The 539,903-nt window shown below is 46.8% G+C and overlaps 4 protein-coding genes across 19 annotated transcripts; 2 read left to right on the top strand and 2 right to left on the bottom strand.

Moving 5' to 3' along the window:
• The first annotated feature begins 72,808 nt into the window (after positions 1-72,808).
• On the top strand, positions 72,809-103,717 carry zbtb33 (zinc finger and BTB domain containing 33). Of its 5 annotated transcripts, XM_072505829.1 has the most exons (5): positions 72,905-72,919; positions 91,383-91,572; positions 95,609-95,651; positions 97,436-97,554; positions 99,651-103,717. In XM_072505829.1, exon 5 carries the CDS (start codon positions 99,653-99,655, stop codon positions 101,504-101,506), a length of 1,854 nt encoding a protein of 617 aa, XP_072361930.1. In that variant the 5' UTR covers positions 72,905-72,919; positions 91,383-91,572; positions 95,609-95,651; positions 97,436-97,554; positions 99,651-99,652; the 3' UTR covers positions 101,507-103,717. The 5 variants fall into 5 exon arrangements, with proteins under 5 accessions (XP_072361929.1, XP_072361932.1, XP_072361930.1 ...); XM_072505828.1 differs by lacking the exon at positions 91,383-91,572 and having other exon boundaries at positions 72,809-72,919; XM_072505832.1 differs by lacking the exon at positions 97,436-97,554.
• A 27,480-nt stretch (positions 103,718-131,197) lies between these two features.
• Positions 131,198-290,185, bottom strand: tmem255a (transmembrane protein 255A). 3 transcript variants are annotated; one of them, XM_072505825.1, is made up of 9 exons: positions 290,039-290,185; positions 289,686-289,828; positions 282,469-282,531; positions 256,620-256,709; positions 218,387-218,467; positions 177,204-177,292; positions 151,642-151,801; positions 141,740-141,886; positions 131,198-134,936 (listed from the first exon to the last, which is right to left on the bottom strand). In XM_072505825.1, exons 1-9 carry the CDS (start codon positions 290,091-290,093, stop codon positions 134,784-134,786), a joined length of 981 nt encoding a protein of 326 aa, XP_072361926.1. In that variant the 5' UTR covers positions 290,094-290,185; the 3' UTR covers positions 131,198-134,783. The 3 variants fall into 3 exon arrangements, with proteins under 3 accessions (XP_072361926.1, XP_072361927.1, XP_072361928.1); XM_072505826.1 differs by having other exon boundaries at positions 141,740-141,883; XM_072505827.1 differs by lacking the exon at positions 256,620-256,709.
• Positions 290,186-294,949: 4,764 nt separating this feature from the next.
• atp1b4 (ATPase Na+/K+ transporting subunit beta 4) lies at positions 294,950-387,851 on the top strand. The gene is made up of 9 exons (XM_072507713.1): positions 294,950-295,240; positions 295,447-295,513; positions 367,797-367,965; positions 369,608-369,736; positions 372,915-373,019; positions 374,773-374,969; positions 377,883-377,939; positions 381,113-381,202; positions 387,273-387,851. The coding sequence occupies exons 2-9, from the start codon at positions 295,451-295,453 to the stop codon at positions 387,432-387,434; spliced, it is 972 nt and encodes a 323-aa protein (XP_072363814.1). The 5' UTR covers positions 294,950-295,240; positions 295,447-295,450; the 3' UTR covers positions 387,435-387,851.
• A 36,537-nt stretch (positions 387,852-424,388) lies between these two features.
• On the bottom strand, positions 424,389-539,332 carry LOC140421249 (transcription factor Dp-1-like). 10 transcript variants are annotated; one of them, XM_072505818.1, is made up of 12 exons: positions 538,830-539,332; positions 537,219-537,311; positions 505,114-505,180; positions 502,139-502,239; positions 491,866-491,987; positions 482,536-482,701; positions 452,442-452,585; positions 452,103-452,171; positions 451,507-451,658; positions 448,473-448,639; positions 431,856-431,940; positions 424,389-427,307 (listed from the first exon to the last, which is right to left on the bottom strand). In XM_072505818.1, exons 2-12 carry the CDS (start codon positions 537,228-537,230, stop codon positions 427,127-427,129), a joined length of 1,266 nt encoding a protein of 421 aa, XP_072361919.1. In that variant the 5' UTR covers positions 537,231-537,311; positions 538,830-539,332; the 3' UTR covers positions 424,389-427,126. The 10 variants fall into 10 exon arrangements, with proteins under 10 accessions (XP_072361919.1, XP_072361916.1, XP_072361917.1 ...); XM_072505815.1 differs by having other exon boundaries at positions 452,442-452,588; positions 538,830-539,331; XM_072505816.1 differs by lacking the exon at positions 538,830-539,332 and adding an exon at positions 538,279-538,389 and having other exon boundaries at positions 452,442-452,588.
• Between the last annotated feature and the right edge of the window lie 571 nt (positions 539,333-539,903).

Below are 539,903 nucleotides of genomic sequence, written 5' to 3'. Positions count from 1 at the left end.
GGCCTCAGCATGAATTCCTGTGGCACTCCACTAGTTACAGGTTACTATTGTGAAAATGCTAATCTCTTCTATTAGTTAGCCAATCCTCTATCCACGTTAATATACTACTACCCCCAATAACGCCATGGGCTGTTTTCTTATTAAGTAGCCTTTTGTGTGGTACCTTATTGAAAGCTTTTGGGAATCCAAGCATATTACATCTATTGGTTCCCCTTTATCTATCCTGCTTGTTACCACCTTTAAGAATTCTCATAAAAAATTGTCAGGCATGATTTCCCCTTCATGGAGCTACGCTAATTTTATTATGCATTTTTGAATGCTCTGCTATTACATCCTTTATAATAGACTCTTAACAGTTTCCCAATGACATGTTAATCTAACTGGCCTATAGGTACTTTTTTTTATCTCCAAATGGTGGTTACGTTGGCAGTTTTCCAATCCTCTGGAACTTTTCTGGAATTGAAGGATTCTTGGGCGATTATTACCAGTACATTCACTATCTGTATCTACTTTAATATCCTAGGATATCACCCAGGGTATTCATTAATCTTCAGTCACATTAGTTTCCTTAGTACCTTTTGCACTGCACCCAATCTTCTGTAAGGAAGAATCATCCCATATTGTTGGGGCCAAGTAGAGGCTGTGGCCTGTGGGAAGGTAACTAGATAGTGAGTTTCAGGAATTACCACATTTTAAAAAACAAAATTCCTCATCTTCCTCTGTTTTTTCCAATTACCATAAATTTCTGTCCTTGGCTACCAATTTTTCTGCCAGTGGAAACACTTTCTCCCGAACTATCAAAATGCCATAAAAATTTGAATTTTTAGAGGTCTTCCTTTGTCCTTCTCTGCTCTATGGAGAACAATTCTAGCTTCTTCAGCCTCTCCACGTAACTAAAGTTCCTCATCCTTGGTACCATTCTAGGAAATCTTCTCTGTAGTCACAATTTTCCTGGAGAGACAGAGTCCATGTTTCATCAGATCCATGTTTCAGCAGACTTTACTTTCAGTTCATGGCCTGCCTTAAAGCCCTGTCTTAGGGTATCCAACACCTACAGGCTTATTGGAGAGAGAATTAGCTGTATCTTTTTTGGAGAGGCTTAGCAACAGCTTTCTGAAGAGGATTTAGCTGTATCTTTTCCCTCCGTGCTGCTGAAATCAAGAGTGAAAGCAAAATGGAATCTCGTGGCTCTGAAAATCATTCCAGAGGGATAATGTTCAATCACTACATGTTACCGGGCAGAGCGCAGCCTTTTGGGCCAATTCATTGACCAAATCAATCAAACCGAGTCATCCTTGATGCCGGCAAATCGTCAATCAACAATCTAAAATAGCACCACCTTCCGTTTGAATTAAAGGCACAGGCCACTGCTTCCTTCTGCTTAAACTAAAGTGGCAGGCTGCCTTAAAAACACATGTCCAGGAGCTTCAGGAGCCTTCAGGAGGCAGGGAGCCTTCGACATCAGGGGCACCTCCTGAACATTCATTTGAAAATTGTACAGACGTCACTGATGATTTGCACATCAGCAAATATGTGACGTTGTAACGGCAAGGCTGGATGTTTTGAGGCCAGTGCTAGGACCCAAGAGGATTCCTTAAATAAAGTCTCCCAGCAGCTCCAAAGAGTAGCTGAAGTCAATGCTGAGCACATGCTGATTTCTCAGCAAGTGCATGAGCTGGTGAGACAGCAGAATGAGCTGCTGAGGCAGCAAAACCACATTTAATTACAGTGAAAGATGTTTTGCTGCAGAAAAATGAGCTGCTGATGCAGGAAAATGCGTATCTGCAGAAAAGCCTTCATAAAGTGGTGACACCTCTGCTGAACCCTCAGGTCTTCACCTGCCCCATTCAGAGTCAGTTGCTGCTGGGAAATGTAGTGATCTGCATATCTGTGTATATACAAGGGGTCAATGTAGATGCAATACAACTGAGCAAGCACTAGAGGGAGCAGGGGAGAGGTATAAATAGAGACAGACAGGAAGTTAGAGGGGCTTCACAGGAATGGCAGCTGGGAGCAGAACACAGACAGGCAGCTCGGATGTAACATAGTTTAAGCGCTGGAGAGAGAACAAACTCACAATAAAGCATCTACTTCAACTTTAAGATTACGAGCTTTATTCAGAGACAAGGAACCACACATGGTACCAGGAGCCTTCGGAACACTTACTATAAGATTACACAAGATGCAGACAAAGAAAGTCCAAAGTGGCAAGAAAACTCCTATCGGACATTCGATGTGGGAAGACTTTGTTAATTCGATGATCTTTGTTGGAATCCCACAGCAGCTGAACACAACCGGTAATTTAAATAACAACTGGAAAAGATTTAAACAAATGTTCGATATGTGTATCATAGCTAATGATTTAGAGGCAGCCTCAGAAGAAATGAAAAGAGCACTGCTCATCGCAGGACATGAGGCTAGAGAAATATATAATTGCTTTAAATACTTGAAAGGTGAAGACAGCACCAAATTAGAAGTAATACTGCAAAAATTTGAAGAGTACTCTATGGAATTTGAAGAGTACTGTATGCTCAGACACCAAATTGCACAGGGAATGAGTGATGCAAAACTCAAACAATCATTACCAGAACAGAAAGGGTTCAGTCTAGAAATCGCGATTGAAAAGTCCGGATCGAAAGGAAAAAGTAACTTTAACTTTTTATAAAGAAGACTTCCGGTTGCGGCTATGCGGAGCTAAGTCACACATTCGGTGGCTCCCGCAAAAATGGACTTTTGGGTGCTTTGTGGGCCCCCAATGGCACTTTTTCATCGTTTCCCAGTGTGGGAAGAAGTCTACAACAGCTCCCCGTCAGTATATGGCTTCAACTAGGAGCGGGGTGACAGAAAAGGTGGTGGTGGACCCGAAGAAGGTGCGAGGGAAGAAGGACAAAATGGCAGCGGGCGGAGACCAGGCAGTGTGGATGCAGTGGGCGGAAGAGCAGCAGGAGGGTATCCAGCGCTGCTTCAGAGAGATTAAAACGGACCTGCTAGAGCCGATGAAGGTGTCTATTGATAAGCTGCTGGAGACACAGACGGCCCAGGGAGTGGCGATACACGAGGCTCGACAAAAGATCTCTGACAATGAGGACGAGATCTTAGGCCTGGCGGTAAAGGTGGAGGCGCACGAGGCGCTCCACAAGAAATGGCAGGAGCGGTTCGAGGAGATGGAGAATCGGTCGAGGCGGAAGAATCTGCGGATCCTGGGCCTCCCGGAGGGGCTAGAGGGGTCGGACGTGGGGGCCTATGTGGTCACCATGTTAAACTTGCTGATGGGAACGGGGTCCTTCCAGGGGCCCCTGGAGCTGGAAGGGGCCCATAGGGTGCTGACGAGGAGGCCCAAGGCTCATGAGCCGCCGCGGGCGGTGTTGGTGTGGTTTCATCGGTTTATTCCCGAATCGACTTTTTCATCTTGAGTAGGGCGCTGATAGCGAGAGTAGAGGATACTGAGTATTCGGCAATAGCCATTTCGGACCATGCCCCGCATTGGGTGGACTTGGAGATGGGGAGGAGAGGGACCAGCGCCCGCTGTGGTGCTTGGAGGTGGGGCTGTTGGTGGACGAGGAGGTTAGCGAGCGGGTCCGAGGAAGTATAGAGAGGTACTTGGAGCCCAACAACAACGGGGAGGTCCGAGTGGAGATGGTATGGGAGGCACTGAAGGCGGTGGTGAGGGGAGAGCTGATCTCCATTAGGGCCCACAAGGAGCGGGGGGAGAGGGAGAGGCCGGTGGGGGAGATGGTGAGGGTAGACAGGAGGTATGAGGAGGAGCCCGAGGAAGGAATGTTGAGGAAGAGGCGTAGCCTCCAGGCCGAATTCAACTTGGCGACCACCAGGAAGGCGGAGGTGCAGTGGAGGAAGGGCCAGGGGGCGATTTCCGAGCCTGGGGAAAAGGCAAGCCGGATGCTGGCGCATCAGCTTCGGAAGCGGGACGCAGCTAGGGAGATTGGGGGAGTTAAGGACAGGGGAGGGAGTGTGGTGTGGAGTGGAGTTGGCATCAATGGGGTCTTCAGGGACTTCTACGAGGAATTGTACCGATCCGAGCCCCCACGGGAGGAGGGAGGGATGGGCCGCTTCCTGGATCTATTGAGGTTTCCAAAGGTGGGAGAGGGACTGGTGGCGGGATTGGGGGCCCCGATTGGGATGGAGGAGCTGATCAAAGGGATAGGAAGCATGCAGGCGGGGAAGGCACCGGGGCCGGACGGTTTCCCGGTCAAATTCTATTAAAAATATATGGACCTGCTGGGCCCACTGTTAGTTAGGATCTTCAATGAGGCAAGGGAGGGGGGGGGCTTTTCCCCCTACGATGTCCCGGGCACTGATCTCCTTGATCCTGAAGCGGGACAAGGATCCCCTGCAGTGTGGGTCTTCCAGACCAATTTCCTTGCTAAATGCAGATGCCAAGGTGCTGGCGAAGGTCTTAGCCACGAGGATTGAGGATTGTGTGCCGCAGATCATCCATGAAGACCAGACGGGGTTTGTGAAGGGGAGGCAGTTGAACGCGAATGTGCGGAGGCTTTTGAACGTTATCATGATGCTGGCGAGGGAGGGGGACGGCTGAGATAGTGTGGCGATGGACGCTGAGAAAGCCTTCGATATGGTAGAGTGGGGGTACCTGTGGGAGGTGCTGAAGAGGTTCGGGTTTGGGGAGGGGTTTGTCAGGTGGGTTAGGCTGTTGTATGAGGTCCCGATGGCGAGTGTGGCCACAAACAGCAGGAGGTCCAAGTACTTTCGGCTGCTCCAAGGGACGAGACAGGGGTGTCCCATATCCCCCCTGCTCTTCGCACTGGCGATTGAATCCCTGGCTATGGCACTGAGGGAGTCAAGGAACTGGAGGGGGTTGGTGCATGGTGGGGAGGAGCATAGGGTGTCACTTTATGCGGATGACCTGCTGCTGTATGTGGCGGACCCAGTGGGAGGAATGCCGGAGGTAATGAGGATTCTTAGGGAATTCGGGGACTTTTCAGGGTACAAGCTCAACATGGGGAAGAGCGAGCTGTTCGTAGTTCATCCAGGGGACCAGGAGAGGGGGATTGGCTAGCTCCCATTAAAAAAGGCGGAGAGGAGCTTCAGGTATCCGGGAGTCCAGGTGGCCAGGAGCTGGGGGGCCCTGCATAGGCTTAATTTTACATGGCTGGTGGAGCAAATGGAGGAGGAGTTCAAGAGGTGGGATGCGTTGCCGCTGTCCTTGGCGGGTAGGGTGCAGTCAATCAAAATGACGGTGCTCCCAAGGTTTTTGTTCCTGTTCCAGTGCCTCCCCGTGTTTATCCCGAAGGCTTTTTTCAGGCGGGTTAACAGGAGTATAATGGGGTTTGTGTGGGCGTGAGGGACTCCGAGGGTGAGAAGGGTGTTCCTGGAGCGGAGTAGAGATAGGGGGGCTGATGCTGCCCAACCTCTGTGGATACTACTGGGCCGCCAATGCGACGATGGTGCGCAAGTTGGTAATGGAGGGGGCTGCATGGAAGAGGCTGGAGACGGCGTCTTGTGTGGGTACAAGTCTGGGGGCGCTGGCAACGGCGCCGCTGCCGCTCCCTCCAAGGAGGTATACCACGAGCCCGGTGGTGGTGGCTGCCCTCAAAATTTGGGCGCAGTGGAGGCGGTACAGGGGGGAAGTGGGGGCCTCGGCGGGGACCCCATTACGGGGGAACCACCGGTTCACCCCAGGAAGCACAGGTGGAGGGTTTGCGGGGTGGCACAGGGCAGGCATACGAATGTTGGGGGACCTGATTGTGGATGGGAAGTTCGCGAGCCTGGGTGAGCTGGAGGAGAAGTACGGGCTCCCCCCCGGGGAACACCTTCAGGTACTTACTGGTAAGGGCGTTTGCCAGACGGCATGTGGTGGAATTCCCGCGGCTACAGGCACTCAGAGTACAGGATAGGGTGATCTCGGAGGGGTGGGTGGGAGTGGGGAAGATCTCGGAAACTTACCAGGTGATGCAGGAGGAGGAGGAGGCCTCGGTGCTGGAGGTAAAAGGTAAGTGGGAGGAGAAGTTGGGAGAGGAAATTGAGGAAGGGACGTGGGCAGATGCCCTGGGGAGAGTGAACTCTTCCTCATTGTGCGCGAGGCTCAGCCTCACAAGGTTTAAGGTGCTGCACAGGGCACACATGACCGGGACAAGGATGAGTCGGTTTTTTGGGGGTGAGGACAGGTGTGTTAGGTGCTCAGGGAGCCCAGAAAATCACACCCATATGTTCTGGGCATGCCCAGCGCTGGAGGAATTTTGGAAGGGCGTAGCGAGGATGGTGTCGAGGGTGGTAGGATCCAGGGTCAAGCCGGGCTGGGGGCTCGCGATATTTGGGGTGGCAGAGGAGCCGGGAGTGCAGGAGGAGAAAGAGGCTGGAATTCTGGCCTTTGCGTCCCTGGTAGCCCGACAAAGGATTCTTCTTCAGTGGAAGGATGCGAGGCCCCCAAGCGCGGAATCCTGGATCAATGATATGGCGGGGTTTATTAAGTTGGAGAGGGTGAAATTCGCCTTGAGAGGGTCGGTACAAGGGTTCTTTCGGCGGTGGCAACCGTTCTTAGACTTCCTGGCAGAGCGGTAGACATTGGCCAATGGCAGCAGCAACTCGGGGGCGGGGGGGGGGGGGTCACTTTATTTTTTGTTTTTGTTATTTACACTGGAGGGTCTGAGGGGATGTATATACTTGTTGTATTAAGTCGGGGTGTTAATGCTAATTTATTATTTATGTATGGGGGGAGGGGGTATGGAGGGTTGTTTTTCTGGACTGTGTTTTGTACTTAACCCTGTTGGGTTCCTTTTTCATTTTGTTATTGATATTTTATGAAAACCTTTAATATAAATTATTTTTTAAAAAAAACTTTTTACAAAGAAAAAACGCTGAAATCCACTGTAAAATGGCGTCCGAGCACATTTTACAGTCTCCGGGGAACAAACGACAAAAATCTGCATCTGCACATGCGCAGAAAACAGAAGCCGCGCATGCACAGTTAAAATCAGCTGTTTTGCGTTCTGCGCATGCGCAGTTAGAAAAAGAAGTTTTGGTCCCGGATCGTTCTGCGCGTGCGCGCATGCGCAGTTGAAAGAAAAGATTGCACTACTCGAAGACGGTCAATTGCAATCTTGAAGATTGTGACTCCAGAAGAGGAGCACCAAGAGTCCAGAGAGACCACGTAAATAGAAATCTTGAAGATTTTGACTCCAGAAGAGGAGCGCCAAGACCCACAAGAGAATGAAATCGTGAAGATTTTGACTCCAGAAGAGGAGCACCAAGAAAGCAAAGAAGAGGAATCAAATCCACCAAAAATGACTCCAGAAGAGGAGCACCAAGGAAGCAAAGAAGAGGAATCAAATTCACCACAAATGACTGATGTCACCAACATCAATGCAACATCAGATCATTCTCACCATTCTCTAGAACAAACGCTCAATGTAATAGTTGTTAGATGTTTTAGTTGCTGTGATATGAAGAGTCTAAAGTTCTGTTCCTTTTTCACAAACATACATTTATTTCATTCCAACAGCCTTTGCACAAAACTCTAACCATCCATCACCTCACAGAGGCCACCTGAAGCCCCTTTACATATCAGTGTCAATTAATGGATACTTAACATAAATGAGACAACTAATTGCAATGTCTCTTAACCCATTACTTAACAACAGATATCACAAAGGACACTCACATCAATAACTGTGACAATCACTCAAATTATCCACACGGAACACTCATTGTGCGCAACAAGAACAACAAAAACCGCAAGAAGCACAGCAGAAACAAGAACAACAACAGCAACAACAAAAACAACATGAAGCGCAACAAGAACAACAAAAACCACAAGAAGCACTGCAGAAACAAGAACAACAACAGCAACAACAAAAACTACAAGGACAACAACAAAAACTACAAGAACAACAACAAACACAGCAAGAAGCATAACAAAGACAACAACAAGCACAACAAGAACAACGACGAAAACAACAAAAAACAAACAACAAGCACGACAAGAAAAACAACAAGAAAAACAACAAGAACAACAACAAAAACAGAAACAAGAAGCACGACAAAAAACAACAAGAACGACAACAACAAGAATGACAATGAAAACAACAAAGACAGAAATGACAGAAACACCAACAATGGAACAACGACCTGTACAACATGGTACAACTTTGCACATGAAGGACAATGCCACAGCACACTGCAAAACAATGACAAGACTACAAACATGCCATGGCATGACAAAGAATCTCACGGATTCACATCTGCTCCAGAACAAGCAAGCACACCAGCTTTCAAGGCAGATGACACACTGAATCGATACCACAAGCACAGAAAAAAAAAGGTCCACGTCAGTCAACATCAGTGGTTCGACCATTCAAACACCTCGGGATGACTTGTTGGTTACTTAACACACAAGAACACGACGACCTTCACAAACGATTGCAATATCAATATCACCACGTCAACAACAACAACAAAAAAGAAAAAAACTCACCGAACAAATTCATAAAGTTGGACTCATAAATGTTTTTATTCAGATTGGACTCATAAATATCAATTGACTTTATATAATAACCAATATCATCACTACTTGTACAGATATACATATCATAAGTACTGTAACTGTTTTGTACAATTTTCTTTACCACTGTACAGAAAATATGTAAGAAAAAAGGGGGATGTAGTGATCTGTATATCTGTGTATATATACAAGGGGTCAATGTAGATGCAATACAACTGAGCAAGCACTAGAGGGAGCACGGGAGAGGTATAAATAGAGACAGACAGGAAGTTAGAGGGGCTTCACAGGAACCGCAGCTGGGAGTAGAACACAGACAGGGAGCTCAGATGTAACATAGTTTAAGCGCTGGAGTGAGAACAAACTCACAATAAAGCATCTACTTCAACTTTAAGACTACGAGCTTTATTCAGAGACAAGAAACAACACAGGAAAGATGCTGTGCTTCAGGGTCAGGGATGCAGGAGGTTACGTCACATGGACGGGGAAGTGCCTAAAGCCGAAGTGCGAGAAATTTGGGTCCCTGTTCCTCCAACATTGTTACTCTACCTCAACCACCCCTCATCTTATGCATGCTTGTTTTTTATTTGTGCTTTATCATTATTATTATTCTGCCTTGTCTACCTCAATTATGTTACTACTTATCTGATATTTAAATGCTGTGCTTTGATGTTTAAATAAAACTTATCAAACTTTGTAACGTTTAATGGAAAACATTTATTAACAAAAATAATTTTAGAAATACCAATCTTTGAAATCAGTTAACATTTAACCTAACATTTAACTTACAATGACATATTGTTTAATAATCACCTCAACATTTAACTCATATATTTTTCCACATTAAAAAAAACACATGTCCATAAATCATCTATGGATCAAAAATGTAATGGCAAAAATAAACAAAAGGGGAAATAATGGAATAGACAGGGAATAAACAAGAAGAACCCTTACAATGAACCCACAGGTCGCTGTCTCCCTGCATGATCTTTAAAATTGTATTTGTAATTGAAAGGATTGGATTATTTGCCCGAAAGCTGAAATTGGGTAAATTGAAAGTAGTGAGAGGATAGGTTTGCAGATTGATTTTGGGCAATGAAGGGGCGGCATGGTGACACAGTGGTCAGCACTGCTGCCTCACAGCGCCAAGAACCCAGGTTCGATCCCGGCCCTGGGAGTTTGCACATTCTCCCCGTGTCTGCGTGGGTCTCACCCCCACAACTCAAAGATGTGCAGGGTAGATGGACTGGCCACGCTAAATTACCCCTTAATTGGAAAAAAATGATTTTGGGAAATGAAAATATGTGACAGTTATGAACTTAGGAAAGAGAGGGAGATGGTCTTGGAGACCATCCATGCTCTGTTGTAAAATCTTACCCTCTGTGTTTCATTTCAGCTGTTCTCATTTGTACCTGTGAATTGACTGGGGGAGGCTGCAAACTGCATTTCTGCTATCACCTTGACTGCTTCCCCGTGAACACCAACAACTTCACATCCTGGCTGCAGGACAATAAATGTTAAGTGTCTGTTTGTGTGATACTTAATAATAATAATCTTTATTAGTATCACAAGTAGGCTTACATTAACACTGCAATGAAGTTACTGTGAAAATCCCCTAGTCTTCAGACTACAGCACCTATTTGGGTACACTGAGGGAGAATTCAGAATGTCCAATTCACCTATCAAGCACGCCTGTTGGGATTGTGAGAGGAAACCGGAGCACCCAGAGGAAACCCACGCAGACACGAGGAGAACGTGCAGACTCCGCACAGACAATGACCCAAGCCGGGAATGGAAACTGGGACCCCCGTGCTGTGAAGAAACAGTGCAAACTACTGTGCTACCATACTAATTGGTTCATGGTCTGGCAATGCCTCATTTTAAAAATTCTCATTCTCATCCTTGTCTTCAAATTCCTCCATTGTCCCTCATCAATGCACAATAATGCCAATGGGTTCAATCGGCATATTGGCTGTGCTAATTCACGGAGGTCAGCCTCAACCTTGCCCCGTTATTGATGTGGAGTGCTGCCCTGCAACCACATTCCTCTACCTTACAGTACTTCATGGACTATGGCTAATTACCCCAAAGTTGGAGGAAAAGATTAGTCGGAAGAGTTGAAGGGTAAATGGGAGGAGGAGCTGTGGGAGGAAATCGAGGAAGGTTTGTGGGCTGATGCCCTGGGTAGGGTTAATTCCTCATGTGCCAGGCTCAGCCTGATACAATTTAAGGTGGTTCACAGAGCGCACTTGACGGGGGCGAGGTTGAGTAGGTTATTTGGGGTAGAGGACAGATGTGGAAGGTGTTCAGGGAGTCCGGCGAACCATGTCCACATGTTTTGGTCATGCCCGGCACTGGAGGGGTTCTGGAGAGTAGTGGCGGGAGCAATATCTCAGGTGGTGAAAGTCCGAGTCAAACCAAGCTGGGGGCTGGCAATATTCGGAGTAATGGATGAGCCGGGAGTGCAGGAGGTGAAAGAGGCCAGAATTCTGGCCTTTGCGTCCCGAGTAGCCCGGCGAAGGATCTTGCTATTTGTGGAAGGAGGCGAAGCCCCCTAGCCTGGAGGCCTGGATAAACGACATGGCTGGGTTCATAAAGCTGGAGAGGATTAGGTTTGCCTTGAGAGGGTCTGCGCAGGGGTTCTACAGGCGGTGGCAACCGTTCCTAGACTACCTCGCGGAGCGTTAGAGGAAGGTCGGTCAGCAGCAGCAGCAGCAGCCCGGGGGGGGGGGGGGGGGGGCGGGGAACGACAGATGGTTTGAGGGGATGGATGAGCGGGAGATAACATGAAGGGTGGGGGAATCTGACACGTGCGGGCGAGAGCCAGTGTATAAAGCTATGTAAATATACCATTTTGCCATGTATATATCTTGCTCAGGGCGATTTTGTGTTATTTTGTTACGGGGGGGGGGGGGGTTATTGTTTGTAAGGGGAAAAAATTGTGTTGTTAAAAAACTTTAATAAATATATATTTTTTGAAAAGAACCCCTGCCCCTCCGCCTACAACAACACCAGGAGCCCCTCACTGCATTCACTGACCTGACCAAATAACGCAATTAATTGTGAGACTCTGTGGATTGTGCTACAAAGATTTAGATAATCAAGAAACTTCATCGCAATCCTGCATTGATTCATGATTATGTGACTGCAACTATCTTGATTGATGCCAATCTGAACAGGCATCTTCAAAATCCAGACCAGAGTCAAGCAAGGCTAGTTGATTGCCTCCAAAGTATTCACAATCTACTGACTATTCATCTCATCAGAGATCAGCTACCCTCTGATGTGAGTATGAAATATCATCTACATGGAAAACTCTTACACTCGGTTGCCTCCATGCTAAAACTAAACTGACCACTACAGGAATACCTGACCTGCAATTTGCGGATGATTTCAGTGTCACTCTGTATTCTGCACTAGATTTGCAAATGACTCTAGATCTCCAATTCTGCATACAAGAAACTTGGCCCTGTCCTTGAATATTGTCAAAACAAGACTCAAAGACACTCAAACTCTCCTTGAAGTGCAGCTGTCTTGACATTAATGACTGAGAGAAGGTTGCTACCAATCATTCAAAATGGTAACAACTTGTCCATCAAGCTGCATCACACTGAGTCATGACATCTTGGTTGCAGTGAAGGAAAGAAAAGGAAACAAATCCTGAACTCTGGACCTCACTACCTTGTGGCATGTCCTATCCCATGTGCTTAAAGATCAGTCAGTCGAGAATCAGTCTGTTCAGTCATGTGAAGACCCATGGCAGAAACTCACAACCCTGAGTAGACGTCATCTTCAAACTGAGGGACATCCAATGATGATGTATATTTTCCTCTATATGTATTGTTGAGTTTTTTAAAAATCAGTTGGGATGTGGGTGTTGCCGTCTAGGCCAGCATTTATTGCATATATCTCATGGCCATTGAGAAGGTCGTGGTGAGTCACCTTTTAAAACTACTGCTGTTCACATGGTGCATGTCACCATCAGTGCTGTTGGAGAGGAAGTTCTAGAATTTTTACTCAGTGTCAGTGAAGGAATAATTATATAGTCAGGATGGTGTGTAACCTGGAGGGGAATTTGCAGATGATGCTGATCCCTGAGTCGGCTCCTCTTGTTTTTCTACTCCGTGTTTTTCAAACTTTCTTTCCTCAACCCACTTTTGCCAACCTTAATGACCCACGTTGGCCGACCTTCGCGACTCACACCACGTTTGTTTACCTTTAATACAACAGTTGAGCCTGCTTGATCCTCACAAAGTCACTCTAATCAGGTTCACAGGAGAAGAGGGCAATGTGTATATCAGGTGCAGAGTTCAGCTGGTTCCTTTGTGCCGCCTTCATTGTTGTGAGAATGAAAAATCCAACCTTGCACATGTAGGTCGTTGTGAAGGGCAAAAGCACCAAAATGCTTGTTTTACTCAGCATTAGATGCATCGCAACCAATGCATCACTATCTCTGTTGCTATTTCTTTTAGGATCCTAGGATGCAAGCCATCAGGGTCTGGGGACTTATCTGCCTTTAGCCCCATTAGTTTGTCTAATACTACTTCTCTAGTGATGGTATTTAATTCCTCCCCTGTATTCTTTAGTATTAAATTTGAACATGGTATGTTCAAAGTATCTTCCATCATAAAGACTGATGCAAAATATATGTCGGAATAACTCTGTATCAAGTAGTTGTAACTGTTGCACTATTACTGTTGAAGTTATTGCAAGGCATACATGGGAGTACTCTTTGATCAAGGAGAGCAACACAGTGAGTTCACTGTATCACTCTGCCAGAGTCCAGCGAAGCAGAAACAGTTATAGCTTGATTAACCAATAGAGTTACAGTTGCAGTCTAATCCTTCATTTGCATGTCACACACCAATAATACCACAGTTAAACTTTCATTTTAGGCCATCGAAAGGACAGTAAGTCAAGCCAATAGAAGACAGGACAAACTTACCAATAGAAGAGCAATGTCTTTCAACCTTTCTTTTACATAACCATCTCCCCTTTGCCCTTGGAGGTTACAGGAGTTTACAGAAAAGTGCATTCCTGACAAGGCTACCTCCATCGTCCTGTCTCCACAGACTTACGTCATTCACTGGGAAACAGGATATTTTGGTTTTCATACTAACTTATGTCCTTCGCTAAGGAACAGGATATTATGGATTCCACACTAACTCATGGTCACTGAGTCATGTTGGTATTAATTTGTGATCCAATATTTTTACAAACAATGGCTCAAAGGGAGGACTGTAGCCAGACCTATTTACATGCGGGTAAACGGTGGCCAACTCTGGGGAGTCGAGCAGCTATAACCAAATCTGAGCTTGTTAAATAAAGATTGATTGAACGAATTCCAGAAATCTTGTGAGTTTGTGTTCACCAAATAGATCAAGCAGCAGAGCCTGTGACGATAGACGGAATCACTGGACCTCAGCCCCAATTGCTTCCCATTTCTTTTGCCTGAGTCTAAGGGTCAGAAAATAATTTTCAGGCACTTGATAGTAGGTGGCCCGTTTTAAACTGCTCTGTCATTATGTCATTGAAAAGTGAACCATGGAACGAAATTTTATGAAAAGACCTTTACGAAAATTTTGCGAAAACATATGACCTGATTGTAAGAGATTTTGGGAATTTAAAGTAGAGGGGCTGGTACCCTGAACTCAATTGTGAGAGGCAGCTGCAGATCAATTAGACAAAAAGTTCAGCAAAGTACAAAAAACCATTGCAGTGGCTTGTGCAATCTTTATCTCCCAGTCTGTACCTCTCTCTCTGTATCCCAGTTTTCATCTCTCTTTTTGTATCCCAGTCTGCATCTGTCTATCTCTCTCTCTGTCCCAGTCTGTATCTCTCTCTCTATCATAGTCTGCATCACTCTCTCATAATCCCAGTCTGTATCTCTCCCTAACCAGGTCTGTATCTCTCCATCCTAGTCTGTATTTCTTGCTATCTGAGTCTGCATCTCTTTCTATCCCAGTCTGCATCTTTCTTTATCCTAGTCTGTATCTCTAACCCAGTCTGTATCTCTATCCCAGTCTGTGTCTCTCTATCCCAGTCTGCATCTCTCTCTATCCCAGTCTGAATCTCTCCCTATCCCAGTCTGAATCTCTCCCAAACCAGGTCTGCATCTCTCTATCCCAGTCTGTATCTCTTGCTATCCCAGTCTGCATCTCTCTCCATCCCAGTCTGTATCTCTATCCCAGTCGGTATCTCTATCCCAGTCTGTATCTCTCTATCCCAGTCTGTATCTCTCAATCCCAGTCTGTATCTCTCAATCCCAGTCTGTATCTCTCTCTATCCCAGTCTGTATCTCTCTCTCTATCCCAGTCTGTATCTTTCTCTATCCCAGTCTGTACCTCTCTCTGGGCCAGTCTGCATCTCTATCCAAGTCTGTATCTTTCTCTATCCCAGTCTGTATCTCTCTCTCTATCCCAGGCTGTATCTTTCTCTCCGATCCCAGTCTCCCTCTTTTTATCCTGAGCTGTATATATATCTCCCCCTCTCTGTATCCAGGTTTGTATCTCATAGAAACATAGAAAATAGGAGCAGGAATAGGCCATTTGGCCCTTGGAGTCTGCTCCACCATTCATTATGATTGTGGTAACCTGACTGCAAGAAAGGTAGTGGGACACAAAAAGGTAAATCTTTACTTCAGAAAACATTGAGGTAATGATACAGTTTGGCTTCAGACACCAGCAGCAGCTGAACACAGCGATACACAAGCTCATTGTGGTTAAACTGAAAATCTGCGTAAGCCCATTCTCCCAATGATGTCACATGTGCATGTGCACTTATGTTAAAGACATTTATACACAATTAAACAGGAAGATGTTTATTCAAACATTCTATAATGCTTCTCCCCTTTAAATTTAAATTCCCGTTAAGGAGAGACAACAACAAACATCATAACACACATCTCACAACTAATAAGTCAGTCTTTCAGGAACTTTGTGACTACTTGTGATCGACCTTGAACCATTGGTGACTCAGTGAGCACTGGTGAGTCTTGGTTCAGTTGAGCTAGACCTGAGGGCACAAAAGTGGGTTGGTTGTCAGTGAGAGGAAGTCCTTCAACCATTTCCTGTGGCATTTTCACAGCAGCATTTCCTTCTGCCCGATACAGCTTAGCTATCTCAGGGTCGTGCCACAGACCAATGTGATCGTGGTGTCTGCGGATCCATTTGTCAGATTCACCACTGACAATACTGGAACACTTTACTTCAGAATACTACCAGGCAGCCATCGTTGGTTACTGCCGAAATTCCTGACAAACATGGTCATCCAGATTGAAAAGCCTTGCCTGCATTTCCTGTCTCCTTCCCACCTTGACATCTGGGTGTAGCAGATCCAGGTGAGACGTTGGCTTTCGATCCATAAACATTTCAGCTGGTGCAAGTCCTGTTGTCATTTGTTGCATGATACGATACTGAAACAAGAACCGTGAGAGCTTAGTTCCCAAAGTATCATACGTCATTCTTTTTTTAAAATGTATTTTATTCCAAACATATTCAAAAGTACAAAAATATATGGTCAGGAACAGATCCCACTGCATCTCAAAGCCCTCCCCTCACCCCCTCAATTCACACTTGATCTTTTCCAACTGGAGAAGGTCATATAGGTCCCCCAGCCAGGTTGCCGTCCCCGGTGGCGTTGTCGACCGCCATTCCAACAGAATCCTTTGCTGGACAGCAAGAGAGGAGAAGGCCACAACATCGGCCTTCCTCCCATCCATCAGCATCAGCATTTCCGACACCCCGAAAATTGCCACCATAGGGTCCAGCCCGGCCTCTACCCCCCCCCCCCCAATCTTTGATAACATCCCATGGGGTTCCTTTCATCCATGTTCTCCGGCAGCCCCATGATCCGCAGGTTTTGCCGGCACGATCTGTTCTCTTGGTCGTCGACATTTTCCCTCAGCCCTTTCTGAGTCCTGACCAGCCTCGTTACCTTGGCTTCGAGTGCCGCGACCCTGGTCCATGGTGGCTTTTTCGAGGTCGCGCTTTGTTGCCTCCTGGGACTCAAGCCAGTGCTCCATTTTGCCCATAGTGGACTTCCCTGCTCCGAAGCTGAGGTTTTCCCCTCCTGACTTTTGCAGTTCTGATGGGTGGGTTGCTGATTCCTCAGCACTCTGGCTGACACTGCAGTTGATGGGGGATTGGTTTGGAGGGTTTTCTGTCCTGTGGGTGCTGGTTTGTTGGCGTTAGAGGGCCTTAACCAAAGTTCCTAGATGAGAGCCACGTTTTGTGTGACCGCTCACCTCATGGCCACCACCAGAAGTCTCCAGTAGTAAAATATCAGGTTCGGCAACGTCAAACCCCCTGACTATCTGTCCCTTTGAAGGACTAACCTATAATCCCTCATGGTCCTGCCTGCCCATATAAAGGATGTAATCAACTTTTCGACTCCCCCCAAAAAGGATTTAGGGAGGAAAACCAGCAAACACTGGAACAAAAACAAAAATCTTGGCAAAATGTTAATCTTAATTGACCGAACCCTGCCTCCAAGGACAGGGCAAGATAATCCCACCTTTGCAGATCAGTTTTGACTCTGCCTACCAAGCTTGTACAATTCAGTTTACGGGGCGTCACGATGGTGCAGTGGTTAGCACTGCTGGCTCACAGCACCGACGGACCCGGGTTTGATCTCGTCTCCGGGTCACTGTCTATGTGGAGTTTGCACATTCTCCCCGTGTCTGTGTGGGTCTCACCCCCAGAACCCCAAAATGTGCAGGGTAGGTGGATTGGCCACACTAAATGACCCCTTAATTGGAGAGGGATATTGTGGGGTGGAACAGAGGGTGTTTCGGTATGTGGACAATCTTTTACTTTATGTGACGGACCTGGTCTACACTAAGGGGGATCAATGGAACTGCTGAGGTGCTTTGACACTTTTTCAGAATACAAACTGAACTTGGAAGAGTGAGTGCTTTCCGGTAAACTTCCCGGGAAGGGGAGTGATGCACGATCAATTGCACAAAGACTAAAGTTGGGTACAACTGTGGCTTTATTACAGTCAGATGCGTGGCCTCCTGCTGCAGCTGGTGAAATGGCAGGGCACTGGAGGTCATGCATATTTATACAGTTCTCCGTGGGCGGAGCCAGCCGGCAGGAGCTACCGGCAAACCTGTAGTGCAGGTCCAACCTTACATCTCCTATTACAGTGGTTCACCACATTCACCCCCTGTTAAAATGAGTCCGGCGGGGGTGACATGAAACTATATACAATTAGTGCAATTATGTACAGTGATAGGGAAAGAAAAGTCCATGTTGACGGTCCGGAGTTCGTCAAAGGTTCAGCTGGTCTGGTGCTTTGGTGCTTCGTTGGGAGCGGTGTAACGGTGGCAACGAAGTCAGTGCTGGCGGTGGTGGAGGTGGCACCGATGGTGGTGCTGATGCTGGCTAGTCACTGGGGAACTCCGGGAACGTGCAGAAGTCCTCTTCATCCTCTTGTGCGGAAAAGGGGAGGGGGGGGTGGTCTGGTGGGATCAATATTGGTGGCGCGGTGGGAGGTGGGGGGAGGGGCGCATTGGTGGGGGGGGGGTTGTGTTGGGGTGGAACCTGATGGTGCCAGGTCCCTGAGTGAGACAGTATCTTGGCAGCCATCGGGGAACTCAACGTAAGCATATTGAGGGTTGGCGTGGAGCAGGTGAACCCTGTCCACCAAGGGGTCCGCCTTGCGGAGTCAGACGTGCCTACGGAGAAGGACCGGTCCTGGAGCAGCGAGCCAAGTTGGGAGCGACACCCCGGATGTGGACCTCCTGGGGAAGGTAAAAACACGTTCATGGGGTGTGTTCTTCATGGCGGTGCACAATAGTGACCAGATGGAGTGCAGAGCGTCAGGGAGGACCTCCTGCCAGCGAGAGGCTGGGAGGTTCCTGGACCATAGGGCCAGCTGGACAACCCTCCAAACCCTCCCATTCTCCCGTTCTACTTGCCCGTTTCCCCGGGGGTTGTAGCTGGTCATCCTGCTGGAGGCTATACCCCTGCTGAGCAGGAACTGATGCAGCTCATCGCTCATGAATGAGGATTCCTTGTCACTGTGGATGTAGGCGGGGAAACCGAACAGAGCGAAGATGGCGCTGAGGGCCTTGATGACAGTGGCCGATGTCATATCGGGGCATGGGATGGCGAAGGGGAATCTGGAGTACTCATCGACCACACTGAGAGTGTACGTGTTACGGTTGGTGGAGTGGAGGGGCCCTTTGAAATCCACGCTGAGGCGTTCAAAGGGGCGGGAAGCCTTCACCAGGCACGCACGGTCCGGCTGGTAGAAGTGCGGCTTGCACTCCGCACAGACCTGGCAGTCCCTGGTGACTGTCCTTACTTCCTCGACGGAGTAGGGCAGATTGCGAGCTTTGACCAGATGGTACAATTGAGTGACCCCCGGGTGACAAAGGCTGTCGTGTAGGGCCCGGAGTTGGTCCACTTGTGCGCTGGCACATGTACCTCGGGAGAGGGCGTCTGGTGGCTCGTTGAGTTTACCGGGGCGATACAAGATCTTGTAATTATACGTGGAGAGCTCGATTCTATCTCGATTTTATCATTTTTGATCTTGCCCCGCTGTGTGTTATTGAACATGAAGGCTACTGACCGTTGTTCCGTAAGGAGAGTGAATCTCTTACCGGCCAGGTAATGCCTCCAATGCCGCACAGCTTCAACGATAGCTTGGGCCTCCTTCTCGACGATGAGTGTTGAATTTCAGAGGCATGAAGGGTGCAGGAAAAGAATGCCACGGGTCTGCCTGCCTGGTTTAGAGTGGCGGCAAGGGCGACGTCTGAAGCGTCGCTTTCTACTTGGAAATGCAGTGACTCATCCACTGCGCGCATCCCGGCCTTGGCGATGTCTGCTCTGATGCGGGCGAAAGCATGTTGTGCCTCGGCCGCAAGGGGGAATTGGGTGGACTGAATGAGTGGGCGGGCCTTGTCCGCATAGTTTGGGACCCACTGAGCGTAGCAGGAAAAGAACCCCAGGCAGCGTTTGAGGGCCTTGGGGCAGTGGGGGAGGGGAAGTTCCATGAGGGGGCGCATGCGCTCGGGGTCGGGCTCGAGAATTCCGTTTTGGACTACATAGCCGAGAATGGCTAACCGGGTCATGTTGAACACACGCTTCTCTTTGTTGTAGGTCAGGTTGAGAAGAGTGGCAGTGCGGAGGAATTTATCGAGGTTGGCATCATCGTCCTGCTGGTCATGGCCGCAGATGGTGACATTATCTAAGTACGGAAAGGTGGCCCGCAAACCGTACTGGTCGACCATTCGGTCCATCTCTCTTTGGAAGACCGAGACCTCATTTGTGACACCGAAAGGGACCCTAAGGAAGTGGAAGAGGTGACCGTCCGCCTTGAAGGTAGTGTATGGCCGGTCCGACTTCCAGATGGGGAGCTGGTGGTAGGCGGATTTCAGGTCAATTGTTGAGAAGACCCGGTACTGCGCAATCTGATTGACCATATCAGATATGCGTGGGAGGGGGTACGCGGAGCTGCGTGTACCGATTGATGGTCTGGCTGTAGTCCACGACCATCCTGTGTTTCTCCCCAGTTTTAACCACTACCACATGGGCTCTCCAGGGGCTGTTGCTGGCCTCGATAATACCCTCCTTAAGCAGCCGCTGGACTTCGGACCTGATGAAGGTCTTGTCCTGGGTGCTGTACCGTCTGCTCCTAGTGGCAATGGGCTTGAAATCCGCAGTTAGATTGGCAAAAAGGGAGGGGGAATCGACCTTGAGGGTCGCGAGGCCGCAAACGGTAAGGGGGGGTAAGGGCCCGCCGAATATGAGGGTGAGGCTCTGGAGGTTGCACTGGAAGTCCAGGCTCAACAGGAGTGCAGCGCAGAGATTAGGAAGGACATAGAGGCGGAAGTTACTAAATTCTACGCCCTGGACCGTGAGGGTGACTGTACAAAAGCCTTGGATCGGGTCGGAGTGGGATCCGGAGGCTAGGAAGATCCTTTGATTGGCAGGGTGGACCACGAGGGAGCAGCGCCTTACCGTATTTGGGTGAACGAAGCTTTCGGTGCTCCCGGAGTCCAGCAGGCACGAGGTCACGTGGCCGTTGATTTTAACAGTCGTCAATGCGGTGGCCAGGTTATGCGGGCGAGATTGGTCCAGCGTCATTGAAGCGAGCTGCGGGTAGCCATCGGATGCTTCGGGTGGCGAGCGTGTGCGGTTCCGATGTCGGGATGTCCAGAGACCGTGTGGGGGACAAGATGGCGGCGCCCATGGTGCGCACATTGCGGGGTCGGGACAAGATGGCGGCACCCATGGGGCGCACGTGGCCTAAGGGGAACAAGATGGCAGCGCCCATTGGTCGCACATGGACCCGGGAGGAGAAGATGGTGGCTCCCATTGTGCGTCTGGCGTGGGGGAGGGGGCGATAGCGGGCGCGATCGCAGCTACTGCGCGGGCCTGGCACACGGCCGCAAAGTGGCCCTTTTTACTGCAGGCTTTACAAACGGCAGTGCGGGTCGGGCAGTGTTGGCGGGGGTGCTTCTGCTGACCGCAGAAGTATCTGCGGGGACCCCCGGGGTGCGCGGATCGGCGTGCGGTGCAGGCGTATTGCGAAGGCAGGGCCCCGGCTGAGGAGGTCGTCGGTGGGGTCCAGGAGGGGTAGGAAGGGGTAGAAGGGTGGGCAGCGCGGCGGGAGGGGTACGATTGTACGTTATGGGATGCGACCGGCATGGAGCACGCCAAGGTTTTTGTTTCCGCCAGTTCGAGCGTGGCCCCTTCCAGCAATCGTTCTCGGATGCGGTCCGACGCAAACCCCTTCACGAAGGCATCGCGCATGAGGAGATTCAAGTGTTCGGCGGCCGTGACGGCCTGACAGTCACAGTCCCGGATGAGTGGAATTAGGGCCCGCCAGAAGTCTTCGATGGACTCACCAGGTAGTTGCGAGCGGGTGGCAAGTACATGCCTGGCGAAGAGCGTGTTCGTCTTCTGCGCGTAGTGCTCTTTGAGGAGTTCCATTGCTTTTGTGTAATTCGTGGCGTCTTGGATCAACGGGAACATGTTGGAGCTCAGTCTGGAGTACAGGACGTTGATCTTCTGAGCCTCCGTTGGCGCGGGATCCGCCACGTCGATGTAAACCTCGAAATATGCTAGCCAGTGAGTAAAGTCTTTCCTGGCGTCGGGCGAGTGCGGATCCAGCTGCAGGCGATCGGGCTTAATTCGGATATCCATTCTGTGGAAAATCTGACTGTAATAAATTGATGCACGATCAATTGCACAAAGTCTAAAGTTGGGTACAACTGTGGTTTTATTACAGTCAGATGCGTGGCCTCCTGCTACAGCGGCGAAATGGCAGGGCACTGGAGGTCATGCATATTTATACAGTTCTCCGTGGGCGGAGCCAGCCGGCAGGAGCTACCGGCGAACCTGTAGTGCAGGTCCTATCTTACATCTCATAGATTATCATAGAATTTACAGTGCAGAAGGAGGCCATTCGGCCCATCGAGTCTGCACCGGCTCTTTGAAAGAGCACCCTACCGAAGGCCACACCCTATCCCCATAACCCAGTAACCCCACCCAACACTAAGGGCAATTTTGGACACTAAGGGCAATTTAGCATGGTCAATCCAACTAACCTGCACATCTTTGGACTGTGGGAGGAAACCGGAGCACCCGGAGGAAACCCATGCACACACGGGGAGGATGTGCAGACTCCGCACAGACAGTGACCCAAGCCGGAATCGAACCTGCGACCCTGGAGCTGTAAAGCAATTGTGCTATCCACAATGCTACCGTGCTACCACTAAATGCTAAATGCTAAATGCTACCACTATTACAGTGGTTCACCACAGTGAGATAATATGTGTGTTGGGGGGGGGGGGAATTCTACCTTTTTGCACGACTAGTTCCAGCTTTAGGTATCTGGGGGTCCAGGCGGCCCGAGATTGTGCCGGTCTCTGTAAACTGAAAAAAGAATTCCGTTTACATTATACAGGGAGGCAGTGGCGTAGTGATATTGTCACTGGGCTGGTAATCCAGAGACCCAGGGTAATGCTCTGGGACATGGGTTCAAATCCCACCAGGCTAGTTGGTGGAAATGGAATTCAATTTTTAAAATCTGGAATTAAAAGTCTGTTGACGACCATTGAACCATTGTCGATTGTTGTAAAAACCCATCTGGTTCACCAATGTCCTTTAGGGAAATCAATCTGTTGTCCTTACCCGGTCTATCCTGCATGTGACTCCAGACCCACAGCAATGTGGTTCACTCTTAAATGCCCTCAGGGATGGGCAATAAATGCTAACCCAGCGGCGCCCACATCCCATGAACGAATAAAGAAAGATTGCAACAGTGTCTCGGTCAGGGAACCTTGTATTACCGAGCCCTCAAACATCCCAATGACGGCACCAGCTGATCTGCAAATTTCTTGTAAAACTCCACCGGGACGCCGCCTGGCCCCGGGGCCTTATCTGTTTGCATCCTCCCTCTTGCTTCCAAAAACTCCGACATACCTGACCTTCCCCCTGGCGGCTCCGACCTATAAAGGCTCTTGTAAAATGTTTCAAACGCTACATTAACTTTGTCCGGAGCGGACAACAGCCTGCCACCCAAGCTCTGGCCTAGATAATCTCTCAGAAAGCTTCCTGCTGCCTCAACTGGCAAGCCGAGAGACAACTGGCCTTCTCTCCACATTCATACCTAACCCCCTTTGAGCGCCGCGGCTGGCGCACCACCTTACCCGTGGATAACAGGTCAAACTGCACCTGCAGCTTCTTCCTGTGTGCCAGGAGCTTTGGGGTTGGATAATTTGAATGCCTGCTGTCTACTTCCACAATGTCATCCACCAACTTTTGCCGTTCCTCCCTAGCCTCCCTATCATTATGTGCTTTGTGCAAAATGGTCTCCCCTCTAATCAGTTTTCAGGACCTCCCATAGAACCGAGGGTGAGACCAACATGTTTCCATTAAACCTCACATACTTGTCTATCGCCCTCGATATCCGTCCACAGGACCCCAAATCCACCAGATATGCTGGACGCTGAACCAAACCTAATTCTAATACCGGGTCTATTAGATGTGGAACATGGGGCAGCACGGTGGCACAGTGATTAGCACTGCTGCCTCACGGCGCTGAGGTCCCAGGGTCAATCCCATCTTTGGGTCACTGTCCGTGTGGAGTTTGCACATTCTCCCCTTGTTTTGCTCCCCAAAGATGTGCAGGGTAGGTGGACTGGCCACGCTAAATTGCTCCTTAATTGGAAAAAATTAATTGGGTACACTAAATTTATTTAAAAAAAAAGATGTGGAGCATGGCCTGAGATGAAACGCGGAGTATTCTGCTTTCCTCGCCAGAGATACAAGAGACCTTCCCATCCTGAAACAATCTATCCTCAAATATCTTTATATACTGGGGAGGAAGATGAAAATTCCTTTCCCCCCCAGGGTGCACAAACCACCTTGGATCTGACCCCCTCTGCCCGCCCCCCCCCTCCCCCCACCCCGTCTCCTCCATAAATGGCAACAACACCTTTGCCACCCTTGAAGGGAACAATGACTTTGGGGTATATTGGTCCAGTTTCGGATTCAAGTCACAATTCAAGTCTCCCTCCAGAATAAACTGATGTGTGTCCAAGTCTGGTATTGCGGCCAGCAAGCTCATGAATGTTACATCAACCCAGTTTGGGACGTAGGCATTCACCATTAACTTACCTTCCAGCGGTGACTTCCAGAGACGGCATGTAGGAGGAAGTCGCACATTGGCTGGCTCCGGCTCGAGGCTTAATTTTTAGAATTTAATGCCCGGTCCCAGGGGCAATTTTTCATCAAATAAGTGCAGGAAGACATAAGGAAGGAGGGGGGTGTCCAAAAACCAAAAGAAAGTCGCTGTGAAGAAGGGGACGAGTGAAGGTTCGCTATCGAGGGAAAGAGTCAGCTCGGCAACTGGAGAAATGGCGGGGGCTGGGACGGTGGTGTTCACGCTGGAAATGATAACCGAGATGATGGTTTTGGAATTTGAAAAGCAGTTTGCAAGGCACATGGAGGTGATGAGGAAGGAGACGATGTTGGCAATGAAGGTGCTGGTGGAGGAGGCGATTGCCCCGGTGAAGGTGGCGGTGTCGAAGACAACGGCCGGGGTACTGGAGCAGGGTGAGAAACTGAAAGGGGTGGAGGAGGCCTTGTCACAACACAGCGATCAGCACATCTGGATGGGTGAGGAGCTGCAGAGGGTGCTGAAGGCCAACAAAGGTCTGCGAGCGAAGGTGGAGGATCTGGAAAACAGATCCAGGCGGCAAATTCTGAGGGTCGTGGGCCTGCCCGAAAGGGTGGAGGGCCCGAGGCTGAAGAGAACTTTGCCAAGTTGTTGGCGGAGCTGTTGGGGGAGAGGGAAGATTCCTCCTGGTATGAACTGGATCGGGCACATCAGTCGTTGTGGTCTAAACCAAAGGCGAATGAGCCGTCAAGGGTGGTGATTATTTGTTTCCATAGTTACCACATGAAGGAGAAGGTCCTGTGTTGGGCAAAGCTGAAGCGGGAAGTGCAGTGAGCTGGAGCTGGTATACATGTATACCAGAACTTAACCATGGAGCTGCCGAGGAGGTGGGCAGCCTATGGCTGGGTGAATATACGGCGCTGTATAACAGCGCGGAGCGGTTCGGCATAGTGTACCAGCTAAGATGAGGGTGACCTACAAATCCAAAGACTTTTGTTTTGAGACGGTGGAAGCAGCAGAGGCGTTTGTGAAGACTGAAGGACTGGAGCAGAAGTGAGAAATGGAACTGAGCATTGGTCTTGGATTGAGGGTAGGGGGATGGAAGATTGTATATAGTTCTATTTTTTATTTCACGTTGTTAAATGAGGTGAAGTTGCCTATTTAGACAAGTTAAGAGTTGGGATTTTTTGCAATGAAGTTTTTCTGGGGTTTGTGTGTTTGCACTGAGTTTGTTTGTTTGAAGGGGATTTCTTTGTTTTCCTAGGACCGGGTGGGGGGAGGGGATGAGAGGGGCGTGGGGCCTCCTCACCAGTAAGCTCAAGCTGGCTGTTGAATGGAAGTGTGATGGGGGGAAGGGGCCATTGGAGCTTGGTCAAACAGGTTTGGATGGGCCTAAGAGGTGTGAAAAGTGGGGGGAGGGGACCGATACTGGGTGAGGTGTTTTCGAGAGGAAGTGGAAGGGGGAGGGGTTCGATGGTAACAATGGAATGGGGCGGGCCAAGCCCAGTGGGAAGGGCCCAGAGTTATCTATCCCAGTCGGTACTGCTCTCTCTAGCCCAGTCTGTATCTTTCTCTCTATCCCAGTCTGTATCTCTCTCAGTATTCCAGTCTGTATCTCTCTCTCTATCCCAGTCTGTATCTCTCCCTCTATCACAGTATTTATCTCCCTCTCTATCCCAGTCTGTATCTCTCTCTGTCCCAGTCTGTTCCTCACTATCCCAGTCTGTATCTCTCCCTCTATCGCAGTATTTACCTCTCTCTCTATCCCAGTCTGTATCTCTCTCTCTATCCCAGTCGGTACCGCTCTCTCTAACCCAGTCTGTATCTCTCTCTCTATCACAGTCTGTATCTCTCTCTCTATCCCAGTCTGTATCTCTCTCTCAATCCCAGCCTGTATCACTCTATGTATCTGTTTCTGTGTCTCTCACTCTATCCAAGTCTGTATCTCTCTCTCTATCCCAGTCTGTATCTCTCTCTGTATTCCAGTCTGTATCTCTCTCTCTATCCCAGTCTGTATCTCTCCCTCTATCGCAGTATTTATCTCTCTCTCTATCCCAGTCTGTATCTCTCTCTGTGTCCCAGTCTGTTCCTCACTATCCCAGCCTGTATCTCTCTATCTATCCCAGTCTGTATCTCTCTCTCTCTATCCCAGTCTATATCCCATCTGTATCATTCTCTCAATCCCAGCCTGTATCTCTCTCTCTCTCTCTCTATCCCAGTCTGTCTCTCTATCCCAGTCTGCATTTCTCTCTTGATCCCGGTCTGTATCTCTCTCTATATCCCAGTCTGTATCTCTCTCTATATCCCAGTCTGTATCTCACTCTCTCGATCCCAGTCTGTATCTCTCTCTCTATCCCAGTCAATTTTTCTCTCTCCCAGTCTGTATCTCTCTCACTCCCAGTCTGTATCTCTCTCTCTATCCCAGTCTGTATCTCTCTCTCTATCCCAGTCAGTATCTCTTTCTCAATCCCAGTCTGTATTTCTAACTCTATGCCAGTCTGCATCTCCCTCTCTATCCCAGTCTGTATCTCTCTCTCTCTATCCCAGTCTGTACCTCTCTCTCTCTCAGTCTGTATCTTTCTCGATCCCAGTCTGTATCTCTCTCTCTATATCGCAGTCTGTACCTCTCTCTCTCCCAGTCTGTATCTCTCTCAATCCCAGTCTGTATCTCTCTCTCTATCCCAGTCTGCATCTCTCTCTCTATCCCAGTCTGTATCTCTCTCTATATCCCAGTCTGTATCTCACTCTCTCTATCCCAGTCTGCATTTCTCTCTATGCCAGTCTGTATCTCTCTCTCTATCCCAGTCTATATTTCTCTCTCCCAGTCTGTATCTCTCTCTCTCCCAGTCTGTATCTCTTTCTCTATCCCAGTCTGTATCTCTCTCTCTCTATCCCAGTCTGCATTTCCCACTCTATCCCAGTCTGTATCTCTCTCTCTCTCTCCCAGTCTGTATCTCTCTCTCTATCCCAGTCTGTATCTCTCTCTCCATCCCAATCTGTATCTCTATCCCAGTCTGTATCTCTCTCAATCCCAGTCTGTATCTCTCTCTCTATCCCAGTCTGCATCTCTCTCTCTATCCCAGTCTGCATCTCTCTCTCTATCCCAGTGTGTATCTCTCTCTATATCCCAGTCTGTATCTCACTCTCTCTATCCCAGTCTGCATTTCTCTCTCTATGCCAGTCTGTATCTCTCTCTCTATCCCAGTCTATATTTCTCTCTCCCAGTCTGTATCTCTCTCTCCCAGTCTGTATCTCTTTCTCTATCCCAGTCTGTATCTCTCTCTCTATCCCAGTCTGCATTTCCCACTCTATCCCAGTCTGTATCTCTCTCTCTCTATCCCAGTCTGTATCTCTCTCTCTATCCCAATCTGTATCCCTCTCTGTCCCATTTGGTTTCCCTCTCTCTATCCCAGTCTGTATCACGCTCTCTATCCCAGTCTGTCTCTCTCTCTCCATCCCAATCTGTATCTCCATCCCAGTCTGTACCTCTCTCTCTATCCCAGTCTGTATCTCTCTGTCTATCCCAGTCTGCATCTCTCTCTCTATCCCAGTCTGTATCTCTCCCATATCCCAGTCTGTACCTCTCTCTCTATCCCAGTCTGTATCACTCTCTCTATCCCAGTCTGTATCTCTCTCTCTATCGCAGTCTGTATCTCTCTCTATGCCAGTCTGTACCTCTCTCCATCCCAGTCGGTATCTCTCTCTCTATCCCAGTCTGTATCTCTCCCATGTCCCAGTCTGTATCTCTCTCTCTATCCCTGTCTGTATCTCTCTTTCTATCCCAGTCTGTATCGTTCTCTCTATCCCAGTCTGTATCACACTCTCTATCGCAGCCTGTATCTCTCTCTGTGTCTGAGTCTGTATCTCTCCCTCTATCCCAGTCTGTATCTCTCTCTATCCAAGTCTGGATCTCTATCTCTATCACAGTTTGTATCTCTCCCTCCATCCCAGTCAGTATCTCTCTCTATCCCAACCTGTATCTCTCTCTCTATCCCAGTCTGTATCTCTCTCTATCCCAGTCTGTATCTCTCTCTATCCCAGTCGGTATCTCTCCCTCTATGCCAGTCTGCATCTCTCTCTATCCCAGTCTGTCTCTCTCTCTCTCTATCCCAGTCTGTATCTCGTTCTCTATCCCAGTCTGTATCTCTCGCTCTCTCCCAGTCTGTATCTCTCTCTGTATCCGAGACTATATCTCTCTCTGTCCCAGTCTGTATGTCTCTCTATCCCAGTCTGTCGCTCTCTCTCTATCCCAGTCTGTATCTCTCTCCCTATCCCAGTCTGTCACTCACTATCCCAGCCTGTATCTCTCTGTCTATCCCAATCTGTATCTCTCATCTCTCTATCCCAGTGATATCCCAGTCTGTATCTCTTCCTCAATCCCAGCCTGTATCTCTCTCTCTCTCTCTCTATCTATCCCAGTCTGTGTCTCTAACCCAGTCTCTATCTCTCTCCCTATCCCAGTCTGTCTCTCACTATCCCAGCCTGTATCTCTCTGTCTATCCCAATCTGTATCTCTCATCTCTCTATCCCAGTCTGTATCTCTCTCTCTATCCCAGTATGTATCTCTCTCTCAATCCCAGTCTGTATCTCTCTCTCAATCACAGTCTGTATCTCTCTGTATCCCAGCCTGTATCACTCTCTCTATCCCAGACTGTATCTGTCTCTCTATCCCAGTCTGTATCTCTCTGTATCCCAGTCTGTATCTCTCTCTCTGGATCCCAGTCTGTATCTCTCTAAATCCCAGTCTGTATCTGTCTCTCTATCCCATTCTGTATCTCTCTGTATCCCAGCCTGTATCACTCTCTCTATCCCAGACTGTATCTGTCTCTCTATCCCACTCCGTATCTCTCCGTCTATCCCATTCTTTCTCTCTCTCTCTCTATCCCAGACTGTATCTCTGTCTCTCTATCCCAGTTTGTATCTCGCCCTCTATCCCAGTCTGGATCTCTCTCTATACCAGTCTGTCTCTCACCCTCTATCCCAGTCTGTATCTCCCTCTCTCTCCCAGTCTGTATCACTCTCTCCCTCCCAGTCTGTATCTCTCTCTCTATCCCAGTCTGTATCTCTCTCTCTATCCCAGTCTGTATCTCTCTCTATCCCAGTCTGTATCTCTCTCTCTCTCCCAGTCTTTATCTCTCTCTCTATCCCAGACCGTATCTCTCGGTCTATCCCAGTACTTATCTCTCGGTTTATCCCAATCCGTATCTCTCCGTCTATCCCATTCTATCTCTCTCTCTCTCTATCCCAGTCTGAATCTCTCTCTCTATCCCAGTCTGTATCTCTCTCTCTATCCCAGTCTGTATCTCTCTCTCAATCCCAGTTTGTATCTCTCTCTCTTCCAGTCTGTATCTCTCTCTCCCTCCCAGTCTGGATCTATATCTCTATCCCAGTCTGTATCTCTCTCTCTATCCCAGTCTGGATCACTCTCTCTATCCCAGTCTGTATCTCTCTGTATCCCAGTCTGTATCTCTCTCTCTATCCCAGTCTGTATCTCTCTCTATCCCAGTCTGTATCTCTCCCTATCCCAGTCTGTCTCTCACCCTCTATCCCAGTCTGTATCTCTCTCTCTCCCAGTCTGTATCACTCTCTCCCTCCCAGTCTGGATCTCTCTCTCTATCCCAGTCTGTTTCTGTCTCTCTACACAGTCTATATCTCTCTCTCTATCCCAGTCGGTATCTCTCTCTCTTCCAGTTTTTATCTCTCTCTCTTCCAGTCTGTATCTCTCTCTCCCACCCAGTCTGGATCTATCTCTCTATCCCAGTCTGGATCTCTCTCTATCCCAGTCTGTATCTCTCTCTCTATCTTAGTCTGTATCTCTCTCTATCCCAGTCTGTATCTCTCTCTATCCCAGTCTGTAGCTCACTCTGTCTCTATCCCAGTCTGTATCTCTCTCTATCCCAGTCTGTAGCTCACTCTGTCTCTATCCCAGTCTGTATCTCTCTCTCTCTCCCAGTCTTTATCTCTGTCGCGATCCCAGTCCGTATCTCCCGGTCTATCCCAGTACTTATCTCTCTGTTTATCCCAGTCCGTATCCCTCCGTCTATCCCATTCTATCTCTCTCTCTCTCTCTATCCCAGTCTGTATCTCTCTCTCTATCCCAGTCTGTATCTCTCTCTCAATCCCAGTTTGTATCTCTCTCACTTCCAGTCTATATCTCTCTCTCCCTCCCAGTCTGGATCTATCTCTCTATCCCAGTCTGTATCTCTCTCTCTATCCCAGTCTGGATCTCGCTCTCTATCCCAGTCTGTATCTATCTCTCTATCACAGTCTTTCTCTCTCTCTCTATCCCAGTCCGTATCTCTCTCTCTTCCAGTTTGTATCTCTCTCTCTTCCAGTCTGTATCTCTCTCTCCCTCCCAGTCTGGATCTCTCTCTCTATCCCAGTCTGTATCTCTCTCTCTATCCCAGTCTGTATCTCTCTCTATCCCAGTCTGTATCTCTCTCTATCCCAGTCTGAAGCTCACTCTCTCTCTATCCCAGTCTGTATATCTCTCTCCAAATCTTTATCTATCTCTCTATCCCAGTCCGTATCTCTCTGTCTATCCCATTCTATCTCTCACTCTCTCTATCCCAGTCTGTGTCTCTATCTCTATCCCAGTCAGTATCTCTCTCTCTCTTCCAGTCTGTATCTCTCTCTCCCTCCCAGTCTGAATCTCTCTCTATCCCAGACTGTATCACTCTCTCTATCCCAGTCTGTATCTGTCTCTCTATCCCAGTCTGTATCTCTCTGTATCCCAGTCTGTATCTCTCTCTCACTATCCCAGACTCTCTCTCTCTCTATCCCAGTCTGTATCTCTCTCTCTATCCCAGTCTGTATCCGTCTCTCTATCCCAGTCTGTATCTCTCTCTAACCCAGTCTGTATCTCTCTCTATCCTAGTCTGTCTTTCTCTCTTTCTCCATCCCAGTCTGTGTCTCTCTCTCTCCATCCCAGTCTGTATCTCTCTCTCAATCCCAGTCTGTCTCTCACAATCCCAGCCTGTATCACTCTCTCTCTATCCCAGTCTGTATCTCTCTCTCTATTCCAGTCTGCATCACTCTCTCAATCCCTGTCTGTATCTCTCTCTATCCCAGCCTGTATCTCTCTCTGTATCCCAGTCTGTACCTCTCCTCTATCCCAGTCTGCATCTCTCCTTCTATCCCAGTTTGTGTCTCTCTCTATCTCAGTCTGTCTCTCTCTCTCTATCCACAGTCTGTATGTCTCTCTCTATCCCAGTCTGTATCTCTCCCCATCCCAGTCTCTATCTCTGTCTTTCCCAGTCTGTATCTCTCTCTATTCCAGTCTGTATCTCTCTCTCTATCCCAGTCTGTATCTCTCTCTCTATCCCAGTCTGTATCTCTCTCTCAATCCCTGTCTGTATCTCTCTCTATCCCAGCCTGTATCACTCTCTCTATCCCAGTTGCTTTTTGTCTCTCTATCCCAATCTGTAACTCTCTGTATCCCAGTCTGTATATCTCTCTCTCTCTATCCCAGTCTGTATCTCTCTAAATCCCAGTCTGTATCTCTCTCTATCCCAGTCTGTATCTCTCTCTATCCCAGTCTGTATCTGACACTCTCTCTATCCCAGTCTGTATCTCTCTCTCTATCCCAGTCTGTATCTATCTCTCAATCCCTGTCTGTATCTCTCTCTCTCTCCCAATCTTTATCTCTCTCTCTATCCCAGTCCGTATCTCTCTGTCAATCCCATTCTATCTCTCTCTCTCTCTATCCCAGTCTGTATCTCTCTCACTATCCCAGTCTGTATCTCTCTCTCTTCCAGTCTGTATCTCTCTCTCCCTCCCAGTCTGAATCTCTCTCTATCCCAGACTGAATCACTCTCTCTATCCCAGTCTGTATCTGTCTCTCTATCCCAGTCTGTATCTTTCTGTATCCCAGTCTGTATCTGTCTCTCAATATCCCAGACTCTATCTCTCTCTATCCCAGTCTGTATCTCTCTCTCTATCCCAGTCTGTATCCGTCTCTCTATCCCAGTCTGTATCTCTCTCTAACCCAGTCTGTATCTCTCTCTATCCTAGTCTGTCTTTCTCTCTTTCTCCATCCCAGTCTGTGTCTCTCTCTCTCCATCCCAGTCTGTATCTCTCTCTCTATTCCAGTCTGCATCACTCTCTCTATCCCAGACTAGATCACTCTCTGTCCCAGTCTGTATCTCTCGCTCTACCCCAGTCTGTATCTCTCTCCATCCCAGTCTGTATCTCTCTCTCTATCCCAGTATGTATCTCTCTCTCAATCCCAGTCTGTATCTCTCTCAATCCCAGTCTGTATCTCTCTGAATTCAGCCTGTATCACTCTCTCAATCCCATTCTGTATCTCTGTCTCTCTATCCCAGTCTGTATCTCTCCCTCTATCCCAGTCTGTATCTCTCTCTATCTCAGTCTGTCTCTCACCCTCTATCCCAGTCTGTATCTCTCTCTCTCTCTCCCAGTCTGTATCACTCTCTCCCTCCCAGTCTGGATCTCTCTCTCTATCCCAGTCTGTAATTGTCTCTCTATCACAGTCTATATCTCTGTCTATCCCAGTCAGTATCTCTCTCTCTTCCAGTTTGTATCTCTCTCTCTTCCAGTCTGTATCTCTCTCTCCCTCCCAGTCTGGATCTATCTCTCTATCTCAGTCTGTATCGCTGTCTCTAGCCCAGTCTGTATCGCTGTCTCTAGCCCAGTCTGTATCTCTCTCTCTATCCCAGCCTGTATCTCTCTCTGTATCCCAGTCTGTACCTCTCCTCTATCCCAGTCTGCATCTCTCCTTCTATCCCAGTTTGTATCTCTCTCTATCTCAGTCTGTCTCTCTCTCTCTATCCACAGTCTGTATGTCTCTCTCTATCCCAGTCTGTATCTCTCCCCATCCCAGTCTCTATCTCTGTCTTTCCCAGTCTGTATCTCTCTCTATCCCAGTCTGTATCTCTCTCTCTATCCCAGTCTGTATCTCTCTCTATCCCAGTCTGTATCTCTCTCTCAATCCCTGTCTGTATCTCTCTCTATCCCAGCCTGTATCACTCTCTCTATCCCAGTTGTTTTTTGTCTCTCTATCCCAATCTGTAACTCTCTGTATCCCAGTCTGTATCTCTCTCTCTCTCTATCCCAGTCTGTATCTCTCTCTATCCCAGTCTGTATCTCTCTCTATCCCAGTCTGTATCTGACACTTCTCTATCCCAGTCTGTATCTCTCTCTCTATCCCAGTCTGTATCTATCTCTCAATCCCTGTCTGTATCTCTCTCTCTATCCCAGTCCATATCTCTCGGTCTATCCCACTCCGTATCTCTCCGTCTATCCCATTCTATCTCTCTCTCTCTCTATCCCAGTCTCTATCTCTCTCTCTATCCCAGTCTGTATCTCTCTCTCTATCCCAGTATGTATCTCTCTCTCTATCCCAGTATGTATCTCTCTCTCAATCCCAGTCTGTATCTCTCTCTCAATCCCAGTCTGTATCTCTCTGTATCCCAGTCTGTATTACTCTCTCTATCCCAGACTGTATCTGTCTCTCTATCCCAGTCTGTATCTCTCTGTATCCCAGTCTGTATCTCTCTTTCTCTACCCTAGTCTGTATCTCTCTAAATCCCAGTCTGTATCTGTCTCTCTATCCCAGTCTGTATCTCTCTCTCTAACCCAGACTGTATATCTCGCTCTATCCCAGTCTGCATCTCTCTCTGTATCCCAGTCTGCATCTCTCTCTGTCCCAGTTTGTATCTCTCTCTATCTCTGTCTGTCTCTCTCTCTCTATCCACAGTCTGTATGTCTCCCTCTATCCCAGTCTGTATCTCTCCCCATCCCAGTCTGTATCTCTCCCTTTCCCAGTCTGTATCTCTCTCTCTCCCAGTCTGTATCTCTCTCTCTATCCCAGTCTGTATCTCTCTCTCACTATCCCAGACTCTCTCTCTCTCTATCCCAGTCTGTATCTCTCTCTCTATCCCAGTCTGTATCCGTCTCTCTATCCCAGTCTGTATCTCTCTCTAACCCAGTCTGTATCTCTCTCTATCCTAGTCTGTCTTTCTCTCTTTCTCCATCCCAGTCTGTGTCTCTCTCTCTCCATCCCAGTCTGTATCTCTCTCTCTATCCCAGTCTGTCTCTCACAATCCCAGCCTGTATCACTCTCTCTCTATCCCAGTCTGTATCTCTCTCTCTATTCCAGTCTGCATCACTCTCTCTATCCCAGACTAGATCACTCTCTGTCCCAGTCTGTATCTCTCTCTATCCCAGTCTGTACCACTCTCTATCTCAGTGTGCATCTCTCTATATCCCAGTTGGTATCTCTCTCTCTACCCCAGTCTGTATCTCTCTCCATCCCAGTCTGTATCTCTCTCTCTATCCCAGTATGTATCTCTCTCTCAATCCCAGTCTGTATCTCTCTCAATCCCAGTCTGTATCTCTCTGAATTCAGCCTGTATCACTCTCTCAATCCCAATCTGTATCTCTGTCTCTCTATCCCAGTCTGTATCTCTCCCTCTATCCCAGTCTGTATCTCTCTCTATCCCAGTCTGTCTCTCACCCTCTATCCCAGTCTGTATCTCTCTCTCTCTCTCCCAGTCTGTATCACTCTCTCCCTCCCAGTCTGGATCTCTCTCTCTATCCCAGTCTGTAATTGTCTCTCTATCACAGTCTATATCTCTGTCTATCCCAGTCAGTATCTCTCTCTCTTCCAGTTTGTATCTCTCTCTCTTCCAGTCTGTATCTCTCTATCCCTCCCAGTCTGGATCTATCTCTCTATCTCAGTCTGTATCGCTGTCTCTAGCCCAGTCTGTATCGCTGTCTCTAGCCCAGTCTGTATCTCTCTCTCTATCCCAGCCTGTATCTCTCTCTGTATCCCAGTCTGTACCTCTCCTCTATCCCAGTCTGCATCTCTCCTTCTATCCCAGTTTGTATCTCTCTCTATCTCAGTCTGTCTCTCTCTCTCTATCCACAGTCTGTATGTCTCTCTCTATCCCAGTCTGTATCTCTCCCCATCCCAGTCTCTATCTCTGTCTTTCCCAGTCTGTATCTCTCTCTATCCCAGTCTGTATCTCTCTCTCTATCCCAGTCTGTATCTCTCTCTATCCCAGTCTGTATCTCTCTCTCAATCCCTGTCTGTATCTCTCTCTATCCCAGCCTGTATCACTCTCTCTATCCCAGTTGTTTTTTGTCTCTCTATCCCAATCTGTAACTCTCTGTATCCCAGTCTGTATCTCTCTCTCTCTCTATCCCTGTCTGTATCTCTCTAAATCCCAGTCTGTATCTGTCTCTCTATCCCAGTCTGTATCCATCTCTCTATCCCAGTCTGTATCTCTCTCTATCCCAGTCTGTATCTCTCTCTATCCCAGTCTGTATCTGACACTTCTCTATCCCAGTCTGTATCTCTCTCTCTATCCCAGTCTGTATCTATCTCTCAATCCCTGTCTGTATCTCTCTCTCTATCCCAGTCCATATCTCTCGGTCTATCCCACTCCGTATCTCTCCGTCTATCCCATTCTATCTCTCTCTCTCTCTATCCCAGTCTCTATCTCTCTCTCTATCCCAGTCTGTATCTCTCTCTCTATCCCAGTATGTATCTCTCTCTCAATCCCAGTCTGTATCTCTCTCTCAATCCCAGTCTGTATCTCTCTGTATCCCAGCCTGTATTACTCTCTCTATCCCAGACTGTATCTGTCTCTCTATCCCAGTCTGTATCTCTCTGTATCCCAGTCTGTATCTCTCTCTCTCTCTACCCTAGTCTGTATCTCTCTAAATCCCAGTCTGTATCTGTCTCTCTATCCCAGTCTGTATCTCTCTCTCTAACCCAGACTGTATCTCTCGCTCTATCCCAGTCTGCATCTCTCTCTGTACCCCAGTCTGCATCTCTCTCTGTCCCAGTTTGTATCTCTCTGTATCCCAGCCTGTATCACTCTCTCGATCCCAGACTGTATCGGTCTCTTTATCCCAGTCTGTATCTCTCTGTATCCCAGTCTGTATCTCTCTCTCTCCCAGTCTGTATCTCTCTAAATCCCAGTCTGTATCTGTCTCTCTATCCCAGTCTGTATCACTCTGTATCCCAGCCTGCATCACTCTCTCTATCCCAGACTGTATCTGTCTCTCTATCCCACTCCGTATCTCTCCGTCTATCCCATTCTATCTCTCTCTCCCTCTAGCCCAGTCTGTATCTCTGTCTCTCTATCCCAGTCTGTATCTCTCTCTATCCCAGTCTGTATCACTCTCTCCCTCCCAGTCTGGATCTCTCTCTCTATCCCAGTCTGTATCTATCTCTCTATCCCTGTCTGTATCTCTCTCTCTATCCCAGTCCATATCTCTCGGTCTATCCCACGCCGTATCTCTCTGTCTATCCCATTCTATCTCTCTCTCTATCGCAGTCTGTATATCTCTCTCAATCCCAGTCTGTATCTCTCTGTATCCCAGCCTGTATCACTCTCTCTATCCCAGACTGTATCTGTCGCTCTATCCCAGTCTGTATCTCTCTGTATCCCAGTCTGTATCTCTCTCGCTCTATCCCAGTCTGTATCTCTCTAAATCCCAGTCTGTATCTGTCTCTCTATCCCAGTCTGTATCCGTATCTCTATCCCAGTCTGTATTTCTCTCTATCCCAGTCTGTATCTCTGTCTCTCTATTCAGGTCTGTATCTCTATCTCTCTATCCCAGTCTGTATCCCTCTCTATCCCAGTCTGTATCTCTCTCTATCCCAGTCTGTATCTCTCTCTATCCCAGTCTGTAGCTCACTCTCTCTCTATCCCAGTCTGCATCTCTCCTTCTAGCCCAGTTTGTATCTCTCTCGATCTCAGTCTGTCTCTCTCTCTCTATCCACAGTCTGTATGTCTCTTTCTATCCCAGTCTGTATCTCTCCCCATCCCAGTCCCTATCTCTGTATTTCCCAGTCTGTATCTCTCTCTATCCCAGTCTGTATCTCTCTCTCTATCCCAGTCTGTATCTCTCTCTCTATCCCAGTCTGTATCTCTCTCTCAATCCCTGTCTGTATATCTCTCTATCCCAGCCTGTATCACTCTCTCTATCCCAGTTGTTTTTTGTCTCTCTATCTCAATCTGTAACTCTCTGTATCCCAGTCTGTATCTCTCTCTCTCTCTCTATCCCAGTCTGTATCTCTCTAAATCCCAGTCTGTATCTGTCTCTCTATCCCAGTCTGTATCCATCTCTCTATCCCAGTCTGTATCACTCTCTATCCCAGTCTGTATCTGACACTTCTCTATCCCAGTCTGTATCTCTCTCTCTATCCCAGTCTGTATCTATCTCTCAATCCCTGTCTGTATCTCTCTCTCTATCCCAGTCCATATCTCTCGGTCTATCCCACTCCGTATCTCTCCGTCTATCCCATTCTATCTCTCTCTCTCTCTCTATCCCAGTCTCTATCTCTCTCTCTATCCCAGTCTGTATCTCTCTCTCTATCCCAGTATGTATCTCTCTCTCAATCCCAGTCTGTATTTCTCTCTCAATCCATGTCTGTATCTCTCTGTATCCCAGCCTGTATAACTCTCTCTATCCCAGACTGTATCTGTCTCTCTATCCCAGTCTGTATCTATCTGTATCCCAGTCTGTATCTCTCTCGCTCTACCCTAGTCTGTATCTCTCTAAATCCCAGTCTGTATCTGTCTCTCTATCCCAGTCTGTATCTCTCTCTCTAACCCAGACTGTATCTCTCGCTCTATCCCAGTCTGCATCTCTCTCTGTATCCCAGTCTGCATCTCTCTCTGTCCCAGTTTGTATCTCTCTCTATCTGAGTCTGTCTCTCTCTCTCTATCCACAGTCTGTATGTCTCTCTCTATCCCAGTCTGTATCTCTCCCCATCCCAGTCTGTATCTCTCCCTTTCCCAGTCTGTATCTCTCTCTATCCCAGTCTGTATCTCTCTCTCTATCCCAGTCTGTATCTCTCTCTCTATCCCAGTCTGTATCTCTCTCTCAATCCCTGTCTGTATCTCTCTCTATTCCAGCCTGTATCACTCTCTCTATCCCAGTTGTTTTTTGTCTCTCTATCCCAATCTGTAACTCTCTGTATCCCAGTCTGTATCTCTCTCTCTCTATCCCAGTCTGTATCTCTCTAAATTCCAGTCTGTATCTGTCTCTCTATCCCAGTCTGTATCTCTCTCTATCCCAGTCTGTATCTCTCTCTATCCCAGTCTGTATCTGACACTTTCTCTATCCCAGTCTGTATCTCTCTCTCTATCCCAGTCTGTATCTATCTCTCAATCCCTGTCTGTATCTCACTCTCTATCCCAGTATGTATATCTCTCTCAATCCCAGTCTGTATCTCTCTCTCAATCCCAGTCTGTATCTCTCTGTATCCCAGCCTGTATCACTCTTTCTATCCCAGACTGTATCTGTCTCTCTATCCCAGTCTGTATCTCTCTGTATCCAAGCCTGTATCTCTCTCTCTCTATCCCAGTCTGTATCTCTCTAAATCCCAGTCTGTATCTGTCTCTCTATCCCAGTCTGTATCACTCTGTATCCCAGCCTGCATCACTCTCTCTATCCCAGACTGTATCTGTCTCTCTATCCCACTCCGTATCTCTCCGTCTATCCCATTCTATCTCTCTCTCCCTCTAGCCCAGTCTGTATCTCTGTCTCTCTATCCCAGACTGTATCTCTCCCTCTATCCCAGTCTGTATCTCTCTCGCTATCCCAGTCGGTATCACTCTCTCCCTCCCAGTCTGGATCTCTCTCTCTATCCCAGTCTGTATCTATCTCTCTATCCCTGTCTGTATCTCTCTCTCTATCCCAGTCCATATCTCTCGGTCTATCCCACTCCGTATCTCTCCGTCTATCCCATTCTATCTCTCAGTCTGTATCTCTCTGTATCCCAGCCTGTATCACTCTCTCTATCCCAGACTGTATCTGTCGCTCTATCCCAGTCTGTATCTCTCTGTATCCCAGTCTGTATCTCTCTCGCTCTATCCCAGTCTGTATCTCTCTAAATCCCAGTCTGTATCTGTCTCTCTATCCCAGTCTGTATCCGTATCTCTATCCCAGTCTGTATCTCTCTCTCTATCCCAGTCTGTATCTCTGTCTCTCTATTCAGGTCTGTATCTCTATCTCTCTATCCCAGTCTGTATCCCTCTCTATCCCAGTCTGTCTCTCACCCTCTATCCCAGTCTGTATCTCTCTCTCTCTCCCAGTCTGTACCACTTTCTCCCTCCCAGTCTGGATCTCTCTCTCTATCCTTGTCTGTATCTGTCTCTCTATCACAGTCTTTCTCTCTCTCTCGATCCCAGTCGGTAACTCTCTCTCTGCCAGTTTGTATCTCTGTCTCGTCCAGTCTGTATCTCTCTCTCCCTCCCAGTCTGGATCTCTCTCTCTATCCCAGTCTGTATCTCTCTCTCTATCCCAGTCTGTATCTCTCTCTATCCCAGTCTGTATCTCTCTCTATCCCAGTCTGTATCTCTCTCTATCCCAGTCTGTAGCTCACTCTCTCTCTATCCCAGTCTGCATCTCTCCTTCTATCCCAGTTTGTATCTCTCTCGATCTCAGTCTGTCTCTCTCTCTCTATCCACAGTCTGTATGTCTCTTTCTATCCCAGTCTGTATCTCTCCCCATCCCAGTCCCTATCTCTGTCTTTCCCAGTCTGTATCTCTCTCTATCCCAGTCTGTATCTCTCTCTCTATCCCAGTCTGTATCTCTCTCTCTATCCCAGTCTGTATCTCTCTCTCAATCCCTGTCTGTATCTCTCTCTATCCCAGCCTGTATCACTCTCTCTATCCCAGTTGTTTTTTGTCTCTCTATCTCAATCTCTCTCTATCCCAGTCTGTATCTCTCTAAATCCCAGTCTGTATCTGTCTCTCTATCCCAGTCTGTATCCATCTCTCTATCCCAGTCTGTATCTCTCTCTATCCCAGTCTGTATCTGACACTTCTCTATCCCAGTCTGTATCTCTCTCTCTATCCCAGTCTGTATCTATCTCTCAATCCCTGTCTGTATCTCTCTCTCTATCCCAGTCTTTATCTCTCTCTCTATCCCTGTCCGTATCTGTCGGTCTATCCCAGTACTTATCTCTCGGTCTATCCCAGTCCGTATCTCTCCGTCTATCCCATTCTATCTCTCTCTCTCTCTATCCCAGTCAGTATCTCTCACTCTATCCCAGTCTGTATCTCTCTCTCTACCCCAGTCTGTATCTCTCTCTCTACCCCAGTCTGTATCTCTCTCTATCCCAGTCTGTAGCTCACTCTCTCTCTATCCCAGTCTGTATCTCTCTCTCTACCCCAGTCTGTATCTCTCTCTATCCCAGTCTGTATCTCTCTCTATCCCAGTCTGTAGCTCACTCTCTCTCTATCCCAGTCTTTATCTCTCGGTCTATCCCACTCCGTATCTCTCCGTCTATCCCATTCTATCTCTCAGTCTGTATCTCTCTGTATCCCAGCCTGTATCACTCTCTCTATCCCAGACTGTATCTGTCGCTCTATCCCAGTCTGTATCTCTCTGTATCCCAGTCTGTAACTCTCTCGCTCTATCCCAGTCTGTATCTCTCTAAATCCTAGTCTGTATCTGTCTCTCTATCCCAGTCTGTATCCGTATCTCTATCCCAGTCTGTATCTCTCTCTCTATCCCAGTCTGTATCTCTGTCTCTCTATTCAGGTCTGTATCTCTATCTCTCTATCCCAGTCGGTATCCCTCTCTATCCCAGTCTGTCTCTCACCCTCTATCCCAGTCTGTATCTCTCTCCCTCTCCCAGTCTGTACCACTCTCTCCCTCCCAGTCTGGATCTCTCTCTCTATCCCAGTCTGTATCTGTCTCTCTATCACAGTCTTTCTCTCTCTCTCTATCCCAGTCGGTATCTCTCTCTCTTCCAGTTTGTATCTCTGTCTCGTCCAGTCTGTCTCTCTCTCTCCCTCCCAGTCTGGATCTATCTCTCTATCCCTGTCTGTATCTCTCTCTCTATCCCAGTCTGTATCTCTCTCTCTATCCCAGTCTGTATCTCTCTCTATCCCAGTCTGTATCTCTCTCTATCCCAGTCTGTAGCTCACTCTCTCTCTATCCCAGTCTGTATCTCTCTCTCTCTCCCAGTCTTTATCTCTCTCTCTATCCCTGTCCGTATCTGTCGGTCTATCCCAGTACTGATCTCTCGGTCTATCCCAATCCGTATCTCTCCGTCTCTCCCATTCTATCTCTCTCTCTCTCTATCCCAGTCTGTATCTCTCACTCTATCCCAGTCTGTATCTCTCTCTCTATCCCAGTCTGTATCTCTCTGTATCCCAGTCTGTATCTCTCTCTCACTATCCCAGTCTCTATATCTCTAAATCCCAGTCTGTATGTGTCTCTCTTTCCCAGTCTGTATCCGTCTCTCTATCCCTGTCTGTATCTCTCTCTATCCCAGTCTGTATCTCTCTCTATCCCAGTCTGTCTCTCTCTCTATCCCAGTCTGTATCTCTCTCTCTATCCCAGTCTGTATCTCTCTGTCTCCCAGTCTTTATCTCTCTCTCTATCCCAGTCTGTATCTCTCGCTCTATCCCAGTCTGTATCTCTCTCTGTATCCCAGACTATATCTCTCTCTGTCCCAGTCTGTATCTCTCTCTATCCCAGTCTGTCTCTCTCTCATTCTCCATCCCAGTCTGTGTCTCTCTCTCTCCATCCCAGTCTGTATCGCTCTCTCTATCCCAGTCTGTCTCTCACTATCCCAGCCTGTATCTCTCTCTCCATCCCAGTCTGTATCTCTCTCTCTATCCCAGTCTGTATCTCTCTCTCTGTTCCAGTCTGCATCACTCTCTCTATCCCATCTGTATCCCTCTCACTCTATCCCAGTCTGTATGTCTCTCTCTCCCAGTCTGTATCTCTCTCTATCCGAGTCTGTATCACTCTCTATCCCAGTGTGTATCTCTCTCTATCCCATTTGGTATCTCTCGCTCTACCCCAGTCTCTATCTCTCTCTCCATCCCAGTCTGTATCTCTCTGTATCCCAGCCTGTATCACACTCTCAATCCCAGTCTGTATCTCTGTCTCTCTATCCCAGTCTGTATCTCTCCATCTATCCCAGTCTGTATCTCTCTCTCTCTCCCAGTCTGTATCACTCTCTCCCCCCCAGTCTAGATCTCTCTCTCTATCCCAGTCTGTATCTGTCTCTCTATCACAGTTTATATCTCTCTCTCTATCCCAGTCTAGATCTCTCTCTCTATCCCAGTCTGTATCTGTCTCTCTATCACAGTTTATATCTCTCTCTCTATCCCAATCGGTATCTCTCTCTATTCCAGTATGTATCTCTCTCTCGTCCAGTCTGTATCTCTCTCTCTATCCCAGTCTGTATCTCTCTCTATCCCAGTCTGTATCTCTCTCTGTATCCCAGTCTGTATCTCTCCTTCTATCCCAGTCTGTATCTCTCTTTATCACAGCCTGTATCTCTCTCTCTAACCCAGACTGTATCTCTCTCTCTATCCCAGTCTGCATCTCTCTCTGTATCCCAGTCTGCATCTCTCTCTGTCCCAGTCTGTATCTCTCTCTATCCCAGTCTGTCTCTCTCTCTCTATCCACAGTCTGTATCTCTCTCTCTACCCCAGTCTGTATCTCTCCCCATCCCAGTCTGTATCTCTCTCAATCCCAGTCTGTATCTCCCCCTATCCCAGTCTGTATCTCTCCCTCTATCACAGTCTGTATCTCTCTCTCTATCCCAGTCTGTATCTCTCTCTTTATCCCAGCCTGTATCTGTCTCTCTATCCCAATCTGTAACTCTCTGTATCCCAGTCTGTATCTCTCTCTTTCTACCCCAGTCTGTAGCTCTCTAAATCCCAGTCTGTATCTGTCTCTCTATCCCAGTCTGTATCCATCTCTCTATCCCAGTCTGTATCTCTGTCTATCCCAGTTTGTATCTCTCTCTATCCCAGTCTGTATCTCACACTCTCTCTATCCCAGTCTGTATCTCTCTCTCTATCCCAGTCTGTATCTATCTCTCTATCCCTGTCTGTATCTCTCTCTCTATCCCAGTCTGTATCTCTCGGTCTATCCCACTCTGTATCTCTCCGTCTATCCCATTCTATCTCTCTCTCTATCCCAGTCTGTATCTCTCTCTCAATCCCAGTCTGTATCTCTCTGTATCCCAGACTGTAACACTCTCTCTATCCCAGACTGTATCTGTCTCTCTATCCCAGTCTGTATCTCTCTGTATCCCAGTCTGTATCCCTCGCTCTATCCCAGTCTGTATCTCTCTAAATCCCAGTCTGTATCTGTCTCTCTATCCCAGTCTGTATCCGTCTCTCTATCCCAGTCTGTATCTCTCTCTCTATCCCAGTCTGTATCTCTGTCTCTCTATTCAGGTCTGTATCTCTCTCTCTCTATCCCAGTCTGTATCCCTCTCTATCCCAGTCTGTCTCTCACCCTCTATCCCAGTCTGTATCTCTCTCTCTCTCCCAGTCTGTATCACTCTCTCCCTCCCAGTCTGGATCTCTCTCTCTATCCCAGTCTGTATTGTCTCCCTATCATAGTCTTTCTCTCTCTCTCTATCCCAGTCGGTATCTCTCTCTCTTCCAGTTTGTATCTCTCTCTCTTCCAGTCTGTATCTCTCTCTCCCTCCGAGTCTGGATCCATCTCTCTATCCCAGTCTGTATCTCTCTCTATCCCAGTCTGTATCTCTCTCTATCCCAGTCTGTAGCTCACTCTCTCTCTATCCCAGTCTGCATCTCTCCTTCTAGCCCAGTTTGTATCTCTCTCGATCTCAGTCTGTCTCTCTCTCTCTATCCACAGTCTGTATGTCTCTTTCTATCCCAGTCTGTATCTCTCCCCATCCCAGTCCCTATCTCTGTATTTCCCAGTCTGTATCTCTCTCTATCCCAGTCTGTATCTCTCTCTCTATCCCAGTCTGTATCTCTCTCTCTATCCCAGTCTGTATCTCTCTCTCAATCCCTGTCTGTATCTCTCTCTATCCCAGCCTGTATCACTCTCTCTATCCCAGTTGTTTTTAGTCTCTCTATCTCAATCTGTAACTCTCTGTATCCCAGTCTGTATCTCTCTCTCTCTCTATCCCAGTCTGTATCTCTCTAAATCCCAGTCTGTATCTGTCTCTCTATCCCAGTCTGTATCCATCTCTCTATCCCAGTCTGTATCTCTCTCTATCCCAGTCTGTATCTGACACTTCTCTATCCCAGTCTGTATCTCTCTAAATCCCAGTCTGTATCTGTCTCTCTATCCCAGTCTGTATCTATCTCTCAATCCCTGTCTGTATCTCTCTCTCTATCCCAGTCCATATCTCTCGGTCTATCCCACTCCGTATCTCTCCGTCTATCCCATTCTATCTCTCTCTCTCTCTCTATCCCAGTCTCTATCTCTCTCTCTATCCCAGTCTGTATCTCTCTCTCTATCCCAGTATGTATCTCTCTCTCAATCCCAGTCTGTATTTCTCTCTCAATCCATGTCTGTATCTCTCTGTATCCCAGCCTGTATCACTCTCTCTATCCCAGACTGTATCTGTCTCTCTATCCCACTCCGTATCTCTCTGTATCCCAGTCTGTATCTCTCTCAATCCCAGTCTGTATCTGTCTCTCTATCCCAGTCTGTATCCGTATCTCTATCCCAGTCTGTATCTCTCTCTCTATCCCAGTCTGTATCTCTGCCTCTCTATTCAGGTCTGTATCTCTATCTCTCTATCCCAGTCTGTATCCCTCTCTATCCCAGTCTGTCTCTCACCCTCTATCCCAGTCTGTATCTCTCTCTCTCTCCCAGTCTGTACCACTCTCTCCCTCCCAGTCTGGATCTATCTCTCTATCCCTGTCTGTATCTCTCTCTCTATCCCAGTCTGTATCTCTCTCTCTATCCCAGTCTGTATCTCTCTCTATCCCAGTCTGTATCTCTCTCTATCCCAGTCTGTAGCTCACTCTCTCTCTATCCCAGTCTGTATCTCTCTCTCTCTCCCAGTCTTTATCTCTCTCTCTATCCCTGTCCGTATCTGTCGGTCTATCCCAGTACTTATCTCTCGGTCTATCCCAGTCCGTATCTCTCCGTCTATCCCATTCTATCTCTCTCTCTCTCTATCCCAGTCAGTATCTCTCACTCTATCCCAGTCTGTATCTCTCTCTCTACCCCAGTCTGTATCTCTCTCTCTACCCCAGTCTGTATCTCTCTCTATCCCAGTCTGTAGCTCACTCTCTCTCTATCCCAGTCTGTATCTCTCTCTCTACCCCAGTCTGTATCTCTCTCTATCCCAGTCTGTATCTCTCTCTATCCCAGTCTGTAGCTCACTCTCTCTCTATCCCAGTCTTTATCTCTCGGTCTATCCCACTCCGTATCTCTCCGTCTATCCCATTCTATCTCTCAGTCTGTATCTCTCTGTATCCCAGCCTGTATCACTCTCTCTATCCCAGACTGTATCTGTCGCTCTATCCCAGTCTGTATCTCTCTGTATCCCAGTCTGTATCTCTCTCGCTCTATCCCAGTCTGTATCTCTCTAAATCCCAGTCTGTATCTCTCTCTCTATCCCAGTCTGTATCTCTCTCTCTGTTCCAGTCTGCATCACTCTCTCTATCCCATCTGTATCCCTCTCACTCTATCCCAGTCTGTATGTCTCTCTCTCCCAGTCTGTATCCCTCTCTATCCGAGTCTGTATCACTCTCTATCCCAGTGTGTATCTCTCTCTATCCCATTTGGTATCTCTCGCTCTACCCCAGTCTCTATCTCTCTCTCCATCCCAGTCTGTATCTCTCTGTATCCCAGCCTGTATCACACTCTCAATCCCAGTCTGTATCTCTGTCTCTCTATCCCAGTCTGTATCTCTCCCTCTATCCCAGTCTGTATCTCTCTCTCTCTCCCAGTCTGTATCACTCTCTCCCCCCCAGTCTAGATCTCTCTCTCTATCCCAGTCTGTATCTGTCTCTCTATCACAGTTTATATCTCTCTCTCTATCCCAATCGGTATCTCTCTCTATTCCAGTATGTATCTCTCTCTCGTCCAGTCTGGATCTCTCTCTCTATGCCAGTCTGTATCTCTCTCTCTATCCCAGTCTGTATCTCTCTCTATCCCAGTCTGTATCTCTCTCTGTATCCCAGTCTGTATCTCTCCTTCTATCCCAGTCTGTATCTCTCTTTATCACAGCCTGTATCTCTCTCTCTAACCCAGACTGTATCTCTCTCTCTATCCCAGTCTGCATCTCTCTCTGTATCCCAGTCTGCATCTCTCTCTGTCCCAGTCTGTATCTCTCTCTATCCCAGTCTGTCTCTCTCTCTCTATCCACAGTCTGTATCTCTCTCTCTACCCCAGTCTGTATCTCTCCCCATCCCAGTCTGTATCTCTCTCAATCCCAGTCTGTATCTCCCCCTATCCCAGTCTGTATCTCTCCCTCTATCACAGTCTGTATCTCTCTCTCTATCCCAGTCTGTATCTCTCTCTTTATCCCAGCCTGTATCTGTCTCTCTATCCCAATCTGTAACTCTCTGTATCCCAGTCTGTATCTCTCTCTTTCTACCCCAGTCTGTAGCTCTCTAAATCCCAGTCTGTATCTGTCTCTCTATCCCAGTCTGTATCCATCTCTCTATCCCAGTCTGTATCTCTGTCTATCCCAGTTTGTATCTCTCTCTATCCCAGTCTGTATCTCACACTCTCTCTATCCCAGTCTGTATCTCTCTCTCTATCCCAGTCTGTATCTATCTCTCTATCCCTGTCTGTATCTCTCTCTCTATCCCAGTCTGTATCTCTCGGTCTATCCCACTCTGTATCTCTCCGTCTATCCCATTCTATCTCTCTCTCTATCCCAGTCTGTATCCCTCGCTCTATCCCAGTCTGTATCTCTCTAAATCCCAGTCTGTATCTGTCTCTCTATCCCAGTCTGTATCCGTCTCTCTATCCCAGTCTGTATCTCTCTCTCTATCCCAGTCTGTATCTCTGTCTCTCTATTCAGGTCTGTATCTCTCTCTCTCTATCCCAGTCTGTATCCCTCTCTATCCCAGTCTGTCTCTCACCCTCTATCCCAGTCTGTATCTCTCTCTCTCTCCCAGTCTGTATCACTCTCTCCCTCCCAGTCTGGATCTCTCTCTCTATCCCAGTCTGTATTGTCTCCCTATCATAGTCTTTCTCTCTCTCTCTATCCCAGTCGGTATCTCTCTCTCTTCCAGTTTGTATCTCTCTCTCTTCCAGTCTGTATCTCTCTCTCCCCCCCAGTCTGGATCCATCTCTCTATCCCAGTCTGTATCTCTCTCTATCCCAGTCTGTATCTCTCTCTATCCCAGTCTGTAGCTCACTCTCTCTCTATCCCAGTCTGCATCTCTCCTTCTAGCCCAGTTTGTATCTCTCTCGATCTCAGTCTGTCTCTCTCTCTCTATCCACAGTCTGTATGTCTCTTTCTATCCCAGTCTGTATCTCTCCCCATCCCAGTCCCTATCTCTGTATTTCCCAGTCTGTATCTCTCTCTATCCCAGTCTGTATCTCTCTCTCTATCCCAGTCTGTATCTCTCTCTCTATCCCAGTCCGTATCTCTCTCTCAATCCCTGTCTGTATCTCTCTCTATCCCAGCCTGTATCACTCTCTCTATCCCAGTTGTTTTTAGTCTCTCTATCTCAATCTGTAACTCTCTGTATCCCAGTCTGTATCTCTCTCTCTCTCTATCCCAGTCTGTATCTCTCTAAATCCCAGTCTGTATCTGTCTCTCTATCCCAGTCTGTATCCATCTCTCTATCCCAGTCTGTATCTCTCTCTATCCCAGTCTGTATCTGACACTTCTCTATCCCAGTCTGTATCTCTCTAAATCCCAGTCTGTATCTGTCTCTCTATCCCAGTCTGTATCTATCTCTCAATCCCTGTCTGTATCTCTCTCTCTATCCCAGTCCATATCTCTCGGTCTATCCCACTCCGTATCTCTCCGTCTATCCCATTCTATCTCTCTCTCTCTCTCTATCCCAGTCTCTATCTCTCTCTCTATCCCAGTCTGTATCTCTCTCTCTATCCCAGTATGTATCTCTCTCTCAATCCCAGTCTGTATTTCTCTCTCAATCCATGTCTGTATCTCTCTGTATCCCAGCCTGTATCACTCTCTCTATCCCAGACTGTATCTGTCTCTCTATCCCACTCCGTATCTCTCTGTATCCCAGTCTGTATCTCTCTCAATCCCAGTCTGTATCTGTCTCTCTATCCCAGTCTGTATCCGTATCTCTATCCCAGTCTGTATCTCTCTCTCTATCCCAGTCTGTATCTCTGCCTCTCTATTCAGGTCTGTATCTCTATCTCTCTATCCCAGTCTGTATCCCTCTCTATCCCAGTCTGTCTCTCACCCTCTATCCCAGTCTGTATCTCTCTCTCTCTCCCAGTCTGTACCACTCTCTCCCTCCCAGTCTGGATCTATCTCTCTATCCCTGTCTGTATCTCTCTCTCTATCCCAGTCTGTATCTCTCTCTCTATCCCAGTCTGTATCTCTCTCTATCCCAGTCTGTATCTCTCTCTATCCCAGTCTGTAGCTCACTCTCTCTCTATCCCAGTCTGTATCTCTCTCTCTCTCCCAGTCTTTATCTCTCTCTCTATCCCTGTCCGTATCTGTCGGTCTATCCCAGTACTTATCTCTCGGTCTATCCCAGTCCGTATCTCTCCGTCTATCCCATTCTATCTCTCTCTCTCTCTATCCCAGTCAGTATCTCTCACTCTATCCCAGTCTGTATCTCTCTCTCTACCCCAGTCTGTATCTCTCTCTCTACCCCAGTCTGTATCTCTCTCTATCCCAGTCTGTAGCTCACTCTCTCTCTATCCCAGTCTGTATCTCTCTCTCTACCCCAGTCTGTATCTCTCTCTATCCCAGTCTGTATCTCTCTCTATCCCAGTCTGTAGCTCACTCTCTCTCTATCCCAGTCTTTATCTCTCGGTCTATCCCACTCCGTATCTCTCCGTCTATCCCATTCTATCTCTCAGTCTGTATCTCTCTGTATCCCAGCCTGTATCACTCTCTCTATCCCAGACTGTATCTGTCGCTCTATCCCAGTCTGTATCTCTCTGTATCCCAGTCTGTATCTCTCTCGCTCTATCCCAGTCTGTATCTCTCTAAATCCCAGTCTGTATCTGTCTCTCTATCCCAGTCTGTATCCGTATCTCTATCCCAGTCTGTATCTCTCTCTCTATCCAAGTCTGTATCTCTGTCTCTCTATTCAGGTCTGTATCTCTATCTCTCTATCCCAGTCTGTATCCCTCTCTATCCCAGTCTGTCTCTCACCCTCTATCCCAGTCTGTATCTCTCTCTCTCTCCCAGTCTGTACCACTCTCTCCCTTCCAGTCTGGATCTCTCTCTCTATCCCAGTCTGTATCTGTCTCTCTATCACAGTCTTTCTCTCTCTCTCTATCCCAGTCGGTATCTCTCTCTCTTCCAGTTTGTATCTCTGTCTCGTCCAGTCTGTATCTCTCTCTCCCTCCCAGTCTGGATCTATCTCTCTATCCCTGTCTGTATCTCTCTCTCTATCCCAGTCTGTATCTCTCTCTCTATCCCAGTCTGTATCTCTCTCTATCCCAGTCTGTATCTCTCTCTATCCCAGTCTGTAGCTCACTCTCTCTCTATTCCAGTCTGTATCTCTCTCTCTCTCCCAGTCTTTATCTCTCTCTCTATCCCTGTCCGTATCTGTTGGTCTATCCCAGTACTGATCTCTCGGTCTATCCCAGTCCGTATCTCTCCGTCTATCCCATTCTATCCCTCTCTCTCTCTATCCCAGTCTGTATCTCTCACTCTATCCCAGTCTGTATCTCTCTCTCTATCCCAGTCTGTATCTCTCTGTATCCCAGTCTGTATCTCTCTCTCACTATCCCAGTCTGTATCTCTCTCTCTATCCCAGTCTGTATCCGTCTCTCTATCCCTGTCTGTATCTCTCTCTATCCCAGTCTGTATCTCTCTCTATCCCAGTCTGTCTCTCTCTCTATCCCAGTCTGTATCTCTCTCTCTATCCCAGTCTGTATCTCTCTGTCTCCCAGTCTTTATCTCTCTCTCTATCCCAGTCTGTATCTCTCGCTCTATCCCAGTCTGTATCTCTCTCTGTATCCCAGACTATATCTCTCTCTGTCCCAGTCTGTATCTCTCTCTATCCCAGTCTGTCTCTCTCTCATTCTCCATCCCAGTCTGTGTCTCTCTCTCTCCATCCCAGTCTGTATCGCTCTCTCTATCCCAGTCTGTCTCTCACTATCCCAGCCTGTATCTCTCTCTCCATCCCAGTCTGTATCTCTCTCTCTATCCCAGTCTGTATCTCTCTCTCTGTTCCAGTCTGCATCACTCTCTCTATCCCATCTGTATCCCTCTCACTCTATCCCAGTCTGTATGTCTCTCTCTCCCAGTCTGTATCTCTCTCTATCCGAGTCTGTATCACTCTCTATCCCAGTGTGTATCTCTCTCTATCCCATTTGGTATCTCTCGCTCTACCCCAGTCTCTATCTCTCTCTCCATCCCAGTCTGTATCTCTCTGTATCCCAGCCTGTATCACACTCTCAATCCCAGTCTGTATCTCTGTCTCTCTATCCCAGTCTGTATCTCTCCCTCTATCCCAGTCTGTATCTCTCTCTCTCTCCCAGTCTGTATCACTCTCTCCCCCCCAGTCTAGATCTCTCTCTCTATCCCAGTCTGTATCTGTCTCTCTATCACAGTTTATATCTCTCTCTCTATCCCAATCGGTATCTCTCTCTATTCCAGTATGTATCTCTCTCTCGTCCAGTCTGGATCTCTCTCTCTATGCCAGTCTGTATCTCTCTCTCTATCCCAGTCTGTATCTCTCTCTATCCCAGTCTGTATCTCTCTCTGTATCCCAGTCTGTATCTCTCCTTCTATCCCAGTCTGTATCTCTCTTTATCACAGCCTGTATCTCTCTCTCTAACCCAGACTGTATCTCTCTCTCTATCCCAGTCTGCATCTCTCTCTGTATCCCAGTCTGCATCTCTCTCTGTCCCAGTCTGTATCTCTCTCTATCCCAGTCTGTCTCTCTCTCTCTATCCACAGTCTGTATCTCTCTCTCTACCCCAGTCTGTATCTCTCCCCATCCCAGTCTGTATCTCTCTCAATCCCAGTCTGTATCTCCCCCTATCCCAGTCTGTATCTCTCCCTCTATCACAGTCTGTATCTCTCTCTCTATCCCAGTCTGTATCTCTCTCTTTATCCCAGCCTGTATCTGTCTCTCTATCCCAATCTGTAACTCTCTGTATCCCAGTCTGTATCTCTCTCTTTCTACCCCAGTCTGTAGCTCTCTAAATCCCAGTCTGTATCTGTCTCTCTATCCCAGTCTGTATCCATCTCTCTATCCCAGTCTGTATCTCTGTCTATCCCAGTTTGTATCTCTCTCTATCCCAGTCTGTATCTCACACTCTCTCTATCCCAGTCTGTATCTCTCTCTCTATCCCAGTCTGTATCTATCTCTCTATCCCTGTCTGTATCTCTCTCTCTATCCCAGTCTGTATCTCTCGGTCTATCCCACTCTGTATCTCTCCGTCTATCCCATTCTATCTCTCTCTCTATCCCAGTCTGTATCTCTCTCTCAATCCCAGTCTGTATCTCTCTGTATCCCAGACTGTAACACTCTCTCTATCCCAGACTGTATCTGTCTCTCTATCCCAGTCTGTATCTCTCTGTATCCCAGTCTGTATCCCTCGCTCTATCCCAGTCTGTATCTCTCTAAATCCCAGTCTGTATCTGTCTCTCTATCCCAGTCTGTATCCGTCTCTCTATCCCAGTCTGTATCTCTCTCTCTATCCCAGTCTGTATCTCTGTCTCTCTATTCAGGTCTGTATCTCTCTCTCTCTATCCCAGTCTGTATCCCTCTCTATCCCAGTCTGTCTCTCACCCTCTATCCCAGTCTGTATCTCTCTCTCTCTCCCAGTCTGTATCACTCTCTCCCTCCCAGTCTGGATCTCTCTCTCTATCCCAGTCTGTATTGTCTCCCTATCATAGTCTTTCTCTCTCTCTCTATCCCAGTCGGTATCTCTCTCTCTTCCAGTTTGTATCTCTCTCTCTTCCAGTCTGTATCTCTCTCTCCCCCCCAGTCTGGATCCATCTCTCTATCCCAGTCTGTATCTCTCTCTATCCCAGTCTGTATCTCTCTCTATCCCAGTCTGTAGCTCACTCTCTCTCTATCCCAGTCTGCATCTCTCCTTCTAGCCCAGTTTGTATCTCTCTCGATCTCAGTCTGTCTCTCTCTCTCTATCCACAGTCTGTATGTCTCTTTCTATCCCAGTCTGTATCTCTCCCCATCCCAGTCCCTATCTCTGTATTTCCCAGTCTGTATCTCTCTCTATCCCAGTCTGTATCTCTCTCTCTATCCCAGTCTGTATCTCTCTCTCTATCCCAGTCCGTATCTCTCTCTCAATCCCTGTCTGTATCTCTCTCTATCCCAGCCTGTATCACTCTCTCTATCCCAGTTGTTTTTAGTCTCTCTATCTCAATCTGTAACTCTCTGTATCCCAGTCTGTATCTCTCTCTCTCTCTATCCCAGTCTGTATCTCTCTAAATCCCAGTCTGTATCTGTCTCTCTATCCCAGTCTGTATCCATCTCTCTATCCCAGTCTGTATCTCTCTCTATCCCAGTCTGTATCTGACACTTCTCTATCCCAGTCTGTATCTCTCTAAATCCCAGTCTGTATCTGTCTCTCTATCCCAGTCTGTATCTATCTCTCAATCCCTGTCTGTATCTCTCTCTCTATCCCAGTCCATATCTCTCGGTCTATCCCACTCCGTATCTCTCCGTCTATCCCATTCTATCTCTCTCTCTCTCTCTATCCCAGTCTCTATCTCTCTCTCTATCCCAGTCTGTATCTCTCTCTCTATCCCAGTATGTATCTCTCTCTCAATCCCAGTCTGTATTTCTCTCTCAATCCATGTCTGTATCTCTCTGTATCCCAGCCTGTATCACTCTCTCTATCCCAGACTGTATCTGTCTCTCTATCCCACTCCGTATCTCTCTGTATCCCAGTCTGTATCTCTCTCAATCCCAGTCTGTATCTGTCTCTCTATCCCAGTCTGTATCCGTATCTCTATCCCAGTCTGTATCTCTCTCTCTATCCAAGTCTGTATCTCTGCCTCTCTATTCAGGTCTGTATCTCTATCTCTCTATCCCAGTCTGTATCCCTCTCTATCCCAGTCTGTCTCTCACCCTCTATCCCAGTCTGTATCTCTCTCTCTCTCCCAGTCTGTACCACTCTCTCCCTCCCAGTCTGGATCTATCTCTCTATCCCTGTCTGTATCTCTCTCTCTATCCCAGTCTGTATCTCTCTCTCTATCCCAGTCTGTATCTCTCTCTATCCCAGTCTGTATCTCTCTCTATCCCAGTCTGTAGCTCACTCTCTCTCTATCCCAGTCTGTATCTCTCTCTCTCTCCCAGTCTTTATCTCTCTCTCTATCCCTGTCCGTATCTGTCGGTCTATCCCAGTACTTATCTCTCGGTCTATCCCAGTCCGTATCTCTCCGTCTATCCCATTCTATCTCTCTCTCTCTCTATCCCAGTCAGTATCTCTCACTCTATCCCAGTCTGTATCTCTCTCTCTACCCCAGTCTGTATCTCTCTCTCTACCCCAGTCTGTATCTCTCTCTATCCCAGTCTGTAGCTCACTCTCTCTCTATCCCAGTCTGTATCTCTCTCTCTACCCCAGTCTGTATCTCTCTCTATCCCAGTCTGTATCTCTCTCTATCCCAGTCTGTAGCTCACTCTCTCTCTATCCCAGTCTTTATCTCTCGGTCTATCCCACTCCGTATCTCTCCGTCTATCCCATTCTATCTCTCAGTCTGTATCTCTCTGTATCCCAGCCTGTATCACTCTCTCTATCCCAGACTGTATCTGTCGCTCTATCCCAGTCTGTATCTCTCTGTATCCCAGTCTGTATCTCTCTCGCTCTATCCCAGTCTGTATCTCTCTAAATCCCAGTCTGTATCTGTCTCTCTATCCCAGTCTGTATCCGTATCTCTATCCCAGTCTGTATCTCTCTCTCTATCCAAGTCTGTATCTCTGTCTCTCTATTCAGGTCTGTATCTCTATCTCTCTATCCCAGTCTGTATCCCTCTCTATCCCAGTCTGTCTCTCACCCTCTATCCCAGTCTGTATCTCTCTCTCCCAGTCTGTACCACTCTCTCCCTTCCAGTCTGGATCTCTCTCTCTATCCCAGTCTGTATCTGTCTCTCTATCACAGTCTTTCTCTCTCTCTCTATCCCAGTCGGTATCTCTCTCTCTTCCAGTTTGTATCTCTGTCTCGTCCAGTCTGTATCTCTCTCTCCCTCCCAGTCTGGATCTATCTCTCTATCCCTGTCTGTATCTCTCTCTCTATCCCAGTCTGTATCTCTCTCTCTATCCCAGTCTGTATCTCTCTCTATCCCAGTCTGTATCTCTCTCTATCCCAGTCTGTAGCTCACTCTCTCTCTATCCCAGTCTGTATCTCTCTCTCTCTCCCAGTCTTTATCTCTCTCTCTATCCCTGTCCGTATCTGTTGGTCTATCCCAGTACTGATCTCTCGGTCTATCCCAGTCCGTATCTCTCCGTCTATCCCATTCTATCCCTCTCTCTCTCTATCCCAGTCTGTATCTCTCACTCTATCCCAGTCTGTATCTCTCTCTCTATCCCAGTCTGTATCTCTCTGTATCCCAGTCTGTATCTCTCTCTCACTATCCCAGTCTGTATCTCTCTCTCTATCCCAGTCTGTATCCGTCTCTCTATCCCTGTCTGTATCTCTCTCTATCCCAGTCTGTATCTCTCTCTATCCCAGTCTGTCTCTCTCTCTATCCCAGTCTGTATCTCTCTCTCTATCCCAGTCTGTATCTCTCTGTCTCCCAGTCTTTATCTCTCTCTCTATCCCAGTCTGTATCTCTCGCTCTATCCCAGTCTGTATCTCTCTCTGTATCCCAGACTATATCTCTCTCTGTCCCAGTCTGTATCTCTCTCTATCCCAGTCTGTCTCTCTCTCATTCTCCATCCCAGTCTGTGTCTCTCTCTCTCCATCCCAGTCTGTATCGCTCTCTCTATCCCAGTCTGTCTCTCACTATCCCAGCCTGTATCTCTCTCTCCATCCCAGTCTGTATCTCTCTCTCTATCCCAGTCTGTATCTCTCTCTCTGTTCCAGTCTGCATCACTCTCTCTATCCCATCTGTATCCCTCTCACTCTATCCCAGTCTGTATGTCTCTCTCTCCCAGTCTGTATCTCTCTCTATCCGAGTCTGTATCACTCTCTATCCCAGTGTGTATCTCTCTCTATCCCATTTGGTATCTCTCGCTCTACCCCAGTCTCTATCTCTCTCTCCATCCCAGTCTGTATCTCTCTGTATCCCAGCCTGTATCACACTCTCAATCCCAGTCTGTATCTCTGTCTCTCTATCCCAGTCTGTATCTCTCCCTCTATCCCAGTCTGTATCTCTCTCTCTCTCCCAGTCTGTATCACTCTCTCCCCCCCAGTCTAGATCTCTCTCTCTATCCCAGTCTGTATCTGTCTCTCTATCACAGTTTATATCTCTCTCTCTATCCCAATCGGTATCTCTCTCTATTCCAGTATGTATCTCTCTCTCGTCCAGTCTGGATCTCTCTCTCTATGCCAGTCTGTATCTCTCTCTCTATCCCAGTCTGTATCTCTCTCTATCCCAGTCTGTATCTCTCTCTGTATCCCAGTCTGTATCTCTCCTTCTATCCCAGTCTGTATCTCTCTTTATCACAGCCTGTATCTCTCTCTCTAACCCAGACTGTATCTCTCTCTCTATCCCAGTCTGCATCTCTCTCTGTATCCCAGTCTGCATCTCTCTCTGTCCCAGTCTGTATCTCTCTCTATCCCAGTCTGTCTCTCTCTCTCTATCCACAGTCTGTATCTCTCTCTCTACCCCAGTCTGTATCTCTCCCCATCCCAGTCTGTATCTCTCTCAATCCCAGTCTGTATCTCCCCCTATCCCAGTCTGTATCTCTCCCTCTATCACAGTCTGTATCTCTCTCTCTATCCCAGTCTGTATCTCTCTCTTTATCCCAGCCTGTATCTGTCTCTCTATCCCAATCTGTAACTCTCTGTATCCCAGTCTGTATCTCTCTCTTTCTACCCCAGTCTGTAGCTCTCTAAATCCCAGTCTGTATCTGTCTCTCTATCCCAGTCTGTATCCATCTCTCTATCCCAGTCTGTATCTCTGTCTATCCCAGTTTGTATCTCTCTCTATCCCAGTCTGTATCTCACACTCTCTCTATCCCAGTCTGTATCTATCTCTCTATCCCTGTCTGTATCTCTCTCTCTATCCCAGTCTGTATCTCTCGGTCTATCCCACTCTGTATCTCTCCGTCTATCCCATTCTATCTCTCTCTCTATCCCAGTCTGTATCTCTCTCTCAATCCCAGTCTGTATCTCTCTGTATCCCAGCCTGTAACACTCTCTCTATCCCAGACTGTATCTGTCTCTCTATCCCAGTCTGTATCTCTCTGTATTCCAGTCTGTATCCCTCGCTCTATCCCAGTCTGTATCTCTCTAAATCCCAGTCTGTATCTGTCTCTCTATCCCAGTCTGTATCCGTCTCTCTATCCCAGTCTGTATCTCTCTCTCTATCCCAGTCTGTATCTCTGTCTCTCTATTCAGGTCTGTATCTCTCTCTCTCTATCCCAGTCTGTATCCCTCTCTATCCCAGTCTGTCTCTCACCCTCTATCCCAGTCTGTATCTCTCTCTCTCTCCCAGTCTGTATCACTCTCTCCCTCCCAGTCTGGATCTCTCTCTCTATCCCAGTCTGTATTGTCTCCCTATCACAGTCTTTCTCTCTCTCTCTATCCCAGTCGGTAGCTCTCTCTCTTCCAGTTTGTATCTCTCTCTCTTCCAGTCTGTATCTCTCTCTCCCTCCCAGTCTGGATCCATCTCTCTATCCCAGTCTGTATCTCTCTCTCTATCCCAGTCTGTATCTCTCTCTCTATTCCAGTCTGTATCTCTCTCTATCCCAGTCTGTATCTCTCCCTATCCCAGTCTGTCTCTCACCCTCTATCCCAGTCTGTATCGCTCTCTCTCTCCCAGTCTCTATCACTCTCTCCCTCCCAGTCTGGATCTCTCTCTCTATCCCAGTCTGTTTCTGTCTCTCTATCACAGTCTATATCTCTCTCTCTATCCCAGTCGGTATCTCTCTCTCTTCCAGTTTGTATCTCTCTCTCTTCCAGTCTGTAGCTCACTATCTCTCTCTATCCCAGTCTGTATCTCTCTCTCTCTCCCAGTCTTTATCTCTCTCTCTATCCCAGTTCGTATCTCTCGGTCTATCCCAGTGCTGATCTCTCGGTCTATCCCAGTCCGTATCTCTCCGTCTATCCCATTCTATCTCTCTCTCTCTCTCTATCCCAGTCTGTATCTCTCTCTCTATCCCAGTCTGTATCTCTCTCTCAATCCCAGTCTGAATCTCTCTCTATCCCAGCCTGTATCACTCTCTCTATCCCAGTCTGTATCTGTCTCTCTATCCCAGTCTGTATCTCTCTGCATCCCAGTCTGCATCTCTCTCTCACTATCCCAGTCTCTATCTCTCTAAATCCCAGTCTGTATCTGTCTCTCTATCCCAGTCTGTTTCCGTCTCTCTATCCCAGTCTGGATCTCTCTCTATCCCAGTCTGTATCTCTCTCTATCCCAGTCTGTATCTCTTTCTCAATTCCAGTCTGTATCTCTCTCTATCCCAGTCTGTATCCATCTCTCTATCCCAGTCTGTATCTCTCTCTATCCCAGTCTGTATCTCACACTCTCTCTATCCCAGTCTGTATCTCTCGGTCTATCCCACTCCGTATCTCCCGTCTATCCCTTTCTATCTCTCTCTATCCCAGTCTGTATCTCTCTGTATCCCAGCCTGTATCATTCTCTCTATCCCAGACTGTATCTTTCTCTCTATCCCAGTCTGTATCTCTCTGTATCCCAGTCTGTATCTCTCTCGCTCTATCCCAGTCTGTATCTCTCTAAATCCCAGTCTGTATCTGTCTCTCTATCCCAGTCTGTATCCGTCTCTCTATCCCAGTCTGTATCTCTGTCTCTCTATCCAGGTCTGTATCTGTCTCTCTATCCCAGTCTGTATCTCTCTGTATCCCAGTCTGTATCTCTCTCGCTCTATCCCAGTCTGTATCTCTCTAAATCCCAGTCTGTATCTGTCTCTCTATCCCAGTCTGTATCCGTCTCTCTATCCCAGTCTGTATCTCTGTCTCTCTATCCAGGTCTGTATCTCTCCCTCTGTCCCAGTCTGTATCTCTCTCTCTCTCCCAGTCTGTATCTCTCTCTCTTCCAGTTTGTATCTCTCTCTCTTCCAGTCTGTATCTCTCTCTCCCTCCCAGTCTGGATCTATCTCTCTATCCCAGTCTGTATCTCTCTCTCTATCCCAGACTGTATCTCTCTCTCTATCCCTGTCTGTATCTCTCTCTATCCCAGTCTGTCTCTCCCTCCATCCCAGTCTGTAGCTCACTCTCTCTCTATCCCAGTCTGTATCTCTCTCTCTATCCCAGTCTGTATCTCTCTCTGTATCCCAGTCTGTATCTCTCTCTCAATCCCAGTCTGAATCTCTCTCTATCCCAGCCTGTATCACTCTCTTTATCCCAGTCTGTATCTCTCTCTCTATCCCAGTCTGTATCTCTCTGTATCCCAGTCTGTATCTCTCTCTCACTATCCCAGTCTCTATCTCTCTAAATCCCAGTCTGTATCTGTCTCTCTATCCCAGTCTGTATCCGTCTCTCTATCCCAGTCTGTATCTCTCTCTATCCCAGTCTGTATCTCTCTCTATCCCAGTCTGTATCTCTCTCTCTATCCCAGTCTGTATCTGTCTCTCTATCCCAGTCTGTATCTCTCTGTATCCCAGTCTGTATCTCTCTCTCTCTATCCCAGTCTGTATCTCTCTAAATCCCAGTCTGTATCTGGCTCTCTATCCCAGTCTGTATCTCTGTAAATCCCAGTCTGTATCTGGCTCTCTATCCCAGTCTGTGTCTCTCTCTCTACCCCAGTCTGTATCTCTCCCCATCCCAGTCTGTATCTCTCTCAATCCCAGTCTGTATCTCCCCCTATCCCAGTCTGTATCTCTCCCTCTATCACAGTCTGTATCTCTCTCTCTATCCCAGTCTGTATCTCTCTCTTTATCCCAGCCTGTATCTGTCTCTCTATCCCAATCTGTAACTCTCTGTATCCCAGTCTGTATCTCTCTCTTTCTACCCCAGTCTGTAGCTCTCTAAATCCCAGTCTGTATCTGTCTCTCTATCCCAGTCTGTATCCATCTCTCTATCCCAGTCTGTATCTCTGTCTATCCCAGTTTGTATCTCTCTCTATCCCAGTCTGTATCTCACACTCTCTCTATCCCAGTCTGTATCTCTCTCTCTATCCCAGTCTGTATCTATCTCTCTATCCCTGTCTGTATCTCTCTCTCTATCCCAGTCTGTATCTCTCGGTCTATCCCACTCTGTATCTCTCCGTCTATCCCATTCTATCTCTCTCTCTATCCCAGTCTGTATCTCTCTCTCAATCCCAGTCTGTATCTCTCTGTATCCCAGACTGTAACACTCTCTCTATCCCAGACTGTATCTGTCTCTCTATCCCAGTCTGTATCTCTCTGTATCCCAGTCTGTATCCCTCGCTCTATCCCAGTCTGTATCTCTCTAAATCCCAGTCTGTATCTGTCTCTCTATCCCAGTCTGTATCCGTCTCTCTATCCCAGTCTGTATCTCTCTCTCTATCCCAGTCTGTATCTCTGTCTCTCTATTCAGGTCTGTATCTCTCTCTCTCTATCCCAGTCTGTATCCCTCTCTATCCCAGTCTGTCTCTCACCCTCTATCCCAGTCTGTATCTCTCTCTCTCTCCCAGTCTGTATCACTCTCTCCCTCCCAGTCTGGATCTCTCTCTCTATCCCAGTCTGTATTGTCTCCCTATCATAGTCTTTCTCTCTCTCTCTATCCCAGTCGGTATCTCTCTCTCTTCCAGTTTGTATCTCTCTCTCTTCCAGTCTGTATCTCTCTCTCCCCCCCAGTCTGGATCCATCTCTCTATCCCAGTCTGTATCTCTCTCTATCCCAGTCTGTATCTCTCTCTATCCCAGTCTGTAGCTCACTCTCTCTCTATCCCAGTCTGCATCTCTCCTTCTAGCCCAGTTTGTATCTCTCTCGATCTCAGTCTGTCTCTCTCTCTCTATCCACAGTCTGTATGTCTCTTTCTATCCCAGTCTGTATCTCTCCCCATCCCAGTCCCTATCTCTGTATTTCCCAGTCTGTATCTCTCTCTATCCCAGTCTGTATCTCTCTCTCTATCCCAGTCTGTATCTCTCTCTCTATCCCAGTCCGTATCTCTCTCTCAATCCCTGTCTGTATCTCTCTCTATCCCAGCCTGTATCACTCTCTCTATCCCAGTTGTTTTTAGTCTCTCTATCTCAATCTGTAACTCTCTGTATCCCAGTCTGTATCTCTCTCTCTCTCTATCCCAGTCTGTATCTCTCTAAATCCCAGTCTGTATCTGTCTCTCTATCCCAGTCTGTATCCATCTCTCTATCCCAGTCTGTATCTCTCTCTATCCCAGTCTGTATCTGACACTTCTCTATCCCAGTCTGTATCTCTCTAAATCCCAGTCTGTATCTGTCTCTCTATCCCAGTCTGTATCTATCTCTCAATCCCTGTCTGTATCTCTCTCTCTATCCCAGTCCATATCTCTCGGTCTATCCCACTCCGTATCTCTCCGTCTATCCCATTCTATCTCTCTCTCTCTCTCTATCCCAGTCTCTATCTCTCTCTCTATCCCAGTCTGTATCTCTCTCTCTATCCCAGTATGTATCTCTCTCTCAATCCCAGTCTGTATTTCTCTCTCAATCCATGTCTGTATCTCTCTGTATCCCAGCCTGTATCACTCTCTCTATCCCAGACTGTATCTGTCTCTCTATCCCAGTCTGTATCCGTATCTCTATCCCAGTCTGTATCTCTCTCTCTATCCCAGTCTGTATCTCTGCCTCTCTATTCAGGTCTGTATCTCTATCTCTCTATCCCAGTCTGTATCCCTCTCTATCCCAGTCTGTCTCTCACCCTCTATCCCAGTCTGTATCTCTCTCTCTCTCCCAGTCTGTACCACTCTCTCCCTCCCAGTCTGGATCTATCTCTCTATCCCTGTCTGTATCTCTCTCTCTATCCCAGTCTGTATCTCTCTCTCTATCCCAGTCTGTATCTCTCTCTATCCCAGTCTGTATCTCTCTCTATCCCAGTCTGTAGCTCACTCTCTCTCTATCCCAGTCTGTATCTCTCTCTCTCTCCCAGTCTTTATCTCTCTCTCTATCCCTGTCCGTATCTGTCGGTCTATCCCAGTACTTATCTCTCGGTCTATCCCAGTCCGTATCTCTCCGTCTATCCCATTCTATCTCTCTCTCTCTCTATCCCAGTCAGTATCTCTCACTCTATCCCAGTCTGTATCTCTCTCTCTACCCCAGTCTGTATCTCTCTCTCTACCCCAGTCTGTATCTCTCTCTATCCCAGTCTGTAGCTCACTCTCTCTCTATCCCAGTCTGTATCTCTCTCTCTACCCCAGTCTGTATCTCTCTCTATCCCAGTCTGTATCTCTCTCTATCCCAGTCTGTAGCTCACTCTCTCTCTATCCCAGTCTTTATCTCTCGGTCTATCCCACTCCGTATCTCTCCGTCTATCCCATTCTATCTCTCAGTCTGTATCTCTCTGTATCCCAGCCTGTATCACTCTCTCTATCCCAGACTGTATCTGTCGCTCTATCCCAGTCTGTATCTCTCTGTATCCCAGTCTGTATCTCTCTCGCTCTATCCCAGTCTGTATCTCTCTAAATCCCAGTCTGTATCTGTCTCTCTATCCCAGTCTGTATCCGTATCTCTATCCCAGTCTGTATCTCTCTCTCTATCCAAGTCTGTATCTCTGTCTCTCTATTCAGGTCTGTATCTCTATCTCTCTATCCCAGTCTGTATCCCTCTCTATCCCAGTCTGTCTCTCACCCTCTATCCCAGTCTGTATCTCTCTCTCCCAGTCTGTACCACTCTCTCCCTTCCAGTCTGGATCTCTCTCTCTATCCCAGTCTGTATCTGTCTCTCTATCACAGTCTTTCTCTCTCTCTCTATCCCAGTCGGTATCTCTCTCTCTTCCAGTTTGTATCTCTGTCTCGTCCAGTCTGTATCTCTCTCTCCCTCCCAGTCTGGATCTATCTCTCTATCCCTGTCTGTATCTCTCTCTCTATCCCAGTCTGTATCTCTCTCTCTATCCCAGTCTGTATCTCTCTCTATCCCAGTCTGTATCTCTCTCTATCCCAGTCTGTAGCTCACTCTCTCTCTATCCCAGTCTGTATCTCTCTCTCTCTCCCAGTCTTTATCTCTCTCTCTATCCCTGTCCGTATCTGTTGGTCTATCCCAGTACTGATCTCTCGGTCTATCCCAGTCCGTATCTCTCCGTCTATCCCATTCTATCCCTCTCTCTCTCTATCCCAGTCTGTATCTCTCACTCTATCCCAGTCTGTATCTCTCTCTCTATCCCAGTCTGTATCTCTCTGTATCCCAGTCTGTATCTCTCTCTCACTATCCCAGTCTGTATCTCTCTCTCTATCCCAGTCTGTATCCGTCTCTCTATCCCTGTCTGTATCTCTCTCTATCCCAGTCTGTATCTCTCTCTATCCCAGTCTGTCTCTCTCTCTATCCCAGTCTGTATCTCTCTCTCTATCCCAGTCTGTATCTCTCTGTCTCCCAGTCTTTATCTCTCTCTCTATCCCAGTCTGTATCTCTCGCTCTATCCCAGTCTGTATCTCTCTCTGTATCCCAGACTATATCTCTCTCTGTCCCAGTCTGTATCTCTCTCTATCCCAGTCTGTCTCTCTCTCATTCTCCATCCCAGTCTGTGTCTCTCTCTCTCCATCCCAGTCTGTATCGCTCTCTCTATCCCAGTCTGTCTCTCACTATCCCAGCCTGTATCTCTCTCTCCATCCCAGTCTGTATCTCTCTCTCTATCCCAGTCTGTATCTCTCTCTCTGTTCCAGTCTGCATCACTCTCTCTATCCCATCTGTATCCCTCTCACTCTATCCCAGTCTGTATGTCTCTCTCTCCCAGTCTGTATCTCTCTCTATCCGAGTCTGTATCACTCTCTATCCCAGTGTGTATCTCTCTCTATCCCATTTGGTATCTCTCGCTCTACCCCAGTCTCTATCTCTCTCTCCATCCCAGTCTGTATCTCTCTGTATCCCAGCCTGTATCACACTCTCAATCCCAGTCTGTATCTCTGTCTCTCTATCCCAGTCTGTATCTCTCCCTCTATCCCAGTCTGTATCTCTCTCTCTCTCCCAGTCTGTATCACTCTCTCCCCCCCAGTCTAGATCTCTCTCTCTATCCCAGTCTGTATCTGTCTCTCTATCACAGTTTATATCTCTCTCTCTATCCCAATCGGTATCTCTCTCTATTCCAGTATGTATCTCTCTCTCGTCCAGTCTGGATCTCTCTCTCTATGCCAGTCTGTATCTCTCTCTCTATCCCAGTCTGTATCTCTCTCTATCCCAGTCTGTATCTCTCTCTGTATCCCAGTCTGTATCTCTCCTTCTATCCCAGTCTGTATCTCTCTTTATCACAGCCTGTATCTCTCTCTCTAACCCAGACTGTATCTCTCTCTCTATCCCAGTCTGCATCTCTCTCTGTATCCCAGTCTGCATCTCTCTCTGTCCCAGTCTGTATCTCTCTCTATCCCAGTCTGTCTCTCTCTCTCTATCCACAGTCTGTATCTCTCTCTCTACCCCAGTCTGTATCTCTCCCCATCCCAGTCTGTATCTCTCTCAATCCCAGTCTGTATCTCCCCCTATCCCAGTCTGTATCTCTCCCTCTATCACAGTCTGTATCTCTCTCTCTATCCCAGTCTGTATCTCTCTCTTTATCCCAGCCTGTATCTGTCTCTCTATCCCAATCTGTAACTCTCTGTATCCCAGTCTGTATCTCTCTCTTTCTACCCCAGTCTGTAGCTCTCTAAATCCCAGTCTGTATCTGTCTCTCTATCCCAGTCTGTATCCATCTCTCTATCCCAGTCTGTATCTCTGTCTATCCCAGTTTGTATCTCTCTCTATCCCAGTCTGTATCTCACACTCTCTCTATCCCAGTCTGTATCTATCTCTCTATCCCTGTCTGTATCTCTCTCTCTATCCCAGTCTGTATCTCTCGGTCTATCCCACTCTGTATCTCTCCGTCTATCCCATTCTATCTCTCTCTCTATCCCAGTCTGTATCTCTCTCTCAATCCCAGTCTGTATCTCTCTGTATCCCAGCCTGTAACACTCTCTCTATCCCAGACTGTATCTGTCTCTCTATCCCAGTCTGTATCTCTCTGTATTCCAGTCTGTATCCCTCGCTCTATCCCAGTCTGTATCTCTCTAAATCCCAGTCTGTATCTGTCTCTCTATCCCAGTCTGTATCCGTCTCTCTATCCCAGTCTGTATCTCTCTCTCTATCCCAGTCTGTATCTCTGTCTCTCTATTCAGGTCTGTATCTCTCTCTCTCTATCCCAGTCTGTATCCCTCTCTATCCCAGTCTGTCTCTCACCCTCTATCCCAGTCTGTATCTCTCTCTCTCTCCCAGTCTGTATCACTCTCTCCCTCCCAGTCTGGATCTCTCTCTCTATCCCAGTCTGTATTGTCTCCCTATCACAGTCTTTCTCTCTCTCTCTATCCCAGTCGGTAGCTCTCTCTCTTCCAGTTTGTATCTCTCTCTCTTCCAGTCTGTATCTCTCTCTCCCTCCCAGTCTGGATCCATCTCTCTATCCCAGTCTGTATCTCTCTCTCTATCCCAGTCTGTATCTCTCTCTCTATTCCAGTCTGTATCTCTCTCTATCCCAGTCTGTATCTCTCCCTATCCCAGTCTGTCTCTCACCCTCTATCCCAGTCTGTATCGCTCTCTCTCTCCCAGTCTCTATCACTCTCTCCCTCCCAGTCTGGATCTCTCTCTCTATCCCAGTCTGTTTCTGTCTCTCTATCACAGTCTATATCTCTCTCTCTATCCCAGTCGGTATCTCTCTCTCTTCCAGTTTGTATCTCTCTCTCTTCCAGTCTGTAGCTCACTATCTCTCTCTATCCCAGTCTGTATCTCTCTCTCTCTCCCAGTCTTTATCTCTCTCTCTATCCCAGTTCGTATCTCTCGGTCTATCCCATTGCTGATCTCTCGGTCTATCCCAGTCCGTATCTCTCCGTCTATCCCATTCTATCTCTCTCTCTCTCTCTATCCCAGTCTGTATCTCTCTCTCTATCCCAGTCTGTATCTCTCTCTCAATCCCAGTCTGAATCTCTCTCTATCCCAGCCTGTATCACTCTCTCTATCCCAGTCTGTATCTGTCTCTCTATCCCAGTCTGTATCTCTCTGCATCCCAGTCTGCATCTCTCTCTCACTATCCCAGTCTCTATCTCTCTAAATCCCAGTCTGTATCTGTCTCTCTATCCCAGTCTGTTTCCGTCTCTCTATCCCAGTCTGGATCTCTCTCTATCCCAGTCTGTATCTCTCTCTATCCCAGTCTGTATCTCTTTCTCAATTCCAGTCTGTATCTCTCTCTATCCCAGTCTGTATCCATCTCTCTATCCCAGTCTGTATCTCTCTCTATCCCAGTCTGTATCTCACACTCTCTCTATCCCAGTCTGTATCTCTCGGTCTATCCCACTCCGTATCTCCCGTCTATCCCTTTCTATCTCTCTCTATCCCAGTCTGTATCTCTCTGTATCCCAGCCTGTATCATTCTCTCTATCCCAGACTGTATCTTTCTCTCTATCCCAGTCTGTATCTCTCTGTATCCCAGTCTGTATCTCTCTCGCTCTATCCCAGTCTGTATCTCTCTAAATCCCAGTCTGTATCTGTCTCTCTATCCCAGTCTGTATCCGTCTCTCTATCCCAGTCTGTATCTCTGTCTCTCTATCCAGGTCTGTATCTGTCTCTCTATCCCAGTCTGTATCTCTCTGTATCCCAGTCTGTATCTCTCTCGCTCTATCCCAGTCTGTATCTCTCTAAATCCCAGTCTGTATCTGTCTCTCTATCCCAGTCTGTATCCGTCTCTCTATCCCAGTCTGTATCTCTGTCTCTCTATCCAGGTCTGTATCTCTCCCTCTGTCCCAGTCTGTATCTCTCTCTCTCTCCCAGTCTGTATCTCTCTCTCTTCCAGTTTGTATCTCTCTCTCTTCCAGTCTGTATCTCTCTCTCCCTCCCAGTCTGGATCTATCTCTCTATCCCAGTCTGTATCTCTCTCTCTATCCCAGACTGTATCTCTCTCTCTATCCCTGTCTGTATCTCTCTCTATCCCAGTCTGTCTCTCCCTCCATCCCAGTCTGTAGCTCACTCTCTCTCTATCCCAGTCTGTATCTCTCTCTCTATCCCAGTCTGTATCTCTCTCTGTATCCCAGTCTGTATCTCTCTCTCAATCCCAGTCTGAATCTCTCTCTATCCCAGCCTGTATCACTCTCTTTATCCCAGTCTGTATCTCTCTCTCTATCCCAGTCTGTATCTCTCTGTATCCCAGTCTGTATCTCTCTCTCACTATCCCAGTCTCTATCTCTCTAAATCCCAGTCTGTATCTGTCTCTCTATCCCAGTCTGTATCCGTCTCTCTATCCCAGTCTGTATCTCTCTCTATCCCAGTCTGTATCTCTCTCTATCCCAGTCTGTATCTCTCTCTCTATCCCAGTCTGTATCTGTCTCTTTATCCCAGTCTGTATCTCTCTGTATCCCAGTCTGTATCTCTCTCTCTCTATCCCAGTCTGTATCTCTCTAAATCCCAGTCTGTATCTGGCTCTCTATCCCAGTCTGTATCTCTGTAAATCCCAGTCTGTATCTGGCTCTCTATCCCAGTCTGTGTCTCTCTCTGTATCCCAGTCTGTATCTCTGTAAATCTCAGTCTGTATCTCTCTCTCTCTCTATCCCAGTCTGTATTGTAGCCATGTAAAATGGCTGGTTCCGATTAATCTGGCTAAAGCCCAGTTTAAAACGGCTAACCCGAAAGACTGCTGGGAAAAGCAGCCAAGAAGACACAAGCAGGTAGCTGCAGACAGTTTTGCATATTCGGCTCTGGGAACGTAGCCCAGATCGATACTCAGGGCTATCAACAGCCCATCAACCCAGGTATATGCAGTTGCATTCAGGACTGTTTACACCTAATCTACTCAGACATCCACAGTTAAATCGGCTATCCCCGGGAACAATTGCAACATTTTAGCAATTGAATACCGGGCCAGACCTGTTGGCGCCTGCAGTGGCCGAAACAAAGACAGGTGAGCGACTACCCCCCGATCGAGGAATCGCCTCACCATTGGACACATCGACCCCAGAGATTGGGGACAGAATCCAATCACTTGGGACTCAGGGTCAAGGGCCGCCCCGGGAGGCGGGAAGCCCCTGGGCCCTATAAAAGTGAAGGTCCAAGTTCAGATCTCTCTCTCTCCTCTTCGCCTGCTCGAGACCTTCGCAAGACCAGCCACCGACAAGTGTAAGTTTGAATCCAACGATCGCTATCCGGTAGAGACACCTAGCCACCGACCTGTAGCAGCCTTTTGAATCCCATGGGCCAGATTTGATTGGACAAGCCATTCGTTTCCCTGACCTGGTGGGCTCTTCCTAAGTTAAGTATTGGCCAGTAGTGATAGGTTTATTATATAGAAAGTAGTATTAGGGTATTAATATTGCTTGTTGTATATAATAAATGACCGTTGTTTTAATCCTTACTAAGCGGTGTGCTGTGTTATTAATCATAACCTGAACTTGAACCACGTGGCGGTATCATAAAGATACCTGGCGACTCATGAGCAAAGGTGACCTAAACAGAGCAAATAGACTAAAGCTAAAAAGTGCAACATAATTGGCGACATCCTGACGGGACCCGACTTAGAAGTGGAAAACCACTCCGGGAGAACCCCAACATTTTGAATTAGAATCCAATCGGAAACAAAAAAAACCCCCACAAGTGTTCAAGCGGTTCTGGTTAATAATTCACAATTCGGAAGTGTGTATATGCATGCGTAACTAACAGGGTTATAAGGCAAAACTGATAGATCTTTTGTTGCGTCAAAACTGTCGGCAGTTGGTATTTTGGAAATTAGCGCAAGCCATACCCGCATCTACCACACCACCTTAGCCCCCTGTTCCAAATTCGAACGTAACGAGCAGGTAAGAGAGAGCCATGCAGGTAATGCAAGCGATGCAGCGCCTCATGAACCCCGAAGATTTTGCTGTCGCACCAGTCAGCAGCGTAGGAGCGGGACAGTGTCCCATTTGGTAAGTGGAAATCCGCAAAATTCTGCAGGGCAAAGGATGGCCCGTGTGGAAGGATTTCTGCAATAACGACGACTCAGGTCCTAGAAGTATAGGGCATACTTGGTGGGAGAACCTGAGTGAGATTCACAGAAAGAGTTTAGCAAAAGCGTGCAAGCCGATGGCAATTGTGTCCTGTCTGGCACAATTGCAAGGCACAGAGGAGGTCGTCAGGACGCTCGGCAAGGAAATAGAAGGCATACATCGGATAAGTAAAACCGATATATGCGAAATTGAGAAAGAGAACCTGGAATTGAAAGGGAAATTAGCAGCAAAAGACGAAGAGGTGGCTGACGCCAAACGGGTCACCAATCTTGTCTGGCGCACTTGAGTAGTTTCCAGTCACAATATGAGAAGGCTTATCAGGACCTGCAGCGTGCAGTCCTGGTGAAGAAAGAAACAGAAAACCAGTTAGAGAAGCTCCAGAAACAATGCAGTGATCTCAAGGCAGCCTTGAGAGCGCTCCACGCCACAACAATGGAACAAAGGCAGAGTACTTTAGACCATGCAAAGTGCCGAAAGCAGGTTGCAGACCTGCAAGCAATGCTTTCTGTCCAAAAGGGATTTCAAGAAACCTTTGGGGAAAGTTTAGAACAGGAAGACGGCCCTGATTGGGAAGAATTGCAAGAGACAGCGCAGAGATATGTTCAGGGAGCATGTGCGCAGGGAAAACCCCAAAGGAGGAAAGCACCCCCACCCCCCACACAACAGATAATACAGGCTCCCATGAACCCTGTAACAACCCACCGCACCGCCACAGCAGACGAGGCGGAGGTCTTATATTCCACCCCCCTCACAGTGACCCAATTACGGGACGCGTGTGCCAAAATCACACCGTTCCTCCCCGCTTCAGACCCACACCATTTCTTTGCCACCGTCAAACACCAGGCGACCATGTACGGCCTGGATGAGAAAGAGCAGGTAAAGCTCACGGTCCTCAGCTCAGACCCATCGGTCGCAGCAGCCCTTCCCGACCCATAGAATGTAGGAGGAGGCACCCTTGCAGAAATGCATACCGCGATCCTGGATGCAATTGGGTACAACCGGGGCGACCCCGTAGACGGTCTGAATAAATGCAGACAGAAAAAGTCTGAACACCCCACAGCGTTCGCAGGACGCTTGTGGATTCATTTTGAAGCCGTTTTCGGCAACGTAGATCGCGCCCATTTGTCCGCAGACAATATGGCCAAGTGGACCCGCACCCTTATCTCCCATGCCACGGAAGCAGGACAGAATGCCTGTAGCAATTATGACCCCTCGGAGGAGGCTCATAATGAGAAGTGGGTGGTCAAGAGATTGTCCCGGGTTTGGGAACAAGCGGCTCACGGTAAATCAGCCACTAGAACACCCGAGGAAAACCAAGCCGCCGCAGATGTGCAGGCAGTAAGAACCACTCTTCACAACCCCGCCTGGGTAAGCGAGGGAAAGAACGGGTCCTAGCCAAACCGCAAGAGTGCTACAATTGCGGAAAATTGGGACATTTTGCTAGAGAATGCAATGGCCCTAAGAAACCACAGAGTGCCCAACCGACAGGCACTCTCGATAAGAAAAAGGCAGAGCCCGTAGCGACCGAGAACTGAGGTGTCCACATGATGATTTAAAGGAGACACTTGGTGAAAAGTGTTGTCCTTCATGATGGAACCTGCAGAATGTTTTATGTTGTCTGTCTGTTTGTTAAATGTTGTTCGTCCTACAGGAGAATTCTCTCACCGCCCCACACCCATTCACCTGAACTTTTAACTTTTCCCACTGACCCCCACCGCGGCCACACACCCATTCGGCCGATACCTCTGAGGACTTGCCTCAGACACCCGATCGTAGCTACTCTTCTGATTTGATGGTAGAATCAGAACAGTAACCCCACCATGATGACTACATTTTTGTCCGTTCTTTGGTCGCTCAGGCAGTGGAGAAACGGCGTGAGGCCCGCCCTGCCTGGGGACCCCCCCCGTTGGTCAAAAACGCTCGGGTAGGGAAGATACGGTATTGGTAGCCGTCCCACCTGGGGACTCCACCCAAATCGTACCCATCGCGGCCCACACAACCTCATTCGAACTTTTCTTTTTAAAAAAAACGTTTTATTTTATTTAGGCAACCTTTGGGTTGCTGCCACATGCTATTTACATCCTAGAGCATTTGGATGATAAACTTAGCACTGGTCCACCATTGGGAAGTGTGCCGTGTCCAAACATTTGTTTTGAAAAAAAATGGGGGGAGAGTCACATACTGTGACCAATTATAAGGGTTTAATTGGCCCCAAGAAGGACAGACACACTAACACACCAGATATTAAACCAAAGTATTTACACACACTACGCTTGTCTTACAGAACTCCAGAAGCTCCAAGTCCGGAGAAAACCAGCGAACACAGGAAAAGGAAAGAAAGAAGACAGCCATGAGGACTCCTTTCTTCGTGCTCAACATCTTTGTGGACATTTGGTTGCGCGGGAACGCGGACCCCATTACTCCAAACCCCCCTGCCGTTAACGCTTCACTGCCCCGTAGTACCGAGGGCCCAGTCACCAACCACGCTGCATTATCCTGGTGTGCCAAGTTCATAACTTGGTACTCCCTATCGTACATCATTGAGGCACTGTTGGCATTGGCTATACTCAGTTGTGCAGTACAGACCATGCGCCTCCGCAAGTGGAAAAGGAGAGCGGACCGCGCTCGAACCCCGGTCTATCGGATCCAATCCCCGATATTCGGCTACAACCAGACCCCAGACCCCCGCGACATATGAATAATAAAACATGCACTGGCGGTTTGTTGTTTTTTCCTGTAAATAAAAAGAGAATGTATGGAAATGTATGATCCTGAGCTTGACTGCCAAGCCAGGAAAGAATATATTAAATGTTGTAATTGTTATTGTATGTTTAGAGAGATAAGATTGTATAATACTTGAAGAATTGTTTAGGTAAAATTAGAGGTTCCCAGTTTATTTTTTTCCAGACACATGCCCCTGCCTGACATAGTGCCCTCAAGAATTGTTTAGGTAAATTTCTGTGCATAGCTAGGGTCAGAGTAGAGGCCATGTGGGAGGTGCCCCCCCAGTCGGGAAACGAAGAGGACAAAATTTATGTGATCCTTCACGCTTCGCGTTAGGATCACAAGGCGGGAATGTAGCCATGTAAAATGGCTGCGTTCCGATTAATCTGGCCAAAACCCAGTTTAAAACGGCTAACCCGAAAGACTGCTGGAAAAAGCAGCCAAGAAGACACAAGCAGGCAGCTGCAGACAGTTTTGCATATTCGGCTCTGGGAACGTAGCCCAGATCGATACTCAGGGCTATCAACAGCCCATCAACCCAGGTATCCGCAGTTGCATTCAGGACTGTTTACACCTAATCTACTCAGACATCCACAGTTAAATCGGCTATCCCCGGGAACAATTGCAACATATTAGCAATTGAATACCAGGCCAGACCTGTCGGCGCCTGCAGTGGCCGAAACAAAGACAGGTGAGCGACCACCCCCCGATCGAGGAATCGCCTCACCATTGGACACATCGACCCCAGAGATTGGGGACAGAATCCAATCACTTGGGATTCAGGGTCAAGGGCGCCCCGGGAGGCGGGAAGCCCCTGGGCCCTATAAAAGTGAAGGTCCAAGTTCAGATCTCTCTCTCTCCTCTTCGCCTGCTTGAGACCTTCGCAAGACCAGCCACCGGCAAGTGTAAGTTTGAATCCAACAATCGCTATCCGGTAGAGACACCTAGCCACCGACCAATAGCAGCCTTTTGAATCCCGCGGGCCAGATTTGATTGGACAAGCCATTTGTTTCCCTGACCTGGTGGGCTCTTCCTACGTTAAGTATTGGCCAGTAGTGATAGGTTTATTATATAAATAGTAGTATTAGGGTATTAATATTGCTTGTTGTATATACTAAATGACCGTTGTTTTAATCCTTACTAAGCGGTGTGCTGTGTTATTAATCATAACCTGAACTTGAACCACGTGGCGGTATCATAAAGATACCTGGCGACTCATGAGCAAAGGTGACCTAAACAGAGCAAATAGACTAAAGCTAAAAAGAGCAACAGTATCTCTCTCTGTATCCCAGTCTGTATCTCTGTAAATCCCAGTCTGTATCTGTCTCTCTATCCCAGTCTGGATCTCTCTCTATCCCAGTCTGTCTCTGTCTCTCTATCCCAGTCTGTATCTCTCTCTCTCTATCCCAGTCTGTATCTCTCTCTATCCCAGTCTGTCTCTGTCTCTCTATCCCAGTCTGTCTCTGTCTCTCTATCCCAGTCTGTATCTCTCTCTCTATCCCAGTCTGTCTCTGTCTCTCTATCCCAGTCTGTATCTCTCTCTCTATCCCAGTCTGTATCTCTCTATCCCAGTCTGTACCTGTCACTCTATCCCAGTCTGTATCTCTCTATCCCAGTCTGTATCTGTCACTCTATCCCAGTCTGTATCTCTCTATCCCAGTCTGTATCTCTCTCTCTATCCCAGTCTGTATCTTTCTCTCTATCCCAGTCTGTATCTCTCTATCCCAGTCTGTATCTCTCTCTATCCCAGTCTGTATCTCTCTCTCTATCCCAGTCTGTATCTCTCTCTCTATCCCAGTCTGTATCTCTCTCTCTATCCCAGTCTGTATCTGTCTCTGTATCGGCTGTGTCTGGGGGGGGGGGGTGGGGGGGGGAGGGGCTGGCCGGGCCGCGGCCGCCTCGCCTCCGCTGCGCCCTCTGCAGCCCCCGGGGCGACGGTGCAGCGGGGCTCGGGTTCTTTCTTCTTTTCTTCTGCTCGCTTGTCAAGGCCCAGGAGGCACCGTAAGTACAGTCAGAAAGAGGGGGGGGAGAGAGAGAAAAACCCAAAACAACAAATTAAAATGCCAGGAACTTCCTGCCTTCTTCGGTGAGAACGCGAGCGGCTTTTCCAGCGCCCAGGCTGAGGCGGGAGAGGGAAAACAAAGTGGTCTTTGGGTCGGAGATCGGCGCGGCGTCGGCTCCTGTAATGAACCAGGAAGAGTAAAAAAAAAAGCCTGTCACTCTTGTCATTATTCGCTCCGCGGCGTTTTATATTGACAAAAAATGTTTTTGTGAGGTGGTATGTTTTGGGGGATGGGGCGATTCCTCCTCCCTCACTCCCGCGCCCCTCCTCCCAGGATGGGGACTTAGCCTCAGATGAGTGGCTGTTCCCCCCCCCCTCCTTCCTCCCCCCTTAAAAAACAAGACTGGTGAATCTGGGCACAAGAGGTTAAAAGAAACAGGAGTTTAATAAAAATTCTAGCACCAGGCTCCTCTTTCTGCGAAGACTGTACAAGATGATTGTTAATGGGATGTTGCCAGGCCTGCCTAGGCCTCACACTGAAAGGCACAACTGCTGTCCCTGTGGGCGTTTAAAATACTTGTTCCCCAAGGCAGGCATGCAGTTTTAGGGTTGTTCTTTTATTGCACAATTTTGATTTTGTTGTTGTTGTTACCTCCCCCCCCCCCCCCCCCCCCTCCCCATTTACGCTGTTCTTGGAGTAGAGTTGGGGGTGGAGAGAAAAGCCTTAATCAGAGTAGGGTGAACATTATCTTCAGACGCCTGACCCCCCCCCCCCCCCACCCCGAAGCATACCAAAAGTACCCTCGACGTGCTTTGCAGAATGCCAACTGTGTTTTTGGGGAGGGGGTATTGTCCGCTGTCTGGGTTTGCACGCTGTATGCTTCTTTTTTTATTTTGCATGTGAAACTTTTGAGGAAGAAGTTTCCTCTTCAAAAAAATGTGTTTAAAAATCCTATCCGACTTTCATCCTGCTTATTATTAATGTTGGAACAAATTTTTGCTTTCAAATAAGCAGCTGCCAGAGCGTACCACAAAAAATTATTTCCGCGCACTGGAACAAAGTGTAATCCGAACTTAAAATTTTGTTCTGATCGTCATTTTGCTACCGTATTATTTAATCTACGCCGCTCACTTAAACTTTGAAGTTGCCTATCTCGTCATTCTTTCTGCACATATCTCGCAAATCTGCTTTCCAGAAAGCAGAAAGTCATGGGAGTTCTTCATGGGAGTTCTTCACAGCTACCATGACCATCTTCCATTTCTGTGGGACAAGACTGCTATTTCGTGTTCTTCCCAGTGGCTTGTGTATGAGTGAAATTTGGCTGCCCTCAAATTGCACTTCAGGTTAGGATTATTGTCTGAGTAAACTGAGGGTTAGGGAGAAAAGGTACTTTTAATGTTCCCAAGGTCATTTGGTCAGATCGAGTGGTACATAAGCTATTTATGTTCATCATTATTGATTAAACAAGCTAAAAATGCAGGAATGTGCAGCATCAATGCTACAAAAGTATGGAGGTTATACTGTAGGTCTGGTTTTGAGCCTTGCTCCAATCCTAATAGTGCAGCACGGTAGCACCGTGGTTAGCACAGTTGCTTCACAGCTCCAGGGTCTCAGGTTCGATTCCTGGCTTGGGTCACTGTCTGTGCGGAGTCTGCATATTCTCCCCGTGTCTCCCTGGGTTTCCTCCGGGTGCTCCAGTTTCCTCCCACAGTCCAAAGATGTGCAGGTTAGGTGGATTGGCCATAATAAATTGCCCTTAGTGTTCAAAACGGTTAAGTGGGGTTACTGTGTTACGGGGACAGAGTAGAGGTGTGGGCTTATGTTGGGTGCTCGTTTCAAGGGCCTGTGCAGATTCAATGGGCCGAATGCACTGTAAATTCTATTCTATGATAAGTAAAGTGGACTCTTAATGGATTGGTGCAAATGTAGTCTTCTCAATCTGTGAGAGTCCATTCTGTTACTAGGCTTGCTATCAAAAGCAACACGTAATTGTATGGATTCACTTTGTCCTCTTCAATTTCTTTTCTCCTTCACAAGGATTGAGTGAGATGACTTTTACATCACCCTGCTCTTTCATCTACTTTTTAAAGGAAAACAGTTTGCACGTCATTAAACCCATTAACTACCTCTTTGTCCCACTATTTAGCATATATGACCTGTGATAGTTTTCTGGAATATTCCCCGACCTTCCACGTTTGCCTACTTTTTTGGGGTTTAGATGAGATTTAGCTAAAATAACTACTTGTATTTTCTGTTGACAGAGATTGCTGGACTTGCTGTATATTTTGATAATTTTGTGTTTTATTTCTGACTTCCAGCATTTGTGATTTTTCCCTTTTTATCTTCTTTTTGATGAATGGGGCAAATAAATTAAATGTTAACAGCTTACAATGCAAGGTCTTTATAGTGAGAACTGATCTAGATGAATTTATATTAGCCAACAATCAAACTATCATCAGTTTTGAATTTGTAATACTATTTTAAAATAAATTTAGAATACTCAATTCATTTTTTTCAATTAAGGGACAATTTAGTGTGGCCAATCCACCCAGCCTGCACATCTTTGTGTTGTGGGGACGAAACCCAGGCAAACACGGGGAGAATGTGCAAACTCCACACGGACAGTGACCCAGAGCCGGGATCGAACCTGGGACCTCGGCGGCGTGAGGCAGCAGGGCTAACCCACTGCGCCACTGTGCTGTCCTTTGAATCTGTAATACTTACATTCCCTCGCTCAGCGGGTACATAGTGTGAACCTGAGCCATACTGGAAGGCGCCATGTTTGATCCCTGGGCTTTGTTAGGGCAGCTGGTCTTTAGCTAAGGCAGCAGTTGGAGTGCTGTCATTTGCCTTTATCCTAAAGAGGGGAAAATAAACTTGATTTAACTGAGTTCCTCCATCCGGGAAGTCCGAATGGGCCTGGTTTGCGATGGCTGTCCCGAGTTGAATAATTGGTCAGCACTTGATACCAATTGTTCACCAACGACGGACAAACAGATTCAAGCTGCTTTACCTCTCCCAATATTGTGGGTCCAGGGTGATGGGCCCACACAACTGCCTGGGGAAAAAAAACACTTTGAAGTAATGTTGACTGCTTGTGCACATGGAACTGCGTCCAGGGTAAGTACGTCTTTCAGGAGGGGATGAAGCAAGGTGAGAATGTGAGCAGGGAGCAGAAATGATAGGTGAGGGAGCACTGTTCTTAGGATGGCGGTTGAGTGTTTTGAATATGTGGGTGTGGAATGGCATCATTCACTAGATCGATCTGAGTAAGTTTGTAAATTGTTCAAGTAAAATGTGGGAAGGTAGTTCTGATTGGGCCTCTTTTTACTTGCATTGAGGATATGCTGTTATGCAGGTTATTCACAGTTGCATTGAAATGTTGCAAACAGAATAGGGAAACTAATGCTCGAGTGTGGAACTGGAGCAAGTACAATGTGCATCGATGGGCAAAAAACCCCAGAAGGAAATCCTACAGAATGACATTTAAAAAAAAAAAGCATTTTCACGGGATATGGGCTTCGCTGGCTAAGGCCGGCATTTGTTGTCCAGGCCTAATTGCCCGGGGATAGGTGGGGGTGAGCTGCCTTCTTGAACCACTGCAGTCCATGTGGTGTAGGTACACCCACTGTGCTATTAGGGAGGGAGTACCAGAATTTTGACCCAGTGCCAGTGAAGGAACGGTGAGATATAGTCAGGATGGCGAGTGATTTGGAGGGGTGTGGTGTTCCCAGGTATCTGCTGCTCTTGTCCTTCTACATGGTAGCGGTTGTGGGTTGGAAGGTGCTGCCTAAGGAGCTTTGGTGAGTTACTGCAGTACATCTTGTAGATGGTACACACGGCTGCCACTGTGCGTCGGTGGTGGAGAGAGTGAATGTTTGTGGAAGGGTTGCCAATCAAGCGGGTTGCTTTTCTTGGATGGTGTTGAGCTTCTTGAGTATTGCTGGAGTTGCACACGTCCAGGCAGGTGTGGAGTATTCCATTACACTACTGACTTGTGCCTTGTAGGTGGTGAACAGACTCTGGGGAGTCCTAGCAGGATTCCTAGCCTCTGACCTGCTCTTGTAGCCACAGTATTTATGTGGCTAGTCCAATTCAGTTTGTGGACTATTTCAGTGTCAGAGATGCAGCATTGGAATGTTACCGTGTGCTATATTCTCAACGTTTGTAGTACAAACCTTGTCTAGTACAGAGAACAAGTACTAAAGTAATACAGGGGTATAAAAGCAAAATACTGCGGATGCCGGAAATCTGAAATAAAAACAGAAAATGTGGGGAAAACCCAGCAAGTCTGGCAGCATCTGTGGAGACAAAATCCGGGTTAACATTTTGAGACCCTATGAATCTTAATAATACAGAGTTGAAACGATAATATTTCTCATTGCACAGATGCTGCCAGACCTGCCCTGAGTCTTGCCAGCATTTTCTTCATTTAGTACAGGTGTACTGCAGACCGTGAATTTAGCATATTCATAAGAGTTGCTACTTTGAATGCCGCTCAGTTCTTTTGCTGAGTGGCCCTTGCAAGCAGACACAGACCAGACTGAATCTTGAAGTTCATTCATCCATTTAATTTGGTGATGATAGTGCAGTACATTTTTAAAGTTACAAGATCTTGACCTTTCCCTCATGCAGGATTGCGGCACAGTTTTGTTTTTAAAAAGACAGCTATCATGTTTTGTTTACTGTTGCAAGCAGCTGGTGAGAATGATTAATCACGTGACTGTTCTCCTGACATTGCTTTTTCGTTAATGCCTGTGTGGGAACGGGCTGGTAGGAATAGATGTGTTCGAGTTCATTTTTAATCTTAGTTTTATAAATGGACCCTTTCTCCCCGAGCAGAAAATTCACCCTGAAGCCCGATTTCCGCTGCAGTAAACTAACTGAGTGAAAATTAATGCCGTTGTATGCTAGGCCTGTCTCTGAAGAAGTCCTCATATTGGTCCTTCTAGGACAAGCCAACAGTGTAAATGGGCTACAAGATAGTGATACAACTCAGCCTATGTCCCCAGACCAATTGCCATGCTAACATGGCAAGTTTAAAAAGATTATGTTTGCAGTGTGGGCGGCTAATGCTGCTTTTTACTCTATTAATATAAGTAAAGTCGCCATAGTCTCAGATGACCATAGGCTGCTTTCCCATTTGACAAGGAGAGCTGAAACCAAAAAGAAAATGCTGGAAAATCTCAGCAGGTCTGGCAGCATCTATAGGGGGAGAAAAGAGCGAATGTTTCGAGTCCAGGTGACCTTCTGTCAAAGCTAAAGACAGAGAAAGCGGGAATTATGTATACTGTGGCGTGAGAATGAAAGATGAGTCATAGCCACAGAAACCCAGGGAAACGGGGTGCTAATAGCCACAGAAAGCAAGGAGAAAGAGTGCTAATGGAAGTCCCCAGAGAGAACAAAAGATGTGAAAGGCCAAACTGCAGAGAAACTAACATCAGAGGGTAAACTGTGACAGATGTAGATTCTTCCTCAACCGTGATTTCCCACCTACAGTTGTTGACAGGGCCTTCAACAGTGTGCGGTCCATATCCCAGGTCACTATGCTCACCCCCTACCCTCCCTCCCAGAACAAGAATTGAGTCCCCCTCGTTCTCACATTTCACCCCACCAGCCTCCGTAAGCAAAGCATAATCCTCCGCCATTTTCGCCAACTCCAGCGTGATGCCAACACCAAACACATCTTCCCTTCACTCCCTCTGTCAGCATTCCCCAGAGACCATTCCCTCCTCCACCATACCCAACACCTCTCCCACCACCCATGGGACCTACCCATGCAATCGCAGAAGGTGTAACACCTGCCCCTTTACCTCTTCCACGCTTAAAATTCCAGGCCCAAAACACACATTACAGGTCAAGCAGCGTTTCACTTGCACCTCTTTAAATTTGGTCCACTGCATTCGCTGCTCCCAATGTGGTGGTCTCTATATCGGAGAGACAAAACGCAGACTGAGCACCTTTGGTCTGTGCGCATTCAGGACCCTGACCTTCCTGTTGCTTGCCATTTTAACACAAGACACTGCTCCCATGCCCACATGTGTGTCCTTCGCCTGCCGCAATGTTCCAGTGAAGCTCAACGCAAACTGGAGGAACAACATCTCATCTTCCGGTTAGGCACGCTACAGCCTTCCGGTCTCAACATCGAATTCAACAACTTCAGATGTTCAGCTCTACCCCACCTCGACCCATTTGTTTTCATCCCATTTCATTTTAACTGTTTTTTTTACCATTTCTTTCTCTCTTGTCTTTCTTTATATATATATATTGCCCCCCCCCCACCTTATCCACCTTTCGTTACCCTTTCTCTCCTTTGCTACCCCCTTCCTCTCCCCCTACATCTACACCTGTCACAGTTTACCCTCTGATGTTAGTTTCTCTGCAGTTTGGCCTTTCACACCTTTTGTTCTCTCTGGGGACTGTCATTAGCACTCTTTCCCCTTGCTTTCTGTGGCTGTCAGCACCCCGTTTCCCTGAGTTTCTGTGGCTATGACTCATTTTAAATTCTCACACCCCAGTATAAATATTTCCCACTTTCTCTGTCTTTAGCTCTGACAAAGGGTCATCTGGACTCAAAACGTTAGCTCTTTTCTCGCCCTACAGATGCTGCCAGACCTGCTGAGATTTTCCAGCATTTTCGTTTTGGCTCAGATTCCAGCATCCGCAGTAATTTGCTTTAATGAAGGGGAGAGCTGACTGATGGTGTTTAACCTGAGGGTCACCTGAAGGTGCAAGGTTGAGAAGCGGGGGGGGGGGCGGAGCCTTCATGAATAACCTCAGCCAGTATGGGAATTGAACCTGTGCTGTCGGTCTTGCTCTGCATCACGAACCAGCTGTCTAGCCAATTGGTCTAAACTGTACCATTATAACAGATTTGATGTTTGTATGTGATTACAGGTCCTTGGTTACCAAACTGAGTGAATAGCTTCGAGAGTGATGGCAGACATTATTCAGTGTTGTTTTACTGGATGAACTCTCTGAAGTGACCAATTTTGGCTTTAGTACTGCACATTGATAGTGAGTCGTGGGTACGTTGAAGCTGAGAGGTGTAATTGAGGATCATTACATTAAATCTGCGTGTGGCACTGCAATGGTTACACTACACATTCTCAGTAGGATAACAAAAGCATTTAGAAGTTTGCAAATGCAAAAAGTAAATCCAAACCGTAGCGACGACAGTGGGTGCTGTTAGGTAGGCCAGCAGCAGGGCGCATTACCGAGAGGGAATGGGCCAATAGTGGGAGTCAAGACTTATGATTCAACCTTAAGCCTGCAGCCAGTCAGGTTGTAATGGTATGGGTCCAAACTTGTGCTGGTGGGAAGCCAGATCTTGCATTGAATTTTGTTTACGCCAGCGCCAATTTGGAATACAGCAGCTTTCATTAGTAATGTGCTTCACACATGCCAGGGAAGGTTCGGAGCACTTAACATGGAGGGGAAGTGAGGCACCCAGCAGGAAAAGCAAAATGGCTGGGGCGGGTGAAAAGATAAAAAGGACATTGTCACAGATAAAAGCAAATTACTGTGGATGCTGGAATCTGAAACAAAAACAGAAAATGCTGGGCAATCTCAGCAGGTCTGACAGCATCTGTGGAGAGTGAACGGAGCTAACGTTTTGAGTCTGGATGACTCTGTCAAAGCTAGGACTGTCACAGAATTGGGTTTTTAGTGGGCTTTCCACAGTAAGAAGAAAGAAACCAGGGCCAAGTGTTTTTGGGAAATATTGAACAAAGCAGAAGTGTAGCGATTGAATAATTGGGCTCTGATGACAGATTCAAGGATCAGGGAACATCAGGAACGGGTGGGCAGGGTCATACAAATTGCGAGATCAGGTGGAGTGAGGCTCTGGAAGAATTTCAGAGAGAGGATATAGTGATCTTAAAGTACATGCCCTGTAGCATAGGGAACAAGGAGAAATTGGCAAGGGCAGAGTTATGGAGTTGATAACGGGATGAGGAGGAGAGATGGTTATGAGTTTTGTACAGGAGGAGACATGAAAGTTAATTTTAGATTAGCTGTAACTTTGGAGGGAGACATGTTGTAAGGAGAAATTTGGAAAATGTAATCTTCATGTGCGACAAGACCTGGCCAACATTCAAGTTTGGGTTGGCAAGTAATATTTTTAAAATGTGTTTATAGGATGTGTGCATCGTTGGCGAGGACAGCATTTATTGTCCATCCCTAATTGCCTTGGTTCAGAGTACATTGAGTAGTCAACCACATTGCTAAGCGTCTGGAATCACATGTAGGCCAGACCGGGTAAAGATGGCAGATTTCCTTCCCAACAGGACATTATTGAACCAGATGGGTTTTACAACAATCAACAATGGTTTCATGGTGGTCATTAGACTTTTAAAAAATTCCAGACATTTATTGAATTCAAATTTCACCATCTGCCATGGTGGGATTCTAATCCATGTCCACAGAGCATTACCCTGGGTCCCTGGATTACTAGTGTAGTGACCGTACCGCTACGTCACTCCCATCCCATTCACACTACACCAGTGCTAGACAGTGACTATCTCCAACATGTGAAAATTTAACCATCTATCCTGAACAGTTGTGGCATAATTATTGCAGAATCCCCATCATCAATATCCTGGGATTATCATTGACCAGAAACTTAACTGGACCAACCATATGAATACTGTGGCTGCAAGAGTAGGATGGAGGATGGGAATTCTGCAGTGTGTAACTCATCCCCAAACTCCCTAAAACATATCCACCATTCCTAAGTAATAAGCCAGAAATATGATGGAATACTTGCCTGGGTGAGTGCACCTCCACCAACACTTAAATTGAACACTATCAAGGCCAAAGCTGTCAGCTTGATCACTATCCTATCCACCACCTTAAACATTCCTTCCCTCTGCCATTGGTGCACAATGGCAACAGTATGTACCATAGGCAAGATACACTACAGCATCTCTCAAGATCCTTCAGTTGCACCTTCCAACCCACAACCTCTGCTCCCTAGAAGAACAAAGGAAGCAGACTCCACCGCCTGCAGGTTTCCCTCCAAGCCACACGCAACTCTGATTTGGAACTATATATTTGTTCCTTCATTGTCTTTGGGTCAAAATCCTGGAACTCGCTCCGTAACAGCACTGTGGGTGTACCAACACCACAAGGACTGCAGTGGTTCAAGAGTCAGAGTCAGAACTTTGTCCAAAAGGGGCGGGACCAAATGACTCGCGGAACATAAGAACATAAGAACTAGGAACAGGAGTAGGCCACCTGGCCCCTCGGGCCTGCTCCGCCATTCAATGAGATCATGGCTGATCTTTGTGGACTCAGCTCCACTCTCCGGCCCGTACACCATATCCCCGAATCCCTTTATTCTTTAGAAAGGTATCTATCTTTTTCTTTAAAATGTTTAAAGAAGGAGCCTCAACTGCTTCACTGGGCAAGGAATTCCAGAGATTCACAACCCTTTGGGTGAAGATGTTCCTCGTAAACTCGGTCCTAAATCTACGTCCCCTTATTTTAAGGCTATGCCCCCTAGTTCTGCTTTCCCCGACCAGTGGAAACAACCTGCCCGCATCTATCCTATCTATTCCCTTCATAATTTTATAGGAAATAGGTCTTAAACCTACTTACGACCTACCTTCTCGGAATTTACCAGCCTCCCTCGATTCTCCGGCATCCCCAGGGAGGCTGCAGCTGGGTGGCTATCAGTGCTGGTCCACACAAACATGGACCATATGGAAAGGCACCTGGAGGGTTTCCCAGGCCATTGGAGGCCCCTTTGTGGTCAGGGTAAGTGCAGGGTGGCTCCCTGGCCCTCCCCCTGGAACACAGGCACCTTGGTATTGCCACTCTGGCACTGTCAAGGTGCCTGGGTGGCACTTCCAAGCTGGCAGGAGTACTGACTGGGTGCCAGGGTGGCAGTGCATGCCAAGGGTCAGGGGCTGAGGGAAGCCATGCCCATGAAATGAGGATGGTGGAGGGGTTTGAAGGGTGGGTGGTGTACAGTGCAGGTAAGTAGGGGCCTCCGGGAGGTTGGGGGTGACGGGAGCGTGTCCTGGAAGGGAGGGGGTGCTGTAAGAGGATTGGGGGGGCCCCCACGGACCCCATAGTGTGGTGTCCTCACTTGGGGTGTGGGGTAGTGCCCATGTGTATGGGTGGTGACATGGGTATGGGTGGGTGGTGTGGGGGATCCACAAGCTCACTTAGAGATCATTGCACCCTTTTAAAATGGCGGCCTGATCTCTGAGTTCAGCTCCCCAGTGCTAAAAAAAATTCTAAGTATGCTAAACCAGTGAGAAATTCCCCAGGGCCCCCAGAAAATGACTGAGTGTTATTGAATAGCGGTGGGGAACTCGCTGGCAGAGCCGACGGGGAACTCCCTGAAAAACCTGCCACAAATGAACTTCGAAATGTCTCTGGAGAATCGTGCCCTTAGTTTCTTTGGGGAGAATCGCGCCCTAAGTTTTTACAAAACTTTTTTCTATCTCTCTCACTTAGTCCAGTTTCTCTTACTTAGTCCAGTATTTCTTTCCTTCCCCTTATTTCACTTTCTGCACATGTTTGGTATTAAATTAAATATTTTAACAAACTCCCTGGATTAGATGTGGTACTACTTCTTAAGATTTCTTTAATCTGGTGGTTTAAGACAGAACACAGTTGATCACCCTGTTCACAGAGGTTCCAGATCTCCCTTTGAGGACCTTTTGTAGGCAAGTGTCAGCAAAATGTATGTATGCTGTTGATGGCAAAATCCTTTATATCATTGCCACGTTTCTCTGTGGACCTTCACAGAATTAAAGGACTGTTTCTAAGTTTCTTGCTTAAAGTTCGATATTGAGAATTTTGAATGTATTCATCTACCAGTTTGCATTTAAGGAACATTAGAAAAGCTGAGAAAAAATGCTTGAGAATTGCCATATTGTAAACAGGACAGTTTACCAATTAAATTATCTTCTTATCGTGGTTTGGCGATACAGTTTTCTATCGGTGACCTAGTATGGACTGGCCACATTATTATTCTTGTGGGATAATAGTGTATTCTTGAGCATTAGTACAAAGGAACAATGATGAAAGGGACAATTTACAGACACCTCGAAACCTGTACAATGCTACAGTTGTTACTCTGAAAAACTACATGTAAGTAAGTTCCTCAGGGTAGTGTCCTAGGCCCAACCATCTTCAGCTGCTTCATCAATGACCTGCCTTCCATCATAAGGTCAGAAGTGGGGATGTTTGCAGATAACTGCACAGTGTTCAGCACCATTCGCGATTCCTCAGATAATGAAGCAGTCCATGTCCAAATGCAGCAAGACCTGGACAATATCCAGGCTTGGGCTGACAAGTGGCAAGTAACACTCACGCCACACAAGTGCCAGACAATGACCCTCTCAGGAGAGAATCTAACCATCGCCCTTTATTATTATAATAATATTATTAACATTAAATGGCATTACCATCGCTGAATCCTCCACAATTAATATCCTAGGGGTTACCATTGATCAGAAACTGAACTGGACTAGCCACAACAATACTGTGGCTACCAGGGCAGGTCAGAGGCTAGGAATCCTACGGCGAGTAACTCACATCCTGATCCCCCCCAAAGCCTGTCCACCATCTACAAGGCACAAGTCAGAAGTGTAATGAAATACTCTCCACTTGTCTGAATAAGTGCAGCTCCAACAACATTCAAGAAGCTTGACACCATCCAGGACAAAGCAACCCGCTTCCACAAACATTCAAACCCTCCACCACCGATGAGCAGTAGCCGCGTGTACCATCTACAAGATGCACTGGAGTAACTCTCCAAGGTTCCTTCGACAGCACCTTCCAAACCCACGACCACTACCATCTAGAAGGACAAGAGCAGCAGATACCTGGGAACCCCACCGCCTGGGGGTTCCCCTCCCATGCCACTCACCACCTTGTCTTGGAAATATATCGCTGCTCCTTCACTGACGCTGGGGCAACATCCTGGAACTCCCTCCCTAACAGCACAGTGGGTGTACCGACACCTGAAGGACTGCAGCGGTTCAAGAAGGCAACTCACCAGCAGCTTCTGAAGGGCAACTAGGGATGGGCAATAAATGCTGCCCTAGCCAGCGACACCCACATCCTGTAAATGAATTTTTAAAAAGGCATTTATGCCTGTATAAATTAATTTAAAAAAAGGCATTTATGCCTGTTACAGGTTTTCTTAAGCATCAATCAAAAATTGTGAGTTCTCTTTTTATGTTATTGTTCCAGTTTGGCTCTTTCATAGCAGTGATTTAGAGGTTTGATTGAGAGGATTTAGAGGCAGTTATCTGCAAACAACTCACACCCTGAATGTGAGCTGACACTTCGGTATTGCCCAAGTTGTTGACCTTTGAATGTGGCATTAAACTGAGCCGCTGTTTGCCTATTCAGTTAAATGTGAAAAGATCCTATGGAATTGGAAGAAGAGCGGGAAGAACTTCTGGTGTCTTGCTCAATGTTCCACCCTCGAGCAATACCACTGGAATTGGTCATTCATCTTGTTCGATATTGCATGTGCGAAACGGTTGTTATGTTTGCTTGTATGTCTCATCATAATTCATTAAATGTGAAATGCTTTGAAGTGTTTCTGATGGACATGAGAAGGTACTACATAAAATCTTTCTTTTGAGTGCATATACATCCATATCTTCAGTAACTACTATTCAAACTCAAATTGTTTGGATGGAAGCTAGGATTTAGTGGTTGTGCTTTGGAAGACTCAAACCACTGGTGCAAACGCTTGTAACTAGAGCAGCCGCTTTGGTCTCAACCACTGTTAACAGGCAAATGATACAAAATCAAATTTATTTAATTGGGAATTTCATGGCTAGGGTCAAGCTGGGCAAAAGGGGCCACCTTGGCTTCAAAATCAGGTTGGGGATTTATCACGGGAGGGAGGTAATGGCCTGCAAGATGGGGAAAGACATGAGAGAGATGGATGGGATTCCATGGGAGGGGTGGATGAGATGGCGGTTAAGTTTATTAGTTTGACCACAAATGCTTTGTGTCCCATTGCTTGTTGTACAGTAACACTAAGTGTTGTCTGTACAAATTACCCAATGTGAGCAAAAGGTCAAACTTATCTGTAATATTTCGTCCAGAGTGACCCTTCCAACTCCACCCCAACATGGAACCATTCCTTTCAAGATGAAACGAGGAGGGGTATTGTGAAAATTGATGGAAACAAAACTTGCATTCGATGTTGAAATTAGCGTTATGGATGTTCACAGTTTCATTTTTTTTTTCTTTCCCCTTGGACAGACACTTTTTCTACGCCTGTTTTGTTTTATGTTCAGAGGTGATTGAAGCAGCTTTTGGTTTAGGTTCTCAACTCTCCCATATAGATTGAAAACAGAACCTGGATCCACACCATTAAAATGATCATAATGCAGGTGAAAAGGTGGCTTGTTGCTTCAGATTTTTCACCAATTGAATCACATTAAAATGCAACTTTATTTTGAAATACTTAAAATAGCAGTATTTTTCCAAATTTCCCTTCTTTTGACATCCACAAATTATCCTTTTTAAGCAAGGGTTCTGATTAGGGTTGGGGACCATAGTGCGTTTTTATTCCACTGTCTAGGAAGAGGATACAGAAATGTAATTGTGTGCTAACTCAATGAGGACTGCAGATTGAACTTAGTACATTCACTATGGTACTGACGAGGAAGCCCTTACAATGATTGTTTAATACAACAAATGGTTCTAAAAAGTGGCCGTTCGAGTTAAGTGAGACTCTTGGTGGCAGTGATGCAGCCATGTTTGAAGGTCGTGACAAGTGATGGTGTTGGGGATAACTGAGTTATTGCAAGACACCTTCCCACAAAAGGAGGTTCAAGGAGCTGAAGGTCTCTTTGGGTGGTACTGATGCACCAGTCATATCGAGAATGGCGTGTTCCATGGAGGTCTACAAGCAGGTTGCTATTTGACCATCTTGGAACATTGCTGTTGAGACCTGGGGAAATTGGGGAATGAATAGAGGGAATTCTTGGTGGTAGAAATCTGCCTTTAAACTCCAGTGGGCAAAATTTTCAGGAGAGGGGAAGGGACAAGGTGGCAGGTGTGTGTACCTAGGACCTGAAGAGTGGCAAAGTTGAAACTGTGCATTACGTTTCCACACTGTGGCTGCAATTAGAAGTTTGTGATGTGCAGATTTATGGTCATGACTCCATGTTCTGCCACTTAGAACATTGCATTTTCTGTCTGAATCTTTGAAAAGTAAATCATTTCATGACCTGTTGAGGTAATATCAAATGTTTCAAAAAGGTTATACCATGGAGTCGTAGTCCCAAATTACCTACAGTTGGGTTGCCAAGGTGAAGCATTGAGACAAATCAAATAACAGCGATGTGAGTACCCAATGCGTTTGCAGATCTCTTAACCACCATTTGTCTTTAAGATTGAATAATGTGCAAAATAAATTGCAGCTTCATTGTTTTCTAGTTAGTTTTCAGCAAAGCTTTGATCTGGAGCTTTATAAATAACACTATAAACTCCTTGCCCCATCACTTCTCTCAACTGCATTTAATCTTTTAAAAAAATCAGTGCAGCATAGCAAATGTAGTTCTGTTGAAGAAATCCATCAATCTTGCATCCAACTTCCAGTCAGAACGACCTACTTCTTCATTGTTGGCTGGCATGGCTGCAAATTCTTGACTATTTTATGGCCAGTTGAATCAAATTGTTAACATGTAGCAATAAAGACCATGACTCAGAACCACAAAAACGATGTATTTAAGCCAAACCCCTCGCCAGTCATGGTCCACAAGTATCCAGGCAACAGGCCATGGAGGAGTCTATTGCAAAGAGGACAAACAGTTATGCTAGGTCTCATCATTTTGTTTTGAAAGACAAAAATGAGCAGTTATGATGTTTGATGTATTTTCATGTTGCTTATCATTCAAATCCTCTTTCTAGACCTGTTTTATTCATTACTAATGACAGATTTTTAGGCCCTATTTCAATAACATTTGGCAGCACCTTCAAAATGATGTGCAGCTCTTTGCTGTTAACAAGGCAATAGCATGTTTCAGTATGTTCTGTAAGGCCTTTATCCACGCCACCCCTCTGCTAAAGATTAAACTCGTTGCGGAGTACGATACTGGCTGCCTTCTCCCATATGACTGAAGCCTACCGCTTGAGTTGAGGCAATGGTTGTGGGTGTATTGGTCCACCATAAGGTATCGCCATCGAATTGAATCGGGCTGGATGCACTTCACAGCAGGGCTAATTTCATCATGATTCAGATTGGGAAGCTGGCTGATACCATTCCACCCCTCAAACGTGAGATGCTGAAGCCATCTGTAATGAGCTCTGCTACAACCCAGTCTGGCATCAAGGTAACATCACATTCTCAGGGCTCAATGCAAAACCAACATTTAGGCATTTGAAATGCCATAGCATACAAGGCTACAGAACAAGTGCTGGAAAATTGGATTAGAATAGATTGGTGTTTGATGGCCGGCGCAGATATGATGGGCTGAAGGGCCTCTTTCTGTCTGTAAAACTCTATGACTCTAAGTCAGTGGACCTAAGTACTGTTGCAGTAGTCATATTTCTTCCGACTCTACACAATACGTTTGAAGTTTGTAACACCAGGCACCTTTATTGCAAAGCACTCCTGGCCAGTGTCCCATCTTCCACCTGCTGTAAACATAGTTGATCCAGAATTCTGGAGCCTGATTCTAACACTCACCAAGCTCTTTCATCCATCACCTCTGTGTTCACTGACCTATTTTTACATTCAGTCCAGTCACGTTTTAATTTTTAAAAATTCCACCCTTGTGTTCAAATTTTTCCATGGGCACACCACTCCCTGTTTCTGTAACCTCCTCTGGTCCTGCAACCCTCCGAGAAGTCTGCATTCCTCTAATGCTGGCCTCTTGGGCAGTCTTGATTTTCTTTGCCCCACCATTGAAGGTCTTGCTGTCTATACTCTATGTTCTGGAATTTCTTTCCTAATCCTCTCAATCTCTCCACCTTTACAACTCTCCTTAAACCTACCTTTTCAATCAAGATTTTCATCACTCGTCCTATTATCTCTTTAAGTGGTTCAATGTTGCAGCCATCTGGGATGGCCACTTTCAGCAAATAAAATGGACACTCGCAGAGCATACAGGGAAAAATGGACAATGCAAAGTAACAAGCAGGCACAGAGCCTGAATGTGTATTTAGAAGACAGACTGCAGACAGAACCGAAACTCTTGGCCGATTTGCGCATTGATGTCCCATCTCCGATGAACAAAAGACTAGTGCTCAGGTAGCCGATACCGTCCCAGACATTCCGGCGCCACTTCCTCAGCAAGAAGATACAAACAAAGCAAGGCCAACGGCCAATTAGGACACGCCCAGCCATCAAGGCACCCGCCCCTTTATTGGCTCAGATCGATGGCGGTGATCGAGAAGCTACCCAATTGATTGAGACCAAGTTTAAGGCCCGCCTAAAAGCGCGCGAAGCCCCCCCCAAGTATAAGAAGGAACCCCGCCATGTGTTCGCTGTCTTGGAATCGGCTCTCAACTGGAGAGACCCTTCCACCTGCATCACCAGAAGCAAGTAAGTTCAAGTTCAACGCTCGCTACCAGACGGATGACCAAAGCTATACTCCTGCTACTTCTTCGAACCAACAGCCTCAGATCCGAACAACGGCCACTGTTCCTCTGACCTAAGTGGGCACCCGAAGTTAAGTATAGGTGTTAGTGATAGACATAGTGTTATTGTGTATGAGTAAATAGCCTATAGTGTTATTGTGCATGAGTAAATCAGACTGTGTGTAAATAAAGTACCATTGACTTTGAACTAACTAACTGATGTATTGGCTCTTTGATCGGTATTCGGTTGAACCTTGTGGCGGTATCAAGAGATACCTGGCGACTCTGAAAGTATACTCATAATTAAGATTAAGAAAGGCGACCTTATTAATCGCCATATTTATAGCCATTAAAAGATAGCAACAATGTCATTCTCTTCTCCCCCCACCCCCCGCTCCTCGTTGTGGGATACTTTGGGATATTTTACTACATGAAAGGTGCTACATAATTGCAGTGTGTTTATTATCTTTTTTTAAATATAAATTTAGTGTACCTAATTCATTTTTTTTCCAATTAAGGGGCAATTTAGCGTGGCCAATCCACCTATCCTGCACATCTTTTTTTAGGTTGTGGGGGCGAAACCCATGCAAACACGGGGAGAATGTGCAAACTCCACACGGACAGTGACCCAGAGCCGGGATCGAACCTGGGACCTCGGTGCCGTGAGGCCGCAGTGCTAACCCACTGCGCCACCGTGTTGCCCCAGTGTGTTTATTATCAACCACAGATGTCTGTGTTGCATTGATTAGCTTGTTTTAATTAAGTAACTCCACTATAGCCTTTGCTCAAGAGAAAGTATTGTTGGAAACTTTCTGTAGCCAGATGCAGGAAGAAATTTGTCCTCCAGACGGGACCAGTGAAAATACCTTCTTTCCGTAACGAATTGGGATAAGGAAAATTAATTCTATGAAAAATGGTCAGGAATTTAGTGTTCACCTTCATTACGCAACTGAAACTGACGGCAATTTCGGGAGACTGCAAATGTGCAGAATAACCGAAAATCCAGAAGCTGCTGAAATTGACCAGAACTTCCACCTTTCTGGGGCAGCACAGTGGTCAGTACTGCTGCCGACGGTGCTGAGGACCCAGGTTGGATCCCGGCCCTGTGTCACTGCCTGTGTGGAGTTTGCACATTCTCCCCTTGTCTGCATGGGTTTCACCCCCACAACCCAAAGAGGTGTAGATTAGGTCGATTAATTAGCTAAATTGCTCCTTAATTGGAAAAAAATAATTGGGTACTCTAAATTTATATAAAAAAAGAACTTCCACATTTCTGCTGTTAGTCTTGCTATAAAAAGCCCCTTGGAAAAAAGTTTCACCTTGTTGAATGAATTTTAACTAGTTTTTTAAATGGGGTAATAACTTCATTATTACTGCTGACACCTTCATTGGCCCTTGGAGTTTTATATTTGTGGAATGTCAAATTTCTCCAGTTTGAAAATAAATCTCCATGTTAATTTTTTTTTAAAGTTTGTTTATATTGATATTTTAACCTCTACTGTTATCCACTCAATAATTTATTTTGCTACCTGAAAATTGAAGTTAAAAGTGAAAGGATTCAGTGCATTTGACTTCCTGGTTTGCTGTCGATGCAGATATTTTAATGTGATTGTTTGCTAACTGCACTGCTGTTGCATGCTTGGAGATCCTTTGACTTGGTCCAGATTTAAACTGCTGTTGGGAAAGGGGAAAACCAAGCCACAGAGGTCACAAGATCTTTGTGGGCTGGTTTCTTCAAAGTCAACAGCCAATATCTTGTTTGGTTAATAAACTCAAAATATTACTTTTCAAGTGAAAATATAACAGTAGCCTTGGTACAGAACTGCATGGCCAAAATGTGATAGTCAGGTTCTTAATTCTAAAGCAAAATGTTTTCTCCTCTCTCATAGTTTCAGCAAGTAGTGGTGACGATGAGTCAGATTACATTAGCTGAGCTGGATTGGGTTTTTGCATTAATAGAAGACATTATTTTATGTAATTTCCACCTGTTAAAAATAATCGGAAACTTCTATGGAGAAGGAGTGGCAGGATAGTAACTGTCCAAGAGGCACAAATTGTACAAAGACCTCCTTCTTTAAGGTAGGTTTTAAACCAATTTGTTAGAAATCATGGTTATCAGACATGTCTGGAGGGTTACCACATGGAAGTGGCTTTGTTGGGGGAGGGAAGAAAATTACCTAAAAGCCCAGGGGTTGAAATATCTGCATATATAAGTATTGGTTAGGTTTTTGTAAAATACATTGTCACAATTTCATTAACCCATTGAGCACAGGATGTTGAAATTCCTCCTGTGTGTTGTTTGACACTTTCATGTCAAATTCCTGTTCATGATGTTTTAACGAAAATGTTGAAAAACACGAAATGATTTCAGTGAAATACCCCGCACAGGAATTTGGCATAATTGCATCAACCACCGCGGTAAAAATACTATGTGGAGGAATTACAACTCTGTTGTGTTCCAGATTTTTTTAACCTTTAAGGTGCTAGTTATTATCTTTGTTAAGATAACAATGCAGTTCCTGGTTATTTAGCAGATAATAGTTGATGCATATCAGACTTTTTAAAATCCCGTGTTGGCTGTCGGTATGTTGTACCATACTGACAGCCACTGCATTTCCAATGCTGGGACATTTAACTGTGCAGTGTAAAGATTTGAATTTGTACTGAAATGAGTGCTGATGTTTATTATATCCAGGCATATTTTTATGTATAATATGCAGTTGTTTTGCAAATTTAATTTCATGATTTTGTTACAACAACTTGGGCTAGTGCGCAGTGGATTCCTGCCCAACAGACCCTGGAGTCTCAACACATGTGAATTAACCAATAATTCATATAAAGTTTCTGAGATCTTTGGCCCTTGACTGCTCCAAAGACTTACAAATGGCAGGTCTGTAAGTTAAACAGAACAACTGTTTATTTATAACAGGGATAGAGGTGAAACATGAAATAATTATAACAGAATAATGGCCAGCTAATAGGTTCGTAAGTTCATAAGATATAGGAGCAGAATTAGGCCATTCAGCTCATTGGGTCTGCTCCGCCATTCTATCATGGCTGATATGTTCCTCATCTGCTACCTACAATGTTACAGACCATGAGCTGGATTGTAAAATCAGCCAGAGCAACTCCCTCTAGAACACATGACCTAGGAGTGGAAGTAGGCAATTTAGCCTCCCGAGCCTAACACCCTCAATGTGATGGCTGATCCCATCCTGGCCTCAACTCCACCGTCCTGCCGTTCTCCATAACCCTTCAAACCATTACCAATTAAACATCTGTCTAACTCCTGCTTAAATTTACTCACTGTCCCTGCATCCACCGCACTCTGGGGGTGCGGATTCAACAGATCCAAACATACACACGACAGACCAGAGGGAGGGGTAAAATAAAAGGAATTAAAATGAAATGAAACGGCCGATGTCAAGGCCATTGCAGCAGGCTGTCCTCCCAGGATGCTTGGGGATTGAAGCTACCAGTGTATGGTTAGAGATGATCTTCTAGCAGTAGCATTCAGACAGTAATTCCAGGCTGCAAGATTTCCCCTGGGGGAGTCATTTTAACTTTTTTATTACCCTGGGCCTTCACTCAAAGGAACAGCCTCAGGCCTGTTTACTTCTTGAGTCTCACCTCCCCAACTCTAGCCTCACCAGAATGTCCCCTAGCTTTACTGAGGAAAAACCGTATTCGAGAAGCAGCTTTCACGAGATTTAAGAGCGGTCCATTACCATTTCAGGGAGAGAAACCCAAAGAGCTCTGCCTTCAGGGATTAAACACTCACAGGATGGAGAGAGAGGAAGAGCTAGCTGGACCTGTGTTCCTGGAGAGAGCTCCAGCAGAGGTATTGCTCTGTTGCTGGATTTTTAAAACTGAAAGCAATATGAATCCTTGGGTCTGCAGAACATTCCAGAACAGTCAGCACCAATCAACATCGAGTATTAGCAAAGGCTCAGCAATTTGAGCCAGTTAATTGGCCGCCAGCCAAGTCCATCAAGATGTATCATCACTGATCTCGGTTGAATCAGCTCATCTGAAAAGTAACTAGCTCTTTGCAACCTCTCAACCTTGCCTGAAGGCATAAGTCAATCCTCAGTTTACCAGCCACTCGAATTAAAGGTGAAGTTCATCTTAAAGGCAGAGGTCCCATTAATTGTCCATGTACAAAAGTTGAATAGCAGAAATTAAAATAAAAGAACAAAGGATCCTTACAATTTGTCATTTTTTTAACAGTAGACTAGATTCTTCATTGCAAAGGAAACTTTGTTTCAAAATCCCAAACTTTCTAATTGCATGATGTATTTAATAAGGGAATGTATGTTTCTTGATGGCTCAATAAGAAATACACTGCCTGATATTCTGCAGGGCTGGGAACTCTCAGATTTGATCCTGATCTACTGAGTTAGGTGGTCTCAGCCAGGAAAAAAAACTTTCCCATTTTCCCATTCATGAAGATCTCCCGCCAATGGAAATGATAGCTGGAAAATGTGCATGTGTAGATGTTGTGTGAAGATGCATTTGGATTGGGTTGGATTTTGTTTAGTGTCACGTGTACCGAGGTACAGTGAAAAGTATTTTTTTTGCGAGCAGCTCAACAGATCATTCAGTACATTAAAAGAAAATACATAATAGGGCAACACAAGGTACACAATGTAACTACATAACACCGGTACCGGCTGAAGCATACAGGGGTGTAGTGTTAATGAGGTCAGTCCATAAGAGGGTCGTTTAGGAGTCTGGTACAGCGGGGAAGAAGCTGTTTTTGAGTCTGTTCGAGCGTGTTCTCAGTCTTCTGTATCTCCTGCCCGATGGAAGGAGTTGAAAGAGTGAGTAAGCCGGGTGGGAAGGGTTTTTGATTATGCTGACTGCTTTCCTCAGGCAGCGGGATGTGTAGATGTAGGCAATGAATCGGAGGCAGGTTCGTGTGATGGACCGGGTGTGTTCACAACTCTCTGAAGTTTCTTGCGGCCTTGGGCCAAACAGTTGCCATACCAGGCTGTGATGCAGCCAGATAGGATGCTTTCTATGGTGCATGTGTAAAAGTTGGTAAGAGTTAATGTGGACATGCCGAATTTCCTTAGTTTCCTGAGGAAGTATAGGCGCTGTTGTGCTTTCTTGGTGATAGCGTCGACATGGGTGGACCAGGACAGGTTTTTGGAGATGTGTACCCCATGGAATTTGAAACTGCTAACCATCTCCACCTCGGCCCCGTTGATGTTGACAGGGGTGTGTACAGTACTTTGCTTCCTGAAGTAAATGACCAGCTCTTTAGTTTTGCTGGCATTGAGGGAGAGATTGTTGTCGCTGCACCACTCCATTAGGTTCTCCCTCCTGTGCTTGGTTGTGATATTGTCTTTCCGTGTCTAATGGTCAGTAAACATTCAGTGGTGAGGCTTGCACAGAGAAAATGGCCAAAGGGATAGTGGAGAACAGCAATGTATGAGTTCTGCTCACATTGAGGCGCTCACGTAAATAATGAACATTTGTATGACGGTGTCTGCCTATGGAAACATGCCCCAGTAAGCAGTTGAGCCCCTCAGAAGCGGTTAGTTACATTCTAGGCTCTAGTATGTGCCCTGTGATCTCTGCATTTCTTTAAAAAAACTTGCTGGAGAATAACATTGTGCCACTAGTACTGGGAAAAGGAAAGCACCTCTTTCTAATACCCTCACGTGGCCAATATGTTTTTGTTAATATATTTAAGCCTTTAACCATTCATAAGGTTCTGAGTCAGAGGGACAATGAAATAAATGTGTAATTTGGATGTTGAGGTATTGCTTGGAACCATTTAAGATTGCAGAGGTAATGGAACTGAAATACATCTGGGACAGAAAACTAGACTAATGACTTTATGCTTTGAGAAATGTGAAAGGCTTCCAGAAATGGAAATGAAATGTGAAAGTGTTTTAGGTAGCATAAAATTAATGAACTTTTATTTGTTATACGCCTCAGCTTGAGAATAAGCTGAAAGGTGAATGAATTTGACTGTTATTGACCTTCAGTTGGTCAGCTTATTATGAAGAATGCTCTTTTTAAAAAAAGCCTGTTTTCTAGAGTTTTATTGTTTTGTAGAAACTTTTATTTCAATCTAAAATGATATGTTTTTGCTTTTTTGCAGATCATTGCAAAGAAAGCGTGACGTTTGAAAATAATTATAAAAGGTAAATGTAGAACTTATTTTTTAAAATGCCTACTTAAATGATGCTTGTCACCTCCATTTACCTGACTAGAAACTTAGAGTACATCATTTTAGCTGGATTTCTCGACAATGAATTTTCCCTTCATGATCTATTTGATTAAAACACTTGTGTCCAATGTGCCTCAGGTCTTTCTTGAAATTACCAGACACATCAGCCCTTAAATGTGGCATTGATGCAAACATTAGTGATTGGCTGAAATAAAGATCGAGTGAATGCATTATCCAATTGATGAAAATGAATAAATTAAAAAGAATAACGAGCCAGTAAGCAGAAGGGAAACTGACCAATCTAGTTGCTCAATTTATTCCTAAACCCACCAATCCTGAACTAGCAAGAGTCAGAATCTACCCAAACCAATAGGACTTTTATTTGAAATTTGATTTTCCAGCTAATTGAAAAATATTCATATATGTAAACTAAGAAACCTACGAATGATTAAATCATGTCAAATAAAATAGTCTAAATTTTATTTAAATTTTCTAAACTTTATTAATTTAAGTAATATATGTCTGTTCTCCATAAAGTTCCTTACACAGTTTTGTAAATCTCTAGAATATGTTATCATAGAATTTACAGTGCAGGAGGAGGCCATTCGGCCCATCGAGTCTGCACCGGCCCTGGGAAAGAGCAATTTATCGTGACCAATCCACCTAATCTGCACATCTTTGGACTGTGGGAGGAAACCGGAGCACCCGGAGGAAACCCACGCAGACATGGGGAGAACGTGCAAACTTTGCACAGACAGTGACCCAGCAGGGAATCGAACCTGGAACACTGGCGCTGTGAAGCCACAGTGCTATCCACTTGTGCTACCGTGCTGCCCAAATACAGTACGCCTTTACTCTCCCCTCATATTAACAATTTCACACAGGTTTTAGAATTAACTTGAATTATAAAGTACATCTTAAAGTACGTCTTTAGTTTCTCTAGTTTGCTTAACTAGCTGGACTTTAGATTTCCGGCAGCTGTGGCAGACAGTGACCCAAGTTGGGAATCGAACCTGGGACCCTGGAGCTGTGAAGCACCTGTGCTAACCACTGTGCTACCATGCTGCCCCTATGTTCTGGTAGAAAGTTACTTGGAGCTTGCCGGACTTACCTAGAACTTGAATCATTGGGCTTGGCTTTGCTGCTGGCATTTACGTTTCTTCTGATTTCGATACCTATCCTGATAGTTCATCCTCTTTTCATTTCAACTCGTTTGCAAATACTGGTTCCTGTGCCCTCTTTGTGATTAGACCAGGCCAAGCGTATTCCATTCCTTTTGCTTCATTTCGCAGCCTGCCTCTTGCGATTTCTGTGCTCCATCTAGAGACACCTGCAAGTCTGCTGTTTACCTTTTCCTCAGCAGCTGAACCAGAATTTCTCAGACTCCTTTCAACTCTTCTATGGCCCACTCAACTAGCCGCGAGTAATTCCTGCCCCAACACTGGTTTGATCCTCCCTTCACGACTTGGTCAGTTCTGTACTGAATTTATCAGCCGCACTTGGAATGCTGTAGTTGAACAATACTTCATAGGAGTGGTCAACAGGCTCATTTAGGAAAATAGAGTATGAACCCTGACTTGTTTACTATCTCTTGATCTGTTCGTTTCATCCCGCTCCCTGCTAATGGTTTGCAACCTGATCCCCTGCTCTTGTATGCTTGTAAAAGTGTGTGCGAGGCTATCTGCTCACCCAAGTGCTCCCCAGCTCACTTTCTGATTTGCTTATCCTAAATGCTTCCTCTTTATCCACCCATCCTAGGCACGTCTTGGATAGCTTCCCAACCCAAGGGTTTCCTGCACCCCATGCTAACCCTGCCATGCTGAAAGTACTTTCCTGACCCACCTGCCTACCTCAAATACTTTGGGGATCAACAAGAGGTGAGGAAAAGTGAAAGCTGAAGAAGGAGGGAAAAGCAGACTGAAGGAGGAAAAGACTAACTGTGCAGGGATGGTGAAAAGAAGACCGAATGGGTGGTGGGGTGGGGGGGTGGTGGAGGGGAACTAGGGTAGGAGAAGAGCAAAGAGGTGGAAGAAAAGACAGAAACATTTGAGCAGACTGACCTGGGAGGATATGAGATGCTGAGAGCTCCCAGATGTGGCTTAGCTCAAAATAGCTTGAAATGTCTGAATTGGAGAGTTTTTATTGTCAAGGATGGTGATAGCTCTAAACAATTTGTAAGTGTAATTGGGCATAAAAATATAAGAACAAGGTTTTGCTCAAGGGCTGTAGGATTTAGTTCCAACAAAATTACTTTGCTACTCCCAAGAGCTGCAGGGGCCACATTTTAAAGACAACTCGCCCCCCCCATCTAAACATTTCTTCAAGCCTGTGCCTTCTTTATGGCACTTCTTGTCAACACCTTGTCATATCTGCAGTTCCTCCATTTCGCTTCTGGCAAATTATTTTTTCTTGGGTTTGGTTGCTGTTGGACCTGGGCTTATACTTAGGACTTGGGCCTATGTTCTGGATGACTTCAAATTGTCCCAGCCTTCATTCTCCCAAAAGCCACTTTGCTGTGCTTCCACAACCCAGATCTTATCAGTGCTTTTTATTACCAGTATATCCACACCGCTGCTGATTTCCACTGCTCCCACTCCTCAGAGCGGTATTCCACACTACCAGCCCACAGTTTCCTCAGATCCCTCTAAGCTAATGCTGTCCTAATGCTACTCTCAGCTATAGATTTCAAATTGTAAACTTACCAAATGTTCCCAGTCTTTAGAACTTCCACCATTTATATCCTATTCTTCATGATTACTTAATGTGATCATCCTTTCTTTCCCAACTAACCAGCCAAGCCCCCCCAGCTCTCTGATCGCTTCCTCCCAAACTCTAACCCAAATACTGTGTCACAGACTGTCCCTCATTGAGCTCCACTTGCTCTGCCACCTGCCTGTGATACAGCACTTCACTGATTACTTCAATTAGGCCACAAAATGCACACACTATTGTTGTTTTCCACCTTACATCAAGACCTGGGGCAAAATAAACTTCGAGGAAGCCATTGAGAGTGACATGGTGTCATTGGAAACATGCGGAAGGGAGAGAAGATAGTGATTACAGAAAGAATGAAATGGAAACCAAGTCAAAAACAAGTTGGTGATATTGTTACTACAATGTGTACAATGATGATCGAATAGATAGAGAGAGGGGGAGGGAAAAAAGAAGGAAACAAAAGAACTGGAAAGGAATAGGAAAGTAGATGTAACATGGTCACAGGGAGATGGATTATTTTGCCACAAGAGGTAAAATATATTAGAATTAATTATCCATTATTTGTCAGTGGATCAGTAGCTTCCTTAACTCACCATGAACAACACTACAGGATATTCACTTGTCTTTAGTAACATGTTCTTTAAATTCTCTGACAAAGGTTAGTCCAATGTGTCCTCAGGAATGACCTGAATATAAGGCACCACAGTCACTGGGGTAGAATTTCCACCATGGTTCTTCCGATCTTTAACTTTTGCAGAAAGTCATCAAACTGTTTTAACAAACGCAATGGGAGGTTGGAAGATCCCCATTGGAAATTTAACCTCCCCTACTTATTTACTGTAGGGCAACAGCTCTCCTCAAGTGAATCATTTTAAATTAACTTTTTAACTTCAAAATAATTGAAGAGCAAGCACCAGGACATAATTGTGGTAAAATATTGCTGATTGGATTTGTTGCAAAGTCTTATTCTGATGTACTTCTGTGGGATTATACATGATGGGTTACAACCCAAATCGGATCAAGTCATAAACTGCAGGTTAGGCTGCATCAAGTCTTTATTATTTCCAGAGAATAAAATAAATAAAACTGCTTTTATATGAGAGTATACCAGAAAGGGTTTCCAAATATTCCTGTGAATTACTGATTACTGCAAATATAATTGGGGAATTTTGGACTAAGTTTGTTCATTTAAGAAGATTTACATAGTCTGTCAGCTGGCTCAACTTCATTGGATATGTTGTCTTTATTTTTGATCTAGTTATGGAGAGCAAAAAACTTATTAGTGCAACTGACATTCATCACTCGGGAACATTGTTGAAGTCTCTAAATGAACAGCGTGCCCAAGGACTATTCTGTGATATTACCATAATTGTGGGAGATCGCAAATTTCGAGCACATAAGAATGTCTTGTCATCTGCCAGTAGCTACTTCCATCAGCTTTTCAGTCCCGATGGTGCGAACAGCACATATGGACAAGTCCTCGAAGTGAACTTTATTAGAGCAGAGGTGTTTGCAGAGGTTCTGAATTTTATCTACAGCTCCAAATTGGTGCGTGTGAATGCCGAACTTGTAAGTGAGTTGATTCAGTCTGGGCAGTCCCTGGGTCTAAAGTTCCTAGCTGATTTGGGGGAGTCGCTTTCAAAGTTAAAAGCAGTAGCGCCTGCTACGGACAGTGCTGTTTCTGTGACAGATTCCAAGGGCAATGTTTCGCAGAAAGTTGCTGCTGATCCAACAGTGGAACCCGAACGCTTGATAATACATGTTGAAGAAGGAGGTCTGGGACCACGAATAACTGACGCTTTCTCTCTGTCTAGTGCAGAGTTTAGGGATTCAAAAGGTGACAGTCGAGCCTCAATCAGTAGTGAAGATTCAGAGGATAATGATGATGTCATTTTCTGCAGCGAAATTACACCACCTAAACAACCCTCCAATGTAGCTAGTAACAGTTTAGTGCAAACAAATATAATTGTTCCCAACATACCAGTGAATTCTGACAACTTAGGGATTCAAACAAAACGCATTACTCTGCTGCCAGAGACATCCCCGAAAGTTGGTGATTTCAAAGTAAAAATCTCTGACGGGAGCGCAGGGTGTTGGCAGAATACTGTAATTAACCAACAAAGCACAAAGATTGTAAATGCAAAGTACATTCAAGATGGCAAACATCCGGTAACCATAGTTAAAACAGCTGCCATTGATACTTTGTCTAAAGGTTGCAGAGTCTATGCAAATATTGACACAAACCCCAACACGTATCATATCGTGGTACCAAACAAAGATGACCTTGCCAACCGTGAAACCAAACAGAACAAGGAGCCTAGATCCCCTGAAAGAAAGCTATTGCTGATTGGAGACAAGGTATCTGGTGATGGCGGCCACTCAAGTTTTCAAATCATGCCTGAAAATTCTTCTAATCATATAAATAACTCGAGACCTGTGTTCATCAATGATCAGTACTTTCCAGATGCAAAAAGAATGAAAAGGGAACAAGATCATTATGAGTTAATTGTAGATGGACGAGTCTTTTATGTTTGTATTGTTTGTAAGCGATCATATGCCTGCCTGACTAGCCTGAGAAGGCACTTCAATGTTCATTCCTGGGAGAAGAAATACCCTTGCCATTACTGTGAGAAAGTGTTCCCTCTTGCAGAATATCGTACTAAGCATGAAATTCTCCACACTGGTGAACGGCGATACCAGTGCTTGACATGTGGCGAGACCTTCATCAACTACCAGGTGATGGCATCGCACATCAGGTCAGTCCATAGTAAAAAGACTGGCAAGAGTGCAGCTGAAGACGAGGCTGTCTCCGATTCCAAACTTTACCGTTTGTTGCCGTGCAAGACCCTACAGATCAGGCAGTATGGATTCCTGACTGCAAGTGGATCGGGTGCCATGGCTGAGATTAATGAAGATGGAATTGTATATCATGTAGATGACGATGATGATGCAGATGCTCCACCGCAGACTGCGCAGACCATTGGAGGCAGCAAGCCAGCAAGCTGGGATGATATTTTTCCTCAGGAAGGAACCCCTGTTTACAGGTACAATTCCTTAGATGGCAATTCCGAATTAGAGTTTGTTATACCAGAGTCCTTCAGAGAACTGGCATGAAGTCACTCAGACTATGATGGAACTGAATATAATAAGAAAGTGGATTGTGATACCTGGTAAACTGCTGACAGACAGCCATTGGTGATATTAATGTACTAACCGACCATTTGTGTTTCGGGCAAACAAAAGATTCAGTGGCTGGACCATTGTATGGCTAACCTAGTCTTTTTTTAAAAAAATGTTTCTGTTAAACGTAATGATGTCAGTGTAGAATACATCATGAATGTGAAACAGAATCCAGTCATGGTTTTGAACTAAAATGCAGTTTCTACAGAGGTTTCATCGGAAGTGGCCAGATGTTAATGGGTATATGTGATGTATCTCATTGAAGGAATTTTCAATTTCTTTAGTCTTTACTGATCAAACAGCCATTACCCAGATGTTTATTTTTTACAGATTCCTGCTCAGAAACTGAATTATGTGGAATTGTGTGTGTAAGCACTTCTCATTTTACATTGTAGGGCTGGGGTGAAAGGCTGCTGTTGATTTTTTTTCCCGTAAAAATCATCTTCCTACAAGTAGCTTTACTCGCCAATATTTAACATACTTAATTAACACACAGTCCTTTTTCCTAAAATTGCAGCTCATTACCTTTAAAACACAATGCCTCAAACATCACTGGAGAGCGACCAAAAGTGTAGGAGAGTGTTGCGTTTAACTTATAGTGTCATTAAACAAAGCTTTACCGTAGTAGAAAGCTTAGTTTCAACCTCCATTGGTAGGTGCAAATGCTGGTGTAGGTAGCTCTGATGCTAACACCATTGAAGGGAAAGATTAATGATAACAAGTTCACATCCATATTAGCCAACTATAGTTCAACCCAGAAAGCCTGTCTTCCTTTAATTCCATGATCATTTGTCTTGCAGTATTAATCACTCTTTCACAACTTTATAGTAATAATGTATCCATTTGCATTAAAACAAACTATTAAAAATGTGCCTAATTAAGCTAGATTTAATACATATAGAGTGAATAATGAGAAGAGGCGGTTAGGAAAAAAGTATCTAACCCATGAGCTTGTTGTATAGTCCACCATGAAAGGTGAATTATTTTGAATGACCCAATCAATACCAAGCCGACTCCTCAATGGCCATTGTCTCGATATTTGTTGTCTTGATAATATCTATTAAGCTAGATTCTAATGCAGTACTTTGGGATGAAAGCTTTTAAAGTTAACAGTTCGAAAAATGAACGGTTATTTACAATGTCTGGCTTACCTGAGATATGCATGTTAAGCGATATTTTCTCGCCAGATTCCGATTTTTCAAATGTTATTCCTGTTTGTTTTTCTACTGTGAAGTTGGTAGTCTGTATGATTTTTAAAAATAAGCAATATCCTGCTGTCCATTTTCAAAGTGGAATAGCAACTTAATTTTAATATTCATAAATGCTTAGGGATTTAATTTATAATTTTGTAGCTCCAATGATTGTACTGCTAAAGTAAGTTTGGGGCGCACAACCACTCAGAAGGCTGGGGATTGCAAGGTTTTATTAGTGAGGTGGTTTATGCCTTTTCACCCAAAATGCTTATCGGATTTTAAAATAAATCTTCCTAGCTAAAAATTATTCAGTTGACCCGGTCTATCATTACCTTGGTATGCATTATGAAAAACAAAAACAATTTTGCTTACACATCACGTACTGTCGGCTTACAATATTGGAAATGTGTTTCGTAGGAAACTTCTGTTTAGTACCTATTCAGGAGTAAACTCGTAGCAAAATGATTTTTTTTTGTAAATGCTTCACTGTATGGATCAACATTGTATATATGCTTCAATTTGGGGGAAAACATGGTCCCCATAAGTCTTCTGAAATGTAGAAAAGTAATTAAACATGTAAAAGGAATAGCCTATCATTTTGTTTGTAACAGTTTTGCATGCATAGATTAGAACAAAACTGCAGAATGGAAAATCTTTTTACACTTGCATTACAGTAATTTTTTTCTAATTACCTGCAGATTGGAAAAATTATGTTGGTCTATATGATACTGTTATGTCCTATTGTGCAAGCAAGATTAATGCTTTTGTACCAGTGAAAATAATAAAACTACTAATATGTAAATATAGTTGTAACAAAGCTTCTTCCTTAGTATAGGTTATCGTTAAGTCACTTTTCTAGTTTCTTTAATTTTGAACCTTAGAATGTAAGTTTATTTATTGTATTTGCTCTTTTGATGATAAAAATAAAACTTTCAGAACATATTGACTTGCACCTGTCCATACTGTATGCTTTTTGTTTGGTCAGATAACTAATTACTAACAAGATTTCAAAATATGAAACCCCTTAACCTTCACTAAAAAATAGGAATTTCTATGAAAACTAAAATGTCCTTTTGTTTAAAAGAAGTAAATGTGCAAGTATGGTGATCTAAAATATTCTCTCCTTTTTCTGAAGGGCTAGGCTGATGTTGGGGTGAAATTCCTTGGGTTTTGGCAATTCCCTGGCTATTAGCTGAATGATGAAGCTTCTCCATGTGTCAGCATGGCTAATCATTTACCTATACATTTATGGGTTGTGGGGGTCGCTGGCAAGGCCAGAATCTATTGCCCTTAATTACCCTCGAGAAGGTGAGCGCTGCCTTGAACTGTAGTCCGTGTGGTACAGATAAAGTAACTTGAGAGTTCTTCATTAGGATGGAAAGTGAAGAAGTCCAATCTGAAACTGGAGTTCCAAAATCTAAACAAAGGGAACTACAAAGGTTTGAGGTGCGGGTTGGCTAAAATAGATTGGGGAACCTCATTAATAGGCATGACGGTGGATAGACATTGGCTAAAATTTAAGGAACAGTACAGCAGTTGTACATTCCTTTCTGGTACAAAAACACAATAAAAAATGTGGCCCAATCACAGCTAACAAAATCAATGAAAGATAGTATTAAGGAGAAGTCATATGAAGTTGCTAGGAAAAATAGCAAATCTGAGGATTGGGAATAGATTCGAATTCTGAAAAGAAGGATCGAGAGCTTGATTAAGAGGGGAAAAAATAGAATATGAAAGTAAACTTGCCAGGAAGATGAAATCAAACTGTAAAAGCTTCTATAAGTATGTAAACAGAAAAAGTTTAGTGAAGACAAATGTAGGTGCCTTGCAGTCCAAAACAAGGAAATGACAGAGCAATTAAACAACTACTTTGGTTCTGTCTTCGCGGAGGAAGATCCAAATAATCTACCAGAAATGCTAGGGAACCAAGGGTCTAGTGGGAAGGAGGAATTGAAGGATTTTGGTATTACTTGAAAATAAATGCCAGAGAAATTGATGGGACTGAAAGACAATAAATATCCAGGACCTGATAATCTGCATCCCAGAATACTAAAGGCAATGAAATAGTGGATACGTTGGTTGTCATCTTCAAAAATTCAATAGATTTTGGAACAACTCCGACAGATTGGAATGTGGCAAACGTAACCCCAGTATTTAAAAAAGGAATGAGAAAACAAGGAATTACAGAACCGAAAATCAATAGTAGGGAAATGCTAGAGTCTATTATAAAGGATGTGATAAAATGACACTCAGAAAATTTCAAAGGGCTTAGACAATGTAATCATGGATTTATGAAAGGGAAATCATGTTTGACAAACCTTCTGGCCATTGACCAGAATCTGAATTGGACTAGCCATATAAATACTGTGGCTACCAGAGCAGGTCAAAGGCGAGGAATCCTGCGGTGAGTAACTCATCACCTGCTTCCCAAAGCCTGTCCACCATCTACTAGGCACAAGTCAGGAGTGCAATGGAATACTCCCCACTTACTTGGATAGGTGCAGCTCCAACAACACTCAAGAAGCTTGACACCATCCAGGACAAAGCAGCCCACTTGATTGCACCCCTTTCCACAAACATTCCCTCCCTCCACCACTGACAAACATTGGCAGTCAGGTGTAACCATCTACAGGATGCACTGCAGGAATGCACCAAGGTTCCTTTGGCAGAACCTTTCAAACCCATGACCACTACCATCTAGAAGTACAGGAGCAGCAGATACATGGCAACACCGCCACCTGCCGTTTACCATCCTCATTTGGAAAGATATTGCCATTCCTTCATTCTTGCTGGGTCAAATTCCTGGAACTACCTCCCGAACAGCACTGTGGGTGTACCTACACCTCACGGACTGCAGTGGTTCAAGAAGGCTGCTCACCACCACATTCTGAAGGGCAATTAGGGATAGGCAGTAAATGCTGGCCTAACCAGCGACACCAACAGTTGTAACAGGATGTAACTAGTAGAAAGGAGGGTGAACCATTAGCCAATTTAGAATAGCCAATTATTTTTTTCCAAATAAGGGGCAATTTATCGTGGCGAATACGCCTAACCTGCGCATCTTTGTGTTGTGGGGGTGAAACCCACGCAGACACGGGGAGAATGTGCAAACTCCACACGGACAGTGACCCAAGGCCGGGATCGAACCTGGGACCTTGGTGCTGTGAGGCAGCAGTGCTAACCACCGCCACCGTGCTGTCCCTGAAAGGATATAGTTATCAGGAAACAACAAATGGTAGCCCTACCAGCAACACCTTCACCCCATGATGTTTATATTTTCTATGAAAGAATTAAGAAAGGAGAGCTGAACAGGCTTGGGGCTCTTCTTGAGAAAAGATAAGACTAAGAGGCGACCCAGTAGATGTGGAAAATTATGGATTGGTTTGGTAAGGTAGATAAGGAAAAATATTTCCCAATGAGGAGCTGCAAGCACAAGATAATCACTAGGTAATCCAACAAGGAATTCAGAAGAAACTTCTTGATCCCCACAGTGGTTATAATGTTGATTTGCCAACACGAGTAGTTCAGGTGATTGGCATAGATGCATTTAAGGATAAACACATCAAGGAGAAAGAAACAGATGGACATGTTCATTGAATTAGATGAAGTGGGATACAAAGGGTTGGATTCTCTAAAAAATGGGGCTACATCCCCATGCTGGTGTAAAAACGCTGGCATTTCACTCCAGATTTTCCTAAAAATAATAAAGACCAATTCACTTACCAGCAGGGGGCTGGCAGGGACCCGGGGAGTTTCACGCAGCTTTGGCTGCGGATACGGGCCCCCGCACTTCGGTTCTGAGTCCGCGCACGGGGTGGCCTCCAGCGGCTGCGCCAAGCGCGATGGCGCACTCACCTGGACCAACAAACAAGGTCCCACCGATCTGCCCCGCGCCGCACCATATGACCCGCCCGATCGCCGAATCGGCCGCCCATAAGGCTCCCCCTGGTGCTTGATCCCTTAGCCCCACACCAGGGCGGCCACGGACTGAGTCCTGACCGGCCAGACGTGGTTAGAACCACGCTGTCGGGAATTCGGCCGGTCTGGAGTGGTGCAGGGCCCGATTCGGGCGTAAATATCGATCCTCCGCTCCCGTGCCAAACGCGATTTTGGCTCGGGGCTGTGGAGAATCCAGCCCAAGGAAATTGTTGGACTGAATGGCCTGTTTGTGTTTTGTAGTCTTTTTGATTCTATTAAACTTTTTGACAAAGGTCACTGATGACTGAGAGCTCAGACCAATGACTCCATGCCAGAGGAACACACCACCTAGTTCCCTGGCTGAGATTGGCCAGCTTGAATACAGAGCAGGGAGCAGAGATCCTGCTCCGCATGGCTCATTCGCACACCGCGCACTAATTTACCCACTGAATCAGCAGGGGAGACAATGAACATATTAATTGTATACAGAGGGATTTATTCTCAAACAGTTTATTGTGCTTCTGTCTGTGGACAATTGCTTGTTGTGTAAACAGTTTTAAATATATTTAATTAAGTTCTAATGAGGTACCTAAAGTGACTTTATTAGTCAGTGTATTCCTTTCAAAAATGGCCATCTTACATTTGATTTTGAATGCTGACAGCCTTTCACTCCCCAGAAACCATGGCTGGATGTTAATTATTTAATTCAGGATGAAGACAAGAAACTGCATTCCCCCCCATCCGTTGTAGTTTTAAAAGGCTTGGTTGCAAAGGGAAAACGTATATGCATCCAGTTTAATGAGCGCAATTCAGTAGATAGAGAACATAGAAAAATACAGCACAGAACAGGCCCTTCGGCCCACGATGTTGTGCCGAACCTTTGTCCTAGATTAATCATAGATTATCCTAGAATTTACAGTGCAGAAGGAGGCCATTCGGCCCATCGAGTCTGCACCGGCTCCCGGAAAGAGCACCCTACCCAAGGTCAACACCTCCACCCTATCCCCACAACCCAGCAACCCCACCCAACACTAAGGGCAATTTTGGACACTGAGGGCAATTTATCACGGCCAATCCACCTAACTAATATTGAGGACAATTGTTGATCTTACACTACATCCATGACACAGCACAAAGAATGATTGCCATCTGCGTTCCAACCTTATTTAAGAAACTCCTGTATTTTCTTTCCTGTTTTGTTGAAAATTGTGTAAAATGTAATGGTTACTTAGCCTAGACAGGATTGGCCGAATTGCCTGTGTGTAACAATTCTGTGATTCTGTGAATGGAGGAGGAAGGCTGGAGAAATGTCCTAATAATTGAAATCAGGTCAAAAAGTATTACAATGCATTGTTATCAATACTACACTTTCTCATACATTAACCGCAGTGAACTGGCTTCATTAAAATAAATTGATAAAGGAGTGCTTTGTAATCCCAATAATTTCAAGCTGGAAATAAGTAGGTAAAGTAGGTGCGAGTAAACATTAAAAAAATGAATTCTCTCTGTTAACGTCCATTTATAATTAAACACTAAATTCCACAAGTATTTGAGCGCAATTCAGTAGATAGAGAACATAGAAAAATACAGCACAGAACAGGCCCTTCGGCCCACGATGTTGTGCCGAACCTTTGTCCTATAGTATTTTTTTATTTATAGTATTTTCCTATGAACAAACAAAACTCAATTTAAAACTAGATCATAATCTCATAATCTTTATTATTGTCACAAGTTGGCTTACATTAACACTGCAATGAAGTTACTGTGAAAATCCCCTAGTCGCTACATTCCGGCGCCTGTTCGAGTACACAGAGGGAGAATTTAGAATGTCCAATTCACCTAACTAGCACGTCTTTAGGGACTTGTGGGTGGAAACCGGAGCCACACGGAGGAAACATGCAGACACGGGGCGAACATGCAGACTCCGCACAGACATAATAATAATAATCACTTATTGTTACAAGTAGGCTTCAATGAGGTTACTGTGAAAAGCCCCTAGTCGCCACATTCCGGCGCCTGTTCGGGGAGGCCGGTACGGGAATTGAACCCGCGCTGCTGCCTTGTTCTGCATTACAGGCCAGCTGTTTAGCCCACTGTGCTAAACCAGCCCCTGTAGACAGTGACCCAAGTGGGAATCGAACCTGAGACCCTGGCGCTATGAATCAACAGTGCTAACCACTGTGCTACTGTGCCGCCCATTGCATGTTTACTTATCATGTGACAAACAGAATGGCTATTTCAACTGTACTATTCAAATGAATACTATTTAGCTCTGAAGAAGAGTCATATGGACTTGAAACATTGAGCGCGATCTAACGGCCTCGTCGCCATCTTCTCGGTGACGTGGTGACATCCAGATTAACATAATTAAGTGAGCCATTAGGCTAATTTGAATCTGTCTACGCTGGATTCTCCCGAGGCCATGGAACTAAGGCCCTCGCCTGGGAAACCTCGCAATGACACCGTTTACCACAAACGTGGACCAGGCGTAACAACACCGGGGCGGGCGGGATGGGGGGGGGTCCCAAGCCATTGGAGGCTCTTGGGTGCCCGGGCTCTGGGTAGGGTGGTACCCTGGCACACCTGTTGGCACCCAGGAACCTTGGTACTGCCAGCCTGGCACCCTGAATGTGCAACCTTGGCACTGCCTGGCTGTTAGGGGCACTGCCAGGCTGGCAGTACCAAGCTGCCAGGTTGCCATTGTCAGGGATTAACCCGGGGGTGACGTGCCCTTAAAAGGTGGGGTGAGGTGTGTGTGTGGGGGGGGGGGGGGGGTCTCGAGGATCCCCTAAGAGATAAATTGGGGCAGTGGGGGGTGGGGGTTTAAAAATGGCGCCCCGATTCACAAGTCACCTTCCTGCACTGACAAACTGAGCTGCAGGGCTGGTTTAGCTCAGCGGGTTAGATAGCTGGTTTGTGATGCAAAACAAGGACAGCAGGTTTAATTCCCGTACCAACTGAGAATTCTGAATTCTCCCTCTGCGTACCTGAACAGGCACCGGAATGTGGTGACTACGGGCTTTTCACAGTAATTTCATTGCAATGTAAGCCTACTTGTGACAATAAAAGATTTTTTTTTTTTTATCCATGCAGAAAGTGTGGACGTTCCCGACTGAGGCCTAAAAAAAGGACAGAGTCCCGTTGAAACTCCCTATGTGCGCCCAAAACGGGAATCTGTTTTTGCGCGTTAAATTGCGTCCACTAACCCTGTTTCTCGGCTGTAGATGCTGTCTGACCTGCCTGAGCTTTTCCAGAATTTTGTATTTTATTTCAGATTTCCAGTATCTGCAGTATTTTGCTTTTACTACCTCATTCAACCTTTGTTTTCTTTGTATGTGAAATTAGTTTCAGAGTTTGAATATTTCTCATTGTTATTACAGCAACAAAGGAGATAATTTGGCCCATCAAGTACATGCTGGTTCTCTGAAGAACAATCCAGTCAATCCCATTCTCCCACCCAGCTTTCATCCATGCAAGTTTATTTCCTTCAAGTGACCATCCAGTTTCCTTTTGGAATTCTTTATCGTGCCCACTACCCTCAAAGACAGTGGGTTCCAGATCAGTACTGCTCTATGTGTTTAAAAAACATTCCTCACACCCCCTGCACGAAACCATAAATCTGTGTAACCCTTGCACAATGATCTAAAGGGAAGTTTTTCTTTGTCTAACTGATTCCAACCTGTCATAATCTTGTACACCTCTATCAAATCCCCACTCAGTTTTCTTTGCTCCCAGGAGAATAACCCCAGCTTCTCCAACCTAACCTTGTAGCTAAAATCTTCCATTCCTGGAGTTGTTCTGGTGAATCTCCTCCTCACCCTTTCATCCTTCCTAAAGTGTGGTGACTAACACCAGCGACTAGAACAATGGCAATGGCTTAACCTTGGCTTTATAACGGTTTGGCACAACTTCCCTGCTTTTGAACTCAATGTCTCTTCATTTAAAAATGTGCTCCATGTGCTTTCTTTCCTGTTCCAATGATCAGTTTTGGCTCAGTGGTAGTATTCTCGCCTAAGTTTGGCGCTCAGGCCCATTCTAGAGATTTTATCATAGAAGTATTTCAGTGGAGAAGGAGGTATTTGGCTTCTTGCGTCAAAGCTAGCTCTATGTAGGAACTCAGCTGGTCCCACTCCACTGTGGCCCTGTTAGTTCTTTATTTTCTGATACTTATCCAATTCCTTTTTGAAAACCATAGTTGAGTGTGCCTTCACCACACAAATCATGCAGATCCTAATCACTTACTGCACAAGAAAATTTTGAGCATGGAACCCAGACATACTTAAGGGTCAGAGGTCATACTGTCAGGTGTCGCCTTTCTGAGAGGTGAAACCAAACCTCTTCACTTTCAAGTGGATCCAGAAGATTCTGTGCCACTATTCAAAGGGGAGTTCTCCCGATGTCCTGGTTAACATTTAGCCTTTGAACAACACCAATAACACGTACCATCTGGTCATTTGTCTCATTGTTGATTGTGGGACCATGCTGTGCACAAAATGGCTGCCACAGTTGCCGACAATACTACAGACTACCCTTCAAAAATACTTCATTGCTTGTGAAGCACTTTGGGATGTCACTCTTGACTTCCATCGATTGGGTTTGAAATTATTTCTTCTGCTATGTCACTCACCTAACCATGCAGGAGAATTTGATGGGGAATAGCTTGCTAACAAAAGACTGAAGTCATGACAAAAGATTTTAAAGTTGATGCATTGGTGCCAAAAAAAACATTTCCATTTCTTCTGAAAATAGCCATGTTTTGTGTTTTTGTTGAAATATTTCTTCAGTCTTCTGAAGGTGTTAGTTAACCATTGCAGATATGTTCTTGGACAAAGACGGAGAACATCTCACCCCCTTTTTTGGACTTCTGGGTTGCTTTTTAGGGCCAGGTGGAAAGAACTTGTGCTGGATTCTCCGCACCCTCGCACCGAAATCGCAGCCGGCGAGGGGGCGGAGAATCGATGTTCCCGCAAGAAATCGGGACCGGCGCCGGTTCACCGATTCTGCGAGCCCCGAAAAGTGGCGTAATCCCCACCGCCTGGGGCCATTGTCAGAGGCCCGCTCTGACATCCTCCGCCCCCGACCGGCCGAAGTGCCGATGGTGTGGAACTAATGTGCTCCAGCCGGTCGGGAAACCCGCGTGGCGGCTGCGGACTCAGTCCGTGACCGCCCCAGTCGTGGGCAGGCTGATTGGAGGCCAGGGGGAAGGCCTTACAGGCGGCCAGGGAATGATTGAGTGGGGGCTGAGGGCCGGGCGCGCGGCCGATCGGGAGGTCTCCTTTTCGGGCCTAGCTCCACGGTCTGAGTCCGCCATGGAGCACGGCGCAGCCGCTGGAAGCCGCCGCTGAACGCATGCGCGGCCTCTGACCCTGAGGTGCAGGCGCCCGTATCTGCAGCAAAAACTGCGAGAACTACTCCGGATCCCTGCTAGCCCTCTGCAGGGCTGGGAATCCGTGTCCCTTTAATCCAGGATTTTCAGGAGTAAAACTATACCATTTTGACGCTAATAATGGAGAATCCAGCCCTCTGTCTTTTATTTATCTTTTAAAATGTTTTAACTTCCAACCATTTTTTGTCCCTGCACCCTTTCGTTTCATTTTGCTTCCGTTTTGATTTGTACGATTTTTTTTCCTTCTTTGCGACTAGCCAGTGAAAGGAGTAGACAACTGACCAGATGGGAAGATAGAGAACTGGGCTGGGATTGTGCAGAAAGATGGCTAGCAGGAAAGCAAATTGGCCTTGCGACAGGAAGAGACGGTCGGGGATGGCAAGAGAGCATATGGAGAGCCCAGAAGGATAGAACAGCAGAAAATTGATTTCCCTCACTGCCACATTTGGCAAGGAGAAACACTCGTTTTTCGCAGGCTGTGCAAACATTTTTTTGTCCTCGGGAGTAAAAACTAAGTTCGCTGCAGTAGTTGTGCATTCTGGAACATTTTGTTTTCAGATTGCAGTTTGCTTATTGTGGTCGCCAAGTAAAAATAAACACTTCCCTGCACTGGGGAAAAGCGTATTGTTCTAAAATGGTTTTCAAGTAGCTGAGTGCGTTTGGTTGTTTAGCCTCATCTGTAAATACATTAGACTCCACCTCCTCCTTCCGTCACTATTGTAGATGACTGAAGCGAGCAGTCGAGAGACTTGCCACTGTGGCTGCTGGAGGGTGTATGGCAGCACATTTGGGTTGCTAGCTTGTGCAGACTGCCAAACATTTGTTTTCCTCCCCTCCCCCACCCCCACCGATGGAAAAAGTGAAGGTTTCTGAAGAATTTTGCATCGTAAGCCTTTTTATTATCAACGGAAGAATATTTTGTGTAACATAGATTGTGCAGCGTATTAATCTTAAATATAACAAAGCTAAATGCAACCGACTAATTATCTGTCTGTTCCACACACTAAAACGTGGCCTTGTATGACATTTGGACAGATCTATCTTCTGATCTGGGCATTAACTTTACATTACAATTAATGGTCTTCTGATGCATTAATTAGAAAATAATCAAATCCACTCATATTTTTCTCTCCGGTTGTCTCTCCCTTCCCTGAAGATAGTGACAGACTAGCAGTCTGGCCAAGACTACATTCTTTATGCGTGTGCCTAGGCAGCGCCAACAAGCCATTTGTGGGTCATGTCATGACTGAGCTTTCATTCTCCCCTTCTTTGATGCACATGCGCACATTTTCTGCAGGGGTGAACTGGAATAGGAATCCTGGATGATTTCCCTACTCCCACAACAGCCTGGAGATACGGAGGGCAATTATAGTGCCAGTCCCCACACCCCAGGCCAGCTGCCCTAGTGCTGATCAATGTCACAGAGCATATGTTTACAATTTTATCGCATCCAGCAATCCTGTTTATTTCTAAGAATTTTTATTTTAGCTACCTCAAAAATGCCTTTTTATTTCACCTACTGCAGTTGTTCATAATTTTTTTTACTTTATGCACCGAAATAGACTTGTCCTTATGTTTGCGGGCTTTGTAGATTGTGATTGTGGCAGAACCTTTGTGGCTGTATAGTACTGGAATGGGCGTAGAAGAAATGATGGACAGAAGAGAGAATTTCCCAAACACCTCAAGTTAAAACATTCCTCACTCGCTGCATTGTACACTCTGAAGAAGTTTCCGTTTTCTATGCAAGCTGCTCTCATCCCCTGCTTTTCTCTATTCGTAGCGAACAGCGGGATGAACTAGGGGTACACTACCTCAACATCTTTGGTTATTCTCACCCCAGATATACTTTTGGTTTGTGTCTCGCACTGCTCTCTGAAACGAGACATGTGTATCTTACTTGCTTTGATTTTGAGGCATCCAGGGTCCAAAGAATTGTTAATCTGACTCAGTGCATCAGGCAACTTCTTTGCACAAAGTGGCTGCAGCTTTGAGGAATTTTGCTGGCGCATTCTTGATTTGGCTCTGGACAGGATTCTTGTGAGCTGTTTTTAATCTCGCATGTACTATGACTGAGTTACAGAGCTGCATTCAGACCACAGCAAGCCACAGACATTTTATTTTTTTTATCGCTTATGAGTATTTCAGTCGCTGTAATGTAAACTGTGAAGGTGATTAATGCTGACTGATAATGTGGGGACAATCTTTCAAGGTTACAATCAGTCTTTTTCCCCTTCACTGGGGTCATCAATCCCATCAGTCAGATTGCAGGATTCGTTAATTCTGCTACCGGCAAGCTTCATTCCTATTAGTATTTTAATTTATTTTTGTGACAACGTCATTAATAAATGGTTAAGTATAACTCCTGTGATGATTAATACCATACGATTGAGCCCCATTAAAATAATCCCTGGATTGTTGTCTGCTCCTTGTTCATAAGGTATAGGAGCAGAATTAGGCCATTCGGCCCACCGACTCTGCTCCGCCATTCTATCATAAGAACATAAGAACTAGGAGCAGGAGTAGGCCATCTGGCCCCTCGAGCCTGCTCCGCCATTTAATGAGATCATGGCTGATCTTTGTGGACTCAGCTCCACTCTCCGGCCCATACACCATATCCCCGAATCCCTTTATTCTTTAGAAAGGTATCTATCTTTTTCTTAAAAACGTTTAAAGAAGGAGCCTCAACTGCTTCACTGGGCAAGGAATTCCAGAGATTCACAACCCTTTGGGTGAAGATGTTCCTCCTACACTCCGTCCTAAATCTACTTCCCCTTATTTTGAGGCAATGCCCCCTAGTTCTGCTTTCCCCGACCAGTGGAAACAACCTGCCCGCATCTATCCTATCTATTCCCTTCATAATTTTATATGTTTCAATAAGATCCCCCCGCATCCTTCTAAACTCCAATGAGTACAGTCCCAGCCTACTCAACCTCTCGTCATAATCTAATCCCCTCAACTCTGGGATCAACCGAGTGAATCTCCTCTGCACTCCCTCCAGTGCCAATATGTCCTTTCTCAGGTAAGGAGACCAAAACTGAACACAATACTCCAGATGCGGCCTCACCAACACCCTATACAATTGCAGCATAACCTCTCTAGTCTTGAACTCCATCCCTCTAGCAATGAAAGACAAAACTCGATTAGCCTTCTTAATCACCAGTTGCACCTGCACACCAACTTTTTGCGACTCGTGCACCAGCACACCCAGGTCCCTCTGCACAGCAGCATGTTTTAACATCATACCGTTTAAATAATAATCCATTCTGCTGTTATTCCTCCCAAAATGGATAGCCTCACACTTGGCAACATTGAATTCCATCTGCCAGACCCTAGCCCATTCACCTAACCTATCCAAATCCTTCTGCAGACTTCCGGTATCCTCTGCACTTTTTGCTTTACCACTCATCTTAGTGTCACCTGCAAACTTTTGACACATTGCACTTGGTCCCCAACTCCAAATCGTCTATGTAAATTGTGAACAACTGCGGGCCCAACACTGATCCTTGAGGGACCCCACTAGTTACAGGTTGCCAACCAGAGAAACACCCATTTATCCCCACTCTCTGCTTTCTGTTAGTTAACCAATCCTCTACCCATGCTACCACTTTACCCTCAATGCCATGCATCTTTAGTTTATGAATTTTGATAAATTATCACTAGTGCGTTTACAATTTCCCTAGCCATCTCTTTTAACACTCTGGGATGCATCCCATCAGGGCCAGGAGACTTGTCTAACTTTAGCCCCATTAGCTTGCCCAATACTGCCTCCTTAGTGATTACAATCATCTCAAGTTCCTCACCTATCATATCTTTATTTCCATCAGTCACTGGCATGTTATTTGTGTCCTCCACTGTGATGACTGACCCAAAAAACCTGTTCAGCTCCTCAGCCATTTCCCCGTCTCCTATTATTAAACCTCCCTTCTCATCTTCCAAAGGACCAATATTTACCTAAGCCACTCTTTTTTGTCTTATATATTTGTAGAAGCTTTTACTATCTGCTTTTATGTTCTGAGCCAGTTTACTTTCATAGTCTATCTTACTCTTCTTTATGGCTTTTTTAGTAACTTTCTGTTGTCCCCTAAAGACGTCCCAGTCCTCTAGTCTCCCACTAATTTTTGCCACTTTGTATGTTTTTTCCTTCAATTTGATACTCTCCCTCACCGCCTTAGATATCCACGGTCGATTTTTCCCCTTTCTACCGTCTTTTTTGTCGGTATGAACCTTTTCTGAACACTGTGAAAGATCGCTCGGAAGGTTCTCCACTGTTCCACAACCGCTTCACCATGAAGTCTTTGCTCCCAGTCGACCTTAGCTAGTTTTTCTCTCATCCCATTGTAATCGCCTTTGTTTAAGCACAAAACACTAGTGTTTGATTTTACCTTGTCATCCTCCAACTGTATTTTAAATTCCACCATATTGTGGTCGCTCCTTCCAAGAGGATCCCGAACTATGAGATCATTAATCAATCCTGCCTCATTACACAGGACCAGATCTAGGACCGCTTGTTCCCTTGTAGGTTCTATTACATACTGTTCCAGGAAATTATCCCGGGCACATTCTATAAACTCCTCCTCAAGGCTGCCTTTACCAACCTGGTTAAACCAATCGATATGCAGATTAAAATCTCCCATGATAACCGCTGTACCATTTCTACATGCTGATGCATGTATGGCTGATACGTTCCTCATCTGCTACCTACAAAGCTACGGACCAAGAGCTGGATTGCAAAATCAGCCAGAACATCTCCTCCCTAGAACACATGGCCGAGGAACAATTTAGCCTCCTGAGCCTAACACCCTCAATGTGATCATAGCTGATCCCATCCTAGCCTCAACTCCACCATCCTGCCCATTCTCCATAACCCTTCAACCCATTACCAATTTAAAATCTGTCTAACTCCTCAAATTTACTCACTGTCCCTGAATCCACCATACTCTGGGGTAATGAATTCCACAAATTCACAACCCTTTGGGAGAAGTAGTTTCTCCTCAAATCTGTTTTAAATTTGCTCCCTCTTATTCTAAGATTATGACCTCATTTTAATTAATAATCTTCATTGTCAGAAGTAGGCTTACATTTACACTGCAATGAAGTTACTGTGAAAATACCCCAGTCGCCACACTCCGAGGCCTGTTCGGGAACACTGAGGGAGAATCCAGAATATCCAATTCACCTAACAGCACATCTTTCGGGACTTGTGGGAGGAAATCGGAGCACCCGGAGGAAACCCACACAGACACGGGGAGAACATGCAGACTCCGCACAGGCAGTGACCCAAGTCGGGATTTGAACCCGGGTCCCTGGCGCTGTGAAGCAACAGTGCCAACCACTGTCATTACTACCTAGAAGGGCAAAGGCAGCAGATGCTTGGGAACACCATCGATTGTAAGTTCCCTCATATTGCTGTTTCTTCTCTCACTGGATGAAAAACAGGAACTCCCTAACAGCTCTGTGGATGGACCGTCACCAGATGAATTGCAACAGTTCCAGAAGGCTGCTCCAGGAGGAGCAACACATGCTGGCTATACCCACATCCCATATAAAAAAAATAAGTCTTTGACTTATTGAGGGGAAATAAATCAGACAGCGTAGATATCTATGTAGGTCAGCTAAGAGGGATCAATCACAGTTAACTCAACTAGCTTGTGTTGCCACCTTACTATGCTGTGACAGTCATTTTCATGAGAATCACAATCTTCCACCATGTTATTCTCATCTTGTTAACTGACCTGTATTAGTCTCATATAGGGCAGCATGGTGGCGCAGTGGTTAGTGCTGCTGCCTCACGGCGTCGATTCCGGCTCTGGGTCACTGTCCGTGAGGAGTTTGCACATTCTCCCCGTGTTTGCGTGGGTTTCGCCCCCACAACCCAAAAGATGTGCAGGGTAGGTGGATTGGTCACGCTAAATTGCCCCTTAATTGGAAAAAATGAATTGGATAATCTAAATTTTTTTAAAAACTATTAGTCTCATATTGGTGGGCAGCACGGCAGCATAGTGGTTAGCACAGTTGCTTCACAGCTCCAGGGTCCCAGGTTCGATTTCCGGCTGGGTCACTGTCTGTGCGGAGTCTGCACGTTCTTCCCGTGTGTGCGTGGGTTTCCTCCGGGTGCTCCCGTTTCCTCACACAGTCCAAAGATGTGCAGGTTAGGTGGATTGGCAATGCTAAATTGCCCTTAGTGTCCAAAAAATGTTAAGTGGGTGTTACTGGGATAAGGTAAATACTGGGCTTCAGTAGGGTGCCCTTTGTAAGGGCTGGCGCAGACCTGGAACGGCCTTCTTCTGCACTGTAAATTCTATGATATTTACTATCCAGAGATTTCCCCAGCTGGGATATGTGCAAGATACTGGTCACAGTTGAATATCCCACGATCTTTCACTGCCCAAGATCGATGAATAAGGATATTTCCTGGGGTAAGCTCTTATGTGTTGCCGCTGCCTATGAACCTGTCCAAGCAAAGTTGGTATTTCCAAGAAAGGGAAAGGAAAATTAATGTACATTTTGAGTTTTTTAATAAATCACTTCAAATTAATGCCAAACAGCAATTCTTATTTCATACCATCAAGTGAGAGAGCTACCGGTGTACTATAGAGACCTGGTACAATAGGCTGCACGAGCTGGTTCGTTATGCTTTGCAGATCAATTGCCCTCCTCACAGTACCTAACCAATTACAGCCAGTCCCTATACCTACTGCCCATGTTCTAAAGCTCAGTCACAACTTTTAAAACCTTTTTGATATAAAGGGGGCGGAGACTAAAACTAGGGGCCACAGGCACAAATAAATCCAACGGGGAATTCAGAATAAATGTTTGTATCTGGAAAGTGGTTAGAATGTGGAACCGATTACCACAAAAATCAATTGAAGGGAAGAGCACGAATGCCCTTAGGGGAAGCTGGATAGGTGCCTGAGGAAGGGAGGAATAGAAGGATATTCTGATAGGGGTAGATGAAGAAGCTGTGGGGTCAGGCTCAAGTGGAACATAAACTGGTTGGGCCAAATGGTCTGTATCTGAGCTGTACTATGTACTTACATTTGCTGTGTCACACTCCACCTCATTTCTGTTCTTGGTATTTTCATTAAACATCTACCAGGTCAGTTGCAGCACATCCTGGCCAGTTCTTTCTAGCTGCCGCCCAATGAAGGTCAGTTATGCTGTCCTACTACCTGCTTATCTGTGATAGTAACCATTAATTAAATTACCAATGTTTCCTGTCACGTTATGAAGATTCATTAATCAATCCTATTGATTAACTGCCATGCTACAAGGAATATATCAGTCTTATTTGCTTACTTGCGATGAGTGTTACAGTCATTTATTTTTACCTACCAAGTCATGGAGGTCATTCAATCATTTACCCACTATTATATCATGGATGTTTGTTACAGCCAGTGCATTAGCTGCTCACAAGGCATTGTGAATCAATCACAGTCCAACCAGCTCGTTTACATTGTAACCTTGTCGTGTGTGTGGTGCAACTATCATTTGCAGTCGGTTCCATATCATCCCTCACTTTCTAAGGTCACTGGTCTCTGGGGTGAAGTCCCAGAGGTTGCTGCTGCCCATGAATCATGGCCCAATGGAGTAATTTTGAATTGTTAATTATGTTATGGATGAAAAGCATTTCCACTACACATCAGTGCTGTTAAAACAATGAACTATAGTAACTTTTCTGCTTGCTTGCAGGGACGGTGATAAGCATATTATCTGCCAATTGTACCACCATTACAGGCCCACCTATTGTGTTATATTTATCAGGGGAGGATGATCTGTCCCAATTGTTACATAACATGCCATGATTGGCCATAATTGTTCATATTAATTGTTCCTTAGCCCCGCTGTGCAGGAAGGCGAGTGACTCTATCGTGTGTGCATAAACATTTGATCCTATATTTATGAACACAATTTCTAATACACCAAAGTTGTATTGAAAAACATCTATGAATGTAAAAGATGTTATTCTGGGACTATTTGAACAGAATATAATTATTAATCCATCTTAATGAACAGCATCGAGTATTACAAAGCTACAGAGTAAATAATTGGCAACTGAAGAAAACAAATTGAGGAAACAACATACTTCCAAAATTAAATGAATGGTCAAACTTGGATCGGTGAGCAGGTGGAACCTTTGTGAATGAGTAAGGCCATTTAGTTTATCCAGGATGCTAATTCATAAGCAAGCCATTAGCAATGTGTTTCACAGTCAATCCTAGATCCCACTCATCAGGATGAAGATTTAAAAGTTAGTTATTCGTACATCTTGTGCAGTATCTTAAGCTGACATTACTTTAGCACCCTATACCAGCAAACTGTTACACTCGCTTGAAGAATACGTGTCATACAAATTTAACTGTATTGGGTGATGTGGAATTAAGTTTCTTGTAGTTGCAATTTATTTTGTTTTTCTCTTGTCACCTCTAGTGCTGGTTCCCAGGTTCAACTGTAAATAATTTTAGGTTTTCACGGTATGAAATTTGTTTGTTGTTTTTAAAGACTAAAATAACATCGCTTTCTCAGTCCAATATTTTCTAGAATGTATACTATCCAAGATTCCAACTGTGTTTTTATAGCATGTTGATTTAGACCCAGGTATCATCCTTGTTCCGTTCCTTTGTGCTGACTGAAGTTCATCGTAAGGTAAGTTCACCACAACTGGATGCAACATTTCAAGTGCATTCCTTTAATGCATTTTAATGCTCTGCTTTGTTATCGCTATCTTATACCATTTGAACACTTTACATAACTTTGCAACAAGAATGTATAAAGCTTTAATATGCTACTCTTTTGTGTAATCATGATGTGCATTGTACCCACTTTATGAAACATTTCCATTCTAGTACTTTAACTCTGTATGTTGGTCACTTTGTACATCGTTTTTCATGTTATCTGTATGTTGTAGGTGTACAGATAATGTCCAAGGTGACATTCAATTACAACATTCAAAATTAAGATTCAGATCAATAGGTTTTTATTGGGTGCGAATATGAAGAATAAATGAAATTGAGCTTGGTTCAGTCAGGATTTAATTGAAGCTTCAAGGGGCTGAATGGCCCACTGCTTCTATGTCATCATTTCCCCTTTTATTTTGCCCTCCTTCTTGCTACCTTGTCTGGTCTAATCTCTTTCAACTTTCCTCTCCTTTTCTCTTTTACATTATACCTCGACTTTCCGTATTAGCTTCGACTCTTACTTGCAAGTATTTTACTCCCAGTTCTGTTTACGGATGGGCTGTCCCATAATAAAGTTAATTCCTGTCCATAGTTGGTTTCCAAGCACCTTGAATCTGAATCTTCCCTTCTACACCATATCTCGAGCCACATGTTAAGTTCTCCTAATCTGGTGTTTCTGTACTGGCAAGCTCGTGGTATTAGTGTTAAGCTTGTCCATTGCTGGGTCAGGAAAATAGTTGCCAACTCTGGATTGGATGTATTCCTGACTGTTTCAGTGCATGAACTCACACTTTCAATATCCTGCTGAACAGTTTCTTTCCTTCCATAGCTACCTAGTTACAAAGAATAAAGACATATGCTCAAAGTAAATGGAAATAAAAACATTTTCATGCCCCCATGGTTTTTCTCTTGGGTTGCTTGCAGCAGTGCCCAGAAGATTCATCTTTCATTCCTGGAGGCTCCAGGACAAGCCTGGAGGGTTGGCAACTCTACCCCATAAAGTTACATGAAGTTTGAAACATGTCACCGTTGCACTGTGAAGTAATAATGACACAGTGGTTAGCACTGGGACTGTGGCGCTGAGGACCCGGGTTCGAATCCCGGCCCTGGGTCTCTGTCCGTGTGGAGTTTGCACATTATCCCCATGTCTGCGTGGGTTTCATCCCCACAACCTAAAGATGTGCAGGTTAGGTGGATTGGCCACGCTAAATTGGCCCTTAATTGGAAAAGAAATAATTGGGTACTCTAAATTTAAATAAACAAAAACAAAAAATGACACGTGACCTAGAAGAGAGTGGTCATTTGCAGAAATATCTTTCACCATGGTTATGGGGCAACAAAGCGTGAAAGTTGAATCGTGACAGATAGAACAATGTCTTTTTAAATTGTTTGTCAGGTTTTCTAGAAATGTGGTTTTGTGCACAAGAGGAGCATGGAAGCATAATTCAGCTTTGAAATCCTGACCAGCAAAACAATGATCAGTTTTTCCACAGAGTATTCTCCAACAAACTAATGTGTATATATATATATATATAAAATAGTCCAATTTTGGGATTCCTTATAACAATTCTGCTTTAATTAATTCAAAGGTTGTCAAGAGCTGAAAATAGCTCAACTTAGGGTTTTCTCCTTTCAGTGACCTCCACCCCCCCACTGGAGTTCACAACTTTGGACTAGAGCAAAACCACATGGTGATGGGATATTTTCACACATTGGCCAAATTGTTGTTAAACCCTAGGTGTGTGTCAGAAAGGTCATTCTCATTCTGTCACTCCTTAAACCCTCACCTGTCTCTCTCTGCCTTGTGTATGCCCCACTGCTTTTAAAATCCTTATCTAGATCACTAGTCCAGTGAGGCTTGCTATCTCCAATGTGCTGCCTATTGTCCTCTAACCTCCTCAAAGTGCATCTCACCCAACAATCTAGAGCTGGCAGCCTCCTTTGTTCAAATGTCTGCCATGCCTCCTGCCCTCTACACTCCCCTTGCTCTCCATGCGGCTTTTACAGCACTCCTCATTGTTTACAAATCCCGGTATAGCCAACCTATTTCAGTGAATTTCCAAGGTATGTTCCTGAATGGACCCTCTGCTCTTTGTTTCCTACACCTCTCACTCAACCATCGATAACTGTTGTCAACTCGCTCTCTTCCTCCAAAAGCCCCCTTAACTCTTCAATTATATTTTTATCTTGTACCCTTCACTTCCCCCTTTTGTTCCATGCGTGCTCCCCTGTGAAATGCTTGGAGACTTTGCTTGTGAGGAACACATTTGGAATGAATCTTGTTTTCCCAATCACGATCAAAGTTCTCTGCTTTAGTTCATTGGATTTTGATAGTTTCTCATCTTATTTCCTGATCATTTTATCTTTACGTTTCTGATTTTTATTAAAACTGCAATTCCCCTCAAAAAAGGCTTTGGCTCCTGTTGCTAACTTTTGGTTGGTTCAATTGGCTCTGTTTTATAACCTTTGCTCTAGAGTCACCAGGTATCTTTATGATACCGCCACGAGGTTCAAGTCCAAGTAATGATCAATAACTCAACACACCAATTAGCAAGATTCGAATCAAAGCACATTTATTATACACAGTGAATCACTACCTCTGCATAAACTCTACTTTCTAGGCTATTTCTATAACTAACAGGCCTATACTTAGCTTCGGACTGGCCCACCAGGTCAGGGGAACAAATGGCCTTTCGCTCAGGTCCTGAGTCAGCGGGATTCAAAGCTGGTACGGACTGGTAGCTAGGAGCGCCTATCTCGTAGCGAGCGTTGACTTGAGACTTACTTGCTTGGAGGCCGCTGGACAGTTCACTCTCAGGGGTTGCTTATCGTTGCTGAGTGACCCTGTCAAGAAGGACGATTTGAACTTGGGGGCTTTACTTTATAGTCCCCAGGGGCTTCCCGCCCTTCGGGGCGGACCCCGTACCTGGTTTCAAGTGATTGGACTTTGTTCCAATCACTTGGTTCGATTTCTCCAATGCTGGAGCGGTTCCTTGATCGTTGGGCGGTCTTCAAGTGTCCGTTAACCTCTTTTGTGTTGGCTCCTGCTGGCGCCGAGGAGTCTGGCTTGGCTTTGTTTACCTTAAAATGTTTTGATTGCTCCCGGGGATCGCTCATTAATATGTAGATGGCTGCTACATTACTATGCAGATGGCTGCTGGTTTCAGTGCTGTCTGGCTCCTTACAGGTCTTAATACACATGATTTCTGTATTTGCTAGTCTTTGCCTGTGTTGCCTGAATTTCCCTTCAGCCTTTGCGGTTCTCCATTTTAAGTGGGGAAGTGGCCAACTCAGGAGGCTACACTCCTTGAGTTCTTTTGAAAAAACCTTTATTACAAATGTTCATGTTAAACAAAAGCACCCAAAACAAAAATACACACTATAAGAGACAAACAAGCAAAAACACTTTAACCCAAAAAACTAAACTAAACTTCCTAACAGCAGACGGGGGCTAGCTCCTTAAAATGAATTCTCTGCCGTCTTAGGTAGAACCCTTCCACCGACCCTCTAATGGTGGACTTAACCTTCTCCAAATATGGAAAAGACATGAGGTCACCCAACCAAGCCAAGGCACGGGGCGGAGTAGGTAGGAGACCTCCACCCAAGCAGAACTCGTCTCTGGGCTATCAAGAGGCGAAGGCGAGGACATCCTTCATCACCATCGGCTGAAGCACCGACGAGTCTGACACCCCAAATATGGCCACCAGTGGACATGGATCCAAATCTACATTGAGTATCTCCGACATGGTGTTAAAGAAAGAGACACAAAAGCTTACTGACTTGGGACAAGACATGTGTGTGGTTAGCCAGCTGCCAAGTGTAGCACTCATCTTTGCTTTAGTCAGATACGCCCTGTACACAATCTTGAATTAGATCAAATTTAGTCGAGCACATGAAGATGTGGAGTTGACCCTGTGAAGTACCTCACTTCATACAGCACCATCCAAGAATGGGGCCCAATTCACCCTCCCATTTCATCCTCACCTCATTCAACAGAGTTGACGCCGCTTAGAGGATATGGCTATATAGGCCCAACGCAGTCCCCCATCTGACCCGGCTAAAGACAAAATTCTCTTCAACAGGGAAGAGGGCGGTGCTGAGGGAGAGGAGGGGAAAGCCTTGCACAAACAAAATCACGATCGGAAAATACCTGAAAAGAACTGGAACCAGGCAAGTTGGAATTTCTCTGCTAACTCCTGAAAACTAGCAAACCTCCCATCACAAACAGGTCTCCAAGCCTCGCCAGACTCTTCCCCTCCAATAACTTAAGCGTCGAATCCAAACTCGCTGGCAGAAAAGGGTGATTGTTGCAGATGGGGGCTAGCGAAGACAGGGAACAGAGCTTGAAATGCTGCCTGAACTGTTAACAAATTCCCAGGGTGGACACCACCACTGAATTCAGGGAAAATGTCACCAGAGAGAAAGGCAGTAAGTATTGCGCAAAGACTAGAAACAGTGCAGAAACTCACTTCCATGTGTCCCCAGATGAACCAGGATCGCTGAACCACAACAAAATTAGCTGAATATTGGCTGCCCAATAGTAAACAATAAATTGTGTAGGGCCAAGCCCCCGATTGTCTGTCGCTTTGGAGAAAAGCCCCACGGACCCTTGGATTCTTACCTGCCCAAATAAAAGAGGATATTAATTTGTTGACTTTAACAAAAAAGGACTTGGCGAGAAAAATGGGAGGCATTGAAAAATAAATAAAAATATCGGGAGCACATTCAATGTAATAGTTTGAATCTCACGCGCCAAGGAAAGGGGGAGATTATCCCACCTCTGCAAGTCTGACTCGTGTACTTTAATTTATGAAGCGAGGCCCAATTGTGGGCTACCCAATCACCAGATAATAAAAGCTCGTCTTGGCAAAGCGAAAGGGTAACATCCCCAATTGGGCTCACGTCCCCAAAAGGGTTGACCAGAAAACATTCACTCTCCAAGTTCAATTTATAACCAGAGAAATAGCCAAAAATACTAAGTAGCTTCATTATCTCATCCATGGAGGGTACTAGGTCCGTAATCGTGAGAAGTAGGTCGTCCGTGACACCTGATGCTGCACCCCTCCCGATTTACCCCACTCCACTTAATAGAGGACCTCAGCACTATAGCGAGCTGTTTTAATGCCAAAGCAAACAGGAGGGGAGACAGTAGACAACTTGTCTTGTGGCCCAATTCAATGAAAATAACCAGAGTTAGTTATCATAACAAACAGAACAGAATCTCACATAGAACTAAGCCCCAAATCTAAGCTCTAACTGTAAAAATTCAATCCCAACAAGAAAATGAAAGAACAAACATGGAACCCCAACAATTCAACATGCCCGTCCCTGATACCCAAAACTTCAATCACGTCGCACCCAACACGTGTTTCTTAACAAAGCCTCCACCTCTCCCGGCGCAATAACTAGATCTTTCCATCAGAAGTCACTGGGCTGAGCCGGGTATTTTGGTACAGGACGGCCTTGGTTCTATTGAATACAGCCCCCTTCTTCGCCAGCTCCGTTCCCACATCGGGGCAGCACCTGATGGCGTGGCCTTCCCATTTAAAGTCTCGATGCTCCTTCGCCCATCTCCGAACCCGCTCTTTCTCTTTGAAGCCATGAAACTTCACTATTACCGTACGCAGTGGATCCTCAGGACAAGGCCACTGCCGGATTGTACGGCGGACTCGGTCCAACTCAGGAGGGGATGTGAATCCACCCTCCCCCACCATCATACCGAGCGAACGTATGGGCTGGTTTAGCACAGGGGTAAATCGCTGGCTTTGAAAGCAGACCAAGGCAGACCAGCAGCACGGTTCAATTCCTGTACCAGCCTCCCCGAACAGGCGCCAGAATGTGGCGACTAGGGGCTTTTCACAGTAACTTCATTTGAAGCCTACTTGTGACAATAAGCGATTTTCATTTCATTTCAGTACTCTGGGCATTGGGCCTTCCATCTCCTCCGGCAGCCCCACAATTCGAATGTTTTGCCTCCTGGACCAATTTTCTGAATCATTCACCTTGGCAGTCAATGACTTGTTTGCTTTGACCACCAAAGACATCTCCGTTTCCAGTGAGGCTCGAAAGGGCCACTTCCATATCTTTTATCCTAGCTCCATGGGCTTTCATGATTTCATTGGTCTTCTCCAGAGTCGCTTGATTTCCAGATGTCCTCCGACACAATGTGCCCGTGTTTACCAAATTCCTTCACCAAGGTACTAGAAGGCACCTTGGCTGTTAGTGGAGTAACTGGAGCCCCAGAGGCTGTCTCTGCCAATTTATCTGCTGACAAACTCGGAGAGGTCTCCGACTCCATCGATGAACTCTGCTGTCCACCTTCCTTCATCTGACTTTTCTGTGCATTTCAATCATACAGGAGCCTCGTCCCATTAATTATGTGGGTTTTTGAAAGAAAATACCCTCGAAACTGAGAGAAATGGGCTAAAAATGCAGTATTCTATCGGGAGCCCGTCGCGCACATCTTCCCCCTTCATTACCCCATCGGACGTCCCAGCTCCTCGTGAGTTCTAATCACTCTCTGCTATCTTATCAGTGTGACAACCAGCCATATGGAAGCCTTGGTAATTTGTGTGGACAAGCTATTTGATGATAAAGAATGGATCACAGACGAGACAAATCCCGTGATTTTAATTATTTCGCTAAATGCAACAAAGTTCTCACAGCTTAACAGATGTAACAAATGCTTACAGTGCTTGTTGGCTAAACATGATGCTATTACCATTGTGAGAGCAGAGGACTCCAATTCTGACTGGGAAAACAATGTTCATTCCTGTAGCACTCCTCGCCTGCCACCACCTGCTATATCTGCCCAGCATTTAGCACCCAGATTTACCAATATTCCTGTTACAGGAATATTATTCCCTATATTATTCAGATGAGGATAGTGATAGTTTTAAGCATTAAATAACCAGCTCTGCTTGTTCCAGTTGGGCACCATTAGTTCATCACCATCTATTGGTACTGTGCACTGCTCTATTAGTGGCATCACTGGAGGCAGTGGAGAAATGAGGGACAATGCTCACTTCCATTCTCTCTCCCCCTACCGCCATAACCCCTGAAATGATTTTGGTTCCCCCCCCTCTGGCTTCAAGTAATAATGGGAATGCTCGGGTGACCTTCTAGATAGTTGGACCTCACGCGTCACGCTATGCAAAATAAGTCAAAATTAACAATATTGAGCCACATTCCTTCAAACTGTGTCTTCTTGCATTTCCAGCTGGTTGTCTACAATATTCTGTGATAAAGAACCACATGCAATGCCTCCGTCTTCAAAGCCATTAATGGAGGCGGGAAGGGCGCAGTGGCTGCACATCAGCCTTAACCTCTATATCAGCAGCATGGACTGGCCATAACTCTTCCTGCCATATATCTGCACTAAGACAGCCTATGTCCACCTATCTGCACTAAAACAGCCTATTTCCACCTCTGACTCCACCCTTCTCTGCTCATCTGCTGATGAAAGTCGTTGAAGCGATTGTTACCTCTGGACTTAACTACTCCAATGCAATACCTGGATGACCTCCCCTATTCTACCCTATGTAAACTTGAGGTCACCCAAAACTCTTGTCCATGTCTTAGCTCGCACCGAATCCCATCATCTTTCACCCCTGGGCTTGCTGACTTACATTTGCTCCACTCAATGTCTTGATTTTAAAATTCTCATCCTGTTTTCACATCTCTTCATTGGTTTGCCCGTCCATATCTCTAATCTCCTCCAGCCCCAAAACACTCCCAAGATTATTGTGCTCGTTAAATGCTGGCCTCTTTTGAGCATTCCCACTTTTGTTGTTCGACTATTGGTGGCCATGGCTTGGGATACTCTGCTTACCCTTGTGCCCATTTACCTCACGTTCTTTCTTTAAGACGCTCCTTAAAACCTACCTCTCGGACCAAGCTGTGGGTCATCTGACCTAATATTTCCATACGTGGCTCAGTGTCATATTTTGTTTTATAACGCTCATGTGCAGTGCCTTGGGATGTTTGATTACATACTTCTACAAGTTGTTGCTGAGACACCTGTTGGATACATTGGAAACTCCTAACGACTGTTTTTCATTATATCTGCCACTTGCACTGCTGTGCCACTGTCAAGGACAGTCATTTTTCATTGTACTTCACAGACCCAATAAAGTAGCAATAGTCTATGTGCAACCCAATGACTAGCTGTTCCTGACATTCTTATAGTTGAAAGGCCTGCTTCAATAATCTCAGAGGACTGCTTTCCAAGTCGGAGCTAAATGAAGCTATCTCATGACCCTAAGTTAGCCGTACAGATGTAATGCGCATTCTTTTCAACTTGTAAGTTGAAATCTCTGCCCTGAAACACTGCACATTGTGGATCCAGTTTCAACTCAGCAAATTGGGGAGACCAATTAACCTCATTCAATTTGACAGTTGCTCCAAGGATACTCTTGCATTTCCTGCTAGAAATAGTTTTGTTTGAACAAGAGATTTTTCTAAATTGAATTTAGAATATTGCTTTCACTTTATGGATATCAGTAGAGGTGCGCATTCTACCAGATCACTTTATTAAATATAATGGCTATTTATTTCACATGGCCTCAGGAACATAGGAACAGGAGTAGGCCATTTAGCTCCTCTGACCTGTTGTCATACAATGAGATCATGGCTGATATGACGCCTAACATTACATACCCACCCTTGCTCTACCCTTTAAACCCTTCGTTAACAAAAATCTATCAATCTCAGTTTTACAATTTATTGATCGAGACATCTCTTCACTTCACTCTCTCAAAAAGCCAAGATATCCTTCCTAAGGTGTGGTGCCGAGAACTGTTCCCAGTACTCCAGGTATGGCCTGACCTGGGCTTTGAATGGCTGAAGAATGGCTTCGACCCGCTTATTCAAAATGAAGGGAAGATTTCCGAGCAAAGATATTGGGGACAAAAAAGGATAGCCTTTACAGCCTTTTCTAATTGGAGGGCTGTGACCAGTGGTGTTCCACAGGGATCAGTGCTGGGACCTTTGCTGTTTGTGGTATATATAAATGATTTGGAGGAAAATGTAACTGGTCTGATTAGTAAGTTTGCAGACGACACAAAGGTTGGTGGAATTGCGGATGGCGATGAGGACTGTCAGAGGATACAGCAGGATTTAGATTGTTTGGAGACTTGGGCGGAGAGATGACAGATGGAGTTTAATCCGGACAAATGTGAGGTAATGCATTTTGGAAGGTCTAATGCAGGTAGGGAATATACAGTGAATGGTAGAACCCTCAAGAGTATTGAAAGCCAGCGAGATCTGGGAGTACAGGTCCACAGGTCACTGAAAGGGGCAACACAGGTGGAGAAGGTAGTCAAGAAGGCATACGGCATGCTTGCCTTCATTGGCCGGGGCATTGAGTATAAGAATTGGCAAGTCATGTTGCAGCTGTATAGAACTTTAGTTAGGCCACACTTGGAGTATGGTGTTCAATTCTGGTCGCCACACTACCAGAAGGATGTGGAGGCTTTAGAGAGGGTGCAGAAGAGATTTACCAGAATGTTGCCTGGTATGGAGGGCATTAGCTATGAGGAGCGGTTGAATAAACTCGGTTTATTCTCACTGGAACGAAGGAGGTTGAGGGGCGACCTGATAGAGGTCTACAAAATTATGAGGGGCATAGACAGAGTGGATAGTCAGAGGCTTTTCCCCGGGGTAGAGGGGTCAATTACTAGGGGGCATAGGTTTAAGGTGAGAGGGGCAAGGTTTAGAGTAGATGTACGAGGCAAGTTTTTTACACAGAGGGTAGTGGGTGCCTGGCGCTGTGAGGCAGCAGTGCTAACCACTGTGCTACGATGCCACCAAATATGTGCGAACACTTGTGGTGAATGCATTTTGCTACTGGGATGTCTGATGCGTATTACTTTTGGGTTAGCCTCTGTTGTTGAGTTGAGGATCCTGGTTATGTATTTTGTTCACTTTTCAATATGATACCACACAGTGTCCTCATCCAATCATTCGCTCAGGCCTGTAATTTTTTTAAAAATTCATTTACGGGGCATGGGAGTCGCTGACTAGGCCAGGTAAGGATGGCAGATTTCCATCAGTAAACCAGCTGGGTGTTCATGACAATCAACAATGGTTTCATGGTCGTCGTTAGACTTTTAATTCCAGTTTTAAAAAATATTAACATTTCACCATCTGCCGTGGTGGGATTTGAACGTCAGTCCCCAGATCTTGCCCTGGATTTCTGGATTACTAGTCCAGTGACAATACCACTACGCTAACACCTCGCCTGTAATAATATCTTGTGCAAAGGACCATTTTTACTTTCAGCTCAGGAGCAGTGGTGATATTTGGGTGAGCATTACCAAAGTATTAGTAACTGTCACCCACTGCGTGGATTCCTTCGAACGTCAAATCCAACCTTGATTCAGTGGTGTTAGGAGGATACCAAGGATTGAAGGCGCTATGAGGTAGGTAACCTTTTTTTTGTACAAAGCAATGGTTTTTAGTTTTAAGTTACACATTTTATTAAAATCCAGGTGATACAGCAAAACATATTGTAGTCTGCTGAATAATTTATAAATAACACTGTTACCAAGACATAATGCTAATTTTACATGATTATTTTTTTATCAATATACATTTCTCCCATATATTAGAATTGTACAGTAGATGTAAGTGGTCAAATACAATTCAACCAATGATCCAGGAAAAACTGTAACTTCGGTGAAATCCCGCCCACAGTCAATGGATGTTTGGCTGTCCCTCCGGATTTTCCACCTGTGACCCATCCCAAAAATCCCAGTTTCGTTGTTCGTTGCCCTTTGCACTAGGCATATTGAAATTCACTTCTTCTACAATCACTACAGCAAGTAGTCAAGAGATCTGCCTCCTGCAAATTATTCCACTATGCTTAGAGAATCGTCTTTCTCTAACTGTCGCAGAATCTAACAGAATTTAATGTACAGGGCCTGGGTTCGCACACTTTGTGGAGCTTTTCAGTTACTGGTAAGGTAAATTACCATAGAACTCCTATGAAAACTGAGTCCCCCCTGCCTAGCTTTCCAGAGCAATACATGTTGGAAACCAGATTAACTGGCAACAGCTTTTCTTGCAAGAAACCTAAATAGATTAACTTTTACCTAAGGTTTTGAAAAATAATTAGCTGCACACTAGATAACTTGCGTTCTGTTATTGTAAACCTAGCAAGCAGCAAGATTCTCAGGGATAACGTTGGCAAACAAAATAGAACATTAATTAAATTAATGATTTTTAAAAAAAAAATCTGTGCAAGTAAAATGGAATGATCCATTAAGACCTGTAGCTGCAACACAAAAGATTATTTTAATATAATCATAAAATAAGAAAGCTCAAATAGATGTTAGTAAACACCCAATTTCTTTTTTAAAGTAGGCTTCACGTTGCAGGAGTCTTTCATTCTTTCCCCAACCTCCTGATGAGTTTCCGTTCACCAATTTGTCTCCTCCATCTGTACTGCTGTTATACCTATCCAGTTGTGATATGTGGTTTTGCATCATGTGAATTGAGACAGAATTCCACATTACTCCTGTATCCAGGTACCATGCACCCTGTTTATGAAACCCAGAATTCTGGTGGCCTTTGTATGATTTTACCCACCTGCATTTGCACTTTCAAGGAATTATGCATTGACTTTTCCTCTCTCTCTCTCTGTTCCCCCCCACACCCTTCAGTGCACTTCCAATAAATGTCTATGTCTATATCTTGCCTTTCTCCCAGAATGTATTTATCTAAAATTGCACTCGGGCATTTTGTCTCCATCTTCCTGAAGCATTTTACTTTTTTTACAACCTTCCACTTTTCTGTTTTTGAGAGTGTGGGTTCATTTGACTTGCTTTTATCAGGATCAAAAGAGGACCAGGGTATTGACCACTTCCTTCCTTTTGGCAGTCCAAATAACATTTCCCCCACTAACTCCGTTTTCTGCTCCTAAACCAACTTTCTATGTTTGGACAAAGCAAACCATTTGCTGGGATGAATATACAGCTAGAAAAGGGGACGATTTGTCAACTGAGGTTACATGATGTGTTGGTCGGTTGATACTTGGGGGTAACTTATGTGTAGCCCTCGGCACCATGCTACAGATGTGATGTGCAAGTGTTAGATAAGAGTAATGAAGAATCAACCCAAGTGGGAGAATACTGTATAATGGGTGATGGTCACAAAAGCTCAATCCCATACCCTTGACAGAAAACAGTTTTAACGCTCAAGATATAAATGGCAACCTTTTTCCTGTAATAGTCCAAGAACTCCCACTGACACACGCTTTCCGTATGTGGCCATGAATAAGCTAAAGATCTGCCCTTAGCTCCACTCCCCAGGTGGTCAGTTTAAACTGGGTGAAACTCCCAGCAAAATTAGGTTACAAATTTCTGCCACTCCCGTTCCTCACATGTCAAACTATGAACTTCCTTCCTAACTGACTCCAGAAATTTCCAGCCTCATAATTTAGGGGCATTGAAAGTTGGCCCCTGTGAAAGAAAGAAGAGCAGAAGAATAATGTTCAATGCTGTCCCGGCTTTTAAAAAAAAACCTCGATCTTTCTCATGTTTTCTAACCACAACATGGCGAGTTTGATTCCCAACAATACTCAACAGTTGAACACACTTCCGAAATGAATGGTAAGGCTCTATAGTCACTCACTGGCATTACTTTGTCTCATTCTTGGATTATTATTCCTACCAACTGTTTATGGGATAGATGACGAATATTCATGGGGTTGTTAGCCATCCAAATGTCTCTGCAATTCCATCCTGTGCCTCACACCTTCAAAGCTCTGAGGGGTACGCTCCGCAGATCCTGTGAATTCTGCCACCCATCTCACAGCAATTCATAATACAAAAGTAACAATTCCCTTGTTTTGTATCAAATGGTGGTCAGGTTGCATGCTTTCAGAATTGTTTCCTGACCTTCAAACATACCCCAAAGCCATTTGTTATCCCATGGATATCATTAAATATTTCCTTGCCTTCCCTCAAAATGTTGGATGGTCAGCACGGAACGCCAGCACCAGCGAAGAATCTGATTTTGGGTTGCTTTGGTTGGGCTCTGTAAACAGCTGTTAGAGATTGTGCATTGATCGTGCGGCTTTAGGTGAAATTGGGAATCAGAATCATACTTGTTCCCAGGCTTAATAGTCCCCACACCTCTTCTCTTCTATAGACACTCACTCTTTGCTAGTGTTTGTCTTCTGTAGCTTGCCCATTGGGTCATTACACATGTGAATCACGAGCTTTACCTCGTTCTCATCCAACGCCTTCACACACTGACTTCCAGTCAGGTGAAATCAGTAATTGGAACCCTGGTTGATCTTCTCATTTCTTAATTCAAGGCCCTTCAGATTGGAAAGATCAATTAGAATACCCATATGTCTGCCAGCAGAGATCACCTGACTCCACTCAGAAAGAAGAACAAGCTTAAGAGAGCCCGTCTGGCTCTTGTTATGACCTGGCTTGCCATCAGTTCCTGATTTAAAATGGGTCTTTGCTGGTTTAGCACAGGATCTATTTCACAACGGCAGCAGTGAAACTTTTATCTCGACATTTATCCAAGAATATGCACATGATCTTCATAAAGAGCAATGCAGACTATCGGTAAAAAAGAACTGAAAGATAATGATAGACTACAGAGCTAAAATAGATAATTTGTTTTAAATTATATACCTATACAGCTTAATTGATAAATTAGCAACATAGCATTGGTGTAGACTATTCAGCCCCTCCAGTCTGTTCCACTATTTAATTAGATTGTGACTGATTTGACGCTGCTAATGGGTTTTTAGCTTTCTAAGTCTTTGTTCTTTTTTTAAATACACCTAAAGTATAGTGCATCATTTCCCAACAAACAAGGACTAACATACCCTTAATAAAAGGTAGCGGGATGATATGCTGATGTTTTGTTTTACAGAAGGGTTCCTCTCTACAAACTCATCATCGTGAATGAGTGAGTGAGAGTACGCACATGGAGATCGCAAAGTGATCTGCGTGGACAACGTCCTAGCAATGGAGGTCTTCAAAAAGTCTGTAGTGATGATGAAAATAAGGAGCGATCTACGGTGTGTAGGGTGGCGGCTTTTCATCCGGCGGAAAGTATGCCGGCGAGTAGCGAGGAGGAGTGTTTGGCGGCCACATATAACTTGAAGCAGACTGTGAGATAGACTGTGAATCATCAGATGGTGTGGAGGCTGAGAATATACTTGGATGCTGGGAAAGAGAAACAGTTAAATGTTAAATGCATTAGTTACACAGTCCACCCTAATGCCTATGACTTTTTTTCTTTACATGGTGTCTACCAGCAAATGTTCTCATGTTATTCAAACACATTTACAGAAATTATCAAGCACTTGTATCCATGATGCCTTACACTTTAACATGATTTAACACTTGTTTCAAAGACTAAAACCATAACATGGCAAGCTTCCAGCTTTTAATAAAAAAGATTTGCTGTTTGTTTTCAAAAAAACAAACAGCAAATCTTGCAAATACAATTTTATCGACAAAATTAGCAGTTGCTATCAAATGCAACAACAGACTGCAAAATAAGGTACTGTTTACTGGCTTTAAACTTTGTTACATTAATTCTTTCTTCTAAAAGAAAATATATTTTATTCCAAACACAATTGGTAATGTGCACATACCACGAGCAAATATAAACATGCTTCCTCCACCCGCTGGTGACAAACAGATCCTCAAGTAAGGACAGAAAGAGCCTCCATCTTACATAGGACCCATCTTCTGACCCCTGGAGAGTGAACTTGATCGTCTGCAGTTTTAAAATCCATACAAATCCCCCAGCCACGCTGAGACCCTGGCGGCATTGCCAACCTCCAACTCAGTAAGATTTGCCGCCAGGCAGTCTGAGTGGCGAAGGCCACTACATCGAACTCCCCCTCCCCTCCAGCAGATCTAAAACACCAAAAATCGCCACCGAAAGGCATGGTGACATCCTCACCCCCACTATTTCTGACAGAGTCTCGAAACCCACTGCCCAGGAAACTCCCAACTTTGTGCACATATGAGCATGGTTCGCCGGCCCCCTTCCACATCTCTCACATACATCCTCCACTTCCGGGGAAAACCCACTCATACGGGCCCCGAGTCATATTGGCCCTATGCACCACCTTGAACGGTGTAAGGCTCATCCTAGCACAGGATGAGGTCGAATTTATCCGGTGCATTATTTCATTCTGGGCCCCCCACCCAAGCTCGATCCCCAGGTCCTCCTCCCATTCCCACCTTAACTCCTTCACTGGCGCCTTCTCCATCTCCACAAACCACCCGGAAATGGCCCCATTCCCACCCTCCTCCCCGCCCAGCTCAACCTGAATTAACAACTTATCCAACAGCGTATACTTTGGCAGCTGAGGGAACGAGGGCTGCTCATTACATGCAAAATCCCGGACCTGAAAAGATCTGAATTAAGAAATAATCTTTTATTCCCACAAGTAGGCTTACATTAGCACTGCAATGAAGTTACTGTGCAACGCCCCTAGTCGCCACATTCCGGCGCCTGTTCGGGTACACAAAGGGACAATTCAGAATTCTCAGCTGAATTCTCACAATTCAGAATTCTACAGGAATTGAACCCGCGCTGCTGACCTTGTTCTGCATCACAAACCAGCTGTCTAGCCCACTGAGCTAAACCATTCACTCCCCCTTAGCAACTTGAATTGCCCTGCAATTCCTCTAGCCTCATGAACCTCCCCTCTATGAACATATCCCTAACCCGCTCCATCCCTTCCCTATACTAACTCATGTACTTCGCATCCATCCCTCCTGGTACAAACCTGTGGTTCCCACATATTGGGGCTAGTACTGACATACTTCCTATACCAAAGTGCCGCCTCAACTGATGCCATATTTTGAGAGATGACACAACGACCGGACTGCTAGTGTGCCTACCCAGAGAAAACGGGAGCTGGGCCGTCGCCACTGCTCAAGCTCATCCCCACACGAGGCCTCCTCCACTGGCACCTATTCTGAACTCCCTCTCTCTCAACCAACATCTCACGTTCTCCATGTTTGCCGCCCAATAATAGTACAACCAATTAGGGAGCGCCAACCCTCCCCCACTTGCCGCCCTCGCGGCATAAAGGTCATCCGAATCCTAGGTGCCCTGCTTGCCCAAACAAATTCTGCAATTAATTTATGCACCCTTGTGAAAAATGCCTCATGGAGGAATATTGGAAGGGACTGAAAAACAAATAAACACCTTGGCAAAACATTCATCTTCATGGTCTGTACCCTCCCCGCCAGAGACAGCAGCAGGGCATCCCACCTATTCCAATCCCCTTTGACCCCCTCTACCAGATTGACCAGATTCCATTTGTACATTGTGGCCCTGCCATGAGCCACTTGAATACTCAGAAACCTTATCCTAGCCAGCTTGAATGGCAGGGCTTCCAAATTCACACTCCTCCCCTGGGCATTCACCGGAAATACCTCACTGTTTGCCACGTTCAGTTTATACTCCGAAAATGAACTGAACTTCCCAGTAGGTCCATCATTCAACCCGTGCACTCAAGCGGGTTTGAAATGTATAACAATCCTTATCCAAAATGCTCCCTTCCTCCCCTTACTATGCCCTTCCACTGCCTTGAAGCCCATAGCGCAATCGCCAAGGGCTCAATAGCCAATGCAACGGGGACAGCTGGCATTCCTGCCTTGTTCCCCTATGCAACCTAAAATACCCCAAAGTCATCACGTTCATCCTTGCCGTCGGGGATGTATACAGCAACCGCACCCATGAAACAAACGTTGGTCTAAACCCAAACCTCCTCAGGAGCTCGAGCCGGTACCTCCATTCTCCCCCATTTTGCTGGAACATGGTGGACCTCCCCACCACAAAAATATCAATACGGGAGTATACCCAATGTACATGGGAGAAGAAGGAAGATGCCCTCTCTCCCAGATGTCTAAACCTCCACGGGTCCCTCCTCATCTGATCCATAAATACTCCCAGCTCCTTTGCCATCCCGGACCTGGCCTCTGACTTGGGGCTGGACCTATTCACCCTAAGGTCCAACACACAACTAAAATCGCCCCATATTATCAGCTGATGTGAATTCAAGTCCGGATGGACGCTACAAGCTTCTTAACAAAGTCCGCATTGTCCCAAATTGGGTGCATATACATTAACTAAAACAACTGACGGCCCTGCCGGGACCCCACTAACCATCCTCCCTGGATTCCACCCCCCCTCCCCCCCCCCCCACCCCCCCAATCCCCCAGATCTCCCTGGCCACCACAAATGTTAACGTGCTACTAAAAAGGATCACAACCCACTGCGACTCAGAGACATGGAAACCCAGTGCTGAAGCAATGTATATGGAACTTGTTACCGTTTAGATGGTAGTTTCTAACTACTGTGCACGGATTCAGCTACTGTAACTTGGGCGTTGTTCAAAAGGAGTATGAAAGTTAGCAGTACATGCTGTTGTGGTTCATTGCACAGGTAATCTTAAATTTCCCAGCCGTGACCAGGGGTTTCAAAGTTTGTGTTGCCTGTCCAGTGTCAGGGTTAAAGACATCTCCTGACAGCTGGCAGAAAAAGTGGGATTGGGAGGGGAAGGACTCATAAGTCATGGTCCAGCAACATAAGTAGAACTGGGAATGAAATCTAGCTGAGGGAATTTGATGAGTTCCTGTCTCCATTTTATGGGCAATGCCTATGGTGAACTCATCACAGAAGATTGGAAAGCAAAAGACGTTCCAGCCCGTAGCTGATGAAAGACCAGCTGGCAAAAATATTCTCATTTTACAGGTGAAAAAAGGTTTTTAGAATTGCTCTAGTCAAAGCTGATTGATGGGAACTTTCTCCGAGGCCACAAGACAAAAGGCAGGATTTTCTGGTTGATCCCACTGGCCTGATCCTCCGGTCACTGGCCAATGGCGGGCGCCCCCACCTCGCCAAAACATACCATGGCGGTGGTGGTGGGGGGGTGGAGAGAGAGAGAGAGAGAGAAATCCCGTCAATAGGAGCAGAAGCAGGCCCATCTAATCTGCTCTGCCATTCATTGAGACCATTACTGAACTGATGGGATAATTCTCAACTCCACTTACCCGTCTTATCCCCAAAACCCTTGACTTCCTCACTGATTAAAAATATCTCAGCTGTGACCATATTCCACCCCAGTCAGTTTGATGGAAGTCCGACAGTCAGTTGGTAACTTACCCATTAAGTCAGAAGTCGTACAAGTTGTAGAGCTTCTGGGATATCTGATTTGGTTTTCAATTTCTGGTTTTTTTCAACTTACAAGATACTGTGGGGCCTGGATAGAGTGGACGTGGAGAGGATGTTTCCACTTGTAGGAAACACTAGTATCAGAGGACACCATCCCAGACTAAAGGGACGATCCTTTAAAATGAGATGAGGAGGAAGTTCTTCAGCCAGAGGGTGGTGAATCTGTGGAACTCTTTGCCGCAGAAGGCTGTTGAGGCCAATTCACTGAGTGATTTTAAGTCAGAGATAGATAGGTTCTTGATTAATAAGGGGATCAGGGGTTATGGCGAGAAGGCAGGAGAATGGGGATGAGAAAATATCAGCCATGATTGAATGGTGGAGCAGACTCTTATAGAATCAGAGCTGGGTGCATTTTTCTACCAGCATTCAATTTTTCTGGAATTTGGTGTATTTCAGAACAGCATATTTGACTTATGTCCCAAATTGGCACCTTCTACGCCAGGACTTCAACTTGTTTTCACTGGAAATATTGCAATTTCAAACCCAGAATATCGTGTCAGGGCTAGACTTAAGAATAATCTTTATTCGTGTCACAAGTAGGCTAACATTAACTCTGCAATGAAGTCCCTGTGAAAATCCCCTAGTCACCACATTCCAGTGCTGCTCGGGTACACAGAGAGAGAATTTAGAATGTCCAAGTCATCTAACAGAACGTCTTTCGGGACTTGTGGGGGGGGGGGGGGGGGGGGGGGGGGAGGAACAGATGCACGCGGAGGAAACCCACGCCGACACAGGGAGAACGAGCAGACTCCACACACACTGTGACCCAAGCCGGGAATCGAACCTGGGACCCTGGAGCTGTGAGGCAACAGTGCTAACCACTGTGCTACCGTGCCGCCAATTCCAACTCATCAACCTGTGGAAAGGGACTGTTACCATTACACCAAAGTTAAACAACGGTATTGGAATCTTGGTTCAGGCTGCAATTCCTGCTCTGGAATTGGTACACTTTACACACACCCAATAATGGGCCCCAGGTTTCATTCACAGGAGGCTGGTGAGCCTTTCCCAGATGGCAATCCTTGAAGGGTGAGTCTCTCAGTTTAAAAAAATAATATTTTATTAAGGCATTTGCAAATCTTTATAACAGTAACAGAAACAATGACATCAACATGGTAGTATAAACATTTCCCCCCCCCAGCCCAATTTTCACGCGCCTCAATCATACAACAACAATCAGCGCCCCCCCCCCCCCCCCCCCCCCCCCCTTTGGAATACTGCATCTGCTGACATTTTAATTTTCCCCGAGAAAGTCGACGAACGGCTGCCATCTCCAGGAGAACCCTAACATTGACCCTCTTAAGGCAATCTTTATTTTCTCGAGACTGAGAAACCCAGCCATGTCAGTAACCCAGGTCTCTACACTCGGGGGCTTCGAGTCCCCCCACATTAGAAAGATCCGTCTCCGGGCTACCAGGGAGTCAAAGGCCAAGACGTCGGCCTCTTTCGGCCCCTGAACTCCCGGATCTTCCGACACTCCAAAGATCGCTACCTCCGGACTCGGCACCACCCGTGTTTTTAGCACCGCGGACATTGCCTTAGCAAAATCCTGCCAAAACCCTCTAAGCTTCAGGCATGCCCCAAATATGTGGACATGATTTGCTGGGCTTCCCGCGCACCTCTCACACCTATCCTCAACCCTGAAGAACTTACTCATCTTAGCCGCTGTCATGTGTGCCCAGTGGACTACCTTAAATTGCATCAGGCTAAGCCTGGCACTTGATGAGGAGGTATTACCCCTGCTTAGGGCATCCGCCCATAGCCGTGCCTCTGTCTCGCCTCCTAACTCGTCCGCCCACTTTCCCTTAAGCTCCTCCACTGGAGTTTCCTCCACCTCCGAAAGCTCCTGGTAAATATCCGATACCTTCCTCTCTCCCACCCAGGTACTGGAAACTACTCTATCCTGTATCCCCCGGGGTGGCAGCAGCAGCGGAAAGGCCGGCACCTTTTTCTCAGGAAGTCTCGCACCTGCAAATACCTAAAACCATTCCCTGCTGGCAATTTAAATTTATCCTCCAAAGCTTTCTAGCTGGGAAAGCTCCCGTCTATAAATAGACCCCCCATTCTTCCAATTCCTGCCCTCTGCCAACTTCAGAACCCGCCATCTAGCCTACCCGTTACAAACCTGTGGTTATTATAAATCGGGGTCCAAATCGATGCTCCCTCTACTCTCTTATATCTCCTCCATTGCCCCCGATCCTCAGAGCCGCCACTACCACCACATGTGGAGTATCGGGCCGGCGAGAACGGCAGAGGTGCCGTTACCAATGCTCCCAGACTGGTGTCTTTACTGCTGTCACAGTTAATAGTATAATATTTGAAAGTCGGATTCAGGACAGCAGACCCTGATCCTATCTTCTCTCGAAACCTACACATTCTTACATATCAGATCACGTGCTTGACTTATCCTTCCCTTTGAAGCCCTTTGAAAAGTGTGTGTTTTGACTGAAGGTAGGTCCCTGACTCATTGTCTGCTGATGTTGCACCCTGAGCTGTGTTTTGGCAGGTTTTGGCAGTGACGGTCTGGCATTGGTCAATGTCTTCCAGTGCGGAACAGGAAATGAACCCACACTGTTGGGAGTTTTTCCTGGATCACACACTAACCATTCAGCTGACTGAGCTAACCAACCTCCCCCGAATAAAAGAGCAGCAGGATTAGAGAACATGCACTTAGCAAGTATCATATTTAATTTCATTAGTGACGTGTATAAAGTATGGGAGGAAGGTCCAGTAATATTAACCAACCATTTTGACAGATACGTACCTGAATATCATATGGACTGTAAGGTGGCAGATGTGGAGGCCCAGGATAGAAGTTTGTATAGGCCAGTACCTGCTGTCCAGGATCATACATTATGGGTGGAGGTGGAGGTTCAGGTGCATAGGCGATCCGAGAAGCGGTTGGTGTCTGCTGGAGTAATACCAGAGAAAGAGATTTTTAACCATTTGGATCCAATGGGAGTGATCTCATTCTATACTTCTCAAACTGGTTAAAAGATTTACACTAAATCTCTTCGGTTAAGCAGTTCTCAGTCTGTTATGGATAAAATCAAATGTTGATGTAATTTAAAAGGAAGACTAAAACCATGCGTTATTAGAATAGGGAAGAATATTTCAGTAGTGAAATCTGACCACACGAAAGACATTAAAACAAGACCCACCAAAGCCCCACAGTGCCAATGTGAGATAGATAACTGGGACGAGCAGTCAACTGAAAACATTCTTTCAATGTGAATGCTCCCACAATATTACCCAGATGCAGCAAATGTTTAACTATTTTTTTTCTGCGCATTGTTGCGAGCTGTAGTTTACAATCATTTATGCAAGAATTCCCCTCTCCTGCTCACCCTGTCCCCTGCTGATGTACATTCTGCTTGACATGGACAAAACTGGACCAACCGGCTTCCTTCTGTATGATGTAGGTATTAGCTGCTCTCAGGTACTCAACCCAAGCCCTCAGATATTTAGGCAGAGAGAGTGGATGTCAGCAAGTTGTACCTGTCCCAGCAAGAATGAGTTGATAGTGACCGAGAGTGGGACTCCTGACTTACTTTTACATTTCATAACCCTGCGGGGGGGGGGGGGAGGTGTTGAGACCACTTGCGGCAGACGCAGACCTAGTTCAGACCATCTATATAGCATCGACTGACCAACAGTTGATGGGAACTAGGACTTTGCGAGTTGTACCTCAAAAGCCTTTACCAACTGAACCATTGGGAAAAGATACTTGGCTCAATGTTGAAGTGGTCTGACCACAGCAACTCAACTAACACCTCCTGGTTCTGGAGCAGGGGCGCAGTTTGAGTAATCATAGAATCCCTACAGTGTAGAAGGAGGCCATTCGGTCCATTGAGTCTGCATCGACCCTCTGAAAGAGCACCTTACCCAGGCCCACACCCCCGTCCCCCATTCCCGTAATCACACCTAACCTTTTGGACACTGAGGGGCAATTTATCATGGCCAATCCACCTAACCTGAACATCTTTGGACTGGGAGGAAACCGGAGCACCCGGAGGAAACCCACGCAGACGCCAGGAGAAAGTGCAAACTCCATACAGACAGTCACACGAGGTCGCAATTGAACCTGGGATACTGGAGCTGTGAGGCAACAGTGCTAACCACTTAGCCACCATGCTCATCACTTCTGGTGCTCAAAATCTTATCATACTGAACAGTCACTCATATTCAACATAACTCTATGTAAGACAGCTAAAGCCTCCCATCAATTGCTATTTGTCGTGTCAGCTTAGATTGTGAGGGTGGTGGAGTAGCAATACAGGCAATCCGGCTCTTATCCTTACTCAATGTGTACATACATTCACCTAAGGAAGGAGCAGTGTTCCGAAAGCTAGTGTTTGAAACAAACCTGTTGGACTTTAACCTGGTGTTGTAAGACTTCTTACTGTGCATATGGAGGTAGCCCTTTGTGGATGATACAGATTGGGCGATCGCGAGTCAACAACTCATTTTACACATTTGCATAAAAGTCAAGATCTGCACCATGGATTTCCCTGTGCAGGAAGCACTGAATGATTTTATTTTTCCTGAGTTCTGGGATATGAGCAGACTCATTGAGGAGGTCAGTGGGATCTTAATACTGTAGAAAAAGATGCAATTTTTGTAAAAATACTTCACCGATGCTACTTCTAAATTAATATTTAAATTTGATACATTTTCAATGTATCACAGACTTGGTCATGTTCTTCTAAGGTTAAGCAGGCATTAGTCCCGAATGAGGTAGTGGTGTAGCGACAACAATCTCTCCCTCAATGCCAGCAAAACTAAAGAGATGGTCATTGACTTCAGGAAGCAAAGTACTGTACACACCCCTGGCAGCATCAACGGGGCCGAGGTGGAGATGGTTAGCAGTTTCAAATTCCTAGTGGTGCACATCTCCAAAAATTTGTCCTGGTCCACCCATGTCTACGCTACCACCAAGAAAGCACAACAGCGCCTATACTTCCTCAGGAAACTAAGGAAATTTGGCATGTCCATATTAACCCTTACCAACTTTTACAGATGCACCATAGAAAGCATCCTTTCGGGCTCATCACAGCCTGGTATGGCAACTGCTCGGCCCAGGACCGCAAGAAACTTCAGAGAGTCGTGAACACCGCCCAGTCCATCACACGAATCTGCCTCCCATCCATTGACTCCATCTACACCTCCCGCTGCCTGGAGAAAGTGGGCAGCATAATCAAAGATCCCTCCCACCCGGCTTACTCACTCTTCCAACTTCTTCCATCGGCCAGGAGATACAAAAGTCTGAGAACACGCACAGACTCCAAAACAGCTTCTTCCCCACTGTCACCAGACTCCTAAATGACCCTCTTATGGACTGATTTCATTAACACTACACCCTGTATGCTTCATCTGATGCCAGTGCTTAATTAGTTACATTATATATCTTGTGTTGCCCTATTATGTATTTTCTTTTATTCCCTTTTCTTCCCATGTACTTAATGATCTGTTGAGCTGCTCACAGAAAAATACTTTTTACTGTACCTCGGTACACCTGACTATAAACAAATCCAATCCAATCCAATTTTTTGAAATAGATTCTTTAATAAGGTCAGAATTCATTATTTTTTCAAAATGGAGCACATGGCCCCAAACCAGTCTTACTCCATCAGCAGAACTGATTTTAAGCATAATGTAGGTTTACAGGACCATTTCTTTTAAGAGGAAACAGGGGAGAGAAAAATCAAAGAAACCACATCAGACGATGCATTCTTTTCAGTGCCAAATTAATTTTAAACCGTTCACTCAACTTAATTCCTAATTACACCTAGTGGGAGTGCTAATCACTGCTGTCAGGCTAATCCTTGCAGAGGTAAGAAAGTAATCATAATTGTCCATTTATTACCTGTTTTTTTGTGCTTTGAAGCCAGAATAGTCAAGAGATTTGGTGATAGTTAAAGTTCTGTAAAGCAGGCATTGTCAAACTCGGGGGCGCGACCTGTGGGTGGGTCACGGGCGGGTGTCGGGAGGGTCATGGAGTAGTCCGTTGTGGCTCTCCAGATCGCGCAAACCTGTGTGCAACAGCTGCAGCAGGCGGCTGTTAATAACACCGGCTGAAAGTGGCCTTCAAAATGTCCGCGAACATGTAAAGAAAATGCGGCCGCACAGCACATGCGTGGCGGATCATCGCGCGCATGATCGGGCACGCATGCGCATTGTGGCCTCTTTTTTTTAAACGGTTGCAGCTTTTTGTTTTACAAGTTCGGAGGGTTTTATTCATTTATTTGATTCATTTGATTTTTATTTTTTTCATTTATTTTATTAATTTTACTTTTTTTTTTACAAGTTCGGGGGGGGGGGGTTTATTTGATAAAATTTTACAGGAAACAAATTCAGAACTTTGGACAGATGAAGTCTCCATGGGCGGGATTCTCCGACCCCCCGCCGAGTCGGAGAATCGGCGGGGGCGGCGTGAATCCCGCCCCGCCGCCAGCAGCCGAATTCTCAGGCGCAGGGGTTTTGGCGGCGGCACGAGTTGCGCCGCATCGGTTGGCGGCCGCTGGCAGCGCCCCCCCCCCCCCCCCCCGGCGATTAACCACCCTTTGATGGGCCGAGCGGCCGCCCGTTTTCGGCCAGTCCCGCCGGCGTAAATTATGCAAGGTCCTTACCGGCGGGACCTGGCTCTGCGGGCGGCCTGCGGAGTCCCCGGGTTGGGGGGAGGGGGGGCGGGAGGATCTGGCCCCCAGGTGGCCTGGCCCGCGATCAGGGGCCACCGATCCGCGGGCGGGCCTCTGCCGTGGGGCACTCTTTCCCTCTGCGCCGGCCGCTGTGAACCTCTGCGATGGCCATCGCGGAGAGGAAACCCCCTGCGCATGCGCTGGGATCACGCCAGCAGTTCGGCGCATTCGCCAGGACACGCTGACGCACCCGTGCATGCGCCAGCTCATGCCAGCCCTTCGGCACCGGTTGGCGTGGCGCCAACCCCTCCAGCGCCGGCCTAGCCACCGAAGGTGCGGAGGATTCCGCACTTTTGGGGCGCCTGGCGACGGAGTGGTTCACGCCACTCCTCAGCACTGGTACGGCCCACCCCGCCGGTGAGCGGAGAATCCCACCCCATACTTCCCGACCCCGGAAGGCTTCACCTTAATCCAACAGGTTCCATTGGAGGAGCGTGTACGAGGGCCAAAGAGACCCAAAACCATTTCCTCCATTTTTGTTAGCAGCAAACAAGGCAAGAGAAAATGGTGGGTCGCACAAGTCGGTCGGCGTGGATCACGAAGGTTGGCCGGTTGGTAAAAATGGGTCCCCGGGGAAAAAAGTTTGAAGAACACTGCTGTAAAGAGGCAGCTAGTAATTACAAGCACCTCACAGCTCAGTCAGCTGCCTCTTTGACATTTACAATTTGCACTAGTCTGGGTGAAGAAGAGGTTCACCAGGATGTTGCCTGGGCTGGGGCATCTATGAAGAGAGGCTGGTTAGGCTGGGCTTGTTTTCCTTAGAGCAGAGAAGGGGGGACCTGGTTGAGACTATGAGGAACATAGATGGGGTAGATAGTAAGAAACTGTTCTCCTTAGTTGAGGGGTCAGTAATCAGGCGGAGTAGAGTTACCATAAGGGGCAGGAGATTTAAAGGGGATTTGGGGAAAAGCTTTTACACCCAGAGGGTGTGGAAATCTGGAACTCGCTGCCTGAAAGGGTGGTAGAGGAGGGAACCCTCGCAACATATAGGAAGCATTTAGGTGAGCACTTGAAATGCCAAAGCACACAAGGCTACAGATCCAATGCTGGAAAATGGGATTAGAATAGATAGGTGTTTGATTTGTTGTAGTCAATATTTTCCCGCTTCTGTAGTAGAAGGATTCAACAATGCTCGTTGAGACAAAATAACAAGGCTTTATTTACGAAGAGACTGCATGCAGTAATGGCTGAAACTTGAGGTCAGAGAGCAGTTAGTTAAACTGCTGATTCCTTCTCAAGTCCGTGCTTTTACAGAAAATCAGTTCAGTATTTATACATTATCATTATCAAGATTGCGTGACTACAGCTTAGTCAGGAATTCGATCGGAAGTAGAAACGGAAGCAATGCCTGCTGACCTTATTGGGCTCTTTGCCGCATCACTCATACCATTATCTTGTCCTTGGAGGGAACATTGAGAGGTCGGAGGAGACTTATTTCTTCCTGACCTTATCTTGTCTTATTCCTACGGCACTGGGTTATGATGAGTTAGTCTTATCAGGAGTTGCCGAGGTCCGGTATTTTGGAATGGCTTGACCTTCTCTGATCATACTTCAAGTTATGCAGAGTCGGCCTTATTAGTCTTACAGGGGTCTGAAATGGTTAGGGCAGCATTTCTTACATTGTATCAAATATTTTGACCAGTCTTCCCATTGACCAGTTTTCCCATCATGCCATTACTTTATTCGTACCATATCACAGATTGATGCAGACGCGATGGGTCGAAGGATCTCTTTCTATGTTGTAAAACTCTATGACAATACTTAGATGTTATGAAATTGTCACAGTGTCTTGCCTGAGCACCTTTTAAAAATTTGAACGTTTCCTTTCTTCAAGGAACAAACACGTGCTGGGCACCATTCCACAGATGCGAACTGCTATTTGCTATCTCATTACAGTGGCCATTCAGCATAGGCACATAAACAGGATGTTCAGTCCCTCAGGCCCACCCTGTCATTCAATTACATCATGGCAAAATCTGTCACTCAACTCTAATGATCCACTTTGTTCTATACCTTTACCTAACAGAAGATCTATGCACCTATCTCAGGCATGAAAGCTCCAATATCTGCGAGTATCGCTGGTCTTTTGGGAGGACTGTATTCCAGATTTCTACTACGCTTTGTGTGGAAAATACAAACCCAAATCCGTGAGTGGGCTTTGTTTCATACAGTCAGTTAATCAGTGTTGTTTGCATTACCAAGTACTCCTGAACACCTTCTTGTGGACAGTGATTGGGAGCAGAAATCCAAAGTGAATGTTCTCTGCATACCCCAGGGATAGAGTTGTAAAGCCCCCCGCCCATCAACCAGATCAGCACAGAATCTGGAGTAAATCAAGTTATTCCTGGTCTGCAAGGCCATCCTTGTTCATGTGCTCACTTTAAGGGGTTTTATTGTGGTCTTAATCATGTACCATAAATAGAGATTCTTAATTCAATAACAATCAACATTTCCCAGCCTTCCTAATGGATCCTAGCCCTGTAAATTGGTTCGAGCTGTTGTAAGGGATAGCAACATGCTATCACTAGAAGCGAGTCATCCAATCCAGTCTCAGTTTCACTTTAGTCTGTGAGCAGAACATAGCACAGCACCACTGCTGATGTCTTCAAGCTTTCTATCCATGGATATCTGTTCTCATGTGCCTAGTCTAAATAAATGAACTCACACGATGTTTACCCAATCCCTTAATGTTTCAGTCCCCATTATTTTCTTCTTCTCTTTATTCATTCATGGGATGTGGGCATCACTGGCTGTGCCAGCATTTATTGCCCACCCCGAGGGCATTTAAGAGTCAACCACATTGCTGTGGGTCTGGAGTCACATGCGGGCCAGACCAGGTAAGGATGACATTAGTGGACCAGATGGGTTTTTACAACAATGGGTTCATAGTCACCATTAGACTTTTAATTCCAGATTTTTATTGAATTAAAATTCCACCATCTGCTCTGGTGGGATTCGAACCCGGGTCCTCTGGATTACTAGTCCAGTGACAATAGTGCTACACCACTGCCTCCCCCCCATATACAAATGACATAAAACCCATTTCAGGCCTCGAAGCCTCTTTCGCTGTCTACACCAATATGACAGCCATCTGGCTCAGAATGTGCATGCAGATGGACCCTGCTTATATGGGATGCTTTGGCAGGCAAACTTGCTTAAATTTCTATGAACCAGTTCCTATAGTCTCTCTAAGTCCCAGGGTCTTAAAAGTGGCTGCTGAATTGGTAGTGCATTGATTGTAATTTTCCGAAAGTCCCTAGATTCTGGAACGGTCCTATCAGAGTGGAAGATAGTGAATATAACTCTTCTACTCAGGAAAGGAGGGAGACAGAAAGCTGGAAACTACAGGCCAGTTAGCTTAACGTCTATCATAGGGAAATTGTTTGAATCTATTATTAGTAAGTAAAGTCACCATAGTCCCAGACGACCATATACTGCTTTCCCTTTTGAGGGGGTGAGCTGACTGGTGGTGATTTAACCCGAGTATCACCCACCTCAGGGGGGGGGGGGGGGGGGGGAAGACAAGGTTGAGAAGGCCTTCATGAATAACCTCAGCCGGTACAGGAATTGAACCCGCGCTGTTGGCCTTGCTCTGTATCACAGACCAGCTGTCCAGCCAACTGAGCTGAAGCTTATGGTTGCTAAATTTGTTGATGACACAAAGATAGGTAGGAGAGTAAGTTGTGAGGAAGACATGAGAAGTCTGCAAAGGGGTACAGGTAGGTTAAGGGAGTGGGAAGAAAATTGGCAGATGGTGTAAAATATGGTAAAACATGAACTTGTTCACTTTGGCAGGAAGAATAGAAGAGCGGTACATTATTTAAATGGAGATTGCAGAACTCTGGAACAGAGGGACCTAGGAGTTAATATGCATGTACAGCAAGTGATTTGGGAGGCAAATTGAATATTGTTGTTCATTGCAAGGGGAAAGTTTTGCCACAGTTATACAGGGTGTTCGTGTGACCACATCTGGAATACTGTGTACAGTTTTGGTATCCTTACTTAAAAGATATAATTGCATTTAAAGCAGTTCAGAGAAGGTTCACTTCATTGATTCCTGGGATGACAGGATTGTCTTCCGAGGAATGGCTGGACAGGCTGGGCCTGTATCCATTGGAGTTTAGACGATTGAGAGGTGATCGTATTGAAACATAAGATCCTGACTGGACCTGACAGGGAGGATGCAGAAAGGATATTACCCCTGCTGGGGGAATTTAGAACTAGGGGACACAGTTCAAAAATGAGAGATGGCCCATTTAAGATGAGAAGAAAACCTTTCTTCTCCCACTTTATCTCTAGTCAGTGGAATTCTCTTGTGCAGTGACCAGTGGAGGCAGGGTCGCTGAATATGCTTAAGGCTGAGTTACAGATTCTTGATTGACTAGGGAATCAAAGGTTATTGGAGGTAGACAAGAAAGCAGAGTTGAGGCCACAAATCAGACCAACCACAATCTTATCAAATGGCAGGGCAGGCTTGAGGGGCTGAACTGACTATTCGTAATTGAAATGTATGTTTGCATAAAGGCATGCACAGCAAAGGCCGAGACTCAATTCAGATTTCAAATCACTTCAATTCCAGTTTCCTGTGGCCTCCCCAATTCTATACATCTGACACTATCAAGGTCAGCAAAAGAATCAGAACTCCAATTTCACTTTACTTTAAAGAGGGAGAATATAGGTTATCACCTTTTTATTTTCACCCCAATTTATAAGAAAAATATCCGTGCAATATTTGGATCTTTTATTGCGCAAAAGCTGATCTTTTCCTGACCATTGCCGATGAACAGTGCAGTAATAGTCAAAGTTTCCTTCTCACGCTTCAAACAAAAGCAATAAATAATTTGTATGCCTACTTCTTAATCCAACAATGAATTCCTTTACATTACTCACACGCTCTTAATCACAAATGGTGAAATTCCAGGGGATTACGTGAGTACAATAAAATGCTGAATTGCAAAGCGTGTGAGGGTCTCAGACGGGATGACTGCAGAGGTGTGTCCTCATGGGGAAACAGAGAAAGTGTGGCCATTCATTTCAAGGGTTTTTACAAAACTTTTCCCCGATCAAGTTACAAGGGAGTGTTAGAACACATCTGGGATTGTTGCCGTCTTGCGCAGTGAATGCAATATGATTGAAAGATTGCATTTATTTGGTGCCTTTCATCAAGTAGTTCCTAAGCGCCTTGCAGACAATGAAGTACTTCTTAAGTGTTATAATGAAGCAAATTCAGTGGTCAATTTGTGCACAACATGTCCCACAAACAACAATGAGATCATGATTCGATAGCCGGTATTGTGTAAGGGATGAATATTGGCCGGGACACTGGGGGGAAATCCCCTGCTCCTCTTCACAGCAGATGATCTTTTGCATCCCCTTGAGGGAGAAAGCTTAGTTTATCGTCTCATGTGAAAGACAGCACCTCTGACAATGCAGCCTCCCTTAGTACTGCACTGGGCGTGTCAGCTGAGATTATGGATTTTTGTTTAGTCGTTCACGGGATGTGGGCGTCGCCGTCTAGCGCAGCATTTATTGCCCATCCCTAATTGCCCTCGAGGGACAGTTAAAAGTCAACCACATTGCTGTGGGTCTGGAGTCACATGTCGGCCAGACCAGGTAAGGACGGCAGATTTCCTTCCCTAAAGGACATCAGTGAACCAGATGGGTTTTTATGACAATCGACAATGGTTTCATGGTCTTCTAAATCCAGATTTTTATTGCATTCAAATTTCTCCATCAGCAGAGGTGGGATTTGAACCTGGGTTCCCAGAGCATTACGCTGGGTCTCTGGTTTACTAGTCCAGTGACAATACCACAATGCCACCGACTCCCCTTGGGGAAATCCTCCCCCATCTCGCCTCCAAAAAGGAGAAGGGCAAGTTTTTATTTACTCCTACCTAACACAAACAAAATGAGACCGCAGGTAACGTGACATTTTTCCAAAATAGCTTGCATAGCAAAAGTTCCATACCATGTCTTTAAAAGATCCAAGGACTGCCGCTGTGATGATTCCTAGAAATAAACCCACGATGTTAAGGATTGTTGATGACCAGAGCAGGTGGTACAGGTGGACAACCTCCTGGCAACTTCCGACATCGTTATACTCGTAATAACCACCCAAAGCGTCCCGGCTGCATTAAAACAGTAAGAATAGATGAGAAAGTCTGAAGAATGTTGCTTTTGCCATTCACCACCAAATATCTTCCACTCCCACCGCCCCCCTCCAAAACAAAAACAGGGAGGGTAAATTCTTCCATCTCTAATATCCAATTCTGCATTGAAGCAGGACGTGCCAACTTGACCAGTCATTTTATTCAATGACATCCAGGCAGTTCAGGTCTGGATTTCCAGGCATGGAAGCCAAGCTTCCCAGAGCTTATGGTCAGACTGTCAGTATCCAACAGCAGCAAGTGGGACATCCATTTTCCCCCACTAGTTTCTTCCGGTATGGATCTACAACACTTCCCCAACCATTGTAAAACACAAACTTGTCTAATAAACAAACATATTTCTAACTCCCTCTTATTCAATTCATCCTTCATAAATACAGTATAGTGAGAAGATCACATTTACAAAATGCAAAGATAACAGCAATAGGATTAATCTGTCACTAGTTACAAATCTGGGTATAAAAGGATTGATTCCCTTCAGCAGAGACACATTCCAGCCGTCCCAAGGTATTATAACCAAACTGAAACTATGAGCTGGATTCTCCGCTCCCCCAGCCGTGTGTGCTTCTCGGCGGTGCGCAGTTCGCTGGCAGCGGGATTCTCTCCTCCCACCGCTTGTCAATGGGATTTCCCGTTGAAGCCACTCCATGCCGCCCAGAAACCCGCGGAGTGTGTTTCCGTCAGGAACAGAGAACCCCAACGACCGGAGAATTCTGGTCAATACCTCCCTTAACTGTAAATATAAATGCTTTCTGAAACCAAAGAGAAAATGCTGGAAAATCTCAGCAGGTCTGGCAGCATCTGTAGGGAGAGAAAAGAGCGAACGTTTCGAGTCCAGATGGCTCTTTGTCAAAGCAAATGTTTTCTAATGTGTTGGAAAGTTGTTGAAGACACTGGATTCAATTTATTGTTTTGATTAACCAAACTTGTTCCAGCATTTGGAGATACAGATTGACATTTGTATTGCGAAAAAAAAAGTTTGGGAAAATGTGCTGGTAAGGAACATTTTGTAAAAGGGCGAATTCCACTTTTGACAAAATACAATGCAAGAATGACATTATTGCCAAATAGCTAAAACACTGTAAAATATTAATGCACAGAATCCCTACAGTGCAGAAGGAGGCCATTCAGCCCATCAAGACTGCACCAACCCTTTCATTAAAAAAACATTTTTTTATTATAGTATTTGCAAATTTTTATAACAATAACAAAAACAATAACAATGACAATGACATGGTAAAATAAGCATTTCCCCACCCGACCCAATCGTCACACACCACAACCATCCAACACCTATCCCCCCCCACCCCCCCCCCCCAACTTTGGAATACTGCTTCTGCTGACATTTTAATTTTCCCCGAGAAAATCGACAAACGGCTGCCACCTCCGAGAGAACCCCAACATTGACCCTCTTAAGGCAAACATTATTTTCTCAAGCCTGAGAAACCCAGCTATGTCACTAACCCAGGTCTCTACACTCGGGGGCTTTGAGTCCCTCCACATTAAAAGGATCCGTCGCCGGGCTACCAGGGAGGCAAAGGCCAGGACATCGGCCTCTTTCACTCCCTGAACTCCGGGCTCTTCTGACACTCCAAAGATCGCTACCTCTGGACTCGGCACCACCCGAGTTCCTAGCACCGTGGACATTGCCTTCACAAACCCCTGCCAAAACCCACTGAGCTTCGGGCATTCCCAGAACATGTGGACATGGTTTGCTGGGGTTCCCGCGCACCTCACACATCCATCTTCTACCCAAAAAAACTTGCTCACCCTCGCCGCTGTCATATTTGCCCGGTGGACCACCTTAAATTGTATTAAGCTCAGCCTGGCACATGAAGAGGAGAAATTGACCCTGCTTAGGGCGTCCGCCCATAGACCTGCCTCTAACTCTCCACCTAGCTCGTCCTCCCACTTGCCCTTAAGCTCCTCCACCGGGGTTTCCTCCACCTCCAACAGCTCCTGGTAGATATCCAACACTTTCCCCTCCCCCACCCAGGTACCGGACACTACTCTATCCTGTATCCCCCGTGGCGACAGCAGTGGAAAGGCCGGCACCTGTTTTCTCAGGAAGTCTCGCACTTGCAAATATCTAAAACCATTCCCTGGCGGCAGTTTAAATTTATCCTCCAGCGCCTTCAAGCTGGGAAAGCTCCAATCTATAAATAGATCCCCCATTCTTCTAATTCCTGCCCTCTGCCAGCTCTGGAACCCGCCGTCCAGCCTGCCCAGTGCAAACCTGTGTTTGCCAAATTCTCCCAAGTTCCCCGTGACATCTCCCATCCCCTCCAGTGGGTTTGAAATGTACAAAAGCAAATCGTCTGCATAGAGCGAGACCCAATGTTCCACACCGCCCCCCCCCCCCCCCCCCGGAACCAGCCCCTGCCAGTTCCTCGAAGCTCTTAGCGCCATGGCCAGTGGCTCTATAGCTAGAGCAAACAATAACGGGGAGAGGAGGCACCCTTGCCTTGTCCCTCGATGTAATTTGAAATACCCCGACCCCAGCCCGTTCATACGTACGCTCGCTACAGGCGCCTGGTAGAGCAATCACACCCAGCCAGTAAAGCCCTCTCCAAACCCAAATCCAAAGCCCTCTCCAAAACCCAAACCCGCCTCCCACAGGTACTCCCACTCCACCCGATCAAAGGCCTTCTCCGCGTCCATCGCTACCACCACCTCCGCCTCTCCTCTCTCTGAGGGCATCGTAATAACATTTAGAAGCCTCCGCACGTTGGCCTTGAGCTGCCTGCCCTTAACGAATCCCTTCTGGTCTTCCCCTATCACCCCCCGGAACACAGTCTTCTATACTTGTGGCCAGTATCTTATTTGGCACCTACATTCTAAAGCGAGATCGGCCTATATGACCCACACTGCTCAGGGTCCTTCTCCCGTTTAAGAATAAGTGAAATCAAGGCCTGCGACATTGTCGGGGGGAGGATTCCCTTCTCTCTAGCCTCGTTAAATGTCCTCACCAGCAGTGGGCTCAATATCCCTGAGAGCTTCTTATAAAATTCAACTGGTTGCCATCTGGCCCTGGAGCTTTGCCCGACTGCATGCCCTCCAGCCCCTTGATAACTTCCTCTATCTCAATTGGGGCTCCCAGCCCCTCCACCAGGTCCTCCTCCACCCTCGGATACTCCAACCGATCCAAAAATTGCCTCATCCCCTCCACTCCAGCCGGGGGTTCCGACTCATATAATTTACTGTAAAATTCTTTAAACACTTTGTTCACTCCCCCTGGGTCCAAGACCATGTTCCCGTCCCTATTCTTCACTCTGGCAATCTCCCTGGCCGCCTCTCTCTTCCTAAGCTGTTGCGCCAACATCCTACTCGCCTTTTCCCCGTACTCATAAACCGCCCCCTTTATCTTCCTCAACTGTTCCACTGCTTTCCCTGTGGTCAACAACTCAAACTTCGCCTGCAGCTTCCGCCGCTCCCTCAGGAGCCCCGCATCTGGGGCTTCCGCGTATCTTCTGTCCACCCGGAATATCTCCTCCGCTAATCTCTCCCTCTCCGCCCGTTCCCCCTTTTCCCTGTGGGACCGAATCGAATATAGCTCCCCTCTAACAACCGCCTTCAGAGCGTCCCACACTGTCCCAGCAGATACCTCTCCCGTGTCATTTGTTTCCAGATAGTTCTGGATGGACTTATTCACCCGCCCGCAGACCGCTTCGTCCGCGAGCAACCCCAGATCCATTTTCCATAACGGACGTTGCCCTCGCTCCTCGCCAACCCGCAAATCCACCCAATGCGGGGCATGATCCGAGACTACAATTGCCGAGTATTCCGTCCCCACCACCCTCGGTATTAGCGCCTTGCTCAGAACAAAAAAGTCAATACGCAAGTAAACCTTATGGACGTGAGAAAAAAAAGAAAACTCCTTCGCCCTCGGCCGTATAAACCTCCATGGGTCTATACCCCCCATCTGTGCCACAAAGCCCTTCAATTCCTTTGCCACAGCCGGCCTCCTCCCTGACCCAGATATTGACCGATCCAATTCCGGATAAATGACCGTGTTGAAGTCCCCCTCCATGATCAGACTATGCGACTCTAAGTCCGGGATCTTACCTAACACCCGCCTCATAAACTCCACCTCGTCCCAATTCGGAGCATATATGTTCACGGGCACCACTCGTACACCCTCCAACCTTCCACTCACCATTATGTACCTACCCCCCTGATCTGACACGATTCTCCCTGCCTCGAATGCCACTCCCTTACTAATCAAAATGGCTACCCCGCTGGTCTTGGAGTCCAGCCCTGAGTGGAACACCTGGCTAACCCAACCCTTCCTCAATCTCGTCTGATCTGTGACCTTAAGATGTGTCTCCTGCAGCATAGCCACGTCTGCCTTCAGCTCCCTTAGATGCGCGAACACGCGAGCCCTCTTGACCGGCCCATTCAGTCTTCTCACGTTCTACATAATCAGTCTGGACGGGGTGCTTCCACACTCCCTCCCCACCCCCTGCTGACTAGCCATCATGCACCGTCCCTTTCGATGAACAATTTACCCATGTCCACTCCCCCATCCACCCCACCTTATCTCCATAACCTAACCTGCAGACCTACAGACACTATGGGGCAAGTTATCATGGCTAATCCACCTAACTTGCACATCCTGGAACTGTGGGAGGAAATTGGAGCATCTGGAGGAAACCCACGCAGACACGGGGAGAACGTACAAACTCCACACAGAGGCCGGGATTGAACCCAGGTCTTGTGCGCTGTGAGGCAGCAGTGCTAACCACTGTGCCTCCATGCTGCATGTATGATTACATAGCTAAACTATTTGGCGTTAAGTGATATACTCACCATAACATTTATTTATATTGCTTCTGGGGAGAAATGCAATTTCTCCTTAATTGGCCTTCAGACAGATGCACCTTTTTCTGTATTTAACCTTGGCAACAATTCATTCATGTCCAGGCAGAAAGAAAATTTAGAATCATTGTTTTATATATCCTAACCATAGAATAGCAAGAAATATATTCCAGTGGTTTATAGCGAGCAGACACGTCTCTGTTAATAGGCGAGAGGGAGGTGGGTTTGAAAATGCAGTCCTTGCTTAAGCAAGTGTGAAGTTCACTGCATACCCAATGCTCCATTAATACAAAAAATGAGGGAAGCTTGTTCTTCAACTGACTACATGCAACTCACCCAATAATGCATTTTACTCACTTCTACTTAACGGGCCTGAAATTGTGGAAGAAATAATGATAGCGCCCGCTGTTGTCAATCCATAACAAACTCAGCAATTCGCAGAAAAAGAGTAACGTGATGTGAGCAGTGAGGTTAAAATTCACTCTGAGATGCGCCATTGCAGCAAATCCTGGACCAAATTCCTCAAGAGAGGCCTCTGCAATTTTTCCAATGGCAACACAAATATTGAAGAAACCTCCAGCACGTTTTTCAACAGATAACATACATTATCTATCTATAACCAGCTACTTTCCAAGCTATGATATTTTCACAGGACCACTATCCTAGAAGTACTTATTTGTGCTGATAATTGTTCATCTCAATGTTTAGAAAGGCAGAACAAAGTCCCTTTATCACCTTCTGTCCCTGTCAGAGTCGCCCTGTATTGTGTTTTACTTAATTTTCTGTTGTGATAAAGGAGAACAATGGAAGCATTGAAATGATTTGCCAGGCAGTAATCTATTCAAGGAATCCTATCATAAACCAAGATAATTTAATTGCCGAAACTACAAAGGATTATCATAGAATTTACAGTGCAGAAGGAGGCCATTCGGCCCATCGAGTCTGCACCGGCTCTTGGAAAGAGCACCCTACCCAAGGTCAACACCGCCACCCTATCCCCATAACCCGGTAACCCCACCCAACACTAAGGGCAATTTTGGACACTAAGGGCAATTTATCATGGCCAATCCACCTAACCTGCACATCTTTGGACTGTGGGAGGAAACCGGAGCACCCGGAGGAAACCCACGCACACACGGGGAGGATGTGCAGACTCTGCACAGACAGTGACCCAAGCCGGAATCGAACCTGGGACCCTGGAGCTGTGAAGCAATTGTGCTATCCACAAGGCTACCGTGCTGCCCACATCCTATCAGCTTGTACGACTGTACATTTGGCAATGCAGATTTGCCCATCAAATACTCCGAGAGTACGAGAGGGACTGAGTGGATCCCTCAGAGGAAGAGAGAGAGATTTTGAAGAACAGCTGATATTGGTGGTGGTGAGTTGGGGCGGGGATGAACGACAACAAGAGCCCCCCTGGGCCACCCACAAGCTTCTTGGTGGTAGATTTTCAGGAGGTTCTGTCCCTACCCCCCGCAGCCTGCTTTCCGCAGCAGAGGCAGCTCGCTGCTATCCGCTGGCAGGATCTTCTGGTCTACAGCGCTTTGTGTGGCTTGCCTGTCTCGCTGTCGGGGAATCCGCCATGAGTGTGTCGCTTTTGGCAAGACTGGAAGCCCTCGTCGGTGGGAAGGGCTGGAAAATCCCACCCACATTGTCACCACATAGACCCAAGAGGCCTGCTTATTCCCCCCCCCCCCCCCGAGAAACGGAGAATACAGTTCACTAACTTCCCCTGATTCCTGATTAATCCGTGCCTTTCTAAGCTACAGTTGATCCTGCCTATCAGAATTGTTTCCAATAATTTTCTCACCATTGGAGTCAGAGTGACTGGGTGCACACTCTTTTTAAATAATGGCACAAGTTCACAGACCTCCAAACTTCAGGAACCCATCCTGTATTTAGTGACGATTGGAAAATGATCCTCAGAGCATTCACTAATTCCTCCCTGGCTTCCTTTAACATCCTGGGACACAATCCATCTGGCCCTGATGACTGATCCACCTTCAAGGATGCCAATCCCTCCAGTATTTCCTCTCACACTATGCTTACTGTATCTAATATTTCACACTTCTCCTCTTCAACTAGAATGTCTGCACCAATCCTCCCCTGAGTGAAGACAGACAAAATACTCATTAAGAACCTTGCCCACATCTTCTGATTCAACCCACAAGTTACCATGTACATCTCTGATAGGCCCTACCTTTTCCTTAGTTATTCTCTTGCTCTTACTGTATTTGTCGTGTGGCCACTTTAAGGGGCTGGGCTCTGTGGGCCACATGACCAGCTCGGGGCCAATTGCACAGCAGCACGTGAACCCAGGCCAATGGGGAATTTGCCCCGGGCAGTGTGGACCAGGGAGTCGACCTGTTAAGACCTGCTATATAGTGTTCTGTGCCTGTTATTTAACTACCTTTGCCGTTCATCAATAAACCCTTTGTTAACTCTGTAAGTCTCCAGTGTCTGTCTCGAGCGACCACATTGTACAGCCGTTGTGAATTGCGGGGTTAAGGAAGGAACAGTTGAGATAATATAGAAGCTCTAGAAAGAGTCAGAATTATTTAAACCATGAGTGGAAATGCCTATCATTTCTAATCAACCTATTTGACCAAGGTTTTGAGGGTTGGAGTCCCTCAAAGGCTCCATTTATTTTACCGCAAACGAGATCACAGGCGAGGACAAGCAGGTGTTACTTTTGACAAGTTTGCGGGCCCCAAACATATAATTTGATTGGGAACCTCAAGTCCCAGGAGGCATCCAACTCGAAGACCTTTGGTCAGATAGTGGTCAGATAGTGAAATTGGTTAAAGAATATGTCAACCCAAAGCCCTCCAACGTTACAAGTTTAACTCTGCAATGAGGGACCATGAAGCGTCTGTCTCAGCTTTCATAGCTAGTTTTCACCAGCTTGCTGAGCACTTTGAGTTCAGGGCCGCACTTAATGATCTGTTGCACGATCGGCTGGTTTGTGGGATCCATAACCTTAATATCCAGTAGAGGCTTCTGCTGGAAACCACAATTACATTGGAAAAGATGATCGAAATAGCTCAGGCAATGGAATGCTCTTAAAAAGGTGCCCCTGAGTTTCAAAGTGGCTGAAGGGGAGGTTAACCAGGTATGGGGCGGTATGGCCACGAGATCTGGAGCGGGATCAACAGGCACATCGCAGAATTAAGACACAAACTCAGGACAGGGCCTGAACCCAAGGAGCAGGAAGGAGCTGGGAGGTCAACCCGAATCCGAGGTAGACTGCTATCGTTGTGGGGGCATCATCTCCAGGGGTCCTGCCATGTTGGGGAGTTTGTGTGCTTCCAATGCGACCGAAGGGGGCATGTTCAAGCATGTTCCTGCATGAGGCAAATTGCCCCAATGCAAAAAAAAACCAGCAGCAGCAGTCCACAGTGCCACTGAACGTAGTGGAGAAGAGCTCTGAAGAAGAGCGCGCAGTCCAATTGAATAAGACGGCACCGATTGAAATTGTCTTTTTTTAAAATATAAATTTAGAGTACCCAATACATTTTTTCCAATTAAGGGGCAATTTTGCGTGGCCAATCCACCGAGCCTGCGCATCTTTTGGGTTGTGGGGGCAAAGCCCACGCAGACACGGGGAGAATGTGCAAACTCCAGACGGACAGTGACCCAGAGCCGGAATTGAACCTGGGACCTCGGCACCGTGAGGCCGCAGGGCCAACCCACTGCGCCACCGTGCTGCCCCTGATTGAAGTTGTCTTCAGGGTAAGTGATAAAGTCCTTAAAATGGAAGTTGCTATGGGGGCTTCGATGGCCATAGTGAGTGGATAGTCTATGCAGGAACGCAGTCTATAAGCTTGAAGAGTACGACAACCAAGCTTTCAACATACACCAGGGAAACTCTGAAGATCCTCGGAACAGCCAACACCCCAGTGCCACACAGAGGGCAGGAGGTCAATCTGCCTTTGGATGTCAGGGAAGGATGTAGACCCAGTCTGTTGGGAAGAGACTGGTTACAGAAGATTAGGCCCAACTGGCTGGAAAGGTATGAAAATATCTTCCACAAGGAATTGGGCTGGATTAAGGGCCTAAAAGGCAAGATGTATGTCAATCCGGATTTGATGCCTAAGTTCTTCAGAGCCAGACCAGTGTCAGGAGGTTGAAGCAGAATTAAAGAGATTGGAAGAGCTGGTTATAATCAAGCCAGTTCAGTTTCTAAAGTTTCTAAGAGCTCTACGCTGGGCAGCCTCACCTATTCAAAATTGGACCTCAGTCACACCTACCTGCAACTAGGGTTGGATGGGGAGTCTCAGAGTTTTGCTACAATCAATATCCACAAAGGCCTCCTCCAGTATACCAGACTGCCATTTGGCATTTACCATCTTCCAACGCAAGTTGGAAAATCCCCTCCAGGTAATTCCCAAAGTGATGATTTACCTTGATGATGTGCTAGTCACCGGCACCATATCCAGAAGAACATGGGGCCGGCGTAGAGGATGTTTTATAGAGGTTTGTGTCCACCTAAATATTCTGTGTCTGTTTATTAAATGCCTTTGCCTTTTATCAAGAAACCCTTTTGTTAACTACAGGAAGGATCCAGTGTATGTCTCGGGTCACCACGGTATTGGTAAATAGTCTTCGGATTTTATCACACAATTTACAGTGCAGAAGGAGGCCATTCGGCCCATCGAGTCTGCACCGGCTCTTGGAAAGAGCACCCTACTCAAGGTCAACACCTCCACCCTATCCCCATAACCCAGTAACCCCACCCTAAGGGCAATTTTGGACACTAAGGGCAATTTAGCATGGCCAATCCACCTAACCTGCACATCTTTGGACTGTGGGAGGAAACCGGAGCACCCGGAGGAAACCCACGCACACACGGGGAGGATGTGCAGACTCCGCACAGGCAGTGACCCAAGCCGGGAATCGAACCTGGGACCCTGGAGCTGTGAAGCAATTGTGCTAACCACTGTGCTACCGTGCTGCCCAAAGAAATCATTTTCTTTGATTTCATCTGCCAATTTGTTTTGTATCCACGCTTTGCTTTACTCATTTCCATTTTTACTAGCCCCCTGTACTTTCGAGACTCCTCTAGACTTTCTATATTATTAAGTCTTTTGTTACTGCTATTACCTTGTCTTTTCTGCTTTAACGCGGCCTGTATGTTTCTGGATAACCTCTAGATGTACCAGTGCCACCCTTTTTCTTTATATGACACTGATTCAACACTGCTTTTCCTGCTAATAACGGTATCCAGTCCACTCTTGCCAGCTCAACCCTCAACCTTGTAAAATTTATCTTTCCCCATTTTGGAACTTTTACTTCCATTCAATCTTTGTCCTTTTCCATAATGATGCTAAATCTAACTCTAATATGGTCACTATCTCCAAAATGTGTCCCCCACTGCTATTTCATCCACTTGCCCAGCTTCATTTCCTAAGCCGAAGTCTAGAATTGCGCCCTCTCCTGTTGGGCTGGTTTAATGCTTGCTAAATGAATTCTCTTGAATGCAGTGCAGGAATTTTGCACCCTCTGCGCTCTTCACACTGTTTGGATCCCCATCAATATTCTAGAGTATTTGAAGTTCCCAATGATTACTGCCCTATTGCTTTTGCACTCATAACTCTTTGACTATAAGGGGGGCCTATAGTACAGTCCGAGCAGTGTACCCCTTTATGATTTCTGAGCTCAACCCACATGGCCTCATCTGTTGCTTCATTTAATATATCGTCCCTCCTCACAGCTGTAACTGATTCTTAATGCTACACCCCCACCTTTTTACCGCCCCCCCCAATCCTGCCTGAAAACTCTATGCCAGGGGATGTTGACCTGATATTTCTGCCCCTCCTTAAGCCATGCTTCCATTACAGTGATGATATCATGCTGCCATGTGTCTCTCTGTGCCCTCAGCTCATCTGATTTATTTATTAAGCTCCAAGAATTTACATATATACCTTTTAACACGGCCAAATTTCTGTGTGATACATCTTTTACCCTATGCTCCTTCTGTCTTTCCCTCATTAATTCTCCGTCTCCCGAATTTGCCCTCAGGTTCCAATCCCCATGCCAAGCTAGTTTAAACAGCACCAGCAAATCTCCCTGCCAGCGTATTCGTCTCCATCTGTTCAGGTGTACAACATCTGGCTGGCTACAAACCCACCTTCTCCAGAACTGATCCCCAGGCCTCAGAAGCCCAATGTCCTCCCTCCTACACCAGCTTTCCAACCACAGGTTCACGCGCTCAATTCTCCTGTTTCAATACTCATTTGCACACAGGACTGGGGATGATCCTGAGATTTCTGTTCTGGAGGTCCTGTTTTTCAATCTCCTTCCTAGCTCCCTATGGTTTGCTTTCAGGATCTCATTCCCCTTTCCTACCCAAGTCATTTGTACCAACGTCGGTCATGACGTCTGGCTGATCAGACCTTCCCCAGAAGGATGTCCTGCTGCCGTTCTGTGTCATCCTTGCCCCTATCACCAGGGAGGCAACATGCCATCCTGGAGTCACTTCCATGGCTACAGAAATGCCTGTCTGTTCCTCTAACTAACAAATCCCCTATCACTGCTGCTCTTCCCCTCTTCTTTCTCCCCTCCTGTACAGCAGAGCTGCCTATGGTACACCAATCGTGGCTCTGACTGCATTCCTCCAGGGAACCGACGCTCACTGGTATCCAAAGTGAGAAACCGATTGGTGAGCAGGACCCTGGGGACTCCTACACGTCTTGGACTGCCAACCTTCACGACCCACGCCGGCCGACCTTCGCGACCCACATTTTCTCTTACCTTTAATGCGGCAGGTGTGTCTGCTTGGTCCTCGCGATCTCACTCCAATCAGGTTCACAGGAGGAGAGGGCTATGCACATATCAGGTGCAGAGTTCAGCCGGTTCCTTTGTGCTGTCTTCATTTTTGTGAGGGCGGAAAATCCAACCTTGCACATGTGGGTTGTTGTGAAGGTCAAAAGCAACAAAATGCTCGTTTTACTCAGCTCTGGATACTCCTTGGAAGTGCTATTCCACAATGCTGACAGCCTAATTGACTTGTGCTGTGTTTTTAATATGCTGTCACAGGTGAGCACAGTACGAAGTCTTACAACACCAGGTTAAAGTCCAACAGGTTTGTTTCGATGTCACTAGCTTTCGGAGCGCTGCTCCTTCCTCAGGTGAATGAAGAGGTCTGTTCCAGAAACACATATATAGACAAATTCAAAGATGCCAAACAATGCTAGGAATGCGAGCATTAGCAGGTGATTAAATCTTTACAGATCCAGAGATGGGGTAACCCCAGGTTAAAGAGGTGTGAATTGTACCAAGCCAGGACAGTTGGTAGGATTTTGCAGGCCAGATGGTGGGGGATGAATGTAATGCGACCTGGGTTAACCTGGGCTAACCTGGGGCGATGGGGTAACCTGGGGTTACCCCATCTCTGGATCTGTAAAGATTTAATCACCTGCTAATGCTCGCATTCCTAGCATTGTTTGGCATCTTTGAATTTGTCTATATATGTGTTTCTGGAACAGACCTCTTCATTCACCTGAGGAAGGAGCAGCGCTCCGAAAGCTAGTGACATCGAAACAAACCTGTTGGACTTTAACCTGGTGTTGTAAGACTTCGTACTGTGCTCACCCCAGTCCAACGCCGGCATCTCCACGTCACAGGTGAGGTGCAGAAGTGCAGTTTCTTCATTTGGAGTCAGCTGCAAATTAATAACTGATTCTGGGGTCTCAAGCTCACAGGGATTTTTCATCCACCTCAGCTCTCTCAAAATCTGAAACTTCTCCCCTGGAAAGTAGCGACAAAAACTGTTGATCAGCGTAGCCAGATACTGAATAAGACTTGCCAGTCTATTGACAGTTCCCTTACTAACACAATTTATTTTATGTGTCGTAGCAGTGTTAGGAACAATAATTTTGGCTTTGTACTCGTAATTGCCAAACCTTCAATGACTTTTGGAAAGCATCGATTCCTTCCCTTGCAATTTGAAGTTAAGTTCATTTAGAATTGAAAAGATGTCTGCAACGCAAGACATACTGAGCATTCAAGTTTCATTAGCAAATTAATCAGCCAGAGGAGACAATATCTCAAGAAGTGTCGATTTGATACCTCAGTTCGTAAACTCTGACTAGCACCCGACTCCTTAACAGTCGACGTACTTCTGTTTGGAACAATAAGTGTATGTGCTCAGCCCCATATTGGAAGACAAAGTCTCAAAAAGACTGGTATTCAGCACGTTTAATGAAATTCACAACTTTCACAATTTCTTTCAACACCACTTCAAGATTGGATGGAATTCCTTTCGATGCCAATGTCTCATGGTGAATAAAATAATGATTCCAAACAATTTCCCGATAGCTGCCACCTTAATCCTCCTCTTGCACCCTCCTCCAGGGGCTGCTGACTGCCTGGCTCGGTGTCCGCTGCTCGCACCTCCCTCTAGGTGCTGCTGACTGCCTGGCTTGGTGTCGTCTTCTTGTACTCCTCTAGGTGCTGCTGACTGCCTGGTTTGGTGTCCTCTGTTCACACTCTCCTCTAGGTGCTGCTGACTGCCTGGTTTGGTGTCCTCTGTTCACACTCTCCTCTAGGTGCTGCTGGCTGCCTGGCCCAGAGTCCTCCTCTCGCACCCTCCTCTAGGTGCTGCTGACTGCCTGGCTTGGTGTCGTCTTCTTGCACTCCTCTAGGTGCTGCTGACTGCCTGGTTCGGTGTCCTCTGCTCGCACCTCCCTCTAGGTGCTGCTGACTGCCTGGTTCGGTGTCCTCCTCACGCACCCTCTAGGTGCTGCTGGCTGCCTGGCCCAGGATCCTCCTCTCGTATTCGCGTCTAGCTGCTGCTGGCTGCTTTGTTTGGTATCCTCCACTCGCACCCTCCTCCAGGTGTTGCTGGCTGCCTAGCCAAGGGTCTGCCTCCCACACTCTCTTCTCTTATCTCCTGATCAGACTTTTCCCGTAGACCATTTTTCTTGTAGCTGTTCCAAGACAATAGTTTTCTCTTGGTCAACAGCCAGTAGTAGAAGCTATTGCTCTACCTTTTTAAAATGTTTCCCCTGCATTCCCAGTTCATTGAGAATTAGTTTAGGATGCAGGAATGTGATATATTTTTATCTCTAGAAAGGCTTTTTGACAAAAGCGCTACACAAGGGACTTTGTGCTAAAATTAAGACTAATGGCATCAAGGGGAATATAACAAGATAGATTGCAAATCAGCCAGAGATGGTTTGAATCTGGTCAATCCTTCAATAAGGTTTAGTCTCGAGGGAGGTTCACCAGAGATCTGGGCCAAGTCACCTCCTGTTCATTAACAATCTGGGGCAGAATATTGAAAGCACTGTCACGAAATTACATCCCTATTTACTGAAGGAGAGGTTGCTGAAAATGTCACAGTAAAGTTGAGAAATTTGATAGGATAAAAATAGATAAAATGAAAATACTTAAAAGGTTAGCAGTGCTTTAAGTTAGCAGTGCTTTAGGTTAGCAGTGCTTTAAGTTAGCAGTGCTTATCGAGATAGGATGCACCCAAGGTTACTGAGGAATTCAAGGGTGAAGATAGCAGAAGCTGAGGCCACAAACTTTCAATCCTCCTTAGACACGTGGATTGCAGCCGGAGGACTGGAGGATTACAAATGTTACATTGCTGTTCAGAGAAAGGAAGAGACATAAACCCAGTAACAGTAGGCCTGCCAAAGGGCTATTCTAGGTGGTGGGCAAACACGTAGAGAATATAATTCAAAACAAAATTACTTGTCACATGGAAAAATGTGGGGCGGAATTCTCCCCCCCCCCCCCCCCCCCACGCCGGGTGGGAGAATCATCGGGTCGCCCCTTGAGTCGTGCCACGCCGCCCCGGCACCCGCACGCGAGTCTCCCACCCCCCCCCCCCAAACTGGCGTGGCGAGAATCACGGCTGGCCGCTCGGAGAATCGCCGCTCGCTGTTTGTAACGGGCGAGCGCCGATTCTCCGTCCCGGATGGGCCGAGCGGCCTGCCCAACACGACAGGTTCCCACCGGCGCCGTCCACACCTGGTCACTGCAGGCGGGAACAGCGCGGGAACGCTAGAGGGGGAGGCCTGTGGGGGGGGGGGGGGGGAGGGGGATTCCTGCACCGGGGGGGGGGACTCAAAAGGGGTCTGGCCCGCGATCGATGGATTGGATCAGGAGTGGAGCGGTGAAAAAAGTAATTCTGATGCAGCGAAAAGTGCGCGGGAGGAAAGCCAAGATGGTGGCGGGTGGAGACCAGGCAGCGTGGGCGCACGAGCAGCAGGAGTTTCTCAAGCGCTGCTTCACGGAATTGAAAGCAGAGCTGCTGGAAGCCGATGAAGGCTTCGATCGACAAGCTGGTCGAGACCCAGAAGGCCCAAGGGGCGGCGATCTGGGAGGTGCGGCAGAAGGCCTCGGAGAATGAGGACGAGATATTGGGCCTGGCGGTGAAGGTGGAGGCGCACGAGGTGCTGCATAAGAAATGGTAGGAGAAGTTTGAGGACATGGAGAATCAGTCGAGGAGGAAGAATCTGCGGATTCTGTGTCTCCCAGAGGGAGTGGAGAGGTCGGATGCTGGAGCATATGTGGTCACGATGCTGAACAGGTTGATGGGCGCGGGTGCCTTCCCAAGGCCCCTGGAGCTGGATGGGGCCCACCGAGTCCAGGCGAGGAGGCCCAAGTCTAACGAGCCGCCGCGGGCGGTATTGGTGCGGTTCCATCGCTTGGTGGACAGGGAGTTTGTCCTAAGATGGGCAAAAAAGGAGCGGAGCAGCAGGTGGGAGAATGCAGAGGTCCGGATATACCAGGACTGGAGCCCGGAGGTGGCCAAGAAGAGGGTCGGGTACAATCGGGCTAAGGCGGTTCTGCATCGGAAGGGGGTGAAATTTGGGATGCTGCAGCCGGCGCGACTGTGGGTCATGTTTAAGGACCGCCACCACTACTTTGAGACGCCGGAGGAGGCGTGGACCTTTATTCAGGCCGAAAAGTTGGACACGGAATGAGGGTCGGTTGTGAGGGGAGGTCGCGGGGGCCTACTGTGGTTACTGTGCTTTGGGGGATGTTGGGGGATGTTCTTTTCTGTTCTGTATTGTTTCCTTGAGTGCTGGGTGGGGTAGGGTGAAATGGTTCGAAGTGGGGGTTTTGTGAGAGTGTGGGCGTCGGTGGGGGGAGGGGAGATGGGAGGCTCGAGGTGGGGGAGCTGGGATTAGACCGCAAAAGGGAGCTGCGAAAGAGAGGGCGGGGCCGGTTCGATGGAAAGTGGGGGCTTTTTCCCACGCTAGGGAAGGAAGGGGGCAGGGCCGGGGGGGAAGGGCGGTGTTGGAGAGGAGCGCACGCTGATGGACGGGGGTGGGAGACTACCACACTGGGGGGTCGATGGAGTGGCCGGGGTCAGCAGGAGTCAGCTGACTTACGGGAGTGCTATGGGGGGAGCGACGCAGCCAGGGGGGGAAACTGGGTTGCTGCTGCATAGACCAAAGGGGAGCTGGAGCTCGGAGAGAGAGTCGGGGCGGGGGTCTGCCGCTGGGGGGAATGGAGAGTGCGGGAGGCGCGGGCAAGTGGCTGGTCTAGAAAAGGGGATGGCTCATCGGCAGGGGTGGGAGAGGTGCGGGAAGCCCCCTAATCCAGCTGATAACTTGGAATGTGAGAGGCCTGAACGGGCCGGTCAAGAGGGCCCGGGTGTTCGCGCACCTGAAGGGACTGAAGGCAGATGTGGTCATGCTCCAGGAGACGCATTTGAGGATGGCAGATCAGGTTAGGCTGAGAAAGGGGTGGGTAGGGCAGGTTTCCCATTCGGGGTTGGACGCAAAGAATTGAGGGGTGGTGATTTTGGTGGGGAAGCGGGTGTCGTTTGAGGCACTGAACATCGTGGCAGACAATGGAGGGAGGTATGTAATGGTGAGCGGTAAGCAGCAGGGGGTGTGGGTGGTCTTGGTGAATGTATATGCCCCAAATTGGGACGATGCCGGATTTATGCGGCGCATGTTGGGCCGGATTCCGGACCTGGAGGCAGGGAGCTTGATAATGGGGGGGGACTTCAACACGGTACTGGATCCAGCATTGGACCGCTCCAGGTCCAGAACGGGTAAGAGGCCGGCGGCGGCCAAGGTGCTGAGGGGGTTTATGGACCAGATGGGAAAAGTGGACCCATGGAGGTTTGTCAGGCCCCGCGGGGGCCAGGGAATTTTATTTTTTTTCCCACGTCCATGAAGCCTACTCCCGGATAGACTTCTTCGTTATGAGCAGGGCACTGATCCCGAGGGTGAAGGACACAGAGTATTCGGCCATAGCCATCTCAGACCATGCCCCGCATTGGGTGGAGCTGGAGTTAGGGGAGGAGAGGGACCAGTGCCCGCTGTGGCGCCTGGATGTGACTTGCTGGCGGGTGAGGAGGTGAGCGGGCGGATCCGGGGGTGCATTGAAAGCTATCTAGAGGCTAACGATAATGGGGAGGTGCAGGCGGGGGTGGTCTGGGAGGTACTGAAGGCGGTGATTAGGGGAGAGCTAATCTCCACTAGGGCCCACATTGAGAAGATGGAGAGGAGAGAGAGGGAGAGATTGGTGGGGGAGATTTTAAGGGTGGATAGGAGATATGCCGAGGTCCCCGAGGAGGGACTACTCAAGGAGCGACAAAGCCTCCAGGCCGAGTTCGACATGTTGACTACCAAGAAGGCAGAGGTGCAGTGGAGGAAAGCGCAAGGGGCGGTGTATGACTACGGGGAGAAGGCTAGGCCGGAGGTTGGCACATCAGCTTCGGAAGCGGGAGGCAGCGAGGGAGATTGAGGGAGTTAGGGATAAAGGGGGGAACACGGTGCAGAGTGCGGTGGGAATAAATGGGGTATTTAGTGACTTTTATGAGGGGCTGTATAAGTCTGAGCCCCCAACGGAGGAGGGGGGGGGATGCGTCGATTTTTGGATCGACTGAGGTTCCCGAGGGTGGAGGAGGAGCAGGTGGCTGGGCTTGGGGCATCGGTAGGGCTGGAGGAGCTGACTAAGAGGCTGGGGAGTATGCAGGCAGGGAAGGCACCGGGGCCAGATGGGTTCCCGGTGGAATTTTACCGGAAGTACATGGACCTGCTGGGCCCTCTATTAGTGAGGACTTTCAATGAGGCGAGGGAGGGTGGGGGCCCTACCCCCGACGATGTCCAGGGCGCTGATCTTGAAGCGGGACAAGGACCCATTACAGTGTGGGTCGTATAGGCCAATCTCTCTCCTCAACGTGGACGCAAAGCTGTTAGCGAAGGTGTTGGCTACCAGAATTGAGGACTGTGTCCCGGGGGTGATTCACGAGGACCAGACGGGTTTTGTTAAGGGAAGGCAGCTGAATACCAATGTGCGAAGGCTCCTGAACGTAATCATGATGCCTGCAGTGGAGGGGGAAGCGGAGATAGTGGCGGCGATGGACACAGAGAAGGCCTTCGATAGGGTGGAGTGGGGGTACCTCTGGGAATTGTTGAGGAGGTTTGGGTTCGGGGAGGGGTTCATTAGTTGGGTTAGGTTACTGTACGAAGCCCCGGCGGCCACGAATCGGAGGAGGTCGGAATGCTTTTGACTGTACCGGGGGACGAGTCAGGGGTGCCCCCTAACCCCCTTGCTATTTGCATTGGCAATTGAGCCTTTGGCTATGGCTCTAAGGGAGTCCAGGAACTGGAGGGGGCTGGTCCGGAGGGGGGAGGAACACCGGGTATCGCTGTATGCCGATGACCTGTTACTGTATGTGGCAGACCCAGTGGGGGGGATGCCAGAGGTGATGCGGATCCTCAGGGAGTTTGGGGACTTTTCCGGGTATAAGCTCAACGTGGGGAAGAGTGAGCTCTTCGTGGTACACCCAGGGGACCAGGGAAGGGGGATAGACGAGCAACCGCTGAAGAGGGCGGAAGGGAGTTTTCGGTACCTGGGGATCCAGGTGGCCAGGAGCTGGGGGGCCCTACACAAGCTCAACTTGACGAGGCTGGTGGAGCAGATGGAGGAGGAATTTAAAAGGTGGGATATGCTGCCACTCTCCCTGGCGGGTAGGGTACAGTCGGTGAAGATGACAGTGCTCCCGAGGTTCCTTTTTATATTCCAGTGCCTCCCCATCCTGATCCCTAAGGCCTTTTTTAAGCGGGTCAGCAGGAGCATCATGGGATTTGTGTGGGCGAAAAAGACCCCAAGGGTGAGAAGGGTGTTTCTGGAGCAGAGCAGGGACAGAGGAGGGTTAGCGTTACCTAATCTGTGTGGGTACTACTGGGCTGCCAATGTGGCGATGATACGCAAGTGGGTAATGGAGGGGGAGGGGGCAGCGTGGAAGAGGCTGGAGATGGCGTCCTCTGTGGGCACGAGTCTGGGAGCGCTGGTGACAGCACCGCTGCCACTCCCGCCGACAAGGTACACCACGAGTCCGGTGGTGGTGGCGACTTTGAAAATTTGGGGGCAGTGGAGACGCCACAGGTGGGAGGTAGAGGCTTCGGTTTGGTCTCCGATCCGGGATAACCATCGGTTCGTCCCGGGGAGAAAGGATGGCGGGTTCCTGAGCTGGCACAGGGCAGGAATTAGAAGGATGGGGGACCTGTTTTTAGATGGGACGTTTGCGAGCCTTGAGGAGCTGGAGGAAAAATTCGGGCTTCCCCCCGGAAATGCCTTCAGGTACATGCAGGTAAGGGTGTTTGTAAGACGGCAGGTGAGGGAGTTCCCGCTGCTTCCAGCACTCAGGATCCAGGATAGGGTGCTCTCGGGGGTGTGGGTTGGAGAGGGCAGGGTCTCGGCGATCTACCAGGAGATGCACGAGGAGGAGGAGACCTCGGTGGAGGAGCTAAAGGGTAAATGGGAGGAGGAGCTTGGGGAGGAGATAGACGAGGGTGCGTGGGCAGACGTCATGGGTAGGGTTAATTCTTCCTCCTCTTGCGCCAGGCTTAGCCTGATACAATTTAAGGTTCTTCACAGAGCAAGGCTGAGCAGGTTCTTTGGGGTGGAAGACAGGTGTGGGAGGTGCTCGGGGAGCCCAGCAAATCACACCCACATGTTCTGGGCGTGCCCGGCGCTGGATGGGTTCTGGAGGGGTATTGCGAGGACGGTGTCTAAGGTGGTGAACACCCGGGTTAAGCCGAGCTGGGGGTTAGCACTATTTGGGGTATTGGATGAGCCGGGAGTGCAGGAGGCGAAAGAGGCCGGTATTCTGGCCTATGAGTCCCTGGTAGCCCGGCGGAGGATTCTGCTCCAGTGGAAAGATGCGAGGCCCCCAAGCGTGGAAGCCCGGATCAGCGACATGGCAGGGTTCATTAAATTGGAGAGGGTAAAATTTGCCTTGAGAGGGTCTGTGCAAGGGTTCTTCAGGCGGTGGCAACCGTTCCTAGACTTTCTAGCAGAGCGTTAGGAGGTGGTCAGCAGCAGCAACCCAGGGGGAGGGGACAGGTGTACTTTGTGTTTTCTACTGTGTTTATTATTGCTTAATGGGGGGTTTGTATGTTGGGGGAATTTGTGATGTGGTTGTAAGATGTTTATTTATGTGTTCTTTGTTTTTCTTTTTTCTGTGGGGGGGGGGGGGGGTTGTTGAAAATAGGTAAAAATTTGAATAAAAATATTTCTAAAAAAAATAAATAAAGGCAAGTATACCATATGCCTTCTTAACCACTTTATCCACCTGCTTTGCAACCTTAAGTGACCGGTGTACATGCACACCAATGTCCCTTTGCTTACCAGGATCTTGCTGTTCATCATATAATCCCCTGTCTTGTTTGTCCTTGAAGGTCTTGGAAGAGAGTGCAGAGATTTGCTAGAATGGTATCTGGGATGTGGAATTTTAGTTATGTGGTGACTAGAGAATGAGAATGACATTTGTCGGGCTACAGCAGTAGAGTGGAACAAGGGGACTGATTGGATTGCTCCACAGAGCGCTGGCATGGAGCCGATGGGCCAAATGACCGCCTCTGGTACCATTTTGACCCTGTAAATTGGGCCTGTTCTCCTTATAGCAGGAATTAAAGGAGAGATTTAATGCAAGTGTTCAAGATCACCAAGGGTTCTGTTCAGAGCAAATAGGAGAAGCTGTTTCCAGTGATTGTGGATAACACTATGACAGCACTTGACAAAAGAACCAGAGGGGAGATAAAAGGCTGTTTTTAGACACAGCTGCTAATTGTTCTGGAATGTACTGCCTGAAAGGGTGGTAGAAACACATTCAATAGTAGCCTTAAAAAAGGAAATTAAATAAATACTTAGGGCAGCAAAATTTGCAGGACTTTGTAAAGGGATTCTGCTTTTCCCAAAGAGCTGAAACAGGCACAATGGCCCAAATCTAGGGGTAGAATTCTCTCAAGGCCCCGCCGGTGGGTTCAATGATGGGCAAGAATAAATTTCACGCCAGCGTCAATTTCCCGCAGGATCTTCTGCTGGTGCCCACCATGGCAGATCGGAAAACCCGCTGGTGCCCACCATGGCAGATCGGAAAACCCGCTGGAGGCCAACATGACACTAATTTGCATCCCACAATTGAGATGCAGATAGAGGCCCGACCAGAATATCCCCCCATTCCCAATTCTCCGTGACACCAGCATGAATGCACACTGGTCCAGAACACGTCTGGAAAACATGGTGCGCAGAAGTCAGGACTCACCCGAACAATATCGGGGTTTTTTCCCAGAGTTCAGGATGCAGGCCGCCCACAACCCTGGAGAACACATCACTGGAAGGAGGGAGAACCTACAGGTGGATCTTCCAATTTCGATGTCATGAGGAGGTTCAGCTTCTTGCCCGAGAGTGTTCCTGGAGGTCCATCTTCTTTTTCAGGAGGTCCATCCTCTTTCTTGAACGGTGGGTCAATGATGCTGGGTGCCTTTTCAATAGGGCAGCCACAAAATACAGCGCAAAGCTCCCTGGTGCATACCTAATGCGGTCGGGACGGGAAAATATGGCATGGTTTCTTGCCAGTCTGTGGCGGGAAACATTCAAAATTCCCGCCCTGCCATAGAACTTCGTCCCACATGGGTGAATTCCACCAAAGTTTATGCTCGACACAAAATTGGGATGTAGACTAAATAACTTTTGAGGATGAAATCAATAAGAAATGGATCTGGACCGAAATAGGGCCAGCTGTAAACACATGCACTAAATTTATGTCCCTAGCTGTACAGAATTATGAGCTGGAGTGTAATAGGTGGATGCAAGTCAAAGATGGCAAGCCTGAAGTGACTCCAACTGCGACAGAAGGTAGGCGGCTACAGGGCTGTATTGTTCTGTATAAAACTGGGGGCATGTTAATGAAAGGCTTTGGTCTGGAGTATTGTGTACCCGACGTTCCCTCCACTTCAATGAGGACATTTTAGCTTTGGTTTCGAAAAGGACAAGAATGACTGGAAGTGCAAATACTTCATGGACGGTATTTCACATTCTCCTGCAAATGGGTTTTTAGGCAGGGTGGGGAGGGTGAAACAGATGGAATAGGCTTCCCACCTGCCTCAACCCCACAGCAATTTTGCACTGGGGCGGGCATGGCCTCCAATGGGCCGTCTCCCATTTTTTTTTTTCCCCTTGCCCCCAATTGAGGCCCTTAAATGGCCAATTATTGGTAATGTACGGGCTATTTCCCAGCAAGCCTCAATTTGTAGGCTGGCGAGAGAATTTCCCTGGCACGGGGGAAGCCTGAAAAAGATGAAGCTTAGACTGTGGGCAGGAATTGGGGGGAGTACCTCCATCAGAAGCCGACTTCTAACTTCAGTCGCTCAACCTTAAGCTCCGGTGGTCACAAGGCCTCCCTCCCCGCTACTGGCCCCTCCCCCAACACCCCAATCGCCCAATTTCCCTTCCCAACCCTCCCCACAGTGGGACCCTGAATACGTATCTTTGCGTTCAGTCCTGGGGCTGTCATCTTCATGCATTTCCTCTTCTATCCACTGCAACTCCTGTCGCTGCAAGGACTAGGAGCTTTCGGCCAATCAGATTGGCTGGTAGCTCTCCAAGGAGGGATGTCCTCCGCAGAGATGGGCAGAAGTCCGGCCTGCAGCCACCTGATGCTCATTCGAGTGACAAAAGGTTGAGGGGGCAGGCGGGGACACCAGGGATGTGTTCGGTGCTGACTCTTTGGAGAGGGCCGGTAAGAAACCCTGCCATCCGAAATACACTGGCCCATGCCTTGGGTTTGGCTTTGTTAGAGAGATGTTGACTGAGATCTGACTGAGATCCATAAAGCTATTGAAAGGCATGGATAGCATTCAGCTAGATAGACTGAGAAAAAGGTGTTGGCTAGAACTGGGGAGGGTGGAGGAGGGAGAAGAAAGGAAGGGGTTACGGGGATGAGTGCAGTAAGCATTGGGCTGAAGTATGTATAGTTTTGACAACCTTTTCTCATTCACTGTATATAAATGAACAAATCTATAACACAAAATAAAACCTGGCCTCTGAATACCTCCTGTCCACCCGCAGAACCTCATCCAACAACCTCGTCATTTCTGCTCGTTCCACCTTTTCCCTCCCCGCTAATCACTGTCTTGAGCGCCTCCCATAACATGGCGGCCAAGACCTCACCCGTATCGTTCAGTTCCATGTAGGACACCGGTAGAATCGCAGCTTGGATACCAGTAGAATCCTTCTTTGCACATTGTGAAGGGATCATTGCCTGTCAGTTTAACATGTCAACTTGGCCAGTGCCTTTTCTCTGTAATTTCAATTTCAATTGTGGAGATTGAATTTACAGTGTTTTGTCCATCTCCCGCCCCCCTGCCGCCGAGGCAAAACTCTCAAGTAATCATGGTATAAATGCTGTAATAAATCTAAGCATTGGAGCTTGAGAGCCCCAATGTTCAGTTGGCTAGACTGTGCTGCAGAATGACGGCAATGGTGTGGATTCAGTCCCCAAACCGACAATGGTGGTTCATGGAGGTCTTGTCCCATGCTCGATGAGAAGTAATGCCCCTCAAGCTATATAACCACTTGTCCCTCTCTAACAAAAAGAGATGCCTATGGTCCCTCGTGGCTAATTATCTGGGAGCACCAATATGTGATGTGGAAGATAAAGAAGAATAGGTTCCCTAGAGATCTCAGAATGTCATCTGTATAAAGATGAGGACAATGACCAATAGAAGTGCAAACTGTGACAATTAATCACACTACATCCGAAGGAAATGGCATTGATTGGGATTAAATTATAAAGGGTCCTCAGAATTGCAGAAAATTGGGTATCACCAAACAGTAAATATTTTTAGGTAAATTAAAAGTTTAAAAAGAGACTGTGTGGAACAATTAATTTTAAAACCTCATCATTAAAATTGAAGGTTTCAATTTACCATTCAGTCAATCCACTTGTCTGAATAGGTACCCCTACACTGCTCTCAAAGACATTATCACAAACCAGGGCTGTGTCATCACCAAATTGCCACATTCCTTTACGATGGATACAACTTCAGTAATGAGGATAGATTGGCTGAGCTGGAACCAGCGAGCAGAAGGTTGAAAGGAGATTTGATAGAGATGTTCAAGATCATGAGGGATCTGGATAGCGCAGTTAGAATAATCAAAATACTGCAGATGTTGGGAATCTGAAATAAAAACTGAAAATTCTGGAATCACTCCGCAGGTCTGTCTGGCAGCATCTGTATGGGTGGAATTTATTCAGGTGACATGGGGTCTCCATTGGCTAGAGAGCTGGCGAGAGCCTGGCGTTGCCCCCTTTGGGGGAGGCTCGCGGTATTCAGTGCCAGTCAGGCACTTAAGTGGCCAGCTATCCAGACCCCGGGGACAGAAAACTCCACCCCTCCAAGAGCTAGTGGCCAATCAGAGGTGGCAGGATATGGCCCATAAGAGGGCATCAATTGCCCATTTATGGGTCTAATTGGATCGGGCCGGGAAGGCTGTCCACGAGGCTCCCCGCCCAGACTGGGGCAGCCCGCGGGAAGGCAGCCAGGTTATCACTGTGTACCCACCTGGCACCCTCCTGCCTGCTTATATACCCCCTGCCTCCAACCCCGCCTCTGACAAACTTAGGCATTGAATTACACCCAATGTTCCAGGTCTGTGACCTTTCACCCGACACTGCCAGTCCCGCTGAGCATTTTCTGTGTTTTGATTTTGTTACTTGTGGGGAATGAAGGAAATCAGGAATGTGGAAGAGGCCAGAATTAAAGGAGCCCAGAGATCTTGGGGCTGGAGGAAATTTCAGAGGTAGGGTGGGCCGAGGAATTTGAAAACGAGGATGAGAATCTTAAATTTTTCCCCCATAAACTTAGAGTACCCAATTATTTTTTTCCCAATTAAGGGGCAATTTAGCGCGGCCAATTCACCTACGGCAAATCATTGGGTTGTGGGGGCGAAACCCATGCAGACAGGAGGAGAATGTGCAAACTCCACACGGGCAGTGACCCGGGGCCAGGATCGAACCCGGGTCCTCAGCACAGTGGGGCAGCAGTGCTAACCACTGCGCTACCGTGCCGCTCTAAGAATCTTAAAATTGAGGCACTGTCGGGCTTGGTGCCAATACAGGTCAGCGAACAGAGCGGCGTTGGTGAATGGGACTTGGTATAAGTGTATGACTGCTCATGCTTTAGACTGGAAAGTACAAGTGCTAAACGGAGAAGAGTTAACACACATCAAAGCAGAAATTAAAATGTACAAACCAAGAGATTAAAGTGAAACCCACCGGCCACACTTATAAAGGTCGCAACAGTAACAGGTATTGCTCTTTATTTTCAGTATGCAGGGAGCACTCGAGTGACTCAGGCACGTCACCTATTGGAAAGAAGAAATCCAGTCATCTGACATGATGTAAAAACATTTCATTTCTGTATTTACCCTCAGAGAAAAAAGAAACCAACTGACCCTATTTGACATTACAATGTGCAAATAATTTCCTTCTATGTTCGGTCAAACACAGTCCCGTACATTTTGAGCCTGAAGTCTTTTCAAAGTAGAAGCCGGAGCGGGCCTTGTGGGCCTCAAGCCTGCTCCGCCATTTCATAAGATCATGGCATTGTTGTAAAATTATAAAAAATCTTAAGAAAAGGAGGGGAGGAGGCCATTTGGCCCCTTGGGCCTGCTCTGTCATTCAAGAAGATGAGGACTGATCTGATTGTGGCCTTAGCTCAATCTCCCATTTCCCACTTGACCCCATTTCCCTCGATTCCCTTAGAATTCAAGAATCTATAGATTGCAGCCTTGAATATTCACATTGTTTGAGTATTCACAGCCCCCTGAGGTAATTCTAAAGCTTCGCAAAGCTCAAGTAAAGAAACCTCGCCTCATCTCGGTCCAAAATGGACAAGCCCTTATCCTGACATTATGCCCCTTGTACTCAGCTCTCCAGTCAGGAAAAACCTGTGGTTTCGCAATATCAATAAATGCAGCCCTTTTTCTGACAATCAGATTGAAATGTGCAACAGAAACTTGGCTGGGGCTCTGGCTGAGATAGTTAACGGGTACAAATTGCAACAAAACGATTCGCACTGATTAAAATTGTTCATTCTGGAGTCTAAGTCTGGTGGTAAAATTGGTCTGATTCCTGCTGGATGGTGGGAATGCTGAAAATGTGCAATGTTTCTGTTCAGCTCATTAATTGGCGGATCTTGTGGTGGGGCAGGCAGAAGGTCTCCCACCCTGCCATTCGACACCTCATAGCACCCAGACAATCACCCAGGGCAGGCCAGGAACTCCGCATTTCTCCTCCAGAGTCCATGGGGTCACAGCTCTTCTGCAGAAACTCGCAGATGTGAGCAATCACACCCTGGGACATACGAGGGGGCCACCGGCATTGCCTTCTCGTCATCTCTAGATAATAACACCGCTGGTGATACACCCACGGTCAGGTCAATTCTCATCATCACGGTGGTCCATGCCTCCCAGCATCTTGACCTTCTGAAAGCCCCACTACCTCTTGTTGTTCAACCCTTGCTCCTCATGACCCTGTGCCAACTGGTGATTGGCCCTCCTGCTCCTCATCTCAATGAGAACCATTACTAAGGCAGGGTTGCCTGGAGTCCGCATCATCGACGCTCAGTGGATGTGTGAATGAACTGAAATAATACATTGTGCACATGTCCTTTACAGGTTTCCCTCCATCTCAAAGCCAACAGGCCAGTGCTAAGCCTTTCGCATGGCCTCCATCTAGTAATGGCATCCCCATCCCACCCCTTCTAGGTAAAGGACATCCTGGAGGAAGCGTTGGGTGTTCCTCCTGTTCATACATGAATGCATATGGCAACACTGCTCTTTGACTAGGATGATGAGAGCCAAGTCCAAGAAGCTTCACTGATATTTTTCCACTTGTTTCCACTATCCTCGAAACGCTATAGAGTGACTGCCTTAGCAGCGCAGAAAGACTAACTGCATGGTCCTTGTCAGCCATGATCATTCACCTGGGAGAATCAAGCTTTGGAGTCACAATATTGGCTGCCCTCCACCAGTTGTGCCCCTTTTCCGCCCTCCCTTGATTCATCCCTGTCTCTGGCAGCTGCCGATGGGAAATTACACCCAATGAACAGCAGCTCAACCTCTTGCTGGGATCTCGATGTTATGCGACCCATGGGTCAGGGGCAAACTTGCTGTATTGTGGCCTTCAGCACAGTGGACACAAGCAAACATCTTTAACATCCAGTTGCCTCGTTCCCCCCAAATCACTACAGGCCCACCCGATATCATCATTCCTCTCCCCTCTGTCACCATTGAACCTCCCCCCTGGTTACCCTGGATACTATCGCGACCCTCAGAGACAACGGCCATTACCGTCCCCATGACCACCCTGACCCTCTCCTCCCATTATCCTAACCACCTGACTTGCCCCTATCTGTAACCCACCCGATGAGACCTTCACCTATCAGACTCTCACCCGGAGCCTGCACCCAATCGTATCTGACTTCCCCCTCTGGCTGTGACTGTTCCTCCTGTCGCCAGTGCCCTGCATCTCCACCTTCCCAGGAGATTCTCTTCCCCTTTCTCGGGCACTCTCCCCACTCATCCACCATAAGCCTGCCTCCCCCGTCCACCCGAACGCCAGCCCCTTCCGCCCCCACTTCCAGTCTTCGCCAGCCTCGCAGGTCGGGCCTTGGCGCAGCGTTTGCTAATAGTACTCGAGGGAACCTCTGTGAGGTTCCCAGGCAGGTGAAAGCCACATCAATGGACCTCAAATTCGTGGAGGTGAAATTCACTGGGTGTACGCCACCTAGATACAGTTGCGAAACTGAACGTTCTAATTTCCGACCCTCAATTTGAAGGGTGAACGTAATTCGGGCGAGGTGGCCTTTTAATGAGCATGCATGAGATGTTAATTCATGCAAATGAGGTTCCTGTTCATTGGGGTGCCTTTAACCCGCCTTGAATAGCAGGAAAACTAAATTCCAACAGTTTATCCCGCCATCGGCAAACAGTTTTTTTTAACACCCCAGTGTGTTTCGTGCCTGTCCATCACCACTTGTGAAACTATCTCAGAGTCATCACTACTACATCACTATGTAGTGAAGGTCATGTAGTAGTTTTCAGTATGAACCAGGACAAAGCTCAGAAACAGCAGCCACTGGAGTCGGCCATTTAGCCCATCGTGGCTGAGAGCTCTTCAGCTGGAGCTAACCCCCCTGAATCTACTCCCCAGGCCTTTCCCATTGATCTTTGCGATATGTGCTTTACAATTGCTTATCCAGTTCCTTTTTAAATGACGGTTCTGATTTTCAGACTGTATATAGAGGGGTGGGCCCCCTCCCCTGGGACAATGTAGGATTCTTCCTAATCTCCATTCTTCAGAAACCAGGAACGTCGTCACACCACCGGAGTGTGTGTGGCTGGCGCTACAACCTACGATTCAGTTTATTGAAAACTGAAACAGTAACTAACGTCCATAACACAAAGAAAATAGATTTACCAAAAATTGAACCCCACCCTCTTGGAGTCTCCACATGTCCCCCTCTACAATGTCTATATTGCAGTATAACTGGGAGAATTGATCAATGGGCCGGAAGTGCTCATACTCAGATCAGGCAGAGCTGCCTGTTAAAACAAACTTAGAAGGAATCAGATCACTTCTCAGAAAAGGTCTTGAACCTTCCAAGGCAAAAATCTTAGCAAGTCCTTCCTCTCGGTGTGACAATCAATGAAAACATAAGAAATCAGAGAAGGCCATTCAGCCCCTCGAGCCCCTCATTCAATGAGATCACAGCTGATCTTTTTCTTCAACAACGTTTTCCTGCACTAATGGGGATGGGAAGCTGGTGGCGAAGTGGTAATGTCGCCAGGCTAGTTACCGTAGAGGCTAAGGCTTCTGTTCTGGGGTCAGGGGTTCAAATCCCATCACAGCAACATTGGGGGCGGCACAGTGGCACAGTGGTTAGCACTGCTGCCTCACAGCGCCAGGGACCCGGGTTCAATTCCGGCCATGGGTCACTGTCTGTGTGGAGTTTGTACGTTCTCCCCGTGTCTGCATGGGTTTCCTCCGGGTGCTCCGGTTTCCTCCCACAGTCCAAAGATATGCAGGTTAGGTGGATTGGCCCTGCTAAATTGTCCCTTGATGTGCAGGTTAGGGTACTGGAATAGGGGGAAAGTGGGTATGAATAGAGTGCTCGTTTGAGGGGTCAGTACAGACTCAATGGGCTGAATGGCTTCCTTCTGAATTGTATGGATTCTATGAAAAAGGGATTCTGTAATCCCGTATCCCTTGATGTTTCTAGTAATTAGAAATATATTGATTTGGACTTCCGGGTGCGGCGATGACCAGCTGAGTCGCACGTTTCGGCAGCTCCCTGTGAAACGGACTTTTGGGCTCTTGATAGGAGCCCCAACGGCAATTTTAACGGCTGAAAACACCGTGCGGTAAACCAGAAGGGTGTTCCCCCTGGACACGGATGGAAAAAGGAGAGGAAAGTGGCCGGATTGCAGCGGATCCTTTGGAACAACGGCAAGGAAGGCAAGCAGAAACCAAGATGGCGTCGGAAGGTGGCAGTTTCATATGGGGCCCTGAACAACAAGAGTTTTTGAAACGCTGCGTGGAGGAGATAAAAAAGGAAATGAAGAAAGAGTTGTTGGCCCCGATATTACAGGCGATTGAAGGGCTGAAAGAGGAACAAAAGACCCAGGAGCAGGAGCTTCGGGTCGTGAAGGCGAAAGCAGCAGAGAATGAAAACGATATACAGGGCCTGGTGGTGAAGTCGGAGATACAGGAGGCACACCAGAAACGATCTGTGGAGAGGTTGGAGGCACTGGAAAATAACGCAAGGAGGAACAACTTGAGGATTCTTGGCCTTCCTGAAGGTGTGGAGGGGGCGGACGTCGGGGCATATGTGAGCACGATGCTGCACTCGTTAATGGGAGTGGAGGCCCCGACGGGTCCGTTGGAGGTGGAGGGAGCATACCGAGTTATGGTGCGAGGATCGAGAGCAGGAGACATAGTGGTGAGATTTCTCCGTTTTAAGGATAGAGAAATGGTCCTTAGATGGGCGAAGAAAACTCGGTGTAGTAAATGGGAGAACGCGGTGATCCGCGTCTATCAAGATTGGAGCGCGGAGGTGGCGAGAAGGAGGGCGAGCTTTAATCGGGCCAAAGCGGTACTTCACAAAAAAAAAGATAAAGTTTGGAATGCTGCAACCGGCAAGACTGTGGGTCACATATCAAGGGAGGCACCACTACTTTGAGACGGCGGATGAAGCGTGGACTTTTATTGTAGAAGAAAAATTGGAATGATTGGACTACGAAAATGAACGTTTGGACAAAGTGGTGGGACGAGTGGGGGGGGGGGCGAAGAGGGATTGTATGATTAATCCTGCGGTATGGTAACTTTTCTTTCTCCCACAGGTGGTGATGGGGGGAGGTGGGGAGGGAGAGGAGATGGGGCGTTGGCCATGGGAGGCGGGGCCGAGGGAGAGGCGCGGGCTTGGTTCCCGCGCTATGATAATTATGGCGGGAATAGAGAAGCAGGAAGGAGGGGGCGCCGCACGGGGCGAGCCGTGATCACGGGGGGAAGCCGAGGTCAGCCAGAGTTTGCTGACTTCTGGGAGCAACATGGGGGGAGTAATTACGCTAGCGGGGGGTCTAGCGGGGGGGGGGGGGGGGGAGGGGGGAATTACTGGGTTGCTGCTGCTGGGGAAAGGGGGGAGTGGGTACGGGAAAGGATGGGCGGGGGGGGGCACCGTCTGGGAGAAATACAGCTGCGTGGGAACTGGGCGAGAAGCTGGAAAAAGATGATGGCTAACCGGCAAGGGGGGGGGGGGGGGGGGGGGGGGTGGGAAGCCCCCCAACTCGGCTGATCACGTGGAACGTGAGGGGGCTTAACGGGCCGATAAAGAGGGCACGAGTACTCGCACACCTTAAGAAACTTAAAGCAGATGTGGTCATGTTACAGGAAACGCACCTGAAACTGATAGATCAGGTTAGGTTGCGCAAAGGATGGGTAGGGCAGGTGTTCCATTCGGGGCTGGATGCGAAAAACAGGGGGGTGGCTATATTAGTGGGGAAGCGGGTAATGTTCGAGGCAAAGACTATAGTGGCGGATAACGGGGGCAGATACGTGATGGTGAGTGGCAAATTACAGGGAGAGATGGTGGTGTTGGTAAACGTGTATGCCCCGAATTGGGACGATGCCAATTTTATGAGGCGAATGCTAGGACGCATCCCAGACCTAGAGACCGGAAAGCTGATAATGGGGGGAGACTTTAACACGGTGTTGGAACCAAGGCTGGATAGGTCGAAGTCCAGGACTGGTAGGAGGCCGGCAGCAGCCAAGGTGCTTAAGGATTTTATGGAGCAGATGGGAGGGGTGGACCCGTGGAGATTCAGTAGACCTAGGAGTAAGGAGTTCTCGTTTTTCTCCTATGTCCATAAAGTCTATTCACGCATAGACTTTTTTGTGTTGGGTAGGGCATTGATCCCGAGGGTGAGGGGAACGGAATATACGGCTATAGCCATTTCGGATCATGCCCCACACTGGGTAGACTTGGAGATAGGGGAGGAAACAAGAGGGCGTCCACCCTGGAGAATGGACATGGGACTAATGGCGGATGAGGGGGTGTGCTTAAGGGTGAGGGGATGCATTGAAAAGTACTTGGAACTCAATGACAATGGGGAGGTTCAGGTGGGAGTGGTCTGGGAGGCGTTGAAGGCGGTGGTTAGGGGGGAGCTGATATCAATAAGGACACATAAAGGGAAGCAGGAGAGTAAGGAACGGGAGCGGTTGTTGCAAGAACTTTTGAGGGTGGACAGACAGTATGCGGAAGCACCGGAGGAGGGACTGTATAGGGAAAGGCAAAGGCTGCATGTGGAATTTGACTTGCTGACCACAGGCACTGCAGAGGCACAATGGAGGAAGGCGCAGGGTGTACAGTATGAATATGGAGAGAAGGCGAGCAGATTGCTGGCACACCAATTGAGGAAAAGGGGAGCAGCGAGGGAAATAGGGGGGGGTGAGAGACGAAGATGGAGAGACGGAGCGGGGAGCGGAGAGAGTGAATGAAGTGTTTAAGACATTTTATAAAAAATTGTATGAAGCTCAACCCCCGGATGGGAGGGAGAGAATGATGGAGTTTTTGGATCGGCTGGAAATTCCCAAGGTGGAAGAGCAGGAAAGGATGGGATTGGGAGCACAGATCACGGTAGAAGAAGTGGTGAAAGGAATTAGGAACATGCAGACGGGAAAGGCCCCGGGACCGGACGGATTCCCAGTTGAATTTTACAGAAAATATTTGGACTTGCTCGCCCCGCTACTGACGAGGACCTTTAACGAGGCAAAGGAAAGGGGACAACTGCCCCCGACTATGTCAGAAGCAACGATATCGCTTCTTTTAAAGAAGGAAAAGGATCCGCTACAATGCGGGTCCTACAGACCAATCTCCCTCCTCAATGTAGATGCCAAGGTCTTGGCCAAGGTAATGGCAATGAGAATAGAGGAATGTGTCCCGGGGGTGGTTCATGAGGACCAAACTGGGTTTGTGAAGGGGAGACAGCTGAACACGAACATACGGAGGTTGTTAGGGGTAATGATGATGGCCCCACCAGAGGGTGAAACGGAGATAGTAGTGGCGATGGATGCCGAGAAAGCATTTGATAGAGTGGAGTGGGATTATCTGTGGGAGGTGTTGAGGAGATTTGGGTTCGGAGAGGGGTATGTTAGATGGGTGCAGCTGTTGTATAGGGCCCCAGTGGCGAGTGTGGTCACGAATGGACGGGGATCGGCATATTTTCGGCTCCATAGAGGGACAAGGCAGGGATGTCCTCTGTCCCCATTACTGTTTGCACTGGCGATTGAGCCCCTGGCGATAGCGCTGAGAGGTTCCAAGGGATGGAGGGGAATACTTAGGGGAGGAGAAGAACACCGGGTATCTTTATATGCGGATGATCTGCTACTATATGTGGCGGATCCAGCGGAGGGGATGCCAGAAATAATGCGGATACTTGGGGAGTTTGGGGATTTTTCAGGGTATAAATTGAACATGGGGAAGAGTGAGCTGTTTGTGGTGCATCCAGGGGAGCAGAGTAGAGAAATAGAAGACCTACCGTTGAGGAAGGTAACAAGAGACTTTCGTTACCTGGGGATCCAGATAGCTAAGAATTGGGGCACATTGCACAGGCTAAATTTGACGCGGTTGGTGGAACAGATGGAGGAAGATTTCAAGAGATGGGATATGGTAGCATTGTCAATGGCAGGGAGGGTGCAGGCGGTTAAGATGGTGGTCCTCCCGAGATTCCTCTTTGTGTTTCAGTGTCTCCCGGTGGTGATCACGAAGGCTTTTTTCAAAAGGATAGAAAAGAGTATCATGGGTTTTGTTTGGGCCGGGAAGACTCCGAGAGTGAGGAAGGGATTCTTACAGCGTAGTAGGGATAGGGGGGGGCTGGCACTACCGAGCCTAAGTGAGTATTATTGGGCCGCTAATATTTCAATGGTGAGTAAGTGGATGGGAGAGGAGGAAGGAGCGGCGTGGAAGAGATTAGAGAGGGCGTCCTGTAGGGGGACCAGCCTGCAGGCTATGGTGACAGCCCCATTGCCGTTCTCACCAAGGAACTATACCACGAGTCCGGTGGTGGTAGCTACACTGAAGATTTGGGGACAGTGGAGACGACATAGGGGAAAGACCGGAGCACTGGGGGGGTCCCCGATAAGAAACAACCATAGGTTTGCCCCGGGGGGAATGGATGGGGGATATGGAATGTGGCAAAGAGCAGGTATAACGCAATTGAAAGATCTATTTGTGGATGGGAAGTTTGCGAGTCTGGGAGCGCTGACCGAGAAATATGGGTTGCCCCAAGGGAATGCATTCAGGTACATGCAATTGAGGGCTTTTGCGAGGCAACAGGTGAGGGAATTCCCGCAGCTCCCGACACAAGAGGTGCAGGACAGAGTCATCTCAAAGAAATGGGTGGGGGACGGTAAGGTGTCGGATATATATAGGGGAATGAGAGACGAAGGGGAGACTATGATGGACGAACTAAAAGGGAAATGGGAAGAAGAGCTAGGGGAGGAGATTGAGGAGGGGATGTGGGCAGATGCCCTAAACAGGGTAAACTCGTCGTCCTCGTGCGCCAGGCTAAGCCTGATTCAGTTTAAGGTATTACACAGGGCACATATGACTGGAACACGGCTCAGTAAATTTTTTGGGGTGGAGGATAGGTGTGCGAGGTGCTCGAGAAGCCCAGCGAATCATACCCATATGTTTTGGTCATGCCCGGCACTACAGGGGTTTTGGATGGGGGTGACAAAGGTGCTTTCGAAAGTAGTAGGAGTCTGGGTCGAACCAAGCTGGGGGTTGGCTATATTTGGGGTTGCACAAGAGCCGGGAGTGCAGGAGGCGAAAGAGGCCGATGTTTTGGCCTTTGCGTCCCTAGTAGCCCGGCGCAGAATATTGCTAATGTGGAAAGAAGCCAAGCCCCCGGGGGTGGAGACCTGGATAAATGATATGGCGGGGTTCATAAAGTTAGAGCGGATTAAGTTCGTCCTAAGGGGGTCGGCTCAAGGGTTTACTAGGCGGTGGCAACCGTTCGTCGAATATCTTGCGGAAAGATAGATAGGGGAGAACAAAGAAGGCAGCAGCAGCGGCCCAGGACTTGGGGGGGGGGGGGGGGGGATGGTGGGGGGGGGGGGGGGGGGGTGGCCTGAGACAAGGCAGTTGCCAATTAGGGCTAGTTTTTATTTTTTGTTATTTAATATTTATTTATTTGTTGTTGTTTTTGTTTAAATTTAAAAAGGTCATTATTATCTGTATCGTTACAATGTTGTGTAAAGGATGCACAATGTACTGTGTTGGTTGACCAAAAATTTTCAATAAAATATTATTTAAAAAAAAAAAAAGAAATATATTGATTTCAATCTTGAACATAGTCAACGAATTGGGTAGAGAATTTCAAGTATTCACCACTCTGAGTGAAAAATTTATTCCTCATCTCAAGTCGTAAATGGTTTACTCCCTATTTTGAGACCACGTCCCTTGGTTTTAGACAGACCCCTCCTCCCACTCCCAACCCTGCTGAGCCCAGTAAGAATTTTGTATGCTCGAGTTTTGTATGTTGATGTGGGCTCAACAGGGTAGATGCAGGAAGGATGTTTCCCCTGGCTGAGCAGGATTTCTTCGCTCAGAGGGTGGTGAATCTTTGGACTTTCAGAAGACATTTGATGCAGTGCCACACAACAGACTTGTGAGGAAAGTTATAGCTCGTGGAATAAAAGGGACAGTAACAACATGGATAACAATTGGCTGAATAACAGGAGGCAGAGAGTAATGGTCAATGGATATTTTTGGGCTGGAGGTAAGTTTCTAGCGGTGTGAGGGTGGCCCTGGGTATCCTTTGTATGTCGGCGGTTTCTGCGAATTGGTTTAGGTCTCCCCTTCCTGGAGGTCGTCTCGTGACTGGGTGAGCGAGGTGCTGGTCCTGGTTTTGGCATGGCCTGATGGAATGGAAGGTGGCTCTTGGTGTTTGGGGGGTGAGGACCAGCCCTCCCTCCCAGGGCACCGAATTGTTGGGTGCCTTAATGGTTCTTCTTCCTTTGGATCGCGGCTCCCTCCTGTCTAGGGGTGAAGCATTATCCTTTCTCTACTTCTGTGAGTGGAGTGGTGCCCAGACCTAGATAGGGTTGGAGAGGTGCAGGCTCAGCAGGGTATAGGTACGAAAGGTCCTGGGGCCATAATCTCCTGTGTTTTCTTTTTAGGACAGTGCTGGGCTAGGCCAGGCTTGGCACTGCACACTGTCGGTATCCTATTGTCTCTGGGATTGTGGGTGCCTCCCGCTGGGTATGCTTTCGGGGGAGTGAGGGGGGGTTTCTGGTGGGCTGGGGTCGATCCCCTGGGTGTGTGGGCACTTGGATGGGCTGAGCGCTGCACTGAATTGATATTCTGTTTTTATTCCCTTCTCCAGGTTGATGAGATGCCCTTTCATTGACTGGGTGGTTGGCTGGGGTTTGGGTTGGATGCTGTTTCCCTGATAGGGCTGTAAGCACACTGGGCTAAATCGCTGGCTTTTAAAGCAGACCAAGCAGGCCAGCAGCACGGTTCAATTCCCATACCAGCCTCCCCGAACAGGCGCCGGAATGTGGCGACTAGGGCCTTTTCACAGTAACTTCATTGAAGCCTACTTGTGACAATAAGTGATTTTCATTTTCTTATCCATGTGATTAGCACTGATGGCTTCTGCTTTTTCTTCCTTCTTTTTCTCTTCTGGGATGCCTTGGAGGCTAAGGCCTCTGCTGTATCTCTCACTTTGTCTTTGCTTTTCCCCTGAGCTATCGGGAGGTGCAGCTCTGACCTGGCCATGGTGAGGTTGGCTGAGTTTCAGTGTTGGAACTTTTAGGAGTGGGTCTATCCAGATAAGTCTTAACGGTCGCTAACGTATCTGCCTCAACCACCTCATTTAGCAGTGCATTCCAGGCCACCACCACCCTCTGTGTAAAAAACTTCCCTCGCACATCTCCACTGAACCTTTCCCCCCTCACCTTGAACTCGTGCCCCCTTGTAATTGTCATTTCCGCCCTGGGAAAAAGCCTCCAACTGTTCACCCTATCTATACCCCTCATAATTTTATAAGCGTCCATCAAGTTACCCTTCGGCCTCCGTCTTTCTAGGGAGAACAATCCAGTTTATTCAATCTCTCCTCATAGCTAACACCCTCCATACCAGGCAACATCCTGGTAAACCTTTTCTGTACTCTCTCCAAAGCCTCCACGTCCTTCTGGTAGTGTGGTGACCAGAATTGGACACAATATTCCAAATGTGGCCCAACCAACGCTCTATATAACTGTAACATAATTTGCAAACTTTTATACTCGATGCCCCGTCCTATGAAGGCAAGCATGCCATCTGCTTTCTTTACACTATTTCCACCTGTGCTGCCACTTTTTAAAAAAATAAACATTTATTGAGGTATTTTTGGTGTTGTAACACTGTGCTGCCATTTTTAAGGATCTGTGGACCTGCACGCCCAGATCTCTCTGTGTCTCCATGCTCCTGATGGTTCTGCCATTTATTTTATAGCTCCCATCTGAATTGGAGCTACCAAAATGCATCAACTCGCATTTGCCGGGTTAAGTTCCATTTCTGCCATTTCTCCGCCCAATTTTGCAGCCTATCCAAATCCTGCTGTATTCTCTGACAATCTTTATCATTAACCACAACTCCTGCAATCTTAGTATCATCTACAAACTTGCTAATCAGACCAACTACGTTTTCTTTCAAGTCATTTGTATATATATATTACAAACAGCAGAGGTCCCAGTACTGATCTCTGTGGAACACCACTAGTTACAGACCTCCACTCAGAAAAACACCCTTCCACTGCTACCCTCTGTCTTTTATGGCCTAGCCAGTTCTGAATCCATCTAGCTAGTTCACCCCTGACCCTGTGTGATTTAACCTTTTGCACCAGTCTGCTATGAGGGACCTTGTCAAATGCTTTACTAATGTCCATTTAGACAACATCCACAGCCCTTCCCTCATCAATCATTTTTGTCACCTTCTCAAAAAACTCAATTAAATTAGTGAGACATGACCTCCCTCGTACAAAACCATGCTGTCGGTCGCTAATAAGACCATTCACTTCCAAATGTGCATAGATCCTATCTCTGAGAATCTTTTCCAACAATTTCACTATCACTGATGTCAAGCTCACTGGCCTATCATTACCCAGATTATTTTTGCAATCCTTCTTAAATAACAGTCCATCATTGGCTATCCTCCAATCATCTGGGACCTCACCTGTGGCCAAGGAGGAAACAAAGATTTCTGTCAGAGGCCCAGTGATTTCATCTCTTGTTTCCCTCAGTAATGTGGGATAGATACCATCTGGCCCTGGGTATTTGTCTACCTTAATGCTTTTTAACACACCTAACACTTCCTCCCTCATAATAATGACTTGTTCTAAAGTGTTTACATATCCCTCTGAGACATCACCAATCAACATGTCCCTCTCCTTTGTGAATACCGATGCAAAGTACTCATTAAGGATCTCACCTACTTCCTTGGGTTCTATGCATAATTTCCCTCCTTTGTCCTTGAGTTGTCCAACTTTTTCTCGAGCTATCCTCTTATTCCTAATGTACATATAAAATGCCTTGGGATTTTCCTTAATCCTGATATTTTGTGACCTCTTTTTGCCCTCCTAATTCCCTGTCTGAGCTTTTTTCTACTTTCCCTGTATCCTTCAAATGCTTCATCTGTTTTTAGTTGTCCCATGTTAAGTAATGGGTTAAGAGACATTCCAATTAATTGTCTCATTTATGTTAAGTATCCAATAATTGATACTGATATGTAAAGAGGCTTCAGGTGGCCTTTGTGTCAGGTGATGTGATGTTAGAATTTTGTGCAGAGTCTGTTGAAGTAAATTAAGGGGGTTTGTCGAAAAGGAGCAGAACCTTTGACTCTTTATTCAACAGCAGCTAAACGTATAACAAATGGTAGCAGAGGATGGTTGCTGTGCAAATGTGAAGGGTTGAAAGATACAACTTTTCCAGACCAAACCAAGGAGTGAGTGAGAAGAAAAAAAAAACGATATGTGGCTGAACCCAGGATAAAGATGGCCGGATATGACTATCCTCCCTTACTTTCTGAAAAAGGATTGTACAACCAATGGAGAAGTGCAGTAGTTATGTGGATTAAGGTAACTGCCTTGGGAAAGAGAAAACAAGGTATGGCATTGGCTCTTTCTCTACCTATGACAGTAAAATCCGAAGCAAAGTGTTTTCTGAGCTGGAATTGGAAGAGTTAGACTCAGAAGGAGGTCTGCAGATTCTATTAAGATTTATAAAAAGGATGACTTGTTAAGTGCGCATGAAGCATGGTCGGATTTTGATAGGTTCTGGAAAATAGAGGATTTCTCCATGGAACAAAGGACAAAGAACAAAGAAATGTACAGCACAGGAACAGGCCCTTCGGCCCTCCAAGCCCGTGCCGACCATGCTGCCCGACTAAACTACAATCTTCTACACTTCCTGGGTCCGTATCCTTCTATTCCCATCCTATTCATATATTTGTCAAGATGCCCCTTAAATGTCCCTATCGTCCCTGCTTCCACTACCTCCTCCGGTAGCGAGTTCCAGGCACCCACTACCCTCTGCGTAAAAAACTTGCCTCGTACATCTACTCTAAACCTTGCCCCTCTCACCTTAAACCTATGCCCCCTAGTAATTGACCCCTCTACCCTGGGGAAAAGCCTCTGACTATCCACTCTGTCTATGCCCCTCATAATTTTATATACCTTATTCAGGTCTCCCCTCAACCTCCTTCGTTCCAGTGAGAACAAACCGAGTTTATTCAATCGCTCCTCATAGCTAATGCCCTCCATACCAGGCAACATTCTGGTAAATCTCTTCTGCACCCTCTCTAAAGCCTCCACATCCTTCTGGTAGTGTGGCAACCAGAATTGAACACTATACTCCAAGTGTGGCCTAACTAAGGTTCTATACAGCTGCAACATGACTTGCCAATTCTTATACTCAATGCCCCGGCCAATGAAGGCAAGCATGCCGTATGCCTTCTTGACTACCTTCTCCACCTGTGTTGCCCCTTTCAATGACCTGTGGACCTGTACTCCTAGATCTCTTTGACTTTCAATACTCTTGAGGGTTCTACCATTCACTGTATATTCCCTACCTGCATTAGACCTTCCAAAATACATTACCTCACATTTGTCCGGATTAAACTCCATCTGCCATCTCTCCGCCCAAGTCTCCAGACAATCTAAATCCTGCTGTATCCTCCGACAGTCCTCATCGCTATCCGCAATTCCACCAACCTTTGTGTCGTCTGCAAACTTACTAATCAGACCAGTTACATTTTCCTCCAAATCATTTATATATACTACAAAGAGCAAAGGTCCCAGCACTGATCCCTGTGGAACACCACTGGTCACAGCCCTCCAATTAGAAAAGCATCCCTCCATTGCTACTCTCTGCCTTCTATGGCCTAGCCAGTTCTGTATCCACCTTGCCAGCTCACCCCTGATCCCGTGTGACTTCACCTTTTGTACTAGTCTACCATGAGGGACCTTGTCAAAGGCCTTACTGAAGTCCATATAGACAACATCTACTGCCCTACCTGCATCAATCATCTTAGTGACCTCCTCGAAAAACTCTATCAAGTTAGTGAGACACGACCTCCCCTTCACAAAACCGTGCTGCCTCTCACTAATACGTCCATTTGCTTCCAAATGGGAGTAGATCCTGTCTCGAAGAATTCTCTCCAGTAATTTCCCTACCACTGAAGTAAGGCTCACCGGCCTGTAGTTCCCGGGATTATCCTTGCTACCCTTCTTAAACAGAGGAACAATATTGGCTATTCTCCAGTCCTCCGGGACATCCCCTGAAGACAGCGAGGATCCAAAGATTTCTGTCAAGGCCTCAGCAATTTCCTCTCCAGCCTCCTTCAGTATTCTGGGGTAGATCCCATCAGGCCCTGGGGACTTATCTATCTTAATATTTTTTAAGACACCCAACACCTCGTCTTTTTGGATCACAATGTGACCCAGGCTATCTACACCCCCTTCTCCAGACTCAACATCTACCAATTCCTTCTCTTTGGTGAATACTGATGCAAAGTATTCATTTAGTACCTCGCCCATTTCCTCTGGCTCCACACATAGATTCCCTTGCCTATCCTTCAGTGGGCCAACCCTTTCCCTGGCTACCCTCTTGCTTTTTATGTACGTGTAAAAAGCCTTGGGATTTTCCTTAACCCTATTTGCCAATGACTTTTCGTGACCCCTTCTAGCCCTCCTGACTCCTTGCTTAAGTTCCTTCCTACTTTCCTTATATTCCACGCAGGCTTCGTCTGTTCCCAGCCTTTTAGCCCTGACAAATGCCTCCTTTTTCTTTTTGACGAGGCCTACAATATCACTCGTCGTCCAAGGTTCCCGAAAATTGCCGTATTTATCTTTCTTCCTCACAGGAACATGCCGGTCCTGTATTCCTTTCAACTGCCACTTGAAAGCCTCCCACATGTCAGATGTTGATTTGCCCTCAAACATCCGCCCCCAATCTATGTTCTTCAGTTCCCGCCTAATATTGTTATAATTAGCCTTCCCCCAATTTAGCACATTCATCCTCGGACCACTCTTATCCTTGTCCACCAGTACTTTAAAACTTACTGAATTGTGGTCACTGTTACCGAAATGCTCCCCTACTGAAACATCTACCACCTGGCCGGGCTCATTCCCCAATACCAGGTCCAGTACCGCCCCTTCCCTAGTTGGACTGTCTACATATTGTTTTAAGAAGCCCTCCTGGATGCTCCTTACAAACTCCGCCCCGTCTAAGCCCCTGGCACTAAGTGAGTCCCAGTCAATATTGGGGAAGTTGAAGTCTCCCATCACCACAACCCTGTTGTTTTTACTCTTTTCCAAAATCTGTCTACCTATCTGCTCCTCTATCTCCCGCTGGCTGTTGGGAGGCCTGTAGTATACCCCCAACATTGTGACTGCACCCTTCTTATTCCTGATCTCTACCCATATAGCCGCACTGCCCTCTGAGGTGTCCTCTCGCAGTACAGCTGTGATATTCTCCCGAACAAGTAGCGCAACTCCACCTCCCCTTTTACATCCCCCTCTATCCCGCCTGAAACATCTAAATCCTGGAACGTTTAGCTGCCAATCCTGCCCTTCCCTCAACCAGGTCTCTGTAATGGCCACAACATCATAGTTCCAAGTACTAATCCAAGCTCTAAGTTCATCTGCCTTACCCGTAATGCTCCTTGCATTAAAACATATGCACTTCAGGCCACCAGACCCGCTGTGTTCAGCAACTTCTCCCCGTCTGCTCTGCCTCAGAGCCACACTGTCCCTATTCCCTAGTTCTCCCTCAATGCTCTCACCTTCTGACCTATTGCTCCCGTGCCCACCCCCCTGCCATACTAGTTTAAACCCTCCCGTGTGACACTAGCAAACCTCGCGGCCAGGATATTTATGCCTCTCCGGTTTAGATGCAACCCGACCTTCTTATACAGGTCACATCTGCCCCGGAAGAGCTCCCAGTGGTCCAGATAATGGAAACCCTCCCTCCTACACCAGCTGTTTAGCCACGGGTTTATCTGCTCTATCTTCCTATTTCTAGCCTCACTGGCACGTGGCACAGGGAGTAATCCCGAGATTACAACCCTCGAGGTCCTGTCTTTTAACTTTCTGCCTAGCTCCCTGAACTCCTGCTGCAGGACCTCATGCCCCTTCCTGCCTATGTCGTTAGTACCAATATGTACAACGACCTCTGCCTGTTTGCCCTCCCCCTTCAGGATGCCCTCTACCCGTTCGGAGACATCCTGGACCCTGGCACCAGGGAGGCAACATACCATCCTGGAGTCTCTTTCACGTCCACAGAAGCGCCTATCTGTGCCCCTGACTATAGAGTCCCCTATTACTATTACTCTTCTGCGCTTTGACCCTCCCTTCTGAACATCAGAGCCAGCCGTGGTGCCACTGCTCTGGCTGCTGCTGTTTTCCCCTGATAGGCTATCCCCCCCGACAGTATCCAAAGGGATATATCTGTTCGAGAGGGGGACAACCACAGGGGATTCCTGCACTGACTGCCTGCCCTTTCTGGTGGTCACCCATTTCTCTGCCTGCACCTTGGGTGTGACCACATTTACATAACTCCGATCTATGACGCTTTCCGCCACCTGCATGCTCCTAAGTGCATCCAATTGCTGCTCCAACCGAACCATGCGGTCTGTGAGGAGCTCCAGTTGGGTGCACTTTCTGCAGATGAAGCCATCCGGGACGCTGGAAGCCTCCCGGACCTGCCACATCTCACAGTCAGAGCACAGCACCCCTCTAACTGACATTGCATCAATTAATTAAAATTAAAATTAAAATTTGTCTTTTTAAAAAAATATTTTTTTTTAAATTTCAACGTTACTGTCAACTATCTGTTTCCTAGCACTAGATTTCTAATAGAAATGCGATAGCTAACTATAGTACTCTCCGATCTCTGGCTTAGATATCCCTCTAAATTATAATTAAGTTATTATGTTTAATTAGTTACCAAATACTCAAATTTTTTTTAAATTTAGGGTAGAATCCCAACCAGCCACTCAGGCCACAGCTTTTCTGTGATGTCACTTCAGTTTCCCCCCGACACACACAATTTGAAAAAAGGTATAAAAGTAAAAATAAGTAAAAATCACTTACTTACCTTCTTACCTTCTGAGTGTCTTAGATGTTCTCAGGTTCTCTCGCTGACAGAGACTGCTCCTCCACCTCCGAACCTTGACCTGCACAATGCTAATAATATAATAATAATATAATATGGCACTTACCTGACACCAATGGGTCTTATTATTAGGTTAGAGGAGGAGGGCGGGTGGGAGACATTACACGTGTAGTGTCTCGGGTTTCCTCTCCACCAGAATTTATTGGTTGGGGGGGGGACTTCCCAGAGGTCCGTGGGTCGAACTTCCGGTTCCCGCCTTATATAAAAACAAATAAAACAGAAAAGAACAGACACGGGACCAGGTAAGTGGTTTTAAAGTAAGTACTCACCTCCCAGAGGGCCCCTGCGCACCGCTGCCGCCGAAATCCAAAGGGCTGCTCCTGTAAAGGTAAGTGGTTTTAAAGTAAGTACTCACCTCCCAGAGGGCCCCTGCGCACCGCTGCCGCCAAAATCCAAAGGGCTGCTCCTGTAAAGGTAAGTGGTTTTAAAGTAAGTACTCACCTCCCAGAGGGCCCCTGCGCACCGCTGCCGCCGAAATCCAAAGACTATATAATGGAATTTGGCAGACTATATAAAAGGCTGCAGAAACACAACCTGGAATTTTCACAGTCTGTGTTGGCCTTTAAATTATTTGACTGTGCTAGAGTGAGCAACATGGCTAGGCTCCTGGTTTTGACAGGAGTTCAGTTTGCGGATAAGGAGACCTTATTCGATCAGATGATAGAAGCTTTAAAAAAGTTTCTGGGGAAACATTCGATTCCGATGGCTCTGATGACCCAAATAGGTCAGCCTGCAATAAAGCAGAATATGGAAGATACACTACTAACAGGATGGTGAAATCGTATGGCTACAAACAGGTTCCAAGATTATAGAAGGAGATCAGGACCCGGTAATTATGAAGACAGAAACCCAGTTAGAACCTACAATAGGAAGATGAACCCCAAAAATGCATGGGGCATGATAAATTGATGTTTTCGATGTGACTCTCAATACCATTATGCTTTCAACTGTCCAACACGTTATAATAGAGTGTTTGAAGCGACACATGACACGGAAGAGTCAGAAGAGGAAAAAGATAGTGACCAGAAAGAAGGCATGGTCCTATTAACAAGCAGGTTTACGCCGGTAATGAGGGTGTTGGTTGCAGAATCCTTCAATTATGCTGTATTGGACAGTGGCTGCACATTTACTGTGTGTGAAATTGACTGGTTAAAATGTTACCTGGACTCTTTGAATGCTGAAAACCATAACAAGGTTAAGGAATTTGAAAGTTCCACAAGTTTCAGGTTTGGGAATGATAATACTCTGAAGTCGCTGAAAAGAGTGGTGATCCCTTGCAATATTGCCGGAGTGAATCATTTCATTAGCACGGATGTTGTATCAAGTGAGATACCTTTGTTTCTGAGCAGACCATCGATGAAGAAAGCACACATGAAACTGGATATGGATCAGGATAAGGCAACAGTTTTTGGAAAGACGGTGGACTTACAATTTACACAGTCAGGACACTATTGTATTCCATTACTGACAAATAATATTTCAAGTACAGTTGTCAAGGATGTGTTAATGGCAGTTGAAAATGGGACTTTAGCTGATAAAAAGCTTGTTGTATTAAAATTGCATTGGCAATTTGCACATTTGTCTCCTTGGAGGCTGAACAATTTATTAAAGGATGCAGGGGTAAGGGGTGAAGACTGTACTAAGCTAATAGAACAGGTTAGTGATCGCTGTGAAGTTTGTAGGAAGTACAGAAGGACACCAGCACGACCGATAGTAACCCTACCTTTGGCCAGGGATTTTAACGACATTGTGGCCATGGACCTTAAGATCTGGGATAAAGCCAATAATATATTTTTTTGCATTTTGTAGATTTAGCAACCAGATTTAGTCAATCAACGATTGTACGAAGTAAAGAAAAGAGAGTAATTCTGGATCAAATCGTGGAAAAATGGATAGGGTCAGGAATGGGCCCACCGGCAAAATGCCTTCCGGACAATGGGGGAGAATTTGCTAATGATGAGTTTAGGGATATGTGTGAAAACGTGAATATCACAGTTCTGTATAGTAATGGTGTGTGTGAAAGAAACCATGCGGTAATAGATGACATGCTCCGGAAAATTTTGGCAGATAGACCAAACTGCAAGCTAAATTCAGCTTTAGCATGGGCGGTACATGCAAAGAATTCATTGCAGATGGTTGGGGGCTATTGTCCCTATCAATTAGTGTTTGGTAGAAATCCTAAAATTCCGTCCATTTTGGATGACCAGCCTCCAGCTTGGGAAGGGACTACAATTAGCTCTGCCTTTGCTGAGCATTTAAATGCATTACATAGCAGTAGAAAAGCTTTTTTGGAAGCAGAAGTCTCTGAAAGAATTCGCAGAGCTTTGAGGCATAATGTACGGCCATCAAATACCGTTTTTCAGCAAGGAAACATAGTATATTATAAGAGAGACAATTTTAATGAATGGAAAGACCCAGGGAAGATCATAGGCATAGATGGCAAAACAATTATTTTGCAACATGGCAATCAAACTGTTACGGTACATTCATCAAGGATAATGGGTACAGATTACAAATTTTCAAATTTAGACAGAGCAGACAGACATGGCGAGGAACCAGGGTCATCTGGTATGCACGTGTTACAGAAATATGAGAACCAGTTAACTGATATAGACAGGGTTTCTGTAGAGGAACACAACACTTCTGATGATTTAGAACAGGCCATTTTTCTGAAAGGACAACTGCCAATAGTTGATACAAAAGTGACATACTTGCCTGAAGGGTCTAGTCAATGGCAGGATGCAACTGTTATTAGCAGAGCAGGGAAGGCCATTGGAAAGTATAAACATTGGTTGAATGTACAGCATTCAGGGGAGGGAGTCAAGACAATGGATTGGGAACAAGAAGTTCAAAAATGGAGGGCACAGAAATGCAGTGCCAGTTCAGATAGTACATCGGATAGTGAACAAGTCCGGAGGAAAAGGTCGAGAACTACTGAAAGGACATCCCACAACAGAAGGGAAAGATCAAGCAGTAGCAGTACAGAACGAGATACCAGGCGGGAGAGGGAACGTAGTTTATCAAGGATCTCGGAATATGAGTAAGACTACAAATACTAATAGGAGTAGAAGCCCACATGCAGGTGAGTTTTGGTGGCTTCCAATAAGTTGGATGAAAAAGTTATCAAAGATGCCAAACAACAAGAACTGCATAGTTGGAGTGAATTTGGGGCATACATGGAAGTACCGGATAGGGGACAAAGAGCTCTAACCCACAGATGGATTTGCACGGAAAAGGCCAGGCTTGTGGTGAGGGGATTTGAAGAAAACTTAGAAGATCAGGATTTAAGGGTAGATTCACCCATGGCAGGAAAGGTTATTTAAAAGATCTTCTTGAATCTATTAGCCACAAAGGCATGGGAATGCAAATCTATAGATATAAAAGCTGCCTTTTTGCAGGGGCATCAGCTCCAGAGAGACATTTTTCTCCGTCCTCCTAAAGAAGCAGCTAACACAGAAGGGGTACTCTGGAAGTTGAACAAATGTGTATATGGATAAAATGGTGTCTAGAGTCTGGTATTTTTCGGTACGGTCAGTTTTGTTAAAGTTAGGCTGTTGCGAGTTGAAAGCAGATCCGGCAATGTTTTACTGGCACTATAAAGGAAATCTTTCTGGCATCTTTATGATGCACGTTGATGATTTTTTGTGGGGTGGGACTAGTGATTTCAAAGCTATTGTAATCTCTGGTTTGAGGAAAGAATTCAGGGTTGGAAGTCAGGCTTCTAGTGCATTTAAATATATTGAACTGGAAATCGGACAGACTAAGTTAGGGGCAACTTTACGTCAGCAGTCTTATTTGGAAAGCATCAGCCCAATAGCAATTAGTCGTGGCTGGGTTTCACAAAAAGACGCAATGATTTCAAGGATGGAAAAAGAGCAACTGCGAAGTTTAATTGGGCAACTGAATTGGTTAGGTAGACAGACTAGACCGGATGTGAGTTTTGATGTCTTAGAGTTCTGTACAAAAATGAATGATTGTAAGATATAATAAGAGCAAATAAAGCGTTGGTCAAACTAAAAATGCAGGAGTGTCTTTTGAAGTTCCTAGTTTTAGGTGACCTTAGGCACTTGAAACTCATAGTTTATAGTGATGCGTCCTGTGCAAATTTATGCGATGGGGTTTCAAGCGTAGGAGGTTTTATAATTTTCCTTTTGGTGAACAATGGTAAATGTTGCCCGCTTGTGTGGGAAACAAAGAAAATAAGGAGAGTGGTCAAAAGCACTATGGCTGCTGAGATGTTAAGTCTTGTAGAGGCGGTGGATGTGGCCTTTTATATATCTCAGATATTGACAGAAATTTTGGGATTAGGGGATTTGGGTAATATACCTATTGAATGTCACATTGACAATAAATCCCTGTGGGAAAATGTGCACTCTACAAAAAGTGTCAATGAAAAAAGGTTAAGGATAGACATCGCAAGTTTGAAGCAGATGTTGGACAGAGGGGAAATAGCAAAAATTAAATGGGTTGACAGTAGCTATCAATTGTCAGACTGTTTTACAAAAAGAGGGGCTAGCTCACGGAAACTTTTGGATATTGTTAATGAAGGGCGCCTGTTTCCGTGACTGCTTTTTTTTCTTCCAAAAATGAAAAAAAGAAGGGGGGAAATTGCGTGTGTGTTTTTGAATTTCTTGTAATTTTGTTTTCACCTAATTATTTTTTTCTCCAAGGAAGGGGAGACTGTTAAGTAATTGGTTAAGAGACATTCCAATTAGTTGTCTCATTTATGTTAAGAATCCAATAATTGACACTGATATGTAAGGGGGCTTCAGGTGGCCTTTGTGTCAGGTGATGTGATGATAGAGTTTTGTGCAGAGTCTGTTGAAGTAAATTAAAGGTGTTTGTGGAAAAGGAGCAGAACCTTTGACTCTTTATATAACAGCAGCTAAACGTATAACAGTCTAGACCTCATGTATGCATCCTTTTTCTTTTTGACTAGACTCGCAATTTCCCCGGTCATCCATGCTCCCTGAATCATGCCTTTCCTATCTTTCCTTTACATCGGCACATGCCTGACCTGCACTCCCATCAACTGCTCCTTAAAAGATTCTCACATGCCAAATGTTGTTTTACCCTCAAACAGCCTCTTCCAAATAACAGCCTCCTCCTTCGAAGGTGGCTAAGAGGCAATTTGATAGAAATGTTCAAAATCATGAGGAGGCTGGACAGAGTAGAGAGGGAGAAACTGTTCCTGCTCGTAAAAGGATCAAGAACAAGAGAGAACCAAATTAAAGTGATTTACAGAAAAAGCAAATGTTGCGAGAAAAAAACTTTCAAACAGTGAGTGGTTTGGGTCTGGAATGCACGGCTTGGAAGTGTGGTGGAGGCAGGTTCAATTGAGGCATTCAAGAGGGAGGGCATTGGATGATTATTTGAACAGAAACAATGTGCAGGGATATGGGGAAAAGGCAGGAGAATGGCACTAAGTCATGATGCTTGTTTTGGAGAGCTGGTGTAGATACGATGGGCAAATGACCTCCTTCTGCTCCATAAAAATTCTGCGGTTGTGTGAATGAGATAAGCTCTCACTCTTCTAAATTCCCGTGAACAAAGGCCCAGTCTATTTAATCTTTCCTTATCGGACAATCCCTCCATCCCAGGGATTAATTTAGCAAACTTTTGTTGCAATCAGTCTGTGGCAAGTATGTCTTTCCTCTAAGGAGAGCAAAACTGTGCACAATACTCCAGGTTCCGGCTTACCATGGTTCTATATAATCTTTGCTCCAATACTCAAATCCTCTTGTAATAAAGGCCAACATACTATCTGCCTTCTTAATTGCTTGTTGCACCTGCATGTTAGCTTTAAGTGACTCATGAACAAGGATACACAAGTCCCTCTGAAGTTTAACACTCCCAAGCCTCTCACCATATTTCTGCTTTTCATATCATAGAATTTACAGTGCAGAAGGAGGCCATTCGGCCCATCGAGTCTGCACCGGCTCTTGGAAAGAGCACCCTACCCAAGGTCCACACCTCCACCCTATCCCCATAACCCAGTAACCCCACCCAACACTAAGGGCAATTTTGGACACTAAGGGCAATTTATCATGGCCAATCCACCTAACCTGCACATCTTTGGACTGTGGGAGGAAACCGGAGCACCCGGAAGAAACCCATGCACACACAGGGAGAATGCGCAGACTCCTCACAGACAGTGACCCAAGCCGGGAATCGAACCTGGGACCCTGAAGCTGTGAAGCAATTGTGCTATCCACAATGCTACCATGCTGCCCTCAATGCCCGTGCTATCAAAGTGGTTAACCTCACATTTCTCCACGTGATATTTTATTCGTCAATCTTTTTGCCCACTCGTTTAGCCTCTCCAAATCCCCTTGAAATGTCTTTGCATCCTCTTCACAACTCACACTTCCCCTAAGTTTTGTGTAATCTGCAAACTTGGAAATACATTTAGTCCCCACATCCAAATCGTTGATACAGATTGTGAATAGCTGGGGCCCAAGCAGTGATCCTTGCGGTACCCCACTAGTTACAGTCTGCCAACTTGAGAATGACCCATGTATTCCTACTCTCTGTCCGTTGACCACATTACCCCCAATTCCATGTGCTCTAATTTTATTTACTAGCCTCTTCTATGGGACCTGATCAAAAGCTCTTTGAAAATCTAAATACATCCACTGGTCCCCCCTATACGTATTCTGCAAGTTACAGCCTCAAAAAACTTCAACAGGTTTGTTTCACATGAATTCATGTTGACTCTGCCTAATCCTATTATTATTTTCCAAATGTTCTGTTTTCCCATCCTTTATAATTAATTCTAGCATTTTCCCTTCAACTGACATCAGGCTGACTGGTCTGCAGTTCCCTGTTTGCTCTCTCCCAGCTTTATAAATAGTGGGGTGACATTTGCCACGTTCCAATCTGCAAAAAAATTCCAGAGTCAACAGAATTTTGAAAGGTGACATTAAACTATATTGATATGAAATATTAAGTTATATTGAGTCTACAACACAAATATCCAGGTCAATTGGTCTATGAGCGTCTTTCCAAACCATTTTATACACCTATTGGCATATCCTATTATTTGTTTCCTCATTTGGTTTTATAGCGTCACCTTTAATGCATCTATCGTGTTTGTCTCTTTGTGGAAGCAAGTTCCACGTTATTAGTGACTTATATTTATGACCTCGAGGTTTTGAATCGCCTACATGTGGGAACGTCTTCTCTACACCTATCCTCTCGAACCCTATCAGAATTTTATAGATGTCTACGGCCATCTTTCAGCTTTCTCCTCTAACCAGGTAAACAATATTAAGTGATTCTGTCATGATATCGGCCTTGTTAAATCGGCAGTGACTCATTTGCCTTTAAAGTGACATTTTACATAATTGATGGTATTCTCTTCAACACGGAGAAGGCAAGTCCATAGAGACACAAAGAGTGCTGAGAGACTCTCTAATGTATTGAGTACATTAATGTTACCGTCAAAACCTCATTAGATACCTTTAACATTTAACAGATCTCCGGCATAATGATGCGATAAACTCTGCCTCTGTAAGACACTGGTAAACATTTCATTCTCATCATCTGGGTAAATGTTATTTAAAATGCCACATTCATGGCGATAATCTAGAGGTCATGCCCACCCAGCACCCACCTCACTTTCAGACTTACCAGCAGAAACACATTTTCACTGTTTACTTTTTCATTATTCATCCGGTATATATTTTTTAAAAGAATTTTGAAAAACCCACAATTGTGTAGGCTTTTCTCTTTAATTTCTCACTCTTGATACCATCCTCGTGAAGTAGCTCCAATGACAGATATACTTTTCTGAAGAAAGATCTAAGCTTGTACACTCTACTCAATGGTGGCCTCATCAATGTCTCATACAAATCCTCAATTACATCCTTGCTTTGAGTTTAATGTCCTACGCACAAGGACAATCAAGACAGAATTTGTTATAAAGGCAATACAAATGTAACCTGATGACAGCAAAAGGTATCATCTTTTGGATAAGACACTAAACCAAGGACCTGCAATTAACCCTGCAGGTACATCACTATGATGTGTAAATGGCACAGTGAAGGGTTCTCCTGGGATGTGTAAAAGCTATTCTAGTCTCCTAAAGTGTATCAAGAGTACAACTGAAAGGCACGACATTATTTCTATCTGCTCTTTCCTCTGAACTCTTTTACAGTGAATCTCTATTTCTTTACTCCTTGTTAACCAGTCATGCAATGTTTAATTCTTTCTTAAGTATTTTGTCTCTTAATCCTTAACCCCATCCCATCATTAACCCACCGTGGGGAAGGGGGGGGCACGTGACGTGAGTTGGTGAGGGGTTCCAGTTTCTTGATCGCCGACCCTGCTCATCTTTTAATCCGTTATTTCATCTCGCCGCACGCTTCATATTTGTCTTTTCTTGGCCTACATGGCTTGTGCTATGTCCCTGGAAGTTCCTGATTGCTGTTTTGCGAGGAAGAGCTGAGATGAAAAGTTAATATCTTCCTTTGTTTGTGGCGGTCAGAGTGGGCTGGGGTGGGGCCCGGCGGGGCAGGCAGTGGTGCAGTTGCTGCTGAGCGGGTTCTTGCCGTGCTGGTGCTGCGTGTACCTGAATGCTGGCCGCCATCGAAATGCTGTCTTGGCTGAAGATCTCGTTGCTGCGGTGCTGGTCGTCAGAGTTCACTTTGAAGAATTGCGGGAACTTTTAAGAGAGTGGTGGAGGCACACGAGAAGGTCTGTCCACTTGAAATAGCACTTTTGAGAGCCCACATCCGTGTCGTCGAAATCCTGCTGCATGTCATGTCTATCCTGACAGGTTCGGGAGATAGGGGGCTGGATTCTCCGATTTGAAGACTAAGTGCTGACGCCAGCGTGGGAACAGTGGTGTTATACACCCGAAAAAACGGCGCTAGAGCTGCACCGATCCTCCTCCCGGTGGGAGGCTAGTATGCACGCAGCATAAAGCCCCCGGCGGTGGGCTGCAGCGGCCACGCCATGAAACATGGTGCCCGATGCCCCCCTGCCCGCGGAAAGGCTCCCACCCGACTGTCGCGGCGCTGGACTCAGTCTGTTGCCGCTATGCCGGGTTCACGAAACAAAAATAGGTTAAGTGTTCCGCGCTATCGGGGATCCAACTCACACGGGAGGGTTTAAACTAGTATGGCAGGGGGGTGGGCACGGGAGCAATAGGTCAGAAGGTGAGAGCATTGAGGGCGAACTAGGGAATAAGGACAGTGGGACTCTGAGGCAGAGCAGACAGGGAGAAGTTGCTGAACACAGCGGGTCTGGTGGCCTGAAGTGCATATGTTTTAATGCAAGAAGTATTGCGGGTAAGGCAGATGAACATTGAGCTTGGATTAGTACTTGGAACTATGATGTTGTTGCCATTACAGAGACCTGGTTGAAGGAAGGGCAGGATTGGCAGCTAAACGTTCCAGGATTTAGATGTTTCAGGCGGGATAGAGGGGGATGTAAAAGGGGTGGCGGAGTTGCGCTACTGGTTAGGGAGGATATCACACGAACTGGCGGAGGTCGGAGCACTTTCGACTGTACCGAGGGACGAGGCATGGGTGCCCCCTGTCCCCCCTGTTGTTCGCATTGGCGATCGAACCATTGGCCATGTCATTGAGGGAGTCTAATAAATGGAGGGGGGTGGTCCAAGGGGGAGAAGAGCATCGGGTGTCGCTATATGCGGATGACCTGTTGCTGTACGTGGCGGACCCAATGGAGGGGATGATGGAGGTCATGCAGACTCTAAGGGAGTTTGGGGAGTTTTCGGGCTATAAGCTCAATGTAGGGAAAAGTGAGCTCTTCGTATTTCAGGCAGTGGACAAGGAAAGAGGGATAGGGGACCTACCGCTGAGGAGGGCGGAGGGGAGCTTTCAGTATCTGGGGATCCAGATAGCCAGGAGTTGGGGGGCCCTACATAAACCGAACCTGATGAGATTGGTGGAGCAAATGGAGGGGGACTTCAAAAGATGGGACATGTTACCGCTCTCGCTGGCGGGTAGAGTGCAGTCGGTCAAAATGGTGGTCCTCCCGAGGTTTCTGTTTGTGTTTCAGTGCCTCCCCATCGTGATCACCAAGGCCTTTTTTAAGAGAGTAGGTAGGAGTATTATGGGGTTTGTGTGGGCGAATAAGACCCCGGGGGTAAGGAGAGGGTTCCTGGAATGCCGTAGGGACCGAGGAGGGTTGGCGCTGCCAAATCTAGGGAGCTACTGCTGGGCAGCAAATGTGGCGATGATCCGCAAGTGGGTTATGGAGGGACAGGGGGCGGCATGGAAGAGGATGGAGATGGCGGCCTGTAAAGGAACGAGCCTGGGGGCGTTGGTGACGGCACCGCTGCCGCTCTCGCCGGCAAAGTATTCCACGAGCCCGGTGGTGGCGGCAACGTTAAGGATCTGGGGCCAGTGGAGACGGCACCGGGGCGCAATGGGAGCATCGGTATGGTCCCCGATCAGAGGTAACCACCGGTTTGTTCCGGGGAAGATGGACAGGGGGTTTCAGAGCTGGCATCGGGCGGGGATTAGAAGAATGGGGGACCTGTTCATTGACGGGACGTTTGCGAGCTTTGGGGCACTGGAGGAGAAGTTCGAGTTACCCCCGGGAAATGCCTTTAGATATATGCAGGTGAGGGCTTTTGTGAGGAGACAGGTGAGGGAATTCCCGTTGCTCCCGGCACAAGAAATTCAAGACAGGGTGATCTCGGGTGTATGGGTCGGGGAGGGCAAGGTGTCGGCAATACACCAGGAGATGAAAGAAGAGGGGGAAGCGCTGGTAGAAGAGTTGAAGAGTAAATGGGAGGAGGAGCTTGGGGAGGAGATCGAGGAAGGTCTGTGGGCTGATGCCCTGGGTAGGGTTAATTCCTCCTCCTCGTGTGCCAGGCTCAGCCTGATACAATTTAAGGTGGTTCACAGAGCTCACTTGACGGGGGCGAGGTTGAGCAGGTTCTTTGGGGTAGAGGACAGATGTGGAAGGTTCTCAGGGAGCCCGGCGAACCATGTCCATATGTTTTGGTCATGCCTGGCACTGGAGGGGTTCTGGAGAGGAGTGGCGGGAGCAATATCTCAGGTGGTGAAAGTCCGGGTCAAGCCAAGCTGGGGGCTAGCAATATTCGGAGTAGTGGACGAACCGGGAGTGCAGGAGGCGAAAGAGGCCGGCATTTTGGCCTTTGCGTCCCTAGTAGCCCGGCGAAGGATCTTGCTAATGCAGGAGGCGAAGCCCCCCAGCGTGGAGGCCTGGATAAACGACATGGCTGGGTTCATAAAGTTGGAGAGGATTAAGTTCGCCTTGAGAGGGTCTGCGCAGGGGTTCTACAGGCGGTGGCAACCGTTCCTAGACTATCTCGCGGAGCGTTAGAGGAAGGTCGGTCAGCAGCAGCAGCAACCTGGGGGGGGATGGGGGGGGGGGGGGGGGGGGACCACACGTCCGGGGAGGGGGGGAGGGGGAGCTGTCTGGTGGGGTGGATGAGCAAGAGATAACATGAAGAGTCGGGGAAACTGGCACGTACGGGTGAGGGCCAGTGTACAAAGCTATGTAAATATACTATTTTGCCATGTATATATCTTGCTCTGCGCGATTTCTCGTTTCTTTTTTTGTTGTTACGGGGGGGGGGGGGGGGGGGTTATTGTTCGTAAGGGAGAAAATTGTGTTAAGAACTTTAATTAAAAAAATTTTTTTTAAAAAGGGAGGATATCACAGCTGTACTGCGGGAGGACACCGCAGAGGACAGTGAGGCTATATGGGTAGAGATCAGGAATAAGAAGGGTGCAGTCAAAATGTTGGGGGTTTACTACAGGCCTCCCAAAAGCCAGCGGGAGATAGAGGAGCAGATAGTTGGACAGATTTTGGAAAAGAGCAAAAACAACAGGGCTGTGGTGATGGGAGACTTCAACTTCCCCAACATTGACTGGGACTCACTTAGTGCCAGGGGCTTAGACGGGGCAGAGTTTGTAAGGAGCATCCAGGAGGGCTTCTTAAAACAATATGTAGACAGGCCAACTAGGGAAGGGGCGGTACTGGACCTGGTATTGGGGAATGAGCCCGGCCAGGTGGTAGACGTTTCAGTAGGGGAGCATTTCGGGAACAGTGACCACAATTCAGTAAGTTTTAAAGTGCTAGTGGACAAGGATAAGAGTGGTCCTATGGTGAATGTGCTAAACTGGGGGAAGGCTAATTATAACAATATTAGGCGGGAACTGAAGAACCTAGATTGGGGGCGGATGTTTGAGGGAAAATCAACATCTGACATGTGGGAGGCTTTCAAGTGTCAGTTGAAAGGAATTCAGGACCGGCATGTTCCTGTGAGGAAGAAGGATAAATACGGCAATTTTCGGGAACCTTGGATAACGAGAGATATTGTAGGCCTCGTCAAAAAGAAAACGGAGGCATTTGTCAGGGCTAAAAGGCTGGGAACAGACGAAGCCTGTGCGGAATATAAGGAAAGTAGGAAGGAACTTAAGCAAGGAGTCAGGAGGGCTAGAAGGGGTCACGAAAAGTCATTGGCAAATAGGGTAAGGAAAATCCCAAGGCTTTTTACACGTACATAAAAAGCAAGAGGGTAGCCAGGGAAAGGGTTGGCCCACTGAAGGATAGGCAAGGGAATCTATGTGTGGAGCCAGAGGAAATGGGCGAGGTACTAAATGAATACTTTGCATCAGTATTCACTAAAGAGAAGGAATTGGTAGATGCTGAGTCTGGAGAAGGGTGTGTAGATAGCCTGGGTCACATTGAGATCCAAAAAGACGAGGTGTTGGGCGTCTTAAAAAATATTAAGGTAGATAAGTCCCCAGGGCCTGATGGGATCTACCCCAGAATACTGAAGGAGGCTGGAGAGGAAATTGCTGAGGCCTTGAGAGAAACCTTTGGATCCTCACTGTCTTCAGGTGATGTCCCAGAGGACTGGAGAATAGCCAATATTGTTCCTCTGTTTAAGAAGGGTAGCAAGGATAATCCAGGGAACTACAGGCCGGTGAGCCTTACTTCAGTGGTAGGGAAATTACTGGAGAGAATTCTTCGAGACAGGATCTACTCCCATTTGGAAGCAAATGGACGTATTAGTGAGAGGCAGCATGGTTTTGTGAAGGGGAGGTTGTGTCTCACTAACTTGATAGAGTTTTTCGAGGAGGTCACAAAGATGATTGATGCAGGTAGGGCAGTGGATGTTGTCTGTATGGACTTCAGTAAGGCCTTTGACAAGGTCCCTCATGGTAGACTAGTACAAAAGGTGAAGTCACACGGGATCAGGGGTGAGCTGGCAAGGTGGATACAGAACTGGCTAGGTCATAGAAGGCAGAGAGTAGCAATGGAAGGATGCTTTTCTAATTGGAGGGCTGTGACCAGTGGTGTTCCGCAGGGATCAGTGCTGGGACCTTTGCTGTTTGTAGTATATATAAATGATTTGGAGGAAAATGTAACTGGTCTGATTAGTAAGTTTGCTGACGACACATAGGTTAGTGGAATTGCAGATAGCGATGAGGACTGTCAGAGGATACAGCAAGATTTAGATTGTTTGGAGACTTGGGCGGAGAGATGGCAGATGGAGTTTAATCCAGACAAATGTGAGGTAATGCATTTTGGAAGGTCGAATGCAGGTAGGGAATATACAGTGAATGGTAGAACCCTCAGGAGTATTGAAAGTCAGAGAGATCTAGGTGTACAGGTCCACAGGTCATTGAAAGGGGCAACACAGGTGGAGAAGGTAGTCAAGAAGGCATATGGCATGCTTGCCTTCATTGGCCGGGGCATTGAGTATAAGAATTGGCAAGTCATGTTGCAGCTGTATAGAACCTTAGTTAGGCCACACTTGGAGTATCGTGTTCAATTCTGGTCGCCACACTACCAGAAGGATGTGGAGGCTTTAGAGAGGGTGCAGAAGAGATTTGCCAGAATGTTGCCTGGTATGGAGGGCATTAGCTATGAGGAGCGTTTGAATAAACTCGGTTTGTTCTCACTGGATCGACGGAGGATGAGGGGCGACCTGATAGAGGTCTACAAAATTATGAGGGGCATAGACAGAGTGGATAGTCAGAGGCTTTTCCCCAGGGTAGAGGGGCCAATTGCTAGGGGGCATAGGTTTAAGGTGAGAGGGGCAAGGTTTAGAGTAGATGTACGAGGCAAGTTTTTTTCGCAGAGGGTAGTGGGTGCCTGGAACTCGCTGCCGGAGGAGGTGGTGGAAGCAGGGACGATAGTGACATTTAAGGGGCATCTTGACAAATACATGAATAGGATGGGAATAGAGGGATACGGACACAGGAAGTGTAGAAGATTGTAGTTTAGTCGGGCAGCATGGTCTGCTCGGGCTTGGAGGACCAAAGGGCCTGTTCCTGTGCTGTACATTTCTTTGTTCTTTGTTCTTTGAGGGTGGAGCATCAGGGGAGGGTCTCAAGTGACGTTCTGAGGCCGTCCCGATGGTGTGCAGCGTACTCTGCGAGTACGAAAAGGGGCAGAGCATCACAAAGGCAGCGCCGCCCCCGATTTTGGCGCAAATGGGGATTCTCTACCCGATCGCCGATCGTGGTTTTGGCACCGGAGACCGGAGAATCCCGCCCAGGGGCTGGGCAGGCTGCGCATTCGAGCCTGGTCCATGGCGAGAGATTGAGGGCGATTTCCCGGTTGAGTTTGAAAATTGGCTGCCATGCTTTGGTAATCGTGATTTGAAGGTCAGGTGCATCAGGTTCGATGGGCTCTCCTATCGCTGCTCCTGTATTGTCCATTCCACAATGCTTGCTGGAGGTGGCCTAACCGGTCGGGTTATTCCCCTTGGCCGGGGCCTCGTCTGTGGACCACCTGGGTGTCAGAGAGTCTGCATGGTGGGAGTGACGGTGTCTTCTGCACCGACTCCTCGAGAGATCCTGAAGTGTGTTTGAAAGATGTCTTTATCCTGCAGTAACCCTGTGGTTCCTCTGTTATCCTGGATGTCACTCCCTGTTAATCATGTTGCTGAATATTGTCTTTTCCATTTTCCTGCAGAGGAGTACAGCGTGTGAGCGGGATGGTCGGTGTTGCTCATTATCCCGATCTAGAAACATCACATTGAATCAACTTGAGAAGTGTGATTTGTGCACAATGTTTCACTCCTTTTAAGGAGGATGTGGATCTGGGGCGGGATGAGAGGGCGGGGGAGAGTTTGGGTTGGTAGGTTAATTCGTCCTCACCGAGAATGGGGATAGCAACCCAGTTAGAGGTAATGCATTTCAGGTTTTTTTTCTCTTTGGATTTATTTTTTGTCCTGTGGTGACCTGGGCAGACTTCCTTTTTTATCCTGGGGTTGCCTGGGTTCCTTCTGATTCTTCTTTGTGGTTGAGTTTTTCATTTCTCCCTCACTCTCCGATTGGGTCTCTCTCTTTACTTCTCTCTTGATCTGTGTGTGTCATTGGAGCAGGTGGGACCCGTAGTGGTGGTAGGTTGTTGGGAAGGAAAATTGCTCTGGGTATCCAATCGGAAACAGCGGTTACTTTGAGTCAGTTCCTTCCTTGGTGCTCTTCTTTTTTTTCTTCTTTTTTTCATCTGGTGAGCATTGTGCTGGATCTTATCCTGATCTGGCCTTGTTGTCTAAGGGTGGGCGGGGTGGATTCTTGGTGGTGCTGGAGGGGAGGGAATGGCCCCCCAGGAGGCGCAATTTCTGGGATGCCTTGATGGTTCTTCTTCTCCGGGGGTTGGAGTCCCCTTCGGCTGGGGCTGGAGTGTTAACCCCAGCTTTTTCAGTGTGAGTGGGGACGGTGCATTGCCTTGGTTGGGGTTGGAAGACTGCGGGCTGGGCTGGGGGTGTAGTTTTTTGGGGTGTGTTGGATGTCCTGGGGGTATGGTTTCTTGTGTTTTGGGTGGTTCTGGGTTCGGCCAGGTCCGATCCTGTTGCCCCCAGAGGCCTGGGGTGTCTGCCCCGGGGGGGGGGGGGGGGGGGGTTAACCTGGGAGGCTGGGCTTTGTTTCCTGGGCAAGGGGGTCTGGGGATGAGACACCTTCCTGTTGATAGATCCGTAATCCTCCTCATTGATAGATCCGTCATCCTCTCATTGGTGGGTGCTTGGCAGTAACCAGGGAAGTATGTGGTCTGGGGTGGGTCCTGATCCTTTTGGTATCCAATGGGAGATTCTATATCTGGCAGATCCTGTTCTACCTCCTTTTCCTCTTTTGTGAGGTCCTGAAGGTCTGATCCTCCATTGAGTTTCTCTCCTTACTTCTTCCTTGTGACACTAGAACATGAAGTTTAAAGTTGGCCTACAATGAAGTTTGATTGGTCCCCTCTTGTTGGCGGGTGCCTGGGTTGGAGAAGCTCGGGGCCAGGCTTGGAGAGGCTCGGGACCTGGGTTGGAGGGGCTCGGGACCTGGGTTGGAGAGGCTCGGGGCCTGGGTTGGAGAGGCTCGGGGCCTGGGTTGGAGAGGCTCGGGGCCTGGGTTGGAGAGGCTCGGGGCCTGGGTTGGAGAGGCTCGGGGCCTGGGTTGGAAAGGCTCGGGGCCTGGTTTGGAGAGGCTAGGGGCCTGGGTTGGAGAGGCTCGGGGCCTGGTTTGGAGAGGCTAGGGGCCCGGTTTGGAGAGGCTAGGGGCCTGGGTTGGAGAGGCTCGGGGCCTGGTTTGGAGAGGCTAGGGGCCTGGGTTGGAGAGGCTTGGGGCCCGGTTTGGAGAGGCTCGGGACCTAGGTTGGAGAGGCTCGGGGCCTGGGTTGGAGAGGCTCGGGGCCTGGGCTGGAGAGGCTAGGGGCCTGGGCTGAAGAGGCTTGGGCCTGGGTTGGAGAGGCTCGGGGCCTGGGTTGGGTCCTGAGCTCTGGGCATCTGGTGGGTTAGTTCTGGTAGTTCTTGTCCCTGAAGGTTTCATCGTAATTTGAATAAGTTGTTGCTGGTCCTCTCTCCACAAATGTTTGGCATGATTTTGTTGCAGCTCTGGGCCTGGATTGGGGTTCAGTTGAGTTGTGTGTCATGTATGTCACTCCCCGTAGAACTTTATCCTCACCCAATGTACAGTATACCAAATGTAAAAACTTCAATGAGTTTTTTTTGTTTTTAGTAAGGATGGGTATGATAACTCTGTCCTTGGCTCATGCATGTGTGCAGATGGGTCTGGATATCTGAGGAGAGGAGGCTGTGATGGGTCATTGATGGTTATGCTCAGTTGTTGGACAACCGGTTTGTGATGCAGAGCGAGGCTAACAGCGTGGGTTCTATTCCCCATACCAGCTGAGGATATGCCTTCTCAAGCTTGCCCCTCACCTGAGGTGTGGTGTCCCTCAGGTTAAATCGCCACCAGTCAGCTCTCCCCCTCAAAGGGGAAAGCAACCTGTGGTCATCTGGGACTACGGCAACTTTACTTTTATTAAGACTTGAGAAACAGATGAACAATTTCCCGTCCTCTCCACATTCCCTTCCACCTGTTCGCATGCCAACAATATCACTGTCTGATAGAACACTGACAGTGACCATCCATGACCTTAGTGTGAACTGAATTAATACCCTGTTTTGACTGAACTCTGACTCATGGGTAGTAACACTTCCTGTCAATCACCCTACCCAATAACCAGAGTGTTGCAATCATCACCAAGCACAACATGGCACCTCCTCCTCAGGAATCCTCCCCTCCATGAAACACATCACCTAGTTCCATCTTTTTCACATATAAAAAAAAATGAATCAGCTACGACTATCTCAAAACTCAACCCAAAATTTTCGCCAAAATATCTTTCAGCCTTTTGTCCCCAAGCCTCTGAACTGAGCAAATTCTCAATTTCAACCTCCATCTAACCTTCCTCATTTGCCATTGAATTTACTGCCCACGAATATTCATAGACATTTCTTTGACATCGACACCTCCCATGAATCTCTTTACTCCCATAATCTTTTTTTTTTAACAAACAATTTTATTGAGGTATTTTAGGCATATAGAAAAAGTGACATTGTATAGGACAAAAAAAAAAAGACGTTAAGACACAAATTACAAATTAAACATAGTGCAAACCACGGCTCTGTTCGCGCATGGATCTGCCTCAATATCCCTCTATTCTACTCTACTCTACCCTTAGGCCCCCCCCCCGTGCTGACGCTTACTCCCCTGCGAAGAAGTCAATAACTGGCTGCCAACTTCGGGCGAACCCTAGTAGCGAACCTCTCAAGGCAAACTTGACTTTCTCTAGGCCAAGAAAGCTCGCCATGTCCGATAGCCATACTTCAGCCCTCGGGGGGCTTTGAGTCCCTCCATGCTAACAGTATTCGTCGCCGGGCTACCAGGGAAGCAAAGGCCAGAACGTTTCGGGTCCTCCAAAACCCCAAAGATTGCCACCTCCGGGCTCATTACCACCCTAGTTTTCAATACCCGGGACATGACATCTGTGAATCCCTGCCAATACCCCCTGAGTTTAGGGCATGACCAGAACATGTGTACATGGTTAGCCGGCCCTCCGGCGCATCTAGCACACTTGTCCTCCATCCCGAAGAATCTGCTCATCTGGGCCACCGTCATGTGGGCCCGGTGCACGACCTTAAACTGGATCAGGCTGAGCCTGGCGCATGTTGCGGTCGTGTTTACTCTGCTCAGGGCTTCTGTACTCCCATAATCTTGACCAAATCCAGCTCTGACCATTTTTTGTACCCCCCCCCCCCCTTCCATATCAACAGACCTGTCACCCCTCCCAAACCCCACTTATGCATACACTACAGAAAAAACTTTTAACTGCACATCCAAACTTGCAGCTCCACTATTTAGCATGACAATGCTGAAATCTCCTTCTGTTCAATCCCTCCCCTCAACCTCCATCTTCGATACTCTTGTCCCCAGCAAAACATTTACTATCTCCCATCTTTTCTTTCTCTCAGGTATGGCCCTCACCAAGCTCAAAGGGCTAAATCATAGAACCATAGAATTCCTACAGTGTAGAAGGAGGCTATTCGGCCCATCGTGTCTGCACCAACCCTTCAAATGAACACTCTACCCACTTACACTCCCCCGTCTACCTCACCCTATCCCTGAAACCCAGAACCTGGACATAAAGGGGCAATTTAGTATGGCCAATCCACCTAACCTGCACCTCTTTGGAATGTCCAAATTACCTAACAGCACGTCTTTCGGGACTTGTGGGAGGAAACCGGAGCACCCGGAGGAAACCCACGCAGACACGGGGAGAAGGTGCAGACTCCATCCAGACAGTCGGCCGAGGTCAGAATTTAACCCGGGTCCCTGGAGCTGTGAGGCAGCAGTGCCACCATGCTGCCCCTCTGGCAGGTTGGTTTTGCCATGCATCACCAGGTCTGACTGGACCACATCAAACACCATCAGGCCTCACACTCTGCCGAAACCACCAATTATTAGGAACGTTATGCACGGCACAAATTAAATTTCAGTTTAAACCGTTCTTCCTTGCTCCCTCCACCTTCACAGTCAATAACAGGTGCATGAAGTGTCCAAGTTACTATAGAATCCCGACAGAATCACAGAATCCCTACAGTACAGAAGGAGGCCTTCAGCTCATCGGGTCTGCACGACCCTTCGAATGAGCACTCTATCCATGTCTACTCCCTCGTACACTCTGCCCTATCCCCGTGACCCCATAACCTAACCCTGCACATCCTGGATATTAAGGGGCAATTTAATATGGCCAATTCACCTAACCTGCACATCTCTGGACTGTGGGAAGAAACCAGAGCACCCGGAGGAAACCCATGCAGACACATGGAAAATGTACAAACTCCACACAGACAGTCACCCCAGGCTGGAATTGAACCTGGGTCCCTGGAGCTGTGAGGCAGCCATGCTAACCATTGTGCCACCGTGCCGCCCTAAACTATTATTTATAGCTACCGGCAGTTGCCTCTGCTCTACACCCCCCCTTGCCCACAAAGCCAAATACCCCCAAAGTCCCTCCCCATCCAACTCTGAACACAAATCTTTCTCTACTGCCTCCTCCATGCTCTTGCCAAACTCAACTTGTTCGTGAAATCCAATTCCGGCCCCTTGACCCTATACCCACTAAATTACTGACCACTCAAATTTCCCTCTTGGCTCCCTTGTCAGCTAACATTGCAGTATTCAACCTCCTTTCAAACTACCATCATCACATCTTCCCAGGTAAACCATCCACAACTACAAACTATGGCCCCATTTCCAACTTGTCGGAATATCCCCAATCTGTGACCACCTTTCCTGCTCCTCTATCTGAATTTCTCCAGTTGTCCGCTCCCCACAGAGCTTCAAAACAAACCTGAATTTGACCGCAGTGAGTTGTCTCCTTCATTGTTCCCAACCTTTCTGCTGCTTTTGATGTAGATCAACTGTGCCGCCCTTTCCTCTGTTATCCAGCTCAGTGTGATTCCTTGGTTCCACTTTTGCTTATCTGACTGAAGCTAGAATATCTCTGGCAATTGCTTCATTTAAGGAGCCGACTTTACCCGTAAATAATGATATGTCTTAAAAAAACACAGCCCCATGAAGTGAGCATAACCGTTGTGGATTTATTATTCGAGTGCAAAATGCCCTTTGAGTGGGGGGGGTGGAAGAAATAAGAACATCAGCAACTCCTGATCAAAGGCCAAATGAAAATAGGAACAACTTTGTAGCCACGCTTCCTGTGATGAGATGGCCCAATTCCACATGTGCTCCAAGTCTATTCCAGCTGTCACGACTGCAATTACTGTCTAGGCACCCACATGAAAGCGAACTACTTGAGTGAGGTACTGTCTCTGAGGAAAATGTGCTTCAGGATGAGACACTGATAAGACTATAAAATGTAGGAGCAAATGTAGACCATTCGGCCCATTGAGTCTGCTCTGCCATTCAATGAGATCATGACTGATCTGATCTGATGACCCTCCACTCCACTTTCCCACCTTATCCCCATAACCCTCGATTCCCTTACTGATTAATAATCTGTCTATCTCCGCCTTGGACAGACTTAACGCCCCAGCCTCTACATCTCTCTGCGGTAAATAATTCCACAGATTGACTCCCTCCTGAATGAAGAAATTTCTCCTCATCCCTGTCTTAAATGGGCAACCCCTTACTCTGAGATTGTGCCCTCTGGTCCTAGACTCTCCCACAAGGGAACCGTGGAAGAAAGTTCAAAAGGACCAAGAGGAGAATGCATAATATGAGTAAAGATCATTCAGTCTGTGGAAGCTGCACAATTATCACTGTAGTGCATTCTTCCTCATCTGTATAAACTTTTGAGAAACACACTCGAATTCAGAGAACATTAGAATTTATTTATAAAATAGGGAAACATGCCAATCAGCAACTCTTCTCTCCAGTTCGCAGACCACACCCACACTGCCTGTTTGGATCGAAATGCAATCCTATCTGGCTTGCCTCAGTCATGTGACCTCTGCCACGAAGCTCTGACTGGGAGCCGCCATGTTGCAGTCAGTTCTATTCAAGACCGAGCACAATAAACACCGTACCCTTTGAGCTCTTAACATTGCCCTGCTCCATCCTGGACAAATCCAGAAAATAAATAACTGGTTCCATTCCAGACATGGCATGTTCTGGACATTCCCGCAGAGCTTTCTACGGGATCACCCGGGCACTTCCTAGCTCCCAATTATCACATTTTCAACAGATAACTGTGAGCTCATGGCCCTTGCACACACTCGGGCAATTGGACTTTGGGAAACAGAAAATGCTGTAAATACTCAGCAGGTCAGATAGCGTCTGTGGAGAGAGAAACAGAGTTAGCGTCTCAGGTCAGAAATGTTAACTCTGTTTCCCTCCATAGATGTGGTTGAAGCGTGCCTCTGGCAGGGGAGCATTTAATTGAGTGCGAGGGTGGTAGGTGCAGATCCCACCAACATCCTGCCTCCACCCCAAATAAGTCAGTGGCAGAAAGCCTGTGGGTGGTCTTCCTGCCCCATTGCCAATTGTGGCCCATAAGTGGGCAATTAATGCCTCATATATCCACCATTGGTATTAACCCAATGGTGGGAAGGGGGTTTGCTGTATGGGGAGCATGACAAGCCAACAGCTTCCATGGGGGTGGTGAGGCCTTTTGTTCAAAACACGATGGGGTGGCACAGTGATTAGTACTGCTGACTCACAGCGCCAAGAACCCAGGTTTAATTCCGACCTTGGGTGGAGTTTGCACGTTCTCCATGGGTCAGCGTGGGTTCCTCTGGGTGTTCCGGTTTCCTCCCACAGTCCAACGGTTAGGTGGATTGGCCATGCTAAATTGCCCCTTAGTGTCCAAAGATGTGCACGTTGGGTGGAGTTACGGCTAAAGGCGGGGGAGTGGGCTGAGGTAGGGCACTCTTTCGGAGGATCAGTGAGACTCGCTGGGCCGAATGGCACTGAATTGCCTGAATTCTACGAGAAAGAAACGTTGTGCCTGCAAGAGAGGCCTGGCATCGGGAAGGAGGGGGCCCACTGAGAACCACCCACTGCCTTCGCTGCTAACCTCCCTCCCACTCCGTCACTGCTCCCCGCCACCCCACTATCACTCGCTGTACCTGGGACCTTCCTGGATCCGTGCCAGAAACAGCCACCACTCGCACCGAAGAGCTTCTGGCCTCTGATTGGCTGGCAGCTCTTGGTGGGATGTTTCTATCCATGTGTGTTTGATCCGGGGGAATGTCCACGGCTGGCCTATTAAATGTCTGAGTTGTACAAGGTGCAGTGGTACAAGGTGCAGTGGGCAGGTCTTCCTGAAGGTCTCATCTGCTCCCCCTCCACTGTCATCCCACCAATGACTCCACCCATGCTGTGTGACCTTCTGAGTATTTCCAGCATTTTCCATTTTTAATTCAGATATTCTGCATCCACAGTACGTTGGTTCAATCTTATATGTTTCACTAAGTTCGCCTCTCATTCTTCTAAAAGTGAGTACCAGGTTAGGTAGGCAGCCCCTAGACAGGCTGATATAAAGAAATCCATTTGGGAAAGCACCAGAGAAAATGCACATTAGTTTTGAATTTCTAACTATAGCTAACTTCTAACTATGGCTTCAGAAGCAGAGAGTGGCAAAGGAAGAAAACATTTTAAAAAGGAAGATGGACAAGTGCTGCTTAGAGTGACTTATTCTCTGAATATCCCTCCCTCTCTCTGGGGAGGTACTCAGCCTCCCCACATATCTCCCACTGATCGCAAAATCCCTGTAGGGACATAGGCTAAAATGAAAGGTCGGAACCAAACTGAAGAAATAGTGATAAAAGAGGTCCGTACACACGACTAAGAATTTCCAGGCTTGCTATGTTTGAACTAGAAATAGCGACACAGTAACAATGCTGAGCCAGTTACTGGCAAACATACCTCTGCATTGTAATCATCTGAAGGATATGGAGCACCACTGGAATAATACTGACATCTCCCTGCATGGAAAGGCTTGATATCCTGTCACAAAAGAAGATAGTATTATTATTGCAAATTGTTGAATGCAGCTGATATCAGCTTTCCCGCTGCACTTAAAACCCTCATCATTTTGAAGAACAAATTTAATTTGCCTCTTTTTAACAATTGTATCATAGCTCAAGACTTTTATTGAATTAGTTAGAAAGTCTTGTCATGTAAAAGATCTACAGTGGGCAATAGGACATGTTTCTGCTGTTGACAGTTGATGTGAATACTTGGAATTTTGGAGCATTGACTGTTTGTGTCTTGCCCCAAAGTCACCATGCCAAGTTCATGATAATGCTTCTTACCACTAGAGGGAACCACAGAACAGTCATATATATATATATCATGTGACTTCTGATCTGGGTAGAAAGACCAGCGGTTGGATTCTCCGGTTGCTGACGGTGAAATCGCGTTCGGCGATCGGCCAGAGAATCACAGTTCCCGACCAAATTGGGGGCGGTGCCACTTTCACGATGCTCCGCCCCCTCCAGAGTGGCGTACTAGGACAGTACGCTGCGCGACATATCGGCTCCGCCCCCCCCCGACGCTCCAGCCGAGTTCCCGGCGCCGCCGGTCGCGTGTGGTCTCATCCGTCGGGAACTCAGCACGGCAGCTGAAAACTCAGTCCCGTGCCGCCACAGTCGGGGGAGGGCCGATCTGCGGGCAGGGGGGACATTATCAGGGGCTGGGGGCACTGTGGGGCGTGAGCCGGCCAAAGGAGGGGGTCTGTTTCGTGGGCCGGGTCCGCGAGCGGCCGCCGGCGTGCGCGTGTGCAGCCATGGACCCGGAGATTTTACAGGCTATATCGGCAGATAGAGCCAGGTGCTTTACGCCGCCGGCATGCTAGCCCCCAGCCAAACGGAGGATCGGTGGCCGTTTTACGCCATTTTTTCTGTTGGACCTAGCCTCAAAATTGGAGAATTCAGCCCCAGTTGTGTATTTGGGAGTTCTGTAGTTAGAGATAGCATAGTTTAATTCAGTAACCTTATACTTTAGGAATACGTACAAATCTTGTTTAGTGGTGTTACTAAGTTAATTTTGTTCGTTAACAAAGCTTGGTGTTCTTGGTTCAACACTAAGCATCCAAGCCATCCAGGAAAAGCAAAGCAGAGAATAATACACACCACAGGTCAGAATCCTCCAAACGTAGAATTGCTCTGAGCTCCTACTGCCTAATGTTGCGATGGCTCTGAGTTTGAAGACCGGTGCTTGAGGAACCCTGACCTCGTCATCCATTAATCTGCTGTAGCAGCTACACCAAAAAGCAGGAGAAGGGGAAGAAATGATCAAGGTCTAGCATGATGGTGGATGAGCTAGGAAGCAAAGAAGGAAGAGGCGTCAGCTGGCCGAGGGGGCTGGTCAAGTGTCAGGTTGAATTGGGCAGAGTGGGAGGAAGAGAAGGCAAAAGGGGGAGAAGGATGTCAATCTGAACGGGGGGTAAATGGAGAATGTGGGTTAGGAGAGTGCAGTTCTCTCTCAATTGGGTGAAGATTGAAGGGAATAAAGAGTGACCCTGGAGGAGATGAGTTTTCAGGTTAGAGGTACAGGTTTCGAGGACATCCTGAAAAAAAAAACAACCCTGGCTGTTTTGATGAGGCGGGTGTTAGGTAAGATCCCAGACTTAGAGTCACATAACCTGATTATGGGAGGAGATTTCCAGGACAGGGAGGATGCCAGCCATGGCAAAGGAATTGAAGGGGTTTATGGAACAGATGAGGGGAGTAGACCCATGGAGGTTTGCACGGCCAAGGGCGAAGGAGTTTTCTTTTTTCTCACATGTCCACAAGGTATAGTCTTGCATCGACTTTTTTGTTCCGAGCAGGGCTCTAATACCGGGGGTGGTGGATACTGAGTACTCGGCAATTGCAGTGTCGGATCATGCCCCGCACTGGGTGGATCTATGGTTTAGTGTGGAGAGAGGGCAACGCCCGCTGTGGAGACTGGATGTGGGGTTGCTAGCGGACAAAGCAATCTGTGGGCGGATTAACAAGTCCATCCAGAACTACCTGGAAACAAATGATATGGGAGAGGTCTCTGCAGCGACAGTTTGGGAAGCTTTGAAGACAGTGGTCAGAGGGGAATTAATCTCGATAAGGGCCCACCGAGAAAAGGCGGAACGGGCTGAGAGGGATAGATTAATGGAGGAGATACTGCAGGTGGACAGGAGATACTCGGAGGCCCCGGACGCGGGGCTACTGATGGAGCGGCGGAGGTTACAGGCGGAGTTTGGGTTGTTGACCACAGGGAAAGCGGTGGAACAGTTGAGGAAGGCAAGGGGGGCGATCTATGAGGATGCGGAAAAGGCAAGCAGAATATTGGCGCACCAGCTCAGGAAAATGGAGGCGGCTAGGGAGGTAGGTAAAGTAGAGTAGAGGCGGGAATACTGTCCTGGACTCAGTGGGGGTGAATGAGGTGTTTAAGGACTTTTATAGTAAATTATATGAGTCGGAACCTCTGGCTGGGGTGGAGGGTATGAGGCAGTTTTTGGATCAGTTGAGGTTTCCGAGGGTAGATGAGGATCTGGTGGAGGGGCCGGGGGCCCCAATTGAGATTGAAGAAATAATCAAGGAGCTGGAGGGCATGCAGTCAGGCAAGGCCCCGGGGCCTGATGGCTATCCGGTGGAATTCTATAAGAAGTTTTCAGAGATACTGAGCCCACTGCTGGTGAGGACATTGAATGAAGCAAGAGAGAAGGGAGTCCTCCCCCCAACAATGTCACAGGCCTTGATTTCATTGATCCTGAAACGGGAGAAGGATCCGGAGCAATGCGGGTCATACAGGCCACTTTCTCTACTGAATGTGGCACCAAACTGCTGGCGAAGATACTGCCCACAAGGATAGAGGACTGTGTCCCGGGGGTGATAGGGGAAGACCAGATGGGATTTGTAAAGGGCAGGAAACTCAAGGCCAATATTCAAGGGCTTTTGAATGTTATTATGATGCCCTCAGGAGAGGAGGTGGAGGTAGTGATGGATGCGGAGAAGACTTTTGATCGGGTGGAGTGGAATTACCTGTGGGAGGCGCTGGGAAGGTTTGGGTTTGGTGAGGGCTTTATTGGCTGGGTGCGGTTGCTCGATCAGGCACCAGTACCGAGTGTGCGTACAGACCAGCTCAGGTCGGGGTATTTTAAACTACACCGAGGGACGAGGCAAGGGTGCCCCCTCTCCCCGTTACTGTTTGCTCTGGTCTTAGAGCCATTGGCCATGGCGTTAAGAGTCTCTAGGAACTGGAAAGGCCTGGTTCGGGGGGGGGAGGGAGAGCACGGGTCTCGCTTTACGCAGATGACGTGCTCTTGTATATTTCTGACCCGTTGGAGGGGATGGGGGAAGTAATGCGAATCCTGGGGGAATGTGGCGATTTTTCGGGGTATAATTGATCATGGGGAAAAGCGAGGTGTTCGCGATCCAGGCAAGAGGACAGGAGAAGAGACTGGGAAAGCTGCCGCTTAGAATGGTAGGGAAGACCTTTCCGTATCTGGGAATCCAGGTGGCCCGGGAATGGGAGGCACTGCACAAGTTAAACCTATCCAGGCTGGTAGAACAAATGGAAGGGAACTTTAAGAGATGGGACATGCTCCCGCTATCACTGGCGGAGAGGGTACAGACTGTGAAAATGACGGTCCTCCCCAGATTTCTGTTTGTCTTTCAGTGCCTCCCCATCTTCATCCCTAAGACCTTTTTCAAGCAAAATACCCGGAAAATACTGTTGCTGGAGCGCAGTCGGGGGGAGGGTGGGTTGGCGCTGCCGAACTTCTGCAATTACTACTGGGCGGCTAATATAGCCATGATTAGAAAGTGGGTAGTGGGTAGTGGAGGAGGGGTCAGTGTGGGAGCGGATGGAGGCGGCATCATGCAAAAACACAAGTTTGGGAGCACTGATAACGGTACCTCTTCCGTTCTCGCCGGCCCGATACTCCACAAGTCCGGTGGTGGTGGCGGCTCTGAGAGTCTGGGAGCAGTGGAGGAGATATAAGAGAGTGGAGGGAGCATCGGTTTGGACCCCGATTTATAATAATCATCGGGACCGGGTTGGCTGGATGGTGGGTTCCAGAGATGGCAACGGGCAGGAATTAGGAGGATGGGGGATCTATTTATAGATGGGAGCTTCCCCAGCTTGAAAGCCTTGGAGGATAAATTTGAATTGCCAGCAGGGAACGGGTTACGGTATTTCCAGGTGCAAGACTTCCTGAGAAAACAGGTGCCGGCCTTTCCGCTGCCGCCACGGGGCACACAGGACAGAGTAGTCTCCAGTACCTGGGTGGGAGAGGGGAAGGTTTCAGCTATTTACCAGGAGCTTTCGGAGGCGGAGGAAACTCCGGTGGAGGAACTTCAGGGCAAGTTGGAGGACGAGCTAGGAGGAGAGATAGAGGCGGGTCTATGGGCGGATGCCCTATTTAGGGTTAATACCTCCTCACCATGTGCCAGGCTTAGCCTGATACAATTCAAGGTAATCCACTGGGCACACATGACAGTGGCTAGGATGAGCACGTTTTTCGGGGTAGAGGATAGGTGTGCGAGGTACGCAGGAAGCTCAGCAACTCATGTCCACATGTTTTGGGCATGCCCGAAGCTTGGAGGATTTTGGCAGGATTTTGCTAAGGCAATGTCCACGGTACTAAAAACACGGGTGGTGCCGAGTCCGGAGGTGGCGGTCTTTGGAGTGTTGGAAGAGCCGGGAGTTCAGGGGGCGAAAGAGGCCGACGTCCTGGCCTTTTCCTCCCTGGCAGCCCGGAGACGGATCTTGCTAATGTGGAGGGACTCGAAACCCCCGAGTGTAGAGACCTGTGTTAGTGACATGGCTGGGTTCCTCAGTCTCGGGAAGATAAAGTTTGCCTTAAGAGGGTCAATGGTCGGGTTCACCCGGAGGTGGCAGCCGTTCGTCAACTTTTTCGGGGAAAATTAAAATGTCAGCAGATGCAGTATTCCAAAGGGGGAGGAGGGCCAGATTGTTGTTTCATGGTTGGGGTGTGTGAAGATTGGGATGGGGGTGGAAATGTTTATTATACCATGTTTATATCATTGTTATTGTTGTTATTATAAAAATTTCAAATACCTTAATAAAAATATTTTTTAAAAAAGAAATCCACAGCAACCAGTTTATACACAGCAAGATCCCAAACACAGCATTGTGATTATGACCAGATCGCCTGCTTTTTGTGACGTTGCTTGACTTGAAAAATGATAACTCCCTTGCTCTTCTTGACAATGTTTTACACCCTGACAGTGCAGCACTATCAAGGGCAGGCAATGGCATAATGGTGCGTCTGCTGGACTAGTAATGATCTGGGGACCTGGGTTTGAATCCTGCCGTGGCAGATGGTGAAATTTGAAAGGAATGCAAAGTATTGTCATAAAAACCCATCTGTTTTTTTTACGGAAGAGAAGGAAATCAGTCATCCTTACCTGGTCTGGCCTACATGTGACTCCAGATCCAAAGCAATGTGGTCGCCTCTGAAAAGGCCTAACAAGCCACTCTGTTTAAGGGCAATCAGGATGGGCAATACTTGCTGGGTCAGCTCGCCAGTGATGCCCGCATCCCAAAAAAGAATTTTTAAAAACTCCCTCAGCAATGAATCCTTGGATTTGCTCTCATGTCTCTGTGGAATAGGACTTGAACTATTCCCCAAACGTTCACCACCAACGCACAGTAGCAGCCGCATGTATCATCTATAAGATGCACTGTAGGGACTCACCAAGACTCCTTAAGCAGCACCTTCCAAACCCACGACCACTGCCACCCAGAAGAACGAAGGCAGCAGATACCTGGAAACCCCACCACCTGGAGGTTCCCCTCTGAGTCACTCACCGCCCTGACTTGGAAATATATCGCCGTTCCTTCATTGTCGCTGGGTCAAAATCCTGGACCTCCCTCCCTAACAGCACAGTGGGAGTACCTGCATCTCAGAGACTGCAGTGGCTCAAGAAGGCAGCTCACCACCATCTTCTGAAGGGCAACTGGGGATGGGCAATAAATGCTGGTCTAACCAGAGACAGCCACATCCTATAAATGACTTTTCAAAATTGATTCAGGAGTCAGTTAAATTCCCCCGTTGTCTCCGAGCTGGTAGAATCCTCCGTGAACCATGTGGGGTGAGCTGTAGGTTAATTTTGGAATAATTCTTTCAGAAAACTGGGTCAAACTGGGTTGTCGGAAATGCAAAAGCAGCTTTAATTTTCCCCATTACGTAAACTACAAACCTATTAACCATGAAGAATAAACAATGGGGCGGGGGGGGCTTTATACGCAAATTGATAACTGTTAGAGCCACCATGGCTACAAAAACCATCTATCTATGTGTTGCTGGAAACATCTCTTTTCCAGAAATAGTGGGCTGGATTCTTCATTCCTGGGTCTAAGTGCTGACACCAACGGAGGATCTGTGGTGTTCCACGACGGAAAAACCCGCATCGATTCAACTACCGGTGAGGGGCGAGCACCGGCAGTGCGTGAAACACCCGCGGAACGCACGGAAAATGGTGGGAGAGTCGCCGGGTCCGAGATGGACAAGCGCAGGGCTGACAAGCTGCAGCCGCGCGTACGCTTACACTCCCCACACGCGCACCGGTCGAGTCTGAAAAGATGGCACCAGTTATGCTGGACCGGGTATCAATCCATCCCGACCCCACAGCCCGCCTCCCGGCCACCCCCCCCCCCCCCCCACTGCTCCCGCCAGCCCTGGCAGGAGTCCCTAGGCCAGCGGCACGGCTGTCGGCGAAGTATGGCGGTGCTGGACACTGTCCGTACGCCCTTTCACTCTCTCCGCAGCCGCCATGCCAGGCTTATGACTGTTCAAACCACACTTGGCCCGCGCCGTCGAACTCGGCCCATCGGAGGCGGAGCATCGTGATTGAGCCCGATACTGATAGGCAAACGCGGTTGCGACTGCGCGCGGCCCGTGTCTCGATGATGCCGATTTGGAGGGGGCAGAGCATCGCAACCCGGCATCAACACGGCGCCTGCCGCCATTTCACCGTTGGGAGCCATTCTCCGCCCGATCGCCGTTCCTGATTTAGAGGTGAAAAGTGCTGCAAGTTCCCACAAAAAGATAAAGGTGCCTTGAACAATTCAGGCTATTTTGTGAAGTGTTTTTTTTCCCCTCCAAGAGCGGCCTAGTGTACTGTAGTGATAGGTTAGATTCTAAGACTGTCCTGCTGTGGATCCAGTAGTTCCTACATGTCATAAGCTTATATTTAATGCTGGATTTTGAGGGATCAGCTCTTTTGAAACTGCTGGCCAGCTCCCGAGAGTTAATTTTAGGTTGGCATTTACAGTTCTTTGCAGTTACATCCAGGGCTGATTACAGCTCAGATGCAGGCAGCCAAAACCCTCTGGTCTGCAACCTCCTCGGAGTGGCAATCAGTGTCGGATTCAGTAATCAGCCCGTCTCGCCCAACCTTCCTGACTCAGGCCGGGTGAGACTGAAGAAGAGAAGAGCGTCCCCGACTCCAGCTGAGAGGTAACAGGAGCGGCGTAAAGAAGGACATGCCCCCTATTTACAGTAAAGGTCCCATTGAAGGGGAGAAGGTAGGTTTCTACAGTAAAGTGAATGGGATGTGGGGGTTCGGACATCAGCGGGCGGGTCAGGGTGGTGGGTGTCGGGTCGGCCCCGGCCGGGGGGGACGAGGGGGCTGGTATGCAAGGTTGGGTACAGGCATAGTGGGGTGTCAGGTCGGGGAGGGGAGGTTTTGTTGGGTTGGGTAGGAGCATGGGTGGGGGTGTTCAGTCAGGGCGAGCAGTGGTCGGACCGGTGTGAGGTTGGGGGGGGGGGGGGCGGGGAGGTCGGGCCCAGGAGGTCAGTGGTCAGGACGGGGGAGGGGGGCAAATCCCATGTGGGCAACTAGGAATGGCCAATGGTCGAGCCAGCTGTTATAACCTACCTGGATACTATTGGCTGGGGACAATTGGTTACCGCATGATCATTGGGGGAATATGAGTTCCCCCAGTGAGGGTGAGGGGGCAATCATTAGTAGCGCAGCTGTATAAATAGAGCTGGCCAGTGTGGCACCGGCTGGAGTGGGATCCAGTAGTGAACATATTGTTGTGAATAAAGTTACTTTCTGTTTGACTCTAAAAACGTGTGCTGGATTCTTTGTGGCTTGACAAAACCAGCAACGCCCATTGATGCTCGATCAATAACTCCAGAAGCGAGATTGGAGACAATTGAAGGCTTTATTACACTAGATGTTTCCCCCAGCAGCGCAGGTACAGAAGGCAGCAGCTGGGGAGACACAGGCTCTTATACTCCGCCTTACTGGGCGGAACCAGCAGGCAGGCTTAACCAATGAAAACAGTACCTCCTACACCAATGGTCTTACAGCATTACAGGGTACCATAATGCCTCTAATACCGACTACCACATTCACCCTCAGTTAAAAAAAAAGAGTCCGGCGGGGGTGGTGGCCTCGCATTACACAGTGGTAGAGGTTAAGGTTATGGAGGTACCCGGTATACATCAGTACAGTGGTTTTGCCTCGTTAGATCGCAACTATTTACAAAATTTATTTACAGTTCAGAATGAAGCAATTAGTCGATCGGGGGCCCTGGTCGTCCTCTGCGATTGTCGTAGCTTCGGTGGTGATGCAGGTGCCGGCTCGGGCATCCGTGGCTCCGGGAGCGTGGCTTCAGCTTCGTCGGCAGCTTCATCATCCCGAGACGGGACCGGTGGGAGGACCGATCCACCTGGGAAGGGGGCGGCTGTGGGGTGCGCCAGTGGGAGGGAGGGTGGGATTGGTGGTGGGTGTGTGTGGGAATCCAGCGGGCGCCAGGTCCCGTAGGGAGACCGTATCCTGTCGGCCATCGGGGTGTGCCACAGCAGTGACCGGATGGAGTGGAGGGCATCCGGGAGGACCTCCTGCCAGCGGGAGACTGGGAGATTCCTGGACCGTAGGGCCAGTAGGACGGTCTTTCAGACCGTTCCGTTCTCCTTCTCTACCTGTCCGTTTCCCCGGGGGTTGTAACTGGTCGTCCTGCTCGAGGCAATGCCCTTGCTGAGCAGGAATTGACGCAGTTCGTCGCTCATAAAGGAGGACCCCCTATCGCTGTGTATGTAGGCGGGGAAACCGAACAGCATTAAGATACTGTGGAGGGCTTTTATGACGGTGGCTGCGGTCATGTCGGGGCAGGGAATGGCGAATGGGAACCGGGAGTACTCGTCAATCATGTTCAGGAAGTACGTGTTGCGGTCGGTGGAGGGGGGGACCCTTTGAAGTCCATACTGAGGCGTTCAAAGGGACGGGAAGCCTTTATCAGGTGCGCTTTCTCTGGCCTGTAGAAGTGCGGTTTGCACTCCGCGCAGATTTGGCAGTTTCTGGTGGCTGCCCTGACCTCCTCGATGGAGTAGGGCAGGTTGCGGGTTTTAATGAAATGGAAGAATCGAGTGACCCCCGGGTGGAGGGCTCGGAGGCGGTCCACTTGTGCGTTGGCACATGTGCCGCGGGATAGGGCATCAGGAGGCTCGTTTAGCTTCCCGGGACGATACAAGATCTCATAGTTGGAGGTGGAGATTCGATCTTCCACTGTAAGATCTTGTCGTTCTTTATCTTGCCCCGCTGTACATTATAGAACACGAAGGCCACCGACCGTTGGTCAGTGAGGAGACTGAATCTCCTGCCGGCCAGGTAATGCCTCCAATGCCGCACAGCTTCTACTACGGCCTGGGCCTCCTTTTCAACTGAGGAGTGGTGGATTTCTGAAGCGTGGAGGGTGTGTGAAAAGAAGGCCACAGATCTGCCCGCTTGGTTGAGGGTGGCCGCCAGAGGTACGTCAGACGCGTCGCTCTCGACCTGGAAGGGGAGAGACTCGTCGATGGAGTGCATCATGGCCTTTGCGATGTCCGCTTTGATGCGGCTGAAGGCCTGGCGGGCCTCTGTCGACGGGAAAAACCGTAGATTGGATTAGCGGGCGAGCCTTGTCCGCGTAGTTGGGGACCCACTGGGCATAATAAGAGAAAAATCCCAGGCAGCGTTTCAGGGCCTTGGAGCAGTGAGGGAGGGGGAACTCCATGAGGGGGCGCATGCGTTCAGGGTCTGGGCCTATAACTCCATCATGCACTACGTAGCCAAGGATGGCTAGACGTTCGGTGCTGAACACGCATTTATCCTTGTTATATGTGAGATTAAGGATTTTTGCGGTATGGAGGAATTTTCAGAGGTTGGTGTCATGGTCCTGCTGGTCGTGGCTGCAGATGGTGACATTATCGAGGTATGGAAACGTGGCCCGCAAACCGTACCGGTCAACCATTCGGTCCATCTCTCGTTGGAAGACCGAGACTCCATTAGTGACACCAAGGGAAACCCTTAGGAAGTGGTAGAGCCGCCCATCTGCTTCGAAAGCAGTGTATTTGCGGTCGCTCGGGCGGATGGGGAGCTGGTGGTAGGCGGACTTTAGATCCACCGTGGAAAAGAGCTTGTATTGTGCTATCCTGTTGACCAAATCGGATATGCGGGGGAGAGGGTACGGGTCAAGCTGCGTATACCTGTTGATGTACCTGGCTGTAATCAATGACCATCCTATGCTTCTCCCCGGTCTTTACAACCACTACCTGAGCTCTCCAGGGACTGTTGCTAGCCTTAATGACACCTTCCTTCAGTAACCGCTGGACCTCCGACCTAATAAAGATCCGGTCCTGGGCACTGTACCGTCTGCTCCTGGTGGTGACGGGTTTGCAATCCGGGGTGAGATTCGCAAACAGGGAAGGCGGATCGACCTTGAGGGTCGCGAGGCTGCAGACAGTGAGGGGGGTATAGGGCCGCCGAATTTAAAGGTTAAGCTTTGGAGGTTGCATTGAAAATCTATCCCTAGGAGTGTGGCAGCGTAGAGGTGGGGAAGGACATAGAGCCGGTAATTTTTAAACTCCCTTCCCTGGACCGTGAGGTTCGCTATGCAGAACCCCTTGATCTCCACTGAATGAGACACGGAGGCCAGGGAGATTTTTTGGTTAACTGGGTGAACGGGGAGAGAACAGCGCCTTACCGTGTTGGGGTGTATGAAGCTCTCCGTGCTCCCAGAGTCGATCAGACAGGATATTTAATGCCCATTGATGAGCACGGTCGCCGTTGCAGTCGAGAGTGTTTGGGGCCGAGACTGGTCCAGGATCACCGAGGATAGTTGTGGCAGAAGTCGGATGTTCTCCTCAGGCGGTGTGTGGTCATCCGAGTCGGGGTACTGAGAGTCCAGCCAAGATGGCAGCGCCCACTGGTCGCACATGGCTGGGGGTGCACAAGATGGCGGCGCCCATCCATCACACATGGTGTCCGAGAGACAAGATGGCGGCGCCCGGAGGCCACACGTCGCCCTGAAGGAAACGATGGCGTCACCCGCTGGCCGCAAATGGCCAGTGGAGAGTGTAGTGGTGGCAGTCCCGATTTGCCTCCTGAGACCGCAGCGACCGCCCGGGCCTGGCATACCGCCACGAAGTGGCCCTTTTTGCCGCATCCTTTGCAGAGGGATGAGCGGGCCGGACAGCGCTGTCGGGGGTGCTTGGCTTGCCCGCACAAATAGTAGCGGGGACCCCCGGGGTTGCCTGGCAGTCTGGCAGCACAAGCTTGTGGGGGGATGGGGGATGCATCGAAGTCGGTCGCAGGGGGGTTCCACGCTGCCCAAGGGGCTGCCGCGCGGTCGGAGAAGTAAGCGCGGGCGTTTCGGGACGCCACATCCAGGAAGCTAGCAAGGGCCCGTGCCTCCTTGAGGCCTAGTGCCTCTTTCTCCAGCGATCACTGGCGGATTTGGGAGGACAGCATACCTGCAACAAATGCGCCCCAGATCAAAAGTTCTGTGTGGTCGCTGGCCAAAACCTGCGGGCAGTTACAGTTCCTCCCCAACACCAGGAGCGCACGGTAGAACTCCTCCAGCGATTCCCCAAGGGTTTGTCGCCTCGTCACTGGTAGATGTCGGGCGTAGACCTGGTTTACAGGGCGAATATAGTGTCCTTTCAGCAGATTCATTGCGGCCTCGATATCGTCTGCGTCCTCGATGAGAGTGTAGATCTCTGGGCTCACCCTCGAGTGCAGAACTTGCATTTTCTGGTCCTCCGTGGGTGTAATTGTGGCTGTCCTGAGATATCCATTGAAACATGCCAGCCAGTGATTGAAGGTTGCCGCTGAGTTTGCCGCATGGGGGCTGAGTTGCAGACACCCAGGCTTGATTCGGAGCTCCATTCTTTAAAATCTAGTGTAATAAATTGATGCTCAATCAATAACTCCAGAAGCGAGATTGGAGACAATTGAAGGCTTTATTACACTAGATGTTTCCCCCAGCAGCACGGGTACAGAAGGCAGCTGCTGGGGAGACACGGGCTCTTATACTCCACCTTACTTGACGGAACCAGCAGGCAGGCTTAACCAATGAAAACAGTACCTCCTACACCAATGGTCTTACAGCATTACAGGGTACCGTAATACCTCTAATACCGACTACCACACCTCTATCCCACAAATCACATTTTTAAAAGTGTTTTTTTTAAAACTCTTTTAGAGAAAAAGGCAGAACCATCTGAAGTTAACGATCACTTTGTCGGACGGATGTTTCCCAGCGCAACATGATTGACGGGGGAAGTTAGCCCTTTTGGGCAATTGCCGGGTAAATCCTTACCTGGGGACCTGCGAGAGGGATTCCCCAGCGCATCTTTGGGGAACCCCCCAAATCCGACACTGGGGAACCAGGAATTTGCTGCTCTCTGTACACAATGCCACAATGCAGCTTAAAATCCCCAGCAGAGGCTCCTCTGTGGCACTGGTACAGTGATTGGCATTCCAGCCAGACTTGTTAATTTAGCATCAGTTAGGAACTAGATTGAGATTTACACAATTTAATTTTGCACAGGGCCTTTACTGTCAAAGAAGAAACTATCCCCGTCAAAGACGCTTATTTTTAAAATTAGAGCCAGACCATTAAGGGGCGATGGGAAGCACCACTTCACACAAAGGGTGGCGGAAATCTGGAACTATCCCCCCCCATAAATCGATTGAGGCAGGGCTCAACTCAAAACTTCAAAACCAAGATGGATGGTGGTTATGAAAGGGTACTGAGAGTTACAGAGCCAAGGGAGCAGAGGGTGGTTTAGATAGAGTTAGATACAGATCACCTATGATCTAATCGAATGGTCGAACAGGTCCCATTAGTGAGATGACTGGATTCCAGCCTAGGCCCCAAAAGCCAGTGTACTAAATCCACTGCATCACTCGGTGAAAGTGCTTTAATCTCTGAACTAATAAGTCACTTTGCCATGGAAGCGAAGGATGGAAAATAAACAGTGTCCGTGCCAGTATGAATAGCAGGATTAGCAAATTAAGCAGCAACATCTTGATAAGCAGATTGAATTCAACATAAAACAAGGCTCTCCCAGTGTATGGAAGTGGAAAGCAATGTTTGTTCCTCGGGGAATAAAAGTACATGGGTCATTATGTAAATATGTTTCAGTTCAGTTCACGATTAAATTATATCTGAAGTCAAAATGACAGGCTAAGCAAATGCAACTGAATGCAGTGTTCAATGTAAATAGTTACCAGCTGTTTCATTGCAGTGTTGGAGGAGGATTAGTGTTCTTACTGATAACTGACACTGAATTTACAGCACATGAGCAGACCTTTCAGCCCAGGAGGACTACGATAGGTTAATGCTCCCACCTTACTTATCAGTTTACTCCTTGAAGTATAAGGTTCGCAATATTAAATGTCAGATGTCTCAGATTTATTAAGTATATAATAATTGAACTACACATAACGACAGCACTTATGACAGAACTTTGTAAGCTTCAGCCAGAGCTGTGGAATATTCAGGCTGCCCAGAACTTGAACAAAGTGAGTTTGCACGTTCTCCCCATGTCTGTGTGGTCTCCGGATTCCTCCCACTCTCCAAAGATGCGTAGGTTAGGTACATTGGCCATGATAAATTGCCCCGTAATGTCCAAATGTTAGATGGGGTTGCGGGGTTAGGACAGGGGAGTGGGCCTAAGTACAGTGGTCTTTCAGGGGGGGTCAGTGCAGATTCGATGGGCCGAATGGCCTCCTTCTGATGTCCTCCTCCTTATTAGTTAAAAAGTGTTAGTCTAGGTAGGGTAGAGCAATAAGGAATCTCAATAAATGAAATGAAATGAAAATCACTTATTGTCACAAGTAGGCTTCAAGTAGGCTTCAAGTTAAGTTACTGTGAAAAGTCCCTAGTCGCCACATTCCGGCGCCTGTTCGGGGAGGCTGGTACAGGAATTGAACCGTGCTGCTGGCCTGCCTTGGTTTGCTTTCAAAGCCAGCGATTTAGCCCTGTGCTGAACAGCCCCTGATACAAGTACGCCAGTCATTAGAGGTTTCAACACAAATGAGCACGGTCATAAAAAACAAATTGGGTTTTATTTCTAGAAAGATAAAATAGAAAAGTAGGTAACATCTGTTTAACATCTATTGAATTTTAGTTAGACCATACTTGAGAGCACAATGCAAAGTTTTGGTCTCCATATAAAAATGTTACATAGGCACTGGAGAGAGATGCAGGGAAGATTTACAAGGATGATAGCAGAAATGTATTGGTATGCTATCAAGAAAGAACTGATGGGCTGGATCTTCTCTCTTGTAAAAAGGTTGAGGGGTGACATAATGGAAGTCTTGACAATTATTATTAGATGTGATAGAGTGGATAAAGAGAGAATGTTGCCTCTTGTGAGGAAGCATATAACTAGGGAATATTAGTATAAGATGGTCACCAAGAAACGGAGTGGAGTTTTCAGAATAAGCTTCTTTATCCAGTGTGGTAAGAATGTGAAACTCACTATCACAGAGTGTGGTCAAAATGAATAGTATAGATGCATTTAAGGAGAAGCTAGACAAGTGAGGGAGAAGGAAACAAATTGTTATAATGGGAGATTTAGATGAAAAAAGATGGAAGGTGGCTTGAGTGGAGCATAAACACCAGCATGGACTTGTTGGGCCGAATGGCCTGTTACTGTGCTACATATTCTGCACAGTAGGGATTTGGTGAGTTTGTCTTAAAGTACAAAGGACCAAACACAACATGGTACCACGAGTGCTGAAGATTTGAGGTTGGCAATGGCAGGGTCAACGTTAGGCATTTGGCATGAAGACCGATCTGGTGAACTGCAGCCTAAGGCGACCCTAACGCACTAAAAATTATGAAGCTCGAGATGGATGGACTGAGGGCCCCATCAGCTTCAGATGTCCGGTAACGTAGGTGAGAACTGGCACTGTTCAAACAGCAGTTTGAAATTTATGTTTTGACCGTGGGCCTGCAGGCCCAGCCTGATGAAAGGCGAATAGCATTGCTGCTAACATTGGCAGGTCCACCAGCGCTCAAACTAGATAACTATGTAACTCATTTGTCTTTGAAAGTGAAGGGGATCATAAGAACTTTGATGGACTTCCGGTTGCAGCTATGCCTAGGTAGGTCGCACGGTCGGCGGACTTTTGGGCCCTTTTAAGGAGCTCCAGCAGCATTTGGACGACGATTCCCGGTGTGGGAAGGAAACAGTGAGGATCCCCCAGCGCTGTATGGAGTGGACCAGGAGTGGAGCGGTCAAAAAAGTGGCTTTAGAGAAGAGAGGAGAACGGGCGCGAAAAAACAAGATGGCGGCGGGCGCGGATCAGGCAGCATGGGCCCAGTGGTCCCAGGAGCAGCAGGAGTGTTTGAGAAGCTGCTTTGCTGACTTGAAGGCGGAGATGTTGGCCCCTATGAAGGCGTCGATTGAAAGGTTGGTGGAGACCCAGAAGATACAGGGGACGGCGATCAAGGAGGTGCAGCAGAAGGCCTCTGATAATGAGGATGAGATCCTGGGCCTGGCGGTCAGAGTGGAAGCGCACGAGGCGCTGCATAACAAAATGGCAGGAGAAGCTGGAGGACCTGGAGAATAGGTCGAGGGGTCCTCCTGAAGGTGCGGAGGGGTCGGATGCTGGTGCGTATGTGACCACGATGCTGAGTACGCTGATAGGCGTGGGGGCCTTCCCGAGGCCCCTAGAGCTGGATGGGGTGCACAGAGTTCTGGTAAGGAGGCCGAGGGCGAACGAGCTGCCGAGGGCTATGGTGGTAAGGTTCCACCACTTCACCGACAGGGAGTGTGTATTGCGATGGGTGAAGAAGGAGCGGAGCAGCAGGTGGGAGAACACCGAGATCCGGATTTATCAGGACTGGAGTGCAGAGCTGGCCAAGAAGCGTGCAGGGTTCAATCAGGCCAAGGCGGTCCTCCACGGGAAGGGGGTGAAGTTCGGGCTGTTACAGCCGGCGAGGCTGTGGGTCACATACCAGGACCGACACCACTATTTTGATACGCCGGATGAGGCGTGGACTTTCAGCAAGAATGAGAAGTTGGACTCGAGTTAATGTTGCAGTATGTTATGGGGGTTGTTGGTGAGGGCGGTGTTTGGGTGGGGTTTTCCCCGCGTTTTCTTGTGTCTTTGTGGCCCCGTGGCCTGGGGTCCTCGGGGATTTGGGTGAGGTCGCATTTGAGAGGAGCTGCGTCACAGGGGGTGGGATCGGCCCAGGCAGGGAGCGCGGTTTTTCCCGCGAAATTGTGGGGGCGGTATCTGAAGCGGGTGACGGTCCTGTGTTCGATGTCCGCATTGGTTCATACGGGGTGTAGGGGGGGGACTTTCACTACCCCACTTAGGTGGGGTGGGGGGCTGGAGATTTGGATAGAGAATCCACAGGGGGATTGGAGGTAGAGGCGGGAGCGGCCGGGGTCAGCATGAGTCAGCTGAATTATGGGAGTGCAATGGGGGGGGGTGGGGCAGGAGGGTTAAGCAGTTGCTTGGCCGGGGGAGTGGGGGGACTGGGTTGCTGCTGTGCTGACTGAGGGGGAATTGATGGTACGAGGGAGAGTCGGAGCAGGGAGCCTCCGCCTGGGGGGCTGGAGGGTGCGGGAGGCGCGGGCATGTGGCTGGCCTAAAAAAGGAGATGGCTAGTTGGCAGAGGAGGGGGGTGTCCCCCGATCCGGCTGGAACGTCGAACGTGAGACGCCTGAATGGGCCGGTCAAGAGGGCCCGGGTGTTTTTTTTAAAAGGGGCTAAAGGCAGACGTAGCCATGCTGCAGGAAACACACCTGAAGATCGCGGATCAAACCAGGCTGAGGAAGGGATGGGTGGGACAGGTTTTTCACTCCAGGGTTGGATGCGAAGAACAGGGGGGGGGTCGCAATCTTGGTGAGTAAGCAGGTGGAATTTGAGGCGGTGGGTATTGTGGCAGATAAGGGGGGTCGTTATGTTATGGTAAGTGGCAGACTGCAGGGGGCCCGGGTGGTGCTAGTGAATGTGTATGCTCCGAACTGGGACGATGCAGGGTTCATGAAGCGCATGCGGAGTCGGATTCCAGATCTGGAGTCAGGTAGTTTGGTAATGGGGGGGGGGGGGGGATTTTAATACGGTCCTGGTCCCGACATTGGATCGGTCTGGGTCGAGGTCGGGTAAGAGGCCGGCAGCGGCCAAGGTCCTGAGGGGACCAGCTGGGCGGAGTGGATCCGTGGAGATTTGCCAGGCCACGGGCGAAGGAGTTTTCCTTCTTCCCCCATGTACACAAGGCTTACTCGCGGATAGATTTTTTTGTGGTAAGCAGGGCGCTAATTCCGAGAGTGGAGGGGGCGGAGTACTCGGCCATTGCGATCTCGGACCATGTCCCGCACTGGGTGAAGCTGGGGATGGGGGAGGAGAGAGGCCAACGCTGGCTGTGGCGAATGGACGTGGGACGACTGGCGGACGAGGAGGTCTGTGGGCGGGTCCGGAGTTGCATCCAAAGATATGTGGAGACCAATGATAATGGGGAGGTTTCGGCGAGTGTGGTCTGGGAGGCGCTGAAGGCAGCGGTCAGGGGGGAGCTAATCTCAATCAGGGCCCACAGGGAGAAGAGGGAGAGGATGGAGAGGGAGAGGTTGGTGGGGGAAATACTGAGGGTGGATAGGAGGCATGCGGAATCCCCCGAGGAGGGGTTGTTGAAGGAGCGCCGGAGCCTTCAAACAGAGTTTGACTTCCTAACCACGGGGAAGGCTGAGGCCCAGTTGAGGAAGGTACAGGGGGCAGTGTATAAGTACGGGAAGTAGGCAAGTCGGATGCTGGCGCATCAGCTGCGGAAGAGGGAGGCGGCTAGGGAGATTGGGGGAATTGGAGATTGGGGGGGGGGGGGTACATGGTGCAGAGCTCAGCTAAGATAAACGAGGTCTTTAAGGACTTTTATGGTAAATTATATGAGTCGGAACCCCCGGAGGGAGGGGAAGGGATGAGGCAGTTCCTGGACTATCTGAGGTTTCCAAAGGTGGAGGAAGGGCGGGTAGAGGGATTGGGGGCCCCGATTGAGATGGAGGAACTAATTAAGGGGTTGGGGAGTTTGCAGGCGGGCAAGGTCCCGGGACCAGATGGGTTTCCCGTAGAGTTCTATAGGAAATTCTCGGAGCTGTTGGGCCCGTTGCTGTTGAGAACTTTTAACGAGGCTAAGGAAAGGGGAATCCTTCCCCCGACGATGTTGCAGGCTCTGATCTCGCTTACCCTCAAGCGTGATAAGGACCCGCTGCAATGCGGCTTCTATAGGCCGATTTCGCTCCTTAATGTGGATGCAAGCTGCTGGCCAAGATCTTGGCCACTAGGATTGAGGACTGTGTCCCGGGAGTGATTCATGAGGATCAGACGGGGTTTGTGAAGGGCAGGCAGTTGAATACGAATGCGTGGAGACTTCTGAATGTGATCATGATGCCCTCGGAGGGTGGGGACGCAGAAGTGGTAGCGGCAATGGACGCGGAGAAAGCCTTTGACCGGGTGGCGTGAGAGTACCTGTGGGAGGTGTGAGGCAGATTTGGGTTTGGGGAGGAATTCGTAGGGTGGGTCAAATTGTTGTATCAGGCCCCGGTAGCGAGTGTTTCGATGAAACGGCGGCGGCCGGGGTACTTTAGACTATATATCGTGGAACGAGGCAGGGCTGCCCCGTGTCCCCCTGCTGTTTGCCCTGGCGATTGAGCCGCTGGCCATGGCATTGAGGGAGTCCAGGAACTGGAGGGGGTTGGTTCGGGGGGGGGTTGGTTCGGAGGGGGGTGGGGGTGGGGGGGGGTGGGGGGGGGGAGGCGCACCGTGTTTCACTGTATGCGGATGACCTGCTTCTGTACATTGCGGATCCGGTGGAGGGGATGGGGGAGGTCATGCGGATACTTAGGGATTTTGGAGACTTTTTGGGATACAAGCTAAATGTGCGAAAAAGCGAGCTTTTTGTGGTGCATGCGAGGGGCCAGGAAGAGAGGTTGGGAGAGCTGCCGCTCAAGATGGTGGAGAGGAGCTTTCGGTACTTGGGCATCCAGGTGGCCTAGAGCTGGGGGGTCTTGCACAAGCTCAATTTAGCGCGGCTGGTGGATCAGATGGAGGAGGACTTTAGGAGGTGGGACATGCTGCCACTCTCCCTGGCGGGCAGGGTGCAGTCGGTAAAGATGACGGTCGCGGGGGGGGTGGGGGGGGGGGGGGGGGGGGGGGGCGTTTGGCGCTGCCGAACTTGTGCAGCTATTACTGGGCAGCGAATGTGTCTATGATTCGGAAATGGGTAATGGAGGGAGAGGGGGCGGCGTGGAAACGGTTGAAAGGGGCGTCCTGTATAGATACTAGCCTGGGGGCACTGGTGACGGCACCGTTGCTGCTTCTGCCGAAACGGTATACCACGAGCCCGGTGGTGGCGGCGATACTGGGGATTTGGGGGCAGTGGAGGCGGCATAGGGGGGAGGTAGTGGCCTCAGTCTGGACCCTGATATGGAACAACCACAGGTTCGTTCCAGGTAGAATAGACGGTGGGTTCCGAAGTGGGCACTGGGCGGGAATCAAAAGGATGGGGGACTTGTTCATTGATGGGACTTTTGCCAGTCTGAGGGCGCTAGAGGAGAAATTTGGGTTGCCCCCGGGGAACACTTTTAGGTACATGAAGGTTCGGGCGTTTGTGAAGAAGCAGGTGGGGGAATTCCCATTGCTACCTGCCCGGAGGATACAGGACAGGGTGGTCTCGGGCATGTAGGTGGGGGATGGCAAAGTATCCGACATATACCAGGAGCTGCAGGAGGCGGAGGAAGCCTCGGTGGAGGAACTGAAGGGCAAGTGGGAGGAGGAGCTGGGTGAGGAGCTGGATGAGGGCCTGTGGGCTGACGCCCTGGGCAGGGTCAATTCCTCCTCATCTTGCTCCAGGCTCAGCCTGATTCAGTTTAAGGTGGTGCACCGGGCGCATATGACAGTGGCGAGAATGAGTAAGTTCTTTGGGGTAGAGGACAGGTGTGTGAGATGTTAAGGGAGCCCAGCGAACCATGCCCATATGTTTTGGACATGTCCGGCACTTACGGAATTTTGGAAAGGATTTGCAAAGGCTATGTCCATGGTCTTGGACACTCAGGTAAAACCAAGCTGGGGGATAGCGATATTTGGGGTATCGGATGATCCGGGAGTGCAGGAGTCGAAAGAGGCCGGAGTTTAAGCCTTTGCCTCCTTGGTAGCCCGGAGAAGGCTCTTGTTAGTGTGGAGGGACGCGAAGCCCCCAAGTGTAGAGGCTTGGGTCAGTGATATGGCGGGGTTTCTCAGGTTGGAGAAGATGAGGTTTGCCTTGCGAGGGTCTGTGCAGGGGTTCTCCAGGCGGTTGCAACCGTTCCTTGACTTTCTCACGGAACGTTAGATGGAGGTCAGCAGCAGCAGCAGCAAACCAGGGCGGGGGGGGGGGGGTGTGGGGGGGTTGATTTCATTTTATTTGTAAGGGGCAAATGCCCCACCTTGTTTTGTTTTGTTAAATTGTTGATTTCTTAGAGGGTTAAGTTGTTTTTGTTGGCATATTGTTTTGTTCTCTTTGCATTATATTTTCTTTTGTGGTGGTTTGTAAAAATTATTTAAACATTTTGAATAAAAACATTTAAAAAAAAAAAGAACTTTGATGAAGTAATTAAGCACGTTGATAAGCACTGTTCCCCGAAGAAGAATGAAACGTTTGAGCGCTATATGTTTCATATGCGTACCCAGAGACCTGGCAAATCGTTTGATAGTTTTGTCACAGAGCTGAGGTTGAAGGCCAAGTCATGCAATTTTAGTGACTTCAAATCCTCGTTAATCTGCGACCAAATTGTAGATGGTGTGTTTGATGAGAAGCTTTGGGCGATACTATTGCGGGAGGAAGATTTAGTGCTGGAAAAGACAGTGAAGATTTGCCAGGCGAGCAAGATAGCTGCACAAAGAATCGGCGCACTCTGCTCAAAAGGTTTTGGCACCAACGTGGATGAAGAAGCCAGCGCCATTCTCCTGCCTTCTCCCCATAACCCGTGATCCCCTTATTGATCAAGAACCTATTTATCTCTGTCTTAAAGACACTCAGTGATTTGGCCTCCACAGCCTTCTGCGGCAAAGAGTTCCACAGAATCACCACCCTCTGGCTGAAGAAATTCCTCCTGATCTCTGTTTTCAAGGATCATCCCTTTAGTCTGAGATGGTGTCCTCTGGTTCTAGTTTTTCCTACTAGTGGAAACATCCTCTCCATGTCCACTCTATCCAGGCCTTGCAGTATCCTGTAAGTTTCAATAAGATCCCCCTCATCCTTCTGATCTCCAACGAGTACAGACCCAAACTCCTCTACCGTTTCTCATACGACAAGCTCTTCATTCCAGGGATCATTCTTGTGACCCTCCTCTGGACCCTTTCCAAGGCCAGCATATTCTTCCTTAGATACTGGGCCCAAAACTGCTCACAATACTCCAAATGGGATCTGCCCAGAGCCTTATACAGCCTCAGAAGTACATCCCTGGTCTTGTATTCTAGCCCTCTGGGCCATTCAAACCCCAAACATTCCATGAAACCAAACGGATTGGAGGTCACCCAACATTCTTTAATCTGGAATCAGCTATTCCCAAAGAGAGATACCAAATCAGAGACCCTGAAAATGTAAAGTAAAGAAATCCACCCAAGATGGCCACTGAGCCAAGTCAAATGGCTTGACAAAGGAGAATCTACAGACACCGTCAGCAAACTAACATTAAAACCCCTCCCCTCCCACCAAGCAATGCTATATTGAAACAATAAAAAAACCTTGCATAACAGCGGGGCGATGAGCTGGAGGTTGGTGACGAGGAACATGTGGCTACCTCAGAGGAGGGGGACAAGGATGATGAGCTGGCGCCGGACCAGCAGGGGCTGAAGGACGAGGCCGGAGAAGAACCAAGGCCCAGTCGGAGGCTGCAGGACAGACGGCAGCGGTGAGGGTCCGGCAAGCATGCAGGACCAGGGAGGCCCTCAGACTTGCCCGATTCACCTAGGACGTGACCTGGTCTGTCATCGCAACTTACTCACCCACCCACTATCCCCATATCCCACCCTCCCAGGGTATGTGTCACATCACTCCAGGGTGCTGGGATTGTGTCAGCACCGTCAGCGGGTTATTGTCGAGGCAGAGGGGTGATGATAACCCACAGAGAGGTGGGCTCTGGTGCTCCTCACTCTATGCCATTGTCTGACCCCTGCCTGTCTGCTGAGTGCTCGCTCACACCCATCACCTACACACGGTGATGCATTGCCGAAGAAAGTTCAACCTTTAAAAACTTACCTTGCAGGAGAAGCGGCCTTCAGATTTTCGGCGGGAGCAGTGGCCAGGGGTCTGTCGGGAAGGGAAGTTTAACCTTTAAAAACTTACCTTCACTTCCGGTTGCGGCTATGCAGAGCTAAGTCGCACGTTCGGCAACTCCTGCTAAAAACTGACTTTTGGGCTCTTTTTAGGGCCCGTAACGACGCTTGTTCGACCTTTCCCGGTGTGGGAAGGGGACAGCTACATTCCCCCGATAGTGTATGGATTGGACCAGGAGTGGGGCGAATTAAAAAGTGGCATTGAAGCAAAGTAAGGTGCGAGGGAGGAGGACCAAGGTGGCGGCGGGCGGAGACCAGGCAGCGCGGAGGCAGTGGGCGCAAGAGCAGCAGGAGCTTCTCCAGCGCTGTTTTAAGGAACTGAAAGCAGAGCTGCTGGAGCCGATGAAGGCTTCAATCGATAAGCTGCTGGAGACCCAGACGGCCCAAGGGGCGGCGATCCAGGAGGTCCGGCAGAAGGTCTCGGAGAACGAGGATGAGATCCTGGGCCTGGCGGTGAAGGTGGAGGCGCACGCCGCGCTCCACAAGAAATAGCAGGCGAGGGTCGAGGAGATGGAGAACCGGTCGAGGCGGAAGAACCTGCGGATCCTGGGTCTCCCGGAGGGGCTGGAGGGATCGGACGTGGGGGCCTACGTGGTCACCATGTTAAACTCGCTGATGGGGACGGGGGCCTTTCAGGGGCCCTTGGAGCTGGAGGGGGCCCACCGAGTGCTGGCGAGGAGGCCCAAGACCAGTGAGCCGCCGCGGGCGGTGCTGATGCGGTTCCACTGGTTTGCTGATCGGGAGTGTGTGGTAAGGTGGGCCAAGAAGGAGCGGAGCAGCAGGTGGGAGAACGCGGAGGTCCGGATCTACCAGGATTGGAGCGCGGAGGTGGCGAAGAAGAGGGCCGGTTACAACCGGGCGAAGGGAGTGCTGCACAGGAAGGGGGTGAAGTTCGGTATGCTGCAGCCGGCGCGTCTGTGGGTCACCTATAAGGACCGACACCATTATTTCGAGTCCCCAGCGGAGGCGTGGACCTTTGTTCAGGCCGAAAAACTGGACTCGGACTAAAGGCCGGGGACGAGGGGTCGCGGTGGAGGGATGGTTGGGGATTGTTGTGTTGTTTTTCGAGGGGGGGTTCTTTGTTTTTCGGGGGTTGATTGGGCATTGTTTTCATTAGGTCCGCCGGGTGGGCTCGTGGGGGGGGGGTAGTTAAACGGCTTGGGGGGTTGATGGTCGGTAGGAGAGATGGGGCCCCGCTGGGGGGGAAAGGCCTGAGTTGGGGGGTAGTGAGACCGGGCCTGGAAAGGGAGCTGCGGCAGAGGAGGCGGGGCCGTGCGAGTGGAAAACGCGGGCATTTTCCCGCGCTTAGGACTGAAGGGGCGGGGCCGGAGCTGGGAAACGAGGGCTTTTCTCCGGCGCTGGGAGTGGAATCGATGAGAGCTTGCTGGTGGACAAGGGGGGGAGGGGAAGTTCCACACTGGGGGGGCGGGGGGGGGGTCGATGGAGCGGCGGGAGTGGCCAGGGTCAGCAGGAGTCAGCTGACTTACGGGAGTGCAATGGAGGGAGCAATGCAGCTAGGGGGGGACCTAGCTGCGGGGGGGGGGAGGGAACCGGGTTGCTGCTGGAATGGCCAAGGGGGAGCTGGAGTTGGTAGAGGCGGTCGGGGAGGGGGTCCGCCGCTGTGGGGAACGTGTCGTGCGGGGGGCGCGGGCACGTGGCTGGCCTAGGAAGGGCTATGGCTAGTCAGCGGGGGAGGGGGGTGAGTAGCCCCCTGATCCGGCTGATAACCTGGAATGTAAGGGGACTGAATGGGCCGGTCAAACGGGCCGGGGTGTTCTCGCACCAGAAGGGGCTGAAGGCGGATGTGGCCATGCTTCAGGAGACGCACCTGAGGGTGGCGGATCAGGTAAGGTTGAGAACGGGGTGGGTAGGGCAGGTGTTTCATTCAGGTTTGGATGCAAAAAATCGGGGGGTGGCGATCTTGGTGGGGAAGAGAGTGTCGTTCGAGGTGTCAAGCATTGTGGCAGACAATGGCGGTAGGTATGTGATGGTAAGTGGCAAGCTGCAGGGGGAGCGGGTGGTGTTGGTCAATGTATATGCCCCGAATTGGGACAATGCGGGGTTCATGCGGCGTATGCTGGGCCGGATTCCGGACCTGGAGTCAGGGGGCCTGATAATGGGGGGGGGATTTCAACACGGTGCTGGACCCGGCACTGGATCGCTCTAGGTCTAGGACGGGCAGGAGGCCGGCGGTGGCCAAGGTGCTGAGGGGGTTCATGGACCAGATGGGAGGGGTGGACCCATGGAGGTTTGCGAGGCCGGGGGCCTGGGAATTTTCATTCTTCTCCCATGTCCACAAGGCCTATTCCCAGATTGACTTCTTTGTCATGAGTAGGGCGCTGATTCAGAGGGTGGAGGATACGGAGTACTCGGTAATAGCCATTTCTGATCATGCTCCGCACTGGGTGGACCTCGAGTTGGGGGAGGAGAGTGGCCAGCGCCCGCTGTGGCGCCTAGAGGTGGTGTTTCTGGCAGACGAGGAGGTGAGCGGGCAGGTCCGGGGGTGTATGGAGAGGTACCTGGAGGCTAATGACAATGGGGAGGTGCAAGTAGGGGTGGTCTGGGAGGCGCTGAAGGCGGTGGTCAGAGGAGAGCTGATCTCCATTAGGGCACACAAGGAGAGGGGGGAGAGGAGAGAGAGGGAGAGGTTGGTGGGGGAGATGGTGAGGGTGGATAGGAGGTACGCGGAGGCCCCAGAGGAGGGATTGCTTAGGGCGCGGTGTAGCCTCCAGGCAGAGTTTGATTTGTTGACCACCAGGAAGGCGGAGGCGCAGTGGAGGAAGGCGCAGGGGGCGGTATATGAATATGGAGAAAAGGCGAGCCGGATGCTGGCGTACCAGCTTCGGAAGCGAGAGGCAGCTAGGGAGATCGGGGGAGTTAGGGATGGAGGAGGGAGCACGGGGCGAAGTGCGGTGGGTATCAATGGGGTCTTCAGGGACTTCTACGAGGAACTGTACCGGTCTGAGCCCCCACTGGAGGAGGGAGGGATGGGTCGCTTCCTGGACCGGCTGAGGTTTCCGAGGGTGGAGGAGGGGCAGGTGGCGGGGTTGGAGGCACCGGTTGGGTTGGAGGAGTTGGTCAAAGGGATAGGGAACATGCAGGCAGGGAAGGCACCGGGGCCGGATGTGTTCCCGGTTGAATTTTACAAGAAGTATTCGGACCTGCTGGGCCCGCTGTTGGTAAGGACCTTCAACGAGGCAAGGGAAGGGGGGGCTCTGCCCCCGATGATGTCTAGAGCGCTGATTTCCCTAATCCTGAAGCAGGACAAGGATCCCCTACAGTGTGGGTCATATAGGCTGATCTCACTCCTAAATGTAGGTGCAAAGTTGCTGGCAAAGATTTTGGCCATGAGGATAGAGGACTGTGTGCCGCAGGTCATACACGAGGATCAGACGGGGTTCGTGAAAGGGAGGCAGTTGAATACTAATGTACGGAGGCTCTTGAATGTTATAATGATGCCGGCGATGGAAGGGGAGGCGGAGATAGTGGTGGCGATGGATGTGGAGAAGGCCTTTGATAGGGTGGAATGGGGATACCTGTGGGAGGTGTTGAAAAGGTTCGGGTTCGGAGAATGGGTCGTCAGGTGGGTGAGGCTGCTATATGAGGCCCCGGTGGCGAATGTGGCCACGAACAGAAGGAGGTCAGAGTATTTCCGGCTACACCGGGGGACGAGGCTGGGGTGTCCCCTGTCCCCCCTGCTCTTTGCGCTGGTGATTGAACCCCTGGCCATGGCGTTGAGGGAGTCGACGAACTGGAGGGGGCTTGTGCGGGGTGGGGAGGAGCATCGGGTGTCGCTCTATGCGGATGATTTGCTGCTGTATGTGGCGGACCCGGTGGGGGGAATGCCGGAAGTGATGAGGATCCTTAAGGAGTTTGGAGATTGTTCGTGGTGCACCCAGGGGACCAGGAGACGGGGATTGGTGAGCTCCCGCTAAAAAGGGCGGAGAGGAGTTTTAGGTACCTGGGGGTCCAGGTGGCTAGGAGCTGGGGGGCCCTACATAAGCTTAACTTCACGAGGCTGGTGGAGCAGATGGAGGAGGAGTTTAAGAGGTGGGATGTGCTGCCACTCTCCCAGGTGGGGTGCAGTCAGTTAAAATGACGGTGTTCCCGAGGTTTTCATTCCTGTTCCAATGTCTCCCCATCCTGATCCCTAAGGCCTTTTTCAGGCAGGTTAACAGGAGCGTTATGGGTTTTGTGTGGGCGCAGAAGACCCCGAGGGTGAGAAGGGTGTTCCTGGAGCGGTGCAGGGATTGGGGGGGGGGGTTGGCGCTGCCTAACCTCTGTGGGTATTATTGGGCCGCCAACGTGGCGAGGGTGCGTAAGAGGGTGATAGAGGGGGATGAGGCAGCATGGAAGAGGCTGGAGATGGCGTCCTGTGTGGGCACGAGCCTGGTGACGCTGCCGCTTCCTGCAAGGAGGTACACCACAAGCCCGGTGGTGGCGGCTACCCTCAAAATCTGGGGGCAATGGAGACATCACAGGGGGGAGGTGGGGGGCCTCGGTGTGGGCCCCGATTCGGGAGAACCACCGGTTTGTCCCGGGGAGGATGGACGGAGGGTTCCTGAGCTGGCACAGGACAGGTATTAAAAGGATGGGGGACTTGTTTGTGGACACGAAGTTCGCGAGCCTGGGTGAGCTGGAGGAGAAGTTTGGGCTCCCCCTGGGGAACACCTTCAGATATATGCAGGTAAGGGTGTTTGTTCAGCGGCAGGTGGTGGAGTTCCCACTGTTACCGCCACGCAGGGTCCAGGACAGGGTGCTGTCGGGGGAGTGGGTTCCAGTATACAGGAGGTTGAGAGTAGTGAGGTCATGAGTAAGGTTTCAAAGTTGCAGGAGTGTACCAGCAGGCAGGAAGAGGGTTTAAAGTGTGTCTACTTCAATGCCAGGAGCATCCGGAATAAGGTGGGTGAACCTGCGGCATGGGTTGGTGCCTGGGACTTGGATGTTGTGGCCATTTTGGGGACATGGATAGAGCCGGGACAGGAATGGTTGTTGCAGGTGCCGGGGTTTAGATATTTCAGTAAGCTCAGGGAAGGTGGTAAAAGAGGGGGAGGGGTGGCATTGTTAGTCAAGGACAGTATTACGGTGGCAGATAGGACATTTGATGAGGACTCGTTTACTGAGGTAGTATGGGCTGAGGTTAGAAACAGGAAAGGAGAGGTTACCCTGTTAGGAGTTTTCTATAGGCCTCCGAAAAGTTCCAGAGATGTAGAGGAAAGGATTGCAAAGATGATTCTGGATGAGAGCTAAAGTAACAGGGTAGTTGTTATGGGGGACTTTAACTTTCCAAATATTGACTGAAAACGCTATAGTTCGAGTACTTTAGATGGGTCCGTTTTTGTCCAATGTGTGCAGGAGGGTTTCCTGACACAGTATGTAGATAGGCCAACGAGAGGTGAGGCCATATTGGATTTGGTACTGGGTAATGAACCAGGACAGGTGTTAGATTTGGAGGTATGTGAGCACTTTGGGGATAGTGACCACAATTCAATTAAGTTTACTTTAGCAATGGAAAGGGATAGGTATATACCGCAGGGCAAGACTTATAGCTGGGGGAAAGGCAATTATGATGCGATGAGGCAAGACTTAGGATGCATCGGATGGAGAAGGAAACTGCAGGAGATGGGCACAAATGAAATGTGGAGCTTGTTCAAGGAACAGCTACTGTGTGTCCTTGATAAGTATGTACCTGTCAGGCAGGGAGGAAGTGGTCGAGCGAGGGAACTGCGGTTTACTAAAGTAGTTGAATCACTTGTCAAGAGGAAGAAGGAGGCTTATGTAAAGATGAGACGTGAAGGTTCAGTTAGGGCGCTCGAGAGTTACAAGTTAGCTAGGAAGGACCTAAAGAGAGAGCTAAGAAGAGCCAGGAGGGGACATGAGAAGTCTTTGGCAGGTAGGATCATGGATAACCCCAAAGCTTTCTATAGATATGTCAGGAATAAAAGAATGAGTAGGGTAAGAGTAGGGCCAGTCAAGGACAGTAGTGGGAAGTTGTGCGTGGAATCCGAGGAGATAGGAGAGGTGCTAAATGAATATTTTTCATCAGTATTCACACAGGAAAAAGACAATGTTGTCGAGGATAATACTGAGATACAGGCTACTAGACTAGAAGGGCGTGAGGTTCAGAAGGAGGAGGTGTTAGCAATTCTGGAAAGTGTGAAAATAGATAAGTCCCCTGGGCCGGATGGGATTTATCCTAGGATTCTCTGGGAAGCTAGGGAGGAGATTGCTGAGCCCTTGGCTTTGATCTTTATGTCATCATTATCTACAGGAATAGTGCCAGAAGACTGGAGGATAGCAAATATTGTCCCCTTGTTCAAGAAGGGGAGTAGAGACAACCCCGGTAACTATAGATCAGTGAGCCTTACTTCTGTTGTGGGCAAAGCCTTGGAAATGTTTATAAGAGATAGGATGTATAATCATCTGGAAAGGAATAATTTGATTAGAGATAGTCAACACGGTTTTGTGAAGGGTAGGTCGTGCCTCACAAACCTTATTGCGTTCTTTGGGAAGGTGACCAAACAGGTGGACGAGGGTAAAGCAGTTGATGTGGTGTATATGGATTTCAGTAAAGCGTTTGATAAGGTTCCCCACGGTAGACTATTGCAGAAAATACGGAGGCATGGGATTCAGGGTGATTTAGCAGTTTGGATCAGAAATTGGCTAGCTGGAAGAAGACAAAGGATGGTGGTTGATGGGAAATGTTCAGCCTGGAGTCCAGTTACTGGTGGTGTATCACAAGGATCTGTTTTGGGGCCACTGCTGTTTGTCATTTTTATAAATGACCTGGAGGAGGGCGTAGAAGGATGGGTGAGTAAATTTGCAGATGACACTAAAGTCGGTGGAGTTGTGGACAGTACGAAAGGATATTACAAGTTACAGCGGGACATAGATAAGCTGCAGAGCTGGGCTGAGAGGTGGCAAATGGAGTTTAATGCAGAAAAGTGTGAGGTGATTCATTTTGGAAGGAATAACAGGAAGACAGAGTACTGGGCTAATGGTAAGATTCTTGGTAGTGCGGATGAGCAGAGAGATCTCGGTGTCCATGTACATAGATCCCTGAAAGTTGCCACCCAGGTTAAGAGGGTTGTTAAGAAGGCGTACGGTGTGTTAGCTTTTATTGGTAGAGAGATTGAGTTTCGGAGCCATGAGGTCATGTTGCAGCTGTACAAAACTCTGGTGTGGCTGCATTTGGAGTATTGCGTGCAATTCTGGTCGCCGCATTATAGGATGTGGAAGCATTGGAAAGGGTGCAGAGGAGATTTACCAGGATGTTGCCTGGTATGGAGGGAAGATCTTATGAGGGAAGGCTGAGGGACTTGAGGCTGTTTTCGTTAGAGAGAAGGTTAAGAGGTGGCTTAATTGAGGCATACAAGATGATCAGAGGATTAGATAGGGTGGACAGTGAGAGCCTTTTTCTTTGGATGGTGATGTCTAGCACGAGGGGACATAGCTTTAAATTGAGGGGAGATAGATATAGGACAGATGTCAGAGGTAGGTTCTTTACTCAGAGAGTAGTAAGGGCGTGGAATGCCCTGCCTGCAACAGTAGTGGACTCGCCAACATTAAGGGCATTTAAATGGTCATTGGATAGACATATGGACGATAAGGGAATAGTGTAGATGGGCTTTAGAGTGGATTCACAGGTCGGCGCAACATCGAGGGCCGAAGGGCCTGTACTGCGCCGTAATGTTCTATGTTCTAAAGTGACAGAGGCTTCCTACTGGTTTTGCACAAGGATATCTATTGTTCAATACAGGTCCCTACTCTCCCGAAGGTGCAGCACCCCCCACCCCTAAACTCCACACCCCACCTCACCCCCTACCTACCCTGTTTCCCCCCCCCCTCCCCCAGTACCCTCAGTGATCCTCGATGTGTTTTGCCCTCCTAGCTCTACCACCACGTCTAGACGCTTAACTCATCCAGTGGCCTTCAATGCCCCTGGCGGGTGTCCTCTGGGGCCACAGGTCCCCGGCTCACTGTGCCGCCCTGTCCTGTGCGCTGACGCCGAGACGCAGCCTCAGCAAGGAACTCGGGGGAGCTGGTGGCCACCGTTGCCACTCCAAGGGATGGATCCGGCTTGGCACCGAGCGCCCCTCCTCCCAGTCAGTGCTCATAGGGCCCTGGGGTCCACCTTGGGACAGAGGGGCAGCTGGTTCGAGCCCCGGCTGCCCCTGCATCATCTGGCTCTGCCAGCCCCGGCGGTTCCCCTTGGTCTGCACCATCGTGTTGATGCTCTCGACGATGCTCCTCAGTGACTGGGCCATGCTCTGCAGCGTCTCGGCAATGCCCACCTGTGACTGGGACAAGCTCCGAGGTGCCTTGGTCATTCCCATCTGAGAGCGGAATACGACCCACAGAACCTCATCAAGGTCAGCCTGGTACTGGGTGACATCCCCCAGCGAGGCAGACATTCTGCCAAGACCCTCGGCCATGGCCGTCACCGACTGAGCGACGCTTTGGGCACCTTCACTAATGGTGCCAACATCGTGCACCAGGCTCTCCACTGCAGTTACCACCCTGGCAGTGTTGGCCTCGGTGCCACTCATTGCCAGCCCCATCTCCAGCGCCATCTCCTGCGCCCGTAGCCTCTGGAACGCCACCAATCTGCTACGGATCTGCTGGAGTGACACTGACATCTCCCTCTGAATGTCCCGGCCGTTGCCTATCATCTCCATCAGCTCTGGGTAATCCTGTATCACAGGCTCAGTATCAGGCTGGACCCAGCTGGGTCCTGGGATCCAGCAGCCCTCTGACTGCTGTCTCCCCTGGGGGTTCCTGCCTCCACCTGATGTACATTAGTGACTGTGTGGTGCTCGCCAGATTATGCCCCAGAAGCCTGACCACTAACATGTCCCACCGAGATGTGTGCAACTGCGCTGGTGGAGGGGGGGGGGATGATAGCGGTGTCCTCCTCGGAGTCAAGAGAGGGGGCCGCCCGGGATGGGCCAGCACCGTCAGCTGGTGGACCTGCGGGAGAATGAACATGTGGTCATTTGGAGGGATGGGTCAGACATTAAGGTGATCACTATTCACTTTTGACAGGTCCTCCGGGTGTAGCCCGGTGGTTCCTCATCTCTGCGACATCCGCCAGCCTCCGCGTTGGTGACCGCCCTGTCCTCGGCCACACCGGTCACCTCCAGGGCCTACTCCTCGAAGGAAGTGAGGATTCTCAAGTCTGGCACCCCACCGCCAGTCTGGGCCCTCTCTCGCTGATTGTGGAAAAGCTTTTCCTGAGAGGACACAGAGAGGGCATCGTTAGCCACACACGTGGTTCACAGTTGTGGGGGAGGGGTGGGTGAAGGGGGAGTGTTTGGAGGGAGGGTTGAGGGTTGCCCTGGAGGGTTGGGGGAGTGGATGCTGCCTTGGGGGAGCGAAGGGGGGTTGGGGGGGAAAGTTGGTGTCTACTCACTCGTGCTGCCCTGTGTAGGCCGTTGCTTCTTTCGGCACTGGAGGTCATTCCTCCTGGTCTCACTCCCCAAACTGACAGCTGCCGCCACCTCGTCCCAGGCAGCACTGGTCTGGCTTTGTGGCTCACCCTCAGGGACCCTCGGGGGAACAGGGCATCCCTCCTGACCTCCACCGCGTCCAGGAACCTCCCCAGGTCAGCGGCCCTGAATCTTGGGGCCGGTCTCCTGGGCACCATTGTTGCGAGCTGGCTGGGGTTGGCTGAGCAAGTGCAGCTTAACTGCTGTTCGACCTTATTAGCTTGTCAGCTGGCGGGCCATCATTTGCGGCAAGAGGCTTGTGAGGCCTCGTTAAGTGGACCAATTAACAATAAATTGCATTGCCGATCTCGCTGGGCCAAGCGCCGGGAAGATTGTGGTAATTCCCGGTCGCTTAGAAATTTTTCCAGAGAATTGCACCCTCTATCACTTGAATCACTATTCACTAGCCACGGTCTCCACCATGGCGGCGGCGGAAGAGACTCCCTCCACTGCGCATGTGCGGGAATGCTGTCAGCGGCCGCTGGCGCTCCTGCGCATGCACCGCCCGGAGATGTCATTTCCGCGCCAGCTGGCGGGGCACCAAAGGCCTTTCCCGCCAGCTGGCGGGGCGGAAATCAGTCCGGCGCGGGCCTAGCCCCTCAAGGTTAGGGCTCGGCCGCTCAAGGGGCGGAGGATTCCGCACCTTTGGGGCGGCGCGATGCCGGTCCGATTCGCGCCGTCTTTGGCAGCGGTCGGCAGTCATCGCGCCCATTGCGGAGAATCCCGCCCCAGGTCCTTTTCCTTAAATCTATGTGACCTTACAATAATATGCCCGAAAATATTCAGTAGGGATGAGGCCTTCTGTCCCCTCCAGCAACTCCACAATGCAAATGTTCTGCCTCCTAGATCTATTCTCCAGGTCACTTAGTTTGACCTTTAATGACTTATTACTTTCGACCAACGAAGTAAGATCAGCCTCCCCAATTCCCACCTTAACCTCACTCCTCTCAACTTCACCTCCAATTCTTCTCTTCCCTTCCTCAATCTTTCCATCTCCATTTCCAAGAATAGGCTGTCAAGCAACAGTGACTTTAAGCGCACAGATGTCCAGAGCTACCTACATTACAGTTCCTCCAAGCTCCCAGTATGGATTCTATTCCAGTTTCTCTATTTCATCTGCTCTGATGATGCCATCTTCCATGCCTGTGTTTCCAATAGGTCTTCAATTTTACTGAACTGAGATGAGATTTAACAAAGGTGGACTGGAATGAGCTACTGTATCCAAAGGCAAATCAGTGTCAAAAGCAGTGGGATGCATCCAAGGAGGAGCTAGAGTTCAGAACAAATAAGAGAAAAAGTGGGGCTCTGAAATCTAGGGCCCTTTGAATGTCAAGGAGTGTGCACAGGGTTGGATAAAGCAAAAATAGAAAGCTTATGTCAGATACCAAGAGCTCAATACTGCAGGAAGACCAGAAAGTGGAGGGGTAAAATTAAAAATAATAGCAATCTTTATTGTCACAAGTAGGGTTACATTAACACTGCAATGAAGTTACTGTGAAAAGCCCCTAGTCGCCACATTCTGACGCCTGTTCGGGTACACAGAGGGAGAATTCAGAATGTCCAATTCACCTAACAACACGTCTTTCGGGACTTGTGGGAGGAAACCGGAGCACCCGGAGGAAACCCGCGCAGACACGGGGAGAACGTGCAGACTCCACACAGACAGGGACTTAAGCCGGGAATCAAACCTGGCGCTGTCAAACAACAGTGCTAACCACTGTGCTACCGTGCCGTCCATATAATAGAAATGAGAAATTAGGAAAACAAGGCAAAGGCACAAAAAAGTATGGACAAGTAAAATCAAGGAGAACTCAAAGACGTTATATAAATAAATGAAAAGCACGAGGATAACTAACAAAGAGGGCAGGGTAGGTTCAGGTAAGATGTTTCCCTTGCTTAGGGAGCCTGGAACCAGGGGGCACAATTTCAAAATAAGGGGGAAGCGACTTAGGATCGAGATGAGGAGAAATTCTTTTACTCACAGGGTTGTGAACCTTTGGAATTCTCTACCCCAGAGGACTGTGGAAGTTCAGCCATTCAGTATATTTAAAGCAGCGATTGTCAGATTTCTAAATACCAACGATATAAAGGGATAGTGTGGGGAAAATGCATTGACGTGGATGATCAGCCATGATCATATTGAATGGTAGAGCAAGCTTGATGGGCTGAATGGCCTCCTCCTGTCTTCCTAGAAAGCCTATTAAAAACCAAGCAAGTAACCTGTGTGTCCAGGTGGAAGATGTGGGCATGGTTCTTAAAGAATACTTTGCATTCGTCATAAAGAAGGAAACAATGCAGGTATTGCGATTAAAACAGGAGGGTGAAATATTGGGTTGGACCAAGGAAATATTAAGAGGTTTAGCACCTTTGAAAGTAGATTAATTACCAAGCGTGAATGAAGTATATTGCAGGCTGCTAAGAGAAGAAAGAAAATAATGGAGTCTTTGACCATTATATTCCAATCCTCTCTGGTTGGAGACGTGATGCCAGAGGATTGGAGACTGTTAACCTCCACATTTGATTTAAAAGGGAGACCGAGTTATTGCAGGCCAGTCAGTCTAACCTCGGTGGTAAGCAAATTATTGGGAGAAATTTTGAGGGACGGTAGGTTTTACTCATCATTCAGAACGACATGGATTAATCAAGGATAGTTAGTATGGATTTATTAAGGGAAGGTCATATCTGACTGGATTGAAATTTTGAGGAAGATTGATGAGGGTAGCACATTTGATATGGTCGATATGGATTTCACCAAGGTCTCACATGACACACTTGTCATAAAAGTAAACGCCCATGGGATCCAAGGGAAAGTGGCAAGTTGAATCCAAAATTGGCTCATTAGTACAAAGCAAAGACTAATTGGCGACAGATGTTTTTTTTCGAGTGGAAGATAGTTTCCAGTGGAGTTCCCGCAGGGCTCGGTACTCAGTCTCTTACATTTCATGGCACATGCTAACGGTTGAGATTTCAGTGTAGGAGGCATGAAAAACACGTTTGCAGATAACCCCAAAATTGGCTGTGTGGTTGATAATGAGGAAGAAAGCTGTAGACTGCAGGGAGGTATCAATGGACACGGCAGGTGGGAAGAAAAGTGGCAACTGGAATTCAACCCAAGGTGATGAAACAAGACAAGGGGATACACAATAAATGGTAGATAAACAAGAAGTGAAAAGCATAGGGGCTTTGGAGTGCATGTCCGCAGATTACTGAAGGCAGCAGGACAGGTAGATATGGGTGGTTAGGACGGCATACAGAATAATTTCCTTTATTGGTGAAGCCATGGAATTTAATAGCAGGAAGTTATGTGAGAACTCTATAAAACCAGCTAGGCCACATCCAGTGTACTGCATACAGTTCGGGTCACATTACAAGAAAGATCTGATTGTACGAGAGGGTACAGAGAGAGGAAAGTCAAATTTTAACAATGAGGATATGCTGGGGTTGTCTTCAGGCGGAACAGAGGGGGCTGAGGGGATACTTAAATGAGGTGTATGAAGTTATGAGGGAACCTGTCAATAAATGTTGGCTGTTACATTTTGCTGAATAAAAGGATGAGAGAAAGGGGGTGATGTGCAAGAGGAAGAGGAATTGGGGGCTCATATTCACAAAATAATAAAAACAGCGCCAGAAATTGCAAAGGCCATTAAAAGAAAAAGCTGAAGGATTGCTGGGCAAATTGCAAGAAGCAAAGATGTAATGGGGGAACTGAACAAAAAACTTCACCAAGACCACAGTCAGAGTAAGAGTGTTGAGGTAATAGAGAGAGCACAATCCAGATTCAACAGTCACCTGGGATGAGAAAATAGAAACTATGAAGATTTGAAAGAAAATAAGAATGGGCTCATTTCCACCACAACACAAAGCCGATTGTGGGTCAACTTGATCGAGATGTTTAAAATCAAATGTGGAGGGAGGGACCAGAATACATACATCGATACATAGAACATACTGTGCAGAAGGAGGCCATTCGGCCCATCGAGTCTGCACTGACCCACTTAAGCCCTCACTTCCACCCTATCCCCATAACCCAATAACCCCTCCTAACCTATTTTGACACTGAAGGCAATTTATCGTGGCCAATCCACCTAACCTGCACGTCTTTGGAATGTGGGAGGAAACCGGAGCACCCGGAGGAAACCCGCGCAGACACGGGGAGAACGTGCAGACTCCACACAGATAGTGACCCAGCAGGGAATCGAACCTGGGACCCTGGCGCTGTGAAGCCACAGTGCTAGCCACGTGCGCTACCTTGCTGCCCTAATAGATAGAAACCAACTTCGCAGTGACTGATAGATTGAGACTGAAGGAACACAAGACAGAAAATTAAATTGTTTTCAGACAGTGAACAGGTGGAAATTCTGTTTATACATAGGGGTGTGAGGTGCTACCATGGTGCGTGATCGGAGCAGAGAGTTTGGGAACTCTTAATAGGGAATCAAGGGAAATGGGAACACATCCTTTTATTCAGCAAAATGTAACAACCAACATTTATTGACGGGTTCCCTCATAACGTGCTGCTCGTGTGGAGCATAAATAGCAAACACAGACTGGTTGGGACGGATGTTGCCATTTCGATGGAGTCCTATGCAAAAAGAAGGAATACCTGAATTGTGAACTCCCTTGTGAATATTGTCCAGTGGAACTTCAAGATTGGCCAACAGTGTTTAGTTATTCTTTTCCTCTCAACCCAAAGGTGCATTGTGCCGAATAACATTTCCCTCCAGTGACATATCCCTCCTTAACTGACAATCCTACAAATGGATCATTGCAAATAGCAAAGAAAGGTTACAGCTGGGATTTTCCACGCAACCTGCCACGAGAACAAGGAAGCCTGCCATTGGCTCATGTCCCTAAAGGATATTAGTGTACCAGATGGGATTTTACAACAATCGACAATGGTCGTCATTAAACTTTTGATTCCAGATTTTTATTGAATTTAAATTTCTCCATCTGCAGTGGTGGGATTTGAACCTGGGTCCCCAGAGCATTACTCTGGGTCTCTGGTTTACTTAGTCCAGTGACAATACTGTCGTGTTGGGTGTTCTGGTCTACAAACAGGTCAACACGGCTGGAGATGGTGTAACTCTATTTTATTAACAACTCAACTGTAATAATATACTGTAAGCTTGGGTACGTGCATTACCAGCTTATCTGTGGACCCTGTCCTATCATTATCTAGGTGAGGCACTCAGCACATGGTGAATGTCTGAGAGGCAGGATGTGAGCTCTGTGCTCTGAGCTGGTTGCTGCTAGAATGAGCGGGAACTCTGGTGTCCCCTGTCTTTATAGTGTGTGTGCTCTCACTGGTGATTGGCTGCGATGTGTGTGCTGGTTGGTCCTACTGTATGTCCATCAGTGTGTCCGTGTGTGTGTGATTGCACCATGATATGCTGATGTATATCATGACAAATACCACTACACCACTGCCTCCCAAAACAAATTAATTCTAGAAAACGATCTCTGCAATAGGTTTATGAAATCAAGGCTCGGTCGCTCTTTGGTAAGTTTCACAAATAAAATAGTGACTATGCAAAAGGCAAGGTTCAAACCGAGAGAATTTACCTTGGAGCTCTTGAATAATAATAATAATCTTTATTGTCACAAGTAGGCTTACATTAACACTGCAATAAAGTTACTGTGAATATCCCGTCGTTGCCACATTCCGGCGCCTGTTCGGGTACACTGAGGGAGAATTCAGAATGTCCAATTCACCTAACAGCGTGTCTTTCGGGACTTGTGGGAGGAAACTGGAGCACCCGGAGGAAACCCACGCCGACACGGGGAGAACGTGCAGACTCTGCGCAGACAGTGACCCAGGCCGGGAATCGAACCTGGGACCCTGGAGCTGTGTCTGTGTATAAATTACTTTGCAAAGGTACTGCATGGTCCACAGGTTCCTGGAACCATGCCAATTCCAAAATGTGAAGGAAAGTTAGTTGTCCCTATGGCTGCTAAGTGCCCAGAAATCAGCAGAAGACAAAGGCAGTTTCCAACTGTCTTACTACACGAGGTAATATGAAAATATGAAAAGAAACTCTCTTTGGCAAAACAACATATACTCACAATGTGTCTGGCAGCAAATACACCATCAACAATGGCACAACAGAAAGACGCCAGAACACCAAAGCTGATGAACACGATCGATGCCACCAGCTAAAGAAACAGAATGTACATTTAATACGAAAGAAAACACAGGCTGGGTAGAGTATTCAAACACTAAAAGCAACTTTAGTATTTCTGCTTTGTTTTGAGACACACATGATGAAATGGATTGCAGATCTAATCAAAATGCTTAAACAAATCAAAATCAGTGAATCTAATTGAGAAGTTATACTAAAAGAAAGGGAAAATGGATATTGCAGGCAGGTGATATTAGCTGTTGTCTGGTCGGGAGCCTTCCAACCAGGATCCTATGAATTAGGGAATTAGCACAAGTGTTCTCTAGATTTCCAGCCAATAATTATATGCAAAGCACCCAGGATTTCCCAGTAAGTGTTCTGGAACCCCACAAAGACTTCCATTCAGGAACTCATCTTTACTAAGTCAATAAGGCATGTTTGGCATTTTGTTAAGATTTGTCACAGCTTTAGTTAAGTTATTGAATTATAGGGTGGGATTTCCCAGTCCTGCCCATCCTGAGACTGAAAATTCCCACCCACGGTGAACGGAACTTTCAATGGTCCATCAGATTGGCCATCCCGGGGCAGGCGGAACCCAAAGATTTACCCTTTAGTCACTCAGAACAGATGGGGGCTATTCAGTCTACTGTGCCTGTGACAGATCTTTAAAAACGAGTTGTCCAATTAGTCCTGTTCCTTCTCCACAAACCTGCAAATAAGCTGAAGACAAATTCGTGCAAGTATTATGAGAAATCATTACATGTGCTTACAACAGTTAAGAGTAAAAAAAACTGTACTCCTGTGGCACGATCAATTGCACAAAGACTTGAGTTGGGTACAACTGAGGCTTTATTGCTCTAAGATGTGTGGCCTCCCACAGCAGCTGGCGAAATGGCTACAGCATGGAGGACACACATATTTATACTCCGCCTACTGGGCGGCGCCAGCAGGCAGGGGCTACTAACGAACCTGTAGTACAGGTCCTACCACACATCACCTAATAGAGGTTCAACAGTGGTTTACCACACTCCTGAATGACTATTTCAAAGCACGAGGAAACAGAACCTTTTCTTGTCTGACAGAGGGCAGAATTCTCCAGCCGCGCCCGCCCAGCGACCGGAAATTCTCGCCCAAGGTCAATGGACCTTTACGTGGTCCGCGTCCCACCCGTGGCGATCTTGCGGTGGGCGGGACGGAAGAATCCAGCCCAGAGTGTTACATTGTGGTTCAGGTCAGAAATATATCCAGCTCATACTTAGCCACAAAATCAGCCCATTCCCAATGTCCCAAACAGGTTCAGGACATTCTCTCCTCCTGCAAACAGACCACTTGCATTTGTCATTATCATGGTCAAGTTAATGCCCTATTATATTTGACTCAAGAGTATTTCGCACCACCAAATGTTGTATTGTCATGAACATAAAGTCTCTGGTTGTAACTTATAGTACAGCTTCAATTCATCAGATGCTGACCGGTGATTCTCAACCTTCAATGTAAATATGCTTATACGAATCATTGGGTTTCTAGACTGCAAAGGATAGAATTGGGAAGAGTTCTAATGAAAAGTCATTGATCTAAAACATTAACTCTGTTTCTCTCTCCCCAGATGCTGCCAGACCTGCTGAGTATTTCCAACTTTTCTGTTTATATGTCAGATTTCTAGCTTCCGCAGAACTTTGCTTTTGCAGAATTAGCCTAGTCCCAAAAAAGACAATGATTGAGATGAGGTTACATAATTTATATTATTAGCAATTGACCTTCAAGTGAAACCTAATGGCTCAACTATTCCCTCAGCGTCCGGACGGAGACCTGAAGTCCACCGCTTATGCAGTCTCTTTATATCCATTAGACTATGTTCAAATCTTGGAGAAAATCCAGTCCTTGATTTCATACCTTACTCTGCACAAATTAGTGTAAATGTTCAAAAGAAGTGAGTTGCATCCACTTAGAACTTTCCCTGTGAAAGCTCTGCCTTTATATTGGGAAATAAAGTTTTTCAGGAGCTGGGATAATCGAGGTGTAACTGGCAGTGAAAAGGGTTAATCCAGATCCACTGGAGCAAGAAATGAGGTTCCCAAGTCAAAAAGATCAAAACTTTAATGGTTTATTGATGTCATGTGAATCAACATGATGACGATGTCAAGGGATGTGGGTTACTTTGTGTGAGTGGCGCTGGGTGGGTGGGGAGGACAGGAGCACGATCTTCCCAGATTAATCTGCATGATAGAACATAGAACATAGAAAATACAGCACAGAACAGGCCCTTCGGCCCACGATGTTGTGCCGAACCTTTGTCCTAGATTAATCATAGATTATCATTGAATTTACAGTGCAGAAGGAGGCCATTCGGCCCTTTGAGTCTGCACCGGCTCTTGGAAAGAGCACCATACCCAAACTCAACACCTCCACCCAACACCAAGGGCAATTTGGACATTAAGGGCAATTTATCATTGGCCAATTCACCTAACCCGCACATCTTTGGACTGTGGGAGGAAACCGGAGCACCCGGAGGAAACCCACGCAGACACGGGGAGGACGTGCAGACTCCGCACAGACAATGACCCAAACCGGAATCGAACCTGGGACCATGGAGCTGTGAAGCAATTGCGCTATCCACAATGCTACCGTGCTGCCCTAAGAACAAATAAATCTACACTATATCATTTTACCGTCATCCATGTACCTATCCAATAGCTGCTTGAAGGTCCCTAATGTTTCCGACTCAACTACTTCCACAGGCAGTGCATTCCATGCCCCCACTACTCTCTGGGTAAAGAACCTACCTCTGATATCCCTCCTATATCTTCCACCTTTCACCTTAAATTTATGTCCCCTTGTAATGGTGTGTTCCACCCGGGGAAAAAGTCTCTGACTGTCTACACTATCTATTCCCCTGATCATCTTATAAACCTCTATCAAGTCACCCCTCATCCTTCTCCGCTCTAATGAGAAAAGGCCTAGCACCCTCAACCTTTCCTCGTAAGACCTACTCTCCATTCCAGGCAACATCCTGGTAAATCTTCTTTGCACCTTTTCCAGAGCTTCCACATCCTTCCTAAAATGAGGTGACCAGAACTTTACACAGTACTCCAAATGTGGCCTTACCAAAGTTTTGTACAGCTGCATCATCACCTCACGGCTCTTAAATTCAATCCCTCTGTTAATGAACGCGAGCACACCATAGGCCTTCTTCACAGCTCTATCCACTTGAGTGGCAACTTTCAAAGATGTATGAACATAGACCCCAAGATCTCTCTGCTCCTCCACATTGCCAAGAACTCTACCGTTAACCCTATATTCCGCATTCATATTTGTCCTTCCAAAATGGACAACCTCACACTTTTCAGGGTTAAACTCCATCTGCCACTTCTCAGCCCAGCTCTGCATCCTATCTATGTCTCTTTGCAGCCGACAACAGCCCTCCTTACTATCCACAACTCCACCAATCTTCGTATCGTCTGCAAATTTACTGACCCACCCTTCAACTCCCTCATCCAAGTCATTAATGAAAATCACAAACAGCAGAGGACCCAGAACTGATCCCTGCGGTACGCCACTGGTAACTGGGATCCAGGCTGAATATTTGCCATCCACCACCACTCTCTGACTTCTATCGGTTAGCCAGTTCGTTATCCAACTGGCCAAATTTCCCACTATCCCATGCCTCCTTACTTTCTGCATAAGCCTACCATGGGGAACTTTATCAAATGCCTTACTAAAATCCATGTACACTACATCCACTGCTTTACCTTCATCCACATGCTTGGTCACCTCCTCAAAGAATTCAATAAGATTTGTAAGGCAAGACCTACCCCTCACAAATCCGTGCTGACTATCCCTAATCAAGCAGTGTCTTTCCAGATGCTCAGAAATCCTATCCTTCAGTACCCTTTCCATTACTTTGCCTACCACTGAAGTAAGACTAACTGGCCTGTAATTCCCAGGGTTATCCCTAGTTCCTTTTTTGAACAGGGGCACGACATTCGCCACTCTCCAATCCCCTGGTACCACCCCTGTTGACAGTGAGGACGAAAAGATCATTGCCAACGGCTCTGCAATTTCATCTCTTGCTTCCCATAGAATCCTTGGATATATCCCGTCAGGCCCGGGGGACTTGTCTATCCTCAAGTTTTGCAAAATGCCCAACACATCTTCCTTCCTAACAAGTATTTCCTCGAGCTTACCAATCAGTTTCACACTGTCCTCTCCAACAATATCGCCCCTCTCATTTGTAAATACAGAAGAAAAATACTCATTCAAGACCTCTCCTATCTCTTCAGACTCAATACACAATCTCCCGCTACTGTCCTTGATCGGACCTACCCTCGCTCTAGTCATTCTCATATTTCTCACATATGTGTAAAAGGCCTTGGGGTTTTCCTTGATCCTACCCGCCAAAGATTGTTCATGCCCTCTCTTAGCTCTCCTAATCCCTTTCTTCAGTTCCCTCCTGGCTATCTTGTATCCCTCCAATGCCCTGTCTGAACCTTGTTTCCTCAGCCTTACATAAGTCACCTTTTTCCTCTTAACAAGACATCCAACCTCTCTTGTCAACCATGGTTCCCTCACTCGACCATCTCTTCCCTTGACACAAGTGAAATGTTCCACATTTCACTTGTGTCCTTCCCTGCCAGCCTATGTTCCCAACTTATGCACTTCAATTCTTGTCTGACAACATCGTATTTACCCTTCCCCCAATTGTAAACCTTGCCCTGTTGCACGTACCTATCCCTCTCCATTACTAAAGTGAAAGTCACAGAATTGTGGTCACTATCTCCGAAATGCTCCCCCACTAACAAATCTATCACTTACCCTGGTTCATTACCCAGTACTAAATCCAATATTGCCCCTCCTCTGGTCGGACAATCTACATACTGTGTTAGAAAAGCATCCTGGACACACTGCACAAACACCACCCCATCCAAACTATTTGATCTAAGGAGTTTCCACTCAATATTTGGGAAGTTAGTCGCCCATGACTACTACCCTATGACTTCTGCACCTTTCCAAAATCTTTTTCCCAATCTGTTCCTCCACATCTCTGTTACTATTGGGGGGCCTATAGAAAACTCCTAACAAGGTGACTGCTCCTTTCCTATTTCTGACTTCAACCCATACTACCTCAATAGGGTGATACTCCTCGAACTGCCTTTCTGCAGCTGTTATACTATCTCTAATTAATAATGCCACCCCCCCACCTCTTTTACCACCCTCCCTAATCTTATTGAAACATCTATAACCAGGGACCGCCAACAACCATTTCTGCCCCTCTTCTACCCAAGTTTCCGTGATGGCCACCACATCGTAGTCCCAAGTACCGATCCATGCCTTAAGTTCACCCACCTTATTCCTGATGCTTCTTGCGTTGAAGTATACACACTTCAACCCATCTCCGTGCCTGCAAATACTTTCCTTTGTCAGTGTTCCCTTCCCCACTGCCTCATTACATGCTTTGGCGTCCTGAATATCGGCTACCTTAGTTGCTGGACTACAAATCCGGTTCCCATTCCCCTGCCAAATTAGTTTAAACCCTCCCGAAGAGTACTAGCAAACCTCCCTCCCAGGATATTGGTGCCCCTCTGGTTCAGATGCAACCCGTCCTGCTTGTACAGGTCCCACCTTCCCCAGAACGCGCTCCAATTATCCAAATACCTGAAGCCCTCCCTCCTACACCATTCCTGCAGCCACGTGTTCAACTGCACTCTCTCCCTATTCCTAGCCTCGCTATCACGTGGCACCGGCAACAAACCAGAGATGACAACTCTGTCTGTCCTGGCTTTCAACTTCCAGCCTAACTCCCTAAACTTGTTTATTACCTCCACACCCCTTTTCCTACCTATGTCGTTGGTACCAATGTGCACCACGACTTCTGGCTGTTCACCCTCCCCCTTAAGGATCCTGAAGACACGATCCGAGACATCCCTGGCCCTGGCACCCGGGAGGCAATTTACCTTCCGGGAGTCTCGCTCGCGACCACAGAATCTCCTATCTATTCCCCTAACCATTGAATCTCCTACAACTATTGCTTTTCTATTCTCCCCCCTTCCCTTCTGAGCCCCAGAGCCAGACTCCGTGCCAGAGACCTGACCGCTAGGGCCTTCCCCCGGTAGGTCATCCCCCACAACAGCATCCAAAACGGTATACTTGTTTTGAAGGGGAACGGCCACGAGGGATCCCTGCACTGTCTGCCTGTTTGTTTTTTTCCCCCTGACTGTAACCCAGCTATTCTTGTCCTGTACCTTGGGTGTGGTTACCTCCCTGTAACTCTTCTCAATCACCCCCTCTGCCTCCCGGATGATCCGAAGTTCATCCAGCTTCAGCTCCAGTTCCCTAACACGGTCTTTGAGGAGCTGAAGTTGGGTGCACTTCCCGCAGGTATAGTCAGTGGGGACACCGGTGGTATCCCTCACCACCCACATCCTACAGGAGGAGCATGTAACTGGCCTAGCCTCCATCCCCTCTTACCTTAAAGAATATAGCTGCTGTGTGGACTAACTAGATCTCCGCCCTCCGACTCTGCTCCCAGTCAGCTACACTTCCTGTAAACTCCTGGCTCTCTTCACACTCTTTGCGGAAATGTCGGAAACAAAATGAAAGGAGCACCTTACTCCCTCCTCACCTAACTCCCTCGGTCACCAGACTCTCACTATCGCACTCAAAAAGCACCAAATTCAGCACTCCCTCGGTCACCAAACTCTCACTATCGCACTCAAAAAGCACCAAATTCAGCACTCCCTCGGTCACCAAACTCTCACTATCGCACTCAAAAAGCACCAAATTCAGCACTCCCTCGGTCACCAAACTCTCACTATCGCACTCAAAAAGCACCAAATTCAGCACTCAGTGCAAACAAAGTCTGCACTGTAGGGGATCACTTTTATACTGTGAATCTAGCCTCTGAAAAACTGGCCTAATCCAATTAACTAATTAACAAGCTCCAGCTGCAAGTGCCTAGAAGTAGAAGCCTGTTTAAAGCTGATTGAAAATTCACCTTCTTCTAAACCAAACAGCAACTTTTAAGTTAATTAACTAAATAAAAGAAAGACTAAACTTTAGATAAAAATGAAGCCTTATACTCCCTCGGTCACCAAACTCTCACTATCAATAGATAGAATGATCTCGAAGGGCCAAATGGTGTTCTCATGCTACACCCCCCTCCTCCCCCCCATGGACCCACCTACTCGATCTTAAAGAACTCACTGCCACGTTTTCCCCCTTTGGGAGCAAGTGCGAGGACAGCATGAGTGCATTCCAGCCAAGGTTAGATATCAATGTGCTTTTAAGTTGCCATGCACACGGACTTTGTGAGGGCATGGACGAATTCACAATTGTATTTACAGATGCCCAAGGCTGCAGGAGAATGGATGGCTGCGCAGGTTCTCTGCAGATTAGCAGAGTTTGGCGTGTGCAAAGGATCGATCCATCTGTAGGGCAGACGGTAGCCAGTGCAACTTAATTCAGCTTTAATAAATCAAGACACATTAGAGCAAAGTATGTTGTCTGCAAAGGATCTGGATCCTTCAGCCAGCAGAGAAAAGGAAACCATAAAATTAAAGAAATGCACTGGCAGCTTACTCTGCCTGCAATCTGGTAGCTATCAGACTGGCATGGACCTATCTGCTGCATTGTACACCTGCTCTGGTCTCTGCATGTGACTCGGCAACATCCCGGCCCTCATCAGCTCCATCCCCTTTGCCAACTTCCTCTTTGGAGGAGATGTCTTCGTCCTGCATGTCTCCCTTAACCGAGGCATCCCCTCTGTAGCCCATGGTTATGTAGGCAGCAGCAGGCAACAATGACCTGAAACACTCTCTGGTGAGTACTGGAAACCTCACTTTTTTAAAAATCTTTTATTTTTTTATTCTCCTCCATTTTCACATTTTCTCCCACATTTACATCCATCAACAATAAACAATAATCAGCAAGATATGTCAGTCCCCATTATAACAACAACGATCCCATCTACCCACCAACCCCCGAACCTCAACCCGCATGTTTACATAAACAAATGACAAAAAGAAATCAGGGATTACCCGTAGTCACCCTTAATCTTTCACAGCTCCCACCCCCCCACCCCCCCCCCCCCCAGGTCTCCAGCTCCTCCCGTCCACTGCCTCTTGTAAAACTCCTCCTCCCAACCTCGGTTCCTTCCCCCCCCAACTTTCCACCCCGGCTAGACCACTCGGACCCTGTTCTGCCAGGCTCCGATGGCCGCAGCCCCTCCCCCACCTCACTCCCGTTCACTGGCCGGCTTAAACCGGCCAGCGTGGAGGCCCCCGCCCGGGTCCCTTTCCCACTTGCCCAGCCCGAGGAAAGCCCAAAGATGCCCTTTTAGCACACAAACCCCGCATATCCACCTACACCCCAAAGAACTCTCATTTCGAGTGAAAGTCCCGTCCCTTCCCTTGTCCAAATATATACCACTTTGGCTCCTTTAATCTCTACACCCGCGCGCAGTGATACAAAAAAGAAGAAAATACAGACATGAGGTTACATCTCACCTGGCCATTTCTCAATTTCTCAGTTCTGCCACAGTCCTTCTGCTTTTGCAAACTCCTCCGCTGCTTCCGCCGTTCCAAAATAAAAGTCCCTGAGCTTGTAAGTCACCCTCAGCTTTGCTGGATATACAATCCCGCACCGCACCTTGGTAATGTACAGTGCCCTCTTCACCCGGTTGAAGGCAGCCCACCTCCTCGCCAGCTCCACTGTAAAGTCCTGGTATACACGTATACCAGCTCCAGCCCACTGCACCACCCGCTTCTGCTTGGCCCAGTTCAGGACCTTCTCCTTCACCCTGTACCTACGGAAGCACAGAGTCACTGTCCTTGGCGGCTCACTCGCCTTTGGTACAGGCCTCCACGACCGATGAGCCCGATCCAGTTCCTATCGGGAGGGATCCTCCCCCTCCCCCAGTAGTTTTGCCAGCATCGCGGCAAAATATTCAGTCGGCTTCGGTCCTTCAACGCCTTCGGGCAGCCCCACAATCCTCAAGTTCTGTCGCCTGGGTCTATTTTCCAGGTCTTCCATTTTTCCTCGCAGATCCTTGTTAGTATCCATCACCTTCCGCATCTCTTTCTCCATCGAGGCAAGTTGATCACTGTGCTGCAATAACGTCTCCTTCACTTCCTTCAGCGCCTCCCCTTGCTCTCGCACCTCCGCCACTGTGCTCGCCACCTCCGTCCTCACCAGGGAAACCGCCTCCTCCACCAGCACACTCAAAACCTCCCTCATCTCCTTCCTCACCGTCTCCATGCATTTCGCAATCTGCGCCAACTGCTTTTCAAATTCCGCAGCCATCACCTTGGTTATTTCTTCAGCCGTAAGCAGTGCGGCCTTCCCTGTTGCTCCAGCCTCCATTTTTCCTGGTGACCCCGCGGTGACCTTTCCACTCCCCGACGGACCTCCAGCTGGTTTTTTTTCGGCCGTTTTTTTGCTCACCCTCGACATTTTTCTTTGGGGGTTTTTTCCCTCCTGTGTCTTCACTGTGCCTCCTCCGTGCCTTCTCCCTGCTTCTGCCGCCTCCGTGGACCCTGGGACCGGGCTTAAAGCCCCGAAATTGCCGTTCCCGAGCGGGGGCTCTCCATTGTGCGGCCGCCTCCCGCCCGCCGTCACCGGAAGTCCCACTGGAAACCTCACTTGAGATATCCAAACATCTGAATCTCATCTTTAGAAGGCCTATCGCCTGCCTAATCATGAACCTGATGGAGGCACATAGAGCATTGTGGTGCTCCTCAGCAGCACTCTGGACTGTGAACTCATGTCACCAGCCAGGTCTTCTGTGGGTATCCGTTGTTCTTGGACAGATTGGTGCACTCTCCTGAACAGGGCAGCTGTCGCCTCCTGGGTGCACTTGTGTGTCGCTGACTGAGAGATGCCTCAGTGGAGCCGTGTAAGGAGCCACTGGCAAAGAAATTTAAGGTGGAGGTGACCTTCAATACCACCGGCATACAATTCCCTTCAAGATCATTGCCGCAGGTCACCATGGAGAAGTTTTCAGATGTGTGCAACCACATGCTGGGGCATTGTCTCACTCATTTGTCTGATAGCTGCACTGTGATACTCTAGTGGATGGGCCATTGCTCACATCTGCAGTGGATCCTGTTTGCCAGCATCCTGACCTTCTTGTGGCCTTGCTGCCTCTTGGTGCTCAGACTGTCGCTCCTCCTGGCCCTAGGCTAACCTGTGATGGGCCCTCTTTCTCCTCTTGTGGATGACAACCTGTAGAAAGGCAGGGTTACCGAAAGCCTGCATCATCTCAAATTCAGTGGATCTGTAAACAAATTACAGTAATCAATCCAGTGAGCATATTCTTTGCAGGGTTGCCTCCATCTCAGAGCTACCAAGCCAGTGCGAACCCTCTACCTGGCTTCCATCTAGACAGCGCAATCCCACCCCACCCCTTCCAAGTGAAGGATATCCTGGAGGAACAGAAAAGAGTGTTTCTCCCGTTCACATGGGACATGGAGACACTGTTCTTTCATTGGGGTGACAAGAGCCATGTGTGAGCGGCCTTCGTTACCTGAGAGATATTGTCTTGGCAGCAAAGAAAGAGTAACAATATGAGCCCTGTCAGTAGTAACCATTCAACCAGGAGGACAGAGGTTTTGAGTCAAGAACTGGCTGCCATCCAGCAGCTGTGCCCCTCGGAGGCTCCCAACTCGCTCCCTCCTTTCATCCCCGCCTCTGACAGTGGCAGATGGTAAATGGTGCAGAATGAAGAGCAGCTCCAGAATCGCTGGGATCTCGAAGTTATGAGGCCTGCAAGTCAGAAACAAACCTACTGCCATGTGGGTTTCACTAGAGAGAAGAGAACACAACTGGGCAACAAGTCCCTCATGATTATTGACTTTAGTCAGCCAATCATGCTAATTTGAACTCCGCCCACCAGAAAAGACCCTCCTCCTACTTCGAAGGATCACAGTGTTACACTGAATGCACCGTATTGTTGTTCGTAGAAAAATTTAGCATGTTCATTTTCAGACTGGCTCCATTCCCCAGTCAAGCACCAATTTCCTCCCAGCAGCACACACTCAGCCAACATCACAATTTCTCTCCCTTCTATAAGCCTTGAACCTCCCCCCATTACACTGGACTCTATCATAATCCATCTCCACATCCCCTCAGTGCTAACCCTCAGTCCCCTTCCATACCCACCCTGACCCTTCCCGTTATCCAATCCATTTGTGTAATCCGCTTCTGTGACCCCCCTCATGAAAACCTCACCTACCTGACAGTCACCCTGGACCAGCCACCTTAACACATCCAATCCCTGCTCACACTGACTGTCTCCACCTCTGCCCAGTCCCCTTAGTTCATCCCCCATTCAACCCCACCGTCAACAGCACCGACCCCACCCTCTAGGACCATCTCTCTACAACCATCCTTTCCTGTAAACCACCCTGCCCCATCCTGCCACAGGACCCCCAGACCCTCCATCCCATGTCACTGCCTATCCACTCTTCACCGGACACTCGCTCCACACCTCCTTCCCCTTCTTCCTCAAACTCTCTCTCTATATCCCTCGCCCTCTTTCCTCGCCTCCCCCAACATTTCCCCAGCCCCCTCTCCACCCAGCCCCACTTTCCGGCTCTCCTCTTTCCCAGATACGTGCTTCCCCTTCACCGTTCTCCTCATGTCCAGGCTTCCTGCAGTTTGTCCCACTGACACCGGATACGAGTCAAGAAGACCAAAGCAGCATCTACTCACCTCAAAGTCGTGCAAGAAGTGAAGCTTGCCAAGAATACACCAATTATATCCAGGAATGTCCTAATTTCTGGCAGGCAGAGAACTTAATTCCACTGAGGTGGCCTTTTAATGAGCATGCATGAGGTGCTAATGCATGCACGAGGTGCTAATGCATGCACGAGGTGCTAATGCATGCACGAGGTGCTAATGCATGCAAAAGGACTTCCTGACTTTGTTCGTCGGGAAGCTCGACCTGCCTGTATAATCTCAAGTACAGAATTCCTACTGTTCATCCCGCCATTGGGAATTGATTTTTGGCCTCACACCAAGTTTCCCACCTCTGGTAGAGCCAGAGGATTCCACCATATACATTTCATGGAATCCGTATCCAACCCTCTCTCTTACCACCTTGTGGCGGGAGGACCCGTGAATGGGGAAAGTGAACTTGATTTAAGAAGGTCGAGGAGAGGATGAGTCATCTTTTGATGTGGTTTTGCTGCTTGTCAGAGGTCCAAAGAACTTGGCTAGCTTGACAAAAGTGCTGGACTATGTGGCTTCAATCAGGGTCTCAGTCGGTTGCCTGGCTTCTGCAAATGTACTTTAGTGAGGTCATGAAGGGGAAAATCATCTGCTGTGTATGGACTGTTCTGGGGAACAATAATTAACGAGTATAGGTGAAAATCTCTGTGCCCGACTTGATCATCAGATAGTCAACTAGTGAGGCTGCAGCACACTTTTTTTTTAAAATTTAGAGTACCCACTTCATTTTTTCCAATTAAGGGGCAATTTAGTGTGTTTAATGCACCTACCCTGCACATCTTTGGGTTGTGGGGGCGAAACCCACGCAAACACGGGGAGAATGTGCAAACTCCACATAGACAGTGACCCAGAGCCGGGATCGAACCTGGGACCTCGGCGCTGTGAGGCAGCAGTGCTAACCCACTGCGCCACCGTGCTGCCCTAGACTGCAGCACACTTAACTGCCCAGATGGTGCAGCCCACCAACAGGGTCTGAGCATTGGATCTGTTATTGGGAGATGGCACTCTTCCGAGGACTGGCATAATTTACTTCTGGTCAACGTGAATTTAGGCACAGTAGTGTCCTGGTCAACGGGTGGCCTAATGTCGTGATACACTGAGCACCAAATGGAATAAAGCCAAGTTTGAAATGACCCACACATAGCTGCTTCTGAAAACTTCCTGTCTTGTTGGAACTGCTGTTGGAAAACTTGTCCAGAGGTATTAGTGCCAGGGCAATAGAAGGCAAAAATGCTTATGGAGTACCCAGGAGTACAGTAAGCTGCTATGACACCACATCATAGTATAACAGTAGGTGCAGTGTCTAGCCATTCAAACCAACTCAGGCTGTGAGAATTAAAATGCAGACTGAAAATCCCAGCTTTTGCTGTTTGACGCGTTGAATATCACAAGTTGTGTGATAACTGTAATTCTTAAGAATTTCCAATAAAGTTTGTTTTGTCAAGCATTATGCTCAATCTTTCACTGTTACTCCTGAGGCACGTGCTGGCAGACACATTGGGCCTGATTTTAATGCTGTGCAGCTGGATAGGTTTCGAGTGAATTAGAATCTTGCCCATCAGTTTTCAAAACTTAGGACGCGGCCTTCCCAAAAGGGGACATCGTCCCCGAGCGAGCGCGTTTAGCCGGGTGTTTCCCAGCACCCACAGTGCCGAGAACGTGGCGATTCAACGCGACTCGCTTTCAATAAGGGGCCTGAATGGGGATGTGCGGCCCGAAGCTGCCCACAGCCCCGTTTATCACAATGGGGAGCTCCCCATTGAGGCCCCGAAAAGAAACCTGACCCCAGCCCGAATGCAACATAGGAGGGTCTCCTTGCAATGAGATTGCGTTGAATCTCATGACGTGTTGTGAGCTGGTTTGATCCTTTTCTGGCGCAGCATGGCCTGAGGATTGCGCCCAGAGAAATTAGGAGCAGGAGTGGGCCATTCAGCCCACTGAGCCTGTTCCGCCATGATCTTGGCTGATCCTCTATGTCAACACCATCCACCGTGCTCTCCCCGTACATCTTGAGGATTTAGAATCTAGAAATCTATTTCCTTCTGATATTCCGTAGCTTGGCCTCCACACCCTATTGGGGTAGAGAATTCCACAGTTTCACCTCTGACTGGTGTACACGGACACCAAGGTCCTTGACTACATCAACATTTTCCACCATTTAAATAATATCCTGTTTTTCTTGCCAAAGTGGATAACTCCACACTTATCCACATTATACTGTATTTGCCCACTCACTCAACTTATCTAAATCATCTTGAAGCCTCTTAATATCCTCCTCACCACTCACATTCCCACCAAGTTTCGTGTTGCCAGCAAACTTGGAAATAATGGGCGGATTCTCCGGTTTTGAGACTAAAATGCTGATGTCAAAGGAGAATCCGTGGACTTTTACGACAGAAGAACCGTCACCGCACCTGGACCGATTCCGCTACCATTAAGGGGCGAACACCGGTGCCGTATGGAACACAGTCGATTCCCATGAAAAACGGTGCAGGGTTGGCCGGCTCCATGATTGACACTCGGGAGGCTGACAAGCTGCAGCTGCACACTCCCCACACACACACTTATCGAAGCCAAAAAGATGGCACTGGTTGCGCTGGAGCGTGCCCATACCGCTGATGGGTCGGCTGGGGCCAGAGGGCACCCGGGGGGGGGGGGGGGGGCGGCACCTATACAACCCCTGGCACTGGGTTTAAAGTGGGCTGTTAGCGGCGTGCGCAGCTGCATGGCAAATGGTGCTCCGTGTCTTTCCACCCCCACCCCACAGCCCACCTGCTGGCCACCCCCCACTACTCCTCCCGGCCTTGGCAGAAGCCCCCGGCCAGCGGCACCGCCGTCGGCAAACTATAGCGATGTTGGACACCATCCGTACGCCCTCTCGCTCTCTCAGCAGCCGCCGTGCCAGGTTCACGCGTTTTAAAAGCACACGTGGACCGTGCCGTTGGGAAGTCGGCCCTTCGAAGGCGGAGAATCTCGGGTTGGCCCACTAATGATAAGCAGACGGTGTTTAAAGTATGCGCTGTGAAACACAATGCCGTTTTTGAGGTGACGCAGAATCGCGACTTGGTGTCAAACCAGCACCTGTCGCGATTTTGGTGTCGGAAGCTATTCTCCACCCGGGCGCACTCCCCGATTTCGCCGTTGGCTAACGATGAATCCCGCCCATTACATTTCTCTCATCGAAACCATTGATGTATTTTGCGATTAGTTGGGTACCAAACACAGATCCTTGTGGGACCCCACTAATCACCGCCTGCCACTCCAAAAGAGACCCATTTATTCCTACTCTGTTTCCTCTCTGCGAACCAATTCTTAGTCCATGCCAATATATTACCCTAAATCCATGTTCTTTAACTTTACACACTAACCTCTTGTGGGGAACTTTTATCAAAAGCTTCCTGAAAATCCAAATACACCACATCCACTGGTTCTCTCTTATCTATTCTTCCAGTTGCATCTTCAAAAGACTCCAGTAAGTTTGTCAAACATGATTTGCCTTTCATAAATCCATGTTGATTGGTCTAATCGCGTTGACATTTCCAATTCATTAAGTTCCATTAATTTATCTAATGCTATTTTTTTTCTAGTTTTAATTTCCTTCAATTTCTCCTTCTCACTTTGTTCAATTCTAACACTTTGTGTCACATTGGGCTGGATTCTTTTCTTTGAGCCATGAAAAAGCAGCACCGGCCAATTAATAGACTTGAACTTGTTCACAGAGTTCCCAGGGCATTTTTAATGACAAGTTAGTCAGCTGAACATCCGAAAAGCACAACACCCCGACAGAACAACTTGCCAAGGAACTGTGTATCTACATAACTAACCAGATTGAAGAGTTGTTCATGAGCAACAGAAAGTCTGAATAATAGTATAAGTATAAGTGAGAGTGCTGGAATTCGATGTCAAATTAGGTGCAGAAAGCAAAAGAGCGAGGAAGAAAGACAGATTGGATTAAGAGAGAGTAGCAAGAACAGAAAGAAAATGTTGAAGGAATGAGACAAAATTGTAAAAGTCAATACCAGTAAGGTTGTTTGAGAATAGTTAACACTTAACCCACCACCAAAAGGGAACTTAAGACTGATTCCTGGGATAAGATGGGTTATCCTATGAGGAAGGTTTGACAGGTTGGCTTATATCCATTTGAGTTTAGAAGATTGAAAGGCAATTGTATTGAAACGTATAAGTCTTGAGGGGGCCTGTCAGGGTGGGTGCTGAAAGGATGTGTTCCCATGTGGGAGAGACTAGAACTAGGGGACACAGTTTAAAAATAAGGGGTCTCCAATTTCTCTTCAAGGATTTTCTGGAATTCACTTCACCAGAGATTGGTGGAGGTAGTGTTAATGGATATTATTCAGACAGAGTTATATGGACGCTTGACTAGCACGGGAGTTAAAGGCTGTACGGGGTAGGAAGGAAAGTGGAAAATTGAGGCCACAACAGTTCAGCCATGATTAATTGTATTCTCTCTGTTCTTCAGCGAGACTCACCTTCCCTGGGTGCCAGGAGGACAGCCGAGTCTCGCAGCCGACTGAAAACCTCGTAGGCTGGGGAGAGTGCAGCAGAGACAGTCCAGCACCAAGAAACACCCCGCTATTTAACCCGTCCAGTTAGATAGGGGCCTCAGTGGGGAATGCGTGGCTGACACCGTACATAGCCCTGCTTGTGCACGCCATTTGCCAGACCTTTTCGGTGTAGCGAGAGACCAGGACGCCATTTTTAAATGGTATCCTGATCTCTGGGCCCCCTGACCAACCCCCAATACCCCCACCCCCACCCAGAAGCTCCAACCAACTCAGTATGAGGGGATCCCGGGCCCCCTCCCCTCTGCACCCCCAACCAACACGTGCGCAGGGAACACCCAGTCCGATTGCCACCGCACAGAAAATGCCAGCTTGGCACTGGCTGCTTGGTACCCTGGCAGTGCCCCTGCCAGTTGGCAGTGACATCTTGGCAGTGCCAGGCTGTCTGAGTGGCACCAGCAGTGCCAGGGTACCACCCTACCCAGAGGACGAGCACCGGAGGGCCTCAGATCCCCTGGGGAGCCCCCATGAGTGCCACTCCGCCTGGTCCCTGTTTGTGGAGACCAGCACAGAACGGCACTCGCCCAAGAGAGATCCCAATGCCTCAGGAAACTGCATATTAAAGTGAGACTAGCTGTCTCGCTCTAACATACAGATTTGCAAAAAGTGACCCTGCCCACAGTGGGCAGGATTCACATCGCAACATGTCGCGAGATCACATTAGATCTTGCGTGGCGTTGCGAGCCAGGTAGATCCCAGGAGCAGGGTCACCCGGCTTCTATTGGCCACGCTGTGGCACGTTGCCTTTCAGGCGCAACATGGCCGTTCAATCCATTATTACAAGCCGTACAAAAGCAAAATGCTGGAAATCTGAAAGAAAAACAGCAGCCATGTTTCTCCAGCCTCCCAGTCGTGTGTTTCACGGCATTCGCTGGCAGGAGGATCGTATGCTCCCGCTGCTGTCAATGGGAATTCTTATTGAAGTGAACCCACGCCGCTGGGAAACCCGTAAGGGGGGGGGGGGCGCTGCCGGCGGGACCAGAGAATCCCAACGGCCAGAGAATTCCGGCCAATAAGTGTGGGAAATACTCAGCAGGTCGAACAGCATCCGTGGAAATTGACTTTTCATCAGGACTAAAGAAATTATCTGACGCTAATTATCTCAGTCCCAGGACATTGATGCAACGGCTGAAATTGGTTGGACCTAGGTCCCGACCCTGTGGGACTCCTGCAGCAATGACCTTCCCTCCTACACAAGGTCAGAAGTGGGGATTTTCGCTGGTAATTGCACAATGTTCAGTCCCATTCATAATGCGTCAGATACTGACGCAGTCTGTGCCTGCATGCAGCAAGACGCGATAGCTTTCAGCCTTAGGCTGATATGTAACAAGATAATTTGCAACACACAAGTGTCAGACAATAACCATCTCCAAGAAGGGAGAATCTAACCACGTTCATTGGCATTATTATCGCTGAATCCCCCACTATCAACTTCCCGGGGGTTACCATTGACCAGAAACTGGACTGACTATATATCACTGGACTGTGGTTTACAAGCTCGGGTCAGAGGCTAGGAAATCTGCAGCAAGTATTCACCTCCTGATGCCCCAAAGCCTGTCCACCAATTACAAATCACAAGTCAGGAATGTGTTGGCATATTTTCCATTTTTTTTAGATTAGATTCAGATTTGTTGTCACATATACCGAGGTACAGTGAAGAGTATTGTTCTGCATACAGTCCAGGCAGACGATGGATGAATGCACCTCCAACAACACTCAAGAAGTCGACACTATCCAGGTCAAAGCGACCTGCTTAAAAGGTTAAAACGTCTAATGATGGCATGAAACCATTATCGATTGTCGGAAACAACATCTGGTTCACTAATGTCCTTTAGGGGAGGAAATCTGCAATCCTTACCTGGTCCGGCCTACATGTGGCTCCAGACCCACAACAATGTGGTTGACTCTTATCTGCCCCCTCAAGGGCAATTAGGGATGGGCAATAAATGAACAAATAAAAACAAAAGAACTCGGGGCACAGTTTAAGAATAAGAGGTCAAGCTTTTAAGACTGAGGTGCGGAAAAATGTTTCCTCTCCCACAGCGATAATACATGGAGTTCGCTTCCCCTGAAAAAAGTGGAGGCTGGGTCACTGAATTCATTCAAGGCTGAGGTAGTCAGATTTTTGATGGACATGGGATATGAGGGGAGCAGAAAGGGAAGTGGAGCTGGCACCATAACCTGGTCAGCCATGTTCTTAATGGCGCAGCAGGCTCGAAGGGCCGAATGGCCTGCTCCCACTCTGAAGTCCTATGTCCCTATTCGGCCCATGTTGTTTCCGACAATCGATAATGGTTTCATGCCATCATTAGACTTTTTAGCCTTTTAAGCAGGTCGCTTTGACCTGGATAGTGTCGACTTCTTGAGTGTTGTTGGAGGTGCATTCATCCATCGTCTGCCTGGACTGTATGCAGAACAATACTCTTCACTGTACCTCGGTATATGTGACAACAAATCTGAATTTCGCCCCTCTTTTAAAGGAAGCATCTTCCCTTGAAGCAGGGATGGATTGTGGAGAGACCAGGAAGCAGCAGGGATGAAATAAAAACAAGGGGCGAAATTCTCCCCCAACGGCGCGATGTCCGCCGACTGGCGCCAAAAACGGCGCCAATCAGACGGGCATCGCGTCGACCAAAGGTGCGGAATGCTCCGCATCTTTGGCGGCCTAGCCCCAACATTGAGGGGCTAGGCCGACGCCGGAGGGATTTCCGCCCCGCCAGCTGGCGGAAATGGAGTTTGTTGCCCCGCCAGCTGGCGGAAATGGCGTTTGTTGCCCCGCCAGCTGGCGGAAGTGGCGTTTGTTGCCCCGCCAGCTGGCGCGGAAATGTGGCGCATGCGCGGGAGCGCCAGCGGCGGCTGACAGTTTCCCGCGCATGCGCAGTGGGGAGAGTCTCTTCCGCCTCCGCCATGGTGGAGGCCGTGGCGGAGGCGGAAGGGAAAGAGTGCCCCCACGGCACAGGCCCGCCCGCGGATCGGTGGGCCCCGATCGCGGGCCAGGCCACCGTGGGGGCACCCCCCGGGGTCAGATCGCCCCGTGCCCCCCCCCCAGGACCCCGGAGCCCGCCCACGCCGCCTGGTCCCGCCGGTAAATACCAGCTTTGATTTACGCCGGTGGGACAGGCAATTTCTGGGCGGGACTTCGGCCCATCCGGGCCGGAGAATTGAGCGGGGGGTCCCGCCAACTGGCGCGGCCTGATTCCCGCCCCCGCCCAATCTCCGGTACCGGAGACTTCGGCGGGGGCGGGGGCAGGATTCACGGCGGCCAACGGCCATTCTCCGACCCGGCGGGGGGTCGGAGAATGACGCCCAAGGCGTCCGAAAATCTCAGCGGGTCTGGTAGTATCTGTGGAGAAACAGAGTTAACGTTTCAAGGTCAGAAGCAGCAGACTGGGGGGATCAGCAGGCGCGGCAAAGACAGTGTTGCCTCTCCAATGACAGATCCCATTTTTGCGCTCAACTCCAAAATTCTTCTAATACCCTTCAGCGAATATAGATCATTTATATATTTTTAATATAGATGATTTATACATCATAGATTATCATAGAATTTACAGTGCAGAAGGAGGCCATTCGGCCCATCGAGTCTGCACCGGCTCTTGGAAAGAGCACCCTACCCAAGGTCAACACCTCCACCCTATCCCCATAACCCAGTAACCCCACCCAACACGAAGGGCAATTTTTGGACACTATGGGCAATTTATCATGGCCAATCCACCTAACCTGCACATCTTTGGATTGTGGGAGGAAACCAGAGCACCCGGAGGAAACCCACGCACACACGGGGAGGATGTGCAGACTCCGCACAGGCAGTGACCCAAGCCGGAATCGAACCTGGGACCTTGGAGCTGTGACGCAATTGTGATATCCACAATGCTACCGCGCTGCCCCAATCAACTTATGGGGAAAAAAAGGAAAGGGTGACAAGAGAGGAAGATGTGCATTCAGAGATGGTGAGGCCAGGGTGGATGGATGGGTGGAGAGAGGGAGGGAGAGAGAGAGAGGGAGGCCGAGAGGGAGAGCTGAATGAAGGTTAATATGGAAATGTATGCAGGGGCAAAGCAGCAAAGATTACTTGGGCTCTCTGATTCTGCAGGGAGGATGGTTAAAGGGAGGGTGGTTAGTCTCTTCAAGGTTTCACTGGAAAGAGGAAAACAGACAAATCATCGTGTTCTTTTACAATTTAACAATACATTAAAATAAAACTAATATTCTTGAGAGACCAGCATCAGAGGTGATCTGCAGAGCAACATTTCTGTTTGTGAAAGTAATTGTTTGCACACCAATTATAAATCATGAGAGTTTTCAGCAGCATCAGATTGACAGGCCTAAACGGTTAAGAGATACGTCCCAACTTTGCTCTTTTTAGCTAAGGTTTAAGTAAAAAAATACAGAGTCGGTGTCCATCTGCACACAATCAATATTTTAAATATAACAACTGTGTCATTCCTAATGGTCTTTTTTTTCCGTTGCAGAATTTTAATCTGGCCATTTTTGCAGCACCTAATATTTACAATAGCTTCTGCTCTGCAATATTAATTTACTTGGGAAAGTTAAAGCAATGCACTCTGCAACAGCAAGAAGACATGTTGCTGTATTAATAATGGTATTCATTAGAAAGCAACAATGTTTTTAATTTAAATTTTATCCTTTCAGCTTTCCTGACGAGCCATTTCTAGCAGTACTAAACAAGGGATATACTTGTTTCAAGAACTTTGAGTCTATGGAAAACCCACACATACTGATGCAGAAACAGAAAACGGTGGAAAAACCCGGCAAGTTTGGCAGCTTCCGTGGAAAGAGAAACAATTAATGTTTCGGGTCCGTATGACCCTGCTTCGACACTGCCAAGTTGCATTTAAATTCTGGGTTGCAAACATCGAATCTTTCCCTCAAATATGAATATACTGTCATCGTGTCCATATGGTGCAATATACAGAGAATGTCAATAAGACAGTCACCAAAATCAATGTTCTTGTCTGTACAGTGTTATAAATAACTAATGGGATATTTTCCCACTGAACAATATTCCCAATTAACAATATTGCATGATGCTGTTAAATTTGTACACTTGTGATTTTAATAGTATGATGGGGTCATCTATAGGGCGCACACTGTATTATATCATTGCTGCTCTTAATATTGATGGCCCTTGCTGCATATATATATTGAGCGTTATCTATAACCAGATGCCAACAACCAGAGTTATCATTTTACCAAGATCTTTCTATGATTGGTGAATCGACTGGTGAATCTTGAAAGGGTAAAAAATAGCATTTACAATTGAGGGAGGGTTAAAGGGCAGGATGGGATAAAAGACCGAGAAACTGGAGAAGCACGGGAGGGGGGGATAATAAATGCTGGACTCGCCAGCGATAGCCGCATCCCCAATATATTTTTTTATATATCTTTATTGATGACTGAAAATATCATAATCATACACAACACTGACAGGTTCATGGAGTCATTCTTTAAAACCCCTCGGGCTGGTAAAATGTCTCCTGTTAATAATTTTAATGAAAAAATCAATATTGTCTTCAACGTGATTCTATTTTGAGAAGAAATTATTTAATCTCCTAGTTCTTTTAATCAGCTCTGCCCCAGTTAATACACACACTAATTTCTTGTTTCCTTTTTCCAATGTTAATTATCTTTTATTTCACTGTAATGAGTTTTGTCAATCTTCTATTGGCCCAGTTACCTAAAAAATCTTAGGCGTGATTCTCCATTGACACTGGGGAAGGTTTCATGGACTTTCACGATGGCAAAACTGGCACCGAACCTGGATCGATTCAGCAACTGTGGAGTTAGCATAGGCGCCAATGAGAAATGGTGCGGGATTCGCCAGGTCCGTGATTGACATTTGGGAGACTGACAAGCTGATGCCAGCATATACACATTTCATTTCCCCACACATACTCCCAGCCAACAAAATGGCACTAGTTGTGCTGGAGCTGATGGGTTGGCTGGGCCAGAGGGCACGTTGGGGGACACCTATAGGACCTGTGGCCTTAGGTTCACAGTGGGCAGTCAGTGGCATGCACAGTTCAATGGCTACCTTGCTGGCTGCGGCAATGGAGCTCCGTACCCGTCCACCCCGACCTCACAGCCCACCTCCTGGCCACCCTCCGCTACTCCCCCCGGCCCTGGCAGAAGCCCCCCCCCCGCCCCCCCCGGCCAGCGGCACAACTGTCAGCAAGCTATGGCGATGTTGGATACTTTCCGTACACCCTCTCCCTCAGCAGCCACGGCGCCGGTTTCACGATTTTTAGAAGTATAAGTGAGCCATCGGGAACCCGGCCCATCGGAGGCGGAGAATCGCTGAGGGCCAGGCGAAAACTGGGTCGGATTCGCTAATGATATGCAAACGGTGTTTACGGTATGTGCATTCTGGAACGCATTGACGCCGTTGTCGAAGTGACGGAGAATTGTGATATTGTGGCAAATTGGCGCCCACTGTGATTTTGGTGTCGAAACTGTTCACCTCTCAGTCGCGTTTTGCAAACGGAGAATCCCACCCCTTGCTTTTGTAGTGTAGTTACAATATTATTCATTACATGATCAGCTTCATAATTTTGGTATCATTTGAGAATTTGAGACACCATACCATGCACTCATGTAAATCACTCATTCATATTAAAATACCAAAGATCACAAGACAAATTAATGGGGCATTCGATTTGTAATTTCTGATGCCATTGATGGCTATGCTCCGTTTCCTTTCCAATGCCACACATTATATATCCTACGGGCCGCATTCTCCAGCTGTTTTGCTGGTGGCCTGCTTCCCTGGTCCCATTGGCAACGTATCCCCACCCACGGGTTTCCCTGCGGCATGGGGTGGTTTCAATGGGAATTCCCATTGACAGTGGCAGGAGCAGAGAATCCCGCCGCCTGCGAACGGCACACCATCTCCCGCTGCTGGGAAATACGCAGTTGGGAGGTCAGAGAACCCTGCTCACAATGTCTCTCCTTGTCTTAGACATTAACTGTTTTGTGGACCTCATCAAAAGTTTTCTGTATGTCACCCATAACATTAATTGCATCTTCCGTATCTTTATGATCAATAATGTCATTTGAAAACCTCCACCAAATCAGTTAGACTGCTAGGAATCCATGCTAGGAAACAAATTGGGCAGGATTTTTCTAGAGGCACAAGGACTCCAGAGCCATTTAAAAATGGATTCTGCCCCCATTCCTGGAACCCCCAATTTTCCGTGACTTGGGATAACATTACAGTAGAAGCCTCCTTAACTTCCAACCTGGCTGGCTCCTCCCAGTTCCTCACAATTTTCCATGGAGTCGGGTCAATTCTGCATGACTCATAGTTCAGAAGAGCCAACTCATGGCACTTCCATGCCCATACACCAGTACAGACTCTGCATAGAAACAATAAACCAGATAATAACAATGGCATGTATGGATCAATACATAACGAGGCTTGGCTGAGAGACTAGAATCCTATTAAAAGGATTACTTTGTAGGTGTGGATACAGAGGAGGGAAACATTTATTTTATTAACAACTTTGTGATGTTATAATAAACTATTTTTTCTCTGATCTCTTTTGCCAATGGCTCAATGTTTATTCCCCAAATAAAGAGGTTTCAAGTGCTTATAGTTTCTGTTATTGATACTTTAAAATTCTGGCTAATTGACACCTTTTTAGGGTTGTGTTTCTTTTAAGAATATTAAGGATAACTTTAATTCTTGCATTTACACAGGCATTTTTAGTTTTCCATATTCTCCTAAACAAATTCACATTTTATAGATAAACCCTACAAATTTGCTGTTCTTTCTGCGTTGGTGCCAAAGAGATTCTGTGAAATAACACTTGACCCCAGCTTATGAAAAGAATGGAATTTTCTGATGTTTCTTTTTGTTTGCTAGATATTTGAACCCCTCCACCCGTGGAAATAGACATTCATTGAGTATTACCTATCTGAATGTGCTTAGCATCTGATCATACGTTTTCTTCCACCTTTTATGCTAAAACAGTGAAAAGCAATGTAATCAAATTTTGATGCCGTTGGTTGAGGAATACATGTTGGCTACCATATTGGAAGAACTTCAAAACGTGTTGTGGGATCTCTCTTTCATCCATCTATTTTTTTTAAAACGTCACCACCGGCAGTTCAGCACTCCTTCAACCTGCACTGAAGTATCAGCCTGGGTTGTGTGTTCACATCTCTGACATAGGGCTTGAACTAATGACTCTCTGACTCAGACTGCGATTACCGTCTCCACTACTAAGTGAACGACTAAACCCAGGGAATTTTATTCAGTCATCCGGCTGCCCGGTAACTATTTTACTGGCGGTTCCTGATGTATTTTTAACCTGTCAAAAATTTAAACCAGATCCATGCTCATTTAACGTTACATTTCTACTAAAGTCTCAGTACCAATGCCTCTGGTTTCGGGGCTTTTATTTGCTACAAGGTGTTTTAATTGGTCCTTTATATCCTATTTCAGCATAAAGTCTTTGTTGAAAATAATGCCTCTGATCATTTTGTGGGTTCAAACTCCCTGCTAACCCCACCAAAGGGTAGAAGTAATCCTAATGTTTTTGTTGCACAGAGTGGAATTTGTTTATGACTTAATTCAACACCTTCTTTATGCTGTCAGGTTGTACCAGATGGAAGGGGAGCACGTTCCTCTCTAGTTAGGACGAAGGGGAAAGGTTACCTTGGCCTGTGCTGGCAAACCTTTCAGCTACTCAAATAGCAGCAAGTCAGAGGGCCAGTCATTCAGCGGGTATGGGTGTCTACGAAGAGGCACTTGGGTCATACCTGCAAGTCAAAGGGATAGACGCAAGCACACACGCACGCATGCAGGCATAGACACAGCCGGTGGTGAAGGAGGTTCGCCATTGGCTACTGGTGGGATCTACTGAGGTCATCCGTCTCACAGCTGAGGAACCTGCTGTTGGGGAGGGGGGTTGCCTTTGGGGGGGCTTTGCCTTTGGCAGGATTGGAAGATCCCTCCAATGGGAAAGACTGGAAAATAGGCCCCCAGTGCATTGTCTGTTACCTATAACAGTCTAACCAAATCCCTTGAGCCTCTTCCGGTGCTTCAGGGCTAGAAGTGAAATGAGGTGACCACATTCAGTTGAACGGGCTGTAGCTGAAGCATTTAGGTCTGGGCTCTGGATGATGGAGGTTAGTAGGGTGCGGGACAGGTTTTAAAGGCCAGCGGAGTGGCGGGGGGGAATGACCTCTGGTGGGGCTATGCCTCCGACAGGCACTGAGGTCCTGCCTAAGGGAGTGCTTTAACTACAATCCATTAAACTGAATATAATCACCTTCTGAGCCTTTTTCACTGATCCTATGCAATACTCATTAACTAGTTCATGCATTTTTCTATTCAGAGATCTTGGGGGAAAACATTGCGACTGATAAATATTTGCACATTTCTATATTTTACAGGGCCCGTAGGTTATGTATGCTTCACTCCAGAGCAGGCAGCAGGTTTCCATTAGTGAACCTTCTACTTACCATCTGTCTTTTATTTTCAAGAAGATTTGCCCCAATCAATCCCAGAAATGATCCAAAGCCAAGCTGAAACAATCCAAAACCAAAGAAAGTTATATTGTGCAAAAAACAAACAAAACACCACAGTTTTTAAAAATCACACTGTGCTTTATTAACATTGTCTGTACTTTCTGATCTTGCTGAATAAAATTTGTTTTTACAACTCCACTCTTTCAGGATATTAAAAGGCAACATGAATACAAATTGCCACACATCTGGCACCGGAGGACAAATGAAGCGCAGCCTTTAGAAGCTACACAGAACTTTTTAGAAAGCTGAAGACTTGTGCAGAAATAGTTCCGTGAATGAATTATGTTTGTGTTAAAGTAACAAAAAAGACAGCCTGCATGTGTCTGGGTTTACTTAAACCGCCCACCTACTTATCATTTTACCTATTTTTCCTTTTCTTTTTGAACTTCCTCTCCACCTCACACATCACTCCCACGGTTTACTCCTTCTTTGAGAAACACCCAGGCCCCACATTGAGCCTTCACAGGGACCTGAATGAGTTCAGAAAGTCATTGTGTGGCGACAGAGGTACTAATATACTGTCCCATTGGATTGTTTGGGAGGAAAAATAAGCAGTATACTCACAAAAGGGTGCTTGATGAGCCATTTCTCAAGATGCAATGAAGTAATGCATAAAGTGGCAGGGTATATTTCGACTTGATTCATAAAAACACTCTCATGGTCAATACGGAATCAAAATGCAGGGTAGGGAGGATAAAATCTGTGCCCATGTTCTGTACCAATGCATTGCACCATTTACTATTAAATGTAGTAAAAGGTATAACTACAGCACTATGGGTGGCACGGTAACACAGTGGTTAGCACTGTTGCTTCACAGCACCAGGGTCCCAGGTTCGATTCCCGGCTTGGGTCACTGTCCGTGCGGAGTCTGCATGTTCTCCCTGTGTCTGCGTGGGTTTCATCCGGCTGCTCCGGTTTCCTCCCACAGTCCAAAGGTGTGCAGGTTAGGTGGATTAACTATTCTAACTTGCCCTTAGTGTCCAAAAAAAAGGTCAGGTGGGGTTACTGGGTTACGGGGATAGGGTGGAGGTAGGGTGCTCTTTCCAAGGGCCGCCGCAGGCTCGATGGGCCGAATGGCCTCCTTCTGCACTGTAAATTCTATGATTCTATGATCACCATATCATGGAAGTGAATGGTACTGTGTCTTCGTGCTTAGATCGTATATCACATAAGCAGCAAAAGCTGCAGTTCCTGTCACCATGCAAATCATCAGATGTTGTCAGACATCATTCGTAAATCCTGCTAGCAACAGTATTGCTAAATTTGGCTGGCAGCGAGTCAAGAGTGTCAGCAGATATCCCCGTTAGCCCTCTGCACAGACATCTTTACTCTGAACCCTTCCCCTCACATAATGCTTCCTAATGCATCCTGACATCGCACTCTCAGCCCACAGCCTCCGCACCACTAGATGTTCACAGTGGAATCTGTCGCAGGAAATCGCTGCCAGAATCTCCGATTTTCCATCCATTAAATTTGATTGATGGAAAATCATGGATTGTAGGCGCTTGATACATTCCACAGACGCAACTCACTGATGGGGGCATTAAAAAAAATAAAATCAGTCCCCACAGGCTGAATGAAGAATGTCTCCAGCCATCCTTCCCCGCGATCGCCCACACCCCATTGCCACCATTTCCGTCTTTTACTAACACCCCATATCTCTGCATTTAGCCACCAGCTCGACATACTTTTCATGGAGCTTCCTTATCCTTTTGCACCCGGAGCCCCCCCCCCACCCCTCCCCCAGCGGGTAAGAAGGCAGGGGGCTTGTAAAATCCAGCAGGTAGCTTGTCCACCACCTACCCACCCACCTCCGACATTACCTAAATTTTACGGGGGTGATGGCTGAGAGTGGTATTGGTGTCGGGCCAATTGAGGCATTTAAGTATCCATAACTTAAAGATCTCATCCCACCATCATCAGTATTTTACCCTCATTGGGAGCAGGCCCACACACTACGGGAAGCCCAGCTGACTGCATCGGGTGAAGACTTGTACTTCTTTACAGTGCCACCTGTGTCTATTGGAGGCAAACCCCCACCGGGTCATCCTTCTCCTCTGACCTTAGGATCTACCCCTCTCAGCCTCCCTCACCAAGACCCGTGACCCCAGGTTCAGCTGGGCTCCTCGGCATGGTGGGTCGGCCTGTAGTCCCAACAGCACCAGATAGTGAGGTGCCACTGCTGGGACTGTGGAGCACCCAGGCATGTGTTTGGTCGGCAGCTCTCTTAAGGCAGGACTTCCTCCTGAGAAAGGAGTGGAGAAGGCGTTAAACTGCTGTGGGTCAGCCGTCGGATTGTGTGTGGGCCCCCCCTCAGCCTGTTAACTGGGGAGTGGAGATACCACAATGTCCCATAAAATTCAGCCCCACTGAACTGTCAAGCCCCGCTATGTGCCTGGTCTTATCTTGTCTCAACACAGCAACAAATCAAACCTCAAACAAAATCAAGAGGTGCATCTCCTGGTATATGTTGTCCACATCTAAGCTTTTGCATTAATCAACAATTCACCTTCCCTCCCAACACTCGCACTGTTGCTTCCTGAAAGCGGCACAGTAGCACAGCGGTTAGCACTGTTGTTCCACAGCTCCAGGGCCCCAGGTTCGGTTCCCGGCTTGGATCACTGTCTGTGCGGAGTCTGCACGTTCTCCCCGTGTGTGCGTGGGTTTCCTCCGGGTGCTCCGGTTTCCTCCCACAGTCCAAAGATGTGCAGGTTAGGCGGATTGGCCACGCTAAATTGCCCTTAGTGTCCAAAAAAGTTAGGTGGGGTCACTGGGTAATGGGGATAGGTTGGAACTGTGGGCTTTAGTCGGGTGCTCTTTCCAAGGGCCGGTGCAGAACCGATGGGCCGAATGCCTCCTTCTGCACTGTAAATTCTATGATATCTATGATATACTCATGTATTGACTTTTTTTGTGGTAGATAGGTCTCTCCTCCCTTCGGTGGAGTGGGTGGATTTCTCGGTGATTGTGATTTCAGATCATGACCCGCATTTTGTTACTCGCCGATTGCGATTTCAGACCATGCGCTGCATTTTGTGGATTTGGCCCTGGAGTCTGGTCCCTCCCACGTCTGCCATGGAGATTGGATATGGCATTTGTTACACAAAAGATTTTTCGAATGCATATCCATCGCCGTTGGTAAATATGTTAAATTTAATAAAAGTGAGTCTATCTCACCTTCTACCTTGTGGGAAGCCTTTAAGGTAGTTATCGGGGGGCGGAGATAATGTCCTACAAAGCACAATCTATAGGACTGCGAAAGCAGAGCAGCAGAGATTGGTGGACTCCATCCTTGAGGTGGGCCAGCAATACTCAGTTGCCCCAACGCCGGAGTTAAGGCAAGCAGGAAAAAGCTGCAGCCACAATTTAAGTTACTGTCAACAGGCAGTGGGTCAGCCATGACGTTTGAGGGGTGTAATTTATGAACACAGGGAGAAGGCCAGTCGGCTGTTAGCTCATCAGCTGAGGTGGCAGGCAGCGCCCTGGGAGATTGTGCAGGTAAGGGACTCGAGTGGCGGTCTGGTTTCTACCCCACTTAAGGTCAGGGCGGTTTTTGAAACATTTTATTGGGATCTCTATAGATTAGAGCCCCCCGGAGAGTTCAGCCAGGACGGATTTGTTGGATGGGTTATCCATCCCTGTGGTGGAGAGGGAGAGGCGGGAAGAGTTGAAATTCCCATTGGGATTTTAGGGGTTTGTTGTCCGTTACACTTGCGCAGGTCTCTATTTTCCTCATCCTTAAGAAGGACAAGGACCCGATGGAATGTGGGTTGTATCGACTTTTCGCTTTTGATTGGAGACGCTAATTTACTTGCAAAGGCGCTGGCACTGCGATTGGAGTCCTGCCTCCCAAAGGTGATCTCGGAAGACCAAACAGGCTTTGCCAAGGGTTGGCAATTGGCGGGCAAATTACGTCAGCTATTAAATGTTGTCCTCTCCCCCACTTCAGCACCCGGACCAGAGGTGATCTTTTCCGCATCCAGGGAAACAATATTGTTTCGGGTGGAGTGGGGATAGCTCTGAGATTCTTGGGAGATTTGGATTTGGACAAAAGTTTATATCCTGGATTTGTTTAAGTTATAGGGCCCCCACTGCTAGCGTTTGCACAAATGTTTTGAATTCAAGCTACTTTCCACTTAATAGAGGCACGAGGCAGAGATGTCCATTATCTCCGCTCCTATTTGTTTTAACAATAGAACCATAGCATTGAGGTCTTCCAATAAATGGAGGAGGATAAATCAGAGAGGGAGGGAGCATTGGGTGTCCTTCTACGCAGATGATCTGCTTCTTTATATTATGACAGAGTATCCACTATGGTTGAAATTACTTAGGAACTTTGGTTCCTTCTCTAGTTGTATGTTGAAGGCGGATGAGAGTGAGTGCTTCCCGGTTAACCACCCCCCCGGAGGGGAGCCCATCTGGGGTGTTACCTATTCGCCTTGCCAGATCCAGCTTTCATTATTTTGGTATCCGGGTGGCACATATTGGGCCTTGCTTCATAAATGGGGTCAAATCTGACTTACAGAAGCAGGATAACCTCCCCCTGTCCTTGGCGGGCAGGATTCAGACTTTTAAAATGAATGTACTCCCAAGATTTTTATTTATTTTTCAGTGTCTCCCCACTTTTCTCCACAACTCCCTATTTGTCAAAATTAACAAATTAGTGTCGTCTTTTATTTGGGAGGGTAAGGCCCCAAGGATCCGTACGGTGTTCCTCCAGAAAGATAGAGAGTCAGGTGGTTTAACTTTACCCAATTTATTATTGAGTTATTGGGCAGTCAATATTGAGAAAGTACTGGGATTGTTTCATGATCCGAGTTACTTATGGGGCAAATGGAGGCAAGTTCTTGTAGGGATCCAGCCTCGGGGCATTAGTGACAGCATCATTGTCATTCTCGTGGCAAGGTCTTCCTCGAATCCGGTAGTGAAGTCCACCCTGAGGATCTGGAAGCAGTACAGGCAGCATTTTAAACCTAGCTCCATGTCTTTGCTGGCCCCCACCTGCAGTAATCACCTCCTTTTGGGTTTGGACTCGACGATTAGGTTAAGGGAGGGGAAGGGTTTGGAGAGATTTGGGCACTTGCTGGTGGAGGGAAGGATGCCAGCATTAAGGAGCTGTCGGAAAAATGTCATCTCCCTGGTTCCAATCCGTTTAGATATTTTCAGATTTGCGGTTTTTCGCATAAGGCCTTATTTTCCCTTAGCACTACCCTCCTCCCTGGTGAAGAGGATTTTGTCTTTGGCCTGGTCTGGTGGAGGGAGTTTCCGTGTATTTACAGACAGATCCTATGAGTGGAGTCGGCTCCATTGGATGAGATGAAGGTGAAACGGGAGGGTGAATTGGGTCCTATTCTGGATGATGCGGTGTGGAGTGAGGCTCTTCACAGGGTCAACTCCACGTCCTCATGCGCTCGGCTTAGTCTGATCCAATTCAAGGTGGTCCCCAGGGATCATCTGACGAAGGCGAGGGTGTATTTCTTTCTCTGGGGTGGAGGACAGGTGTGAGCTTGTTCTCGGGGTCCGGCTAACCACACTCATATGTTCTGGCCTTGTCCCAAGTTAGTGAGCTTCTGGGTCACCTTCTTCAGCACCAAGTCAGAGATACTTAATGTCGATCTGGAGCCGTGTCCGCTGATGGCCATTTTGGGGGTATCAGACACGCCGATGCTGCAGACGAGAGTAAAGGTGGATGTCCTCACCTTTGCCTCATTAATAGCCCAGAGGTGAGTTATGCTTTGGTGGAGGTCGCCTACTCCACCCGGTGTCCCGGTTTGGTTGGGTGACCTCATGTTGTTCTTACATTTGAACAACGTCAAATGCACCATCAGGGGGTAGTAGGGTCCCCCCTAAGATGACAGGCATTCCTTTCCTTTTTTTAAAGAGTTCATCACTGTCAATTATTAGGGGGTTTAATTGAATTTGGGGGGGGGGGGGGGGAGTTAAGTTAATTTTGGTTCTTGATTGTGTTTTTTTTGCATTGTAACTTGAATTAACTGTTTTACATGACTTTGTTCATAATTTAAAAATTTCAATAAAAATAGTTTTAAAAAAAAGAATTCACAGCACAAACAGCCCATTCTGCTCCACACAAGCTTCCTACTTCATCTAACTCGTGTCATTATATCTTTCTATCCCTTTCTCCCTCCTGTACTTTTCTAGCTCCCTCTTAAACACACTGGGCTAAATAGCTGGCTTGTAATGCAGAACAAGGCCAGCAGTGCGGGTTCAGTTCCCGTACCGGCCTCCCCAAACAGGCGCTGGAACGTGGCGACTAGGGGCTTTTCACAGTAACTTTGTTGAAGCCTACTTGTGACAATAAGCGATTATTATTATTATATTATTATAAACTCACTCATCCTATTTGCCTCAATTAGTTCAAGTATGAAAATCACTTATTGTCACAAGTAGGCTTCAAATGAAGTTACTGTGAAAAGCCCCTAGTCGCTACATTCCGACAGCTGTTTGGGGAGGCCGGTACGGGAATTGAACCTGCGCTGCTGGCCTTGTTCTGCATTACAAGCCAGCTGTTTCGACCACTGTGTTTGTGGTGAACTTATTGCTGCTACAATTCACCACTGTATTGTATTGAATTATGTTGATGCCCTTGTGGGCTCTGCCTGTGGCTCCGCCCCCTCAGGGGTGGTATATAGATCTGCAGCCTGTAGGCGGCATTCAGTATAGTAGTCGCAGGCAGGCACAGATCTAGCTTATTAAAACCACTGTTCACTTCTACTAATCGTTTTGTGTGAATTGATGGTCACATCAGTGCTAAAACAGCCCCTAAGTAGTAGTAAGTAGTAACAAATCTTGCACCTTGCCCTCTGCGTCAGGAGGTTTTGTCCATTCTTAACTGGATGTGTTAATAATACTATGACAAGCCATTGTGGTACAATTTTAGGATTATTTAAATTCGCTGAATTCGCCTGAGAGCAATTGTGCCAAAAGGAAACTTTGACAGATGTTTTCAGTGCCTGAAACTCGGCGCTGCAAAAGTTTTGTTCATTCTGTTTTTTTTAAAAAGTCAGCAGCACCTGTCTCTATTCCAAGGCCAGTGAAATGAGAGAGCAGAAATGAAACGCGTGCTGATCGCAGATTGTTGTAACAATGCGAATATATTCCCGACTCTCTCCCTCTCTGACCACAGTACTCACAATGACCCCGGGGTAATATCCTCCAACGGAAACATTCAGGGTCCTGGTGGTCGCTGCCAAGCCCACGGTCAGAATTAACACGGAGGCGATAAGAAGGGCCCCGCTCACCAACACTGAAGCTTTCTTCCTCTTATTGAACAGCCCTGTGGAGATGAGCGCATTCAGTTACATTCCAACCCCAACATCAACCCTCCCCTCCCCCAAAATAATCCCCCCCCCCCCCGGGCAGTGGTCACCCCAAATGTCACAGATTTACAACAACACCCACATTAGTCCCGGTGCAGTGTAGAGAGGTGGGTGAGTGAGTGTTAAACTCCCTGGCCGTTTTCACCTTGCACCAGGCAGCCACTTACCCACAGAATCGTGCAGGGTCAGCCCGGTGACTTGCTGAGTCAGTGGGCGCTGCATCCTGGATTGTCAGCCGGCTTCAGGCCGCCACAGACACAGGGGGAAGCAGGCAGGCCGGCCGGTCTCACCCTCCATCCATCCCTCCCTCCCTCCTTCCCTCCCTCTCTCTCACTCAGATGGATGTATTTTCTGGCAGAATGGAAATCGCTGACTGCGCGGTTCCACCCCCCCCCCCCCCCCCCCAGCCGTGTGCGCATGCGCGCAGGCTCCTCCCAGAGGAGGACATTCAGCAAATCCTTGGGGTTTGGGGTATTTTTGTTAAATTGCCACCGGGACGGAAACCCCGTCTTCAAACGGGCGCAAGTGGGTGCTAATGTTCAGTGGGTGACAGCGTCTCCCTGCATGTGTCCCCCCCCCCCCCCTTTCAATGTAACAAGTGGGAAACTGCACTGTCGTTCTGTTGAATGAGTGCAGCCAGCGAGGGGATTTCATGTTTGCAACAGACCAGCTTTGATTGTAAAATTCAAGGGGTTGACCCGGCTCTAAACCAAATCTTCGAACACATCCCCCCCCCCCCCCCCCACTACAAGTTAAGTCGGAATTACAACGGTTCCTGGTGAATGGGGATAACTGGGCTGAGTGTTTACTGTGCCTGCAACACCCAGGACACACTCATTGAGTACAGAAAAGGAATGCGGCGATTGGGGGAATTTATCCAAAATAAAGACTTTTTTAAAAATAGAGATGTGTTTATTTAGGATGTGGACGGTGCATATCCTACAATTGCCCTGGCGAGGAGCTGGCCCATTCTCCTTGAACTTCTTGTGGCGGTGATGCTGCCATCACATGTTAGTGAGGGAATTCCAGGATACTGACCTAGCTGAAATGAAGGAACAGTGGCGGTTTTCCAAGACAGGATAGTGTGCGGCTTTAGAGGGGAATTGGGAGGTTGCAGCGTTCCCACAAGCATTGCCGCTCCTGTCCTTGCCTGCAGGACATCTGGAGGGTTTTTTTTTGCACAGGGCAGGAACATTTGTGCCTGGAGACGCGTGGCAGATGACTTAACATTGCGGTGACTGCTCCGATTCTCAAGAGACCGTTCTTGTAATTTAACGCCGCTATGAATTGGTCTAATTCTAGAACATATCCCGCAGTAAGTAGGAGAACGTGATGAAGAGTAGTTACCGAGTTCAATGGCCGGGTCACTGACCCATCAATCAAACTGCTGGGTCCTGAATGATGCTGGGAGGTATCGAGTGTCATCACAGGTACACAGATCCAGCTCTGTGGCGAGGTCAGAGAGCCAGAGAGACTTGCAGCATGGAAAGATGCAATTCAGCCTATCATGACCATGCTGGCCCATGGAGCTATTCAGTCTTATCCTACTTTCCAGCTCTTGTTCTGCAGATTACGACATTCAAGTACTTTGTAAATGTCACCAGGGTTTCGGTCTTTTTACCGCTCTTTCAGGCAGTGAGTTTCAGATCCCGCACCACCCTCCCTCCAAAATCATCCCACCATCTGGAGTGTTATTGATGGTGGAAAGGCTTTGGGAGGTCAGGAGATGAGCCACTTGTCACAGAGGAGCCAGCCTCTGACCTAACCTTGTAGCAATAGCTGCAATGTTCAGCTTCATCAATGGTAACCTCCAAGATGTTGATCGCGATGTTCTAGATGGTCATTGGCAAGCACCTGTGTGACAGTGAGAACATTTCAAAAGCATTTGCAATCTTTTGGGATCTCCTGAGGAGGTGGAAACCACAACATTAACAAAAATTCTCCCTTTACTGGTCACTCAATAGAGCCTTCCTTTTGTCCAATTACTATTGTGGATTGGCATGGGCTGCTTCACCTGAAAAGTGAATCGAGCTGAACATTACAGAGTTAACAGTGAAAAGAACAATGTATTATTCTATGGTTTTAATTTTACAGCTCCTACTACTGGGCATTTTGTATATGGCGAGTGGGTAGCCCAAGACCTTCCTGCCCAACTCTACCCGTTCTCCATTATACGATGGATGGGTAAGGCACCTGCTGGTTCACCAGCCCTTAGGCCTATTGAGCTTCTTAACTACCAGTTAAGGACCTAATTCCACCTCCACCACCATGTTATAATTGGCAGTGTTAAGCAGACAAGAGTGGAAAGGCCACTTTTTCTTCAACTCTGGTGAAAAGGCAGGAAGAAAGGTGGTTATCTCCTTTTTAGGTACCCTGTTTGCATTGGGTGCAGCCCTCACAAGATGGCACCCTCACTTTGTGCCTCCCCATCTGTCCTTCAGACCCAACCCCCTCCCCATCCCTCCACACCGTTTAATAGGAGGATCCCTTCCGATCCAAAAATCCCTGATTTACCTTAGTCCAGTGTCCATGCTGTCTTCTTTGTGGGACTACTTGCAGTTCCAGTAGTGCCCACTGCTGAGTTCTGGTGCTGCTGGGACTGCAAGAGCTGCCAGCAATCAGATGCAGAGGACATTAAAAAACAGTCTTATAGTTTGGGACTGGAGTCATGTGTAGACCACGGGTGACACAGTAGCACAGTAGTTAGCACCATTGTTTCACAGTGCTAGGGACCCGGGTTTGATTCCTGGCTTGGGTCACTGTCTGTGCAGAGTCTGCATGTTCACCCCGTGTCTGCGTGACTTTCCTCCAGGGGCTCCGGTTTCCTCCCACCATCCAAAAATGTGTAGGTTAGGTGGATTGGTCATGCTAAATTTCCCCGTAGTGTCCAAAAGTTAGCGGGGGGCTGCTGGGTTAAGGGAATAGGGTGGAGGTGTGGGCTTAGGTGGGGTGATCTTTCATGGACCTGTGTAGACTCGATGGGCCGAATGGCCTTCTTCTGCACTGTAAATTCTATGACCAGATAGTAATATCAGGTTACCTTCCACTGAAGAACATTAGGAAACATGTTGTGTTTATACAATAATATGGCAGTTTACCCCTATTTATACTGAAGTAGATCATCAATTATCACATCAACAAAATCCAGTTCCACAACTTGCTCCTGAGAGACATGTGGAATAACAATCTTTAGGTTCCTACTTCACTACCACAGTCATTACTGTGCCATACAAAGGATTTGTTTGCAACATCCAAAATCAGGAGATACAGCATCACCCAAACACTCTTGCTGATGGACATTTGAAGTCACTCACACACAGCACTTTCTGTGTACTTGGTTCCTTCAGAGCTTCTTCCAAATAATGTCCATCACACCATGGGGGAAAACAAAATGTCCAGAAAATATAGGGAAGGAAAAATGGAAGTGGAGTTGTAGAAAGAGATGATCTTGAGTGGGGAAGGACAGAATTCATTTAGTTAGAGTTGAGAAGCAAGAAGCTGTAACCACATTGAAGAGCTATTCTTTGATCTGTGAATAGTGAGAGATAAGTAAATTGCAGGAAAGCCACAGAGATGTGCAAGAACCTTATAGTGGTGGCATTGGGGGACTGATCATCCAATTATCAATCAGGATATTGTTGGAGGGTGGGAGACTCCTCATATGTGTTATGGAGAATTTTGTTTACCAGTATATACTTGGTCCACCAAGAAAGGTTGCTTTTCTGGATCTGGCACTGGGGAATGAGGTAGGCCCATTTGACCATACTGTTTCATACTAGGGTACAGCATCTCTAACAATGACAATGTGGCATGCAGGGGTACAGTCTTATCGTCAATGACAATGTTTCATATGGTTTATATTGGATTGGATTGGTTAATTATCACATGTATCGAGGTACAGTGAAAGGTATTGTTTTGCGTGCAGCTCAAACAGATCATTCCGTACATGAAAAGAAAATACAGAATAGGGCAGACATAAAATACACAATGTAAATACATAGACACAGGCATCGGGTGAAGCATGTGGGGGTACACCCTCTCTAACAAGGACAATATTTAATACTGGGGTACACCCTCTCTAACAAGGACAATATTTAATACTGGGGTACACTCTCTCTAACAAGGACAATATTTAATACTGGGGTACAGTCTCACTAATAATGACGATGTTTAATACTGGGGTACAGTCTCACTAATAATGACGATGTTTAATACTGGGGTACACCCTCTCTAACAAGGACAATATTTAATACTGGGGTACAGTCTCACTAATAATGACGATGTTTAATACTGGGTTACAGTATCACTAATAATGACGATGTTTTGTACTAAGGTACAGTGTCACTGGAAGCAACAGTGTTTCAATGATTTTGTTTCATACTGGGGTATAGTTTCACTAATAATGATAATGTTTAATACTGTGGTACATTTCATACTGGGGTGCACTCTCATTTGTAATGACAATGTTTCAGAATGGATGACCACAGATCAAATCGGAAGATAAATATGTGACGCTCAAATAACTTTTTTGAAACGTCACCTGCTAGTTTAAAACCTCCCCACAGAGAAGCAATAGGCGCATTTATTCAGCTTTTCACTGTAAACCAAACTCCAGGTTTGTCAACAGGCGCAGAACAAACAACAGGGCACAGATATAGTAAAACCCAACATAAATAAACAAATATTTACAACAGTTTGAACGTACTTCCGCAATCCAAAGTTAGAGTCACTGGAAACATCTTCTCGGGCTGGTTAGTGGCTCCTTGATTGGGAACGTAATTTTCTTTTAGATGTTATTTTCACTAAAAAGTGATTGGATTAGGCTTCTTAGCCGTTAGTGCAATATGTGAAATAAACGTATGGGCGACCCTTTTTTCCTCTGTTTATTGGAGAATGTATTTAGACGTTTAGTGATTATGGACAAGTTTCACTGAACTTCAGTTTGCCCTATGTACATTAATGAGTGCAGTTGTGCTCCATGCAGTGTTATATATATAGATGTTCAGAACAGTTGCAATTTACCAACGAACATGGGAGTCCTGATTGACAGCAACATATTGACTAAGGGGAAACTTATTTCAGTAATGGGAAAGGAGCAAGTTTTTTTTAAAAGTAACTGATTGTAAGGTTGTATCACTTTATGAATGGACAGAAGTGACTAACATAAATTATTGAGCAATTTTGTGTAATTGTACATTTGGAAAAGACAGGGGACCCCATCTTAATCCCGCCTGGAGAGCTTCCATTTGCGTTGCCTGCCAATTCTGATGGAAGCAAGTTATTTTTTGACCCTTGGGTTCGATTCCTCTTCGCACGGTCATCTCCACGCCACATACAACCGTGCCCCCTTCGCTACAAGGAAAACTAAGGTATTTGATTTGATGCTTAATGTGATTTGATATATGAAGCCCCGTATTCGTCCGCTGTATTGCAGCATGTTCTGGATATCGATTGTGGGGCCTGAGCCAATGTCAGATCTTTTATATCTGGCAATGTTTGCGAAGACTTGGTAAGAGAGAATACTCGTGTACTTATACTTTGGATCAGAATTATTTTATTTTGTGTCTTATTAAAGGGCCATGGCGATGAATTCCGCACTTGGTGGGGCAGAGGAACATCATGAGAACGATATTAAAACGCCGGTGAGTCCCCTGTTTTCCCGGTTGGGTATTAATGCAACCTTTTCTATACTAGCCATTACCGTTGATGGCATGATGCTTTGGAGACATAGGCGAATTAAACGGATTGAAAGTTAAAAAAATGAAGCGATTAATATTTGCAATCTTTCTTGAAGAACACCAGATGCATGGATTTGAAGAATGTGTTGTATTTAGAAATGAAGGGAAGGATATTTTGCTCATTGTGTTACAATAAGAAATAGAAGGTATTGTAATGATGGTTTTACACTGGTTTTGAAAGGAAACGGGGGCGGGGAAATTAAATATTAATATTGAGTTTGAGGTGACTACAATATATCCACCAATCTAATCTGTCGGAGACCACATCACAGTTCAGTTCCAATATTTATCACTTTCAATTGTGTTTTACTTCAGAGAGATTTGTGATTATCATGCTTTGAAATGAAAATGTGGATTACTTTAATCCCAAGTTTCTCTGAGATAGTGACTTTGATACTATACATCAAAAACAAAGAACAGAGGAAAGTATAGCACAGGAACAGGCCCTTTGGCGTTTCAAGCCTGCGCCGACCATGCTGCCCGTCTAAACTAAAACCTTTTACACTTCCGGAGCCCGTAACCCTCTATTCCTTTTTCTATTCAAGTATTCGTCAAGACACCCTTATGCAACATTATTGTATCTGATCCACCACCTCCTCTGGCAACGAATTCCAGGCACTCACTACCCACTTTGTAAAAAAAGTCCAATGCACATCTCTAAACTTTGCCCCTCGCTCCTTAAACCAATGTCCCCTAATAATTGACTCTTACACCCTGGAAAAAGGCTTCTGACTATCCACTCTGTTCATGCCCCTCATAATTTTGTAGACTCCTATCAGGTTGCCCCTCAACCTCCATCGTTTCAGTGAGAACAAACCAAGTTTATCCAACCTCTCCTCATAGCTAATGCCCTCAGTAACAAGCAACTTCCTGGTAAACCTCATCTGTACCCTCTCCAAAGCCTCCACATCCTTTGGGTAATGTGGCAACCAGAATTGAACACTGTATTCCAAATGTAGCCTAACTAAGGTTCTATACAGCTGCAGCATGACTTGCCAATTTTTATACTCAATAGCTGTCCAATGAAGGCAAGCATGCATTATGCCTCTTGACTACCTTCTCCAGCTGCGTTGCCACTTTCAGTGACCTGGGATCTGTACACCCAGATCCCTCTGCCGGTCAATACTGTTAAGGGTTCTGCCATTTACTGTATATTTCCCACCTGCATTAGACCTTCCAAAATGCATTACCTCACATTTATCCGGATTAAACTCCATCTGCCATCTCTCCGCCCAAGTCTCTAACCGACCTATATCCTGCTGTATCCTCTGACAGTCCTCATTGCTATCCACAATTCCACGAATCTTTGTGTCATCCGCAGACTTACTAATCAGACCAATTACATTTTGCTCCAAATCATTTATATATGCTATAAACAGCAACGGTCGCAGCACTGATCTCTGTGGAACACCACTAGTCACAGCCCTCCATTCAGAAAAGCACCCTTCCACTCCTACCCTCTGTCTTCTATGACCTAGCCAGTTCTGTATCCATCTTGCCAGATTACCTCTGATCCCATGTCACTTCACCTTCTGTACCCCTCTGCCATGAGGGACCTTGTCAAGGGCCTGGCTGAAGTCCATGTAGACAACATCCACTGCGCTACCCTCGTCAATCAGCTTAGTCACTTCCTCGACAAACTCAATCAAGTTAGTGAGACACGACTTCCCCTTCACAAAACCATGCTGCCTCTCACTAAATCCTGTCTTGAAGAATCCTCTCCAATAATTTCCCTACCACTAATGTAAGGCTCACTGGCCTGTAATTTCCTGGATTTTCCTTGCTTCCCTTCTTAAACAAAGGAACAACATTAGCTATTTTCCAGTCCTCTGGGACCTCATCTGTAGCCAATGAGGACACAGTTAGGGGTGAAAAAGGCCACATGTTGTCCCTCGATGGCACATTCACAGCTGTAAAAATACCATGTGGAATAGTTAGCTTAAGTCACACAATGACCAGTCGTACCTTCTAATGTCTTCATGTGTTTGTGTGTAGTATCCACCAACATGATGCCACAAGTCATTGGGTTATATTTTCTTCCAACTTCACAAATGCAGGTGTTGTAGTGTTGATGTCTGCTGGTTTCAGTGTTTGGGCAGAACCAAGAACCTTAACATTTAACATCAAAAATGAACTCACCTGGTGAAACAGTCTGAATCATGGCATCGGGAGATGTCCCAGTTTTGAACTTGCGTCAACAAATGTTCACAAAATGCCTTTGGCAACACATGGAAAACTTGCAGAGCCAACAAGTCAATTGTCAGAAAAGTTCAGCTTTTGGATTGGATTGGAATTGTTTATTGTCACGTGTACCGAGGTACAGTGAAAAGTATTTTTCTTGGAGCAGCTCAACAGATCATTAAGTACATGAGAAGAAAAGGGAATAAAAGAAAATACATAATAGGGCAACACAACATATACAATATAACTACATAAGCACTGGCATCGGATGAAGCATACAGGGTGTAGTGTTAATGAAGTCAGTCCATGAGAGGGTCATTTAGGAGCCTGATAACAGTGGGGAAGAAGCTGTTTTTGAGTCTGTTCGTGCGTATTCTCAGACTTCTGCGTCTCCTGTCCGATGGAAGAAAGTTCGAAGAGTGAGTAAGCCGGGTGGGAGGGATCTTTGATTATACTGCCCGCTTTCCCCAGGCAGTGGGAGGTGTAGCTGGAGTCAATGGATGGGAGGCAGGTTCGTGTGATGGACTGGGCGGTGTTCACGACTCTCTGAAGTTTCTTGCGGTCCTGGGCCGAGCAGTTGCCATACGAGGCTGTGATGCAGCCTGATAGGATGCTTTCTATGGTGCATCTGTAAAAGTTGGTAAGGGTTAATGTGGACATGCCGAATTTCCTTAGTTTCCTGAGGAAGTATAGGCGCTGTTGTGCTTTCTTGGTGGTAGCGTTGACGTGGGTGGACCAGGACAGATTTTTGGAGATGTGCACCCCTAGGAATTTGAAACTGCTAACCATCTCCACCTCGGCCCCGTTGATGCTGACAGGGGTGTGTACAGTACTTTGCTTCCTGAAGTCAATTATCAGCTCTTTAGTTTTCCTGGCATTGAGGGAGAGATTGTTGTCGCTACACCACTCCACTAGGTTCTCTATCTCTCTCCTGTATTCGGACTCATCGTTATTCGAGATCCGGCCCACTATGGTCGTATCGTCAGCAAACTTGTAGATGGAGTTGGAACCAAGTTTTGCCACGCAGTCGTGTGTGTACAGGGAGTAGAGTAGGGGGCTAAGTACGCAGCCTTGCGGGGCGCCGGTGTTGAGGACTATTGTGGAGGAGGTGTTGTTGTTCATTCTTACTGATTTTTGAGCCTAAAGAATAAGGAAGAGAACATTGAGGCATGAAGGAGGCAAAACTTAAGCTAAAATGTATTTGGGTCAATGCAACTATATTCTTGTGAAGCCATAGCTACAGTAGTGATTCCAATGAGACAGGGCAGAGGCAAATGTCCAGTTCAAATGACATTTATTGTGCTGGTGGTCTTATATCAGTGTTTATATTTTCCACCCTTTGCACCATCTAGCTAAAGGTTTGATGCTTGGGAGAAATAGCTAGAATTGGTTGGTGAATAGAATGACATTATAACCATATGGTGAGAGCATATTGGTATCTTGACATCATATCAAATGCTGCAAATGCTTCAGCGATATAAGAAGAGATAAGATGGAAGGAAACATCCTTACTCAATGCTCAAGTTATAGGTTCAGGGAGATGAATTGTGAACTTTAACCCAAACTCTGCTGATCATATATGGAGACGTTTGACAAGGTTGAGGTGAGCTTGAGGAATGACAATTATTTCTAAAATCTTCTGCAAACCTTTCATTTCCAATGTTGGTTTGAAGTCCACAAATCCAAATGCTGAGAGAAGTCATGGTGTCATTCTGTTATATGTTCATCTCGCGCACAAGACCCATTTCCCATCCTTTCACTCCAATCCCACTAGATTACTGAATCTTTCTTCCTCCTCAGTCTAGCTGACATTGTAAATGGTCCCCTTTTTGTGGGTGGTATTTCATCCCGTCTTCAAAACCAGCGTCACCATTGCCCCCTCAAAAAAAACATTTTTGTCCCATGGGTCTTTGCAAACTACCAGCCAATGGCCTAACCTGCTTTCCTCCCCAAAGCCCTTGAACTGCAAAGTTCATAGTAAGAAGTCTTACAACGGCAGGTTAAAGCCCAACAGGTTTATTTTGAATCACTAGCTTTCGAAGTGCATTCGAACAAACCTGTTGGACTTTAACCTGGTGTTGTAAGACTTCTTACTGTGCTCACCCCAGTCCAACGCCGTCATCTCCACATCATGCAAAGTTCATGTTCAACTTTTCTGCAACTTCCTGTTTAAATCTCTCCATTCAGATTTCTGTTCCTCCCAAAGGACTGAAATGGACCTAACTGAAGTCACAAATTCTATTTTCTGTGATTGTGATCATGGCACAATATCCCTCCTCATAGACTTTAACCTCCGCAAATTTTGCCATTGTGGACCACACCATTTACCTCCATTCCCTTTTTTCTATTGTCCAGCTTCATGGGATGACCCTTGCCCAGTTTCAGTCACATTCAGAATATCTTCAGCATTGGTTTCTCTTTTGCACCATTACTTCAGGAGTACCCCAAGGACCCATCTCTGTCCCTTCTCTTCCTCACCTACATTACCCTTTGGTAATATCTCCTGTAGACAAGATGCCTGCTCTCTATTCACCACACCTCCCAAACTCTGCATGCCTCAGTACTGTCAGGCTTGAATAAGCTGCAGTTACCTTCAGCTGAACAATGGGGAGATCAGGGCCACCATCTTTGATCCCAGAAATAAACCCTGTGACCATGCCAATGAGACCAACCTCCATCCCTGGCTACTGTCACAGACTATTCACATTCTTAACATACTACCTGATGAAGCTGTGATATTATACAAATGTTTAGTATGCAAAGAGTTAATGTCATGTTACAATTAAGCACTAGATGGAGCTAGATGCAGTATTATATAAAGCACTGACTCTCAGAGTTCTGGGAGAGAGAGTGAAGGCTGAAGGAGAGTGCATAGGAGAGATCTGGAGAGGATAGAATACAGTTAGAGTGTAGAGACTAGTATTAGTAGAGTGTAGATGACTATAATTATTATTTACTAATGGAGTAAGTGGTCAAGCTCAATGTAAGTAGTCTTAATGTTAGGTTTGTTAATGAACTTAGCTTCTGTGGTCTTGTGAACACTACAACATCCATCCTTAAAATGGCATCACGCACATTCCACGAATGAATAAAAATAATAATGCTACCAATGATACATGAACCAATAACTTTATAAAACATAAGTTAAGATTTATTTTACACATGGTTTCCTAGCAAAAGATTTAACAAAAGACAAATTTCAAGGCAACAGATCTTAAATGCTCAAATAGTTAAAAGCTATTCAGATTAACAGGGTAAGAGATTCAAACCAATCCTTTAAACCAAGAGTGTAACTTAAAAACTGGTGAGGTCTACTCAACTAAAACTGTTTGTCTTGAACTTTATAAAACTGTAATTCGGCCCCAACTAGAGTTTTGCATCCAGTTCGGGACACTGTACTTCAGGAACAAAGTGAATATCCTTGGGTAGGTGTGGAGGAGATTTACCAGAATGGTTCCAGGGATGGATGGTTTTAGTTACAAGGTTAGGTTTCAAAGGCTGGGTTTATTCTCTTTTGAGCAAAGGGGAGATTTGCTAGAGGTGTGCAAGATTAGAAAGGCATAAATAAGATAGACAAAGAGAACTCTTGTCATTAGCTGATGATACAACTGGGACTTGGGTGACACAGATTTAAGATTTTGGGCAAGAGATGCAGGAGGAATGTGAGGAAGTTTGGGGCTGGTTTAGCACACTGGGCTAAATCGCTGGCTTTTAAAGCAGACCAAGGCAGGCCAGCAGCACTGTTCAATTCCGTACCAGCCTCCCCGAACAGGCGCCGGAATGTGGCGACTAGGGGCTTTTCACAGTAACTTCATTTGAAGCCTACTTGTGACAATAAGCAATTTTCATTTCATTTCATTTCATTTCAAGTACATTTTTACGCAGCAAATGAGAACGGCCTGAAACTCACTGCCCGAGACAGTAGTGGAAGTGAAAATAATCAGGAAAATTGGATGGGTTCTATTGGCGGCCATGGGTTCAGCTAAATAGGACATGGACTCTGGAATTCCCTCATTAAATCTCTCCACCTCGCTTTCCTACTTTAAGTACTCCTTAAACTTTTTTTTTTAAGTACTCCTTAAAACCCACCTCTTTGACCAAGGGCGGGATTCTCCGCCGGCGTGATTCTCCGTTATACCGGCGCCCGGGGGTTTCCCGACGGCATGGGGCTGCCCCACAATGGGAAACCCCATTGACCGGCCGGTGTAACGGAGAATCCTGCCGGCCGGTCGGCGCAGAAATGTGGCGGGGCGGAGAATCCAACCCCAAGTTTCTGCCCTAATATCGCGATGCAGTTCAGGGCCATATCTTGTTTTAGAATGCTCCTTGAGATGTTCCATTACATTGAAGGCCCGGTACAAATACAGGTTGCTATTATTGAAGCCTTCTTCAACAATCCTATGGGATTTTATAATTGTATAGGATTCCCAATCTTCAAGTACTACATAATCATTGATTTTTTTGCATAGACTCTGACCCAAGGATATATATAAATGTGCATAGTATAATACTAGAAAAAGGTTACTTACATCAAAAGGCAGTTGTCATCATTGTGGGAGACAGTGGCGTGGTAGTAATGTTTCTGGACTAGTAATCCAACAGCCCAGCCCAATGCTCTGTGGACATGGGTTTAAATCCCACCAGGGAGCTGGTGGAATTTAAATCTAGTTAATACATCTGGAGTTCTAAAGCTAACATTAGTAATGGTGACCACGACTTCCAGTGACGGGGATGTGCTGAGAACTCCACAACAGGTGGCTCTCCTCCTACGAACCCGAAAATAGGCTCTTTCACCCAAAATCGCACGCTAGTAATAGGGGAAAAAATATCCCCGCACTCTAACCAACATGAGCGCAGAGGGAGATGCCGAACAACAGCCACTCCAAAGGCCCTGTAGAAACAAGAAGCAGAAAAAGCCAGGAGAAGCAAGTATCTGAGCCGGCGGGCGCACGAGGAGACGAAACACGGTGTTGCCAGAGGGAGAAGGACCAACACACTTCACTAGGCACCCCGCCTCGGTTGGAGGATGTTTCTCACAAGGGAACTGAGAGAACATAGAGAGAAAACGAAAACCGATATCCAGGCTGCGGTCAGAGTGGTGGTCACGGAAGCTTTGGCGACCATACTGGTGACGCTAGACAAGGTGCAGAGGCGATTGGAAGCTCAGGAAAGCACCTTAAAGGAGCTAGAGAAGGCGTCAACAGACGAGGGTGATCGGATCGCCGCCCTGGAAAAGGAAATATCAAGGTTGGTCGCGATGCTTTCTGAAAGGAAAGATTGAGGATCAGAGAAAACGATCAAGGTGCCAAAACCTACGGATTGTGGGCCTGCCGGAGGTAATCAAAGGTAGAAACCACATGGATTATGTGGCCAAATGCTGGGAAATCTGGTGAGAAGGGATAGTTCCCACAACCCACCAGAAATAGACAAAGCCCACCGGTCATTTCGTCCAAAGCCCAAAGCTGGAGAACAACCGAGGGCGATAATTGCGTAAATGCACCGATACCAAGACCAGGAAAGAATCCAGCTCTAGGCAAGGCAAAAAAAAAACTGTAACTCGGAAGGTCACCAGATCAGGAACTACCAGGATATTGGGGCTGACCTGGCCAAGCAGCAGGCAGAGTTCAACAGGGCGAAATTTGGGATGCTGTACCCAGCCAAACTCTGGCGGCCATGTTGGGTGGCCCCGGACAACGGGAAACCCCGGAGTCTAGGGGCCCGACCTCATCGGGAGAACAGTGACTGCAGCCATCTTGGACGGCCCCCTAACAAAGGGAAACCTCGGAGTGCAGGGGCGCGTCCACCAGGTAAGTATGGTTGATCCCGCTGGAGGGGAGAGGAACAAGAACCCCTCCATCAGAATAGTCACCTGAAACTCCAGGGGACTTAACGGCCCAGTGAAAAGATCCAGAGTCTTTGCCCACCTAAAAAGCATGTCAGCCGATATAGTGTTCCTCAAAGGAAAGCACCTGAGGGAGGAGGACCGACTGCAGGTAAGGAATGGTTGGGTGGGACAAACCTATCATTCCTGCTATGGAACGAGCGCCGGGGGGGGTAACCATACTGCTAAATAACGATGTTTACTGCGACGGGGACAGTTACAGACCCAGGGGAACAGTCTGTTATGGCCAGCAGTGTCCTGAACGGGGCACCGTGAGTCCTGGTGAACAGATACGCTCCCAACTGGGACAACACAGAGATTATAAAGAGGACCATGACGGAAATCCCCGACATCGACACACACCGACCTATCTTGTGGGGTGGGGTGGGGGGGGGGGGGGGGGGGGGGGGGGGGGGGGGGCACGACATTAACAGGACCCATGGTCGGACAGGTTGAATCCCAAAACGGGGAAGACCTCCAACATGGCGAAAGAACTCATAGAGCAGATGGTGGCTGTGGACCCATGGAGGTTCACACACCCAGGGGAGAAGGAGTTCTCCTTCTCCCAGGTACACAATGTATATACATGGATCGACTTCTTTGTAGTGGGGAAATCGGTGCTTCCAGGGCTAGTAAGAGTGGAATATTCCACGATCATAATCTCCGACCACCTTCCACACTTCATGGATGTGAAGTTGGAGACGGGCAGTGCCCAACGCCCCCTATGGAGGTTTCAGACGGCCCTCCTGACAGATAAGGCTTTCCGCAAGAAAATATCACAGGCCCTAGACCAGTATATTACTAATAACCGGAATGGGGAGGTCTCACCCTCCATGTTCTGGGATGTGCTGAAGACTGCGATCAGGGGTGAAATTATTGCTTACAAAGCACGAAAAGATAGGGAAGAGAGGGAGGCTAGGCAACAGCTAGTCGACTCTATATTGGAAGAAGACCGGTGAGACTCCGAGGTCCTGACCGTAGAGTTCCTGGCCAAGAGGGAAAAGCTGCATATGGACTTTTAACCTGCTCTCCACGAGGAGAGCAGTGCACCAACTCCGTCAGGCACGGGGTAACCCTGTATGAACATAGAACATAGAACATTACAGCGCAGTACAGGCCCTTCGGCCCTCGATGTTGCGCCGACCTGTGAAACCACTCTAAAGCCCATCTACACTATTCCCTTATCATCCATATGTCTATCCAATGACCATTTCAATGCCCTTAGTGTTGGCGAGTCCACTACTGTTGTAGGCAGGGTATTCCATGCCCTTACTACAAGAACCTACCTCTGACATCTGTCTTATATCTATCTGCCCTCAATTTAAAGCTATGTCCCCTCGTGCTAGACATCACCATCCGAGGAAAAAGGCTCTCACTGTCCACCCTATCCAATCCTCTGATCATCTTGTATGCCTCAATTAAGTCACCTCTTAACCTTCTTCTCTCTAACGAAAACAGCCTCAAGTCCCTCAGCCTTTCCTCATAAGATCTTCCCTCCATACCAGGCAACATTCTGGTAAATCTCCTCTGCACCCTTTCCAATGCTTCCACATCCTTCCTATAATGCGGCGACCAGAATTGCACGCAATACTCCAAATGCAGCCGCACCAGAGTTTTGTACAGCTGCAACATGACTTCATGGCTCCGAAACTCAATCCCTCTACCAATAAAAGCTAACACACCGTACGCCTTCTTAACAACCCTCTCAACCTGGGTGGCAACTTTCAGGGATCTATGCACATGGACACCGAGATCTCCCTGCTCATCCACACTGCTAAGAATCTTACCATTAGCCCAGTACTCTGTCTTCCTGTTATTCCTTCCAAAATGAATTACCTCACACTTTTCTGCATTAAACTTCATTTGCCACCTCTCAGCCCAGCGCTGCAGCTTATCTATGTCCCTCTGTAACTTGTAACATCCTCCCCGCACTGTCCACAACTCCACCAACTTTAGTGTCATCTGCAAATTTACTCACCCATCCTTCTACACCCTCCTCCAGGTCATTTATAAAAATGACAAACAGCAGTGACCCTAAAACAGATCCTTGTGGTACACCACTAGTAACTGGACTCCAGTCTGAACATTTCCCATCAACCACCACTCTTTGTCTTCTTCCAGCTAGCCAAATTCTGATCCAAACTGCTAAATCACCCTGAATCCCATGCCTCCGTATTTTCTGCAGTAGCCTACCGTGGGGAACATTATCAAATGCTTTACTGAAATCCATATACACCACATCAACTGCTTTACCCTCATCCACCTGTTTGGTCACCTTCTCAAAGAACTCAATAAGGTTTGTGAGGCACGACCTACCCGTCACAAAACCGTGTTGACTATCTCGAATCAAATTATTCCTTTCCAGGTGATTATACATCCTATCTCTTATAAACCTTTCCAAGATTTTGCCCACAACAGAAGTAAGGCTCACTGGCCTATAGTTACCGGGGTTGTCTCTACTCCCCAACTTGAACAAGGGGACAACATTTGCTATCCTCCAGTCTTCTGGCACTATTCCTGTGGACAAAGATGACTTAAAGATCAAAACCAAAGGCTCAGCAATCTCCTCCCTAGCTTCCCAGAGAATCCTAGGATAAATCCCATCCGGCCCAGGGGACTTATCTATTTTCACACTTTCCAGAATTGCTAACACCGCCTCCTTATGAACTTCAAGCCCTTCTAGTCTAGTAGCCTGAATCTCAGTATTCTCCTCAACAACATTGTCTTTTTCCTGTGTGAATACTGACGAAAAATATTCATTTAGCACCTCTTCTATCTCTTCGGAGTCCACGCACAACTTCCCACTACTGTCCTTGACTGGCCCTACTCTTACCCTACTCATTCTTTTATTCCTGACATATCTATAGAAAGCTTTAGGGTTATCCTTGATCCTACCTGCAAAAGACTTCTCATGTTCCCTCCTGGCTCTTCTTAGCTCTCTCTTTAGGTCCTTCCCAGCTAACTTGTAACTCTCGAGCACCCTAACTGAACCTTCATGTCTCATCTTTACATAAGCCTCCTCCTTCCTCTTGACAAGTGTTTCGACTGCTTTAGTAAACCATGGTTCCCTTGCTCGATCACTTCCTCCCTGCCTGACAGGTACATACTTATCAAGGACACACAGTAGCTGTTCCTTGAACAAGCTCCACATTTCCATTGTGCCCATCCCCTGCAGTTTTCCTCTCCATCCGATGCATCCTAAGTCTTGCCTCATCGCATCATAATTTCCTTTCCCCTAGTTATAACTCTTGCCCTGCGGTATATACCTATCCCTTTCCATCACTAAAGTAAACGTAATCGAACTGTGGTCACTATCACCAAAGTGATCACCTACCTCCAAATCTAACACCTGTCCTGGTTCATTACCCAGTACCAAATCCAATATGGCCTCGCCTCTCGTTGGCCTATCTACATACTGTGTCAGGAAACCCTCCTGCACACATTGGACAAAAACGGACCCATCTAAAGTACTCGAACTATAGCGTTTCCAGTCAATATTTGAGCGCGAGCACAGAGACAAAGCCAGCCGCCTACTGGTTCACCAGCTGAGAAAGCAGGCAAGCCACAAGGGAACTAGCCCAGATTAGAGACAGCAAAGGCAAACAAGTAGGAGGCTGGTAAAGGTCAACGAGGCATTCGAGATCTTCTACTGGGGGCTGTACACTTCCCGTCCTCCAGCAAGGGAATTGGGGAAGAAATAGTTCCTCGATGGGCTGGACATACCAGTCGTGGGGGAAGACAGGAAACGGGGGCTGGAAGCACCGCTAGAGCTGAGAGACGTCATCGAGAGTATTAACTCCATACAGGCGGGAAGGCACCAGGACCAGGTGGATTCCCGGTGGACGTCTACAAAATATTTGTGGCAGCACTTGGCCCGCACCTGCGAGAGATGTTCCCTCACTGGCGAGGGGCACCCTGCCCCCCACACTAGCACAAGCCTCAATCTCGCTGATACCCAAAAAAGACAAAGACCCAACCAAATGCTGGTCCTACAGACTCATTTCCCTGCTAAATGTAGACATGAAAACACAGGCCAAGATCGTCGCCAAGAGACTGGAGGACTGCGTACCTGAGATGGTAGCAGAAGACCAAACGGGCTAACATTGAACATCAGGTGCCTGCTGAATGTGATCAAGACTCCATCCGGGGAGAGAACACCTGAGGTGATCATCTTCCTGGACGCAGAAAGGGCTTTCGACAGAGTCGAATGGAAGTACCTCATAGAGGTATTGGAGTGGTTCGGGCTTGGAGCGGGGTTCACTGCCTGGGTGATTCTCCTGTATAGTGCTCCCACAGTGAGCGTACAAACAAATACCACCAGCTCTAAGTACTTCCAACTGTACAGAAGCACAAGGCGGGGATGCCCGTTGTCCCTGCTACTGTTCGCCCTAGTGATCGAGCCACTGGTCTCAGAGTCTCGCTCTATGCAGATGACCTGCTTCTCTACATCTCAGTGTAGGAAGCATGAAAGGAATCATGGCGCCCTTGAGAGAGTTTAGAACCTTCTCAACCTGGGAAAAAGTGAGATTTTCCCGGTGAACCTGCAAGGGGAGGAGCAGAGCTGGAGGACTGCTCAGCACAAATTCCATTACCTGGGGATCCAAATCGCTCATGACTGGTCAGAAATCCACAAATGGAATCTGACCAACCTGGTGGAGGAAGTAAAAAAGGACCTGCAGAGGTGGGACACACTCCCACTCTCCCTGGCAGGGAGAGTGCAGACAATTAGGATGAAAGTACTGCCCAGGTTCCTCTTCCTGTTCAGATCCATTCCGATCTACATCCCCAAGGCCTTCTTCAACTCATTAGAAAAACTGATAATTTATTTGTGTGGGGGAGGGGGAGGAAAGAACCAAGGATCCCCAAAAAGGTGCTGCAGATCACGAGAGCCATGGGGGGACTAGCGCTCCCAAACCTGCAATATCGCCACTGGGCCACAGCTACAGAGAGGGTAAAGGGGTGGGTAAAAGAGCCAGAGGCTGAGTGGGTGCGAATGGAAGATGGCTCCTGGAATTAAAGGTCTAATGATTTTTAAAAAATTTAGAGTGCACAATTATTCCAATGAATAATTTTTTCCAATGAAGGTGCAATTTAGCGTGGCCAATCCACCTACCCAGCACATGTTTTGGGTTGTGGGGGCAAAACCCACACAGACACGGGGAGAATGTGCAAACTCCACACAGACAGTGACCCAGGGCCGCGATTCGAACCCGGATCCTTAGCGCCGCAGTCCCACTGCGCCACATGCTGCCCTAAAGGTCTAATGATGACCAATGAAACCATAAAAAAAAAAATGTTTTATTAAAGTTTTTCCAAAGAGCGTTTTTACATCACAAAAATAAAAATACAGATAATAAAAAATAACAATCAACATATCCCAAAGCTTACAGTGAAACTACTTACACAACAGAAAAGTTTTTCCTTTTTTTAAAACAGAACAAGGTGGGTTTTGTCTCCATGCCCAACTCACATTATATCAGCAGTACCCCCACCTGAACCCCCCCCCCCCCCCCCCCCCCCCCCCCAGGATAATGAAACCATTATCGATTGTCACAAAAACTAATGTCCTTTAGGGAAGGGAATCTGCTGTCCTGACCCGGTCTGGCCTACATGTGACTCCAGACCCACAGCAATGTGATTCACTCTTAACCACCCTCTGAAATGGGTCTAGCAAACCACTCGGTTCATGGGCAATTAGAGGTGGCCTAGCCAGCAGCGGCCACATCCCCTGAAATAAACTAAACAACAACTGCATGGAAACCTATATTGCCCGCAGTAACTGGATTCAAAAATTAAGAATGACCATTTGCCCAAACGCTAGAGGGCTTCTGGCTTCATGGAACTAGACCCAAGCAATAGCCAATGCATTCAGGAGAGGAACAGTGAGAGTGGAGTTGGAGATTTTTTGTTTGTTTGTGTTACTTTCATCTAAGAAGTTGACATAGAAATCTTGATTTCAAATGCAGAACAAATTTTAAAGAGCCCAATATTATCTTCCAACGCCTCAATAGGGTGTAAACATATTTAATTCAAACAAAACACTCCTTAGTTTTGTTTAAAACCTCCTTCCAGTTTGGTTTAATATGGACTCGTTGGAGAGTACTGTCTTGTCAACACTCCAGTTCTATTTAATATGGGAGATTATCATGAGGATGAAAACGCCACCTACAGGTAGTGTGGATTTACTGCAATACATGCACTGACTGACTTGCAATGGAGCAGAAGGAAATAGCACCGCAGCTCACAGCTTGTGTAATCGTCATGAATACATCAATTCAATTATATTCCATGCTGAGAAAATAGGTAGAATTTAAGTTGAATCGTGAACAATATTTTACTACGACAATGTGCTGTAGAGTAGTAAAGCATCACAGAGGGTATCTCTGCCTGAAGATGTTTTTTTAAAAATATTTTTATTCTCCTCTTTCACATTTTCTCCCAAATTTGCACCCACCAACAATAAACAATAAGCTGTAACAAATATAATATCAATCCCCATATCAACAACAACAATCCCATCCTCCCACCAACCCCCAAACAACTGCCCGCATGTTAACATCAACAAATCACAAAAAGGAATCAGGAATTGAAATGAAAATGAAATGAAAATCACTTATTGTCACAAGTAGGCTTCAATGAAGTTACTGTGAAAAGCCCCTAGTCGCCACATTCCGGCGCCTGTTCGGGGAGGCTGGTACGGGAATTGAACCGTGCTGCTGGCCTGCCTTGGTCTGCTTTAAAAGCCAGTGATTTAGCCCAGTGTGCTAAACCAGCCCCTCACTCATAGTCACCATTAAGACAGTCCCCCTCCCCCAACCCTCCCAGCACCCCCCTCCCCACTAAAGTTTAACATTATCCAATTCTCGAAAGTGCATAATGAATAATGCCCATGAATTGTAGAACTCCTCCATTCATCCCCTCAGTTCAAACTTAACCTTCTCAAGAGTCAAGAATTCCAACAGGTCCCCCCGCCACGCCAGAGCACAGGGTGGGGAGGCTGCTCTCCATCCCAACAGGATCCGCCTTCGGGCGATCAACGAGGCGAAGGCTACAAATCTGCCTCCGCCCCCGTTTCCAACCCCGGCTGAACCGACACCCTGAGTATGGCCTCCCGAGGGTCTGGATCCAGTTTCACGTGCACCACTTTAGTGGTTACCCTAAAAACCTCCTTCCAGTAATCCTCCAGCTTTGGACAGGACTAAAACATATGAACGCGATTTGTGGGGCCCCCCCGCAACATTCACACACATCTACCCCCTCAAAGAGCCGGTTCATCCTCGCCCTTGTGAGGTGTGCTCTATATACCACCTTCAGCTGTATCAGCCCCAACCTCACGCACGAGGTGGAGGCGTTCACTCTCCAGAGCACCTCACACCAGAACCCCTCCTCCTTACACCCTCCCAACTCTTCCTCCCACTTTGCTTTGTCCCTTCCAGTGGTGCCTTTTCCTCTTCCAAATTAGCTCTGTAAACCGCCGTCACTTACCTCTTCTCTAGTCCCCGTCGTCAGCACCTCCTCCAGCAATGTGGAGGCCGGCTCCACCGGGAAGCTCTGTATCTCCTTCTTGGCAAAATCTCAAACCTGCATGTATCTAAACATTTCCCCCTGCTCCAGCCCATACTTCGCTCCCAGCTCCTTCAATCCTGCAAACCGACCCCAAGAAACAAATCTTTTAGTGTCTTAATCCCCTTTCCTCCCATTTCCGAAAATTTCCGTCCCACCTCCCTGGCTCAAATCTGTGGTTCCCCAGAATCTGCATTTCCCTTGACCCTGCCCCCAACCCAAAGTGTTGCCGAAACTGCCTCCAAATTCTCAATGAAGCTATTATTACCGGACTCCCTGAGTACTTCCCCGGGGCTATCGGGAGCGCTGCTGTTGCTAGTGCTTTCAATCCCGACCCCCCCCGCACAAACTCTCCTCCATTCTGGCCCACTGGGAATCAACCCCTCTGACCCAGCTCCGCACCTTCCCCTTCCATTCACCGCCCAATAATAATACATCAGGTTCGGAAGACCCAAACCCCCTGCCTGCTGCCTTCCCCTCTGCAGCAGCACCTTTCTAACTCTGGCCACCTTCCCTCCCCATATGAACAAGGTAATCATTCCTTCAATCTCTCTAAAAAATGCCTTTGGCGGGAAAATCGTCAGGCATTGGAAAATAAACAGAAATCGCTGCAACACGTTCATTTTAACCACCTGTACCCGACCCGCCAGTGACAGAGGGGGACTGTCCCACCTTGCCAGATCAGCTTTCACTCTCCCCACCAAACTAGAAATGTTGTACCTACGGAGCACCCACCACTCCAGAGCAACCTGAACCCCCAGGTATCTAAAGTGAGCTGTCTGAAGATGTTAAAGGGCCAGCCTGTGCTAGACAGTTTGTAATTTCTGATCGATATCTGCATACAATCTGAAATCACCTACCATGATAATAAATATTTTTTTAACAGTTCACTAAATTAAGCATGTAAGCATGAGAAATTAATGAATTGATTGCAGAAGGAACTAAAAGAGAAATGTAATGAAACAATATCAAATTCAAAGCACAACGTCCAACGTTAGATGTGATTCTGTGATTGGACAGCACTTGCTAAACAATCCTGATTGTGCTAAGAATAATACTGAAATCCAATTTAAGAATGTCAGTCAGATTCGCAATGTGGCTCGTTTACACATGCTAGAAGCCACATATATTCACACATAGGGTTCTGTCCTTTGCAGACAACAGGAACATGTCCATACATTGCATCTTTTTCAACCATGTCAAAGCCATTCCCTGGTTCATTCCTCAGGAAAATGCCAATCAATGTCGACTTGCTGAATTTGAACTAAGATGGGCAGTTAACTGTTCCATGTTGTATTCTTCATAGCAATGCCTCCACCAATCAGGGTTCACTTGCCAACCAATCAACACTCTCTCCTCATTCAGTATAATTTGTTGTTCCCCCATTACAGGTGGAAAATTCTTGAGAACTTTTCTGATGAGTGCAAGATGAAAAACTTTGGTAGCATGTCCCTTTTTTTCAGCAATAGCATGTCCCGTTTTTCTGTCTGTGTGGCGTTTACATGTTCTCCCTATGTCTGTGTGGGTTTCTTCCGGGTGCTTCGGTTTCCTGCCATAGTCCAAAGATGTGCAGTTTAGGTGGATTGGCTGTGCTAAATTGCCCCTTAGTGCTCAAATGTTTAGATGGGGTTACTGGGTTATGGGATGGGATGAGGCGTGGGCCTAGGTAGAATGCTCTTTCAGTGGGTCAGTGCAGACTCGATGGGCCAAATGGCCTCCTTCTGAACTGAAGAGATTCTATGATTCTATAAAGAAACAATATATTGGAAAAACATAGAAAGCCCGATAACATCTATAAGAGAAAGTGGTTCTGATGAAAGGTCATTGACCCGAAACATTAACTCTGTTTCTCTCCACAGATGATGAGTATTTCCTGCATTTTCTGTTTTTATGTAAGATGGGTTAATGCTTTTGGTGGAATAATTCCAAGATCAATTTTAATGCGAGTCATGTCCAAAACATTAATCTATCTTTGTTCCAAAGTTTATTTTATTCTTTCATGGAATGTAAGCACTAGCATTTATTGAAAATCCCTAATTGACCTTGAGACTCACCACCACCTTGAACTGCTGCAGTCCATCTGGTGTAGGTACATCCACAGTGCTGTTATAAGGGAGTTCCAGGATTTTCACAGGGAAGGATGCTGATACAGTTCCAAATCGGAATTGTATGTGATTTGGAGAGGTACTTGCTAGTGGTGGTGTTCCCATGCATGTACAGCCTTTGTCGTTCTGGGTGGTAGAGGCCATGGGTTTGGAAAAGCCTTTCGAAGGTACATTGACAAATTGCTGCAGTGCACCTTGCATACACTGGGATTGAATGTTTAAGGTGGTGGACGGGGTGCCGAAGGAGCGGCTGCTTTGCCCTAGATTGTGTTGAGCGTTGTTGGAGCCACGCTCACCCAGGCAAGTGGAGAGCATTCCATAATACTCCTGAATTGTGCTTTGTAGATGGTGGACAGGCTTTGGGGAGTCAGGAATTATTCACTGCAGATTTCCCAGCCCTCCCCAAGGATGTTGATGATGGAGAATTCAGAGAGGGAAGATTCTCTCAAATTGGAGATGTTCATTGCTTGGAACCCGTACAGCACAATGGTTACTCGCTACTTATGAACCCGAGCTTGCGTGTTGTCCATGTCTTGCTGAACATGAAAATGGACTCCTTCAGTATTGGAGTATTGTGCAATTAGCAGCACATATCCCCAGTTCTGATGTTATGATGGAGGGAAGGTCATTGGTCAGGCAGCTATAGATGATTGGGCCTTGGACACAACCCTGAGGAACTGCAGTGATGTCCTGGAGCTGAGATGATTGACCTCCAACCACCACAACCATCTTCCTTTGTGCCAAGTGTGACTCCAACCGGTGGAGAGTTTTTTTCCCTGATTCTCATTAACTGCAATTTTAACAGGGTTCTTTGATGCCACACTCAGTCAAATTCTCCTAGATGTCAAGGGCAGGGACTCTTACCTCACCTATTGAGTTATATATAATATATAACATAGAACATACAGTGCAGAAGTGGACCATTCAGCCCATCGAGTCTGCACCGACCCACTTAAGCCCTCACTTCCACCCTATCCCAGTAACCCAATAACCCCTCCTACCCTTTTTGGGCACTAAGGGCAATTTATCATGGCCAATCCACCTAGCCTGCACGTATTTGGACTGTGGGAGGAAACCTGGAGGAAACCCACGCACACACGGGGAGAACGTGCAGACTCCGCACAGACAGTGACCCAGCGGGGAATCGAACCTGGGACCCTGGCTCTGTGAAGCCACAGTGCTGTCCACTTGTGCTACCATGCGGCCCACGTGTGGAGTTCTGCTCTTTTGTTTATGTTTGGTCCAAGTGTGTAATGAGGTCAGGAGCTGAGCGACCCTGGCAGAACCCAATCTGAATATCAGTGGGCAGGGTATTGCTGTGCAGGTGCCACTAGATTGCACCGATGATGACACCTTCCCGTAACTTGCTGGTGATCGAGAGTAGACTAAACCCCAAATTCTTTAAGGACAGATGAATCTTAACAGATTGTACTCTGAGATTAATACCCCAGGACTGGTCTGTTTATTTCAGAAAATCTAGAATAAATCCTTTCTATTTGTTGCTTCTGAGGAAATCTCAATTCTTTTTGCACATTAGATTTCCATTTGCTGCATTTCTGCTGCTGATATGCCCCATCTTTAATGGTGTGGAGTCATTATGCATCAGAGTAAATCCCCCCACCTTTCAACCTTAGTGAAGACCTAGCTGTAAAAGGCAATTATTCACAATGAGATAGTGAAATAATCATCTCGATGGGAATGGTCAATTGATTTTTAACCTAATAATATACTAATATATAGTCTGTGTTGATAATATCTCTCAGCTCATACAGTGATTTGGGCCCAATCCTTTGTAAATCCTATGCAGGAGGTGAGGCTGGGATGACAGATATAAATGACCACTATAGTGATGAATGGATCACGTGGATCTTACGATCAGGCCTCTTCATGTTGTTTTCTATAACTTCTCCATATTTGGGTTATTTCTCATAAACTTACAGATGCACATTTGTTCCTTTCTCTTGCCATTTATGGGAAGGTGGTATTGTCACTGGACTGGTAATCCAGAGACCCAGGGTGATGCCCTCGGGACCTGGGTTCGAATCCCACCAGGGCAAATGGTGGAATTTGAATTTAATAACAATCTGGAATTAAAAGTCTAATGATGACCGTTATTGTGAAAACCCATATGGTTCATTGTTGCTCTGTAGGGAAGGAGATCATGTGACTCTGGACCCACAGCTATGTGGCTGACACTTAAAATGCCCTCTGAACGAGGGCAATTATGGAGGGGCAATAAGGGCTTGCCTAGCATGAACAGAGTTTTAAAAATTGAGCCCTTTTTGCTTCCCTTTAAAGCTTTTTTGTTCCTGTTTCCACTTGGTGTGGAGATGCCGGCGTTGGGCTGGGGTGAGCACAGTAAGAAGTCCCAGTAAGAAGTCTTACAACACCAGGTTAAAGTCCAACAGGTTTGTTTCGAATCACTAGCTTTCGGAGCACTGCTCTTTCCTCAGATTCACCTGAGGAAGGAGCAGTGCTCCAAAAGCTAGTGATTCGAAACAAACCTGTTTGACCTGGTTTCCACTTGGGACATTTAATTAGTGTGACATTGACTGTGAGTGGCAGCCCGTCCATTTTACATCTCTCAAGGTTTTTATTTCGATGAAGGTCCGTGAAATTTGGCAGGGTGTAAACTGGGCAGCTGGTTGGATATTGACCATGTTACATTATCAGTCAAAGTTAACATAACCGCCCAGGCAGTGAACAAACTGCAACAAAATAACTGTTGAAGTACAAAATATGCTGCCTCACATATTTTCTAAGGGGGCCATGACGAAACATTATGGCCATTTTGGTAGTTAGCCGATGACGTGCAAAATGTAGGGCAGGTTTTCTGGCCATTCACGCCAGCGGATTTCTTCTGGTCCCACAGAAGGCGACCACCCCACCCCCAGGTTCGGTTCCCTGGTGGCGGGACGATTGAGCCACTCCAAACGCTATTGACATCGGCGGGACTGGAAGATGCTGCCGGCATCCAATGGCAAGCTGCATCCGTCACTGGAAAATGCCACGCCGGGGGGGGTAGGAAAATCCCGCTGGTAATTTAGGGGAATGTTTATTGCAGATTTTTGATGAATTGTCCCAGCAACCTCAACAACGACAATAACATGCAATTGTTGGTGCCTTTACTACAGTAAAACATCCCAAGATATTTCACAGGAGTCTAATCAAACAATAAGGAGTATATTAGGAGAGATGATCGAAAGCTTGATCAAAGAGGAGAGTTTTTGAAGAAGTTTTTAAATTAGTTTTGCATTTCTAATAACAGTGCAATGGCCATCACACATTAATAAAGGGATATTTACAGAGTGGGTATATGAGAAACATCACACATTAATAAAGGGATATTTACAGAGTGGGTATATGAGGAACATCACACATTAATAAAGGGATATTTACAGAGCAGGTATATGAGGAACATCACACAGTAATAAAGGGATATTTACAGAGTGGGTATATGAGGAACATCACACAGTAACAAAGGGATATTTGCAGTGGGTATATGAGGAACATCACGCAGTAATAAAGGGATATTCACAGTGGGTATATGAGGAACAACACACAATAATAAAGGAACATTCACAGTGGGTATATGAGGAACAACACACAGTAATAAAGGGATATTTACAGAGCGGGTATATGAGGAAAATCACACAGTAATAAAGGGATATTCACAGTGGGTATATGAGGAACATCACACAGTAACAAAGGGATATTTACAGAGTGGGTATATGAGGAACATCACACAGTAATAAAGGGATATTCACAGTGGGTATTTGAGGAACAGCACACAGTAATAAAGGGATATTTACACTGGGTATATGAGGAACATCACACAGTAATAAAGGGATATTTACTGAGTCAGTATATGAGGAACATCACACAGTAACAAAGGGATATTTACAGAGTGGGTATATGAGGAACATCACACAGTAATAAAGGGATATTTACAGAGTGGGTATATGAGGAACATCACACAGTAACAAAGGGATATTTGCAGTGGGTATATGAGGAACATCACGCAGTAATAAAGGGATATTTACAGAGCGGGTATATGAGGAAAATCACACAGTAATAAAGGGATATTCACAGTGGGTATATGAGGAACATCACACAGTAACAAAGGGATATTTACAGAGTGGGTATATGAGGAACATCACACAGTAATAAAGGGATATTCACAGTGGGTATTTGAGGAACAGCACACAGTAATAAAGGGATATTTACACTGGGTATATGAGGAACATCACACAGTAATAAAGGGATATTTACTGAGTCAGTATATGAGGAACATCACACAGTAACAAAGGGATATTTACAGAGTGGGTATATGAGGAACATCACACAGTAATAAAGGGATATTTACAGAGTGGGTATATGAGGAACATCACACAGTAACAAAGGGATATTTGCAGTGGGTATATGAGGAACATCACGCAGTAATAAAGGGATATTTACAGAGTGGGTATATGAGGAAAATCACACAGTAATAAAGGGATATTCACAGTGGGTATATGAGGAACATCACACAGTAACAAAGGGATATTTACAGAGTGGGTATATGAGGAACATCACACAGTAATAAAGGGATATTCACAGTGGGTAATTGAGGAACAGCACACAGTAATAAAGGGATATTTACACTGGGGATATGAGGAACATCACACAGTAATAAAGGGATATTTACTGAGTCAGTATATGAGGAACATCACACAGTAACAAAGGGATATTTGCAGAGTGGGTATATGAGGAACATCACACAGTAATAAAGGGATATTCACAGTGGGTATATGAGGAACATCACACAGTAATAAAGGGTTATTTACAGAGTGGGTATATGAGGAACATCACACAGTAATAAAGGGATATTCACAGTGGGTATATGAGGAACATCACACCATAATAAAGGGATATTTACTGAGTCAGTATATGAGGAACATCACACAGTAACAAAGGGATATTTACAGAGTGGGTATATGAGGAACATCACACAGTAATGAAGGGATATTCACAGTGGGTATATGAGGAACAACACACAGTAATAAAGGGATATTTACAGAGCGGGTATATCAGGAACATCACACATTAATAAAGGGATATTTACAGAGTCAGTATATGAGGAACATCACACAGTAACAAAGGGATATTTACAGAGTGGGATATGCGGAACATCACACAGTAATAAAGGGATATTCACAGTGGGTATATGAGGAACATCACACAGTAATAATGGGTTATTTACAGAGTGGGTATATGAGGAACATCACACAGTAATAAAGGGATATTCACAGTGGGTATATGAGGAACATCACACAGTAATAAAGGGATATTTACTGAGTCAAAATATGAGTAACATCACACAGTAACAAAGGGATATTTACAGAGTGGGTATATGAGGAACATCACACAGTAATGAAGGGATATTCACAGTGGGTATATGAGGAACAACACACAGTAATAAAGGGATATTTACAGAGCGGGTATATGAGGAACATCACACATTAATAAAGGGATATTTACAGAGTGTGTATATGAGGAACATCACACAGTAATAAAGGGATATTTACACTGGGTATATGAGGAATATCACACAGTAACAAAGGGATATTTACTGAGTCAGTATATGAGGAACATCACACAGTAATAAAGGGATATTCACAGTGGGTATTTGAGGAACAGCACACAGTAATAAAGGGATATTTACACTGGGTATATGAGGAATATCACACAGTAACAAAGGGATATTTACTGAGTCAGTATATGAGGACCATCACACAGTAACAAAGGGATATTTACAGAGTGGGTATATGAGGAAAATCACACAGTAACAAAGGGATATTTACAGAGTGGGTATATGAGGAACATCACACAGTAATAAAGTGATATTTACAGAGTGGGTATATGAGGAACATCACACAGTAATAAACGGATATTCACAGTGGGTATTTGAGGAACAGCACACAGTAATAAAGGGATATTTACACTGGGTATATGCGGAACATCACACAGTAACAAAGGGATATTTACTGAGTCAGTATATGAGGAACATCACACAGTAACAAAGGGATATTTACAGAGTGGGTATATGAGGAACATCACACAATATTAAAGGGATATTTACAGTGGGTATATGATGGACATCACACAGTAACAAAGGGATATTTACAGAGTGGGTATATGAGGAACATCACCCATTAATAAAGGGATATTTACAGTGGGTATATGAGGAACATCACACAGTAACAAAGGGATATTTACAGTGGGTATATGAGGAACATCACACCGTAACAAAGAGATATTTACAGAGTGGGTATATGAGGAACATCACACAGTAACAAAGGGATATTTACAGAGTGAGTATATGAGGAACATCACACAGTAACAAAGGGATATTTGCAGTGGGTATATGAGGAACATCACACAGTAACAAAGAGATATTTACAGAGTCAGTATATGAGGAACATCACACAGTAAAAAAGGGATATTTACAGAGTGGGATATGCGGAACATCACACAGTAATAAAGGGATATTCACAGTGGGTATATGAGGAACATCACACAGTAATAAAGGGTTATTTACAGAGTGGGTATATGAGGAACATCACACAGTAATACAGGGATATTCACAGTGGGTATATGAGGAACATCACACAGTAATAAAGGGATATTTACTGAGTCAGTATATGAGCAACATCACACAGTAACAAAGGGATATTTACAGAGTGGGTATATGAGGAACATCACACAGTAATGAAGGGATATTCACAGTGGGTATATGAGGAACAACACACAGTAATAAAGGGATATTTACAGAGCGGGTATATGAGGAACATCACACATTAATAAAGGGATATTTACAGAGTGGGTATATGAGGAACATCACACAGTAACAAAGGGATATTTACAGAGTGGGTACATGAGGAACATCACACAGTAATAAACGGATATTCACAGTGGGTATTTGAGGAACAGCACACAGTAATAAAGGGATATTTACACTGGGTATATGCGGAACATCACACAGTAACAAAGGGATATTTACTGAGTCAGTATATGAGGAACATCACACAGTAACAAAGGGATATTTACAGAGTGGGTATATGAGGAACATCACACAATATTAAAGGGATATTTACAGTGGGTATATGATGGACATCACACAGTAACAAAGGGATATTTACAGAGTGGGTATATGAGGAACATCACCCATTAATAAAGGGATATTTACAGTGGGTATATGAGGAACATCACACAGTAACAAAGGGATATTTACAGTGGGTATATGAGGAACATCACACCGTAACAAAGAGATATTTACAGAGTGGGTATATGAGGAACATCACACAGTAACAAAGGGATATTTGCAGTGGGTATATGAGGAACATCACACAGTAACAAAGAAATATTTACAGAGTGGGTATATGAGGAACATCACACAGTAACAAAGGGATATTTACAGAGTGGGTATATGAGGAACATCACACCGTAATAAAGGGATATTTACAGAGTGGGTATATGAGGAACATCACACAGTAATAAAGGGATATTTACAGAGTGAATATATGAGGAACATCACACAGTAACAAAGGGATATTTACAGTGGGTATATGAGGAACATCACACAGTAATAAAGGGATATTTACAGAGTGAATATATGAGGAACATCACACAGTAACAAAGGGATATTTACAGTGGGTATATGAGGAACATCACACCGTAACAAAGGGATATTTACAGAGTGAATATATGAGGAACATCACACAGTAACAAAGGGATATTTACAGTGGGTATATGAGGAACATCACACCGTAACAAAGGGATATTTACAGAGTGGGTATATGAGGAACATCACACAGTAACAAAGGGATATTTACAGTGGGTATATGAGGAACATCACACCGGAACAAAGGGATATTTACAGAGTGGGTATATCAGGAACAACAAACAGTAACAAAGGGATATTTACAGAGTGGGTATATGAGGAACATCACGCATTAATAACGGGCTTTTTACAGTGGGCATATGAGGAACATCACACCGTAACAAAGGGATATTTACAGAGTGGGTATATGAGGAACATCACACAGTAACAAAGGGATATTTACAGAGTGGGTATATGAGGAACATCACACATTAATAAAGGGATATTTACAGTGGGTATATGAGGAACATCACACAGTAACAAAGGGATATTTACAGTGGGTATATGAGGAACATCACACCGTAACAAAGAGATATTTACAGAGTGGGTATATGAGGAACATCACACAGTAATAAACGGATATTCACAGAGTGAGTATATGAGGAACATCACACAGTAACAAAGGGATATTTACAGAGTGAGTATATGAGGAACATCACACAGTAACAAAGGGTTATTTGCAGTGGGTATATGAGGAACATCACACAGTAACAAAGAGATATTTACAGAGTGGGTATATGAGGAACATCACACAGTAACAAAGGGATATTTACAGAGTGGGTATATGAGGAACATCACACCGTAATAAAGGGATATTTACAGAGTGGGTACATGAGGAACATTACACAGTAATAAAGGGATATTTACAGAGTGAGTATATGAGGAACATAACACATTAATAAAGGGATATTTACAGAGTGGGTATATGAGGAACATCACACAGTAATAAAGGGATATTCGCATAGTGGGTATATGAGGAACATCACACAGTAACAAAGGGATATTTACAGAGTAGGCATATGAGGAACATCACACAGTAATAAAGGAATATTTGCATAGTGGGTATATGAGGAACATCACACATTAATAAAGGGATATTTCCAGAGTGGGCATATGAGGAACATCACACAGTAACAAAGGGATATTTACAGAGTGGGTATATGAGGAACATCACACATTAATAGAGGGATATTTACAGAGTGGGTATATGAGAAACATCACCAGTAATAAAGAGATATTTACAGAGTGGGTATATGAGGAACATCACACAGTAATAAAGGGATATTTACAGAGTGGGTATATGAAGAACATCACACAGTAATAAAGGGATATTCACAGTGGGTATTTGAGGAAAATCACACATTAATAAAGGGATATTTACAGTGGGTATATGAGGAACATCACACCGTAACAAAGGGATATTTGCAGAGTGGGTATATGAGGAACATCACACAGTAATAAAGGGATATTTACAGAGCGGGTATATGAGGAACATCACACAGTAACAAAAGGATATTTACAGAGTGGGTATATGAGAAATATCACACATTAATACAGGGATATTTACAGAGTCAGTTTATGGGGAACACCAAACAGTAACAAAGGGATATTTACCGTGGGTATATGTGGAACAACACACAGTAACAAATAGATATTTACAGAGTGGGTATATGAGGAACATCACACAGTAATAAAGGGATATTTACAGAGTGGGTATATGAGGAACATCACACATTAATAAAGGGATATTTGCAGAGTGGGTATATGAGGACCATCACACAGTAACAAAGAGATATTTACAGAGTGGGTATATGAGGAACATCACACATTAATAAAGGGATATTTGCAGAGTGGGTATATGAGAAACATCACCAGTAATAAAGGGATATTTACAGAGTGGGTATATGAGGAACATCACACAGTAATAAAGGGATATTTGCAGAGTGGGTATATGAGATACATCACCAGTAAAAAAGGGATATTTACAGAGTGGGTATATGAGGAACATCACACAGTAATAAAGGGATATTTACAGAGTGGGTATATGAGGAACATCACAGTAACAAAGAGATATTTACAGAGTAGGTATATGAGGAACATCACACAGTAATAAAGGGATATTCACAGTGGGTATTTGAGGAACAGCACACAGTAATAAAGGGATATTTACACTGGGTATATGAGGAACATCACACAGTAACAAAGGGATATTTACTGAGTCAGTATATGAGGAACATCACACAGTAACAAAGGGATATTTACAGAGTGGGTATATGAGGAAAATCACACAGTAACAAAGGGATATTTACAGAGTGGGTATATGAGGAACATCACACAGTAATAAAGTGATATTTACAGAGTGGGTATATGAGGAACATCACACAGTAATAAACGGATATTCACAGTGGGTATTTGAGGAACAGCACACAGTAATAAAGGGATATTTACACTGGGTATATGCGGAACATCACACAGTAACAAAGGGATATTTACTGAGTCAGTATGTGAGGAACATCACACAGTAACAAAGGGATATTTACAGAGTGGGTATATGAGGAACATCACACAATATTAAAGGGATATTTACAGTGGGTATATGATGGACATCACACAGTAACAAAGGGATATTTACAGAGTGGGTATATGAGGAACATCACCCATTAATAAAGGGATATTTACAGTGGGTATATGAGGAACATCACACAGTAACAAAGGGATATTTACAGTGGGTATATGAGGAACATCACTCCGTAACAAAGAGATATTTACAGAGTGGGTATATGAGGAACATCACACAGTAACAAAGGGATATTTACAGAGTGAGTATATGAGGAACATCACACAGTAACAAAGGGATATTTGCAGTGGGTATATGAGGAACATCACACAGTAACAAAGAGATATTTACAGAGTCAGTATATGAGGAACATCACACAGTAAAAAAGGGATATTTACAGAGTGGGATATGCGGAACATCACACAGTAATAAAGGGATATTCACAGTGGGTATATGAGGAACATCACACAGTAATAAAGGGTTATTTACAGAGTGGGTATATGAGGAACATTACACAGTAATACAGGGATATTCACAGTGGGTATATGAGGAACATCACACAGTAATAAAGGGATATTTACTGAGTCAGTATATGAGCAACATCACACAGTAACAAAGGGATATTTACAGAGTGGGTATATGAGGAACATCACACAGTAATGAAGGGATATTCACAGTGGGTATATGAGGAACAACACACAGTAATAAAGGGATATTTACAGAGCGGGTATATGAGGAACATCACACATTAATAAAGGGATATTTACAGAGTGGGTATATGAGGAACATCACACAGTAACAAAGGGATATTTACAGAGTGGGTACATGAGGAACATCACACAGTAATAAACGGATATTCACAGTGGGTATTTGAGGAACAGCACACAGTAATAAAGGGATATTTACACTGGGTATATGCGGAACATCACACAGTAACAAAGGGATATTTACTGAGTCAGTATATGAGGAACATCACACAGTAACAAAGGGATATTTACAGAGTGGGTATATGAGGAACATCACACAATATTAAAGGGATATTTACAGTGGGTATATGATGGACATCACACAGTAACAAAGGGATATTTACAGAGTGGGTATATGAGGAACATCACGCAGTAATAAAGGGATATTTACAGAGTGGGTATATGAGGAAAATCACACAGTAATAAAGGGATATTCACAGTGGGTATATGAGGAACATCACACAGTAACAAAGGGATATTTACAGAGTGGGTATATGAGGAACATCACACAGTAATAAAGGGATATTCACAGTGGGTAATTGAGGAACAGCACACAGTAATAAAGGGATATTTACACTGGGGATATGAGGAACATCACACAGTAATAAAGGTATATTTACTGAGTCAGTATATGAGGAACATCACACAGTAACAAAGGGATATTTGCAGAGTGGGTATATGAGGAACATCACACAGTAATAAAGGGATATTCACAGTGGGTATATGAGGAACATCACACAGTAATAAAGGGTTATTTACAGAGTGGGTATATGAGGAACATCACACAGTAATAAAGGGATATTCACAGTGGGTATATGAGGAACATCACACCATAATAAAGGGATATTTACTGAGTCAGTATATGAGGAACATCACACAGTAACAAAGGGATATTTACAGAGTGGGTATATGAGGAACATCACACAGTAATGAAGGGATATTCACAGTGGGTATATGAGGAACAACACACAGTAATAAAGGGATATTTACAGAGCGGGTATATCAGGAACATCACACATTAATAAAGGGATATTTACAGAGTCAGTATATGAGGAACATCACACAGTAACAAAGGGATATTTACAGAGTGGGACATGCGGAACATCACACAGTAATAAAGGGATATTCACAGTGGGTATATGAGGAACATCACACAGTAATAAAGGGTTAGTTACAGAGTGGGTATATGAGGAACATCACACAGTAATAAAGGGATATTCACAGTGGGTATACGAGGAACATCACACAGTAATAAAGGGATATTTACTGAGTCAAAATATGAGTAACATCACACAGTAACAAAGGGATATTTACAGAGTGGGTATATGAGGAACATCACACAGTAATGAAGGGATATTCACAGTGGGTATATGAGGAACAACACACAGTAATAAAGGGATATTTACAGAGCGGGTATATGAGGAACATCACACATTAATAAAGGGATATTTACAGAGTGGGTATATGAGGAACATCACACAGTAACAAAGGGATATTTACAGAGTAGGTATATGAGGAACATCACACAGTAATAAAGGGATATTCACAGTGGGTATTTGAGGAACAGCACACAGTAATAAAGGGATATTTACACTGGGTATATGAGGAATATCACACAGTAACAAAGGGATATTTACTGAGTCAGTATATGAGGAACATCACACAGTAACAAAGGGATATTTACAGAGTGGGTATATGAGGAAAATCACACAGTAACAAAGGGATATTTACAGAGTGGGTATATGAGGAACATCACACAGTAATAAAGTGATATTTACAGAGTGGGTATATGAGGAACATCACACAGTAATAAACGGATATTCACAGTGGGTATTTGAGGAACAGCACACAGTAATAAAGGGATATTTACACTGGGTATATGCGGAACATCACACAGTAACAAAGGGATATTTACTGAGTCAGTATATGAGGAACATCACACAGTAACAAAGGGATATTTACAGAGTGGGTATATGAGGAACATCACACAATATTAAAGGGATATTTACAGTGGGTATATGATGGACATCACACAGTAACAAAGGGATATTTACAGAGTGGGTATATGAGGAACATCACCCATTAATAAAGGGATATTTACAGTGGGTATATGAGGAACATCACACAGTAACAAAGGGATATTTACAGTGGGTATATGAGGAACATCACACCGTAACAAAGAGATATTTACAGAGTGGGTATATGAGGAACATCACACAGTAACAAAGGGATATTTACAGAGTGAGTATATGAGGAACATCACACAGTAACAAAGGGATATTTGCAGTGGGTATATGAGGAACATCACACAGTAACAAAGAGATATTTACAGAGTCAGTATATGAGGAACATCACACAGTAAAAAAGGGATATTTACAGAGTGGGATATGCGGAACATCACACAGTAATAAAGGGATATTCACAGTGGGTATATGAGGAACATCACACAGTAATAAAGGGTTATTTACAGAGTGGGTATATGAGGAACATCACACAGTAATACAGGGATATTCACAGTGGGTATATGAGGAACATCACACAGTAATAAAGGGATATTTACTGAGTCAGTATATGAGCAACATCACACAGTAACAAAGGGATATTTACAGAGTGGGTATATGAGGAACATCACACAGTAATGAAGGGATATTCACAGTGGGTATATGAGGAACAACACACAGTAATAAAGGGATATTTACAGAGCGGGTATATGAGGAACATCACACATTAATAAAGGGATATTTACAGAGTGGGTATATGAGGAACATCACACAGTAACAAAGGGATATTTACAGAGTGGGTACATGAGGAACATCACACAGTAATAAACGGATATTCACAGTGGGTATTTGAGGAACAGCACACAGTAATAAAGGGATATTTACACTGGGTATATGCGGAACATCACACAGTAACAAAGGGATATTTACTGAGTCAGTATATGAGGAACATCACACAGTAACAAAGGGATATTTACAGAGTGGGTATATGAGGAACATCACACAATATTAAAGGGATATTTACAGTGGGTATATGATGGACATCACACAGTAACAAAGGGATATTTACAGAGTGGGTATATGAGGAACATCACCCATTAATAAAGGGATATTTACAGTGGGTATATGAGGAACATCACACAGTAACAAAGGGATATTTACAGTGGGTATATGAGGAACATCACACCGTAACAAAGAGATATTTACAGAGTGGGTATATGAGGAACATCACACAGTAACAAAGGGATATTTACAGAGTGAGTATATGAGGAACATCACACAGTAACAAAGGGATATTTGCAGTGGGTATATGAGGAACATCACACAGTAACAAAGAGATATTTACAGAGTGGGTATATGAGGAACATCACACAGTAACAAAGGGATATTTACAGAGTGGGTATATGAGGAACATCACACCGTAATAAAGGGATATTTACAGAGTGGGTATATGAGGAACATCACACAGTAATAAAGGGATATTTACAGAGTGAATATATGAGGAACATCACACAGTAACAAAGGGATATTTACAGAGTGGGTATATGAGGAACATCACACAATATTAAAGGGATATTTACAGTGGGTATATGATGGACATCACACAGTAACAAAGGGATATTTACAGAGTGGGTATATGAGGAACATCACGCAGTAATAAAGGGATATTTACAGAGTGGGTATATGAGGAAAATCACACAGTAATAAAGGGATATTCACAGTGGGTATATGAGGAACATCACACAGTAACAAAGGGATATTTACAGAGTGGGTATATGAGGAACATCACACAGTAATAAAGGGATATTCACAGTGGGTAATTGAGGAACAGCACACAGTAATAAAGGGATATTTACACTGGGGATATGAGGAACATCACACAGTAATAAAGGGATATTTACTGAGTCAGTATATGAGGAACATCACACAGTAACAAAGGGATATTTGCAGAGTGGGTATATGAGGAACATCACACAGTAATAAAGGGATATTCACAGTGGGTATATGAGGAACATCACACAGTAATAAAGGGTTATTTACAGAGTGGGTATATGAGGAACATCACACAGTAATAAAGGGATATTCACAGTGGGTATATGAGGAACATCACACCATAATAAAGGGATATTTACTGAGTCAGTATATGAGGAACATCACACAGTAACAAAGGGATATTTACAGAGTGGGTATATGAGGAACATCACACAGTAATGAAGGGATATTCACAGTGGGTATATGAGGAACAACACACAGTAATAAAGGGATATTTACAGAGCGGGTATATCAGGAACATCACACATTAATAAAGGGATATTTACAGAGTCAGTATATGAGGAACATCACACAGTAACAAAGGGATATTTACAGAGTGGGACATGCGGAACATCACACAGTAATAAAGGGATATTCACAGTGGGTATATGAGGAACATCACACAGTAATAAAGGGTTATTTACAGAGTGGGTATATGAGGAACATCACACAGTAATAAAGGGATATTCACAGTGGGTATATGAGGAACATCACACAGTAATAAAGGGATATTTACTGAGTCAAAATATGAGTAACATCACACAGTAACAAAGGGATATTTACAGAGTGGGTATATGAGGAACATCACACAGTAATGAAGGGATATTCACAGTGGGTATATGAGGAACAACACACAGTAATAAAGGGATATTTACAGAGCGGGTATATGAGGAACATCACACATTAATAAAGGGATATTTACAGAGTGGGTATATGAGGAACATCACACAGTAACAAAGGGATATTTACAGAGTAGGTATATGAGGAACATCACACAGTAATAAAGGGATATTCACAGTGGGTATTTGAGGAACAGCACACAGTAATAAAGGGATATTTACACTGGGTATATGAGGAATATCACACAGTAACAAAGGGATATTTACTGAGTCAGTATATGAGGAACATCACACAGTAACAAAGGGATATTTACAGAGTGGGTATATGAGGAAAATCACACAGCAACAAAGGGATATTTACAGAGTGGGTATATGAGGAACATCACACAGTAATAAAGTGATATTTACAGAGTGGGTATATGAGGAACATCACACAGTAATAAACGGATATTCACAGTGGGTATTTGAGGAACAGCACACAGTAATAAAGGGATATTTACACTGGGTATATGCGGAACATCACACAGTAACAAAGGGATATTTACTGAGTCAGTATATGAGGAACATCACACAGTAACAAAGGGATATTTACAGAGTGGGTATATGAGGAACATCACACAATATTAAAGGGATATTTACAGTGGGTATATGATGGACATCACACAGTAACAAAGGGATATTTACAGAGTGGGTATATGAGGAACATCACCCATTAATAAAGGGATATTTACAGTGGGTATATGAGGAACATCACACAGTAACAAAGGGATATTTACAGTGGGTATATGAGGAACATCACACCGTAACAAAGAGATATTTACAGAGTGGGTATATGAGGAACATCACACAGTAACAAAGGGATATTTACAGAGTGAGTATATGAGGAACATCACACAGTAACAAAGGGATATTTGCAGTGGGTATATGAGGAACATCACACAGTAACAAAGAGATATTTACAGAGTCAGTATATGAGGAACATCACACAGTAAAAAAGGGATATTTACAGAGTGGGATATGCGGAACATCACACAGTAATAAAGGGATATTCACAGTGGGTATATGAGGAACATCACACAGTAATAAAGGGTTATTTACAGAGTGGGTATATGAGGAACATCACACAGTAATACAGGGATATTCACAGTGGGTATATGAGGAACATCACACAGTAATAAAGGGATATTTACTGAGTCAGTATATGAGCAACATCACACAGTAACAAAGGGATATTTACAGAGTGGGTATATGAGGAACATCACACAGTAATGAAGGGATATTCACAGTGGGTATATGAGGAACAACACACAGTAATAAAGGGATATTTACAGAGCGGGTATATGAGGAACATCACACATTAATAAAGGGATATTTACAGAGTGGGTATATGAGGAACATCACACAGTAACAAAGGGATATTTACAGAGTGGGTACATGAGGAACATCACACAGTAATAAACGGATATTCACAGTGGGTATTTGAGGAACAGCACACAGTAATAAAGGGATATTTACACTGGGTATATGCGGAACATCACACAGTAACAAAGGGATATTTACTGAGTCAGTATATGAGGAACATCACACAGTAACAAAGGGATATTTACAGAGTGGGTATATGAGGAACATCACACAATATTAAAGGGATATTTACAGTGGGTATATGATGGACATCACACAGTAACAAAGGGATATTTACAGAGTGGGTATATGAGGAACATCACCCATTAATAAAGGGATATTTACAGTGGGTATATGAGGAACATCACACAGTAACAAAGGGATATTTACAGTGGGTATATGAGGAACATCACACCGTAACAAAGAGATATTTACAGAGTGGGTATATGAGGAACATCACACAGTAACAAAGGGATATTTACAGAGTGAGTATATGAGGAACATCACACAGTAACAAAGGGATATTTGCAGTGGGTATATGAGGAACATCACACAGTAACAAAGAGATATTTACAGAGTGGGTATATGAGGAACATCACACAGTAACAAAGGGATATTTACAGAGTGGGTATATGAGGAACATCACACCGTAATAAAGGGATATTTACAGAGTGGGTATATGAGGAACATCACACAGTAATAAAGGGATATTTACAGAGTGAATATATGAGGAACATCACACAGTAACAAAGGGATATTTACAGAGTAGGTATATGAGGAACATCACACAGTAATCAAGGGATATTTACAGAGTGGGTATATGAGGAACATCACACAGTAATAAAGGGATATTTACAGAGTGAGTATATGAGGAACATCACACAGTAACAAAGGGATATTTGCAGTGGGTATATGAGGAATATCACACCGTAACAAATAGATATTTACAGAGTGGGTACATGAGGAACATCACACAGTAACAAAGGGATATTTACAGTGGGTATATGAGGAACATCACACCGTAACAAAGGGATATTTACAGAGTGGGTATATGAGGAACATCACACAGTAACAAAGGGATATTTACAGTGGGTATATGAGGAACATCACACCGGAACAAAGGGATATTTACAGAGTGGGTATATCAGGAACAACAAACAGTAACAAAGGGATATTTACAGAGTGGGTATATGAGGAACATCACGCATTAATAACGGGCTTTTTACAGTGGGCATATGAGGAACATCACACCGTAACAAAGGGATATTTACAGAGTGGGTATATGAGGAACATCACACAGTAACAAAGGGATATTTACAGAGTGGGTATATGAGGAACATCACACATTAATAAAGGGATATTTACAGTGGGTATATGAGGAACATCACACAGTAACAAAGGGATATTTACAGTGGGTATATGAGGAACATCACACCGTAACAAAGAGATATTTACAGAGTGGGTATATGAGGAACATCACACAGTAACAAAGGGATATTTACAGAGTGAGTATATGAGGAACATCACACAGTAACAAAGGGATATTTGCAGTGGGTATATGAGGAACATCACACAGTAACAAAGAGATATTTACAGAGTGGGTATATGAGGAACATCACACAGTAACAAAGGGATATTTACAGAGTGGGTATATGAGGAACATCACACAGTAATAAAGGGATATTTACAGAGTGGGTATATGAGGAACATCACACAGTAACAAAGAGATATTTACAGAGTGGGTATATGAGGAACATCACACAGTAACAAAGGGATATTTACAGAGTGGGTATATGAGGAACATCACACCGTAATAAAGGGATATTTACAGAGTGGGTACATGAGGAACATTACACAGTAATAAAGGGATATTTACAGAGTGAGTATATGAGGAACATAACACATTAATAAAGGGATATTTACAGAGTGGGTATATGAGGAACATCACACAGTAATAAAGGGATATTCGCATAGTGGGTATATGAGGAACATCACACAGTAACAAAGGGATATTTACAGAGTAGGCATATGAGGAACATCACACAGTAATAAAGGAATATTTGCATAGTGGGTATATGAGGAACATCACACATTAATAAAGGGATATTTCCAGAGTGGGCATATGAGGAACATCACACAGTAACAAAGGGATATTTACAGAGTGGGTATATGAGGAACATCACACATTAATAGAGGGATATTTACAGAGTGGGTATATGAGAAACATCACCAGTAATAAAGAGATATTTACAGAGTGGGTATATGAGGAACATCACACAGTAATAAAGGGATATTTACAGAGTGGGTATATGAAGAACATCACACAGTAATAAAGGGATATTCACAGTGGGTATTTGAGGAAAATCACACATTAATAAAGGGATATTTACAGTGGGTATATGAGGAACATCACACCGTAACAAAGGGATATTTGCAGAGTGGGTATATGAGGAACATCACACAGTAATAAAGGGATATTTACAGAGCGGGTATATGTGGAACATCACCAGTAATAAAGGGATATTTACAGAGTGGTTATATGAGGAACATCACGCATTAATAAAGGGATATTTGCAGAGTGGGTATATGAGAAACATCACCAGTAAAAAAGGGATATTTACAGAGTGGGTATATGAGGAACATCACACAGTAATAAAGGGATATTTGCAGAGTGGGTATATGAGAAACATCACCAGTAATAAAGAGATATTTACAGAGTGGGGATATGAGGAACATCACACAGTAATAAAGGGATATTTACAGAGTGGTTATATGAGGAACATCACACAGTAACAAAGGGATATTTACAGAGTGGGTATATGAGGAACATCACACAGTAATGAAGGGATATTCACAGTGGGTATATGAGGAACAACACACAGTAATAAAGGGATATTTACAGAGCGGGTATATCAGGAACATCACACATTAATAAAGGGATATTTACAGAGTCAGTATATGAGGAACATCACACAGTAACAAAGGGATATTTACAGAGTGGGATATGCGGAACATCACACAGTAATAAAGGGATATTCACAGTGGGTATATGAGGAACATCACACAGTAATAAAGGGTTATTTACAGAGTGGGTATATGAGGAACATCACACAGTAATAAAGGGATATTTACTGAGTCAAAATATGAGTAACATCACACAGTAACAAAGGGATATTTACAGAGTGGGTATATGAGGAACATCACACAGTAATGAAGGGATATTCACAGTGGGTATATGAGGAACAACACACAGTAATAAAGGGATATTTACAGAGCGGGTATATGAGGAACATCACACATTAATAAAGGGATATTTACAGAGTGGGTATATGAGGAACATCACACAGTAACAAAGGGATATTTACAGAGTAGGTATATGAGGAACATCACACAGTAATAAAGGGATATTCACAGTGGGTATTTGAGGAACAGCACACAGTAATAAAGGGATATTTACACTGGGTATATGAGGAATATCACACAGTAACAAAGGGATATTTACTGAGTCAGTATATGAGGAACATCACACAGTAACAAAGGGATATTTACAGAGTGGGTATATGAGGAAAATCACACAGTAACAAAGGGATATTTACAGAGTGGGTATATGAGGAACATCACACAGTAATAAAGTGATATTTACAGAGTGGGTATATGAGGAACATCACACAGTAATAAACGGATATTCACAGTGGGTATTTGAGGAACAGCACACAGTAATAAAGGGATATTTACACTGGGTATATGCGGAACATCACACAGTAACAAAGGGATATTTACTGAGTCAGTATATGAGGAACATCACACAGTAACAAAGGGATATTTACAGAGTGGGTATATGAGGAACATCACACAATATTAAAGGGATATTTACAGTGGGTATATGATGGACATCACACAGTAACAAAGGGATATTTACAGAGTGGGTATATGAGGAACATCACCCATTAATAAAGGGATATTTACAGTGGGTATATGAGGAACATCACACAGTAACAAAGGGATATTTACAGTGGGTATATGAGGAACATCACACCGTAACAAAGAGATATTTACAGAGTGGGTATATGAGGAACATCACACAGTAACAAAGGGATATTTACAGAGTGAGTATATGAGGAACATCACACAGTAACAAAGGGATATTTGCAGTGGGTATATGAGGAACATCACACAGTAACAAAGAGATATTTACAGAGTCAGTATATGAGGAACATCACACAGTAAAAAAGGGATATTTACAGAGTGGGATATGCGGAACATCACACAGTAATAAAGGGATATTCACAGTGGGTATATGAGGAACATCACACAGTAATAAAGGGTTATTTACAGAGTGGGTATATGAGGAACATCACACAGTAATACAGGGATATTCACAGTGGGTATATGAGGAACATCACACAGTAATAAAGGGATATTTACTGAGTCAGTATATGAGCAACATCACACAGTAACAAAGGGATATTTACAGAGTGGGTATATGAGGAACATCACACAGTGAGGAAGGGATATTCACAGTGGGTATATGAGGAACAACACACAGTAATAAAGGGATATTTACAGAGCGGGTATATGTGGAACATCACACATTAATAAAGGGATATTTACAGAGTGGGTATATGAGGAACATCACACAGTAACAAAGGGATATTTACAGAGTGGGTACATGAGGAACATCACACAGTAATAAACGGATATTCACAGTGGGTATTTGAGGAACAGCACACAGTAATAAAGGGATATTTACACTGGGTATATGCGGAACATCACACAGTAACAAAGGGATATTTACTGAGTCAGTATATGAGGAACATCACACAGTAACAAAGGGATATTTACAGAGTGGGTATATGAGGAACATCACACAATATTAAAGGGATATTTACAGTGGGTATATGATGGACATCACACAGTAACAAAGGGATATTTACAGAGTGGGTATATGAGGAACATCACCCATTAATAAAGGGATATTTACAGTGGGTATATGAGGAACATCACACAGTAACAAAGGGATATTTACAGTAGGTATATGAGGAACATCACACCGTAACAAAGAGATATTTACAGAGTGGGTATATGAGGAACATCACACAGTAACAAAGGGATATTTACAGAGTGAGTATATGAGGAACATCACACAGTAACAAAGGGATATTTGCAGTGGGTATATGAGGAACATCACACAGTAACAAAGAGATATTTACAGAGTGGGTATATGAGGAACATCACACAGTAACAAAGGGATATTTACAGAGTGGGTATATGAGGAACATCACACCGTAATAAAGGGATATTTACAGAGTGGGTATATGAGGAACATCACACAGTAATAAAGGGATATTTACAGAGTGAATATATGAGGAACATCACACAGTAACAAAGGGATATTTACAGAGTAGGTATATGAGGAACATCACACAGTAATCAAGGGATATTTACAGAGTGGGTATATGAGGAACATCACACAGTAATAAAGGGATATTTACAGAGTGAGTATATGAGGAACATCACACAGTAACAAAGGGATATTTGCAGTGGGTATATGAGGAATATCACACCGTAACAAATAGATATTTACAGAGTGGGTACATGAGGAACATCACACAGTAACAAAGGGATATTTACAGTGGGTATATGAGGAACATCACACCGTAACAAAGGGATATTTACAGAGTGGGTATATGAGGAACATCACACAGTAACAAAGGGATATTTACAGTGGGTATATGAGGAACATCACACCGGAACAAAGGGATATTTACAGAGTGGGTATATCAGGAACAACAAACAGTAACAAAGGGATATTTACAGAGTGGGTATATGAGGAACATCACGCATTAATAACGGGCTTTTTACAGTGGGCATATGAGGAACATCACACCGTAACAAAGGGATATTTACAGAGTGGGTATATGAGGAACATCACACAGTAACAAAGGGATATTTACAGAGTGGGTATATGAGGAACATCACACATTAATAAAGGGATATTTACAGTGGGTATATGAGGAACATCACACAGTAACAAAGGGATATTTACAGTGGGTATATGAGGAACATCACACCGTAACAAAGAGATATTTACAGAGTGGGTATATGAGGAACATCACACAGTAACAAAGGGATATTTACAGAGTGAGTATATGAGGAACATCACACAGTAACAAAGGGATATTTGCAGTGGGTATATGAGGAACATCACACAGTAACAAAGAGATATTTACAGAGTGGGTATATGAGGAACATCACACAGTAACAAAGGGATATTTACAGAGTGGGTATATGAGGAACATCACACCGTAATAAAGGGATATTTACAGAGTGGGTACATGAGGAACATTACACAGTAATAAAGGGATATTTACAGAGTGAGTATATGAGGAACATAACACATTAATAAAGGGATATTTACAGAGTGGGTATATGAGGAACATCACACAGTAATAAAGGGATATTCGCATAGTGGGTATATGAGGAACATCACACAGTAACAAAGGGATATTTACAGAGTAGGCATATGAGGAACATCACACAGTAATAAAGGAATATTTGCATAGTGGGTATATGAGGAACATCACACATTAATAAAGGGATATTTCCAGAGTGGGCATATGAGGAACATCACACAGTAACAAAGGGATATTTACAGAGTGGGTATATGAGGAACATCACACATTAATAGAGGGATATTTACAGAGTGGGTATATGAGAAACATCACCAGTAATAAAGAGATATTTACAGAGTGGGTATATGAGGAACATCACACAGTAATAAAGGGATATTTACAGAGTGGGTATATGAAGAACATCACACAGTAATAAAGGGATATTCACAGTGGGTATTTGAGGAAAATCACACATTAATAAAGGGATATTTACAGTGGGTATATGAGGAACATCACACCGTAACAAAGGGATATTTGCAGAGTGGGTATATGAGGAACATCACACAGTAATAAAGGGATATTTACAGAGCGGGTATATGAGGAACATCACACAGTAACAAAAGGATATTTACAGAGTGGGTATATGAGAAATATCACACATTAATACAGGGATATTTACAGAGTCAGTTTATGGGGAACACCAAACAGTAACAAAGGGATATTTACCGTGGGTATATGTGGAACAACACACTGTAACAAATAGATATTTACAGAGTGGGTATATGAGGAACATCACACAGTAATAAAGGGATATTTACAGAGTGGGTATATGAGGAACATCACACATTAATAAAGGGATATTTGCAGAGTGGGTATATGAGGACCATCACACAGTAACAAAGAGATATTTACAGAGTGGGTATATGAGGAATATCACACATTAATAAAGGGATATTTGCAGAGTGGGTATATGAGAAACATCACCAGTAATAAAGGGATATTTACAGAGTGGGTATATGAGGAACATCACACAGTAATAAAGGGATATTTGCAGAGTGGGTATATGAGAAACATCACCAGTAAAAAAGGGATATTTACAGAGTGGGTATATGAGGAACATCACACAGTAATAAAGGGATATTTACAGAGTGGGTATATGAGGAACATCACAGTAACAAAGAGATATTTACAGAGTAGGTATATGAGGAACATCACACAGTAATAAAGGGATATTCACAGTGGGTATTTGAGGAACAGCACACAGTAATAAAGGGATATTTACACTGGGTATATGAGGAACATCACACAGTAACAAAGGGATATTTACTGAGTCAGTATATGAGGAACATCACACAGTAACAAAGGGATATTTACAGAGTGGGTATATGAGGAAAATCACACAGTAACAAAGGGATATTTACAGAGTGGGTATATGAGGAACATCACACAGTAATAAAGTGATATTTACAGAGTGGGTATATGAGGAACATCACACAGTAATAAACGGATATTCACAGTGGGTATTTGAGGAACAGCACACAGTAATAAAGGGATATTTACACTGGGTATATGCGGAACATCACACAGTAACAAAGGGATATTTACTGAGTCAGTATATGAGGAACATCACACAGTAACAAAGGGATATTTACAGAGTGGGTATATGAGGAACATCGCACAATATTAAAGGGATATTTACAGTGGGTATATGATGGACATCACACAGTAACAAAGGGATATTTACAGAGTGGGTATATGAGGAACATCACCCATTAATAAAGGGATATTTACAGTGGGTATATGAGGAACATCACACAGTAACAAAGGGATATTTACAGTGGGTATATGAGGAACATCACTCCGTAACAAAGAGATATTTACAGAGTGGGTATATGAGGAACATCACACAGTAACAAAGGGATATTTACAGAGTGAGTATATGAGGAACATCACACAGTAACAAAGGGATATTTGCAGTGGGTATATGAGGAACATCACACAGTAACAAAGAGATATTTACAGAGTCAGTATATGAGGAACATCACACAGTAAAAAAGGGATATTTACAGAGTGGGATATGCGGAACATCACACAGTAATAAAGGGATATTCACAGTGGGTATATGAGGAACATCACACAGTAATAAAGGGTTATTTACAGAGTGGGTATATGAGGAACATTACACAGTAATACAGGGATATTCACAGTGGGTATATGAGGAACATCACACAGTAATAAAGGGATATTTACTGAGTCAGTATATGAGCAACATCACACAGTAACAAAGGGATATTTACAGAGTGGGTATATGAGGAACATCACACAGTAATGAAGGGATATTCACAGTGGGTATATGAGGAACAACACACAGTAATAAAGGGATATTTACAGAGCGGGTATATGAGGAACATCACACATTAATAAAGGGATATTTACAGAGTGGGTATATGAGGAACATCACACAGTAACAAAGGGATATTTACAGAGTGGGTACATGAGGAACATCACACAGTAATAAACGGATATTCACAGTGGGTATTTGAGGAACAGCACACAGTAATAAAGGGATATTTACACTGGGTATATGCGGAACATCACACAGTAACAAAGGGATATTTACTGAGTCAGTATATGAGGAACATCACACAGTAACAAAGGGATATTTACAGAGTGGGTATATGAGGAACATCACACAATATTAAAGGGATATTTACAGTGGGTATATGATGGACATCACACAGTAACAAAGGGATATTTACAGAGTGGGTATATGAGGAACATCACCCATTAATAAAGGGATATTTACAGTGGGTATATGAGGAACATCACACAGTAACAAAGGGATATTTACAGTGGGTATATGAGGAACATCACACCGTAACAAAGAGATATTTACAGAGTGGGTATATGAGGAACATCACACAGTAACAAAGGGATATTTACAGAGTGAGTATATGAGGAACATCACACAGTAACAAAGGGATATTTGCAGTGGGTATATGAGGAACATCACACAGTAACAAAGAGATATTTACAGAGTGGGTATATGAGGAACATCACACAGTAACAAAGGGATATTTACAGAGTGGGTATATGAGGAACATCACACCGTAATAAAGGGATATTTACAGAGTGGGTATATGAGGAACATCACACAGTAATAAAGGGATATTTACAGAGTGAATATATGAGGAACATCACACAGTAACAAAGGGATATTTACAGAGTAGGTATATGAGGAACATCACACAGTAATCAAGGGATATTTACAGAGTGGGTATATGAGGAACATCACACAGTAATAAAGGGATATTTACAGAGTGAGTATATGAGGAACATCACACAGTAACAAAGGGATATTTGCAGTGGGTATATGAGGAATATCACACCGTAACAAATAGATATTTACAGAGTGGGTACATGAGGAACATCACACAGTAACAAAGGGATATTTACAGTGGGTATATGAGGAACATCACACCGTAACAAAGGGATATTTACAGAGTGGGTATATGAGGAACATCACACAGTAACAAAGGGATATTTACAGTGGGTATATGAGGAACATCACACCGGAACAAAGGGATATTTACAGAGTGGGTATATCAGGAACAACAAACAGTAACAAAGGGATATTTACAGAGTGGGTATATGAGGAACATCACGCATTAATAACGGGCTTTTTACAGTGGGCATATGAGGAACATCACACCGTAACAAAGGGATATTTACAGAGTGGGTATATGAGGAACATCACACAGTAACAAAGGGATATTTACAGAGTGGGTATATGAGGAACATCACACATTAATAAAGGGATATTTACAGTGGGTATATGAGGAACATCACACAGTAACAAAGGGATATTTACAGTGGGTATATGAGGAACATCACACCGTAACAAAGAGATATTTACAGAGTGGGTATATGAGGAACATCACACAGTAACAAAGGGATATTTACAGAGTGAGTATATGAGGAACATCACACAGTAACAAAGGGATATTTGCAGTGGGTATATGAGGAACATCACACAGTAACAAAGAGATATTTACAGAGTGGGTATATGAGGAACATCACACAGTAACAAAGGGATATTTACAGAGTGGGTATATGAGGAACATCACACCGTAATAAAGGGATATTTACAGAGTGGGTACATGAGGAACATTACACAGTAATAAAGGGATATTTACAGAGTGAGTATATGAGGAACATAACACATTAATAAAGGGATATTTACAGAGTGGGTATATGAGGAACATCACACAGTAATAAAGGGATATTCGCATAGTGGGTATATGAGGAACATCACACAGTAACAAAGGGATATTTACAGAGTAGGCATATGAGGAACATCACACAGTAATAAAGGAATATTTGCATAGTGGGTATATGAGGAACATCACACATTAATAAAGGGATATTTCCAGAGTGGGCATATGAGGAACATCACACAGTAACAAAGGGATATTTACAGAGTGGGTATATGAGGAACATCACACATTAATAGAGGGATATTTACAGAGTGGGTATATGAGAAACATCACCAGTAATAAAGAGATATTTACAGAGTGGGTATATGAGGAACATCACACAGTAATAAAGGGATATTTACAGAGTGGGTATATGAAGAACATCACACAGTAATAAAGGGATATTCACAGTGGGTATTTGAGGAAAATCACACATTAATAAAGGGATATTTACAGTGGGTATATGAGGAACATCACACCGTAACAAAGGGATATTTGCAGAGTGGGTATATGAGGAACATCACACAGTAATAAAGGGATATTTACAGAGCGGGTATATGAGGAACATCACACAGTAACAAAAGGATATTTACAGAGTGGGTATATGAGAAATATCACACATTAATACAGGGATATTTACAGAGTCAGTTTATGGGGAACACCAAACAGTAACAAAGGGATATTTACCGTGGGTATATGTGGAACAACACACAGTAACAAATAGATATTTACAGAGTGGGTATATGAGGAACATCACACAGTAATAAAGGGATATTTACAGAGTGGGTATATGAGGAACATCACACATTAATAAAGGGATATTTGCAGAGTGGGTATATGAGGACCATCACACAGTAACAAAGAGATATTTACAGAGTGGGTATATGAGGAACATCACACATTAATAAAGGGATATTTGCAGAGTGGGTATATGAGAAACATCACCAGTAATAAAGGGATATTTACAGAGTGGTTATATGAGGAACATCACGCATTAATAAAGGGATATTTGCAGAGTGGGTATATGAGAAACATCACCAGTAAAAAAGGGATATTTCCAGAGTGGGCATATGAGGAACATCACACAGTAACAAAGGGATATTTACAGAGTGGGTATATGAGGAACATCACACAGTAATAAAGGGATATTTGCAGAGTGGGTATATGAGAAACATCACCAGTAATACAGAGATATTTACAGAGTGGGGATATGAGGAACATCACACAGTAATAAAGGGATATTTACAGAGTGGTTATATGAGGAACATCACACAGTAATAAAGGGATATTTGCAGAGTGGGTATATGAGGAACATCACACATTAATAAAGGGATATTTGCAGAGTGGGTATATGAGGAACATCACCAGTAATAAAGGGATATTTACAGAGTGGGTATATGAGGAACATCACACAGTAATAAAGGGATATTTACTGAGTGGGTATATGAGGAACATCACACAGTAATAAAGGGATATTTACAGTGGGTATATGAGGAACATCACACAGTAATAAAGGGTATTTACAGAGTGGGTATATGAGGAACATCACACAGTAATAATGGGATATTTACAGAGTGGGTATATGAGGAACATCACACAGTAATAAAGGGATATTTACAGAGTGGGTATATGAGGAACATCACACAGTAACAAAGGAATATTTGCATAGTGGGTATATGAGGAACATCACATGTTAATAAAGGGATATTTACAGAGTGGGTATATGAGGAACATCACACATTAATAAAGGGATATTTGCTGACTGGGTATATGAGGACCATCACACAGTAATAAAGGGATATTTACAGAGTAGGTATATTAGGAACATCACACAGTAACAAAGGAATATTTGCATAGTGGGTATATGAGGAACATCACACATTAATAAAGGGATATTTGCAGAGTGGGTATATGAGGAACATCACACAGTAATAAAGGGATATTTGCAGAGTGGGTAAATGAGGAATATCACACATTAATAAAGGGATATTTACAGAGTAGGTATATGAGGAACATCACACAGTAATAAAGGAATATTTGCATAGTGGGTATATGAGGAACATCACACATTAATAAAGGGATATTTACAGAGTGGGTATATGAGGAACATCACACATTAATAAAGGGATATTTACAGAGTGGGCATATGAGGAACATCACACATTAATAAAGGGATATTTGCAGAGTGGGTATATGAGGAACATCACACATTAATAGAGGGATATTTACAGAGTGGGTATATGAGAAACATCACCAGTAATAAAGAGATATTTACAGAGTGGGTATATGAGGAACATCACACAGTAATAAAGGGATATTTGCAGAGTGGGTATATGAGGAACATCACACATTAATAAAGGGATATTTGCAGAGTGGGTATATGAGGAACATCACCAGTAATAAAGGGATATTTACAGAGTGGGTATATGAGGAACATCACACAGTAATAAAGGGTATTTACAGAGTGGGTATATGAGGAACATCACACAGTAATAAGGGGATATTTACACAGTGGGTATATGAGGAACATCACACAGTAATAAAGGGATATTTACAGAGTGGGTATATGAGGAACATCACACAGTAACAAAGGAATATTTGCATAGTGGGTATATGAGGACCATCACACAGTAATAAAGGGATATTTACAGAGTAGGTATATTAGGAACATCACACAGTAACAAAGGAATATTTGCATAGTGGGTATATGAGGAACATCACACATTAATAAAGGGATATTTGCAGAGTGGGTATATGAGGAACATCACACATTAATAAAGGGATATTTGCAGAGTGGGTATATGAGGAACATCACACAGTAATAAAGGGATATTTGCAGAGTGGGAATATGAGGAATATCACACATTAATAAAGGGATATTTGCAGAGTGGGTATATGAGGAACATCACACAGTAATAAAGGGATATTTACAGAGTGGGTATATGAGGAACATCACACATTAGTAAAGGGATATTTACAGAGTAGGTATATGAGGAACATCACACAGTAATAAAGGAATATTTGCATAGTGGGTATATGAGGAACATCACACATTAATAAAGGGATATTTACAGAGTGGGTCTATGAGGAACATCACACATTAATAAAGGGATATTTACAGAGTGGGCATATGAGGAACATCACACATTAATTAAGGGATATTTGCAGAGTGGGTATATGAGGAACATCACACATTAATGGAGGGATATTTACAGAGTGGGTATATGAGGAACATCACACATTAATAAAGGGATATTTGAGAGTGGGTATATGAGGAACAGCACACAGTAATAAAGGGATATTTACAGAGTGGGTATATGAGGAACATCACACATTAATAAAGGGATATTTACAGAATAGGTATATGAGGAACATCACACAGTAACAAAGGAATATTTGCATAGTGGGTATATGAGGAACATCAAACATTAATAAAGGGATATTTACAGAGTGGGTATATGAGGAACATCACACATTAATAAAGGGATATTTGCAGAGTGGGTATATGAGGAACATCACACAGTAACAAAGGGATATTTACAGAGTGGGTATATCAGGAACTTCACACAGTAATAAAGGGATATTTACAGAGTGGGTATATGAGAAATATCACACATTAATACAGGGATATTTACAGAGTCAGTATAAGGGGAACATCAAACATTAACAAAGGGACATTTACCGTGGGTATATGAGGAACAACACACAGTAACAAAGAGATATTTATAGAGTGGGTATATGAGGAACATCATACAGTAATAAAGGGATATTTACAGTGTGTATATTTGAGGAACAGCACACAGTAATAAAGGGATATTTACAGTGGGTATATGAGGAACATCACACAATAATAAAGGGATATTTACAGAGTGGGTATATGAGAAACATCACCAGTAATAAAGGGATATTTACAGAGTAGGTATATGAGGAACATCACACAGTAACAAAGGAATATTTGCATAGTGGGTATATCAGGAACATCACACTGTAAAAGGGATATTTACAGAGTGGTTATATGAGGAACATCGCATAGTAATAAAGGGATATTTACAGAGTGGGTATATGAGGAACATCACACAGTAACAAAGGGATATTTACAGAGTGGGTAGATGAGGAACATCACATAGTAATAAAGGGTTATTTACAGAGTGGGCATATGAGGAATATCACACAGTAACAAAGGGATATTTACAGAGTCAGTATATGGGGAACATCAAACAGTAACAAAGGGATATTTACAGAGTGGGTAGATGAGGAACATCGCATCGTAATAAAGGGATATTTACAGAGTGGGTATATCAGGAATATCACACAGTAATAAAGGGATATTTACAGAGTCAGTATATGGGGAACATCAAACAGTAACAAAGGGATATTTACCGTGGGTATATGAGGAACAACACGCAGTAGCAAAGAGATATTTAGAGAGTGGGTATATGAGGAATATCACACAGTAATAAAGGGATATTTACAGAGTGGGTATATGAGGAACATCACACATTAATGAAGGGATATTTACAGAGTAGTTATATGAGGAACATCACACCGTAATAAAGGGATATTTACAGAGTGGGTATATGAGGAACATCACACCGTAATAAAGGGATAGTTACAGAGTGGGTATATGAGGAACATCACACAGTAATAAAGAGATATTTACAGAGTGGGTATATGAGGAACATCACACCGTAATAAAGGGATAGTTACAGAGTGGGTATATGAGGAACATCACACAGTAATAAAGGGATATTTACAGAGTGGGTATATGAGGAACATCACACCGTAATAAAGGGATAGTTACAGAGTGGGTATATGACGAACATCACACAGTAATAAAGGGATATTTACAGAGTGGGTATATGAGGAACATCACACAGTAATAAAGGGAACCGGAACTTGTCCATCAGTTCCCCCAGGGTCGCTACTCTGCTGTCAATGTATAAGTCCCCTACCGTCAGTTCTCCTTCGTCCGGTCTCCAACTTTTAAAGGAGGCATCTATTGTCGCCGGGGTGTATCTATGGTTCTTGCAGATGAGGGCCATGGTGGACATGCGACCAGCCTGAAGTGGTTCCTGAGTTGATTCCATGTTCTCAATGTGACCACCACCACTGGGCATTTGAGTGCTTGGCTGGGGGAAATGGGAGTGGAAACTTGGCCAGAGCTCGGAGGGATGTCCCCGTGCAGGAGTTTCCTCCATTCTTATCCATTCTGCTCCTGGCTCTTTGACCATTCCCGTGCTCTTTCTGCCCAGTGGTAGAATAGGAGGTTCGAGAGGGACATGCCCCCATATTCCTCCTTCTCTGTACACCGCTCTTGTGGATCTTTGGGTTCTTCCCCCCCACTCCCCCGCACAAACGCCATGATTAATTTGTCTACTTTGGTGAAGAAGGTCTTGGGGATGAAGATAAGGAGGGATCTGAACAGGAGGAGGAACCTCGGCAGTACATTCATCTTTATTGTCTGCACTCTCCACGCCAGGGAGAGCGGGAGTGTGTCCCACCTCCACAGGTCCCTCTTTACCTCCTCCATCAGATTCAACAGGTTCCATTTGCGGATCCATGTCCAGCCATGGGCTATTTGGATCCCCAGGTATCGGAATTTGGTTTGGGCTAGTTTGAACGGCAAGCTCCCGAGCTCTGTTCCCCACACGGGTTCACAGGGAAGATACCACTCTTGCTCAGTTGTGCTTGTAACCTGAGAAGGCTCCAAACTCCTTTAGGAGTTCCATTATTCCTCCCATGCTGGCTGTCAGGTTGGAGATGTAGAGGAGCAGGTCATCCGCATAGAGATGAGACTCTGTGTTCCCTGTCTCCCCTCTGAATGCCTCTCCACTCCTTCGCTGATCTGACAGTAATGACCAGTGGCTCAATTGTCAGGGAAAATAGTAGCGGGGACATTAGGCATCCTGCCTCGTGCCTCTGTGCAGCCGGAAGTATTCAGAGATGGTGGTGTCCATCCGTACACTTGCCGTGGGAGCCCTGCGCAATAGTTTCACTCACAAGGTAAACTCTGACCAAAATCCAAACCGTTCCAGTACCTCCATGAGGTAGCTCCTTTCGACTCTGTCAAAGGCCTTCTCTGCGCCTGGGGAGATGATCACTTCTGGTGTCGCCAGCACTATGGCGTCAGTGATTAGGGGTGAGATGGGTCTGTATGACCCACACTCCGTTGGATGTTTGTCTTTTTTTTGGATCGGTGATATCGAAGCCTGCGCTAACGTGGGCGGCAGGATCCCCCTCGATAGTGAGTCGTTGGACATCGTCCACAGGTGCGGGGCCAGTGCTGCTGCGAATTATTTTATAGAAGTCCACTGCGAATCCGTCCAGACCTGGTGCCTTCCCCCGACTGCATGGAGTTAGCGCCCTCTGTAACTTCACCCAGTTCTAGTGGTGCTTCCGGTCTCTGCCTCTTTTCCTCCCTCACAACTGGTATGTCCAATCCGTCGAGAAATCGCCTCAGCTTTGAGTCTCTTTCCGGGGGCTCAGACGTGCACTGCTCCTGGTAGAACGTCGAAAAGGCCTCATTGATCTTATCTGATGCTGTGACTTGTTTACCGTTCCTGTTCTTCAGCTGCGTTATCTCCCTCGTGGCTATCTGTTTTCTTAGCTGGTGAGCTAGCATGCGGCTGGTCTTGTCTCCATGTTCATAGAATGTCCCCTGTGTCTGGCAGAGTTGGGGCACTGCTTTCCTGGAGGAGAGCAGGTCAAATTCCATTTGTAACGGTTTCCACTCCACCAGTAGTTCCATTGTCAGGGCCATGGAGTGTCGCCAATCAACCTCCAATGTGGAGTCGATCAGCTGCTGCCTAGCTGCCTCCCCTGCCTGTCCCTGAGTGCCTTGTACGCTATTATTTCCCTCCTTATCACCGCCTTCAGTGCCTCCCAGAATGTGGAGGGGGAGATTTCCCCGTTCTGGTTGCAGGATATGTACCTGCCGATTGCCTGTGATATTCTCTCACAGAACGCCTTGTCGACGAGGAGGGTTGTGTCCAGCCTCCACGGGGGGCGCTGGACCCAGGCCTCGTCAAAAAGAAAAAGGAGGCATTTGTCAGGGCTAAAAGGCTGGGAACAGACAAAGCCTGTGTGGAATATAAGAAAAGTAGGAAGGAACTTAAGCAAGGAGCCAGGAGGGCTAGAAGGGGTCACGAAAAGTCATTGGCAAATAGGGTTAAGGAAAATACAAAGGCTTTTTACACGTACATAAAAAGCAAGAGGGTAGCCAGGGAAAGGGTTGGCCCACTGAAGTATAGGCAAGGGAATCTCTGTGTGGAGCCAGAAGAAATGGGCGAGGTACTAAATGAATACTTTGCATCAGTATTCACCAAAGAGAAGGAATTGGTAGATGTTGAGTCTGGAGAAGAGTGTGTAGATAGCCTGGGTCACATTGAGATCCAAAAAGACGAGGTGTTGGGTGTCTTAAAAAATATTAAGGTAGATAGGTCCCCAGGGCCTGATGGGGGTCTACCCCAGAATACTGAAGGAGGCTAGAGAGGAAATTGCTGAGGTCTTGACAGAAATCTTTGGATCCTCACTGTCTTCAGGTGATGTCCTGGAGGACTGGAGAATAGCCAATGTTGTTCCTCTGTTTAAGAAGGGTAGCAAGGATAATCCAGGGAACTACAGGCCGGTGAGCCTGTAGTAGTAGGGAAGTAGTAGTAGTAGTAGTAGAGCCTTCAGTGGTAGGGAAATTACTGGAGAGAATTCTTCGAGACAGGATCTACTCCCATTTGGAAGCAAATGGACGTATTAGTGAGAGGTAGCATGGTTTTGTGAAGGGGAGGTCGTGTCTCACTAACTTGATAGAGTTTTTCGAGGAGGTCACTAAGATGATTGATGCAGGTAGGGCAGTGGGTGTTGTCTGTGTGGACTTCAGTAAGGCCTTTGACAAGGTCCCTCATGGTAGACTAGTACAAAAGGTGAAGTCACACGGGATCAGGGGTGAGCTGGCAAGGTGGATACAGAACTGGCTAGGTCATAGAAGGCAGAGAGTATCAATGGAAGGATGCTTTTCTAATTGGAGGGCTGTGACCAGTGGTGTTCCGCAGGGATCAGTGCTGGGACCTTTGCTGTTTGTGGTATATATAAATGATTTGGAGGAAAATGTAACTGGTCTGATTAGTAAGTTTGCAGACGACACAAAGGTTGGTGGAATTGCGGATAGCGATGAGGACTGTCAGAGGATACAGCAGGATTTAGATTGTTTGGAAACTTGGGCGGAGAGATGGCAGATGGAGTTTAATCCGGACAAATGTGAGGTAATGCATTTTGGAAGGTCTAATGCAGGTAGGGAATATACAGTGAATGGTAGAACCCTCAAGAGTATTGAAAGTCAGAGAGATCTAGGAGTACATGTCCACAGGTCACTGAAAGGGGCAACACAGGTGGAGAAGGTAGTCAAGAAGGCATACGGCATGATTGCCTTCATTGGCCGGGGCATTGAGTATAAGAATTGGCAAGACATGTTGCAGCTGTATAGAACCTTAGTTAGGCCACACTTGAAGTATAGTGTTCAATTCTGGTCGCCACACTACCAGAAGGATGTGGAGGCTTTAGAGAGGTTGCAGAAGAGATTTACCAGAATGTTGCCTGGTATGGAGGGCATTAGCTTTTAGGAGCGGTTGAATAAACTTGGTTTGTTCTCACTGGAACGACGGAGGTTGAGGGGCGACCTGATAGAGGTCTACAAAATTATGAGGGGCATAGACAGAGTGGATAGTCAGAGGCTTTTCCCCAGGGTAGAGGGGTCAATTACTAGGGGGCATAGGTTTAAGGTGAGAGGGGCAAGGTTTAGAGTAGATGTACGAGGCAAGTTTTTTACAGAGGGTAGTGGGTGCCTGGAACTCGCTACCGGAGGAGGTGGTGGAAGCAGGGACGATAGTGACATTTAAGGGGCATCTTGACAAATACATGAATAGGATGGGAATAGAGGGATACGGACCCAGGAAGTGTAGAAGATTGTAGTTTAGTCGGGCAGCATGGTCGGCGCGGGCTTGGAGGGCCGAAGGGCCTGTTCCTGTGCTGTATATTTCTTTGTTGTTGTTTTGTCTCCAACCTCACATCCATGTACTGTCATGTGAGAGTACCTTTAAGAAATAGGTGTTTATAAATGGGTGTGTATATAAATATCTGTGGTGAGAGTACGTTTAAGAAATGGGTGTTTACTACTGCAGTGATATCAGAGAGTGGGTGGAGCTGGGCAGTCTGTCAGCTTTTTACTTTCATTTTTGAGCAGGCTGCAAGGTGTGTTTTAGTTTTGTTTTCAGTGTTGGAGCTAAAGCCAGACCAAGCAGGTGTACTGCTGTTCTCTCTGCCATCAAAAGACTATCTCTTGATCATTTGGTGAATTCAGAATTATAAATGTTCTTAGTAGTAAATGTAAACCTAATGTGCTTCTGTTAAAAGGTGTTTTAAAGTCATATGGATGTTAAAAGGAAGGCTTCAAGGATTACTCACTGTGGTACTCTTTGGGGGTTGTATTTGAATTAATGGTTGCTAAGATGTTCACTGTATGTTCATAGAATAAACATTGTTTTGCTTTAAAAATTACTTTTCCATTTCTGCTGTACCACACCTGTAGAGTGGGCCGTGTGCTCCCCATACCACAATCTATTAAAAGTTGTGGGTCAGGTGAACTCCATGATACACTTTGGGGTTCTCTAAACCCTGGCCCATAACAGTACTGTGGTGTGAGGTCAGAGATTACTATTGTGAAGTATTCCTCCCTTATCACCGCTGGGAGCACCGATTTACCAATTACAAAGAAGTCGATGTGGGAATATACTTTGTGGACTTTGGAATAGAAGGAGAACTCCTTCTCCCTCTGGTGGTTGGTCCTCCATGGATCCAACCCTCCATCTGTTCTATCGAGGCTTTCAGTTCCCTTGCCTTAGCCGATTGTTTCCCTGATTTGGGGCTGGATTTGTCCGTCCTTGGGTCCTGTAAGAAGGAGGTTTTAAGGTGTGTCTTCAAGGAGGAGAGAGGGAGCGATGGCGGACAGTTTAATGAGTAATGTTCAGATTTAGTTTCCAGGCAGTTGAAGGCATAACTGTTAATGGTGATCAATTAAAGTTGAGAATGTGCATATGCCTAGAATTAGTGGAGCGCAGAGACCTCTGTTGGGCTGGTAGAGATTGCAGAGACAGGGAAGGGCAAGGCCGCAGTGGGATTTGAAAACAAAGATGAGAGTTTTAAAATCGGCGTATTGCTGAACGAGGAGCCAATATACAATCACCTGGGTGATGGTTGCATGGGTCTTGGTACAAGTTAGGGTTACCTCAGAAGAGAACCTTAAATTGAGATTTTCTTTGCCCTCCAGTTTCTATGCCAGTCCTGGGGTCTCTGAGTGAAATTGTTTATTTGTGTTGAATTGCTCACTGAACATTGAATTGAGGCTGTCCAAATTCATTCAACATAGAATGTTGACAGTCAGCAGAGGGATAACCTTGATTCCAGTAGATTTGCCTTCATCAACAATGGTCTCATTTTCAAAAATAAATCCCACAGAACCCCGACAGTGCAGAGGAGGCCATTCAACCCATCGAGTTTGCACCGACCCTCCGAAAGAGCACCCTACCCGAGCTCCAGTTATTCTAACTATAGGTTCTTGGTTGAAATGAATCATCAAAAACATACAGAAGTAAAACATTTTCAGCAAACAAATATATCCAAATTCACAGTGAATCTGAGTACTTTTCCAAATATTGCAAGGAATCAAAATTGTGGCGCCTTTAAATATTTTTCGGAGTTTAATAAATTACAGGTCAGTTTCACTTCACTATGGCTGTAGCAAGCAGGTAATAGTATTGAAAAAATATATCACAAAAGGTTGGGGTTATCTAGCACCTCCTTTCTCCCACAATTCAGCATGTAACTGGAAACAAGAATATTTTAGTGGAATGTGGGAGGGAGGTTTAAGAAGAATATACCGAATCTGTAGAGCTTTTTGCCACACAAGGCTGTGGAGGCCAAATCTGAGTATCTTTAAGACAGAGATAGATAGGTACTTGATTAGTAAGAGGATCGGGGTTATGGGGAGAATTCAGGAGAATGGAGATGAGAAAAATACCAGTCATGATTGAATGACGGAGCAGACCCGATGGGCCGAATGGCCTAATTCTGCTCCTATGTCTTATAGTGGCTTTGCAATGGAAATAATTTCAGATCCAGGAAGTGCCGTAACATTACGTTTGTCTTCGATCAATGGGAAAGAATTATTTCTTCCTCCTGTCCTTGCACATTATTCACTCATTTGGAAATAGAAAGAAGGACTAAAAATGGGCTTCATATACCGGTTGCAAAAAATGAAAATGAATACCTATTGACTGGAGAGAACCCCCCCCCCCCCCCACAGCCCCTCCTCCCACACCCACCCATAACCAGAAATACCACTCAGGAGAGCAGACTTCAAATTTGACCAGCATAGTAATTGATTTTTCATCTCATTGCTAATTAGGTATTCACACTTAGCCATAAAATGAATATGTAATCCTTCTGTAGTACTAAAAATGATCAAAGTCTGCCGTAAAACTTGCTGTTATGACATCCTGGGCTAGTGTGCGGTCAATTCCAACCCCACTTGCCCAGGAGTCACAACAAGGTGAAATTAGAAGGTCCCTGGTTGAGCCGAATAAACTACAGTTGTCAGCTTTGTAACTTTAACACAAGTAACCTTTTCTTATGTACAGTATTAGAATTAAGCGTACAGAAAATGTACCTGACTATCTAACACCCATTTCCTAACGCCCCTTCCTAATACCCCACTGTCTATACACACACATAGACATGTAACACAGAGGAGAAAGGCTGGTGGAAAGGGAAAGAAAATATTAATAAAAATAAAAGAATTAAGATCTTTTTTGCACTGTCATGACTTCTAGTTAGTGTCTTTCTGAAGTTTAAGCTTTTGTTTTGGTACTTCTTCCTTCTCGGTTTGAGATTTTCTTTCTGGCAAGGTTGGCTTCCTTCTCTGCAGACTCCACATCATTTCAAGTTCACAACAAAGGATGTGCCAGACATTTACTGTTTCTGGACCAATAAAGCAGGTCCTTCACTTTAACAAGCAGGAGAGGGAGAGAGAGAGAGTGTTCCTTTCACCTCCAAGGTCTAAATGCTTCTGCCCAGTTCTCTCGGAAAGCATCGCGCAGGAACCAAGCACTGACTGTTGTCAGGCAGAACACTGGCTCTTGCCAACCCACCGGTTGCCAGTTAAGCAATAAATCTGACTCCTTCCAAACCTGGTTCCTAAGATCCGCTCGGTGCCTAGGAGTCTAGCTTCTCCTTTCCAAAATCAAAACCTGGGAACACAGTGTCGTGACAAGAAGGCTGCTTCAACCTCGAATCTTCTGCTTAAAGGCACATTATGGGTCCACGGACCAAAATAATGAAATAATAAAAAAAGTTGAGAACAAAGGAAATAAACAGGAAGGATATTGTGTTTGTCAATTTTGTGGTTGACATCAGCAATTAAGTTATTTTTGTGAGGAGAATCAGAGGGCACAGCCTCAGGCTGAAAGAATGACCCTTTAGAACAGCAATATCACCACAGTGCCAGAGGACCAGAGGTTGCTCTCCCCTTTGAGAGGTGACTGGTGGTGATTTACTCCGAGGCTCACCATGGTAGGATTCTCCGTTTGGGAGATTGTGGGCTGGATTCTCCGATTTTGAGGCTATGTCCAGAGCATGTGTCTAGTATTACGACCAAAAGGCTGACGTCACCTCTGCACCGATGCTCCGCACGGCTTTCCCTGCAGATCCGGACAGAGAATTGCCCGGTCCATGGCCGCGCATGCGCATGGCGGTGACCTGCAGAAGTTGCGCCGTGCAACGTGGCGCTGGCCACGCGTGGACCCGGCCTGCCAGCTAGTGCCCCCCCGAAACCCCCCGGGCCAGCCCTCCACCAGTCCCCCAACCCCCTTCCGAAGCCTCCCTGGCCAGCGGAGCGGCTCCCTCTCCGCAGCCGCCACACGAGGTTGGCAAAATCTCAGACCACAAGTGATCCATGCCGTCGGGAGGTCGGCCCACCGGGTGCGGAGCATAGGGTTAGGGCCTCCAGGTGACGTCCTGAGGCCATGCATGCGGTGTACTCACAGATGACGCCGTGTTGGAGGGGCCGGAGCATCCGAAAACAAGCGCCGCCCCCGATTCCGGCATCAGAAGAGATTCTCCGGCCAATCGTAGAATCATAGAATTTACAGTGCAGAAGGAGGTCCTTTGGCCCATCGAAGGAGGCCCTTGGTAAGAGCACCCCACATAAGCCTATCCCATCCCCGTAACCAGTAACCCCACCTAACCTTTTTTGGACACTAAGGGCAATTTATCATGGCCCATCCACCTAACCTGCGCATCTTTGGACTGTGCGAGGAAACCGGAGCACCCGGAGGAAACCCACGCAGACACGGGGAGAACGTGCAGACTCTGCACAGACAGTGACCCAAGCCGGGAATCGAACCAGGGACCCTGGAGCTGTGAAGCAACTGTGCTAACCACTGTGCTATCGTGCTCGACAAATGCGATTTCACCGTCGGCAATTGGAGAATCCCTGCCAGAGTTGAATCACAACTGATTTGTGCTCACGCTAATGGGGATTAGACCATAAGACCATAAGATATAGGAGCAAATTAGGCCATTTGGCCCATCGAGTCTGCTCCGCCATTCAATCATGGCTGATATTTTTTCATCCCTATTTTCCTGCCTTCTCCCCATAACCCCTAATCCCCTTATTGATCAAGAACCTATCTATCTTTGTCTTAAAGACACTCAGTGATTTGGCCTCCACAGCCTCCTGCGGCAAAGAGTTCCACAGATTCATCACTCTCTGGCTGAAGAAATTCCTCCTCATCTCTGTTTACAGGATCGTCCCTTTAGTCTGAGATGGTGTCCTCTGCTTCTAGTTTTTCCTACACGTGGAAACATCCTCTCCACATCCACTCTATCCAGGCCTCACAGTATCCTGTAAGTTTCAATAAGATCCCCCCTCATCCTTCTAAACTTCAACGAGTACAGACCCAGAGTCTCAACCGTTCCTCATACGACAAGTTTTTCATTCCAGGGATCATTCTTGTGAATCTCCAATGGACCCTCTCCAAGGCCAGAATATCCTTCCTTAAATACAGGGCCCAAAGCTGCTCACAGTATTCCAAATGGGGTCTGACCAGAGCCTTATATAGCCTCAGAAGTACATCCCTGTTCTTGAATTCTGGCCCTCTCGACATGAATGCTAACATTGCGTTTGCCTTCCTAACTGCCAACTGAACCTGCATGTTAACCTTAAGAACTTCATCAAGGCTCGCAACCTGCCTTACTCCATCGAGGAGGTCAGGACCGTGACCAGGGACTGCCAGGTCTGCGCGGAGTGCAAACCGCACTTCTATCGGCCAGACAGAGCACACCTGGTAAAGGCCTCCCGCCCCTTTGAGCGCCTCAGCATCGACTTCAAAGGGCCCCTCCCCTCCTGACCATAATGTGTACTTCCTCAACATCGTTGACGAGTACTCAAGATTCCCCTTCGCCATCCCGTGCTCTGACATGACCTCTGCCTCCGTCATCAAGACCCTGCACAGTCTTTTCACCCTGTTCGGGTTCCTCCCCTACATCCACAGAGATCGGGGTTCCTCCTTTATGAGCAACGAGTTTCGTCAGTTCCTGCTCAGCAAAGGCATCGTCTCCAGCAGGACGATCAGCTATAACCCCTGGGGTAATGGCCAGGTGGAGAGAGAAAGCGCGACGGTCTGGAAGGCCGTCCTTCTGGCCCTATGGTCTAGAAGTCTCACAGTATCCCGCTGGCAGGAGGTCCTCTCCGACGCGCTCCACTCCATCCGGTTGCTCTTGTGTACAGCCACCAACGAGACTCCTCATGAACGTATGTTTGCATTCCCCAGGAAATCCACCTCCGGGGTCTCGCTCCCGTCCTGGCTGACAGTCCCAGGGCCCGTCCTCCTCCGGAAGCATGCGAGGAGCCATAAAACTGACCCCCTCATCGAGAAGGTCCTACTCCTCCATGCAAAACCACAATATGCCTACGTGGCACACCAGGACGGGCGGCAGGACACGGTCTCCCTTCGGGATTTGGCACCTGCAGGTTCCCCAGCCACCATCACCACCACCCCCGACCCTACACCATCTTCCCCCACCCCTGCCCACCTTCCTCACGAACTAGCACCCGCAGGCCCACCGGCGACAATCACCACCAACTCCGCCCATACACCGCCACCCCCCCCCTCGCCGACTCAACATCTGGATGAAGAAGAAGACAACACGCTCCCAGACGCACAGGTCTCGACACCGGTGCCCACACCACAGCCGGGACTGAGGCGATCACGGCGGAAGGTCAAGGCCCCCGACAGACTTGACCTTTAAGACCAATTCACCCCCACCGGACTCTTTTTTAAACAGGGGGTGAATGTGGTAAACCATGTGGTATGTGGTATTGCATTGTATGGCATTGTGCTGTGTTGTACATGCCTTGGTTTGTCCAGGCTGGCTCCGCCTGTGGCTCCTCCCCTCGGGCTTGTGTATAAAGGTGGCAAGTCTCCGCCTCAGACCCAGTTCGGGTCCAGAGGCAGGAGGCTTGCTGTTTAGTGTATTCAAGCCTCAGTTACGTTCATCACTCGTTGTGTGCTTATTGATGGCATATCAGTCCCTTTGGGCTTTCGATTTCTGAAGCCGTTCCCCATTTAGAAAATAGACAATGCCTTGATTCTTCATACCAAAGTGCATAACCTCACACTTTTGCATGTTATATTCCATCTGCCACCTCTTTGCCCACTCTCCTAGCCTGTCCAAGTCTCCTGCAGCCTTCCCACTTCCTCAACACTACGTGTTCTTCTACATATCTTTGCATCATCTACAAACTTAGCAACAATGCCATCAGTTCCTTCTTTGAGATCGCGAATAGTTGTGGTCCCAACATTGACCCCTGCAGAACAACGCTGGTCACTGGTTGCCATCCTGAAAAAGACCCCTTTAACCCCACTCTCACTTCTGCCAGTCAGCCAATCCTCTATCCATGCCAGTACCTTGCCCCTAACACCATGGGCTCTTATCTTATTTAAGTGTAAATTTTAAATGTATTTATTCATTTTATTTATTTATTGTCACGTACAACGAAATACAGTGAAAAGTATTGTTCTCCAGGCAAATCTCTCCATTGATGAATACATAGAGCATACTATAAATGACGGTTATGAAAGATGTAGGAAGAGGAATTCGCAGCCTCCTGTATGGCTCCTTGTCAAAGGCTTTGTGGAAATCCAAATAGGTCACGTCCACTGGCTCTCACTTGTCTAACTTCCTTGTTGCCTTCTCAAAGAATTCTAATAGATTTGTCAGGCATGACCTCCCCTTGACAAATCTGTGGTGACTCAGTCCTATTTTACCAAGTACTCCACAATCTCATCTTAATAATGGACTCCAAAAATCTTAGAAACGACCCAAGTCAGGACAATCAATCTATAATTTTCCATCTTCTGCCTCCCTCCCTTCTTAAACAGGGGTGTTCCATTAGCCATTTTCCAGTCCTCTGGAATCCTCGCTGACTCCAGCGAACAATGGCTCCACAATCTGCTCAGCAATCTCCTTCAGAACCCTGAGGTGTAGTCCATCCGGTCTGTGTGATTTATCCAGTGTCGGGCCTTTCAGCTTTGCGCAGCATCTTCTCCTTACTGATGGCCACTGCACTCACCTCTGACTCTTTTGAAGTTCCGGTATGCTACTGTTGTCTTCCACCGTGAAGACTGATTCAGTTCCTCTGCCGTTTCTTTGTTTCCCATTTTCCAGCCTCATTTTCCAGTGGCCCAGTGTCCATTCTTGCCTCACTCTTACCAATTATGTATCAAAAAAACTCTAGCAATCTTCTTTTATATTACTAGCTAGCTTACACTCATATTTCATCGTCTCCCCCTTATTGCTTTTTTAATTGTCCTCTGCTTGCTTTTAAAGACTTCCCAATGCTTTGGCTTCGCACTAATCCTTGCCAGACTATGCTTTTTCTTTTTCTTTTATGCTGTTCCTGACTTCCCTTGTCAGCCATGGTTGCCTCCACCTCCCCTTAGCATGTTTCCTCCTCCTTGGGATGAATTTCTGTTGTGCCTCCTGAATAGCCCCCCAGAACTCCTGCCATCGCTGTTCCACTGTCTTCCCTGTTAGGCTCCTCTTCCAATCAACTCTGACCAGCTCCTCCCTCATGTCTTTGTAGTTACCTTTACTCAATTGTAAAACCGTTACATCTGATTCCAGCTTCTTTCTCTCAAACTACAGGGTGAATTCTATCATACTGTGGTCACTGCACCCTAAGGGCTCCTTCACCTTAAGTTCCCTAATCAAGTCTGCTGCATTATGTGGTGGCACGATGATGCAGTGGTTAGCACTGCTGCTTCATGGCACTGAGGGTTCAATCCCAGCCCGGGGTCACTGTCCGTGTGGAGTTTGCACATTCGCCCTGTGTCTGCGTGGGTCTCACCCCCACAACCCGAAGCTGTGCAGGTAGCTGGATTACCCACGCTAAATTGCCCCTTCATTGGAAACACTTTTTAAAAATGTGTTTTAAAAAAAGTCTGCCTCCTCACACATCACCAAATCCAGAATTGCCTGTTCCCCAGTGGGCTCTACCACAAGCTGCTCCCAAAATCCATCTCGTAGACATTCCACAAATTCCTTTCCTTGGGATCCGCGAATAACCTGATTTTCCCAGCCCACTTGCATATTGAAGTCCCCCATAATTATTGTAATAGTGCCTTTCTTATTTGCCTTTTCTATCTCCGGGTTGATTTTCTGCCCCACTTCCTTTAATTTAAAAACAAATGTTTATTAAGAATTTTTAACAAAATTTTCAACCATACAAAACAAACCCCTCCCCCCCCCCCAAGAAAGATGGCCCTCCCTCCCCCCCCCTCCTCCCCCTCCCGGGTTGCTGCTGCTGCTGTCCGACGTTCCTCTAACGCTCCGCGAGATAGTCTAGGAACGGTTGCCATCGCCTGTAGAACCCCTGCGCAGACCCCTTCAAGGCAAACTTTATCCTCTCCAACTTCATAAACCCTGCCATATCATTTATCCAGGCCTCCACGCTGGGGGACTTTGCCTCTTTCCACATCAACAAGATCCTTCGCCGGGCTACTAGGGACGCAAAGGCCAGAATGCCGGCCTCTTTCGCCTCCTGCACTCCCGGCTCGTCCGCTACTCCAAATAGTGCTAGCCCCCAGCTTGGCTTGACCCGGACTTTCACCACCTTAGATACTGTTCCCGCAACTCCCCTCCAGAACCCCTCCACTGCCCCCAGATCTTTAACGTTGCCGCCACCATCGGGCTCGTGGTGTACCTCGTCGACGAGAGAGGCAGCGGTGCCGTCACCAGCGCCCCCAGGCTCATTCCTTTGCAGGACGCCATCTCCAACCTCTTCCACGCCGCCCCCTCTCCCTCCATCACCCACTTACGGATCATCGCCACGTTGGCTGCCCAGTAGTAGCCACCCAAATTCGGCAGCGCCAGCCCTCCTCTATCTCTGCTATGCTCCAGGAACCCCCTCCTTACCCTCGGGGTCTTGCTCGCCCCCACAAATCCCATAATGCTCCTGCTTACCCTCTTAAAGAAGGCCTTAGTAATCACAATTGGGAGGCATTGGAATAAAAAAAGAAACCTTGGGAGAATCACCATTTTGATCGACTGTACCCTGCCCGCCAGCGAGAGTGGCAACATGTCCCACCTTTTAAAGTCCTCCTCCATCTGTTCCACCAGCCGCGTCAAATTAAGTTTGTGCAGTGCCCCCCAGCTCCTAGCTACCTGAATCCCCAAGTATCGAAAGCTCCTTTCCGCCCTCCTCAATGGTAGGTCGTCTAACCCTCTTCCCTGATCCCCCGGCTGCACCACAAAGAGCTCACTCTTTCCCACATTGAGCTTATAGCCCGAGAAGTCTCCAAACTCCCTTAACCATGACCTCAACCATCCCCTCCACTGGATCCGCCACATACAGCAACAAGTCGTCTGCGTACAGCGACACTCGATGTTCCTCTCCCTCTTGGACCACCCCCTTCCATTTCCCCGACTCCCTTAACGCCATGGCCTAAGGTTCAATTGCTAATGCAAACAGCAGAGGGGACAGGGGGCACCCCTGCCTCGTCCCTCGATACAGCCGGAAATACTCCGACCTCCGCCGGTTCGTGACCACACTCGCCACCGGGGCTCTGTACAGGAGCTTAACCCAACTAATAAACCCTCCCCCGAACCCAAACCTCCTCAACGCTTCCCAGAGATACTCCCACTCTACTCGGTCAAAGGCCTTCTCCGCGTCATTGGCTGCCACAATCTCTGCCTCTCCCTCCACCGATGGCATCATTATCACATTTAGGAGCCTTCGCACATTGGTATTTAGCTGCCAACCCTTTATGAATCCCGTCTGGTCCTCGTGAATCACCCCCGGGACACAGTCCTCAATCCTCGTAGCCAACATTTTTGCCAGCAACTTAGCATCTACGTTGAGGAGCGAGATCGGCCTATACGACCCGCATTGCAGTGGGTCTTTATCCCGCTTCAAGATCAAAGAGATCGTCGCCTCCGACATTTTCGGAGGTCGTCCCCGGCTGCAATGTGGTGCAGCCGGGGTCGACCTACCTCCCTTGCTTCATTGAAGGTCCTTACCAGCAACGGGGCTAACAGGTCTATATACTTCCGATAAAACTCCACCGGGAACCCATCTGGCCCCGGGGCCTTCCCTGCCTGCATGCTCCCCAGTCCTTCAACCAGCTCCTCCACCCCAATTGGCGCCCCCAAACCAGCCACCTCCTGCTCCTCCACCCTCGGGAACCCCAGTTGGTCCAAGAATCGTCGCATCCCCTCTTTTCCCCCTGGGGGCTGGGACCTATACAGCTCCTCGTAAAAGGCCTTAAATGCCTCATTCACTTTCACCGCACTCTGCACCGTAGTTCCCCTGCCATCCTTGACTCTACCTATTTCCCTCGCTGCCATCCTCTTACAGAGCTGAGGTGCCAGCATCCGACTCGCCTTCTCCCCATATTCATATATCGCCCCCTGTGCCTTCCTCCACTGTGCCTCTGCCTTCCCTGTGGTCAACAGGTCGAACTCCGTCTGGAGACTTTGTCTCTCCCTCTGTAGTCCCTCATCAGGAGCCTCCGCATATCTCCTGTCCACCCTTAAAATCTCCCCCACTAACCTCTCCCTTTCCCTGCCCTCTCTCTTCGTCCTATGATCCCTGATGGAGATTAACTCTCCCCTGACCACCGTCTTCAGCGCCTCCCATACTACTCCCACCTGCACCTCCCCATTGTCGTTGGCCTCCAGGTACCTTTCGATGCACCCCCGCGCCCTCCCACACACTTCCTCGTCTGCCAGCAGTCCCACATCCAACCTCCAACAATGGGCGTTGGTCCCTCTCCTCCCCCAGCTCCAGCTCCACCCAGTGCGGGGCATGGTCTGAAATGGCTATGGCCGAATACTCCGTTCCCTCCACTTTCGGGAACAACGCCCTGCCCAAAACAAAAAAATCTATCCGGGAGTAGGCCTTATGTACATGGGATAAAAAAGAAAATTCTCTGGCCAAAGGCCTGGCAAATCTCCACGGATCTACTCTCCCCATCTGATCCATAAACCCCCTGAGCACCTTAGCCACCGCCGGCCTCTTCCCTGTCCTAGATCTGGAATGATCTAATGCTGTGTCCAACACCGTGTTGAAATCCCCGCCCATTATGAAGCTTCCTACCTCCAAGTCTGGAATACGCCCCAACATCCGATTCATGAATCCAGCATCGTCCCAGTTCGGGGGTATACATTTACCAATACCACCTCCGTCCCCTGCAACCTACCGCTCACCATCACGTATCGGCCTCCATTGTCCGCCACTATGTTCTTGGCCTCAAACAACACCCGCTTCCCCACCAGTATTGCCACCCCTCTATTCTTCGCATCCAGCCCCGAATGGAATACCTGTCCCACCCATCCCTTCCATAACCTGACCTGATCTGCCACCTTCAGATGTGTCTCCTGAAGCATGACCACGTCTGCCTTCAGTCCCTTTAGGTGCGCGAACACTCGGGCCCTCGTAACCGGCCCTCGTCGCCCCCCCCCCCCCCCAACTCCCCCCCCCCCCCCCACGCCCACCCCACCCCCGCCGACTAGCCATCTCCTATCTTAGGCCAGTCCCGTGCCCGCGCCTCCCGCACCCTCCAGTCTCCCCGACGGGGAACCCCCGCCCCGACTACCTCTTCCATTTTCAGTTCCCCCTCGGACAGTGCAGCAGCAACCCTATTGTCCCCCCCGCTCCGCCCTTCCCTCCCCCCCTCCCCGCTAGATCCGCATCTAGCTCTTTTGCTCCCCCCATACTACTTCCGTGAGTCAGCTGACTTCTGCTGACCTCGGCTTCCTCTGCCTTCCCGTTGATCTCCCCGTGTGGGAGTCTCTCCTCCTTACCTTCGTCCATTCCCCCCCCCCCTCCCTAGCGCGGGAAAAAGCCCACGCTTTCCTGAGCCAGCCCCGCCCCCTGTGGCGCAGCTCCTGCTGCGGCCTTATCCCAGTTTCCCCATACCCGAGTCTCACCTCCCTCCAGCACCGACGCCCACATTTCCCACTATCTCGTCAACAGAAATTTTTTTTTAACAAGAACGCTTCCCATCCATCATCCCACCCATGAAACATTCTTTACACATATTTACAACCCCGTATACAGTCAACATCTCCCCCCACAACCACAGCCCCTCAGTTCAAGTCCAATTTTTCCGTTTGGATAAAGGTCCAAGCCTCTTCTGGCGTTTCAAAATAGTGGTGTCGGTCCTGATAAGTAACCCACAGTCGCGCTGGCTGCAGCATTCCGAACCTTTTTTTGTGCAGCACCGCCTTGGCCCGGTTGAAGCCAGCTCTCCTCTTTGTCACCTCCGCACTCCAGTCCTGGTATACTCGGATCACCGCGTTCTCCCATCTACTGCTCCGCACCTTCTTGGCCCATCTCAGGACACTTTCTTTGTCCGCGAAGCGATGGAACCTTGCCACTATCGCCCTTGGCGGCTCATCTGCCTTGGGTCTCCTCGCCAGGACCCGGTGAGCTCCTTCCAGCTTCAGGGGGGTCGGAGAGACCTCCGCACCCATCAGCGAATGGAGCATCGTGCTCACGTACGCCCCAGCATCAGCTCCCTCCACTCCTTCGGGGGGACCCAGAATCCGGAGATTCTTCCTCCTCGACCTGTTCTCCAGGACCTCGAGTCTCTCGGCCCATCTCCTGTGCACCGCCTCGTGCGCCTCCATCTTTACCGCCAGGCCCAGGATCTCGTCCTCATTAGTTTTATCCCTCACCTCACGGAGCTCCACCGCCTGGGCCTTCTGGGTCTCCTTCAGCCCCTCGATCGCCAACAGCATTGGCGCCAGCACCTCCTTTTTAAGCTCCTCCACATAGCGCCTGAGGAATTCCTGCTGGTCTGGCCCCCATGCTGCTCGATCTCCGCCCTCCGCCATCTTGTTTTTTCCCCCCTCGTTTTTGCCGCTGCTCCAAAGCCTTTTTCTCCGACGCTCCACCGCTAATCCCTGCCATACAACGTAAGGGGGACCTTACTTCACCTTCCATACGGGATTCAATCCAAAAATTTCCATTGGGGCTCCTCTGGAGAGCCCAAAAGTCCGTGATAGCGGGAGCTGCCGAAATGTGCGGCTTAGCTCCGCATCGCCGCAACTGGAAGTCCTGCCCCACTTCCTGACTACTGCTAGGGGGCTGGTACATAACCCCCACCAGGGTCTTTTTTACTTTGTGTTTCCTCAACTGCAGCCACACAGATTCTACACCTTCCGATCTTATATCGCTTCTTGCTATTGATTTAATTTAATTTCTTACTGTTTATAAACATTGCGGTTAGTTTCACAGCTGACTACTAGAAACCCACCCAAGCGTCAAGGGAGATGAATGAAACACTCCAGAACACTGGGAGTGTGGAAGCTGTCAATCACAGCCTAGTTATTGCAATTCTATATAGATACAAACAAATAGCTTGCAGTTCAAAGATCTGAGGGGGTTTAAACCCAGCTGACTGGTTTCCTGTTCCCAAGAATTTACAGGTGCTGCTTCCTCTGCCTGAGCCAGGAAATGTATTGCACAGCGGAGGTTTAATGCTTTGATTTTTTTTCACTGCCTCTTCTGAACTGCTCTCTAGCTTCAGGCAGAGGTCTCTCTTATTGGGAGAGGGGGAGTCTTCCAGGCAGGGGTCTCTCTTATGGGGGGCTTCCAGGCAGGGGTCTCTCTTATTGGGAGGGGGGGGGCATCCAGGCAGGAGTCTCTCTATTAATATGCAACTAACCTCCCATTGTTGGACAAAGAGGCCATCGGACTCGGTAATGGGCTAATGGCTGGTCAGACAGGAGTGTCCCAAAGGACAATGTATGAGGGACATCCTGTGTATTCACACTAAAGAGTTTAAGTCTGACTGGGACATGTAACTTGGCCAGGTGTGAGTGTATCCCTCTGACTTTGTGCTAGCTGTTTTTTCCCTCAGCCTGTTTAACCCCTAAATTGCCTGCTACATCTTTGATCCCATTTCTGGACCCAATTTCCTAATATCTCCCTCTTGTAACAGCGAACCTCGATGTTGCCGCCAACAAGGGACCGGAGCATCTATTTTTGTTGGATGCTGGATCGTCTGCCACATTGGGCACTGCGCGACCCGCAACGGGCGGAGAATCTAGCCGCATACCACAGGCGAGGGACAAGGTTGAATAACCTCAACCCGTACGGGAATTGGACCTGCGTTGTTGGCACCGCTCCACAACATAAACCAGCCGTCCAGCCAATTGAGCTAACCGACCCCCAATACTTGATAACATTAAGTAAAGTCGGGCCGGTTTAGCTCAGCTGGCTGGACAGCTGGTTCACAATGCAGAGCCAATAGCACGGGTCCAATTCCCATACTGGCTGAGGTTATCCATGAAGGCTCCACCTTCTCAACCTTGCCCCTCGTCTGAGGTTTGGTGATCCTCAGGTTAAACAACCACCAGTCAGCTCTCCCCCTCAAAGGGGAAAGCAGCCTATGGTCATCTGGGACGATGGCTATTTTACTTGATAACAAAAAGAGGTTTATGTTCCAAAGATTGATCGACAAGCTATGTTAGAAACTGTGGAGTGCGTTTGACTTTAAGTTATATTTTAATGTTCACCAAAATCCTCAAATTATTTTCCAATGCAGTTCACACAAACAATATCATCAGAGTTTTGTTGCCTGCCAGAAAGGACATTCAATTTATTTGGTACATTCCAGGCCTGGGAAGGTTTGATTTGACAAACAGTTAAGGTCAGCACAAAACATTCATTTAGTAGACAGATCACTTTATGTGTCTCCTGACTCCTCTTCCTTACGGAGTACTGCAATTAATTTAATGGATGTCCAATATACTGGAAGCCATCTATCATTCTAAATAGGTCATTAAATAGATTTAGAATTGGAGTTCTGATGTTTAATGGAGACAATCATCTAAGCTGTGATGGAATATATGTGATCATAAATCGCATCGACTTTAAAAAAATCATCTTTTTAGTTTTTCTATTAAAATTCGCATGCATTTGTAATCCACTAGATTTGACAAAGTAGATATTTTGTTAACAACAATAAGCTACAGATTGTTATTCCTGAAAAGAGACACTGAATTCCACATCACCATTCTATGTTTTCCCAGTTTAGCTGAGTCTGTTTGGCTGTTTTAGCCAGAGAGTTTGGCTCCAGATTTGACAGGGGCAGGATTGTTTGGTGGGGATGGGGGGACGGGGACAGACTTTCGGTCAAGGTAATCAAAAGTCCAGCTTCCCCGCATGCTGAGAACTTTGGATTCCACAGTTTGGGAGGTTTTATTTCAACAGTACCTGTACCTGATTGGCAGACTTGGCTTTCAATTGAGTAGGGAGCAGTCTGCAGTCTCAGGTCGGGAACCTGAAGTTGCTCGTGGGAGTGTGGGCAATGATGCTCTGAACCTCACCACCAGAGGAAAGGGGGGTGGGGGGGGGGGGGGGGGGGGGGGGGTGTCACACCCCTGACCTGGGGTGGGGACGGGGATCTGATCTCAGCTGCCGGGGGTGGGGTTTTGGGGGTGAGGCATTCCAATCCTTGATTGGGGAAAGGTGAAGTTGTGGATGGGTGGGGGTGCTGATGGAAAGAGATCCAATTCCTGGGAAGGACATAAACTTGGAAGGCCAGGAGAAGCACTCCCATTCGTCCTGAACCACAACCAATGTTGTAAAGGCAATTACCTATTCCTCAAAACTGAACTCGCCTCTCTTTAGCTGCCAGGTGTCCTGGGGTGTGGGAAATTCCACAGCCTGCGGAAAAGCTGGACCTTTGAGTGTCCCAACCTAATATCTGTCCCCTTACCCCCAGCCCCGCCAAACAAACTCTTCTCTGTCAATACTGGAGCCCAATACCCTTGTTCAAACAGTCAAACAAACTCTGTAGCATTGGGAAAATATAGAATGGAGATGAGGAAGGATGTGTCTCTTTTCAGTCAAACATGCAAAGCAGGTTAAATGTCAGGCTCCCAGCCACATTGTAATATTTAATTACTGTGGTAGTCACCACTAGCTGTATTGTATGTATTACAGTAAGACACATATACTAGAGGTACATGGGTAAATCCCTGCCTGCTGGCTCCGCCCAGTAGGCGGGGTATAAATGTGTGTGCTCACCGGTGCTGCAGCCATTCTGGTTCCAGCTACATGAGGCACAACATCTTGCTCAATAAAGCCTCGATTATTCCACTACTCTCGTCTTTGTGGTAATTGATAGTGCATCAATTACCTAACCTCCTAGAAGCAGGTTAACTTCTCCAAAACCTGCACTCCCACTGACCATCAAACCCAGAAATGGGTGGGCTATAGATTGTTTTAATTTTACCATCTCACTGGCCCCAACCCACCCATTTTGGGGATTAAAATGAGCCCCCAGTCTCTTCGTCCTGCTTGTTTTCTTGATTGCTTGATTACAGTTTTACAATATTACAGAATGATTGCAGTTATATTTCTGATTCCAAAAATAATGCTTTGTTGGTCTGTGTAGATTGTTAAACCTAATCATGATGCAAAAGTGGCAACAAAATTCTAACTTACCACTCTCTGTCAGATGATTTTGATACATGCAGGTACAGTAGATGGTGAGGAGAGCTTATGGCATGCTGGCCTTCATTGCGAGAGGATCTTTCAGCACGGCCAATCTACCTAACCTGCAAATCCATGGACTGAGGGAGGAAACCGGAGCACCTGAAGGAAACCCACACAGACATGGGGAAAATGTGCAAGCTCCACACAGACAATCACCCAAGGCTGAAATCAAACCCGGGCCCCGGCACTTTGAGGCAGCAGTGATAACCACTGTGCCACGGTGCCACCTCAATGCAAAACACACCCACCCATCTCATATCTGCCACTTGTTTTTAAAGTTACTACTTTTTGTTGCAGTTTCTATATTCTTCCTCCTCTCAATTCCGACGAAGGGTCTCGAAACATTAACTCTGTTACCCTACTGATAGATGCTCTAAAGGGTATGATCTTCACGGACTGTGTCTTGTATAATTTCATTAATGGCAACGTACTCTGATCTGTCCCTCTCTGACAGTTTCTGTGTGTCTGCCGAGTGACTGATCAGACAATGTCAAAGAATATCCTGGCAGGAAATAATCTACCGTAAAGCATTGCTGAATATCCGGGGTTTTGCAGACTGATAAGAAAGCAGCATTCTACCACCCTGAGCTCAAACTAAACTTGCTATTGGTATCCCGCCTCTCATTGATTCAGGCAAACCTGGCTGGGGAGAAAGGGGAGGATAAGGAACAGGTGGTAACAGGAACCGAAATGACGGAAAGCAAACATAGCAAATCCTGGGACGAAAAAATGAAAAATGCAAAAACATTTCTGTGGAACCCGGAAAAGAGGGAATTCTTGGGAAGAACATCCAGGAGTTGGTGTGAGTAAAACTAACTGTACATTTGATGCCAGTTTGCAGCCTCACATGTTCATAGAAACTTGGGGCCAGTGAAAAGATAATCACATAGTCACACCACGTATCTGTCAGAGACGGATTTACAGCCGTTTCCAGGTCCATGTTGGTAATGTGAACAAAAGAGAAAATAAGGAATGAAGTAGAATATTTTGACAGCTACACGACACATTCATTCTTTCAGATGAGTTCATACATCAGTCATGTATCTTCGTCAAACTAATAGGGGAGCTAATTGTGACGGCCCCTGTAAATGCGCTTGTGTGAGTATTATGTGAATGAAAATTCTTTGTGGAACTCTGAATAATCAGCCCAAAAGAAAAAAAAAGTGATTAATTCATAATCTTTATACAATAGTCTTGTGGCGCAGTGGCTTGTGTCCTTATCTCTGGGCCAGAAGCTCTGGGGGTTTAAGTCCCCCTTCAGGACTTGATGACATATTCAAAATATGGCCAAACGGGTTGATTATTTGTTTATTTATTATTCATTCATGGACCTAGGCATCGCAGGCTGTGCCAGCATTTATTGCTCATTCCTAATTGCTCTTTGTTGTGGGTCTGGAGTCACATGTAGGCCAGACCAGGTAAGGATGACAGATTTCTTTCCCTGAAGGGCATTAGTGAACCAGATGGTTTTTTACGACAATCGCCAATGGTTTCATGGCCATTACTTTTGCAACTGTGCCTCTTAAAGTGAAGCCTTTGTATCAAATCAGTGACAACTCTTCACTGGTTTATGTGTCTGTAAAGATATTGTTGTAATGGATTAGTCTGAATTTGAAACACCTTCTTGTGTTTGTACTGAGACTTTCCAACCTTTGTGTCTGGTGTAATATAGTTCATTTTTCTTATTTAATAAAATTGTTATTATTTGTGTTAGAAGTCTGAGAACAGACTCCTATGAATTTGTTCAGTAAATTTCCTCTGCTAGTTCTAAATAAAAAGCCAGGTTTCACTCTGGAATCTGACTTGTCCAGTATTAACCTCATCTGGGATCATAACCATTGGAATACCAGTCAGCTCTTTAGATTGTGGGATGCACCTTTCACTCATTAAACTCAGTAATGTTACTGTGGCAATGTGATCCTAAAGGCATCCCAAATGGGAAAGGCAAAGTGTTGTCACTGGGCTGCTTATGTGTATCACCCAGCAACTGAAAAAAACAACACAGGAGGAGGTGTGAAGGCAAACTGGCCACAAAAAGTGCATAAACTAAGTAGTGACCACAAGGAGAGAGTAACGGTGGGAGATATTGGACAGTAACCTAGTGCAATAAATACTGAAAATGCTGGAAAAACGCAGCAGGTATGGCTCCAACCATGGAGAGAGAAAGGTGTAGGAAGAGTCGTACAGTTATGGTAATAACAATTGCTTATTGTCACAAGTAGGCTTCAGTAAAGTTACTGTGAAAAGCCCCTAGTCGCCACATTCCAGCGCCTGTTCGGGGAGGCTGTTTGCACAGATGTTGTCAGACCTGCTGAGTTTATCTCGCATTTTCTGTTTTTATTTCAGATTTCCAGCATCGATACTGTTTCACTTTTATTTTAGTGACCCGTTGTATCCTGAAAAGGGATGTTACTGACAGGAACATCTTTCTGTTTGCTTTGCAGCACGTATTTTGCTTTTCTACCTTTGTTTGTATTCCGCTCTGGCGGGAATGTTCGCTCTGTGCCTGTATGGATTGCTAGCTACAATCAGCCCATATACACCAAGATATCGTGATCGAGTCAACAATCCAGGTACTTAACCATGTGACTAAACCAGGTGCTGCATTTTACAGGTCACCTGCGGGAGGGAAGACGGAGATAGATAGGTTCTTGATTAATAGGAAGATCAGGGATTATGGGGAGAAGGCAGGAGAATGGGGAAGAGGAACATATCAGCCATGATTGAATGTTGGAGCAGACTCATTGGCTTAATTCTGCTCCTATGTCTTATGGAAAGAAAGTGGGTGGACTCATAAAATAGGGCACCGTGCCATGCCGACCCCACCTTGCTGCAATTTTACAAGCGGGGAAGACGTGGGGTGCATTGCCCAATTGAGCCCCGAAGGTGGGTGTTTAATGCCCACTTAAAGCCTTATCCCTCCACAGCTCAGATTTTAGACGCGGTAGGAGAGGCCTGCGTCCAATGTTTAGCCTGACAAGTTTGATCCCGCGGACTGCTGGCCAATGGAAGGGGTGGAGCATTCCCCTTTTCTGGGCCCCCAGTGCCAATCGAAGCCCCGTCCCACTATTTTCCTTCCCCGCATCCATCCGAACCCCCGGTCCTCACCAACATGCCCACCCTACAAACCTCACCGGGGCCTGCCAGACCTAACCTATAGGTCCCGGCCCATCATTGAATGCCTGATATCCTTGGTACAGTACCGGCTGTGGCCCACCTTTCTTGGTGGCCATGCCATCGTGCAGGGCGCAAAGGATGCTGAGTGAGTGCTTGCTGAGAAGGGGAGTGAATAACAGGTAAGCTCTTTCTTTCTTTTTCTTTTTTTATCTAGAGGGGATGACAGGGAAGGTAGTGCAATGTTCCTCCTGCAGAATGTTTGAGGTGAGGGACGCCGACAGTGTCCCTGCTGATTTCATCTGTGGGAAGTGCACCCATCTCCAGCTCCTCAGAAACTGCATTCGGGAACTGGAGCTGGAGCTGGATGAACTTCGGATCATTCGGGAGGCAGAGGTGGTCACAGATAGAAGTTTCAGGGATGTAGTTACTCCGAAGAATAAAGATAGATGGGTGACGGTGAGAGAGGCTGGGAGGAAGCAGTTAGTACAGGTTTTCCCTGTGGTCGTTCCCCTTAGTACTCGAACTATAGCGTTTCCAGTCAATATTTGGAAAGTTAAAGTCCCCCATAACAACTATCCTGTTGCTTTCGCTCCTATCCAGAATCATCTTTGCAATCCTTTCCTCTACATCTCTGGAACTTTTCGGAGGCCTATAGAAAACCCCTAACAGGGTGACCTCTCCTTTCCTGTTTCTAACCTCAGCCCTTACTACATCAGTCGACGAGTCCTCATCAAACGTCCTTTCTGCCACCGTAAGACATAGGGTGTATAATCATCTGGAAAGGAATAATTTGATTAGACATAGTCAACACGGTTTTGTGAAGGGTAGGTCGTGCCTCACAAACCTTATTGAGTTCTTTGAGAAGGTGACCAAACAGGTGGATGAGGGTAGTGACCAAATAGGTGGATGTGGTGACCAAACAGGTGGATGTGGTGTATATGAATTTCAGTAAAGCATTTGATAAGGTTCCCCACGGTAGGCTACTGCAGAAAATACGGAAGCATGGGATTCAGAGAGATTTAGCAGTTTGAATCAGAAATTGGCTAGCTGGAAGAAGACAAAGGGTGGTGGTTGATGGGAAGTGTTCAGACTGGAGTCCAGTTACTAGTGGTATACCACAAGGATCTGTTTTGGGGCCACTGCTGTTTGTCATTTTTATAAATGACCTGGAGGTGATGTAGAAGGATGGGTGAGTAAATTTGCAGATGACACTAAAGTCGGTGGAGTTGTGGACAGTGCGGAAGGATGTTACAAGTTACAGAGGGACATAGATAAGCTGCAGCGCTGGGCTGAGAGATGGCAAATGGAGTTGAATGCAGAAAAGTGTGAGGTGATTCATTTGGGAAGGAATAACAGAAAGACAGAGTACTGGGCTAATGGTAAGATTCTTAGCAGTGTGGATGAGCAGGGAGATCTCGGTGTCCATGTGCATAGATCCCTGAAAGTTGCCACCCAGGTTGAGAGGGTTGTTAAGAAGGCGTACGGTGTGTTAGCTTTTATTGGTAGAGGGATTAATATTTGGAGCCATGAGGTCATGTTGCAGCTGTACAAAACTCTGGTGCGGCCGCATTTGGAGTATTGCGTGCAATTCTGGTCGCCGCATTATAGGAAGGATGTGGAAGCATTGGAAAGGGTGCAGAGGAGATTTACCAGAATGTTGCTTGGTATGGAGGGAAGATCTTATGAGGAAAGGCTGAGGGACTTGAGGCTGTTTTCGTTAGGGAGAAGAAGGTTAAGAGGTGACTTAATTGAGGCATACAAGATGATCAGAGGATTGGATAGGGTGGACAGTGAGAGCCTTTTTCCTCAGATGGTGATGTCTAGCATGAGGGGACATAGCTTTAAATTAGGGGAGATAGATATAAGACAGATGTGATGTCAGAGGTAGGTTCTTTACTCAGAGAGTAGTAAGGGCGTGGAATGCCCTGCCTGCAACAGTAGTGGACTCGCCAACACTAAGGGCATTCAAATGGTCATTGGATAGACATATGGACGATAAGGGAATAGTGTAGATGGGCTTTAGAGTGGTTTCACAGGTTGGCGCAACATCGAGGGTCGAAGGGCCTGTACTGCACTGTAATGTTCTATGTTCTATGCCAATACTGCAGGGCTTCCGTCCTCTAACTGGCTGGCAGCTCCATGAGTGGGACGTCTTCCTAAAGTGGGCGAAAACGTCACCTCAGAACAATTAAAATTTAAAGCAGGGCGAGCCAGCTAATGGGAGGTGCAGGGCTTGCCCTCGCGTTTATACTGGGGTGCGGAGGGCGAGAATCCACCCTCAGTGTATAATCTGGTTACTGTTCGCTGAATCATAGGGAACACAAGAGATTACAGCTGAAAAATTAGTAATTACATTATAATTGTTGCCCAGCCATTGATGTATCAACCCCAGATTATTTTCATGTTTCATGTACAGTATCCAAGAGCAAGTCATTATTACGGGCCATGGAAAAAGGAGCTTTGTTTACGTGTATAGTCTGTATCCTAAATTGATGAACCACTAAATTAATTAAGGTGTAAATATTCTACAATATAGAGCAGTCGGAAATAGTGATAGACTGCCTGTTTGATCTTGCCTTGATGCTATCTGCTTGATGAAATTCTGGACAGTCCATAATGCTTCCACTTTCCTAGGATTGATGATAAGACCATATCTTGGTGGATTTACGATTGCATTCAACTCATCAGAGGAAAACACATGGTCACATTATGTGAAAAGCCTGCATCAATTCCTTGAACGTAAGTTTCTGCATTTCTTCTTTCGGGGCAAAAGCACTGAGTCTGAATTTTAAAAGTGCCAAACAAGAAAGCTTGTGACAACAGGAACCAAGCAGCTGATTTTAATCTGAGGTGGGAAATGGGATCCGGCTCTGTCCCGCCTCCACCCTGGCAATGTCCTCCCATTGCATGTTCATTCTGAGGAGGTGTGGGCAGGCTTCTCCCAAAGTAGGTTCAAGTTGGCAAATGCTGCAATGGAAGGTCTTCCTCCATCTACTAGGACATGAACCCAGTTCTCAACATGACCTAGTTTACGGGTACATGTTGAATCCTAAGTAATGAATTCCTAAATTAATTAAAGTGCAAATATGTTACTATATAGATCAGTCAGAAATAGTGATGGACTCCCTGTTAGGCCCTTAACCCTTACCTCCCACCCATGCCCGTGCCCTTCTAACCCCCATGTCCCTACAATACACCCCATCCATATCATTCTTTCCTCTTCTATACCCCTAATGCATCCTCAATACCCACTCTTGCAGTATCCATTAATATCAAAACTCACGAGCCTATAATAACACTGGCAAACCTTTGAAGTGTTTATGAAATTGTTAAAAAAAGGCCTTCAAAATCATCTATAAAATGATACCCTCTTACAAGCTCATAAAACTGTCACTCAAACACAACCATTGATACTCAATTGAAAAAAGGTTTAATCTCTTTATCACCTCTTAATCTTGGCCAAATAAACAAACAGGTGTTGAAAAACCACTTCAAACAAAGATAAAGTTATTAAAAGCTCTTAAAACTATCAGTTAGACAAAGACAACAGTCTCCTTCAAAGCTGTGTAAACAATCCCCTACAGAGCTGAATCCATTTGTGTGGTTTAGTGCTCTGCCAAGTATTTATAATAGGATTGCTCAGCTGTGTTTAAAAATGCTCTAAAATTGAATACGCTGAAACCTTTGAAGCAGACTGAACAGATGGCTATCGGGCTCATCATATATCTGACTTCTTTGATTATCGGGTTAGCTATCAGTTCAGCTGGTCATTAAATATGTGCCCAGTAATGCACTACATGGAACTCATTTGTTTTTGCTGTTTGTAGCAGCTACAGGATTATTTTAATTAAATTGGTCTGCACCTGTTCCAGATGCCCGAGAGTATAATAATGACACAGTAGAAACTGCAGATTCTGAAAATAACACCAGTATCTGTATTCAGTAAGGTATAAAGCAATACCATTGGGCGTCCTGGTCTTCTGTATGAAATGGAAAACAGTTATTAAAATACTCTAGAATCATGGAAAGTCACCACAGAGAAATGGTCACTAAGTAGGTGCCAGTGCCTTTCCTTCACGTGAGCCATATCCAGTTTCTTGCTTGCTCCACAGTCCTTTTAACATTCCTTCATTGTTGTTTCATCACTGTCGCTGTGTCAAAATCCTGGAGCTCCCTCCCTATCAGCATTGTTGGTGTACCCAACCCACATTTTCAAGGGCAATTAGGAAAGGGCAACAAATGCTGACCTCGCCAGTGATGCCCACATCCCTTGATGGATAAATTCCCCTTTCAAAAAGAGCTTGGAGATTCTAATTCAGCAAGCTGCGGAGAATGCTATGTTTTCATCACCCTGTATATAATGACATCTTTGTCACCACTCTCGATTTATTTTTCTGCTATCTGAAACTTGTTGTTGGCAGGTGGACAAGTGGAAACAATCTATTACTCTACTAGGCTTGCGTCTTTTGTGACTTTTTTTTGTTCCTCCCAGCCTACAATGACAGTAGCCAGGCTATTAAGAACATTCCATGTTCTCCTGGGCAATACTTCATGCAACACAAGAATGAAAGTGAAGAACGATTAGCTTGTCAGTTTAATCGGACCATGCTGAAAAATTGCTCTGGAATTGAAGATCCCACCTTTGGATATTCTGGAGGAAACCCCTGCATTCTCCTGAAGATGAACAGAGTATGTTGGCGTTGATGAGAATACAGTAAAGCGTTACTCCTTTCCTAATCAATTTGCTAACAAACCATCGCGGCAGCAATGTGGCCGGGCTGAACAGTGAGTGACAGGGGTGCACCTTGCACATTTATCGCCCGTTTTGGATCAAATGTTAAAGTTTGTCCATTTGGTTCTGTAGGCCTTACTCTGTAGAAACAAGGGGTGATTACTCTAACCTACCTTCAATTCATATGAGACAACCACAGTCAAGATCCATTGGGAAAGCGAATGCTTATGTGACACAGAGGAGTGGATTCTCCATTGCCCGATGCCACAATCGGTATTCCCAATCTCGTGGAGGATGGAGCTTCCCCGCCAAACCCGTTGCGGTGCCCTGATCCCCCGCCCATGGCCTCAGCGCACTGCCCACACCATGTTGGCATCCATTACAATTTAATAAACGGGGTGGGAGCCCCCTGTTTTGCACCGACCCTCACATCGGGATATCCACCCGGGAGGCTTTGGTGCAAGTTTGCCCAAGCGTGGCAATCTCTGATGGGGCAATCTCTGATATGGGGGTCTCTGATGTGGGGGTCTCTGATATGGGGGTCTCTGATGTGGGGGTCTCTGGGGGTTTCTGATATCGGGGTCTCTGATATGGGGGTCCCTGATGTGGGGGTCTCTGATATGGGGATCTCTGATAAGGGCGTCTCTGATATGAGGGTCTCTGATATGAGGGTCTCTGATTTGTGGGTCTTTGATATAGTGGTTTCTGATGCGGGTCTCTGTTGGGGGTATGATGTAAGGGCTGGGGATGGGGTGGACAGGATTTGAGTTGTGAGGGAGAGGAGGCCCTCCGATGGACTTTGGGGGCATCAACATTAAATACGTACCCCCTTGACCCACCCGGGGACCACCACATCAGAGGCATGCTCATAAATACTTGCACCTTGGGCGGCATGGTGGCACAGTGGTTAGCACTGTTGCCTCACGGCGCTGATGACCCAGGTCACTGTCCGTATGGAGTTTGCACATTCTCCCCGGGTCTGCGTGGAATTCACCCCCACAACCCAAAGATGTGCAGAGTAGGTGGATTGGCCACGCTAAATTGCCCCTTAATTGGAAAAAAATAATTGGGTATTCTAAATTCGTTTTTAAAAAATAAATAAATACTTGCCCCAATCCATGCCTGCGTGAATCATAGCCGAGTGGATAAGAACATCATGGGAGCATGGAGAATCGGGCTTCCAGCTCATTAATCGGATGCAAATGGGTTTCATTGACCCATTTCTATCCCCCGCCGGGGCATGTAGCTCACTGCCGCAGGCGGCGGGGGACTTAAGCATCAGGCAGCGACCTCATTTTTTGCCCGCACTCAATTCTTCACCGGATTGGGAACCCCATGCCGGCAGCGGCGAACACACCCCTAAGGCTTTCAGTTATACCTGAGACTGTATAGTATAATAAATACCATATACTGTATAGTATAATAAATACAATATACTATACAGTGTAATAAATACTATATACTGTATGGTATAATAAATACCATATACTGTATAATGTAATAAATACCATATACTTTACAGTATAATAAATACCATATATTGCATAGTATAATAAATACAATATACTATACAGTGTAATAAATACCATATACTATATGGTATAATAAATACCATATACTGTATAATGTAATAAATACCATATACTTTACAGTATAATAAATACCATGTACTGTATAGTATAATAAATACCACATACTGTATAGTATAATAAATACCACATACTATATAGTATAATAAATACCATATACTGTATAGTGTAATAAATACCGCATAGTATAGTATAATAAATACCATATACTGTATAGTATAATAAATACCACATACTGTATAGTATAATAAATACCATATACTGTATAGTATAATAAATACAATATACTATACAGTATAATAAATACCATATACTATATAGTATAATAAATACCATATACTGTATAGTGAAATAAATACCACATAGTATAGTATAATAAATACCATAGCCCATTATGTTCAGCAATACATGTTTTACATGGTGAACAACTGTACTATTTATTATCTTTATAAAATTAATTTATGCTCTATTTTCGGATCATTTGCATTATTCAGAAGGGTGAAGTATCTTGCCACTACCACACTGTTGGCTTATTTTCTGCCCCAGTGTCAGACACGGTGGCACAATGGTTATCACCGCTGCCTCACAGCACCAGATCCGAATCCGACCTTGGGTGACTGTGTGAAGTTTGCATGTTCTCCCCGTGTCTGCGTGGATTTTCTTCGGGTCTCCGGTTTCCTCCCAAAGTCCAAAGATGTGCAGCTTAGGTGGAGCTATGGGGTTGCGAGGATTAGGGCGGGGGGTGGGAATGGGTAGAGTGCTCTTTTGGAGTCAGTGTAGACCCGATGGGCCGAATGGCCTCCTTCTGCACTGTAGGGATTCTCTGATTAAATACCATCATTCAGTATCTCCATTGAGTGGAAACTTGTATCTCATTACTCTTCACGTCTGGAGATTTAGCTAAATTGCTTCTTTGAAATTGTCTTGTGTTCATTTAGCATGAAAAACGTTTTGAATTGAATCAAAGGTTTTAACGAGATTTTGATTTCGCACTAAGGAAGATATGGGCCGGAATTCTCCGGTCGTTGTGATTGATTTTTCCTGTCGGCAGCACACCCCCGGATTCCTGGTGGAGTGGGGTGGTTACAATGGGAAATCCCATTGCCAAGCAGCGGGAAGATAGAATCTCTCTGCAGTGAATGGCGCGCCACCAAGAAACACGCGGCAGGGGAACCGGAGGATCCTACCCGCGGCCTATAGAGGAAGTTCTAATTCTTATTCACTTTTTTCTGTAAAAGAAATATTCATGAGCATTGTGCTGATATTTGCTTCCTTACATAGATAATTGGTTACCTGCCTGGTAAAGGAATAACCCCACATGTGACCTGCGAATTCATGGTGAGTGACACCAATGTCTGAACTAAATCATGTGTTGGAATTGTCTAACCTTGAGTTAGAATACAATGGCTAGCTTTGAATTAACACATTGGTTAATACTTGGATAAGTGATGCTTAACAAATCACACAGACGGCTGACTTAATTGTTCATTTGCTGAGTTATTCAAATAGTGCTGCCAATTAATGTTGAATTGGAAAGAAATTCAACTATGAATCTCCTTTTCTAGGGACTAGATGGTGATGGCAAAACTCATTCCAAATAAAACCCTTGCAGCCAGCAAAAAGGTTTTTTTAGCTCAACAGTTTCGATATGGGATGGGATTTTCCAGTCCCCCAACCGCGTGTTTCTTGGAAGCGCAATGCTCGGTAGCAGGAGGATTCTCTTCCCAATCAGGAGTAGGGATTGACTAACTTCCCCAACTACAATAACAAGCTCTCAGTCTTCTTTCAATATTGTACTTTTATCTAATTTTCCTAAGTAATTGGCAACTTCTGGTTCCAAAACGCCAGGCTTGTGAAAGGATTCTCGTTCCAATGTCTTGGCAGGTAAAAAACAGCATGTTGCTATTTCTAAATGGGTGTACTGCTTGGAGGGAACCTTAAAAAAAATCTCCCCCAAAGAATTCCAAAGTGTTGAACACTTTGATATATTGCCCGTCGACATGCTGTAGCTGGGTTTGAGTCTGTTGAGACTTACATACATCTTGCGTGTTGTGCTTTGTTTCTTTTATTGTTGCTTTAATTGAACAAAACAACATGAGCTTTATTTATAATCTTTCATTTGTTCTCAGGGCCTAGCTGATGTAATAGTTCAGCACATTGTCCATATACTCTGGAAACTGGGTTTGAACGCAGCACAGGCTAATTGGACACGTCCTGATATTGCTTATGAGATATTAACTTGGGCAGACTCAACTTAGTGCCAAGTTGACATGGTCCTACAACACAGAAGTGCCCACAAAGACGACAAATGGTCGGTCTAACTCGGAAGGGGCATTGGAAGGGCTGCATGGGATGTGGAAAAATTCTGCCTTGTGCAGTTGTGAGTGATCTAAGGTTGTGTTTAAGGCACATTGCTAGGGCAGTTTAAAGGAAAGAGTTATTCTGAATCTGGCTGTTCCCTGTCTGACTGGTGGCTGTGAAGGACCCAAAATGGAGAAGTATTCAGATTTACAACAGTTTACTGAATTTGGTAAACACCCGAGAATGCTTTTTTCTCCCCTCTGCATTGGAGTAAAATGGAGTAGATGAGCCTCCCTCATCCGCAGGTTTATTTGAGATCACTATACTAGTACACCACTCCTAGTGAAGGTTTAAGAACTTCCTAGTGAGTTGGAAAATTCGACCTAGTAGCCCTCAGGAACAGGCTATTCTCTCAAATATTTTTTTTTCAATTTTAGAGTACCCAATTCATTTTTTCCAATTAAGGGGCAATTTAGCGTGGCCAATCCAGCGACCCTGCACATGTTTTGGGTTGTGGGGGCAAAACCCACGCAAACACGGGGAGAATGTGCAAACTCCACATGGACAGTGACCCAGAGCCAGGATCGAACCTGGGACCCCGGTGCCGTGAGGCAGCTGTGCTAACCATTTCCCACCATGCTGCCCTTATTCTCTCAAATATAAGCAACCTGCCAATATGCAACTGGTAGCTGTACATTTCTGCCACCATTGGCTTGAAAGATGCATGGGGGTTCACATAATGTAACCCTGTTAGGAGCCTGGTGGAAACATCCATTGTTAGCTGGTTGTCCGTGGATTCTGCTGAAGTTACGGCAACAAACGGGGAAAACTATCTGGAATCTCAAAGCCATTAGCTCTGATGCTTCACTACTTATTTGTCTTTTTAATGCCTCTTCTCATGTGCACAGGGTGACTGGGATAGGCCATTAAACGCTTCTCAAACCACTAACCTAATCTTTCCGAAAGATGTACCTTATTGTTCAGCAGGAACCTTCTTTCTGGTTAGCGATTCAATTAATAGTTTAGACAAATTAAATTAATTTACAAACTTTAAAACTATCCCAGTTCTCAACAGGTAAATAGCTGTTAGCACATTTTTCTGTGATGGTTATTCAAGTAATTTAACTCCCCACCCTCTGAAAGCTAACATTCACAAAATGGCGGCCCTCACAGACCGTTCATTTCAAAAGGTACTCATCACTTATCAATCTCAATTGTAATCCATTTCAAGCAAAAATGAATTAGAAACATAAAAACACCCATTATTACAAGCCAAACACTGAAATGCATTAGAGCTCTAACCATTGTTTCAACGTTGTGTAGAATGTATAACTTCTATATACAATAGAAATGTCTTTAAAAAGTCTAACCAGAATCAAATATGTCTATCCATCAATCTGGTGAGAACTGGAGAAGCATAGCCATTAAAAGTAGTGGAACATAGGAACAGGAGTAACCCTTTTAGGAACAAGGACACAAAACACTTGGAACGGGAGCAGGAGCGACCATATGTCTGTTGAACCTGCTCTGCTATTCAATATGATCGGGGCTGATCTTGGGCTTCAACGTAATTTTCCTGCCCGTTCCCCTTATCCCTTGATTCCCTGAGACAAAAAATCTGTCTTTCCCTGACTTAAATGTATTCAGCGATGCAGCATTCACAATCCTCTGGGGCAGAGAATTCCAACGATTCACAACCCTGTGGGTGAAGTGATTTCCCCTCATCCCAGTCCTAAATGGTCGGCCCCTTATCCTGTGTCCCTGTATTTTACATTCCCCGAGCATTGGAGACAATCTCTCAGTACCCACCCGAATGAGCCTCTTCACGTTTCAATGAGATCACCATTCATTCCTGTAATCGCCAGAGATATTGGACACAATTTGCTATTAGGCTCATTCAGCTCCTCAAACCTGTTATGCTATTCAATTATTCATGGCTGATCTATATTGGAGTGCAGTTTAAACATCAACTGAGAAGGATAATGGAATCCTAGTTTGGAGTTATTTTCCAGTGTTACCTGCTATTAGGGAACATAATGCTTCCAGTTCATGGTTCCTCTTTATTTAAAGATGACTACTATATTTTGTCTGAACGGTATTTTGTCTACACTAGACCTTCAGTTAAGAACGTCTTCTCTGTTCTGTGCTCTTGAAAATATTGCTAAAATAATATTGCTAAAGTAATAAAAGTATGCTCTTGCGCTTTTCAGAAAGAAAAGAATAATGCTAAAATTCACTTCTACCCAAATAACGGAACCTTTGACCTCAAGTACTTTCCATATTATGGAAAACTGACACATGTAAGTGGGCTCAAATCTTCCAAATTCAGCTGCGAATTTTCAATGTTCTCTTGATGTTTGTTTGAAATGAGGGATTTATCACAATATTTTCTGCTCTATTGGTTTTCCTTCCTTCACCCTATGTTAACATTCTAGGCTTTGACAAAGAATGATATAGCATGTTAGCTTTTATTATGATGGGATTGGAGTATAAGAGTAAATACGTCTTAATGTAATGAAGTTGGGTCTCAGTGAGACCATACGTGGAATATTGTGCTCTCTTTAAAGGAACAATATTCTAGCATTAGAGGCAACATGCCAATAACTCACTAAATTGAATACTGGAATTAGGGGGTTATCCTATGAGGAGAGGTAAAGTAAAATGGGGTTTAAAAGAGTGAAATATGATTTAATTGAAACATAAGGGGTGGAATTCTCCGTTTCTGCGGTTAAGTGCCGACACCAGCGTGGGACCCATGATGTTTTACGATCTGCAAATCGGCGCGAACCCCTCACCAATTCTGATACCAGTGAGGGGTTAGCACCAACACCGCGTGAAATGCCCGCAGATTGCGCTGTAAACGGCCGGAGAATGGCCGGATCCTGACGACCTGCAGTGGTCGCGCCGTACAACATGGTGCCGGCCATGCGTGGACCTAACCCGCCATCTGCGACCCCAAAGCCCACCCCCCACCAGTCGCCCCAGCCCTCGCAGAAGCCCCCCACCCAGGCCAGCGGCACGGGTCCCAGCCCGAAGTGGCGGCTCTGGACAAAGTCCCCAGCCGCCACGCCAGGTTCACGAATTGTGTGGCCGCACATGTCCCACGCCATCAGGAACTCGGCCCATTGGGGGCAGAGCATCGGCCGATGAGGCGCCAACAGTGTTGCAACTGCGCGCGGCGCGCGTCATGATGCGTCATTTCAGAGGGGCGGAGAATCGCAAACCGCCGTCAAACCGGCGCTGGCCCTGACTCCAGTGTCGGAATCGATTCTCCGCCCCATCGCCGATTACGATTTCAATTTTGGGCAACAGAGATACCTGCCCAAGATTTTTTGAGGGATTTGGCAGGCCTCAGAGGCAGTTTCCCATGCTGGAGACTCTAAAACTACGGATTACAGTCTCAAAATAAGGGGACATTCTTTCAGGACTGAGATGAGGTGAAATCTTTTCACTCAAACAGTTATGCATCTTTGGAATTCTCCACCTTAGGGAGCTCTGGATGTTTAGTCATTGAATATATTCACGACAGAGATTGATGGATCTTTGGATGCTCAGGAAATCAGGGGGTATGGAGTTAGTGTGGAATAGTGAAATTGAGGTAGAAAGTCCTCCATCCATCCAATTGAAAAGGGTTGGGCAGCACGGTAGCACATTGGGTACCACTGTTGCTTCACAGCTCCAGGGTCCCAGGTTTGATTCCCAACTTGTCACTGTCTGTGCGGAGTCTGCAAGCTCTCCCTGTGTCTGGGTGGGTTTCCTCCGGGTGCTCCGGTTTCCTCCCACAAGTCCTGAAAGACGTGCTGTTAGGTGAACTGAACATTCTGAATTGTCCCTCAGTGTACCTGAGCAGGCGCCAGAATGTGGCGACTAGGGGCTTTTCACAGTAACTTCATTGCAGTGTTAATGTAAATCTGCTTGTGACAATAAAGATTATTATTCGATTATTATGAATGGTCTGCTCCTATTATAATGCTCTGGTGCAGTAGCGCTTCATTACTTTATTATTGGCCGGAGAAGGAAATGGGTGATCATCCAGCCTTGTGACAACCCCAGTTAAATGGAACGAGGAGAAAGAAGAGACTAAGAGGAAAGTATTGTAGATACAGATTAGCTAAAGATTACACTATCACAATGATTACCTGATGAAAGGATAAGGGTGAAAGAGATTGCTTACAACTTCTATTCATTCTACTCATTCACAGGCAAAATAATAGCTATTATTTCAAAAATGAAGATAACCTGTAACATCATGTTGTAATATCACCTTTCACTGTGGTATCAGAAGGCAATCCATGTAGATCTTATGGTGCACAGAATTTAGGACACGGTTAATATTAATGGGGGTAGGAAGGAAGGAAGAACTGTTTCCATTAGTAGAAGGGTCGAGAACCAGAGGACACCAATTTAAAGCGATTGACAAAAGAGACAGAGGCAACTTGAAGAAGGGCTTTTTTACCCAGCAAGTGTTTGGATCTGCCATGCGCTGCCTCAGAATCATGGCTTTCAAGAGCGAACTTGATAATTATCTGAAAAGATTTGCAAGGTTATGGAGAAAAGGTAGGGTTGGGACAAGCTGAGTTGCTCTTGTCGAGGACCAACATCGACCTGGGTCGAATGGTCTCTTGTATTGCAACCATTCCTTGAAGAAAATAGAATCATAGAAACCCAACAGTGTAGAAGGAGGTCATTCAGCCCATCGAGTCTGCACTGACCCTCTGAAATAGCGTCCTATCTCGGCCCACTCCCCTGCCCTATCCCTGTAACCCCACCTAACCTGCACATCTTTGGACTGTGGGAGGAAACCAGAGCACCCGGAGGAAACCCACAGATACACAGGGAGAACGTGCAAACTCCACACAGTCACCCGAGGCCGGAAATGATCCCGGCATCCTGCGAGGCAACGGTGCTAACCACTGAGCCACTGCTCACCCTGATGAATGAATATATTGGTATTAGTTTATGCATGTAATCTGTTGCTAGTATTTCAAACCAGTGTCTAACAATGTAAACTGCTAGTCAAAGTGAAGATTTCTCATTGTCAAATAGTACTTTTGAGCCAATTTAGAGGTGATGCTGAGATTATTGTCATTTGAAAACCTGTCAAAACTTTAAAAATGGGCAATCATTTTTCATACTGTAAGAGAAGATGAACAGAAATGATATGCTGCTCATACTTTAACAGTTAGAATTGGAAAGATGAAAGTGTTTAAAATGGAAATCACATTACTCAAGTTGCATGATACTAAAGAGGAGGCTGGAGATTATACATTAAGCAACTTTATATCAAAATTATATCTAACTTTGTTTTCCTGCCCTTTCCATTAATCCAAAATCGACTGGTCACACGATGTCAGAGAATGACTACCTCCAACAAGAGCAAATCTAATCATCTTCCCTTAACATTCAATGGCATTACCATCCTTCAGTTCCCCACCATCAATATCCTGGAGATTATCATTACCTGGAAACCTAACTGAACCAGCCGCACGAACACTGTGGCTGTAAGACAGGTCAGAGGCCGAAAACCCTGCAGAAAGCAACTCCCTCACTAACTCCCTGTCTGTCCGCCATCTACGTCAGCAGTGTTCTCTCCACTGGGGCTTCAATCATTTACAATCTATAACAATAACTTGGATGAAGGGACCGAATGTATGGCAGCTAAATGTGCCGGTAACACCAGGATCGGTAGGAAAGTAAAGTAAAGAGTTGGTAAAGAGTCTACATAGGATAGAATAGAATCATAGAATCCCTACAGTGCAGAAGAGGGCCATTCAGCCCATCAACCCTCTGAGAGAGCACCCTATCTTGGCCCCTGCCCCGCCCTATCCCCGTAACCCAGTAACCCGACATGACCTTTTGGACACTAAGGGACAATTTATCACGGCCAATCCATCTAACCTGTACATCTTTGGACTGCGGGGGGAAACAGGAGCACCCGGAGGGAACCCACGCAGACACGGGGAGAACGTACAAACTCCACACAGACAATTACCCAAAACTGGAATTGAACACGGGTCACTGGCGCTGTGAGGCAGCAATGCTAACCACTGTGCCACCACAAGTGAATGGACAGAAATTTGGCCGATGGGAGTATAATGTGGGAAAGTGTGAATTGTTCATTTCGGGAAGAAGAATAGAAAATCAGTGTGCTGTTTAAATGGAGAGAGAATGGAGAACTCAGTGGTAGAGAGGGAATCCTGGTATATGAATGACAAAAAGTAATTCAGGTAAAGTAAGTGATAAGGAAGACAGATGAAATTTTGTTATTTTTGCAAGGGGAATAAAAGTAGTTAGGTTTTCCAGCAGCTGAACAGGGCTAGATGAGACCACATCTGGAGTACTGTGTTCAGATTTGGTCTCCTTATTTGATAAAGGATAGATTGCATTATAAGTAATTCAGAGAAGGCTCCTCGATCCATTCCTGGGATTAAGGACTTAACTTATGAAGAAAGGTTGAACGGGTTGGGCCTGTATCCATTGGAGTTCAGATAAATGAGAAATGATTTTATTGAAATGTATTAGATCCTGAGGAGACCTGACAGGGTGGCTACAGGAAGGATGTTTCCTCTTGTAGAGGAGACTAGAAGTTGGGGCACAGTTTAAAATAAGAGGCCTCCCTTTTAAGACAGGGACAAAGAGAAATTATTTCTGTCTGTGGGTTATTTGTATGTGGAATTCTCTTCCTCGGAAATCAGTGGAGGCTGGGTTATTGAATTTATAGATAATGAGTCGCGTGTTCTGGGGGGGCAGACAGGTGAGACAGTTAGGTTTCCAGGTAATGATAATCTCCAATCAGACCATATCATTATGGAGTTGAGACCACAATCAGATCGGCTATGATCTTATCAAATGGCAGAGCAGGCTTGAAGAGCTGAATGATCTATTCCTGCTCCTAACTCCGACGTACCTATGTTCCACTTCCCTGGTGGAGTGCAACTCTCACAACAACCAAAAAGCTCAGTGCCATTCAGGGCAAAACAGTCCACTTGATCGACATCCCGTCCATTCATTCTGTCCAGCACAGTGCACCAGGCTGCAGTGTGTACAGTCAATAAATGCACTGCAGCAACTTCCAAGAATTCTTCAACAGCACCCCTCAAAGTCACATCCTCTGTCACCCAAAAGGACTGGGGCAGAAGGTTCATGGGAACATCATCACTTGCACGTTCTACTCCAAGTCACGCACAATTCTGACCTGCAACTATATCGCCATTTCTTCATCATTGCTGGGTAAATATTCTGGGACTTTCTAACTAATAACATTATGGGTGAACTTTTCCCAGAAATCGGGAACGGCTGATGTTGGGTGGTAAAAGCGGCGTTGAACGTGCCAATGGCAATGGCGGCTTCCTTCACCATATAGTGCAGCACATTGAAAAGAAAAGCTTCAAGGACCGGGTCCCAAGATGTACGGCTGGCAGGGTGGCCTCGGAGTCGCCCGCCCACCCATCAACTTAGAAATGTGAGGATCGGTCTGCCATGTTTAAAGGCTGCACCCGCACACAGCAACCAAACCAGTTATGCCTGGAACACCCATTCCCCCCCCCCCCCTAGCATGCCCCCTGCACTGCCATGGCAGTGCCAAGGGTTGCCTGGGCATGACCCTCTCTCTCCTGAGTGCTCTACCCACCTGAGCTTCCTTGGGAGGTCTGCTCACCAGGTGCATGTACCTAAGGGCAATTTAGCATGGCCAGTCCACCTAACCTGCACATCTTTGGACTGTGGGAGGAAACCCACGCAGACACGGGGAGAACATGCAAACTCCGCACAGACAGTGAAAAGGTTGCTGGAGACCAGTCGTGATTCGCGCCGTTTGCAATCACTCCGCCACGGATGGATTTTCTGACGTACGGGCCTGATCATGATAGATTAATTTATTATAATGATGTTCCCGACATTGAACGTTGGGGAACACAGCTGTTGTTGCTGACAACTGCAGGGACAATCGCATCACGTCAACGTAAAACGTGACTTTGCACTTCCCCCGACGTTTTCCGCTCCTGATGCTGAACCCACCCGATGTGAACCGGAATGGAAAATCCCGGCCTAAGGGTGTGCCTACATACAGCAATGGCAATACAGGATGGGCAATAAATACTGGCTTTGCCAACAACATTCGCAGCCTATAAATGAACAAAAAACAAGCAGGGCAAAGTCACATTTACATTTATGTGGTTAGTGACAGAATTGGATTGTAAGTATTTTTCAAAAATTTACCACCTTTGACAAAACATTTGAATATATTTTCTGATTTTCAAACTGATCTTATATTGTTGGTAAGAGGGATGATTGGAATACCATGTGTTAGAGTCGGATCTTGGATTTTTAAGGGATGAAACTTGAATGGTTTTTATCTTTTAATAACTCTAGGTAAATTATTCAGTCCCTCTGGTGGCCATGCAATATGAGAATCTGGAGAAGAACAATGAAGTCAGTATTCAATGTAAAGTAAATGGGCCTGGCATCAATAATGACATCTTTCAAGACCGATTTTCTGGCAGGATTTTTTTCACACTTAATATTCAAGAATAATACGAAATGAAGGTTCCTTTGTGAAAAAATATAGACACTGGTACAATATATGGTGATTTGGTTTCTCTGCCAGAAAAGACTTGTATAACTAGCATGACTATTCCCCTCTTATGTTACTAAGTAGCTATGAGATTTATTTGAAGATAAAATCAGATTTTGTTTCCTTTTGGTTTTGGTATGTATCACTAATAAAGCACATAGTAAAGTTTCCTTTATATCAAATCGTAATGATGAAAACAAATAATTATTAAATTATAAAGTGTTAAACTATACAGTTCTTAAAACTTGGATGAAATTATTATGCCCTTACCCTGCTTAAATTTCTCAGAAATGTAATAATTAATCGATGTCTTAATTATTTTTGCCGGAAATGTCTGTATGCTGCATGGAGAGGGAAATAAACATTTTATATTGAAATGAATCCGTTTATAATTGTGTAATACTAATATTGTGAACTATGTAAAGATATTGTGCCTCACTAGACACAATACCAACATTATTATTTAGCCAACACAATGTAAGAATACGAGGACTGGGTGAATCCCTTTGGTGTCTCAATCTGAAAGTTCCATACAACACAACAAATGACTGAAGGTAATATGAAATCATTTAAAGGGATTCTTTCTTTATGGACCCAATGTCATGGCTTTATCAAAAACACAAGATTTAGGAGCAGGACTAAGCCATACAGCCCCTCAAGTCTGCTCTACCATTCCGTAAGGTCATTGTTGACCTAATTGTGGTGACAACTTCACTTCCCTGTCTGCTCCCACCTTGACTCCTTTGTCGATTGGCAGCACGGTGGCACAGTGGTTAGCACTGCTGCCTCACAGCACCAGGGTTCCAGTTTCTATTCTGACCTCGGGTGACTCTGTGTGGAGTTTCCACGTTCTCCCCATGTCTGCATGGGTTTCCTCTGGGTGCTCCGGTTTCCTCCCACAGTCCAAAGATGTGCAGGTTAGGTGGATTGGCCATGATAAATTGCCCTTAGTGTCCAAAATGGTTAGGTGGGGTTACTGGGTTACGGGGATAGAGTGGAGGTGTGGCTTAGGTTGGGTGCTCTTTCCAAGGGCTGGTGCAGACTCAATGGGCCGAATGGCTTCCTTCTGCACTGTAAATTCTATGATTAAATTTGGAAAAGATCGAATTACTCGCTGATCAGTCAGTGAAAGAAATCATGCGATACACAAGTAGGGTCCGACTGTCCATTCCTGATCATCGCAACACCCCATTTGACAAAACTAAATAAAACCCGTTGAAGTGCTGCATTTGCAAGTATAACGCAGCATATACTCTGGAAAATGCTCCAAATGTCAGGTCTGAGAGGACCTACATGTTAGACGTTTCCACAGAGAGTCGAGTCCGTTGTTAAATTTCAATGGCTTTATTCTGTTATGGGGAGGTGTTTTCAGAACCCCAAAATGTATCATGGAGTTCAACCAACCTCTCCCTTTAATGTATTTGTTGCTTTTCCTAGCACACGGCTTGTTCCCTAGGTGTGGGATTACAATTATGGACACGTGGGTTTTTAAACACAAAACAATGTTTATTCCATGAACTCAACTTAACATCTTAAATAAACATTTGGATCTCTTAACACCCCTTACTTCAAAGATAACGCCGAAAATATTACAACAGTAAATAATTCCTCAAAATGTTCCTTCAAACTTCCAAGAGACTTAACACCTTTAAACAGAATCACATCAGGTTAAAGGCTTTACTAATATGAGTTTAAATCACCCTAATGATCCAGAGATAGTATTTCATGGCAGAGATCCAGCTCACTGCAAACACAGACACTCCCAAGCTCTTTTCAAACTGCAAAACTAAACTGCAAAATGGCTGACCTGACCTCAGCTCCACCCACTCTCTGACATCACTATTTTCTTAAAGGTACATTGCTTAAACATCCATGTCTTAAAGGTACTCTCGCATGACAATTCAAAACCCAAAGTTGTGGCACAGTTACACTTCTTTGGCTGTTCCCAAGGCAAGAGAGAGAGAGCTGTTTGTGCGCTTAGTTCATATACCCATGTCATCATTGGCCTTAACACCATTGGTGCATTTAAATTGCACTGCCATGCACTAATTGGTCTTCACTGGGGCTGAGGTTGTCCCTGATTGGTGGTCGGGAGAGCGTCACCGGCAGCACGACGACAGAGGGCAGTGTCACGAGAGCCGTGGGGCCGAAATCAGGAAGCGGCGGTGGCCATTTTGATCAGACGCCGGAAGTGGGTGGGCCATTCTACGGGGAGATGCTACCCGACTTCCCGACCGAGGATCGGGCGTCGGCAGAGGAGAAGGTCAGTATCTGCCCTTGCCTCCAACAAAGATGGCTGTCGCCAACTGAGCATGCTCCATCAGTCCCCCCTTTGATTCTTTTCACAACTAGAATCACAAGTAGAGATTACCCGGTTCCCCCTCCAGTCTCCTCATCTGGGGGTCCTCGTTGTATGACATTGTGCGTGCCGCGAGATATTTGATTAATGCAATTATAAGATACAAAATAAAAATAATAACAAAGAACAAAATCAATCCTTGTGCAAGAGAGCTTTCCATGGAGCCTAGCCAACCAGTTGCCCATCCCCACAGGGTGGACGCGGTGGGTTGTTTTAACTTTCCTATCTCTTTTTTAATGTGGTCAGCCAGGTCGGTAATGTCCTGGGAACTGTCCAGGAAATACACACAGCACTCGGTCACAATTAGAGCAATGTCCCTCCTTTCTCTGCCAAGATGTAATCCAAGGCCATCCTAGTCTGCAGGGTTATTGTTCAGATCGCTACCATTTGGGCCTTTTGGCTCTCTTGTGACAAGCATATACATTAAAAACACATGGATAACATACCGATTTTCATTTTGCAAAGTTCTGTTTTTTTGCTGATTCAAAGTTTGTTTTTTTTTGCTGATTCAGTTGCTGGCCACCCTCTCGACATGTGACGTGTTGATCCAGGTCTTGTTTCCCTGAACTTTAACCACCGACGGCGTGGTTAGCAGTATTGTGTAGGGACCTTCCCACTTGGCGCCCAAGGGTTATTTGTGGGGCGTCTTGACGTACATTCATTCTCCCGAGACCAGGTTGTGCCCCCCCTCTGGTGGGTCACCCCATGCAGCCGATACCTGATGAGAGGCAGAATTGACAGCATGTGTTCATTTCTGACAATATTTTAGCAACGCATCACCCGTGAGGTGGCAATCGGCTTTCCTAAATTGATGGTTCCTGGCAGGGACATCGACCTCCCCGTAATAACCTCAAAAGGGCTCAGGCCTGTAGTCCTGTTAAGGATGGATCAAATACTGTACAGTATTGCAGAAAGGGTCTGGGGTCACAGGGTACTTTCCTGGTGATACTTGGCCAGTTGTTGTTTCAGGGTCCGATTGGTTCATTCTAATTGACCGGATGACTGTGGATGGTGAGGCCAATGCAGACTCCATTTAATATTCAGTAATCTGCTGACTTCCTGGAAGACCACCCCAGTAAAATAGGTTCCATGTTCCGAATCTCTGCACCGGGGAAGTCCCCACCTTGGAATATAGTCCTTGCATATCACTTTCGCAGTGTGTATGTGGATGTGGCCCTTCGCATGGGCATTGCCTCTACCCACCGAGAGAATGATCACCAGTGACCAGTACATCGGAGTATCCCTGGCTCTTAGGAGACGATATGTAATCCACTTGTAACTCTAGGAGTGGGCCCGCCGGGGCCGGTGGCTATGGATCCATCATAATTCTTCTGGCAGATCACGAACCTATCCGATACCCTCTGGGCATACTTCTTAAACCCCCGACCCTACCAGCTCTTCTGAAATCGGGCTGATATTTGTTGTGGAGCCAGGTGTCCCCATGAGTGGATTTTCTGAGCCAGGAAAGGCATTAGTGCTTGAGGGGCTCCCGGTTTATCAGTTCCCCTCTGTCTCCACATGCCATCTTCACACATCCTCATGCCTTCTTCCATCCAAGTCCGTTTTTCCTCCTTTGGGGACTCCACCTGCATAACTTGTAGATCTTCAGTCAGCTTAAGTACTTCCAGTTTACGTATCCATTATTCTCCTGCTGGTGGTTTTTGATCAAGGACCAGGCTTGCAGTGGCCATTACAGGCTTGCATGTGGCCTCAATGGCTCTGAGGCAACTTCCCCATCCGAGGGCATTGCATCTAGCCTTGCTGAGTAGTACCCAATAGGCCTCTGTCTGTCCCATATTCTTGTGTTAATAGGGCTGAGATATACCCGTCTCTTTCGTGGACCAACAGGGTAAATGGCTTTCCATTGTCCGGGATCCCAAGAGCCGGTGCTGAAAATAGGCTCTTTTAAGTTTGTCAAAGGCCTCTTTTTGTTCTTCAGAGAGGACTATGGCTTCTTTTGATGCTTGCTTCCCCTTTAAGAGATCGTTCAATGGCTGAGCCAGTTGCGTGAAGGAGTCTACCCAGTTTCGATTAAAATTACACAGGCCCAAAAAGGATCTGTGTTCTTGAATAGTGATGGGCTGTTTGGCAGCCCGAATGTCCGCAGTCCTGTCCTGGGTAAGTTTTTGTTTTCCCTTTGAAATCTTCTGTCCCAGGTTTACCCCCACTTCCTGTGCTAGCTATGTTTTGTTAATGCTAGCGTTATGTCGATGGTAGCCATGATGTGGAGATGCCGGCATTGGACTGGGGTGAGCAGATTAAGAAGTCTTACAACACCAGGTTAAAGTCCAACAGGTTTGTTTTGAATCACTAGCTTTCGGAACACTGCTCCTTCCTCAGGAAGGTGCCTGAAGAAGGAGAAGTTCCCCAGAAGGCTAGTGATTCGAAACAAACCTGTTGGACTTTAACCTGGTGTTGTAAGACTTCTTACTGAGCCTTATGTCCCTTCAGGTTAAGATGATCCAGCAAGGTGTGCAAGTCCTGTTCATGCTGCTCCTCTGTGTGGGAGGCCAACAGAATGCCATCAACACACTGGATGACAGCAGAAGCTGATGTGTTAGGCAGGTCGGTTCGATGTGGACTGCACTTGATGCAGCGATGCGAGAAACAGACCTCTAACACTGTAGAAGATCCAACACGGTTTTATTGAACGATAGAACTAACATACATACTTAACTGTGGGTCGACACTATACTGAACTGACTGGAGGCCTTGTAGTAGCCTGATCAGACTTACTAGCTACCGTATGGTGTTTGCACTGTGCTAGCTCATGGACTCTGACTGTCTCAGTGGCTGGGTCCAGAGAGAGAGGGAAACCTAGTGCCCTCTGGCTTTATAGTGGTGGTGTCCTGTCTGGTGATTGGCTGCACTGTGCTGTGTGCTTACTGGTCATCCTGTGTGTCAATCACTGTCTGTCTGCATTCCATTATATACATGCATGGATATTATGACAGAGGCCATGGTGAGTAACTCACGCAAGTGGTTTTGCAGGGCCATGTGAAAGACAATGGGGCTATTGTGGAAGCCCTGCGGCTGTCCAGTCCAAGTATATTGTTGTTGTCGGAATGTAAAGGTGAACCAGGACTTTACTTCAGATGCTAGGGTACATACCAGCCTCCCCGAACAGGCGCCGGAATGTGGCGACTAGGGGCTTTTCACAGTAACTTCATTTGAAGCCTACTTGTGACAATAAGCGATTTTCATTTCATTTCAGAATCCGTTAGCCATGCCAATAACGGAGAAGTACCGGTGTTCCGGAGTCAGCGAACTAAAGAATGTTGAAGGGTCTGACGGGGTTTTTTAACCAATACACTGGTTAGCTTTTCGGTAGTCGTCTTGTCAGGTTTCCACACCAGCCAGACGGGTGTATTAGATGATCTGTGTTTTTACCAATGCCCGTGATAGGGGCGGGACTTACGGGTTTCATTTGCTGAAAGTCACAATCATCCTTGTCGCGTGCCCATATGGGGTGTTCTTGCAGCTCTTCCTTTTTAAAAAAAAAAATTAAAAAGTATCCAATTCTTTTTTTCCAATTAAGGGGAAATTTATCGTGGCCAATCCACCCACTCTGCACATCTTTGGGTTGTGGGGGCAAAACCCACTCAGACACGGTGAGAATGTGCAAACTCCAGTGCAAACAGACAGTGACCCAGAGCCGGGATCAAACCTGGGACCACGGCGCCGTGAGGCAGCAGTACTAACCACTGCACCACCGTGCTGCCCTCCTTTCACTATTTATAAGCCTTTAGAAGACTTGAGATTCCCCTTTATGTTGGCTACCAGTCTTTTCTCAAAATCCCTCTTTGCTTCTCAACGGGAGCACATTGGCTAGCACTGTTACTTCACAGCTCCAGGGTCCCAGGTTCGATTCCCGGCTTGGGTCACTGTCTGTGTGGAGTCTGCACGTTCTCCCCGTGTCTGCGTGGGTTTCCTCCGGGTGCTCCGGTTTCCTCCACAAGTCCTGAAAGGCGTACTGTTAGGTGAATTGGACATTCTGAATTCTCCCTGTGTACCCGAACAAGCGCCGTTTTGTGGCGACAGGGGCTTTCCACAGTAACCTGATTGCAGTGTTAATGTAAGCCTACTTGTGACAATGAAGCTTATTATTAATGTGTTTTTCACTTCCCCTCTGAACCTTCTGTATTCCTCTTGGTTCTCAATTGTATTTTCTACCCGATACATGTCATAAGAACATTTTTTCTTCCTTATCTTAATTTCTATCTTCTTTTTCATCCAGGGAGTTGTGGATTTGTTTGCCCTACTTTTCCCTTTTCGAGGAATATGCCTTGAATGTGTCCAGACCATTTCTATTTTGAAGTTAGCCGTCAGTTCAGCTACAGTTTCTCCCGCCAACATTTAGTTCCAGTCTAACCGGCTCCGTTCTTGCCCCATTGAAGTCAGCTCTCCCCCAGTTAATTATTTTTACTCTGGATTGCCTATTTTCCTTTTCTTCCTCCAGCAGTTCCTCAGGACAAGTAGGGCAACTCGCTACAGAAGCTTGCGTGTGGAGTCTTTTAATGTGAGGATACTGTTACGCTGCAGCTATCACACAGTTCTGGCTGACCAGGAAACTCACCTACTCACCATTGGAAAGAGAAAGATTTGCAGGTTGACAATCAACCTGCTTGGCCATGCCATACATGCATCTTCTGTGGCCACCAAGTGCTGGGGTGGAACTCAAACTCAGACCTTCTAGCTCAGAGGTAGGGACGTTGTCCACTGCACCACAAGATCGCCTACTGAACTGATTGATTTCATACTTCTCTGCATTAAAAAAAATCTGCAACATGTCTGCCCATTCCATCAACCCATGTCCCTTTGATGTTTAAAACTATCCTCCTCACAGTTCACTATATTTTCAAATTTTGTGTCAAACACAAATTTTGAAATAAAGCCCACAGTAAGCAGCTGAAAAATGCCCGTTAAGGGTCAAGGTTACTGGGCATAAGCTAAACTTGTCCCGGTTGGTGGAGCAAGAGAGGGACGGGTTCCGGAGATGGGGTGCGCTCCCGCTGTCATTGGCGGGGAGAGTGCAGAAGGGGAAGATGTTGATTCTCCCGAGATTCTTGTTCATATTTCAGTGTCTCCCCATTTTCATTCTACGATCCTTCTTTAAGAGGCTAGATAAAATTATCCTGGGATTTGTTTGGGCGGGAAAGTCCCCACGGGTGAGGAAGGCGATGCTCGAGAGGAACCGAGGGGGTGGGGGGCTGGCGCTGCCGGACCTTAGCAACTACTACTGGCTAGCTAACATAGCCATGGTAAGGAAATGGATGGTGGGTACGGGGTCGGTTTGGGAGCGGATGGAGGCTGCTTCGTGCAGGGGCACCAGTTTGGCAGCCTTGGTTACGACGCCTCTGCCGCTCCCGCCGGCACGATACTCCACCAGCCCTATAGTGGTGGCAGCTCTACGGATCTGGGGCCAGTGGAGGAGGTAACCACCGATTTGCCCCGGGCGGTGGGTTCCAATTATGGTGGAGGGCGGGGATTGCGAGGATGGGCGATCTGTTCCTGGAAGGGAGCTTCCCGAGCATGAGGGTGTTGGAGGAGAAATTCGGGCTGGCGAGAGGGAATGATTTCAGGTACTTGCAGGTGCGGGATTCCGTACGCAGATTGGTACCATCCTTCCCACGCCTCCCACCAAGGGGGATCCAGGACAGGGTAGTTTCCAGAGGAGAGGTGGGAGAAGGGAGAGTCTCTGACATTTATAAAGAACTAATGGGAGCAGAGGAGGCACAGACCGAAGAACTGAAGCTTAAGTGGGAGGAGGAGCTCGGGGGGGGGGGGGGGGGGGGGGGGGGGGGGAAGAGAGATAGAGGACGGCATATGGGCAGACGCTTTGAGTAGAGTAAACACGACCGCAACATGCGCCAGGCTCAGTCTGATCCAGTTCAAGGTCGTACATCGGGCCCATATGACGGTGCCCGGATGAGCAAATTCTTTGGGCTGGAGGACAAATGTCCTAGATGTGCTGGAGGGCCAGCAAACCATGTACACATATTTTGGGCGTGTCCTAAACTAAGGGGGTACTGGCAGGGATTTGTGGATGTCATGTCCCGGGTATTGAAAACTAGGGTAGCAATGAGTCCTGAGGTGGCAATTTTTGGGGTTTCGGAGGACCCGGGAGTTCAGGAGGAGAAAGAGGCCGACGTCTTGGCCTTTGCTTCCCTGGTAGCCCAGCGACGAATACTGTTGGCATGGATGGACTCAAAGCCCCCGAAGTCTATAGTATGGCTTTCGGACATGGTGAGCTTTCTCGGGCTGGTGAAAATTAAGTTTGCCTTGAGAGGATCGCTGTCGGGGTTCGCCCGGAGGTGGTAGCCATTCATTGACTTCTTAGTGGAGAACTAATCGTCAGCAGGGGAGGGGAGTGGGGGGCTCGCGTAGAGTAGGGGGTTGCTTAGGCAGGTTCTTGCGAGAGGGTTAGGGTTATGTCTTATTTGCTTTTTGTACACTACGGTATAATGTTGCTGTTTTATATGCCAAAAATACCTCAATAAAATTGTTTATTAAAGAAAAAAGGGTCAAGGTTACTGAAACCACATCTCCATCCCAACATCTGATCATCATAAATGTGGCCCAAATCTTTGAAGATGTGAGCGACATTGTGGTTCATCAGTTAGCCCTATATTTACATATTATATATTCTGTCCATAGAATTTCCTGAGAATCATTCTAATCCAAAGATTTTGAATCAATAATTGCAATCATTAATTGAATTGTAGCGACAGTATCACACATCAATGACGTATATTAATACCGCAAATTGAAAGGTAGTTTTTTTCTTTTTTTTAAAAATAAATTTAAAGTGCCCAATACTTTTGTTCCAATTAAGGGCAATTTAGCGTGGTCAATCAACCTATTCTGCATATCTTTGGCTTGTAGGGGTGAGACCCACACAAACATGGGGAGAATGTGCAAGCTCCACTCCGACAGTGACCCGGGGCCGGGATCGAACCCGTGTCGTTGGCGTAAAAGTTAGGTTGATGTAACCCAAATCTACACCAGCGCCAGAAGGTAAACTTTTCGAGCTGATATTAAATCTTCATTTTGAATGATTAACTTTGGTGGCATAGAATCTTAGAATAGAATCACTGAGCACTCCCACTGAGCATCAAATTTTAATGCACATTTGGATACCATGAGCAAAATACATAATATATTGGCGACAAGGATGAGATCAATTGGATGGCACAGTCCACCTAGGAGTAGAAGTTTGGAAAAGAGGGATAGCTCACCCGAGTGTCTATTTTTGGGTGAATAGGCTCAAAGAGAGCTGGCGAAGTGGTGCCAGACCCGGAGGGACAGATGAAGTAAGTCAAGAGTTTGAGAAGAGATAGAAAATGAAAATGAAGACAGATTAGCCCTCAAGAGCAAGAGAAGTAAAACTTGAGCTAAAGAGAAGTTGTAAACAAAGGATGGGAGTATTTGAAATAAAAAGAAGATATATCCAGCAAATGAGAGCCGTGGTCCAGATTTTAAAAAGAAGAAATAGAAGGCAGAGATTTGTTGCAGTTAAATAAGTTCAGAGGCTAAAAAGAGTAAAAGGGGAAGAAAAGCCCGAGGGAGCAGGCTGAACAGAGTCTACAGGGGGATCCGAGAAGAGAGAGACCCCCTGCTCTGAGGGACTTCCAGCAGAGAATTCAGGAGTTGGGGGAAGTAGAGAAGTCCACAACCTGTTGAAAACAAAACCAAGTAAAATTTTTTTTTTTAAACGGCATCAAACGAACATTCTGGATCTCCCTGTGAAATTGACAAAAAGATCGATCTTAGAGAAAAGGAGAGAAAACAGACTTTCCAGCCAGCCAGAAAAAAAGTGGGAAAACTATAGAAATTGTTCTGGAAGTATTATTATCGGGATAAAGAAGAAGTTAACAGTTAATAAAGGAATCAAAAACGAGGAGCTGTAGTTTCCCGCCAAAACTCTAAAAGCACCGGCAAAGCACGGAGAGAGGAACAGCAGCTGTGGCAACAGAACGAGTTGACAGTCTTAAAGCAATAATTCATTTAAATATTGTGCAATATTTAATGCAACAACCACGAGGAGGAACAAAGGACAAGGCACAGGAGTATCAGAGAAGACGCCAGATAGAGGGCAACTCTAAAAAGGGGGTTCGTAAGCAACGCAAGGCCTCAAAGGACCGCTGGAGCACAGAGGAATTAATAAACATAGAACATACAGTGGAGAAGGAGGCAATTCAGCCCATCGAATCTGCACCAAACCACTTAAGCCCTCACTTCCCCCCTATCCCCGTAACCCAATAACCCCTCCTAACCTTTTTGGTCACTAAGGGCAATTTATCATGGTCAATCCACCTAACCTGTACATCTTTGGACTGTGGGAGGAAACCGGAGCACCCGGAGGAAACCCACGCAGACTGCTAACCACAGTGCTATCGTGCTGCCGGAGGTTAAAATGAAGACAGATGAGCCCTCTAGAGCAAGAGAAGCAAGAGAAACCCTCAAGGAAAAGGCAACGCCAGACTCAGAGTCGGCAGTGAAAAACTCTCCAGAAGGAAAGCACCATTTGGCCCCAGAAGGAGGTTGCCGAAAGACGTTAAATGGCTAAATGGAGAGCTGAAAGCAAGTTGCGTCCCATCCTTTTGTATTGAAATGAGACTTTCCTGGCGAGTCAAGCAATAAATGACAAGCAAACGACAAAGTTTTAATCAGTCAGAAAGTAAGACAAGCCACAGCAGAAGAAGCTGTCAGAGTGAAGAAAAAAACAGAGTTGGATAAACTTCACTGAGAACTACACCAAATAGAAAATGAGTTAAAAGTTTGTGCTGCTGATCAAAATGAGATGCAGACCAGCTATGTCAAAGCTAAGAAAAAAAGCAAGCACTATTAAAAAGGTGGAAGGAGCTAGGAAATTAATTTGGGCCAATAAGAAGCAGTACACCATTCATCAGCAAGCGGTGAAAGAACTGGAGTTAGAGTGTGAAGATGTGAAAAAAGGGTAAAAAGATTTGAGGAAAAAGACAAGCGGAACTCGGCAACAGTGGTCATAGCATGGAGGTCGAACAGCCAAGGAAATCCCATGTAATGGACACCATCAGTTTTGTAACGGGTTTGAGAAATACTAGCCTCAGATTGAAAGGAAGGAAAAAGTTGATCCATGGCGCTCATGTAGGACACCCTGTATTAGCTACTGCAAACGTCACTGTACTGTTGACGCAGAAATCAGCGCAGAGGTATATTTACCAGAGCCATTATTGGGAATTCTCCAGAGATCCAATGGAATGATCAAACTACCAGTTGTGTGGAAAACATAAATGAGCTGGAGAAATTGGCATCCTGCAGGGAGGCAGAAACTGTCAGGTGTTTGAGGGTGCTATGGACACACCCAAACAAAGAACACAACTGCTGGAACAAGTTAGCAATTCAGGAGAATTGTCTAATAAATATAACAAGAAGGAGGAAGAAATGATGAGCATAGAAGTAGAACTCATTGCATCTACAACAAAAGGGATGTGTTGAAACATATGAATACTTTGCTTCACCATTCACTAGAGAGAGGGACCTTGTTGCTCATGAGAACAATGTGAACCAGGTAATAGACTCGAACAGGTTGATATTAAGAAGGAGGATGTGCTGGAAATTTTGAAAAGCATCAGGATAGATAAGTCCCCTGGGCCTGACGGGATATACCCAAGGTTTCTACGGAAAGCGAGGGAGGAGATTGTTGCGCCGTTGGCAATGATCTTTGCGTCCTCACTCTCCACTGGAGTAGTACCGGATGATCGGAGGGAGGCGAATGTTGTTCCCTGTTCAAGAAACGGAATAGGGAAATCCCAGGGAATTACAGACCCATCAGTCGTACGTCTGTGGTGAGCAAAATATTGGAAAGGATTCTGAGAGATGGGATTTATGATTATTTAGAAAAACATAGTTTGATTAAAGATAGTCAGCATGGCTTTGTGAGGGGCAGGTCATGCCTCACAAGCCTCATTGAATTCTTTGAGGATGTGACGAGACACATTGATGAAGGTCGGGCAGTGGATGTGGTATATATGGATTTCAGTAAGGCATTTGATAAGGTTCCCCATGGTAGGCTCATTCAGAAAGTTAGGTGGCATGGATACAGGGAAATTTGGCTGTCTGGAGAATTGGCTGGCCGAAAGAAGACAGCGAGTAGTAGTGGATGGAAAGTATTCCGCCTGTAGGTCGGTGACTAGTGGTGTCCCGCAAGGATCTGTTCTGGGACCTCTGCTCTTTGTGGTTTTTATAAATGACTTGGATGAGGAAGTGGAAGGGTGGGCTAATAAGTTTGCCGATGACATAAAGGGGGGAGTTGTAGATAGCGTTGAGGGTTGTTGTAGGTTACAGCAGGACATTGACAAGATGCAGAGCTGGGCTGAGAAATGGCAGATGGAGTTCAATCTTGATAAATGTGAAGTGATTCATTTTGGAAGGTCGAATTTGAATGCTGAATACAGGGTTAAAGGCAGGATTCCTCGAAGTGTGGAGGAACAGAGGGATCTTGGGGTCCACGTACATAGATCCCTTAAAGTTGCCACCCAGGTTGATAGGGTTGTTAAGAAGGCGTATGGTGTGTTGGCTTTCATTAACAGGGGGATTGAGTTGAAGAGTCGCGAGATTTTGCTGCAGCTTTATAAAACTCTAGTTAGACCACACTTGGAATATTGTGTCCAGTTCTGGTTGCCTCATTATAGGAAGAATGTGGATGCTTTGGAGAGGGTACAGAGGAGATTTACCAGGATGCTGCCTGGACTGCAGGGCTTGTCTTATGAAGAAAGGTTGAGGGAGCTAGGGCTTTTCTCACTGGAGCGAAGAAGGCAGAGAGGTGACTTGATAGAGGTGTACAAGGTGATGAGAGGCATGGATAGTGTGGATAGCCAGAGACTTTTCCCTGGGATGGAAATGGCTGTCATGAGGGGACATAATTTTAAGGTGATTGGAGGAAGGTATAGGGGAGATGTCAGAGGTAGGTTCTTTACACAGAGAGTGGTGGGTGTGTGGAATGCACTGCCAGCAGAGGTGGTGAAGTCAGAGTCATTCGGGACATTTAAGCGACTCTTAGACAGACACATGGACAGCAGTAAATGGAAGGGGTGTAGGTTAGGTTGATCTTAGATTAGGATAAATGGTCGGCACAACATCGTGGACTGAAGGGCCTGTACTGTGCTGTACTGTTCTATGTTCTATTAGAAGGGAGAGATGGTTATCGAATGTTGTTAGAAGTTGTCCCTGGAATGAAGAACTTGTCGTATGAGGAACGTTTGAGGACTCTGGGTCTGTACTCGTTGGAGTTTAGAAGGATGAGAAGGGATCTTATTGAAACTTACAAGATACTGCAAGGCTTGGAGAGAGTGGACGTGGAGAGGATGTTTCCACTTGTAGGAAAAACTAGAACCAGAGGGCACCATCTCAGACTAAAGGGACGATCCTTTAAAACACAGATGAGGAGGAATTTCTTCAGCCAGAGGGTGGTGAATCTGTGGAACTCTTTGACGCAGAAGGCTGTGGAGGCCAATTCACCGAGTGTCTTTATGACAGAGATAGATAGGTTCTTGATTAATAAGGGTATCAGGGGGGGAATCAGGGGTTATGGGGAGAAGGCAGGAGAATGGAGATGAAAAAATATCAGCCATGATTAAATAGCGGAGCAGACTCGATGGGCCGAGTGGCCTAATTCTGCTCCTATGTCTTATATCTTATGCTCTTAAGTTAATAAAGGATTCACTTCGGAAGAAACTCAGAAATCGATAAACTGAACGGGTTGCAAAAGCAGAGCAGCAAACTTAACAATGATTATAATTCTCTTCGACAAGAGAAAGTTATTCTGACAAAAAAACTGCAGTGGTTTGAGGAAGAACTCCGATGTGTTCAGTAACAGTGTTCAGCTAGTGAAAAATGCCAGTCGACTGCAAATTCCTTGCAACAAGCTGGAAATCAAGGTTGGAATACTGATGGAGCAATGTTTACATGAGACAAATGGTCCAAGAGTAAAACCTGCACATACTGAGAATGAGAATCAGAAACAAAGAAGATCAGCTTAATCATCGGAGTCAAACAAATCAGCTCTGAATTGAGTGAGAGATTGGGAAGGCGACAGCTGGGAAATAAAGCTGAGTTGGAACAAATTCGGAAACAGGTTGAAGACTGATCACTGCAGAGAACTCTTTTAACAAAGATGGGCAATTTAGAATTGTCAGTTCATCTAAGGGTACTTCAGATGAATATCCAGATAAGGGAGCTGGAGCGGGAAATAGCTCAGACCAAACTGCAACTGATGGGGGCTGAGTGCAAAATACAGGTGGAGGAGAAAGCGGCTGCATTAAATAAAGAACTGCTCCTATCCAAGCCAAAGATTGGTTGATGCAGAAGACAAAAGGAAAAGATTGGAAAATGAAGTCACCCAGTTGAAGGAGTTGTGCAATGGAACTAGACAAAATAGCAGTTCAGGCAGAGAAGGAAGCTGAGATGTCGGGGGCAATTCAGTGGAAAAAAGTGAAACTCCACCTTTGGGCACGTTTGACGGAGTGTTACATGGTGGCTGCAGTGCCGAGAATAACCCCGGTATTCAGTGCTGTTTCTTTTGGTCTTGTGAAGGCAGGGCTCCAAACGCATTGCCAGTACCGTAACCAAAAACTTAGCGTCTGCGTTAAACAACGAACTAGGCTTAGGCTGATACGACACACATTCCATAGGATCCATCCTTTTTCAGGATCAAGGAAATCGACGTCTGCGTCAGCGTGGTCAGCAACACCCCCCCCCCCCCCCCCCCCCCTCCCCCCGGGATACAGAGTCATTAAACATATCCAGCAGAATTGGAACCAACTGACCAGCAAATGTTTTTAAATTCAAGGGGGAACCCATCCGGACCCTTACTTTGCCCATCTGCATTAACCAAATACAGCTCATGATCTCCTCCAGCCCGATTGGCACCTCCAACTCCTGCCTTTTTTCCTGATCCACCTCTGGAAAGGTCACCATCCAAAAATTGCTTCATTGATGAACCCTCCTCTGGGGGTTCACGGTAGAAAACCTCAAACACCTCATCAACCTTCTCTGGGCAGAAACCAACCCACCACCCGAGTCCCTAACTTGCACCATCTCCCGGGATGCAGCCTGCCGTCTCAGCTGGTGAGCCAACAGACGACTGGCCTTCGGCCCATATTCATAAAAAGTCCCCCTCGAGCATCGCAGCTGGCTCTCCCGCCTTATGTGTTGACAAAATCAATTTGCAAGTTCTTTCTTTCTGCCACTAACTTGGAGCAATCGAGTACTGGCGGTCCACCTTGAGAATGGGGTCCATTCTCTACCTCGCCACCTTCCCAGATTTATCGCATTATCTCCCCTAGTAACCGCCTTCAGGGCTTCCCAGAGCATGGAAGGCAAGACCACCTCATTCCTGTTGAACTCAATGTACTCCCCAGTGGCTGGGGTTACAAGCTCACAAAAACACTTATCTGCAAGCAACGCCATATCCAGTCTCCACAAGGGTTGCTGTGAGTGGCAAAGCTCCAACTTCAGGTCCACCAAATGTGGAGTATGATCCAGTATAACAAAGAGAGCAAATAACGGTACACGCAGGAACAGGCCCCTTGGCCCTCCAAGCCTGCTCTGATCATGATGCCCGTCTAACTTAAAACCGTCTGCACTTCCAGGGTCTGTATACCTCTATTCATGTATTTGTCAAGATGCCACTTAAACGTCGCTATCATACCTGCTTCCACCATATCCCTCGGCAGCGCGTTCCAGGCACTCACCACCCCTCGGAAAAAACTTTTCCCTCGCACTTCTCCTCTAAACTCTCCCCCGCCTTAACTTAAATCTATGTCCCCTAGTATTTGACTTTTCCACCCTGGGAAAAAGCGTCTGACTATCCACTCTGTCTATGTCACTCAGAATTTTGTACACCTCTATCAGGTCACCCATCAACCTCCATCGATCCAGTGAAAACAATCCGAGTTTATCCAACCTCTCCTCATAGCCAATACCCTCCAGATCAGGCAACAGCCTGGTAAACCTTGAGAAAATGCTGGAAAATCTCAGCAGGTCTGGCAGCATCTGTAGGGAGAGAAAAGAGCTAATGTTTCGAGTCCAGGTGACCCTTTGTCAAAGCTAAAAGACATAGGAAGTGGGAGATATTTATACTGTGGGGTGAGGGAATGAAAGATGAGTCACAGCCACAGAAACCAAGGGAAACGTGTGCTCATAGCCATAGAAACCAAGGGAAGAGAGTGCTAATGGCAGTCCCCACAGATAATAAAAGGTGTGAAAGGCCAAACAGCAGAGAAACTAAAATCAGAGGGTAGGCTGTGACTGATGTGGGTGGGGGGGGGGGGGTGATATATATATATATATATAAAGAAAGAACAAAATAAATAAAATGTAAAAGACAGTTTGCTTTTATCCTGGTAAATCTCTTCTAAACCCTCTCCAAAGCATCCACATCCTTCCGGTAGCGTGGCGACCAGAATTGTAGCAATACTCCAAATGTGGCCTACGGTTCTGTACATGCAGCATGACGTGCCAATTTTTATACTTAATACCCCGACCGACTTGGGGCCAAAGCCCTCCTCCATTGTCTTCTCCAGATCCTCAGTGACTGCCCGCCGTTACTTCTTCAATTTATTGGTCAAGAAGCCAACCAAAGTCTCAGTCGAACACTGAGGGGCCGACACAGCAGCAGCCTCCATGTTCCCCCCACTGAAGCTTGAGGAACTTGAGTTAGACGACGATCCTTTGCCAGACCCCTGTCTTGTGTTATATTTTCTGAATATTACTCATACGAGAGGATCTTATTCCATCAAACTATGCCAATTTACTCCAAAAATCGCCTATAAAGCGAGTTAAAAGGGCCAAAAACAAAGTATCCTGGCGGGGGCCACCACATGTTCGATTGCTCACCACATAGCCACCACCGGAAATGAGTTGAGGATTATATCAGATCAGTCATGGCCCATGGGCAGCACCATGGCGCAATGGTTAGTACTGCTGCCTCACAGCGCCGAGGACTCGCGTTCGATCACCGTCCTGGGTCACTGCCCGTGTGGACTCCCATGTTTGAGTGGTTCTCACCTCCACAATCCAAACGATGTGCAGGCTAGATGGATTGCCCACGCTAAATCACCCCGTAATTGAAAAAATATAATTGGGTATTGTAAATTAAAAAAGATCAGTCATGACCTCATTGAATGGTGGAAGCGACTCTGTGGGCAGAGTAACCTACTTGGGCTCCTACATCTTATAGTCTTATAGAGTTTGAGAGTGGAGTTTTGAAACTCTCACATGGATGTAATATTCCAGGGAGACCAGTTGACTCGGTGTGATAAGCATGGGGGTGGGGGGGGGGGGGGGGGTGGGGGTGGGGGGGGGATGATTTTATGAGAACTCCACAGAAGTTGTATTGGGTGGCATGTCACTTTGTTTCAGTGTGGTTTGTCTGGCCCCAGTTGACCTGTTGGTTTACTTGGACTGTGTCTTTACTGATAACATTAGAGTATAAATCTCTGTACGTGCATAATGACACAGGTGGGTTGAAATAGTGTATTACAGTTCATGTTTTCATCTTTTAAAGTTAACTGACAGTCCTGTGACTGTTCATCCACATCTTTAAACAAAAAATATAAAAGTTACCATCTATCGAGCCAGGGATCCGCTCGGGCTTCTGTCTGCCCAGGAGTAACATCAGTTGGGAACGTAACAATACTGAAGCTTTGACAAGAGATTGGCAACACAAGTTGAACAATTTCCTTTCAGTTCTGTACATTATCTCCATGTCTTTGGACAATTTACTGGAGGTAAAGAACAGTATTGCAGCAAAGAAAATTGAAAAATAAGTTGATGCAATGACCTTGTTTGGCCCCAGTCTTCAGAGATTGGGGTTGTGGTGATTTTCTTGGTGATGGAGTAGATGGAAGATGGTGACAAATCTGAGGGGAGCCAAATTTAAGGATACTCCATAGCCTTCATGGTTGGATACCCCATAGCCTTCGTAGTTAGCTAAATCAAAAGTTTTTTGTGAGGTTGAAAAAGGGCACATTCAGTGGTTGTGCTGGTTCTTGCACTTTGTATGCCATGCCACTTGATGGGCAAACAGGGGGGAAGACGCCTCTGTAGTTACCAAAATCGGACTCATCTTCCTTCTTGAATATAGTCTTGATCAGTGCCCCAGAGATCCCCTGGCAGGCACTCTTCTTTCCAAATGAGGGACATGAGGTTGTGCCTGTGTGCCTGGAGTGCAATTCTACCATGTAAGCAGAGTAAGGGAGTGTGGAACAGCAACAATCTTCTTGAGAAAAACAATCTACCAAACCGACACCATCACTAAACTCCTCAAACTCATGAGACCTGGACAATAGAGTGTCTAACTGGCCCACAATGGGAAACCCCATTGGCCGGCTGGCGAGACAGAGAATCCTGCTGCGTGGGGGGGGGCACCGGATGGAGAACCCATTCCAGATGTTTGGAGAATGAGCTTGAAATGGATTACGGATAGTTAACAAAAAGGACAATTGGACTGTGGAGTTAAATGAAACATCCTTAGCTGAGGTAACGACTGGGAACAAGGGGATAAAGAAACTCAAGGGTCGAGTTCTTATAATGCTATGATGTACAAATTCTCCAAAGCTTGTTGCATTTTACCAAGACCATAAATCTCAGTACGTGCAGTTATGAAACAAGATGAAAAGTACTTGTATGATGTAATAAGTTGAGATATTTGCAAGTTTGCGAGAAGTGGTTTTGGAATGGGGTTTTATGACTCAAACACATGGTATGAAAAACAGATGCCACAGGGAAACAGAAAGCAGATGGGCTCAGTTGAAAGAATGCATCTAGATGAAAGCAGCATCTCAGAATCTGCTGAAACAGGGGTGAAGGGATATTGGAGAGCAGGTCCCAAACTAAAGTACAGAAAGGTCCCAGAATCTTGGAGATGGACAGAAGGAAGTTCCAAGAAGATCTGCCGTCAGAAGAACAAGAATCTGGAAAACAGGGCCTGCAAGGTGAAGAACAAAGAGACTCTGAAATGACAAAGTAGCTGGAAACAAAGTGGGCTTGCAGAAATCTGGAGATTCAATTAAATTTAGAGTACCCAATTCCTTTTTTCTAATTAAGGGGCAATTTAGTGTGGCCAATCCACCTATCCTGCACATCTTTGGGTTGTGGGGGTGAGACCCACGCAGACACGTGGAGAATGTGCAAACTCCACACGGACAGTGACCCAGAGCCGGGATTGAACCTGGGACCTTGGCGCCGTGAGGCAGCAGTGCTAACCACCGTGCTGCCCTTGCTGGAGATTCAATTGACCAGAGGATTGGTGACTCCTTATTATAGAGGCTCCTGTGAAGCAGTGGCGTTCTGTTGGCACGTCAAGAGTATCTGAGAGATTTTGTGAAAGGCAAAGGTTGAATGGAAGTGGGAATCCAGGAGGAAGAGGAAAACCAGGAGAGGTTGAAACCCTGGAAGAGGATATAGCGAAGAGAAAGTATCATTTTGGACATCTGGTGGCGGCCATGGAGGAGTAGGTTGCACATTTGACAGCTCCCACCTGTGACAGACTTTTTTCCGCGATAAATAGGCGAAGCGTGAGACAGTGAGGAGAAATCCCCCTCCGGTGTATGGAGAATTGCACCAGAAGTGGCCGTGTAAGATGACAAAGTGCTATAAGGGAGACGCAAGCAGAGCTGGCAACGCGGGAAAGCATGGCGGAGAGCAAGGGCCACGGGGAGACGGCACAGTGGTCGACGGAGCAGCTGGTGAAGTTTTTCGAAGATTGCTTCGCCAAGCTGAAGGAGGACATGTTGGACCCGATCAAGGCTTCAATTGATCAAGCTGTGCAGAATCAAGAGACCCATGGAAGAGTGTTCCAGGTGGTGGAGAAAAAGGTGGCTGAGCACTAGGAACACATAACTGTGTGGAGACCAATGTGGAGATGATGAATGACTGTCAGAAAAGAATGGGTCCAGGAGGCAGAATCTTAGAATTGTCGGACTCCCTGAAGGCAGTGAGGGATCGGATGAGAGGGCTTATGTGACGGACATGTTGGAGACGTTGATGGGGGCTGAAGCAGTCCCATGGCCCCTAGAAGTGGATAGAGCGCACAGAGCCCTCGCAAAGAAGCCCCAGCGAACGAGCCGCCGAGGGCGATGGTGGTACGTTTACACCGATACCTGGCCAAGGAACACGTTCTGCGGTGGGCCAAGAAAGAACGGAGCAGCAAGTGGGAGAAGTGTGAGCTGCACATTTATCAGGACTTGGACGTGGATTTGGCCAAGAGGCGAGCTGGGTTTGATCAGGCAGAAACGGCCCTCTTTAAGAAGGGGGTGAAGTTCGGGATGTTGTACCCAGCCTGTCTGTGGGTCACACATGAGGAACGGGACTTCTACTTTGAAACACCAGACGATGTATGGACTTTTATTAAAGATAAAAGACTGGAGGTGAACTAAAAGACACTGAAGCCTTGGAGAGTACTGTGGTGGCGATTTGTTGTGCTGGGTTGTATAAGTATAAGTAATGTTATGTGTAATAAGGGGCTGTTTTGATGGCTAAAGTTAACTTTGTCTTGCAGGTTAGAGGGGGGGTGGTTTCTGGGGCTGTTGTTTTTTTCTAAAGTGGCTGTTTTTTCTGATGTTTGTTTACTGGGGAATGTGATGCTTTGAATATGTTTGTCCAAGTTGGGGGTGGGGGCGGGGGGGGGGGGGGGGGGAGAGAACAATGGGGAGACTGCTTGGTGCCATGGGCGGGCACTATCAAGTCAGCATGGGTCAGCTGACTCAGGAAGCACAGTGGGGGGGCGGGGGGGGCAAGCAGGTGTTAAGCTGGAGCTTGACTTGGGGGGTTGGGTTTCTAATGCTGTTGCTCGGAAGGGGGAGGGAGCTGCTTTGCTGACAGGGTAGGAACTGTTACTAGGAGACAATTGGGAGGTCGGGGATGACGAATGCCCGAGCGGGGGCTCGAGGAGGCCGAGGGAGCGAACTGGAGGCTGGCCTAAAAAGGGTGATGGCTAGTCGGCGGGAGGGGGGAGCTCTCCGACCAGGCTGGTTACATGGAACGTCAGAGGGTTGACTGGGCCAGTCAAGAGGGCTCGCGTGTTTGCGCATTTGAGGGGGCTGAAGGCGGACGTGGCAATGCTACAAGAGACATACCTAAAGGTTATAGACCAGACGAGATTGAGAAAGGGGTGGGTTGGCCAAGTATTCCTCTCAGGACTGGACTCAAAGACCAGGGTGTAGCGATCTTGATGAATAAACGAGTGGCATTCGAGGCAGGGAGAATCGTGTCAGACAAGGGGTGGTAGGTACATGATGGTGAGTGGGAAGCTGGAAGGAGTGCGGGTGGTACTCGTGAACATATATGCTCCGAATTGGGACAATGTGGAATTTTTGAGGCGGGTGTTAGGTAAGATCCCAGACTTAGAGTCACATAACCTGATTATGGGAGGAGACTTTAACACAGTCATTGATCCTGAATTGGACCGGTCAAAATCCAAGACAGGGAGGAGGCTGGCCACGGCAAAGGAATTGAAGGGGTTTATGGAACAGATGAGGGGAGTAGACCCATGGAGGTTTGCACGGCCAAGGGCAAAGGAGTTTTCTTTTTTCTCCCATGTCCACAAGGTATAGTCTCGCATTGACTTTTTTGTTTTGAGCAGGGCATTAATACCGGGGATGGTGGATACTGAGTACTCGGCAATCGCAGTGTCGGATCATGTCCCACATTGGGTGGATCTACGGGTTAGTGTGGAGAGAGGATAACGCTCGCTGTGGAGACTGATACGGGCCCACAGAGAAAAGGCGGAACGGGCTGAGAGGGATAGGTTAGTGGAGGAGGTACTCCAGTTGGACTGGAGATACTCGGAGGCCCCGCGCGCAGGGCTACTGAGGGAGCGGCGGTGGTTACAGGTGGAGTTTGGGCTTTTGACTACTGGGAAAGCGGTGGAACAGTTGAGGAAGGCAAGGGGGGTGATTTAGGAGTACGATCAAAAGGCAAGCAGAATGTTATGCTCCTCTTGCTCAATGTGGGAGCTCAGGGCCGTGGTTGATGTCCCTGGCTCCTTCACGTTCAGGAAGTGGGTCCAGCTGCAGCTCTTGTTAGACCACATGACGGCTCTAGAGCTGTGGATGGACTCATTTTGGAGCATCCGTGACGCGGAGGAGGTCGTGGATAGCACGTTTAGCGAATTGGTCACACCACAGATTAGGATTGCTGGGGGAGAAAGATGCTGAGGTGACCAAAAGGCAGAGAAAAAGTAGGAAGGCAGTGCATGTGTCCCCTGCGGTCATCTCCCTTCAAAACAGGTATACCGTTTTGGATACTGTTGGGGAAGATGGCTCACTGGGGAAGGCAGCAGTAGCCAGGTTCATGGCACCATGGCTGGCTCTGCTGTACAGAAGGGTGGGAAAAGAGTGGAAGGGCTATAGTCATAGGGGATTCAATTGTAAGGGGAGTCGATAGGCGGTTCTGTGGTCGAAAACGAGACCCCCGAATGGTATGTTGCCTCCCAGGTGCACGGGTCAGGGATGTCTCAGATCGGCTGCAGAGCATTCTGAAGGGGGAGGGTGAACAGCCAGTTGTCGTGGTGCATATAGGCACCAATGATATAGGTAACAAATGGGATGAGGTCCTACAAGCAGAATTTAGGGAGTTAGGAGCCAAGTTAAAAAGTCGGACCTCAAGAGGTAGTAATCTCAGGATTGCTACCAGTGCCACATGGTAGAGTAGAAATGAAAGAATAGGCAGAATGAATGCGTGGCTTGAGAGATGGTGCAGGAGGGAGGGGTTCAGATTTTTGGGACATTGGGACCGGTTCTGGGAGAGGTGGGACTACCACAAATTGGACGGTCTACACCTGGGCTGGACTGGAACCAATGTCCTTGGGGGTGCTTTTTACAACGCTGTTGGGGAGGGTTTAAACTAATGTGGCAGGGGGATGGGAACCAAATGAGGAGGTTAGCACGGTAGCATTGTGGATAGCACAATTGCTTCACAGCTCCAGGGCCCCAGGTTCGATTCCGGCTTGGGTCACTGTCTGTGCGGAGTCTGCACATCCTCCCCGTGTGTGCGTGGGTTTCCTCCGGGTGCTCCGGTTTCCTCCCACAGTCCAAAGATGTGCAGGTTAGGTGGATTGGGCCATGATAAATTGCCCTTAGTGTCCAAAATTGCCCTTAGTGTTGGGTGGGGTTACTGGGTTATGGGGATAGGGTGGAGATGTTGACCTTGGGTGGGGTGCTCTTTCCAAGAGCCGGTGCAGACTCGATGGGCCGAATGGCCTCCTTCTGCACTGTAAATTCTATGATCTATGGTTAGTGGACAGTAAGGAGGTAGTAACTAAACCCTGTAAGGAACTAGATCATGATGTCAGCGTGACTAAGGGGAAGAGTAGACAGGGAGCAGATGATGAATGCAAAGAGACTGGTGGTCTGAGGTGCATTTGTTTTAATGCAAGAAGTGTAGTAGATAAGGCAGATGCACTTAGGGCTTGGATTAGTACCTGGAAGTATGATGTTATTGCTATTACTGAGACTTGGTTGAGGGAAGGGCATGATTGGCAACTAAATATCCCAGGATATTGATGCTTCAGGTGGGATAGAGAGGGAGGTAAAAGGGGTGGAGTTGCATTACTGGTCAAAGAGGATATCACAGCTGTGCTGAAGGAGGGCACTATGGAGGACTCGAGCAGTGAGGCGATATGGGCAGAGCTCAGAAATAGGAAGGGTGCAGTAACAATGTTGGGGCTGTACTACAGACCTCCCAACAGCGAGCGCGAGATAGAGGTACGAATATGTAAACAGATTATGGAAAGATGTAGGAGCAACAGGGTGGTGGTGATAGGAGATTTTAATTTTCCCAACATTGACTGGGATACACTTAGTGTCAGAGGTCTAGATGGAGCAGAATTTGTAAGGAGCATCCAGGAGGGTTTTCTAGAGCAGTATGTAAATAGTCCAACTCGGGAAGGGGCCATACTGGACCTGGTGTTGGGGAATGAGCCCGGCCAGGTGGTTGAAGTTTCAGTTGGGGATTACTTTGGGAATAGTGATCACAATTCCGTAAGTTTTAGAATACTCATGGACAAAGGCGAGAGTGGTCCTAAAGGAAGAGTGCTAAATTGGGGAAAGGCCAACTATACCAAAATTCGGCAGGAGCTGGGGAATGTGGATTGGGAACAGCTGTTTGAAGGTAAATCCACATTTGATATGTGGGAGGCTTTTAAAGAGAGGTTGATTAGAGTGCAGGCCAGACATGTCCCTGTGAAAATGAGGGATCGAAATGGCAAGATTAGGGAACTATGGATGACAGGTGAAATTGTGAGACTAGCTAAGAGGAAAAAGGAAGCATACATAAGGTCTAGGCGACTGATATCTGACGAAGCTTTGGAAGAATATCGTAAATGTAGGACCAATCTGAAATGAGGAATCAAGAGGGCTAAAAGGGTTCATGAAATATCTTTAGCAAACAGGGTTAAGGAAAATCCCAAAGCCTTTTATTCATATATAAGGAGCAAGAGGGTAACAGGAGAAAAGGTGGCCCACTCAAGGACAAAGGAGGAAAGTTATGCGTGGAGTCAGAGAAAATGGGTGAGATTCTTAACGAGTACTTTGCATTGGTATTCACCGAGGAGAGGGACATGACTGATGTTGAGGTTAGGGATAGATGTTTGATTACTCTAGGTCAAGTCAGCATAAGGAGGGAGGATGTGTTGGGTATTCTAAAAGGCATTAAGGTGGACAGGTCCCCAGGTCCGGATGGGATCTATCCCAGATTACTGAGGGAAGTGAGAGAGGAAATAGCTGGGGCCTGGGGCCTTAACAGATATCTTTGCAGCATCCTTGAACACGGGTGAGGTACCCGAGGACTGGAGAATTGCTAATGTTGTCCCCTTGTTTAAGAAGGGTAGCAGGGATAATTCAGATAATTATAGACCGGTGAGCCTGACATCAGTGGTAGGGAAGCTGCTGGAGAAGATACTGAGGGATAGGATCTATTCCCATTTGGAAGAAACTGGGCTTATCAGTGATAGGCAACGTGGTTTTGTGCAAGGAAGTGTGGTAGTAGAGGTATTACGGTACCTAGTATGCTGGAGCACCATTGGTGGAAACTGTATGCTTTCTATTGGTTAAGATATATGGTAGCTCCGCCCTGCTCGGTGGGGTATACGAGCCCGTGCCACCCCAGCAGCCTTCATTCTGTACCTGAGCTGCTGGGGGTAACATCTAGCTTATTAAAGCCTTCAGTTGGACTACAACCTCGCTTTAGTGGTCATTGATCGTGCATCAATTTAATAAGCTAGTTTTTTTTAAAAAAAGGTGGAGCTCCGAATCAAGCAGGAGTGTCTGCAACTCAGCCCCCACTAGGGCGAACTCAGCGGCAATCTTCAAGAACTGGCTGGTGTGCTTTAAAGGGTATCTCGGGACGGCCAAAAACATACCCATGGGAGAACAGAAAATGCAAGACCTGCACTCAAGGGTGAGCCCGAAGATTTACACCCTCATCGAGGTAGCGGAAGACTTCGAAACAGCAATAGAGCTGCTAAAAGGACATTATATTCACCCAGTAAACCAGGTCTACACCCGGCACCTGCTGGCAACGATGCGACAAACCCCTGGGGAATCGCTGGAAGAATTATACCGTGCACTCCTGGTGTTGGGGAGAAACTGCAGCTGCCCGCAAGTTTCGGCGAGCGAACACACTGAACTCTTGGTCCGGGACGTTTTCGTGGCAGGTATGCTATCCTCACAAATCCGCCAGCGACTGCTAGAAAAAGACACTCTAGATCACAAGGAGGGACGGGCCCTTGCAGGCTCCCTGGATGTGGCCTCCAGAAATGCCCGCGCTTACGTTCCCAACCGCGCAGCAGCCCCCTGGGCAGCATGGAACCCCTCATCAGCCGACCCCGAGACATCCCCCATCCCCCCACAAGGAAAGCCGTCTGGCAACCCCGGGGGGCCCCGCTGCTACTTTTGCGGGCAGGCCACCCACTCCCGCCAGAGCTGCCCGGCCCGCGCATCCAGCTGCAAGGGATGCGGTAAAAAGGGCCATTTCGTGGGGGTATGCCAGGCCCGTGCGGTTGCCGCGGTCTTCGGCGGCAAATGCGGACTGCCAACACAAACCTCTCCACGGTCCCCGTGTGGCCAGCGGTCGCTGCCATCTTCCTACTCCAGGGCCACGTGCAGCACCGCCATCTTGGGCGCCGCCATTTTGTGCACCCCAGCCATGTGCGACCAATAGGAGCTGCCATCTTGGGTGAACCCCCAGGCCCGCCAGGCCTTTAGCCGCATCAAAGCAGACATTGCAAAGGCCACGATGTACGCCATTGACGAGTCCCTCCCCTTCCAGGTCGAGAGCGACGCGTCTGACATAGCTCTGGCGGCCACCCTCAACGAAGCGGGCAGACCCATGGCCTTATTCTCACGTACCCTCCATGCTTCCGAAATCCGCCACTCCTCAGTCGAAAAGGAGGCCCAAGCCATAGTAGAAGCTGTGCGACATTGGAGGCATTGCCTGGCCGGTAGGAGATTCACTCTCCTCACTGACCAATGGTCGGTTGCTTTCATGTTCGATAATGCACAGCTGGGCAAGATAAAAAACGGTAAGATCTTGCGGTGGAGGGTCGAACTCTCCACCTACAACTACGAGATCTTGAATCATCCCGGGAAGCTAAATGAGCCTCCTGATGCCCTGTCCCGCGGCACATGTGCCACCGCACAAGTGGACCGCCTCCGAGCCCTCCACGAGGACCTCTGCCACCCGGGGGTCACTCGCTTTTTCCATTTTATCAAGACCCGCAACCTGCCCTACTCCATCGAAGAGGTCAGGATAGCCACCAGGGACTGCCAAATCTGCGCGGAGTGCAAACCGCACTTCTACCGGCCAGAGAAAGCACATCTGATAAAGGCTTCCCGTCCCTTTGAACGCCTCAGCATGGACTTTAAAGGCCCCTTCCCCTCCACCGATCGCAACACGTACTTTCTGAACGTGATTGACGAATACTCCCGGTTCCCATTTGCCATCCCCTGCCCCATGACCGCAACCACTGTCATCAAGGCCCTCCATAGCATCTTTGCACTGTTCGGGTTCGCCGCTTACATACATAGTGATAGGGGGTCCTCCTTTATGAGCGCCGAACTGCGTCAATTCCTGCTCAGCAAGGGCATCGCCTCGAGCAGGATGACCAGTTACAACCCCCGGGGTAACGGACATGTAGAGAGGGAGAACGGAACGGTCTGGAAGACCGTCCTACTGGCCCTACGGTCCAGGAGTCTCCTGGTCTCCCGCTGGCAGGAGGTCCCCCCGGATGCCCTCCACTCCATCCGGTCACTGCATTGTACCACCACCAACCAGACACCTCACGAACGTCTCCTTGTCTTCCCCAGGAAGTCCTCCTCTGGTTCCTCGCTCCCGACCTGGCTGGCAGCTCCTGCTCCGAAAACACGTGCAGGCGCACAAGTCGGTCCCGTTGGTCAAGAGGGTCCATCTTCTCCACGCTAACCCCCAGTACGCCTACGTGGCGTATCCCGACGGCCGACAAGATACAGTCTCCCTACGAGACCTGGCACCCACTAGAGCCCCACGTACACCCCAGCCACCAGTCCCACCCTCCCCTCCACCAGGGCACCTTACAGGAGGATCGGTCCTTCCGCCAGCCCCACCACCCACCAACGCACCCCGCAGGCACTCCCTTCCCAGGTTAACCGTTTTCCCCACCAGCGCCGTCTAGGGGTGTCGAAGCTGCCATGGAGATCGAAGCCACACTCCTGGAGTCACAGACCCCCGAGCCTCCACCGGAGTCACCACCGAGGCTCCGACGATCACAGACGACGACCAGGGCCCCCGATCTTCTGATTGCTTCATTTTAAATTGTAAACTGTAAATTTAAATCATCAATTGTAAATAGTGATTAGTATTGTAAATAGTTACAAAACGCTGTACGGAGGTATTACGGTACCTCCATAACTAATTCTACGACGTTGCCATGTTTGTAGTATCAGGCCACCACCCCCTCCGGTCTCTTTTTTAACAGGGGGTGAATGTGGTAGTTAGAGGGGTGGGCGCCGCCATTTTGTGCACCCCTAGCCATGTGCGACCAATGGGAGCCGCCATCTTGGATGAACCCCCAGGACCCCAGCTCGGCCGACCACACACTGCCCGAAGAGAACACTCAACTGCTGCGATTAGCCTCGGTGACTCTGGATCAGTCCCGGCCTCGAACACTCTCAACTGCTACAACGACTGTATTTATCAACGGGCACGAGACGTCCTGCCTAATCGACTCACGGAGTACGAAGAGCTTCATACACCCCAACACGGTAAGGTGCAGTTCTCTCCTCATCCACCCCGTTAATCAAAAAATCTCCCTGGCCTCCGGTTCCCACCCAGTGGAGATAAAGGGGTTTTGTGTAGCAAACCTCACAGTCCAGGGAAGGGAGTTCAAAATTTCCGTCTTTACGTCCTTGCCCACCTCTGCGCGGCCACACTCCTAAGGTTTAGACTTCCAGTGTAACCTCCAAAGTCTAATCTACAAATTCAGCAGCCCTATACCCGCCCTCACTGTCTGCGGCCTCGCGACTCTTAAGGTTGACCTGCCTTCCCTGTTTGCGAACCTCACCCCGGATTGCAAACCCATCGCCACCAGGAGCAGACCCTACAGTGCCCAGGACCGGATCTTTATTTGGTCAGAGGTCCAAAGGCTACTGAGGGAAGGAGTCATTGAAGCCAGCATCAGTCCCTGGAGAGCTCAAGTAGTGGTGTGGTAAAGACCAGGGAGAAGCATAGGATGGTCATCGACATCAGTCAGACCATCAACAGGTTTACGCAGCTGGACGGGTACCCTCTCCCCCACATATCCGATCTGGTAAACAGGATTGCGCATTACAAGGTCTTCTCCACGGTGGATTTTAACTCCGCTTACCACCAGCTCCCCATCCGCACTAGTTACCGCAAATACACTGTCTTCGGGGCAGATGGGCCGCTCTACCACTTCTTAATGGTTCCCTTCGGTGTCACCAACGGGGTCTCGGTCTTCCAGCACGAGATTGGACTGAATGGTTGACCGGTACGGTTTACGGGCAACATTCCCGTATCTTGATAATGTCACCATCTGCGGCCACGACCAGCAGGACCACGACACCAACCTCCGAAAATTCCTCCAGATCGCAAAAATCCTTAACCTTACATACAAGAAGGATAAATGTGTGTTTATACCGACCGCCTAGCCATTCTTCGGCTACGTAGTGCGAAATGGAGTTATAGGCCCCGACCCTGAACGCATGCGCCCCCTTATGGAGTTTCCCCTCCCTCACTGCTCCAAGGCCCTGAAGCGCTGTCTAGGTTTTTTTTAGTTACTACGCCCAGTGGGTCCCCAACTATGCGGACAAGGACCGTCCCCTGATCCAATCCACAGCTTTTCCCCTGTCGATAAAGGCCCGCCAGGCCTTCAGCTGCATCAAAGCAGACATTGCAAAGGCCACGACGTACGCCATCGACGAGTCCCTCCCCTTCCAGGTCGAGAGCGACGCGTCTGACATAGCTCTGGCGGCCACCCTCAACGAAGCGGGCAGACCCGTGGCTTTATTCTCACGTACCCTCCATGCTTCCGGAATCCGCCACTCCTCAGTCGAAAAGGAGGTCCAGGCCATAGTAGAAGCTGTGCAACATTGGAGGCATTACCTGGCCGGTAGGAGATTCACTCTCCTCACTGACCAATGGTCGGGTGCTTTCATGTTCGATAATGCACAGCAGGGCAAGATAAAAAACGATAAGATCTTGCGGTGGAGGGTCGAACTCTCCACCTACATCTACGAGATCTTGTATCGTCTCGGGAAGCTAAACAAACCTCCTGATGCCCTGTCCCGCGGCACATGTGCCACCGCACAAGTGGACCGCATCCGAGCCCTCCACGAGGACCTTTGCCACCCGGGGGTCACTCGCTTTTTCCATTTTATCAAGACCCGCAACCTGCCCTACTCCATCGAAGAGGTCAGGACAGCCACCAGGGACTGCCAAATCTGCGCTGAGTGCAAACCGCACTTCTACCGGCCAGAGAAAGCGCATCTGATAAAGGCTTCCCGTCCCTTTGAACGCCTCAGCATGGACTTCAAAGGCCCCCTCCCCTCCACCGATCGCAACACGTACTTCCTGAACGTGATTGACGAACACTCCCGGTTCCCACGCGCCATCCCCTGCCCCATGACCGTCACCAGTCATCAAGGCCCTCCATAGCATCTTTGCACTGTTCGGGTTCCCCGCTAACAGTGATAGGGGGTCCTCCTTTATGAGCGACGAACTGCGTCAATTCCTGCTCAGCAAGGGCATCGCCTCGAGCAGGATGACCAGTTACAACCCCCGGGGTAACGGACAGGTAGTGGGAGAACGGAACAGTCTGGAAGACCGTCCTACGGGTCCAGGAATCTCCCAGTCTCCCGCTGGCAGGTGGTCCTCCCGGATGCCCTCCAATCCATCCGGTCACTGCTTTGTACCACCAAGCAGACACCTCACGAATGTCTCCTTGTCTTCCCCAGGAAGTCCTCCTCTGGTTCCTCACTCCCGACCTGGCTGGCAGCTCCTGCTCCGAAAACACATGCAGGCGCACAAGTCGGTCCCGTTGGTCGAGAGGGTCCATCTTCTCCACGCTAACCCCCAGTACACCTACCCCGACGGCCGACTAGATACGATCTCCCTACGAGACCTGGCGCCCACCGGAGCCCCACGCACACCCCAGCCACCAGGGCACCTTACAGGAGGATCGGTCCTTCCGCCAGCCCCCCCCACCCACCCCGCAGGCGCTCCCTTCCCAGGTCAACCGTTTTACCCACCAGGTCACCCACTAGGTGTGTCGAAGCTGCCATGGAGATCGAAGCCACGCTCCCAGAGTCACAGATCCCCGAGCCTCCACCGGAGTCCCCACTGAGGCTCCGACGATCACAGAGGACCAGGATCGTCTGATTGCTTCATTTTAAATTGTAAACTGTAAATTTAAATCATCAATTGTAAATAGTTACAAAACGCTGTACGGAGGTATTACGGTATCTCCATAACTAATTCTATCACGTTGCCGTGTTTGTAGTATCAGGCCACCGGTCCGGTCTTTTTAACAGGGGATGAATGTGGTAGTAGAGGTATTACGGTACCTGGTATACTGGAGCACCATGGGTGGAAACTGTATGCTTTCTATTGGTTAAGATGTATGGTAGCTCCGCCCTGCTAGTCGGGGTATAAGAGCCTATGCCACCCCAGCAGCCTTCATTCTGTACCCGAGCTGCTGGGGGAAACATCTAGCTTATTAAAGCCTTCAGTTGGACTACAACCTCGCTTTAGTGGTCATTGATGGTGCATCAGGAAGGTTATGTCTTACCAACTTAATAGAATTCTTTGAGGAAGTGACAAAGTTGATTGATGAGGGAAGGGCTGTAGATGTCATATACATGGACTTCAGTAAGGCATTTGATAATGTTCCCCATGGTAGGCTGATGGAGAAAGTGAAGTCTCATGGGATCCAGGGTGTACTAGCTAGATGGATAAAGAACTGGCTGGCAACAGAGAGTAGTAGTGGAAGGGCGTTTCTCAAAATGGAGAACTAGGACCAGTGGTGTTCCACAGGGATCCGTGCTGGGACCACTGTTGTTTGTGATAGACATAAATGATCTGGAGGAAGATATAGGTGGTCTGATTAGCAAGTTTGCAGATGACATTAAGGTTGGTGGAGTAGCAGATATTGAAGGGGACTGTCAGAGAATACAGCAGAATATAGATTGGAGAGTTGGGCGGAGAAATGGCAGATGAGAGTTCAAACCGGGCAAATGCAAGGTGATACATTTTGGAAGATACGGTAAATGGTACACATTTGGAATACTGCGTACAGTTCTGGTCACCACATTACCAAAAGGATGTTGATGCTTTGGAGAAGGTGCAAAAGAGGTTCACCAGGATGTTGCCTGGTATGGAGGGCACTAGCTATGAAGAGAGGTTGAGTAGATTAGGATTATTTTCATTCGAAAGACAGAGGTTGAGGGGGGAATCTCGTTGAGGTCTACAAAATCATGAGGTATAGACAGGGTGGATAGCAAGAAGCTTTTTCCCCCCCCAGAGTGGGGGACTCAATTACTAGGGGTCACAAGTTCAAGGTGAGAGGGGAAAAGTTAAAGGGAGATATGCGTGGAAAGTTCTTTACGCAGAGGGTGGTGAAGGCGGGCACGATAGCGTCATTTAAGATGTATCTAGAGAGATACATGAATGGACAGGGAGCAGAGGGATACTGATCCTTAGAAAAGAGGTGACAGTTTTAGATAGAGGATCTGGATCAGCACAGGCTTGGAGGGCCAAAGGGTCTGTTCCTGTGCTGTAATTTTTCTTTGTTCTTTGTTAGCGCACCAGCTCAGAAAAAGGGAGGCGGCCAGAAAGATAGGGAGAGTTAAGAGTAGAGGTGGGAATACGGTCCTGGACCCAGTGGGGGTGAATGAGGTGTTTCAGGACTTTTACAGTAAATTATATGAGTCGGAACCCGCGGCTGGGGTGGAGGGGATGAGGCAGTTTCTGGATTAGTTGAGGTTCCCAAGGGTAGATGAGGATCTGGTGGAAGGGCTGGGAGCCCCAATTGAGATTGAGGAAATAATTGAGGGGCTGGAGGGCATGCAGTTGGGCAAGGCCCCCGGGCCCAACGGCTACCCGGTGGAATTCTACAAGAAGTTTTCAGAGATATTGAGCCCACTGTTGGGAGGACATGTAATGAAGCAAGAGAGAAGGGAGTCCTCCCCCAACAATGTCACAGGCCTCGATTTCACTGATCCGGAAACGGGAGAAGGATCCGTAGCAATGCAGGTCATACAGGCTAATTTCTCTACTGAATGTGGACGCCAAACTGCTGGCTAAGGTACTGGCCACAAGATAAAGAACTATGTCCCGGGGGTGAGAGGGGAAGACCAGACGGGATTTGTAAAGGGCAGGCAACTCAAGGCCAATGTTCGAAGGCTTTTGAATGTTATTATGATGCCCTCAAAAGGAGGTGGAGGCAGCGGTGGATGCTGTTCGGTGGGGGTGGAGCACCAGGTCTCGCTTTACGCAGATGACCTGCTCTTGCATATTTCAGACCCGTTGTAGGGGATGGGGGAAGTAATGTGAATTCTGGGGGAATTTTACAATTTTTAGGGGTATAAATTGAACATGGGGGAAAAGCGAGATGCTCGTGATCCAGGCAAGAGGACAGGAGAAAAGACTTGGGAGTGCTGCCGCTTAGAATGGTAGGAAAGAGCTTTCGGTATCTGGGAATCCAGGTGGCCTGGGAATGGGTGGCACTGCACAAGTTAAACCTATCCCGGTTGGTAGAACAAATGAAAGGGGACTTTAAGAGATGGGACATGCTTTCGATGAAGGCGTCTATTGATAAGCTGCAATTACTACTGGGCGGCTAATTTAGCCATTAGAAAGTGGGGGAGGGGTTGGTATGGGAGCGGATGGAGGCGGCGTCATGCAAAGACACAAGTTTGGGAGCACGGATAACGGCACCTCTTCTGTTCTCGCGGGCCCGAAACTCCACAAGTCCGGTGGTGGTGGCGGCTGAGAATTTGGGGGCAGTGGAGGAGATAGAGAGTGGGGGGAGCATTGGTTTGGACCCCGATTTATAATAATAATCGGTTTGTACCAGGTAGGCTGGATGGTGGGTTCTGGAGATGGCAAAGGGCAGGAATTAGAAGGATGGGGGATCTATTTATAGATGGGAGCTTCCCCAGCTTCAAAGTCCTGGAGGATAAATTTGAATTGCCAGCCGGGAACGGGTATAGGCATTTGCAGGTGCAAGACTTTTTGAGAAAGCAGGTTCCGGACTTCCCGCTGCTGCCGCCATGGGGGGGGGGGGGGGGAGATACAGGACAGAGTTGTCTCCAGTACCTGGTGGGAGAGGGGAAGGTATCAGATCTTTACCAGGAGCTTTGGGATGTGGAGGAAACCCCGGTGGAGAGTTTAAGGGCAAGTGTGAGGACAAGCTTGGAGATAGAGGCAGGTCTGTGGGCGGATACCCTAAGCAGGGTTAATACAGCCTCATGTGCCAGGCTGAGCCCGATACAATTCAAGGTAGTCCACCGGGCACACGACTGTGGCACGAATGAACAAGTTTTTCGAGATAGAGGACAGGTGTGCAAGGTGTTCTGGGCATGCCCGAAGCTGAGAGGGTTCTGGCAGGGATTCGCTGAGACAATGTCCATGGTACTCAAAACACAGGTGGTGCAGAGTCCGGAGGTGGCGATCTTTGGAGTGTTGGAAGAGCTGGGAGTTCAGGGGGCGAAAGAGGCCGACGTCTTGGCCTTTGCCTCCCTGGTAGCCCTGAGGCGAATCTTATTAATGTAGAGGGACTCGAACCCCCCCCCCCCCCCCCCCCAAAGAGTGTAGAGACCTGGGTTAGTGACATGGCTGGGTTTCTCAGTCGTGAGAAAAAAAGTTCGCCGTAAGAGGGTCAATGGTAGGGTTCACCCAGAGGTGGCAGCTGTTTGTCGACTTTCTTGGGAAAATTAAACTGTCAGCAGGGGGTGGGGGGGGGGAAGAAAGAGGGCCGGATTGTTGTTTCATGGTCGAGGTGTGTGAAGATTGGGATTGGGAGGGGGGGGGGGGGGGGAAGAAATGTTTATTGTACCACGTTCCTGGCATTTGTTATTATTATAAAAACTTGCAAATACCCTAATAAAAATATTTTTAAAAAAAAGTAAGTATCATTTGGGAGAAGATTCCAAGGCGCGTTCATCAAGAGACTAGGACTCCAGTGAGAACAGTTGGCTCACAATGTGAAAGCATCTGGGGAGTGGGGGAGAAGAGAAGAACTGATGAAAAATTAAGAGTGCGGGTGTCTGACAGTTTGCCTGTTGGTTTACATGGACTGTGAACCAATTAGAGCAAATGATAGATTTTGTAACTGGTGTTAACCTTAAAGCTGTATATACCTGTAAAGGTATAGTTGGGTGAAGGTGTAGTGTAAATTCATTAATCTTTTCTTGTTTTTAAAAAATAAATTTAGAGTACCCAATTCATTTTTTCCTATTAAGGGGCAATTTAGCGTGGGCAATTCTCCTAGCCTGCACATCTTTGGGTTGTGGGAGCGAAACCCGCGCAGAGGAAAAAAGTGCAAACTTCACATGGACTGTGATCTAGAGCCAGGATCGAACCTGGGACCTCGGCGCCGTGAAGCAGTAGTGCTAACCACTGTGCCATCATGCTGCCCCTAATCTCTTCTCGTTTAATAAATGTTCTATTCTTCTGTTAAACGTTTATCCGCTGACGTCTGTTCCTGTCGAGCAACCACCTTCCACATCTAAACAGAAAAATAAAAGTTAGGATCCATCAAGCTGGGTTTCACTCTGGGATCTGACCACATCAGCTAAGATTGTAACAGGACCATTGCTTTTCATGGCCGATAACAATGTAATTATTTAAACTGCAATTGCCTAAAGCAAAAATACCGTTTACAAACTCCTTCATTACATTTGTAGCAAAGTTTATCATGTCAAATTTTAATGCTGCTTCTTCTCCACCACCAACCATCCCCCTCCTGCAATATTTCCACCAATCACTCAAATGGTGTGTGTGGGTACCAAACAGCGTTGTCTGTCAGGAGACAAATGTGGCAATATTTTGAAGATTTTTTTCTGGAGCACGAGTATGTCAGATCCAAAGTTTGGTACTGTAATTGGGAATTTAGCAGTCCAGCATCCAATTGTTCTGTTAAAAACAGTACCAATAAAAACTCTTTGTTGTGAAAGACAAGACGACGAGATACCAAAACCCGCACTCTCACACACTCTCCTTCAACAGCACCTTCACATGGGAATGAAATGGGTTTAAAAGTATGAACAGAAGATGCTGCAAGATGACTGCTCCATTGAAATATACTAAAATTTTACTCTGGCTTTTAACATCAACTGAAATTGGAACTGGGATAAAGTATTGCAAAGTATATCGGAATCACTGTTGAGATTCAAATCAATGAAAGCGGTGTGAAATACATTTAGTAGCTTGAAAAATGTAAAAGATAATAAATTCTGATTCTCAGTGATTGTACTCAAGAACTTTTTCTGTGTAAAGCACTAATGGAATAGAATTGAGACAGAACAATGCAAAAATGAGTTAGACTTTATATAAAATTCAGGACTGGAGCAGAGTAAGAATCACAAAGATATGTGAAAATATAAGTATTATCCTGCAACTTCCCCAGATTGTACGGCAAATAGTTGCTTGTAAGGAATGAAGAATCATAATACCAACTATTAAGCCAAAATGGATCGATGTGAACTGAACTAAAGGGAAAGAATGAATGGGACTGTAATTAAGATGAATTGTTGTCTCATTTCTGCTCTTCCTCACCCCAGGCAATAAAACGGAACAAAAAAATATACAGAATAATTTAGGAGGGCAAGGGAGATGCCCCACACTGACAGTCATTGACATTCACATTAAACTTAAGACATAGTTTCATCATACCAATAAACTAATTACTTTCTGACCATTGCCCAAAATTGATGATAAATGGAAAACGGGAATGGTCAGCAAGTTATGCACAAGTGCTGAAACCTCAAGTAAAAGAAATAGCATTTTGCAACCAAAGTCAAATATAAGATTACATTTTTATTTCAAGCTTATAAATTTTAATGATAGTTGTGAAACTAAAAACAACATCCTTGCATGTAACAATGTAGACATGGCTGAATTACAGATATTGAACTGCAGCATTGAGAAATCAGGTTTTGTCTCAACATTTACAATCTTTCTCCTCCCACCCACCCCAACTCTCATTTTTCAACCAAAAGTCTTTAGGATAGGAAAAGATTATCCGTAACTACATTGTTCGTAATGTGGAAGAAAGATGTTGCGTCACTGAAGCACACTATTGCAACAAAATATACATCTTCAGGATTTCATAAATTTTTAAATACTGTATTTTTAATATTACAGATTGCTTTGCTACAGGTGTATTTTTTTTTTTTTTTAGAGACTTGTCAGTCTTAAATAATTTCTATTCCAGTTATTGCCTTCTCTTTATACTCAAGATGGTCTACAAATAGACCTAGTGTTTATAGAAAAATCTGTGAACAAGTTTCTGAAAATGTACAAAGTTTCTCAAAAAGTTGCTTCAGGTAACTTCCTTAAAATCAATTTAAGAATCACGACTTAGTTTATTAGGTTACTATGGGGCCACAATTCCTATGCTTTATTCGATCCAAATCTCAAACTCAAAACCTGGGAGAGACACATACATACACACACACACACACAAGCTTAAGTTTCACTTCAAGTTTGAATCTTCAGCTATTTGATCTTGCTGTTCTTTTTAATGCACTGTTTAGGTGGAGGATGAATTTCACCCTCTTGTTAAATTAAGATAAACAGCGAATTGTGAAGTGCATTTTGTATTGCTCCAAACAGTCAATGAAATAAACATGAAAAGAAAGACAACTGAATACCATGAAAAAAGAAAGCAGGAGTACAAAATTGCTGTATTCAGTATATTTTCAGGAGACTAAAATTTGATGGGCAAGAAAAGTGTTTTGAATAACAAAACTATACATGAAACACTTTTGCTTGTAATCAACAGGGCAAAAGCAATACTTCTGAGGGATTCTTCACAACTTGATTCTATTTTCTTTACTCTAACTGTATTTAAATATACCCAATAAACCTGGGCTCAATACCAAACCTTCTCCCCCACTTTACTTTATGAAGCACGAACCAGGAAATACAGTTGTTCCAGGTTGTAGACTTCTCCATATCCAACATTCAAATCATTAATAGGAAGCATACTTTCACCAGGAAGACAAGATATGCCTGCTATTCAGTTAAATTCTCTTCAGTACCGGGAAACAATCCAGCAAACCACTTCACTGATAAAAATAGATCAACTATATAGCACAGAGTGGACAATGGGAAGTCCATAGATTTATCAGTTTAGGAAGTCAGCTGTAGTTTTAGCCAAGCTAAACGAGACATACATCAGACATTTGTCCTATAACAATGCCCCACTGGAAGGGAGCAAAGGTTGTTCCTTTTTTGCTTGCAATCTGTTAATAAAAAATGCACTTGCAAAAGTGTTTTGCATTCTCCCCCTTCACCTCAACTCCAACAGCATGTAGCACACGATCTGGAATTAGCCACATTGAGAAGAGTGAGGAAATTACCCAAATCGAATTGGAGGATCAGAAAGCTAGGTGCATTGAAACCACAATGTTGCTATACTACAAAAGAAGTTGCACTCCAAAATAAATGTGTACAGGTAGTAAGCACAGAAATACCACAGTGTAAAATATTAAGTTTTTAGCTGAGTTGCAGAAAACTAAACATTTGAATACACACTGCAAAAAGTTCTTAAATCCTATGGGTCAAGAGTTTTTTCAATTAAGAATGTGTTTCATAAAAACTGTTGATTCCACAACAGGCTTTGTTCAGCATTTATTTGTAGGTGGTTACAAAGATAAGATGGGTAAAAAGATCTGCATCTGTTCAGTGAATACACCACTATACTCCTGTTTGAAAAGGTGAAATCAAATTTTAAGTATTTCATACATTACTGCTGCTCCAGAAGCATACTAAATAGAACTATAGGGCACACTGTGTATTTGACCTAGAACCAGAAATTCTACTAAACCAATCACAGGACTGCCGTTTACAAAGTTCCCTGGCAGCAGCAAAAAGCTTTTAAATTACATGTAACACTTCAAAACATCTTTTTTCTGCACTAGCATAAATTTTTTTTTAAAGAAACACTGTCTCTTCAATTACCCCAACTATTTATTCAAAACAACTTCTCCAAGCTGAGGAGATAGAACAAATCATTGACCCATACGTGCCCACTTTCAATGATTTTTGGTGATCTAACAGGAGGTGAACTTGTAGCAGGGGAGGTAACGAACTCCATTTCTTCCTCCCCAGAAATGAGACTCTTTCGTAAGATGCTATACCAGCTCAGCTGAGAATAGCAAAATTACAACATGTAAACATCAGTACCAGGCAGCGAAGCCAAAGATGTTACTGCAATAGTGCCCCAAGATATAATTGAACAACCAGTAGTTTTTATAGCTGCACTTCGTGCAGTTAGAAAACTCATTGCAGATCCTCAACAGAAAAGTAAAAACTCCTTTAAAATTTCAACTGCTGTTCTTAAATTCAGAAAAGTATCTCTACAATTCTGTATTACATGTTTCTTATGCTTAAATTAGAAGAGAATAGAATTAAGTTAAACCCCTCACAAGTCAAAATAACAATTCTTAAAGTCTCTGTCAGAGACGGTTCTTTTCAGAGATGCCACTTTAAGCAACAGAAAATAGGCAGAAATGCAGAATGATCATTAATTCATTCATACTCCTCTTCATCATCATCATCCTCATCATCATCATCCTCAATATAGGACGTAGGGGTCTCCATTCTGGGATCGGAATAGTGTGTACCATTGAAACTTCCTTGTGCTTGACTGGTCACTAAGGCCACTTCGGTATCAGTTGGTAAGGCTAATTCGTCACCGACAATAAATGCTCTGAAAGTAAAACAATGTATTGAATAGGAATAAAAAAAAGGAGAAAAGGAAAGCCTACAAGAGAAATGAAAAAGAAAGAAACGGAGATGAGGGGGAACGGGGAGAGAGTGAGTAGGGGATAGAATAAAAACAATTGAAGTAGTAATAAAAGAATGTGGACTGATCGGAGCACAGATGAATTGAACTATATTAATAGAGGACTTATTTCAAAGCATTAACATTTCTGTTCTGGTCCACTCTACTTGCTCCAGCCACCCCTCCCCCAAAATAATATAGAAAATTGTTTAAATTCAAACCAAATTGATTAAAACGTTTAATAAATCAGAGTAGTAAGCTAAACGAGAGATTCAAAAAGGAACTCTCTCTGGATAGAATATTATGCTTGATAGATTAAAGTACAATGCCAGCGCAATATTTTGATTTTTAAATCATTAGAAGCATTTATCAAAGTATGTTTGTAGAAAATAAACTGAAAGTGTATGTACAACTGAGAAAACCGGACTTCCGGGTGCGGCTAGGCAGAGCATATTCGGTAGCTCCCGCTTGGAACGGACTTTTGGGCTCTTTTACAGGGCCCCCACGGCATTTATTTGACATTTCCCGATGTGGCAAGAAGACTGCAACACTCCCCTGACAGTGTCCCCCAGGAATGTTATGTCTTTTGGCTACCAAACCCGGCAGAAACAGTAAAAGATTTGGCTGCAACAGGATAAACAGGGCCCCTTCGAGCATGCAAGCGGGGGAAGGGCAAGCTTAAAGCTGCAAACTGACCTGAGGACCTTTATCAAAAGTGAATTCTAACAGCAGAGGGAACAACTGTGAAAAGATCTCACCAAGGCCACTGAAGAAGCGGGGACGAGGCTTCCGGTTGCGGCCATGGAGGAGTAGGTCACGCATTCGGCAGCTCCCATCTGGAACGGACACTTAGACCTTTTTCAGGAGTTTCCACAGACATTTTGGGGCAGATTGGTGAAACGAACACTGCCAAAAGGATTTCCTCTCGAGACTTTTGGGCTCTTTTCAGGGCCCCCAAGGGCACTTTTTCGACGTTTCCCGGTGTGGGAAGGAGTTAATAATAGTTCCCCGTCAGTATATGGCTTTAACTAGGAGCGGGGTGACAAAAAAGGTGGTGGTGGACCAGAAGAAGGGAGGGAAGAAGGACAAAATGGCGGCGGGCGGAGACCAGGCAGCGGTGGGCGGAGGAGCAACAGGAGGGTATCCAGCGCTGCCTCAGAGAGATTAAAAAGGACCTGCTAGAGCCGATGAAGGCGTCTATTGATAAGCTGCTGGAGACACAGACGGCCCAGGGGGTGGCGATCCGAGAGGCTCAACAAAAGATCTCTGACAATGAGGACGAGATCTTAGTCCTGGCGGTAAAGGTGAAGGCGCACGAGGCGCTCCACAAGAAATGGCAGGAGCGGTTCGAGGAGATGGAGAATCGGTCGAGGCGGAAGAATCTGCGGATTCTGGGCCTCCCGGAGGGGCCGGACGTGGGGGCCTATGTGGTCACCATGTTAAACTCGCTGATGGGAGCAGGGTCCTTCCAGGGGCCCCTGGAGCTGGAAGGGGCCCATAGAGTGTTGGCGAGGAGGCCCAAGGCTAACGAGCCTCCGCGGGCGGTGCTGGTGCAGTTCCATCGGTTCGTCGATCGGGAGTGTGTGCTCAGGTGGGCCAAGAAGGAGGAGCAGCAGGTGGGAGAACGCGGAGGTTCGGATATATCAGGACTGGAATGCGGAGGTGGCGAAGAGGAGGGCCGGGTTCAATCGAGCGAAGGCGGTGCTGCACAGGAAGGGGGTGAAGTTTGGCATGTTGCAGCCAGCGCGATTGTGGGTTACCTACAAGGACCGGCACCATTATTTTGAGTCTCCGGAGGAGGCGTGGGCCTTTGTTCAGGCCGAGAAGCTGGACACAGACCGAGGGTCGGGATGGGCGATTGGGGACTGCGGTGGATATGTTATGCCTATTTTTGGTTCGGTGGGGGGGGGGGGGGGGGGGGGCCTTTGCATTGTTTTGGGTTTCTTTTCTCTGTGATTTTCTCTTTCGGGTTGGGGAGGGTGGATGGGGCGGGTTGGGCAGTGTTTTGGTTGGTGGCGGGGCCTGGTAGGTGGAGAGCACGGGATTTTTTTCCCGCGCCGAAGACTGGGGGCGGGGGGGGGGGGGGGGGGAGGAGGAGGAGGAGGAGAAGCGAGGATTGTTTCCCGCGCTTAGAAAGGAGGGGGAGAGCCTGTGAATGGGGAGCGGGAGAGGAGGGTGTGCCACACAATGGGAGGAGTCGAAGGGGAGGCGGGAGTGGCCGGGGTCAGCAGGAGTCAGCTGACTTGCGGAAGTGCAATGGGAGGAGTAAACCAGCTAGGATGGGTCCTAGCCGGAGGGGTGGGGGGGGGGGGAATAGAGTTGCTGCTGCTAAGATCAAGGAGGAGCTGGAGCGAGTGGGGTGGATCAAGACGGGGGTATGCTGCTGTGGGGAACGGGCCGGGTGTGGGGTGCGGGCGCGTGGCTGGCCGAGGAGGGGTCATGGCTAGTCGGCGGGCGGGTAGCCCCCTAATCCGGCTAATAACCTGGAATGTAAGGGTACTGAATGGGCCGGTTAAGCGGGCCCACGTGTTCGCGCACCTGAAGGGGCTCAAGGCGGATGCGGTTATGCTCCAGGAGACACACCTGAAGGTGGCAGACCAGGTACGACTGAGGAAAGGGTGGGTAGGTCAGGTGTTTCACTCGGGGCTAGATGCCAAAAATCGAGGGGTGGTGATCTTGGTGGGAGAGGTGTTATTCGAGCCGTCGAGCATTGTGGCAGATAATGGTTGTAGGTACATATTGGTAAGTGGTAAGTTGCAGGAAGAGAGGGTGGTACTGGTCAATGTGTATGCTCCGAACTGGGACGATGCGGGTTTTATGCGGCGTATGTTGGGTCGGATCCCAGACTTGGAAGTGGGGGGGCCTGATAATGGAGGGAGACTTTAACACGGTGTTGGATCCTGCACTGGATCGCTCCAGGTCTAGGACGGGTAGGAAGCCAGCGGCGGCTAGAGTGTTGAGGGGGTTTATGGACCAAATGGGAGGGGTGGACCCATGGAGATTTGCAAGGCCGGGGGCTAGGGAATTTTCATTCTTCTCACATGTCCATAAGGCTTATTCTCGAATCGACTTTTTCATTTTGAGTAAGGCGCTGATAGCGAGAGTAGAGGATACCGAGTATTCGGCAATAGCCATTTCGGACCACACCCCGCATTGGGTGGACTTGGAGATGGGGGAGGAGAGGGACCAGCGCCCGCTGTGGCGCTTGGAGGTGGGGCTGTTGACGGATGAGGAGGTGAGCGAGCGGGTCCGAGGAAGTATAGAGAGGTACTTGGAGACCAACGACAACGGGGAGGTCAGAGTGGGGATGGTATGGGAGGCACTGAAGACGGTGGTGAGGGGAGAGCTGATCTCCATCAGGGCCCACAAGGAGCAGGGGGAGAGAGGGAGGCTGGTGGGGGAGATGGTGAGGGTAGACAGGAGGTATGCGGAAGAACCTGAGGAAGGATTGTTGAGGAAGAGGCACAGCCTCCAGGCCGAATTCGACCTGGTGACCACCAGGAAGGCGGAGGTGCAGTGGAGGAAGGCCCAGGGGGCGGTCTACGAGTATGGGGAAAAGGCAAGCCGGATGCTGGCGCATCAACTTCGGAAGCGGGACGCAGCTAGGGAGATCGGGGGAGTTAAGGACAGGGGAGGGAGCATGGTGCGGAGTGGGGTTGGCATCAATGGGGTCTTCAGGGACTTCTACGAGGAATTGTACCGATACGAGCCCCCACAGGAGGAGGGAGGGATGGGCCGTCGAAGGATTCTCCTTCAGTGGAAAGATACGAGGCCCCCAAGCGTGGAATCCTGGATCAGCGATATGGCAGGGTTCATTGAATTGGAGAGGGTGAAATTCGCCTTGAGAGGGTCGGTACAAGGGATCTTTAGGCAGTGGCAACCATTCTTAGACTTTCTGGCAGAACGCTAGACATTGGTCAATTGCAGCGGCAGCTCGGGGGGGTGGGTTACTTTATTTTTGTTTGTTATTTACACTGGAAGGGTCTGAGGGGGTGTATACACCTGTTGTCTTAAGTCGGGGTGTTAATGTTAATTTATTATTTAGGTACGGGGGGGGGGTTTGGGGGGTTGCTTTTTTAGATTGTGTTTTGTACTTAACCCTGTTGGGTTCTTTTTTCTTTCTCATTTTGTTATTGATATTTTATGAAAACCTTTAAAAATTATTTTTAAAAAAACAACTGAGAAAACCAAGGTCTTGGTACAGATAAAAATCTGGTTAAAAGGCAAGTCAATCAGTGGAGTTTTATTCAGGCTGCCAAGACTTATCCATGGTGGAGGAGAATATCAAGAGATACAAACTCTTGTAAATTTGAAGAGCTTTGTATGGGAAATGATTTTTAAAAACTTCACTACTTTGTTGTTTCAAGATATAAGAGCTGCTTCAATATTGTGAGCAGAATATTGAGATGAAATCATCCAGCTGTGGTAAATCAGATGTGAAAACATAAGGGGAAGAAGCTTCTGCAGACTTACCTGTTAGACTGGATGCTTGAAGAAGATGCGGATGCTGCTACTGAACTTGGGCCTGAGTTAACATTTTGCACTCCTTTCGCCATTTCTGCATAATAACAAGGAAAATTATCACTTTAACACTTGCCAAAAATACTATGTTAGACTATTTCAAATTGGTGGTATTTGGCAGCAGGGATTTCGAAGGGGGCATTATGGGGAAAGTTTGATTTCAAGTAGGCACGGGTTTGGGTTGAATGAAAGTAATTCTAGAAAATAAAAAGCAATCCAACAGCTCGCTTTGCAGCCATTTTAAAACCCTAAAATGTAGGCCATCATGTCGTGAGAGATTTACTAGCTTTTAGTTCCATTAAGTTCTTCAGAACCAATCCTTTACAAATATCAATTTCTGCAAGTTCCTCAGTCTCTCTCTTGACCGTTGGTACTCCATTTCCAGAAAAAAAAAATTTTGTCTTCTACCACGAAGACATATTTTAAGTTTCCATTTAATGTCTCCACTATTTCTTTATCCCTATAATAATTTCCCCAGTCTCTGCCGCGAAGGAACCCATACTTGTTTTTGCTAATCTCTTCCCCGTTTAAATAGCTTTTATAATTTGTTAGCAATAAACTTGCTAATTTTCACTCATTGTATTTTTCCATCCAAATCAATTTATTGGCCATCTTCGGCAATATTCTAATGTTCCTTCAATTTGCAGGTCAATGACTAAAGGAGTCAAATTAGAGAGGGGACCATTAAAATGGGTCTCCTCATTCAGCCTTCCAATTTGTGCTATCCCTTATAGGCTACTACTAGGCTTCTGCAGCATAGATTAACAAAGAATTTACAGTGCAGAAGGAGGCCATTCGGCCCATCGAGACCGCACCGGCTCTTGGAAAGAGCACCCTACCCAAGGTCAACACCTCCACCTGATCCCCATAACCCAGCAACCCCACCCAACACTAAGGGCAATTTATCATGGCCAATCCACCTAACCTGCACATCTTTGGACTGTGGGAGGAAACCGGAGCACCCGGAGGAAACCCACGCACACACGGGGAGGATGTGCAAACTCCGCACAGACAGTGACCCAAGCCGGAATCGAACATGGGACCCTGGAGCTGTGAAGCAATTGTGCTATCCACACATTGCAGTAACACATTGCAAAAACAAAATATTCTGGGAAGCACTGACATTTGTGTACTCTAGGCTGGGAAAGGATGGTCAGTGCTAGTCCTGGCAGGGAGTGGAAGAGGAAAATTATGGTCTTGTGGAGAGTGCCTGAAACCCGGATGAATCTACAGTGAAACCATTACAGATTGAAAGTAAACACATCAGACTGAATAAAGCATCCATCTGAAACAGAGACTCTTATCCTTTTACTTTTAGTATTATTTTTATACCCCTCTTTCCCCCCGTTTGTCTGCCTTGTATGTAAATGTAGGATGGGGCAAATTGGGGGTGGGGTTAGAAATGAGATAGTACGACTTCCGGTTGCACTGCTAAGCCGCACGTTTCGACAGCTCCCGTTCTAATGGACTTTTGGGCTCTTTTTGGGAGCCCCAACGGAAATTTTTTCGGACCAAACCCAGTGTGGGGTGACGAAGTAATGAGTCCCCCCCTGGTGTGTATGGAAAAGATCGGTGGTAGTGGCCAGATTGCGAAGGATCCTTTGGAGCAGCAGCAGAGAAGAGAAGGAAGAAGCAAGATGGCGACGGATGGGGCCCAGACGACATGGGGCCCGGACCAGCAGGAATTCCTTCGACGGTGTGTGGAGGAATTAAAGAAGGAGGTGCTGGCGCCGATGTTGTTGGCAATCGAAGGGCTAAAAGAAACGCAAAAGGCCCAGGCAATAGAGCTCCGTGGGGTGAAGGAGAAGGCAGCTGAGAACGAAGATGAGATTCTGGGCCTAGCGGTAAAAATGGAGACGCCCGAGGCGCTACATAAGAGGTGTATCGAAAGGCTCGAAGCCCTGGAGAACAGCTAGAGGAGAAAGAACCTCCGGATTCTGGGTCTCCCCGAGGGAGTGGAGGGAGCTGACGTTGGGGCTTATGTGAACACGAGGCTCCATTCGCTAATGGGAGCAGAGGCCCCCTCGGGCCCCCTGGAGGTGGAAGGGGCTCACCGGGTCCTTGCGAGAGGAGACCAAAGGCTGAAGAATCACCAAGGGCGATAGTGGTGAGATTTCACCGCTTCACCGACAAAGAGGCGGTTTTGAGCTGGGCCAAGAAGGTACGGAGTAGCAGGTGGGAGAATGCGGTGATACGAGTGTATCAGGACTGGAGCGCGGAGGTGGCGAGAAGGAGAGCGGGTTTTAATCGGGCCAAGGCGGCGCTACACAAGAAGAAAGTAAAGTTTGGGATGCTGCAGCCGGCGCGATTGTGGGTCACGTACCAAGATAGACACTACTACTTTGAAACATCGGACGAGGCATGGACCTTCATCCAAGAAGAGAAATTGGACCAGAACTGAGGGACTGATGCTGTGGGGGAGATGACGAGGTTGATGTACAGAAATGTAAATTGGGGAATGGGAGGTTCGCAGTATCGGGACGATAGATGTGGGCTTTTTTTCCCTCTTCTTGATGGGGGGGGGTTGGGGGGGGGGGGGCACTGAGAAATGTGGGCGCTGGTGGAAAAAAGGGACAGAGGAGGGGGATGGGGGAGCTGCGTCATGGGGGGGGGGGCGGGGCTGATCAAGGGAAGCGCGTTTTTTTTTCTTCCCGCGCTAGGGAGATGATGGCGTGAAGATAGGCGCAAGGAGGATGAGAGCTCCACACACCAGGGGGGGGGGGGGGGTCAAGGAGAGAGCGGGGAAAGCCGTGGTCAGTTGGAGTCAGCTGACTTTCGGAAGCATTATGGGGGGAGTAACCATGCTAGATGGGGATCTAGCGGGGGGGGGGGGGGGGGTGTCAACTGGGTTGCTGCTGCTGGGAGCGAGGGGGAGCTGGCAAGGGAAGAGGTGGTCGGGGCGGGAGTGCGCCGCCTGGGGGACGGGTGGGTGCGCGGGACTGGCCCTAGAGTAGGGGATGGCTAGTCGGCCTGGGGGGGGGGCAGCCCCCCCAATCCGGCTGATCACGTGGAATGAGAGAGGCCTACATGGGCCGATTAAGAGGGCCCGAGTGTTCGCGCACTTAAAGGGACTGAAGGCAGACGTGGTCATGCTTCAGGAGACGCATCTGAAGGTGGCGGATCAGGTTAGGTTAAGGAAAGGATGGGTGGGACAGGTGTTCCACTCGGGGTTGGACGCGGAAAATAGAGGGGTGGCGATATTGGTGGGGAAACGGGTGTCGTTCGAGGTTAGGAATATAGTGGTGGACAACGGTGGTAGATATGTGATGGTGAGTGGTAGATTGCAGGGAAGGGAGGTCGAGCTGGTAAATGCATATGCCTCGAACTGGGATGATGCGGGATTTATGAAGCGGATGCTGGGACGTATCCGGACCTGGAGGTAGGAAGCCTGGTAATGGGGGTGGGGGGGGGGGGGATTTCAATACTGTGTTGGATCCAGGGTTAGATCGGTCTAGATCCAGGACCGGAAGAAGGCCGGCAGCGGCCAAGGTGCTCAGGGGGTTTATGGAGCAAATGGGGGGAGTGGATCCGGAGATTTGCCAAGCCGTTGGCCAAAGAGTTCTCCTTTTTCTCCCATGTTCATAAGGTATACTCCCGGATAGATTTCTTTGTTTTGAGCAGGGCACTGATTTTGAGGGTGGCAGGAACGGAGTATTCGGCCATAGCCGTTTCAGACCATGCCCCGCACTGGGTGGATCTGGAACTAGGAGAGGAGAGGGAACAGCGCCAACTCTGGCGACTGGATGTGGGACTATTGGCGGATGAGGGGGTCTGTGGAAGGGTGCGGGGATGTATTGAGAAGTACCTGGAGGCCAATGATGATGGTGAGGTCCAGGTGGGGGTAGTATGGGAAGTGCTATAGGCAGCGGTTAGGGGAGAGCTGATCTCCATTAAGGCTTACAAGGAGAAAAAAAAGAGGGCAAAGAAAGGGAGAGAGATTAGTGGGGGAGATTTTGAGTGTGGATAAAAGATATGTGGAGGCCCCGGACGAAGGACTATATAGAGAGAGGCGAAGACTTCAGACGGAGTTTGACCTGCTGACACCGGGAAGGCAGAGGCATAGTGGAGGAAGGCACAGAGGATGAGATACGAATATGGGGAAAAGGCGAGACGACTGCTGGCCCACCAGCTTCGTAAGAGGATAGCGGCGAGGGAAATAGGGGGAGTTAGGGATGGAACGGGAACTACGGTGCGGAGTGCAGGGAAGGTAAATGAGGTATTTAAGACCTTTTATGAGGGGCTATATAGGTCCCAACCCCCGGAGGGGAGAGGGGATGCAACAGTTCTTGGGCCAACTAAGATTCCCGAGGGTGGAGGAGCAGGAGGTGGCAGGTCTGGGGGGCACCAATCGGGGTGGACAAAGTGACTAAAGGGTTGGGGAACATGCAGGCAGGGAAGGCCCCGGGACCAGACGGGTTCCCGGTGGAATTTTATAGGAAATATGTGGACTTGTTGGCCCCGCTGCTGGCGAGAACCTTCAACGAGACCAAAGAAGGGGGGACTCTACTCCCGACAATGTCGGAGGCGACGATATCATTAATCCTGAAGCGAGATAAAGATCCGCTGCAATGCGGGTCATATAGGCCTATCTCACCCCTGAATGTAGACGCCAAGTTGCTGGCAAAAGTGCGAGCGACTAAGATAGAGGATTGTGTCCTGGGGGTGGTGCATGAAGACCAGACAGGGCTTGTAAAGGGGAGACAATTGAATGTCAACGTGCGACGGCTGTTGGGGATGATAATGATGCCCCCAGCGGAGGGGAAGGCAGAGATAGTGGCAGCGATGGATGCAGAGAAGGCATTCGATAGGGTAGAGTGGGAGTATTTATGGGAGGTGTTGAGGAGGTTTGGGTTCGGGGAGGGGTTTGTCAGTTGGGTCAAACTCCTCTATGGGGCCCAAGTGGCAAGTGTGGTCACAAATCGGCAGAGATCGGAGCATTTTCGATGACATAGGGGAACAAGGCAGGCCTTGTCCCTGTCCCCATTACTGTTCGCGCTGGCAATTGAACCACTGGCCATAGCGTTGAGAGACTCTAGGAAATGGAGGGGTTGGTTAGAGGGGGAGAGGAACACCGAGTGTCACTCTACGCAGATGACCTACTGCTGTATGTGGCGGATCCTGTGGAGGGGATGACAGAGGTTATGCAGGTATTGAGGGAGTTTGGAGATTTTTTGGGATATAGGCTTAATATGGGGAAGAGTGAGCTTTTCGTAGTACATCCCGGGGACCAGGGAAGAGGAATAGATGGCCTGCCGTTAAGGAGAGCAGAAAGGAGCTTCCGATATCTGGGGATTCAGGTAGCCAGGAGCTGGGCAACTTTACACAAACTCAATCTGACGGGGCTGGTGGAGCAGATGGAGGAGGATTTCAAGAGGTGGGATATGCTGCCGCTCTCACTGGCGGGCAGAGTGCAGGCGGTCAAGATGATGGTCCTCCCAAGGTTTCTTTTTGTGTTTAAATGTCTCCCCATTTTGATCACTAAGGCCTTTTTAAAGAAAATAGACAGGAGTGTGATGAGTTTCGTGTGGGCAGGGAAGACCCAGAGGGTAAGAAGGGGGTTCCTGCAGCGCAGCAGTGACAGAGGGAGAATGGCGTTGCCGAATCTGGACAATTATTACTGGGCCGCCAATGTGGCGATGGTTCGTAAGTGGATGAGTGAGGGAGAGGGGCAGCGTGGAAGAGGCTGGAGATGGCGTCCTGTAAAGGAACGACCCTAAAGGCGCTGGTGACGGTGCCGCTACCGCTCTCCCCGAAAAGGTATACCACGAACCCAGTGGTGGTGGCAACCTTAAGGATCTGGGGGCAATGGAGGCGACATAGGGGTGTGACGGGTGCCTCGGTGTGGTCCCTGATTAGGAACAACCATAGGTTTGCCCCAGGAAGGATGGACGGAGGGCTCCAGAGCTGGCATCGGGCAGGAATTAGGAGATTGAGAGATTTGTTTATTGACGGGACGTTCGCGAGCCTGGGAGCGCTGGAGGGAAAGTACGAGTTGCCCCCGGGGAATATCTTTAGATACATGCAAGTGAGGGCGTTTACGAGGCAACAGGTGAGGGAATTTCCGCTGCTCCCGACACAGGGGATCCAGGATAGAGTGATTTCGGGGGTATGGGTCGGGGAGGGCAAAGTGTCCGAAATATATCAGGAGATGAGAGACGAGGGGGAGGTGCTGGTAGAGGAGCTAAAGGGAAAATGGGAAGAAGAGCTGGGGGAGGAGATTGAAGGGGGTCTGTGGGCTGATGCCCTAAGTAGGATAAATTCCTCTTCCTCGTGTGCCAGGCTTAGCCTGATGCAGTTTAAGGTTCTACACAGAGCACACATGACGGGAGCAAGGCTGAGCAGGTTCTTCGGAGTGGAGGACAGGTGCGGGAGGTGCTTGGGAAGCCCGGCGAACCACACACATGTTTTGGTCGTGTCTGGCACTGGACGAGTACTGGAGGGGAGTGGCAAGAGTGATTTCAAAGGTGGTGAAGGTCCGGGTCAAGCCAGGCTGGGGGTTAGCTATATTTGGGGTAGCGGACGAGCCGGGAGTGCAGGAGGCGAAAAAGGCCGATATTCTGGCCTTTGCGTCCCTGGTAGCCCGGCGAAGGATCTTACTCATGTGGAAGGAAGCAAAACCCCCCGGCGTGGAGGCCTGGATAAACGATATGGCAGGGTTCATAAAACTGGAACGGATGAAGTTTGCGTTGAGAGGATCGTTTCAGGGGTTCTCCAGGCGGTGGCAACCGTTCCTTGACTATCTCGCGGAACGTTAAGGGAAAATAGATCGTCAGCAGCAGCAGCCCGGGGGGGGGGGGGGGGGGGGGGGGGGGGGGGGGCACTATTTTTTGTTACTTAGTTAGTTCACTATTTTATTTAAATAATGTTACTTATTAGTTATTGCGTTATCTTTTATGTTGATTTGTAAGGTGGAAAAATTGTGTTTGAAAACTTTAATAAAATATATTTTAAAAAAAGAAAAGGAGATAGTAGTTAACTGGTTGTATTTGTTGCCTATTTGATTATAGTTATTGGGCTGCCAAAGACCAAAGACATGGGGTATTTTTAAAATTAAGCGCTGATTTCAACTGTGTTGCGACTCCAGGTCAAATGAGGCTAGAATTAACCACGCACTAGCCTAGGGTGTCGTAAAACCATTTTCTCAACCTGTTCTACTACCTTCAATGATTTGTGTATATATCCCCAGGTTCTTTGGGTCCTATACCTTCTACAGAATTTAAAAAAAACATTCATGGGATTTGAGCAACACTGGCAATGTCAGTATTTATTTTCCATCCTTAGTTGCCCTTAAGAAGGTGGCGGTGAACCACCTTAAACCACTGCCGTTCATACTGTGTTTAGGGAGCAAATTCCAGGATTTTAACCCAGCAGTGATATAATTCAAAGTCAGAGGATGATGTGTGACTTGGAGGGGAAATTGCAGGTCGTGTTGCAATGCGCCTGCCGCAGAAGGGGTGAAGGTGCTGTCGAAGGAACGTTTAAAAAAATACTTTAATTAAAATGTAACATTCAAAACACCTAACATTACAAAATAAAACTAACAAAACCCCAAAACCGCCCACCTCAACACCCTAACTCTCAACCCCCCACCCCACCCCCCCCACCCCCCAACCCTCCCCACCCCCCAACCCCCCACCCTCCTTGAAATGCAGTATAAACAAACCACAGCTCTTATGGAACCCCTCAATCCTACCACACCCCCCACCCCCTCCCCCCAGACCAAATCTCACCTTTTTCAAGTTCAAGAACTCCATTAAATCCCCAAGGCACAGGACGGAGAAAAGGACCCCTACCCCAACAGGACCCATCTGTATGTGATCAACGATGCAAAGGCTTAAACACCTGCCCACGCTCAAGCTTGCAACTCTGGCAGGTCCGATGGACTGGGTCTCAAATCCACAGGCAAGATCACCGACATGGTGCTGAAGAGTGACCTTTAAATTTCTCCAACTTTGGGCAGAACTAGAACATATGTACGTGATTGGCTGGGCACCTCCCACACCGCTCACAAATATTCTCCACCTCCTCAAACAACTGGCCCTTCTTCGACTTCGTCAGGTGCACTCGGTGTAGCTGTATCAACCTCAGCCTCGCGCATGAGGTTGCAGCATTCATCCTCTGCAGCACCTCACACCACAGCCCTTCCTCCAGCACCATCCCAGCTCCCCTTCACACTTGGCCTTAACCCCCTCCAAAGACACCCCATCCTCCTCCAAAATCCTCCCATAGATCACCAAGATGACACCCCCTCCAACCCCATCACCGACAACACCCCATCTAGCAACGAGAACGACAGAACCACCGGAAAAGTCAGGAAAATCTCACGAAATCCCGCATCTGCAAACGCACAAACACCTCTTTTTGCGGGATTCCATACTTCTCCATACTTGCAAACCACCCTTCCAAAAGTAAGTCCTGAATTTCCATCACTCCTTGCTCCTCCCATCCCCTAAACCTAGCATCCATCCTTGCTGGCTCAAACCCATGGTTTCCTCGGATCGGCATCAACTTCTGCCCCAACATACTGTACTGCCAAAATTGCCTCCATATTTTCAGCATGGCCACCACTACTGGTCTCCCAGAGCACTTCCCTGTGGAAAAGGGAGCGGAGCCATTGCCAGCACTTGCATTCCCAACCCCTTACAAAAGACTGCCTACATCCTCACCCACAAAGCCTCAGCCTCCCCTACTCCAACCCTGCACCTTCTCAGCATTCGCCACTCAATTGTAGGATAACAGGTTCGGAATAATAATAGTGATCTGTATTAGTGTCATAAGTATGCATACATTACACGGCAAGAGGTTACTGTGAAAATCCCCGAGTCGCCACACTTCGGTGCCTGTTCGGGTGCACGGAGGGAGAGTTCAAAATGTCCAATTCACCCAACAAGCACGTCTTTTGTTACTTGTGGGAGGAAACCGGAGCACCCGGAGGAAACCCACGCAGACAAAGGGAGAACCTGCAGACTCCGCACAGACAGTGACCCAAGCCAGGAATCGAACCTGGGACCCTGGCACTGTGAAGCAACAGTGCTAACCACTGTGCTACTGTGCCACCCAGAGGAAGGGCCAAGCCCCCCCCTCCCCCGACTGTTGCCCTCTCTGACGCACCGTCACCCTAATACTTGCCACCTTCCCTGCCTGCACATGACGAAATCAACCTATCCACCCCCACAAAAAACGATCTCAGCAAAAAGACGGACAAGTACTGAAGACCGTAAGACAGAAGCAGAATTAGACCACTCAGCCCATTTGAGTCTGCTCCACTATTCAATCATGGCGGATACTTATCTCATTCCCATTGTCCTGTCTTCTCCCCCATAACCCTTGACCCCCTTAAATAAAAATAAAAACCGCGGCAAGATATTTAACTGCCTGCACCCAACCTGCCAGCGATGGGGAAGGCTGTCCCACCTCAGTAAATCTGCCTTGACCCTGCCCAGCAGACGTTGGAAGTTAACTTATGGAGCCCAGTCCAGAGCCACTCTGCACGAGTATCTGCATTCCCAGATACCTAAAGTGCGTTTTTGCCACCCAAAATGGCAACCCCCACCCCACCCCACCTTCCACCCTTAGAGAAGACAACACAAAACACTCACTCTTTCTAAAATTTAACTTGTAGCTTTAAAAAGCCCCAAATCTCCTAAGCAGTCCCACTTTATCCCCCACTGAAGAGTCCGGGTTTGAGATATACAGCAACAGGTCAGCAGCATCTAGTGACATCCTATGTTCCACAGCCACCCTCACTACCCTCCTCCATTCATCTGAGCACCTCTGCCCTAGGGCCAAGGGCTCTACTGCCAGCGCAAACAAGAAGGGGGGACATGGGCACCCCTGTCCCGTTTCCATGCAACGGAAAGTACCCTGAATTTATCTCATTTGTGCCACATATGCCATGGGATCCTTATACAACAATTTCACCCAAGCTACAAACTTAGGCCCAATCCCAAACCGCTCCAACACCACAAACAAATAGCTCCACTCCACACAATCAAATGCCTTTTCCGCATCCAGTGCCACCACCACTCCAACTCTCTCTGCAGCTGGAGAAAGCACCACATTCAATAGATGCTGCACATTTGACTATAACCGCCTGCCCTTTTATGAACCCAGTCTGATCCTCCCCAATCACCTTTGGGAGACACTCCTCCAGCCTTAGCGCCATTGCCAAAATCTTGGCATCCACATTCAACAAAGATATTGGCATATATGACCCACAGTCCACCGGGTCTTTGTCCTTTTTTAGCAGCAGGGAAATCGATGTCTGTCCCATTATCTCTGGCAATGCTCCCTTGAAAATCGCTTGTCATGAGTAGGCTTCAATGAAGTTACTGTGAAAAGCCCCTAGTCGCCACATTCCGGCGCCTGTTCGGGGAGGCTGGTACGGGAATCGAACCGTGCTGCTGGCCTGCCTTAGTCTGCTTTAAAAGCCAGCGATTTAGCCCAGTGTGCTAAACCAGCCCCTTCTTAGCCACCGCTTCCTCAAACATCTTCAACAGCAGCACCAGCTTATCCCCAAACTTTGTAGAACGAGGAAAACCTACCCGGCCCCGACACCTTACCCGCCTGCATCTTCCCCATCAACACTCCCACTTCTTCCATCCCCTCTGGCTCCTCCAACCGCACCCTCTCCTCCTCTCTGATTTCGGGACACTCCAACCGACCCAGAAACTCCTTCATATTTGACTCATCCTCCAGAGGCTCTGACTTATACAAATTCTTACAGAACTCCTCAAATGCCTTGTTCGCCTGCTCCGGTGCTACCACCAGCTCCCTGTTCTGTCCTGGACCCGAACAATCTCTCTCACAGCAAATTGCTGGCAGAGTTGGCCCGCCAACAAGCGGCTGGCCTTCTCCCCATACTCATACACGGTCCCCCTCGCCGGCCTCAACTGTCAAAATGCTTTTCTAGTGGAGAGAAGGTCAAACTTCACCTGTAACTTCTTCCTCCTCATAAGATATTTAGATTTAGACAGCACGGTAGCACAAGTGGATAGCACTGTGGCTTCACAGTGCCAGGGTTCCAGGTTCAATTCTCCACTGGATCACTGTCTGCGTGGAGTCTGCATATTCTCCCCGTGTCTGCATGGGTTTCCTCCGGGTGTTCTGGTTTCATCCCACTGTCCAAAGACGTGCAGGTTAGGTGGATTGGCCATGATAAATTGTCCTTAGTGACCAAAAAGGTTAGGAGGGGTTATTGGGTTACGGGGATAAGATGGAAGTGAGGGCTTAAGTGGGTCGGTGCACACTCGATGGGCCGAATGGCCTCCTTCTCCACTGTATGTTCTATTTATGATCACATGGACTGAGGTAGAGTGAAAAGTATCGTTCTGCAGATAGTCCAGGCATGGATCATTCCATACGTGAAAAACGAAGGACATACAATAAATATACAATATAAATACATAACGTCGGGTGAAGCATATGGAGTAGTGCTACAACGGTAGAACATAGAAACCCTACAATGAAGGAGGCCATTGGGGCCCATGGAATCTGCACCAACCCTCTGTAACGAGTATTCCACCCAAGCTCACTTTGTCACCCAAGACGAATAACCCTTAACCGAACCCACACATTTTTTGAACACGAAGGGCAACGTAGCATAGCCAATCCACCTACCTTGCACATCTTTGGTCTTTGGACTGTGGGAGAAAACCGGAGCACCCGGAGGAAATCCCGCAGAGACAGGAAGAATGTGCAAACTCCAAGGCTGGAATTGAACCCATGTCCCTGGCGCTGAGGCAGCAGTGCTAACCACTGTGTCACCCCGTGTATGAGAAAGATCAGTTCAAGAGGGCTATACAGGAATCTGGTAACAGCGGGGAAGATGTTTTTGAATCTGTTGGTGCGTATTCAGACTTTTGTGGCTTCAGCTTGATGGATGAGGATGGAAGAGAGAATAACCCGGGTGAGAGGGGTCTTTGATTATGCTGCCCGCTTTCCCAGGCAGCAGGTGGTGTCGACAGAGTCAATGGATGGGAGGCGGGTTTGCGTGATGGACTGGGCTGTGTTCACCACTCTGTAATTTCCTGTCTTGGGCCAAGCAGTTGCCATACCAAGCTGTGATGCAGCTGGAGTCGAATCCTCCGCATACCTTCCATCCACCTCCAAGATTTCCTCTACCAACTGCTGCCACGCCTCTCTTGTCTGTCCACCTGAGCCTTTGACTTTGCCCCTCACTATGGCTTTCTACACTTCCCACACCACTGACGTCGAAAGCTCCCAGTTCCTTTTAAACCCTACGTAATCCTCAATCATCTTTCCCATTTTGGTACAATAATTCGGGCCCGCCAACAATTCCACGTCCAACTTCCACGCAGGCCTTTGTGCCAGCCCCTTTTTTAATAACACATTCACCCAATGTGGAGCATGGTCCGAGACAACAATCGCCGAATATTGTGCCTTCCTCAGCCTGGCCAACAGAACCTTCCCATGACAAAAAAGTCAATCCTAGAATACAGATTGTGTATCGGGCAAAAAGAACAAATATTCCTTTATCCTGCGGGTATAACCCCCCCCTCCCCCGAAGGGGTCAGCAAACGCTGCTTGGACCTATCCAACTTCGGATTCAGCACTGTATTCAAGTCCAACCAGAGTATAAACTAGTGCATATCCAAATTTGCTATGGCAGCCAACATCTTCATAAATCCTACAACAACCCAATTCAGGGTATGTATGCAAATCAGCACCACCAGCCTTCCCTCTAAAGCAACTATTATGTACCTACATCCCCCCTAACGAGCCACCACCTTCTCCATCTGGAACTCGCCCTCTTACCCACCAGTATTGCTAATCCCCAGGCCCTATCAAAGCATAAATGGAACACCCAACTCACCCAGCCCTTCCGAAACCTCATTTGGTCCTTCACCCTCAGGTGGGTATTTTGCAACAGCATTACATCTGCTTTCAAGCTCTTTAAATGCGAAAATACTTTTGCTCGCTTCACCGGTCCCCCCAGCTCTCGCACGTTCCACGTTAATAATATATCATAATAATAATCGCTTGTCACAAGTAACCGAAATTCAATGAAGTTAATGTGAAAAGCCCCAGCCGCAACATCCCGGCACCTGTTCGGGGAGGCCGGTACAGGAATTGAACCCGCGCTGTTGGCCCTGTTCTGCATTACAAGCCAGCTGTTTAGCCCACTGTGCTCCACCCAGACGAAGGGTCTCTCACCCCCCCTGCTCCTCCTATTAGTCATAACTGCTACTCCTTGCCCCGCCCAACTGACCTAGGATCTAGCCCCACTCCTAGTCACCATCAGCCACCTACACCTCCCCCCCCCTCCCAGAAACCCCCCAGCCACTTCCTCTTGAATCCTCCTCCCCCAGTATCGTTCCCCCACCCATCACACTTCCCAGGCATGTTGAAACCTGTCCACACAGGTTCCACTGACCACCCCCCCCAATCCCATTCACTAGCCAACTTGTTTGCTAGCAAGGTAGCCTCTGCCAAAGCCCCCTCCGTAGAGAAAACCAACACCCCAAAAGGCCCCCTGTTCAAATAGTCCTTAAAAACACCCACAGTAATCCCGCAAACCCTAACGAAACAAATCCCAACTCCCCAAACCATCTCTTCACAAACACACCCTGCCAGCAGAATTTTTTTTTTTATTTATTTTTTTTACTTTTTATAAACACAACCAAAGTCCAAATTTATTTCAGTCCCAGTATTTCAGCCTTCACGAACACCTCCGCTGCTGCCTCAAGGTAGTAGTCCTTGGGGTTATGTGACCCGTAGCTTCACCAGGTAGACCACCCAAACTTCGTGTTGCTTTTATACAACGCCAGACCAAAGGCCGCCTGCCTTCTCACCAGCTCCGCCGTGAGATTCTGATGTCTACGAATACCACCACCTTCCCACCTCACTTCACCTTTGCTCATCTCAGCACCTTTCCCTTCACCTGAAAGCTGTGGAAGCATACTATCTCAGCTCTTGGTGGCTTATTCGCCTTTGGTATCGGCTGGAGTAACCGGCGAGTCCTGTCCAGTTCATAGAGGGAGGAGTCATCCCCCCCCCCCCCCCACCCCAATGACTTGCCGAACACCTCCGCAAAATATTCCGTCGGCCTCCGGCCCTCCAACCCCTCGGGCAGGCCACAATCTTAGATCATGCTTTTATGATCTGTTCTCTCGGTCTCAGTGGCTCTCAGTCCTTTGTTACTCTCCACCACCCTCCGCAGATCCTCACTCATCGAGGTGAATTGGTTGCTGTGCTGCGACAATGCCTCCTCTAACCCTTCAACGCCTCTCCTTGCTCCTGAACCGCCATCCCCTTCAACACCTCTCCTTGCTCCTGCACCGAGAAATGTCTTTTCCAGAGCCTCCTTTATCAGGGCAAGAGTATCATCCACCCACTCCTTAAGCGAGGCCAACATTGCCTTGCGATGCCTCGCAAAGTGCTTGGAAAACAGCCACTTAAATTCCCCCACCATCACAGTGGCCAGCTTATCCACTATAATGGGCCCCGCCCTATTGTTGAGCCTGCTCCCGTCAGTTTTCGTCTCGCTGAACTCCCCACCAAACTTGCCAGCGGACTTTCACTCGGCACCTTTTCCCCCAGATTATTTTTCTGGGTTTTCAACATCCTTAGGTCGCCTTAGACTTTCCAACAAATAATCATACAAAATTCTCCCCAAAAACTGGGTGCGAAGGCCCAAAAACTTCAGCTCCAGCAGGAGCCACCCAAAGTGCAACCTCCACCTACAAGTCGCCACCGGTCCTGTCGAAGAAACTGTGACAAGTTTCCGGGGTGCACCCTGTAGATGGCACATACTGCTGCGCACCGCAGGTAGAGGAAATGAAAGTTCAAGGTAATAAATGGTGTGCCGATGAAGCAAACCGTTTTGTCCTGGATGATGTTGAGTTGAGTGTTGGGAGCTGCTTCAGATTGTCATAAAACCTATCTAATTCACTAAATTCCCCCTCCGGAGGCGATCAGAATGCCCGTGCGCATTGGACCTGGAACAAACGTCGGTTAGCCTTCCGTAGCTGCCTGGGCCCCATGTCCTGCACATCCTCGCCCGCATCCTCCTGGTCAGAGAAGGCATGGCATTCAGCCTCCTCCTCCTCCAGCACATCACCACTCTGCTGCACGATGTTGTGGAGGACGCAGCAGGCCGCCACGATGCAGGCAACCCTCAGCGTCAAGGACCCCTCAGAGCCTCCAGGCACCTGAACCACATCTTCAGAAGGCATGAGCGTCGTTGTAGCAGGTGTCCGCATTGGTCTGTGGCCTCTGGATAGTTGTCATCAGCCACGACCGCAGTGAATAACCTGTCACCAAGGTGCCAATCCCCCAAACCTGGGGGGGGGGGGTATCTCGAACATGTCAGGAATCCCATTTCCCTAGCCGATGACACAAGGCTGCAGGGATGCTCTGGGGTATCGCACTGCAGCACGAAAACACCAAAAACATGGTTGTCTGCATTGATAACATGGTGGATCAAATCGCTCGCATCTAAAGACAGTGCAACAAGCAGAAAAAGATTACAGCATTTTTCCAGAGCTAACTTCAATGCAAAGCTCTGCCCTTTTACAAGTCCAGGCCATTGCAAGGTGTGATCAAATTGAATAAAGACTTCTTCACACATTTACTACTTTACTGTGTAATCATTTGGCATTTGAATCTTCTTTTGACACACTGTTTGAAATGAAATGAAAATCGCTTATTGTCACAAGTAGTTACTGACTACTTGTCACAACTATTCACAATGAATTTACTGTGAAAAGCCCCTGTTTGAAGGCATATTGGATTACACAGATGCTTTCATGTGGGAATGGGGGCTCCTTTGCTATCACAAAGCTCCAAGGATTTGACTCACCAGGATATTACCGTCTGTAAATAATAAATCCAAAACCCCAACCTGCAATAATATGGGAGATCTGGACAATTATCAGAAACATTTAGAGCGCGTCATGGAGCTGAATGCAACCCATTATACAAACTGCCCGAGATGGCTCGAAATCAAACAAGGATGCACTCAGTGAATAATGTTCCATTTAACCCCCACCTAACACCCCTGTCCCAACCCACAAAGAAAGGCTCAAGGAAATGAGTATTTATTGACCTATACAAGTATTATATGGTACATTTAATCACCTGAGCTACAGGCACAACAACTATCATCCATGGGCTTGATAACTAAAGGAGTTTCCAACACTTGCTAACTGCTCGGTGAGACAAGGTTCCAATGTCATTCGTTTCTCTCCAAGTAGGTTGAGCTCTTTGCAGACACAGGTCATTGTTAGCCAGGGGCAAGTTACCAATCATGCTAGCAGTGCCAATAGCTGACAAGTCATTTGCGTTTGCCCAAAAAATGTCAATGCACTTCCAAGTAATTCACTAAGGAGTTTTGAGAGATGAAACGGTGCTTTTATAAATTGTACGCTTTTCTTCACCTAGCTTAGAAATAGCAAAAGTATTTAAAACAAACACGTGCACAGGAAAATTAGATAAATTATGCTAATAATACACTCACCATGATTTTACAACTATGTTTAATATACAAAAATCAAACATATGATGGACGGATACCATGCATAAACCGCACCCCCCCCCGCATTTTACCTATTACATATGGTTCCAGCACATGGGGTATGAGGCTCTTGGCCATCTTCAACTCATCAGCAGAACAGCCACCAGACTCCAATCCAAAAGCCATTCTCATTCTCTTAAGAATTTCAATATCATCGTGGATTTCAAATGTATTATCAAAGTTAAAAAAATATTCGAATCTGTGAGGAAAAAAAGATGAAAATGTTTAATTTTTCACTTTTGGGAAATTTAAAGAGATAGCCTAAGAAAAAGTGCCAAACTAACTTCTCAATGTTCCTGACAAACTATCCCATCCCAGTTAAAGTTTATTAAAATAAAAAACTTCCCATCTTTTCTATCATATTCCTTGCCCATACTTCCAAGACAACTAAACTAAAACAATCGTAAATTAGGTGTTACCTGGAAGATCTATTCTAAAAATCAATTTGCATAAGGGTTAAGATAATAATATTGGGAGACTTGATTTCAAATAGTGATGAGACGTATTATCCGATCAGCATTTCAAATTACAGCCTTTAGGATTAATGGCTTTCAAGTCATAACATGCAAGATTTTGTTTTCAGATCATTTCCTCAATACTTTACTCAGGGGATTTAAAATTCATGGAGAAAAAAAAGTAGAATTCCAATTTAAAAAGCAGAACAGAGTATACCACCTTTAAAAGAAATTATACTCAGATTTTACCATTTATACCATTACTGATAATATCACAATCAACGATTTACAGTACATTGTAGTTTGCAAGGGGAGATATTATGACCCTCGATCTGACCTCACCCCCACCAAGTTGATTGGTAAGATTTGGTAACGTTTTGTTAAAGTTGGAGATTCAAGACTCACTTGCTCAGTAAATAAAGCCACAAGATTCCACAGGTTTTAAACAAACAAAAATAGAATTAACTATACAAGGTCAGAAAGGTAAAACAATTTACAATATCCATCTTATACTTTATATTCAGGGTGTATGAGGTACAGGTGAATTAACAGGCAAACTGTGGCGGAATGAAGTCGGCCATTTTCCAAGACCATATTTTTATCTCATCTCATCAAACATTCTTCATTTATTGGACTATTTTATTGGATTGGACTGTTTTATTGGACTGATTGGCACCGTTTATAATGTGCCCACAATGCAGAAGGGGATACCCGGATGGACATTCGTTTAAATCCCCTTCTGCACAGCTGAGACCTTTAATTCAAAATTGATGGAAGACCCTTGTTCTGCCCAGCAACAGCACGAAGCTGCATCTTAAAACGGCCCCATGGCCAGGAGATCGGGATATCTGCGAGTCAAGACCCTGGCAGTGGGATATATGGCACAACAGTATTGCAAAGACTTATGAAATAAATAGTACATTAATAAAATGGCCAAGGCAGGCAAAGAAAACAGAATAGAAGGAATAAAAGAAATGTGTAGATTAGATTAGCGTCCCCTACACACACAGCAGGACAAAGATGACATTAACACCTCATCTAGCAAACACGGAAACAAAAGCATAGCACAGCCACAGACATCGGAAGTCGATTTAATTAAGGAGACACATCAGGGAGATAATGGAAAACACATTAGAGAAGGGAGGGACACCGGAGTGAGCACAGACAATCGCATCAACACAGACACACACCATACAAATGCAAATTGACAAATTCTACCAGGGAGCTTCCTGGCCAAATAGGATGCATATTTTCAGTTTAAACCTGTCTGAGAGATCTAAATCAAAACTACCCGCCACTTTTAAACTATTATGTATGAGCAAATGTTCCCGCTCGAATTTGGATTCCTATAAAAATCCAGAGCGAATGTGTAATTGTCGAGATCAACGTGGACCAAGCCACTGTTTCTGAGCTGGCGGCGTGGGTCTCCCTGAAGGTTTCAGTAATTGTACAATAAAGAACAACGCTTTGAACCTTGTCTTGAGACTCGGCCTCTTGAATGCACTGGTACAAGGGATTTTTCCCAACAACACTGAACACACCACACTACACAATAAAATGCAGATACGACCAAGACGGAGTCCACAGATTTCTCAACAATCCACCCAGACGTCAGTAACACAGTTAACTAATCTTACTGAGACTGTCTCTCTCATGCGGGAGAGTCTCTATCTTGGAAAATCAAACCTGGTAATTCTTTCCAACCGTTACTCCAACTTTGAAGACATAAACAACAGCCCACCTCACAGGGTTTCAATCTCATCCCCAAAGATTCCACTCCCCTGGATTCCCACATATGCACTCAAGCACAATTCAAGCAAAAAGTCAGATCTTCAACTCCATGGAAAACTCTACTGCTCCAAAAGGGGTACCTTGTCCCATTGGCCCACAGCAGTGCTACCAACCTTAGGCTGCCTTCTTCACTTAAATGTCCCTGTAGTCCTTTTCCTGTTTGGAGTCTCTTTCTCTGCTCAGTACACTGCCCTTGTTCCCTCTCTGGGGCTCATCGTTTGGGACCTCCTCCAGTTCCTCTGCCTGCGACACTAGTCTTCCATACGTTCTTGGTCACCTGACTCAAGAGCGCAAGCTGTTTTTCTACTGGCACAAATGCGTTCGGCCCAAGGTTTAAGGGTGGTACAGTGGTTAGCACTGCTGCATCACAGCACTGGGGACCTAGTTTTCTTTCCAACTTGCGTAACTATGTGAAGTTTGCATGCTCTCCCCATGGCTGCGTGGGTTTTCTCCAACAGTCCAAAGATGTGGTTAGGTGGATTGGCCATGCTAAATTCTCCCAGTGTCGAAAGGTTGGGTGGGGTTATGCAGATCGGGCAGGGGAGTGGGCCTAGATAGGGTGTTCTATCAGACGGTCAGTATAGACCTGATGAGTCAAATGGCCTCCTTCTGCATTGCAGGGATTCTATGATTCTAAAGAATGTAAAAACGCCAACTGTGCAGATACAGCCTCCTCCCAGTCTGCAGATGAAGGCGCATCGATCGGGACCTCCAATGTCAACACCAAAATAATTTGGGTTTCCACAACATCTTCATACAACATTTGATGAAAAAGCTAAGTTTGCACGTCATACAAAACAGTCAGGTTTGCCATACTTACTTATCAGGAGAGATGCTGCAGTCTATGATTGTTTTTTTGCTGGTGTTGACTAAAATGAAGGGCAGCTGGATGGCAGTATTTGGAGGAGGAACTCTGCCAGATTGTTGTTCTACAAGGCGATTACGCTGAACCAGATTCTTAAAGGCAATTTGCTGCAAAACATAAATATGCTTGCAATTTAAAACTTAATAACGGATTAATTTTATTTACATTTACTTGCTCCCTCTTTCTTCCTCAAAAGCATCCAGCCATACAGGATTTTCAGCAAAGGATAAATATAGACTAGGACATTAAGGGAATTACTATTTCTTCTTCAAATAATGGCACAGATCTTTTGCATCCATCCAAGACTTTCTGATTCAGATGGAGAGCTACTGCGTAGCCAAAGCTGACATCTTTCAAGACCTCTGACATAATATGGAAGCTTCTGTACAACTCTTATAGCACCAATACAATTCAAAAATATGACAGTAAAAATGTAAGCTAGATAAAATTTAGGCACTCTTTGGGATGAGAATAAATTTAGCTATCATGTGGATTGGCACAGCAGTAATACAAACTGCACTATGTTGCACATTTTTGTAAATTAATTTTACCTGTAGCAGCAACTCCTTCAGTTGTGACTGTTTCTGTTTAATTGTTTCCATTTTCTTCCGTTTCTCCATCTATTCAAATAAAAATCAAACAAATGACTTGCTGTAAACTAAAGACAACAACTTACATTTAACAGGACTTTTAACAAAATAAAACAACTCAAGGAGACTCACTAGAATTCTATCAAACAACATTTGACACAGCCACAGAGCTATTAGGGCAGGAGGCTGAGGTGTTGCATGGAAATATCAGTCTTTTCTCAAGCCAAAACCTCTAACAGTCTGCATATATTGGACATATACTACACTTCATGGAAACACAAAAGATCACTGTTCTCTTACCTCCAGATTTTGGCACTCTTGAGCTGAGTTTGTGGGAAGTCCTATCCACTTGATTTCCTTTTTCTCTTTGGAGATTATATTCATTGCCATGAGCACATTCAAGGCATCATATACACGACGTCTTATATTCTTTTGATCGTATCCCTGCTGTGCATTAGAGTTTGCATAATATCACTAAACACAATCTTAATTTTCTCCAAAGTAAAAGTGTACAAATGTATTATTAATTCAGTGAAAGTCATATCCCACATGCAACTGTGTCAGTCTATCATGGTTACACATGCACTTGTCAGGAAAGGCTATTGTCGAAGGGTCGAGCAAAGATTGCGCACTTCCGTAAATGGAAGGAGCTGCTCAAGCTTTGGTTGAACGATTTATAAGTTGGTTAGCAGCAAAATAGAGTAGTAGTAGCGAGGGGCCAATTATAAAGCAAATACAGTTTTCAGTTGTCCAAAATCTGACTGTTTAAGACAGGAACAGATGCCCATTCTTTGTCTCTGAAGTAAAAGGTAAAGGCACCATTGTCCCAGATGACCATAGGCTGCTTTCCCCTTTAAGGGGAGAGCTGACTGGTGGTGATTTAACTTGAGGATCACCAAACCTCAGAGGAGAATCAAGGTTGAAAAGGCAGGCCTTCATAACCTCAGCCAATACAGGAATTGAACCCGCGCTGCTGGCCTTGCTCTGCATCATAAACCAGCTGGCTAGCCAAATGAGCTAAACTGGCTTTATTTCAACAAGATCCTCTATCAAAGAAGAGGAGAGAAAAAATTCTTAAAACTGTCAGTAGCATTGCAGTAGCCTTACTGGACAAGTAATCTAGGGTCCGGACTAATACTCTGGAGACACAAGCTCAAATCCCATCAGCTGGTGGAACTGAAATCTGATTAAATAAATCTGGAATAAAAAGCTAGCATTAACAATCGTGGCCAAACTACCAGATTGTTGCAAAAACCCATGTGGTTCACTAATATCCTTGCGGGAGGAAATCTACCCTACCATTATCCAGTCTAGCTTACATATGATTCCATACAGTACAAGAAATAGGAACAGCATTAAGCCATTTGGCCCATCAAACCTGCTGCCCCTATAACTCTTGGCTCCCCTTGTAGATCAAAAATCTGTTTGACTCAGTCTTGAATATATTCAATGACCCAGTCTCCATTCCACTCTGTAGAAAACCAGTGACCCTCAAGAAATTCTGCCTATCTCCTTAATTGGGATATGCCTATTTTTAACGGTGTCCCCTAGTTCTCAATTCCTGCACAAGGGGAAACTTCCTCCTCTCAGCATCTAACCTGTTAAGGCCTCCTCAGATAACCTCTCATTCTTCTAAATTTAAATGGGAGTGCAAAACTAACCTGCTGAATTTATCCTGTAAGACACCCTTTCATCCTAGGAATCAGCCTAGTGAATCACACGGAACTGCTTTGAATGCAAGTATATCTATCTCTCCTTAAGCAGACCAAAACGGTGTACAGTGCTCCAGGTACAGTTTTACTATTGTCTGTACAGTTGTTGCAAGACTTCCCTACTTTTATATCAACCCTCGTGCAATAAAGGCTAACATTCCAAATTACTTGCTATGTCTGCATGCTAACCTTTTGTGACTCATGTACAAGGGCACCCAGATCACACTCTACCACAGGATTCAACAATGTCCTTTCAAGTACTATTCTGCTTTCTTAAATACTACTCACAGCAATGTGGTTGACTGAAATGCCCTCTGAATTGGCCTCATTGTATCAATTGCAAGTATTTGGGGTGTACTTGTGGCACCCTTTGGACTGCAGCAGTTCAAGTTGACAGTTCACCATCACCAGTTCTTAAAAGCAATTAGGAATGGACAACTTGCCATAGAATTTTTTTAAAAATCACTGCTTCCAAGGCCCCAAAGTGATTCCAAAATGGTAACCACGCATTTCCACAACAATGCCACTTTTCTCCAAAATCCAAGATGGATTACCCCTCCCTTATCCAGCAAGTCCGAAGCCAAAAGCGATATCAACACAATGACATGCTGAATTCAAATATGGAAATTTGCTGGTCTTTTTGGCTAAGCATTACACATTATTAATTGATAAATACACAGGTCACTCTCTTCCTATTCATCTCAGCCAAACTGAGAAACGCCTGTACTTCGCATCCTCTCGCAAAAGTAATTAGACAATGTAGTGAGAAATCAAATGCAAAAAAATGTCAAGGAGTATTTAAGAGCATACTCTGGATGACTGAAAGTATTGAAACACAAAATGAATGGTCTATTTTCATAGGTCAAAGATTCATGGGCGGAATTCTCCGTTTGAGAGACCAGGTGCTGACGCTGGGACTGAATGGGAAGTGTCACATGGCCCCAATGGCGGTGCAACTGCTGAGGCTATTCAGGGTAGAATTCGCACCACCTGGAAATAGCACAATTCCAACGCACACTGGCATGTGATTCGCTGGGGTCGGGAATGGCACTCAAGAGCCTCAGAAGCTGCAGCCGCATATAAGCACACCGCTCCCCTCACACAACACATTCCAGCCGAGATGGCACCCCAGAGATTCACGGATGCAGAGCACAAGATATTGCTGGATGCCGTGGAAAGGAGGCAGGACATACTGTTCCCTGGGGCAAGTAGGAGGCTGCCACCCGCCGATGTCAACTGGGCTTGGGTGGAGGTGACGAATGTGATATAAAATTGTTACTTTAAATATATTAGTTACTGTAATGTAGATGTAGGCAGATCTAATTCATGTTAGTTCACAGACAAAGGATTTCAGAGAGCATGGCAAGGAAGGAGGGGAGGGGTGTTTAGTGTACGAGGAGAAAAGGATGCTGGGTAACAAGAGGCCAGGGGAAGGAATGAGAAGTGAGCCAATTAGGATGTATGACCAGGTCAGGAGGGGTATAGGATGACCTATGGGAATCGTGTATGTGAAACTTGATGCCATTTGAATGTGTTCGTAGAGATTTCTTTGTTCTCCAACTCACTCGATTCTGGAGACCTAGGAGACTGCTTGTGTTCTGTGTTTTTGTGAAATGAGTCAGACTTGCAAGTAGAATAAAAATAACTAATGCTATGCCTACAAATCCATCTAGAGTTTTATTGAGACCAGACTGCGGGTAAAGAAATTTATGTTTTGTCATTTGGTGCCCGAAACCCGGGATTTCTCAAGACGGTTCTGACCAACCGCAAAATCAGAATTAGACTGATTTTGGACAAGGAAAGTGGAAAAGGGCCCACAATGTATAGCTGGAAAATGACCGCGCATTGATTTTTCCCCTCTTCTTATGGTCTGATTAGTCTGGTCACAGATTAGTCTAGTCTAGACAGCAAAAACAGCGCCAGAGGGGAGAGCCGGGAGATTTAAAAAGCGCGGGAGGAGAGAGCCGGGACAGTGAAAACAGCGCCGGAGGAGAGAGCCGGGAGATTTAAAAAGCGCGGGAGGAGAGAGCCGGGACAGTGCTGGGAGAGGTGAGTGCACAAAAGGTGTGGCAGGAGTGCCTTTAGTCATGGAGCGCTGATTGGAACAGAGTGCATCTGAGTTTAGGTGAGTGACTGAGTTTGGGCGAGTGGCGAGAGAGGGATGTGTTTGTGTTGGTGTTCGGGTTTATCCTTGAGGTTCTATGAAGAAATTTTAAAAAAATGTAAATTAATAAACTAGTTGAATATGGCTGGACAGGTGATGTGCTGTTGCTGTATGATGATGGAACTGGTGGATCCCATTGAGACCGTCAGTGACCACATCTGCAGCAAGTGTTGGCTGCTCGAGGAACTTCGGCTCAGAATTGATGAGCTGGAGACCGAGCTGCACACACTGCGGCACATCAGGGAGGGGGAACATTACCTGGACGCTTTGTTTCAGGAGGCAGTCACACCTGGTAGAATAAGTACTGTTAATTCGGACAGTGGTCAGGGACAGAGTGGTGTGACTGCAAGGGAGGCAGGTAGGGGGATCCTGAGTTTAGGAGTTGAGGCGCCTCAGCCCTTGACCAACAGGTATGAGGTACTTGCTCCCTGTGTGAATGAGGAAGAGGGCTGTAGGGAGGATGCGTTGACTGACCACTGCACCGTGGTACAGGAAGCCAGTCAAGAGGGGGGAGCAAAAAGACAAGTGGTAGTTGTAGGGGATTCTATAATTAGGGGGATTGATGGCATCCTTTGTAAGCCAGGTCGAGAGTCCCACATGGTATGTTGCCTGCCCGGTGCCAGGGTGAGGGACATCTCTGATCGGCTTGAAAGGATTTTAGCGAGGGAGGGGGAGGATCCAGTTGTTGTGGTCCACGTTGGGACTAACAACATAGGTAAGACTAGGAAAGAGGACCTGTTTGGGGATTATCAAACACTAGGGACTAAATTAAAGAACAGGTCCCTCCAGGGTTATAATCTCTGGATTACTACCCGAGCCACGTGCCAATTGGCATAGGGTTGAGAAAATTAGAGAAGTTAACACGTGGCTAAAGGAGTGGTGCGGGAAAGAGGGATTCCATTTCATGGGGCATTGGCATCAGTACTGGGGCAGGAGGGACCTGTACCGTTGGGACGGTCTTCACCTGAACCATTCTGGGACCAGTGTTCTAGCGAATAGGATAAATAGGTTGGTCACAAGGACTTTAAACTAGCAAGTTGGGGGGGGGGGGGGGGGGGGGGGGGGGGGGGGGGGGGGGGGAAGAGAGAAGGGAAATGTAAAGCTATGGACAGTATAATGGTTAATGGAGATCAAGGCAGCAGCTTACGTGACAGGTTATTATGTAGAGATATGGGTTCAAAGACAAGGAAAATTAGGAGAAAGGGCAAGAGGAAAAATAAATTGCGAAAAGTTACTGATCAAGGTGTTAGGATTCATAACAAAGACATAAAAAACAGCATAAGTGTACTTTACCTGAATGCTCATAGTATACGAAATAAGGTAAATGAGTTGATGGCGCAAATCATCGTGAATGACTATGATTTAGTGGCCATTACTGAAACATGGTTAAAAGATGGTCACGACTGGGAGTTAAATATCCAAGGGTATCAGACTATACGAAAGGATAGAATGGACGGTAAGGGCGGTGGTGTAGCTTTGTTGTTTAAGGATGGCATCCGGGCAATGGATTGGTTAATCGGATTGGTTAACTAACAGAAAGCAGAGAGTGGGGATAAATGGGTGTTTCTCTGGTTGGCAACCTGTAACTTGTGGGGTCCCTCAAGGATCAGTGTTGGGCCCGCAGTTTACATAGACGATTTGGAGTTGGGGACCAAGTGCAATGTGTCAAAGTTTGCAGACGACACTAAGATGAGTGGTAAAGCAAAAAGTGCAGAGGATACCGGAAGTCTGCAGAAGGATTTGGATAGGTTAGGTGAATGGGCTAGGGTCTGGCAGATGGAATTCAATGTTGCCAAGTGTGGGGCTATCCATTTTGGGAGGAATAACAGCAGAATGGATTATTATCTAAACGGTAAGATGTTAAAACATGCTGCTGTGCAGAGGGACCTGGGTGTGCTGGTGCACAAGTCGCAAAAAGTTTGTGCAGGTGCAACAGGTGATTAAGAAGGCTAATCGAGTTTTGTCTTTCATTGCTAGAGGGATGGAGTTCAAGACTAGTAAGGTTATGCTGCAATTGTATAGGGTGTTGGTGAGGCCGCATCTGGAGTAGTGTGTTCAGTTTTGGTCTCCTTACCTGAGAAAGGACATATTGGCACTGGAGGGAGTGCAGAGGAGATTCACTAGGTTGATCCCAGAGTTGAGGGGATTAGATTATGACGAGAGGTTGAGTAGACTGGTTTAGAAGGATGCGGGGGGATCTTATAGAAACATATAAAATTATGAAGGGAATAGATAGGATAGATGCGGGCAGGTTGTTTCCACTGGTCGGGGAAAGCAGAACTAGGGGGCATAGCCTCAAAATAAGGGGAAGTAGATTTAGGACAGAGTGTAGGAGGAACATCTTCACCCAAAGGGTTGTGAATCTCTGGAATTCCTTGCCCAGTGAAGCAGTTGAGGCTCCTTCTTTAAACGTTTTTAAGAAAAAGATAGATGCCTTTCTAAAGAATAAAGGAATTCGGGGATATGGTGTACGGGCCGGACAGTGGAGCTGAGTCCACAAAGATCAGCCATGATCTCATTAAATGGCAGAGCAGGCTCGAGGGGCCAGATGGCCTACTCCTGTTCCTAGTTCTTATGTTCTTATGTCACTCGCGGTTGGTACGGAAAGATCGTCTCGACAAAATCAAAGGTCAGTCTGGGGATTAGAAATTTAACGGATAGGATTTCGTAATTGATGATTCGGTTTTGAGTTAGTTTTGGAATTAATGCGACATCAAAATGATGGTTTAATTCCATGTGTGTGTGTTTTTGGAGAACTGATGGGACCTCAGGATGAGGGTTTAGTTCAATGAGTGTTTTTAAATCTATAGTTGATTAAGCTAAAATTAATGCAACATCAAAATGATGGTTTAATTCCATGTGAGAGTGTTTTTGGAGAACTGATGGGACCTCAGGATGAAGGTTTAGTTCAATGAGTGTTTTTAAATCTATAGTTGATTAAGCTAAAATTGTATCCTTGGACTGTAGTGGCGAGAAACGAAAATTTTGAAAACAAACTGGATGCTGCATGTTAGTTAAAAGCAGAAGTCTCTCAAAGGGTTAACAGCAGCTTGAGATAACAGGCAGCTTGTGGTGTAATTGGATACCTTTCTTTCGAGTCAGTGAAACTCCAGCAAAGTTACGTTTTGAATTAATTAAAGGAAACCAGTGGATTTCTCCACCTCTTTGATAAAAGCTTATTATTTTAGCAAGCAATTGATTGAAATTGCCAGAATCTTAAGTTTGAATTACTTGAAATAATGTTTATCTCATTTTATTTGTGAATTAATAGAAACTTAAAGAAACACAATGACACCATTTTTAAAAGCGTAAATCTGGAGATGACAGTTGACTTTGCTCCGGTATAAATCACCGCAGCTAACTGCTCCCTCATTGATAGCAGCCAACATTTTTTGTGAATGTAAGAAAAACTTGTTAAAAGAAAAATTGTTAAGATAAAGAATTAATTAAGTTGTAAAAGTTATACAAGTTTGTGTTAAGCAAATCGTAAATTCAGTTCTGAGTTGAGATCAGAGCCAAGCTTGCAGGTTGCAGTAATTCAATTTGAATTTTCAAACATTTTAAATTTTAAAAGAACACTGTTAAAACCTTTAAAATAATTTTGCCAAGTAGCAAAAATTGCCATTGGTTATAAATGGGCAAATAAATAAAAAAATATTTTAAAAAAGAGCCAAAGTATGAAAGCTAAAGAGTTAATTAGATTATGGAGACAATAGTCAACATGAGGGATAAGATCATGTTATTAAGTTGGCAAGAAAATGCCCTTAAAATGGGGATTCCAATTAGTGAAAGGGGGAACCAGAAAGCTCTGGAGATCTTGAAAAAGGAGTGTGCATTCAAAAAACCCCCCCAAAAAACGGGCAAGTAAAGAGAGGGTGGACTTGAGTAAAAAAAAAAGGGAGCTACGTAGTTGTCAATGGCTGGCCTTGCATTGACAGGATGAAGATTTAGAAAATTGGACCAGGTCGGCTAGAGTTCCGACTAAACCAGTAGCATTGTCTGCACGAATTCCGGAACCACCAGAGTATCATAATTTATATCCAGTCACTGCTCCGTAGATTCAAATCATGCCAGCCTCTCCAGCCCCTTCGGTTGATAGCTTGGGTCCTATTTTACCATTTTCACTGTCTGTTAGAGAAGGGGAGCTCTGTTCCACAAGCCCAGATAGCTCTAGGACCCGATCTCGGACAATGAGGGAGGGGCCTGATCCTATCCAGAAACAATCACGCATACCACCGAGATCCCTTCAGACCGATATGGTAGGACAGAAAAGTACGAGACAAAGAAGAGGATGGGGATGGTTCTGAGGAGCTGGAGCTCCCCCTAGTGACAGGGAAGGACGTCGCAGTCTTGGAAGAGCCAGAGGAATCAGCTAGAGCGCCCCCTAGTGAGACTCTGAGACAGCTGCCGATTAGGAAAATACCAAACCCTGACGCTGTGACGGCGGCGGCCCAGCCCACGATAGACGTTTATTTCCCATGGAGACCCAGTGAGATGATGGCTATTATGGCTGCAATCCCAGACAGGAAGAAATCTCCTGCTGCTTTCGTGGATTATCTGAGAACTACCATCTCGGTTTATCAAGCTGATTCTAGGGACCTCTGGGCCCTAGTCCAGCAGGTTTTAACCCCAGCAGAGTACCGCAGTCATCTCAATCACTTGAATTATGCTAGCCACGCCGCACTCCAGCAGGCCCATGCTTTGGACGATGATAGACGGGCACAAATTCTGAGTGTGTTGAATGTCACATTTCAAAAGCCCATAAACATTTCTGCTATCTTAGACCTCAAACCTAAAAAGACTGAAGAGCCAGAGGAATTTCTGGAACGTTTTAATGAAATCTACCGTGGGCAGTCAGGCGACTTGCCATACCAAGTTTGTAGTGACTACTGGATTGGACTGTAACTTGTTGGCCCGAGATTTACTGTGTATCTTCCAGCTACAGCTAGAGTGCGGAGACGAAGGGGTAACGGTTCAATCATGGAGGGATGAGACAACAGTGCTATATTTCTATCACTCCCCAGTGGTGGACGTTAGACATTGAACATTCACTGCATCACTTTACCCTGGCCTATGATAGAACCGGACAAAACAGGGAGTTGGAGGACAAATACCGGCCATTAATTGGGACCGAATGGCCAGTCAAGGTTACAGCCACAATCACGGGAAAAGAAGGTACAGACGATTTTGTTACAATACCACCACATTTATGGCCACAGTCAGCTACGGTAAGCCCTCATATTACACGTCAGGTCCACGACCAGTACCATGTCAAGGATCTGGGGCCTATGGTAAGGAGGGCAGTGGATACCAAACATCGCTGTCTATACAAAGCTGCTGACGCCTTACACTAGTGAAGGGGGGAATTTTACTCTCACCACCGAGGCACTCGAAGCCTTCCGTTGCCTGAAGTAGGCCTTGTTACAAGCACCAGCCCTCGGTAGGCCCTTGTACGACCGACCGTTCCAGATATACTGTACTGTTCTGGAAGGGTGTTCAACAGCGGTACTCACCCAGCAACACGGGGACAAGCACCGGCCCGTAGCATATTACTCTTCCAAACGTGATCCAGTGGCGTTGGGCCACCCTGTTTGCACCCAGATCTTGGCAGGGATATACAATAGTTTGCAGGCTGCTACCAATATAACTCTCCAACAGGATATTACGGTATATAGCTCCCACTCGGTAATCGCACTATTGGGGCAACTGCAGACTCAGCATCTTACCGCAACTCGTCAGAATAGGTATGAGATATACCTTTTGAACAATCCACGTCTGACATTTAAATACTGTACCACTATCAATCCAGCCTGTTTTCTTAGCGGTCCCCCTGTCCATGAAGACACACCTGGCCACGACTGTTTAGCCTTGATTCAGGAAACTACCACAATAAGGGACGATCGGAGTGATATTCCGTTAGAACAACCTGACATTATGTATGGTCAAATATCCCACCGGGGTTTAGTTAATGACCTACTGCAGGCCCTCCTTATGCCCGCGCAGATTTCCGTCATTAAATGCACTGTCCATACAAACGGTAAGAACCCAGTTGACGTTGGTAATGAACAAGCAGATTGTGCAGCGCGGAGAGCCGCACAAATTCAGCAAGCGATGGTGCCTAAAATGTTAAGTCAGACTAAACGATCTGCTATAAATATGTCTGCTTCTGACAAGCCAATGCCAACCATCCAAGACGTCATAAGGTTACAGGACGCTCCTGAGAGTGATAAACAAATGTGGAAATGATTAGGTTGTACATATGATTCTGTTTCTTCTTTATGGACCACGCCAGCACATCAGACTTGTATGTCTGATGTACTGGCTTTATAGGTCGTCAAATGTGTACACTTTGCAACTCATTGTGGGGCTCGGGGGAATAGTGATTTGTTGCTGGACACTTGGTGGCACCCTAAAATGCAGGGGTTGGCCCAGAGTATCAGTAATCGGTGTTTAATCTGTCAGCAATATAACACCGGCAAAGGTATCCCTGGTGGTATGGGGCAAACCCCGTTGCCCAGTGGTCCCTTTGAGACGCTCCAAATGGATTATATTGAGTTGGAAAGGTGTCAATGTTATCAATGTTATAAATATGTTTTGGTTATTGTGGATGTGTTCAGCAGATGGGCGAGGTGTATCCGACTACCGATAATAAAGCTGCTACTGTGGTTAAGGTGCTGAGGCGGGAAATCATTCCCCAGTACGGCATACCAGCTCAGTTGAGTTCTGATAACGGGCCTCATTTTCTTGGACAGATTAACCTGCCTCCCTTCCCCAGCACTGTTTTACAGGTGTGAAGTATGATGGGGTGGCTGTGCACCGCCTGTGTAATCTTCGGCCTCACCTCGCTTGGAGTGACATCGGCGACGGACATGGAAAAGGGAAATATCATCTACATTTGTAACCCCAACCAAACTACAAGAACATTTTGTTTATGCAGAGGTGATGTTCTTCGATGCCCCCCATATACGAGGGCATGGTATCGACTCAGGGAAGGTCATCAGGTTAACGGGCAGTGCAGGACTCATGAAGCAATTGCACCGGTCCCGGCGATGGACACTGCCTTGTTTTTGGAGTACATGTAAATTTGATTTTGGATGTGTTAAGATTGGTTCCATAAGGAACTTCCGTGTGCGGCTATGCAGGGCGGGGTCGCATATTTGGTAGCTCCCGCTTGGAACGGACCTTTGGGCTCTTTTACAGGGCCCCCACGACATTTGTTTGACATTTCCCGGTGTGGCAAGAAGACTGCAGCATTCCCCTGACAGTGCCCCCCAGGAATGTTATGTCTTTTGGCTACCAAACCCGGCAGAAAAAGATTTGGCTTTGGCTGTAGGTTTAGACAAAAGCCTCTTCCAGCATGCAGGCGGGGGAAGGGCAAGCTTAAAGCTGCAATCTGACTTGACTCTATCAAAGGTGAATTCTAGCAGCAGAGGGAACAACTGTGAAAAGATCTACCAAGGCCATTGAAGAAGCAGGGACGAGGATTCCGGTGGCGGCCATGGAGGAGTAGGTGGCGCATTTGGCAGCTCCCGTCTGGAACCGACTCTCCGACCTTTTTCAGGAGTTTCCAGACTTTTTAAACGGACCAGAAGTGTAACGGCCAAAGGAGCAGCACTGGAGCAACGGGAGAAGCGAGGGAAAGAAAACAAAATGGCGGCGGCCAGGGACAAAGGGGAGCTGCAGGAGTTCATCAAGCGCTGCTTCGAGGAGCAGCGCGAGGAGATGCGCAAGGAGATGCTGGCACCTATGCTTTCGGCAATTGAAGGGCTCGGGATCACCCAGAAGGTCCACGAAGCTAAGATCCAGGAGGTACAGAAACGAGTCAGTCAGAACGAGGACGAGCTTGTGGGCCTGGCGGTGAGAGTGGAGCAGAACGAGGCGCTACACAAGAGGTGGGCGGGAAGACTCGAAGACCTGGAGAACAGGTCGAGGAGAAAGAATCTGCGAATCCTGGGTCTCCCTGAGGGAGTGGAGGGGGCTGATGCCGGGGCATACATGAGTACGATGCTCGAGGCGATGATGGGCACGAAGGCCCCTTCGAGGCCGCTGGAGTTGGACGGGACACATCGGGTGCTGGCGAAGAAGCCCCAGGCAAATGAGCCGGCAAGGGCGATGGTGGTGAGGTTTCACCGGTTCACGGACAGAGAGTGGGTCCTGAGATGGGCCAAGAAGGAGCGGAGCAGTAAGTGGGACAATGCAGAGATCCGAATATACCCGGACTGGAGCACAGAGGTTGCAAAGCGGAGAGCGGGTTTCAACTGGGCCAAAGCGGCGTTGTACCGGAAAGTGAAATTCGGAATGCTGCAGCCAGCGCGACTGTGGGTCACATACAAGGGCCAACCCTATTACGTCGAAACGCTTGAAGAGGCGTGGACCTTTGTACAAGCCGAAAAGCTGGACTCTAACTGAGGGTTTGAGGGGGTAGGGGGGATGTTTGAGGTTTGATGTGTGATGGTTGTTGCATATAGGGGGTCAATCATGCGCAGGAAATGTTACATGGGCTGGGGGAAGAGAGACAAGGCCACAACAGGAGCTGCGCCAGAGGGGGCGGAGCAGGCTTTGGAAAGCGCGGGGTGTTTTCCCGCGCGCGGGAAGAAAGGCGGGAAGGGGAACGAAGGAATGCATATGGATTGGGAGACTCCCACACGGGGAGGTCAATGGGACAGCGGGGGAAGCCGGGGTCAGCAGGCGTCAGCTGACTTACTGGAGTGACATGGGGGGAGCAAAAAAGCTAGACAGGGGTCTAGCGGGGGGGGGAGGGGAAGAAAAAGGGTTGCTGCTGCACTGGCCGAAAGGGAATGGGACACAGAAGAGGTGGTCGGGACGGGGATCCCCCCTCTGGGGGACTGGAGGGTGAGGGAGGCGTGGACACGGGACTGGCCCAGAAAAGGGGCGTGGGGGGGTGAGAGCCCCTCCAATCCGGCTGATAATGTGGAATGTGAGGGGCCTGAATGGGCCGGTAAAGAGGGCTCGAGTGTTCGCGCACTTAAAGGGACTGAAGGCGGACGTGGCCATGCTCCAAGAGACACACCTGAAGGTGGCGGACCAGGTCAGGCTAAGAAAGGGATGGGTAAGACAGGTATTCCACTCGGGACTGGACGCGAAGAATAGAGGGGTGCAATACTGGTGGGAAAGCGGGTGTCATTTGAGGCCAAGACTATTGTAGCGGACAATGGAGGGCGATATGCAATGGTGAGCGGTAGGCTGCAAGGGATGTGGGTAGTGTTGGTAAACGTAAATGCCCCGAACTGGGATGATGCAGGATTCATGAAGCGCATGTTGGGGCGCATTCCGGACCTGGAGATAGGAGGCCCGATAATGGGAGGGGACTTCAATACAGTGTTGGATCCAGCACTAGACCGCTCCAAATCAAGGACTGGAAAGAGGCCGGCGGCGGCCAAGGTACTTAGGGGGTTTATGGATCAGATGGGGGGAGTGGACCCATGGCGGTTTGCAAGGACGCAGGCCAGGAAATTTTCTTTCTTCTCCCATGTACACAAAGCCTACTCCCGGATAGATTTCTTTGTTCTGGGTAGGGCGCTCATCCAGAGGGTGGAGGGGACGGAGTATTCGGCTATAGCCGTTTCGGACCATGCCCCGCACTGGGTGGAACGGGAGCTGGGAGAGGAGAGGGACCAACACCCGTTGTGGCGGCTGGATGTGGGACTGCTGGCGGACGAGGTGGTGTGTGGGAAGGTGAGGGGGTGTATCGAAAGGTACTTGGTCGGAGGCCAACGACAACGGGGAGGTGCGGGCGGGGGTGGTATGGGAGGCGTTGAAGGCGGTGATCAGGGGAGAGCTAATTTCCATTAGAGCTCATAGGGAGAAGACAGAGGGTATGGAAAGGAAGAGGTTAGTGGGGGAGATTTTGAGAGTGGACAGGAGATACGCAGAGGCCCCGGAGGAAAGATTACTTGGGGAAAGACGACGGCTCCAGACGGAGTTTGACCTGTTGACCACAGGGAAGGCGGAGGCACAGTGGAGGAAAGCGCAGGGGGCAACCTACGAGTATGGGGAAAAGGCTAGTCGGATGCTGGCACACCAGCTCTGTAAGAGGATGGCAGCAAGGGAAATAGGGGGGAGTCAAAGATGGAAGGGGAGCCACGGTTCGGAGTGCGACGAAAATAAACGAGGTATTCAAGGCCTTTTATGAAGAGCTGTAGAGATCCCAGCCCCCAGCGGGAGAAGAGGGGATGAGACGATTCCTAGATCAGCTGAGATTCCAGAGGGTGGAGGAGCAAGAGGTGGCTAGTTTGGGGGCACCAATTGGGTTGGAGGAGCTGAGCAAGGGTTTGGGGAGCATGCAGGCGGGGAAGGCACCGGGACCGGACGGATTCGCAGTGGAGTTCTACAGGAAGTACGCAGACCTGTTAGCCCCGCTACTGGTGAGGACCTTTAATGAGGCAAGAGAGAAGGGGACCCTGCCCCCGACAATGTCGGAAGCGACAATTTCTTTGATCCTAAAGCGGGACAAGGACCCACTGCAATGTGGATCGTACAGGCCGATCTCGCTCCTCAATGTGGATGCAAAGTTGCTGGCAAAAGTGCTGGCCACGAGGATCGAGGATGGTGTCCCGGGGGTAATCCACGAGGACCAGACGGGATACAATTTAAGGTGGTCCACAGAGCGCACTTGACGGGGGCGAGGTTGAGTAGGTTCTTTGGGGTAGAGGACAGATGTGGAAGGTGCTCAGGGAGCCCGGCGAACCATGTCCATATGTTTTGGTCATGCCCGGCCCTGGAGGGGTTCTGGAGAGGAGTGGCGGGAGCAGTATCTCAGGTGGCAAAAGTCCGGGTCAAGCCAAGCTGGGGGCTAGCAATATTTGGAGTAGTGGACGAACCAGGAGTGCAGGAGGCGAAAGAGGCCGGCATTCTGGCCTTTGCGTCCCTAGTAGCCCGGCGAAGGATCTTGCTAATGTGGAAGGAGGCAAAGCCCCCCAGCCTGGAGGCCTGGAGAAATGATATGGCTGGGTTCATAAAGTTGGAGAGGATTAAGTTCGCCTTGAGAGGCTCTGCGCAGGGGTTTTACAGGCGGTGGCAACCGTTCCTAGACTATCTCGCGGAGCGTTAGAGGAAGGTCGGTCAGCAGCAGCAGCAACCTTGGGGGGGGGGGGGGGGGGGGGGGGGGGGGGGAGGGGGGGGGGCACGTCCTGGGAGAGAGAGGGGAGGGGGGACTGCCTGGGAGGGTGGATGAACAAGAGATAACATGAATGGTTGGGGAAACTGGCACGTACGGGTGAGGGCCAATGTACAAAGCTGTGTAAATATATCATTTTACCATGTATATATCTTGCTCTGCGCAATTTCATGTTTTTTTTTGTTACCGGGGGGGGGGAGGGGGGGGGGGGGGGGGGGGGGGGGGGGAGGATTAAAAAAGGATTGGTGCCATAAAGGTAAAATCAGACCACCAGGAGGGGGTAGGAAGAGGTTGAGAGAGAGAGAGAGAGAGAGAGAGAGAGAGAGAGAGAGCGAGAGCGAGAGCGAGGGGGGGGACTAGAGAGAGGACGGGGCGTGTAAGGAGGAGAGTACAACTAGAACGTAGGTCATCAGGAGATACACTTAATTCATTTAGGGCCCAGACGGAGGAAAACCCAGGTAGTACGAATCTCTTCTACCAGATTTACCACCGCTTGTATGGCTAGGGACGGGTTGTCTGCTACCCGAACCCCACATCGGTGTCTAGGTTATTTTTTGTTTCACCGCTTTGGGGCACTCCCCAAACGGTGGTTCATTGTCAGCATTCCGAGCCACCGCCAGAGCAAATCACTCTTCCTTACGATCCAGGTTCAGCACCACTGGCTATTTGCCTTCCCCTGCCTCAGGATAATTCCCACTCACAGTATGATAGGCTGCAACGGTGGAGGGCAACCATACCTAGCCACTTCACTCCCAATAGGGACTACCGGTCGTACGAGAATTGTTTCAGCAGTGACGGGTATGGCTGTTTGCTGGTAGAGGTGGAAACGAATATAACATGTCTGTTCCCCACCTGTACGGACAGGTGTCATATTACCCAGGCGTCTGGCCAATGAGTTTGTTACAACACCACCTGCGTTCCATTGAACGCTGGCCTCCAGCTCCTTTGTGGCTGGGCGAATGTCTCTCATATCACTGTTGGGACTAGGGCGTTCCGCATTGCTAGGAGGCCCGAATGGGCGTTCCAAAGCTGGATAAACTGGGCTACTGGGGGATCCCTACGCAACCGAATGTGATGCAAGCCTGTACACAGAGCAAGGATACTACTTTTTTTATGGCACAGCAACCAATGTTTAGTCACCCCCATTTCCCCGACAAATTGCTACTGGGACTCTAGTCCCTACCACAGTCCCCTGCCCCTCAGCGTGGATGCTGCATAATCAGTTAGCATGCCGGGCAGTCTCAGCTAAATTCTGCGAGAACTGGAAAAAACCTCAGGTTCTCGCACCCAACCGGGGCCACTCAGCCGGGTGGGGAATTCTGAGCGTCTTGACACTGGGAGGTTCCTTGGCGATCAGCGATAGGAATTATTTTATTTGTGGCCTTACCATCCTGGGAAATGAAACCTTGGGAGCCCTTGGGGCAATAACGAAGGAATTGTCTCAGCTGCGGTTGTTTGCACTGCAGTACCGGTATGCTCTTGACTATCTTCTGGCCCGTGAGGGTGGGGTATGCACCATAGTGCAGGGCAAGTGTATCATGGGAGTTCAAGACCTAACCGCTAACATCACTAAATTTATGGATCGCATATGGGAATCACCTGGACGGAATGCAGGATCCTGGCTCTTGGGGTAACTGGGGATTTGGAGGTTGGAAGGACTGGTTGATAAATATGGCCATGTATTTAGCAGTGGCACTCGGCTGCATCTTTGTGGGCCTGGCCATCCTTAAATGCGTGATGGGTAGAATGCGGGGTGCACTGGAACAGATAGATGACCCTAGAATCTTGGCTGTTAGGATCCACGAGGGTGCAGCGGATGAGGGGGGGCTACAACAGGAATTGGAAATGCAGCGACAAATCTTTTTAGATGAGGGGCCGTAGCTACAGATTGAATAGCTAGGTTATCATGAAATGATAAAAGGAGGGAATGACGAATGTGATATAAAATAGTTACTTTAAATATATTAGTTACTGTAATGTAGATGTAGGCAGGTCTAATTCATGTTAGTTCACAGACAAAGGATTTCAGAGAGCATGGCAAGGAAGGAGGGGAGGAGTGTTTAGTGTATGAGGAGAAAAGGATGCTGGGTAACAAGAGGCCAGGGGAAGGAATGAGAAGTGAGCCAAATAGGATGTATGGCCAGGTCAGGAGGGGTATAGGATGACCTATGGGAATCGTGTATGTGAAACTTGATGCCATTTGAATGTGTTTGTGGAGATTTCTTTGTTCTCCAACTCACTCGATTCTGGAGACCCAGGAGGCAGCTTGTGTTCTGGGTTTTTGTGAAACGAGTCAGACTTGCAAGTCGAATAAAAATAACCAATGCTATGCCTACAAATCCATCTAGAGTTTTATTGAGACCAGACTGACGGGTAAAGAAATTTATGTTTTGTCAGAGGGCGACTGAACCCCACCCACCAGCAGACCGTTTGCACCCCACCCTGCACCACATGACAACACCTATACAACCCACCATGACCAGGTGCTCTGTACACAGCCCACTAGCCGCAGACCCCCTGTGCTGCCCCTTTCTGTGTGTCTCACTGTGCATTATCTATCCCCTCCAGAAGGTCGCCCACAACCATCAGGAGCAGGAGAAGATCATAGGCGGCTCACCTAACCTACGGTCCCTCACTGTTATGGAACTGAGGGCGATGGATTTGGTTGGTGGAGTGGGAGAGTGGGCAGTCGCAGAGGCCAGCATGGGACAACCAATGCCCCAATGCATTGCGATGTCCCCATGATGCGTGTCACCTCCCCCTCCACTCCAAACCTACCAGCGATCTCACCACATGTCCTGTTTCGTGTCTTGCAGGGTCACCTGCTGACGAGGGAGGAACCCTCCACGGTCCCTTGCCCCAGCACGCAACACCCCAGAGCACCAATGCAGGGGCAACACAGACTTCACGTCACTACTGTCACCAACATCCTCCGCCATCCGAGAGATTCTCACCTCGGTTGGGTACTTTAGTGAAGAGGCTTCGGGGCACTATCTAGTGCGCACGACACATGCTGCGGTAGGGGCAGGAACCCACCAGTTTGGAGGGGGGGGGGGGGGAAGAGAAGAGAAGAGAAACAGTAAACAGTTGGAGGGCGCCACCCAGACAGGTCTGGTGCTTTTGGAAAGGACGGTCCTATCGATGCGTGACGCTGGAGATGCAGGTGCAGAGCCGGGGACTACATGAGGGGGTGTCAGCAACCACCCAGCACCTACAGGTGCAATTGGAGGTGTCCAAACGCCTGCAGGAGAAGGCGGCAGTGCCAACCAATCCCACCCAAACCAATACTGCACGGGTGGTGTATGCGGTGGAAGCCTTGGGTGCGAGGATCATGGCCATGGGTCAGGATATCCAAGGTGTGGGGCAGAGTGTGCAGGTGGTGGCTGATGAACAGACAGGACAGCCATGTCATAGGCAGCCAATGTACCAGGGCCACATGGACATTTCATGCTCCAGAGCATGGCCCAGTTACAACGGGCTATGGCTGCAGGGGAGAGCATTGACCCAGCACTGGCTGACCTCAGACAGTTCCAGAGAGACGCGGAACTGTCCCAGAGCTCCATGTCCGTGAGCAAAGAGACCGTGGTCGAGATGAGCAGGCCTCCAGGACTGGCAGTGCAGGGACGGCGGATCCCCCGGAGGTCACTCCGGCCGTGCCACTGTACAAAAGGAGTAGCCTGGGGGCCAACGGGCCTCTGAATCCGCTCCCCCCTACTTCCACCCCGACCCAATCGGTCCCTGGCGCATCTAATGGGGCAACGGGCAAAACAGGGTGGCACCATGCGATCTGTGACACCTGGATGACTGCCGGGCCCATCCAGGCCTGGTTGCTCCAGAGGATGGCTGCCTGGGGACCCACCTAGATGGAGAATTAGGTCACACAATTATAAAGGCATGACACCAGTTAAGTTGGCACGGATGCACAAGGGATTGCTTTAGGGGCCAGGACACAGTTATTGTACGCTGTCACACATAAAACACCTGATCACCGATGTTCTGAACTGCCCCAGCCCTCTGACTTCAGGGTGTGAGGATAGGCTCGGCGGGTGCAGATGGTGTGCCGGGTGGGGTGCAGGTGTTGGAGGACGGCATGGGCCAGGGCCCACAGGACACTCAGGGGTAGCCTATGAGATGGACCCCAGAGGCAGCTGGGGACTGGGCCAGAGATGAGGGGGTGCCAAGTGGTAGGGCAGCCTATCACCGCTCAGTGCCCCAAGGACCAGCACCACCCCTCCCCCCAGATCCCATCACCAGCCCCGCTTCCCCTGAAGGTCTGTGGGCACGCATGGTTGACTGGCTAGCAGGCAGGCAGGGATCATACGGGCAGACAGTGGAATGTGACACTGGGGCAGGAGTCAGGCTATGTCAAACGATGCAGAGCACCAGAGCCCATCGCACTGCAGGCCTTCATCATCCTTCGCCCCATGGACCAGACAGCTGAATGCTCACCCAGGATGAACGCTCTGAAGCTGGTGGAAGCTCGGAAGGGGGTGGAGGTTCTGGGGTGGGATGTGGACATTCTGTGGGGGTGGAACGGGATGGTTGAACAATTGGTGGCCCGGCTCCCTAGTTGGTGAACCTGGAGGCGATCAGGTTGTCCCGTGTATAGTGGCCAGGCATATGTCGTGCGGCCGCCTGTGCCTGCCCATTCTCCATATCCTCCTTGTCGGACGAGGCATGGCGCCCCCCCCACAATACCTCCAGCATGCTGCCTCTCTGCTGTGCAATGTTGTGGAGGGCGCAGCAGGCCATCATGATGTGAGACCCTCCTAGGATTCTACTGGAGGGCTCCACTAGAGCGGCCCAGGCACCTGAACCACAGCTGCAGGACGCTGATGCACCGCTCGAAGACTCTCTTGGTTGTGGCATGGACATCATTGAACAATTGTCCGTGTCGGCCAGGGGCCTCCAGATGGGCATCATTCGCCGATACAGCAGCTGAAACCCCATCGCCCAAGAGTCAAACTCTCACTCGAGGAAGCGCCTTGAAGGTATCAGGCACTGACTAGTGGGTCAGGATGAACTCGTCGTGCACGTTGCCTGGACACTGGACGCAGATGTGCAGCTGTGGTCACACATCAACTGCATGTTCATCAAGTGGAACTCCTTCCGGTTGATGAGTGGCACTCCCTCTGGACCTGGGGCATGCCTGCGACGGCAGCGAATTCCACTGCCTGGGTAACCTGGTGGGCTCGGTCCACATGGAAGTTAATATATTGCGCCACAGGAACAAAGGGTATCCGTGACATCTGCAATATCCCAGACAGGTCCCCATTCGGTGCCTGGAACATTTACAAATTGAAAAAATAAATAAATTTAGAGTACCCAATTCATTTTTTCCAATTAAGGGGCAATTTAGTGTGGCCAATCCACCTATCCTGCACATCTTTGGGTTGTGGGGGCGAAACCGACGCAAGCACGGGGGTAAATGTGCAAACTCCACACGGACAGTGACCCAGAGTCGGGATCAAACCTGGGACCTTGGCGCCTTGAGGCAGCAGTGCTAACCCACTGCATCACCGTGCTGCCCTAGGAACCTATAGCATTAACATTCAGGGTAACGATCACATTGACGGTTACCGGGAGCGGTTGTCACCCCTCCTCTCCCCCAAAATATCCCCGCAGTTCCAGGTGTACCATCCGGCAGAGATGTCGTGTGGTCTCCCTGCTCAGTCGCAGTCGTTGGTGACTCACTTGGTCTGGCAGGTCCTCGAAGGGCGGGCAACACGGTAGCATAGTGGTTAGCACAGTTGCTTCACAGCTCCGGGGTCCCAGGTTAGATTCCAGCTTGGGTCACTGTCTGTGCGGAGTCTGCACTTGCTCCCCGTGTCTGCTTTGGTTTCCTCCGGGTTCTCCGGTTTTCTCCCCCAGTCCAAAGATGTGCAGATCTGGTAGATTGGCCATGCTAAATTGCCATTAGTATCCAAAAAGGTTGGATGTGGTTGCTGGGATGGGGTGGAGGTGTGGGCTTGGTGCTCTTTCCAAGGGCCGGTGCAGACTTGATGAGCCGAATGACATCCTTTTGCACTGTAAATTCTATATACACTGGGCCGGATGTGGCGCCTCCTTCTCACCTCCTCCTCGGCCTGTTCCATGGCCGGCTCTCCAGCTGCACTGGCTGGCCCATGTTCTCTGGGGCATGCTCCTGTTCCGCAGGGCCTTCCCCAAGCAGCTCATGCTTATGCAGCCTCAGGGTGTCTGCAAAAGTAGGTGCCGCCGCGGAGGCAGGTACGGGAACCACAGAGGCCTCGAGACTTGGTGGCCCATGTATACGCATTTCTAAAATGTTGTGGTCAGCTACCAAAACAAAAATTGTTGTAAGTATTAGCCTCTAGATTTTGAGGGCTAGAACATAATAGAATGTTTTGCCACCACGATGCAAAGCCCAGATTAAAAAAGACTTGCATTTATACAGTGTTTTTAACGATCACCAGAAGTCTCAAAGTGCTTTACATTCAATCAAGTACTTTGAGTACACTAATTTAGGAAATCCGGCAGTTAATTTGTACACAGAGACCCCCTACAAACAGAAAGGTGATAATGACCAATAATATGATTTGCAACATTGAGTGAGGGATAAATATTGGCCAGGACACCTGGGATAACTCAAAATAGTGCCACAGGATCTTTTACATCCACTCAAGCAAGAAAACGGGGTCTCAGTTTAACGTCTCAGCCAAAAGACCTCAGACAGTGCAGTACTCCCTCGGCATTGGAGTGACCGGTTTTTGTGTTCAAATTCTCACTGGGACTTGAACTCAGAACCTTGATGCAGAGGCGAGGGGGCTGCCTACTGAGCCATGGCTGATATACATCGATAGTAGTGTGCGGTGTAGCATATCATAAGAATAGATGTATTTGCCTGGGAAGTGGTGCAGAGCTGATTCGATGAAACTGTACCATGCCTCCACGAGTTAAATTAGGAAGAGAAAATTCAAACTGGACTTGCACTCCCCAGAATATAGAAGTGGATTTGACTGTTTGTTTTTTGTTTAGATATTGATTGGAATTGATAGGGTTGATAAAGAAAAAATTCCACCAGCAGCAGAGCCCAGAACAAGGGTTCATAACATTAAACTCAGAGCCAGGCCATGAGGAGGAAGTGTAGAAATAGTGGTAGAAATTTCGCACTCATACAAAAGTAGCAAATGCTAGCTCAATTTAGAATTTTAAATTTAAGGTTCATTTTTTGCTGGCTAAGAGGGTAAGGAATAGGGAACCAATTGGTGATGAAATTAGGACACAGAGCAGCCACAATCTTACAGAACAGCAGAACAAATTTGAGGAGTTGAATGGACCACTGCTTTTCCTATACTCAAGCAAGTTGATCAAGGTTACATATACAAATAATCTCTAGTCCATTGGTTATCAAGCTTTAAGATTACAAACAAGTTTGATACATATTTTTACATATTGATCTGAAGTATAAGCAGATGAAAACTCAATGATGAAAAAAAGTTTGTGTGTTACTAAGAATACCCATTTCTATCACTACAGAACATTACATAGATCACACAAGTCCTCTAGTGGAAGGAACTAGATGTAGCAATATTAAACTAAAAAGAAAATTAACTGTAGAATACTCATACACAATGTTCTGAACAGTGTGCCCATCAAGAGATGGATTCCACCATGCAATCTACCTTTGGAATTCATTTTAATTGCACACACATTAATTTGTGTTCCCTTGCAGAAGGCTCTCTTCCAGCTAAGATATTGTGGATGGCATATTGCTGCCAGCAATCTCACTCTGTTCGGTAAGACGAATTAAGAGAGGTTGAGAAGGAACAAGACAGTTCTTTCATTTTCTTTCCATTTCCAACCCACCGAAGAACTTGCTTCCCAATCACCTATTTAGCAGCCAGCAAGACAACTGATGAAACTCAGCTATTTGCAGCAACAAATAGGAAGGTTCTGGTTTCGAGTTAAGTGCCAATTATTTATGCTACACGGTTTGTTTACCATTTTAAAAAAAAGACATGGTCGCAATTACATTAGCAGCAACAAAATGGCTATGTGCAACTAATTGAGATAATCTGTCAGAAGGACCAAATACATTCATTCATTTCACGGTCTAACGTTTGTCGATCATAATCTAGGTTGGTATAGATGCCAGAAAAGTTCACCGCCATCTCTCTTTCTCTCTATATTTGAACAGCATCTCCAACTCACCTTGGCCATCCTATCTTTTTTCTAGCAGGGGACCTTTCCAAGATTATCAATCAGACAACATTTTATAGCACAGACCATTACAATTGACAGGCTACTCCTCACTACTTCTATATAGATCACCAAATATTTATCTTGCATAACATATTCATACATATCCAGCCCATGCTTTTGCACACAGCTATCCGTGTCTCTCACCAGGATTTAATTGTGTAATGGCCTTAAATGCTCCCAACCTCTCCACAATGGCTTTGATGTTCTGGACCTTCCAGGCCATTTTCTGTTTTGCTTTTAATTTGTACACAAATTCAGCAGTTTTCACATACCCAGTGTCTACTTGCTTCATTTTTCTGCAATGTCACTTACATAGGAGATTTTAGAAAGAAGTTGAGCTCCTTCGTTTCAGTGGAGTCCATTAGTGCAAAACAACAGCAAATAATCCATTCTTCGTAGGTTGTCAAATATACCTTTAAGGGTTACAATTCTGCACTTAATGCCCAACACCACAGATGTGCTTAATGTCACCAACAGGCCTTTATTCTCCCTTCATGTAAAGTTCTGGTAAGCATCCTTTTAGAAAAACACTTATTTTTTTTGACCCGCGGACTTCTGGGAAGCCCCCCCCCCCCAAACCAATAAATTCTGGTGGAGAGGAAACCCGAGACACTACACGTGTAGTGTCTCCCACTCACCCTCCTCCTCTAACCTAATAATAAGACCCATTGGTGTGAGGTAAGTGCCATATTATATTATTATTATATTATATTATTAGCATTGTGCAGGTCAAGGTTCGGAGGTGGAGGAGCAGTCTCTGTCAGGGAGAGAACCCGAGAACATCTAAGACACTCAGAAGGTAAGCAAGTGATTTTTACTCATTTTTACTTTTATACCTTTTTCAAATTGTGTGTGTCGGGGGGGAAACTGAAGTGACATCACAGAAAAGCTGTGGCCTGAGTGGCTGGTTGGGAGTCTACACTAAATGTAAATAATTAAGCATTGGTAACTAATTAAACATTAATTATAATTTAGAGGGGTATCTAAGCCAGAGATCGGAGAGTACTATATTTAGCTTTCGCATTTCTATTAGAAATCTAGTGCTAGGAAACAGATAGTTAACAGTAACTTTGAAATTTAAAGAAAAATATATTTTTAAAAAATTTAATTTTAATTAATTGACGCAATGTCAGTTAGAGGGGTGCAGTGCTCTGACTGTGAGATGTGGCAGGTCCGGGAGGCTTCCAGCGTCCCGGATGGCTTCATCTGCAGAAAGTACACCCAACTGGAGCTCCTCCCAGATCGCATGGTTCGGTTGGAGCAGCAATTGGATGCACTTAGGAGCATGCAGGTGGCGGAAAGCATCATAGATCGCAGTTATGTAAATGTGGTCACACCCAAGGTGCAGGCAGAGAAATGGGTGACCACCAGAAAGGGCAGGCAGTCAGTGCAGGAATCCCCTGTGGTTGTCCCCCTCGCGAACAGGTATACCCCTTTGGATACTGTCGGGGGGGGATAGCCTATCAGGGGAAAACAGCAGCAGCCAGAGCAGTGGCACCACGGCTGGCTCTGATGTTCAGAAGGGAGGGTCAAAGCGCAGAAGAGCAATAGTAATAGGGGACTCTATAGTCAGGGGCACAGATAGGCGCTTCTATGGACGTGAAAGAGACTCCAGGATGGTATGTTGCCTCCCTAGTGCCAGGGTCCAGGATGTCTCCGAACGGGTAGAGGGCATCCTGAAGGGGTGAGGGCAAACAGGCAGAGGTCGTTGTACATATTGGTACTAACGACATAGGCAGGAAGGGGCATGAGATCCTGCAGCAGGAGTTCAGGGAGCTAGGCAGAAAGTTAAAAGACAGGACCTCTAGGGTTGTAATCTCGGGATTACTCCCTGTGCCAGTGAGGCTAGAAATACCAGCTAAACACGTGGCTAAACTGCTGGTGTAGGAGGGAGGGTTTCCGTTATCTGGACCACTGGGAGCTCTTCCGGGGCAGGTGTGACCTATGTAAGAAAGACGGGTTGCATCTAAACCGGAGAGGCATAAATATCCTGGTCGCAAGGTTTGCTAGTGTCACACGGGAGGGTTTAAACTAGTATGGCAGGGGGGTGGGCACGGGAGCAATAGGTCAGAAGGTGGGAGCATTGAGGGAGAACTAGGGAATAGGGACAGTGTGGCTCTGAGGCAGAGCAGACAGGGAGAAGTTGCTGAACACAGCGGGTCTGGTGGCCTGAAGTGCATATGTTTTAATGCAAGAAGTATTACGGGTAAGGCAGATGAACTTAGAGCTTGGATTAGTACTTGGAACTATGATGTTGTTGCCATTACAGAGACCTGGTTGAGGGAAGGGCAGGATTGGCAGCTAAACGTTCCAGGATTTAGATGTTTCAGGCGGGATAGAGGGGGATGTAAAAGGGGAAGCGGAGTTGCGCTACTGGTTCGGCAGAATATCACAGCTGTACTGCGGGAGGACACCTCAGAGGGCAGTGAGGCTATATGGGTAGAGATCAGGAATAAGAAGGATGCAGTCACAATGTTGGGGGTTTACTACAGGCCTCCCAACAGCCAGCGGGAGATAGAGGAGCAGATAGGTAGACAGATTTTGGAAAAGAGTAAAAACAACAGGGTTGTGGTGGTGGGAGACTTCAACTTCCCCAATATTGACTGGGACTCACTTAGTGCCAGGGGCTTAGATGGGGCGGAGTTTGTAAGGAGCATCCAGGAGGGCTTCTTAAAACAATATGTAGACAGTCCAACTAGGGAAGGGGCAGTACTGGACCTGGTATTGGGGAATGAGCCCAGCCAGGTGGTAGATGTTTCAGTAGGGGAGCATTTTGGTAACAGTGACCACAATTCAGTAAGTTTTAAAGTACTGGTGGACAAGGATAAGAGTGGTCAGAGGATGAATGTGCTAAATTGGGGGAAGGCTAATTATAACAATATTAGGCGGGAACTGGAGAACATAGGTTGGGGGCGGATGTTTGAGGGCAAATCAACATCTGACATGTGGGAGGCTTTCAAGTGTCAGTTGAAAGGAATTCAGGGCCGGCATGTTCCTGTGAGGAAGAAGGATAAATACGGCAATTTTCGGGAACCTTGGATAACGAGAGATATTGTAGGCCTCGTCAAAAAGAAAAAGGAGGCATTTGTCAGGGCTAAAAGGCTGGGAACAGACGAAGCCTGCGTGGAATACAAGGAAAGTAGGAAGGAACTTAGGCAAGGAGTCAGGAGGGCTAGAAGGGGCCACGAAAAGTCATTGGCAAATAGGGTTAAGGAAAATCCCAAGGCTTTTTACACGTACATAAAAAGCAAGAGGGTAGCCAGGGGAAGGGTTGGCCCACTGAAGGATAGGCAAGGGAATCTATGTGTGGAGCCAGAGGAAATAGGCGAGGTACTAAATGAATACTTTCCATCAGTATTCACCAAAGAGAAGAAATTGGTAGATGTTGAGTCTGGAGAAGGGTGTGTAGATAGCCTGGGTCACATTGAGATCCAAAAAGACGAGGTGTTGGGTGTCTTAAAAAATATTAAGGTAGATAAGCCCCCAGGGATCTACCCCAGAATACTGAAGGAGGCTGGAGAGGAAATTGCTGAGGCCTTGACAGAAATCTTTGGATCCTCACTGTCTTCAGGGGATGTCCCGGAGGACTGGAGAATAGCCAATGTTGTTGCTCTGTTTAAGAAGGGTAGCAAGGATAATCCAGGGAACTACAGGCCGGTGAGCCTTACTTCAGTGGTAGGGAAATTACTGGAGAGAATTCTTCGAGACAGGATCTACTCCCATTTGGAAGCAAATGGACGTATGAGGGGGAGGCAGCATGGTTTTGTGAAGGGGAGGTCGTGTCTCTAACTTGATAGAGTTTTTCGAGGTCACTAAGATGATTGATGCAGGTAGGGCAGTGGATGTTGTCTATATGGACTTCAGTAAGGCCTTTGACAAGGTCCCTCATGGTAGACTAGTACAAAAGGTGAAGTCACACGGGATCAGGGGTGAGCTGGCAAGGTGGATACAGAACTGGCTAGGTCATAGAAGGCAGAGAGTAGCAATGGAAGGATGCTTTTCTAATTGGAGGGCTGTGACCAGTGGTGTTCCACAGGGATCAGTGCTGGGACCTTTGCTCTTTGTAGTATATATAAGTGATTTGGAGGAAAATGTAACTGGTCTGATTAGTACGTTTGCAGACGACACAAAGGTTGATGGAATTGCGGATAGCGATGAGGACTGTCAGAGGATACAGCAGGATTTAGATTGTTTGGAGACTTGGGCGGAGAGATGGCAGATGGAGTTTAATCCGGACAAATGTGAGGTAATGCATTTTGGAAGGTCTAATGCAGGTAAGGAATATACAGTGAATGGTAGAACCCTCAAGAGTATTGAAAGTCAAAGAGATCTAGGAGTACAGGTCCACAGGTCATTGAAAGGGGCAACACTGGTGGAGAAGGTAGTCAAGAAGGCATACGGCATGCTTGCCTTCATTGGCCGGGGCATTGAGTATAAGAATTGGCAAGTCATGTTGCGCTGTATAGAACCTTAGTTAGGCCACACTTGGAGTATAGTGTTCAATTCTGGTCGCCACACTACCAGAAGGATGTGGAGGCTTTAGAGAGGGTGCAGAAGAGATTTACCAGAATGTTGCCTGGTATAGAGGGCATTAGCTATGAGGAGCGGTTGAATAAACTCAGTTTGTTCTCACTGGAACGAAGGAGGTTGAGGGGAGACCTGATAAAGGTCTACAAAATTATGAGGGGCATAGACAGAGTGGATAGTCAGAGGCTTTTCCCCAGGGTAGAGGGGTCAATTACTAGGGGGCATAGGTTTAAGGTGAGAGGGGCAAGGTTTAGAGTAGACATACGAGGCAAGTTTTTTACGCAGAGGGTAGGGGGTGCCTGGAACTCGCTGCCGGAGGTGGTGGTGGAAGCAGGGACGATAGTGACATTTAAGGGGCATCTTGACAAATACATGAATAGGATGGGAAGAGGGATACGGACCCAGGAAGTGTTGAAGATTGTAGTTTAGTCGGGCAGCATGGTCGGCACGGGCTTGGAGGGCCTGTTCCTGTGCTGTACATTTCTTTGTTCTTTGTTTTTGTTCATAACTGCAACCTCTTCCGAAACCCAAACACTTTTCGTACCAGTGAGTTTAAACACACCAAAAGTACCAATTTTTCAAGATTAGCACCCTGCTGCCAGCTTCTGAAGCATGTATACCTGTCTTTCATTAACTGGATAAATCAAACTAATGTCACTTTCAAGCAATTCTGTAAGAATTCCGGAAAATGAGAAGCCGTCCCCATCTTCATCCATCTACTTTTCTCGGTCAATGCTTAATCCAGAATATCCAACTCCCCTGTTAAGCAACATATCTCTGGCTTTGATTTCATAGTCTGAATGTATCAGTGGTCACGCATGTTTCTGAAGTTTCATTCCCCACCCTTCATCACAGGTTCAAACTCAATTATTCATTATTAATCTCTTAAATTCCTACATTCTTCTAGCAAAGGACTACACCACAAGAACTGCTTTCCATTTCTTTTGGACTGTGCACCCATTACTTTATTCTTCAGTCATTTCACTTTTCTTTGTCAGTCAGGTCCGCAAATTGCTTTCCAATTACCAACCTGAACTCAATGAATTACCAAACTGTTCATCAATTAACAAAATGGTTATGAGGGCAGCACGGTGGCACAGTGGTTAGCATTGCTGCCTCACAGCGCCGAGATCCCAGTTTCAATCCCGGCTCTGGGTCACCGTCCGTGTGGAGTTTGCACATTCTCCCCGTGTTTGCGTGACTTTAGCCCCCACAACCTAAAGATGTGCAGGCTAGGTGGATTGGCCACACTAAATTCCCCTTAATTGGAAAAAATTAATTGGGCACTCTAAATTTATTTTTAAAAATGTTACACGCCTAATTCAGCAACAAGACATTAATTACATTTAACTTTACCTAGACCGATGCAATATACTCTCCAGTCTGCAGTCAAACAAAACTTTGACCACCCAATTTTATGGCTCAGGTCAGTTTGTATTGTAGCCACCTAAAATGGCTGATTCCCGATTAATTTGGCCAAAACCCGATGTAAAATGGCTAACCGAAAAGGCTGATGGGAAAAGCAGCCAACAGGGCACAAACGGACAGCTGCAGACAGAACAGCGTATTCGGCTCTGGGGAAATCAGCCCAGGTCGATACCTGTGACCATTAGCAGCACATCAACCCAGACATCTGCAGTTTAATCGGCTATCCCCGGGAACAATTGCAACATATTAGCAATTAAATGCCGGTCCAGACCTCTCGGCGCCAGCAGTGGCCGAGACAAAGAAAGGTGAACGACCACCCCCGATCAAGGAATCGCCCCATTATTGGAGCATATCGAACCCAGTGATTAGGAACAAGTCCAATCACTTGGGGCCAGGGTCAAGGTCCGCCCCGAGAGGCGGGAAGCCCCTGGGACCTATAAAAGATAGGGGCCAAGTTCAGATCGACCCTTCTCTCCCTTCTTCTCCTGCTCGCAACCTTCGCAAGAACCATCGACCAGCAACCGTAAGTTTGACTCCAGCGATCGCTGCCCAATAGAGACTCCTAGCCATCAATCTGTATCAGCCTTTGAATCCCGCAGGCCAGACCAAATTCGATAAGCCATTCGTTTCCCTGATCTGGTGGGCCATTCCGAAAAGTTAAGTATTGGCCAGTAGTGGTAGGTAGGGATATAGAAAGTAGGATTATTGTGTAAGTATTTATTGCTGTACATAATAAATGACCGTTGATTTTAATCTTACTAAGCGGTGTGCTGTCTTATTAATCATAACTACAGCTTGAACCACGTGGCGGTATCAGAAAGATACCTGGCGACTCGTGAGCAAAGGTGACAGAATTAGAGCTAATAAAACTAAGGCTAATAAGAGCAACAGTATTCTGATGTCAGTAGAATGGAAGAATAAAATCCAGTCTCTTCTCATTTGCTTCCCCTTTCCCACCATTGGAAGAAATGTGTTCAGGAAGGATATCCAAATTCCTTATATTTGTTACAAAACCTTTTCACCAAGCACACACTATCTAATTTCACAGTTCTGTTCATTGTAGGAGTGTTATCTATACCAAAAATATACATGATTAAAACAATTTCCTGTAACTAGATGTATTAAAAGCTTGATAATTACTTAATAGTGTGTGAACAAAGAATGCAGCCACTGTTAACCTGTTAAGTATCAGGAGTGCCTTACTTCATCAGAGCCAGATTCTTGGTTGTTGGTGTTACTGAATTCTGCCACTAGCTCATCCGCCACTTCATTGTAGGTAGTTGTTCCTTTCTGTTGCACTTTCTCACAGACCTTCATCGAGAAATGCCGCAATCCTTTGCCATTTTTTTCACCCTTTTTATTCCTTTTACTGAAAAGGAAAATTCAAACTTAAAATATTTCTGCTTTCAAAATCATGGAACAAATCCTGTAAGATATTTTGATATCAACTTACATTTAAATAGGACTTTAATATGAAACAGTCCGAATGGGGTTTCAAGGATTAACAATATTTGACACCAAGCCACTTGAGGTAATAAGCCAAGTGACAAAAAGCTTGATCAGAGAGGCAGGTTTTAAGACACGCCTTAAAGGAGGACAGAAAGGTATAGAGTTTAGAGGTATTCTACAACCATAGTAGTTCTGCGTTCAGCTGCCAATGGTGGAACAACTGAAATCAAGGATGCAGGAGCGGGCTTATCGGAATAATGCAGCGTTCCTAAAGGGTTGTGGTGCTGGAGGAGGTTACAATAAGAAATAGGAGCAGGAATATACCCGGTCAAGCTCTCTCAGACATGCATACATTTCAATGAGATCACCTCTCATTCTTTTAAACTCCACAGAGTACAAGTCCACTCTATTCCATCTTCATCATGAAACAACCCTCTCATTACAGAAATCAATTCAGTAAACCTTCATTATACTTCCTCCAAGGCAAGCATTTCTTTCCTTAGGTATAGCGATCAAAGTTGCATACAAAACTCCAGGTATGGTCTCAGCAAAGCCCCAGACGATTGCAGCAGATCTTCAATCCCTTACAATGTCATCTGTCTTCCTAGTTTCTCCAGGTTACAGAACTAGGGAGGAGCAGGGAAGGAAGGACGTTTTATTTTTAAAACTGAGGGGTTGCTGGAAGGAGCCAATACAGGTCAGCAAGTACAGCAACAGTGATGGTTGAACAAAACAGAATGTTGGTATATAGGCAGCAAAACTGGCTGAGTTCAAGTTTATGGATGGTGAAGATGGCTGTCTGGCCTGGAAAACTTTGGAATAGTAGATAGGTAACGATGGCATGGATCAAAACAAAATGAGCTGACAATGTTGAAGATCGGTGGCATAACTTGGTGGAAAGTAGGCAGTCTATGGGGTTGGAAGCACATCTCTAGGCCAAATAGAATTCCAAGGTTGTGAACAGTCTAGTTCAGTTTTGGACAGTGGTCAGGTAGACAGATGGCATCAGTGGTTAAAAGAACTATGTTTCTCGTCTGTCTTCACTGTCAGTATGGAGTCTGTTTGTTCTCCCCGTGTGTGCGTGGGTTTCCTCCGGGTGCTCCGGTTTCCTCCAACAGTCCAAAGAGGTGCAGGTTAGGTGGATTGGCCATGATAAATTGCCCCAGTGTCCAAAACGGTTAGGTGGGGTTGCTGGGTTACGACAATAGGATGGAAGAGTGGGCTTAAGTAGGGTGCTCTTTCCAAGGGCCGGTGCAGAATCGATAGGCCGAATGGCCTCCTTCTGCACTGTAAATTCTATGATTCTTGCAGGGACCGAAGACGATAGCTTCATACTTAGCAGGGAGGAAATTTATACTCATCTAGTTCTACATGGCAAACAAGCAGCATAACAAATCAGACATTGGAGAGGTGGTGAGGTAGAGCTGGGTGTTGTGAGCATTCACAAGGAATTAACACTTTGTTTTCAAATTATGTCCTTAGATCAGAAATAAGATAATGTGTGAAGACACGACATGGCGATTCGTAGCAACTCTGGCAGTGTCTGTGGAGAGAGAAACGAGGTAACATTTCAGATCAATGATCTTTCATCGATGGTACTGATGAGTTTTGCTGAAAGCTCATTGATCTGAAACATTAACTATCGCTTCTCTCATCACAGATGCTGCCAGACTGGTTGCAAATTTCCAGAATTTCGTAAGCACCTGCAATATTTTACTTTTCTTGAACTGCAGAGTATTCTCCATTTCTGGAATGGAACCTGGCTTTAGTAGTGCCACAAAGTTGACTGTTGGAGGGAAGGCAGTTGGAGAGGATGGCTTGGTCAATCACATCAATATTTGCAGACAGTTTGAAAAGGATGAATCATTTTGCAAAATAATTGTCATCACCATAACCTAAATATCATTTATAAGTGCAAAACATACGACACACAAATCACAAAAACTTTCTCTGCAGAAATCTGCAACAGGTTCAGAATATTCTTGTTCATAAAATATTAACCAAGATGTAGGAGAAATTAACTCTGAAAACAGCCAGTGCACTTGTGCTTCAACTCATATTTGCACACTAAAGTATTCAGACAAATTTTCTATAGAATTGGAAAGTCAATAATTATGGGATACACATGTTTTCCATTTGGATGGATTCTCAACTCATCTTTCATTTATAACTCTGACTCAAATTACTGTACTGACATACATGTCACACTGTGAAAGGAGAGACAGGAAATTGTAGGGGCTCTGACGCAAGTTTTTAATTCCTCTCGGGCCACAGGGCAAGTGCCTGAGGACTGGAGAACAGCTAATGTTGTTCCTCTTTTCAAGAAGGGCGGTAGCGATAAAGCAGGGAATCACAGACCGGTGAGTCTCACGTCAGTGGCAGGGAAACTATTGGAGAAAATTCTGAAGAGAATTAATTTCCACTTGGAAAGGAATGGGTTGATTCGGGATGTCAGCATGGATTTTTCAGAGGAAGGTCATGTCCAACAAATTTGATCGAATTTTTGATAAAGTGACAGTGTGTAGGTGAAGGAAGTGTAGTTGATGTAGTTTATATGGATTTTTGCAAAGCCTTTGACAAGGTCCCACATGGGAGACTGATTGAGAAGTTTGAAGCACATGGAATTCAAGGACACTTGTTGAGACGGATCCGAAACTGGTTAAGTAACATGACACAAAGAGTGGTTGTAGAAGGTTGTTTGAGGAATGCACTTGGAATAAGAAACTAGACAAGGGAATATGTAATGAATGGCAGGACACTAGGAAGTTCTGAGGAACTTGGGGTACTTGTTCACAGATCCCTGAAGGCGGCAGAGCAGGTGAACATGGTAGTTAAGAAGGCATATGGGACACTTGCGTTTATCAGCTGTGGCATAGAGCATAGAGCCAAGTTGTTATGTCAGAACTGTAAAGAATGGTGCATTAAGCCACAGCTGGAATAGTGTGTGCAGTTCTGGTCACCTCACTATAGGAAGGGGATTGCACTGGACAGGGTACAGAGATTCAGCAGGGTGTTACCTGGGATGGAGCATCTGAACTAGAAGGAGACTGGATCAGCTTGGATTGCTTTCTTTCGAGCAGAGACGGCTGAGGAGGGATATGATTAAGGTGTATAAGATTGAGGGGTTTGGACAGGGTAAATAGGAAGCAGCTGCTTCCTTTGGTTGAGGGATCGATCACAAGGGGGCATAGTTTTAGGGTGAGATTCCAAGGGGATTTGAGAAAACAAAAATCACTCAAGAGGGTGGTGAGAATTCGGAGTGCACTGCCTGGGAAGGTAGCAGAGGCTGGAAGCCTCACAACCTTTAAAACAACTTGGATGAGCACTTTAAACCAGTGGGATCAGCGCGAGATTAGGGGTAGTTATTATTGATGCAGACTAGATGGGCTGAAGGGCCTTTTTGGCACTGGGGGGTTCTATAAGAAACCCCATGTCCACTAACCATCAGAAAAAAAATATACCTCATTCCCAATTTGAATAGTTTTAGAAGCAATCACTTAAGTGAAATTGGTATAGGATGCAGCCAGTTACTAGCCTTCCATATGACCATCTAACTTCTAGGTCTGATAGACAGCTAATTTGACAACAGGCTGACATCAAAGCAGTAGTGGAATAAAACCACTAATTCAGTTAAAAAACCCTAACCACCCTTCTCATTCATTACTCTTCTAAAGGGTACCAATTTTACCCAATTCATGCAAATACATGAGTACGGCCTCAACCGGGACCTTGGATTCATGTTGCATTACATTCAACCCCCTCCATCTGGCCTGGGCTTGCGAAATCCTACCAACTGTCCTGGCTTGAGTCAATTCACACCTCTTTAACGTGTGATTATCCCTCTCTCCAGTTGCTCCGTCTGGACCTGTAGACTTAATTACCTGCAATCAAAATATTGTATTGCATCTTTGACTTTGTCTATATGTATGTTTCAGGAACCCACCTCTTCATTCACCTGAGGAAGGAGCAGTGCTCCGAAAGCTAGTGATTTGAAACAAACCTGTTGGACTTTAACCTGGTGTTGTAAGACTTCTTAATGTGCCTTTTAGATGGTGGGCAAACTAGGGGGAGTCAGGAAGCAAGTTGCTTGCCAGAGAATTCCTAGTTTCTGCCTTGTTCTTGTAGCCACTATAATCATTTGGCTGGTTTAGTTAAGAGTCTTGGTCAGTGGTAATCCGCAGGATGCGGATGGTGGGGGATAGTACTGCTGTTAAACATGAAAATTCAAGTTTTTAAATTCTCTTATTGGAGTTGCTCATTGTCTGCCACTTTACTTGCCGCTTTTCAGCCCGAATGTGGTCCAGATCATGCTGCACGTAGACATGGACTGCTTCATTATCTGATGAGCTGTGAATGGAACTAAGCACTGTGCAATTATCAGTGAACATCCACACTTCTAACCTTATGAAGAGAAGGTCATTGATGAAACAACTGAAGATGGTTGTGCTAGGATATCATGAAGAACTTCAGCAGCCATGTCCTGGGGCTGAGATGATTAACCGCCAATAGCCCTAATCATCTTCCAGTGTGTTACGAATGACTAAAGCTAGCGTTGTTTTTCCCAATTCCCAAAGACTTAACTCTCACCTCACCCTTAAAACTCAGCTCTATTATCCATATTCTCAATTCATTTTCATTCTAAATACCTATCCAACACTATCTTAAAATTATTGATGGCATCAATTTTGATCATCTCTCTGGGCAACCCAGTCCAATACTTACCAACCTCTGAAATATTTATTTATGTTCTGATCATTCCCTCTTCTGAAATTCATTCCACCCTTGATCAATCTTGCTTTGGCCATGGCAAAGTTATTTCTCACTGCAGGGGGGCACAGTAGCACAGCGGTTAGCACAGTTGCTTCACAGCTCCAGGGTCCCAGGTTCAATTCCCGGCTTGGGTCACTGTCTGTGCGGAGTCTGCACGTTCTCCCAGTGTTCCTCCCACAGTCCAAAGATGTGCAGGTTAGGTGGATTGGCCATGCTAAATTGCCCTTAATGTCCAACAAGGTTAGTTGGGGTTGCTGGGTTATGGGGATAGGGTGGAGGTGTGGGCTTGGATGGGTTGCTCTTTCCAGGGGCTGGTGCAGACTCGATGGGCCGGGTGGCCTCCTTCTACACTGTAGATTCTATGATCTAATACTGACTGCTCAGCCTGCTTTAAGTGTAAATTAACTTAGCTTCTGCAGTTGTACCTTACACCTCAGGTACCAGATGGGTATTTCCCTTCTTCTAGAGTCATGATATTCTTCCTGTAATATGGTGATTTGAATCCCAGAACTGTCTACCAGAGGTGAAACCCTACAACTCAGTTTAAAATATTTGATATGGTGAAAACCATAAATTCTTACTGGTTACTCTCCCCCTCCAATTGACCCAATCTCTCCACCAAACACAGGAAGATGTCAATACTTTTACTGCTGATAAACTATGCTAAAATCCAAATCTGTAATGAGAGGTGCTTCAAGAAATTGATTTGGTTAACTGCTCAAAGATCTGTAATGCAATTAAACAGCAGATAAAGTGGATGTAGTGTGCACTGGTGTACTAGAAGCATCCCTCATCATGCCAAGTACAATTAATGCATTTTCCTACCTTACAGGGCCATGTAATAATAATAATAATCTTTATTGTCACAAGTAGGCTTACATTAACACTGTAATGAAGTTACTGTGAAAAGCCCCTAGTCGCCACAGTACCTCTTCAGTAACACAGAGGGAGAATTCAGAATGTCCAATTCACCTAACAAGCATCTTTCGGGACTTATGGTTGGAAACTGGAGCACCCGGACGAAACCCACACAGACATGGGGAGAACATGCAGCCCTGCACAAACAGTGACCCAAGCCAGGAATTGAACCTGGGACCCTGGCGCTGTGAAGCAGCAGTGCTACCCACTGTACTACCGTCAATATACCAAGTTTAAAAGGTGAATCCTTATACTATATTTCAGTAACTATATACTAATATTTTGGGTCAAGTTTTTTTTACTCACAAGCAACCTGCTAGAAAATGGTAATTTTTAAACTTTTGATCTTAATGTCAAGGTGCATTTCCCTAATGCAATATGAGGAACTTCAACATCAAAGCCTGATTTGCGAGCTGTAACATGTTGGGCAATTTTCAACTTATCTTCAAGAAAAAAACAATTCAGTCTTTCTCCATGCTGGAGATTAAAGAAGTCAGTTGCATTTAATATCCATCTCATCTTTCCTCTAGTCTCATGTTTGAATACTTCTAACTGGTTTCCAGTAACTTTCTCAGGCATTTCAAGACATTAAATGCAGAGATCAAAAAAAAGTAGCATCTTTCTTTTTTGTTAAAAACTTATTCTATGGCAAGATACCAGCAACATTGATGGAACTGGACAGTTCATCATAGGAAATGGCCTAAGGCTATTGGCATAGAAACAAACCATGTTCGTCATTGCATTTAGGCGAGGTGTTTTGAACCATATGCCATCAGTTATGAGAAAAATAACTCCACTTGAATTTGGAATTCTGGCAGACTACTGATAAAAATGCCAATCTTCTGATGGTTTTAGTACTTGGAGGGGTTGAAATATGCAAGAACAATACAGCACAGGAACAGGCCCTTCGGCCCTACAAGCCTGTACCGGTCAAGATACCAACCATTGCCAAAACCCTCAGCACTTCCTTGTGCTGTATCCCTCTATACCCATCCTATCCATGTTTGTCAAGATGCCTTTTGAACGCGGTTAATGACTTTCGGTGGTGACCATGTAGGAGTAGGTCGCACATTCGATAGCTCCCGCCTGGAATGGACTTTCGGACCCTTTTTCCCCCGACTTTTCTCGGACTTTAGGGGATAGATGGTGCAGTGGACAATATTAAGAAGGACTCCCTCTCCGATGTATGGCTAATTGGACTAGAAGTGGCCGTGTGAAAAGACTCAGCCCTGATAGAGTGAAGCAGTCAGAGCTGGTATTGCAGCGCAGCATGGCGGCGGGTCAGGACCAAGGAGTGGTGGCTCAGTGGTCTAAGGAGCAGCAGATGAAGTTCTTTAAGGACCGTTTCACTGAGCTGAAAAAGGAAACGTTGGACCCGATCAAGGCTGCGATCGATCAAATGGTATTGAATCAGGTGGCCCAAGGGAAAGCGATACAAGAAATTGAGCTGAAGTTATCTAGCCAGGAGGACTATCTAACCGTGCTGGAGCACAAGGTGGAAGTGTTAGATGATTGCCACAAGAGAATGCAGGAGAAGCTGGAGGACCTGGAGAACAGGTCCAGGAGGCAGAATTTAAGGATTGTTGGCCTCCCTGAAGGAATTGAGGGGTCGAATGCTGGAGCTTATGTGGCAAGCATGCTGGAGATGCTGATGGAGGCTGGGGTGCTTTCTCGGCCCCTAGAAGTGGATGGAGCGCATGGTGCGTTTCCACCGTTTTCCGGACAAAGAACTCGTCTTGCGGTGGGCCAAGAAAGAGCGGAACAGCAGATGGGAGAACAGCGAGGTGCACATCTATCAGGACCTGAGAGCGGAGCTGGCCAAGAGACGTGCGGAGTTCAATTGGGTGAAGGCGATCATCTTCAAGAAGGGGGTGAAATTCGGGATGCTGTATCCAGAGCGGTTTTGGGTTACATATGAAGACCGGCATTTCTACTTTGAGACACCGGACGATGTATGGACATTTATCAAAGAAAAGAAGTTAGAAGCAACTTAAAGTCTTGAACGCTGTTAATGTATCTGCTTCCACAACCTCCCCTGGCAACACGTTCCAGGGACTTGCCACCCTCTTTGTAAAAAGCTTGCCCCACACACCTCCTCAAAACTTTGCCCACGGACCTTAAACCTATGCCCCCTGGTGACTGACCCCTCCATCCTGGGAAAGAGTGCCTGCCCACCCACTCTATCCATGCCACTCAATCTTTTAGACCTCTCTCAGGTCACCCCCTCAACCTCGTCTTTCTAATGAAAACAGACAGAGTCTATCAGCCTCTCCACATAACACCCTCCAGACCAGGCAACATCGTGGGAAATCTCCTCCGCACCCTCTCCAAAGTCTCCACGTCCTTCTGGTAGTGTGGCGACCAGAATTGCACGCAATATTCCAAGCGCGGTCTTACCAAGGAGTCTCATGAAAGGTGGGCTCGAGGGGAAAGGGAGGTTCGAGATGGATCATATCATGCATGGATGGAGAGGCTCAGGCTTATTTCTTTAAGAGGGGTAATGACAGCACATTTGAAGGAAGAGGGCAAGTATTTCAAAAGAGGGAATGGTTAGCAATATCAGGAAGAGAATTTTCATGACAGCAGTTTATTGAGAATAGGGTTGTTTGTGTGTGTGTGTGTGGTGGTGGTGGGGGAGGCAAGCAGGGAATTGAGATATTTGATAAGTAGAGTTCGGAAAGGACGAGGGGGGGGGGGGGGGGGCGGGATATAGAAGAGCAACTGAGGCTGCTGTGAATTCATGGTTAGGGCAAGGGGAAACCTTAGAGGAAGTCAGACCCAGTGGGGTAAAAGGGAGGGAAACAATAGAGGCAGCTGATTGGATGGTCTCAATTTTTGTAATGAAAAAGTCCATAAGTTAATTGCACTTATAGCTGGAGTAGAAGGTGTTTGAAGAAGATGGTTGATGGAGAAGAGAAACTGGGTATTACCTTCACCTTCCTGGATGTTGAAATAGTGGGCAACAGTGAAAAAGTGATGAAGAACATTTCCCGATAATACTTTAAGTCTAGTTAGGTTGGGGTTGAATTGCTAAACAATTTAACAGTTAAACTTTACATTTTTGCTGCTGGTGAAATGCTCTTTCTTTGCCAGTTGCATGTTTGGATTTAGAAAAACCCATTTTTTTGTGGATAAACAAATATGATTAAGCTTTGACAATTGGAGTTTTAAAGGATTTGAGCACTTCGATTCAAAGTTTAATGGCCCATGGAACCTTTTCTCCTAGACAGAATTCTACAAACTGTATCTCAAAGTAGAAATGAGTTTCAACAAAACAAGAGTGAACAGAAGACATACAGAGTACATGATTTAAAATACAGTTTAATTTTATAAATTTAAATGCAAATAAAATCTATATTCCGTAAGGTAAAATCTGAAGAAGTTTGTTTTCTTTACCCTGTACTCCACGGAGAAGAGTCTGATGCCTCACCCTGAGTTAACATGTGTATATTAGGGCCATGGGGACTTCCCACTAAAACAGTAGGTGTTGTCGGTGTCCGTTGCGGTGTACCAATTATCTACATAGGAAATAGAAAAACAAAGAAGGATTAAAAACCTGGTTAAATCGTTTAAATGCACAGGGATAAAAATTGTATAGAAAGCTCTTCTATCTGCCCAGATAGAATTTCCAGAACTTGAACTCCATCGCAAACTGAAAACGAGCCTCAACGAGATTAATTTTGGCTAGGTGTGTAGTAAATTGCAGATTTCTCATAAAAAGCTAGAAAGCAGTATACACAATGCATTACGTTTCAAGAGCAGTGGGTAAATGTGTTTTCCTCTGCTCAAGATACCTGCAGTATTAAGATGCATGTCATAACTTCTCATTTTCAACGCACAAACATTGTCTTATGAACTCTTGGTCCAGTAACATTTTGCAAGTATACAGATATATAATTGTGAGACTCTTCGGAAATGCAACCTGCCAGGTTACAAAATGGCGGGATCAGATTTGTGCCTCCAATTTCTCCATCAATAACAGGTTAGGACAAATTTCTTTAAACAGAGGACTCTTGGATTCCCGGTTTGGGGGGGGGGGGGGGGGGAGAAGAGAGAGAGAGAGAGAGAGAGAGAGAGAGAGAGAGAGAGAGAGAGAGAGAGAGAGAGAGAGAGAGCGACACGAGAAGATCTGTGAACATTTTTGCTCACCCACATGCCTTTTTATGTCACAAGTATTTTCCTTCCCCATTCCCAATTAGGGTCACTTGCACCAAATGCAATCCCAGAAACAAAACGTGACATCCCTCTAGGTCGCTGCCAATACGGATCTGAAACTACGATTTGATTTGATTTATTGTCACATGTACCGAAGTACAGTGAAAAGAATTTTTCTGCGGCCGTAGTACGTACATAGTAGACAAAAACGAATAATCAACAGAGTACATTGACAAATGGTACATCGACTAACAGTGATTGGTTACAGTGCAGAACAAGGGCCAAACAAAGCAAATACATGAGCAAGAGCATCATAGGGTGTCGTGAATAGTGTTCTTCCAGGAACAGATCAATCCGAGGGGGGAGTTGTTGAGGAGTCTTGTAGCTGTGGAAGAAGCTGTTCCTATATTTGGATATGTGAGTCTTCAGACTTCTGCCTGATGGAAGGGTCTAGAAGAAGGCAATGCCTGGGTGGGAGGGGTCTCTGATATTGCTGTCTGCCTTCCTGAGGCAGAAGGAGGCGCATACAGAATCAATGGGAGGATGGCAAGCTTGTGTGATGCGTTGGGTTGAGTTCAGAACACTGCAGTTTCTTGCGATCTTGGGCTGAGTTCAGAACACTGCAGTTTCTTGTGATCTGGGACTGAGCAGTTGCCATACTAAACTGTGATGCAGCCGGATAGGATGCTCTCTGTCACACATCTGTAGAAGTTTGAGAGCCGATGCAAACATGCCGAATTTCTTTAGCTTCCGTAGGAATTAGAGACATTGTTGGGCTTTCTTGACTGTTGCATCAACGTGAGTGGACAGATTGTTGGTGACCCCCAGGAACTAAAGCTAGCGACCATCCCCACTTAGGAGCCATTGATGCAGACGGGTGTGTGTGTCGTGCTACGCTTCTTGATGTCGATGATCAGTTCCTTGGTCTTTCCGACATTTAGAGAGAGGTTGTTTCCGGTACACCATGCAACCAAGTGATTTATCTCCCTTCTGTAGTGTGATTCGTCGTTGCTTTGAGATATGGCCCACCACAGTCGTGTCATCCTCAAACTTATAGATTGAGTTGGAGTTAAATCTTGCCACAGTCATGTGTGTACAGGGAGTACAGTGGAGGACTGAGCACAAGAATGTGCAGGGCCCCGGTGCTGAGGAATATTGTGGAGGTACTGTTGCCTATCCTGACAGATTGTGATCGGTACGGTTCGTGAGGAAGTCAAGGATCCAGCTGCACAGGGAGGGGTCAAGTCCAAGATTGCAGTTTGGTTATTCATCTTGTCGGGATAATGGTGTTGAAGGCGGAGCTGTAGTCTATGAACAGCAGTCTTCCTTAGGTGTCCTTGTTGTCGAGGTGTTCGAGTGTTGATTGTAGAGCCATGGAGTGAGATAGAGACCCTCTGGGAGGCTGGCGTTGATCCATCTGATGATTAGCCACTCGAAGCATTTCATGATAACCAGACGTCAGGGCCACTGGTCAGTAGTCGTTGAGGCAGGCTACCTTGTTCTTCTTTGGTACTGGCATTACGGTGGTCTTCTTGAAGGAGGTGGGGACCTCGGAGCGGAGGAGTGAGGTGTTGAAGATATCTGCAAATACACTTGCCAGCTTGTCTGCGCATACTCTGAGTGCTCGCTCAGGGACTCCATCGGGGCCCTTCGCTTTCCACGGATTAACTTTCAAGAAGGCAGTTCTTACCTCTTGAGGCTGTAATAGTGGGTTTGCATGTGCCCAGGGCTGTTGGGGCGGATGGTACTGATGCATTGGCTAACTGCTTAAAGTAGGCATAGAACTTGTTCAGATCATCATGTAGGGATGCTCCAGCCTGGCCTTGTAGCCTGTGATCTTGAGTAGGCTTTGCCATTGTAATCATGGGTTAGTGTTGTTGGCCTGGGACGTCTTTTTGCATCCACGATGACTTTCCACACGTCGTTTTTGTTTGCACTGAGTGGAGAATTTGGGTGCATTTGAGTGCTATAGTGAGAGTTTGGTGACTGAGGGATATTAAGGGTTCATTTTTATCTAAGGTTTAGTCTTTCTTTTATTTAGTTAATTAACTTAATAGTTGCTGTTTGGTTTAGAAGAAGGTGAATTTTCAATCAGCTTTAAACAAAGGTTCTACTTGTAGCTACTTGCAGCTGGAGCTTGTTAATTAGTTAATTGGATTAGGCCAGTTTTCAGAGGCTAGAGTCACAGTATAAAGATGAGCCAGCTACAGTGCTGAATTTGGGTGCATTTGAGTGCTATAGCGAGAGTTTGGTGACTGATGGGAGTGCTGAATTTGGGTGTATTAGAGTGCTATAGTGAGGGTTTGGTGACTGAGGGAGTGCTGAATTTGGGTGCATTTGAGTGCTATAATGAATTTGGTGACTGAGGGAGTGCTGAATTTGGGTGCATTTGAGTGCTATAGTGTCAGTTTGGTGACTGAGGGAGTTAGGTGAGGAGGGAGCAAGATGCTCCTTTCATTTCATTTCCTACATTTCCTCAAAGAGCTTGAAGGGAGCCGGGAGTTTACAGAGAGTGAAGCTGACTGGGAGCAGAGTCGGAAGGCGGAGGTCCAGTTGATCCACAGGGCAGCTATATTCTGTAAGGTAAGAGGGGATGGAGGCGAGGGCAGTTGCATGCTCCTCCTGTAGGATGTGGGTGGTGAGGGATACCACCGGTGTCCCCGCTGACTATACCTGCTGGAAGTGCACCCAATTCCAGCTCCTCAGAGACAGTGTTAGGGAACTGGAGCTGGATGAACTTCAGATCATCCGGGAGGCAGAGGGGGTAATAGAGAAGTGTTACAGGGAGATAGCCACACCCAAGGTACAGGTCAAGAGTAGCTGGGTTACAATCAGGGGAAAGAAAACAAACGTGCAGACCGTGCAGGGATCCCTCGTGGCCGTTCCCCTTCAAAACAAGTATACCGTTTTGGATGCTGTTGGGGGGGGGGGGGGGGGGGGGGGGGGGGGGGGGGGGGGGGGGGGGGGGGGGGGGGGGGGGGAGAAGGAGAATGACCTACCAGGGGAAGACCCTAGCGGCCAGGTCTCTGGCATGGAGTCTGGCTCTGTGGCTCAGAAGGGAAGGGGGGGGGGGGGGGGGGGGAGAATAGAAAAGCAATAGTGATAGGAGACTCAATGGTTAGGGGAAAAGATAGATTCTGTGGTCGCGAGCGAGACTCCCGGAAGGTATGTTGTCTCCCGGGTGCCAGGGCCAGGGATGTCTCGGATCGAGTCTACATGATTCTTAATGGGGAGGGGGAGCAACCAGAAGTCGTGGCGCACATAGGCACCAAAGACATTGCAAAGAAAAGGGATGAGGATCTAAAAAGTGATTTCAGAGAGTTATGTTGGAAGCTAAAGAGCAGGACAAGCAGAGTAGTGATCTCAGGATTGCTACCGGTGCCACGTGCAAGTGAGGCAAGGAACAGAGAGCGAGTGCAGCTGAACATGTGGCTACAGGGCTGGTGCAGGAGGGAAGGCTTCAGACATGTGGATCATTGGGATATTTTCTGGGGAAGGTGGGACCTGTACATGAAGGATGGATTGCACCTAAACTGGAGGGGCACCAATATCCTGGATGGGACGTTTGCTAGAGCTCTTCGGGAGGGTTTAAACTAGTTTGGCATGGGAATGGGAACCAGAGCTATGGATCAGAGGATAGGGTAGTTGTTGAACAGGCAGAAATAGTATGCAGCAAGTCTGTGAGGAAGGATAGACAGTTGATGAGCCAAAGTTGCACTCAGTAGAGTGTGTCTGTTTGAATGCAAGGAGTGTCAGGAATAAGGGAGATGAACTTAGAGCATGGATCAGTATCTGGAACTACGATGTTGTGGCCATTATGGAGACATGTATTTCACAGCGGCAGGAATGGTTGTTAGATGTTCCGGGGTTCAGATGCTTTCAGAAGAATAGGGAGGGAGGTAAAAGAGGAGGGGGAGTGGCACTGTTAATTAAGGAGTGCACCACAGCTGCAGAAAATGAGGTAGTTGAGGAGGGTTTGTTTAATGAGTCAGTATGGGTGGAAGTCAGAAACAAGAAAGGAGCAGTCATTTTATTGGGAGTTTTCTATGGACCCCCCAATAGCAGCAGAGAGATAGAGGAACAAATTGGGCGGCATATCTTGGAAAAGTGCAGAAGTAACAGAGTTGTTGTCATGGGTGACTTCAACTTCCCTAATATTGACTAAAGCCTCATGAGTGCAAATGGTTTGGATGGAGCAGATTTTGTCAGGTGTGTACAGGAAGGATTCCTGACTCAATATGTATATAGGCCGACTAGGTTGGAGGCCATATTGGACTTGGTGCTCGGCAACGAACCAGGCCAGGTGTCAGATGTCTCGGTGGGAGAGCATTTCGGTGACAGTGACCACAACTCCTCGACCTTTACCATAGTCATGGAGTGGGATAGCAACACAGTACGGGAAGGTATTTAATTGGGGGAGGGGAAATTATACTGCTATTAGACAGGAGCTGAGGAGCTTAAAGTGGGAACAATTGTTCTTGGGGAAATGCACAACAGTAATGTGGGGATTGTTTAAGGAGCACTTGTTGCGAGTGCTGAATTGTTTTGTCCCACTGAGACGAGGAAGGAATGGTAAGGTGAAGGAGCCTTGGATGACAAGAGAAGTGGAGCTTCTAGTCAAGAGGAAGAAGGAAGCTTCCGCAAGCTTGAGGAAGCAAGGATCTGACTCAGCTCTAGAGAGTTACAAGGTAGCCAGGAAGGAACTCAAAAATGGACTGTGGAGAGCTAGAAGGGGGCATGAAAAAGCCCTGGCGGGAAGGATGAGGGAAAACCCCAAGGCGTTCTACACTTGAGAAATAAGAGGATGATCAGAGTGAGAGTAGGGCCGATCAGGGATAGTGGAGGGAACTTGTGCCTAGAGTCTGAAGAGATGGGGGAGGCCCTAAATGAATACTTTGTTTCAGTATTCACTAGAGCGAGGAACCTTGTTGCCCATGAGAACAGTGTGAACCAGGTTAATAGACTCGAACAGGTTGATATTAAGGAGGATGTGCTGGAAATTTTGAAAAGCATCAGGATAGATAAGACTCCTGGGCCTGACGGGACATACCCAAGGTTACTACGGGAAGAGAGGGAGGAGATTGCAGCGCCGTTGGCGATGATCTTTGCATCCACATTCTCCACTGGAGTAGTACCGGATGATTGGAGGGAGGCGAATGTTGTTCCCCTATTCAAGAGAGTAGGGAAATCCCTGGGAATTATAGACCCATCAGTCTTAAGTCTGTGGTGAGCAAAATATTGAAAGGATTCTGAGAGATAGGATTTATGATTAATTAGAAAAACATAGTTTGATTAAAGATAGTCAGCATGGCTTTGTGAGGGGCAGGTCATGCCTCACAGAATTCTTTGAGGACGTGATGAGACACATTGATGAAGGTCGGCAGTGGATGTGGTGTATATGGATTTCAGTAAGGCGTTTGATAAGGTTCCCCATGGTAGGCTCAATCAGAAAGATAGGGGGCATGGGATACAGGGAAATTTGGCTGTCTGGATACAGAATTGGCTGGCCGAAAGAAGACAGCAAGTGGTAGTGGATGGAAAGTATTGCGCCTGGAGGCCGGTGACCAGTGGTGTCCCGCAAGGATCTGTTCTGGGACCTCTGCTCTTTGCGGTTTTTATAAATGACTTGGATGAGGAAGTGGAAGGGGAAGGGTGGGTTAGTAAGTTTGCCGATGATACGAAGGTTGGTGGAGTTGTAGATAGTGTTGAGGGTTGTTGCAGGTTACAACAGGACGCAGAGCTGGGCTGAGAAGTGGCAGATGGAGTTCAATCTTGATAAATGTGAAGTGATTCATTTTGGAAGGTCGAATTTGAATACTGAATACGGGGTTAAAGGCAGAATTCATGGAAGTGTGGAGGAAGAGGGATCTTGGGGTCCACGTACATAGATCTCTCAAAGTTGCCACCCAGGTTGATAGGGTTGTTAAGGAGGCGTATGGTGTGTTGGCTTTCATTAACAGGGGGGTTGAGTTTAAGAGCTGCGAGGTTTTGCTGCAGCTTTATAAAACTCTCGTAAGACCACACTTGGAATAGTGTGTCCAGTTCTGGTCGGCTCATTATAGGAAGGATGTGGATGCTTTGGAGAGGGTACAGAGGAGATTTACCAGGATGCTGCCTGGACTGGAGGGCATGTCTTATGAAGATGGGTTGAGGGAGCCAGGGCTTTTCTTACTGGAGCGAAGGTGGCAAAGAGGTGACTTGATAGAGGTGTACAAGGTGATGAAAGGCATGGATAGAGTGGATAGCCAGACACTTTTCCCCAAGGTGGAAATGGCTGTCACAGGGGGACATAATTTTAAGGTGATTGGAGGAAGGTAAAGGGGAGATGTCAGAGGTAGGTTCTTTACACAGAGAGTGGTGGGTGTGTGGAATGCACTGCCAGCAGAGGTGGTGGAGTCAGTCATTAGGGACATTTAGGCGACTTTTAGACAGGCACATGGACAGCAGTAAATTGAAGGGGTGTAGGTTAGGTCGATCTTAGATTAGGATAAATGGTCAGCAGAACATTGTGGGCTGAAGGGCCTGTATTGTTTTATGTTCTATGTACCTGGATTTCTTATGTAGGCCAGGGTCGTCAGATTTGAATGCCTCCATCCGGAACTTCAGCAGGGAGTGAACCCTTTGGGCCAGGGTTTCCGATTGGGGGACACCCGTATTGTCTTCCTTGGTATACCGTCCTCTACACACCTCACTGATGAAGTCTGTGACGGTTGTTTCGTATTCGTCCAGGTTAGCTGCTGCGGCCTTGAATATGGTCCAGTCCACAGACTCCAAGCAGTCACGGTGCATGTCCTCAGATGCCTCGGACCAGCACTGTACGGTTTTCTTGACTGGCTCAGCACTCGAGTTGCTGTTTGTAAGCCGGAAGTAGGAATAATGACTTTAGGTCGGATTTGCCAAAAGGTCGGGGAATGGAATGGTAGGCACCTTTGATGCTCGTGTAGTAGTGGTCCAAGGTGTTTGCACCTTTGGTGGGGCAGGAGATATGTTGATGGAGTTTGGGTAGAACATTCCTGAGGTTGTTCTGGTTTAAGTCTCCAGCCACGACTGTCAGGGCTTCGGGGAGATTTGTTTATTGGTTGTTGATGGTGAATCTAGTTCGTCAAGTGCTTTCTTCACTTCTGCCTGGGGTGGGATGTAGACTGCTGTGATGAGTAGAGGTGAATTCACGTGGGAGGTAGAAGGGGCGACACTTTACGATTATGTATTCTAGATCTGGGAGCAGTGGCACGCTAGGGACACCACATCCGAGCACCAGGAGGCGTTGATGAGGAGGCAAACACCCCCGCTCTTCGACTCAGGAGGTACAAAAGCGCAGTTTATGAATTCGCAGGAAAGATCCACGGCCACCCTCAAACAACTTAACTCCACCCCAAATTATCTTTCCTCCCGAGGTAAAAAATGGACATTCTCTATTGGAATAAAATACTAATGTCAAAACCACGAACAGATATAAATAAAGACATCAAGTGTTGGTAACCTATTCACCCGTGTTCGTATGAGGGCAGGGATGAGAGGTGGTGGGTGAGACGTGAGGAAATGACAACCCAGCTTAAAACATTCTGAAAGCTATGGAACTAGCTATGGGTGAAGTTCAAAAATATAGAAGATGAGTCATAGGTAACATGTCCAGGCACCAAGCAGCAATAAACCGAACACTTACCTATGGTGTTAAGATAGGGAAATGAAAACTGTATAGATTGTACAAGATTGCAACTGAACTACCATGTCCAGTTTTAGTCCCCAAAGCGTGAGAAACATTCAAGCCTTAGAGATAATGTAGAGAAAAGGCACAAAGTAAATCTTTCTGTTGAGGTGAGATTGGAATTTGGGGCCTTGAAAGGAGGAAAATGAAAGCAGGCATAACAGAAGTTGAAGATATTAAGGTATATAGAAAAGCAACCTAGAATACATTATTTCAAGGTGGTATTCAAAAGTAATGCAAAGGGGCATAGGTTTCAATTAATAAGGGCAAATTTAGGAAGTGCATGACAATTGAAGTGGGCTTGCAAAAAATATATGTAATCAATTTAGAGACAGATCAATGTAAAATTGTCAGGTCACAATGGACAGAATGATCTTTCACATTCCTATTTATCTTGTCCTCATTTATTAATGTAGATAACTTTTGAGAAGAGCTCACTGAATAGCGAATAGGAATCCAACCATCTCCTCCCTCCTGACCGATTTGCACTAGAGTGAGGAATTGAGCACAGCTATAATATTCTCATTACTGCTCATCAAGTCTCATCATTTTCGAACTTCCGGTGGCAGCCATGGTCTGTTTGGTCGCACACAAGGTGGCTGCTTGAAGATGCTGGCTTTGGCCCTTTCTGCCCATTTAATGGTTGACTTTTTGTGGATAAAGTGTGCAGGGAGAGGAGGGTGTGGTTTCTGTCCCAGAGACCAATACGCCCATCTCGTTATTAAAAACGGACATGAAAATGTTGACCAAGCTAGTGGTGAGGCGGCTGGAGGAGAGTGTGCCGGATGTGGTCTCGGAGGATCAGATGGGGTTTAAGGAGCGGCAGCTGTCAAGTAATATCAGGAGGCTATTGAGTGTGGTTATGACCCCATCAGAGAGTGGGATGCCAGAGGTGATCATACCGATGGCTGTCCATGATGTCATTGACCAAAATTTGGAACCAGTTAAAGAGGCATTTTAAGTTGGGGTATATGTCAGTACTGGCACTTGTATGTGGGAACCGTAAGTCTATACCTGGGGGATGAATGCGATATATGGGAGGTGGCGTGAGGAAGGGATAGAGCAGGTAAGACCTTTTCACCAAGGATAGATTTGTAGGGTTGGAGGAATTGCGGGAGAAATTTCAGTTGCCGAGGGGGAGTGAGTTTAGGTATTTGCAGGTGCGGGTTTTTGCAGGAAAGGAGTTACCTTTGTAGGAGTCGGACGAGTGGAGGGTGCATGCAAGAGGTGTGGGAGGGGGTGGGCGACCACGCTCATATGTTTTGGGGGTGTGCAAAGCTGAAGAATTTCTGGGAGGTGGTGTTCAAAACTTTGTCGAGGATAGTGGGGGTCACGATGGTCCCTTTGGCAGTGTTTTTTTGTGGCGTCAGACTTGACGGAGGGGAAGGGGGCTGAAGTCGTGACCTTCGCCTCTGATTGCCAGGTGATGGATTTTATCGAGCGTGTGGTCAACAGAGTTGTCAGGGGTTGCTGGGGGATGTTAACAAATTTTTTAATTTGGAAAAAATCATGTTCGCCCTTAGGGGGTCGTTAAGAGGGGTTTTACATGCAGTGGAGGCCATTTCAGTCCATGTTTGAGGTGTTGCGTGTTGTTTGTATTTGACTGTGTTTGGAATAAATTATATATATATATATATATATATATATATATATATATTTAAAAATCTCAATTTTCAACAGTGCCTATTTGAGTAAATTATCAGAGAACTACCAACACTCATTAAACCTTCAGAAGAGGTGAGATAAAGGTAAAGAAATGTTATCATACTGCAACAATCAACATTTGGTGTTTGAACGCAGCATCCTTACCATCTGAGGAGCGTTACTAACATTTGATAGCCCCAGTGTTTTTGGCAAAATTTGTTTCCCTGGGGTGGTGAGATGCGAAGATGCTACTGTCACTAATGCAACTGTAAAGAGAAAGAGAGAGGTTGCAAGCACCAGCACCATCTTCTGGTATTCACATTAGCAATGGAAACATTTGGTAGTTCAAGATCTTCTAGCATTTGTATACGTGTCAATTACAAGAAATAAAAATGGAAGCCAGCTAGATGATGCAGGATATAGTCAGATATAGTCAAACAAGTTTCATAATTTTGTTACAACAAATATAACTTGTTGTGCAGATTTTTAAAGAATTAATGACCCAATGGACACCAACAATATCCAAAATAACTAAATATACTTTTGGAATTTTAGTTTTTAAATCAAATCGTTTTTTTTTGATAGAAGCCAATAGTTGGAAGCAATCACAGCACTATACTCATTATGCAGGATAATCTTGCTTGCACTTTCAATGGCCAATTTTTTGCTCCTGTCAAAAAAAAAAAGTAGCTACACTCAGCAGGTAAGATTGAGACTATTACCCCAGTAGTGTGGTACATTAAGGGCTGATACCATGAAACTTCAATCTGAATATCTAGGTGTGGTAATACAGCCAGGCACTGTCCTAAGAAAAAGTTCTTCTTTTAAACTAGATGATCATCAAGTAAGGGCATTTTCTTCCCTCTGCACTTTTGGAATGAAGTGGGGGACAAAATTTTCCAAAGTTTCTGTTCAATATCCAGTGATCCCTGCTGAAAAGTAAATGTGTGGATGTCAAGGGAGAACAGGACTGGGCTCAATTGTAGTGCCCTTAGTCAAATAGCATGCCAATACCCATTGTCCAGGCTTACTTCACGAATAATCAGTTAGGTGAGAGCGACTAAAGGCCTGCAGGCACCTGTGAAATATATGATATTTTGGATTGGAAAAGGAACTGCTGAGTCAACAGAACTTGTGTAAAGAAGGGAGAGGTTGCTCAGTGGAACCAGATATTGGAAAAAATTGCTAATTTACATACAGAAGATTCAAACACCAAAGCAATACAGACACATTTCACTTTATTCTATCCTACATGCAGGAGGCCATTTGTCACATCGAATCTGGACTGACCCTCCAAAAAAGAACCTCATCCAGGCCCACTCCCCCACCCTATCACAGTAACCCATCTAACCTTTGTACACCAAGGGGTAATTTAGCATGGCCAATCCACCTAACCTGCACATCTTTTGACAGGTGAAAGAAATCCACAGACACAAGGAGAAATTGCAAACTCCACACAGTCACCCAAGGTCAGAATCGAACCAGAGTCCCTGCCGCTGTGTTGCCAACCACTCACTGTGCTGCCCTTAAAAAAATAGAAAACTGATAACACGAACATCATCCAAAATTTGGAATTCCCCAAAACACGGATATTAATCACCTGCTTTCCAGGAGCCCAACATGGCAGACAGCACACATATTCTGCAGCTGATTTCCAAATGTGATATTGGTATAGACATCAAATGAGGCATCCAGGGCCTGTATCAAACAGGCATTAGTGCTTTTGCATCTACCCAAGAGGCCTAATATCCATTTCGTGCTCCATTTATGCGATTGGTTTGCCCCGAATGCAGCTGTCTAAGACAACATAGCTTAAGCAACCATTGCCAACAATCTACCAGAAAAGGTAAACACTTGCAGGCTTGAATAAAAAGTCAAAAAGGTGAAGGAATGCATGAGAAACATGGGTTGCTATTGGCCACAGAATGCCCCAATTTCTGATTGCTGTAATCTCCTCCTTCCTGGTCACTGACCCCCATTTCCTATCTTCCAACATCTGAGAGTCAGTCACCTGAGAGTCTTCACGAAGCTTCTCTGGGGATGCCCAGCAGACATGTGCAGTTTTCTGGTCTGATGTTCAGCCTATTTACAGGTCTCAGTTCCAAAACCAGGAAAATACAAAATCTGGCAGTTTCAGTTATGAAGGTGCTGGATTTTGGACACTGGACCTGCAACCACTTGACCCAGGAGATCAGGAACTATATGCATCTCTCGCTCTCTAGCTACATATATAAACGTGAATATTTACATCATTTCAATTAATTGCTTAACCATCAGCACCACCAAAGTACCAAGTTCTGCTAGATTCAGTTTAGCATTAAATAATTCAGGTAGCATGATACAGTAGAGGGCTAAAAGCTATATCACAGTTCATGTGACATGGCTTTTTTCAAGTGGAGTTTCCTACTCACAACCAAATTGTTATCTGCTTGACATTTGGCAGCTCGATAGCACAGTGATTAACACCGTTGCTTCACAGCACCAGGGTCAGAGGTTCGATTCTCGGCTTGAGTCACTATCTGTGCGGAGTCTGCACGTTCTCCCCGTGTCTCAGGGGGTTTCCTCCGGGTGCTCCGGTTTCCTCCCACAAGTCCTGAAATATGTGCTGTTATTGGATATTCTGAATTCTCCCTCTGTATACCTGCCGGAATGGTGACTCGGGCTTTTCACAGTAACTTCATTGCAGTGTTAATATAAGCCTACTTATATTAAAGATTATTATTATTTGTATGAGAAGAATGAGAAAATAATGCTCAACCATTCTCACACATCTCCCAATGATTAGTTTTGGGCAACAATTGGATTTGGAGTACTACTGGCTTAGGTCTGGGAGCATATTAGCTGTTTAATGAAGTGAAATGGAGAAAACGTAACCAGTCTTTACTTTGTGTTCATCAATCTGCAGATTGTACTAGAAAGCCCATTTTTCAAAACTATTCTTCCAAACAAGTTTCTCCATACTCCTACTCCCATCCCAGGTTTATATCGACCAAGCAGGGAGCAGCCACCTAATGAACCTTGTAATTTCTACCAATTTGCTTTTTAAAGTTAATTATAGTTTGCAGAACGTATCCCATTCCACCCTCCCAACATATGGGAATGTGCCTTCCCCATGGTTTCATTAATGATAAGATACTTACTTTTTGCTGGACTAACATTTTGATCTGTGAAAATTTTTATTTCGCCATTACTTTCTATTATTCCAATCTATGAAAAAGAGCACAAGTATTATAAATAATAATTTTACTTGAGTACAGTTTAACAACCAGAACAACAGCGACATGTTTGAATACTTCATTTCAATTAATAGATGTTTAGCACAGTGGGCTGAACAGCTGGCCTGTAATGCAGAACAATGCCAGCAGCGCGGGTTCAATTCCCGTACTGGCCTCCCTAAACAGGCGCCGGAATGTGGCGACTAGGGGGTTTTCACAGTAACTTCATTGAAGCCTACTTGTGACAATAAGTGATTATTATGGGGCAGCACGGTAGCATTGTGGATAGCACAATTGCTTCACAGCTCCAGGGTCCCAGGTTCGATTCCGGCTTGGGTCACTGTCTGTGCGGAGTCTGCACATCCTCCCTGTGTGTGCGTGAGTTTCCTCCGGGTGCTCTGGTTTCCTCCCACAGTCCAAAGATATGCAGGTTAGGTGGATTGGCCGTGATAAATTGCCCTTAGTGTCCAAAATTGCCCTTATGTGTTGGGTGGAGTTGCTGGGTTATGGGAATAGGGTGGAGGTGTTGACCTTGGGTAGGGTGCTCCTTCCAGGAGCCGGTGCAGATTCAGCACAATTTATTTTAAATTCTTTTTGGTGTCAATTTCTCACAATGTTAGTTTGCGATAGCCATTAGCAGAGCAATTCAAGAGAACTCTGACCTAATTTCTTCCTCCCAGCTTTGAGAACTTTAGCCATCATCTATCTCTGAGCCACATAGGGATGATCAGGAACTCAATCTGCAGGGAATCATAGAACTTACAGTGCAGAAGGAGGCCATTCGGCCCATCGAGTCTGCACCGGCTCTTGGAAAGAGCACCCTACCCAAGGTCAACACCTCCACCCTATCCCCATAACCCAGTAACCTCACCCAACACGAAGGGCAGTTTTGGACACTATGGGCAATTTATCATGGCCCATCCACCTAACCTGCACATCTTTGGACTGTGGGAGGAAACTGGAGCACCCGGAGGAAACCCACGCACACACGGGGAGGATGTGCAGACTCCGCACAGACAGTGACCCAAGCCGGAATCGAACCTGGGACCCTGGAGCTGTGAAGCAATTGTGCTACCCACAATGCTACCGTGCTAATGGCTGGTGCTAACCTAAGTCATGCCACAAAATTATCATAATCTCACCCTGTGTTATAAATCATATAGAAACAAATGTTCTTATAGAGCATGATGTCCCTGAAGATAGGGTACAACAAAGATTAACACACCAATAAGCTGCAGATAAGACGTCTTTGCAACATTTATGGATGTGGCAATTCAAATAAGCACACTTCCATATTAATATTTCACTGTAAGCGACTGTCCTGTATGGTTAAATTCACTCCTCAAAGCAACACTTTTAGGTCAACCCGAAGTAACAACTGGTATGGAATTGCAACATTGGGAAACAAAATTTTGTATTTATATAATGCTTTTTTTTTGCAACCCTCAGATATCAGTCAGCAAAGTAGTTGTAACTGTTCTAATAGTAAATTTGGCAGCAATTTTACTTCCTACAAACAGCAGTGCGATAACAACCAGATGGTCAGTTTATGAGACTCTGAATGAAGGATTGGTCAGGGGAAAGGGAAACACATTTTCTTCTGGTCTGGTTTAGCACAGAGCTAAATCGCTGGCTTTGAAAGCAGACCAAGGCAAGCCAGCAGCACGGTTCAATTCCCGTACCAGCCTCCCCGAACAGGCGCCGGAATGTGGCGACTAGGGGCTTTTCACAGTAACTTCATTTGAAGCCTACTTGTGACAATAAGCAATTTTCATTTCATTTCAATTTCAAAATAGTGCTCCGAGATATGTTACTTCCATCAAAGCATGCAATATGATTGCTTTCAGCAGTCTCATTCAAAAGACAGCACCTCCAAAAAGGTATGTATTCCCTCAATGCTGTACTCGAGTACCAGCCTTGATTTTTGTGCTCAAGTCCTGGAATGGAACACAAACCCAGGATCTTGTGACGAAGGTTGAAGTGCTATCAAGGGAGCCACGGATGACACAATGTATAGTTAAAAAGTCCCAAGGCACTTCACAGGAATGATATCAGCCAAATCCTAACGGGGCCTGAGAATGCTTCTTAATACTAGGAAAGATGACTGAAGGCTTGGTCACAGAGGTAGATTTTAGGGAGTGTCTGAAGGAGAGAAAGTATAAGAGGCAGAAAGCCAAGAAGGAATTCCAAAACTTTTGGTCCAATAAGCGGAGAGAACGGTCCATGTAGCAATTAAAACGGGGGATGTGCAAGAGGCCAGAAATGCAGAGATTTCTCAGGATTGTAGGGGTGGAGTAGGTTAGAGGGACAATGAGCAACAATGTCATAGATGGAATTTAAAAACAAGGATGAGAATTTTCAAAATCATGGCATTACCTGGCCAGGAGGCACTCCAACAAAAGGTTATTGATTTCATTTGATTTATTATTGTCACATGTATTGGTATACAGTGAAAAGTATTGTTTCTTGCATGCTGTACAAACAATGCATACCGTACATAGAGAAGGAAGGAGACTGCAGAATATGTTACAGTTATAACAAGGTGTAGAGAAAAGATCAACTTAATACGAGGTAGGTCCATTCAAAAGTCTGATAGCAGTAGGGAAGAAGCTGTTCTTGAGTCGGTTGGGACGTGACCTCAAACTTTGGTATCTTTTTCCTGACGGAAGAGGGTGGAAGAGAGTATGTCCGGGGTGCGTGGGGTCCTTAATTATGCTGGCTGCCTTTCCGAGGCAGAGGGAATTATAGATAGAGTAATGGATGGGAGGCTGGTTTGCGTGATGGACTGGGCTACATTCACGACCTTTTGTAGTTTCCTGCGGTCTTGGGCAGAGCAGGCTCCAAACCAAGCTGTGATACAACCAGAAAGAATGCTTTCTATGGTGCATCTGTAGAAGTTGGTGAGGGTCGTAGCTGGCATGCCAAATATCCTTAGTCTTCTGAGAAAGTAGAGTTGTTGGTGGGCTCTCTTAACTAGTGTCGGCATGGGGGGACCAGGACAGGCTGTTGGTGATTTGTACACCTAAAAACATGAAGCTCTTGATCCTTTCTACTTTGTTCCCATTGATGTAGACAGGGGCATGTTCTCCACTACGCTTCCTGAAGTCAATGACAATCCCCTTGGTTTTGTTGACATGGAGGGAGATTATTGTCGTCGTACCAATTCACCAGATTCTCTATCTCATTACTGTACTCAATCTTGTCACTGTTTGAAATCCGACCCTCTCGGTGGTGTCATCATCAAATTTGAAAATCGAGTTGGAGACGAATTTGGCCACAGTCATAGGTGTATAAGGATTATAGTAGGGGGCTGAGGACACAGCCTTGTGGGGCACCAGTGTTGAGGATGATCGTGGAGGTGGTGTTGTTACCTATCTTTACGGATTGTGGCCTGTGGGTTAGAAAGTTCAGGATCCAGTCGCAGAGGGAGGAGCCGAGGCCAAGTCCACGGAGTTTGGAGATGACTTTCGTAGGAATGATGGTGTTGAAGGCTGAGCTGTAGTCAATAAATAGGAGTCTGACATAAGTGTCTTTGTTATCTAGGTGTCCAGGGTAGAGTGCAGGGCCATGGAGATGGCATCTGCTGTGGACCTGTTGCAGCGGTAGGCGAACTCTAGTGGATCAAGGCAATCTGGGAGGCTGGAGTTGTTTTGTGCCATGACTAACCTTTCGAAGCACTTCATGATGATGGATGTTAGAGCCACTGGACGTTAGTCATTAAGGCATGCTGCTTGATGTTTTTTTGGTACAGGGATGATGGTCGTCTCCTTGAAGCAGATAGGGACCTCCGATTGTTGTAGAGAGGTTGAACATGTCTGCGAATACCTCCGTCAGCTCATCCGAGCAAGACCCGAGTGCTCGTCCGGTACCCCATCTGGCGGCTTTCCGTGGGTTGACCTTAGAGAAGGTTGCTGTTTGAGCAAGAAATTCTTTGTGCACCCCTGGTGAAGATGATAGAGGGTAAAGGGTCAGCCCTGCCTGCCCAGTGGCCAACGGAACAGCTGGTGGACCTCTTAAATGAGAAGTTCAGCCAGCAAAGGAGGGAAGCCCAGGAGGACCGAGCCAAGGTGGTGGAACCGCTAAAAACGGGAATTGATTGGGTGGAAGAGGCTGGAGCCCCCAGGGCCAAGCTACTCGGAAAGTGGAGGAGGCAGTGGGGGAGCAAAAGGAGCAGCTTACCTCTTTGGCGGCTGAGATCAGAATGATGCGGGAGACACAGAAGCGGCTAAAGGGGAATGTGGAGGATCTGAAGAACCACTCCCAGAGACAAAACTTAAGAATCGTGGGGATGCCCGAGGGCATCGAAGGAGTGGATGCTGGCTCATATGTAGCCACAATGCTGGAGTTGACGGAGGAGGGAGCCTTTGACCGGCCCCTGGAAGTCGACAGGGCGCATAGGGCACTGATGAGAAGCCGCAGGTGAACGAACCGCCGAGGGCGATTGTGGTGCGGCTCCACCGATTCCTCAACAAGGAGAAGACATGGCGGTGGGCAAGGAAGATGAGAAGGTGCATGTGGGAAGGCAATGAGCTCCAGGTATACCCGGACCTGGTGAAGAGGAGGACTGGGTTTAAGTGAGTGAAGATTGCCCTCTTTAAGGGGGTGGAGTTCGGGATGCTGTACTCGGCCCCCCTCTGGGTGTCTTACAACGGCAGAGAACATTATTTTTATAGGAGGCTCTACGAATTGGAGCCCCCAGCCATGGGATGGGGGAAAGAAAGAGAGAGATAGAGAGAGAGAAAGAGAGGGCGAGAGAGAGAGCGAGCGAGAAGGGAATGTGGCGAAGGACCTGGTGGAGGGGCTGGGGGCCTCCATTGGACTGATGGAGGGCATGGGGGCGATGCTGGCAGGGAAGGCCCCGGATGGGTTTCCTGTAGAATTTTCTAAGACGTTTGCTGGGGACCTGGGGACCCTGCTGGTTCAGGCATACAATGAGGGGAGGGAAAAGGGGGAGCTCCATCCTACATTATCGCAGGCGTCCAAATCCCGAATATTAAAGGTGGTAAAGATCCGGAGTAGTGCTTGTCCTACCGCCCGATAACATTGCTAAATGAATGCCAAATTGTTGGCAAAAATCTTGGATTCGTGAATTGAGGACTGTGTGCTGGGGGTGATAGGGGAAGATCTGACGAGATTCGTAAATGGTAGGCAACTGTCGGGGAATGTCAGGAGATTACTAAATGTGATAATGATGCCCCTGGAGGGACAGGTTGTGGAGATGGCGGTTGCAATGGATGCAGAAACGCCATTCGACTGGATGGGATGGGAATACTTGTGGGCTGGGTTCAGGCTGCGGTTTGTAGACTGGGTCCGATTGTTTATAGGGTGCTGGTAGTGAGTGTACGGACAATCGGGTGAGCTCAGGGTACTTTGGGTTACACTGTGGGACAAGGCAGGGGTGCCCACTCTCCCCTTTGCTTTTTGCCTTGGCAATAGAGCCATTGGTGATGGCGCTTAGAGCGTCAATGAGTTGGAGATTGTTGTGCGGGGTGGGGTGTTAGAGCACAGGGTCTTGCTGTATGCGGACGACCTGTTGCTTTATATCTCAGACCTACTGAGAGGCATTGGGGGAATTATGAGTATTTTAGGAGTTTGGCTGGTTTTCCGGACACAAGCTAAACATGGGGAAGAGTGAGGTCTTCCCGACCGAGGGTAGTAGAGGAGGTTGGCGAGCTGCCGTTTAAGGTGGTGGGGCAGTTGCGCAGGGATGGGAAGAACTGAACAAATTGAATCTGACGCGGCTGGTGGAACTGAAATGGGGGGATTTCAAGAGGTGGGATGTGCTGCCGCTATCGCTTGCGGGGCGAGTGCAGACAATGAGACTGACTGTGCTTTTATTTGTTTTTCAGAACCTCCCAATCCTTGTCCAAAATCATTCTTTAGGAAAGTTAATGCTTTGGTCTCGGATTTGTGTGGGCAGGGAAAACCCCAGGGGTAAAGAAGGTGCTGTTGGAGCGAGAGGGGAGGGGGGTGGCCTTGCAAAACAGAATGAATTATTATTGGGCAGCGAATATTGCTATGGTAAGGAAGTGGATTGTGGGGGCAGAGTCGGCATGGGGCAGCTTCTTGCAAGGGTCAGGGTTTGGGGGCATTGTTGACAGCGCCTCTGCTGTTCTCGCCAGCCAAGTACTTCATGAGCCCTGTGCTGGTGGCAGCCCTGCGGGTGTGGGGACAGTGGTGGCAGCATGCGAGGTTGTAAGTTGCCTCGGTATAGGCACCGATTTTCAGTAGTCAGAGATTTGTACCGGTGGGGGGGTTTGGATGCAGGGCTTTGGGGGTGGCGAAGGGCAGGGATCGAGTGGTTTGGGGACCTGTTTGTGGGAGCAACTTTTCAGGTATATGAAATGAATGAAATGAAAATCGCTTATTGTCACAAGTAGGCTTCAAATGAAGTTACTGTGAAAAGCCCCTAGTCGCCACATTCCGGCGCCTGTTCAGGGAGGCTGTTACGGGAAGAGGGATTGGAGGGGGAATAAGAGCTGTCCAGGAGGAACAGGTTCTGATACTTACAGGTACGGGACTATGGGCGGCATGGTAGCAAAGTGATTGGCACTGTTGCTTCACAGCACCAGGGTCCCGGGTACGATTACCGCGTGGATCACTTTCTGTGCGGACGGAGTCTGCACATTCTCCATGTCTGCGTGGGTTTCCTCCGGGTGCTCCGGTTTCCTCCCACAAGTCCCGAAAGAGGTGCTTGTTGAGTGAATTGGACATTCTGAATTCTCCCTAAATGTACCCGAACAGGTGCCAGAGTGTGGTGACTAGAGGATTTTCACAGTAACTTCATTGCAGTGTTAATGTAAGCCTACTTGTGACACTAATAAAGATTATTATTATGTGAGGAAGCAGGTGCCGGCCTTTCCCGGTCAGCCGTCGCCAGGATTACAAGATAAGGTGGTGTCGAAGGAAGGAGTGGGGGAGGGCAAGGTGTCCAAGACCTACAAGGAGTTAATGGGCTGGGCCCAGAGTCCAGAAGTGGCGATATTTGATGGCGGAAGACCTGGGTGTCCAGGCAGCAAGAGAGGCTGACGTTGTAGCCTTTGCTTCCCTGGTAGCCCGGAGACGGATTCTGCTGGAGTGGAGGGATTCAGAGCCACCGAAGCCAGGGCTGTGGGTGAGCAACCTGGCGGAGTCCCCAAGGCTGTTGAAAATTAAGTTCGCCTTAAGAGGGTCAGTTGATGGGTTTGCCTGGAGATGCAAGCCATTCAACGTAAAACTTGTTTTTGGGGGGGGGGGGGGGGGGGGTGAGAGAGAGATAAAGGGGTTAAAATGGGGAAAGCAGGATGGGAGGAGAGGAACGGCAGGGAGGTTGGGGTGTTCGGGTAGTTATTCATTTGTTATGAGGTTTCAGTTTGTTCTTACTCTTGTGTTGGTTTGTGTTTAATGTTTATACAAATGCCTTAATAAAAAAAGAGATTTCAAAGTTGAGGCGTTGAACAGAATGAAAAACTTCCAAACCTCTCATCTACTTGACCCTTTAAGAACCACCTGCTGCACATGCAGCAGCATCTGTAGATCATACACTGAATTTACCAGCCAACTCGGAACCTTAACCAGAGTGGAAGCAAGTCATCCTCAATCCTGAGGGACTGCTAAGATACCAGTAACCACAATCAGACTTATTTTGCCTACTTTGCAGTCTTTACCTCTAAAACTCTCATGCTAATTTTCTGCCTTCAATTTCCAGCTGCTCTTTTCATCCTTCTGAATCTATCACAGTTTCCCATTGCCTTGCTTCGCTAGTTTTAACCCTCCCCAACAGCACAAGTTAACTTGCCCACAAGGATATTGGTCCCGGCCTGGTTAGGGGCATTCCGTCCAGCCAGTGCCCTCCCCTGACGGTTGCAATACCCCAAGAAACAAAAACCCTCCCTCCTGCACCATCTCTCCAACCTCGCATTCATCCGCTTTATCCTATTGTTGTATTCACTGCTGCATAGGATCAGGAGTAACCCTCCATTAAAACAGCCTGGTGGACCCTAACCCTTTTTATATCAACATCATTGGTAGGAAAATGGACCATGGCCTCTGGCTGCTCACACTCCCCCTCTGGAATGGAATGGATTGGTTTATTGTCATGTGTATTGAGGTACAGTGAAAAGTATTTTTCTGCAAGCAGCTCAACAGATCATTAAGTTGGAGGAGCTGGTTAAAGGATTGGGGAGCATGCAGGCGGGGAAGGCCCGGGGCTGGATGGGTTCCCGGTTGAATACTACAGGAAATACGTGGACCTGCTGGGCCCGTTGCTAGTGAGTACTTTCAATAAGGCGAGGGAGGGGGGACCTTGCCCCCGACAATGTCTAGGGCGCTGATTTCTTTGATCCTGAAGCGGGACAAGGATCCACTGCAATGTGGGTCGTATAGACCGATCTCGCTCCTCAATGTTGATACTAAGTTGCTGGCAAAGGTGCTGTCTACGAGAATTGAGGACTGTGTCCCGGGGGTGATTCATGAGGACCAGACGGGATTTGTGAAGGGTAGGCAATTAAATACAAATGTGCTGAGGCTCCTCAATGTGATTATGATGCCCCCGGTGGAGGGGGAAGCGTAGGTAGTGGCAGCTATGGACGCAGAGAAGGCCTTTGACTGGGTGGAGTGGGAGTATCTTTGGGATGTGTTGTGGAGGTTTGGGTTCGGGGAGGGGTTCATCAGCTGGGTCAGGCTGCTATATAGAGCCCCGGTGGCGAGTGTGGCTACGAATTGGCGGAGGTCGGAGTACTTTCGGCTGTACCGGGGGATGAGACAGGGGTGCCCCCTGTCCCCCTTGTTGTTTGCACTGGCAATTGAGCCTCTGGCCATGGCACTAAGGGAGTCCAGGGACTGGTCGGGGGGGGGGGGGGGGAGAGAAAGAGGAACACCGGGTGTCGTTGTATGCTGACGACCTGTTGCTGTATGTGGCAGATCCAGTGGAGGGGATGGCGGAGGTCATGTGGATCCTAAGGGAGTTTGGGGATTTTTCGGGGTATAAACTCAACGTAGGGAAGAGTGAGCTCTTTGTGGTGCATTCAGGGGACCAGGGAAGGGGGATAGACGAGCTACCGCTGAAGAGGGCGGAAAGGAGATTTCAGCACCTGGGGATCCAAGTAGCTAGGAGTTGGGGGGCCCTGCACATGCTCAATTTGACGCGGTTGGTGGAGCATTTTAAAAGATGGGATATGCTGCCACTCTCACTAGCGGGCAGGGTGCAGTCGGTCAAAATGACGGTCCTCCCGAGGTTTCTCTGTGTTCCAGTGCCTTCCCACTGTGATCCTCAAGGCCTTTTTCAAACGGGTAAGTAGGAGCATCATGGGTTTTGTGTGGGCGAATAAGACCCCGAGGGTGAAGAGTGTGTTTCTGGAGTGTAGCAGGGACAGGGGGGGGGGGGGGGGGGGGGGGGCTGGCGCTGCCGAATTTCTGTGGCTATTATTGGGCAGCCAATGTGGCGATGATCCGTAAGTGGGTAATGGAGGGAGAGGGAGCGGAGTGGAAGAGGCTAGAGATGGCGTCCTGTGTGGGCATGAGCCTGAGGGCGCTGGCGACGGCACCGCTGCCGCTCTCACCGACAAGGTACACCACGAGTCCGGTGATGGCAGTGACGTTGAAGATCTGGGGGCAGTGGAGGCGACACAGGGGCGAGGTGGGAGCCTCGGTTTGGTCCCCGACTCGGGAGAATCATCGGTTCGTCCCGGGAAGGATGGATGGGGGGGGGGGGGGGGGGGGGGGGGGGGGGTGGTTTCGGAGCTGGCATCGGGCAGGGATTAGAAGAATGGGGGACCTTTCATCGATGGGACGTTTGCGAGCCTAGGGGCGCTGGAGGAAAAGTTTGGGTTACCCCCGGGAAACGCTTTCAGGTACATGCAAGTGAGGGCGTTTCTGAGGCGGCAGGTGAGGGAATTCCCGCTGCTCCCGGCACAGGGGATTCAGGACAGGGTGATTTCGGCTGTATGGGTTGGAGAAGGCAAAGTTTCGGTGATTTACCAGGAGCTGAAGGAAGAGGAGGAGGCCTCGGTGGAGGAGTTAAAGGGCAAGTGGGAGGAGGAGCTGGGGGAGGAGCTGGATGAGGGTCTGTGGGCTGATGCCCTGAGTAGGGTTAATTCTTCCTCCTCTTGCGCCAGGCTCAGCCTAATACAGTTCAAAGTTACTCACAGAGCGCATATGACAGGGGTGAGGTGGAGTAGGTTCTTTGGGGTGGAGGACAGATGTGGGAGGTGCTCGGGAAGCCAGGCAAATCATGTCCATATGTTCTGGTCGTGCCCGGCACTGGATGGGTTTTGCGAGGACTATGTCCAAGGCGGTGAAAGCCCGAGTCAAGCCGAGCTGGGGGTTAGCATTATTTGGGGTAACAGACGAGCCGGGAGTGCAGGAGGCGAACGAGGCCGGTATTCTGGCCTTTGCGTCCCTGGTAGCCCGGCGGAGGATTTTGCTATTATGGAAAGATGCGAAGCCCCCAGTGTGGAAGCTTGGATCAATGACATTGCAGGGTTCATCAAGCTAGAGAGGATAAAGTTTGCCTTGCGAGGGTCTGTGCAGGGGTTCCTCAGGCGGTGGCAAACGTTCCTAGAGTCGCGGAGCGTTAGGAGGAGGTCAGCAGCAGCAGCAGCCGAGGGGCCGGGGGGGCTTCCCTATTGGTGCTTTTAAATGTCATATGGGGGGTTATTGTATATGGGGGGAAATCCAATGTATAATTTTTGATTGTTGTGTTGTTTCTTTCTTTGGGGGGGGCGGGGGGGTTGTTGAAAATCGGGTGAAAAATTTGAATAAATATATTTAAAAAACCCAAAAACAGATCATTAAGTATATGGGAAGAAAAGGGAATAAAAGAAAATACATAATAGGGCAACACAAGGTACACAATGCACCGGATGAAGCATACAGGGTGTAGTGTTAATGAGGTCAGTCCATAAGAGGGTCATTTAGGAATCTGGTAACAGCGGGGAAGAAGCTGTTTTTGAGTCTGTGTGTGCATGTTCTCAGACTTCTGTATCTCCTGCCCGATGGAAGAAGTTGGAAGTGTGAGTAAGCCGGGTGGGAGGGGTCTTTGATTATGCTGCCTGCTTTCCCCAGGCAGCGGGAGGTGTAAATGGAGTCAATGGATGGGAGGCAGGTTTGTGTCATCGACTGGGTGGTGTTCACGACTCTCGGAAGTTTGTTGCGGTCCTGGGCCGAGCAGTTGCCATACCTGGCTGTGATGCAGCCAGATAGATGCTTTCTATGGTGCATCTGTAAAGGTTGGCATGGGTTAATGTGGACATGCTGAATTTCCTTAGTTTCCTGAGGAAGTATAGGCGCTGTTGTGCTTTCTTGGTGGTTGCGTCGACGTGGGTGGACCAGGACAGATTTTTGGACATGCGCACCCCTAGGTATTTGAAGCTGTGAACCATCTCCACCTCGGCCCCGTTGATGCAGCCAGTGATATTCTTCACCCTGGAACCAAGGAAACAATATACCACCCTGGAATCATCTGCTATGACAGAATGTCTTTTTGCTCCAACACCACCAAAGAATACCCTATAACTATTTATTTCTTGGCCTATCTCCGGCCTCCCTATACGGCTGAGCCACCCATGTAATGGTTATCATATCATACTTATTTATTTATTTTACTATCAATTCATCCATCTTGTTCCAAATACTGTGTGTAATAGTCTTTAGTTCTCTTTTTTAAACCATTTTTCTACTCTGTCCTTATTTGGTACGTCGTAAGTTTTTAAAAATAAATTTAGAGTACCCAATTGCAGTATTGCCTTGTCCTTTCTCTTACTTATCCAAATCTCTTGTCTAATGAATCCTCTCCTCAACTATTTAGTTTACAGCTCAGTTCCAGAGGAACTCATTCTCATCAGTATTCAGAACTGAATATTAGGTAGAGAGAAAGATGCTCTCAGCGGTTTTCTGCCTGCTTTTGTATGTCAATTTGGCAGTCTCTCCTAAGTTGCAATGAAACGGAGTGCTTGTATCTGGAATTTGATAAGTGAGAAAATTCAGTGTATTAAGTGAGGTGCTGTTCTAGATTTCACAAAATGAGGTGGTCCAAGAAAGGGAGCCTGAGATGGTGAGAGGCACTAATTAGTTGTGCAGGTAGGTGATTGGTGAGTATTAAGTGTTTTCCTCTTTGTACTGGGCAGTTGTTTAAACACATACTGGAAAGGTACAAGCATTAACTTAAAATTACAATGTAACAAGTACTATAATACAGCACCTTCCCCTGCGATTGCAGAAGGTGCAACACTTGCCCCTTACCTCCTCCCTTCACCATTAAAGGTCCCAAATACTCAGTTCCTTGCAGGTTCAGCAGCATTTCAATTGAACCTCCTTCAATTTGCTTAATATATTAGCGATTTCCTCCCACAGTCCAAAGATGTGCAGGTTAGGTGAATGCCCATAAATTAGGTGGGGTTACGGGGCTTGGAATGGATGATTGGACCCAGTTAGGGGGCTCTATCGGAACAAGGGTTGGTGCAGACTCGATGGGCCGAATGGCCTCCTTCTGCACTGCAGGAATTCCATTCTATCCTGTTTGAAGACAGTAGCACTTGGAACAAGATAACTGAATTGATGCATAAATAAATATGTGAAATGTGATAGTCATTACAGAGGCATGGTTACAAAGTGACCACAGCCGAGGCTGAAATATTCAAGGGCATTTAACATTTCGGAAGGGCAGTAAGAAAACAAAGAGGCTGAGGTAGCTCTCTAAATAAAGGATGAGATCAGTACAGTTGTAAGACATGATCCTGGTTTGGAGGATCAAAACATAGAATCAGTCTGGATACGGATAAGAAATATCAAAGGAAAGTAGCAATTGTTGGGAGTGGTTTATAGACTTCCCTGACAATAGCTACCATGTAGGACAGAGCATCAATCAAGAAATAATGGCGACTTGTTCTTGCTTCATTTAAAAAAAATTATTCATGGGATGTGGGCATCCCTGGATAGGTTAGCATTTATTGCCCATCTCTAATAATAATCGTTTATTGTCACAAGTAGGCTTCAATGAAGTTACTGTGAAAAGCCCCTAAGTCGCCACATTACGGCACCTGTTCGGTGAGGCTGTTACAGCAATTGAACCCGCGCGAATTGTCCTTGAGAAGTGCCAGTGAATTTCCCTCCTGAAAGACGGGCACAACAATAATCGTGGGTGACTTAAATCTCCATATAGATTGGACAATTCCAATTGTCGAAGTTGGCCTGGTGGACAAGTTGGGTTGGGATGGAATACATTCTGGAACCAAACAGGAAACAGGCTACTTTAGACCTGGTAAAGTGTAATGAGATAGGGTTAATGACTCATTGTAAAGGATCCTTTAGTTAAGAGTGATCATAACATTCAGTTTGAAGGTGAGAAATGTAGATCTGAAACTAGTGATTTAACGTAAATAAAATGATTCAAGGTGGCGCCGGAGCATGGCGACTCTGAGCTTGCTCAACCAGACCCTTTTTCTTTCATCTCTTATTACCGTTCTGACCTACTAAAACTCTTTTTCACTTCGTATTTAGTTACTAATAATGCTATTTATGTTTTCCACACTGTAACCAATCACTATTTGTTGATGTACCATTTGTCAATGTACTCTGTCGATTATTCTTTTGGCTACTATGTATGTACTGTGTACATTCCCTTGGTCACAGAAAAATATTTTTCACTGTACATGTGATAATAAATATCAATCAATCAATCTATCTATGCACGGTAGCATTGTGGATAGCACAATTGCTTCACAGCTCCAGGGTCCCAGGTTCGATTCCGGCTTGGGTCACTGTCTGTGCGGAGTCTGCACATCCTCCCCGTGTGTGCATGGGTTTCCTCCGGGAGCACCGGTTTCCTCCCACAGTCCAAAGATGTGCAGGTTAGGTGGATTGGCCATGATAAATTGCCCTTAGTGTCCAAAATTGCCCTTAGTGTTGGGTGGGGTTACTGGGTTATGGGGATAGGGGGGAGGTGTTGGCCTTGGGTAGGATGCTCTTTCCAAGAGCCGGCGCAGACTCGATGGGCCGAATGGCCTCCTTTTGCACTGTAAATTCTATGATTCTAAATGTAATTACAAAGGCATGAAGACCATGTTGGCTGAAGTGGAATGCATTAATAGGCTAAAAGGGAAGATGGTCATACGATCAGAAATGTACAGCACAGAAAAGGTCCCTCGGCCCATCACGTCTGCACCAGTCAAAAACAACCATCTAATTATTCTAATCCCATTTTACAGCATTTCATCATAGCTTTGTATGTCTTTACATCGTAAATGCACATTTAAATACTTAAGTGTTATGAGGGTTTCTGCCTCCACTACCCTTTATGGCAGCGAGTTCCGGACTCCCTCTAGGTGAAAAGGTTTCCCCTCACATCCCCGATAAACCTTCCAGACCCTTAAATTAAATCTATGCTACCTGGTCATGGATCCCTCCACTGAGGGGAAATTGTTTCCTGTCTACTCCATCTATGCTCCTCATAACTTTATTCATCTCAATCATGTCCCCCTCAGCTCAAAGGAAAACAAACTCACTATCAAGTCTCTCTTCATAGCCAAACGTCTCTAGCCCAGACAACATCCTGGTAAATCTCCTCTGCACCCTTTCACATCCCTCCTACAATGTGGATTCCAGAACTACATACAATACTCCAGCTGTGGCCTAACTACAGTTTCATACAGTTCCAGGATAACCTCCCTTCTCTTAAACTCGATGTCTTGGCTAATAAAGACAAGTGTACCATGTGCCTTCTTCCACTCTATCCACCTGCCCTGCTACCTGCTGGGACAAGTGTACGTGTACACAAAGGTCGTTCTGATCTTCAGTGTTTCCCAGGATACTGCCATTCTTCATGAAATGAAAATCGCTTATAGTCACAAGTAGGCTTCAAATTAAGTTACTGTGAAAAGCCCCTAGTCACCACATTCCGGCGCCTGTTCGGGGAGGCTGTTACGGGAATTCCCGTAGTCATGTATACCCTAGCCTTGTTTGTCCTGCCCAAGTGCATCATCTCACACTTATCCAGGTTGAATTCAATTTGCCACTGATCAGCCCATCTAACCAGCCCGTCTATATCCTCCTGTATTCTAATTATATCCTCCTCACTATTTACCATCCCACCAATTTTTGTATAAACTGCAAACTTACAGAACAACCCTCCCAGCACATGATAGAGAAGCAGTGGCAGTATTTTAAGGAGTTATTTCATTAATCTGAATAAAGATATATTCCATTGAGAAAGAAAGACTATGGAAGGATGCACCATCTGTGGCTAATTAAGGAAGTTAAGAATGGTATCAAGTTAAAAGAAAAAATGTACAATGCTGCAAAGGTTTTGGTAGGCCAGAAGATTGGGAAAATGTTAGAAACCAGTCGATTTCGGCGTGAGAACAGCTGGTGAGTCAGTTTCAGCGGGAGCATTGCGGAAGTGGTTGCTGGGAGGTAAGTCTGTCCTTTAAAAGCACTTGTCTTTGCAGGGGCAGGCCAGTCGATTTCGGCGGGAGAACAGCTGGTGAGTCAGTTTCAGCGGGAGCATTGCGGAAGTGGCTGCTGGGAGGTAAGTCAACCTTTAAAAGCACTTGTCTTTGCAGGGACAGGCCAGTCGATTTCGGCGTGAGAACAGCTGGTGAGTCAGTTTCAGCGGGAGCATTGCGGAAGTGGTTGCTGGGAGGTAAGTCTGTCCTTTAAAAGCACTTGTCTTTGCAGGGGCAGGCCAGTCGATTTTGGCGTGAGATCAGCTGGTGAGTCAGTTTCAGCGGGAGCATTGCGGAAGTGGTTGCTGGGAGGTAAGTCTGTCCTTTAAAAGCACTTGTCTTTGCAGGGGCAGGCCAGTCGATTTCGGCGGGAGTGGAGCTGGCTGGTTAGTCAATTTCAGCAGGAGCTGAGAATTTTTCTTTTTTAAAAAAAATAGTTTTTTAGGCGGGAACAGGAAGTCGACCCGCGGACGTTTGGGAAGACCCTCACCAATAAATTCTGGTGGAGAGGAAACCCGAGACACTACACGTGTAGTGTCTCCCACCCGCCCTCCTCCTCTAACCTAATAATAAAACCCATTGATCTAAGTACCATATTTTATTATATTATTATTAGTTTTTATAAAAATTTAATTTAGTTGTTAGCCAGATCGTGGTAGAAAGTTAGAGGAATGGCAGGGGAGGGAGTGCAATGTTCCTCCTGCAGGATGTTTGAGGTGAGGGATGCAGTTAGTGTCCCTGCTGATTTTACCTGCAGGAAGTGCTGCCATCTCCAGCTCCTCCAAGACCGAGTTAGGGAACTGGAGCTGGAGTTGGAAGAACTTCGGATCATTCGGGAGGCAGAAGGGGTCATAGATAGCAGCTTCAGGGAATTAGTTACACCAAAGATTGGAGATAGGTGGGTAACTGTAAGAGGGACTGGGAAAAAGCAGTCAGTGCAGGGATCCCCTGCGGTCGTTCCCCTGAGAAACAAGTATACCGCTTTGGATACTTGTGGGGGGGGGGGGGGGGACTTACCAGGGGTAAGCCATGGGGTACGGGCCTCTGGCACGGAGTCTGTCCCTGTTGCTCAGAAGGGAAGGGGGGAGAGGAGCAGAGCATTAGTAATTGGGGACTCTATAGTTAGGGGCACAGATAGGAGATTTTGTGGGAGCGTGAGAGACTCACGTTTGGTATGTTGCCTCCCAGGTGCAAGGGTACGTGATGTCTCGGATCGTGTTTTCCGGGTCCTTAGGGGGGAGGGGGAGCAGCCCCAAGTCGTGGTCCACATTGGCACTAACGACATAGGTAGGAAAGGGGACAAGGATGTCAGGCAGGCTTTCAGGGAGCTAGGATGGAAGCTCAGAACTAGAACAAACAGAGTTGTTATCTCTGGGTTGTTGCCCGTGCCACGTGATAGTGAGATGAGGAATAGGGAGAGAGAGCATTTAAACACGTGGCTACAGGGATGGTGCAGGCGGGAGGGATTCAGATTTCTGGATAACTGGGGCTCTTTCTGGGGAAGGTGGGACCTCTACAGACAGGATGGTCTACATCTGAACCTGAGGGGCACAAATATCCTGGGGGGGGAAGATTTGTTAGTGCTCTTTGGGGGGGTTTAAACTAATGCAGCAGGGGCATTGGAACCTGGATTGTAGTTTTAGGGTAAGGGAGAATGAGAGTATAGAGGTCAGGAGCACAGATTTGACGTCGCAGGAGGGGGCCAGTGTTCAGGTAGGTGGCTTGAAGTGTGTCTACTTCACTGCCAGGAGTATACGAAACAAGGTAGGGGAACTGGCAGCATGGGTTGGTACCTGGGACTTCGATGTTGTGGCCATTTCGGAGACATGGATAGAGCAGGGACAGGAATGGATGTTGCAGGTTCCGGGGTTTAGGTGTTTTAGTAAGCTCAGAGAAGGAGGCAAAAGAGGGGGAGGTGTGGCGCTGTTAGTCAAGAGCAGTATTACGGTGGCGGAGAGGATGCTAGATGGGGACTCTTCTTCCGAGGTAGTATGGGCTGAAGTTAGAAACAGGAAAGGAGAGGTCACCCTGTTGGGAGTTTTTTTATAGGCCCCCTAATAGTTCTAGGGATGTAGAGGAAAGGATGGCGAAGATGATTCTGGATATGAGCGAAAGTAACAGGGTAGTTATTATGGGAGACTTTAACTTTCCAAATATTGACTGGAAAAGATATAGTTCGAGTACAATAGATGGGTCGTTTTTTGTACAGTGTGTGCAGGAGGGTTTCCTGAAACAATATATTGACAGGCCAACAAGAGGCGAGGCCACGTTGGATTTGGTTTTGGGTAATGAACCAGGCCAGGTGTTGGATTTGGAGGTAGGAGATCACTTTGGGGACAGTGACCACAATTCGGTGACGTTTACGTTAATGATGGAAAGGGATAAGTATACACCGCAGGGCAAGAGTTATAGCTGGGGGAAGGGCAATTATGATGCATTAGACGTGACTTGGGGGGGATAAGGTGGAGAAGTAGGCTGCAAGTGTTGGGCACACTGGATAAGTGGGGCTTGTTCAAGGATCAGCTACTGCATGTTCTTGATAAGTATGTACCGGTCAGACAGGGAGGAAGGCGTCGAGCGAGGGAACCGTGGTTTACCAAGGAAGTGGAATCTCTTGTTAAGAGGAAGAAGGAGGCCTATGTGAAGATGAAGTGTGAAGTTTCGGTTGGGGCGATGGATAGTTACAAGGTAGCGAGGAAGGATCTAAAGAGAGAGCTAAGACGAGCAAGGAGGGGACAAAGAACAAAGAAATGTACAGCACAGGAACAGGCCCTTCGGCCCTCCAAGCCCGTGCCGACCATACTGCCCGACTAAACTACAATCTTCTACACTTCCTGGGTCCGTATCCTTCTATTCCCATCCTATTCATATATTTGTCAAGATGCTCCTTGAATGTCCCTATCGTCCCTGCTTCCACTACCTCCTCCGGTAGCGAGTTCCAGGCACCCACTACCCTCTGCGTAAAAAACTTGCCTCGTACATCTACTCTAAACCTTGCCCCTCTCACCTTAAACCTATGCCCCCTAGTAATTGACCCCTCTACCCTGGGGACATGAGAAGTATTTGGCAGGAAGGATCAAGGAAAACCCAAAAGCTTTCTATAGGTATGTCAGGAATAAGCGAATGACTAGGGAAAGAGTAGGACCAGTCAAGGACAGGGATGGGAAATTGTGTGTGGAGTCTGAAGAGATAGGCGAGATACTAAATGAATATTTTTCGTCAGTATTCACTCAGGAAAAAGATAATGTTGTGGAGGAGAATGCTGAGCCCCAGGCTAATAGAATAGATGGCATTGAGGTACGTAGGAAAGAGGTGTTGGCAATTCTGGACAGGCTGAAAATAGATAAGTCCCCGGGACCTGATGGGATTTATCCTAGGATTCTCTGGGAGGCCAGGGAAGAGATTGCTGGACCGTTGGCTTTGATTTTTATGTCATCATTGGCTACAGGAATAGTGCCAGAGGACTGGAGGACAGCAAATGTGGTCCCTTTGTTCAAAAAGGGGAGCAGAGACAACCCCGGCAACTATAGACCGGTGAGTCTCACGTCTGTAGTGGGTAAAGTCTTGGAGGGGATTATAAGAGATAAGATTTATAATCATCTAGATAGGAATAATATGATCAGGAATAGTCAGCATGGCTTTGTGAAGGGTAGGTCATGCCTCACAAACCTTATTGAGTTCTTTGAGAAGGTGACTGAACAGGTAGACGAGGGTAGAGCAGTTGATGTGGTGTATATGGATTTCAGCAAAGCGTTTGATAAGGTTCCCCACGGTAGGCTATTGCAAAAAATACGGAGGCTGGGGATTGAGGGTGATTTAGAGATGTGGATCAGAAATTGGCTAGCTGAAAGAAGACAGAGGGTGGTGGTTGATGGGAAATGTTCAGAATGGAGTACAGTCACAAGTGGAGTACCACAAGGATCTGTTCTGGGGCCGTTGCTGTTTGTCATTTTTATCAATGACCTAGAGGAAGGCGCAGAAGGGTGGGTGAGTAAATTTGCAGACGATACTAAAGTCGGTGGTGTTGTTGATAGTGTGGAAGGATGTAGCAGGTTACAGAGGGATATAGATAAGCTACAGAGCTGGGCTGAGAGGTGGCAAATGGAGTTTAATGTAGAGAAGTGTGAGGTGATACACTTTGGAAGGAATAACAGGAATGCGGAATATTTGGCTAATGGTAAAGTTCTTGAAAGTGTGGATGAGCAGAGGGATCTAGGTGTCCATGTACATAGATCCCTGAAAGTTGCCACCCAGGTTGATAGGGTGGTGAAGAAGGCCTATGGAGTGTTGGCCTTTATTGGTAGAGGGATTGAGTTCCGGAGTCGGGAGGTCATGTTGCAGCTGTACAGAACTCTGGTACGGCCGCATTTGGAGTATTGCGTACAGTTCTGGTCACCGCATTATAGGAAGGACGTGGAGGCTTTGGAGCGGGTGCAGAGGAGATTTACCAGGATGTTGCCTGGTATGGAGGGAAAATCTTATGAGGAAAGGCTGATGGACTTGGTTGTTTTCGTTGGAGAGAAGAAGGTTAAGAGGAGACTTAATAGAGGCATACAAAATGATCAGGGGGTTGGATAGGGTGGACAGTGAGAGCCTTCTCCCGCAGATGGATATGGCTGGCACGAGGGGACATAACTTTAAACTGAGGGGTAATAGATATAGGACAGAGGTCAGAGGTAGGTTCTTTACGCAAAGAGTAGTGAGGCCGTGGAATGCCCTACCTGCTACAGTAGTGAACTCGCCAACATTGAGGGCATTTAAAAGTTTATTGGATAAACATATGGATGATAATGGCATAGTGTAGGTTAGATGGCTTTTGTTTCGGTGCAACATCGTGGGCCGAAGGGCCTGTACTGCGCTGTATTGTTTAAAAAAAAAAACCAGCAAAGCAAAAAAAGGGGCAGAAATCGAACTATATGAAAACACTAGCAAGAAATATAGAAACACAGAGTAAAAGCTTCTACAGGTATATTAAAAAGGATAAGAAAATATAGTGATCAATTGTCTTAAGAGGGTGTGACTGAATGATTCCTTAACAATGGAATAAGGAAACGGTTGAGGCCTTGAACAAATATTTTGTACCTGTCTTCGCAGTAGAAGACAAAAAAGGCATCGCAGAGAACATAGAACATACAGTGCAGGAGGTCGTCATTCGGCCAATCGAGTCTGTACCGACCCACTTAAGCCCTCACTTCCACCCTATCCCCATAACCCAATAACCCCACCTAACCTTTTTGGACACTAAGGGCAATTTAACATGGAAAATCCACCAAACCTGCACGTCTTTGGACTGTGGGAGGAAACCGGAGGAAACCCACACAGACACGTGGAGAACGTGCAGATTCCGCACAGTGACCCAGCGGGGAATCGAACCTGGGACCCTGCCGCTGTGAAGCCACCGTGCTATCCACTTGTGTTACCGTGCTGCCCAGAAGTAGAAAGGCAGGAGGCAAATGAAGGGAGGAACATAAAATCACCACAATTACTAGAGGAAAAAGTATTGGGAATTACTCCCTTAGATTATGAGGATGCAGGAGAACAGGGATGAGGAACATATGAGCCATGAGCAGACTCGATGGACCGAATGGCCTAATTCTATTACTAGATCTTATGGTCTTAAAACAAACAGGTCTAAAGGCTGACAAGTCCCCATGACCTACTGGCCTGCATCCTAGAGTCTTGGAGGAAGTGGCCGCAAAGCTGGCGAATGCATTGCAATCCTCCAAAATTCCCTAGATTCTGTCAACATCCCAGCAGCTTGGAAAACCACAAATATAACATTATTTCAGAAAGGAAGGAGACTGGAAAGCAGGAACCTGTAGGCCAGTTAGGCCGACATCTGTCATTGGGAAAACATTACCATTACTGAGGCAATATTCGGACATTTAAATTACAATACTATCAAGCAGAGTTAACATGGTTTTGTAAAAGGGAAATCATGTTTGACTATTTTTTGTGTGTACCCAATTCTTTTTTTTTTTTCAATTAAGAGGCAATTTAGCATGACCAATCTACCTACCCTGCACATCTTTGAGGTTGTGGGGGGCGAGGTCCACTCAGACACAGGAGAATGTGTAAATTCCACACCGAGAGCAACCCGGGACTGGGATCGAACCCGGGTCCACGGTGCGTGAGGCAGCAGTGCTAACCTCTGTGCCGCCCCTCATGTTGACAAAGCTCTCTGGGGATGTAACCAGCAGAATGGATAACTAGCAGATGTAATGTATTGGATTTCAAAAGGGAATTTGGTTCTGCTGAATTGTATAAAACATTGGGTTACTACATAAGATAACAACTCATGGTGTTGGGGGTGATATATTAGCATAAGAGAGGATTGAACAACTAATTGAAAATAGGGTCAAGATAAATTAGTAATTTTCATGTTAACAAACTAGTGGAGTGTCACAGGATCGGTACTGAGGTCTGAACTATTTATGACCTATATTGATGACTTAGATAAAGGGACTGAGTAGCCCTATTTGATGATACAAAGATAGGTAAGAAGCAAGTTGTGAGAAAGACAAGTCTCAAAAGGATATGGATAAGTGAGTGGGCAAACATCGGCACTTTGGCATATAAATTGGGAAAATATGAACTTGCGCACTTTGCAGGAAGCATATAAAAATGAAATATTATTTAATGAGGCTCCGCAGAATGTTCTGGTAGAGGGGGATCTGGGTGTCCCTTGTACAAGAACTTAAAAAAAAAAGGTAGTTTGCAGATACAGCAAGTCGCAAAACAAATGGATTGCTGGCCATTATTGAAGAGAATTAGTGAGACCAGGGAAGTCCTGCAGATCCTACATGGCATAAAATATGGATTCCTCAAGACTGAAGTGCACTGCGTGCCTCTATTTGTTAAGATTACCCACTATTTAAGTATCTTTTTTATTATAAATTTAGAGTATCCAATTCATTTTTCCAATTAAGGGGCAATTTAGCGTGGCCAATCCACCTACCCTGCACTTCTTTTGGGTTGTGGGGGCGAAACTCACGGAAACACGGGAATGTGCAAACTCCACATAGACAGTGACCCAGAGCCAGGATCGAACCTGGGACCTTTGGCGCCATAAGACATAGGAGCGGAAGTAAGGCCATTCGGCCCATCGAGTCCACTCCACCGTTCAATCATGGCTGATTTCAACTCCATTTACCCTCTCTCTCTCCCATAGCCCTTAATTCTCTAGAAATCAAGAATTTATCAACTTCTGTCTTAAAGCCACTCAACGTCTTGACCTCCACCGCCCTCTGTGGCAATGAATTCCACAGACCCACCACTCTCTGGCTGAAGAAATTTCTCCTCATCTCTGTTCTAAAGGTGACTCCCTTTTATTCTAAGGCTGTGCCCCCGGGTCCCTAGTCTCCCCTGCTAATGGAAACAACTTCCCTACATCCACCCTATCTAAGCCATTCATTATCTTGTAAGTTTCTATTAGATCTCCCCTCAACCTCCTAAACTCCAATGAATATAATCCCAGGATCCTCAGACGTTCATCGTATGTTAGGCCTACCATTCCTGGGGATCATCCGTGTGAATCTCCGCTGGACCCGCTCCAGTGCCAGTATGTCCTTCCTGAGGTGTGGGGGCCCAAAATTGCTCACCGTATTCTAAATGGGGCCTAACTAATGCTTTATAAAGCTTCAGAAGTACATCCTGCTGTTATATTCCAAGCCCCTTGAGAAAAATGACAACATTGCATTTGCTTTCTTAATTATGGACTCAACCTGCAAGTTTACCTTTAGAGAATCCTGGACTATGGACTCCAAGTCCCTTTGCACTTCAGCATTATGAATTTTGTCACCGTTTAGAAAATAGTCCATGCCTCTCTTCTTTTTCCAAAGTGCAAGACCTCGCACTTGCCCACGTTGAATTTCATCAGCCATTTCTTGGACCATTCTCTTAAACTGTCTAAATCTTTCTGCAGCCTCCCCACCTCCTCCATACTACCTTCCCCCTCCACCTATCTTTGTATCATCGGCAAACTTAGCCAGAATGCCCCCAGTCCCGTCATCTCGATCGTTAATATATAAAGAGAACAGCTGTGGCCCCAACACTGAATCCTGCGGGACACCACTCGTCACCGGTTGCCATTCTGAAAAAGAACCTTTTATCCCAACTCTCTGCCTTCTGCCTGACAGCCAATCGTCAATCCATGTTAGTACCTTGCCTCGAATACCATGGGCCCTTATTTTACTCAGCAGTCTCCCCGTGAGGCACCTTATCAAAGGCATTTTGGAAGTCAAGATAAATAACATCCATTGGCTCTCCTTGGTCTAACCTATTTGTTATGTCTTCAAGAACTGAGAGAGCAGTGCTATCCACTGCGCCACCATGCTGCCCTAGATTAACCCACTTAACAATATCATTTAGCATGGCAGGTGGATACAGTGGTACAGTTGATTTGCTCAGTTATCTAAATATAGTCTTTAATCTATTTGATAATGTTGAAACTATTTACCCAAGGGTTTATGACTGAATCATAGAGTTTACAGTGCATAAGGAGGAGGCCATTTGGCCCATCGAGTCTGCACTGGTGAGTAACTTAGACCAAACATCCAACTCTGGAGAAGTGGAAACAAAGCTGTAAATAGCCTCTCTTCCTGCTACCATTGCTACCTCTGGTATTATCCAAGGAATAATGCTCGCCCCCCATTTCTCATCTAAATTCTGTCCTTTGGCGACATCAGTTGAAAACAGAACATCAGTTTTCGCAATTATGCTAATGACACCCGGTTCCACCTCAAACACTGCCTCCCAATTCCTCACAGTTGCTAAATTGTCCCCACTCTTATCCCGATAATACTAAAATTAACAGAAATTCCCCAATTTAATACTAATAAGGCGAAAGCCATTGTCTTCAGTTCTCACTACAATCATCCCTTTCTCTAACAACTGCCTGAGGTTGAACCAGGACTGTTTGGAACCTTGGTGTCATACTTGACCCAGGGAGATGTTTTGGCTACATTTCCACATCAGCTTCAAGATCATACATTTCCAACAACTGCCCCTACCGCAACTCATCTGCAGCATAAAACCTCATCTATGCCATTTTTACCTCTACACTGGATTATTCCAACCTGGCCAGCCTGTCACATTCTGTAAACCTGGGCTCATCCAAAACTTGCATCAAAGTCTCGGACACAAATTGCTGTTGTAACCACTGACCAACTGTGGCTTCTAAACAGGACAATGCCACAATTTTTTCTTGGTTTTAAACCCCCCCCCCCCCCATGGCCTCATACCTCGCTTCTGTAATGCCCGCCAATCTCACAACCTTATGAGATATCTACACATGTAATTCTGGCCTCTTGAGCACCCTGGACTTTAATTGCTCACCATTGGCGGCTGTGCCTTTAGCAGTTTAGGTTCCTCTCTGGAATTCCTTGCCTACACCACTCCACGTCTCAATCCTCCTTTATAGACGTTTCTTTAAAATCAGCCTCTTTGACCAAGCTTTTAGTTCATCTTTCTGCCCTAATAGCATCTTACATGACCGAGTTTCAAATTTTGCCTGAAAACACTCCTGCAAAGCACTGTGGTTTATTTTATTATATTAGAGGGGCTATATAAATACAAGTTATTGTTGGTGTTCCATATAAAGTATAAACTGAGTCAATCATCATTTTATATAAACAATTTATGTTCATGCAGTAGAATGACTACAGTGAGAAGGAACTCATTCACAGATCAATCAGCAGGGGTCACAAATATGATATAACTAATGTGATTGATCTGGAAATGCACGTGCCTTAAAGGTTGGGGACCCAAATACAATAGTAACTTTTAAATGGAAGTTGGATATTTACTTGGAAAAAAAGAAACTTGCAAAGATATGGGGGAAAGGACAAGGAGTGGGACTAATTGGACAACTTTATCAAATGGTCACCAGATACAATGGGCCGAATGTGCTCTTCCTGTGTGGTATGAAACTTATGAATTCTATATTCCAAGTTTGCAGCAGGTACCCCAGTGTCAGCGTTAGGTCCAGTACTCTTACTGATAAACATTGATGACCTAGACCTGGGCAACAGAGGGTATAATTTCACTACTGGGTCTAGGTCCCAGCATACGTGGAAAGCAATTTGGGGCTGCAATCCTGCACACATGGCAGTCTGAGGTTGGTATCTGTAGTGTAATTGATTCCTTACATAACAAGATGAAACCACATGAGTTTTTTTAAAAGATTACTTTGTTTTGAAATGAGTATCTTCCATCAGCAATTGAAGAAATTAAATCAACAGAGTCGCCATTCCACATTCCTATACGTGGACCCGCTGGATGTACATGTGGCGACATAGGACAGATTGGGGTTTAGTGACTCCCACATCTTTTTCCCAACCCAACCCCTTATACTGACCATCTAGGCTCACTTGCAAATGCCCACTTTGGTAATTCACTGTCAGGCCAAAGCTGCCCTGTAAAGCAATGCTCCAGAGCTGCTGCCATCTAAAGTGAAAGAGTAAGAGAAATTTTTTGGAGAACAAAAAAGTAGCTGATGTGGTAAGTTTGCTTAATGAGTTAGCTGTCCATAACAAACTCTAGCTACTAAATCAGGCAAGGACTTTCGCCTGTGAAGATAGAAAAAGCATTTATCATCATCATGTAGATCTTCTTTAGAAGGGTAATTAAACTAAACTTTTGACCACTAAAATTTAGCGGCTGAACAATTTAGCAACAAAGATTATCAGGCAATGATGATTTTTGACACAATGATGCAGTGAACAGTTCACAGTGTAACAGCATAGAATTATCAATCTACACAACTCCTTTTGAAATGGCAAAAAGGTGGCAAAGGGCCGTGGTCCACACTAATACATATCATAATTAAAAAAAATATATATATTTATTAAAGTTTTTAACACAATTTTTCTCCCTTACAAACAATAACCCCCCCCTCCCGTAACAAAAAAAAGCAGCGAGAAATTGCGCGGAGCAAGATATATACGTGGCGAAAAATAGTATATTTTACATAGCTTTGTACATGCCCAGTTTCCCCAACTCTTCATGTTATTTCTTGCTCATCCACCCCCCCCCCCCCCCCCCCCCCCCCCCCCCCCCCCCCCCCCCCCCCCCCCCACCACCCTCTCAAGGCGAACTTAATCCTCTCCAACTTTATGAACCCAGCCATATTGTTTATCCAGGCCTCCACGCTGGGGGGCTTCGCCTCCTTCCACATGAGCAAGATCCTTCGCCGGGCTACCAGGGACGCAAAGGACAGAATGCCGGCCTCTTTTGCCTCCTGCACTCCCGGTTCGTCCACTACTCCGAATATTGCTAGCCCCCAGCTTGGCTTAACCCGGACTTTCACCACCTGAGATATTGCTCCCGCCACTCCTCTCCAGAACCCCTCCAGTGCCGGGCATGACCGAAAACATATGGACATGGTTCGCCGGGCTCCCTGAGCACCTTCCACATCTGTCCTCTACCCCAAAGAACCTGCTCAACCTCGCCCCCGTCAGGTGAGCTCTGTGAACCACCTTAAATTGTATCAGGCTGAGCCTGGCACACAAGGAGGAGGAATTAACCCTACCTAGGGCATCCACCCACAGACCTTCCTCGATCTCCTCCCCCAGCTCTTCCTCCCACTTACCCTGCAACTCTTCTACCAGCGCTTCCCCTTCTTCTTTCATCTCCTGGTGTATTTCCGACACCTTACCCTCCCCAACCCATGCGCCCGAAGATCGCCCCGTCTTGAATTTCTTGTGCCGGGAGCAATGGGAATTCCCTCAACTGTCGCCTTACAAAAGCCTTCACCTGCATTATATCTAAAGGGCATTTTCCCGGGGGTAACTCAAACTTCTCCTCCAGTGCCCCTAGGCTCGCAAACATTCCGTCAGCTACTGGAACCCCCCCCCCGTCCACCTTCCCCGGGATAAACCGATGGTTACCCCTGATCGGGGACCACACCGATGCTCCCAATTGCACCCCTGTGCCATCTCCACTGGCCCCAGATCCTTAGCGTTGCCGCCACCACCGGGCTCGCGAGAGCTGGCAGCCGGTGCCGTCACCAACGCCCCCAGACTCGTTCCTTTGCAGGACGCCATCTCCATCCTCTTCCATGCCGCCCCCTCTCCCTCCATAACCCACTTGCGGATCATCGCCACATTTGCTGCCCAGTAGTAGCTCCCCAGGTTTGGCAGCGCCAACCCTCCTTGGTCCCTACTGCGTTCCAGGAACCCTCTCCTTACCCTCGGGGTCTTATTCGCCCACACAAACACCATAATACTCCTGCCTACTCTACTAAAAAAGGCCTTAGTGATCACGATGGGAAGGCACTGAAACACAAAGAAAAACCTCGGAAGGACCACCATTTTGACCGATTGCACTCTACCCGCCAGCGAGAGCGGTAGCATGTCCCATCTTTTAAAATCCCCCTCCATTTGTTCCACCAACCTAGTCAGATTCAGTTTATGTAGGGCCCCCCAGCTCCTGGATCCCCAGATACCGAAAGCTCCCCTCCGCCCCTCCTCAGCGGGAGGTCCCCTATCCCTCTTTCTTGGTCCCCCGCCTGTAATACAAAGAGCTCACTCTTCCCTACATTGAGCTTATAGCCCGAAAACTCCCCAAACTCCCTTCGAGTCTGCATGGCCTCCACCATCCCCTCCATTGGATCCGCCACGTACAGCAACAGGTCAACCGCATATAGCGACACCCGATGCTCTTCTCCCCCTCGGACCAGCCCCCTCCATTTGTTAGACTCCCTCAATGACATGGCCAATGGTTCGATCGCCAATGCGAACAACAGGGGGGACAGGGGGCACCCCTGCCTCGTCCCTCGGTACAGCCGAAAGTACTCCAACCTCCACCGGTTCGTCACTACACTCGCCACCGGGGCTCTGTAAAGGAGCTTAACCCAACTGATAAACCCTCCCCCAAACCCAAACCTACGCAGCACCTCCCAGAGGTATTCCCCACTCTACTCGGCCAAAGGACTTCTCCGCGTCCATAGCTGCCACTATCTCCGCTTCTCCTCCGCCGATGGCATCATTATCACGTTTAAGAGCCACCGCACATTGGTGTTTCGCTGCCTACCCTTTACAAATCCGGTCTGGTCCTCATGAATCACCCCTGGGACACAGTCCTCTATCCTCGTGGCCAGCACTTTTGCCAGCAATTTTGCATCCACATTAAGGAGCGCGATCGGCCTGTACAATCCACATCGCAGTGGGTCCTTGTCCCGCTTTAGGATCAACAAAATTGTCGCTTCCGACATTGTCGGAGGTAGGGTCCCCTCCTCTCTTGCCTCGTTAAAGGTCCTCACTAATAGCGGGGCCAACAGGTCTACGTACTTCCTGTAAAACTCCACCGGGAACCCATCCGGCCCCGGGGCCTTCCCCGCCTGCATGCTCCCCAAACCCTTGCTCAGCTCCTCCAACCCAATTGGTGCCCCCAGACCAGCCACTTCTTGCTCCTCCACCCTCGGGAATCTCAGCTGGTCTAGGAATCGTCTCATACCCTCTTCCCCCGCTGGGGGCTGGGAGCTGTACAGCTCTTCATAGAAGGCCTTAAATACCTTGTTTATTTTCGGCGCACTCCGAACCGTGGCTCCCCTTCCATCTTTGATTCCCCCTATTTCCCTTGCTGCCATCCTTTTACGGAGCTGGTGTGCCAACATCCGACTAGCCTTTTCACTCCGTCTGGAGCCGTTGTCTTTCCCCAAGTAATCTTTCCTCCGGGGCCTCTGCGTATCTCCTGTCCACTCTCAAAATCTCCCCCACTAACCTCTCCCTTTCCATACCCTCGGTCTTCTCCCTATGAGCCCTAATGGAAATTAGCTCTCCCCTGATCACCGCCTCCCATACCACCCCCACCTCCCCGTTGTCGTCGGCCTCCAGGTACCTTTCGATACACCCCCTCACCTTCCCACACACCCCCTCGTCCGCCAGCAGTCCCACATCCAGCCGCCACAGCGGGCGTTGGACCCTCTCCTCTCCCAGCTCCAGTTCCTATCAATGCGGGGCATGGTCCGAAACGGGATGAGCGCCCTGCCCAGAACAAAAAAAAAATCTATCCGGGAGTAGGCTTTGTGTACATGGGAAAAGAAAGAAAATTCCCTGGCCTGCAGCCTTGCAAACCGCCATGGGTCCACTCCCCCCATCTGATCCATAAACCCCCTAAGTACCTTGGCCGCCGCCTGCCTCTTTCCAGTCCTTGATTTGGAGCGGTCCAGTGTTGGGTCCAACACTGTATTGAAGTCCCCTCTACATATCATAATTTAAGAGAACAGCAGGAAGCATTGACTAGCTTGCTTCAAAATTGAATTTTAGAAGGTTCAAGATCACAGGAGGAAGGAATAAACTGGGGTTAAAACTTACAATTTGTTTAATTTCAAAAGCATGGGGATGAAGCATTCAAGTGGAGTGAGATGGTCGTTGATGTAATCCAGATTATTTACATGATCTCGACAGATCTTTAAATACATTGTTTTGCAGGGTGTACTGCATTGCCAGAACTGCTGCTTTTTACATGAGACATTAAATTAAGGCCCCATCCAGCTGTTCCGAGTGGAAATAAAGATCCCATGGTGCTTTGAAGAGCAAAACAAAGAACAAAGAAATGTACAGCACAGGAACAGGCCCTTCGGCCCTCCAAGCCCGTGCCGACCATACTGCCCGACTAAACTACAATCTTCTACACTTCCTGGGTCCGTATCCTTCTATTCCCATCCTATTCATATATTTGTCAAGATGCCCCTTAAATGTCCCTATCGTCCCTGCCTCCACTACCTCCTCCGGTAGTGAGTTCCAGGCACCCACTACCCTCTGCGTAAAAAACTTGCCTCGTACATCTACTCTAAACTTTGCCCCTCTCACCTTAAACCTATGCCCCCTAGTAATTGACCCCTCTACCCTGGGGAAAAGCCTCTGACTATCCACTCTGTCTATGCCCCTCATAATTTTGTATACCTCTATCAGGTCGCCCCTCAACCTCCTTCGTTCCAGTGAGAACAAACCGAGTTTATTCAATCGCTCCTCATAGCTTATGCCCTCCATACCAGGCAACATTCTGGTAAATCTCTTCTGCACCCTCTCTAAAGCCTCCACATCCTTCTGGTAGTGTGGCGACCAGAATTGAACACTATACTCCAAGTGTGGCCTAACTAAGGTTCTATACAGCTGCAACATGACTTGCCAATTCTTATACTCAATGCCCCGGCCAATGAAGGCAAGCATGCCGTATGCCTTCTTGACTACCTTCTCCACCTGTGTAGCCCCTTTCAGTGATCTGTGGACCTGTACTCCTAGATCTCTTTGACTTTCAATACTCTTGAGGGTTCTACCATTCACTGTATATTCCCTACCTGCATTAGCCCTTCCAAAATGCATTACCTCACATTTGTCCAGGTTAAACTCCATCTGCCATCTCTCCGCCCAAGTCTCCAGACAATCTAAATCCTGCTGTATCCTCAGACAGTCCTCATCGCTATCCGCAATTCCACCAACCTTTGTGTCGTCTGCAAACTTACTAATCAGACCAGTTACATTTTCCTCCAAATCATTTATATATACTACAAAGAGCAAAGGTCCCAGCACTGATCCCTGTGGAACACCACTGGTCACAGCCCTCCAATTAGAAAAGCATCCCTCCATTGCTACCCTCTGCCTTCTATGGCCTAGCCAGTTCTGTATCCACCTTGCCAGTTCACCCCTGATCCCGTGTGACTTCACCTTTTGTACTAGTCTACCATGAGGGACCTTGTCAAAGGCCTTACTGAAGTCCATATAGACAACATCTACTGCCCTACCTGCATCAATCATCTTAGTGACCTCCTCGAAAAACTCTATCAAGTTAGTGAGACACGACCTCCCCTTCACAAAACCGTGCTGCCTCTCACTAATACGTCCATTTGCTTCCAAATGGGAGTAGATCCTGTCTCGAAGAATTCTCTCCAGTAATTTCCCTACCACTGAAGTAAGGCTCACCGGCCTGTAGTTCCCGGGATTATCCCTGCCACCCTTCTTAAACAGAGGAACAACATTGGCTATTCTCCAGTCCTCCGGGACATCCCCTGAAGACAGCGAGGATCCAAAGATTTCTGTCAAGGCCTCAGCAATTTCCTCTCCAGCCTCCTTCAGTATTCTGGGGTAGATCCCATCCGGCCCTGGGGACTTATCTACCTTAATATTTTTTAAGACACCCAACACCTCGTCTTTTTGGATCACAATGTGACCCAGGCTATCTACACCCCCTTCTCCAGACTCAACATCTACCAATTCCTTCTCTTTGGTGAAGTGGATCCAGTGAATGTATCTGAAGAACAGTTGACCCATTACGACATTATTTGAGGCAGCAGTTTTCCTTTTATTTTGGTCAATATTCCATTCAAACTCATTATTGCAAAAAAGATCAAATCATTCATCTCACTTCATGCTTGTGGATCTTGGCTGTCATGTTTGCCAACATAAATGCAACTACCGCTTAAAGTAATTCATTTGATGCAAAGTGTTAGCAAAATCTTAAGGAGTTGCACGGTGAGATTACATATAAAGTAGATGTTGACTTGTACTCTATTGCAAATAAGGCAAAGGAAATTTTAGCGGATGTTAAAGAATATTGTTTCATAATAGTTCATGAATAAGGCTATATTTCTAGCAAAAATATAAGACTTACATCTTTGGCCATGATAATATTTCGTTTATTGCTGAATTTTGGATGCTTCTGTTGCCAAAGCTAGAACAGGCAGGATTTCACCTAAAGCAGCAGCTAAATAGAAAAGAGTGCAATTAAATAAATTAAGTCAAGTTCTTTGTTCCAAAATTAAACAAAAAGTTACTTACGTCTTCATTCAATTCAACTTCAGAAATTAAACATTCTTAATTAGCTTGTCATATACAAAGCTACAATACAAAAAAAAACACTACAATTTTGCTCAGCTGTGTGGTCAATCCTTCTCATTCTGCAGCAGCGTAACTTTTTAAAAATATATATATGTTTGCTTGAAGTAATATTTGGAAATATTGCAAAGCACAAATACATTCAAATAGGCAATGGAAACAAAAAAAAAAGCTGGTAATGTATACAAGTAAAAACTTAATTTGGAAATTACTGAAACAGATTGCTGGGGCCTAGTTCTCCAGAAGCAACTAGGTAAAATTGTACAAAGCCTGATCACATGATCTACAGTTCACATTAGTCCATACTCTACACCAAAACATTTGATCAACAATATTACTTTTGCAAACTAATGTTAAATACTAAAGAGGAATGAGAATATATCCAGACAAAACGTTAACACAAGTGGTTTCCTGCAGATTATCCAGCCACAAGGCCCCGCCAGGCCTCATGGCCTACCCACCAGATACATGAATATGAAATACAAATACTGTCACATTTAATAATCGCACGGGGTTTGTTTTGCGTGCTAAAGACCAGTGCTTTCCACGCTTTCTACCCGTCGTCCTGCTAATGAGCAGAAAATAGAATATTTTGAAAATTGCACTTTTCTTTTTACTTTGCAAGCATGCTCCAAGCAGAGAGCTTTCCCCTTCATCAATCCACCCAAGGCACCATCAGAGTGACTTCTTCAAATTTTGCACAGGATAGACATAAAATCTCCGCACATTTCACCACCAAAAAAAGTTTGGACCATTTAAAAAGAAAAGTTTCTGAAAAATTAGCCTGCAACTGTTTTGGTCTTTCCTCTTTTCGTGCTGCTGCCAAGCACACCTACTCTGGTGTATTCGGAGGCGCCTCAATTTTTGTCTCGATTAGAACACAAAACGAGATTCGTGCAGCAGAATAATTTTGGCTGCATTCTCCCCCGCCGCCCCCAATCCTCCTGTTCAACTTGGGACCACCACCACCTTCGGCCGGACCCTGGTCCTCCGGCAACACCACCCCCTCCCACTCCTCTGGAATCTATAGGCCTCGAAGCCAGGGACTCTCTTACTGTAAACAACCTAATCCAAGCCTGCAATTTCAGCAGTAGATGGATCTCACACCAACACTGGGTGAATATAGCCTAGAAAGGAGCGATGGTTGGGAGTGGGGGTCTTTTACACTCACATATAGAATATGGACGTTTAATTCTTCCGCCCCCCCTCCCCCTTCTCAATTCGAGTCTGAAAGAAAATTAAACAAAAAAAAAGACTCCAGTCTTTTCTAGGAACTCGAGATAAAATCTAGACCAGAAACTTATAAAAGCTCAGTTTAAAGGCTAAAATTAAGACGATCATAGCCCCCCCCCCCCTTGTCAGAAAGAGCGAGGTAAAGCGATGATACCTTTTCATAAACATAAATCTGTCGGCTCCACGGGCGGCGCTTTTTCAGATTCCCCCCCCAGGGGGTGGTTGGCGGTGTTTGGTGTGGGGGAGGGATGGGGTAAATAAATTTAAAATAAATATAACAGCAATCGACGAATGAAGAGGGCAGTAGGGGGGAGGGGGGGAAATGAAGCTAACCGCCGCGTCTTGTCCAGCACGGCAAGACACATTAGGGGAGTGGATTTAAAATAAAAACTCCTCAGCCCCGATAAACTGGAATTACATTGTCATTATCCCCGGGCGGGGAGGAGGAAGGGGGGGGTGGTGGCTTTAGTTTTGTCAGTTTTTCGGTGTTAACAGGAGGGAGCCGAGGTGTCCGGATCGCCGTGTGTGGATGATTTTTTTTTTTCACTTTCAGGCGGCTGCAGTAAACTCGCCGCCGCCCTGCTCCCGGCTCCCAGCCGCGGCGACGCACCAGCTAAAATGAAGCCGCTTCCAGCGGCTCGCGACTGTTTTCATCCTCAACCGATCTTGGCGGTGTCCGGCTCGCGCCCCCCTCCCATTGGCTCCCCGCTCGGCCCCGCCCCCGCCCGCCGGCGATTGGCTGTGGCCGAGATCGGCGTCCGTCCACGCCGACCAATCGGGATCGCGCTCACATCCCGGGGGGGCGGGGAAGTTGGCTATTGGCGGAGCCTCGGCCGGCGCGCCGTCTCCATTGGCCGTCGGTTGGAGGCTTCCCATTGGCCGGCAGCGTGAGCAACCGCCTCCTGTTTTTGAAAGTCACCGGAGCGCGCGAGCGAGCGAGCTGAAGGCAGATTTTACCTCCTAAATGTTCGGCGACAGCCAAAGACCAAATAGGCTTAACACTTCGAAGTTCTCCGGGTAGAGTCATCAGGTGATTCCGGCTGAGGTAAAACAGGCAATCAATTCCCAATAGTGGTGAGAAGTGCGGATGGATATGGTTGCTCGTCGTCACTCTGCAGTTAATCGACACACCGAGCTCCTGGTTTTGGGCTGCTCGAAGGGCAGAGTTGGACGGTTGGTCTCAGCTGGTGAAGTGAAATTCTTTGCCTCACAAGGCTGTGGAGGTCAA

The sequence above is a fragment of the Scyliorhinus torazame genome, chromosome 5 (assembly GCF_047496885.1).
Source record: "Scyliorhinus torazame isolate Kashiwa2021f chromosome 5, sScyTor2.1, whole genome shotgun sequence".
Classification (NCBI taxonomy): domain Eukaryota; kingdom Metazoa; phylum Chordata; class Chondrichthyes; order Carcharhiniformes; family Scyliorhinidae; genus Scyliorhinus; species Scyliorhinus torazame.
The sequence above is the reverse complement of the archived record's forward strand: the minus strand, read 5'-3'. Positions and strand labels throughout refer to the sequence as shown.

Excerpts from the sequence above, each read along its gene's own strand:
- zbtb33 (XM_072505828.1), top strand. The coding sequence starts at position 99,653 with ATGGAGAGCAAAAAACTTATTAGTGCAACTGACATTCATCACTCGGGA.
- tmem255a (XM_072505825.1), bottom strand. The coding sequence starts at position 290,093 with ATGCAGCGCCCACTGACTCAGCAAGTCACCGGGCTGACCCTGCACGAT. Across the intron at positions 289,829-290,038 it reads GACCCTGCACGATTCTGTGG|GGCTGTTCAATAAGAGGAAG; the intron begins GTAAGTGGCTGC and ends TCATCTCCACAG. Across the intron at positions 151,802-177,203 it reads GACCTTTATAAGTGTGGCCG|CCGGGACGCTTTGGGTGGTT; the intron begins GTGGGTTTCACT and ends GTTTTAATGCAG.
- atp1b4 (XM_072507713.1), top strand. The coding sequence starts at position 295,451 with ATGGCGATGAATTCCGCACTTGGTGGGGCAGAGGAACATCATGAGAAC. Across the intron at positions 374,970-377,882 it reads TTCTCCTGAAGATGAACAGA|ATAATTGGTTACCTGCCTGG; the intron begins GTATGTTGGCGT and ends TTCCTTACATAG. Across the intron at positions 381,203-387,272 it reads ATTATGGAAAACTGACACAT|GTAAATTATTCAGTCCCTCT; the intron begins GTAAGTGGGCTC and ends TAATAACTCTAG.
- LOC140421249 (XM_072505815.1), bottom strand. Across the intron at positions 482,702-491,865 it reads TCTTCTCCGTGGAGTACAGG|TAAAAGGAATAAAAAGGGTG; the intron begins GTAAAGAAAACA and ends TTTCCTTTTCAG. Across the intron at positions 451,659-452,102 it reads TGAAGGAGTTGCTGCTACAG|CAAATTGCCTTTAAGAATCT; the intron begins GTAAAATTAATT and ends TATGTTTTGCAG.